The sequence below is a fragment of the Hyaena hyaena genome, unplaced genomic scaffold, assembly GCF_003009895.1.
Source record: "Hyaena hyaena isolate Hyena2069 unplaced genomic scaffold, ASM300989v1 scaffold_271, whole genome shotgun sequence".
NCBI lineage: Eukaryota > Metazoa > Chordata > Mammalia > Carnivora > Hyaenidae > Hyaena > Hyaena hyaena.
Window position 1 is genome coordinate 961,259 of NW_024080902.1, and position 550,535 is coordinate 1,511,793.

The window sequence follows — 550,535 nt, forward strand, 5'->3', positions numbered from 1 at the left end:
AGATGTCCCACATTCACCTTCTGAAAGTCGTCTTCATTGCTCCCATGTTTTGACAATTATGAGTAAAGCAGGTTTTTGTGTGAACAAGAGTTTTCAACTCCTTTGGGTTGAAATACCAAGGTTCATAATTACTGAATTGTATGGTAAGAGTACACTTAATTTTATAAGAAATTGACAAACTGTCTTCCAAAGTGCCTGTACTATTTTGCATTCTCATTAGCAACAAATGAGCATTCCTGTTGCCCATATCATGCCAGCATTGGTATTGTCAATGTTCTGGATTTAAGCCATTCTAATAGGCTTAGGTTTAGCGATACCTCATGTTTGTTTTAATTTGCATTTTCCTGATGACATACGGTGTGATTCATATTTTAATGTGCTTATTTGCCATCTGTTTATCTTCCTTAGTGAGGTGTCTGCTAAGGACTTTGATCTATTTTTTAATCAGGTCTTTTATTTTCTTACTGTTGAATTTTAAGAGTTCTTTATATATTTTTAAAGAAAGTCCTTTATTAGATGTGTCTTTTACAAATATTTTCTCCCTATCTTCGGCCTGTCTTTTCATTCTCTAGAGATCTGCGATTTTTTAATCTACTTTTTAAATTTTTAAATGATTTATCTATTTTTCCTTTTTGAAAATTGAGGCTCTTTCCACTCATCTCTATTCTGCAGCACACACATTTCCTGCGATCCCTGAAATAGGATAATAAAACTTTCAAGATTTATTTATGAAGTAGTTTTTCGATCCTTGTCTTGTTTTCTTCAGTCATCTTGATGCCACATAATTTTTAAAATCAGTATCAATCTATGTCCTAAAAAGTCAGTTTTTATAGTTAAGGCAGGAAATTTTCTTATTTAGGGCTTTGGACATAGCCTGTTTCCTATCTCAAGAATTTGATCGTGCTGCCATAACTTCTGTGCTTCTCTGAGACCACTGTGCTATCAGTTACCTGTGGAAATATGAAATCCTTATATTCCCTACTCAGATCTGGATTATCAGGCTGGTTTTCCACCTTCATATCTATACAGTAATCCTTAGCTACCTTAGTTCTCTTGTTATCTTGACTATTACAACCTCTTGAGACATCACCTTGATCCCAAAGCCGGTGATTGTGTCTCATCGACTCTGCTGGTTACTGTTAAGTCCTCACTCCCTAGAAAATGTCAAGGGGCAGGAATTCTGCTAACTTCTGAATTGGGCAACTAACTAGATTACTTTGCTACTTAGCCCTGCATTTGAAATTATGTTGTCTGGTGTAGATGCTTGCTTGAGTCTTCCTTAATCCCACTTTGAACACTTGCTCCTCTCATTGGGGCTAATCTTTGCAGTCAGATTGACTTCCACTAGTCTTCAAATCATATATACATATATTCAGTTTTCTATGCACCCCTTGTTCTTAATTTCTTTACCCCACCCTGCATTTTCAAGAACTGAAATATGTTTTATACCTTTTTTTAAAAAATGTATTTATTTTGAAAGAGGGAGGGAGAGAGAGAGAGAGAGTGAAAGAATCCCAAGCAAGCTCCACGCTGTCGGCACAGAGTCCAGCTTGGGGCTCAATCTCACAAACTGCAAGATCATGACCTGGGCTGAATCAAGAGTCAGACACTTAACTGGCCGAGGCATACAGGTGCCACCCCTGTTTTATACCTAAACCTGCCTTATTATTGACATAATTCACTTATCTGGACCTTTTATTTGACACATGTAAGGGTTAGATGTTTACTTTCTTCCTCATCTATGTTTGATTAAATTGCCATTTGAAAGTATCTGTCTGACTTTTTCAAAAGGGAAAATAATGTAAAATTCACATTGAACATTTTGTGAAAGGAGTCATCTTTAGTCAAATTTAGTGCTCTATCAAACACCCATCCCATTGTGAATTTCCTTGAGGGAAATATATGTCCAGGGATCAAAGTCAAGCAAATCCATAAACGTGGAACAACGCTATCCTTGGCCATCTACTTTGACCTTGTCATTCTCTTTATGTATAAACTTTATGGTGCTATTAGAAATAACCATCTCTCTCCATAGTCTTTTAATACTTCAAGCCCTTCATTTTACTCCAAGGGATTGGCCACTTAATTCCCCAAAGCCTTTTCTTCAATGGGTATTTCATCTCAAGTAACCTAGTAAATAATTTGATACTTTGAGTTTCTGAAGTTCCATCAATTAATATAAGCTGGATTTTCATTGCTCTCAATTCCAAGGCCCTTCTTTCTCATGATAAATTGTGGTCTGCAACAAAGCCTCTTAATTTGCTCTATCTTTCAGCAAGTGAAACTAACTTTGCCCTATTTAGGCAGAAAATGGTTTTGTTAAACAGATACTGGGTAACTCACTAAACTTTGTAAAGTTATACAAGGAATAATGACTAAATCATACTACAGAAATAGTCTGGTGAAAACACTACTGCCACTGCCATTATGCACTTGGCTGGGAAAAAAAAGAATCTCATATTTTCAGCTTTTACAGTGGAGAAAGAGTTTAGTCTTACATGGTAGGAATTTCTCAAACATGGAAAAGGAATTCATGTGTTGGAAACCAAAAAGTATAATAATGTCCACTATGCTATTTTCAGCTCATACTGTGGCAGACAAAAGAAAGTATAGTTAGGTTACATTCTTTAATAGTGTATATTAGTACATATACTAATTTTGAATGAGTTCTATGTTATCTAATAATTGACAGAAAATTCCATTTGATGTATATACATTTATAACAGAACAAAATGAGAAATGTGGTCTCTAACACAGCTTTAAAATGATATCATAGAGAGGTACCTGGGTGGCTTAGTTGGTTGAGTGTCAGACTCTTGATTTCAGCTCAGGTCAAGGTCCCAGGGTTGTAGGATTAAGCCCCTCATCAGGTTTTGTGTTGAACATGAAGTATGCTTAAGATTCTCTCTCTCCCTCTTACTTCCACTCATACTCTCTAAAATATAATTTTTATATAGATAAAAATCATTAAAAATATAGAGATAATATGGGAATTCAATTGTTTTTGTCACTCTTAGGTTGGCCTAAATTCTGGAACCAGAGAACATTTCAATAGATACAAGGGATCATAAATGAAAGAAGAATTAAATTTCACTCAATAGATTTGAGTTTTTCCACTAATATCAGTGTTTGGGTTTAATTTTCATGTTCCATTGATTTTTTTTCATGTCAAATATAAATATAATAGGGATCAAATACTATATCTTTGTCCTCCACCACCTATTCTAGAAACCAATGAGAAACTGATAGTACAGCTAAGGACTGTTGGATTTCTCAAGTGATGTGAGATGATGTATCTCATCCTGCTATGCCAGTATTCCACCCATTCTCTCAGCAATGACTTGCTGCTTAGGTTGGCCACCATATCCCTTAGAACTCTGTGCTCTGGTCAGTTATTCCCTTCCCTTTTTATCTCTTTCTAGTCTCACTGTCTGGTCACATTCTGATAGCAAATCTATACCAAGTGATAAGATTCCACATAATTCAAGACTTGAATGATTATATTATTATAAAATTCACATTTATCATGGAACATCTTTAGTTTCAATATATCATTGGCAATTAATTGACATTTTTACTAATAGAAAGTTGCTGCCCTAGGAGATATTTAGGATCAGATCAAACTCCTTTCAGCAAAAATCACAAACATAATCCAACTTATACAATACAAGACAAAAGAAAGAAGTTCTCAAAACATAATACTTGTTTTAGGTTCTTTTGAGTCAGGTGTTATAAGCTTATTCATCATGATCTTAACAATTTTAGATATTTGATCAAAGTTCCCTGTTAGTGCACTTGGTTCTCTATTAATGCATCCTTGTTGCCTGATTGCCAACTGCTGCAGACATTTCAACAAGATCAGAGTTTTTTTCCTCCAAATCCCTTGTAGAAGACTTTTTTCTGTAATGTTTTGAATTTCTACTAATTCTGAGAGATACACTCTTTTGGATCACTCATTACACATGTGAACTATGGCATTGTTTATGTACTATTTTTGAATTTTCTATCTGTATGAATTAAAATTTAAAATAATAGCTTTTAGGTACTTATCTTTTTAAAAACAGTTCCTGAACTGCAGTAAAACATAAGATGAGAGTGATTCTGTTGCAGAGAAAAGAATATTTATAAATTAAATTATATTTTCAAAAACAATGTATAATTCTTTTCAAAGTAAGACATATTTATAAGTTGGTTAATATATAGGCTGAGTCTTTAGTATTTCAAATATTTGCTCTAAGTACCAAAAAAACCCCCCCAAATTTGAAATAAAAATGCCCATTTCATTCAGATATCCAAAACAACCTAACTTAATTTTGACAGATTTGGTATTCCTCATTTTGTCCCAGCTTTGCCTAGATAAGACAAAACTTGCTCAGTTTTATCACTCAGAAACCCAGTGATCTGATCACTTTCCTCTTACCTGGCCCCTTGAATTTGCTTCCTGATTATCTGATATCAGTATTTCTTTTTTTACTCAAAACTGACTCAATAATACTTGATTTGGATTAGAACCCTAAGCAACATTTGAAAGAGGATTGGAAATATGGTTTCTATGGAAACTAACAATGCGATATGAACTTGAAGGGTTAACACCTGAATAAAGGTGATTTTTTTTAAAAAGAAAAACTGACCAACATGTTGAATCCTCTTCAGAGCTGTGAGTGTTTGGGTCAGGAGGCTTGGAACCAATTCATCAGAGTGTTGTAGAAGTAACTCCACCAAGAGGGGTTTATTTCTGCCTCTGATCAGGTTCAGTTTTACCTGACTGTGTTTTAGCTTCTAAGAAACTTCAGAGTTGTATAGCTTGAATATGAGGACTTCACTTCTCCCAATATCCACCCTGGAATCAGGTAGTTAAATATTTTCGTGGAGTAAAGAACACATTTTTCACTACAATAACAACAAATGATGTTCCAGAAGTTTAATTAATCATAGATAGCGTAACTGAAGAATAGAAAAGAAAAAGGTTAAAGCAGTCTCTCACATAAAGTGTATTGTCCTGTCAGAGAAATTATCCTCCTCTGTAAATGAGTCATTTATTTTTTTTATGTGACTTTATTTTATTTATTTTTTAATAGTTTATAGTCAAGTTGGTTTCCATATAATACCCAGCGCTCATCCCAACAAGTGCCCTCCTCCATACCCATCACCCCCTTCCCCTCTCCCCCACCCCCAGCAGCCCTCAGTTTGTTCTCAGCATTCAAGAATCTCTCATGGTTTGCCTCCCTCCCTCTCTCCCACTATTTTCTCCCTTCTTCTCCCCCATGGTCCTCTGTTAAGTTCCTCCTAATCCTCTTATATGTGCAAACATATGGTATCTGTCCTTCTCTGCCTGACTTATTTCGTTCAGCATAACACCCTCAAGGTCCATCCATGTTGCTACACATGGCCAGATTTCATTCTTTCTCATTGCCATGTAGTATTCCATTGTATAGATGAACCACATCTTCTTGATCCATTTGTCAGTTGATGGACACTTAGGCTTTTTCCATGATTTGGCTACTGTTGAGAGTGCTGCTATGAACATTGGGGTACATGTGCTCCTATGCATCAGCACTCCTATATCCCTTGGGTAAATTCCTAGTAGTGCTATTGCTGGGTCATAGAGGAGTTCTATTGTTAATTTTTTGAGGAATCTCCACACTGTTTTCCAGAGGGGCTGCACCAGTTTACATTCCTACCAACAGTGTAGGAGGGTGCCCGTTTCTCCACATCCTCGCCAGCATCTATACTCTCCTGATTTGTTCATGTTAGCCATGAGTGATTTATTAAATGGTGTTTTGAAATACCACAATGCTGTATAAATTTAAGGTGTGATTTGGAAGCACTCATGACTTGTCATAATTTTTTTTTCTATGTGAATCTTTCGGAAGAGTTTTGTCAGACTATAGGTGTTTATCTTCATTGTAGCTAATGAGTATTTTAAAAGCTTATGTAGGGATGTAACACAACTATCATGGTGAGTTGCCAAGCACAAACGGTATCTTTTATAAATGGAGTTCATATTAACTAAATCAATTTTTATTCTCACTCTTAAAAATCTCTCTTGTAAAAATTTTGTTCTATTTCTTTCAGTTATTTCTAACTAGTTATATCTCCACAATAAACCCAACTGGAGGAGTATTTCAGCTTATTTAAATGGGTAGCATATATTGTTGGCTGACATGTGTAATGTCATCTCTAAGCCAATGAAGAATGAAGACATCAACAGCATTCTCTGTTTTAAAATGTTTTCAGAGAACCATAACTTAATTTTTCACTCAAGGTTAAAATATATGTTTGAAATCAAAACAGTTGGGTTAAGTGAAGTCTTGTTCTTTTTCCAAAATATTGCTTTTTACTAAAACTTTGATTGTTTCTAAAATACACAAGCTCATTATTCACCATAGTAAGTTTACACTTACTATAAATTTATGCACTGTTCCATGAGCTCTGGAAAAAAATTTCATAATGGAAACACTGATATTGTCTTAAATGTACATCAATCTTTGATATTATGATCTGTTTATATCGCATATTTACCTATGGATCATTTATTTTTCATAAGAAGTTCTAATATATCAAGTGAACAGCAGCTGTTGCAAACAAAGCATGCTTATCTTCCCAAGGGAATAAGGAATCAATGGCTTCCAGTTAGAATTTTAATAATTAAAAAATTCAAAACACTGAAGAATAAGTTTCTCTGTCTCCACCCCCAGAGAATTAGCTTCATAAGCCTTAGGGAATCACAAGACTCAGTTGCAATTCTAGTGGCCAAAACTAGATGGTGCTCTACAGTCATCAGTGCTTCAAGTCTATTTCCAGCATTTTAGTGTAGTTGGAATTAAGGGCTTAATTAAGGATGTATTTTATGATTTAATTAACGATAAGTTTCAGATTTGACCTCTCTTCTTTTCTTCTTTATTAGATCTTTTTAGGTAGTAGGAGACATGCTTTTTCCCTGTTTATTCCCTAAGTTATTCCTTGCCCCTCTTTCTTGCTTATTCAACACCTGTAAAATAATCAGACATATTAGTGTTAGATAAAGAAATTAAGCCCTAGAGTAATATTTTAGGGAAATACTTAGTGTTTTTATATAGCTAGACAAACCCTTGGCAAGAATCAACAGTCTGGTCTTTGTTCTATCAAAATGAGTCACCTTACCTAACAAGATGAGAAAGTACAGGCAGGAAGACTAAATTTGCTTATGGGAAGGAGTTGGAAGAGCCAGGAATGGGACCTGGTCATTGTTGTTCCTTCTATCATAGTCATTTTGGCCCCCTCCCCTAAATCCCCTAAATAACCTCATCGTCCCATCCTCCACTCTGGGAATCTGCTAATGGAAGCGTACAAGGAGCAATAGGAAGGAAGAAGAATAGGAAAATCTCACAGAAACACATATTCTATGTGCCAGGCACTGCTTTATACATGTGACATGTAATTCTTTGTTTATTTTTTGAAACAATCAAAGGAGGTTGTGAATAAATGATCTCTGTTTTACATATGAGAAATCTAATGCTCAAGTGCATAACTCAAGTGAATAACTGCCAGTAAGTGGCAGATTAAGGATTTGGCCTGAACTCTGTCTAATTCCATTACCAATGGGATTTTCTATGACTGTGATTAATGCAAGAAAACTGGTTGTTTTCCTCTTCCTAGTGTCTGCCGCAGTGAGCATGCTATAATTCCAGATTAATACTGTAAAATGTGCAATCCTCTCTATTATTTCATTTAATATAATAGACAGCTCTATTGTACTATGAATAAGAAATGAAATTTCCACCTCGAATATTCAGTCGGTGCCAATGACAGATAAGAATATAAGTCTCTTGACAATAAATTTCAGTTTTAAGATAAAACTTAAGCACATGAAAATGGTCAAGTCACACATCTTTGCTATTTGTTTTATTTCTTATAATTGCACAATTTTGCTAGTTAATGAGCAAACTACAGTTTGTATTGTGACTATAAAGTAGTTTCTCAAGAATACAAATAAAAGTCTTCCAATTAAATTTAATGATAATCTGTAAGAATATTTATTATGCCATATATACAATAAAGAATACAAAGAAACAGAAGACATATTTTTCCTTTATGTTCTTAATAAATTACTAGGTAAGACATTGGAATACCATTCACTTTCTTTTTTTTAAGTTTATTTATTTATTTTGAGAGAGAGACAGAGTGTGCATGTTGCACACATGCTTGAGTAAACAAGAAGAGGCAGAGAAAGAGAGAGAGAGAGAGAGAGAGAGAATCCTAAGCAGAATCCACACTGTCAAAGCAGACTCTGATATGGGACTCAACCCCCCTAATGGAAAGATCATAACTTAAGCCAAAATCAAGAGTTAAAGGCTTAAAGGACTGAGCCACCCAGGCACCCCAGTATTCACTTTCTGATTCACTATAATTCAGAACCTTAGCAGGACCTTTATGTGACCTTGGTTACACTCAGTGAGACCTTTCCAGATGGCTAATTATTCGGATGGCCTTACTCTGAACAAAACTCTTTTTTCTACTTCTCGAATTTGTCTCACTAAAATTAATTTTACAGTTGACATTTTGTAGTATTTCACTAGCTTTCCCCAGCATTTAATTACAGTATTATCACATAACTGAGAATGGTGCATCTACTGAAATGAAAGGTTTTGTCAGTGTGCAACTTTTGTCAGAGATGTAATTTTTAATATTTTCATGCTCCATGCTAGAGGCAGTTTTGTTATCCTGATGGATTAGGACCAATTTTACATGCACTTAGTATGAAACCAATCTGGAATGTACTCCAGGGGCAAAGAGGTAGAGTGCATGGCATCTAGGTAGGTTAGCATCATATATTTGCATTTGATTTCTGATACCAAAACTTCTCAACCATCCTGGTACATCATTAGTCCTTTTAGATTACAAAGAGCCAAAACACACTTTATCTCATGATGTCTTCATGATACTGCTGTGAGATTTGTTTTTGTTTTTGTTATTAATCTCTAAATTACCCCTAAAGAAATCAACGATCATTAAGTAAAGGTATTTTTTCAGAACACACAGCAAGTCCCATGGAACTAGAACAAAAAATTAGGTCTAATTCTACATTAAGTAAAATTTATTTCGCACCTATTATGATCCAAGTATGGCTCTAAGCACATTACACATAGTAACTAACTTAAACGTCCAATAATCCTTTAAGGGAGGTACTAGTTTTGTCCCTATTTAACAGATAGGTAAACTGAGGTAAAAAGAGGGTAAGTGAATTCTCAAACTCCCACAGCTATTAAGTGGCAGAATCTGGCTACAAACTTGGGCTGAAATTCTGATGTGTTGACTCTTTGTAAGACATGATAAATTTGATAACAACTTTGGTATCACACAGAGGTATAGTTAGGATTTAATAGGATAAAATGTTCATGGCTCTTTGGAATTTGTAAGGAATCAAAGTCAATCAAAGTCAAAGGAATAGCTGAGGTAAAGATTGAGGTCAGAAACAAAGTGCACATATAAGTGCATATAATTCTATCTGTTGATTACACAGTCTTATATTCATGTCTTTACCTGCTGGAATGCGCCTCGCCACACATGTGCACGTTATATGCACTTATATGTGTTAACAGCAGCTTTTCCTTCATTTACCATCTTCCTCTTTGGAATTTCCTTTCAGTGGCTAAGGAATGAGGATCAGAAAAGTAAGGGCATGAAATGTAAATAATTTTAGGTCATGGGTTTATTCCCTATTATTATTAACCTACTCTAATTCTGCTCCTGTTTCTAAATAATCACCTTCTCATCAAGATCACCTTTATAATTTTCCTACCAAGTGAAATTTTTTCAAAAATATTTTTCTATTCAGATTCCACAAATCTTAACATTTCACCAAAGATATTAATTTTCCTCTTTATGTTAGATGTTTTTGGCATCAGTGCAACTTTAACAGTATTCCTATATCAAGTTTGTTTTGATATTTAGTTCTGGTCAACTCCCATCCTAAATTCCTAGGTTTCAGTCCCATGGTAGAAAACATTTATTTTTGTAAATAATTTATGCCCATTTATCTGCTGAGACTCTTCTGATACAAATGGTACTATGTTTTAAGAAGTCACGGAGTTGCTAAAGTCTACTTTTGTGATCCAATATCTTTCTTTCCCTCTTCAGTTTCATTATTTTCCATAATTTTATCAGCTATACCACTGATTCATTCTTCTGTTTCACCCATCCTTGCTGTCATAACTTATGCCAATTTATAATTCCAACCTGCCTATGGAATTAGGTGATAATCCAGTGAATCTGATCAATATAAACAACCAAAGAAGATACTAAAGGCTAAAATAACTTTTAAAAATTACACTTTTATTGCTCAGTCTATCCAGATCACTGTCTGTCTTCAGCACTTATTTTCTCTATGGATGAGGTTTAAGGGCTCTTAATAAATGACCTCAGAGAAATCTTCTCCTTTTCTTATTGTATCTTGGAATACTGCTAGGCAATGCTTTGTCTGTATATAACCTTTCTACACAGATGTTAGTCATCTGCTGTGTTTTATAAACAGGGCATCTCTCAGCAGAGCCCACCAAATCTCACCAGGCTGATGAAACACCTCAATCCACATTCACAGCTTAGTGCATTTTCTTCCACTTCCTGCTGCGAGTTGCTCTGAAATATTTAGAATTTGGACTCAACTGTTTTTCACAAGAAACTATATTTTGATAATATTTATTAATAAGGAATATTTGCTATTGACATAGTGAACATGCATCATGCTCATTCCATCTATTTCCAATATAGAATGTATTCTCCAAGTGCTGATAGTAAGGTTGGGCAAAGCCGATATAAGAAATAAAAAGAAAAGACCCTTAGAAATCTCAGAACTATTAAAGGGATAAATCATAAGTAGATTCTCTTTCTAACCCCAGCAGTATACCCTAAAGGATAAAGATTTATGGTTCCTGTAATTTTATCTTAAGTTCATAACTGCTAGTTCTATTCTTAGCTAAATCAATGTGTTATCATTTTTTCATTCTTGTAAAACTAGCCAGTGCATTCAACTTATGATTTAAGATTTAAGTGGCAAGAGTTCAAAGTTGCTTTTCCTGACTCTTAGGTGTTTTTAAAATCATGGTCATTTAATATTTTGTTTTTGTTTATTTACTTTTTTATAGATTTATTTTGCATTAAAATTTTTTTATCCCAGCACAAATCTCAATTTTCCTTGGTACTACAATAAATTTAGCTGAGAATACATGGCCAAATGTATATTCACATTGGAAAATTGCCCGGTCTCCTGGGGAAGGTGATGTTATAAATATATATGACATAACTATCAGACTAGCATGGTATCCCCTCACTGGAATAAAAGATGAGTGCTCAAAGGGCTCTCAAATAAAAAAATTCTGCTTACTCTAATTAAACTGAGTTGCATAATATACTTTTACAAGGAATGGGAAAAGATTCCTCTTCCTGAGTAGTTATAGAGAGACTCCTTACAGGTTGGAGCAAAATTTTAACTCTAAAGCAATGGTTTTCAAATGTTAGTGAGTATCAGAATCACCCATAGAGCTTCTTTTTTTTTTTTTTTGCCTTCCTTATATATATATATATTTTTTTTTTTTTACAAATAGTTTATTGTCAAATTAGTTTCCACATAACACTCAGTGCTCATCCCCACAAGTGTCCTCCTCCATGCCCATCCCACCTCCCCCCCACATCCATCAGTCCTCAGTTTTTGTCAGCATTCAAGAGTCTCTTATGGTTTGCCTCTCTCCCTTTCCCCCACCATTTCCCCCCTTCTTCTCCCAATTGGTCCTCTGTTAAGTTCCTCCTAGTCAGGCAGAGAAGGACAAATATCATATGTGTGCACGTATAGGAGGACTAGGAGGAACCATAGAGCTTCTTAAACCACCTACTGCTGGACTCATCCTCAGAGTTTCTGATTCAGTAAGTCTGGGGTGGGGCAAGATAATTTTCATTTCTAACAAGGCTCAGATATTGTTGTTGCTGTTGTTTTGGGGACCACACTTAAAAGAATCACCGCTCTCATGCATGCAAAGAGAGATATTTATTTACCTGCTTGCTCTTGATCAAAATTTATATAGACATCTGAATATATTGAAGTTCCTGATTTTTTTGCTTTTCTTTTCTTGGTAGGAAAGTGGGTTTGAAAAAATCAAGATGTTAAAAATTTTTTTTCCTTAAATAGTTTATTGTCAAGTTGGTTTACATATAACACCCAGTGCTCATCACAACAAGTGCCCTCCTCCATGCCAATCACCACCCTTCCCATCTCCCCAACCCCACCTCAGACCTCAGTTTGTTCTAAGCATTCAAGAGTCTCTCATGGTTTGCCTCCTTCCCTCTTCCCATCTATTTTCCCCTTCTTCTCCCACTTCATCCACACGTACCCCAATATTGATAGCAGCACTCTCAACGATAGCCAAAACATGGAAAGAACCTAAATGTCCATCAACTGATGAATGCATCAAGAAGATGTGATATATTTATACAATTTAATACTACATGGGAATGAGAAAGAATGAAATCTGGCCATGTGTAGCTACATGGACGGAACTTGAGGGTGTTATACTGAGTGAAATGTCAGGCAGAGAAGGACAAATACCATATGTTTGCACATATAGGTGGAATAGGAGGAAGATGTTAAAAGTTTTTAAAAAATTAGTGGAGATATGTGATTTTGATTTGCATTACCCTGATGATTAGTGATATTAACCATCTTTTCATGTGTTTGTTGGCCATTTGGAGGTTTTCTTTGGAAAAATATTCTGTTCTTCTGCCCATTTTTTTCTTTGTTTTGCTTATTTATTTGTTTTGTTTTGTTTTTAAGTAGGCTTCATGCCCAGTGTAGAGCCCAACGCTGGACTTGAACTCAGGACCCTGAGATCAAGACCTGAGCTGAGATCAAGAATCAGACATTTAACTGACTGAGCCAACTAGGCATTCCCTTCTACCTCTTCTTTTAGTAGAATTTTGTTGTTGTTATTGAGTTGAGTTATTGAGTTCTCTCTATATTTTGGATTTTAACCTCTTATATATATGATTTGCAAATATTTTCTTATATTCTGTAGGTTACCTTTTCATTTTTTTTCATTATTTCTTTTGTAGTGCAAATGTTTTCAATCCGACATAGTCCCACATGCTCATTTTTGCTTTTGTTGCTTGTTTTTGGTGTCATATCCAAAAAGTCATTGTCAAACTCAAAGTCAAGGAACTTCTTCACTATATTTTATTGTGGGAGTTTCACAGCATCAGGTCTTATGTCTTATGTTTAAGTCTTAATTCATTTAGAGTTAACTTTTGTGAGAGGTATAAACTAGGAGTACAATTCCATTTTTCTGCATGTGATTATCCTGTCTTCCCAACACCATTTGTTGGAGAGACTATTATTTCTCCATTGAATGTCCTTGTCCTTGGCTACCTTGTCAACTATTAGTTGACTGTATATGTGAGGGTTTATTTTGGAGCTCTTTATTCTGTGCCATTGTTTTATGCACCTATTTTTATACCAGTACTATACTGTTTTAATTACTATAGCTTTGTAATATAGTTTGAAATCAGGAAGTGTGATTCCTTCAGTTTTGTTCTTCTTTCTCAGGACTACTTTCACTATTCAGGGTCTTTTGTGGTTCCATATAAATTTTAGGGTTGTTTTTTCTATTTCTGTGAAAAAAAAAGCCATTGGAATTTTAATAGCATTGCATTGAACCTATAAATGAATTTGGGTAGATGTTTTAACAACATTAATTCTTCCAATCTGTAAGAATAGATTCAATTTCCATTTGTTTGTGTCTTCTTCAATTTCTTTCATCAAAGTCTTATAGTTTTTCGTAGTACCAGTCTTTTCCTTCCTTGGTTAAATTTATTCCTAAGTATTTTTTAATCAGTATTGATGCTATTGTGAATGGGATAGTATCTTTAATTTCTTTTCAGATATTTTATCATTAGTGTATAGAGACACAACTGATTTCTATATGTTGATTTTATATCCTACAGTTTTACCAAATTCATTAATTAGGTCTAGCAGATTTTTTACTTGCACATGAGCTTCATTATTTTCTCTTTCATAATCATTCTGATAGTCATTGTCTTTCTTCTTATATAGTGAAATGATTGTTACATACTGTGCATATGTATTTTACAGGAGAAAATTGAGGCACAGAAGGATTAAGTAAATTGCCCAAGTCCTATGGCTGGAAAGTAGCAGTTATGGCATGTGAACTCAAGTCAGTCTGACTTTAGAGTGGTCCTCAATGTGTTTTATTAACCTTTGGTTTTTGAATGGCATAACAATTATTTACATAGCCTTTTGAATAGCTAGAAATACATGCTTAGCTGTTCAAATAGTCAATTTCAGAAAATGTTTCTGAGATGAATGGTTAGATCAGAATACATGTTGCAAAAAATTTCTGTAGTTGTCAGTTGCCTAAAGAACAAACATGATATTTCTTGTAAGCCCTGATTTCTAACAATTTTCCAGACTCATCTGCACCACTCTCTATACTTCATTTCACATCAGTCTGTCACTAGCCCCTGAAACTACTGTGTACTTTGCTACTTCTCAGACCTTTCTTATGTGGCATTTTAAAATCAGTTTAAAACATTTTTTTCTGGTCCCCAGTGGGAAAATTAACTGTTTCTCTATTCAATATTCACAGTGTACTAGCTAACATTTATATTTCTCTATTCTGAACCAGAAAGCTCTTGTCATATTTGTCTTTTCCTTTTGAATCTAGGCTCCCTGAGGACAAGGTTGGATCTTACTCATCCAATGTCCCTTTTCTCATTCCTCCCACTCCTGATTGTGCCTGGCTGAGAACTGAGGAAATACAGCCTGACATATATATTACTGTATGACCCTGCACATTAAATAACTTGCCTGTGGTCACTCAGCTATTTTGGTTTAGGACTGAAACTTTCAAAACCAAGTTTTCTAAGTTCCCATCATATCTGAGATCTTTCTATAAAATACTTTTGGTGACATCTGTGCTCTAAAACTGTTCATTGTGTTGCCACCAGTTTTCACTAGGATGAATTCTTTACCATGTCTTTCCTGTGTTTGTAGCTTTTTCCAGAATATGAGCAGGCTTCCGCATCCAATCTGGTGCTAATACATGGTATTTCTTCCACTCTCTTGACTTTTCCAGCACCAGCCAGGCTCTGGAGTAGTTAAAATTTAACCTGCTATTTACAGAACTACCTCTTTTCTAATATCAGCTTTTTAAATATATCCAAAGCATTACTATCCTTCTACACACTGGACTTTGAATTCAGGTGCTTTAAACTTTTCCATATACCCTGAAAGTTCATATTGGGGTCTTCTAGCTCACTCTTTTCTCAGTCAGTAGTTTCATTAAAAGGGACATCCTAGTATGTTTTTTCCATTCTAACTAAGGACCAATGTTTAAAGATATTACAAAATCACTTTCTACTGATTCATCTAAAACATTTCATTTCCATTTATTGTTTTGATACATGGAAAGAAATATGGAAAAGAATTGGGCCAAGGCAGTCATCTCTAATAGAAATATTTGCTTAGATTTCTAAGGTCAAACAGAAGAAATTTTGTTTTCATATTCTTTCTCAGTGTTTTTTTTTCTGTAGTACCTTTTTCTCTTCCCTATATGTGTCATTTATGCCTTTCAATCTTAAAAGAAAATTGCTACTGTCTTCTTAATTCTCTTGCTTGAATTTCTTCTTAGATTTGTTGTTTTTATTTCTTTACTCTTATTTTCAATCATTTTCTATATTTTTGTCTGTGAGTAGCAGATGCGTGTAGGCTCAGTTATGCTAAAACAAGAATTAGGTATCAAAGTATAATTATTCACCCTATGTTGCTATGCTTGATTTAGGGAAATAGACGATGCTATTTGCAAGGCTCATGAGTCAACAATAATATGAATTTTAATTTAAAAATGTTATATTACAAATGGAAATATAGATTCAGCATGCAGTATCCTTGTATAGTGGGAATTGACAATGTCAATTGAAAAAAGGAAAATGGAAAGAAGTTAAAACATTCTGAAATAGATGAGAAAAAAGGGTAAAGATCAGCATTTTTAAACCATTTAGTAAGTAGTTATTGAATCCATCTTATCTATAATCACTAAAGGAGATATTAGATATAGAAACCTAAATGGAAACTGCCCTCCCAGAGCTCAGCATCATATTGAATTTATGTATTACTGCCATCACATAAATGTGGAAAAAATATTGTAGATATTAACATTTTAAGATTAATTTTAATTAAAATTAAACTTAATTTTAATTAATTTAAGATATTAATGGATTTTAAACAGGATAGAAAAGAGATATTAAGTTCAGGTAGTGTATTTACATATGGCTACAAAGCATTAGCATAGGACATGTGCTTTAGAATTGTTTACCCCAGAGGTGTCTGTTTGGCTGTAGCCCTCTGAAGATCCAGAGAATGTTAGATCTGAAAAAGCCCAGATGTTATCTACCATTTTAAAGTTTAGGAAACCGAGGCCCAGAGAGCTTATATTGTTTATCCAATGCTGGTGACAGGCCCAAGGGACTCTTCATTCTTGGTTCACCTTTCATAAATATTCAAGTAGATCTGATAATACAAAATATTGGGGATGCAAAATAAATAAAGCATTTCTTCTCAAAGTGGTTCTTATACAACAAGAACCCTAAAAGGGATGGGATAATATTACAAAAGAAATTAAACACAGTGTGAAAAGGGGACAAAGGCAAAGGGGTAGTCATGTTGGTGAATGGGAACTCACCAGATCCATGCTCCTTATGAATTGCCAGGTAGCTTCTCGTAAATCACATGAAAAAACTTTCAGTAGACAAACAGACACACACACACACACACACACACACACACACACATACACACACGAATTGCTGTCAACAACATTTTAGACTAGCAGATGAAAAATTTCACTTTACACTTATGATACTTTACACTTATAAAAGTGTGGGTAAAGAAACAAATTTCACTTGAAATATTTTGTTTCTTTGGGTGCCTGAGTGGCTCAGTCAGTTAAGTGTCCAAGACTTCAGCTCAGGTCATAATCTCACGGTTTGGTTGGTGAATTCAACACCCCCCTCCCACCCCCACCCAGTGGCACTTTCTGCTGACAGTTCAGAGCCTGGAGCCTGCTTTGGATTCTGTGTCTCATTCTCTCTCTGCCCCTCCCCAGCTTGCACTCTGTCTGTCTCTCTCAAAAATAAATAAAAACATTAAAAATAAAAAAAAAATAAAAATAAATTGAAAAAAGTTTTGTTTCTTTTAACATTTTGGCTTGAATAAAAAACAATAGGGTGGATTTATTTTTATTAAAAGCTTCAGGATGGTGTTTAACACATGCGCGCGCACACACACACACACACAGAATTCATAAAAACAAAATGCTATTTTTTTATTATACTTTCAAATGTTTTTTTCTTTTAAAGAAAGCTTACCATTGGAGGTAGAACTAATCTTGCTGCTTCAAAATAGGATAACTTGTAAGTCACAAAGAGTTGTTTATATCGATTACTCACATAAAGAAAATTCAAACTCTGATAGTCCATTTTTATTAAAGAAAGATATGAAGCTTTTGTTTATCTTTTATTGCCAACTAAATTGCATGGAGTAAAAGAAAAGCAGTGTGTTGCTTTTTTAATGAATTCATACAGTGTTTAGTCCATATGTATATATTTACAGTCTAAATATATATACATATATATTTATTGAAATAATAAAAAGTTTGGTTTCAAACTTGGTTTATTTTTATAGGACTAGCTAGTTTCCTCATATTAAAATTTGAATGATAGCATACTCAGTTTCTATTTTATTAAGACTTTGATTCCTTTTGTTATCCTTCAAAAGTATAAATAGCAATAAGGAGCTGTGAAAATTTTCTATTTTTGTTCCTAATGACACTATACAGAATTGTTATGCATATAGCAGACTTTGAAACAGGTTTAGCATTCTAATTTTCAAAACCATGTAGATAGTTTAATACATAATGTACATGTTACAATTACACGGTGAATGCATTGAGCCTGTCAAAAAAAAAATTTAATAATGATACAATTATGCTAACTCTCACCCCCTAAAAATCCCAAAGATAGAAAGCATAATTTTTTTTTGCCTCTCTTCCCCAAAGTATAGTATATTTTTAAGCTAAAAATAAGCATTTTTAAGACACTCTAGAACCCCCAAATTTTGCTAATAGTTTTCTCTGTGATCTGGATGCCCCACATGTCTTTATGGTTTTATTACTGAAAATGAGAATCTTTACTTTTGCAGAGCTTACAAAAACCCCAAACTAGACAATTTTCATAATGGCTAAAGTTTGATGTGGCTGTTCAAAGTTAATGTTGGCCTGTAATCTTCTAGGAATTTATAAAATATAAATTAAATATATATAATATGTTATATTAGCATCATATATATAATATAAATATATATGCTAGGAATATATAAAAATACTCTATAATGAAATTTTAAAATAACTTGTAAGCAAATACTATTAAAGGATTTTCAAGTCATCAATCAGCCTTTTATCATAAACTCTAAATGTAATTTATATTTTTTCATCATATTCAAAATATTATAATTGATTATTCCTGCTAATGTTGGAATTTCTATCTCTAACATGCATTTATATTTGAAGTGGCAAAAAATTATGACCTTTTGGCACCTGAAATGAGACAGCTGGGAGAGGTTTACATGTAATTTCTGATCAAATTGTTACTGCTTGCTTTTTTTGTTTGGTTTGCTTGCTTTTGTTTGTTATATATGCACAATCTGCAAGGCACTATTCTTTATCCAATTACAATAATATCTGTTGAGAGATAATAAGAAGAAACTTTATTTCTTTTACATGCATCAATAGCATATAAAATATTTCTGAATAAGTCTAACTTTAGTCCTCTGGAAAGAATTTAAATAAAGTGTAAGAGAAACAGATGAATTCTTGCTAATGGGGCGATATAAAGTAGAAATGTTGCAGTCTATATTATTCAGCAGTCTTTTTGTTTATAAGTAACAAAATGTAAATTCACATGATAAAACAAAAAGAGAATTCATTGACTAACATCATGGGAAACTCAAAGGTTAGGTCTTTCTCTAGTAATTGCTAAATTCAGATGCTCAAGAGATTTCTCTTTCATTTCCCAGCTATAATTTGTTTTGTGTTGATCATACTTGTTAAGTAAGTTATCTAGTTAGGGTGACCTCAGGTACTGGTAGCTATTCAAGTGGAAAGGGGGTTCTCTTCTCAATCATTCCAATAAAATCCCAGCACTAATAAATATCATTAGATGACTTGGATCATGTACATTTCCTTAAAGCAAAGGAGGTGGAATGTGCTTATTTTGCAAGGTTAGGTCACATGCCCACTCCTGGATCAGAGAACTACTGTCCTCTCTAGCCACCCTACATAAATTGAAAGTGGGGAAGAGCTGGTTCCTGAAAAGAAAATCATATGATATTACCGAAAGAAAGAAGGTGAATAGGAAAAAGCAATAATTATCTACCTTATCCTCAACTGCAGGTCATTTTTATTCTACTCACTGCTAGATGATTTCTAATGACTCATTATCTTTTCCAGATATGATACCTGATTTGAGTTATAAATGACTAACATTAAGCATGTAAGTTCATCTTGATTTTTATGGTATCAGAATGAAGGACAGATAAAGCCTTTGGAAGCAAATTTACAAGGAATTATCTCTTGCCTCAGACTGACATGAAGAAAACAAGGGTCTTAAGAATCTTAATTCATTATTTTAAAGCATACTTTAGTTCTATTATTCTAGTATTTCTGTAGCATTCCTTTTCTTATTTAGTTTTTGCATACTTTACAGGTATACTATATTTTAAAATGAATTCTTGATTTTCCCCCTGATTGGTAAGCTGGATTTTTTTTCTCCCAATATGAAGTTTACCATTGTAGTTTCAGGCAGAGACAGGGGAGGGGAGATGCCTCTTCTAGAAGGAAGAGGTTATGATGTAGTGAAAACCTGCCTCCTTTGTCCAGGCATTTGTGTACATAACTGGGGAGTCAAAAGCAGAATAGGGATCTTCGGTACAAGATTAGAGAGACCTGGTCAGCTGGAAGAAGCCAATGGATCCCAACTAAGCTGAGATGCGATAGACAAGGGATTTATTAGCATCAGACATTAGCTGGCAGCAGGTGCAGAGCTGTGATTTATCCATCACACATAGTCTGAATGTACTGGTTGTTTATAGCAAGTGTCTGTATTCTCAGGTTGTATTGGTTTTTAAAAAGTTTTTACTATCACAATCAATAAATGACAACCAAACTTTAGGGCAATCAGTGCATATCTGGATAAGGATCAGCATGAGGCTAGTGTTCCCCCTTTTCCTCAATGCCATGAGGTGATTTACACTTCTCTCTCTTACATCCAAATGCCATCCTTGAAGAGAAATAGAGGAAAGAGAATGAGAAATGTTGCAGTGTTACTAATAGTTCAGATTATTGGATGGATTAATATTTAAGTCACATTGGGTTAAATTTAGTATTTCAACCCTACTTCCTGGTAAGTGGGGTCATAAAGATTAGATCTGTTATAGAGAATTGAAGAAATCACATTATATGCACAACCAAACTATGGCATATGTAAACCTGCAACCCTGATACACTTATAAATGAATTAGTTTGAATGTAAATTTATAGCACTCATACTAACAAAGGCCTAATTAATACACTTGTAGATATTTGCCCGGGATCTCTGTGTGAGGTTAAACTATATAAAGGTGAATTTGAACCTCATAAATGCTACTGTGACAAAACTGAAGAATGATATCTTCCTAATGAAAAGGAACACTCAAAAACACTTTCGGGTTATTGTTTAAAATAAGGGGAAAAAAAGAAAAATATACTAGTCATCAGAGTGATTACTTGCCTTTTCTCCTAGGTAGATTTAGTAGATTGTAATTTTTATAATTAGATTATTTTGTGATGGACACAGTAGTAGAGACTAAAGAAGAAAGTAGAAAAAAGCTTAGCAAATATAGCAGATACAGAAATTATATCCTACTTATAGAAAATAGATCAGTTGATTGTAATTTTTATAATTAGATTATTTTGTGATGGACACAGTAGTAGAGACTAAAGAAGAAAGTAGAAAAAAGTTTAGCAAATATAGCAGATACAGAAATTATATCCTACTTATAGAAAATAGATTGGTTGATCAATTGATCAATAGATAAAAAAGAATACATAGGGTAACAAAACACTAAATGTTGAAAATTTCGATTTTATTTTTGTAATTAAAGATAAATTACATAAATCATTTATATAAAGAAAAATACCATATGATTTCATTCTTATATGGAATTTAAGAAAAAACAAAGGAGAAAAAAAGAGAGAGAGAGAGAGAGAGACAAACCAAAAAGCAGGCCCTTACCTACAGAGAACAGATGGTTACTAGAGGGGAGGTGGTGGGGGGATGGGCAAAATAGGTGAGGGGATTACAGTGCACTTATCATGATGAGCAGTGAGTGATGTATGGAATTGTTGAACCACTATGTTGTACACCTGAAACTAATATATCACTGTATGTTAACTATGCTAGAATTAATATTTTAAAAAAGGACCCTTTCTCCTTATTGAAATAGCATGTTTTATATTGCTGATGATATTGTAAACTTTTTAGTAATTTAGCAGTATAAAACAAAAGTCATAAGAAGGCAGAAATTTGGGGGACCACAGATTAAGGAAGTAATGTCAAGTGTAGAAAACTCTAGATTTACAAATATGCTCATCATGTTTTTGTAGATAAAAAGAGGAAACCACCTAAATATCCTAAAGTAGGAGGATGATTAACTATACCTAATTTTTGGAATATTATGCAGGCCTTATACATATAGAATTATTAGAACCAGAATAAAATGTCTGTTTGTCAGCTTAAAGGAAAAAAATGTCATTATGTATATTATTGTTATATTTAATAAAATATATATATTAAAAACAAGATTATGTCAGAATGAGGGGAGTATCCAGTAGTATTTTTTGGTTTTATGAATACCTATAATATAGACATGAATTTTCATTAATGGCTGAAACTTATAAAGAAAGAAAGCACCATTCTGTGTATAAAAAAACCCTGGCTTCTGGGGCGCCTGGGTGGCTTAGTCGGTTAAGCGTCCAACTTTCGCTTAGGTCATGATCTCGCGGTTCGTGGGTTTGAGCCCCGCGTCGGGCTCTGTGCTGGCTCTGTGCTGACTGCCAGCTCGGAGCCTGGAGCCAGTTTCAGAGTCTGTCACTCCCTCTCTCTCTGACCCTCCTAGGTCTGCTCACGCTGTCTCTCTCTCTCTCTCTCCTAGAAATAAATAAAACATTTAAAAAAAATATATAGGAAGAGAAGCTTATAAAAAAAAAAGGAAAAAAAAAAACCCCAAAAACCCTGGCTTCTCTCTTAGCCATGACATTAACTGTGTTTTTGATTGTGGGGATAGAGTTGAACATCTCTGACCTCTATTTTTCTTCACTGCAGACATCATCTGGTGCAATCCGTTCAAATATTTCAAATTCTAAAATTCTATGACCTATGGTTTATAAATAATGAGCATAAAGAGAGATTTAGTTTTAGATTTCTTTCAAAATATTGTTGCAAAATTATATGAAAATAACACATTATTATCTGGCAGGCGAACTTATAAACAAGGCTATAAATAATGCATTTTAAAAGTTTGTTACATGCTTAAAATATTTTATGAATTATGAAAAAGTTATAGAAAAAAGAAAGGGTCAAAGAAAAAGAGCAAAAGATAAAATAACCAACATTCAACAAATTTTTTTCTTCTTTTTTTAAAAATGTTTTTTCTTTTAATGTATATATATTTATTTATTTTTGAGAGAGAGAGAGAGAGCACAAGCAGGGGAGGGACAGAAAGAGAGAGACACAGAAATCCTAAACAGACTCTAGGCTCTGAGCTGTAAGAGTAGCCTGATGCAGGGCTGGAACCCAGAAACTTTGAGATCATGACCTGAGCCAGAATCCAACACTTAACTGATTGAGCCACCCAGGCACCCAAAAACAAACTTAACAGTGTACATTTTGTGCAAAGCACTTTATAGTAAAAAATATAGAGAATCTATAATTAGAGAGATAAAAATTTAAAATAGGGGCGCCTTGGTGGCTTAGTCGGTTGGGCGTCCGACTTTGGCTCAGGTCATGATCTCACAGTTCGTGGGGTCGAAACTCACCTCGGGCTCTGTGCTGACAGCTAGCTCAGAGCCTAGAGCCTGCTTCAGATTCTGTGTCTCCCTCTCTCTGATCCTCCCCTGCTCACGCTCTCTCCCTGTCTCAGAAATAAATAAAAAAATTAAATTTTTAAAAAAAATTTAAATAAAAAGGTACATTATAAATATAAAGCAAAGTTCATCCATTTTTTTAGTTAGTATATTTTTTGTGTGCTCTATTTAAAATGTTTGCTTTTATCATCAGGGGATTTGAGATTTTGCTATATTATCTTCTAAAATTTTTATGTTTATGTTTATGTTTAGATCTATAATCAAGTTGGAATTGAATTTTAAAAATATATAGTGTTGGAGCCTCTGGGTGGCTCAAATTTCTGATTCTTGATTTTGGCTCAGGTTATGATCCTGCAGTTCTTGAGATCTAGCCCCGTGTGGGGCTCTCACTGAGAGTGTGGAGCCTGCTTGGGATTCTGTCTCTCTTTCTCTCTCTGTCCCTCTTTCACTTGCTGTCTCTCTCTCAAAACAAACAAACAAAAACACTCTTCAGGGACTCTAATTACATGTGTGTTAGATATTCCATTTTGTCCAGATGACTTTCTGGCTATTTTCTATTCATTGATCTTCATTCTTCCATCTGTTTATTCCTACTCACTTTTCTTCCTTCCAGTTTCACCAATCTTCTTTCCCCTTGTGTTTAATTTACTATTAAACTCATTTATTGAGCTAACTCCAATTATTGTGGGATTTTTATTCTAGAATTTCCACTTGATTAATTGTCATATAATTAAGTTTCTATTAAAAATTTTCTGTCTTAGGGCACCAGGGTGGCTCAGTCAGTTGTGCATCTGACTCTTGATTTGGGCTCAGGTTATGATCCCAGGGCTGTGCGACTGAGTTCCACATCGGGCTCTGCACTGAGCTTGGGAGTCTCTCTCTTTCCCTCTGCCCCTTCCCCATGCTTGTGCTCTCTGTCTGTAAAATAATTTTTTTAATTCTTCATCTTTTCATCTAATTTCTTGGACATGTTATTTGTAATTATTTTAATGTTCATGTCTGTTAACTTGAATAGTCTTACATCACTATTTCTCATCTATCAGAAAAAGAGATCTGGAGATGTGTTATTGTGATTAAATAAAACTACTTTGTTCATGCTACTTGAAGCATCACTTTACAATATTGAGCTCTGCTTAGCCACAAACTTTTATTTAAAAGAGAAGAGGTTTATACAGGATTATTTCTAGGTTCTTTCCTAATTCTACAAGACTAAGTCTGCGGCTATTCTGGAAAATCCTCAATGTGTGGTCCTGTGCTAGATACTGAGGGGATATCTTTTCTAAATTTAGTATTCAAAGCAATACTTCACCTTAATGGCAATTCTCCATCTTTTTCACTGCTCTCTTTGTCTCCTAGCATAATCCCTGGTGCAAAGCATGTGCTCGTAAGTATTGGATGAATGAATAAAAAAAAGTGCTTTAGTTCATTGTATTAGAAACACAGATAAAGCGACAGAACTTAGGGTCTTGCTATTGAAGGGTTAATAGAAAATGGTGAATGGTTGAACATAGGAACTGAGAGAATAGAGAGGAGTGAAGAAATGATATTAACTGTGTTCCACTGATCATTTATTATATATTATATACTGTTCTTAATGTTTCAATACATTATATCAGATAATAGTTTTTCTGTAAGGTAGGCATTTAGAGTGAGATTAGTCTCCCTATCCCAAAGTGGCAACGGTGGAATTCAAATTCAAGTCTGTCTGACCTCAAACTTTTAACCATTTACTCTATGATGGCTAAGGTTTTAAGCATAAGAGCTGAAAAAAATGTCTTTTCATGGACAATTGAAAATCTGTAAACCCAATTATACAACTATATATAGATAGATTTGGATATACATACATACATACATACATACATACATACATCATATACAAAGGAGAAATATTCCTTGCTTCTAGAGGTTTTATTTTTTACTCTTCTTTGGCACTTTTCTTAATCCTATAAGAAAATATCCAGTATCATCCCCATCAACCCATAACCTACCTGCCAATAAGTTGAGAATTATTAAAGACCTAATACAATTTGAGACAGAGTTAGGTTCTTCATGTGCTAAGAATAGGTTTTTTAAAAAAATACTGATATACATATTACATATACACAGTTGCACACACATACAGGAGAGAATGTTACTGCCTCACATAACAGATTGGCCAGAAAATCTTTCACTTGTCTAGCAACTAAACATATCATGATTTCCAGAAATGGAATAAATGTCCTTGGGTTTTTTTTTTTCATAAATTCTCCCTTGAAAGACACTTCAGCAAGTAGATGCTATATCATTTGCCAAAAAGTAAATTAAAAAAAATCTCAGCAAAGCGAAGTTATTTCAGAAATCTTATTTTTTACACACATAGCCTGAGGATGACACATTTTTATCACTAGGATGAGAAATAAAAAGTCTAGAAAGAATTTAATAGGATAAATAGACAAAAATAGAGCAGAGCGGTTTCTTCTAAAATGTCCAATATTCTTCAAATGAACACCCCTTTGTGCTGCCGGTGCTTCCACAGCAGACTACCATGCTGCAGTTACCAGAGGCAGCCCCATCTCTCTTAGGTGCCACCGCCTACTTCTTTCCCTGTTGTTGCTCCATTTCAGCATCGCTGGCATCTGTGGTGTTCCCTGATTTCGTAAAGCATATTCCCAACTAAGGACTTTTGCACTAACTTTTCCTTTTGTCTGAAAACTTCTTCCCCTTCCCCAGGTGTCTCCGTAATTCAATTCCTTACTTCTTTCAGGTTTCTGCTCAAATGTTACCTTTCCAGAGAGGCCTCTGGCACAGTTTCTAACACAGTAATCTATGCCCTGCCTTCACCTCACCATTCACCTGGCACTATCTCCTTCCTCGCTTTATTTTCCTCCATTGAGTGTCACAGTCTGACATAATATATGTTTCTCACTTATTTCTCTAGTTACTCTTCATCTCTTTCCTTGGGATACAAGTGGTAAGAGAGAAGACAATTCATTTTGTTCACTTTTGTATCTAAATGACTGCAACAGTTATTGGCACATGGTAGCGCTCTAAATATTTATTGAATGAATGGATACTGAATGCATAACAAGAAAGCATTTTGAGGAGGTTTTCAACTTTTAGAAGCCTTTAGGAGATAATTATTCATAGAAAATTATTCACAAATACTATCTCACCTAGAATTCTTATACTGCAACTGGTTAGACTAGAAGTATTGATAGAAAAATCCGTAGCTATCTTCATCTCAATTAACTTTTCCATCACAGTTCATGTAAAGAACATGAAATCTTGTCTGTCTTGTTCATGATTGTTTCCCAAGAAGTAAAAACAGTGCAAGGAAATCTCATATTTGTTGTATAGAAATATATTTGAACGTTTATATACCTATACATTTTGTATATATCCTATTGTGTATAAAGCTCTATGTATTTGAATCTCTTGATTGTTTGATGAATAAAGATTCTATTTTTTTCTTGCATCTCCAAATAAAACAGAAAACCAAATGCTCCAAACTTGTAAATTACCAAGGTATTAACAACAGCCAGCTGCAACTTATAAATGCACCCCCCCACCTTTTTTTTTTTTTTACAAGAAGACAATTTGGGCATGTGTTCTCCTTTGTATTACATAGCATTTGATCTCTCTTGTTCATCTCATTCAATTTTTTACACTATCTTTATGAGGATTCCCTAGGGCCAACCATGCATTCAACATTCTCTGAAGAACATACGTGGGCAATGCACGTGTGTGTGCTCACACACACACACACACACACACATTCATGTCAACATAATATACAAGACTGAGGTTTTTATTTTATTTGTTTCATTTATTTTTAAAATGTTTTTATTTATTTTTGAGAGACAGAGAGTGAGCAGGGGAGGGGCAGAGAGAGAGAGAGAGAGAGAGAGAGGGAAAATCCAAAGCAGGCTCCAGGCTCTGAGCTGTCAGCACAGAATCCAATGCGGGGCTGGAACACAAGCTGTGAGATCATGACCTGAGCTGAAGTCAGACTCCTAACCAACTGAGCCACCTAGGCGTCCCTAGGTTTTTATTTTATTGGTAAAAATATACCTGTTATACTAACTTAGTTATATATAAAACCATGAATAAATTGGACAACAGTATTAGGGAACTATAACCTTACTTTATTTAAATATACAACAAGCGAGTGTTAAAACAGGAGGTTCCCTTCTTCTCCAAGCACAAGTCGTGCTCTGGTAAAAGGTGCTTGGAGAAGCATATTAGCTCTTGTGAGCATCCAGAGAGTTACTTTAGAACTATTGGATACACAGCACCATAGCACAAACACTGAGGGAGACTTAGGCCAAACAGACAAGGTGACAAAGTAAAAATACTGTGCAGAAGCTTACAATAGTGGAAAAGGGAGGGCTTTCATCTATCCCAATGTGATTCATGAAAGTAAATTCTAAATATAAAGGTAATACACTAGGCCCTTCCCCTCTGTGGACATTTTATTGATTTATTGTATGCTCCAAATTTAGGGCTATCACGCGGGCATTTATGCTTGTTTTCCTGTTATACTAGTCATAGGGCCTCCTTTCACCCTGAAAGTGCACCCAGTTTGAATGATATCGTCATCGCACTTAAACCCACGTGTATACAATCAAGAGGCAGGAGCTATTTCAACCCTCTCTGGGACCACAGACCACACCCTTAAAGACATTCTTTGAGAGGCACCAAAAGGCTTCGGAATTGATTTTCTTTTGACCATTTAAAGAAAACATCGTGTTGCTTGTAAATAATTTCAAAATTATGTTTTCATGTGATTATATAAATCATTTTAAAACATGAGTAATTTTTACTTTAAATTCACTTTTGCTTATATGAACCTGGACTCCTAGAACTTAGATTCCACTCCAAAAAAAAATTACTTGAACACCAGTTTTTCTTAACAAGGTTATTATTTCCTTCTCTTTTCCCTAAGTTAACTCACAGCCTCCAAAATATTGAAGGGTCCACATCTTCTTCACAGAGCTGGAACTCCCTGTGATGACTGAAGGTGCTGCCTTGAGTAGGGGCACAGTTCCTGCCGCTCGGCTAATTAACTGCCTTGTTCTCTTGGGGAACTATGTGAGTGTACGTGGTCATTTATATAACTTAAAGACAAAAACCCAGATTCAAGATTTGAATCACTAGATTATTAAAATAGTTATTTTGCCAAGGAGTTTAAGTCTAAGAGAAACCTAAACACTAGATCACAGATTTTTAACCTTCGATTTATTTCACCAAGCCTATAAAACACAGTATAGTGTTTAATTTTCCCTTTCACTTCTGTACATATGCACAGATCTCTATGTTATAATGAGGATTCATGAAAAGCAAAGAAGTCTGTTATTCCAGAAGTTCTCTCTCTGGAATCCCATTTTTCTTTCCCTACTGTCTCCTTTTCTCAATGTATCCATGGTGGTCGGACAGCAGTCACCAGGGCCATCAGGTCAAGTTCAAGGACCAAAAAGAGCTGTTAATTATTATACCTTCTTTGGTAAAAAAAATCTGGTTTCATTAGTAGCTCTTGCTATCTTAGTCTATTTAATCTTGGAGAAGCTCATGTGATTCTACGCCACCCCTACTTTCCCTTATCCCTCTTCTTCCCACGATGTGACAGGCAATCACTCGGGGGTGCTTGTAGCCTCCTTAAGCACTCAAATACAAATTGCAACACAGGAGCTTGTCTATCATTTATGCAGGAATTTCTTCCTTTTCCCCAAAGGACAATCATTTGAAAACCAAGCAACTTTTTATTTAATTTTTGTTGATGAAAATGAGCATAAAAACATGATCGGTCCAAATGATTTTTAAGGTCTCTTGTGTTCCTAAAATACAGGCTTGCTCTGTGTTTCTCTGCTTTTCTGGGCCCCTGCATCCAGACCTTTAGCGAGTCTTGTCAAGTTCACCTCTAACATATGTCTTGAGGGACACCTGGGTGGCTCAGTCGGTGAAGCATCAACTCTTGATTTCAGCTCAGGTCATGATCTTATGGTTTGTGACATCGAGCCCTGCGACAGGCTATGCCGACTGGGCAGAGCTTGCTTGGGATTCCTTCTCTCCCCTGCTTTCTGTCCCTCCCCCACTTTCTCTCTCTTTCTCTGACAATAAATAAACATTTAAAAATAAAATAGGATACAATAAAAAGGGGTCTTGAATTTTTTACTTCTTTCCTTCTACAACTACCACCCTCAATCCAGCCACCATCATCTCTTGCCTGCAATACAACAGCCTCAGAACTGGTCTCATTTTTCTACTCTTGCCTTGCTACAGTCCTATCTTCCACAGGCAAACCAGAGTGATCCTTTAGAAACAAAAAATTAATTCATCTCATTCCCTGCTCAAACCCTCCAATACTTTCTTACTTGTACAGTATAAAATGAAGTTTTTTTTTTCTTTTTCTAGGAGAGAGAGACAGCGTGAGCAGGGGAGGGTCAGAGAGAGAGGGAGCCACAGACTCTGAAACAGGCTCCAGGCTCTGAGCTGGCAGTCAGCACAGAGCCCGACGCGGGGCTCGAACCCACGAACCGCGAGATCATGACCTAAGCCAAAGTCGGACGCTTAACCGACTAAGCCACCCAGGCGCCCCTAAAATGAAGTTTTTACGAGGGTTTAAAAGGCCCTCCAGTATCTGGTCTTGTACGGCATCATCTTTTACCTCACTCTCTTTGGTTCACCATCTTCCTGACACGAAGGCCTTTCCATGTTCATTGAGCAGCCCCAGCTCTGCCTACCCAGAGCCTCTCACCAGCTCTTCTCTCCCTCTCATCTTTGCAGAGCTGGCTCCTCATGGGCATTAAAGCCTCAGCTCTAATACTACCACCTTAGAGAGGCTTTGTATGGCTATCCCATCTAAAATTGTCCCCTGCTCCCTCCCTGAGTAGTTTAAAAACATTTTTTAAGTTTATTTATCTTGAGAAAGAGAGAGAAATAAAGAGAGAGAGAGAGAGAGAGTAAGTTGGGGAGGGTCAGAGAAAGAGGGAAGCAGAGAGAATCCATGAAACATAAAAAACATGTGAAACATACAAAAACTATAGTGAGGGTGGAAAAATACATAGTATGAGATGTATTTATTATAAAAGAGGAAATATAAAAGTAAAAGAGATGTTTCATCTTAAATAATAATGAAAAGAACAATAAATGCACCAAAATAAAATGGTAGAAGGGAAATAATATAATCACTACAATTGATGAAACAAATTTTTTTTTAGTTTTATTCATTTATTTTGGGAGAGACAGACAGCATGAATGGGGGAGAGGAAGAGTAGGAGGGAGACAGAGAATCCCAAGCAGACTCTGCATCCTCAGCACACCCCTGATACAGGGCTCAAACTCACGAAACTGTGAGATCATAACCTGAGCTGAAATCAAGAATCAGACACCTAACCAACTGAGCCACTCAAGCACCCCTCCCCAACTAGCTTTTTAATCTTATCACCTATCCATTATTATAGAGACAGCAAACAGGAAAAAGAGAAAGAGAGAGAAAAGAGAGAGAGAGAGAGAGAGAGAGAGAGAGGAGAGAGAAATGTTAAATTTCCAAAGGCCAGGAGCAAAAGAAGAAAGATTCTGTTAAGTTAGCTTCCTAGGCCCCTCATGATCCAAAAAACATTCAACTAACTTGGTAGTCTTTGTCACCAGCAAAGTAGTGGGAGCTACAAAAGAAAGAGTTCGTCTAAAAGAGAGAGAATGTCAATTCTCTGCCAATGAGTCCCTTATTAGTCAACTCCAATCTATTTCCCCTGAAGTGTGGTGACTTTCTAAAAATTGATGAGAAGATTCATTTCTTCCCTTAAGATTTCTGAAGCCAGGGAGCTTGCTGGATTCCCTTGCATCAGCAGGACATGTGGAAATTACTGTCTAGGCTTTCTAAGAAGGAGAAGGTAGGCATCTACATATCCCAGTTCTCCATACCCCTGGGGGAAAGAGAAGTGAAGAATTTCTTCACTTGATCCCAAGTGAGAGAGGCTGGAATTAGCCGAGGTGTAAGACCTGTCAAGCTGCACTGACAGTTGCTTACTGGCAGTGCTAGGGCAACAGGTATCCAGAGGAGGATATGAGACTTAACCACTGATGGGGTTGAATAAAGATGCTCTTTGTATATTCTCCTAACCATAGAAAATTACCAGTGGTTCAATTTCTTCACTCTCTTATGTCTGTGCTCATGACAATATGATTTTGAAGCTTCTCCCTTCAAGGGATGGAGATTTTGACTCTGACCTGGCCTTGCAACTTGCTCTGGCCAATAGAATGTGGCAGAAGTGACCATGTGCCAGTTCTGGGCCCAAGTTCAAGAGACCTTGTGGGCTTCCACTTTGCCTTGAATTGTGTGGTCTCCTAGGCTAGCCTTTTAGAGGATGAGAGATTACGTAGAAGCTACATGACTTGTCCCAAATGAGCCACCTTACTACCAGCCAATCTCTGGCCTGCTAGCAGACCCATAAGAGAATACAATTGAGATCAGCCAAACCCAGACTAAACCAGAACTTCATTCAGCAGACCCATGAGCAATAATAAATGGTTATTTTTTTCAGCCACTGAGTTTTGGGATAGGATGTTATGCAGCAATAAGCTGATGATACATGGAGTAAAGAAGCCAAACACTGTCTGAGAATACCACTAGCGTCACTTACTACGAGAATATCATTCTAACAGAAACCATTGACATAAGACTGACCTTGACAGTGAAAACAGACCCTTCCTCTGCTTCGGATGGCACCTGGCTCCTAATGAAGCCAGCATCCTTAGGGCTGGGATCAAAACTGAGTGATGGCATCACAGCAGAGCCAGCTGAGCAGTGACCATGGTTAGGGACAGGATTAAGAAAAGAGTATGTGTCTGGCAGCTAGTGCAACCAAGTCTTTAAATAAGAGATAGTGGATTTCAATATGGCTATCAAAACACTAAAGGTTACTATGAGGTTTTTATTAACAATGAAGAGCTGCTCTACATAAGAAAAATATATTCTGTAATTTTTAGTTAACACCCAAAGTGCTTAAAAATAAGAATAGATTTATGAACTATCACTATTGCCCTCACTAGCTATGTTTTATGACTTCTCATAATTACTTGAAAGGGGTTTTATAAACTTAGAAGTTTACATTTAAAATGGATAAAAATGGGTTTATGGTAAAAGAATTTGACAGCAAGAATGTCCTTGAGTATTAGAAAAACAGGGAAATCTGTCATCCTTGATAGAGAACAGAGTCTGGTCAAATTTATCTTACCTTGCTTTAGCTGAACAGTCAACTAAGCAAAGTGCTTTGCCTAGTTTTCTATCTCAGAATTTTTTTTAATGTTTATTTATTTTTGAGCAGGGAAGGGGCAGAGAGAGAGAGAGGGAGACACAGAATCTGAAGCAGGCTACAGGCTCTGAGCTGTTAGCACAGAGCCTGAAAGATGCAGGCTTTGAACCCATGAACCACGAGATTATGACCTGAGCAGAAGCTTAACCAACTGAGTCACCAGGAGCCCTGGAATTTTTTTTCTTTTAATTTAACACAGAATAAAGCATGTTGCTGCACATTGTCTGAATAAATAAAATACTTTTAAGTTCAACTAATTTAGTTCATGGTTTTCTGTTAATTAAAATTCCTTTCTTTTTCATTTTGTCTTTTCCATATTATCTTTTTATTTTTATTTTTTATTATTTTAGAAAGAGAGAGAGAGCACATGAGCTAGGGAGATGGGCAGGGTGGGGAGAGAGAGAGACTCTTAAGCAGGCTTCATACTCAGTACAGATCCCAATGTAGGATCCATCCCACAACTCTGGAATCATGACCTGAGCTGAAATCAAGAGATGGTTGCTCAGCAGACTGAGCCGTCCTGGGTGCCCTCCACATTATCTTGAAAGGAAATTGTTGCCACATAACTTTGAGGCCTCTGTTTTGCCCTGAGCACCCATTTAGCCAGTCTGTTGGATGGCGTAGGGTAGCAAAATGCTTGTTGAAAATAATTAAAGACAATGTGCCAGAGCATTGTGGATAAGAGCCTGGATAAGGACATTGGAATGAGACAGAATGGGGTGCAAGTCAAGCTCAGCTTGATCCTAAGCTATGAAAATAGGACAATATGGTTGTTGAAGGATTTCAAAACGATGCAATATGTAAAGCATTTAGCACCATGCCTACCAAATGATTTTTTAAAAAATGATTTCATGAGAATCATTGAATAAGCTAAATAATTTTTAAGTTGAAAATAAATGTTCCAAAAGAGGTTACAATGAAAAGAATTATAATTGTATAGACATAAGCCTGACATAATGTACTGATTAACCAATCATTTATACCATGATCATGTTGAATTTTTTTTGAAATGTTGTATTGAGGGTTCGTTATTTAAAAACATTCAGGAGTTAGAACAAAGTTTAATTGGGGCTCCTTTTTCATGTATTAAGAATGATAAGAGAATAAATAGAATTCTGTTCTTTTTCAATATTGAAAACTTACCTTTTGTTTGGGAAAGGAGTGAAGGGGTCATAGGATGAGGACATTTCAACTAACAATAGTCTTGCTCTCTTGATACACTGCTGCCCTCAAAACAAGAAAAAAAGTCCCTGTTCTGAGAATCTTTTATATGTGGGAACAAATTATCCTGTGATCAAGTTAGCAGCCTAGTAATTTAATTCTCTTAGATAGTATACCAAAATGAACCTACCATTTTTCCATATTCACTCTGAGATTCAGTTCATACTTTGTAATTAGAAAATTGTACGTTCTTAGTTACTTAACCCTTACAGGCCTCATTTCAACAAATATTTAAAGATAATATTAAGAAAAAAATAATTTATTGTACTAGGTACTCTGGTTATTATTAAAAAAAAAAAAGCCACCTGGTTTGTTAAGCATCCAATCCTTGATTTCGTCTCAGGTCATGATCTCATGGTTTGTGGGTTTGGGCCTCGTGTCAGGGTCTGTGCTGACAGTGCAGAGTCGGCTTTGGATTCTCTCTCCTCTCCACCCTACCTCCTTCTTTCTGCTTTGCCTCTGTTTACTCTGGCTCTCTCAAAACACAAAAGTAAATAAACTGGAAAAAAGGGGTGGGGAGGGAGGAGAATCCATTCTAGTCCTCAAGGAGTTAACAATCAGGCCAGAGGGCCCAATACAGAAATGTGTGTGAAACAAGGTGGTGGGAAGTAGATTGTCATTTAAAAACTGCAAATCACTCTACTGTCTAGAGGTGGGGGGAGAGTTTGTTTGGTGAGAGAAGGCCAGGGAAGAAACCATATAATGGATAACACCTGAAATAAGCCTCAAACAACTGGCAGAATTTCAGTCACCACTTTGAGGTTCACATGGAAGAAGCATGAGTAACAGCATGGAGAAAGCACCAGGTCTGTTCATTCTGCAGCTAAGAGCATTTAATCTGCTTATGATGTCTGAGGTGAGGGGACTGAGGTGACACTGTTTAAGGCCTTGAATTCCCGGGAAAGGATTTAGCTCAGTAGGAAAGTAACTTCATAGTCCTCATCTGAATCAGGAGAGAAGTGGGCTTATTCTTTGCTGATTCTTAATTTCTTCCTCTGTTGATTCTTTCAACAAATATAGAAACAGTAAACTTAGTATTTCACAAATAATTATTTAGGTATGGTGCCCTTTCTATTACGATGATTCTTAGGTATATTTATTTAGACTGACAAAACAACGGATATATTTCTGTTCACTGAAATTTTTTGACCTTCATGCTTATACATATTAATATTGTTTTCCTCTCCTTTGAACTTTCCTAGTAGTTTATATCTACTTTATCGCACTTTGTATTTTCATTTCATGTTATTGCTGTGTATGTATACATGTCTTCTCTTACTAAATGTTAAACTCCAGGAGATGGGGCCCACATGCAACGGATCCTTATATACTCTACAGTGCTCAGCTTAAGAGGCATTCAAAAATGTGTGTGGAATGAACGGTTTAATTAATATCTGTTTCCTAGTGAAGTCACTATAGTTAGTTCAAATGTTTCAAGTTACATACTAATTTTTACTGGGAAGATTCCTGCTGGAAATGATTGAAAAGAGTAGTTGAGAGGCAAATTTCTTGTCTATCTCAACACTGTTGCTTTATTAATTTGTTGGAGGTAATAGAAAATACCACACTAGTTTGTTTGCTATATTTTTATTATAACAGTAATACACATTCACTGTAGAAACTTTTTATTACTGTTGATAAGCAAAAGGAAGAAATCAAAATCCCCCATAATCATAAGTCAGAAATAAGTAGTACTGTTTTAGAGGAGTTTTCAAGGGTCTTAATATGCATGACTAATTTGCCCATCAGAAAGACAACTATTCTGTGCTCCTTCTAGAAGTGTGAGAATGCTCCTCATTTATGCCAACACTGAATATAATCACTAATATTAATCCTGGAAGAATGGGTAGGAGAAAAAAATCATTCCCTTAGAAATGTATATTTCTTTGAACACTAATTTAATTGAATATTTTTGCATCCATTTATTGACCATTTGTATTTCCTTGGTGAACTGCATTTTCACATTTTTGCCTATTTTTCTATTGGGATATTTATCTGTCTCCATTTAAAAAAATATTTTTGAGAGCTGGATGTGTATTAATAAACATTTCCCCAGTCAGGCGTTTGCCTTTTACCATATTTCCTTTCACAGTCACCTATCCGTAGGAAGTAAGTCTAATAAACTAAGTGAATGTCAGATCTATGACCACCTCTTCCTCTCATTTCTAAGCTGAGTCAATGTGAGGAGCTAGAATATCTTCCAGGAATGGAAGTAAACATAACAACCACCAGTGGAATATTATTTTCTGTGAGAATTATTTTCAGAAACAATGATAAAAATAGCATTTAAAAATTTTAAAGCCCTTACTTTTGATGATTACTACAAATTTAGAACTAATATGACTACTTTCTGTTTACCCTTAAGAATATCACATGTAGTACTGGTCTAAAAAGGAAGAACGGGAAGTGCACGCAGGCAATGACAAGTAAGATTTGGTAATTACAGTTAACAGTAACGTCTGTTCATCCACTATTGATGCATTGAAGTATTTCCATGGGATATGTATGGGAGTCATGTATGGCTGTGCCCCATAAATTCAATAAAGAATGAAGACTCTTATGGTTTGATAACTAAGAAGTTAGCTGGGGGCAATGCTGAAATTCTTTCTTCTTGAAAAATGGAAACTCTGAAGGAGGAGAAAAGTGAAAGGAATTACAAACGGGAAAAGGCACAGAAACATGGCTGGGAGTACAGAAGTACAGAAAAAGGGAGAAAGGAAAAACAAATAGCCGTGTTAACGCAGGAGATTGAGAAGTGTGGCTTAGACAAAAAATACATTCTTTAAATTTATTATGGGGCAATTATCAAAATATGGTACAATGTTCCTTTTATATCATTTAGATTATGTAAGTGGGGCTTTACACTGTGCCTAAAACTGCATGGAACAGTTTTTTAATGTATTAAATGGAATTTATTCCTCATATGGCATAAAAATAGTTAAATGTGACTTCCACGGCACATAAATGTTGAAAGTTTGTGTTTGAAATCTTTTTAATTTTTTAAAGCGCACGTGTATACAGCCAAGCTGGGCATTAGAAGCCCCACAAGCTGTTTGCCAGGATTCAAAGTCCTGTCAGATCTCCTATTATTTTCAGATGTTCGCTTACCAGCAGTAGCTTCAGAAGCGAGTGGAAAAACTGATCATTTGTAATTGTATTTGGGTTGGATAAATAAAAGGTGCTTGGTTAGGGGCTCTTTCCATTTGAAGTCACTTTAAAATTCAATGAAAAGAACTTGCTAATGGGCCAAAACCTAGGGCTATAATAGTTTGTAATTATGAAACTAGCCCCAATTTTGAAGCCTTTCCTGGAAGAAAAACCAGGGATATTTTTTGACCTGGGATTGTTGGTGTATCTAGGAGCAAACTAAGCAACAGGGTTGTTAGTGTATCTAGGAGCAAACTAAGCAACAGATAATAATACTTTTAATTTTTAATCATATCTCCAAACTCTTGTTCAGTTCAATGCTGTGAGTAGGAAAAGGAGCAATCTGAGATAGAAAGAAAAGTATGACAGTGTTAGGTCAAAAACATCTTAAAGATTATGATATTATTAAAATGTTTGTGAAAGTAATGCTAAAATAAGGATGATTTACTTGTATTAAAACACAAATTAGAGGCAAAATTTCAGGCTTTCTGTCAAGCAGTTTTAAAGCCTTGCTTTAAATAGTACCAATTAAATGTAAATAAAGTGAATACAATTGTCAGAGAAATAAAGCACAGACACTCTTATTTCAAGTCACTAACAATTGAAGGGTAATGCACAATTGCTTAAGGAGAAAAAAAAGATTCAAATAAAGATTCTAATTTTTAAAAAAATTAGAGAAGACAGCAAACGTCTGATGAAGGTCTGTGAATCATGGTTTTCAAATGACCATTTGAGCAGTGTGACTCATGTGATATCCTCCCTCCTTGGCCTCTTTCCACAGTCAACCAAAAATTAGTGATGAAAATCACACAAGAAGGAAACACACCAAGAGGTTTTAAATTTAGTCATATAAACATGGTTTGCATCCCTACAGATGCAAGACTAAATCTGCAGGTATCTGGACTACAATGAAAGGCAGGTTTAAAAACCACTATTTGACTCTTTAATAGTTTGACTATCAAAGAAGTGGAAATGGGCTATTTCCTAAAATTTTTCTTAACATTTTTATTTTTTTTGCCGGCCGGATTTTATTTGTTACCCGATCTAGGAGCCCTGACACATGAAGCATATTTCTGTGGTTTAAGGCAACTTTTAAGCTTACTGATTTTCACCATTATGGATCAATAACATATTTTACACTATTTCCCCGACTATGGCAATACTGAACTAAAGACCATTAAATCAATTTATCTGTTTTCTAATGCCTGATTATTTTTCTGAATTCTATAATGGTTTTATTTTTCTTCCAACAATATACATATATATTATGTATATTTACATATATTACATATTTATATATATATTCACACACACAATATGTACATAAAGATATGTATATATGCCTTCAAACATATCTATATATATGGGGTATATATATATATGGAATATATATGTATGTATATATATAACTCTCTCCACATACACACAAATACATACACAGAGATCTGCATAAAAATGTTATCTTCCCATGTTCAAAGAGATCCCAAAAGAGTTCAAAACCCAGGATTTATAGCACCATTCCATGGAAAGACATAATATTTAAAATCACAAAATACTTTCATGGACTCTGAGACAACCATGCCATACAAGCCTGTACACATGAACATGATTAGAAGGTGGACAGGCTCTCTAGATTAACTTTATATAAACTGACATAAAAGTGAATATTGACACATAAATGATATCCTTTTTTAGCTCAACTATTAAAAAGCCAATTATCTACCTGTGAATGAATGCCACACACAATACTTTGAAGACACTTCATAATCAAAGTGAGAAACTCTAAGCATCTGCCTCCAACAGTCATTCTATCTGTGAAACTGCTAATGAAAACCTGGAAGGCATTATTCCTAGCTCTAAGGCGACATTGTTGTAATTAAGGAAAACCTGTGCATGAGTTGGCGGAGTCCTGTCTTGTGGAGTCCTCGTCCTCGACGAGTGGGAGGGTCACACTGGGAGAGACTAATAAGGGCAGAGATGCGTCCCCCTTCCCCACTCGCAGGGAGCTCACTGGGGCCACTCCTCGGCGGTGCGGCAGCCCTAGCCGGACTCCACTGCGCCTCTGAGGGGCTCAAACACACGTTCAAGGTAAGCTGCGCAGCTTTGCCACCGGCCGTTTCCCTTGATCTCTCGCACACATGCCGGGTCTATGTCATCTGCTCATGGTTCTGGCCATTTGCGTGCATCTGCTTTTCAAGAAAATGTAAAAACTGGGCTACACATGTAAATATGTTTTGGTGGATAAATAATGCACACCTGCAATTACGCATTCCCATAGGTGGCTTAATGATGGGACCAAAAACGGTTGGCACGCTATGGCCACTTTAATATGCTATATATAATAACGTAGTTTGTGCTCAGATGATCACATAATGCAGGCGTTATGCCTTATAGTTTAGTTCTAGGTGATTTTTCTGGCTACGTGTGTTTGTAAAGGAGAGCTACCAGCACCGCTGATACGGGTGAGAACAGACATCAAAGACAGAAGAAAAATATCCATGGGGTTAAATGCACAAAACAAATAAACTCAATATAAATGCATGCCGTTAGATCGTATTTTTTGGTCTACGTCTAGAGACGTTACCCACTGAAGCGAGGAGACGGTTAAGGGGTGTAAACTAGCAGACGCGAGGTTCCGGCGCCTCGTTCTCCGGCCGGGGGTTACTTATTCTGACATGCGGGTATTTCTCCCAAGTGCTGCTTCGAGGGGCTGCGCGGGCGGGGACCCCCGGACTAGGGCCTCCCCCAGCCCCGGCCAGCCTCCAGGCGTCCGGTACTGCTCCTTAATTACCCTGCAGCATGCGCAGCGCGGCCCGACCGAGCGCCGCCGCCGTCCCCGCCGTCGCCGCCGCGGGAACGTCCAGGTCCCGGCGCGCGGAGAACGCGGCCCCCGCCGCCGCCGCCTTAGCTGCGAGATCCAGCGGCCGCCGCCGTCAGCGCGCCGGCGCCGACGCCAGCGCGGCCGTGAGGAGGGAGGCGGCGCCGCGCAGCCCGCGAGGCACTGCAGGGTCCCGACGAAGTTTGTTGGCCCGGAACCAAGCGCGCCGCGGCCGCCGGACACGCTCGTTCATTCTGAGCAGGCGGGCGTGTAAGCGAAACCTGCCCCTTGAAGGGTGAGGGAGGGGAGGAGGGAGCAGGCGGGTCGGCGGGGGGCTGGCCAGGTTGCGGGAGCCCCAGAGGCTAGGAGAGGTGGGGAAAGGGAGAGGGACAGGGTACCAGAACTCATTGCCAGAGGGACAGTGGGCTGGGGATCAAAAAGAGAACCCAGAACCTCGAGAATGCGCAGAGTTTTAATGGAACCATCAGGAATGGCAGCAGTGAGCGATGATGAGCCCCAGCTTGAGGTTGAGGAGCGCAAGGGTGAAGGAAAGAGCGGTGCTGCCTCCTTCCATCCACAATTCCAAGACCGCTTGGAGGGGAAGTCTGAGGAGAAACAAGGTGGCAGGATGGTTGGGACGCTCAGGACGGCTTTATATCTGCTTCATAATGAAGGGGATGAAATAAAACCACTCCAACATCTCTCCTTACCCCCACCCAACAAAAAATGAGAGAGCAAGGGCACTTATTATTCTCAATCCTAACCAAGCAGCACTGCCATTTTTAAAGAGATTAAAAACAAACAAACAACAAAACAACCCCCCCCCCCCTTTTATCAAATATGTAGTCTTCGCATCTCCTTGCTGGTGTGTGAGGAGAGAGCTGTAGTAGGACGGTAAGTAGAGATTTTTGGTATGTGCCTGCCAAGGAGAAACTGAGATGTTTAGTTGTTCAAATGGTGCAAAACGTACCTAAAAAATCTCTTCCTGAGGGGGGTTGACAGGGTTCTTTGGGAATATATCTTCAGGACAGAAAAGAAGGTGATCCCCCGGGATGGAAAATTTAATTCTGTCTCTAGGGGATAGAAAATGGAGAAAGTGACTGGCAGGTGCTTCCACGAGGTTTTGTCCGGCCTGATCTCTCAAACTGGTAAGGAATCTGAGTGGGGTTTCCTGGGAAAGGAGGGAGGAGGTGTGGTGATAGAGCAGCGGAGTGAGCCTGAACCTGATGTGAAAAGGCCAGAGAAAAAGCAAAAATGTGAAAGAAAAGCATATGTGATTATTATCACAGTTGGGACGTTATCTCTGTATCAGAATCATTGTCGTCCAAGGAAATCATCTAAAACAGATGGAAGCCCATGGTATTCTCCAAAAATGGGAAATTTCCATCTACTTTATGGTCCTTCTGTTTAATCTCTCTTGCTGAAATCATAGTTCATTTTTTGCAGCGGGCAGAAACACCCAATGGGTACAGACAATGGATGGTTTTAGAAGCAAGAGAAGATATAGAGAGAGAAACCATAGTTGTAGGGCTAATTGGCATCATAAATACAAATTCAAGTGGAAAATGAAAAATTAGTAAGAATACAAACTAGCAGAGCTAGAGAGAGATGCTAATATATAACCTGGAAAGGATATTGGAAAAAAAAAAAAGAATGAATGGGATTGGGGTGGATTATTCAGGGCAGGCTGCCTTTAAGGTCATATATCTTAAAGAGACAGAGAATAAAGAGGCATAACAGAGGAGAGCAAGAGAGAGGGCATTCCAGCCACAAGGAATGGCATGTGTGAAGGCTTAGAGGTGGGAGCGAGCAGTCATGTGCCCAGTAAGACAGAATCCAAGCTGGGATGAAACCGGAGATGGGGAGAGCAAATAGCCTTTGCCAGGGAGAGACTGGAAAGAAGAAGCTGAAAGGCAAGGGGCTCTTTGGGGCATTATTTTGTAGGCCAGTAGCGAGATAATCAGGTGAGGAAGTTACATATTGACTTTGGAAATTGATAGAAAGATGGCGAATGCGAGAGTGGAATACTAGGATATATGTGAAGCCCAAAGGGTCTCTGATGCATCTTTGAGAGAAATCAAAAGGAATCATGAGATTGTAAGATTATTAGATCATAAAGCACTTCAAATGGAAAAATTAGGAAAGCTTGATAGATAAGGAAATATATATGCTAATTTGAAATTTTAAGTGGCGTTGGATCGTTGATATAGCTATATCTGTGGAAACAGAGCTAAAGAATTGATATCCAAAAAAATGTAGGTCAATCATAATGGTAGAAGTTGAGAATGGTATCAGAAAAGTTGATAGAGACAATGACATTCTGAATGACATTCTTCTCTGAAGAAGTGTATCAATTAACCAAACAAGTTGTTGAGGAAGAAGAGAATCAGTTAAGCATGTTTAAAGGGAACCTGAGTTTGGTGGCCCTCTGGGAAGTAGGTGCTAGTTTTGAAGTGTCAGGAAAAATAACATAGAACTTTGAGAAAATGTGATAGAGTTGATCAGCTTTAGAAGATTATAAACATTAAGAACCAGGAAATATATTTTCTGTGAAGGAAGAGAAATTCAGTAGTACGTTTTGTGAGTCTCATTAAAAAACTGCGTTATGTTCACTGAGCTTTCTTATCAATTTTTTTACCTGTCTCTGTAATTCTCCACCTCTTATCTTTCAGTAAATGTTGAGTTCATATCTGTAAATATTACTTAACAGATTGAACCTTTAATATGTCTGATTTTGGAACATACTGCCTTAGACTGTATTCTTCCTACAAATTGATCGAGTACCTACTAAATGCCAGTGTTAAATCATTTAATGTTTGAACAAAACACAAATGATAAGATACTTTTTTCCTATAAGATATTCAGTACAGGGAGGGACAAATGTACACAAGCTATTAAAGTGCAGTATAGACCATGCTGAAGCAGAGGTGGGGACTGAGTTCTATTAGATTGCAAGGCAGTGAATAAATGAACTCTGTGATGATTCCTGCAGACTTCATAGAGGAGATGGTATTTGAATTGCATGTGGAAGATATAGTAAATGATCACCAGTTGCAAAGAATTGGAAAGGCATACCAACAGCCATGTGTAGGAGCCTGGCACATTTGGGGGAATTGTGAAGGATTTGACGGAGTGGAGTTTGTTTAGAAGGAGGTAACAGGCCATGAGACTGGTCAGGTCAGTTGAGGACACCACTAGTGGTGAGAGAGCCTTGAGTGGTTCCCTTAGGAATGGCCAATGAAAAAGCACCAGGAGACTTGAAAAAAGCAGAGCACTAAAGTGATTAGATCTGTTATAGAAATAGAATTCCTGAGCAGTAAACAGATAGAATCAAGGGGAATGAGACTGAAGGAGAGGAATCTAGTTAGTAGTCTCCTACTTTTTACAGATGAGAAATGGTAAGGATATGAAGTAAATCAGTTTTTGTGAGAATGAAGAAGTTGGTATGGATTCAAAGGAACTTCTTAAAAGTAGATTTGATAGACTTGATAGAGATTTGATATGAGAGGGGTAAAGAAAGTATTAAACAGGATTTTGAAATGTTTAACTTCGGTTATTAAGTTAAATATAAATCTAGTCCTAAAATGTTGAGATTTTTTTTGGGTCCTGTTATTGGCTTGGAATTTAATTCTATAGGCATGTCTTGAAAAGACATTTTTCTCTAATAGTTGATAGATTCTGCTGTAGCTTCACTAAAGATAGATTCTAAAGACTGGTAAAAGAACAGATGTGTTTACACCTGTTGTTTTTGCTTATTTACAAGATCTGTGACTTCATAACACTATGGCCAGATTTTCTTGGAGTTATGTACAGGCATATTGGAGGGTAGTCAAGAGGTTTGATTTAAGAATGCCTACTCACCCAGCATTACTTTTTGTAATGCTCTAAAAAAGTGGATTTAGTCATTTAACAAATCAAACTTACTTTTTTGAAAGTTGAAATGTGGTGTTGCTCATTTAACAGCCTACGTAAAGTGAATCAGTACTCTTTTCTATTTTCTCCATTTTCTTCTTTCACTTGTCTTTTCCATGTTATTTTCTATTTCTGTCTTAACTCTAACACTCTGACTCTTTACCTAATACCAAATTTCAGAGATGCAGAATGAGCATTATAAAATGATTCATGTTCTGTAGGCTGATTTGGTTTGGTTTACTCAAAGGCTTGTGCTGAGAAGCCCCTGACCGTCTTATCCAGCAAGCCTACTTTTTCATTGTCCTATGTACTCTGCTTTCCTTTATTTCCTAGTGTCTGTCTCTCAAAGATAATGTGTATGTTTGTTTATTATTGGTCTCCCTTACCAGAGTGACACCAAGGACTTCCCCTATTTAGCTCACTGCTATATCCCCAGTGACTCCTGTATCTCCCATGGCACATAGTAGGAACCTCATTGTATGGATGAAATGAAAGATTAAGGTTTTCCACTGTACTCTATCTGTGCTCTATCTGTGCTCTCTGTACATGAGTCTAGATTGATAAGGAATTTTTTAAAATCCATGTCTGGGGGCACCTGGGTGACTTAGTCAATTGAGTGTCCAACTTCAGCTCAGGTCATGATCTCACAGTTCAGGAGTTCGAGCTCCCCACATCGGGCTCACTGCTGTCAGCACAGAACTCATTTTGGATCCTCTGTCCCCTTCTCTGTGCCACTGCCTCGGTTGCATTCTCTCAAAAATATGTAAACATTAAAAAAAATCCATGTCCTAACTAAAATATTTTCAGTTTGGTAGTTGCCTTATAGGTTTTCAAGAGCTGGATAATGGAAATTTAAGGGACAGTGACTTTCCTTTTTAAATTGTCTTATCCCAAACCATATCCAAAACTATTCCAGTTGGGCAAGGATGGTGAGAATAATGGGTTAGAAGTTGAGGTCATAACCAGACCTTCAGTCAGTCTTTATCTCTTTGTTGTCATGGTATTGAGAAATAGGTTATAGATAGGGCCATCTGGATGATCTTAGAGGGTTCATCAGCTCCAGCACTGTTGTCTGCTCAAGACTGGCAGTACTGGGAATACTCAGTTATACCTTTGGTACTTTGTAGTGCTGGGAAAGAACTACAGTCTGGATCTAGCTAGCATCTTTTTTTTTTTTTAAGTTTATTTATTTATTTTGAAAGAGAGACAGAGAAAACAAGCAGGGCAGGGGTAAAAGGAGAAGGAAAGAGAGAATCCCAAGCAGGCTCCATACCACCAGTGTGGAGCCCGATGAGGGGCTTGAACTCACGTACTATGAGATCATGACCTGAGCTGAAACCAAGAGTTGGTCATTCGGCCAACTGAGCCACTCAGACACCCCCAGAATCAGGCTAGCATCTGGAAAAAGAATAGCTGAATATTTAAAGGAAGTATATAGGGATGTTGTAGGTCTGTCCCACATCCTGATAGTAAACATCATGGTGCAACAGCACTGGCTACTTAGTCAAGAAGAGCTGGACTTGAGTCTCAGGTCTTCCTTATGAGCTTTAATGTTTCATACCTGTAGAATGAGGACCTGATACTTGTCTTCTGTACCACCCTTAGGCCCAGGAAACAAGGTTCCTGCTCTGGGCCTTACATTTTGGAAGGCTCTTATGTGGCCTTGCTCTGGATGTGCTTCTGCTCTCAGGGTTAGCAGTCCACAGGTGTAAGGGGACCTATCCACACAAAGCTCAAGCTGCTGGATGAGGCTTTGGGCACCCAGGATCCTGAAATTCCCTGATCAAAGGACCCTTAGTCCTCTTATAAGACCTGGTAGACCTCTTCCTTGGGTTCATCTTTCCAGGGGAAGACCAAGTCACTGGTGGGAACACTCCCTAGGCCCAAGCAGGTATCAAGGATTGACTGCTTGTAGGTGTTATTGACAGAGCTTAGACTTATTGATATATTCCCATACGTGTGGGTGATGCTCCTCATGGTGTAGACCAAGCTAGGAATGGAAAAAAAACGAGAGAAGAGCATTGGTCCAGCCCAGAGTCTAGTTTATCCCTTGTAGCCTACTGTATTCAATTCTAAAGTTGACTTGGGCTTTCAAGTCTTTGTGAAATACTTTGTGTATACTTGCCAAGATAAAAGGATAAAAGATATTTCTTCTTAGTCTTATTAGCTTTATTTTTAACTTTCATACATTCACACATATGATATATGGATCTCTTATCCTATAATGTGCTGGTGTTAAGGCAAGACATGCCTGCCTCTCAAAAAAAAAACAACAAAAAACACATAAAAGAAATTCTGCTTCAGAAAATAAGAGCATGTGTAACCAATATTCCCCACGTTCTTCTTAAAATGTATCATGAGATATCTTTGTACAAGTTTTGAAAAAAGTGATTTGAAGGCCTTTAGTAAACTCAACAGCCACATATATTATTCCGAGGCTCTTCATTGGTCAGTCCATTGGGAAAGCATTGAAGGTCTGTGTTAACATTTAAATCTTGCCTAGGAAAAGCAACGCATTAAATTGTGACAACACTGGCCTAAGCCAGTTTGATATGTTTATCAAACAATCTAGATGGTCATCTAGCTGAGGAGACAAAATAGAAAATGGGGAAATTTTGATGATGGAGGATGTTGTGGACTTCAAAGCTCAGAATTGAGAATTCTTGGAAGGTGCTGGAGGTGGGTCCAGAATAGCAATTAGCAGCCTGAGAACAGCGGGCTTTGGGGCCAGTGAGAAGGATCTGGTGGAGAGGTCCAGAAAGACCCCGAGGGAGGTTTTTCCCACCCTGCCACTGCCTGAAGCAGAGGTTAAGGATCTGGAAAAAGGTGTTTTGTTTTGTTTTTTTTAACATATACAGGATTTATTTTGAGACCTTTATCAGGTTTTTTTTTTTTTTTTTTCCAAATGTTCCTAGTGGAGTGGGGTACATCTGTATTTAATCAGGATCAAAACAATAGAAATCTCCACTAGTAAACATGTTTTAAAATGTGCAAAGAGATGTACACCTGAAACTACTAGAACACAGTATGTTAACTATACTGGAATTAAAATAAAAAGCTTAAACAGAGAAAAATTAAGGATAAATGTGCAAATAGATATTATGTTCATCGTAATCCTTGAAATATTATAAGATCTTGAAGTGTCTGATGAATTATAAAAGATTGAATTATCATCACTGCAGATTCAAAGATAAGTATGTTTTACTATATCTCAAGATATGGAAATTGGCAGTCTCTTACTTATTTTAATTCAAAGAATATTTATTGAGCCCCTGCTTTTACAGATACTTGTTAGCTGCTGAGGATAAGGTGATGGACAAAATGAACCTAGTCTCTGCCTTCAAGGGAGAGTGGAGTTGTGTGGGGGCAATAAACATATGTCCACAGACAAAATAGTCCGAGCTAGAGAATAATGGGGTGAGGACACTTACCTGTCAGGTAAGAGCTCTATCACACAGTAACATTTACTTTGAGAGTAACATTTACTTTGAGAGGTGTAGGATGAACCGGACCCAGTGTGATCCAGGTTGAGGAAACAGCATGCACAAAAGTCCTGAGGTTGGAAAGAGCATGGGAATTTGAGGAATAGGACACCAGTGAAGAGGACAGTACCAAATAAAGCTGGAGAGGAGAGTAGGAGCTAAATTACTTAGGACTTCTAGGCCATAGAAAGGCTTTTGGATTACAGGTGAAGTACAATGGGAAGCCATTAAAGGGTTAAAGCAGAGGCGTGACGTGATTCAATTTTTATTTTAAGAAAATCTCTCCTGTGTTATGTAGTGAATGAATTTGGTCAGAGGCTGATAGCAGATTTGAAGGAAAATGAGTTAGGAAGTTGTTGAGGAATCTAGACCAGGGTAACCTGAACTAGGATTATGACAGAGGAATGGAGAGCAGTGAATAGGTTTGAGATAGGAATAGGGTAATACTGATATGACTTGCTGATTAGATGTGGGAGATAGAGAAGACAGAAGCATCAGTGTGATGCTTGAGTTCCTGGTTTGAGCATTTATTGATTGGCACTTAATTGAGACTGGGAAGAGCACGAGAGGAATAAGTTGTGGTTAAGAATCAAGCATTTGGGGCACCAGGGTGGCTCAGTCCGTTGAAATCCGACTTTGGCTCAGGTCATAATCTCACGATTCGTGGGTTCAGGGCCCATGTCAGGCTCTGTGCTGACAGCCAGCTCAGAGCCTGGAGCCTGCTCAGAGCCTGTTTTGTATCTCCCTCTCTCTCTGACCCTCCCCTGCTCACGCTGTCTCTCTCTCTCTTTCTCTCTCTCTCTCTCTCAGAAATAAATAAAACATTAAAAGAATTTAAAAAAATAATCAAGCATTTAACTTGGACACATTAAATTATAGGTTTCTTGTGCACCATCTAAGAGGAAATATAGACTAGGCAGCTGGCTATACTATCTAATGTTCAGAGAAGATTGGATTGGGGATATAAATTCTAAATTCATCTGACAGGTACTGTTTAAAGCCAAGAAATGGTGAGATTACCTAAAGAGACATTATAAAGAGAGGGTAAGGAGGGCCCACAGATCCCAGGATTAAGAAATCAGGTAAAGATCTGAGAAGGGATTTAGAGAGAAATCCCAGAGTGTGATGTCTGGGATAAACAATGAGAATGAAGATTTCAAGAAGGGAGTGGTCATCTATAGGAAGTACCACCAAGATTTGAATTAAATGGGAGCCCAAAGGATTCTTCTCTCAAATTCTTGCTGAACTTGGTGAAAGGCATTTCAATAGAAGATGGAATGACAATGGGTATATAGCTCTCTGGTTCTTTGTTGCTTTAGGAGGGAATAAAGCTTCAATGAACATAGATTTCGAGGATGCTTTGACACTTTCCCATTGTTGGAATATCATTATCAACCTCAGGCTGAGGAGATAACTAAATTTTTACCAATTAATTAATTTTATGAGAAAGAGTGCACATTTGCGTAAGCGGAGGAGGGGCCCAGAGAGAGGGAGAGAGAGAAGCTGAAGCAGGCTCCCCGCTCAGGCCTTGATCATGACCTGAGCTGAAATCAAGAGTCAGACGCTTAACTAACTGAGCCATACAGGCACCCCAAATTTTTACTTATTGTAATTTATAATACGTAGAGCAAACAATTATAATAGCAGATAATTTATATGAAGACTTAATATGTTCAAGGACCTCTACTATACTTTTCCCAGTTGTTAGATAACTTATTTTTAGTGTTATTATCAGTTTTCAGGTAAATAAATGAAGGCTTAGTGAAATTACATAACTTGTTCATAAGTGGCAAAGCCCAAACATGAAGCCATGTTTTAATCTCTATACTACACTGCTAATTTATCAACTAATAGAAGTCACTTAGGAAAAATGTCTATTCTGATCCTTATCCCATTTTTTAAATCATATTTTTTTTTTTTTGGTGTTGACTTGTGTAACTTCTTTATATATTTTGGATATTAACTCCTTATCAGATATATCATTTCAAATATCTTCTCCCTTTCAGTAGGTTGCCTTTTTGTTTTGTTGATGTTCTCCTCTACTGTACTAAAATTTTCTGGACCATTACGCATCTGTGTTCAAGAGAGATTTGCCAGTAATTTTCTCTTTCTTATAATATCATTGTCGAGTGTAGTGTAATGATTTTGCTGACTTAATGATTTACCTGTGTTCTTGTTTTCTACTCTCTGAAAATATTTTTAAATGAAAGGTCAGTGGTAATTCCTGCTTAAATATTTGGTAAAATTTTCTGATTTAATCCATCTGTACCTTAAGATTATTTTCATGGTAATTTTTTATTGAATATTTAATGACTATAATAGTGTAAAATTTCCTTTTTTTCTTGTCTGTGTTTTAGTAATTGAAATCCCTTTAAGTAATAGAAAATGTCTAGAAGATTAAAAAAAATCATGGTTAAAAATGAAACAATCAAGGATCTCTGATAATTTAATATTTTTGAGTTCATTTACTTGAAATAGATTTAATTGCTTTAACAGTTACTAACTGAAATAATAGTTACGATAAGTTTGCAAAGTCATATGAGGATTAAGACTATATCTAGATGAAAGAGCTCAAAAGAAATAAGGCATAAAACCAGCTGTTTGATATTTAGAACCATACATACAATTTTAGTATTGCAATTACTACTTCTAGCTATTCATCCAGAAATATCTAAAATCTTGAATTAATTTTGAAGTGCTGATCTTAGAGTATTTGGCACATGCAGAATACTAAAAATGATGGCTTTAGTTTTTTTCTAGAAAGTGTACTGACAACATTTAGACATTGGTGTGATGAATTCTTTTATTTTTGACTCTTGAGTACAATTTGAATGATGGCAAATAAATGATTCAAGATTATTTGCATTTTTAGAAGTCTTAGAATAGCTATTCTAATAATACTGCAATTGTTAAAAATATGGAGTCATTATATTTTTACTTACAGTTTTTTATGTTACTTATTTTACTGTAAAATTAGTTTACATAATATTTAAATTTTCCATTATAGAGATTCTGTTTACTAAATAATTTACTGTAATACCTATAAAGTAGTAGTTTATATTTGGAAAAACAAATGATGTTAATGTTAATGTTAAATGTGATACCAGTAGTGGCTCAGGTGAGGCAGGCATTATATACATCCATTTTTCTCTTTAAACATAAGGAAAGATTGCTTTTACATGGTATGAATAGTAATCACTCCAGTAGCAGTGATTATTCCTCCCAGTAACAACATAGTTATGTTTATAGAAAATATAGTATCAGTTAAGACAAAATATGTAACAATAATATTCAGAAGAGAAAATAGAATTGTGAATAATAAGATTATATTCTAAAAATAGAAATCCATTGTAGATGACACCAAAAGAACAGGTGACAAGAACAATAGGTAAATTGGACGACATAAAAGTAAACTTCTTTGTAGCAAAGGAAACAATCAAGAGAGTGAAGAAGTAACCCACAAAAAGGAGGAAAATATTTGCAAATCATATGTCTTAAAAGGGACTAATATCTAGAATATATAAAGAACTCCTACAACTCAACAACAGAAAAACAGATTATAAAATGGGGAAAGATTTAAATAGGCATTTCTTCAAAGAATATATGCAAATGGATAATAAGCATATGAAAAGATCTTCAACATCACTAATCCTTAGGGAAATGAAAATAAAAAACACAATGAGATACCATCTCACACACATTAGGATGGTTGCTATTAAAAAAAATAATGTTGATGAGGGTATAGAGAATTTGGAACTGCTGTGTATTGTTTGTGGGAATACAAATGGTGCAGCTGCTATGGCAAATAGTATGTTGGTTCCTCAGAAGATTAAAAACAGAATTATCCTATGATCCAGGAATTCCATTTCTGGGTATGTACCAAAAAGAATTAAAACAGGGACTTGGACAGGTATTTGTACATTCATGTTCATAGTAGCATTATTCACATTAGTTGAAAGGCAGGAGCAGCCCACGTTCCATCAGGGGATGAATGGATAAACAAAACATGGTATATACATACAGTGCAATATTATTCAGCTTTAAAAAAGGTAGAAAATCCTGGGGTCTCCTGGGTGGCTGTCTGTTAACCATTGGACTCTTGATATCAGCTCAGGTAATGATCCTGCTATTGTGGGATCTAGTCTTTGTTGGCTCCAAGCTGAGCAGAGCCTGCTTAGGATTCTCTCTCTCCCCCCTAATCCCTCTCAAAATAAATAAATAAACTTAAAAAAAATAAAAAGGAAGGAAATTCTGACACCTGGTTCAACATGAATGAACTTTAAGGACATTATGCTAAGTGAAATGAAGTCACCAAGGGATAAATACTGTATGAATCCACTTATATGAGGTACCCAGAGTAGTCAAATTCATAGGGTCAAAAAGTAGAGTGGTGGTTTCCAGGGGTTGGGGGAGGGAGAAATGGGGAATTAATGTTCAGTAGTTATAGAGTCTCAGTTTTGCAAGAAGAAAAGTTATGGATGATAGAAATGATTATGCAATAATATGAAGGTACTTAATACCACTTGAAAGTGATGAAGATTTTGGATTTTATGTTAGGTGTATTTTACCAGGATTTAGAAATATACACATACACACACACACACACACACACACACACACACACACAAAGATACATATATGTGTGTGTCTGTGTGTGTATGTGTGTGTATATATATTAGTGTGTGTATATATTTAGAAGTATATATATATGTTTCTAAATATGTATATGAGAAAATCATTTTAAGTGGTATAGCTTTAAAAAGAATAGAAAATTTGGGGTGCCTCAAATTCTGAGTGGCTCAGTTGGTTAACTGTCTGACTTCAGCTCAGGTCATGATCTCACGGTTCGTGGGTTCAAGCCCTGCGGTGGACCCTGTGCTGACAGCTAGCTCAGAGCCTGGAGCCTGTCTTCAGATTCTATGTCTCCCTCTCTCTGACCCTCCCCAGCTCATGCTGTCTCTCTCTCTCTCTCAAAAATAAATAAAACATGAAATAATTTTAAAAAGAAAAAAGAAGAGAAAATTTAAGTTATAAGAAGCTGTGTGAACATTGATAATTAGGAACAATTCTGAAAATATTTTTAGAGCTTTTTCATACACATTAAGGTATGTATTGATAAATTATGTATAACTACATATAATCATACCTAATTATATTATTCTATGTAATGTAAAAATCTAGTGCGTTCTCTTTGGTGATGAGGATTTTCTAGAGATGATGATGAAAGGGACTGTAAGCTCAATTCCAGTATTTTATTTTGTTGCAGACCTGCGGCCACTTGTTCACATGGTTTCGAGGCACAATGAGGCACGCTGGCTCTTGGAAACTTTGGCTCTGGGTGGCAATGCTTCTGCTTCCTGCTTCCACTTCCGTGACCGTCAGGGACAAGTCAGGTATCCAGGCCATCTCTTTTGTCCAGTCACCAAATGTTATTTATAATCTTCAAGTTATTTTTAAAAATCATCAAAATAAATTGTTGGGGTTAAGGAGGCCATAGATTAAATCTACTAGTACAAAATAAATAATTCATTCTTTTTCCCACTGACTTATAATGTTGCACATTGAGAATGTCTAAAATCACCTAGGTTTCCCATATGCATATCATATTATATTATGTCTAAATAGCCTTTCCTTTCTCTCATTGATTTTTACAAATATAAATATATGTATGGGCTTCTCTGTTTGTATTTGTCTCCTTTTTCCCTTTGTCATAAGTTAGGAGTACTTAAGTCTGTCACTAATTAGTATTAACCAGGGAGATGTCTAATCTTAATTAGAGAAAAGTGAAAAATAGAATAGGAGATATAAAAGGCAATTTAGTTTAAGTAAGTTTTATAGTATCTCAGATGAAACGTACAAAGATGAACAGTTGTTAGAGCACTTTTTGCACTAAATAGATAATGTTTATTTACAGTTATTTAATTACCAACTTTATAAATATTTCCAAAGGGCTTGAGGGCAGTTTGAAACATTTACTCTCATCTCTGATTTTTAAAAATGATTATGTACCTAATTTGGAAAAATTTTCTTGAACTTTGAGTATGTGTAAATTACTGATTTAAATATATTCCTAGGTCAAATTAGACACACTCTTTGCTAGGCAAAGAGAAATGTCCCACTCTCCTGTGCAAAGGATCACATATGATGTATTCTGATCATGGTCACATATGATGATGTAATCTGAAACTGTGAGTCTTATTGTGCCTCTTCTTTTGAATATATCTTTAATAAGACTTGCTAAACAGGTAAAAAGACACTCTAGTAGAGATATTTGAGTTTGAAACACACATAAAATAAAAACTACCTAAGGTATAACAAGTCTTAGTCTCTCAGTGTTATGGAAGTCTTTGTGATTTTTATATTAATTTGGCAGGAAGTACATTTCCTAATAATCCACATGAAGGTTTGAATATTCTACCACTGTATCAATGAAATCCTGAGGCTGTCATACTTTTTGGGGGGAAAACACTTTCTTTCCTCGGTAAGAAATGAATCAGAAGTGACTTATGGCAAAAGAAAGTCCATAGGACCAGGGGAGTTCATTCTAATAATGTTGCTACTCCTAATTTATTTATGTTCCCTCCTTTTTAAAAAAATTTACATCCAACTTAGTTAGCATATAGTGCAATAATGATTTCAGGAGTAGATTCCAGTGATTCATCCCCTACATACAACACCTAGTGCTCATCTCAACAAGTGCCTTCCTTAATACCCCTTGCCTATTTAGCCCATCCCTTAACCCACAACCCCTCCAGCAACCCTCACTTTGTTCTTTGTATTTGAGTCTCTTTCTTAAAAAATTTTTTTTATGTTTTATTTATTTCTGAGAGAGAGTGAGACTGTGAGCAAGGGAGGGTCAGAGAGAGAGGGAGACACAGAATCCAAAGCAGGCTCAAGGCTCTGAGCTGTCAGCACAGAGCCCGACGCGGGGCTCGAACCCATGAACCGTGAGATCATGACCTGAGCTGAAGTCAGACACTTAACCGACTGGGCCACCCAGGCGCCCCTGTATTTGAGTCTCTTATGTTTTGTTCCCCTCACTGTTTTTATATTATTTTTGCTTACCTTTTCTTATGTTCATTTGTTTTGTATCTTAAATTTCACATGTGAGTGAGGTCATATGATCTTTGTCTTTCTCTGATTAATTTTGCTTAACACAATACACTCTAGGTCTATCCATATTATTGCTAATGGCAAGATTCCATTCTTTTTGATTGCTGAGTAATATTCCATTGTATACACACACACACACACACACACACACACACACGTGTGTGTACACATCTTCTTTATTCACTCATTTGGGCTCCTTCCATACTTTGGCTATTGTTGATAGTGCTGCAATCAATATTAGTGTTTACACTGGAGTGCATGTGACCCTTTGAATAGCACTCCTGTAACCTTTGGATAAATACCTGGTAGTGAAATTGCTGAGTCGCAGAGTAGTTCTATTTTTCATTTTTTGAGGAACCTCCATACTGTTTTCCAGAGTGGCTGTACCAGTTTGCATTCCTACTGGCAGTGCAAAAGGGTTCCTCTTTCTCTGCATCCTCACCAACATCTGTCATTGCCTGAGTTGTTAATTTTAGTCATTTTGTATGTCCCCTCCTTTTAAGAAGCATTAGTAGGTAATGTGATTTGCAACTTAAAAGGAGAGGATAGGACTTTTTTGGTTAGAAAGGAAAATGAGGGGCGCCTGGGTAAGTAGTCGGTTAGGCGTCCGACTTCAGCTCAGGCCATGATCTCATGGTTTGTGAGTTTGAGCCTTGCATCAGGCTCTGTGCTGACAGCTCAGAGCCTGGAGACTGCTTTGGATTCTGTATCTCCCTCTCTTTCTGCCCCTCCCATGCTCGTGTGCGCACGCGCTCTCTCTTTCTCCTCTCTCTTCAAAAATAAATAAACATAAAAAAAATTTAAAAAAAAAGAAAGGAAAATGAATTTTTGGTTGAGATGGACACAGTTTTTAGGGACATGCTAGTGCATAATAAATAACTCTTTACACTAGTAACGATTTGAAGAATCTACAATAAATGGATTTCCTATTTAGGTTTGAGCAAGAATCATCTGGGGTATTGACTCCTAAATCCCATTCTGAGATTGCCATTATGCAGAACCGGCTGGGGTGGGATTCAGCAATTAATAACTTTAACAAACTCCCCAGGTGAATCTAGTATGGTATATCTAAGGAAAACACTTGTAGAAACCCTTACCTTTGGGACAGTTAACTGACGTTTTTGTCTTTTTTCTTTTTCTTTCTTAGCTGGTTATCTTGGATCTTACCTACTAGATTCTTTTCATTTTATTTTATTTTTTGTTATTTTTGCCTTTAGTAACTTTTTTAACTTAAAAAATTGTAGAAGAAAGACAACATATCCACCCTCTTAAGAAATATCTAAGTGTATAATTCGGTGTTATTAATTATAGGCACAATGTTGTGCAGCAGATCTCTAGAACTTAATCATTTTGCACTACTGAAACTTCCCCAGTTTGGGATTCCCCTGAATGTTTTGCTTTTACAGCTTTGGTATTGCATTTCTTTTTATTTTTTTTAATGTTTATTTATTTTTGAGAGAGACAGAGAGAGAGAGAGTGCACACAAGCAGGGATTAGAGCAGAGAGAGAGGGAGACACGGAATCTGAAGCAGGCTCAGGTTCTGAGCTGTCAGCACAGAGTCCATTTCAGGGCTTGAACTCACAAACCGAGAGATCATGACCTGATCTGAAGTTGGATGCTTAACTGACTGAACCACCCAAATGCCTCATGGTATTGCAATTCTTTAATCAGGTTCTATTGGATGTAGGACTACTGAAATGCATATATTCTGGACCAATTAACTTTACCAAATTGATCTTTCTGAAAGATTTTCTTAAGGAGTGTGAATTCAAAATTAATCTGAACTCTAAACAAGATCCAGATAACATGAAGCACTGAAAGAAATTAATACATACAAAAATTAAGAGTTGATTTTTATCAGGTTGTTTAATAGAAGGTGCTCCTGAAGCAACACATGCTGAACATGCCATGGCAATTGCTTAACTTCAGGTATCACTTGCAGTAACTGAAAATGTCTGCACAGCACTGTCATAAGGATTATTGAAGAATATGACACGCTGGGCATGGCCTGACAGGGGCCTCTTTTTGTGTCTTGTGTCTCTGATTCACAGTGCAAGGTTCCCTTTTTAGTTTCCTCATGTGCAGACCTGTGCGTGTGGTCACTAACCATTTACCGGAGGGAAGTGATTACATCTAAAAATAAAATATAACAAATCTGAGGGAGAGGCTAGGGTTTCAACTCTGGAGTCTGTGAAGTTGTCAACAGTCTACTGTTAAACCTAAATATACGAAGGATAAATTGAATCTTTTAATTGCTTTATTTTAACTCTCTAGTATGTTTAATGATACTTGGAATATTGTTCTATTGAGATAGAATTCAAGAGTAATATGGAAAGGTTCAATACAACTTGAATTTTAAAATCATGAAGCCATTAAGAATTCAGTTACTTCTTGTTCTTTTATCAGTTTTAATATTACATTGAGATTATGAGTTGAGGCATATTTATATATTTTCATATTGCAGATAAGTAATTTGAATGTGACAGTTTCAGTTCAGTTGTCAAAAGAGGATCATATTAAAGAAAAGAGAATCATATAAAAAATATACGTTGTATAGATCTTAAAACTTACATTAATCAGTTCCTTAAATTTTATGCTGTCATAGAAGTTTATGTATCAAATAATTAAAGCTTCTTCTTTTTCTTCTACTTTCCTAAATCTGGTCTAAGGCCAGGTACTGAGTTATCATAAAAAGTAAACAGAAAATCAGAATAAGGAAAAGCAGCAAAAAAGCATCCCCCAAAACAAAAGAAAACAAAAAACAAACCAGGCTTGATAAAAGGAGAGATGATAGAATGTCATTTCTTTTACTTACTGGAAAACTTCATGTTGAGTATCTAGATGGAATTGATTATAAACTTGGGCCCTAGACCATACACATGTATCTTTTAAAACTATTTAGGAAAAACTGCTATTCTGAAATTTGGCTTTTATTAATTGAAACACACTGCACTCTTAAACTCAAGAGTAGAAAGTATGCTATCATATGGAGAGTTTTATTTTGAGTTTTTAAGAATTCCTCGTGTTCAATATGGTTCCAATAACTCACAGATATACTTTGTAACTCCTAAGTTTTTAAAGTGGAGGAAAGTTTCACAATTATAAATAAGGATTATAGCTCCTACCCAGGTATTCTTTTGAGGAACAGCTTTGTTTTAAAAGCAACAACAACAACAACAAACCCACAAGAAGCTATAAAGATTTTGTGCTCTTTTGTGACTTTTCTGTTAAAATAGCTGTGTTCTCCTTTCTTTTTCTTGTTTGGTCACTTTTCCGTATTATTTTTGTTATATTCTGGTCCAACAATCTTTACCTATATTTGTTGACCAGCGTTTTTTCCCTAACCTGGGACACTCTCTAATCCTTTATCAGAGGTGTTGTCAAGGTAGGAAATGTACAGGGAGCCTGAGGACCATCCATAACAATAAAATAAAAAGGACTGCAACCCTCTCTCCCCCCGCAGTACAATAGGAAGTCTGTTTTAGCCTCTTGTTAGAAAAAGTGTGAAACACCTAAAGGTTCTTCTTTGCTCTTTTTATGAAAAGAAAACAAACCAATTCTCTCTCTGTGGTAAATTGCTACTTTTCACCTTCCTAAAAAGTAGCTCTAATCTTGAGCCAAATGCTGTGTTATAGGTTTTGTTACTAACAGTAAAGAAAACAATTTTCCTTAATGCATGTTAGAAGAATGATAAATAGAACACCTATGCAACTAGATAGATTTTAATTGTGATTTTACAGATAACAATAGCTCCATAATGTATTGAACGTGTACTTCTGAAGATATGAATAAATAGGAAAAATAAAGCAGGAAAAGTGGATGGGAGAGAGAAATGTTGCCATTTCTCAGGAGGCAGCCCTTTCCCATCTTCTCAACTCATTCCATGTATAATCTCATTCTGTCCTCATGGCTTTAAATGTGATTTATGTTCAATCATTCCTAAATTTACTTGACACACTGGACCTCTGTTTTTAGTTACCTGCCTGTGTTTCTTACTATCTACCAATAACTTAACAATTTGAATTTCTTATTAGCACCTCCAACTTAACATTTCTTTTTTAAGTTCATTTATTTATGTGAGAGAGAGAGAGAAAGAATGTGGACAGGCAGGGGAGGAGGGAGGAGAGAGAGACAGAGGGGGAGAGAGAGAGAGAGACAGAGAGAGAGAGAGAGAGAGAGAGAGAGACAGAGACTGACTCCCAACCAGGCTCCATGCTGATAGTACAGAGTTTGAACTCATGAACTTCAAGATCATGAGCTGAGCCAAAATCAAGTGTCAGATGCCCCCAGTTTAACATTTCTAACTCCTCTCTTCCTCCACAGATTAATTTATTTCTTGACAAATCTTTTCTTCCTCTAGTGGAATTCATTTATAGAAACCTAAACTTTTACCCAGACATCTAAGTAAACCAACTCTCCTTCCTCCCTGTATTCACTCCTTTATCATGTCATGTTGAGTCTTGCATCTCAATTCCTTCCCTTTTTTTCCATCTTCACTGTCACCTCTTTGATCCAAGCTACCATCATACCTGGCCTCACTGAGTATTAGCATGTGAGTAGGTTTGCCAGATAAAATATAGGGCACCCTGTTAAGTCTGAAGTTCAGATAAATAATGAATTTTTTTTAGTATATGTTCCAAATATTGCATGGAGCATACTTATACTAAAAATACCTTTGTTATTTATCTGACATTCAAATTTAATGGTCATTCTGTTTTGTTTTCCTTCTATATTTTGCAATCTTACATGATCTGAAGAGAGGAGAGGTTGTTCAATATGTATAGGGTAGGCAGGAAAGGCTGCCATCATGAAGGGACACTTAAGCAGAGACATAAGGTTTGTGAGAGACTGAGGTATGTGAACACCTGGAAAGCAGCATATACCAAGGTCCCAAGGCAGGAGCGTGTTTGAGATGTGGCAGAAATAAGAACAGGAGACTATAATCAGGTGAGTGAGGAGGAGAAGGTGAAGGCACATTTACTACTGAGAAATGGATCTGTGCTCCTTGTGTTACCAAAATCTGATTTCTAACTATGCGAGATCAAAGGCTAGACCTTGGGCTCCAGTAAATTCACCAAATACTGCCCCGTGAGAACTCTTGGGAGCTGGCCGACCCTTGCCCTAGAGGACTTGTATCAGAAATGTGAACAAGGAGGCTTCTGAACGTATATCTTTGAGTAACATGCTTCCCTAATGACTTCTATAATTGACAGTTAAGTGAATATTGTGATGTGATATTATACCCTCAATACATTGTTATTTAAATACAAATGTGTGGAAATGTGTGCTTTAGCAAAGTTAAAATATAAATTATATTTCCACTAGACAAATTATATATTTTCTTTCTTTGCCATCAGTAAGGCAGTATATAAAGAGTGTGATATTAAGAATCCTCAACACAATGTAAAGAGTGTAGTGGAACGTATTTATATTTATCTTTCATGATGCCTCCAATGTTGACTGTTCTTTTAGTCTTTGTAGTGCATAAGTAATAACCTCACCTCCTGGCTTTTCCCAAAGGCCAGAGGCCTCTGTGGCACAGAGAGTGACTGTTCTGTTTTCAGTATAAGCATCAGCAACACAAATATTTTAGGTATTAAATCAGCTGAAAAAAAAGAAAAATTAAAAGAAAGGTTTTCACCGGTCTAGGCTTCTTAGTTGTTTGAGAGGATAAAGAAGTAATTCAACATGCCTTCAGTGAATAGTAAGAAAACAAAAAGTGAAAAAGCAGGAACTAAACATGTCTTCAGTGCATTCTATGTTAAACTGAAGATTTTTGTATGAATGAGTATAGAAAATAAATACGAGAACAATGATAGGAAATATATGTGTCAAAAAACATGTGAATTAATCTCAACTAGAATACTTAGCAATATAATAAAAGGCTCAGCCAGCAGGTAGGAACACAGTATAAGGATTAGGAGGTTAAGGGAACAAAGGATTTTTTAAAAGCACCCTTGAAACTGAAAGCTTGAACAAAATGCGTTTCTACTAAAGAATGGAGCATTATAGATACTCTTACTTTGTTTAGAATGTGGTTTTAAGAAGCAGTGTTCAATATAGAGAAAAAGAAGTTGTCCAACTTCTTAGAAAAGAACCTATTTCTTATAGCAAATGGTTTTATTTAAACTTTGCCATTGACTCACTAGATTATCTGGGACAAAATTGTCTAACTTCTCATGAATTTGTTCTTAGGTCCCCAGGATTCAAATTTTTAGAGAGAGAGAGAAGAGTAAAATCTTTTTTAAAAATTATGTATTTTTTGGTACATAATCAAGATAAAATCTAGATAATCTACCCATAACAGACCTAGATATGGGTATCCTTCCAACCCTGTGAGCTACCCAGGTCCTTTAAGCCAGGTCAGGAGGAAAGTGGGTCTGATAATCACTAACAATATCTTAGCATAAATTTGTCAAAAACTTTTGCAGTTGCTTTTCAAAAGATCTGTCGATTAAGGGTCCCCACGTAGTGCATGTTTTGTGGTGAAATTTTAGTAGTAATTACTTTTGGAACACTCCAGAGAGCCTTTACAGTGTCACTGCTGCAATAATTTTCTCCTCTGTCTGCCTGTTGGGATGATATTTGGATCTTATAAGTTGTTCTTTAAGTTACATGCAAATTCACTCAAAAAGTGTGCTTTACTTTATTTTAAAATATATGTGTCAATATTTATAGAAAATAATACAGCCAACTTGTGATAGCCACATCCACTGCTTTGCCATTTGTATGCAATGGATCCCTAAGACTCATGCATTCAGATGATGGTACCTTGAATCTGACCCCCAAATAATTAACATTTAGTTTTCCTTTGTTTTGTTCATGTTTTCACAATAAAGCACGTATTCCAAATACATGAAGCTATATTTGATTTTCATAAACTTAAGATTATAGTGGAGAATTACTTTCATGAATATTGCTGGAAATGTTGAATTCCATTCATTTCAAAGTGACAGGTTTATTACTTTGACATCATCATATGTTCGTTAGGTCTTTGGAAGAATTTAAGACAGACATGTACTGTTTCCAAGTTGGTGGTAGGCCAGCAGACTCCTTAAGATGAAAGTGTCATAGTAGAAACTCCCTTTCTGCTATCTAGAGATTTGTTTTGTCAATCATCTGTTGGGCTTTCCCTATATACATTGTGGAGAACTTAAAGTTAATCTTATTTATTACAGTCATATAGTCACTCAAAGTCATTATGAAAATTTGATTAGAATTCCAGTTTTGTTTTATTTTGCAAGAATCATTTTTAGCTTATTTTCTTAGAGACACACTGTTTTCCTCATGTTGATGAGGTACCACACACAGAGAAAAATCTTAGATGCACAGTGCGGTGAATATTTATATATACATTTATACATCTGTGTAACTGCCACTCAGACCAAATTATAGAACATTTCCAAGATTCCAGAAGGCTCTCCTCCATCTCCTTTCAGGTGATATTCCACCAAGGTAACCAGTTCTCTGATGTAGATTAGTTGTACAATCTTTCGAACTTCATATAAATGAGATTATACAGCCTGTATTCTTTTAGGAATGGTATTCTTTTTAGTTAATAATGTATCTGTGAGATGCATTCAAGTTGTTGCATGTGTCAGAAGTTTATTCTTTTTTTATTACTGTACAATTTTTCATGGTGTATACCACAATTTATTCATTTGTTCCCTTGTCAGTGAACATTTAGATTGTTTTCATTTTTATCTTATTATGAGTAATGCTACAAATGAATATTCTCTTTTTAGAGAGATATTTACACTCATCTTTTGTGCTCATTTTTCTTGGGCCACTGAATTTCCAAGTCATAGTGTTCATGTGTATTTAGCTTTAGTGAACACTTCCAGTTTTCTAAACTGGTTGCATTGATTTCCACTCTCACAAACAATGTGGGGGAGCCCTTTTACTCCACATTCTCATCAAAACTTGGTGCTGTCAGTTATTTAACTTTTAGCCATTTAGTTGTATGTCATTGTGGTCCTACTTTGCATTACTAGATTACAGATGTTATTGAGCACCTTCTCACATGTAGATTGGGGACTTGGATCTTCACTTTTGTGAAGTGCTTAGATTTTTTTGTGCATTTTCAAAATAGGGTTTTTAGCCTTTTTCTTCTTGATTTGTGACAGTTCTTGTTTATTATGGTTATGATATGTTACTGGATATACACATTGCAGTAGTCTGTGGCTCCTTTTGACTCTTTTAATGTTGTCCTTTGATTAATAAGTATTTTAATTTTAATGAATTCCAGTTTGTCAATCTTTTCTTTTTTTTTTTTTTTAACAGTGAAGATTTTTTTTCCTTTTTTTTTCAATGTTTTATTTATTTCTAGGAGAGAGAGAGAGAGAGAGAGAGACAGCGTGAGCAGGGGAGGGTCAGAGAGAGAGGGAGTCACAGACTGAAGCAGGCTCCAGGCTCTGAGCTGGCAGTCAGCACAGAGCCCGACGCGGGGCTCGAACCCACGAACCGCGAGATCATGACCTAAGCGAAAGTCGGACGCCCAACCGACTAAGCCACCCAGGCGCCCCTAGTTTGTCAATCTTTTCTAATTGGTGCTTTTGGTGTCCCTTTAAGAAATCTTTACTACTCCAAGTTCATGAAGATCTTATGTCTTTCTGTAGCCCTTTATTATTTTACATTTCACATTTAGGTCTAATATCATCTCTAATTTCTCTGCATGGTATGAGGTAAGGATCAAGGTCTAGTTTTTCTATATGGAAATCCAGTTGACCCAGAAACATTTATTGGAAAAACAATCCTTTTCCCACTGAATTACACTGGCACCCTTGTGGTAAATAAGAAGACCACATGTGCATGGGTCTATTTTGGACTCTGTTGTTTCCTTGATCTCTTTATATGTGTCCCAATGCCACATTATAAAAATTTCTGGTGTGTGATAGTGCAAGTTCTCCAGATTGTTTTTCATTTCATTGTCTTAACTATTCTAGTTTTCTTTCAGTTCCATACAAATTTGAGAATCAGCTTATTAGTTTCATACACACACACATACATTCATACCCATACACACTCACACAACCCTTTGGTATTATGCTGAGTCTAGAGTTAAAACTGAGAATTCAGATCTTAGCAATATTGAATCTACCAGTGTAAATACTTGATTTAATCCTTGAGTTATTTATGAGGCACCTGGTTGGCTCAGTCGGTTAAGTGTCTGACTTCAGCTCAGGTCATGATCTCATGGTTCATGGGTTCCAGCCCAGCGTCAGGCTCTGTGCTGACAGCTAGCTCAGAGCCTGAAGCCTGTTTCAGATTATGTGTCTCCCTCTCTCTCTGACCCTCCCCTGCTCACGCTGTCTCTCTCTCAGAAATAAATAAAACATTAAAAACAATTTTTTAAAAAAATCCTTCAGTTATTTAGGACTTAAATCTCCCTCAGCAATGTTCTCTAGCTTTCGGTGCAGATCTTGAGGAGGTGCTTTGTTTTTGTAAAAATGACGATGAATTCAGATAAAAAAAATTGGTAATGTTTACAAAATATCCAATTTTAATGTCATTTCAGAACTGCAACCATGTTAAGATCTTTGAGATAGGAATTTCCAAAGTAGCGAAGTAATCTCTAAGATTATTCAGTACTACAATTTCACATGTCTGTAATGCAACTTTTAAATCTGATTAAGTGACAGCACTATTTAGAATCTGATTCATTTTTTTAGTTAAATATATTTAGATGATGTTCTGTCACCACCCCTGAAATCCATGATACATTTGTTAAATGATGGGCTGAGGAGCTGAGCAGTTGAACTTGAGATTCGGTACTTTCCACTTTCCAGAGATCAAGCGATCAATTTAGTTTTGAACAGTTTATCTCCCTCTCTGTATTAAAAACTTTGAGATCATTAAAATCAACCATAATTTTAGACCTGAAGAATTAAGAATGTTGTGTGATACCATAAGAGTTAACTGATTATTTTTAGAATATCTGTCCATTTAGATAGTTACCTTGACATATTCTAAAATTTGTTCCAGTTTTGCCAGAATTGACTATAACCTTCATAGACTGTAGCCTGAATTAGATTTAAGCATATCCCAGACAACAAAAAGTTAATGCATGCAAATACATTACTGTATGAAGGTGTTGTGGTAGTATTGAATATATGCATTCACTGTAAGTAGAGACTAATTTTTATCTTTTTTTAACTTTCATTAGATATGTTAGCACATAATTAATACTTTCTCAATGATTTTATGCAATTTTTAAAAGTATAGACCACTTTTGTATGGCAGACATCTTTGCTTCATAATTTTATTGTGATAACTTCCATCTGTGTTGCTGCTTTAGTCAGTTCAAGCTGCTCTAAGAATGACCCAGGCTGCGTGGCTTAAAGAATAGACATTAATTTCCTACAGTTCTGGAGGCTGAGAAACTTGAGGTCAGGGTTCCAACATGGCCAGATGCTGGTGAAGGCCCTCTTCCTGGTTTCCTTATATGGTGGAGAGAGAGGAGAATCTTCTGTATCTCCATACTCTTCTAAGGATGCCAGCCTCATCCTGAGAGCTCCACTTGTATCACCTCATCCAAACCTAATTACCTCCTAAAGGCTCCACCTCCAAATACTATCACATTGGGGATCAAAGCTTCAACATATGCATTTTGGGGGGATGCATTCAGTCCATAGCAGCCCCCTTGTCTAGAGTTTAGTAACACCTGACAAGAAAACTTGATTCAAATTTGTGTTAAAATACAGTAGCAGTTTATTTGTTTTAATATTAGAATATATTTTGAATATGAACTTTTAATGATGTTAAAGCTAGATAATTTCCTAATGTCCAAAATGTATAGCAACAATTAGAAAGTTAGAGTAATAGTAGCGTTAGTAGTGGTAATGATAGCTAACACAAGCATTCACTCTGTACCAGGCACATGTAACTCTCACAAACTCCTCACAAATACTCTGATGTGGGTAATATTCTTATCCTCAATCTATAGAAATTTAACAAAATTGGTTATTATTTTCATTTTAAGTTTCAAGTTGTATTGTCTGATTCAAACATATTTTTTAAAAAATTGATAAAAAATGCAGTGCAAATCTTCATTTTTTTAAACATAGAAAAACAGTGTCCTGTACTGAGAACAGAGGGACAGCAGTTTCCACAGGAGAACAGAGATAAACTTGAAGTTTCAGGTAAGCATTATAATCCTTTGCAAAAAAGCACTTTGTGTAATTTTTGTGTAAAATTATCAGCACATGATTCTTTGATACTATAATTTAGGTTGATAACATCAGTATAAGAAATTAAAAAGGAAGATAAATGATGTAGAAAAAAAAGAGCAGAGTACTGTATTAACTAATAACAGCTCAGCTTCTTGGAGAAAAATAGTTATAGAAACTGTATCCATTGTAGAAATCTTAAAAAAAGAAAAGAAGATTTATTAAAAAAAGATCTCACTACCCAAATATAATGGTGATTCCTATTTTTGTATAACATTCCTATCTTCCTTTCTCTGTCTTCCTTTCCTCTCTCTCCTTAACTCGTTCCCTCCCTCTCTCTAACACACATACATAATCATAATACATATTTTGAATTTGAAATCAAAGTGTTATATATATTCTAAGGCATTTTTTAAAAAAAAAAACAAGGCTGCTTAAACTTCAATTAAATCGCTGTAATTTTTTTAGTTAACTAATTTTCTGTCATTAGACATCAGAATTGCTACAATGAACTGCTCTGATTACTTTCTTAAGATAATTCCTAAGTCGGGGCGCCTGGGTGGCTTAGTCGGTTAAGCGTCCGACTTTCGCTTGGGTCATGATCTCACGGTTCGTGGGTTCGAGCCCCGCGTCGGGCTCTGTGCTGACTGCCAGCTCAGAGCCTGGAGCCTGTTTCAGACTGTGACTCCCTCTCTCTCTCTGACCCTCCCCTGCTCATGCTGTCTCTCTCTCTCTCTCCTAGAAATAAATAAAACATTTAAAAAAAAAAAAAGATAATTCCTAAGTCAAAGAAAATTAGTGTTTGATTCTTTTGCAACATATTTTATCCTCCTGTATCCTAAAAGGAGAAAAATGAAATCAAATTTTTTGAGACCAAACAACAGGGTTTTATTTGAAATAAATCAGTCTATAGATAAGGGTGACAAAAAAATCCTGTTTAAAAATCAGTATCTCTGTGAGTTGCCTAAATTTAATAAAACTGCTTGATTAAATCATATGTTACATTTTATAGGTTTTGACCTAGGAGAGAGCTTTTCTCTGAGACGTACGTTTTGTGAAGGTGATAAAACCTGTTTCAAATTGGGAAGTGCATTTCTTATTAGAGATACCATGTAAGTAAAATAATTTTTCTTTACATTTTGATAATACTACATAAACTATTTTCTAAGAAAATTTCAAATAATTTGTTTAAAAGATAAAAATAAATCTTCTCAGTGGTGTCATACTCTCTTGAATGCTGTAATAAGTGGACTGTTTGTATATTCGTTGTTTTCAATAATCTTTGGAATCTGATCTTATTCTATGTTATAAATGCCATTCACCCGTACAACTAGAGGCATAGTCTTTGCAGAATGGTAATTAAATCCATTTTGAAGAAGTATTATTTATGTTTAAAGTAGATATAACCAAAGTTAAATCTTAAAATGTGAACTTTAAAACAGAAGATTCAATGTAGATTTCGAGACAAAAGACTCATATTTATTGCAATCATTTCTACGTTTACTATGCTTCACGATAAATTAAAACAAAAGAACCTAGCCTTTAGGTATTCCTCTTATATAAGGTGTAGAGTACATAATAACATAAGGCGATAACATCATTATAAGATGGTCTTGATACACATTTGATTTCAAAATTGATTTACCAAACTTTTCCTTTCTTATCTTTATTATTCTTTTTCTACTGTTAAACCTGAGATTTAAAAAAAAAGGTATTATGTGCCATTTAAATATTGACAGTTGGTCAGCAACTATACAGGGCAATAAAACTTCCCCATATGGCTTACATGTAGTTGGAGGATGAATACATAGTAATTCAGAAAGCTTGAGTCATTAGGAAGGCAGATATAGCATCTATGGTCATGATATTTAGTCTTTGAGTCCAAGATGAGCATTCCAGTTTATGAATGCACTGCAGTGAAAATAACATTAAAACTCTGGTTTAATATACAACACAGATGTTTTTGTGTGAAAACATATATGGATGTTTTCATTTCTTGATGAGTAGCCTAAAATTTACGTTACCAGACAAGGTTGTTGAGAACCCTAGCATTTGAATTCTCAAAGGGAGATAGCATTAATTATCTTGTTGCCTGTCTTCAGATGCTCTGTGTAAACTAGGTCCCTGGCTCACCTTTTCCCTGAGAAAAATTAAAACATTCTGCTTTGTGGTTCTTTAGATGATTTTAGTTTAATGACATGGTTCCTTAAAAGTAAACTGCTCATTAATTGGTAAGAAATAAGAGTGTTAAGAAAGAGAGTAGTCTGATATTGGGGGATATAATGGGTGACCGTCAGGAGGGGCACTTCAGCAGTTTTGACTGTACTGTTACAGGTGACTTTTAGGTGGCTTCACATGCAGACATTTAACCCTCAGAGAACAGCAGTTCCATGTTTGGGTATTCATATCCACTAAAGAGAAGTCAATATGTAACATATATTCTTATGTTTATATTTACTTATTTATTTTTTATGTATCATATACATGATTTTAAACTAGTAGTATATAACCTAATTAAAGAATTTAAGAAAGGCAATAAATTCTGCTTTAAAAATTAAGGTGCATTTCCTCTCCTGCTTTCTTCCTGACAATTTAAATTCCTCTAATTCTGTCCAGGTGGCTAAAGGATTGGAGTGAAAACTTTTTAAAATTCATTGGCACTGTATATAAGAAGATGTAGCTAATTTTGAGTAGTTATGTTGGAAAATTTACTGCCTTATTTAGGCAATGCTATTCCCCTTTCATATGTGTGATAATAGATACTAGCCACAACTTGACATTTATTTTCCAACCTTTAGCTCTAAATCATTGTGTGATCCCTGGGCTATCAATGTAAGTAAATTCCCTGGCTCTTCAGAGCAGAACCCTGGTACCTCCACTACAGGAAACTGGAGGGTATCTGGTTAAGCTGACTAGCGAGTGTCAACTAACTTGGCTTATCTCCATTTACATTTCACTCATTGAGCCAAGTATGCTAGGATGCTTCTCTTGCATGATGCCATTTTGATTTTTCAATGAGACTGGAGTAAAGTTGCAGCTATTTATGTATTTGTAAATAAGCTGCCTTGCAGAATCAGCATGGGAAAAGGCAGATGTTATTTTATGTGGAAAATGAAGATTTTCTCTGTGCCTGAGATTATTTTTATAGTTCTGTCATCTTCCAGATGAGATTCATGAGGGGAGAGATTTAATGAATGTGTTGGTCAGATCCTTATTGGGCACACTCAGTGTCTTGAGCCTGGCTTAATGCGGGAATCTCAGGGGCCAGTTTTGCAGGGGCCTTCGAATAAACATTGTACACTTAACGGTGACACATGCTCAAGCAACATCTGAGGAGCTTTATGTATTTGGTTTTATTTTAAATTTATGTCCATTTCCTCAGTGTTCCTTGGGATAGCAAATGAAAGTATTTGTGGGTATTAAAAGATTCTTTTCATTGGTTTCTTTTATCTGTAACAAGTACCCTTGGTTGTGCAAAAGAAATAATTCATTATTTCTGTACATATTGAGAGTTCTATCCCAGGTGATCATGCTCTGATTATCTTTAAATTGTGTTTTGGCCATTATCAGGGCAAAATGGTAACGTTTTGGGAGAAAATATTCACAAAACATGCATATACTACAGAGTACCTTATTTTCTTGGTATAATACAGTTCTTTCATTAGTTGTTTCTATAGAAACATGTTTTAAATGAAAATGCCACAAATAACTAAATAAAAATGTCTTAGCGGTTGAATATTTTAGAAGAGTTGATAAATGTTGAATTCCCACATCCTGTTGATTCTGAAGGGGGAACACTCTCTTATTTTCACTGGCCAATGAGGAAATCATTTGATTTCAAATGCACCAGGGAAATGAATTACACTGATTTATTGATTTCAAGGATGCTAAAAAGCCTTATATCTGAGGTCCTATGATTGATATCTAGTGGCTATCTGGAATACTGTGTTGAGAAGGATTCTGAGGCCATATTAGATTCAGCCAACTAGAATGTTATGATCCATTACCAAAAAGGGGAGAGAGGAGTACTTATGTGTGTTTCCAGTCTGTTGTCTCTCTGATTTGGGATGATTCCTCTGAGCTGGTATTATTTGCAACTCAACCAGCTCCTTAAGAATGATGGTAAATGAGGCTGTGTGTGAAAAAAAAATCAACACAGATCAATAATATTTTATGAGTTTGAATAGTATAGCTAGACACAGTGGCATAATTGACAGATATGGTCCCCTTAGCTATCATTACAAATAAGTAAATCTCCAGTGAAGAGGAATCTTCTCTCTCTCTCTTTCATTAAATTGGTGGTTACTCTCCGGAAGCAAGGGCTATTTCTTTTCAAAGCTTTACATGGAAAAAAAAAAGAGCTTGTAGGAGCTATTCTCATTTACATTTATGTTTTTATAAACATAATAATCCTCCACAAGGAAGAAATGCCAAATTATATATTTGGAAGATGGGTAGTGTTATTTAGGAGTTATTCAAGTTCTCTGAACCTTAACAGTTCCCTTGGAAATAATCCTAAATATAGGGAAAGCTGTTTTGTATATTGTAGCATGATTTATACCTTGTCTGTGCTAGTGTTGAATGATTCACCCTGTGCACATGTCTTTTCTACATGGACCTTTACATTACTTCCAGATTTTATCATTATAAATAACATCACCACATCCGGGAAGGTTAGTTTTTCCTTGTGTTTAGAATTATTTCCATAAGATTGATTTTTCTCAGTGGAATTACTAGTTCATTTTTAGAGATCTTGATATATACTTCTAATTAAGTTTCATCATTGTTTTAGCCTTCTACTCTGTATAATATCCAGTGTCTTCCATAGCATTAGACATTATCATTTAAAAATTTTGTCATTAAGTTTTTTTTTTTAACTAAAAGCTTGTCACAATTACAAATAAAAGTAGCTTACTACATAAGTATTAAGGGTTCCTGAAATGTTTCTGTTCTGCCAACCGGTGAATAAAAGGTAGCATTCAATAAGTCACTGTAATGAATACGTGGTAGTGTAGAGCTCATTCTTTTATTCAACAAGCATTTATTGAGCTCACTGTGGACTCTAGTAGGCTCTCAGATTACAATGGTGAAAGAATGTGGGTCCAGTCTTGCCTTCTGGAACCTGCTGGAGAGACACATGGTACAGGGAAAAGCTTCACTTCTCTCTTGCTTTGACCAAGAAACTGAGACGTGTTGCCTTCTATCATCAAGCATGGCCATGGGTCTCAGGGCTACCCCTTCCCTCATAAAGGATAAACTTCCTTTAGCATCCCACACAAGGCTGATTTTCAGTCTTTCCCTCATAAGGGCAGGTTTTCTAACCCATCTTTCATTTTTATTGCTCTTCTTTGGGACCTCTCCAAGTTCTCAAAACCAGTTAAAATCTGTGGCTCTAGAAACTATGTTTAGAACTCTCGTACTGAAGCTTCTAATCTCTGAGTGTTTCAGGAGGATTACTTCACAATTCCATTAAACTATAGGGAATGACTATTCATGCATCCCTTGGGTTTTCATTTGGGCCATCCTATCATTCTGTAGATAAGAACTTTCCCGTGTAAGGAAAAGTGACTTAATTAAAAAGTTGTCCAGCAGTTAATATAAGACTGAATGACTGCTACACATAAGTCTTATGTCGTCACTGTATTTCCTCAATTGTAGTTTGCCATACCAAAAAAGTGAATGAGCCATTAAGTCCAACATTCTTAAGATAAAAAGAAAAGCCTGATAGGTTCACAATTACTGATTTTTTTAAATCATACAATATAGCCAAATTACATATATTAGAATAGAATATTTTTAAATGTTATTTTATTTTGAGAGAAAGAGAGTGAAAGCAGGGGGTAGGGGTAGAGGTAGAGTGAGAGAGGATCTTAAGCAGGCTCCATGCTGTCGGCACGGAGCCCTAAGTGGGGCGTGATCCCACAAACTATGAGATCATGACCTGAGCCAAAATCAAGAGCCAGACATTTAACTGACTGAGCCATCCAGGCATCCCTAGAACAGAATTTTAAGAGTATGATTATACAGGTTTTAAGAATGCCTGGAAATATTTATATCTTAATCACAATAACCTATCTCAAGAGTCTATGTTATTTTTTTCTAGCAAATTTAAGGCTGTTGATATATTCTAGTAACAAATTGCTTTGTATAAAAATGGCTACTAAAATGTAATATAATATGAAAGATTATGAGTTTAGTATTATTATCATCAAATTTTAAAAAGTTGTAATTTTTTCCTTCAGATTTCATATAATTCAGTGTTGTTTGGGGAAAGGGAAGGAATGTCAGTCATTGATCATATGTGTATAGATTCTACAGTATTCATATCTATTTTATTTTTGCTTTGTTTTATTTTCTTTGATTTGTTTGAGAAAGAACATTTAACATGAGATCTATCTTCTTAACACATATATTATTAATGACTATAGGTACAGTGTTCAAGAGGATATCTTTATAGTTTATTTCCTATTTTATTATGGCTAATTGCATGAAGTATCTTATCTTAAAATGTCCTATGGCAGTTACTTTGAGAGTAGTGAGGTGCCAGTTAAATATACTACTTAGAAGTCATAATAATGCAAATGCCATCATAAAGTAATAAAATCAGGTGTTTTATTTTGGTAATTACTTGGGCCAATTTGACAGGCATTGATTAATCTACTACTGTTAGATTGTATATTTAATTTTTCTTTCTTTACTTATTTTTCTATCCAATAAATCTAATCTCCTAAGCTGTCACGCTGCTTGGGTGGGACCTGTGAGTATGTATCTGTGGAGTGTACACTGCAGGTTCTTAGAGTATAGAAGAGAAAGAAGGCATGTAGCACATCCCTCAAGTCATCATTAATCTTATGACCCATAAAAATGCTGTGAAGACTAATTAATTATTAACCTTAGGTAGTTGCAAATGTATTGCTTTTACAATGGCTGTAAACCTAAATTTAAACATGATCTTAAATTTATAAATTAGGCAGAGAATTGACTGTAGTAATGCATGATGTTTTGTTATACTAGTGCTTAAGAATAACTTTATAAGAACTTGACAGATTTTTCTGTGTATTGATCATACCATCTGTGATTGAAAAAATAGCATCGGATAGTCTAATCTTCATTCTGAGACAGAGAATCAGATAGTGAAATACAATTTTGATTTCAGTGATTAAACTTTGAAATGTATGTCAATCAAGGAAGAAAAATTGTGTTGGCTAATAAACTATTAATTTATTAACATTTCAATTCCTTCAGCTTAACCATGAAAGGTAATCAGAAAATAAGCATGGTAGCCAGAAGCTGCTTATGTTATTTTGTGTGACTCACGTAAGCTTGGTATACCTTATCTATTGCCTCATTTAAAAAAATTTTTTTTCATGTTTATTTTTGAGGGAGGGGGAATGGGCAGAAAGAGAGGGAGACACAGAATCCGAAGCAGGCTCCAGTCACTGAGCTGTTGGCCACAACATGGGGCTCAAAGTCATGAACTGTGAGATCATGACCTGAGCCAAAGTCAGTTGTGTAACTGATTGAGCCACCCAGGTGCCCTTATTGCCTCATTTTAGTTAACACTTACATTTCCTAAAATACATTTTTTCCAGATTAGGTGAAATTTTTTTAAATTTTAAGCTAAAAAGTAATATATTCAAATAATTGACTTTAATCATTCCTCTCACCATGGCTATATCCCTGTAATTTAGAAGCAATCACAAGTTCAGTGAAAATTTCAATTAATATGGACACGTGTGGTAGTGCCTTGTAGAATTCACATCAGGTTGGTTAAATATGAGATTGAATTGACCAGATGTTTTGCACCTAAGGTATTCCTCTTTCTTAAACCATCTCAACTTCTGCTTCTACTTCAGAATTTTCCTGCTTCAGCTGTCCTCTCTAGAGGTGACCCTCCTGGTTTCAAAGGTTAACCCCTTCACTTGTGCTCTTAATTTTCTCCTTGTCAGCGTCCTTTAATACTTTGATCCACCCATGATACCCTTTGCTCTTGTGTTTTCAGTGTCCCTCTCCACAGTATCCTGGCTCTTAGTCTACAAATACTTAATCCTTCTCTGTTCTAGAAACATTTTTCCTTGACAAATCCCTTTACTCCCAAACTTCCCAAAGGAATAATGTTACTAACCACTTTTACTTCCTCACACATCCCTTAGCCCCTTCATATTTGACCAGGAATTCTTTTTTTTTTTTTTTAACATTTATTTTATTTTTTAGGATAGTGCAAGTGGGGGAGGGGCAGCGAGAGGGGGACAGAGGTTCTGAAGCATGCTCTGTGCTGACAGCTGCAAGCTCAATGTGGGGCTCAAACTCAGAAACTGCAAGATCATGACCTGAGCTGAAGTTGGATGCTTAACTGACTGAACCACCCAGGTGCCCCATTGACCAGGTCTTCCTGAACACTGTGGAGATTTCTTTCAAAGTTACTGGTGTCCGTGCCCTGTCTCAAATGTCCCTAAGTATCTTTCTACAGTGCCTTTCTGTACCTGTGTCTCTCTACCTGTTCTATTCCACCCATCATTTTTGCCAATTTGAATCTTACATATCCTAGAAAGTTCAGTACACACCCTACCTTCAAATATAGCCCTCATTGATGTCCTCAGGAAAAATTGTTTTTTTTTTTTTAGTTCAGTATACTTTTCATGTAGTGTTAACCTTATTCTAGTTCAGATAATCCAAATGTTCCCAGGTCCCATTAGTATTCCATTCAGGACGTCATCGGTTAATATGACAATGTCGTATTAACATTAGTGTCTAAATTGTGATGATTCCTACTCTACCTGCACAACTGTGGAACCTCAATCCCCTCTTTTTTTGCATTTTATTTTATTTTTTTGATAGTTTATTGTCAAGTTGGTTTCCATATAACACCCAGTGCTCATCCCCACAAGTGCCCTTCCTAAAATCACATCTTGTTATTTTGGGGAGCCCCAAGAGTGTTGCACAGGTGCTCATGTTCAAAAGAAAGTGCACTCTTATCCATGTGTTCTAATCTCCTTGTTTTTGCATATCACCCCTGTCTTTGTTGGGAATCCTCTCCATAAAAATGCCACTCCGTTGGGCCTTAGCAAACCCCTACTCATGGCTGCTCAACCTCAGTCCTCAGGTGCCCGAGTTGCTCTGTGGCTTATAGCTAAGTGGGGTGTGTATGTATGCATGGCATGGGGGAAGGCATGAGAGTGAAGGCATGGGTTCGGTGATCCTTTCTCTTACTGTCCTCTGGACCCCAAGGCCATGCCCAAGGCGTAAAGCATCACAATGTATTTAACAAATTAATCCAATCAACTCGGCATTCTTTCCTTATGGCACTCAAAAGCTCTTAGATATATGGGCTAGAAATTCCTCCCTATTATCTTTATATTTCTATCTTTCTTCTAATTTACCCATGATAATAATATAAAATTCCCTTTGTTTACAAGGTATATGGAAAAGATATTTTATTATATACGACCCCCTATTATTTCTCAGTTCAGCTTTGATGGCAGTGAAAGAAAAATTCTAACAAAGTATTTCATTTGATTCCCAGACAACACTGAAGACTCACTATGTGCCAGGCACTGAGAATTTAAAGATAAATAAAGACATGGTCCCTGGTGTTGAGTTATTTCTGTCTGGGAAGATAGATATGTCAACAATTGGCTATTATGGAATATAGTTGCAATCTTTAGATGTATGTATGTAGATGAAGATGAAGAACAGATGAAGAGATCGACAGATGAAGTCATTTTGAGGGAACCAGGGAAAGCTTCACAAAAGATGTGAGAAGTAGAAGCTTAAAGCATAAGAACAAATTTGCCAGGTGAGCCAGGGGCTAGCATACAGTAGTTAGAGGGAATATCATTTAAAGGTCAAGGCAGTTTGAATAATGGTAAGAAATCCCATGTGGTGGTAGTGAGCACAGGTGGGGACAGTGTCTGAGGAGTGGAGGAGGCCAAAAGGGCAAGCTGAGGTGCTGTTCTGAGAGAACTTCTGTGCAGCCTAAGGGGCTTGAACTTTATTGATAAAAATAAAGTGAAAGGTAAAAAGTTTTGACGGTCTGAGGAGAAACCAGAGTACCATAGTTATACTTCAGTAATACTGTCTGAAATAAAGTGAAGGTGTGAGAGCAATAGCATTACATTCTAGGGGGGAAATTCCAAACAGCTGAATATATGCCACTGGGAAAAAATCACAGCTTTCAACTAGGTCTAAATGATCCTGAGGCAGAAGCCAAACCCCCAGACTCAGGAAGGACACTTCAGTTTTCAGAGGACCTCTTGGAGGTGAGGTTTGATCCAGGATTCCTTCCTTCTTTCCTTCTTTCTCCCCTTCCTTCCTTCCTTCTTTCCTTCCTCTTTTTGGATGGAAACACCTGAAAAAGTTACTTTCAAAGCCTTTCTGAAGCACGGCTTCTCTAGTCCATCCTTCATTTCTGTTATCTGAACGTCACTCTTGTTTTCAAAGGGAAGTCATTTACAATGTCACAATGAACAAGTGCTAATCATAACAGACATGATTATTAGAGAGTCATCGAAGCTTTGTTTTCCCATTAACAATCTGTCTGTCTGAATCCCCTTAGCAAGCACAAAAAGGGTAAGATTTCAGTCTCTGTGGCTATGGAACTCAAACATCACCACCCAGCTTGGTAGGAAGCCATTTCAGATAAACCCTCCAGGCCCTGCTGGCCAAATTGCTTGTAACGTGACAGGTGATGGTGGGTGTCAGCTGGGAAAGAAATGACTTACTATAAACTCCAAGCATCTCTCACTTCACTCTCAGGAAATGTAACTTGTATCATATTTCTCTTCCTGGAAGATATTCAGCAAGTCAAAGGCCCCATTGATACTTGTAAATACGGAAGTTCTTCATAAACTCTGCCTCACGCTTATTTAGAATGGAAGAATTAATTTGGAAGCCAGTTCTTGACATTTAAAAATAGATTTTTTCCATTTAGCCATTTCATTTTAAAAGCAAAAAAGTAAATAAAGGTTGGTCTTGCTAAATATGACCTGGAAAACTCACTTCATCCCTACCAAAATAGCACTTTTGAAAAAAAAGGGCTTTGCTTCAAGCCTTGTGCTATGAGCTAGTTGAAGAATTACCTCTGGAACCATTGTAATTAGTAACTGAACTTTTTAAACACTTTGCTCTTCAAATGTGTATCATGCTTGATTTTTGGAACACCATATACAAAATTAAATTTCTCTAGCATAATTATGTCCTCTTGCTTTTCATTATGAATACTGAAATCATGAAAGTTTATTTCTCTTTGTTTTTCCTTATTTACATTTTACTTCTTGCCTCATAGTGCTTATTATTTAGTTAGGTAAAAGAACAAAAAAGAAACTGACAGTCTTGTTTTTTTCTTCTTAATCCCCTTTTATTCTGCAGTTTGGTTTTGTCTTTTATTGTTTTGTATCTATGAGACAGAGATGTCACTTGCCATATTACAAACTATGGTCTTTCTAGGAATACTGAACAAATACATCAACCTGAACTTGCTGTACAATGAAATTACCAATTACTTAATATACAAAGAAGTAAAAAATAATTATGAGCTTCATTATGGTCTTTATTTTTCTTGACAACAAACCACCAGGGCCCAGTTGTGGAAAATAAATGAGACCCACTCCCTGATTCCATCTCCGCATACAACAACTTTATCAATAAATATTTACATATACTTTAAAAGGGTAAATTATATTTTTAAGTTTTATGATTTTTCCTGGCTTGGCCATGCTTGCAATGCTCCCCTTCTGGAAGGGAGTATGAAAAAGCGGAGTTTATCCTTTTAAGGTAGTTCTTATCGGTTTCTCACTAACTGGACAGCTAGGAATGTCCATTATTTGTTCATCTGGCACCCTTCTGCACCTGAGAGACCAGACACTTCAACTTTATTAAGTTAACTTTGTGTATAGCTATGTTTGGCATTGATTTCATGCCTCAGGGGATGAATGGGATAGAAGCTTCCACTGATCCCCATGCCAGGAAAGCATTAATGTATCAGTGCTAAGGGTTCTCCTTCCATAATCATTTGAAATAGTCACAATTTATGGTCATTATTTTCACATTTTAAGAAATTAATTATGTTTTTAGTCAGGTTACATTCTGTTGGTGTTCTCCCTATGGTATTAAAATCCCGATATATTTTCTCACCAGGAGGATAAACACAGAGGCACTTTTTATCAGAACACTTCATGCTTTTCTTCATTTTGCATAATTATTAGTATATGTATTGTTCTCATAATTTTTAATATTTCCTGAAAATTGCTCTTATTTCTAAAGAAATGCTTGGTGGAAAATCCTAATTTTTCTAAGAATGATCTCTAAGGAATATAGAAAAAGCATTCCTGATTGGGTGTCACCCTCTGTCATATGCATATCTTTCTTAAAACCCAACAGATTGTAGCCTCATTTTAAAGATATTATTGTGTGGTTTGCGATACTTCCTGATCTGTGCTCAAAATATGATTAGGGGAAAAACTGTAATAATCATCCCCTCATGGCTACTGGTCATAATGTGCAAGTGTCATAATGAATGCTTTGCTCTGAGCCCCAAATATGATTTATTATTGTTAATATTATCGTGATTGTTAACATTTTAACTAATCATTTCTTGATACTAAAGTTTGTTATTTGTTTATATTCCCCCCATTTCACCTAGTACTCAAAAAATTAGGGTTTTTTCCCTCATTTATAGTCCCAAAACATTTACTTTTAAGTCAGGTCACTAATGATGAGGGAAATTTTATTCTTAACCCAGAGGATGCAAGCAACTTGATATACTGGAAAAAACTGACCTTGGAATTAGAAGTTCCGAGTTCAAGTTCCATCCTGACCTCTGTCTGGCAGAGTAATGGTGGGGCAGTTATTTAACTTCTGTGGCTTTAATTTCTCATTTATGAAATGAGATGGCTGATCTAAATCACTCTGAAGGTTCTTTTCAGCTTTAGGACTATAGAACTACAGGAAACTATTATGTGTGGCTTCTTAAAATTGAAACATTTCCAAGCACCAGAAGTCTTCTGCTGAAGGACACTTTTGGTGTAGTTTCTTGGGGCAGCTGTTCTGTGTTGCTGTAGCCTGTAGAGATTTAAAGTTTCTTTTTGAAAGTAGGAACACTGTGTTTTTTCCTGGATTCATTTTGTGTCAGACTTTTTGATTAACCTGCTTTAAATCACATAGAGCTTGAATTTTTTTCCTCTTCTATTTTTTTGGTGAATGTGATGTGGCATAGTCTTAAAAGGCCTTAACGTTAAGGCATTATGCAAATAATGCCAGGTGTTTGACATCTGCCGGGACTGGTCATAGGGCTCATTATGGATTGTCCATGAAAGGCATACATTTTTATTTGTGCTTCCTATATGCCAGATTAGTATCTGTCTAAAGCTTGATTTAGAGCACCAAGTCTGGCAAAGCCCCTATTTGCATGGAAATCACATTCTAGTGGTTGGATACAGGCAATACGTGTGTAAACCAATACATTTTTTTAAAAAAATTGGGTAGTTATAAGCCTATGAAGAAACTAAAAGAAGGTAATATGTTAGGTAGTAACTTAGATGAGAACAGCTGAAGACCTTCTAGAAGTGACATTAGAGCTAAGAGCTGAATAGTGAGGAAAAAGTCATCTAGGTGATGACTTCTGGGAATGACCATCCCAGGAGAGAAAACAGGAAGTACAAAGGCCTAAGACCTCAATGAGCCTGGTGTGCTTAAGGAACAAAATTCAAGTCACTGTGACTCGAATATGAGTGCCACATAGAGACTGGAATAGGAGATGACATGTTAGAAGAAGCAGGGGTCAGAACAGATGAAGCCTTGTGAGCCATGTGCAAGGACTCAAAGACACTGTAGGAAGGCTGTAAGTAAGGGAGGGACATGGTATGATTTACATTTTAATAGCTCAACCTAGCTGCTGTGTGAGGACTAGACTATAATGTAAGGGAAAGAGAACAATTAGGACACCCTCACAGGAATCCTGGAGAGAGAAAGTGGCAGCTTGGAGTAGTGAGTGATAGTGGAGCTGAAGGGAAGTGGACAGAGTCAGAATCTATTCTGATGGTAGAAAGAGTAAGACTTAACTGATGGTTGGATGGGGTGTAGGAAAATAAAGGGAATGCAAGAGTCAAGAATGACTTTTAGGCTGGAAATCTGGGTGAATGGCCATGCTTTTTATTGAGATGTGAAATTCTTGTACCTTAAGGGATGTGTTGGTAGGAATCAAAAGTTCAATTCCAGTTATTTAATTAGAGATGCCTTTAATATCTAAGTGGAGATATCCAGTAGTAATTTAGACATGTGAGTTGACAGCACAGCAAGGAAAATTGTCAAGTTTTATCTTAGTTGTATCTCCCCTTTGGCATCGCCTTTCTTTTTGGAAATTTCCTCTCAAACTCCCAGTGCCTTAAGGTGATGCTTGTGTTGCCCAGGGCTCAGAATTATGACATTTCATCTTCTAACTTAAGGGCATTGCCTGTTCTTGATTTATTCCTTCCTTCCTCTATCTTCTCCGTTAACTTCTTTGTTTTATTATAATCCCGATAGATCTCTGTTCTATACTTTCTGAGGTGAGAACTAATTATTGGACAATTTGTTAATATTGTGTGACCAGTTTCTAGGAACTATTTTAGTTGTAACAGAGCTTATGTTTTATAAACACATGTACTTTCCAAAGAGGAAGAAAGCTCTAATAGTAGAGTATTAGGTGTTTTGGCTTGTCAGTGAAAGTACTTCATAGTTAGGAAGAATCTCTGTGCTTATACCATGTATACAAAAGGCAGTTGATGTAGAATAATATTTAGTAACAATTACACATACACAGAATGATTAAATGTTTCCTCCATTTCATGCCAAGATCTTTTCTGTAACATACCTACCTTGTAGACATCATAATTTTATTTATATTTCTTAAAGATTTTAAATAGATTCTGATCAGGAAAGGAGTTTTCATTAATCAAGTGAGAAAGAAGATCCAGAGAATATTGGCAGTAGGCTATTTAGACAAATACAACCCATTCTTAAAGTCCTGTACAGTGAATTCCTTTATATGAAATAAGATGTTAATGTTTATCCAACTTCATGAGTATAGGTACTAGTACTTTGTAATTAGATTTCTGTTTGAAGTATATGGAGAAAATACTGGGAAAGTATATTTTCATTTGGAGTTTCTTTCATTTTAATGCCTTACTGACTAAACCATTCTGAAAGCTTTACGTTGGGAATTATAGACTTCTATGACTTTTTGCCTCCCATAATAGAAAAAATCATATTTGTTATTGTTAATTCTCCCTCACCTCTGACCTTGAAGAATACCAGATTAATTTATGGTAACTTTATAGAATAGTGTTATTTTTTCCTAATCTGAAATTAGTAATGTTGTTTTACAAGTGATAATTAATAAAATTTATGCTTATTGTAAAAATTGAGGAAGTAAAGAAAATATAAAGAAGAAAATATTTACAAAATCTCTTAACTTTAAGAGTAAGAGGGAAATTTTATAAAGTTAAGAACTTTATGAAATCAAATTTTTAGTGGGGTCAAATCTCACTGGTACTCAGATCTGGACATTGCCTTCTGCCATAGTTGGTCATTATAAGGAGCCCCATTTTTTGATTCTCTGCCACTTCTAGAATATAGTAGCATTTCTTTCCATTTTATGATTGAACAGAGGGCTGCTATACATAGAGAACATCAGAGAGAAGGTAAAAACTACATTGTAGATTTTTTCCAACATTGAAATAAATTACAGGTTCAAAGGAGTCTAAAATATGTGAATACAAGGCTTCAGAGACACTCCAGTTTATATCTAGAACTAGCTCTCTGAGGAGCTAGTGTAAAGAGGACTCCACAGGCAGCAGATTTCCTTTGGCACATTTGGATAACTTGGAATGACTTTAGTGCAGTTCTCAGTGACTTTTACTTAGTTACATTTAAAAAAATAGACTTTAGATCAAACGTTTTGTTAATTTGGTATACCTCTGCTCTGACCTGTCAGTGAATATTCAGGTGACTTTCATTAATGTGAACAAAGTAGACAATGGGAAATAAAGGATTAATTATACATAAATTTCACTAAACTTTGAGCTCTTCAAATATAGTTAATATTATGTGGATGAATTTTCCATTTACAGCATTGAATTGCGTACAATGTGTATGAGGGAAGATAGAAGTTATCCCAGTGAGAATTTCTAGCCATATATATATATGTGTATATATACATATATATATATACGAATATGAATATGAATGAGTTCAGCAAGTAAGGATCAACATTTTTCTTAATGGGAATATCACTGAATAAGCAGTGGATAGGATTTCTTATAGGAAATTACACTCCATTCAAAAATATTCAAGCATGGATATCTTACACATAACAAGCTGTCATTATATCTCTCTGGTAACAGACTAGTAATCCAATATGGCCTCTTTTATAATAGAAACTTTGGCAACACCCAGAGAAATTATTCTGTGTCATATTAAGTGTGCTTGGGTGGTATAAACAAGGAACATAGTCTGTAAGAGCTGATATATTTTGTAATGTATTATTTTTAAAATAGACTACTTTTTCTTCAAAATTTACAATTTGGCAAGCAAAATCATTTTTGGCCTTGAAAGTACCACATGAATTTCTGAAAAGAAAATGCAGTAATTATAAGGATTTTTATCCATTATAAACTTAAGCTATGAAAAAAAATCAGTTTTTCTCCAAACAAAACTAATTTATTCCAATGTGTTATTTTAAGACTATATTTATTGTATATTAAGTTTAATATTAATAATATTTTGTTTTTATTATTGTTTGTCAAGAAGGAACCTTTCCTGGGATATATTTTCGGTTTTTGATTTAGATTGTTAATTACAAAAATAATTATAATTAATTTTGTGAAATATTAAAGAATTATATCAAAATTAAGTCTGTCTTTATCTGTTTCATTTGCTAGATCATGCATTTATTTAATAAACAGTTACAGAGGGCTTCATTGGCACTGCACTTGGGCTTGTGGATGATACATATCTGTGAAGATAGATTAAATGTCCTTGCCTTCAAAAAGCTTGAAATCTCATGAAAAAATATGATAAGTGTCTTTATGTATAAAATCCTAAATAGTGAGGAGGAAGGTGTTTTCATTAGTTTTTGCTTTGTCACACTTAAGCATGCCAACATAAGTATAGTTGTTGCTTTTGCTTTTGTTTGCACAGTGTTGGTCTGGACAGTGTTTATGAAAAATCTGAGTTGATTGCCAAAAGAAAACTCTATAGACTTTTCAGATAAAATGTCTAGGTATTTGGCTTCTCTTGAACAATCGGATGATCTGGAAACACTGGGCCCACACTCCTGAATGGGAGCAATTGGCTAGAGCTTTAGCAGCTGCCCCCTATAGATGGGTTGGGCTCTTAGTTTCCCTCAGTCCACAAGTGTGTCCTCAGCATAAAGATGAGTGTCTGTTGCTGTTATTAACTCATTTCCCTCTCTTTTTTTAATAAAAAAATTTTTTTGAGTTTTATTTATTTTGAGAAACAGCATTAGTGGGGGAGGGGCAGAGGGAGAGAGAATCCTAAACAAAGCCCAACAGGGCCTCAAACTCACGAAACTGAGAACATGACCTGAGTCAAAACCAAGAGTCGGGTGCTTAACTGACTGAGCCACCTAGGCACCCCTTTTAAATAAAAGTCTTAAGGGAAAAGTGAAATTTTCTTATATGCATATTTATATCCGAGATGGAAAAACCAAAGCTAGACTGAGAGGGCTAGGTGGTTTTGTTTTGTATTGAGTTTTTAGATCACTTATATCTGAGTTCGTTTCATTAATTGATTCATTTAAATTCATTGAGTGCCTACCTTGTGGAGACACAAGGATACTGGGATGAAAAGGGTGAATAGGATAGATGAAAAACCTCAGGAGGCTTATATTCCAGTTTCCTGGTTGGACCCTATAGTTATGTGGTTGTGACCCTTGGTTTATATCAGTGAAGAAAGGATGTCGTTAGTTTTAAAAGTTTCAGAGGAATTGAGGGGAGTGGAGGATTGAGAAGAGGCCAGTGGATTAACTGACTGGGAATGCTTTTATTTATTTTTATTTTATTTTTGTAAATATCTTATTTTTTAACTAATCTCTACATCCAACATGAGGCTTGAATTCCCAACCCCAAAGTCAAGAATCACATGCTGTACTGACTGAGCCAGCCAGGTGTCCCTGATTAGGAATGCTTTTAAATGTTTGTTTAACTTTGAGAGGTGGGGGAGAGGCAGAGAGAGAGGAAGACGCAGAATCAGAAGCAGGCTTTAGGCTCTGAGCTGTCAGCACAGAGCCGGACGCAGAGCCAGAATTGTAAGATGACCTGAGCCAAAGTTAGATGCTTAACCGACTGAGGCATCCAGGTGCCCCAGGAATGTTTTTAGAATGCAGAAGGGTTAACAACTAAATGGATAGTAATAATGCAGATATGAAGAGTATTCATGTAAGAAGGTTGGTGGATAGGTAAGAGGGTAATATAATGGGGTAGCAAGGTTGGAGGAAGTTTGTTTTGTAGCAGGGAAAAGATATGTGTATGTTTGTAAACTAAAATAAAGGAGGCATTGGAGAGGGAGAGGTTTAAGATGAAAGACATGAACTATGAAAACTATAAAACATTGATGAGATTGAAGATGACACAAACTAATGAAAAGATATTCCATGTTTGGGGATTGGGAGAATGCGAAAATGTAGAAAGGTAGATGGAGCAAAAGAGAAAGAAAGACTACAATATATTCTTAAAGACAAAAAGCAGTTGGAAGATGTTAGAACCTATGTATTGCTGGGCTGTAGATACTAGTGCGATGTGGGCCATTTTACCTCAGTGGACACCTGAGAGACTTATCACTAGGGGATACCAGCCTCTGCAGAAGCTGATGAAGTGTGTGTGTGTGTGTGTGTGTGTGTGTGTGTGTGTGTAGTGTACCTCCTCTCTCCTCATCCAACCAGACAAAAGGTGAGATGTTCATTAGGTTTATTATGGAGAGTAATTGAGCCAGAGAGTCTCCAGAGATGAAAGGTAAGCAGGATAGTGAAGGCAGGGAGGAGGCATAGCACCAAAGACAGAGCAAGAGAGCACAGTTCTGTAGTGAACTGTAGACTCCCACATACCCTCCTGCTTCTAGAATGCCTGCATCCAGATGAATATTTTTTACCAAGTGGGAAGTAGATTCTTCTTTGGAGAAACTGAATGTCCCTAGAGAACTAATCTTTCTACATTCACATTTGAGGGACTCTCAGTGAAATCGGCCAGCTGATCATTCTCTGCAGTGAAGTTGTTCATCGACACACTGTGCTAGCATACATGAAGGTTGTCATCAAAGTTAAATGCTTCATCTTTAAATATATATGGATTATAAAAAAAAGATCAAAACTAGAGTGTAGCTCCCAACATTGGAAGAGAGAGGCCAAACTATCAAACAGGAAAGGCTAACCAGGATGAAATGAAAATATTCAAGAATGCAGAGAAAAACATTTAAAAGCCCACCTAATTGATTACATCAGGGGTTTAAAATATTGCATTCAGGATATTTTCTTTTCTTACGTTTTATTTATTTCTGAGAGAGAGAGAGGGAGAGAGACAGTGTGAGCAGGAGAGGGTCAGAGAGAGAGGGAGATACAGAATCTGAAACAGGCTCCAGGCTCTGAGCTAGCTGTCAGCACAGAGCCCGATGTGGGGCTCGAACCCACGAACCGTGAGATCATGACCTGAGCCAAAGTTGGACGCTTAACTGACTGAGCCACCCAGGTGCCCCGCATTCAGGATATTTTAAAAAGGGGAACAAAAGAGCATCTTGGAAATAAAACAATAAAAATTGGTGTTGAATAGATGGATTAGAAAATAAATAAGGGAAATATCCCAGGAAGTAGAATAAATAAGGAGGTGAAAAAATATGAGAAAGGGTAAGAAAACTACATCGTCGGTATAAGTGTTAAACAGTTGTCCAAAAAGAGTTCCTAAAAGAGGGAATAAGAGAATATTATATGGAGAGAAGAATAGAAACTTACAGTTTGTTTTTCAGTGATGTGTAGCTCATATTGGAAGATGTGTTCATTACAAAGAATGGAAAGAAAAATCCCAGGAAGTAGTATTGTCAAATTACAGAACACTTGAAATAAAGATATGATCCTAAAACCGTGAAGGTAGAGGATGGGATAAAGGAGGCAGGAAATTAGAAGACAGGTAGAGACACAAGTTACTGCATGTAGGGATTCAGTGGGGATCTGCTGTGTGGATTGAGGTTCCCCCACTTTTTTAAAATGTTTATTTTTTTTATTTTGAGAGAGAGAAAAGAATAGAGAGCGAGCAGGGGAGGGGCAGAGAGAGAGGGACACAGAGAATCCCAAGAAGGCTCCATGCTGCCCGACATAGAGCTCGAACTAATGAACCATGAGATTATGACCTGGGCCTAAATCAAGAGTCAGATGCCTAACAGATTGAGCCACCCAGGTGTACCTAGGTTTTCTTTTTAAAAGTTTTGATGCAACTAACTAGTTCAAAATTTTTCTTTGGAAACTTATGATTTAGTATCACCTCTCACTTCTGTCTGTGCTCTCCTTCAGGCTTATAGATGGTCCCAAAGAGAAATGGCAGATGTTGAAGCCCCATTGTTTTGTTATTTATTTATTTATTTATTTATGCACAGGAGTTTTTATTGAACAATTTTTATGTGGTTTTGAAATTACATAAGAAAATTTTTTTGAAGTTTTACAGGTAATAAAAGAGAATATACAGATAAATTGTAGCACATACAGGGGCTTTGAGGCTATTTTGTAAAAAGACTCTAGTATAAAGAAGGTGGTCAGTTTAATAACATAAAACAAAACAGGAAAAACAATCACCCTGAAGCCCTTCTTAATGGCCAAAGCAATATTCCACCCAGGCTTCTTACCTGATCATCTGGCTCTTTTACACACACACACAGTCTTCACTTTTCCAACAAGTATTTATTACTAGTTAAGCCATGATTCAGAATCCAAGGTGGGGATCAACATGTACCTAGGTCCCCATTCACCAGCCTTGGAGAAGGATGGAGGAAAAAGGAGAGGTGGGTGAAGCCAGTTCAGATCCTCCCAGGAAACATGCTTTTTGCCAGGCCATCATTCCAGGGTGACAACCAGGGTATGAGGCAGAGGGATTTTGTACTCACACTCTATACTATTCGCACATGGAGACATCACCCTCACAAGCAGTCGTTGTCTTCTCACAACGGTGGAAGGGCAGGAAGTTCTGCCAGCAGATCCTGGTCTGGTTCTGGTTGGGGAGGTGGCTGTTAAAAGGGGCAGTCATAATTCTTGCTTTGGGTCTTGATATCTTCTGCCGTGGTGCTGACTCCTGCAAACACCCCTGAAGCAGCTTACGGCTCAGTGTGACTCAGAAAAGAGGCCACAGTCGGACAGGAAGCAGAATAAGCATTTTGTTTGTGTTTAAATGAACAATGTTACTTAAACTGGTACAGTAATGATCATTATGCAATTAATTTTAATAATGGTGACTTTACAGGGGTGCCTGGGTGGTTCAGTCAGTTAAGTGACCATCTCTTGATTTTGGTTCAGGTCATGATCTCACAATATTTAAAACGTATAATTGTTTTAAATAAACGTTAAAAAATAATGGTGACTTTATAGAGAAGACTACATTTTAGAAACTTTGTTTTATTGTGATGGAATAAAAACATCATTCATTAATCACTTGCTCGCTAAAAAGAGGAAATAATGTAGATGCAATAAAGTCCGTTGTCTCCTTTTTAAATAGATTGACAAAAAGATAAAGTTATATATATATACACATATATGCATAAATGTGTGTAACTAATAAGTAAATAAGAACTTTAGGCCTGTACAGCTGTTTTCTTATTTTTCCCTGATTTCCCTACCACATATGACTTTGTTTCCAACACAAAGGGTAAAATCAGAATTTCAGAATGCTCCATGACAGTTTGCTTGTCAGTTTCCATAGGTCGTCATCAGTTTCAGTAATCCTTAGTGTAATGTTTAAAGTTAGTAGTTACCATTTCAATGTACAGTGTTATATTTGTGTAAAACAACTGTTGGCTATGTTAGTCCTTAAGAGAATTCTTATCTACTATTCCTCATGATTTTTTAAAAGAAAAGCATGATTCCTGTCTTGCAGAGTTTTTACATACAATATAGACCAATTTAAAAGTCAGGTGGGAGAAATGTATTTCTCCTTGTTTTCCTATGAAAGTCTAAATACGAGATATGTTCATTTTGAATTTTTCCCCCAAGTCTCCTCATGGGCCAGCGAGACCAGTATTTTGAAACAAGATTGAGAAAGAAAGATATTTGGATTGTCTTTTGGTTTCTCTCTGCTACCTAGAAAGAATTTGCTAGTTATATTTTTTGTAGGAGTGAAAAATAAGCTAAAACCTCTTTATTTTTTAGTATGTGTCTTAGATACTAGAAAATCAGTATTAGGAACTCATTTGCAATAATTTAGTTTGATAAAACTTCTTTGGAAAATATACATTTAATTGTTAGCAGTGTGCTCTGTAGTTCTTCCTATGGGCAAAACCTAGGGGTACTATTTATTTCCATGATAAATCTCTAGAGTTTGCCAGACAGCAGGGAAATCTGAGATTCTCCTCTGTTGAAGCATCTTGTTGACTCAAGGAATATCGCTGCATAGTGGTTTACCCCTACTCTCTTGCTCTTACACACCCCAAACTTTAATAATCCCTTACCACAAACTTTCTAAAAAGGGAGAGAACAAGGACAAAAACTCCAGAGTTACGTAGGTATGGCTGCTTCCATATATCCAGTAGGTAGATTACTATAAAAACATAAGTTATAAGTTCATTGAGAAAAGTATGGCTAAGATAATTGTGTTACAAAGAATTTCATATCTAGGTTTTCTTTCTTAGCCATCTTCAGTTTCCTCACAATGGTTCTTTGTGTTCCTACCCCCAGTAAGATATTTCCCAAAGGCCTTCCTGACGAGTACGCCGTAGCTGCTATGTTTCGCGTGCGCAGAAGCACCAAAAAGGAACGGTGGTTCCTGTGGCAGGTGTTAAACCTGCAGAATCTGCCACAGGTAAGGAGCCACGGAGTTGTGCTGATTAGTTTTCTCTTATGTGCTTATGCCAGGTGAATCTTGGAACAGCAGTGTGCACAAATTTTGAAGCAGATGTAGTGTCCAAAGATTCTTTTGGAGGAATCATCAGCAGGGAACTGAAGATATTCTAATAGGATGATTTTGCTGAGATCTGTAATATGAGAGCGTGGTGGGCGAGACAAGATTTTTTGTGTGTGTGTTTGTTTTTACTTCTAGATTCATATTTTGTCTAAAGATACTCAAGTGGCCCTTCTTTCACAACTGCTTCATTGACACTAAGTCCATCTCACTAGTAACTTCTTTATTACCTATCATTAATAATATGTATTATTTTTAAAGCTGTTCATTGTTTCCTCTGAAAATCCTTAGTGAATGAAGAACCTGGATATAAGTATTGATTCCATCAATATAAAGTTATTGAACACATGCTGTATGCTAGTTAGTGACAAAGATAAAAGATTTTAAAAAGTGTAAATCCTTTCTCAGGGAGTATAAGGTCTGAGGAGATGTCATCTAGGAGAACAATATATTAGAGTATTATCACGGTGTGACAGGTGCAGTGTAGAGGTAAGCTCGGAGCTGGGTGTGGACTATGAGAACATAGAAAGGACAGCATCCCCAAATGGAGCACAGGGAGAACAGGAACCTAGAAATACTTATGGAAGAGATGGCATTTGGGCAGAATGATGAGGGTGCAGGGACTCCAGGGTGGGGAAATGAACCTCATTTATTGGCACCTTACATGTTTATTTATTTCTATACCTATCCACTGAAATGCTTTTTATTTTACTGGTCTTTTAATCTGTTAATACAGTCAATTTTTATGATGGAAAGATGAAATGAACTGAAAAAGTATGTCTTTATGAAAATGCATTTTTTTCTGCACCATGCAAATCATCAAAGTTTCAAGAAGTTGATCTCAGTTTCCATGCTAAGAGAAGTGATCCTATTCTTATTCTTTTTAAATTAAGTAACATTTAATTCTTGAATTACTCATACAGAATTATATATATACTTAGATACATACATACACACATATAAATATATACTCTCAGATGTTCTCTCAAGAAAGGAACATATGACATTCACCAGAATACCCCATATTTGAAACATTTTTGAAGCTGGATATTTGCTCTTCTTTTATATTAACAAATCTGGTGGACCCCCGTGTCATCTAAAACATTTTACTAAGTGCTTCAGTTATACTAACATGCATCTCTGATTTCTTTTTATTTGTGTGCTTCAGTAATTTTGAACACTGGTTTTAAACATTTAAAGCTAATTTGTATTTTTGCAGATTTCTATAGTTGTTGATGGTGGAAAGAAAGTGGTGGAATTTATGTTCCGAGCTGCTGAGGGAGATGTGTTGAACTACATTTTTCAAAATCGAGAACTCCGTCCCTTGTTTGATCGTCAGTGGCATAAACTTGGCGTTGGTGTACAGTCCCGGGGCATTTCACTCTATATGGATTGTAATTTAATTGCAAGCCAGCATATAGATGAAAAGGACGCTGTGGACCTTCGTGGAAGGACTGTTATTGCTGCACGAGCTTCCGATGGCAAGCCTGTGGACGTGAGTTGTGATGTTGGTTCTGAAAGAGAACTAGTAAAACTTCTAAATTAGATACCTTATTAAAACCTCTTTCTTTAATTACTTTGTAATACATTCCCTTCTCAACACTTTTTAAATTAGCCATCAGATGTGTGAAGCATTGCCATGTATTTCCAACTGTATTTCCACATATATTATCTTCTCTCTGTTTTCACCCGTTTTCTCCAGCCTGTGAATTCGAAAGAACTAGGTCATGCCTTAAAAAATGAGGTTGTTACAATTAAATTTTAGTAAAAATTGACAGTATGGTACAAAAACTAAGCTTGAACAAGATTTTATGTTTTGAATAGAAGAGACTGGAAAAAGATGAACTTTAAATTAAATGGTTCCAGATTTTCAGAGTTTTCCAGTCAACAACAATAGGCTATTTATTCATCTTCAGAATAGCAATTGTTTCATATTGCAGACTATTTTTCATAAACCTATAATGGTTTTTAAGGTTCTGCTGTGACTGAAACATAGCCACTAATTGTATCAGTAGGTCATTTGGATGAGAACAGTTGTCTTATAAAACCCTTTCATTTGAAAAGGTCCTGTAAAAATTATTTTTGATGCTCAAGTGATAATAGATTTATTATTAATTTCCCTAAAAAAGAAGGCCTATAATCCTAAAAAAAGTGAGATATATCTAAATTTCATGACTTCATATTTTCTTATGGGTTGAATGATGGGAAAACCCATAAAAATAATCTGAATGCAGGTCACCAATGGGAATTGCAAATACTATTAACATGAAACACTTAATAGTTCAGTTTTGTTTCAAAAGTACAATTCTGTACAAATAAATATTTGGGCAGTGCGTTTTTTCTAAATGCCCCTGTGGAAGGAATCAATATAGATAGATGATTGATAGTTGGATAAAGTTAATAAAATATATATAGTGTATATAGTTGGTAAAGTATTCTTAAAGTGTTTTCTCATAGAGACAGTGTATGAATCAGTGAGAATTATAGCTGGAACTCAATGATGATCAGTAAAATAGGGCAGAGTAGGAAAAATGAATCCTGGAGACAAGACATGATAGCATTGTCGAGAGTGAGCTGGCTTGAGGATCAGACAGATGTGGTTGTAAATCCTGGCCCATCTACTTAACTCTAATGATCTGCTAATTTATTTTGTTAGCTGTTAATTTATCTGGGTCTCAGTATTCTCAATTAAAAAATATTGTTGGTAGAGTTACTTAGTTATAATTGTATAGAGTGTGTGTAATAGTGCCCAATATGTAGTTAGTTCCCTGTATATTCATTTATTTGTTCAGGACCAGACACTCCACTCAGTCTTTCCCTAGGTGAATGGGGGAGGGGGGAGAAAAAAACCTTTTCTTGCTCTCAGAGATCTTCAAGGCTAATGGAAGAATCAAAGTGTATATCAGTAAATGGTAGCTGCCAGTAATAACAATACTAATTATAATACAACAGTATAGACGTACCTTTCAGAAAGATCTCTCCGAAGGCAAAGGAGGAAGTGGAGACTTCTAACTGAGACTAGCAGTTAGAACATCAGTGGTGTAACTTTCAGCAGTAGGTGGAGTGTAGGTAGATAGGAGTAATTTGAGGGAATTCTAGTAATAGTAGTAGAGAGTGGTACCTGCTGCAAGTACCAAAGTTTGGGACTGGAGTTTGGGATTGGAACCTCTTATAGGAATAGTGAATGCAAAGTGGGCTCTGTTTCCAGAAGAAGTGGAAGAAATAAGAGCACAATGAGATAAATTCATAATCTTAGTGGGGAGATAGAAATGAAAGAGAAACAAGTTGTTTCAAGACCAGAGTCCAGGCTCAGAGCTCACCCTGTGAAGTTTGAGTGCTGTGTCCTGTGTCTTATTAACTTCTCATCCAAGAGAATAAATAAGCCTAGAACCTGAAGCTGAAAAATATCAGGTGTGTCCTCTAGAAAGATGTAATGTAAAAATTATGGTATGACAGTGGTTTCATAGTTAGTGTGACATCTTACTTCATTTGAAGCTAAAATTAAAGCCATACCCAAAATGAGGGGACAGAGGAAGGAATATGTCCCAAATGAAAGAACAGGACAAAATGGCAGCAAGAGACCTAAATGAAATGGAGATAAGTAATATGCCTGATAAAAAATTTAAAATAATGTTGATAAAGGTACTCACTGGGTTTTAGAAGAGTGGAAGACCTCAATGAGATCCTTAACAAAGAGACAGAAAATAATAAAAACAAAACAAACCAAAACCAGAGATGCAGAGTTCAATAACCTAAATGAAAAATTCACTAGATGAAATACAGTGTAGACTAAAGGAAACAAAAGAACAGATCAGTGAGCTGGAGGCCAGATTAATGGAAAGCAATCAAGTTGAACAGGAGAGCGAAAAAATAATAATAAAAAAATAAAAATACACTTAGAGAACTCAGTGACATCATCAAGTGTAATAACATTCACATTATAGGAGTCCCAGAATGAAAAGAGAGAGAAAAGGGATCAGAAAATTTATTTGAAGAAATAATAGCTGAAAACTTCCCAAGTCTGGGGAAAGAAACAGAAATCCAGATCAAGGAGACACAGAGACCTCCAGCAAAATCAACCCAAGGAGGTCTACATCAAGACACATCATAATAAAAATAGCAAAAAGTAGTGATAAAGAGAGAATTCTAAAAGCAGCAAGAGAAAACAGTTACATACAAGGGAAACTTCATAAGGCTATCAGCTGATTTTCAGTAGAAACTTTGTAGGTAAGAAGGGAGTGCCATGTTATATTCAAAGTGATGAAAAAAAAACCTGCTGCCAAGTCTTCTATCCAGCAAGGCTATCATTCAGAATAGAAAGAGAGATAAAGAGTTTTCCAATTAAACAAAAGTTAAAGGAATTCATGACCAGAAGGGCAGTCCTGCAAGAAGGTTAAAGGGAACTCTTTAAGTGGAAAAGAAAGACCATAAGTAGGAGTAAGAAAAGTAGGAAACACAAGAGCAATGAAATCAATTACATCTATGAAAATCAGTCAAAGAATTCACAAATAAAAGGATGTAACAGAATGGGTTCAAATTTGAGTGACCACCAACTTAATATAGACTGCTATAACAGTAATATATACAAACCTGATAGTAATCACAAATCGAAAACCAATAATATATCTGCAAAAAATAAAGAGAATGGAATCCATTCTTTCTAAAGAAAGCCAGCAAACTGAGAAAGAATAAAGCAAGAGAAGAAAGGAACAGAGAAAAACTATATAAACAACCACAAAGTAAGTAACAAAATGGCAATAAGTACATACGTATCCACAATTACTTTGAATGGACTAAATTCTCCAATCAAAAGACACAGGATGATGGAATGCATAAAAAAACAAGACCCATCTATATGCTGCCTACAAGACACTCATTTCTTTCTTTCTTTTTTTTTTTTTTTGGTACTAAATTCTCTTTAAAAAAATTTTTTTTAATTTTTTAATGTTTTATTTATTTCTAGGAGAGAGAGAGGGAGAGACAGCGTGAGCAGGGGAGGGTCAGAGAGAGAGAGGGAGTCACAGACTGAAACAGGCTCCAGGCTCTGAGCGGGCAGTCAGCACAGAGCCCGAAGCGGGGCTCGAACCCACGAACTGCGAGATCATGACCTAAGTGAAAGTCGGACGCTTAACCGACTAAGCCACCCAGGCGCCCCTAAAATTTTTCCCCCCTCAGGCAGAAGTTTTCTTTTTTCTTTTCTTTTCTTTTTTCTTTTTTCTTTTTTTTTTACAGATAGTTTATTGTCAAGTTAGTTTCCATATAACACCCAGTGCTCATCCCCACAAGTGCCCTCCTCCAAGCCCATCTCCCCCCTCCCTCCCCACACCCATCAGTCCTCAGTTTGTTCTCAGCATTCAAGAGTCTGTCATGGTTTGCCTCTCTCCCCTTCCCCCACTATTTCCCCCCTTCTTCTAACCAAAGGTCCTCAGTTAAGTTCCTCCTAAACCTCCAATAAGTGCAAAAATATGGTATATGTCCTTCTCTGCCTGACTTATTTCACTCAGCATGACACCCTCAAGGTCCATCCATGTTGCTACACATGGCCAGATTTCATTCTTTCTCATTGCCATATAGTATTCCATCGTATAGATAAACCACATCTTCTTGATCCATTCATCCGTTGATGGACACTTAGGCTCTTTCCATTTTTTGGCTATTATTGAGAGTGCTGCTGTGAACATTGGGGTACATGTGCTCCTATGCATCAGCATTCCTGTATCCCTTGGGTAAATTCCTAGCAGAAGACACTCATTTCAAGCCTAAAGACACAGGAACATTGAAAGTGGGGAGGGGCAGAAAAGTATTTATTATGAAAACTGAAGTGAAAAGAAAGATAGCAATATTTCTATCAGACAAAATAGACTTTAAAACAAAGACTGTAACAAAAGACAAAGAAGGACACTATAATCATAAAAGGAGCAATCCAACAAGAAGATATAACTGTAAATATTTATGCAACCAGTATGGAAAATTCCAAATACATAAAGGAGCTAATCACAAACATAAAGGAAGTAGTCAATAGTAATACAATAACAATGAGAGACTTTAACATCTCACTAACATTAATAGATAGGTCATCCAAACAGAAAATTAACAAGGAAACAGGGGCTTTGGGTGACACATTGGACCTGATCAGTCTAACAGATATATTCAGAATGTTTAATCCTAAAACCATATAATACACATTCTTTTCAAGTGTATATAGAACATTCTCCAGAAGAGATCACATATTAGGCCACAAGACAAATTTCAAAAAATTCAAAAAGATCAAAGTTGTACCATACATCTTTTCCAATCACAATGCTATGAAACTAGAAATACTTTACAAGAAAAGAATGTGGAAAAAAACACAAATTCGTGGAGGTTAATAACATGCTACTAAAAACCAAATGGGTCAACCAAGAAGTCAAGGGGAAATAAAAAATACATGGAGACAAATGAAAGTGAAAAACAGTGGTTCAAAATCTTTGGGATGCAATAAAGTGGTTCTAAGAGGGAAATTAACAGCAATGCAAAGTCTACCTCAAGACACAAGAAAAATATCAAATAAGCAACATAACTTTACATATAAAGCAGCTAGCGAAAGAACAAATGAAACCTCAAGCCAGATGGAAGAAAATAATAAATATTAAAGCAGAAATAAACAAAATAGAAAATAAAAAACAATAGATCAATGAAACCAGAAGCTGGTTCTTTGAAAAGATCAACAAAATTGATACACCTCTAGCTAGACTCATAAAAAAAAGAGAGAGCAAGAAAGAGAACACTCAAAATCAGAAATTAAAAAGAAATAAAAACTGACACCACAGAAATACAAATTATTGTGAGAAAATGTGTCAACAAATTGGACAACCTAGAAGAAATGGATAAATTCCTAGAAACATATAATCTCCCTAAACTGAAGTATGAATAAAAAGTTTTAGGAGACCAGTTACCAGCAATCAAATTGAATCAGTAATCCAAAAACTCCTAACAGACAAAAGTCCAGGACCAGACTGCTTCACAAGTGAATTTTATTGAGCATTTAAAGAATAGTTAATACCAATTCTTCTCAAACTATTGCAAGAAGAAGAAGGAAAACTTCCAAATTCATTCCATGAGGCCAGTATTACCCTAAAACCAAAAACAGATAACGACACTACAATAAAAGAGAACTACAGGCCAGTATTTCTGATGAACATAGGATGGAAAAATCCTCAACAAAATATTAGCAAACTGAATCCAACAATACATTTTAAAGGATCATACACCGCAGTCAAGTGGAATTTATTCTTGGGATGCAAGAGTGGTTCAATATTTGCAAATCAATGTGACACATCATATCAACAAGAGAAAGGATAAAAAGTCTATGATTATTTTAGTAGATGCAGAAAAAGCATTTGACAAAGTACAACATCCATTCATGATAAAAACCCTCCACAAAGTAGGTTTAGAGGGCACATACCTCAATATAATAAGGGTCATGTAGGACAAACCCACAGCAAACATCATACTTAATGGTAAAAAACGGAGAGCTTTTCTTCTAATCTCAGGAACAAGACAAAGTTATTGACTCCCACCACTTTTATCAACATGGTACTGGAAGTCCTAGCCGCAGAAGTCAGATTTTAAGAAAAGGAATAAAAGGCCTGCAAATTGGTAAGAAAGAAGTATAACTTTCACTATTTGCAGATGACATGATAATATATATAGAAAACTGTAAAGACTCCACCAAAAATCTATTAGAACTGATAAATGAATTCAGTATGGCTACAGGATACAAAATCAATACATAGAAATCCATTGCATTTCAGTACACTAATAATGAAATAGCAGACAAAGAAATTAAGAGTACAATCTCATTTACAACTGCACCAAAAATAATAAAATTCCTAGGAATAAACTTAACCAAGGATAAGAAAGACATGAACTCAAAACTATAAAAAATTGATGAAAGAGACTGAAGATGACATAACCTAATGGAAAGATATTCCATGTTTGTGGATTGGGAGAATAAATACTGTTAAAATTTCCATACTACCCAAAGCAATATACAGATTTAATGCAATCCCTATCAATACCAACAGCATTTTTCACAGAACTAGAACAAATAATCCTAAAATTTATACAGAAGCACAAAAGTTCCGGAATAGTCAACTAATCTTGAAAAAGAAGAACAAAACTGGAGGTATCACAATTCCAGATTTCAAGATACACCACAAACTGTAGTAATCAAAACACTATGGTACTGGCACAAAAATAGACACATAAATCAATAGAACAGAATAGAGAGCCCAGAAATAAACTCATAATTATATGGTCAATTAATCTTCAGCAAAGGAGGCAAGAATATGCAATGGGAGAAAGACAATCTCTTCAACAAATGGTTTTGGGAAAACTGGACAGCCACATGCAAAATAGTGAATCTGCACCACTTTCTTGCATGATACATAAAAGTAAACTCAAAATTGGTTAAGGACCTAAATGTGAGACCTGAAACAATAAAAATCCTAGAAGACCTGAAACAATAAAAAATTACAGGCAGTAATTTCTCTGACATTGTCTGTAGCAACATTTTTGTAGATATGTTTCCAGAGGGAAAGGAAACAAAAGCAAAAATAAACTATTGGACTTTTTCAAAATAGAAAGCTTCTGCACAGCAAAGGAAACCATCAGCAAAACTAGAAGACAACCTAGTGAATGGGAGAAGATTTTTGCAAATGACATATCTGGTAAAGAGTGAATTTCCAAAATATGTAAAGAATTTATATAATTGAACACACACACAAAAACAAATAATCCAATTTAAAAATGGGCAGAAGACATGAATAGACGCTTTTCCAAAGAAAACATACAGATGGCCAACAGATACGTGAAAAGATACTCAACATCACTCATTATCAGGGACATGCAAATCAAAACCACTAGGAGATTCACCTCATACTTTGTCAGAATGGCTAAAATCAAAAACACAAAAAACAACATGTGTTGGTGAGGATGTCAAGAAAAAGGAACCCTTGTACACTGTTGGTGGAAATGCAAACTCATGCAGCCACTGTGGAAAACAGTATGGAGGTTCTTGAAAAAGTTAAGAATAGAAATATTATATATATACATATATATAATATAAATTTACATATATATTAATCAGCCATAAAAAAGAATGAAATCTTGGCATTTGCTACACATGGATGGACCTAGAGAGTATAACGCTGAGTGAAATAAGTCAGAGGAAGACAAATACCATATGATTTCACTCATATGTAGAACTTAAGAAACAAAACAAATAAAGAAAATAAGAGACAAACCAAAAAACAGATTCTTAACTACAAAGAAGAAACTGATGGTTACCAGAGGGGGAGATGGGTAAGGGATGGGTGAGTAGGGAAATAGGGGAAGGGAATTGAGTACATTTATCATGATGAGCACTGAATAATGTACAGCATTACTGAATCACTATACTGTACACCTGAAACTAATATAACACTTTATGTTAAATACACTGAAATTAAAAAATTTTAAATAAATAAATGAAAAAAAGACAAAAATAAAAAATGTTAAAGACATATTATGATGTGGCTTTTTTATGAGATAGTGTTTGAGTTACAAACAAATAAAATACATATTTTATCCTATAAAGATTATTGGTCCTGGGGGACCTCGGTGGCTCAGTAGGTTAAGTGTTCAACTCTTCATTTAGGCTCAGGTTATGATTTCACAGTTCATGGAATGGAGCCCTACATCCACTTCTGTGCTAACATCGCAGAGCCTACTTGGGATTCTCTCTCTGTCCCGCCCCCCCACTCATATTCTCTCTCTCTCTCTCTCTCAACAAATAAATAAACACTTAAAAACAGATTCTTGGTCCTACAAAAAGTTTAAGTGGGCTGATTTTTCATCATCTCCATACAGGCTCTATGATTCTTAAGATCTGTTGTAATGTGAAAATATTTTATTTATTCAGATTTCTCTTATTAAAGAAAATTATAATAATTGGGTTTTATTTTATGTATACTGTTCATTTGCTTCTGTGAGAAAGAGGTAGGTGACAAAACTGATATAAAATAATTTTTATAACAAATTCTGTGTGACAGGGGCCAGTATAGACTTAGCCCTGAACACTGTCCTTGTAAAGTACTGTGTCAATGAAGGATTCTAAAGTAACTAATGAATAAAAAAGCATCATTAAACTAGAATTGTAGTTTCAATGTCATGGTACTTGATTAGTTTCTAATCTATCAAAAATTGATCATCTATCTTCAGTTAAGTGAAATAATTCATATAAAGGGCCTAGTATAGTGGATGGTATATAATTGAGTTTTAATATTTATTGGCTATTTTGGTAACAATGATGACAATAGATTAATTTTAGTTAGGAAGAAAATTAATTGGAGTCCCCATACTTTATTCTACATAATGAGTATGTTACTATGTGGTATTTCATTAGACTATGTAAGATAGTGTATTTAAACTTTATAAACAAAAGTTAACTTCAATACTTTGCAAAAAGTTACAGAAAAGAAATCATTAAGTTTCATTTTCTCTCAGAGTTTTGCTCTGGCTGCAAATCTTAGGCTCCTCATGAATTCATAAATTATCTGTAGTTTTTAACACATTCCGTGAGCTGAATTGATTTTGTTCATCTCAGTGTAGAGTAACAGTTACAGCCTTTTTTCTCCCTCTTTGCTTTTTTGGTGTTGGGTAAAGTTTCAAAGTAACTGAAGATCTCTACTTTTCAATTATGGTAGGTAGGATTAATTATTGTTATTTAACAGTTGGATATCTCTATAGCAAGTACTTATTGATATCAAAGTAATGCATAATCTAGCTCTGGAATATTGGGAGACAGAGGAAGAGGCAAAGAGGGAGAAGGGGAGTCAGGAGGAGGAGAGGGGTGAAGGGAGAGGTTGTTTCTGACCTGTGTCAAATATGTCAAATCATTGTAGGATTTATTTTAATTGAACTCTAAATTTGCAACCACAAATTTATTTAAAATGGCCAATTTACATATCTATCATGTTGCAATTCTGTCAATAGCCTTCATTATTTACTTCTTATGTGGTTGCTTGATCTTGCATTTAAAGGCACGATTGTACTTTTTTTGAACTGTAAAACCTTGGATTGCAAGTAACTTGTTCCACAAGATGAGCAAACATTTCTAATAAATTTTAACTTGATAAATGAGCAATGTCTTGCAGTATGAATAATATATGTCGGCGGATGTCATATGATCACAACTGAACCAATGGTTTGAAAATCACTTTGATAAATAAGTGCTTTGGATTACAAGCATGTTTCTGGAATGACTTATGCTTATAAACCAAGGTTTTAATATTTTATATTTCATGTCCAATGCCAAAAAACATGAATCTGCTAAGCCAATAGAAGGAATCAATTATTTTTGTAGAAAGATTGTATTTTTTAGGATTATCCCATAGATAGTAGAGTGCATGAAAAATAGATGAAAACCAAATCCCCCCCTCTTTTTCTTTTCTTATTGGGGAGTGAGCATCTGTTTCAGTGCCTCAAATAAGAGATTGGAGCTACTGAGAAAGCCTCTTCCATCATGTGTTCATGCCTTTGACTTTACTTTTCCTTCAGAATTTTTTGCTTTGAAATAGTTCTTATTTTGTGGGCATACTTTATTGTAATGAGTAACAATACCTCTCTTTTAATTAAATACTTCTTTTTTTTTATGAAACAACTAGCGAAGATTTGCAATTGCCTTCATTATCTGATTTCTTTTATATAGAGATCTATCTCAATAATTGAATCCATGCCTCTTTCTCTAATGGTCCATAAAATCATGAATCCTAAATTAAATAAAAACATTAAAAATATCTACTAATAATTTATTCATATTAGCTTCTTTTATCTTTTCAGTTAAATTACCATAGTTCTTAAGATCCTAAATGTGATTTTCAAGAAAACTAATGATGTGTCTTATTACTACTCTTTTAATAGATTGAACTTCACCAACTTAAAATCTACTGTAACTCAAACTTCATAGCCCAAGACACATGCTGCGAAATATCAGACACTAAGGTAAGTTAGTTTTTGTGGCATGTGAAGAGTGTAGAATGCCAGTTACCTAATCTACCTAGTCTATGTAGAGTGTAGACGTAGAGCAGCACTGAATATCTTCTGTTGAAGCCAGCTGAGTAATTTGTTCCAAGTAAGATACCCCTGATAGTGCTCTCACATAGTTTCTGTTTACAGCGTGAATCCCCATGTTTTGTCTTGAATCTTGGGAATGGTACGTTCTCACTTTGGACTCAACATAAATAAAAGAGAATTTATGACTTTCTCCTTAAACTGTGTTCTGACGATAACATTATCATTTTCAAGTTGCAGGAATTTTAAATCTGTCACCATAAGTTATTATTACTCATTTTCCTCTTCTAGTTTGTCATCCATCCTGGATAGTTTTCCTTTGTAATAGATTTTTTGTCTACCTTTTCCCTGTTACTGATATGGTCCACTTTTATCTCATGCCTGGATTGTTGCATTATCATGTCAACTGCCTTTCCAGTCTCTAGACCTTTCTATGAAGAGTAACCAGAATAAGTCTCTAAATAATTGCTTTGTATATGCATTTATTTTCTCTCAGTAAACATTTGTTATTCAAAACAATTGATCTTCTTCTAGACATTCTATAGCATTGTTCTTCTAGAAGAACAAGGCTATAATAGACATGAATAAGGCACATTTGCTGTCTGCTACTCATCTCTTTCTCCAAGCCTTGGGTCACTCCCTGTTGGCAACAGAATATAAACTCAGTTACTCAGCCTCTCATTCTTAATATTCCCAAGCTAACTGTACTAATGTTAGTTTCTTGTACCAATATTCCATTCCAAACAAACAAAAAAAAAACCTCTGAATTCAGCATTTTCTGTATTTCTCATTATAATGATCAGGTGTGCTATCTTACATTATTAGATATAGTTGCATTTGTTTTTATTTATTCAGCTACATTTTAAGCTCATTGAAGGGAGTTATACTTTCATGCTCCTCTTTTATTTTTTTTTCAATTTTTTAAGTGTTTATTTTTGACAGAGAGAGAGAGAGAGAAAGAGATGGAGCGCAAATGGAGGAGGGTCAGACACACACACACACACACACACACACACACACACACAGAATCCAAAACAGGCTCCAGGCTCTGAGCTGTTAACACAGAGCCTGACTGAGGGGCTTGAACTCACGAACCATAAGATCATGACCTGATTCAAAGTTGGACCCTTAACCGACTGAACCACCCAAGCACCCCTCATGCTCTGCTTTTCTATTCCTAGAGCTTTGTTTCTAGAAGATAGTAAAAATACTGTTTCTTGAGTTGTTGACTTATCAACTATTAAAGCAGGTAGATGGGACAAAAAGCATTTAAAAGAGATTAATGTTAAAAAGTCTTACAGAAAAAAACATATGAAAAGTAAAAGTTTTTCTTTGTATCTTAGACTTTCCAGAACTTCTATACTTACATCCAAAATTATATGAAAATTTTATCAATAACTTAGTAATTCAAAAATATTTTAACTTCTGTCTCTCAGTGTAAATAGTAGAATAATAATGTGACCAATTTAAAGCATAACTGTCTTTCAAAATTACTTTTTTTGCTTATGTAACTTGGTTTCATAAAGCATATCTCAAAACCCAGTTTATGGCTCTCATTCCAAATAAAATGAAAGCTAGCTAAATATCTTTCTATAAATAGCTAAAAAGATAATTTAAGCGGTTGGGTGGCTCAGTCGGTTGGGCGTCTGACTTCGGCTCAGGTCATGATCTCATGGTTTGTGGGTTTGAGCCCTGCGTCAGGCTCTGTGCTGACAGCTCAGAGCCTGGAGCCTGTTTCAGATTCTGTGTCTCCTTCTCTCTCTTATCCTCTCCTGCTCATTCTCTCTCTCTCTCTCTCTCTCTCTCTCTCTCTCTCTCTCTCAGAAATAAATAAAACATTAAAAAAATAAAATAAAAAAGAGAATTTGTAATGCCAATCTACAGACTTGAAGTACCTACCTTCCTGGAGCCACATATGTAATTTTGAAGGTGTTAATTCTCCAGAAGTTTATTTTTTAAATTAATTATTTCTTTAGGATATAAGAGCTTTTAAAATAATAATTTTTCCTGATTGAAAAGTAGCATAGCAATGTTTTGATGCATCTAAATACTGAATTCTTGGGGTACCTGAGTGGTTCGGTCAGTTAAGTATCTGAGTCTTGATTTCAGCTTAGGTCATGATCTTATGGTAGTTTGTGAGATCAAGCCCCATGCTGGGCTCTGCACTGACAGCATGGAGCCTGCTTGGGATTCTCTTTCGGCCCCTGCCTGGTCTCTTTCTTTACCTCACTCTCTCTCAAAATAAATAAACATAATGAATAAATAAATAAATAAATAAATAAAGATTGTATTCTTGACCAGTAGTTTTTACTCTGTGTCATCACAAATAGATGTTTTCAATATAAATTATGAGAAAACTGTTTAAGGAAGTATAGGTGATAGATTTAGTAGAGTGGTTTAATTATTAAAACAATAGCATAACCTCACAAATCATGGGAAAAAATTAATCACATCTTAAAAATATTATTTAGGAGTTAAATTGTGGGAAATAAGGTAGGAATTCATCTTCAACCATAGGAATAAAAATAACAAAACCCTGCTTATTTTCTTGATAATTATTTGAAGGAACATTACCATTCTGTTAATGAGTAACAGAAAATAGAAACATTCTACATTTTATAAATTGGAATGTATAGTTTGGAAGGTAAATAATTATATAAAAGCCATTTAAGTGCATCTGTTATAATTCTGACACCAATTATTTTTGAAAAATATATTGAATTCAGAAAGATTTAATGTGTTTACTTAAAAATTTAATTTTATACTGGAAGTTCAAATCAGATATATTTTTTGTTATTAATAGTTTATAGTATATTTCAAGGGTAAAATTTATTCAAGATAATTTGTAAATATACTTCTTTGCTTCTATTAATTAGATTTTCTGTTTCTGTCAAGTTTCCTGACTAAAGACATAGGCAGAAGGAGGAAACTAGCAACATTTGTTGAAAATAAATGAAAAACATGATTAAAATTTGTAGGGCCAATTAACTAAGTATGTGTCAAATCAAAACCAGAAGTTTTACAAATGGAAGAGTTCTTACTTGTACATTTTTATGTTCTCTTTAGGAACTCTTTGGAGAGTGTGGACAGTTTTATAGTGAAGCCTGAGTCATACTTTTCAAGTCATTTAAATCCCCAATTTAATGTAGTAAATCAGTTATCCAGAGCAAAAATACAAATTTGAATTGGGTCATGGTTGTCTGAGAGAGAACCAGTAGAGCAGGACCTGACTGGAAAATCATATCAAATCATATGAGATAAATGGACTCTTCTGGTGATAATCATATTTCATTCTAATGTGACTTTAACTTGTGGACTTGGAAACTGATCAAGTTAACAAAAGAGCTAATTATTAAATCTGGAGAGAGTAAATGTGATGGAACTAGGCGGGACACAGGAATCTAATCCCAGTGTTGCTGGGTGCTATTTTTCTTACAGCTTTTGTTGTTTTCACAGACACTGGAGTGCTACCCATCTTTTTCAAAATAATTTTGTTTTAAAATTATGTATGTTTATAATAGGAAACTTAGAAAATACAGCCAAATTCAAAGAAGGGAGTAATATCAGCCATGGTTTTGCCACAGTAAATAACCACTGACAATCTTTTACTTTTGTATCCTGACACTTTTTCAAAGCATATATAATTTGTAGTATGCAAAGTAATGTGTGAACCCTTTCCCCTAAATTGGAAATTCAGAATTATGAAATTACAAGTGCATAAAATTACAAATTCACAGTTACAAACCCTGGTGAGGAGCCTGGTAAATGATGTGACAGGAAAGGATACATTTATCCTCCCATCTGGATTTATTTTTCGAGAGGAAAAAAAAGTTCATTGCTTGTAACTAAGTTTCACTTCACGTTATCCCACATGTTCTGAACCCACTGAGTAAGTATAAAATTTGCCACTTGTCTGTTATGGTGGAGACTTTTTAATAGCTTTAAAGGACAGTGGACTAGAAGAAGATACACTTTAATTAAATATATACGGTCTTGGAGTGTAAAAAGAATTTCTTTCCTTTTTTTATGTGCTCCTTTTGGTCTGTTTTATTATTTTTTTCATCATGTGTAATCTGAATCCAGCATTAGTTTCTCACATCTTCCAACATGTCTCCAACAGAATTCTTATGTTCGAGTTTGTGTTAAATAGAAGTGAAATATTAAGGAAAATAGATTTAAGGGAAACTTGTGCAACTTTTTTTAAAGCATTTAAAGCATTGTTCTCAACCATAATTTATTGGAACTACTGCCATGGTTCTTGACCTAGCAGTAGGCATTCTTATGTTTCATTAGAGTTTTATTTGTTGTATTGCTCTGTCCTGGAACCATAAATACAGTTCTTCACATTATATTCAGTCAAGGGTTTTGGTATAGTTTCTTTGTGTTTGTAGTGATACATACTTGTCTTTCTGGGATTTGCCTCCTCACCATGGGGAACAGAGAGCTTTGGGTTCTTTCCAGCATGAATGATGATATTAGGAGTTAGTATGCAGAGGAGGAGCCACTGGGCATAGAAAGGTTGCACATGAGATCCCAGTACGTAGGCACCAGGTACTTCTTTGTCAGGTTCATGGAAGCAGTTCTCCACCACTGAACCCCATCCTCTCAGGGGGCTCAGTGAAGGCTAACCAATATGATGCATGTGTGGGCAATAGTCTCATTGACTGGCAATTATAAACAGCCCATGCCAAACCCATGAGGTTTCCATGAATCCACCAAATCCTACAGAAACTTCTGGCTTGAACTTTCTAGCATCTTGAAAATGGCTGAAATGGCCATTAAGTGTCTGATTAGACCCCCAAACCGTCATCATGCCACTGTAGTAGGGAAGATGGAGATAGTTCTGTCTGCCGTATACAAAATGAAGAGGATTATGGAAATATGTTTGAAAGAACCCAAGGCAATGTCCCAGTAGTGCTTTTCCACTAGAATCCTATGTGTCTCTTGCCCGCTGGTATCAGGCAGGCACTTGCTTGTCCAAGCAACTGACAGGGTACAGTGAGTCTCCCCGGCCACCATCTCGGTCACTTTGGCTCCTGCTGCCTCCTCCAGGTCCACTCAGCTCAATGGCCCACTTGAAACACTGGCCTCAGTTAGCCACCAGGCTCTGAGGGCCATCATAGTACCAATGGCTGCCTACCAAAGCTACCAAGCTCTTTATGCCTTTACAGTTATCTTATTAGAGTAAATGATGTTCTAAAAGTTCAAGTCACTTGCTTTTATTTTAAATTTTGTTCCACAAAAACGTATACAGATGTAATGTGTATAATTATTTTATGGTAACAATGCGGTTATTGTATTTGATATTTTTGTACTTATCATAAAGTCATTTATAATAGCTTTAGAATTCCTCACCAGAACAACATTTTAGTGCATTGCTAACATGTTGTCAGTGTAATAAAACACATTGGGGGCCGAGTGAAAGAGCAAAGCCATTATCAACTTTCATATACCAGCATCAACTATTGGCTAATTAGAAGGTGGTTCTTGCAGGCAACTCCAGTCATACCTAGTTTGGTGGGAGTGAGTATTTGGGATGTTAGAAGGTTGGGAATTAACCCTAATCATTTTGCTGGATTTTAGTGTCCAGATCAAGATGGCTTTGGAAGTACTGCATCATCACTGTTACCTGCTCACGCCAGTAAATTGTCTGCCTATCTGCCAGTAGAGCAGGAACTTCAAGACCGCTGCCAGTGCATTCCAAACAAGGTTTGCTAGTTTTAATCTATGCCCACTGAGAAGCCATTGCACAAAGTAAGCCAAGGCCCTTGGATGTGGCCCCAGTGCACAGAATGTGTCTTGACCTTTAGTGCTAGTTGAATCAAAAGCATAAGCCATTTAGTCACTTGTGTAAGTTATGAGAAGGGAATTGGAGAAAGGATTTCCTGGATTTTTTTCTGGCTAGTTCTCAAGCCATCAGACTTTCCAGGCTGTGAATTAGAATGGATAGAAAGGTAAGAGGAGGACCCACCTGTACAACAGACAGATATTGAGTACTTGGCATGTGCCAGGAATAGGCTTCAGTTCTGAGAATTCACAGTTGAAGGAAGGAGAGTGCCTGCTCGTCCACAGATACCGAAAAATACCCTCCATAGTATTTCTTTATTGTGTGGAGGCTGTTTGTCCAGTATCCAGCCATCCATCTGCTTTTGCCATAAATTGTGTAGAGACTATGCAGAGAGTATCACTCAAAGAATTTGCTTCTCTGGTATGACTACAGTCCCCTGGTCAGGAAGAGTGGGCCCGTGGACCTAAATAAACTTCTTTTGTGAATGTTAATGGCAGTCAAGAGGCTGTGCTAAAAGTAGGCTGAGTGATTTCTTGATGGTTTTCTTCTCTGCCCTTATCTGAGGAAAGGAAAGAGGTTCCTAGAGCAGAATGTCCCTTAATGTTGTGACTTCCTACTTACCCTTAGAGGCTTACCACATCCTGTTACCCCTTCACTCTTGGCTGGAGGAGTGTATAGAGGAGAGTTAAAATTTAGGAAACTTACATTTCTTGTAGCGACCAATACTGCACAGGTTCCATAAGAACAGCAGATGCAGGAGCCATAAAGGAACATCATGTCCTCCACTTACTGGGAAGTCTCATGGAGGAGATGATGCCAAACGGTATTTGGAAGACGGAGGGTACTGAGCCTCCTGAATAAGGGAAGGGCATTCCAGCAGAAGGACCAACATCAGCTCAGGGGAGAGTAACACTTTATCCTACTATTGTCACCTTCATATTTATAAATGATTAATCTTTGGCTCGATGTGACAATGTCTGATAACACAAATTCATTTTTGCTCAGGGAGAAGCCGGTTTTCCGGGAACTCCAGGCTCACCTGGTCAGAAAGGGGATAAAGGAGAACCGGTAAGATACCACAAAACACTGTCAGGATGAAGGTGGATTGTTTCAAAAGTGACTTAAAAATATGTCCATCTCATATCTCTGTGTCCCATACAAATGCATGTTTCTGTTAAAGGCTATTAACAACTATATTTAAATTGTGATCACTGAAATAAGGAAGACTATGTCAGCCTCCAAATCTGCTTTTGAGTTCCTACTGAAACTAAAATTTGAAAAGATATAGAGACCCAAATCTTTGTATCTATAAACTATAAGCAAAACTGTGAAGCAAGAACATTTATATTTTAGTTGTGCCCTACTTTCTTCAGCATTCCACTCACTGAATCCTTGATGAACTCTTATTTTACTTGTGTGTTGATGGGCCACCACTGAAGATTCTTTTTTAGTTTCCTATCATTCATTTCTTTTTTTCTTTTCTTTCTTTTTTTCTTTCTTTCTTTCTTTCTTTCTTTCTTTCTTTCTTTCTTTCTTTCTTTCTTTCTTTCTCTCTCTCTCTCTCTCTCTCTCTCTTTCTTTCTCTTCCTTCCTTCCTTCCTTCCTTCCTTCCTTCCTTCCTTCCTTCTTTCCTTCCTTCTTTCTTTCTTTCTTTCTTTCTTTCTTTCTTTCTTTCTTTCTTTCATTTTTAAATAAAATTATACCCTCTTCACCCATTTCTCCACCTCCTCCCCCCACCTCTGGCAATCACTGATCTGTTCTCTGTATCTGTGAGCTTATTTCTTTTCCCTTCCCTTCTCTTCCCTTCCCTTCCTTTCTCTTCTCTTCTCTTCCCTTCTCTATTCTTCTCTTCCCTCCATATATAAGAGAGATCATACAATATTAGTCTTTAACTGTTTGGCTTATTTCACTCACTATTAATGCCTTTGAGGTCCACCCATGTTGTCACAAATGAGAAGATTTTATTCTTTTTTATGGCTGAATAATATTCCTGTGGAGTGTGTGTGTGTGTGTGTGTGTGTGTGTGTGTGTGTGTTTCGGTGTGTGTATCACATCTTCTTTATCCATCCATTCATTGATGGACATTTAGATTGTTTCCACATTTTGGCTACTGTAGATGATGCTTTAGTGAATGTGGAGGTGTAACTATCTTTTTGAGTAAGTGTTTTCATTTTCTTCAGATAAAGTCATATATTTTTAATTTTTTGAAGAATGTCCATACTGTTTTACATAATAGCTATATAGTGTGCATTCCCACCAACAGTGCATGAATCTTTTTCTCTCTGTCCACATCCTTATGAACACTTGTTATTGTTTGTGCTTTTAGTAATAGCCATTCTCACAGATGTGAGGTGATACCTCATTGTGGTTTTGATTTGTATTTCCTTGATAATTAATGATGTTGAGCATCTTTTCATGTACCACATAGCCATCTTTATATCTTCTTTGGAAAAATGTCTATTCAGATCTTCTGCTCATTTTTAATTGGATTATTATTATTATTATTTTGCTATTGAGTTGTATGAGTTCTTTGTATATTTTGGATATCAGCCCCTTGTCGAATATATGATTTACATATATTTTTCCATTCAGTAGGATGTCTTTTCATATTTTCATGTATTCCTATGCTGTGCAGAAGCTTTTTAGTATGAGATAGTACCAATTAATTATTTTTGCTTTGGCTGTCATATTTAAAAATGATCACCAAGACCTATGTCCAGGAGCTTAGTGCCTGTTTTCTTCTAGGAGTTTTATGGCTTCAGATCTTATATTCAGGTCTTTAACGTATTTTGAGTTAATTGTATAACAGTGTAAGATAGTGGTCAAATTTTATCTTTTGCATGTGGGTGTCCAGTTTCCCCAACAGTATTTACTGGAGAGACTGTCATTTCTTCATTGTAATTTCTTCATTCTTGGCTCCTTCATCATAAATTAATTGATCATTTATATATGGATTTATTTCTTATTTTTCTATTCTGTTCCATTGATCTATGTGTCTGTTTTGTTGCCAATATTATACTGTTTTAATTAATAAAGCTTTGTGATATAGTTTGAAATAAGGGAGCATGACTCCTCCAGCTTTGTTCTTCTTTTTCAAGACTGTTTTGGCTATTGTTTTTTTTTTAATGGCATTTTTATTTTTGTTTTTGTTTTTGTTTGATAGAGAGAAAGAGCATGAGAAGGGGAGGGGCAGAGAAAAGAGACACACACACACACACAAAGAATCTGAAGCAGGCTCCAGCCTCTGAACTGTCAGCACAGAGCCCGACATGGGGCTCAAACTCACAGACTGCAAAATCATGACCTGAGTCAGTCAGATGCTTAACTGACTGAGCTGAATAAGTGCCCTGAAAAATACCATTTTTGATAGGTATTGCATAGTACTGTAGATTGCTTTCAGTTTAGATATTTTAGCAATATTGATTCTTCTAATCCTTGAGCATAGAATATCTTTCCATTTGTGTCTTCCTCATTTCTTTTATTACTGTCTTATAGTTTTCAATATACATATCTGTCACTTCCTTGGTTAAATTTATTCCTGGGTATTTTCTTCTTTTTGATGCAATTATAATTAAGATTTTTAAAAATTTCTCTTTCTGATAGTTCACTATTAGTATATAGAAACACCACAGATTTTTGTATATTGATTTTGTACTCTATAACTTTATTGAATTTGTTAATTAGTTCTAACAGTCTTTTGATGGAATTTTTAGGGTTTTCTATATATACAATCATGTCATTTGTTAATTGTGACAATTTCACTTATTCCTTTCCAATTTGAAAGCCTTTTCTTTCTTTTTCTTGTTTAACTGTTTTTTTTTTTTTTTAAATGTTTTATTTATTTCTAGGAGAGAGAGAGAGACAGCGTGAGCAGGGGAGGGTCCAAGAGAGAGGGAGTCACAGACTGAAACCGGCTCCAGGCTCTGAGCTGGCAGTCAGCACAGAGCTTGACACGGGGCTCAAACACACGAACCGCGAGATCATGACCTAAGCGAAAGTCGGACGCTTAACCGACTAAGCCACCCAGGCGCCCCATCTTGTTTAACTGTTTTAGCTAGGGCTTCCAATACTACGTTGAAAAGTAGTAGTGGGATTGGGTATCCTTGTCTTGTGTCTGACCTTAAAGGAAAAACTTTCAGCTTTTCATCATTGAGTAGGATGTTAATTGTGGGCTTATTATATATGGCCATTATTATGTTGAGTTACTTTTCCTCTATACTCATTTTCTTAAGAATTTTTATAATAGGTAGATGTTGAATTTTGTCAAATACTTTTTCTGCATCTATTGAGATGGTCATATGATTTTTATCCTTAAATTTGTTAATACAATGTATCATATTGAATAATTTATGGATGTTCAACCATCCTTGCATGCCTGGAATAAATCCCACTTAATTGTGGTGTATGATATTTTTAATACATACATATTTTAGTTTGCTAGTATTTTGTGAGAATTTTACATCTATGTTCATTAGGGATATTAGCCTGTAATTTTATTTATTTGTGACATATTTGTCTAATTTGGATATCATAGTAATGCTGGCCTCATACAACGGGTTTGAAAGAGTTCTCTCTTATTCTATGTTTTGGAAGAGTTTGAGAAGGATTGTTACTAATTCTTCTTTGAATGTTTGGTAGAATTCACCAGTGAAGCTGTCTGGTCCTACAGGTTTGTTTATTGGGAGATTTTTTATTAATGATTCAGTCTCCCTATTAGTAATCAGTCTGCTCATTTTTTGTTTATCATGGTTCAGTCTTGGTAGGATGTATGTTTCTAGAAATTTATACATTTCTTCTAGGTTGTCCAATTTGTTGACATGTTATTGTTCATAGTAGTCTCATGAACCTTTGTATTTCTGTGGTATCAGTTGTAACTTCTTTTTCACTTCTGATTTTATTTGTGTCCTCTTTTTTTTTTGATGAATATACTTAAGGATGGTCAATTTTGTTTCTCTTTCAAAGAACCAGCTCTTAGTTTCATTGGTCTCTATTATCTTTTAAGTCTCTGTTTCATTTATTTCTGCTGTATTCTTTGTTATTTTCTTCCTAGTAACTTTGGGCTTTGCTTTTTGTTTTTTTTCCTACTTCCTTGAGGTGTAAAGTTAGGTTGCTTATTTGAGACTTTTTGTGTTACTTGTGGTAGGCATTTATCACAATGAACTTCCCTCTTGGTATTGCTTTTGCTGTATCTCACAAATTTTGGCATGGTATATTTACATTTTCATTTGTCTTAAGATATTTTTTATTTCTCTTTTGATTTTTTCTTTGATCCATTGATTACTCAATAGCATGTTTTTTAATATCTACATATTTATGAATTTTTTAGTTTTTTTTATTTAATTAATTTCTAGTTTCACACCATTTTGATCACAAGAGATGCTTGAAATAATTTCAGTTTCTTAAATTTATTAAGATTTGTTTTTGTGGCCTAACATTTGATCTGTCTTGTAAAGTGTTCTGTGTGCACTTGAAAAGAATGCATATTTTGTTGCTTTGCATGGAATGTTCTGTTCTTGTTGCATAATGCTTTCACTTTATTGTTGAGTTCATTTTGCTACTATTTTATTAAGGATACTTGCATCTATATTTATCAGGGATATTGATTTATAGTTTACTTTTCTTGTGACTTGTTTCTCATGTCTGCTGAGGGGTCTCCTCTGAAGATTCTTCCTTAGCTTCCTACCCATTTCTTAAACAGCTCATCTTTGTTGAACTAATTCTAGGCAGTATCCCATGTTTAGAGACTTGCCTTTCCCTTCTCCCTGCTATATCAAAACTTAGGTGTTGTATTTTCCACTTTTTAATATCATGTCTTTTGTTAGTTAACTAAATAAATATGTACTAAGCTTAGGAGTTGATTATGTTTTTGTTATCTTTCCAAGGTGAAACAGATTTACATTCCATTCATGCCTTAACTTGGAAGTCCATGGTTCTTAATGAACAACATAATCTAAGTGGGCTCCTTATTTTAAAAGGTAGGAGACTGATGTCTGAGCAATGACTGATCCTTCAGTCTTGCACGGAAAGCTTCAACAAAGATAATCATAGGCATTTGACAACCAAAGGAAGTTCTGCCCATTGTAGCTTACATGAAACTTTAGGGACCTTAGCAGTTTTTCAAGAGAGAATTTTGAAGTAGGATAGAGCATCTATTTTTGCCCTTTAAATCAAATTACTTGAGATAACTTTGCCTAATGCCATTAAACAATATCTAGTTCTAAGGACTACTTCAATCAAACTGAACATATAAATATTACAGCAATAGCTAGTATTTATTGAGTACTTGCCATGTACCAGACACTGGGAAGAGTGATTTAGAGATCTTATCTTTTTGATCCTTAAAACTCTTCATGTTAAATGTTGGTATTACTGTTTGATAGAAGGCAAAACTGAAGTTTAAGGAGTTTAAATTAGTGCCCAAGGCCACATGGTCAAGCTGGGATCTGAACCCCTAGACCTGTCAAATCCAGTGTCCTTCTCTTAATCAGTTTGCAGTTTGAAGGTTGCTCTATATTTTAAAAGCTCTTCAATATTATTTGTGTTCTTTGATCATGGTACTTCTACTTGTAATACTTATTTTAATCCTTATAACTTCATAAAGAATGACAACCCAGTACTTTTCTCCTCATTTTGCAACTGAGAAACCCATACATTGGTAGAATCATGTGCCCAGGGCAACATAATTAAGAGGACTTGTAGAGTAGAGATATCTGGATTAATCCCAACTCTTCTCAGGTTAGCAGTGTGAGGTTGGCCAAGCCACCCAGTCTCTTCATGCTTAATTTCCCTCATCTGTAAAGGAGGGTGTATCATCTATCATTTCTACCTACATTGTAAGATTCACACAAAGTACTTTGAAAATGCATATATGGCTTACTTGCTGGTGATTGTGATGTGATGCACATTACCATTTTTTAACTTGACTTTCCTATTCTTTGACTTACCAATTCTATCAATTTAAGATTACTAGCACAGGAAAAAATTCCACATGTCAGTTGTAGAAGGGATAAAATACTTTAACAATATCTCTGTCCCTTTTAAAAAACATTTAGTAAATATTAAGAAAATCATTAAATCACTTTTAAATGATACTATTTAAAAAGATTAAGTGCTGAGTCTCTCTCTTGTTACAGCGTATATCTTTTAAAGACTCATTCTTTCCTCCAGAGTCTTTAATCATAAGTAGATGTCTCCTTTAACATGTAAATATTCATTTTTCTTTTATTCATTAATTTATCACCAACTATTTATTGAGTTCCTATTATTATAACAAAAAGTATAGTATAGCAGTAGTGAGAAAGCATAGGCTTACTTTCACTGAGTTTACAATCTAGTGTTGATTTGTTCAAGGAGCCTTTCCTCCCTCTGTAGGAAAGAAAAGCAGTAGAAAAGAACTAGGAAAGAATTAGTAAAAATAATAATTAGCCAATTGATTTTATTCCAAATATATATAATATGAAAAAATGTATCTTAGGGTTACAATGTGTTATGTAACTTCCCACTTAAGATATTTTTAAGATTTTTAAGGTTTTTAAAATACTAACATTGGTTTTAGTGTCCAGATTACACAGAACTCATAACTGCAGGTGATTTTAGTAGCCAGGTAAAAACAGCTGAGGCAAAATAAATTGATGAGCTACAAAACAAGACAAATAATTGATTGGTACGCTTCCTTTATTTTTTTCAATACAAGCATCAGCATTTCATTAAGCCAGCATAGTAGTTGCTGTGTAATTATGACTGAGGCCATGAATGTGTTTCACTTTCCTGGCACTCGTAATAAACATAGATGTATTGTTTCATTTTAAGCAGTTGATGATGAGTCTGTTCCTGTTCTTATTTTACTGTGTGATCCTGCAACTTTAATGTGCAGTAAATAAAGATGACTTTCTTCTGTGTTTAAGTCTGGCACATAATTTTCATTATTAGAGTAGGTACACAAAATAATGCTTGCATAGCTTGAAGATTGAAAGTCATTTTTCTCTAAGGCATATTGAATAGTTAATTTTGTGAAATGATCAGAAGTGCAGTGTTACTAAGGGAACTAGATGTTCTCAAGGATTTCCTTTTGGTTTTAAGACTGACAAAGGATATTTAGGACAGTATTAGAAGGCGTACCTCTGTGGAACCTGAACCACTTGAGATTCAATCCTCTCTACCTCTTACTTTGAAAATGATCCTTAATAATACCTAGTTAGTGCTTTATTGTGAAGAAGGAATACAATAAAATGTATATAAAATACTGAGTGCCAGAAACTGACACGTAATAGGTACTGAAAAAATTTATGTTTCTTCTGCTTTCCTATCCACAGTATAATCTTTACATATTGAAGGAGAGATGGAGATAATCCATTGAGTTCAGTTTCTTATGTGACTTGGTCAAAAACAAAATAATCTTCATTTGTAAAATAATTCCTTGGAACTTGCAATTGATGAAATATTTTAGTATATAAAAATCTCTACTAGCTTGTGTATGCTACATATAAATATTAATAATTTATTGATAATTCATTTCTTAAAAAGATCACTTAATTATTTAAGTATTTCATTCAAATCTGTGTCTTCTGTTCCCAACATTATTTGACAATGAATAATCATGTCAGTAAATCCTTTCCTACCTGGGTCAAAATCCACCCATGGCTTCCTTTCTCCTTCAAGGTGAATCAACATTGAAGCTCTTGCTTTGGCTACAAGTCTTTGCATAATGTGTAGAGCTCTCCCTATCCCACTCTTCACTCCCTGTATTGTCTTCTACCCTCTCCCCTGTTCACTCCTGCTCCAGGATCTTTACATCAGGTTATATATACCTGGGATTTCTTTAGATATCCACCTGGCTCTCTCCTTCACACCATTTAGGTTCTTGCTCAGAAATCATGTTAAAATTAAAAAGGCTATTTTGATATCTTAATATAAAAAGCATTCCTTCATCCCACCTCTATTTTCTTTCTTAGCAATTTTAGTGTCACCTAACTTGTTAACATTATGTATCTATTTATTTCCTCCACTAGAATAGAAGTTTTGTGAGCAACATACATAGAACAGCACATAATAAGAGTTGATTGAATGAATGAATATCATACCTGAAAGTGTAAATTGTCAATTCAGCTGTAAATTCAGTGCCTCAATTGCCTAGGGTATTTTGCCAAGCACACAGAGTCAATTTGCAGAGAAAGAACTAGGTATGCTAAATCATAAAGGACAGTTACATTATTCACTATTGTTCTACTACACTCTTTCTTTTAAAAAACAAAAGTTAGTGACCTGATTAGTTTTAGCTTCATATTGCCAATTAGTAATGAAGAATCAGAAATATTTGGAAAAAAAACCAAACATGTTTGAGCTTAATTTAGTGTTCATCTTTACTTGCCTATGTTCTGATCCATGCTTCATTAATATGATTTACTACCTTGTTTTTTCTTTTCATAAAAATAATGACTCTCTCTCATGGAGTAAGATGGTTTAAAATTCAACTGCTGCTTGTATTTGAACACTTAGATGTGATCAGTGTTCTATATTAGGGCACTTAATCAAATCATGTCATCTGTCCAAGAGTAAACTCTAGATGTGACTCATTATTTGAAATAACAATTAATACTTTTCTTTCATTCAAATTCGATTGTTATAATGTTCTGAATTTTTTAATTCCCTTTCTCTTACCAAATGTAGTTAGCAACCTAATTACTTAGCAACCACATTACTTTGTCAGTTCTTTAAGACCCTGGTTAATATCCTCACCCACTTCAAAGTTGAAATTCCCTCAGAATTGTATAAAATAGCAGCTCAATTTCAATGTCTCAGAACCTAAGGGGGAGTATGACCTGAGTTCTATTTGAGGAATTATTTTCCAGTTTATTTTTGTATTACTGTCTTCCACATATTCAGTTAATTTCCCAAAAAGTATAGACTGTATTAAATGATTACTTTGCTATACTCTGGTTCCTCTTCAGATAGCATAAATCTTTCACCTTTTACTAAATGATTACTTTGCTGACATACTTCTAGAGAAAATCAAAACAATTTAAAATGATATGAATTAACTTACTTGATTCCAGAGTCAGAAACTTTGGTATTGATTCCTTCCTAATCTGAAAAAAAATGTGTATTTTTTTCAATTTGACATTATCCATATGCTCATACTATAGCCACACCACACCAATAAAAAATAATTGTCTCAAAATATGTTCATAATTATTTTGAAAGAAAAAAGTTGCTTAGTAGCAGCCTCTCCTAGATAGGATTTAACATTGATTTTTGACTTTCAACCTGTCAATATAAGAAATAAGGAATATTTCTTTATCCTTTCTAATCTAGTATTGAACATATTTGATGTATTTTGTATCAATTTTTGTATCCATTTTTATATAAGTTTTACACAGCCTGATATAATCTCCTCTAATCTCTAGAAACTTGAAGTTAAAATTTGCATGTGTACTAAAATCTGAAATTAACATACTATATCAGTATAATAGTGCCATTACATGTTCATAAAATTCTGATATATTAATTTCTGCCACACATTAGTGATAGAGAAACTCATTCAAAAAGTTTATATTATTTTCACCATTTCAAGGATATATTTATTAGACTGTATTTGTGGTAGAGCCATTAAGGCAGATATAGGTAACGTATCAGCTTCATTGAGACTATTTTTTCCACTTTAAATGGAAGAGCAGGGAAGCTAACAATTGGATTGACCCAGCTGTGAGATTTTTCCCAGAGGATATAATAGAAGATCAGACACATTAATGAAACATATATGGGTACGTTAGAATCTAAAGTTTCATGACTTGGGTGGCTGGGTCTCAGTTAAGCAGCAGACTCCTGATTTTGGCTCGGGTCATGATCTCATGGTTCATGAGTTTGAGCCCCATGTCAGGCTCTGTGCCTGCTTGGGATTCTGTCTCCCTCTCTCTCTGCCCCTCTTATGCCTATGCTCTCTCACACTCAAAAATAAATAAGTAAAACATTTAAAATTTCATGACTTATTTGAATTGAAAGCATCAAGTATTAGTTAATATAAAAGCAATTGAATCATTCCTAACCTTCAATAAATATAAAAGAAATGACAAAATTGAATTATATGTATCTGTGTAGAGAATGTCTAGTTTTAGTTTTTATTAGCCCTTTGATATTTATTACTTACCAACATGTTGATAATTTATTGTCAAAACTATAGTTTATTGACTTGCAGACGATACAAAGAAGGAATTCAGGGAACAAACTTTGGTGCAAGGAGAAGCAACTTATCTGTGAAATGGTAGATTCTCTTTTACATTAGCCATTAATATACCTTTAAAAAAACCTAATGAGCATTTCTTTATTTTAGGGTTCAGGTGGTATTAAAGGTGAACTTGGTGCTCCTGGAATTCCTGGTGAAAAGGTATGTGGATTTGCGATTTATTTGATCTATGTGGCTATTTTATTTTTTAAAATTATTATTATTATCTTTAATTTAAGTCCAAGTTAATTAACATATAGTATAATGATGATCTCAGGAATAGAATTTGGTGATTCATCACTTGCATATAACACTCAGTGCTCCTAACGAGTGTCCTTCTTAATGCTCATTGCCCATTTAGCCCATTCCCCTACCCTACACCCCACCAGCAACCCTCAGTTAGTTCTCTGTATTTAAGAGTCTCTTATGGTTTATCTCGCTCTCTGTTTTATCTTATTTTTGCTTCTCTTACCCTATGTTCATCTGTTTTGTTTTTTAAATTCCACATATGAGTGAAAGCATGTGATATTTGTCTTTCTCTGACTGACTTATTTCACTTAGCATAATGCACTGTAGTTCCATCCACATTGTTGCAAATGGCAAGATTTCATTCTTTTTCATTACCGAGTAATATTCCATTGTATCTATGTACCACATCTTCTTTTCTGTTCCTCAGTTGATGGACATTTGGGCTCTTTCCATACTTTGGCTGCTGTTGATAGTATGGTTGTTTTAAAAGGTTATACCAGATAGGAAGAGAAAATATACAGAACAAGTCTGCTTGTTGAGAGGTCAGCAAACAGTGACCCTGTAGCAGGCTGCCCAAAACTCCCACTGTATGATTTTGTAAATAATGTTGCAGTGGAACACAAGCATACCCGTTTGTTTTCATATTGTCTTAGACTGCTTTTGTGCCACGTGGCAGTGTTAGGTAAGTGTGGTAGAGATCAGATGGCCTGCAAAGTCATATTTACTGTCTGGTCCTTTGGAGAAAAAACTTGCTGACCCCTGCTCTGGAACATTGCCTATTATTCCAAGAGCCCCAAAGCTTCTTAGTTTCACTATTTTATGTACGCTATAGTATCTTTTCATCCATATTTCACTGTAGATGTAAACATTTAAAATATAGTACCACACGAGATATTATAAATAAAAATACAAGAGATATAATCGATCCATCAGTAAAATGCTGTAAATGTAGTATTTATCTCAGAAAATGGTTGATTTTTCACATCATCTTTTTTAATACTGTAAAGATAATTCTGTGTGATGAATTTACTCACAAGAAGTTAGTGTGGCAGTTCAGCATCTTATTTAAGCTCAATATTGTTTTATACATTTTTTATTTGAGTATAATTGACATGTAGTGTTACATTAGTTTCAAGTGTACAACATAGTGATTGAACAATTCTATAAGTTATGCTGTGCTCACTGCAAGTGTAGCTACTATCTGTCATCATAATGACTATTCCCCCATGCTGTGCTTTTTATTTCTGTGACTTATTCATTCCGTATATTTGCCCAGTTTTTATAGAAACTTTGAAAATTATTATATTGGTAAATTAAACTGCAATTAGTTTGTCTTATTTTTCATAATTTCTAAATGTGTGTGTAGGCATATACACACACACACAACTTAAATTACTTAATTATTAAAATGTCTCATGTTGATGCTAAGAAAATGTTCTTCTTCACCACGATAAGTTTAGGATGGGTTTCTGTAGCTGTTTTAGCTGCACTAACTATCCAGTGAGTCCATTGTGCCTCATTATCCAGAAGGCCTTGACCCTGTGGTTATTAGCCTATGGTTGTAGCAGGAGTAACCGAAGCTGAAGTGGTAGGAGGTTCAGAAATTATCAGATTGTTTTTGAGTCCTTCTTAAATGTGTCTGATTGCTGACTGCTTCATTGCTCCTTCCTTTTTTCTCTTAGAAATTATTCAGCCCTGTATGCAACTTCCTTACTCTTCCTATAGTAATATAAATGTTAGACTCGGTAAAATCTTTGTTGAATGATACCTTGCTGCAACCTAATATTTATTTGGGATGCTATCCTCTTATTAAAATTTTTTTATTAAAAAATTTTTAATGCTTATTAATTTTTTGAGAGAGAGAGAGAGTGACAGAGAGCAAGCTGGGGAAGGGCAGAGAGAAAGGGATACAAGGAATCTGAAGCTGGCTCTAGGCTCCAGCCTGTCAGCACAGAGCCTGACATGGGGCTTGAACTCATGTACCGAAAGATCATGACCTGAGATGAAGTCAGATGCTTAACCGACTGAGCCACCCAGGCACCCCCACTGCTATCCTCTTTTTAATTAATCTTACTTATGACATTAATTGCAGACTCTTCTTCATAAGTAAACACTTGTTCAAAAGCCTAATTCCTTCAAAATGCTTTTTCCCCTATACAATACTACTCAGTCTTCTATCTCCTAAGGAGATATCCCACAATCAAAATTTGCTTTATACATTTATTCCAGCAACCTCTTCCCAAAATATGTCGTAATAATCTGATTGTTTGGATTTCAGATCATTGAGATTTTTCAAATTACTTTGAATATAGGAACTTTTTTAAAGCAAAATGTAGACAGAATTAAAATAGATTATACAGTTTAAACAATAAATTATGGGGAAGCAGAATAACATTCTCCTGAAATACTTTAGAATAGAATTTACTAATATTTGTTAAAATACCATTAATTTCAGTACTCCAAAGTAACCTCTTGGATCCTATCAGTGAAAACCAGGTGTAAATTGCTGCTGATTGGCGGTGGAGGAGGCTGTCAGCTCCTAAAAGGTGCTGTCAGCAGAGAATTCAGTACGAGAACTAGATGAAGTAATCAATAGACTCAACTCAGTCAAAAGTGGATCAAATTAATATCAATCAAGGGCTATGACAGTAGGAAAGTAACAGGCCAGAATGTTAAATATACAAGTCAAGCAATTCTCTACAAGAAGTAGTTTCTTAGAAAAGAGAGGACATTTTGGGCAGAGTGAAAGAACTGGAGCAAGATGTAATGTTGCAGAGACAATCACTACTCAAAATTAAAGACTTTGCTTATTTTCCTAGAAGCTCAAATTTATAGAAAGAATTTAATGTGATGATCTATACTACAGTTGAAGTAAAACTTCAGTGAGTACAAAGAAATATGCCAGCTACTGATAACCTAGTTGGACCTAGTAATTCTGGGAAATGGAAGCCTCAGTCCTTGGAATCCATTTGGTCAAAATGGTGATGGAGTGAGTCTCACAAAATCAATGAGCTTCAGTGTCTGTGAAGGCACTGTCTCCAGAGAACTTAAGAGCTAATGTGATGAATGGATAAAGAAGTGTCAGATGTAAACATATACATATTAATATATATATTTGTATATATATTAGTAATATATACGTTATTAGTCAGTCATAATAAAGAATGGAATTGTGCCATTTGCAACAACACGGATAGATCTAGAGTATAAAGCTAAGCAAACTAAGTCAGAGAAAGATGAATACCATATGATTTCACTCATATGCAGAATTTAAGAAACAAAATAAATGAACAAAGAAAAAAAAAGAGAGGCAACACAAAAAATGGATTCTTAATTATAGAGAACAGATGGTTATAAGAGGGGAGGTAGTAGAGGGATGGGAGAAATAGATAAAGGGAGAGTACATTTATCATAATGAGCAGTGAGTAATATATAGAATTTTTGAATCACTATATTGTATATATGAAACTAATATAACACTGTTAACTATATTGAAATTAAAATTAAAAACTTAATAAAAAAACTAATGTGATAAAAGGGAAGCTGTATCTATGGTGTTCTAAAACCAATGCATATTGTCCTAGCAAATATTCTATGTTTCTACAAACAGTGTGCTTTGCGTCTAATTTATTTGAGTTGCTCTTAGAGCCTCACAGACAGAGAATTCATTCTGTTGCCAATGGTGCTAAACATGGTATCTAGACACACTTAGCTATTGGATCCTGGTTTCATACGGCCTCAGAGACCCTCCTCAGTGACTAATACCAGTATCTATAGAATCATGACTCTTTGAGCATAGCCTATCCTCAAGGTCAGAGTCATTGGTGGTACCAGGTCTGCTTCTATCTTGTCACTTAATTTAGCTGTTAAAGGGATGCAACACTCATGATGGAAGAAATGTCATCTGAAGACTGTTTTTCTCAATTCCATAATCCACAGGTTACCCTTTATTTAAAATAACTCTAATGAATACATACAGAATAGACATGACAAGAAAGCTACTATGTTATCTAATGGCATGGTTAATAAGTTTTAAATATTTGACTCCAATAAGGATATCTCAATTTTTCCTAATTTTTAAAATTAAAAAAATTTTAAATTATGGTTGTGAAGATGAGCACTTATATTTGAAGTAAAAATATTTCCATTGTTTTAAGATGAAAATAACTTGATTGATTTTTCTGAGTAAATTTCCAAAGAAAATTATTAATTCTTAAAGTATTATGTATTCTCAGAACTCTGTCTCCAACAAGTGGCTTAATGTGACTCATACACATCTCCCAGGCTACTCATATAGCATCCCCAGGCTTACCTTTGATTCTTCTTCTCAGCATTTGTAGTTCTTTCAGGCTCTTATTCTTAGAAGTAGAAATGCTAAAGGGTTCTGTTAAAAGATAAAATTTTTTTAAAAAAGGATGAATTATCTCACTTGGAACAAGAATATATGCAAAGTGCCAGAGAACATATATCTCTGGCATAATATTCTCAAAGTAAAACTTTCTTAATTTTTTTAAGGTTTAATATTTAAACTAGACAGCTGATTTATGTTAATGGAATGAAGCATAGTCTGGGCAGTGTAGAATAGAATTTGTATATTAGCTACACTTTACACTTACATCCAGTGTGATACAATAATAAATTAACTGATTTGCATATAAATCCTATCATTCTAAAACAGAACTACACTTTGAAGTTTGACTAGGTGATAGCAGTAAATTTTTTAAGTCAAAGCCTTGAACAAACTATTGGTTTCTTCTGAGGCCCAGGAAAAAAATAGTACACTAAACAACACTATATTATGAAATCAATTTATGGGATATGTCAAGTCATGGAAGATGAAGAACTATAGCATTTAATTAGGTTCTTTTGTGATTCTAATACTCATCATCTTATACAAAATTGCACTAGACATTCTAACCTAATATGTACATCCATACAGCCAGCACACTGCAAACAAATAACTGTCCCCTATACATTTATGTCAGCATAACAAGTAGTATTAGTTGTTTGTCACTGGTGACTTCTGGTGAGCTTGGTTGGACAGAAGCCACTGTTAGTCAAAATTGGATTGTCTAATTTCCATGGTCTAATTTCCATTGATAAGTAAAACACTTAATGCAAAAGATCACACATATGCAGGCACATATACATGCCTGCATGCACACACACATGAACACATGTATTCACAACTCATCATGGTATGCAGTGGAAAATGAGATGAAGATATAGATCCTGGGAGCAGATCCTTCCCACAGTATTACCTCCAAATGTACCACTGAAAGCATTCTTGTATTCATTATTTGAATATTTCAAAAACATTATCTTATTCTCTATTTCATGTGTACATGTTATATATCCTATATGTTTTCTGAGAAGTGGGGATACTTTTTAAAACTAGGAATAATTATTTTTTAGCCATCTTAATCCTAATAATGTGATAGTAAAAGTTGAATAAATACAGAGCCTAACTGTGCTAAAAACAATTTTCTGACTGCTTAATTACTTACAATTTGTCCCTACAATGTTTATTTTACTAAGAAAACTTTCATGAAAATAATTTTTTCCCAAAGAGTAGGGATGCAGTAAATGATAGCCATCACTGTTGTGCCATGCAGATACTAACTACCCAGAGTTAGAAGGCCTATGTTTGAATTATAGCTCAAATCCTCACTCTGTAATCTTAGGGCATGTCTCTTGGTTTCTTCTAAGTTTTCTCTTTTTTAAAATAAGCATTATATTGTATCTACTTCTGGTTTTGCCTTAAGGATTAAATGAGATTATTCATAAAAGTGGCAGCTCAGTGCCTGATCTATAAATATAGTAGTCTCTGCTTCTCAGTGGTCAACTGTGATCTGGAACAGATGGTCCTGGTCAGAAGGTCAGTAGTAGCCTAACAGTATGTCATTCACCTACTTCATCTCATCACGTAGGTGTTTTATCATCTCATATCATGACAATAAGAAGGGTGAGTACAGTGCAGTAGGATACTTTGAGAGAGAGAGAGACTATATTCACATATTGTTATAATTGTTCTATTTTATTATTAGTTATTTTGTTAATTTCTTACTGTGCCTATTTTATAAATTAAACTTTATCATAGATATGAATGTATAGGGTAAACCAGTATATATAGAGTTTGATACTATTTGTGGTTTTAGGTCTTGGAAGGTATTCCCTGCAGATAATGGGGGCAGAGGAAAAGTTTATCTATTTGGCAAATAGATATAATTTTAAAAGAAAATAGTTTGATGATTCTATTATTCTAAACTTAGGCTTACTGTGAAACTAAGTGAGAACTCATTTGAGAAATTTATATTATTTATTCAAAATACATTTAGTGAAAAATGTTAAAAGTCACACATATTTTAGATAATTTTGACCTCTAAAAACAAATTAAATTTGCATGTTAGCAAACCAATTAATTTCCTATTTAACTGAAATATGTATGAGTATATACTTTTACAATAATAATAACACCCATTTACTCAATGATTATTATGTGTAAAAACACTTTTGAGGGACTTCTTTGCATTGTTTTATTCATTTCTCACAGTATCTCTGAGGTAAGATTCATTATCGTTAGTATTTCACATATTAAGAAACTATGAAAGTGTAAAAATTTCCTCCAAAGTTCCTCCTAGCTAACAGGTAGTAGGGCCAGAATTTAAATCGTACTCATATGAATTCATAGCTCTTACACCTTTACCGTATTGTTTCATCTTGATATCTCCTCAAGTTTCCAGATTTCCTTTGCACAGTTTTGAATTAGATCTTAACTTCATTTGTCTACAGCCTCGAGAAGGAACCGTGCAGAGAGTTCCCTAAATTCTGCTGCAAGGAGGGCTATATTCCTTCTCTTTACATCCATGGACCGCTTTTCAAATCTACCCAACCAGAGAGAGTCTGACTCTCCCACCCTAAGAAAGTTGTGTCCACCAAATAATCTTCATCATATGTTTTTTTTCACCAAATGAAAGTATTTTGTTTAGCTTTGCCTTCCAAAATAAGTATTATGAAGACAACATGATTTTATTTTGTTTGGTTTTCAACTTTAAAATTATGTTTGAAATAAGCTTTTAAAATTCCCATACTTGGACTGTCTGGAGATCCTTATCTGCCCTGCACACCCACCCCTGCAGACCAAATCATGGCTACACTCTCCAGATTACCTTACCTCAACACCTAACCTAGAAAATTCTCTTTATGTTCTCTATGATATATGCTTTTGATATGTAATTAATTAAATAGGTATATAGAATATAAATATACTTTTGGTCATATATATATTTATTATATATTCATTTGGTCCAAAACAAAAGTGTTTAACTTAGCCTGATGAGTTTATTAAAAAAAAATTTGAACTTCTAGAGGTAAAAAGCCATATGCATTAAAGCACTTAAGAAGTATATCTGATAATGTGATGAGAGAGTTGCCATGTGGCATGACTTAAAAACAGCCAGGCTGTCATTCATGCTGGAGCACTTTGTGTGAGGCATCTTTTTGTCATGAACTCTGGAGCCCCCAGTCTGCTGCTGTGGGATGAGATTGAGCTGGGCACACCCACTCTTCCCTGTCCACCTTTGGATTCCTTTTGGGTTGCAAAATGAAATGACTGAGATCTCCGAATCTTGATCTTTCCCTTAAAAAGACATTTTATAAGACCTCAGCTTCAGGAAATAAAGGCAGATGCTGTTACCATTTATGAAAGTGCAGACAAGGCCAGTAGCTATTGTGAATTATAATGAACCCTGAGACAGCCCTGGTCCAGATGTAGCATTCATGCCCTAGAGACTCAGAAACTTATAGGTGTTTATTGGAAAAGCTATAGAATTTTTTAAAGCCATTTGGCTTTCTATCTGTATTACCTAGTTTCATGTTATTTCCCATTGAAATTTAGAATTACTATTAATTTCAGAGGTCTTCCCAAGTTTAAAAAATAGTTAAAACACCTATTTGTGTGAGACAATTTACTGTAGGAATCGGAACACTAAATGAGAAAAAAAAAGAAAAGGGCAACTCACCTTTATTCTAACAATGGGATATTTCCTTCCTATGAACTTATCAAGATTTACAAAACAAGCAGGAACCATGCTAGAGAAAATATCTCTTAAACTGAGAATCATCTATATACTTCTGTATTTCAGAAAATTTTGTAGTGCATGAAACCTAGTCAAATCTGGACATAGGATTGGACTTTGTATCACAACCAGTATTCATAGGAAAAATGGCCACAATGAAAACAGTTTTGTCAACCTACTCTTGGCTTCACTTATTAAAGTTACAAGGATGATACTTTATCAGTGAAAAATTATTGCCTTTACATGGAATAATTCTCATTTAATTGTCTCATTTGTAGGCACTATTTTGGTTCAATATAGTAGTAAAATAAGCAGAAACCTCAGAAGGACAGAGGGAATAGAAGGATAGGAAAAGAAAAAGAAACTTGCTCACTCTGCAGTTGATTTTATTTCTTAATGGTTTCTTATTCCCTTGTAATGCCTTCCACTCACACCCCAAGTAGAGCAGTTGGCAGAGAACACAACAGATGGATGACAAGCTCAACACATGCAGTGGATCTGGTACTCAGGCACTTGACTTTTATTTGTTAAACAGCCAGATTTCGAGAACTTAGTCTGCTGATGTTCTTACTTGGTTTAATGCACTATGAGAATCTAGCACTTAAATATTAAAATACTGCCATAGAAAAGATTGCAGTCTCTGTTTCTCTGCATTGTTTAGTGGCTAATTATTTTATTCTTGGTGTAGATTGCTGAGATACTCAATAATGAATTTAAAGGTGTAGTTGGTATTTGATAAAAAAAATCTATAATTTCAGATATTAGAGTTTTCTAAAAGTGTCTCTGTCTAAAGAAAATTTTAGCTATCCAAGTGAGGGACAGACATAGCCAGTGTAAGGTACCGAATGAACTTGTTAGATACTAAGTAGAGGATTCAAGAACATGATCACCGATGATTGGTACCTTTCATCCCTCCCACCATCACTGTGTTTTTACAGATTACCATATTCAAAACTCAAGAAAACTTACATCTTTTTTGTTAAGTCTTATTGGCACAAGACTAATTAACAACTCCTTCTCTCTGCGTACATAGTACTTTATTTACATTATCAGTATAGCTTGTGTCTTTGTCTCTACTGTGAGATCCAGGAGAACGGGTCTTATTCCTGTAACCCCAGCACCTGAGCCAGTGTCTGGCACCTGATTGATTCTAGAAAATCGTTTGTTGATTTATTCAGAATTCAAGTGAACTTAGCCCCAGGCCAATAGAGAAAAGAAATTGAAGATGATTGATAGAAAACTGTGCTGAGGGGGAATTGGAAAAGGCAGTGGTGCTTCAGTGCAAGTCTTCTGTACTTTCTGAAAAGGATGCTTCAGGGAAATAGGAAGGTAGGAGAATCTCTTATCTACCTAACAAAGCTTGCAGTGTTGCTTCCTAGAATGAAATCTAATAGAGAGAAGTGTGTGCAGCTCCAGAATTCGCTTCCCATTTTCTCTTGGAGAAACTACGTTCTTTTTTCTCTTCCAAGCATAAACCTGAAGAGGTTATCATGCTCTTTTTTTTTTTTCCAAATAAGGTTTGAAAATAATCTCCTGACTTTCTTACTACATAGCTAAGGCATGTTCTTTCTCCATATCTTCCCAGCCATGTACCTCAAGGCTAAAGATAAATAACCAATGACTTGAGTGCGTTTAAGCTCCAGTAGAAGTAATTGATATGGAGTAGAACTATAAATTACTCATCACGAGGAATACTTTGGACAGGAAATGGTTTACACTTATTAGTATTTCACTGACCTCAATTAGGGGCTTACTGAAGACACTTTCCTTCTTTTTATATCTTACATCATCTTTCACTTGTTAGAATACTTGATTCAGATGTCAGTTATTAGACTTCGGATATTTCAGGACATGATTCACATTAAATGTCTTCTATTTCCCTAGTACTTTTACGATGCTTTGAGTTTACTTAAAGACTGTTTTAAAACCCATCTCACAATACAGTGAGAAGCCAAAACACTTGTTCTTGACAAATCCACTTAAAGAAATTGTCACAGATACATAGCCCAGATTTTTAGTGGGCCCTACAATATTGGCCTAGTTCTCTAACTTTGTTAGATATGGATAGAGTTGTGTACCTGTCCAAATAATTTCATTGTTTGTTTTCTTGTTTTTTTAAATTTGAATAACTCAGTATAATTTTCATTCTATTAATTTATAAAATGATTGTAAGATATAGTCCCTCGAAAGGAAACTTAATGGTTGTAATTGACTACAAACTCAGTGTATACATAAGCAATTTAACTTAAAAAAAAAAAACAAGTTGTGTTAATATAAGTACTGTATAATATCCAGAACAAGGAGTGTGTGTGTGTGTGTGTGTGTGTGAGAGAGAGAGAGAGAGAGAGAGAGAGAGAGACCTTCCTATTTCTGTTCTGTGTGGTGAGATCATTTCTGGGGTGATGTGCGGAATTCTGAGTTCCACATTTTAAAAGATATATTGACTGACCAGTGTGCACCCAGAAAACAGTAGCTAACATATTAAGGGATTCCAGACTATCATTTCAAAAAATAATTTATTTATTGAATAGGCTTGATAACGACACAAAGGGATGTCATACATAAGACCAATTAGATATTTTTCCTTTGTAATATAAGACTAATGGTCAGAAGGGCGCCTGGGTGGCTCAGTTGGTTAAGTGTCTGACTTCGGCTCAGGTCATGATAATGTGGTTCATAGGTTCAAGTCCTGCATCAGTCTCTGTGCTGACAACTTGGAGTCTGGAGCCTACTTTGGATTGTGTGTCTCCCTCTCTCTCTACCCCTCTCCTGCTCATGCTTTATCTTTCTCTCTCTCTCTTTCAGAAATAAATAAACTTAAAAAAAAGACAAATGGGCAGAAATTTGGGGAAGGTTAATTTGAGTTCAGAAAGCACTATTGCATTATTTACGTATAGTAATTTTTTGTTCTGCTTTCCAAAATACAAATTAAACAGCAAAAGTGTCTGACTACTGAAGTTTTCAGTAGATTCAGCACTTTGACAAATGTTTTAACAGAGGTGGTGGATAAAAATGTATGAATTTATTCTTGCCCCTATATGTAAGACTGCCCATCCTGCTCATTTTCTAGGTATGTGCACCTGCATATACTTGTGTCCCCAATACGTTTATATTCAAGTTAATAGTTTTTGAGACAGTAGATGTTGGATTCAGCTACTACTAACTCCCCATATTTACATTACTATGATTTAGACATGTATCAACTGTATATTACCTTCAGTGGGTTGGTTTTCCTTTCTTTGAAATGACCCATAACAATAAGTAATAATAGGACCTCACTCATTTTATGGTTAAGAATGATATAAATTTGCCTTATCCTGAACAGTAATATGATAATATATCCTCATGTGTTTGCTGCATTAAGGATCCAATAAATATGAGTGACTCAAAAAGTTTGAAGTTTTAAACTCTATAAGGTATACAGTTTTTAACTTGATGATTTACTTCTTGGATTGAAGTCCAAGAAAATAGAAGTAAAATATAATCCTCCCTGAAATAAAATACTTAGATTGTATGAGATGTCTGAAAAAAAAATAGGACATATATATTTTATTTCCTGAAATACTTAGCTGAGTGGCAACAGTTTAAGAACCATAAAATTCAATTTCTGAATATTATATCCTGAGTAAAGCATATAGTCAGAAACATAGAGGTCAAGTTAGTGATACACAAAATCAAAATTAGATTTACCTTTATCTGCCTCTTTTATTGGTTTTCATGCTAGAATTCTGGCGTTCCATTTCAGATGTTTCTTCCAGCTATTGCACTCAACATTCAATTTAAGTAAATTTTCTGTTAATGAATATGAGTTAATTAGTAGGAAAATACTGATATATTTCCAAGTGTATATTATATTTGTAAAGGAGATTAAGTTCCTGGAAAATGTACTGTAAAATGAAATAATAGGACACATTAAAATTTTAAATATAGAAACAGTATTATAGTAGGATCTCAGTCTCTTTTTTTAATGTTTTTTTTTCTTAAATCTTTTGTGTGAGAGAAAGAGAGTACGTGTGTGCATGCAAGTAGGGAGGGGGCAGAGAGGGGAGAGAGACTCCCAAGAAGGCTCCAAGGCCAGCACAGAGTCCATGAGAGGCTCTACACAGGACTCAACACGGGGCTTCACAGAGTGCTCATTGTGGGGCTTGCTCCCACGACTGTGAGATCATGACCTGAACCAAACCCGAGTAAGGTGTTCAATTGACTGAGCCACCCAAGCGCTCCACATCTCAGACTTTTAAATCAGAGGGTGAATGCCTAACTCTTCAAACCAAAACAGAAAAAAATCACCACAACATAATATATAACTTTCTATTTTCTGGGATTAGGTGTAGTAATTTAAAAGTAAATTTTCATTTACTTGTTTAATCTGCCTTTCTTTGTTTGTTCTCTTTGGGACTAGCTTTATAAACCATAACCCTGGGGAATGTGATTTCTTATCCAGTGTCCTTCAGACAAGAAAAGACATAGATTCCAATGTCAAAGGAATCAGGAAAACTAATAATTTATCTTTTATGCCTAGCTGTGTTTACTTCAGGGAAATGTGCAGTGATAAAAAGAAGGTAAAATGAAATCCTTTGATCAGTTTTTCAGAAAGCTACCAGCTGGCCCTAAATCACACCTAAGTTTTTTTCCAAAAGCTTCCCTAAGAGGTTACTTTGAATTCTGGAAAGGGTGCTTTAGATTGCTCTGTGAAGTTGGAAGATAGGCTATGCATTACAGTAATAACACGGCAACCGTGCTATCAGCAGCAATGTTAGGTTTGGCCCTCCTCTGTATCACACATATTCTTTCACTTGTCCTTCTGTAGCTTGAATTTGTAAAAGGAAAAGGACACAAGCCCTTTGATGGAAAAACCTATAATAGAAAGTATATGCCTCAGAAAGAAGTTTGGAACATTCTGATAGCTATGAGAAACATTGATTGTAATTTTCTGTCAATAATGCACTAAAATATTGATCAGAAGCCAAAGGAGAAGCTTCTTATTTCTCTTTTTCTGCTGATATGGGGAGGAAAGAGGAACAGCAAGAGTCCAGAAAAAGCAGCTAATGTCCACCCATCCAGGTAGAATTCTGTTGACCTTAAGCTGTGTTAGGTTTTGAATATAATCTTTAATTTTTATGCTACTTAACAAACCTTTTTTGGGGAAAGGGGAGTGGTGGATATGAACAAAAACAAATATACTAATTTGTCCCTTAGAAACTAGAAAAAATGACAAATGGTTTAAAATTATTAAAAGTTTTGAAATGGCACATCTCTGATAACTTCAAGAAAATCAGCAACAAGGAAATAAAAAGGGTGTTGCAAACTTTAAGCTTCAGTAGTCTCCATTCAATTTGAAAATCTTGTACCTGCTGGTGTGTGAAGCTGACTTTTTCCTGGGAGAGTAATCAGTTGGTGTCCATGAGGTTATCTGGGAATTTAGGATTACGTTTACAAAACAAATTCCTAGTCAGGAAAGAGTGGGGAGCAGTGAACACTGGCCATAGGAAAATACAACATTTTAATTGCAGTAATCATGAAATCAGTGTCCATCAGTCTTAATATCACAGCTTTAGTGATTTTTGGTATCCAGTTATCAGTGTTTCTGAGTGGAACCCTAAACTGACATGTGCCAGAAGTGGGAATTTAGGTGCTAGTACTTGGAGCACATAGTACATAGCAGTGGGCTGTGAGCAAAGAAAAAGGAGATACTGTCACTACTTTTTTTTCCTCCAAAAAATTATTTTTGGCAGTGTATACTGTATCAGTGTACTTTATTGGATTACATGCCATATCTTGTTATCAAGTGTAACTTGTAATATGATATAAAACATTATATTAGACCAACCATTGAAAATAATTCTGCTCCTTATGGACAAGTGGACATACTTCTGCGATGAGTAACTGAAGCTCGATTTCCACTGTATGTTCCCTGGCGTCAAATACTGAATGTGCTTTTACTATCACTTTATCAAATAAATGAGAAGTTTCTAATATATTTGTATAATCATCCCTGAGGTCTAGAACTATAAAGATGTTTTAAATAATATAAATACGTTTATTACATAGATAAGTACATTGTATTTTATTGATGCTTCAACACTTAATTATACTTAGGAACAAAATTTTGCCTTTACTGTTTAGTATGTTTTATGATGATAGCAGTTCTACTGTGGAAAACTTAGATAACTTAATCTAAGAACAGCCCTTGGCTTTAAAATAATATGTGTGTCTGTATATAGTGGTACAACTCTGTTAAAAATGACTAAGCCTTTTCAAAATGTATTAATTAAATAATAATGATCTCTTTATATTTAGAATATATTAATGCTATTTTAACTTTTGAAGGTGTGATTTTTTTCTTTTAAATCTTTTCTAAGAAATCATATGTAACCTCATTCTAGGTAATGCTGAAAAATTGTTGTCTTATAAATTACTTATAAATGTTTTCTAGAAATAAAGTAGATCAATGGAATCGTTAAAATTATTTTGAGCTGCCTAAACCCGCAAACTCAGGAGTCAAGTCAATTCCTATAAACAGGAAAATTCCTAAGCCTCCATGAAGAATGTGTACATCCTTCCATGAATATCTTATTCTAGCTGGTGTGCCGTTTACAAACCAAGCTTGTCAAAGAAATGACCCACGAATTCCAGTAATGGGAACTGATAAGCATCAGCTGAAAACCTTTTTACTCAAGACAGGAACCAGATGAATGAAAAGAACTAAAAATTCTTATAAGCAATTGTTTCAAGTAAAATAGCATTGGGTTTGTCTTCAAAATTGATTTAAAGGCAATCAACAGATATGAGTGTGTATATAGAAATATACACACAGATACACATGTTTACATATCTGTATGTCTATAGCTATAATAGATATTATACATATCTATAATGGATGTATAGATATATTCAGTTTTTAGATGAGGTCATGTACAAGCCAGAATTAAGTCTTCCCTGAGCCAGTTTAAGGAGGTGGTTATGTGCACAGAGCTGAAGTGTATGTGTTTGAATTCCATTTCTATCTCTTATAATGTGTAAGATTGTGTGTTCATCTGTTCTAAGATGATCATAACAGTATCTACCCAATAGATTTGTTGTGAGAACAATTCATAGCCCATATAAAGCCTATGCCAGACTTTAATAATATGTCCAGATGTTTGAAAAGAGAACATGAAATAAGGGATACTAAATAGCTGTGGAACTAGAGAGACCTGATTGGAATTTCAGGTAGTGCCACAAGTTGGGTGACCCTGAACATGACTCAGATACTCTGTTTTCTTTCTTTTCTTTTTTTAGGTTTATTTATTTATTTTGAGAGAGAGAGAGAGAGAGGAGAGAGAAGTGGAGAGAGAGAGAATCCCAAGCAGGCTCCATGCTGCCAGCATAGAGTCCAATGCAGGGCTCAATTTCACGAACCATGAGATCATGACCTTTGCCAAAATCAAGAATTGGACACTTAACTTCCTGAGCCCACCCAGGCCCCCGAAGACTATTTTCTTATTTTGTAAAATTGAAGTACTAACTCTATAGTTGTTAAGATAAGGAGGGATAGATGGAAAGTCCCTGAATGTGATAGATGTTCAGTATTAAGCTACCTTTCCGCACAATGCTAGAACTAATTCTTCAAGACTGCAGAATTGTCTTTATTCATTTGTTTTTTGTAGCTAATAAGATTTTTTTCTATACATCTTTTAGGGTGAAAATGGTTTACATGGAGCTCCAGGCTTACCTGGTCAAAAGGTAAAGAGTTTTCGAATGTTTATATAAGTTAAGAATATAACATCTTAAGAATTGAATCTGCACATGGTAGAGTGAAGACTCAAAAAGTTTATTTGATGAAACTTAATTCTCTGAAAGACTCTTAGAAAGCCACTAATCAGTCTTTCAAAGAGAACCCATGGAAATAATCCCTTCTCAAAGGAATCCTTCTAGGAGAGAGCTTTATCAGAGAGCTTTAGCAACATGCTTCCCCAGAGACGTCAATGATCATGCTTTCTGGGGGCCAGTGGAGTGTACAGAGCTGCGCTAGATGTGTTTTCACTGTTATCAGAGTCTAAAATGAAGAGTGGAACAATTTTTACCACCTTTGACTGTACTTGATTCTTTCTTATCTTCTTGTTGTATATCCCAGGTTGGCTAAACATAATAGTTACACTGTCATAGAATATTAAATGTTACAAAGATGCTAAAACTAATCTCTTCAAAAAATATCTTTCAGAATAACAAACTCATAATAAATAAAGATTTTTGCCTTGACTAGCCTGCTTGTTTCTGTGCCTACTATCTCTCTCTTTACCAAGGTGAACTTCACTCATACCCTTTCATTATCGCAGGTCTCTTTCTTCTCCTGGAAAGGAGTGTGACCAGCATTGCTGGAAGCACAGAGACTGGTCTATTCCAGTTTCCTAGAGGGATGGGGAGCCACTTCAGGTGGGGCCAGCTGTCATGATACCACTCAGATAATCCCACCACAGGGGAGAGCATTACTAAAGTAATATTAGATGTCCACCCAGGCCAACCATATCATTTCTATGCTCTGGAAGTTTTACAGGTCTTAACAACAAGATGTCAGAAGTTACTATAGCATCTAGGTTTTTCTCTGTAGCTAAAAACTACCATTAAAAAAAAAAAGATGTGCACTTATTTATAGGTATGGTGTTTGAAAAACCTTCTCTTACTTGGCTTGATAAAGATAATAAGATTGAACTGGCAGCGATAAAATGGCAAGCTTCTGAATTTCTTCACAGCAACTCTAGACAAAACCCATTAGCATGTGGGTAGCATGTGCTGCATCTGTGAGTTGAGTTGTAAGCCAAAGGATGTGCAGATTTATCTGCTGGGAAATAGTTTTGGACTTTCCAGCAGCTGTTTGTGGTGGCTGCATCATGCTGACATTGTGACTGATGTACTGGGGGGTGTAGCAGCTTCGATGTCAGCTTGAATTAACAGATCAAGTTAAAGTCTATATTGTAGGAAAAATGGTCGAATAAAGATAGACCATACATTCAGTGGCACATATACCCAAATACTAACCTTTTGTCTTCCTGGTACCCTTTTTAAGGACAAATGAAGCAGAAATAATAGTTTAATCATACATGTATGTGTGCATATACATGTACACATATACATATATTTGATTACACATGTTATTTATAATCTTTACACAGAGACTATACTTATAGTAAAATCCTGGCAGTGTGCTTCTAACATGAATTTTAATTGTGTCAAGTGTCACCTTGTTGCAGCACTATAGAAAAAAACTGGAGATAAGAAACCCTTCATCCTTGTCTGTGTGCACTCAGGAAATATTTCGTTTACTGAGTGCATCTTGTGGGTGGAAGGGTGAGGATGACCTGTCTCTAGCATTCACTTGCTGGCTATGTTGCCTGGAGTGCCTGACATGTACTTGACATTCAGTGAATATTTGTTTGAATATATGAATCAAACATCAGTACTATAAATATCTTTGGAATTAAGTGGGAAAATAAACTTGTCAGTTCAGAGAGGGATTTAGTTGAGGAATAGGAGACTTACACCTTTGGAATAATTATGGTGGTTGAAAGCCAGCAGTCCTACAATTGCCAGCCTCCTTTCTGTGACTGAGAGGCAGGAGATCTGGGGGGTAAAGAACGTGTACAGCTCAGGTGTCAGAGCTGGAGCCAGGACTCAGGGTTCAGACCTGAACTCTCATTCATCACACAGCTCCCACTGGAATGGTATTCCATAGAAGTCAACATTAGAAGGCTTTTCTACTAGATCTAGTGAAATAAATAGTAATAGTAATAATAACAGTAATGGCTAACTTAGTCAGTGCCAGGCACTATGTTGATGAATTCAAATCTCAAAACACCTCTGAGAAAGGTACAGTATATGGAGAAATTCAGGTTTATGGAGATGACATTGCATTGAATGTAATAGTGAAGCTCTGGCTTATACTCTTTAGTATTTAGGAATATTTAAATTTTGTCTGTGTTAATAAATTTGTCTGGCTTAAAAATTTATGTATTAGAAATGGTTTTTATTTATAGTTATTAGAAACATTATTATTATTGTAATAATTATGTATATTAAAAGTAGTGTTCCTATTATTATATATACCATATTCCTCTTCTACAGGGAGAGCAAGGTTTTGAAGGCAGCAAAGGAGAAATTGGTGAAAAGGTAAATATCTCTCATTACATAAGCATCAATAAAAATAGTGTTCATTAAAATATTTTGAAATGGAATATCTTACTTCTCTTATACTTTCTATATCCAGAATTCAGTAATTTTGTAGAAAAAAAACTTAAAATATTTATTTCACTTAAATTAGACTTGATATATTAGTGATTTTCAGAAATCTTTCTAAGCTTGTTTGGACAGTAGTTTTATCTAGATATTTCTCACGAAATGCATTTCATTGATATATAAATGATTAAAACATTTATTAAGCATTATATTTGTGTGCTGTCACATCCCTGATGCACTAAATGTCTAAGTCTTTAAATAAATGTTTTGCTTACATGTATGCCTAGTTTATCAGTGGAATTTTTCCTCAGGAAATGAATAAGAAGAACTGTAATAGGGCCAAACAGAAAAAAAGATGTGAAAATATAAATACCATATGTTTGCACGTATAGGAGGATTAGGAGGAACTTGACGGAGGACCAAGGGGGAGAAGAAGGGCGGAAATGGTGGGGGAAAGGGAGAGAGGCAAACCATGAGAGACTCTTGAATGCTGACAAAAACTGAGGACTGATGGATGTGGGGGGGAGGGGGGAATGGGCATGAAGGAGGGCACTTTGGGGATGAGCACTGAGTGTTATGTAGAAACTAATTTGACAATAAACTATTTGTAAAAAAAAAATAAAAAAAAAAGAAAATAGAATAGTTTGAAAGAGTTAAAATAAAGGGCTAGTTTATTTTTATTTATTTTTTTAAGTTTATTTTTATTATTTATTTTGAGAGAGCACAAGAGAGGGAGGGGCAGAGAGAAGGAACTACAGAATCCCAAGCAGGCTCCACACCATTAGTGCAGAGCCCAATGAAGGGCTCAAACTCACAAACTGTGATTATGACCTAAGAAGCAAGAATTGGACGCTTAACCTGAATCAGTTGCTTAACCAACTGTGGTACTCAGGCGCCCATGAAGGGATGGCTTAAAAGGGAGGGGAAGTTGTAGAAAAACCAGAGAGATTGTGCAATATCCCAGATTGGGTTGTAGTAAACTTCTTAAACTCTGCAAGTTTACCAGACTCAGAGGCAAATAAAACTGTGGATAGAGCTCCAGATTGATGCTGAGGGAAGCAGTTAACCCGATATTCAGTCTTTGTTTTACAAATTTACAGCCTTCTCCTGAAAGTACAGAGAATAGAAGTGCCTTAGTTAGTCATCCAAAATTTCCCTCCAGACAATCATTTGAGTCCTTTTGCATTTCATAAGTCCAGTTTTATTTTTAAATAGAACAAAAACAGTACCATCCCTTTGTTTCATAAAATGTCATGTAATTGGACAACCAGAATAAGGGAAGGGGGAGAGATAATCTCAAATTAGACAGTGTTGCCTGTATTTAGTTTTCTGGGCCGTGATCAGTTGCTTCTTCCATAAGTATTTTAAATAGAATGAGCATCCATAATAATTGTAAGACAAATTATACATGATGTAAGCTACTTGCTAATTACTTTTCCTCATAGAACTGTGAGTAAAAGGACAGCCATATAATAATCATATAATTCAGGAGAATTCCATTAAATGACTATTTTTTAAAAAGTGGATCTCTCTTCTTAGGGATCTTTTGAATATTTTTGTTTTAGAATGGCAGTCATTGTCTTTGAATAAATACTTTACTTATACATGTTCCTGTTTTATTAATGAAACTTTACATGTAGGAATAAGAATAAGCAAGGAGAGATAAATTCTATGTCATTTAAAGTCACCATCTCACTAAAATCTTAGTGGTTATTTTGATATTTTAAAAACATAGTTGGTATTACTCAGTAATAGATTCTCACTGGCTATGAAGTATAGAAAACCATCCAATATGGTTATATGTATTAGAGTTCCCTTCTAGTTCCTCATACCTATTAACAATTGCCTGCAAAAAATATTTATGGAGAATGATGGAGACAACAGGAAGAAATAAAGCATCAAATAGAAAAGACTATACCTTGAATGAGAACTATAATTCAAATAGCTAATAACCAAATATAAAATTAATATAATAACCTGTATAATAAAAATATATTCTGCCTCATAGCATATGTTTGAGTTTTTTCAGTGTTGCATGTTACATATTCTGACCTGTGACCACATGTATTTTTCCATAAGATAAATAATTAATGTCAACTTTTCACTTCCAGATTAGAAACTGTTTCTAGATTATTAAATAAGTATGTGAAGCACTCATTTCCATGTGACACAAGCATGAAATTCTTGTACTACTTACAACATAATTTGTTTTCTGAACAAAGACTGCTTTATATATCTGTTTTTAATTTCTTTATTGAAGTGTATGTGGGCATCCCAGTTGGGTGGGGGCAGGTGGTGGGTGTGGTGAAAGAACTCATCCAAGGCAGAACAAAAGAGATAAAAGTTTATTGAATACACTGCAAAGGAGCAATGGGCAGAACAGCAAAGAACAGACTGTCTGCAATGTGGAGGTAGTGAAAGGCTATAGTTATAGAGTGGGGTAGGGGAGTATGGAGACATAGGGAATTTTACCTATTTTGGTAATCTTAGGAACTGTGTCTGGTTGTAAGTAGCCCATTGATTGGTTAGGACCTATGCCTTAATGAGCTTGTTTGCATTCAGCTGGGTAGTCACTGTGGGCCCTTTGCCTTGCTCAAGTTTCCATTACTCAAGCCTGTGGCCTAAAAGCGGCCTCTACAGTATAGTTGACATGCAGTATTATATTAGTTTCAGGTGTATGACATAGTGATTCAACAAGTCTATACCTCAAGATATGCTCACCTCAAGTGTAGCTACCATCTGTCACCATACAACACTGTTACAATACCATTGACTTTATTCTCCATGCTGTACCTTTCATCCTGTGACTTATTTGTTCCACAGAAGCGTATACCTCCCTCTCCCCTACACCATTTTGCCCATTCCCCCACTCCCTAAAAGACAATTTAAATTGAATTTCAATTCTTTGTGGAAGACTATATTACAATAAGACTTACCTTTCCTCTTTAACTGCCTTATTGTAGCCTTTACTGTGTTTACAATTTGTTTTGAATGATACAATTCACTAGTTGTAAAACAAAAGAATTCAGGAAGTTGTTGGTGTTCAGAGATGTCTTACCTACCAAAGCCACATGTCTACCAGTTGAATAAGAAAACATTGGTCAACTGTCAAAGAGAAAATGCTATGTAATGATCTTCAGGTATCTTCATAGTTGTGATACCACTATATGGTATTTCTTTTTTTTTATGTTTATTTTTTGAGAGACAGAGAGAGACGTGTGTGCTCCCCACACGGAGCATGAGTGGGGGGAGGAACAGAGAGAGAGAGAGAGTGAGACACAGAATCTGAAGCAGGCTCCAGGCTCTGAGCTGTCAGCACAGAACCCAGTGTGGGGCTTGAACTTACGGACCACAAGAACCTTCAACTGAGCCAAAGTTGGATGCTTAACTGACTAAGCCACCCAGGCACCCTTCACTATGGGGTATTTCTATAATCCAGTATAAACAAAGTAGATAAATCATCTATTTTCCTTTATGGCTACAAAACCACCCTCCAAGCCAGTTTAATTCTTAAGCCAGACTGATCAAATGTTTCCTCAAGATGTCTGATGTGGTATCTTTGGTCCAGAGAAGAATTCATGAAATGTGAACAAGTAGAGAGGACCTCATTTGAAAGTATATGCATGAGTCTATAGCAACTTATGATAGGAAAGAAACTCCTGTATTAGCTCAGCAAGCACAATTCAGTCCAGAAGTGAAAATCATTTGAAGGACTGGTTCTTTCTCACATTACTTACGCTGGCAGGACTCTCCCTGAAGACAGCTATTTTCAGGTTCACTATTCTCTGGTTTAACATTTAAATGTATAGGAATGAACCCATCCACTACCCCATTGCCTGTCGCTAAAGGCAGGTGAGCATCACTCAAGTATCCTTTGATGCTAACAGCATGCCTCATGAGGCAGGAGGGAAGAGGTCTATATTCTGACTGAGGAATATACCCACAGCTAGGGTCTGTGTTCTGGTTTCTCTGTTTCTTTAGGAGTGCTCCTAAGCATCCCTTCTTTTAGGGCTTGCAGGTTTTGTATGGGCTACTCTAGTGAACAAATGGAGAATGCACTCTTGAGTTGACAGTTATCCCTGTACTGTGTCAATCTTCCTGGCAGTGATACAAACCAAACTGTAAATACATGACCAAATGTAAATACGTGAACTAAGTTCTAACTATCATATTAGAAAAAAGGCAACTTAGCAGAAGATTAAAGTGATCTTCATTTTATTGAAGATTATTAGGTTTTATATAAACCTAAACCCTGAGCCTAGGTTTTTACTTTAGGCCTTTGTCAAAGTAGAGATATTATTAGGTTACATTTATGAAAAGAAGAAGCAAAAAGAAAAGCAAATGTAAACATCTGCTTCATTATAGTATTCAATATTTTTAAGTAATTGCTTCAAATCATGTGATGTATCTTGCTTTTAACCATTCTTTTATATTGTCATTCAAACCCTAACATAATTTTTTGTTTAGTTTAATTTAATTTAAATTTTTTTTTGGTCTTTGAGAGAGAGCATAAGCAGGGTAGGAGGCGCAAAGGGAGAGGGAGAGAGAGAATCTTAAGCAGGCTCCATGCCAGGCATGCTAGGCATGGAGCCTGACATGGAGCCCAATCTCACAACCGTTATCATGACCTGAGTCGAAATCAAGAGTCAGATACTTGGGTCACATGGGTGGCTTAGTCAGTTAAGCATCCGACTTCAGTTCAGGTCATGATCTCATGGTTCATGAGTTTGAGCCCCGCATTGGGCTCTGTGCTGACAGCTTAGGCCTACAGCCTGGTTTAGATTCTGTGTCTCCCTCTCTCTCTGCCCCTCCCCCACTCACACTCTGTCTCTCAAAATAAAGAAACATTAAAAAGAATTTAAAAAGAAAAGAGATCCTTAACTGACTGAGCCACCCAGGAGCCCCAGACTTAGTTTAAAAATTGATTTTTTCATTGTTAAGTTCGATTCTGCCAATCTTTATTGCTAAGTATCATTTGATTATGAGAGAGAAACATCCAGTCGGGTAACTGCTGCTCATGGCACAATTTTCCTGACATTTTCTCTGTATTTTCTAGCTAAAATGTAGTCAATTTTGTTCATTCAGAATGACATTTAAGTTAACGTAGGTACATATGTAGCAAATCCTTACAAGAACTAAGATGTTTCAGCTAATGTGGAACTTTTCCATTTGATGAATTGAAATGGTCTTATCCTTAAAGATTTCTTAAGTTTAGTGAAAAGAAAAAGGACAATCAAATGCTCTTTTCCTGATAAACCATCTGGCTCAGGGAGATGTGGACAGTATCCAACGTTTGACATTCTGTAGCCAAGAGTGTTCACGGGTAAGCAGGTTCTGACTTGCTGTTATTTAAATGCATGACCATCACCTACTTTGATCATCTTGATTACTGAGCTTTTCATCCACTCTGAGTTAAACTGATAATAATAAATGCAACCACAAAATTAACAAATGCATATGGTTCCTGCTTTAATTCAGCTCTTAAAACTTTGGGAAACTGGTTGCTATAAATTTTGAGTGACTTGTGATTTTTATTGTCTTGTTGTTACCAGAATGTTATCTCAGTCCTGAAATACTATGTGACATAAAATGTTATTTAAATTGGAAAATTATGTTTATATATTTATTACTCTGGTTTTATAGCTGTTGCAAATATTTTCTGACAGAATCCACTGGAAAAACATCCAACTGATCCCTATTTTTAGTTGGTTTATTTAACAACATATTGTTGTAGAATACTGTCTAAAATGTGATATTCAAATGAATAAAGCTCTTAAAATGTCTGTTATAATGTAAGGTAGAGTATGACTATACTTAACTACCCCAAAACTACCTGGGGTTATTTATAATTAAACCATGCATCTAATCATTTATATTTCTTCTATCAGCAATTAACATCAGGTAATTTTCAGATGACATAACTCAAATTTTCATAGTGCAGCCTAAAATAAAATATATATTTAGACTTAGTGTTGATTTTATGTATGATATAAAGTCTTTTGCCTTTGATGGATGCTTTTAAAGATGTGATAGGAGACATGCAAAATGCTTACTAGAGAATGTCTTTACTTACCTATTTCATAGCTTAATCTGCATGTTTTGGTTTATAGTCAAGTAAATGTTAAAGAGCAGAGGCACTGAATTCATTTCCTGTTATTCTGTTGGTTTTTGTTTTCAGTGTTAAAAATGTTTTAGCACCTGTGATATATAGTATGTAGGCCTGATACATAAATGCTAGGCTAGTGAGAATGATGGACAGTTTATTCAGTAGCATGTTACTGCTTTATTTTTCATAGATTGATTTAAACTTCATACTCAACTCATAACAACCAAGGTTAGAAGTTAGAAGTATTTTTATACTAGTACCATAAATAAATTATTTTTCCTACCAGTAAACAACCAAAATACTGACTTCTAGCATTAAGTATCATGAGATTATGGTCAATCAGGCAATCACTAGTAATCACTTGCTACTACAAACAACAATTATGGCTTCAAATAAATCTAGACCTTTTATACTGCAAGATATTTTTCTTTATATTGGTAAATTTTCATTCAATTGTTGGTATGGTAATTGCACATTGAACTTGAGTTGATAACTCAGAAAGTTGGCTGTGATATTTTAACCATTTAAAACTTGTTAGAGAATGAGAAAAATCCCAAGTAAATAAGCCTATGTAATATGCATAAACTATTTTTCAGAACATTCTGGGCATAGTAGCATGTCAGTCATTCAGCAGAAAACACACATTCCTAGGTTTTGGAGTACCACTCCAAAGAGAGGATAGACTCAACACTTTGTTATGGAAATGATTGTGACCCATTATAGAAAAAAATGGATTCCCATTTCTTATGTTCCATCTTTGAGTCCAACTCTGCCTTGCCAGCTGTATGAATCTGGCCATGTCTCTTGCTTTCTTTCTAATCTTCTTCTCTTCTATAAAATAAAGATAATTCCTGCTTTATAAAATTATTGTAGGAGTGAAATGAGTGCTTACTAAATAAAAGGTGCTTGATAAAAGTTAATATGCTCAACAGCCAAAATATGAAAAAATTAAAATATTGATATTTTGAGAAAAATAGATTTGATATAATTATTAAGTCTATTTTTTATTTGCCTCATACTACTTCCTAATCTTCCTTCTAAATAATTAAACAAAGACAAGAAGATATATTAGTTAGCTGCTGGTGTGTAACAAATCACCCAAAACTTAGTGGCTCAAAACAACATTCATTTATTTAGTTCATGACTCTGTGGTTTAGCAGTTTAGGCTGGGCTTAGCTTAGTGATTCTTTGGTGTCAGCTGATCTTGTCTAAGTTTCTTCATATATCTCTTTTCAGCTGGCAGGTTGGCTGAGGGTGGCCGGTCTAGGTTGGGCTCTAGTAGACTACTCCACATACTCTCTCACCTTCCAACAATTATCCCAATCTTGCTCTCAAAGTTAAGGCAGGGTTCCAAAGAGAGCAAGCAGAAGCATATAAGTCCTTTTAAGGCCTCTAGCTCAGAACTAGCAGGCCATCACTTCTGCCACATTATATTGGCCAAAGCAAGTCCCAAACCCAGCACAGATTCAAGGGCTGGGAAAATAGATGCCACTTCTTAATAATACAAGATGCAAAGTTATATTGCAAGAGGTATGAATATATGGAGGGGTAAAATGGGACCATTTTTGTAATAAATTGAACACAAATAAGATAAAATTTTGTATTTTAATATAACAGTAAAACTCTACTTCAGAGTAAAAAGGTTGAATAGATTTAGCAACTTTATTCTCCTTCTCCAATGACCTACAGTATAATTGTTAAAATTGTGTTTATACAGTGGGATTTAGAGTCTGTGTCAAAAGATATTCTTACATTTGAAATGATAGAGATGCTTTATGTGTAAGAGGAAAATATTATAAAACTCTTAATTAGAATGGGAATAGAGAAATACAATATATCAAATCATTAAACCAAGGAATTACTAGGTACTTTTACATGGTCTCAAGTGTTTATTAATTTTAGCTAAAATAAAATTGAGACCAGAACAACTGGAAAAAACAGGTCAGAGTTGAAATGTATATTTAGAATTTCATTATTAAAACTTTCTTGGCAATTATACCTAGTATTTAAAAGTAAGACAAGAATGTTAAATACTGTTATTATAAATATAGCACTTTCCCATCATCACAAAAACAACTGTTGACATGTCACCTTACTTCCTGTTTATTCTCTCTTGGTTCGCCTTGTAAAATTCTACTGAATATCAGTGTGTTATGCAATTATTGTATTTACTCTGGTAACATGTAAAACTTCTAAAACTTTTAGGAAGGATTTATGTGTCTGATTTGACAGCTGACTCAAAAAATGAAGAGAACAGATGGAGTAGAATAATAACTATAATTTAAAAAATCACAGCAATTTATCTGTGGCCAATGCCAATTGGTATGGGAGTAACCATGCCAACTTACAATTAGCTATGGTAGCAGGCAATTGGGAAGTGTAAGGGTAATCCCACAGCCAAGCTAGAGGCTTAATGTTAGTCGTTGCTGATTGTGTGTCATTTTCTTGATTTTTCACAGTGCTAGTGAATAACTAGATTACGTGGAATATGTTTAACCCTCTATTGCCACATCCTTTAATAGTGGTTATAGAGAAAGTGAAATGTCAAAAAAAAAAAGAGACATAAAAAGAGAAAAACCATCAAAGGGTTCAATATTTCACGAATATTAGTCTTTTAAAGTATTACTCTTAATGATTGCATAATATTTCTTTATATGGAGATACAATAGTTTATTTGACTATTCCCTTGTTGTTGGAAATTTAAGCCTTTTAAATTTTTTTTTGTTCCAGCTTTCTTTTAAATGTGTTTTAGCTGGTACATGTAATGCAGAATTAGCATGCTTTGGCAAGCATCTTTGAACATATCTCTTATTCTTCATTTAGATGAGATTTCTGGAAATAGAATTAATGGGTTGATGAGTATGGAAGTTTTTATGGTTCTTAATATATATATCACATTACTTTTCTGAAAGTTTGTTTTTTTAAATCAGTTTAAACATTCCAAAATAGTGGTTGCATCTTTATTTTTTTTTTTTTTTTTTTTTTTTTTACAAATAGTTTATTGTCAAATTAGTTTCTACATAACACTCAGTGCTCATCCCCAAAGTGCCCTCCTCCATGCCCATCCCCCCTCCTCCCCACATCCATCAGTCCTCAGTTTTTGTCAGCATTCAAGAGTCTCTCATGGTTTGCCTCTCTCCCTTTCCCCCACCATTTCCGCCCTTCTTCTCCCCCTTGTTCCTCCGTCAAGTTCCTCCTAATCCTCCTATACGTGCAAACATATGATATTTGTCCTTCTCTGCCTGACTTATTCTACCCTCACTAGCGTTAAGTATTACATTTTTCCAAATGTTAAAAATTTTTAATCAATAAATACTTTTTCACTTTAAATTTCTATTTCTTTATTCCTTGTACTTTAACTACATCACATTAAACATTCACACACATGATAGCAAATCTATGTCATATGTTATAAAATATTATTCTCATTTTAAGGTTTGCCTTTAATGTTTATTGTATATTGATATATAGAAAATGTAAATTTTTTGATTGACAATTGGCCTTTCTTTCCTGATTTCTCTAATTACTTCTATGTTTTGAAATTTTGTACTTTCAAGAAATCAGTTAAATGTACACTCATATTTTCTTCTAGTTTTGCCTTTACATATTGTAAGCCTTTCTTCTACATAATATTTATATTAGTGACTATTATAATATGAAGATTAAACTCAACTTTTCCCTCAGTACCATGCCTGCTAATAATTTCCTTACATATTTGCTCATGATATTTTCTTTATCATGTACTAATTCATATAAGATCATTTTATAATAAGACGTATTATTCTGTCTGTTAATTACTATATTACTACCACATTTTAATTATTTTAGTTATATATTTTAATATCTAGCACTGGAAATATAGCTTCATTGCCCTTCTTTTTAAATATTTCCTTGTATGTCCTACCCCTTTATGGTGCTACTTACTAGATATTTAAATTTGGATAGTAACCTCTTTAACTTTGATTTCTTCATCCTTGAACTGGGAATAATATAATTCCTTATTTATTGTGTTTGTGTGAAACTTAAATGATATCATCATTCAAAGGATTCTGACTAGTGCCTTGTACATAATAAGATGCTGACAGAGTGTTTGCTTTTTTGTCTTCCTTATGAATTTAGTATCAATTCTCTTAGTTCCAAAACAAACTGAGGGCTGATGGGGGTGGGGGAGAGGGGAAGGAAGGTGATGGGCATGGAGGAGGGCACTTGTTGGGGTGAGCACTGGTTGTTATATGGCAGCCAACTTGACAATAAACTATGAAATGAATGAATGAATGAATGAATGAATAAATAAATAAATAAATAAATAAATAAAAGCTTAAAAAAATTTAAAAAAAAACAAAATACAAACATCTTTGGTATTTTGATTGGTTTTTTGTTAAATATACATGTTGATTTGGGATATAGCAGAAGGTTTAGAATCAAGAACTAAAAAGCCATCAAGAATCAAGATACTTCTTTCTGCATTTTCTTTTTGTCTCTGGCTACATGATGTCTCTTTCTGTGAAACTGCTCTGTTCTCTTGACTGTCTTATAGCCTGACTCTGCTTGTGCACTGGTAACTTAATATTAAATAGCAAAACACTACTAAAATATTAAATAGCAAGAATAGCTTTATATTAAATAGCAAAAAAATACTTAGTGTCCCCTGGGTTGCATTCTTTCATAAGCCCAGTGCTAATAACAAACTGCAATGAATAGGTCTCATACCCACACTTTGAGTATAGAGAATCTGGTTTACTCACCTCTGGTTCTATCATCTGTGTCTGGAAAGCTCTGAAGCCAATTCAGCTGACTTAAAGAGGATATATGGGATTTTTAAGAAGGAGTATGGGGTGAGAAGGAAATAATAGGACTGTGAGTATGTGGGAAAGCTCTTGGTTTTTATATTTTTATTTAGAGCTTGTTCACTTTGCCCAATTCTGTATTGATTCCAATTGCTAATTTTATTAATTGTATTCGTTTTCCCATTGAAAGCAATGGAGCTATATGATAGTGTTATAGGAAATGCACATAGTGATTTCATTTCTCCCTTCTAATTGTTTTAATTCTCTTCATGTTTCACAACTTGCTGTTTGTTTCACATTGGTGAAAGATGCAGGATAGAAAGGGTAAATGGACGGTCCCTACTTAGGAGATCTCTGCAGTAGGCAAGCAAGAGATGATTGTAATTTGCTAGTTCGGTGGAAATGGAAAGGAGTGGATAGATCTGAGCTATAACTTGCACGTAGCATCAACTGATGAGAAGGTGCTGATACAGTTTATTGTCTTATTTCTGGACATCATACATCATAAGGAAAAAATTTGGATTGGAGTTTATACCACACATTTGAGATGCCTGTACAGCATCTAATTAAATCTGAGCCTGGAGTTCAGAAAAAAAGTCTGTATTATGTGACAAATGGGTGGAGGGGGTAGTCAGTACACAGCAATGCGAGTGGGTGAGATTACATAGGTGGGAGATCAGAAGTAGAAGAAGTCCTGGGACCAGAAGCTGAGAAACATAAACACTGAGTTAAGTAGAGGAAGAAGAATATGGAAAATATGCATCCAGAGAAATGCATGGAAAATCAGTAGAATGTGTTGCCAAGTAGAGGAAAGTGTTTAAGAAAGTGGGTGTTTAAATCTTCAAAATGTTGTTTAGAAGCCAAATAAGGTACAATATCAGCAGCTAATGTTTACCTAACATTGACTACATGCAGGCATTTTTATTCCCTTAGCTTATATAAATTACCTCATTTAATTTTCCCAACAACCTCCTGCTATTATTATCTCCATTCTGTAGATGAAGAAACAAATGCAAAAGGTGAAAAGTTGAAAAGAAATACCAGAGCTCTAACTTGCTGCCTCCCTAGATGAGCATGTAAAATTGACCCCATAGGTCAATTGTCTCCAAAGGTAATTATGGTGGAATAATAGGGGTAAATACCATGTTAGAGTTTGCTGAATTGTAAATTGCAGGTGACAAAGTAAAGAGCATGCAGAAAACCCTGTCAAGACTTGGCTGTGCAGGGGACAACAGCAATAAGGCAGTAGCTAGAAAGGGTGTGGATTATTGAAGAAGAAAACCTTAATGCACCGATATCCAAAGAAAGCATGAGTTCTTGATAGGAAACTATTATTGATCAAGAGAAGATCGGAAAGAAATGTACAAATACAGCTCACTTAACGCAGAGAGTTGCAAATGTCTTATACTTCCTAAGGAATATCAGACTTATGCCAATAATAATATAATAATTAGAGAATTATCACTAAAAGTAAGAATAAGACAGAGGTATCACCATTACTGTTTAACAATATTCTGAAATTTCTGGCCAATACCAATTTTAATTTCCAAATTATAGTTTAAATCTATCCATTTCTCTTTGTATCCCCCAATACCACCAAGTCATAATCTTTTATGAGTTAACTCTTAACTAATCTTCTTTTCTTCAACCTTGTTCTTCTTTCACCCCTTCTCTAAATTATAGAGAATCATGTGAGTCTTGTGTTTAAAATATTTAGTTGTTGGGGACCTGGGTGGCTCAGTCATTTGAGTGTCAGACTGTTGATTTTGGCTCAGGTCATGATCCCAGGGGCGTGGGATTGAGCCCCATGTTCGGCTTGGCTCTGAGTGTAGAGCCTACTTAAGATTCTCTTTGTCTCTCTCTGTCTCTCTCTCTCTGTCTTGAAACACCTTGGTGGCTCAGTAGGTTAAGCGTCCAACTTTGGCTGGTCATGATCTCACAGTTCACGAGTATGAGCCCCACATCAGGCTCCATGCTGGACTCTGTGCTGATAGTACAGAGACTACTTGGGATTCTCTCTCTCCCTCTCTCTCTCACTCTCTCTGCCCCTTCAAAATAAGTAAATAAACTTAAAAAAAATCTCTCTCCCTCTGCCCTCTCCCCCACTCACATGCTCTCTCTCTCACTCTCTCTCTCTCCCAACAAAAATAAAAAATAAAATATTTAGTTGTTTTTTATTAAGTTAAAATCCAAAGTCCCTAGCATCCTACAAAGTCCTTCATTGTGGCCTCTATTTGCCTCTCTGAATTCAGCCCCCCCCCCCCCCCCCCCGCCACTTCGTTCCCTCCTGCTCTAGCCATAGCAGTCTTATTCAGTTCTTTGAACTTGCAACCCCTCCTCTGCCTCAGAGCTGTCCATAGGCATGCTCACTGCTTAGACTACTTTTCTCTTCATTTGGCTAATCTCTAGTACATCTGGAAAGTCATTTTCTCAAAGGAGGCTTCCTTGATGCTCCACTCAAAATCAGCTCCGTTTGCTATAATTTCTCATTATACTTTGAACACTACACTTCACCTTTATAGCACTTATCACAATTGAGAATTATAAATTTACTGACATAAGGGTTTTATTTTTTCATTTCCCCCAGTAGAGTAGAAGTTTATGAAAGTGGGAACCATATCCATCTATGTCTTTATCTCCAACACCAACAATGCTTAGCACATGAAAGAATTCAATTAGTTAATTTAATACTAGAGGAGATGAGTGAAAACAGGTTTAAGTTGTGTTTCTTTTCAGCCTCCTGAAGTATTTGATTATTATGGTTTTGATTCATTTAATTCAGCCTCCATTCAGAGTATCCACCCTAATTTTTCAGATTCCTGCTATTGAGTTCATGAGGTAGAGTTAAATATCAAAATTCATTTTACACAAGAGCACCTGGGTGACTCAGTCGGTTGAGCATCCGACTTCAGCTCAGGTCATGATCTCTTTGTAAGTTTGAATGTTGGACTCTGTACTGACAGACTGGAGCCTAGAGCCCACGTGGATTATGCTTTCCTCTCTCTGCCCCTCCCCTGCTCACACGCTTTCTCTCTCTCTCTCTCTCTCTCTCTCTCTTTCAAAAATAAATAAAGATTTAACAAGTTTTTTTCAAAATTCATTTTACATGTATGACCCTTGGAATTGTATTTCAAGAAAGACAATATATAAAACATTAATATATTTAATATTATACTAAAATGTGCAGGGAAGAAATTGGCCATGTATTTCTATTTTTCAATATTTGTGAAGCACATTGCCTTTGGCAAGTACTATTTAGTTGCATATTCTGTAAAATAAAATAATACTGTTCTTTTAATACCACATATTACACTATCTTTAGTAGTAGTGTTAATGGTTGTCTATTGATTCTTGTGTCATAATTTTTACTTGCTATTTCAGTGGAACTTCGGAACTATTGACCATAGTGACCTTAGGCTGGTTTTGTTAAAGAAATTTATTCAATAACTATTTCATGTAATTTAAGGACAAAGAAATATGGAAATTCAGGGGAACATAATGAAAGATAAGTAGAAAAGGCATGATCCTCATTTATATAATGATTAAGATGTGACTTAAAAAAATTTTTTTTAATGTTTTGTTGATTTCTGAGAGAGAGAGAGACAGCATGAGAAGAGGAGGGTCAGAGAGAGAGGGAGACATAGAATCTGAAACAGGCTCCAGGCTCTGAGCTAGCGCCAGCAGAGAGCCCTACGCGGGGCTCAAACCCATGAACAGTGAGATCATGACCTAAGCCGAAGTCGGCCACCCAACCGACTGAACCACCCAGGCGCCCCAAGACAATGTGACTTTTGATAGTTTCTAAAAGGGTGCTTGAGTATTCCAAAAGGGTGGTTTACAATTTGTCTCGATTTTGCTTTTATTTTGACCTTTATTCCAATTATCCTATTTCTTCACTCCAGGCTCTGGTGTTGTCTTAGCTTTCTACTCCTAGGTTTTAACTCCCTTCCCCAGGGTCTGCCTATGCCTTAGACTCTTTTACTGTTCCCCATGCTCCCCTTTCCTTAGCTTCTTGTGAACCTTGGTGCCTTTTTTTCCCCACCTGTTTCCTTTCATCCCATCCAAGGCTGAGTCCCCTTTTAAGTTATTCTCTTTCCATTTTTATTTCAGAGACTCTGAGAAGGGAAGAGGATTTTTTTTTTTAATATTTTTTATTTCTAGGAGAGAGAGAGAGACAGCGTGAGCAGGGGAGGGTCAGAGAGAGAGGGAGATACAGACTCTGAAATAGGCTCCAGGCTCTGAGCTGGCAGTCAGCACAGAGCCCGACGCGGGGCTTGAACCCACGAACCGTGAGATCATGACCTAAGCGAAAGTCAGACGCTTAGCCGACTAAGCCACCCAGGCGCCCCAGGGAAGAGGATTTTTAATATAAACATATGAATTCATGAACAGGTGACTCTAGGATATTTTTTGTACTCAAAAACAAGGAAAACATCTATTACACAGTTCTCCCTCACACCTGAGCATTCCCTAATGAGATTGCATTTTAAATTAAGACTAAAGGGTACCTTAAGTTTGGTGACATAGTTTTTAGCAAATAAAAAATATGTGGTTTAAGAAATACTTTTCCCTGGGATGGATTTAAAAATTAATCTAGCTATTGCTTCTGCTTAACATAATCGTCAAATATTCATCATTTCTGTTTTCACTAAATCTCAGTTAATAAATATACATTATTAATCAAATCTCTTTGATGGAAATGATTCCAGATGGTGGGAGAATAATTAATTCAGTGTCACCAAATATTAGATGACAGGTGCGTTATTTTTATTTAGAAGCCACTGGCATGTGAACTTTCACATTCAATGTAAAAGCAATTCACTGTATGGTAGTTGCTGAACAAGTGTGTCCCATCAGACTTAAATAACAGAATTCCACTGCTCAGAAAACAGAGGTGTTAGTGCAGCTGCTGTTCTAAGTGGATGTTGTACATTAACTGTATGACAGGTTATTGTCTGGGCTTATGATCATCTATTACTTCTTAGTTTAATAACTTACAGAAATTATTTTTGGTTCTTATTTTTCCTTGCTAATCTTCACAATCCCCTTTAAGCCGTATAAGTAACTCCCTATCAATGATCTGTTCTAATTGCAGTTGAGGATAAATGAGACAAGATACAGGAAACAATTAACATTTGCTTTGTTTTTTTCTACATTTTTCCTTGTTCTTCATGTATTGCGGATAATCATACCATGAGATCAAAAATAAAGACAAAATGCTAACACATTAATGCTTTGGTCAAGCATTTTGGGGAATGTTATTTTAAGTACCTGCACTTGTCCAGCCCTGGGAAGGAGTGTGACAACGCAGATGGTTTCACCCGCTGGCTGTATTCCAGGGGCTCACTGGTAGTGATCCTGCCTGTCACTTAAGGTTTACTCGTATATACAGATGGTTTACAGAGTTGACGTCTTGGTAAAAATCACAGGGCTGAGTCACACAATAGCACCCCATAGATAGAGGTCAAATCGAGGGTTCCTCCTTTTGGAACTTAGGAGTCATCTACATTGACTCTTATCTGTTATTTGGATTTTCACAGGTGGTTATCCAGGCTCTTCTCATTAATGCTAATAAGATAATTACAAGTTCTTTAGTTTAAGCTCAGATCTATTCCCTATTATTCTGACCAATTTATTCTAGTTCTAGCCTTCTGGGGGAAAAATGCATTCTCAGATTATTCCTTCTTCCAAGTGACTGACAACTTTTTGGAGAATTGAAGATAGCCAGTATGTTCTCTTGAACTATGTTGTTATTTCAGGTTTTTCTGTTGTGCTTTGTGGATTCTGGTTTCTAGGTCACTTCTGGTTTCTGTTCCTCACGACTTCATCTTGTGATGTCGTGGCTTGTCAGTGAGTGTGATGTTCACAAGTAGACAAGTTCTAGCATGTTTTGAGCACTGAATAAGGCAGGCAGTGTAGTAGACTGAAGGAATTTGTATTTAGTAGAGCTGATCCCTAATCCTAGCTCTTGGCTCCCTGAATTCTTTAGCTGACTGCATGGCTGCTTCAGAGTCTTTATCTATAAAAGGAGGGGACTAAACTAGATTACTTCTGGAATCACAAATGTTTAGAGCTAGAATGGATCTCAAACTATAAAAGGTCAGTACTAATGTCAGGCAGTTTTTTCTTGAATCAGAATGTAAGCACTTCCATTTATATGTGCCGACTTTTATTTTGTGGTTTTTAGCTTGGTGTTCCTACTTGTCAATTTCTAACTCTTGATTCTGACATCTATTACAATAGTCACTTTTTTTCAGTTTTATAGCAGTCATGAATTTTGTATACATAGATTGTGGGTCTTTGAGTAACTCATAAATATTGAATAAGACAAGGCCTGAAGCACATCTCTGTCCTACAACATTGGAGTATTCTTTCTAGGTAACAACTAAATATAAATGTAGATAAAATTAGTATATTTAACTACTTATTCACTTATCTCATTACAATTTAACTCACATTTATCCAAGACATCCTGAGAACTTTTGTTAAATTTCTTACTGAATTAAAGTAAGCCAAACCCATAATATTTGAGTGATTTTTGGTTTTTGACATGATATACCTTCTTGATAATCATCTTATTCTTTACTAATAACTCAAAACCAATTTGTTTAATAATTAACTCTAGAATCTTGCTAGGAATCAATATCCAACTTACTCATTACTCATGTATATTAAAAAAAATTTTAATGTTTATTTATATTTGAGAGAGAGAGAAAGTGTGAGAAGGGGAGGGGCGGAGAGAGATGGAGACAGAATCTGAAGCAGCTGTCAGCACAGAACCTGATGCAGAACTTGAACTCACAAGCTGTGAGATCATGACATGAGCTGAAGTTGGACACTTAACTGACTGAGTCACCCAGGTGCCCCACTCATGTATATTTTTTAAATGAGGAAACATTATTGGATCTGGACCTTTCCCTCTCCAAGATTCTGAGAAATCCAGTCAGTAACTAATTTTCATGAACTCTTAATTATTATCTGTCCTTTATCTGTCCTCTCCTATCTTAATGTCTGTCTTGGTCTCAAGAATAGTTAGCCAGAATCAGTGAATTAAAAGATCTTCAATTTATTTACAAAGTAGTATGATGCCAACTATAATGTAACATGAAATTGAAATTTCCTTCAAAGCACATACTGGGTTTGGGGACACATTTGTTTGTTCAGGAACTCATGTATTTGATCATTTACAACCTACTCTGTACCAGATACTATGTTCAGCACTAGGATAACAGAGATGAAAGTGACAAACACTCTTTCAAAGAATATATTTGAAGTATTTGATGGATTATAAGGATGCTATAGGAAGGAAATTGAGAGAAAGCATAACTCTACCTGGCAGGGGGAAGTGAGTTAGGTAAGGATTCATTAGTGAAGCTTGAAGCAGTTAGGATTTCTCCAGAATAAGCAAGAGGCAAAGATAATCGTTCATTTAAAGGCACAGAGGGGATAAAGTACAAGATGTATAGAGAAGTGATGGAGTGTATTATGTAACAAAATGAAAAAACAGGGACCACCAGAAGGATAAAAAAAGGAAAATAACTTTTTAAATACTAACTGAAGTGCAGCTTGGGGCCGAGCACTCAACCAGAAGAATTGCCAGGAAACAACATAAAGAGGTTCCCTTTAAGCATTCAGTTGACATGTTTAACTTACTCTTCCCTAGTACGGGAACCATCTGACACTCAAGTAAGCAATCAGTATAGTAGGGAACCTTGATATTTCTGGAACAATCATCCCACTAAAAGACCTATCGGAAGTCTCCAGACAAAAGATTAGAGAGGCTAACATCCCTTTGAAGGACTCAGGCTGGCGTAAATAAGACTGGTTACTTTTTGCTTAGCATTTCCCAGGAAACTCTCTATTCTCTTTGTTCTTGCAGTTTATAGAAACTGAAAATTTTAGTCTAATAGGGAAAATGGATTTGGCCTTTAGTTTTGGTTTTTTCTTCTAGGTAAAGTCCTAAAGCAACTTCATCTAAATATTCTTTTCTTTCTTTGATTGCAGAAATTTACTGATCTAAATTCCAATAATTTACTAGCTAGATGTCCAGTCTTTTCTTGTGATCTCCCTCCTCAAATTGTCACAAGAATCTACATGTTACCTCTGATCAGCATGGGTGAGAAGTAGACCTTGCTACCCATCATTCCCTCTTTTGGTTCTTGAGAAGAGGAATAAGAAATTTTAGGCAAAATTTGAGCTGGCACCTACAGCATTTTCTATATCTCCATTCATTCAGGTTGATTACTAGTTTTATATATGTGTATGTGTGTATATATATAAAAAGAGAGAGAAAAACAGAAAGACATAGACAGAAGGACAGAGAGAGAGGAGAAGAACAGAGAGAGAGAGAGAATCATTTATCCAATAGATAATTATTTTGTTTGTTCATGGAATATTTAGAAAATATGGTGATTCCTTGGCAGAAAAAAATCAAGTTCAAAAAGCAGACATTTTGCAAGACATATTCCTGAATGTAGGCAATAATAAAGAAATCACGGGTATAGAAAAACACTCCTAAATATAACATTTGAACAAAAGAGTAAATGAAAACAGAAATTCTTAGAAATCAATCAATATAAAAACTATACTAAAACATATGAAACATAAAAAAACATGTGAACCATAAGAAAGCTATAATGAAGATGAAAACATATAGTAAAAAATGTATTTATTATAAAAGAGGAAATATAAAAGTAAAAAAAAATGTTTCATCTTACATAATAATAAAAGGAGCAATAAGTAAAACAAAATAAAATAGAAAAAAAATAATATAATCACTAAAATTGATGAAACAGAAAATTTTTAAACAAAAGATAAACTCAAAAGCTGGTTTAATAAAATGACCGTAAAATAAATAAATAAAATTCAGTTAGGAAAGCATACAATGGAAAATAGAAATAAGACAAAATAGAAATAAGAAAGAAATTTAGAAACAAATTTGACCACAGACAGTGTAAGATTAGTATTAGTCTGGAAGATTACTATGTATAATTCTAAAGAAGAAGCAAATTTAATAACACAGAAATGTGGATAATTTCCTCCAAAAGAATGTAAAAAATTGACCAAGTATAACTGCAAAATATGACTACATTAATTATTGTAGAAGAAATTACTGTGAGGAGGTGATTCAAGATCAACCACTGAATAAAGATCAAGACTAACTGGGTTTTTCAGCAGGATTTCATCTAACCAGTGTTTAAAAATGGGCAGTTTTCATGAGTTCAGCAATAATTTAATACCAGCTAAAAAATAAATTATAAATATTGTTTATATATATAGCTATATTCATGTATATTTATGCATATAGCTATATTCATTAACATATAAAATATTAGCTAATAGAATTCAATAATTCACCAAAAGGTAGATCAAGTAGTATAAATCTAGAAAGTCTAGGGTTGATTCAACTTAAGGAATTATATCAACAGAATACAACCAATTGAAATGTAAAAGCTTATGATTATATCAATAGATGAAACTTTTGATAATATGCAATAATTATTCTTTTTTATGTTTTTTATTATTATTTTATTAAAAAATTTATTTATAAAAATTCAAGTTAGTTAACAAATAGTGTTTCAGGAGTAGAACCTAGTGATTCATCACTTACATATAACACACAGGGCTCATCCCAACAAGTGCCCTCCTTAATGCCCATCACCCATTTAGCCCATAGCCCATCTCCCACCCACCTCCTTTCCATCAACCCTCAGTTTGTTTTCTGTTTTTAAGAGTCTCTTATGGTTTGTCTTCCTATATGATTTTGCAATAATCATTCTTAATAAAAAATCTTCAAGTAAATAGGAATTAATGAAACATTTTTACTAAAATCCAGCAGTGAATATTATGTTTTCAAAAGGGAAAAACTAGATTAGAAACTAAGGAATATTAGGATCTACGGAGGTAAAATTGCCATTACTTTGCATCACAAGAAAAATAAGTTACATGCATTGGAAGACAGGAGATAAATCTATCCCTTTTCACTAAAGTATGGATTGTATAGACAGAAAATGTTAGAGACTTTGATAGGAAAAGATGTTTAGCTGATAAAAGAACTCAGGTAATTGGTTAGATATCAGATATATATTAATAATACAATAGTTTCCTTTATTTTTGTCTTAAACATCCAGAAATTTAAATAGGGAATATATTCATATAAGTGTAAAAGCAATAAGAATTTTGGGAGAATTTGGATAAGAAAGGAATATGATATATACAAAGAAAAAACATAGAAAGCAAGATCTAAATGAAAATAAATACCATTTTCTTAAAAGTTATAATTTTATAAGTTCAGTAATTCAAAATTAGTATGTAAATTTAATGCATTACAAATGAGAATGCTGATATGTTTTAAACTTTGCTTTCAAGTTGGATAAAATTGATTAAGGTTTATATAGATAAATAAATAGCTTGAAGTATTAAAAAAATGTTTTTGAGAAAGAACAATAGTAAGGGTGGATATACTTTACCAGAAATCATAACATTCTATAAAGTCACCATAATAACCATAAATATTTTGGCATGTAGTTTAAAGATAGGTGGGGCAAAATTGAGGATCTAGAAATAGGTCCCTGAATTTACAAGAATTTAGTTTAATAAATTTTATATTTCACTTCAGTGGGAAAGGGTGGATTATTCCATAAATTTGCTGGCAAAACTAACTCTATTCATATGAAATATATTTAACATCCTATACAAAAATAAATTCCTGAAAGACAAAGGATTTGTGTAAAAATAAAAACAAAGCAGCAGATATTTTGTATTTGCACAGTCTAGGGACAAGGATATATCGAACCAAAATTGTAAACTGTTGGGGTTTCTAAAGCAAAAGACAGCTGTATGAAAGTTAAATGTTTCAATTGAAAAGGATCATAATCAAGATCAGAATGATGGTTCTGGTAATATTATAATGTAATTAACTAATTGATACTTTGCAGAGAGCTTTTGACAATTGATCAGAAAAGATGAACAATTCAATTTTTTAAAGTGAACAAAATGTGTGGCTATGTAGTTTCACTAAAGAGCAAGCCCAAAATACTAACAGGCATATAAAAGTCTTAGATGCACTCATAGTCAGTGATATGAAATGTAAAGCAATTATGAGCTATGACTTTACATCCATCACCCTGGCACCTGTTGCTGGATGTGATTCAAGGACAAAGGCATTCCCATACATTGCTGGTGGCTGGTGGAATGTTTAGAACAACAGCCCGTTTTGGAAAGCAATTTGACATCTATTTAAAAATTTTTTATTTTTATTATTTTTTAAATTTATTTAAAAAATGTTTTTGAGAAATGAATTTTATTTTATTATTTTTTTTTACAAATAGTTTATTGACAAGTTGGTTTCCATATAACACCCAGTGCTCATCCCCACAAGCGCCCCCCTCTGTCCCCTCCCCCCTCCCCCGCAATCTACACATTCAATGCAATTCCAATCAAAATTGCACCAGCATACTTCTCAAAACTAGAACAAACTATCCTAAAATTTGTATTGAACCACAAAAGACCCTGAATAGCCAAAGTAATACTGAAAAATAAAACCAAAACGGGAGGTATCATAATCCCAGACTTTAGCCTCTACTACAAAGCTGTCATCGTCATTAAAAAATTTTTAAATGCATAATCCCTTTACCTAGCAGTCCCCTTCTTGATATTATGATCTGTATAAAGTATATCACATGCATATAATGGTGTTTATTGCAGACTTATTTATAGTGGCAGAAAACTGGAGAGAGAATGAACAGTCATTAACAGGATGACACTTGAATAAATTATGGTACATCTATCATAGAGTATTAAGGAATGATTGAACAAAATAAATTAGGACCATACTGGATAATCTAAATGGATTTATAGAAGGTGATGTTGAAGTAGAAAATAAAAATGCATAAAGTGTATATAATATAACCTGTTTTTAAAGCAAAAAGTAAGAATCCATACTGTGTGTATGTGTGTGTCTATCTCCAGTTATGATTATATGTGTTTGGAGAAAAAATTTAGAAGGATACCTTCAAGTTGATAATAAAGGTCTGGTATCTGGAGAAGGTGTATAAACAAAAAAGTAAGGGAAGAATAGTATGTTTTATTGTTATACCTCAATTTACATTTATATGTTCTTTATATTAAAAATTTATATCTATAATATATTTAATATTTATAAATGCTATATTTATTTTTATTTATAAATTTTATATTCATAAAACATGTATATATATTCATATATATTATATTACATAAATTCACAGATATATATTCATATATTCTTGAATGTATATCAAATATTTCATAAGCAAACATTTTAACATCTGTACAAAGTATATATTTTATGTGATCACTTTTAGGATATTACATAAAATTATGTTTTAGGTAACTTTACTTTTAAAAAACAAGCTCAAGAGAGATGGATTAGAGATAGGAAAAACATCTAGATGACTTCTTTAATTATACATAAATAAAATTGAACTGGGGGGAGGGGGCACTTGGGTGGCTCAGTTGGTTAAGCATCTGACTTTTGGTTTCAGCTCAGGTCGTGATCTCACAGTTCGTGGGATGGAGCCCTAAGTCAGGCTCTGTGCTGACAGCAAAGAGCCTACTTGGGATTCCCTCTCTACTTCTCTTATTTTATTTTATACTAGGTATTATTCTGAGAGCATTGTAGGAAAAGTCCTTCAGTATTGCACATTAAGACTCTTTTATACCCTAGACCTTGGTATCTCCATATTAATTTTTAAATCATGTCAGTTTCCACACTGATACACATGTAACCTGCTAAGATTTTGAATGAGTTTTCTTTCAATCTATAGATAGTTGGGAGGGAATTTACTTGTGGTATTATAGTTATCCAATCCATAGTATATATATTTAGGTCTGTTTTATTATCTCTTAGAAATATAATTTTCAGTGTAGAATTATTACATAGTTTTTATTAGATTTATTAATAGATATCTGATGTTTTTACTAATATTTTAGATAATTTTAGACTTTAACTTACAATTGTTTGCTTATAGAATATGAGCAATTCAATGAAATACATTGAATTTTTTGATTGACCTTGTATCCAGCAACCTTGCTTAATTAATTAATTTTAATAGTTTGTAGATTACCATATCATATGTGAATAAATAGTTATAATTCTTCCTTTTTAATTCTTCTTCCAAGGTTTTCTTTTTCTTGTCATAATGCACTGGCTAGGTACAATATTGAATAAAAATGGTTATAATAGACATCTTTATCTTTTTTACAAATTCAAGGAGAAAGAATTCAATATTTTATCATTAACTAGCTTTAAAATTTTGTAGAAAAACTTTATCAAAATAATAATGTTAAGAATGTAGAGTTTTCTGAGTTTTCCTTAAATACCCATTTAGATGTTTAATTTTAAAAATGCTTTTTCTAGAAGTGGTGAGATGATATGACTTTCATTGTTTTCTGTTAATGTGATAATTAAATTGATTGATTTTTAAATGTTAAATTAGGCTCAGATTCTTAGAATAAAACTAATTTCTTTGTGAGATATGATTTCTTTCTGTACATCACCGGATTCAATTAGCTAATTTCTTTTATTTAGGATTTTTCTATCCATGCTTATGAAAACCTTGAGGTATTCCTTTCTTGTAATTTCCTTATCAAATTTTGACCTCATAAAATCAGTTGAAAACTATGACCTTTTTTTCTGTTCTGTGAAGGTATATGTATAATATTTGTATTAATTCTTCTGAAGTGTTCCTAAGAATTCACAGAAAAGCCAACAGGGGCTGGAGGTTTCTTTGTGAAAGAAGTTAAATTATGGGTTAAATTACTTTGTCTTTTTTAATTGCTTTGTTTTGTGTTTTATCTCAAAATTTAGAAAACTTTAATCCCGTGCTTGTATTTATAAAACAAACTAATTCTTTATTTTTCCACTCAGTATCTATTGACTTTCTTTTCTGGAATGACAAAGTTAATACATTTCCGTTTTCATCCCTGCCACTGACTTTAATATATAAATATATTTTAACATAAATATAAAAATAATAAATTATATATAAATATAAATATTTTTTAGTTTTTACCTTGGTATTCCTGATATCCTTCTCTGTTACTTAACAGACAGAAAAGGAGTTCTTATACCCAGATTGCCACTCCTTTTTTTCTCTCCCTTCTAATTTTTTTGATATACAATTTCAAATTTTTTCAGTATTTATATTTGTTTTGTTGTTTAAACATAACCTCTAATTTTTTTTTATTTTAGTCATAGGGCTAAATGGAATTTGTGTTCATTTCATCTCTTTACCTACAGTTTCTGTATTCTGTTGGTTGGCTGATGTTTCTTCTCAAAAAGTTCATGAAAAACATACATGCAGAGTATGTGGAGATCCCCCAAATTTTATTTTACTTGATACTTTAATGACAGTTTGGTTGGGTTTATAGTTCTTGGGACATTACTGTTTTCTCAGGCACATTTTAGCCATTGGTATACTGTAATTGAATATTGAATGTTGCTGTGGAATTATCTGAGATCAGCCTAAAACCTTTTCCATAGGAGACTGATAATTCTCTTCACTTTAAAAAAGAAATTAATGTGAATATAATAATCAAATGTGTAATACTAGTTTCATATAAGAACTGGTAGCATTTAGGGGCGTCTGAGTGGTGCAGTCGGTTAAGTGTCTGACATTTGGTCTCGGCTCAGGTCATGATCTCACAGTTTGTGAGTTCGAGCCCTGAATTGGGCTCTGTGTTTATGGTCCAGAGCTTGCTTGGGATTCTGTCTCTCCTTCTCTCTGCTCCTCCCTCGCCTGTGCATGCTCTCTCTCTCTATTTCTCTCTCAACATAAATAAATAAACTTAAAAAAATTTAAAAAGGAACTGTTAGCATTTGAAGGCAGTATTTGTTTGAATTCAATTTGAGTATGTATAAAAAGTCTCCATACCTAAGGATTTGGGGTCAAAACAGAAAACATACCTCAAAAGATGTCTTTTAGATAGATAATTATTTCTTGGGCAATATAATACTTAAATTCCTCACTTTTAGAATTGTGATAGTACACAGTTGAAGGTTGTTTAGCCTCATTCTTGTGTGTGGGATGGTTTTGGCATCTTTAGCTTAGTGAGTCCACTTGTAGCCAGGTTCTATCAGTGGAAGAGATTCTCAGTAAATCAATGGAGATTGACTGATGCCAGCATGGAGGTATTATAATAATTTCTTTACTCCTTCCTCTGAATAGAAACAGCCTTTTTGACATTCATGTTTCCATGGTCCAGTGTGAATTCAGCACTGTTAAAAAAGGAGACAGAAGATAAGAGAAGATTCAGATTTTGCATTTAGATCTATTAGAGAGATAGCTTATTTGGAAAATTAGGACCCTTGAAAATGATGGGGATTGGAAAGTAGAGACATGGAATCTTCCCTTCCCTTCATCATTACTGAACATCTCTGAAAGTTCCTTAAACATTTATTTCTTTTTCTGCAAAATTGTAAAAATTTCCCTTATTTCAAAAACTTCACCTAAAAAAGTCTCTTCTGGAAGCCTTTGAAAGTTTAGGCCATTTAAAAATGTATATTATTAATTTTCTTGAGTTAATAGCCATTATGGTCTAACAGTGTGTATAATATACATCAAGGGACGTCTTAAAAATCATATTATCATAAAATGCATATTCAAGGACTTTCTAACTTCATAAATTGAATTTAATAGATTATAACAACTCCAGTGGGCCCATTTGGGTCTTTGGAAAACACAGTTCAGGGTCTTTTTAAAACATATATTCTCTTCATGTGATATTCTACTTATAGGGAATTTGCTCTAGTAGCCTAGAGCTCGGTTATGTTTGTCTTGTTTAGTTAAGAAAAATAAAAATTGAAAACTAGATTTTTTTCCAGCAACATAGTCAGGCAGAAAGCAAATTTTACAATTAATTACATTGTTTTTCATTCCAAATATCACATATAAAAAAAGTGTCAATTAAAAGTAATAGCTGCCAGTAGAAGTTTTTATTGACACAGAATTCTATGTATAAAAAAAACCCTCCTTTTATATGTCAGAAAGGGTGTGTGAGGGTATATGTGTTTCAGTTTAAGATGCAGTTATTGTTACTTACCAATGCATATACTTTAATGAAAAACATCTAGTATAAAACATATCCAGTGTTTTTCATAGTGTTGTCTCAGGCTGCCTACATCAGAATCTCATGGGTGTTTAATATGCCTGCTCCTGAGTCCCATCATAGATTTACTGGATCAGAAGTCTAGACATGTGCCTTTGGAGTTTGTATTTTAATCAACTCCTCAGAGATTCTTGCACAATAAGTAAAACTTGAGAGCAGTGGTTATCTCAATCTATAAATCTATCCACTTAAGGTAATAACACCTAGAGTCCCATCTGGACTGAAATCTGGCTATTCAGTCTGAACTCCTTAAACATTCTTCTGGGAATATTTCTTTGGAAACCAGTTCTTGTGTGCACTACCCACTTTGGACTTCTGTAAGAAGCCACCAACACCAAGTCACTGAACTCTCAGTAAGAGAAGCCAGAAAATTAATATAGAGATTTGCATGCAGTTGTCCATTAGACATTCTCTCCACAGCTAGGACTTTGGGCATTGAGAAAAAAACATTTTGACAGTTCAGAATCGAAAGTCGCCAGCCCAGAGGTGTCCATTCAACATTCAAGGCCTATGGATGTTCAACAATTATAACCAATTGTTATCTCCAGCACACCCCTGGCTACATCAACACAAAACACAACAAAACAAAAACCCTCTATCATGTTCTTTTATTCTATAGTCTTCATCTAAAATGGAAGTATAAAAAAATGGAATTATATTATTAAGTAATAAACATATTTCTAAATTAGTTTTCACCACTTACCCTCATTTTCGAAATGCAAATAATAATCTCATGAGCCAGGGAAAATTACACTTCTCTGTAGCCCAGACTCAAGGCTTATGCTGAAGGGAAACTCATTTGCTACTGAGAAGCATTAACTTTGATGGCCGAGATAAATTTAAAACAAATGCCATACTGATGACTTAAAGTCCTTGAAAGGATTGCCCAGTTACTAGTTTCAAGAACAGAAAAGTGGTTGTACCACAGTCACCTGGGGGAGCCTGGGTGGCTCAACTGGTTAAGCATCCTGCTCTTGATTTCGGCTTAGGTCGTGATCTCAGTTCATGGGACTGAGTGCCAGGTGGGACTATACCTTGTTAGAGTGATAGTGCAAAGCCTGCTTGGGATTCTCTCTCCTTCTCTCTCTGACTCACCCCCTTTCATTCTCTCACTCCTTCTCTCTCTCTCTCTCAAAAATAAATAAATAAAAACATTTAAAAGCTTTTTAAAAAAACCACACAGTCATCTAGAAGTGCTTTTATGTGCTTGTAAGGTTTTCTAAAAGTTAGAGACATAAGCTGTGCCATTCGCACCACAGGTCCTGTATTCACTGGCTTCTAAGACTTGGAGCTAACAAAATGCCTCCCAGCTGTGCTTAACTGCCTTGTGTGGTTAGTTTTTGATTGTTGATAAGGATCCCCAGCTGTGCTTGCTCAGGAGCCCTTCTGACTAATAGTCCTCCTTCCTCTGTAGAGAACCCCTACTGGAATAGAGTTGTTAATACCATAAAAGTGCCCTATAAAATCTAGGCAAGTAGTGGGCTTCCTCAGCCCAAGGTTGCAGTAAATGGAAAATGTGAAAAGTTTAAAATGAAGTACGAACATCAGGTTCTGACATGGGAGGAATAAACCGAATCAGTAAAAAAAGATAATTGTTTGGATCCTTAAAGCTTAAAGCTTAAACTAAATAATCTGACATGGGAGGAATAAACCGAATCAGTAAAAAAAGATAATTGCTTGGATCCTTAAAGCTTAAAGCTTAAACTAAATAATCTGATTCATACAGGTTCTGGGAAAGACACTCGGAAATGGTTTGCTATTAGCCTTGAAAAGTAAATTAAGAATAAAGAAACAGATCTTTATTTTAGTTTTTGGAGAAGTTTTTAAACTTAAAAATGATTTAAATATGGGGTGCCTGGGTGGTTCAGTGGGTTGGACATTCACTTTGACTCACATGATCTTGAGGTTCACAAGTTTGAGCCCCATGTCAGGCTTTGTCTTGGCATCTCAGAGCCTGGAGCCTGCTTTGGATGCTGTGTCTCCCTCTCTGCCCTTACTCCACTTGTGCTCTCTCTCTCTCTCTGAAAAAAAAAAATGAATAAACATTTTTTTAAAAAAAGAAATTATTTAAATGTGCAGAAGTGCAGCATTCTTGCACTTTTCTTTCCCCATTCCTGTAGTTTCATTCCCAATTAGCTGTAGCCTTACTTATCGGTGATTTATTACATTAGAGGCAGGTAAAAACTTACCTGTTACCTCCTCTGTTTCTCATACTGGCTAGACCTGACTAACCATTCAATAGTGAATCATGACTCTATCACTATCTGAGTACTATAGGCCAGAAGATAAGGATAGCATAGTCTAAAGTGGGATTCTATGTCTGATTTATCTGAGAATGGTCTTCTGTCCTCCACTCCAAGTTTGTTTTAGAGATTTGGCTTTTCCCTATTAGTTGCTTCCTGGATAAGAGAGTAAGAAAACAGGGGCACCTGAGTGGTTAGTCGGTTAAGCATCCAACTCTTTTTTTTTTTTTTTTTAAGGTTTTTTTATTTCTAGGAGAGAGAGAGAGAGAGAGACAGCGTGAGCAGGGGAGGGTCAGAGAGAGAGGGAGTCACAGACTGAAACAGGCTCCAGGCTCTGAGCTGGCAGTCAGCACAGAGCCCGACGCGGGGCCCGAACCCACGAACCGCGAGATCATGACCTAAGCGAAAGTCGGACGCTTAACCGACTAAGCCACCCAGGCGCCCCAAGCATCCAGCTCTTGATTTCAGTTCAGGTGATGATCTCACGGTTGTGAATTCGAGCCTCACATCGGGTTCTTCACTGATAGTGAAGAGCCTGCTTGGTGTTCTCTCTCTCGATCCCCGACCCCCACCCCCGTCTTTCTGCCCCCCTCCTGTTCTGTCTCTCAAAAAATAAATAAACTATTAAAAAAATTAAAAACAAACCATTCTCACTACTGGTAGATAAATGTTGTACTGGCAATGTTTTGGGACACCCAAACACTGCTTATGAAAAGACTTCTAGCATTTCTTGTATCTCTTCATAAATCAGACAAGAGTGTTTCCTGAGTTCTGTGCTAGATGCTCTGGAGGAATTTTAAAAAATAGAAAACAACATCATGTCTTAAGAGAGTCCTAATACTGTTGGAGATTCAAACCAAATTACTTCCCCTGTTTCCCTTGGCAGTCTTGATTTGTCGTAGTTTGACTCTCCTCTCTCAGGGGGACAATTCTCAACTCTGTATCCTGCACCTGACTTCTTTTCTGGAGTTTGGCTACTTTACCCAGCGACCTCCTGGACCAATCATCCCAGATGTCTTCTTTTTTCCTTTGATTCAGTATGTCCAAAGCAAAACCCTGCTTTCCTCTCATGTCTGCTTCTCTTCCTGCATTTGCTCTTTGCTACTTGTGAAGACATCACTGTCCTCTCAAGCTTTGCCCAAACCCCAAATTTGTAATTTTTGTTCTCTTGTTTCTCTCTTATCTCTTGCATCTGTCCCATGCCATTTCTCATAGCTGCCCTTCTTTTGTGTTGCCGCGCTATTAACCTAAGCTCCAGACTTCTATCCTTTGTCCCCATGTACCGGAGTCCCTGCCTCTGATCTCTCCTGTCCCAGTAACCTGCACTGCATGTCCAGCTCCATTAATCTCCAAAGTCACAGTGTCTGTTTCTGCTCAGAAAGAATCCGGGGCTTACTAGTGGCTACAGGAGGATGTCTTGACATCCCTAACTTGCCCTTCATGGTATTTCACAACCTAATCTTGTGTGACTTTCCGGTGTCATTTCATAGCACTTCTCTTGTTCAGAATCCTGTGTTTTACCCAAACCAACTAACTTACTGGTCCTTAAAATTGTGCCTTTTTACTTTTACCTTTGTCTTATTCTGAAATTGCCTCTCCCATTTCTTTTGACCTAGATCTTGCCTAAGACATCCCAATAATTATCTTGCTAATAATTAAGTCCAGATTAAATACACACGAAAGTTTAAGAACCTGAGCTTTAGAACGTGACTGCCTGGATCAAACCCTAGCTTTGCCACTTATTAGCTGTGTCAGTAGTAAATTTTTTGCTCTTTATATTTTGTTAACTCTAATTAAGAACTAGTAAAGTTTATAGAAGATTTCATACCAAAACAAACAAAGAAGAAACCTCTCTTGTCCATGAATCCTAGTCAGAAAAAGAACAAGTTGGAGACTGCCATTGGACCAGTGAGTCACTGGACCTAGAGTTGAGATTTGCCTGCGATGATTGTGGAGTTTCCTCCTAGATCTGTAATTCTTCCTGGATTCTAGGCAGCAGCTGCAACAGACTGAATTGTCTCTCCCAGATGAGACTAAAGTTTCATCTCCTTGCCTCATCAGCAAAATGAAATGAAATGGCGCATTTTGAAAAGGGCCTGAAATATTATTGCAAACATTGCTATAATTTGGAAAATTTTACACTAGGACACAGATGATTTGGCAGTTTTGATAATTCATTCTAGATGGGGCACCAGTTCCAAATCAGCAAGAGAAACTGTCATTAAAATGCCATTATTTTACTCAGAATTCCTCCTGATGATATTTCATTCACAAGACATTTGTGGGAGAACCACTGTTTGTTTCTGCCTGTGTACATCTGAGAATCAGCAGACCAGTGAAATGATTTGGAGGAATGGGCCTATATTAGCATATCTTACATCCTGCCCGTTCTCATGCCCTGCCCATGCTTTTTCCACCTCCTCAGATATCACCTTCGGCCTGGCTTCCGCGAGGAGGCATCCTCTTGATATATCATATTACCCAGGATTTATTCCTGCTATGTTGCCTCTTTCCTTTTTAAAATCAAATGTTCTCTTTCTCTGACTGACTTCCTTCCCTTAACCTTATACCCTCTAGGTCCATTGAATACTATAATGATTTCACACATATGTGGAGTTTAAGAAACAAACAAATGGAAAAGAGAGTGAGAGAGAAAGGAAGAAACAGACTTTTAATTGTAGAGAACAAACTGATGGTTGGGGAAGAGGGGTGATGGGCTGAATAGGTGATGGGGATTAGGGAAGGTACTTTTGATGAGTACCAGGTGATGCATGGAATTATTAAATCACTATACTGTACACCTGAAACTAATATAACACTGTATGTTAACTATCTGGAATTAAAATAAAAATTTATAGGGGCACCTGGGTGGCTCAGTTGGTTAAGCGTCTGACTTCAGCGCAGGTCATGATCTCATGATTTGCGAGTTTGAGCCCCGCATTGGGCTCTGTACAGACAGCTCAGACCTGGAGACTGCTTCCAATTCTGTGACTCCCTCTTTCTCTGCCCCTTCCCTGCTCGCACTTGGTCTCTCTCTCTCTCTCTCTCCCCCCCTCCCTCAAAATAAATAAACATTTAAAACATTATAAAATAAAATAAAAGTGAGGGAAAAATCAAATCAAATGTTCTCCCTCTACCTCTTTCCCTTCTCAGATAATCTGAAAAGAACCTATGTCTTATTGTTTGTCATTCATAATGTAGTGACCACAACTTTAAGTGAAGTGGGAAGGGTGGGCTGTGGCATACCATCTTGCCAGCATAGTACATCAGGACCATTGCAGTGGATGCATTAGTGTACTGTTATTTGTTAGTATAGATAGAACTCGTAATAGTATGCTGAATGTTTCCTTTGTCCCTCTATCAGAAAATCAATTTCTGTGAAACCTGAAGTTCTGACACTACGTTAACAAACATGAAAGACCACTGCTTAATAGTATATTTTCCAAAGGTCTCACTTTCTACTAGAGAGTCTTGAATTCTAGACTATATAAATGTCAAATGGGTGACTTTCCTGGCAGCAATTAGCCAAGTTAACTGAGGAGGCAAGACTAGGGAAACTTAATAATGGATGACTTGAATTTATGCAAAACTATCTGTTAGTTTAATCAGAATTATGCTATTGACTAGTAATAAAATCAAAGATAAGATCACTTCTTGCTATTTTGAGCTCTAAGGATCTTCTAAATTCTTTAAGTATACTAACATTTTGTGCCTACGACTATTCTAAGTAATGGACAATAAGAAGATCTTAGAAATGGTTTGTGATACATCAGTAACAGTGTTTCTTGAGAGAGAATTTGCTCTTCATATATGAAATACAAACCAAATCAAACTCATAATCTATCATTATTAATCTATCTGTATTTTTAGTTACTAAAGGAAATTGATACAAGCTGATTTTGTAGGAGTTACTTTGCTAGATTAAGTTTTTTCTCCCCCTTGGAGAGATAACTTAATAAGATTTATGTCACAAATACAATTAGGTGAGTAATCTTGAATTTAATCCATTTAGATAAAAGAATTGTGAACAACTTGAGACATAAATACGTTTATCAAGACAGTCTCTTTGAGACTTTTAAAGCAGGAGCACTGGGTCTCAACACAAAGTTGTCAGCCTTCATCTGTTCATCCTACTGGCCTTATGAAGTTTGATTTTAAAAGAACCTGGATGAATGAACCTTACATATAAATTCTTTTATCTCGGTGGTGCAACAATACTAATTAGGGTAGGTTAGAAGTTATTTACTCTATTTTTTTATGTTTAATTTATTTCTGAGAAAAAGAGAGAGAGAGACAATGTGAGCAGGGGAGGGTCAGAGAGAGAGGGAGATACAGAATCTGAAACAGGCTCCAGGCTCTGAGCTAGCTGTCAGCACAGAGCCGGATGCGGGGCTCGAACCCACGAACCGTAAGATCATGACCTGAGCCGAAGTCGGACATTTAACCAACTGAGCCACTCAGGTGCCCCAGAAGTTATTTACTATCATCAGTTAAAAACTCAAAAGGCAAATAATGGCAAAGACCTATGTAGATCCACACAGTTGTAAAGACAAATGTATGATTAGACTCAAGCCTCCTGTTTCCAAGCACCAGACTCTGTTCCCTAGATCACAATTAGAACCTTAAGCTCTGGCTTGGCAGTTTTTGAAAATCTATCATGTTTCTCAGTCTATATTTAGCTTCCAGAAACATAATCAGGCATTTCTGTGTCATTATCATCATCAATAATAACAAAGCATTAAGTTAATATCTATTGTAAGATATATGAAAATGGTAAATCTTAATCACAACTATCCTTTAAGTTAGAAAAGGATTTTTTATTCAGAAAAGTTCTGTTTTATAACTTCCTTTCATAAGTTAATATACATATATGGATTAGGAATATATATATGTGTGTGTGTGTATGTATATATGTGATCTTCAAGTTTACAACATTTAGGCAAAGGGGCTTTGCTTAAAATGATATTTCTTAACTTACTGGTTCTTAACAGTGAGTAGAAAACAAGACATTTTAATGGTTTAAATCACTGAAAAACTATGTTGTAAATTTATGTGAAATCTTTAAATTTTTATAATTTACAAAAGAAATGTGTTTAAATTGTTTCTGATCTATATCAAGTAGATTTACTTTCATACCAATAAACCAGAGAATAACACAAATCGGATAGTTTCCACACTAAATTTAATTTGTTAAAAGTTTACATTGACATGTATATTATATATGTAGTCAGTATTATATATATGACATATATATATAACATAAAATACACATATAGGGTAGAAGGATAGTTGGTAAGCTACATGCATATATAGGCAAATTCTAAATAATCCCAGCAGAAGAAAATGAGAAAGGCTGCAACAATAAATGCATACTCTGTCCTTCCCACAGGTTGATCAGAAAAGGGTAGAAGCCCTATGCATTTGAGGTATAGAACACAACTTCTACCCAAAGCCCAGGATGATGACTAAGTTATTCATTCAGGCACATGAGTGATCCTAAGGAAGCCAGTTTATATACAATGTATGAGGGTCACAGGAGGACAGAAGAGAGATAAACAAGACAGAAATAAGAGCCAAAAACTTCCCAAGTTTGATGAAAATCATTAGTATATCAATCCAAGGAGCTCAGTAGATCCCAGATAGGATAGTCATAAAGAGAACCAATTATAGACACATTTTAGTCAAACTGCTTGAAAAACAAAAACAAACAGTAAATTATGAAAGCACCAGGAGAAAAAACAATTCATTATATATATGGAACCACAATGAGAACAATGGCTAATGTCTCTTTAGAAACCATGAAGACCAGAAGGCAATAGAATGACATACTGAAAAAGAAATTGTCAATTAAGAACTCTATATCCAGTGAAACTATCTTTCATGTATGAAGGCAATAATAAAGACATTTCCAAATAAAAAAATAAAATGACTTATTTTTTTAGTAGACATAATCCACATGAGTTACTAAAAGAAGTCTTTCACACTGAAAACCCAGAGGAAGGAATGAAAAACACTGGAAAGTATAAATATGTATGTCAATGTAAATGACCCTGATAGATATTAACATGTGTTTGTATAATATATAGATTATATTCTCTATTAATTTCTTTAAAAGCCTGTTTTTATTTTTTAATTTTTTAAAATATTTTTTAATATTTATTTATTTTTGAGAGAGAGATGCAGAGTGTGAGTAGGATAAGGGCAGAAAGAAAAGGAGACACAGAATCTGTAGCAGGCTCCAGACTCTGCACTGTCAACATAGAGCCCAATGCAGGGCTTAAACTCCTGACTGCAAGATCATGACCTGAGCTAAAGTTGGATGCTTAACCAACTGAGCCACCCAGGCTCCCTAAAAGCCTATTTTTAAAGCAAAACTTCAACACTGTGTCATTAGGTTTATAACATACGAATACAACATATATCATATACAATGTATATGACAGCAATAATACACAGAAAGGGAAAGAAAATGGAGCTGAATTGGGGCAAAGTTGCCATAGTTTATTGAAATGAAACCATTGTTCACTAGAATAGATTGTGATAAGTTAAAGATGCAAATTGTAAGTGCTAGAGCAATTACTTTTTAAAAATCCTCTTAAAAGGCTTAAATACTAAGAGAAAACTAAAATAGTATGCTAAAATATTTTGTGAACAAAATGAAGGCAGTAAAGAAAGAACAAAGGAATGAAAAAGATGAGACATACAGAAATTAGTTAACAAAGTAGAAAATCTGTCTAATCAATGTCACAAAGAATTTCTTCTATGCTCTACAGTTTTTTAGTTTTGCATTTTACATTTGAGTCTAAAATCCATCCAAGTTAATTTCACATGGGGGTGATTTATGGACCAAAGTTCCTTTTTACATGGATATCCACTATTCCAAAAATTATGTTAAAATGTTATCTTAACGTCATATGGAAATACAAATCACCTGGTGTAGCCAAAGTAACTCTGAACACAAACAACCAAACAAAACCTGAGGGACTAATGTTATCTGTTTTCAACATTTATCATAATCAAGAACAAGTTAGTGTTCATGTAAGTATAGACACATAGACCAATGGAAAAGAATAGAATCCAGAAATAATTCCACATATATACTACAGTTTATTTTCAACAGACATACAAAACAATTCATCAGATAATCCATAGTTCTTTTCAACAAACTCCTGGAACAATTAGATATTCATGTAAATAATTTTAATCCATATCTCCCACATTATCCATATATTTACATTTATCCATTTACATTTATCTATTGATAAATAACTAAATTTATTTATAAACTCAGAAATGACACTAAAAAGAGAATTCACAAAAGAAAAAGTTGATATATTAGAGTTTATCAAATCCCTATGAGATCAAAGTAATGGAGCAAATAACCTAAGATAATAGGAAGAGTCCTTTGACCCCGTGGAAGTCACATATGTCCTCTGATTTGGTGATTTATGATGATAAATATATGAGGATGACAATACCCACCTCCTGAGGCTATTGCTAGAATTCAAGTGAGCCCTTACTATGTACAGCACTTGGCACAGAGTCTGACATATATAAGTTGAATAGAAGCTAATTATTATATATTATTGAGACTATTGAAATATTAGTAATGTTATTACCTACCTGCATTGTGGACAATGATGGATTAATTAATTTAAACTCTATAAAAGGGTTTCACTACTTACCTAATGTAGTATTTTGAATACAAGAGCTCTACAATTTTCTTTGGAAGAACATTAACTTTTGGTATAGTTTTTGAAGTTTCACCAAAGAATGGGTATTTAAAAAATCTTAAATGTGATCTAATTTCTAATTTGGTTGAGAATTCATTTAAGTTTGCATCAGACTAGAATGATTTATTGTATTTTCAAAGAAACTTTAGAGATGTTCTGTTGGCTTTGTTTTTCAATCTTTTTTGCTTTTGAATTTATCCAAACACTGAGAAACAATCTGAATGCATTTACTTTCTAACAACCTCCAATGTCAAATGAGTTTTCTTTAATTCTGATTTAAATCTTTAATGCTACAGTTTTGTTTTTACTCAATTTCTTCTCAATGGAGAAAAAGAGAACAGCTGGTTACTATTGTCAGATTTCTTTTGTTTGGGATTTATTAAGTATGCAACCCTTGAATATCTTTCTTTTTCCTGTTTGCATGTACAACTCCCACTACTTTTTTTCTGAAGGATGGTAGAATTTACAATGAAGAAGCTTTTATTTCTTTTTTAAGTTTTTATTTATAGTTCACATATAATATTAGTTTCAGTAGTAGCATTTTGTGATTCATCACTTACTTGCAGCATCCAGTGCTCATCACAAATGTCCTCCTTAATAACAATCACCCATTTAACCTATCTCCTCACCCACCTCTCCTTTCGCAAACCTCAGTTCTTTATAGTTAAGAGTCTGTTTTATGGTTTTTCTATCTCTTTCCCTCCACCATGTTCATCTGTTTTGTTTCTTAAAACCACATATGAATGAAATCGTATGGTATTTGTCTTTCTCTGAGTTGTTTTGCTTAGCATAATACACTCTAGCTCTATGCCTGTTGTTGCAAATGGCAAGGTTTCTTCTTTTTTATAGCTGAGTTATGTTCCATGGTATATCTATACCATATTTCTTTATCCATTCATCAGTCAAAGGACATTTAGCCTCTTTCTATAATTTTGCTATTGTTAATAATGCTCCTATAAATATCAGGGTGCATGTGTCCCTTCAGTTCAGTATTTTTATATCCTTTGGGTAAATATCTACTAGTGCATTTGCTGGATCATAGGGTAGTTCTATTTTTAACTTTTTGAGGAAACTTCATACTGTTTTCTATAGTGTCATCACCAGTTTGCATTCCCACCAACAGTGTAAAAGAGTTCCAGTTTCTCCACATCCTCACCAACACTTGTTGTTTCCTGTGCTGTTAATTTTAGCCATTCTGACAGGTGTGAGGTGATATTTCATTGTAGTTTTGATTTGTATTTCCCTGATGATGAGTGATGTTGAGCATCTATTCCTGTATCTGTTGGCGATCTGTATATCTTTTTTGGAAAAAATATCTATTCATGTCTTCTGCCCATTTCTTCATTGAATTATTTGTTTTTTGGGTGCTGAGTTTGATCAGTTCTTTATTGATTTTGATTACTAACCAAATATTTATCAGATATTTCATTTGCAAGTATCTGTTCCCATTCTGAAAGTTGCCCTTTAGTTTTGTTGATTATTTCCTTTGCTGTGCATAAGCTTTTTATCTTGAAAGAAGTCTCAACAGTTCATTTTTGCTTGTGTTTCCCTTGCCTCTGGAGATGTATCTAGTAAGAAGTTGCTATAGCTGATGTCAAAGAGGTTGCTACCTATGTTCCTCCCTAGAATTTTGATGATTTCCTGTCTCACATTTAGGTCTTCCATCCATTTTAAATTTATTTTTGTGTGTGGTGTAAGAAAGTTGTCCAGTTTCATTCTTTTGCATAGAACTGTCCAGTTTTCCCAAGACCATTCGTTGAAGAGACTGTCTTTTTTCCATTCGATATTCTTTTCTGCTTTGTTGAAGATTAGTTGACCATACAGTTGTGGATCCATTTCTGGGTTCTTTATTCTATTACACTGATCTATGTGTCTGGTTTTGTACCAGTGCCATGCATTGATCACACAGCTTTGTAATATAACTTGAAGTCCAGAATTGTGATGCCTTCACCTTTGCTTCTCTTTTTAAAGATTTTTTTTTTTTTTGGCTATTTGGGCTCTTTTGTGGTTCCATACAAATTTTAGAATTGTTTGTTCTAGCTCTGTGAAAAACACTAATGGAATTTTGATAGAGATTTCATTACATATGTAGAGTGTTTTGGTAGTATAGACATTTTAACAATATTGTTCTTCTGATCTATAATGGAGAAGCTTTAGAACTCATCTAGTGCCAACATATAACCTGATAGGATTAATCCTGGTTAAAATATGAATTGTTGACTAACATTTCTTTTGGATTCCTCATGATAAATTGCCTGATTTGTTCTATGCTCAATTACCAGTTGGATATTATTCTTTTTCTTATAATGATAAAAACTCTCTGCATATTAATAAAGTTAACTATTAATCCACCATATGATACTTTTTCTCATCTTGTCATTTGCCTTTTAATTTAGTTTATATTTTTTTCTTACAAGTTTATAATTATTATTTTGTCAAATATATTTTTCTATTATGACTTTCTTCTTTTGGTTCTATACTTAGAAGCACCTTACTCACTGTAAGCTCTGAGCTATGTTCACTTTATTAATTTAAAATTATTTATTAATTATTTATTTAAATTAATTAAATCATTAATTAAATGCATGCTTGGACATTTATTCTCAATGAAGTTTGTATTGTTTATTATAGCATGTTGTTTCAGTCTCTTGTAACATTTCATGTCTTGAATCTGTTGCATACATATTCATAATGTATAATGTATCAGTGGTTCTCAACTAGAGGCAATTTCACCTTCTGTGGTATAAGTTTGGCAATATTTAGAGACATTTTTATTTGTCAAGATTGAGGATAGACAGGCCTGGGGGAGAGACTGACTACTGGCCTTTAGTAAGTAGAGACTGGGGATGAGGTTAAATATCCTACAATGCACAGGATAGCCTTTGCAGCAAAGAATTGTCGACAATGCCAAGATGAAGAGACCTTAATACAGATGAAGGAGGAGAGATCCATTGGGTAACATTTTTCTCCCAGTTACATACTCCAATAGTAGTATTACCTGGGCTGTATTTCTGTTTCCTATTCTGAGGAGCTCTTGAAGAGATTTTGCCTCCTGCTTTGTAGAAATCCAGATGTACACTGCATTTTTAATCATCCCTGGACAGTTTCAAAAACAAATGAGCTGGACAGTTTTAGAGCACAGACCCTGGAGCCATGCTGGCTAAGCTGAGGCAAGTTCTACCTCTTATTAGTTGTGTGACCTTGAGCAAGTTACTTAACCTCTCTGTCTTCAGTTTCCTCATCTGTAAAGTGACAGTAATAGTCACATCCTCATGCTGTATTGCCACAAAATTATAAGATACTTAAAGCAATGCTTGATGTGTAGTAAACATTATAGAAGGATTTGGTAACAATGATAATAAAGTAAATGACTTGTTTCTTGTGAACCACCTTATTTGATCACAGTGACCTGTACTTGCTTTTTTAAAATTATTATTTTATTTAAGAGAGAGAGAGAGTTCATGAGATGGGGGTTGGGGTGGGGGAGGGGCAGAGAGAGAAAGAATCTTAAGGAGGCTTAGTCCTCAGTGTGGAGCCTTGATCCTACCACCCTGGGATCATGACCAGAGCCAAAATCAAGAGTTGGATGCTCAACTGACAAAGCCATGCAGGCGCCCTTGTTCTTGCTTTTGATGTAATTATACATTTTAAAATCCATTGTAGACTTTTGCCAGTGATCAAATTGCAGCAGCATGTATCTTCTTTACCCTTCTGCCACAGTTCTTATCCTCTTGCCGTGCAGCATAAATCCCATCAGATTATCAACTCAGTTCCCTTTCTGATTATTATTTAACTATTATTACTTGCATCAAGCTTGCAGATTTCCTTATAGGCACATATCTCTTTCATATGTAGAGTTGTTTATTTTTTCCTCCTGTGAAAACCATTAATTTTGAATAAAGACTATATTCATTCTGAGTTACATTCTGAAAGTTAATGGTGAATCTTTGGAATTATACTTATCTCCCTGTGTCAGAAATTTCAATTCATTTTATTAACATGTGCTGAACACATTTTATGTTGCCATATAGACACCGTGTTGTCTCTTATACCCTTACTAGATAGATACTCTCTTCTGTGTATTTCTGAGTTTCTTAATTCCTATTTTGCTTTCTGTCATATATGACATCTTCTAGAACAGCACTGTTCAGTGGAATTTTCTGTAATGAAGGGGGAAAGGGGATGATGGGCATGGAGGAGGGCACTTGTTGGGATGAGCACTGGGTGTTATATGTAAACCAACCTGACAATAAACTATTTAAGAAAAAAAAAAATTCTAATGTCCATAGTCCAATCATGTAGATACCACTGAGCACTTGAAAGTGGCCAGGGCAACTGAAGAACAGAGTTTTAAATTTCATTTAATCTTAATTAATTTAAATATAAATCACCACCTGGGCTAATGGCTACCACATTGAACAGCACAGTTCTGAGCATTTCCTTACCCTTCCATTTTCAGTTTAGAATTTTCAGCTTTATTCTAACTTGAATTTATTTCACCCAGTGTGTTTGTGTATACTTTTGTTTATCCTATATATTATATATATTTCTTATAATCCAGTAATCAATGTACTTTTACTTCATGTCCTGTGTTTTAAATATAGTAGTAACAGATAGTTTTAGATAATTGGGACTATACATGTGTATTTCTGTTTGTGGAGTGTATAATGTATTATCTTGTAAAGTCAGGTGCTTTCTTTTAGTTTTTTTTCAGATAAAAATAATAGTCTTCATTGTAAGAAAACAATGAAGGAAGAAGAACAAAAGAATAAATAGAGAATAAAAATCATCCTAGTGGCACAAAGTTACTACTACTACTACTACTACTACTACTACTACTACACACACACGCACACATACACACACACAGTGTGATAGACCTGGTGACTTGAATGAGTTCTTTATATGCATAACGTATTCTTTTGTTTTTAGACATTTTTACTGATTATACAGATAATACATGTTTATTGTTTTAAAATATTTGAAAACCAAGAGTATGGTGAAGGAAAAAAAATCACCCATAATCACAAAATCCATAGATTAACTACGTATAGTGTTCTGATTTGTCTTTTTCCGATATTGTTTCTAAATTCCATGGTAGGTGGATACACATTTTGGTAAGCAAGTAAGCAGATAGAAAGGTAGATATTTAGGCATTTAATTTTTTAGAAAAGATATGCTACAAATGTGCAGCATTTGCGAGTTAAGTGTATCTATTCTTCAGATGATAATAAAACAAAAATATGTGTCACTATGGTTATGCATCAAAAACAATGGTATTAGTGGCCATTTTGAACATTTGTAATTTTAAAGTAACAAGAATAGGTATTTGTTAACATGTATTCACTGAATTTGTCAATCCCTTAATTGTGTCTTAATTTTTATATCATAAGAATTTCCTAATAGTATAAAGTAAAATTCACAAATATGATTTTAATGACTGCATTGTATCCCATTGTATCTATATACCATAATGTAACAGTTTCCAATTATTACACATTTAGGATGTTTTTCTTTCTTTTTTTTTTTTTACTACTATAAATAGCATTGCACTCTACAGTTTAGTGCTTAAAACTTTTCATTTCTGAATTTTTCCCTAGGATATATTCTTAGAAGCAAAATTACTGGGCCAAATTAAATGAACAGATTTATAATTCTTGATATATATTGCCAAGTTGCGCTCCAGAAAGTTCTTTGTTGCTTATAGATGAAAATAAATAATCCTTGTTCTATTTCTACCCTTTATTCATTTTTATGCAGCCTTTCTTTGAACCTTTAAACTTCTCTTTGGTTGTAGGACTCAGAATTGTTTTTTAATAAATGTTTCTTTCAAGGGATTAACAAAGTAATCACATTGTTATAAATACCCAAACAATGCAACTCTCTTGCTTTTTCTTAGTAAAGGATCTCAGGATATAACATTTTTCATTGTATAAATGATTTCTTTCTAGGGTGAACCAGGAGAAAAAGGAGATCCAGGTCTGGCTGGCATTAATGGACAAAATGTAAGCCAAACTTTTTTTTCTTCTAATACTCTTGTTTACATTTTGCCAGTGAAATGGCAAGGATTTTATAGAAGGATTTGGTAACAATGATAATAAAGTAAATGACTTGTTTTCTGGTGAACCACCTTATTTGATCACAGTGACCTGTACTAACCACAATCAAGGCAAAATCAAGAATCAAGACAGTTTTTTACATGGCTCAGTAAAAGCTCTGTGTTTTTAGTGTTGTTATGGGTGGCTCCTTGCCTCTTTGTTTCATACTGTGACATCCTTAACAGTGCTTTCTCTTTTGCTGTTTCTAGGTTGCCTTTTTTCTAGTCTTCCTTTCTCTATCTTTTCTTTTCCTATATACATTTTCATATGGCCCATGTCATTACCCACAGTCACTCTTCATCTTACACTAAAGCTCTATCCAAGCATCTGCATGGGTAGGATTGAAATAATGAAAAGAAGGGGAGAAAGAGAGGGAGACTTGTGTATACGTGTTCCTCCCCCTCCACTGCACCAGCCTCAGACTACTATTGCCTGTAACACCTAGAAGTCCTTGCACCCCCTCCTCCTTTCCTTAACATGACAATCCACCCCCATCCCACCCACATCCCCTGAGCTTTACTTTGATTCTTACGATGAAATCTGAAGATTTTCCCAAATATGGGTTTTCTCTAAAATATAGAATAATCTTCTGGTCATCAAAATCAGCATTTACTATAGATATTCTAACTTTACTGGGGGAAATGACTACAGTGAGAATTAGTTTTTCCTACAGTTTCCTTTTTCACTTGCATAAAAATATTTTAGAAAAGTTCTAGAAGGCTACACTACTTGCTTTGTGGACAAAGAAAAATGAGCTATATTTGGCCCCCTAATGTCCTAGAAGTATTATGAAACTATCTTATGTGTAGTAGATTGCTACAGTGGGAAGGGAAGCTGGTCATTAAAAGTCCCTGGGACTTGTGGACGAATAAGAGGGATGCCTGAGTGTGGGAAGAAGGTTTCTCCAAAAGATGAATACCTCAGGAATTAACCCTATAGTCAACACTGGGTTGAGGTTCTGACTCCCACAGCTTTACTCTCTTATTTACATCTTGAGAAACCCCATTCACATATTTCATATTACCCTCATTCTTTTGTTTTTTTTAATTTTTTAAAATGTTTTATTTATTTCTAGGAGAGAGAGAGAGAGAGAGAGCGTGAGCAGGGGAGGGTCAGAGAGAGAAGGAGTCACAGACTCTGAAACAGGCTCGAGGCTCTGAGCTGGCAGTCAGCACAGAGCCTGAAGTGGGGCTCGAACCCACGAACCGCGAGATCATGACCTAAGCGAAAGTCGGACGCTTAACCGACTAAGCCACCCAGGCGCCCCATATTACCCTTATTCTTCTCCCCTTTGAAGTGATTTTTCCATATGAGAGAAGGGCAACTGGTACCTAGGACTTGTAGCTGGAGTCATCTCTCCATCCTCTCTGGTTCCTTACAGTACATCAAGACATTGGACGTTACAGCTGTTGGCCCGTACATTTAAAAGAACATCTTATTCACCTCCCTCCCCTACTAGTGGGGGTACCTGGTATTAGGGTGAGAGTTCAGGAGTGGAAAGCCAGAACCTACTGTGTCCCAGTTGGAGCCACTGGCTGAGAAAATCACTTCTCCATCTGTAAAGGATGGGTTTAGAATAGATCCTAAAGTCCCCATCAATATGATGTCCTGTAATTTTATACAAAGAGATTATTAAGATTATAAACTTGAAAAGCATGATGAATGTTGAAGCATTCATTCAGGTTTTTGGAGTTCATGCTGCATGTGAGGAGATGTAGGGATAACAAAACAGAATATAGTTGGAAGAGTATGGAAAGTGCTGTATATAAGGATGTTTGCCCTTCCTCCTCTGAACAGAAGGGAGATGTCATCTGAGCTGTGTTTAAATGAAGATTAGTTGGGGTCTTTGTCTGTTTTTTTTCTTAATGAGATCAAAGACCATTTCTTGGAATCCCCAGTACTTAGTCAATATTTGCAGTTATGTACTCAAGAATTACTTTCCAAGTTTTAATTTTAAAAACTGAGAATGTATTATAATAGTCTAAAACATAAGTAATTAGAGCCTAAAGTAAGATAACAGAGGTTGATATTGCAGTGGTAAAATATATTCAGTTTGGCACTTGACATCACTGAAAACTCAAAAACAGTTAAAAATTTTGACCATTCATTATGGGAAGGGTATTACCTTGTGAAAATTGGAGGAGTGTTGAAATAAATTAATGGTAGTGTTATGAAAGATAACCACGCTGCAAGCCTCTGGACTCTCTGAGATAGAGGAACAAAACAAAGATTTTTAGAAGTTCATTAAGATAACAATGGAATTGAAATAGAGAGGGATCTATCCAAACACTGGAATAAAACTGGAGATTTGAGGGGTTGGAATCTGAAATCTATTTACATTAACTTAGAAATTTGAAAATTTTTCTTACAGTGTCTGCAAGTAAGGTGATTTGGCTTTGCAGATGTAATCAATTGAAAAACATATATATTTTGAGTGCCTGCTACGTGCCTGTGCAGCCGTTATAGGATTTCCAAAGCTGAATAAGACAAACCTGTTAAGAGAGCACATAACATAGTGGGCAGTATGACCTTTCCTCTTTGAGAAGGATCTTGGAAGAGTTCTTTGCATGCCCCCAATCACAGGGGTGCCATTTCTTTAGCACCATAATTGTTTAATGTAGCTCATTAGGTGCATCATAAAGCAGGACAAAGCACATTAACTTTTCTCACTTGGTTACTTAATTAATATGTAGATGATACTATTTTTTCTTTCCTCAATTTTGCCAAAGATATTCAGGAGTCATGATTAAGGAGAAATAAGAAAAAGTAATGAAAATTATCCTTTTCTCCCCTCTACTCTCCCTAGGAATAAAGAATTCAGTGCTCTGCTATTACATCATTAGTGGTGGTATTGTTAATAATGTGTTATCATTCATAAACTATTTTCACAAGGAATCTGAAATTTTATCCTTACTCTAGGTTTATGGGCTAGCTAGAGCAACGGTGATAGCATCCTTTCCCCATTTTCAGAGGCAAGAAATAAAGGTCTGGGAAATTAAGCAACTTTTTTTTTAAAGAAAATGGTAAAATCAGCTTTTAACCCTACATGTTTGACTGAAAATTCTCTTATTTTCCCACTAAATCATGCCACACTTGTCGTTACTTATTTTTCAATGCTAAAATAAACTGTGCAAATTAAAATTATTCAGCATTTATGACAGTTCACTTCTACTTTCAATACGTACAGGTACACGTTCTTAGGGAATGAAGGGCATTATATTAGCGATTTCAATTTGAATTAAAGTCAAGCCATGATGGGGATTCTAACTTGAGAAACATTCTGTTAGAATGCAGAGTGAATAAACCCAGTGGGCCAAGCTCACTTCAGCTACTTTCCAAGTCAAAGAAAATTGAAAGAATTTAATATTGCTACTAAATGAACTCAAAAGGCCAAAGTAATGGTCTTTATTCTTGCATATAACAAATATCCTGATGTAAATGTAGCTTTTAATAATTTCTTCTGTGCTAGCTATCCCCAAAAGTGGGCAAGCTCACTTTGGAAAATATGAACCTGATACAGAGGGAATTATTCAGCAGTTCAGTCCTTCTTAGTGGGACACTATTGGCATTTTGGATAGGACAATTCTTTGTCTTGTGGGAGTGTCTTGCAAGAGGAGAATCCAACTAAGGCTCACCAACTAAGATAGCAGCTCTTAATCATTAGGACAAAACAAATTTCTCTGATGTCTTTCTAAATGCATCCTTGGTAGTATAAGTGTATGTAAACTTTGGATTGATCTCCAAGGTACTGGAGTATTGGATTAAAGTTATTGAATTAAATACCTGCTTATATAGCCCTTATAGTTTAAATAATGCATACCAAACATAATAAAATTCTCAAAAATTTGAGTTGCTTGAATTTAGCCTTTAAAAAACAAGACCTCAGCTTTACACACATTCTTAAATGATTTTGATTGTGACCTACTATGATACATATTCAACAATTGCATCTTAGAACAGACTTGAGAGGGAGTCTCATAAAGTTGTTAATGTAACCTTTAAAGCCAGACTTCCTGGGCTCCGGTCCCAGCTCTGCCACTGGCTAACTGGCATACTACTTGGAACATTACTTATTCCCTCTGTGCCTCACTTTTTTCATTTGCACAATAGGATAATAATATTAATAGCACTTGCTTCAAGGCTTCTTTTGTTTGTTTGTTTTTGAGGGTGAATGGGGTTATCATGCATCTATGCATTATCATACATGTGTCTTGTGTACAGTAAGAGCTATATAAACACATAAATATTTGCTATTATTTGAAACTGGGTTAAATAAAACACATTTATCTTTAATAGAAATATAACTTCATTTATTTGTTTTTGTGGGGTTACATAATCTTAGAAACGTCTATTTCAGTCATTGAGTTTAGACTCTTCTGCACCTTTCTTACTGTCTTTCAAACATGCTTTGTCAGAATTACAGTACATGATGTTTCTAAAATAATCATGTTAATCTCCTTATCCCAATGCAATCTGTACTATTAAATGCAAAAATATTGAAATCACAAAGCTGAGATATCAGCTGGCAACAGCTGGTTCCATTGCTTTGGAACAAGATACAGTCAGTGGGAAGATAAGGCAAGAACTAACTGATGGGGTAAATTTTTTAAGAAATATTATGTATCATCTGATTTTTAAAGATGCTATATACCATGAGTAGTAGATCTTTCAATAAAGTTAATTTTATTGTCTGCTTGCTTTTGTAATTCTAGATATAATACTGTTCTTACACTTAACTTCTTGCCATTAGATAAGAGTTCTTGTCTCCACATAACATCCAGAGTCACTACTGTGCTTTTGAGAATCTTTATATAGGTGGATTTTATTGAGAACCTTGATAATAGACTCCCATATTACTCAGTGTTGAATTCATAGACTGTTCCATTTGATTCTTTATGCTTTATGGTAAGTGCTGCATCTTTTTCTCTCCAGTACTCCATAACCATTGACAGTAGCACCAGTGTGACATGAGAAGAAAAATTGCACTTGAGAAAGCATTACTGATCTGTTTCTCAGAGCCTATTATGATGCCATGCCTTAAAAACATTGCACTTTGTCACAAGAGGACATGAGTTACATGGGCCCAATTTCAATGGCTGTAAAAGTAGAAGCTTGATGAAGCAGTAGTTCTCAATTGCACTTTATCCGATGTGAGTTAGAGCATACTTGTTTCATATCCATCAAACTGAGTACAAAACTGAACAGAATGAACTATTAATTATCCTTTAAACTTGGACTTAAAAGGTAAAAGCAACATTTATTAAGTACCTGCCATGTATTAAATATTTTTTATAACCTATGATTCTCAGAACAACCCTTCAAGATAACTATTATTTATACCTATTTTATAGGGAAGCTTAAATAATTTAGGATTATACATACAATGCCACTCTTTTCCTCACTCTCCTGAACTCCATATCTTTGAATCTTGAGTACCTCCAGTAGAATTAGGCCTCTCTGTGAGCTGTTCCCTTCATGCTTGCTGTATACTTCCATAATAGTATTCAATATTCACATGAGCTTGTAGTTAGTTGTATTTCTCCAACCACTCCTGACCATAGTTGATTGAAATAGGGATGGTTAGCTGATTCATTTACCAATAAATCCCTTCCAGAGGTTGCAGTTAGGGTTAGTTTTTCAGGCAGTAATAGTGAAAATGTTTTAATGTATTAGTTTATGCCTAAAATAATTTTTAACAGGTAATGTGTGATGATTATGAATCATAGTAATAACTGGAATAGTACTATGCCCAGAATTCACTGTAACCCTGTGCCTCACTTCAGTTAACCATTTTTCTGAGTGTTTTATTTAATGTTTCCTTTTTTCAACAGCATTTTCATATTCATATGGTCATAGAATACAGAGCTTACTCTTCTATGTTTGTAGATGGTCAATAACATTTGTTGGATAAATGGATACCTGGTGGCTCTCACAGCCATTTCTTCTTCATACTTGTCTTTTCTCTGGATAGTGTTATACCAGGAAGCCGAAAGAAAACTTTTCGGTAATTTTCTTAGCTGAGTAAATGGTATAACCTCCTATCACCTACTTAAGCCTTGACACTTCCTTTTCTCTTCCCCCTCTTCCAACATATCTGCATGTTGTACTTCCCAGTATGTGCAGTCTCTGACCTCTCCTCTCCATCTCCAGTGTCACCACCCTATACCAGCCACCCTGCTCTGCCTCAGAAGCTGTGGCAGCCCCTTTTCTGCTTCCACTCTTGCTGCCTACAATCTATTTTTACATTGTAGTCAAAGTGATTTTTTGAAGCAGAGTCACATCATGTCATTTCTCTGCTTAAAACACGTACAAAAATCCATCCTCCTTACCATGACCTGCAGTTCACTATATGCTTTGACCCCTAAACTTGATCTTTTGCTCCCTGTCTGCATGCTCATGACACTCTTTTCACCTTGGGGGCTTTGGTGCTTGCTGTGCCTTCTAACCTCAATACTTTCCCCCTGGATCACTGCATGGCGGGATCCCCTGAAACAACAAATGTCACCTCCGCACAGAAACTGTTTTTGATGACCAGAGCTGAAACACCAGCTCTCTCCCTTTCACGCAGATCACATTTAGCCTATTGAACTGTTTACCATCAGTTACTCTCCTCTTATAACCTGAGTTCCATGAAGGCAGGAATCTTGACCCTATTAGGGAAAAAATTATTCTCACACTTATTAAGATGGTAAGGAGGACTTTTTGTTCAAGCCTATTGGAATAGGGGCATTAAAAATTGAGCTCATCTCCAAATACAATGAGGATGGGTGGGGATTTATAGCCAACAGAGTGATAGGATCAATGAATGGAAAATTACTAAGAGCAGACATTGAGGGTAGGAGGATTCTTGATAAACTGACTTATAGGATTCTTGCTAAAGGCGGGCCAAAGCCTTACACAGAGCTGGGGGATGAGGAACTTGCTCTGCTATCACGGGTGGGGGATTCTATGTAAACTGATTGAGCAAGATTTTTTGCTGAAACTGGGCTCAGCAGGCTGAAGACCGAACAGGACAGAGGTCAAGGTTGAGGTCTAGTCAAGAAGAGGACTCAGAGGAGTCTGATTGAAGTTTGGTCAAGGAGTCTTTGTCAATTTCTATGTAGAAATCCAATAGAAATATAATATGTTTAATATATTATATAATTATATAGTATATTTCTAAATATGATATTCTAATCAAGACAAAGATAAATATATTTTCCAGCAGCCACATTAAGAAAAATAAAAAGAAACAGATGGAACTAATTTAAAAATATATTAAATTTAAAGTATACAAAATATTATTTTGGTATATAATAAATATAAAATTATTAATGAGCTATTTTGCATTTTTTGGTAATTAATATTAAAAACCCAACGTTTTACACTCACAGAAATTTTCAATTCAGACTAGCCCCATTTTGCTTATTTGGGAAAGAATAGATATTTCACATAAGAGAATATCACACATCTCAAATATGATTTACTTTTTCACTCATCCATTTTCTATAAATAAACTACTCCAAGGTAACAATGGAAGATTGTAGCTATGAATTTTATCCTGAAATGTATTTCTACAGTTGTGGAGTGGTTTAGGTTTTTTGGGGTTTTTTTGTTTTGTTTTGTTCTGTTTTGTTTTTTGGCCTATTGGTTGCTATTTTCATCCATTAGATTTTTTTTTCTTAAAGTGTTAAGATTACAGTTTTCACATAATCTCTGCAACAAGATTATTTTAAGCATCCAGTTTTCTTTCATTTGTTTAAATTCATCATTGGCTTCTGTATTGAGTCATCGCAGGTGATGGCATTTGGCATTGTTTATTGACTACAAAATGTCAGAGCAGTGATGGATGGATCACTTAGCCAGGAAAAGTAAGATGTGTAGATATACTATGCATTCTGTGACTTCAGAATTATTTCTTGTTTCCATTATTGTTCTTCCCTCATCCAATGTATTAAATCAATAATGAAGGAATATATTTTTTTCTATTTACCGCACAGTCAAGATGTCGATCTAACTTTCTTTCTGTTTACACTGTGGGTATCTTGGGCTATAGAACTGATTCCCTCCAGTGAAATCTATTGTGGTATTCCTGGGATCTGTCATTTCTGGGACTGATCAACTAAATACCCACTCAGGCACCCAAGAGGCCAGAAGATTCATGAATAAATTTATCTGATACTCTATATCTTATATGGTTTCATTTAATATCTTTATAAATTCAAGTTAAAAAAATTAGGAATTAGAGAACTAAAATATACTTTAAAACAGGAAAGAGACCACATTGTAGCTTCAGCTTGTGAGAGATAGGCAAAGAATATGTCTTTCATTTATTTTCTCCCACAATTAGATTACTTGATAGAGACATAAAAATGGTTTTTTATTTAATTCTTGATTTTTTTGGCAAGCTTTATAAAGGCCAAATCAATGCTAAATCAAAGGTATTTACAACATCCACAAATTTAATCCAAAGTGGATACTTAAAAGCTCATATAGATCTAAATGATGTTCTCCCAGATGGTGAATTAATGTAAATTTAGCAGGAAGCAAAGTTGCACAAATACGCAGTATTCAGGACTCACGCTGATTTAATGTATCTGTACTCACCACAACGCAGATGTTGCTTATCATTTTAGTGCCAGTTGTCTCTCTTTCTCTCTATACTACAAACTAAAGAATGAGATTTGGGAGTTCAGTAAATTATGATTTATTTTGTGACTAATGACTTGTTAGAAATTCCAGCTTTCTGTGAATTACATACAGAAATCACATTGGTTGTATTCTTCCTGCAGGGTTTGAAAGGTGACTTGGGTCCTCGGGGTCCACCTGGCCCAAAAGGAGAAAAGGTATCGTATTCACCCAGAAGAATGTCTGTTTTGCTTAAGAAAACTCTGAGAACACATGCAGTGACTTTTCACTGATACCATTTAACTGCCAGAAGTTAATTTTGTTAAAATTAACCAAAGGCTGTATGTTAAAAGCATCTGAAGAAAAGCCTTTTGGTTCATTTAATTAGTTTGAAGAAACTAAATGCACAACTACTAGTTGACATTAATTTGTGTTTATAAGATTTCACTTTCTCTCCCTCACTTAATGGCATTAGCTATTCCATTGCCAAATTAGCAACTGTGTCTTGTGTCAGGGAACTTTGCCAATAGCACTGAACTGCTACCATAATGCTGAAGCAGGTGGCCTTTAGGGGAAGGAGGTTAACTTACTAACTCAGTCTTAGTCTGAATGCTTCATTTCCTGCCACTTTCTCTCACATGCCATTTTAAAATGATATATTGGCAGTGACCTTGTAAAGGGATTTAGAAATACTAAAAACAAGAGTCATAGAATAACGTCATTGGATGACCCCAATTTGTAGAGAATTGTATTGTGGGGGTTTTATACTATAATTTTTTCTCCATTCTTAGCACATTTGGAAATCCTTGTCTCTCTTCAATATTTACCTCTGCGTTAAAGTTGATCTTGCAAATCAGTCTTCAGTGGGTGATTTAAGCTATGTGGATGTTCCTTAACAAGTATTGACTACTTTTATTCAATTGTTCCAAAAAAGTAATGATTACTCATTGCTAGGTCTTAACTTTTGAGATGACTTTGTCAGATGAGAAAAGAAAAAATTATAGAGATACTCTCAATATGAGAACACATCTCGGCACTTCATACCACACAGTATAAATTCTCTATAATGACCTCCTAAAGAGCATTATAGCAATGATGCTTGATCTTAATGATTAAGAGTTCTTATGAAATAAATCAGGGTCCTGATAAATAAAGTATACAGGTGGCATATAAATCAGAAAATAGTAAACTTTTAGATGCGCCATTTCTTAAAGATTTTGAAAAGGTTCTCAATATATCCACTTGTTAATTTGTATTCACTTAAGTCAGCAAAGCATTTTTAGTATTTAAGAATACATAAATATAGGCAAAGCCTCTTAAAATTTATGGCAAGTGCAATGTCAATTTAGCAGAGCTTTGTAAGAGGCAATAGGACTGCTTCTTGCAGCTGGGAGGCATGAAGTGGGGAGATCCATTTATTATTTCTGCTGATCCTCATACTAACTTTGTCAGAAAAATTATCTGTCGTTGTGACACTCCCCAGCTGCTCCACTGGCAAACAACCATATTTGAAGAGATATTCTTTCTAATTTTGGATTTGTAGACAAAAGAATAGAAAATTAGATTATTTTAGCTTTTCAAAACAAGTTCTGTTGCTGCAGAAAGTATGGGGGTGCATAAGGTGGTATTTATATCATGAGAGCTAAAAGCACATGATGCATTTGTCACTGTGTGGAGAATTTATCAAGATGAAATTCTATTTTTTCCTTCAAAGTGTATATATATATATACTTTATATATATATATATATATATATATATCGCTTCTATCCATTCAGAAAACCTTAAAACAAAATGTGCAGTAAAGGATTATTGGTAACTGCAAGTATTCTTTCACCTATTTTAGGGAGATACAGGACCTCCAGGACCACCAGCCTTAACTGTAAGTATTCTTGAAATCAGAATTCAAAATTGAAATGCCCTGTTTATTTTTCACACTACATCATGACTAAACTAGAATTTTGGGAACTGAGAGTGACCTTAGAGTAGATCTAGTTAAACCTCCAGATTTTGAAGATGGAACATCTGCCCATATCAGTGAAGTACTTAACCTGAGGTCGTACAGAAAGTTACTAGAAAAGTCTGCAGCCAGTACCAGTGCTGAGCAATTTTCTCTACTCTCCATATGGTTCATAATCATGCCCCTTGAATGTTTGATTATACGTTGTTAACATGACATTTAATGTTAATGGAAGCAAAGACAGTTCTACTTACTCTAAAAACTATAAAAGAACAAAATAAACTATAATTGCCCAGTGGGTAAAAACAGCTACCTATTTAAAATGATTGTTACATTCCTCAAAACCTGTCCAAGACCATTGTTTTTTCCTATATGATTTGCTTCTAAGATTCACAAATGATAAAATGGCAATATTTCAGGAACAGATTTATGAGAAAAGCTCCTAAAGTGCTCATAATGAGATTGTTCTCAATTAAATGGTTCATCATTTATTAAGCATTTAATCATAAATGTATAATGATTTTATGTTTAGATATAATTTACTATTATAGATTTTCTTCATAGGCCATTAAGGACTCTCATTTAACTTAAAGATTTGGTCTAACACTGACTCTAATCCTAATAGAAAAGAGGAAACTTTCTTAAATATGATCATTTGTAGCCAGAGGTCTCTTGTATTTTATGTTGATACTACCTAATGACATAAATTAAGAATTTAAATTACCAGTTTTCGGACCTGTTCTGACTGTAGAAGGTCAGGCTTAAAAGAAATCTTCTAGCATCTGTGTTGAGCTCTTCCCAACAAGGCAGAACGGTAATCTCCACGACTGTGTGGCTTTGATAACATTTATGTTTATCTTTGTACTTGAAAATGTCATATTCTAAACAATATGTGAATAATATCTTACACAAATAATTTTTGAAATTCTTACTTAAAGAACCGATATTTCTTCATAAATGAGAAATCTAAGGAATCAAATGGATGACTTAGGGATAACCAAATTCAATTTGCCATGGAATTCTGTACTTGAAGATTTCATTTTCAAGATGGAAATAAAGCTATATATTTGAGAGGTGACTTTAACTGCATATTATTCAGCTTTTTTACACTTTGTGGAGTTTATTTTTAAAATTATTTGGCAGTGAGTAATTTAGGCTTAAGACTGCTCATTTTACTTAAGTCAGATGCTTGCTTTTGTTCAACTAAGTTATATGCTCACCCACTCTATTTAGCTATCTGATTTCCTAGTCATTTCCAACTTGTGTTTGAAGAGTGAAGTGTTTATCATTTCACCTGAAAATGCAGTTTTGGCCCCTGGCCCAGAAAATTGTATTGGAATAGATCTATTCTGTGGATTTTTAATGATAGCTAATGCATTCCCACCAAGTAGCACCCTATAGATGTTCCGGCACTATTTAGCTGGCAGGCATTGAGGGAGTACAAGCTAATTTTTATAGTTACATAAAGATATGACAAGGCAAAACTGCTGTGAAGTGAAATGTTTATTTCATAAAGTTAAATATTAGTATTATATGGGTATTTTTAGTTATATCCTTGTCATTACTTTATTAACATAATCTACTGTTAAAAAACAGGCAATAGACATGAATAGACATTTTTCCAAAGAAGACACACAGTTGGTCAATAGACATATCATTCATCTTCAGGGAAATACGAATCAAAACCATGATGAGATATCATCTCACACTAGTCAGAATGCCTAAAATCAACAACACAAGAAACAAGTGTTGACAAGGATGCAGAGAAATAAGAACCTGCTTACAGTGTTGGTGGGAAAGCAGACTGATGCTGCCATTCTGGAAAACAGCATAGAAATTACTCGAAAAGTTAAAAATAGAACTACCCTATAATCCATCAATTTCACTACTAGTATTTACCCAAAGGATACAAAATATTGTTTTGAAAGGATACGTGCACCCTCATGTTTATAGCAGCATTATCAACAATAGCCAAATTATGAAAAGAAACTAAATATCCATCAGCTGATGAATGAAAAAAGAAATTGTAGTACACACACACACACACACACACACACACACACACACACGATGGAAGATTAGTCAGCCACAAAAAAAGTATGGAATGTTGCCATTTGAGCTACATGGATGGAGCTAAAGAGTATTATGCTAAGTGAAATAAGTCAGTGAAAGAAAGATAAATCCCATATGATTTAGCTCATATGTGAAATGTAAGAAACTAAACAGAGGAACGTAGGAGAAAAAGGTTGTGGGAAATCAAGAAATAGACTTAACTATGGAGAGCAAACTGAGGGTTGTCAGAGGGGAGATGGCTGGGGAGATTTGGCTAAATGGGTGATGGGGATTAAGGAGGGCACTTGTATGAGCACCAAATATTGTAGATAAGTGATGAATCACTAAATTCTACACCTTAAACTAATATTACACTGTTAACTGGAATTTAAATAAAAACTGGAAAGAAAATGAATAAATAAATACATACATATGTACATATATACCTTAAAATTTTTTCAAACACATAATCAAATGTTAACTATGAAATAGGAATGAACTGAAATGTATACTGCATTACCATGTACTAAACAATTAATTGATCTTATAGTGCAGATTAATACATTTTAATGAAATGATTGGTAACAGTTTTCAAGAAAGCTAAACTTGGAAGCTATACTGACTCCATTATATTTACATTAAGGGAAGTTCTACTATATAAGTTAATAAACTGAGAATTCATCCATAGTGGTTCTCAAAGCTAGTTGCACACTAAATCCACTAGAGAGCTTTAAAACATAACAATCTGTGGCTCCACCCCAGAAATTATAATTCAGTAGACGTGGTGTGGACCAGTATATTTTCAAGCTCCCTGAGTAATTCTAAATATACAGCTGGAATCCAAAGCCATTGTATATGAGCACTATAATGAGACAAGCTTTCTTCCTATTCAGAAACTTCTTTCAGACTTTTGAAGAAGTCTGGCTTTCACTTGAAATCCAACTTAATGCATGGTAATAAAGAAATGTCTCTTTCTATTAGGGAGGTGTACTAGTAAACCTTAATTTAGTTTTACTTCTTGGTTAAGTGGAGGAGGTTAAGGCTAGGAGGGTACCTTTAATTAAAGCCTTAACCCAGCCATTCAAGGACCCCAGTGAGCCCAAGTGCCTTAATGCTTCTCAGAATTTAATGCGCACAGAAACATTCAGGGGTCTTGTTCAAAGGCATATTTTATTTCATAATCTGAGGTGGGGTGTGAGCATCTACATTTCTTGTTTTGTTTTGTTTTTAAATGTGTATTTATTTATTGTCAGAGAGTGAGTGAATGAGAGAACAAGCAGGGGAGGGCCAGAGAGAGAGAGAGACAGAGAGACAGGCTGTCAGCACAGAGCCTGACCCTGGGATGGATCTCACAAACTGTGAGATCATGATCTGAGCCAAAATCAAGAGTCGGATGCTTAACTGATTGAACCAGCCATACACCCTGAGATTCTACATCTCTAACTGGAGGACGCAGATGCTACTTGTCCTCAGACTGCACGTTGAATCACAGGACTTAGCACTCAAGTCCCAGCTCTGCTGCAGACTTGCTGCCTCATTGCATAGATTAGTGATTCCCTCTCCATACTGTACACTAGATGTACACAGATCACTTGATCTAGAGGTGTTTTTCTTTAAATTTTTCCTGAGCTTCTTTGATCTGTAAATTTATGTATTTCACCTAATTTGGGAAATTTTTGTCTATTATTTCATCAAATTTATTTTCTGTTCATTATCTTTTTCTTCTCCTTCTGAGACTCCTATTATATACAATTACATAAAATATTTTCCCACATGTTCCTTTGTTTTCCATCTAATTCTCTCCTCTTTAGAATGGATCATTTCTAGTGAACTCTTTTCAAGCTTACTCATTTTTGGTCATCTCCATTCTGTTGAGACCATCCTTTGAATTTTTCATTTTAGATACTATATTTTTAAGTCAGTGAAGTTCCATTTGTTTTCTTAAAAATTTAATATCTATTTAATATCTTGTCATTCCGTGGGAGCCATATTTTCATTCATGTCCTTGAGAATAGTTTTAATAGATGCTTTAACATCTTTGTCTTAAATTCCATCATCTGAGTAATGTTAAGTTGGTCATTGTTGACTGCCTTTTGTCTTTAGAATGGGTAATGTGTTTTTTTTTTTTTAATTTTTAAAAGTTTATTCATTTTTTTGAAAGATAGAGAGCAAGCAGGGGATGGGCGCACACACACACACACACACACACACACACCCCACAATCTGAAGCAGGCTCCAGGGTCTAAGCTGTCAGCACAGAGCTGGATGTGGGGCTTGAATTTACAAATGGTGAGATCATGACCTGAGCCAACGTTGGCCACTTAACCGACTGAGCCACCCAGGCACCCTTAGAATGGGTAATGTTTTAATGCTAATATCTATGTCAAATAATTTTGGACTAAATTTTAGGCACCATGAATGATACTGGAACTCTGAACTCATATTTCTCTGAATAACATTAATATGGCTTTTTTTTAAAAATTTATTTTGTGAGAGAAAAGAGTGCAAGCAAGGGTGGGGTAGAGATAGGGGAGGAGAGAGAGAATCCCAAGCAGGGTCTGCACTGTCAATGTGGAGCTTGATGTGGGGCTCAAACCCACAATCTAAGAGATCATACCTGAGTTGAAATCAGGAGTTTGATGCTTAACTGACTGAGCTACCGTGGTGCCCTGAATATTAATATGTTTTTAAAGCAAGGAGTTAAATTAGTTGGACACACATTGTAAAGTGTCTTCCCTGTATTTGACAACAGTAGAAATCATGGTTTTATTCTTTTAGCCTAACCTGAGCTTCTTGGAGTGTGTACAGCACATGTATGGTTAGAGGTCAGCCAAAGGTCTGAGCAGAGTTTATAAACAAAATTTGGAACTGCCTTTCTCTCTACAGAATTTTGCAAACCACACCTTTCTTTACTTTCTAGTATGTACATTTGCTCAATATTCTGTCCTCTAATCCTCAAGCCAGCAAGACCGCAGACTCTCCATTTAGCTATCCTATGACCCAGGATGTGGCCTGCCTCCTATGAAAACATTTTAGAAACAGGAAACTGACCACATGCTGTTTTTTTTTTTTTTTTCCACATGTTGACTCCTCTCCAGTACCTGCCTGCTTTGGGGTTGTTGTTGTTTTGTTTTGTTTTGTTTTGTTTTAAGTTTATTTTCAGGGAGAGAGTGTGCACATCTACATACATGAGAGGGTAGAGAGAGAGGGAAAGAGAGAATCCCAAACAAGGATTCAGCATCTGTGTCACCAGCATGTAGCCCAATGCTGGGCTCAGTTTTTGACCTGAGCCAGAACCAAGAGTCAGATGCTTAACTGACTGAGCCACTCAGGTGTCCCTCTACCGGCTTTTGTTGATTTTCCAGTGTCTTCAGGTAGTTGTGGGTATTTTTAAAATGTTTTTTTGTAAAGTTTATTTTTGAGAAAGACAGACTGTGAGTGGGGGAGGGGCAGAGAGAGAGGGAGATACCGAATCAGAAGCAAGCTCCAGGCTCTGAGCTGACAGCACAGAGCCCGACGCAAGGCTGAAACCCACGAACCGCAAGATCATGACCTGAGCCAAAGCTTAACCAACTGAACAACTCAGGCGCCCCTTCACATAGTTGCTTTTATATTGAAGTTTATAGTTGTTATCTGTGAGTATGTTAATTCAATAGGAACTACTAGGCCTTCCTGGAAGTCAATGATATATTTTTTTTTTATCAAAGTTGAATTACTTCTAATTTATTTAGAAATTTTATAACTGTAAATATAAGTGAGTTAGCCTTACAAATTATTTATTCTATTGGCCTCAGCTTAAATATCTATTTGAATCTGACTGATCCTCACATTTCTACTATTACTACCTGGTTCGAGATACCATCATCTCTGGATTATTTCAGGACCCATTAACTGGGTCCTTTCCCCATTTGTTCCCTTGACCTCCTTGAGTTTTACAAAAAAGAAAGAGGCCAAGAAGGTTCCTTGTCATGCTTCTGTTCAAAATCTCCAATGTGTCTCCGTTTGATTCAGAGTAAAAGCCAAATTCTATACAGTGGCCTACAGAGTCTTACAGAACTCAACTCTCCTTGCATTTCTTACTTCATTTCTTATTCTTCTCTCTTCTGCTAACTTTATTCCACGACAATGGCCTTGCAGTTCTTCAAGCATGTCTGGTACATGAGAAGGTTTGCATTTGCTGTTTCCTCTGCCTGCTCCAACTATATGCATAGTTACTTCAAGTTTTAACAATTGTTTTAAAAAACAATATTTAAAATTATACTTACACACATGGTATTTCTAATCCCCATTAGCACTCCATTTTTATCATTTTCTCCATGGCACTTATCACTTTCTAACATATCATTTAAAATGCCTACATACTATATTGTTTGTTGTCAATATTCCTGTACCTTTGACTATTAATCCCATGAGGGGCAAAGGTTGTGTGTGAGTTTTGTTCATTGTTGAAGACTAAGCATACAGAAAAGAGTTTGGCACATACTATGCCCTGAAGAAAAAATTATATTTAATGAATATTATCTTTGTAAATATTTTACTCTTTGCTTTTTAGCCTCATTAATTCCATTTATTAATCTTCTTTCTCTTAGATAGTTTTTATAAAATAAGGATCAGCTCTTATATAATGATGTTGATAAAAATCATTTGGACTCATGTTTTCTTCCTTACAAAATTTTTGTAGTGCTTATTCTGTTTTTATTGTTTTAAGGTCATTTGTTTATTGAAGTTTTCTTAAGTCAGTTTTCCATAAAATTGTTTAACATTTATTTTTTTAAAGCAGAGTGCTAGCCAAATAGAATAAATCTGTGGTTCCTATTACTTGATTTTGACACGAAAATACAAATTGAAATAAAAGTCTTTGATTCACAGTTTTAGGTTTTACCTTATCCTGCCTGATTTATTATTTATTTGTCAGCACTTTAACTCCTAGAATATAAAATTCAGCATCTAAACCATAAAAATATTAAATATATCACTATAATTTGGGACTTTTTGCTTTCAGTAGCACAAATGAAGCCAAATAAAATCAAATTGTACCATGATTCCTGAAATTCTCTAAGCAAGTACTTATTAAAAACAAAAGAATAATTCCCCCTTATACATACATTTTGCATATTCCAGTTTTTAAAATGTCATCAAATCACAGTTTCAAAACTTACTTGATTGCAACCATACCTGGAATGAATGTCACAATGACACTTAACAAGTGATTTACTGCACATCATCATCATAGTATAATAGGAGTTTTCTACTATATTCCTCCTAAAGAACATCAGTTTAGACAGCCACCCATAGATAAGATATCCTTGTAGAAGTCCAGGAAGGACGGGTGCCTGGGCGGCTCAGTCAGTTAAGTGTCTGACTTTGGCTCAGGTCATGATCTCACACTCATGAGTTTGAGCCCTGCATCTGGCTCTGTGCTGACAGCTCAGAGCCTGGAGCCTGCTTTAGATTCTGTGTCTCCCTCTCTCTCTGCCCGCCCCTCTCACTTGCACTCTGTCTCTCTGTCTCTCTCTCTCAAAAAAGTAAACATAATTTTTAAAAATTAAAAAAAAAAAAAAAGTCCAGGAAAGAGTCTAGTGGAGAAGTTCCAGCACACCATTAAAGCAAAGAAATTAAAAAGATAAGAGTAACAGTTTGAATTTACAGTCATCACACCCCTCCCAAGGCATTTTTAGCTCAGTGCTCAGACTTTCTCAGCCCATGATTTCTCCTGCTGGGGAAAATGAGACCATATGAGTGAGAATTCACCTGCCCCAGCTGTGCAGGATGCTGCCAAAAAAACCCACTTCCTTCTTACCTCAGCCAGAATACTGAGGTGTCTTGTGTGATGCGGTGGGTAGTGTTGAGAGAATAGCAGATAGAGCTCAGAGGCACCAAATGGATGTGAATCCTACAGAGTGTGTACACACAGACCCACTAGGAAACCCACCCACAAGCTGCAGGGCATTCCTCATTTTTTATTTTCTCCCCAGTGGCCCAGGGGCACCTCAATCAAGGCTTTTCATGCCTCTCCTCCACACACATCTGCCTCAGGGCCAGCTCTTACTCCCTATGGCAGCAAGAATGAGCCTTTGCAGAGGACCGCCCAGCACCTGTGGAAGCTGGCTCCACTCTGTGGGACTGGGAGAAACAACACAAAATTCAGCGTTCATCACTGCCCTAAGAAATGCACCATAGTCAGCATAATCCTGACTATGTAGTATTGAGAGAAGGCATTAAACCTTAAGAATTCCCCCCAAAGAAGAAACAAGAAGCTTGGAGTGGGCATATCTGAGTAAATGGTCCAACAAAACCTTAGAATCCCTAACAAGGTTGATGTAAGGTATTTTTCTCCCAAAGTTAGTCATTAAAGACCGAAAGAAGTAACTGCTTTTTCAGATATAAAGACAGCAACACAAGACTTTGAGAAACATTAAAAATCAAGGAAACATGACATCAACAAAGAACACAATAATTTTGCAATAACAGACCCTAAAGGAATGGAGATCTGCGATTTGCCTGATGAAGAATTCAAAATAGTTGTTTTTTAGGAAGCTCAGTGAGCTACAAGAAAGTTCATATAAATCAGGAGAATAATACGTGAATAAAATGAGAAGTTTCACAGAGAAATCATAAAAATGAGAGTGCCAAATCCTAACCACAAGAAATCATAAAAATGAATCAGATAAATTCTGGAGCTGAAGAATGCAATAAATGAAATAAGAAGAGAATGCAGTAGAGTGTGTAAACAGACTGGATCAACCAGAAGAAAGAATCTGTCAGGTAGAAGGCAGAATGAAAAATGGTAAAGAAAGCCTACATGAACTATGGGATATCATTAACAGAAACAATCTATGCATTATTGGGTTACTAAAAAGAGAAGAGAGGAGAAATGGTTAGAAAACTTATTTAAAGAAATAGTGGTTGAGAAATTCCCAAAGCTGGGGAGATATTTGGATACCTGAATTCATGAAGCTCATGGGTGAGGCTCATAGATTCACAGTTGCCAGGACAGGGAAACAAACCTAAGTATCCTTCAACAGGTGAATGGATAAAGAATATGCAGTGTGTGTGTGTGTATGTGTGTGTGTGTGTGTGTGTGTATGTGTGTGTATAACTATTCAGCCATAAAAAGAAGGAAATCCTGCCCTTAGCAACAACATGGATAGACTTTCAAATTTCTTTGATCAAAATATAATTTATCTAAGGACATAAATGCAAATTTATTTTAAGGTAGGCTCTAATAAATTATGCTGAAATCATGAATCTGGTAACCATCAGAGTCTGTTTTATGGCTTGCCTCTGTCTTTTTGTCCCCCTGTGTTCACTGTTTTGTTTCTTAAATTCCACATTTGAGCGAAATTATATGATTATTTGTCTTTTTTTGGACTGATATATTTAATTTAGCATAATACACTCTAGCTTCATCCTAGTCATTGCAAATGGAAAGATTTTATTCTTTTTGATGGTTGGGTAATATTACAGGGTGTGTGTGTGTGTGTGTGTGTGTGTGTGTGTGTGTATGTATGTATATGTATATGTATATGTATATACATCTTCTTTATCCATTCATCAGTTGGTGGACATTTGGGCTTTCCCCAGAATTTGGCTATTGTTGATAATGCTGCCATAAACATCAGGGTGCATGTATCCCTTCAAATCAGTATTTTTGTATCCTTTGGGTAAATACCTAGTAGCATAATTGCTGAATCATATGGTAGTTCTATTTTTAACTTTTTGCAGACCGTCCATACTGTTTTCCGGAGTGGCTGCACCAGTTTGCATTCCCACGAACAGTGTAGGAGGGTTTTTTCTCTGGATCCTTGCCAATACTACTTTACATTTCAATATTAAATATAGATCCTTACATTTAAATGTGCAAGTAAAACTGCAGATTTTAAGTTCTTTGTCATTTGTTGTCAATAACATTATATGTAACTCTTCATATATAACTTTGTGTCTTTATATATAACTTCGTAAAATTGTTATATATGTTCTGAAGTCTTACTGTTACTCACTATTAACAGATACTCCTAAACTAAAAAATATGCTGCTGTTTTTACACTGAAGTTTTGCCAGAATCTCTAAGTGAAGCTTCAGAAGCGAGGCAGAGACTAATAAGGAAATAAGGCAGTTGGCTAAAAACTCTGCCTACTTCCCTCTTTTCCTTTTTTGGCCTTTGCTTGTCATTTCAGAAGAAACAGGTGAAGGAGGGTAGAACAGTGCTATTTCATGGAATACATCCACTAATTTTAGTTCCCAGGAAAATGACTGTTACTCTGGCCCTGGCCCTTTGGGGAGTTATTAAATACTTATCCAGATGGCACCAAATGTTTACACAGAAGCCAAAGGTTAAGTCAGTCAACAGCAGAAGTGTCTTAGACATGCTTACTAAATGCTACTTTAAATGCCAATCCCTAGGGACCTGGATAAATCTACCATAAGTGAAAAATAGGCACAGAGAAGGAGCACAGATTTCACCCTATGAAACTACCTTAAATATCATAAGCAACCAAGAGAAAATCTCAGCTGGTCATTTATAAATCAAATGGCACATAAATTAACAGATGGCCCCAATAAACAAAAGACCATATATTATTCGCATAAGGGAAGCCTTGAAATAGTGTTTTTTCCCCAAAATTAATGTGTTGAAGATCTAAAAATGATCACTTCAGCAGATGATGTGGCCCATTTCCACTCTTTCTCCTTCCTTTGATCTACCCACTTAGCTGAATGCCAGCCATGTGTCAGATACTATGCTAGGTACTGGGAACACAGAAACAACACCTGTTGTTGCCTTCTCAGAACCTGTGTGGTTTATGAAAAAGCAAGCGGTTGTTTAAAATTGATCATCTGCAAACTGATCGTTTGCAGTTAGCATATAAACAGTCTACAAGTTTTGTACAACTGTAGTAATGTTGATATTACACAAAACATTTAATTATTTAAGAGAAAATAATTTTTACTAAAATTTTTATGCTGTAATTTAAGCAGTATTTAATTTAAATATATTTAAATCAGACTCAACTACTAAATAATGTTTTCTTACTAAAATTCCTAAGGAACTATATAACCATCTCTTTTTTGGTTTTATGAATGAATATAGAATGAAATAGAATGAATGAAATCGAAAAGTACTTGTTAAATATCCCTAGAACACAATTTCTTTCAGTTCTGACTTGAATAAATATATGCTGTATAGCGTATATGTACTATACACTTTTATATGTACATATAAATATATTGTACTTATTAATATTAATATTTAATTATTAATAAGTACAATATATTGATATTTATTAATATCAATTAATAAGTACTTTATTAATAAGTAAGCAATTCAGTTTAAGATTATTTAAAATTCATTACATATCAAAACCTGAATTGTTTATATGATCTTTCTATGAATTGCCTGAATTTGAATTTTGTCTTAAAAAGTTGCATAGCTCATATTTAATTCACTCTTAACTTTCTGAAACTGATGATCTAGCTCAATATTGAGACTTTTAGGGAAACAGTGAGCCAGAAGAAAGAAGGCAATTCAAATATTTTTTAAAATACCAATTTTTTTAATTTGTGGACCAAAGACTTATATAAATGAATTATTGGTTTAAAATAGAAGGTGTTTCTATGCTACAAAACTATGATTATTGACTCTGGACAGAAATATAGGGGAGTTGATGCTTAAGGCCTTAGAAAGATTTATGTTCAGCCTCAGATAAGATTTATGTTTTGGAAAAATGTACCATCAGCTCATTTGACAGGAGGTGATTTATATATCTTTCATTAGATAAATGATTTGAGAATAGCTCCTTCTACCTTTCTGTTTATACTTTGCTTCTGTTTCAAAAGACATTTCAAATTGTTTTCATCACAATTCTAAGTTATGTATTTTAAAGCTCAATAATAAAACTTTCTTTCCTAAAAGTGCTATACATTGGCAGCTTAGGAATTTTATGAAGGAATGTTTTTTCAAGTGGAGATAGTTAACAATCTAGAAAAGTAAATTGAAATATATCTCAGATGCTATTAGAAAACATAAAATGGATAAGCCCTTTGAAAAATTATATGCAGAACGTGTATTTAAGTCAAATAAATGGAGAAATTGGTTAAATTCAGTTCCACTCTAAGTATATAAAATTTTTTGGTAAGAATTTTAGTAATCTATAAAATGGAATTTAAAGCTGATTTCTCTCTAAAGGAATTAGAATTATATTTATTGCACTTTAACTTTTCCACTGGTTTTAACAAACCAAGAACTCGTGCATTACAGCTTAGGAGTTAGCCAGTCCCTTCATCCAGGGTTTGAACCTGACCATGTTACTTGAATTTTCTGTGCCCTAGTTTCAGCATCTATAAAATGGAATAATAATATTTCTTACTGCATAGTGTTGAAGTGATTATTAAATTAACTGGCATATGTAAAATTTTTTAAATAATGACTGACTCCTGGTAAGTACTATTTAACTTTTAGCTAGTGTTCTCATTATTATCACGCTAATATTCAGTGGCCAAATATCGGTAAGAATGTCAATAGGAATGAGGCCTTTATAAAGTAATTTCTTGGAAGTATTAAAAGAGAATTTTTGTATAACTACAGTGTCTTTATAGGTAGAATTCTTTATTCTTAAGAAAGTTATTAACAATAAGCTGAATTGAAATATTTTCTTTTTTACCTCTGGCATAATCTCTATGAACATAGCAATATTTTCTCTTATGCATCCCAAGAGACTGAAAGTACTTAGAGCAGAGTAGGTACTCAATAAAAATTTCTTCTTCATAGGCAGAAGAAATAGATATTTTTCACTGACAAACATATTGTCAAAGTAAAATATCACCAAATCCTACCATTAAAATCCTCCAGTTAAAATACCTATAGGAAAATATAAAATCACTGGCTTGAACATTATAGTGAAGAACAAATGCCCTCCTTCCAACTTAAAGTAATTAATTTAGGGCAGATAGTCCCCTTATCTCATTTTATTATTTTCAACAGTGGCAATTCTGATGTCACTTACTGTCCCTGATTTATTTTTGTCAGTTTAAGAGACATGTTGTTTATGGGCAACTTGAATTATCTCCTTAGTTGAAGAATCCTGCCTTCTGTTTAATATACTGCAGACATGAATAGATGCTTTATATGTTTTAATTCATTATTAAAGTTTCTTTTGATAAATAAATACTAGGTGAAAGGCCAAGTAACTGAAGTCTATCCTGAAATGTGCAACTTTTTATTTATTTTGGGCATGCCACTGACTAATATAGTAGTCAGTATACACTGACTAATAGTAGTCACAACACAAGGTTTTAATGGCTGTTTTGAATTCTGAAATTCTATTATTTCACCTTTTAAATCCTAAGGAATTCTACTTCATTTAGCTACATATGATCTAATACCTATCCCTTTAATAATAGCTTTAAAAAACCTATCTTTTGTAATATTATTTTAAAAGGATAGAGATTAAATATAAAAAGTAGTTAAGGTAGACATATTTGCAATTTTATAAAGGAAGAATTTGACTTACAGTGTCAAGAACTGTGAAAGGTATGAAATTTTACCCTACTTGCAAGGTAATAGTTCAACCTGTACCATTCAATGAGGGCTGTTATTAATAGGACTCTAATCCACAGTTTAATGGATCCTAGCAGAAGACTTGAAATACTGAGTTAGAGACAAAGTTATTGTTACTCATGGCAGCAGGCAGCATGAGCTTCATGCTGTTGCCCTGACGACCAAACCTCAGGAATAACCCAGGTACATGCTGCACATAAAATGGATTTGTGTCACAACTGAGAAACTCCAAGTTTAGGGAACCCAAATCTTTTTTAATAGACTACAAAACAAACAAACAAACAAAAAACAGTGCTTTGTCCATGAGGGAGACATTATCCTTAAAATTATGAACAGTAAGCAAATATTCCCTTTACTTTTCTGTATAAGCATCCTTAAAAAGAAAATAAAGAAGTACAAAAGAGCAATTAGTACCTCCCTCACAAGACATGCAGAGGCATGAATGACCCATGGAAAGATCCATTGTCTCCCAACACTATCCACCCCTCCTTTTTATATGTCTTGGCTCCTGGGCAAATTTTCCTTTGAATATGCCACTTCATCAGCCACTCTTAATAACCTTACCAAAAGAGGCTGAAACCAGAACTGTTTAATTTGTCTCATGTACCATTCAATGAGGGCTGTTATTAATAGGACTCTAAGCATGTAGATGAGACCACCCTAGAGTGTTGATTTCAACCATGTTCCCCTAGATCCCAGACCCAACCAGCTGAACGAATCCCATAAATCATCCAAATCTACCTTAGAAAACCAGATGATTTGCTCCTTAAGTTTCTGAACTGATCTTTCCCCTTTACCTGAAGTATTAATCCAGTATATCGATAAGGAAATATACATTTTAAACAAAACTTACAGAAACCTGTTCTGTCCCCCGCTTTAGGTTAGTGGGCTACCATAGGGTGCTGAGTGAGCAGTGTGTTCAGTCAATTAACTAAGTATCTAGGAACACATCAAGCTAACAAGAGCATGTAGGTGGCTGAGTCATCATTAGGTTTGAATTTTCTAGATTCCCTTTTAGCTAGGTTGGTGGGTGAAAAGACAGCTTAGAACATAGAACAGTTAATGCCTCACTCATAAGACAAGCAGAAATGCCAACTAGTCATGGAGAATTGCCTCCAGCAATGTGCATTGCATCCCTTTTTTTAACAAATCCTAGCAAATCATTGCTCTTTTATTTACCACACCACTGCTGACAGTACTGCTACTTCATTCAGCCTCTGACCAATTCTGATCCTTGGATGCCTTCTGAGGCATTGCCATTCTTACTTCCCTTCAGTCTATGCTGTTGATTTTTCATTCCATTTCTTATAAAATGCTATTCTGTTTTACAACCACTTCTTAGTTTCCTAATAAAATATATTCTAGAAAGTTTAACATCTTCATATATCAAAATGTCAAGTGTGATCCTATCAGATCCAATAATCTGATAAGATGACCTGAAACCCCATTCATAGACTAACATGATGCATACTTAAATAAATCTTATCCTCCAAATATTTCTTTGGAAGTAGAATTAAAAGTAGAATTGAATTTTGAGGTCAGATATATTTGAGTTTAAATCTCAGGTTTCCTACTTAGTTGCAATGTTACCTTTAGGAAGTTTGTTTTCTCATCTATAAGAAGGAAAAATTCTTTTTGTAGAATTGTTAGAATTAAATTGAGTTACTTATGTAAAGACTCTAGTGGAATTCCTGACACAAGAGCAGGTACTCAGTAAATGTCAATTCTCCATTCTTTTCCTAATTTTTTGTTGTGAGTGTGTGGAGGTCATCAAAAGATTTGTTGAAATGTTGGTAAAGTGTTGCCTTAGGGCTTCTACCACTTGGCTCTGTGCAAATAGAGATTTTTCTGTTGTTTGCATTGTCCTTTTATTCACTATTATTTGCTTGTTTGTTATAGCTTTATATTAGTACATTGACTCTCAAATTATATTGATTTCTTCACATGATACACTACTCTTTCTTTAGTAACTCAGAAATAACTTTCTGATTGCACCATTTCATTGAAATATTAAGAAAACATTAATTGTAATTTACCTTCATGACAACTTTTTGTTGTTTGATTAGTAGTTTGAAAATTAAGGCATTTTTTCCTGGCTTTGAGAACATCACAGTTTTGTTAACTTGAAAAACACATAGTATTACAAACTCAGCAGATTGAAAAGTGACATGGGAATAATATCCTGGGGGGAGGAGGTCTATGTAATACATCATGACTAATCTTATTAATGCTTCTTGCACTGAATTGAACTTACACTGACACAGCCTTAACTTATTCAGTATATAAAATAGATATGATTATGTAGAGTAAATGTTTGACCCCATATCTAAAAGGTTGCATTTAAACAAATATTTGTTTATAGCTTGACTTCATTGACCTGCTATATAACTTCCACAAAATTGAGTTAGCTTTTAGATACACTTAAGTGGTGGAATTTTAATATTTTCAAGGATGCCTTTTTTGTCAATATAAAAACTGCCAACACACTTCATCTCATTTAACATCTATAAAACGCCAGTGAGTAGACAGTGCAGATACTTTACCCATTGGTTAGTGTACAAATTACCAAAGTGCACCCATATAGTTAATTCTTTTTTTGAATTTTAAATAGTATATTGTCAAGTTGGTTTCATATAACACCCAGTGCTCATCCCCACAAGTTCTCTCCTCCATGCCACCACCCCCTCCCCCTGCCCCCACCCTGATCAGCCCTCAGTTTGTTCTCAGCATTCAAGTTTCTCATGGTTTGCCTCCCTCCCTCTCCCCTACTATTTTTCCCCTTCTTCTCCCCATGGTCCTTCGTTAAGTTTCTCCTAATCCTCCTGTATGTGCGAACATATGATGTCTGTCCTTCTCTGCCTGACTTATTTAGCTCAGCATAACACCCTCAAGCTCCCTCCATGTTGCTACACATGGCCAGATTTCATTCTTTCTCCTTGCCATGTAGTATTCCGTTGTATAGATGAACCACAACTTCTTGATCCATTCGTCCGTTGATGGACACTTAGGCTCTTTCCATGTTTTAGCTATTGTTGAGAGTGTTGCTATGAACATTGGGGTCCATGTGCTCCTATGCATCAGCATTTCTGTATCCCTTGGGTAAATTCCTAGCAGCACTATTGCTGGGTCATAGGGGAGTTCTATTGTTAATTTGTTGAGGAACCTCCACACCGTTTTCCAGAGGGGCTGCACCAGTTTACATTCCTACCAACAGTGTAGGAGGGTGCCCGTTTCTCCACATCCTCACCAGCATGTAAAGTCCTCTGATTTGCTCATTTTAGCCACTCTGACTGGTGTGAGGTGGTATCTCAGTGTGGTTTTGATTTGTATTTCCCTGATGAGGAGGGACGCTGAGCATCGTTTCATGTGTCTGTTGGCCATCTGGATGTCCTCTTTGGAGAAGTGTCTGTTCATGTCATCTGCCCATTTTTTCACTGGATTGTTTGTTTTTTGGGTGTGGAGTTTGGTGAGTTCCTTATAGATTTTGGATATTAACCCTTTATCTGATATGTCATTTGCTACTATCTTTTCCCATTCCGTCAGTTGTCTATTAGTTTTATGGATTGTTTCCTTTGCCGTGCAGAAGCTTTTAATCTTGATGAGGTCCCAATCGTTTATTTTTGCTCTTGATTCCCTTGCTTTTGGGGATGTGTCAAGTAAGAAATTGCTGCGGTGGAGGTTAAGGAGGTTGTTTCCGGCTTTCTCCTCTAGGGTTTTGATGGTTTCCTGTCTCACATTCAGGTCCTTTATCCATTTTGAGTTTATTTTTGTGCATGGTGTGAGAAAATGATCTAGTTTCATTCTTCTGCATGTTGCTGTTCAGTTCTCCCAGCACCATCTGTTAAAGAGGCTGTCTCTTTTCCATGGATACTCTTTCTGCGTTGTCAAAGATCAGTTGGCTGTACACTTTTGGGTCCAAATCTGAGTTCTCAATTCTATTCCATTGGTCTATGTGTCTGTTTTGTGCCAATACCATACTGCCTTGATGATGACAGCTTTGTAGTAGAGGCTAAAGTCTGGGATGGTGATGCCTCCCGTTTTGGTTTTCTTCTTCAATATGACTTTAGCTATCCGGGGTCTTTTGTGGTTCCATACAAATTTTAGGATAGTTTGTTCTAGTTTTGAGAAGAATGCTGGTGCGTTCTTTTAATTGGGATTGCATTGAATGTGTAGATTGCTTTTGGTAGTAATGACATCTTAACTATATTTATTCTTCCAATCCATGAGCATGGAATGTTTTTCCTTTTTTGTGTGTGTCTTCTTCAATTTCCTTCATAAGTTTTCTATAGTTTTCATAATACAGATCTCTTGTATCCTTTGTTAGATTTATTCCTAGGTATTTTATTTGTTTGTGCAATTGTGAATGGGATCAGTTTCTTGATTTCTCTTTCTGTTGCTTCATTGTTGGTGTATAAAAATGCAACCAATTTCTGTACATTGATTTTGTACCCTGCAACTTTGCTAAATTCATAGATCAGCTCTAGTAGGCTTTTGGTGGAGTCTGTCTGGGTTTTCTACGTAGAGTATTATGTCATCTGCGAAAAGTGAAAGTTTGACTTCTTCTTTGCTAATTCTACTGCCTTTTATTTCCTTTTGTTGTCTGATTGCTGATATGAGGGCTTCCAGCACTATGTGAAACAACAGTGGTGAGAGTGGATATCCCTGTCGTGTTCCTGATCTCAGGGGGAAAGCTCTCAGTTTTTCCCCATTGAGGATGATATTAGCTGAGGGCTTCTCATAGATGGCTTTTATGATCTTTAAGTAAGTTCCTTCTACCCTGACTTTCTCGAGGCTCCTTATTAAGAAGGATGCTGTTTTTTGTCAGATGCTTTTTCTGCATCTATCAACAGGATCGTATGGTTTTTATCTTTTCTTTTGTTGATGTAATATATCACATTGATTGATTTGCGAATATTGAATCAGCCCTGTAACCCAGGAATGAATTCCACTTGATCATGGTGGATAATTCTTCTTATGTGCTATTGAACTCGATTTGCAAGTATCTTGTTGAGGATTTTTGCATCCAAATTCATCAAGGATATTGGCCTGTCGTTCTCTTTTTTTACTGGATCTCTGTCTGGCTTGGGAATCAGTGATGCAGGCTTCATAAAATGAGTCTGGAAGTTTTCCCTCGATTTCTATTTTTTGGAATAGCTTGAGAAGAATGGGCATTAATTCTGTTTTAAATGTCTGGTAGAATTCCCCAGGGAAGCCATCAGGTCCAGGGCTCTTCTTTGTTGGGAGTTTTTTGAAAACTGATTTGATTTCTTCACTAGTTATGGATCTCTTCAGATTTTCTATCTCTTCACGTGTGAATTTTGGTAGTGAGTGTGTGTTTAGGAATTTATCCATTTCTTCTAAGTTGTCTAGTTTGTTGGCATATAATTTTTCATAGAATTCCGTGATAATTGCTTGTATTTCTGAGGGGTTGGTTGTAATAACTCCATTTTCATTCATGATTTTGTCTATTTGAGTGCTGTCTCTTTTCTTTTTGAGAAGCCTGGCTAGAGGTTTGTCAATTTTGTTTATTTTTTCAAAAAACCAACTCTTTGTTTCATTGATCTGTTCAACTGTTTCTTTGGTTTCTATGCTGTTTATTTCTGCTCTGATTTTCACTATTTCTCTTCTTCTAATGGGCTTGGGGTGCTCTTGTTTTAATCCCTCTAGTTCCTTTAGGTGAGCTGTTAGATTTTGCACTTGTGCTTTTTCTAATTTCTTGAAATAGGCCTGGAGTGCAATGTACTTTCTTCTTAGGACTTCTATCGCTGCGTCCCATGGAGTTTGGATTGTTGTATTTTCATTTTCATTTGTTCCCATATATTTTTTAAATTTCTTCTCTAATTGCTTGATTGGCCCATTCATTCTTTAGTAGGGTATTCTTTAACCTCCCTGTTTTTGGAGGTTTTCCAGACTTCTTCCTGTGATTGATTTCAAGTTTCATAGCATTGTGATCTGAAAGTGTGCATGGTATGATCTCAATTCTTTTATATTTATTGAGGGCTGCTTTAAGTCCCAGTATGTGATCTATCTTGGAGAACGTGCCATGCGCACTTGAGAAGAAAGTGAAATCCATGACCTCAGGATGTAGACTTCAGAATATATCTGTCAGATCCATCTGGTCCAATGTGTCAGTCAAGTCCATTGTTTCTTTAGTGATTTTCTGTCTGGTTGATCTATCCATTGCTGTAAGTGGAGTATTAAAGTCCCTTGCTATTAGCATATTCTTATCTATAAGATTGTTTCTGTTTTTGATTGTTTTAAATATTTAGGTGCTCCCATATTTGGTGCGTAGACATTTATAATTGTTAGTTCTTCCTGATGGATAGATCCTGTAATTATTATATAATGCCGTTCTTCATCCCTTGTTACTGTGTTTAATTTAAAGTCCTGTTTGTCTGATAAAAGTATAGCTACTCCAGCTTTCTTTTGACTTCCAGTAGCATGATATATATTTCTCCATCCCCTTACTTTTAATCTGAAGGTATCTTCCAGTCTAAAATGGGTTTCTTGTAGACAACAAATAGATGGATTTTGTTTTTTTAATCCATTCTGCTACCATATGTCTTTTTTTTTTTCAAAAAGTTTTTTATTTATTTCTGAGAGAGAGAGAGAGAGAGAGCCAGCACAAACGGGGGAGGGTCAGAGAGAGAGGGAGACACAGAATCTGAAACAGGCTCTAGGCTTTGAGCTAGCTATCAGCACAGAGCCCAACATGGGGCTCAAACCCACGAATGAACAGTAAGATCATGACCTGAGCCGAAGTCAGACGCCTAACTGACTGAGCCACCCAGGCACCCCCTACCTTATGTCTTTTGATTGAAGCATTCAGCCCATTTACATTTAGTGTTATTATTGAAATATATGGGTTTAGAGTTATTGTGTCATTTGTGGGATTCATGCTTGTAGTAGTGTCTCTAGTATCTTGTGTTCCTTGCTACATTTCCCTCAGAGAGTCCCCCTCAGGATTTCTTGTACGGCTGGTTTAGTGGTGACAGATTCTTTCAATTTTTGTTTATTTGGAAAGACTTTTATCTCTCCTTCTATTCTGAATGACAAGCTTGCTGGATAGAGGATTCTTGGCTACATATTTTTTCCATTCATCATATTGAAGATCTCCTGCCATTCCTTTCTGGCCTGCCAAGTTTCAGTAGATAAGTCTGTCACCATTCTGATAGGTTTCTCTTTGTATGTTAGGGCCCTTTTCTCCCAAGCGGCTTTCAAAATTCTCTCTTTGTCCTTATATTTTTCCAGTTTCACTATGATATGTCATGCAGAAGATCAATTCTAGTTACGTCTGAGGGGAGTTCTCTGTGCCTCTTGAATTTTCACATCTACTTCCCTCCCCAGGTTAGGGAAGTTCTCTGCTATACTTTGTTCCAGGACTCCTTCAGCACCTTTCCCTCTCTCTTCCTCTTCTGGAATTCCTATGATATGGATATTGTTCAGTTTGATTGTATCGCTGAGCTCTCGAACTCTTCTTTCATGTTAATGGATCAGTTTATATCTCTTTTTCTCAGTTTCTTCTTTTTCTATAATAATGTCTTCTAAATCACTTATTCTCCTTTATGCCTCTTCAATCCGTGCATTGGACGCCTCCAGTTTATTATGTATCTCAATTATCGCATTTTTTAATTCATCATAACTATTTTTAAGCTCCATATTGTTTGTAGCCATAGTTTCTCTGATGTCCTCCATGCTTTTTTCAAGCCCAGCGATTAATTTTATGATTATTGATTTAAATTCTTGTTCAGTTATGTTGCTTATATTTGTTTTGAGAAGTTCTTTAGCTGTCATTTCTTCCTGGAATTTCTTTGGAGGAGAGTTCTTCCATTTCATTATTTTGGTTAGCTTTCTATTTCTTGTTAATTTTAAAAGCTTGTTGTACACTCTGCCCCTCCGAGTTCTGCTGTATTAGAGAGGGCTCTTTTGACTGTTCAGGAAGTGTTCTTTGAATGGTGTCTCTTGTGAGCGTTTGGTTATTTTGTTTCCCTACTCATAATGGTATTTGTGACTCTCTACCATGTGTAGTGTGGCTTGTTTCTTGAGGCAGCCCTAGAAAAAGAAAACAGACAATCACAGAGGGAACAAAGGTACACAAACGCACAGACAAAACCAATAAACATGCAAACCCAGGCTCAGGTAAAAACAGCAACAACAAAACAGCTCTCTGGCAGGGATGGGCATGGTTTGGTGTAGGCAGGTCTTGCCTCCACTGTGTCCGCTGGCCACTCCCTGAGGCCCCGCCTTGGTGGTTGTGGGAGAAGATTGGTATCACCCCAGTCCCTTCTCAACCAAGCACTGCAAATCACTTCTTCAAGTCCCATCTCCCTGTGCTGAGGATGTAGTCAAGGTGGGCTGAATTCTATGTCCCACACCCCGCCTCATTTCCAGTTTCCAGTCCCAGGCTTTGTTTATACAGCCCTGAACAGTCCTGCAGATCTCTGCTTCCCTGCTGCCCGGGGTTGAGTGGGGGATGGGGGAAGTGTCGCAGCCTCAGATCCGTTGGGGTCAAGCAGCAGTACAACCCGAGTGTGTTAGGGAAGGTAGCAACTTCAGGTCCGAAGAGTTTGCGCGCCACTGCCCACTGGCGCTACTGCCCCCAGTGCAGTGGCGCCACCGCTTCACTGGGCCACCACCACCAGGGATGGAGCAGGGCGTGCAGCAGGGTAGTTTTTCCTGGCACCTTTTGGGACCAGGGCACCTAGTTTAAAGTTAGCACCCCAGCCAGAGCTAAAAAACACTCTCTTTCCAAGCCGCGTTTTTTTCTCTTCTCCAGGGTCGGTTCTATGAGCAATCTCAGTTTCCCTTTCCTTTCCCCTGGATTCGTGGCAGCTCACCACCGCTCGCTGGTTTATCACTCACCACAGCTGCATACAAGCCAGGCTCCCTCCCTTCCCTTAGGTCCCGTCCCACTTTTATCTTCCCCAGTTCCCACTCACACACTTATGAGATTTCCTTCCCAGTGTATTCTGTCTCTTTCTCTTCCCAAATTCCTGTGGCTCAGTGTCCTATGACTCAGGCCTTCTCTGTTTGAGAGATGGGTGCAAGCGAAATGCACGGAGCTCCCTTCTCGGCCATCTTGCCCGCTCCACCCATATAGTTAATTCTTAATTCATAGGGAGTTATCACTGATTTTGTGAATTAGGAATTAATCATTTAATATTTAAGCAGCCACTCTGGCATTTCCCACATGTTCTACAGAATTAACAAGGCTTGTTTAGTCTATAAAGGCCATCTCCTTATTTCTGCCACCAATAATTACAAGTTGAATCTAGAGACAAGGCGATTATTAAAAAAATATTTTACATGATAATAATTACCATTGTGTTAACTAAATTGGTGGCAAATTATTGCAGTTTGAGACCACTTATGTAATGATCTGCTGTGTACTTTAGGATAAGTTGCTGGATATAAAAATTAGAGCAATTCCTTGCTGTTTTGAATGTTAAATTTGCAACTGTATGCAAATGAACTTTGAGAATTTAATACTCTTCAAAATAGTATATTTACATAGTTAAAAATGAAGGGTCAAATAATAAATATATTTCAGTAAATAGATTAGGGACTATTATATATCATTGGGAAAAACATAAAGTTGGTTACCTTCATTACTCCCATACCAATAAAAATATCAGGTGGATCAAAATTTTGAAAGTAAAAACTAGGGGCACCTGGGTGGCTCAGACGGTTAAGTGTCCAACTTCAGCTCAGGTCATGATCTCATGGTTCATGGGTTCGAGCGCTGTGTCGTGCTCTGTGCTGACAGCCAGCTCAAAGCCTGGACCCTGCTTCAGATTCTGTGTCTCCTCCTCTCTCTCACCCTCCCCTGCTCACGCTGTCTCTCTCTCTCAGAAATAAATAAAATATTTAAAAAATTTATAAATTAAAAAATTTAAAAAATAAAAGTAAAAACTAGACCAGAGAGGTCCTATGGAAAATATAGAAATTTAAAAGTTACTAAAGAATGACTTTTTAAACATAAAAATTCCAGAAAAACGTGAAAAAAATAGTAAATGTGGCCACACAAACTATTCCGATATTGAAATTCATATATATATGTGAATCTAGTTTTTAAAAATTAGGTAAGAATGTGAACAGAGTTTGTATAAATGACTCTTAAACATAAAAATTCATCTAAATTCACTCATAATAAGAGAAATATAAATCAAAATGCCTCTGAGATATTAGTTATCTCTTACAATATTGGCAGTGGTCTCAATTTCTTTGGATATACCCAGAATGGGATATCTGGATCATATGGTAGTTACAGGTTTTTATTTTTCTAGTAACCTCCATACTGTTTTTTATAGCCACTGCCCCATTTTATAATCCCACTCACAGTGTACAAGGGTTGCAATTTTTCCACATCCTTGCCAACATTTATCTTTTTTTTTTAAGTAGCCATCCTAACAGGTGTGAAATGGTATTTCATTGTGGTTTTAATTTGCATTTCCCTGATGATTACTGATGTTGAACATCTCTAACGTTCATATGCCTATAACAAATAGCCAATATATGGAAACAACCTAATGTTGATTGATGGACAAATGGACAAAAATGTGGTGTATATATACAGTGAAATATTATTGATCCTTTAAAAGAAGGATATCTTGCCCTTTGCAACAACATGAAAGAAACTGAAGGGTATTAGCTAAGTGAAATAAGCCAGTTACAGAAGGGCAAATACTGTATGATATCACTTATATGCTTATATGTGGTATCTAACATAGTCAAACTCAAAAGCAAAGAGTGGAGTGATAATTGCCAGGTACTGGGGGGAGAGATTGCATAGCTGTTGTTCAATTAGTGTAAAGTTTCACATATACAAAATTAATAAGTTCTATGGATCCACTGTACAATATTGTGCCTATAGTCAACAATACTGTATTATGCACTTAAAATTTTGTTAACAGAATAGACCTCATGTTAAATATTCTTACCAGCTCAGAGTCTGGAGCCTGCTTCAGATTCTGTGTCTCCTTCTCTCTCTCTGCCCCTCCCTTGCATGTGCTCTGTCTCTCAAAAATAAGTAAATAAACGTTTATAAATAAATAAGTATTCTTACCACAATAAAAAGATTGGCAAATGTCAAAAGTTTGGTAGTACAGTATGTGGGCAATAAGGTGGAAAAACACATACATTCTGAGGGAAGTATATGTGGATACAGTCTCTTAGAGGAAAATTTGATGCTGTTTATCAAAACTTCAAATTTTGACTACAGTTAGTCTCATTCATTTATGAAATTAATGTGTGTATAAGGCTATTTGTTTCAGCATTGTTTGAAATAGTAAAATAATGGAACAATCTAGATGCCTAACTCAAGTGATTGGTTAATAGAGTTATAGTATTGCTTTTATTTGCACAATATAAAGTGTTCACAATTTTATGAGTATGTACATATTAGTATTTGTGGAGCCATGTGGTGTACTTTTATTGAATAGTTTTGTTGTTGTTGTTGTTGTTGTTGTTTTATTTTGTTTTCTGTTGTTTCTAATGATCTGTTATCCGTGTAACAACCCTCCATATTTGTTCTTTTCTTTAATGTTTACTTTTTATATTATATATAAATATAAATATATTTATATTTAATGTTTACTTTTTATATTTTATTTTTATATATAGGAGAGAAAGAGAGATAGTCATGAGCAGGGAAGGGGAAGAAAGAGATTGAGACAGATTCTGAAACAGGCTCTAGGCTCTGCAGCACACAGCCCAGCGCAGGGCTTGAACTCACAATCCCTGAAGTCATGACCTGAACCCAAGTCGGTTGCTTAACCAACTGAGCCACCCTAGCGCCCTTAACCTCCATTTTTTTCAAATTCTCTCACTGAGTCTTTTATTCTGGGGGTGTCCCATTCAGACCTTTTACTCCATTCTTGGCTACTAGCTTTCCATGAAAACACAAATTCTCATTCTGTGACTCCTTTTATTTAATTTTCTCTGGGTTGATTCCAAATCTTCTTTTCCTCATCATCTCCTTTCTTGGTTTACTCTTTCATTATGTGAACACATCTTCAAGCAAATAATTAGGAAACAGAAGGGAAGGACGTTTTCAATTCTCTTTCTGGTTGGGTAGAAACAGCCTCTGTCTTCTCCTTCCTCTGTGCCATGTGATTCATGGTTAAAATTTATTTAAAATGATCTATGAGAATATCCCTTGATGTATGGTGATGAGGTACTTGACAGTACTTGACAGTCTTCCATTATTAATACAGCATAGCTTCCAGACTATTGTCTTATATAAACTCTTAGTTATCAAAAGTTGAACATTGACTCTTCCATTGTCTTTACACTTAAGCTATTATGATCTTAATCATCCTGAGGGAAATGGATGCTCTTGGCAGAAAGGAGGAAGGACAGTGGAATGAAATTAAAAAGAGAAAAGTCTTCAGTATATGTTTTTAATATGTTTCTAAAACTTCTTTCTACACTATAGAGCATTTTCCCCTTGTAAAAGCTTGGTGTTTACCACCTTAATCAGTATCACTTACTTAGTCTGATATTGTATTAGCCATCTTCACAGTTATCTGCATTAAATTCCTAGGTCTTTTATGTGGTGTATAAATATCTCTATGCTGATTTATGTTTTAATCCCAAAATTACTAGATTCAGTTTCCTTCAGTCTTGTCCTTTATGTTGTATTGCCCAGATGCAAAAGTTATTCATGATAATAAATTTCAAATTATGTTTGTATGATGTTATCCATTCTCAGAAGTTACCAAAGATATTTAAAAACAACTAATGTGTAGATTTTTCCCTCTTTCCACAGTGGAACTGTGTCTCTATGCGGCCAGTGAACTCTGACAAAGCCAATCCAAAAATACAGATTGTTATTATGATCCAATTCATCATTAACATTGAATCAATCATATTCTCCCTTACATAAATCATTAAGACATATGATACAAATGGGTTTGACAGACCATCGGCTTACTTGTCAACATAACCTTGAGTTAACTGAAATCAAATCATTTCATTACAGGGTTAGGGCTAAAATAAAGCAAATTTACATAAAGATTTTCATAGTCAATAAATCTAAAAAAAATGAAATTAACAAAATATGAAAATATTTGTGACAAGTCAATTAAAGTGAATCAAGAGTAATTACCAAATATGAAACATTATTTTATTTTTAAAGTTTATTTATTTTGAGAGAGAGAGAGCAAGTGACTGAGCAAGGGAGGAGCAGAGAAAGGAGAGAGAAAATTCCAAGCAGGCTCCTTGCTATCAGCATGAAACCTGAGGTGCGGTTCAATCCCACAAACCGTGAGGTCATATCCTGAGCAGAAATCAAGAGTCAGATGCTTCATCAACTGAGCCACCCAGGTGCCCTGAAACTACATTATTTTGAATGACATAAGCGTTTTAAATAATTTGATTTGTTCTATTTCTTACTAATTAGTGGTTGTGTAGATACTTTAATCTGTTCAATTCATGTTGTTTTTTCAAAAAGTAAGTACTTAATCCTCATCAATGTGAGATAAATTAATACAACTTATATTTCTTTCTCTAATGAAGGGCAGCTCCTCCAAATAGAAGAAGAGCATCTATTTAGCAAGTTTACTACATAAGAATTAAAAATAACTTGGATTGGGGCGTCTGGGTGTTTCGATTAAGTGTCCAACTTCGGCTCAGGTCATGATCTAATGGTTTGTGAGTTTGAACCCCACGTCAGGCTTTGTGCTGATGGCTCAGAACCTGGAACCTGCTTCAGATACTGTGTCTCCCTCTTTTTCTGCCCCTTCCCCACTTGTGTTCTCTCTCTCTCAAAAATAAATTAACATAAAAAAATAACTTGGATTATTTTGCTATCAAGTGGGATTTGTGGATGAAGAATATAAATATTTTAATTTGAATTTTGGTAGCTATGGTAATTAATATTCTCACCTCAGCAGAAGTGTCAAGAAAAGTGTCAAGAATCAGAATCTTTGCAGTCATTCAGCCATTCAGTGCCTACTAAAGGCAATTCATTGTGCTATATAATATTCAAAGGAACTGAGAATGTATACAATTTACAAAGTAGAATCTCATAATAGGAGCAAAAATCATTGTTAAAGGAAAGTTTGTGGGTAGTACAAATGTCCCACAACGTTCCAAATTCACACACTATGCTTTCCGTTATTTGATTTCTATTTCTAGTGTTAATGGCTGAATCAAGTTACTAAAAACCTGCTATTTTAAAATCTACATATAAATAGAGATGTGAAGGGTGCCTGGGTGGGTCAGTCAGCTGAGCATTCATTCAGCTTTGGCTCAGGTCATGATACTGTGGTCCTAGAGTTTGAGCCCTGCATCTGTTGACATTTCAGAGCCTGGAGCCTGCTTTGGATTCTGTGTCTCCCTCTTTCTCTGCCCTCCCCTGTTTGCTTTCTGTCTCTAGATGATTCAGTTGGTTGAGTGTTGAACTCTTGATTTTGGCTCAGGTCTTGATTTGGTTCACACTTCGTGAGATTGATCCCTCCAACAGGCTCTGCACTGACAGCCTGGAGCCTGCTTGGGATTCTCTCTCTCTCTGTGCCTCTTCCCTGCTCTCATTCTCTCTCTCTCCTCTCTCTCTCTCTCTCTTTCTCTCTCTCTCTCTCAAAATAAATATTTTAAAAAAATAAAAGGAGATGTGATTTCAGAGTTCAGAAAACATAGAAAAAGATTACTATTAAAAGATTTATCTCGGGGCGCCTGGGTGGCTTAGTCGGTTGGGCGTCCGGGTGGCTTAGTCGGTTGGGCGTCCAGCTTTCGCTTAGGTCATGATCTCGCGGTTCGTGGGTTCAAGCCCCGCGTCGGGCTCTGTGCTGACTGCCAGCTCAGAGCCTGGAGCCTATTTCAGAGTCTGTGTCTCCCTCTCTCTCTGACCGTCCCCTGCTCACGCTGTCTCTCTCTCTCTCTCTCTCCTAGAAATAAATAAAAATTTAAAAAATAAAATAAAATAAATAGATAAACTTAAAAATATAAACAAAAATCAAATCAAGAATATTTAAAAAAATAAAAAATAAAAGATTTATCTCTGTGACTACATGGAACAATCATAATTCATTATGTATCATGTCCAAAATTCTGGCAAGACTTTCAGATGAAATTGTTAAATTTTGAAAGCACTACAAATGATCTCTATTTTTTAAATTGTTGAAGGTGGGATAAAATTGTCCATCCAGTTATGGAATCTGTTTACTGTAACTGATAATAATGGAAACATTCTTTTTTTTTCATGTAGTTTATTGTCAAATTAGTTTCCACATAACACCCAGTGCTCATCCCCACAAGTGTCCTCCTCCATGCCCATCCCTCCTTCCCCCCCACATCCATCAGTCCTCAGTTTTTGTCAGCATTCAAGAGTCTCTCATGGTTTGCCTCTCTCCCTTTCCCCCACCATTTCTGCCCTTCTTCTCCCCCTTGTTCCTCCGTCAAGGTCCTCCTAATCCTCCTATACGTGCAAACATATGATATTTGTCCTTCTCTGCCTGACTTATTTCGCTCAGCATAACACCCTCAAGGTCCATCCATGTTGCTACACATGGCCAGATTTCATTGTTTCTCATTGCCATGTAGTATTCCATGGTATAGATAAACCACATCTTCTTGATCCATTCGATGATGGAAACATTCTTGTCCATACAAATATTTTATAGTTTTTTTTTCTAGTGACAGCTCTTCTTATTCTTCTCTTGTCAGTATTATTGGAAAGGTTTGTCAGGGATTTTTGTTTTGTTTTGTTTTGTTTTAGTGTATGAAAGGGATTCTATGGTTTTTTGTTTTTTGTGTGGTTCTTTTGTATTTCAAAGAAATACAAAGAATCTGTTTCCTAGTGTGCACTGACAACTGTTTATTATAAAATGTTAGGCTTTTTATATATAACATAGAATTCCTTTTCTGAATACCTACACACCCTTAGGGAAATTCTTCCTTGTTCATGACAGTTCTATTAAATGATGTAAAACTGGTCACTCCTTTAATTTATTAACATAAACTTCTTGAATTCTGCTTCTCAGAACTAATATGAGGAAACCACTTCCCATGACTGGACTGTATATCTGTTATATTTATACTAATTTGCTTTTTGATTTTTTGTTCAGATGTTTCCAACTTCTAAAATTTGTTCCCATTGTTTTCATATTAAAGGCATGAAATTTTCTGTTAAGGCAGATAAACTCTGTTTTCCATTTTAATTTTATACACTCTATTTAAAAGACAGAATATGCTCTCATGGTATTTTAAGAATCTAGGAAGATTCTGCTTAATCTTATGTTTTAAGTCTATGAAGCATATCCTAAAGCAATAATCATAACAGTTAGAATACACTTACTTACATAACATTTTTGTTGAAGAAGATTTTAGGTATCATGTATTCTGCAACATCCTTGGCAAGGGAGTGCAAATAATATTTCAAAATGAAACTTCCCTCTTTTACTTCAGCTTCTTTCTTTGATTAAGAAGTTATGAATATATCTTGCCTCTTTTCACAAATGAAAATGTGTTTAAATGCAATTAATCTACCCTATTAACTCTTCTAAACATCTGCTGTATTTGTTAAACACTTCAAAATTCTGTTCTGAACCAGTTAATTCTAAGTAATTTCTCAGTTAAATATTTACATGGGCTTCTATAATGATAAGCTCTAGGCTGTCTTAAATAGCAGATTGTCCAGAGAGAGCTATGTGAAATGTAACACACTATAATAGCTGTCCACTGCAACTTAAAATGATTTAGCTGGCTTGGACTATTTTTTACATAGTTTTAGTCTAGCCAAAAGAGGTAACAGCCTTTCCCTGTCTACATTTTTAATGTCCAGAATTTCGCTTAAAAAAAAAATTGAGGTCCCTGGGTGTCTCAGTCGGTTAAATGTCCAACTTTGGCTCAGGTCATGATCTTACAGTTTGTGAGTTCAAGCCCCACAATGGGTTCTGTGCTGTCAGCTCAAAGCCTTGAGCCTGCTTCGGATCCTGTGTCTCATTCTCTCTCTGCCCCTTCCCCACTTGTGCTCTGTCTCTCTCTGTCTCTCAAAAATAAATAAATGTAAAATGAAAATTTTTAAAAAAGGGAATGAATGCCTATGTAAACATATTCAGAAATTTACATCATGAATATCCTAAATACATTCTTATACTTCTCTTTCAGAAAAGAAAGAAATCTTTATGTTGGTGAAATTTTAGGAATAATCTGGTTTACAGTTATTTTCAGAGCAGACTAAGATGAAAAAAGTAGAAAAAAGTAAATAGGCATTACTCTTCAGCAAATTAAATCAATTAAGAAAACAATGCACAGATTATACAAATATGCCATGTGCACAAAGATACATAAAATATCAATTCTCTAATTTAAAAGTCATTTAAGTTATAAAATATCAAATAGTGGTTGAAGATTTAAATAAGTTCCATAATGGAGATGAGTAATCAGAAGAGTAATTCTTAAATGAATTGTAAGACAGTTTTACTCTTAGACATCAGATAATTGAATTACTTTAGATGAGAAATACAGACAAGACAGAAAGTTCTCCAATGTGTTTAAGTCCGAGCTTTGAAAATAATTATGATTAGCTATCAACCAGAAATCTGTTTCCTATCACCACCTCCCAGTACCCCCAGTATTCCATCCTGGTGTTTTCTTCCTTATGCTCCAATTTACTAAGTATATCTTGAGTCTCATCTATAAGTGTGATAGAGGATAGAAAACAAATGATGCTCTGTCCTCTAGGACTTGTCGTCAAATAAAAGGGTAAGTAAAATACACACAATAATGGCATTTATAAGGCCAGAGAAATAAAGAATTGGGCGAAGGGTCTGAGACAAATGGTGAGCTCCACCCAAGTTTAAGTAGGCTGTAGCTTACTTAATCTATAATTTTCAGTAGTAACTGATCAGCAAATTCACTGATTTTACTAAATGAAAGGAGCAGTAAGCTGGATAATTGTAAATAATGAGTCATCCCCAAATTTTAATTTCTTATTTTGGAAAGAAATATGATTTTTTTATAGTTGATGGACATGTTTTGCTACTGACAGTATTGATATCATTTTTCTTCATAAATGTCAACTAATATTCAATAACAACAGCCCAAAAATATTCTGAATATTAATGCAGTGTTGTTAGGATTAAAAATTGGTCATGGATAATTCAAATAGTTAGTAATCCTTTGGAGATTAAAAATAATTCCCTAACATTTCATCAAAAATCTATCTGGGTTCTAGACTTGGCAAAATGAGGTGGGGGTGGGGTATAGGATTCAGAATCATGAACATTCAGGAGGCTTATTAGTGAGTTTATGTGTGTGAGTGTACATTTGGACTTTGCACACCAAAAGTTCTTATAAATATTTAGAATCTATTGAATCCATTCCACATCAAGTTTAATATTTTTGCAGTTTTGTAGGCTTTTGTTATAGAATTTCTTGAACTAGTAAAGGGAATGCAATTTTGGTTATATATGGCTCAGACTTAATTGTACTTCCTTGATGAATATTTGGTGTGTGTATGTTTTAGTGTCTCATGTTTAAAAACAATGAAAGAGCTGTCAGCATTTGGATAGATATCAAAAATTTTGTTTATAAGTTTGACTATTCATGAAATTATAATAGTTTACTAAGGATGAAAGGAAGGAGTTTAATCTATCCTAAGGGTAAAAGCAAGGAGTTTAATCTAAAGCCAAAATTGTGTCAGTCTTATAAAAAAAATGACACAACTCCCTGTAATTATATTGTAATTAATAGTTGGTATGTTTGGATTTCAAAAGTTGTTTTTCTTATGCACATTATAAATTTACCATCCTTAAGTTGGCCTAATTAGCCAACTTTCCTCTGTTATATATCATTTGGCAGGTGTTTTTTTTGTAAGAAATCAAATAGAACTGATGACTTTTTTCATTCCTTGTTTTTTATTCCTGCCTATATCAATAAAACATAGGCTTTATATGCCCCTATGACATTAAATTGTTCTAAGGATAAATAAAAGAAATGAAAGTAATAAATATATATATTTTACTAGTGTTTTATTTGGAAGGAATCAGAAAGATTTGAGGAAACACTGAGGACTTGTGATACATGCAGAGTTCTTTGTATTAATGTTTTTTGAAAATGAGTTACACTAATTTATATTAAATACTGACAACTTTAATCAAACGAAAGCTATCTGAATGAAAAATTACAACATGTTAATACCTTTTTTATTCAAAATAAAATTAGATGGTGAAATTATGCATGTTATGATATTCATTAAAACTTAAGTTTCTTCTATAAAAAACAAAAAATGAATATATACATAATAAATAATTATAGGTCATCACAAGCATGATGTTTTATTTATTTTTTATTTAAATTTTTTTTATTTTTTTAACGTTTTATTTATTTCTGAGAGAGGGAGAGAGACAGCATGAGCAGGGGAGGGTCAGAGAGAGAGGGAGACACAGAATCTGAAGCAGGATCCAGGCTCTGAGCTGGCTGTCAGCACAGAGCCCGACGCGGGGCTCGAACTCAGGAACGGTGAGATCATGACCTGAGCCGAAGTCAGACGCTTAACCGACTGAACCACCCAGGCACCCATAAGAATTTTTTTTAATGTTTTATTTGTTTCCGAGAGAGAGAGACACACACACAGCGTGAGCAGGGGAGGGTCAGAGAGAGGGAGATACAGAATCCGAAGCAGGCTCCAGGCTCTGAGCTGGCTGTCAGCACAGAGCCTGACACAGGGCTCGAACCTATGAACCGTGAGATCAGGACCTGAGCTGAAGTCGGGCACTTAACCGGATGCTTAACTGACTGAGCCACCCAGGTGCCCTTCCTGTTTTAGTTTAAAAGTAACCACAACTTTTAAAGAAAGAAGGTCATAATGTAAAAATGTATTATAAGTTTTTTAAAATTGGGTAACAAATTAGGTTTCTTCCTGAATGGTGGTAAATTCAGATTTGTTTGAATATGAATTACTAGATTTCTCATTTATTCCAAACCATTTATGCATTTAATATATGATAAGTTAATCATTAATAATTGTAAAACCCTTTGAAAATTATTGAATTTACCCAAAAACTTAGTAAAGTGTATTGATTTCCCACTATAAATTTTTTCACTCAGACATTAATAGGCACATAGTGTTAACTAAGACACAGATTCTACTTGTTATCCTTAGAGCTTGGTGAATCATTACCTGAGCAATCATTTAAATGAACGTATGATAAGTAGTTTAAAGGACAAGTACAAGGCATTTTAGGACTGATGAACCAAGACATTCATCCCTTCCTGTGGAAAGTCAGGGAAGGTCAGGTGTTTTGTTAAGATGAGTTTGGCTGTGATGTGGAGAATGGGGTGGTTGGTGTGTGGTTCAACTGGGAAGTTCTTACAGATGGGCAAGCAAGAAGAGATGATTGGAGCTGCTGTAATGTAAAGAAATAAATGGTTCCAAATATACTTTGGGGATGCACCAACAAGACTTGGTAATTAGATGCGAAACAGAGGTTTGAGTGGAAAGTGTGGATGGAGGGTGAGCTCTAGATTTCTGGCATGAACACTAGCAGAATGTTGTGTGGATTTACTGAGTTGAGGAATGCTGTAAGAGAATCCAGTTTGGGAGAGAGGGTCCTAACTTCAGTGTCTGATTTGCTAAGTTTCAGATGCCTGTGAGATATTAGAGTATCGAAAGCAGGTAATTGGATATGTGGATATGCAGCTCACAAATAACCTGGGTTATAAATCTTGGAGTCACTGAACTAGAATATTCAAAGGCCTCAGTACATGAAATCATGGTGAGGGAATGAGCACTGAGAAGAAAATAAGTCTAAACTTTAAAGGATTGAATAGGGAAGGAAGAAGCATCAGAAGAGCTAAGAAGAAACTTTCAAAGAGGCAATAATTACTGACAGTTTAAAAAATTGCTATATGATCATTTTGAGTTTCGTGTTGAGTAAGAATTCCAGTATAAAAGTAACTGATGATCAGGAGTCTTGACTTACAGATCAATAGCACCTGGTTTTTCCTGGGCCTTTTTTACTATCTGAAAAAAAACGATTATATTTCTGCCTATTGATAAAGTGAGAAAGTGTTAAATAACGTCTGTGATACTAAAAATTAAATGTTATGAAGAGACATATGTTGAAGCCAAAGTCATAACCATGTGTTTTCTCAGAGGCTACTTACAGAGCTACTCACAACCAAAAGTGTGGCTGTGTTTATAGAATTCAAATATAGAAAGAGCCTTTTTCTTCCCCCTGCTTGCAAATATTGTTACTACTTATTTATGGTAGTTTGGTGAAACATAAGGGAGTCTGACCATATGAGAGTCTTCACTGAAGTGAACACTGGCTTCACCCCTGATTTGGAATTGCCTTTTTTTTTCTTTTCTGAAGTTAACTCTAAAGATAAGCCAGTCATAGAAGAACAGTTTACCATTTTTAATGTATTATGGAGTCTAACTTTGGAAGAGCGCAAATAACTTTAGAAAGTTTTGCTTAATCAGTAAAGTAGGCATTAATTTTCACAACATTCATTGTGAGGCAGGTATGCTTGAAACAGTCTACTAACATGTGTCCTTCACTCCCACCCACACCAGGGCTCCCTGCGGATACAGGGCCCACAAGGCCCACCTGGAAAAGAAGGTCAGAGGGTAAGTAAACTTGGAACAACTGGCAGCCATTACTGTCTCAGGCTCACTTATTTTCGAACATTAATAATAATAAACCTAAAATACAGCAAGCAGATGGGCATAAGGACAGTATTAACTATCCAAAGGCTGAAATTTGAGATTTTGACGGAGCTTTCACAATCCAGAAAGTTCTATCTTTAAGATTGGCAGCACAAATGTAAAGACATATTTTAGGTGAAATGAATTAACTGTAATTTGATCTAGGACAAATTGGTCATACTTTGGAGTTTTGAGTTAAGCTGATCTTTGCAGAGTTAAGTGGATGAGTATCTTTGTGGAGTTCTAGCCTGTTCATGAACTCTGAAAAGATTGTGGATATTAACTACAGTCTTTAGCCGAATTAAATTATTGACATTAGTGATGTATTGTAATTCTTCTTTCATTACTGTTTACTGCCTTAGAGATAAAATATGTAGTAAGTGAAAAAATTGTTAGTCTTATCTTCTTCCAGTAAAGGGACCCCCTGCGGTGATAATGGGTCAGCCTCACTTGAATATTTTTAGCAATGGGGTACCCCTTTCTTATGGCTTGTTGTTACTATTTTCAAATCATTTTAAAGTCTCAAAACATTTTATGTGTGGCTATTCACATGATTATTATTACTAACTTTTGTTACCTTAGTTATGAGGATTGTATGACTCAGAGTTTAGGTGACTTGCCAAAAGTCAAAGAGCTAATAAAAAGTAGGCCAGGACTGGATTTGGGGGCTTTTGATTCTAAATCCCATGTTCTGTTTTACTGTTCCAGTATATTAACCCCAGACCTCTTTTTTAGTTATTTTTTATTTGTTATTCCCATTCTGCCCTCTGACAAATAAGTTTGCCTCAAGTATATCAGAGTCCTTCAAATATTTGGGAACTGGTAATGTATTTTACCATGGTTTAGCTTTTATCAGGTTAATAAAATCCCATTTGTCTTAACTCTTTCACTTATGTGGATTCCTGACTTCTAACACACTGATAGTATTTCCCAGAAAATACTCATGGACTTTCTGGAGGTATCAGGAATGGGACTGAATATGTGTGGTCTTATTTAGGGCAGAGCAAAATGTTGCAAGTATGCCCAACACTATGGACCATATACTTCAACTGGAGCTTAAGATTGAGACGATGCTTCTGCATATTTTTTTAAACTAACTTGTTCTACTAAAGTGGCTTTGTTTCTTTGTTTTTGTTTCTTATGGTTTCTGGTGGGACAATTAAGATTTGATTTGGGAAATATCAAAATTAAAAATTAAAAAATTATGTGTCTACTTTTTATGCCCAATGGCTAGTTTAGTAAGCAGAAAAAGGCTTATTAATAAATTTTGATGGCTAAGAAAATAAAAGGAAAACTTTTGTAAATAATGACTAAGATTTATGGGTTACCTATAATGTGCTAAATGCTTCATTTTATTATTTCATTATTTATTTCTCATAATAGCTCTAAGAAATATAAAATACTACCATCCTTATAGAGAAACTAAGGTTTTTAAACAAATCAGATAAGACACATGGCTAATAAGTGGAATTATGTTGATATTTTAAAATTATTTATAAAGTAGTACTCACAAGTATACTTGAGTTCTACTAACACCTGTATGTACAATTACAGCTTCCCCTTTGGCTCTGAAGCCCCTCTCTATTCAGGCGTTCATTAATCCACCTGATCAAAGTTTTAAGTAGTCCTAGGGAGAAAAATAAAAAACTACTCTAGTTCTGGGCTTTTGAGTCTGCCTTAAGCGTTTAAACCACTGGGGACTGAGGGCTAGATGAAATGATCTCCTTGGGAAGTTAATTTCCAAGCTTCTTTTTTTGTTTTCTCACAATGATGACCAAGATGTCTAACTGCATCTAGGATCATGTTTCTGAGTTATTTTCTATGTTCAGCATCCAGGGGACATTTTCCTTTTAATAACGCTCCTTTCCTGGAAACTGAGTGATAAATTATACCCCCCTAATTAATATCCAGAATATGCAGGAACTCATGCACCTCAATAGCAAACCGTCAATCACTCAATTTAAAAATGAGCAAAGAACCTGAAGAGACATTTCTCAAAAGAAGATATACAAATGGTCAACAGGGACATTAAAAGGTGCTAAATATCACTAATCATCAAGGAATGCAAATCAAAACCATAATGAGCTATCATTTCACACTTGTTAAAATGGCTATTATCAGAAAGACAAGAGATTAACAAGTGTTGATAAGGACACAGAGAAAAGAGAGCCCTGGTGTACTGTTGGTAGGAATGTAAATTGGGACAGCCACTGTGGAAAAGAGCATGGAAGTTTCTTTAAAAATTAAAAATAGAGTGCTCGCTTCGGCAGCACATATACTAAAAATTAAAAATAGAACTACCTACGACCCAGCAATTAACACTTTTGGGTACCAAAGGAAATGAAATCAGCATTTCAAGGAAATACCTGCATTCCCATGATATGCAAACAACTTAAACATATGTTGAGAGATGAATAGATAAATAAAATGTGATTACACACACACACACACACAAATCCACACAATAGAATATTATTCAGTCTTTAAAAAGGAGGAAATCCTGTCATTTGTGACAACATGGGTAAATATGGAGGACATTATGCTAAGTGAGATAAGTCAGATACACAGAAAGACAAATACTGCATGGTCTCACTTAAATGTCTAAATCCAAAATGCCAAATTCATAGAAACAGAGGTAGAATGGTGATTACCAGGGGCTGAGGAGACTAGGGGAGTTGTTGGGCAAGGTGTATAGTTTTAGTTATACAAGATAAGTTCTAGAGATCTAATATACAATGACAAGGCTATAAATAATATTGTATACTTGAAATTTGGTAAAAAGGCAGATCTTATGTGTTTTCACAAGAACAAAAAAGGGTAATTGTGAAGTGATGGATATGTCAATTAGCTTAATTGCAGTAAATAGTTTACAATGTATATTCAAATTCTCAAGTTGTATACCTTATATATATATAATTTTTGCCAACTGTAACTCAATAAAGTAGAAAAAGTAATAAACAGATTTAGTTCAATGACCAAAAACATATACTCTGTAGGTGGTTTGAGATGGAAATTATGGAGCTAGGTGGGTGAGGTGAGGTCAAAGTCATTTTGTCTGAATTATTCTTCCCATGGGAGAGTTGTTTGTGTGCATGGCAAGAACATTTGACATGAGATCCATCCTCTTAAAGTTTTAAATGAACAGTAATATCTCACTTTTCATATGTACCAACATGTGATCAATTTGATGTTCCCTCTCTTTTATTTTAACGAAAACTTCTGCCAAGTCAGATCTTCATCCATCCTGTTGTTGTCCAGTTGCCTTTTTGAATCACGGAGTAGGAATTGATCCTTGTCCTTGTTAAATTTTGTCTTCTGAATTTTGGTCCCTAATATCATTCTATTAGTTTTCTTTTCCAATGAAATAGCTCCCAGCTTTATGTCACCTTAAAATTTGATAAGCCCCTCCTCTAAGTCTTCATGCAAATCTTTAATAAATCCTGAACAGAACAGAAGCTGACAAGTTCATATAACACCAGCAAAGACTGCCATCTTGATTGGAATTGATGTTCTTGTGGCATGATAATTAAATTGTGTACAAATACATTGAACTCTACCTCTTTCCCACCCACAATTCTTAATTTGGTTTGTAAGATAATTATGAGAGCCTTTGTCAGATACTCACTGAAATGAAAAAAAATATTCAAATGAGGCTGTAAAAATAATAACGCTTCAAATTAAAATTGTACCATATCAAAGCTTGCATTTCAGAGGAAGGTGGGTTAAAGAATAAATTAAACTTTTGTATTCTTTGTGATAATTATGAAGGAACATATTCAAATGATAAAGTTCAGGCACTACCTTATGCAAATTTATTCCATTTATAAATATGTATAGTGTCAATAATTTGATATTACTTTTATCTTCTATCAAGAGTAACACAAGTGTCAGAAACTAAAGAATGTAATAGAATTTTATAGATACCGTTAGGCATGGCTTGTTATTATTACTGCTGCCTTTTACACGTGCTGTATTTATTGAGGAAAGTAGCTGGAACAGATATTATTGGCATTATCCACATTTATAAATTATTATTTTCAAATACACTCCATGACTTACTCTACTTTTAAGCTACTTAAAAGGGAAGCAAATTAAAGAAATGATCATTTTACATATTTGCAGTTAGGTCCATCTTAGTGCTACCATTTCTTCTCTGCTCAAGAGTTAGGTAGCACTCAGCTCTTTTAAACATATTAATGTACTTGTATGTGTATATGTGTGTGTATACATACACACGTACTTACATACACTTGTACTATAAACGAATACTAGTTTCCCATTTCACTGAATCTTGCAACAGAAAACAACAGAAAAATATATGAATTTAAAATTATTTTTTGATGATGCATTGTCAATAAAACTTATATTTTGATTACAGGTGTTTGATCAGAAAGGAATTAACTATCTTTAAGTTAATTGCAATGACATATAAAATATGTGGCAAATCTTAAATACTTTACTTTTGGGCACAAATGTTTTTAATGAAAGCAGAACATTTAATTTTAAACACATCATTAACTTGTTGGTTTTCCTCAATGGTTCAATACCTAATAGCTTCTACTCTACCAGTATCTCATAGTTATGGTTAGTTTCAAATATAGGTGTCACATACTTTGAAAAATATCAAACATCATTGAAACATGGTAATATTACTATTATTATTTTTATTAAGCCATACAGATTCTGATTGATAAATTCCTTTTTTTCCTCTTTAACCCTTTGTGTACAGTTTAATGTAAGCACAATACGAACCCTAATTTCTCTCCAAGTACCACACCAAAATTCTGTTTCGAATTAATAAATTCATTTTATTCTTTTCACCGTCTTTTAAGATGCTAAATCTTAGATTATAAAGTTTTCATTTAATAAAATATAGTAACAGGATGCTTCTTGTACCTAAAAGCTTCTCTTAACCCCAACAATGTTTGCTGGCAATATATATATATCTGGGATTTGTGGGTTTTTTATTAGCCTCCTGAGTTCCTTCTTTGAATCTGTCATATGCCATTATATATCTATTTTTTACTTTGTAATCTTTATGAAGTCCTAGTAGTAAAACATTCAGCTGTCACATTTTTAAGTCTCACGTCCTTTATAGATTAACACAATTTTAAAAATTCAGATAATGTTTAGCATGGACCCTAAGCCTAAAATGAGAGTATATCGGGGAGGGAGTACAGCATGCGGGCCAAGAGGATGTTCAGCCCATGATGAGATCAGAGAAGGGCCAGGATAGGGAACCAGGACACTGCAGGGCCAAAAAGTCAACAGAAGAGCATTTCAGGATGCATGGAGGGTTGAACAGGATTAAATTTTGGAACAAAGTCAGAGGAAAGATGTTGGATAAAAGAAGAGGCGGATGGAATTGGTGCCAAATGAGAGAGAAGTTTCAGTTGAATAATTGAGAGAGCATTAGAAATGAAAATTGAGGGCACCTGGGTGGCTCAGTTGGTTAAGAGTCCGACTTCGGCTCAGGTCATGATCTCACAGTTTGTGAGTTCAAGCCCCGTGTCAGGCTCTGTGCTGTCACCTCTGAGCCTAGAGTCTGCTTCAGATTCTCTGTCTCCCTCTCTCTCTGCCCCTCCCCTGTGCTCTCACTTGCTCTCTTTCTCTCTCAAAAATAAACAAACATTTAAAAAAGTAAAAAAAAAGAATTATATAAAAAAGAAATGAAAATTACAAGAAAGATGTAAATTAGGGGGTGAATTTTGAGGAAGGAGAGGCACCAGTGGGGAATCTGGTAGAGTGATAAGGACAGGAACTGAATGGAAGCCTAGAAAAGTACCTCAGTGAGGAGTTATTCAGACAGCTAAGCATGTTTATAGAAGCTTACATGAAATATCTCAAAAGAACTGGCATTTATAAAAATTCCAAGACGTAGATTCCTATAAGGTTTCCTAATATTCTTAATAGCACCTCCCAAAATGTAAAAAAATTACTGTTTTAATGTAACCTTGGATTTTTCCATTTTTGTCACTTTAAGTGCATGTCTGAGTAGTCTCAAGGTTGGCATGAAACCACTATGGACTTTTTTAAAGAAATCACTCCAGTCTCTGGAAAAAAAAAACATTTTGTTGGTGAGCCACCTAGTTACTGCCCCAAATAAAGGTTGTCTGATTGGACCAAGATGATAATCTCACTCTTGCATTTTGTATTGCTGGGTTCTAATTTTGATCCTGAACAGAAATTTTATGGTGAAAAATTTTTTTTTTAGGGTAGCTTACTCCACAGTGCTAATTTCAGAGTCATAGAATTACCTCATAGTTCCAATGAAGTGAGTTCAGGGCCTGGTAGAAACCACTAACAATTGTCTGTAGTTGAGATTAAATTATTGCACATGGGCTTGAATTTTAGGGAGGAGCCTTATAAAGAAAAGAATGAGTAATGTTGAATATTTGGCTTCAGAAAGTAGTGGCACATGAAGATGAGAGAGAAATAGAAGATTCTCTTCTTATCTCTGTGCATTGAAAGTGACTCTGACCTTTAAAATGCATAGTGAATGTATCCATAATTCTGCTCACTTACTAATGCTATAGCTGGTATCCTTGTACCAAGAATTTGAATTGCTAAAAGGAAAAAGTCAACTTTTTTTTTTTTTAACAATGGTTTTAATTCTGGTCCTAGGTAGAATATAAATATAGGGAGGACATTACCTTTTTTGGTTTGGATCCATATATAAATATGTAAATATACGTATTATAAATAACATCTTAGAGGTTCTGTATTCTACAACTAATGTTTCATGTTTATTGCACATGTTTCAAACTTCCTGGCATACAGATGACCTCTTTTTCCATTTACTTCCTATGAAATTTCTTAAGGATATCTCCTTAAGAATTACCTTGAGAGTTTCCAAGAAATATCCTTTTAGATCCTATATAACATTTTTAGATGGGTAACTGGGAAGTTGTGTTCTGAAGGGTTCCAAGGGCTATGCAGATTTCCGCAACATCTTACTCAAATGTACAAAACCAAACATGAAACTCAGAGGATAAAAATGATCAAATTTATTTATCCTTGAATTTCTTATATTTAAGTTTATTTATTTATTTTGAAATTCTAGAGAAAATGGTAGCAGGGGCAGTGGGGGTGGGTGGATGGAGAGACAGTGTAAATCCCAACAGGTCTCCACACTGTCAGCACAGAGCCCAATGCAGGGTTTGAACTCATGACATGCTCTAAAACCATGCTTATTGACCATGAGATCACAACCTGAGCCAAAAGCAGGAGTCAGATGCTTAATCAACTGAGCCACCCAGGCAACCTTATCCCTGTGTTTTTCTTTGCAGAGCTCCATAGCAGACTTTGGGGAACCTTTACTGTTTCAGTACATGATATTACTCTTTGTCTTTATTTCCTGTCTTTCTAGAAACTCACTTACCATTTAAAATTATCTAGTTGGGGGCGCCTGGGTGGCTTAGTCGGTTAAGCGTCCGACTTTCGCTTAGGTCATGATCTCGTGGTTCGTGGGTTCGAGCCCCGCATCGGGCTCTGTGCTGACTGCCAGCTCAGAGCCTGGAGCCTATTTCAGAGTCTGTATCTCCCTCTCTCTCTGACCCTCCCCTGCTCACGCTGTCTCTCTCTCTCTCCTAGAAATAAATAAAAAAAAATATTAAAAAAAATAAATAAATAAAATAAAATTATCTAGTTGTCCTGTTTACCAATAAGTCTATTAAAATTAATATTTATAGAAGGTCAATATTATATAACTAAGAAAACTCTTGCTGAGTAAAGTAGTCACTGTATGAGAAAAAAATATACTGTAATACAAATTCTACCATATAAAAAGCATATGATGGTTTAGTTTGCATTTATATTCTTTTGGTATGAAGTACCATTTCTACCAGGAATATAAAGCATTCAAACATTATAAGTATCTGTATCTTTATATATCTCATGTACAGATTTTGTACATTTGTAATCTGACTTTATTCAATTCTTTCTTATGTGCTTTGGGTGTTATATGTTACATGTGTGTATAAAAAAGTAAATATAAAAGTCATCTGAATGCTTTCATCATCTTATACCCTATTTCAGAGATTAAGCGGGAAATCAGTATAGAATATAAGAATAATATAGTAGTCTTCTTACCTTTATTATATGATACATTTCTAGTAGCAAAAGTGTATCATTCATTACTTTGCATATTAGTTTCCTCTGCTTGTTCTAACTGATGAAGTCCCAGTAGCATGTGATTCATTATTAAGCATGTGACTTCATCAACTGGTCATATAATAAGGTATGATTTAGTGCTTCTAATATTGTCCGTTAGATGCTCCTCAAGATACAGAATCAGAATTTCAGAGAAATTTGATAAAGAAGTTCAAGGAATGACATTGGTCTGTTTTATCTTAAAATTTGTACTTCACAATTTTCTCCTAGTGTCCTGCCACCCAGATACTCTTGCTTACTCCAGCTTGGTTTGGTGTCCACCAAAGAAAGCTGCATCAAATATAATTGCTGAAGCAATGGAGTAAGGCAGGAAGAAGGGAAAGAGGCTAATATATGTTCATGTCAAACAAATGTTCACAAAGGAGTAGTTGTGTAGCAAGGACTCCTCTACTTTGACTCACACTCTGACTAGTGCAAAAGATAAAGGAACAAGACTTTGGGAGACTTCTAGCTCAGTCTAATTAGGAACAGGTGAAAAAAGACATAGTATGAGATGTGGCCCAGGCATTATGAAAACAGGCCACCCCTTAGATCATTATCACAGCTACTTAATGACAGTGTGCCTGTGGTCCATTGTGGTAAACTTCACTCTAATTAGTGAGTCTCTGTAGAGCACTTAAAGCAGAAGATTTCACAAAGTGCCCTGGGAAGGCTGTAACAAGAAACAGAGATTGTAACCAATGGTTTAATTCCAGTAATACTCATATTGTCGTTAAACCACAACAAGCTGAGGTTCTTATGTATTTAAATAAAGGGTCAAATGACACCATTTGTATTGTAACAGAATAGCTTTAACAGCTATCTGTTATTTGGATTAATAAAGAGAAAGATTTCATATTTTGTAAACAGAATGCTGATTCCGAATGGCTTATTTATTTATGTGAATGGACCCAAAACTGGTCTCTGCTGTGTAAGAAGCACAACATCTTATGTGGCCTCCTTTAAACTGGAGACACATCATCCAGGGGGCCCAGAGGGACAGGGAACTGCTTCAGAGAACGGTCTTGGGGGCCATTTCAGGGACATCCAGTTGTCAGATTTTAGAACTGAAAGGCAGCAGTGGTGTCATTCCTGTCCACCAAATAATGAAACTGATGTCCAGAAACATTCAACAGTTCTTCTAGTCTTCAGGCCATGAATCTCTTTATTCTGTATAAGAAGAAGCCCTTACTGTGGTTTAGTGGTTCCATTCCAAAACCCAGATTTCCATGTCTTTAAAATGGAGACTATGAGAATTTGACCAAAGCCAATATTTTTAATCATTTATCAATATAAATATCACAATATTTATATCAAAGGCCACACATTATAAGGGGCAACTGTAGAGAGGGAAATTGGTCCTTTTGTGGTCTCCAAACACTCTAAAGAGTTCCTGTTCTGTATCCATGTCCTGTTTATCCTAAACCAACAACTGAGAACAAGCATTGGCTGGTCAGTGGGGATCTGAGGAACAGAGCTCTTCTGTTTCCAGCTGTGAGACTGGATTCACTGACTTCCGGCAAATCATTCAAGATTCTAATCTAAATTTATCTGTTTCATCACAACTTAGCCCTCAGGTATGTTCTGAGATTAAGTCAGGAGCACTTTGAATGCAGTCTGGTAACAGGTGTTCTATGAAAGAATCTTATAAATATTAACTACTTAGTCATAGAAACACTTAAAGAGAATGGAAAAGTAGAAAGCACTTTCCTCCAAAGTGACAGTATGCTAATATTCCTGCATCAGTATTGTTCAGAACATCACACTGAATACATTAGTAGCTATTTGGTACATTTACCATTGGGAATGTCAAGTACAGAGTTATTTATCCATTTGGAATGCAGTGAATATATATGAAGGCAGCTGCCAAAACCAAGAATTAATCACAAGTCATTAATCAGTTTGGGAAATATAAACATATAAGTCTCAAAAAGGAAAAACACTTGGAACATGAAACATTTTTATGGCCTAATGACTTTGCAAGCCAACATTATGTTTATAATAAACAATACAAGACCTCAAGTTTGTAAAACTCAAAATACTATTTTTTGTAGTATACTATACTATACTTATACTATACTATACTATACTATACTATACTATACTATACTATACTATACTATACTAATACCTTAGGTGATAGCACAGATTCTGAAAGCAAGCTTAATTTTATACTGCTTTAGTTTTCTCAGTATGTTGTATTTCACTTTTCAGGGGGTCAGTAGAACCATCGCAAAATAAATGCGATGCAGCAATTCTTAGCAAGTTGGAAATTTCTCCTTTATGGAATATAAGTAAAGGGTACAGTACTCTTATATCTAAATATTTGGCATAATAGTATTCAGAGTAGTTCTTGAATTTTCCAGAAATAGCTTAGAACTGGCTTTTCCTAATTTTCCTTAAAAACCAGGTAAACTTGCACTTGGATATTTTTTTCATGAATAGTTATAGATGCATTTGACATTTTTAACATGTTTAGCAGATCACGTACATACATATACATGTATATATCTGTGTTTTTATTGTACTTTTAAAATTCATAACAGTACACAACATATGCTGTGACCACTATGTTATTTGTAATTTGTAATTCTTTTTTTTTAATTTTTTAAATGTTTTTTATTTATTTTTGAGAGTCAAAGAGAGACAACGTGAGCAGGGGAGGGTCAGAGAAAGAGGGAGACACGGAATCCGAAACAGACTCCAGACTCTGAGCGAGCTTTCAGCACAGAGCCCAAAGCGGGGCTCGAACCCACAAACCGTGAGATCATGACCTGAGCTGAAGTCGGACACTTAACCGACTGAGCCACCCAGGTGCCCCTGTCATTTGTCATTTGTAATTCTAAAATAACTAAACTATGCACACCTGAACACTAGCAAGGATTGTTATTTGTATTTGCAATGTCAGGAATCTTAAGGGACCATGAAAAAGAATATCTAAAAGTAGATTTATTGCCTCATATGCACATAAAATTCAATAATATAAACACATACCATTTACATGAATTCAATAATAATAATATTTTATTCATTAATAATGCTACTTAAGAACATTAACTCTGGGGTGCCTGGGTGGCTCAGTCAGTTATGTGTCTGACTCTGGATTTCAGCTCAGGTCATGATCTCACGATTTGTGGAACTGAACCCTACATCAGGCTCTGCATAGACAGCGTGGAGCCTGCTTGGGATTCTCTCTGTCTGTCTCTCTGCCCCTTCCCTGCACACACTCACTCTCTCTTTCTCTCTCTTAAAATAAATAAATTTTTTAAAAAAACTTTTAAAAATCCTAAAGAGCATTAACCCCAGAAAATATCATGAAAAGAGCAAAATACTACTGAAGGAAATAGTGCCATACTTTCTGCTGTACTAAAGCCTGTCACTACACACTCTCCATTGGCCATGTGTTTTCTACAATGTTCCACATCTCTTGCAAAAAAGATGCTTTAATAGCATGCATTTAAATCGTGTCTAAATTTAAATTGAGCATTTCAATTGTGTACTTATTCAATAATGTTTATAGTTTATCTTTAAAAGAATTTGAAGATCTCATAAATACAGCCTAACCAAAATCCATACACTGAGAGAAAAAGACAAGAGCTAATGAATAAAAAGTTGGAAAAGGAAGAAAATAAGTGAGAATGCCTATTTTGAGAGAAGCAACTGCATTTTGAATGAAAACCTCTCTGAGAAATCTGAAAGCCTATTTTATTTGCTCAAGAAACATTTGAGTGCCTGTTTTATGTGAAGTACCATGGCAGTTGACTTTAGTCAGGTTTCCCTAAACGGAGAATCTAAGATGGAGTTCTTGTGTACCTGATTTTCAGAAGAGACCTGTATGAGTGAGGGAAGCAGAAAAAGGAAGAGGAAGGCCACAGGCAAAAATGTGGTTTCAGAAGTCTACTCTTACCCAGACCCCACCAGGTCCCCTGGAGCCCAGAGAATTTATCCCTACGTTGGAGTATGGGGTGAGACTTGAATACCCACCGACCACACTGGGTGGGTTGAAGGGTAGGAACTTCTGAGGTATCTCCAGGCAATGCAGTTCCTGTCGACTAAGGCAAACCTCTGGAGAAGAGCACAGACTGCACTGGCAGCCAACACTCATGGTAGCAGGGCACCAAGTATGCCACCACCAACGTCTGTACCCAGAGAAGGAATAAACATCATCCTTAACATTACCAGTGCAGGGCCCTTCATGGTTTTTGAGGAGAAGGGAAGACATGATGAAAATGCTGATGAATAATTACCTCATCATGAGAGAAAGACAAATAGGGTGTGAATGTGTGTGTTTTATATTGAAGCAAGTGGGAGAACTATTTTTTAGTCTCATCAATAAGTAATAAAAGGCTAAACTCTGGTGATACTTATAAAAATAATGTGAAATGACCATATGGAACAGATATCAAAGATACAGATTGAGCAGAGACAAGGCAATAGACTTAAGTGTCAAAAGTGGTGACTAAAGTATCAAATCTGAAATGGTGATAGTGCCTTTAACCAAAGTAGAAAATTCAAAGGAGGATATTCTTTGGGAGATGAGTCAGTGTCCAGCCTATAGCATTAGAGTAGCCAAAAGGATCTGCAAATGGAAATGTACCAGCTCCTTAAAACCTGGATTGAGATAATAAGGAAGACAGTGTTTTCTGTTAAGAAATCATAAGTTCATAGGTGATAATTAAGTCACCAGACTAGACAGTATGGCCAAGGGAGAGATTGTAGGAAGAAAAGAACTGAGGACAGAACCTTGAAATTAAGGTAAACTTATATATAGGGGTGAGTAGGAGGCAAATAAGTTAAAAGTACACTTGACCCTTGAACAACATGGGTTTGAACTGTGCGGGTTCACTTAATTATGTAGATTTTTGATAAACACGGTCCTGTGGATATATTTTCTCTTCCTTATGATTTTCTTAATAATATTTTCTTTTCTCTGGTTTTATTATAAGAATATAGTATATAAGACATATAAAATATGTTAATTGACTACTAATGTTATCAATAAGCCTTTTAGTCAGTAGGAGGCTACTAGTAGTTACGTTTTGGGGGAATCAAAAGATACACAGATTTCAACTGTGCAGGGGTCAGCAGCCCTAACCACTGAGTTGTTCAAGGGTCAACTGTATAGAGAAATGGAATAAGAGAAAAGTTTTGAAAAGAAGGGGATAGTCAACTGATTAGAAATGCTTCAGAGACATCAGGGAGGAAGGGGTCTGAGCAAAAGCCTTTGGTGATCTGGAACAAGGCTGGCTTTAAGAGTAACTATGCTGTGCAGAGGCAGATAAGACATTTTACAGGTCTTGAAAGTATAGTAGTTATTGAGAAAGTTAGGGAATTATTGACTATTCTTTTTCAGAAGCTAAGGTATAAAGAGAGATGGCTTAAGATCACATCTGGAGAGGTCAAGGAAAAGCTTTTTTTTGTCATTTTGTTGAGTTTTATTTACTAATTCAGTACAGTTACAAACCGAGGCAAAGAAGTCAACAAATAGGGAGAAACTGAAGTTGCAAGCAACATGAAACAATAATAAATAATGAATAAAAACAGGAGGGGCATGGATGCTTCTTTCAGGTACAGAGTAGGAGTCAAGGAACTATGTATGTTTATCTCATACAGAAAGAATTTTTCAGCATACATATGACTTAATAACACATAAGTGGCGTTGGTCTCAAGATGGTTTATGTTTTCAGGCGAGTAAAATTTATAACTACTAGGACAGCAGGCCCAAGTCACTCAAGTAAAAGCAATGAGAAAGATAGAAATAGAGGAAGCCAAACTAAAAAGGTGGAAGGGAGGCAGGGCATTGGGAAAAAAAAAAAGATCTATTATTGTAATTTCAGAATTTTGCTAGATTCTTAAGCATCTGGTGAAGTGTAGTCATTTCGTTTACCCTTTCTATCCGTGCCTCTTTTCCTTTGTAAATTACCCATGGTATCTTACAAGAGCTTCTGTTGTCAGCCATTTGTTTGAATTAACTTTGTTTTAGAAATCCATTTTGTGAGAATACAATTCTAACTTCTTAGAAAATTTTGCTTTATTGGTATAAAGGAAATGATGTCAGAGTAAAATACTGCCAAAATTAAATTGTTCTTATTTTTATTTCTTTTGACAAGTTTTCACTTTTTATATCTTTGTACACATTCTGTAAAGTGTCACTTATTTTTTTCTCGAATGATATAAAATTTCTGAAACATGCTAACTAAGTATAATTCCCAAGCTAGGAAATGTCAAGGGACTGATTTACTATATAAGTAGTCCTGCCTCTGGCTTTTTATCAATACATCCTTGGGGTTATGGTTATAAATATTTGTGTACTATACTGCTAACTTACTATGGGCTTAAAATAATTTTCAGTGGGAACTGATGGAAATGAATATAATGTATTTCTTTGCAGTTGTTGCCATAGAGATAAAAACCCTTTCAAAGTAAAACGGGGATGGCAGAAAAATTACTAATTCAAAAGAAGTTATGCTTCTAACTTAATATTGAGAATGGTGCACTAGTCCCTTTCTTGTTTTGTCAAAATTGCATGGCTTGAGTGTGTCTAATACACTTTCATTAGATAATTTCTCATATGAGAAAAACTGAAGCAAAGAATGAAATAGGTAAATTCCTCACACCCCACATGGGATGACATTTTCATTTTTAATCTTTTATTCTCAAGACTTAACAACAATCCTAATGATCTCTCTCATGCTCCACCTCCATACTCCTACATATCTTGCTTTTTAACTTCAAGTCTACCTGTAATGGGTTTTCTTAAAAACAAACAATTTGCTTTCTTTTTCTGCCACATTATTTTTAACAGTTAGACACATTTTCTAACAATAACAGGATTACAAAGATAAACAAATCTGTGGACCTTTCTCAAATCCTACTACTCTTCCTGTTCAGATTTTGAAAGTCTTGTAGACTTCCCTTGAAAAATCGAATTAGAACGTTCTTGGAAAATGTTCTATGACTTATAATTGATTAAGTTTTATTTATTCTCATTTTGATTCTCTTACAAAAATGTCAGCATCATCACTCTCTGGAGACATTGGAATGAGCTAAACCAACACTAAGATGAATGATTAATTGGGTGGGGAAGTCTCAGCCAATGAAACAAGACTGCCATTGATAATGTGCTTACAACATCCTCACATGGGAGAACGATGTGATGGAGAAAGAGGAAAAAGGGACAAGTTCAGAGAAAATAGACCCTGCTCTATCTGGATTTTCCTCATAACTAACCCCATATTTGCTTTTTTTTAAAATATTTATTTATTTATTTATTTATTCATTTAAGAGAGAGATAGAACAAGCAGGGGATGGGCAGAGAGAGAGAGAGAGAGAATCCCAAGCAGGCTCCATGGTGTCAGCATGGAGCCTGATGCAGGACTCAAACTCACAAACCGTGAGATCATGACCTGAGCTGAAAGCAAGAGTCGGATGCTTAACCAACTGAGCCACCCAGGCACCCCTCTATTTGCTTTCTTTTTCTTTTTCTTTTAACTTTATTTTTTGAGAGAAATAGAATGGGCAGGGGAGGGGCAGAAAGAGAGGGAGGGAGAGAATTCCAAGCATACTCCACACTGTCCTCATGGAGCCCAATGGGGGACTCAAACTCACAAACTTTGAGATCATGACCTGAGCCAAAACCCAGAGTCGGATGCTTAACTGACTGAGCCACCCAGGCACCCGTGTATTTGCTTTCTTTTAAAGCCTAGACCATTGTTCACCTAGTCAAAAGAATTTAAAAGGAAGTCAAGATTGAGAGGATTGTCCCCATAAAAGAGATAGGAGTTAATAAACTGTAGGTGCTGTGTAATGCTATTCAAGTCTGGTATTCAGATAATTGATACTGGACCATGATAAGTACAGAAATTGAAAATACATATTCAGAAACTTTTGTAACAATTCAATATGGCTGTATATTCCAGTGATTATCATACTCATCCAGGAGGCTAGATGTGAGTTGTGTGTTGTTGAACCACATGGATTCACAAGGGTGCTAACTGCCTACCAGTCATAAAAGCAGGGCAACAGCAAAACATGTGACATTTTGAGGTTAGTTTCTCAACGGTAATTCACAAAATATCTAAGAAAACATAATCATTTATTTTCATAGATTATTATTTTTAATTATTTTAAGTTTTAGTCAAGTTAGGGAAGTAAAATTTATATTATTTGTTTTTAACCTCAACTAACTAATGGCAAAACAAGCTTCATAGGAGTTTTTGACACATCTTTTAATCAGAGATAAACTAACTGATGACCATGAAAGTGACTGCAAAGAAATAGAGATCAAAAGAATTGATATTAGTTTTACTAGGAAATATGATAGATCATTCATATATTCAGTTCAGCTCATTGATGGTGAAGTTTTAAGCATATCATGTTATTTGCAGGGATGAACTGTCTAATGAAGCAATGAAATCATCAAAATGTAGCAACATTTACACATAAAACATAAATAAGTTCAAAAGCAAAAGAATTGGGGAAGAATGAACTTTGATATAAAAAGCCAAGTGAAGCAAATGTTCAATACTTGATATTTAAACATTAGTGCTTTGAAGATGTCTTATAAAGGAGTACTTTAGATTGCTGAGACAAAAATAAACATAGACTTGCTAAGGCATCAGTGAAAAATGACATCAAAGACATTTGCTTGGAAATAGATTACATGGCTTGACATGTTTTTTTTTTTAAACTAGCTAATATCAATTCAAAGAACAAATAAAGCTAGCAAAATATTTTTACTACGTCTTGACAAATGCATAAGTAATGCTCACATGGCAGTTCTTTTGGAATATGTATAATTGTAGATGATGGTGATAGAAGGAAGAACCTTTTTCTTCAGCTTCTTTGCTTCTGAGCTGTAGAAAAATATGAAGGATGACACTGTCAACAAATATGGTCTAGAGTTCAATTTTTGTTCAGGAGTATATTTTGACAACACAGCTGCAGTGATAGGGAGTATTCCGGAGCGGTTACCCTGATTAGGGAGCTTATGCTAGAATGTAAACCAGCACATTGCTTCCTTCATCAGGAAAATCTTGTTAACAAACAAATATCAGTTAAACGAAACAATAGGCCTAACAACATGGTAAAGACTGTTAATTTGTAAAGATTAATATGTTAAATTTGAGACTTTTGAAAATTTTGATATAGCATGGAAAATGGTCAAAACCACTATTCTTGCATGCTTAGTTATGGTTATTGAGGAGAAAAAGATTGTCAAGTAGGTTAGACTTGTAGAATCAGTTGACTGTTACTGCAAGTTAAGAAACCAATTGCTCAATATCACTTATCAGGGAAATGCAAATCAAAATCACAATGAGACAGCACCTCACACCTATTAAAAATGACTTTCATCAAAAGAGAGAGAGAGGGGGGCATCTGGGTGGTTCAGTCAGTTAAGCGTCCAACTTCAGCTCAGGTCATGATTTTGCAGTTTGTGAGTTCAAGCCCCACATCGGGCACTGTGCTGACAGCTTGGAGCCTGAAGCTGCTTCAGATTCTGTGTCTCCATCTCTCTCTGCCCCTCCCCTACTCATGTTCTGTCTCTCTCTGTCACTCAAAAATAAATAAATGTTTAAAAATTTTTAAAAAGACAGAGAGATAACAAGTGTTGATGAGGATACTGAGAAAAGTGAACGCTTACACATTATTTGTGGGAATGTATATTGGTACAACCATCGTAGGTGCCTCAAAAAATTAAAAATAGAACTACCATATGAGCCAGCAATCCCACTTCCGGGCATATCCACAGGAAATGAAAACAGTATATTGAAAAGGTACCTACTACACTGCCATGTTCATTGTTGCATTATTCACAACAGCCAAGATACAGAAACAACCTAAGGGTCCATCAACAAATGAACGGATAAGAAGATGTAGTGTATATATACAAGGAAATATTTGTCAGCCACGAGAAAGGAGGATTCTCTATTTAGGACAACATGGATGGACCTTCAGGGCATTATGCTAGGTGAAATAAGTTGCCACAGAGAAAAGATAAATACTATATGATATGACTTATATGTGGAATCTGAAAAAGCTAACCACACAGAAACAAACTATAATGGTGGTTACCAGGGACTGTGGGAGTAGGTAGGGTATTTACAAGGAAAAAGAAGAAACCAGTTATTTCTCACCTTTAAAAAATGTAATTTGGGCAATTTTAGAAACTTGCTTATTTGCCTATCTTCAGTATTTTTTTAAGTTTATGAATGTATTTTGAGAGGGGAGAACAGAGGGAGAGAGAGAGAGAGAGAGAGGGAGAGAGAGAGAAAGAGAGAGAGACAGAGAGAGACAGAGAATCCCAAGTGGGCTCCACAGTTAGCTCAGAGCCTGAATGGGGCTCTAACCCACAAATAATGAGATCATGACCTGAATCAAAATCAGGAGTCTGATGGTCAACTAACTGAGCTACCCAGGCGCCCCTTCAGTATTTTTAGTAATATCAGTACTTCCATGCAGAGGAAGAATGCAGTGTATTTTCCAATGGCAGAAGAAAACTGAAGAGGAGAAACTGAAGTTTCTACAGAATGTTCCAATATGTTCTCATAGTTTTACAACCATTACTAAAGAAATGAGAAATGCTATTCTACATCAGTGAAACTTGCCATCAAATATTTTTAACATTTGATAGAAGGTTTTGAATTTTATTTTCCATCAGAAGATTCATATAAGAAATTAATATTCGTATATACCAAAATTGATGCCAAATTCATTTCTTTCATTGAAAAATAATTTGAATTAAACAAAAATTTATAGGACAGATCGCTGGACCTGGTTATTGATGGAAGATTAAAGATGAATTTTGAAAAAGCAGCATCACTTCATGTTTTTAATCAAAGTCGTAAAGAATATTTTTCTGAGTTTGCTGAAGCCAGTTTGGAATCTCTTATTTCATTACCTCTGTTAAACTTATTTCTATACTGAGTATCAGTAAAATAAAACAATGAAGCTCTTTAGATAAGTTATGCCCTATGAGTAGCATTGCCAGTTCAAGTTAGATTAAATATGATAACAAACAAGAAGCAAGCTTTAGTATAAAGTTTTTACACTAAAACTTTAAATACTGATATAATAGTTTGCTTTAAAAGAGAGTTCATAGGCACTTAGCATAGGGAATTACTGTTTCACTCATAACTTTTGTTTCATCATAATTGCAAAGGACTAAAAGTGCCAAGCATAAGCATGAATCATTATTATCAGCATATATACACACTTTCAACAATGTGTACAGTTTTATAAATGTTTTCTTTTTTTCTCTGTTAAGTTTGTTTGATTATATTTATCAAAGTATTTTATGTCTTTTGAATCCAATAGTAAACATGTCCTTATTTCACTTTTTTCTAGTAATTTGGTTTTATTACATTTTATAAAAGTACCAGTCTATAACAAATTGGAAGTTTCCACCGTAGACTTAGAGAGGCACTGATTTAGTGAGTTACATTGACTTTAGGCTAAAACTGTAACAAAAACCTTATCACCAGCAGAAAAATTCCTTTTTATTCAAGTATTGCTAAGCAAGTATTTAAAATAGTTTAGCCTTGTAATAATTAAGAGAAATGTGCACTTAGCTGGGTTAATGTGTTTTACACCTTGCTCTGCTTTATTCCTGGCTACCTATGTTAATTCTTCTGGAATCTATATGAAGATCAAGACAAGCAGGGGAGCTAAATGGAAGTTAATTTTTGTGAATGGAATATCTGAAAAAGTTTTCTAAGAGGAAGGAGGACACTCCTTACTCATTTTTGGTTTTCTCCTTGGGAAGAAGAAAATAAAATGGAATGAATGGGTGAGGTGTGAACAATAGTCTGACTTACTTTTGTAAGATATGAGGATCCATTTTACACAAAGGATTTAAACACCCTAGAGCTCAGCTAAAAGGCAATTATGTATTGGATTTAGGTGCATGGAAAGGCAAGCACGATACCATTAAAGGTATCCAGGTAAGGATTTAGAAAGATAACTAGCTTTGTAGCTGAGCTTAGGTTCGTGCTAGCCAGTTTTCTTTAGATAAGATGAACATGCCTAATTTGGGCATGGCTACACCTGACTTGTTCACAGAAGTACAGAATTTTGGGCCATTTCATCAGTTATTGGTGCTATGTTACACCAATAATATATGTATGCAATATTACAGGAATAAAAATAATATGCATACTAATTCTATTTTATCCTGGTTACAACATCCTTTTCTGTTCATGTTTATTTTCTCCAGTTTTCAGAAAAGGACACTGAGGCTTAAAAGAAGTTAAAGAGCAAGTTAAAGAGTCACTGAGCAAGAACTTGGTAGAGCTGGGTTCTAACCGAAGTCCATTGCCAAATTCTGTTCCATAATCTCCATGTTTTTCATACTGTGTGTTATGATCCATTAGCAGGTCAGAAATCAGCTTAATAGAACATAATTTTTTTTACAAAGAAATAAAATTCAACAGAATATACAAAATGGTTTATCCAGTGTAATGGAAAATGAATGACTTCAGATGATACTGATTTTGTACCTGATACTAGTACAAAAGCTTCTCTGCCTCTTTGTCTCTGCCCAGGCCTCTGTCTGGGGCTGTCTTCATTTATTTCCCTACTAATACCTTCAACTTTCCTTCTCTTCCCTGACCTACAACTTGTGCACCTGAATGCTAGCTGGTGGGGAAAAGTGCTCCTTCAGCCGTGGAATGGCCTTGGTGATGTAGCCAAAGCAGCTTACAGACTGTCAGCGGAAGGAGGGCCATTCATCATCTGATGGGTTCATACCTTATATGGAGATATGGCTGCTTGAACTTTTTATTAATAAAATGTTAACTTCTGCATCACTTCAGCAACACAAACCCTCAAGATCATGGGTCCTGGAGTCATGCAGACTTTTGGGTGAGTCCCGATTCTGTGACCCAAGGATTGTTATCCATCCTCTCCAAGACTCAGTTTCTTTAGCTACACAGTGGAAATGACACTGCCTAACCTGAAGCGATGATTAGAAAAATGTGTAAGGAACATGGCCAGTACAGAGCCTGTCATGGCAGGTTCTCCATAACTGCCAATTGTGATATCATACTTATAAATTTAATTTCCAAGTATTTGAGCACAAAGACATCTGTTCGTATTAAAACATGGAAATGATTTAGTAGTTTTTTTAGCATCCCAGAGGCTTTTGTGGATTTGTCACCTACCACAGTTGCCCTGAAGAAGTACAACCAGTCAACAGGTGTTTGGGGGCTGAAATCCAGCCTGTGCCCCAGTAACCAACTGTGTGCCCCCGTCTTTGTGTTTTTATGTGAGCCACCAGGAGGAACGGTGTCTTGCTCTCATGAGCACAAGAGTACCATACCGGCTAACTGGTGGCCCTGTCTCCTGGGTCATCAAAGTCAGTCAGCACTCTCCTCTGGGAGCTTGGAAGTGCCATCTCTGGTGGATTTTTCCATTTAATAAAGCTCTCGATGAATAAACTTTTACTGTAATTGGCTCCCCCCAAAACATTTGTACTTCTAATAGTATTATAGAACTGTTTTGGGACGTTCTTCTCTTTGTCATCATACAGACACATGTAAAATTAAGGAAATCAGGACGAAACTATTTATAGCATAGATTGACAAAGTATTTTCTGAAATGTTTTATGGACAGCAGATGTTTCGTAAGGATTCTTCATTATTTCTCTTTCCATTCCTGGCTGTTATAAAATATGACTGGAGGGTTTTTTAAGGTCACCATATATCTAGGTTATTGAACACGGATACCCTGTTTCAAAGCTCTAAGAAACTGATACTTTGGATCAGTAGACTCAGATTGAATTTCTTCTTGCTCAGTTTACATTTTAAACTCCATTTCAAAATATTTGCCATTATTTTGTTATTAGAGGGACTACTAATGTTTCGTGTAACTGCAAGTTCCTTATGATCCCCAATTAGGTGTTTTAAAATTTGGCTGCATGAATTGAAATATTGATAGTGGGTTCTACTATTACAACACTTCCCATATGTTAATAACTGAATTGACATTTTACAGGATAAAGTTTTTCTAGTAGATAAAAGTAAAATGGTGCTAAATTCCTGAATTCCTTGGGCCATTAGTTCTCTTCTTGGATGAAAGACTTAGAGCAACATTAGACTCCAATATACGAAACCTGAAGAAAACTGAAGATTTTGCCTTATAATATAATAAACAGCTTTGTACTTTTTGTACTTCTATATTTAACTACTTTGGAAATATTTTCCTTTAGAAATATTATCTATATACATGCCTATAACAGACACACACTCCTATAAAGATAGATCTTAAAAACATTACAAAAATATTGTTAAAAGATACATACAAAAAATAATTTTTACAAATTTCAAAATATGATACTATATATAATATATATATACACACACATGTATGCATATTTTAAATAATACATGGACAAGAAGTATACATCAAACTCACCTTGGGAGTAATGAGGGAAACAGGACTAGAGGTGATCTAAAAGTACATACATTTAATGTTAATCTGTAACATTTTGTTTATTTTTTAAAACATTTAAAGAAATTATTACAGAATATTACCAGATGTTAATTCTATATTATGGGATAAAAAGTAATCATTTGTTACACTACTCTTGTTATATATCTACTTTTTTAAAATTCTCAGCAAAATAATTTCAGAATACTTATGAAGGGTTTTCTTTTGTTCTTTCCTTTGAATGGACTTAACTCCCATTTCTTCATTATGATTTTATCTAACCAGATAAAAATATTTTATTATATATAAGAAAAAGATAATGACATAACCACTTAAATTTATACTTTGTTTCCTGAGCTTTGTTTCCCCAATCAATTTTTGTCTTTCATATAGCCTCTCAGGATTCATTTGTAAAGTCATTAGAACCTTTGGTCATCTGTTACTTCAGGGCATCTTTGAAGCTTTGATTCTATATTTTAAAAGCTGTGCAAACTATGACATTATTTCCCAGTAGGGACTCTAAATTATTGGTTGATCATAATATAAAAGAGATTATAAATTACATTTGCATATTTCTGGGTATTAGTTTAAATATCCTCTATTTTTTCCCCATAAGGTCTTTCACTTGAGTTAGGCCACCTAACTGACATATTGCTCATTAATCATACATATTAACTGGAGTAGTTAAAGCTTTAAAATCCAACATACCATTCTGTCCACAGGGACTAGTTCTTGTTTTCTAAATGTGATGACATATGCTTCAGACACTGCTAATTAGGTCTTTCCCTTGAAAATTCATCCTGACATGTTTCGAGAACATTTTTTCCCCTTGAGTACGAGTTCATTAAATTATTAATATCCTTGTATAAGTCTTCCAGGATTACTTACACAATGCAGCTTTCTCTATTGTAAAACTGTAGTTCACAGTGAAAGGTAAAATAGATCTCACTTCCTCATATGTCTTCTTTTCCAGTCAAAAACAATGGATTGGGTAAATATCAGAGAATAATAGATATTATATTCAGTAACATAAAATGTTAATGGAAGATAATAAATAGTTTGTACATGTAAATGGAAATGTGTATTAGTCAGGCTCTCCAGAGAAACAAAACCAACAGGATGTGTATAAATAGAGTTATTTTAAGGAATTGGCTCACACAGTTATGAAGGCTTACTAAATCCAAAGTCTGTGGAGTAGGCAGACAGGCTGGACACCCAGTGAAGAGTTGCAGTTCAGGTCCAAAGGCAGTCTGGTGGCAGAACTCCTTCTGGCTTGGAAGAGATCAGTCTTTGTTCTATTCAGACCTTCAACTGATTGGATAAGTCTCATTCACATTATGGGAGACAATCTGCTTTATTCAAAGTCCACTGATTTAAATGTTAATCTCACCAAAAAAATACCTTTACAAAAAACACCCAGAATAAAGTTTCACCAAATACACCGACACCATGGCCCAGTCAAGCTGACACATAGAATTAACCATCACAAGATACTGTATAGATAATTGACTCCCGGTTATCTGCACAAATGGAAGGAAATGTTGCCACAAGCAATCTAAGTCAGATAACCTAAAATCAGTTCTGTTCAGCCTCCATATTAAATGATAACTTTATATTAGTTTTACCTTCAAGCATATTATCTGGATAGGCAGGTACTTAGATCAACTCTATTTTGTGATTTTTTAAGACAAAATCCCAGTAGCTTCCCTTCATAATCAAAGTAATAAAACTTGGAGCCCCTCATCATAATATATAATGAGGTCCATCATAATCTGGCCTGTCTACCACCCATCCAGTAGCTTGCTCCTCTCTAGCCGCCAGTGTTTCTTGATGTTCCTTGAACAAGCCATACTCTGGGTTTACTTCTTGCTGTTCCCTCTACTGGATTTTCTTTCTCAGACCTTGCATGGACCAGGGATTCACTTGGTTCAGCTGTCTGACTTTTCTGTCTGAAACTGCACACCTTCCTATATAGCTTTATGCAGTTTACCTGCTTTATTTTTTTATAATTCTTATTGTTATCCAAAATTCATATCTTTCTTTGTTTAGTTACCAGATATGCAGTAAGTATAACATAGTGGTAATGATCAGAGATGAGACAGCCAAGTTGCCTGGATTTCCAACTTTGCTGCTTACTAGCCATGTGATCATAGGCAAGTTGCTTGTCACTCAGTTGCCTCATCTGTAGAGCAGAGATACCACAAAGGTATTTTGAAGATGTAATGAATAAATAGATGTAAATTGTGTAAGATGGTGCATGGCAGAGAATAAAGACCATATGATATCCACTACTATTATTGTTCCCTGTGAAAGGACAAGATTGAAGATATTTCCAAAGCATAGAAAGGGATCTGGAGATATTAGGGCTCAGTAAATGTTTATTGAGTGAATGAATGAATGAATGAATCTGGGCATGTGCTGACTGAAAGTGGGAAAAAAATGTCCTATGTAGACACAACGAAGAGGTGGCAGATGAACAAATGAAGTTTAAAAGTTGTAGTGGAAGTTTTATGTAGTTGAGAAAGCTGAATTAGGTAGGTTTTATGAGTGAATCCATATGTATATAGGTATGTATATATGTATGTACTACATGTAGGAAGGAGGCTGGGAACAAGATGTTGCTGGGACTTCTATCTCTAGGATAGCTCCCTAAAGAGGATGGAAAAATCAAAGGAGGACATGAAAAGCATCCAGCAAATGACCCACAACGAGAACTGCAAGGACCAAATGGAACACTGGCTTTCCCAGGAAATCCTTACCTTTTTCTGGGAACAGGTTGGAGCTAAAGGAGAAAGAGACTCTCTAGAGAGACAGATTGATGAAGCTAAACTCCAGATTACTTTTACTCATAGTTTCAAGTGACCCTGGATGTGAAGTTTAAGGAAATGTTAAGTAGTATTCAAATCAAGAACAAATATACCCAGTATTTGTATAATGGTGTGTTTTCAAGTGTTCAGTAATTGAAGGTCATCAATACATTTCCCAATACTTGGATCAATCAAGGATCAAAAAAAGGAATGATGGGCTGGGAAATACCTTCTGAACACACTTGATCAAAAGGTTGGTGTTAAGTATCAGAGCAGAAAAGGACCAAAGAAGATACACACATCTGTGTCAGTGCAGAAGCACCCAGGAAAAGCTGTCCCTATTTGAGAAGACATTTTAGGGTTTGGTACCCCATCTTGTTGCTGAGGGCGTACTGATGACTTTCTCCCCACATCTCACTCCCATGCCGATAACCCTACTTCCCTTGCTTCCCACTCAAAGAGAAGGCTGAAGAGAGTTATTGAAGAGTAACCCATAATCAGTATGGGAAAGAACTTAATTCTTCCTTTCCCTCCCCAGAATTCCTAAGCTTACCCATAACCAAATGAGCAAGTCTATCCAAATAGTTGTTATGAATAACTGTCCTTTGTCTTCTACTTTGAAGGCAAGATCCAGGTCTTAGTCATCTTAATGTGTTTCCCCCTCATACAGTGTATAAAACACAGACAGTACACTTTTCTTAAATAAATTTACCCATCTTTTGGTTAGGGTTTGATTCTGAAGTCAGCATTTAAATATCCAAATGCAATTTTACCTATTAAATTCAAATTTATGCATTGAGAATTATGCACTAAAAGTTCTCTTTCAAAAATCAGGTGACCTTTATAGATCACCTTATGGATCCTCTGCAATTCTCTTCATTTACCAGGAAGTTATTGGATAACTGAAAAATGTATTCCCATGAATTTATTTGGTGCTGGTTAATCAATCCTTCACATTCAAAATACAGTTCTAAAATTCCACCCTTGAGGATACATTTCATCTTTTAAAGTAGGCAACTCAAAAATGCTGAAATTATACCCTTTATAACTTCATGTTAATTGAAATCAAGATATAAAATGTCATTGATGATTTCTTTGTCCTAGTGCTGGCTCTTGAGGCTAGTTGTGTTCTTGTTTTACTGGCTCAGACTCTGACCTCTCTGAAGCTTATTGGGGAAGCTCAGCACATTGCTTTCATTTTAATATTTCTATGAAAGTAGACATGACAGTTTATGTGCATTGTTTTTCTTCTACATGTTCTTTCTACTCTAAATTAAAAACATAACAGTTTCTCTTAACAAAAGTGAAAGAGAAAATTCTGCCTTTGTGAGGCATTATGAAAGTGCTTAGAGATGTGGAAGACCAGAGACATCATCTTCAAACAAGGAAGGCTGTGTACAAGGTCTGATTCCCCTTTTCCCTTCTGTGAACATGCCTGCCTTGAATTTACAATTTTGGAGGAAAGGAACATTTTACAGTGTGCTTCCAGCACAGAGATGTTAAAATATATTCACCACATGTTCAGGAAGTTGTTTTAGCCACACCCTACTGTTGCCCCATCCATGATACTAAGATGAATCAAGTGCCTTGAAAGAGACTGGCAATGGCAGGCATTAAGGCAATCAGGAGTCCAGGTTGTGGTTAGCATATTGGAAGGTCTGCAGAAGTCAGGGTAGATTCTAAGGCAAGAGCAAGAGCCCAGGACACCCAAATTTCAAAGGACAGAGGTGATAAGCAATTGGGACATTAAAAAAATCTGACTGGTTGTGAGAAAATAAGAGAACCTCAACAATTACAACAGCAAAGTAACCTAAATTGTGAATGATTGGGATACCAACCAAGGAAGCCTTAATCCTGAGGATTATGGGTTTTAAGATCAGATACACTTGCCTTTAAATTTTTGCTTCACTAATTAAGAGGAGAGTGATTTGGAGCGAGATGTTTAACCTTTCTGTCTCTGTAAAATGGGAATAGTACCACCCACCCACAGTAGTTTTGAAGAGGTTAAGCAAACTAATATTAAGTCATTGCTTAAGTCTCTGACCGTGGCAAGTACTTGATAAATGGTAACCATTTTAATAATTATTAGTCATAGACTTAAGATTTTTTTTTTTATGACGTGGATAGCTCAGGGCACAGAAGGGAAAGCTGATTGTTAGTACATTCAAACAGAAGGAGGTTAAGCGGTCAGATCTTGACTATATTTATCCTTCATGACCAAATTAGTAACAACACTATAACTTAATAGGAATACTAAACAGTGACTATAGACATTACTGACAGACTAGACCCTTTGGCTCAGCCCAGTGCTTTGATGAAGTGTTATCATTCATTTAGATTATCACTTATTCACTTATAGCTAAGGGAGGTTAGATAATATTGTCATATTTCTAACTTGTTTTGAAAAGCCACTGGAGTTACTCAGAGAATGTACAGGGAACAGAAAGATGGGGAAATTGTGGAATGATTTAGAAATTTGAGATCCCACCTTAAAGGAGAAAGGCAATATTGAGAATGGCAACATAGTATGTACTCATCTTTCCTGAGCTCTGAACCTATTTCAAATAGTTTGTCCATGCTGAACTACGTCCTCTTCCCATGTCCTTATAAGAGCCACTTGTCTAATCCCTGAAATAATGAGACCTTTATGAGTAGGGTTATTGCTGTCATAGATATATTTTTAAATATCTGTTAAGAAATAAAATGCATTTAGGGTATTATGCATTGCTCACATAAGTATCCCAATCCCCCTTTTTTCACATATCATTGATTTCAAAATGTGGTAACTTTTTACATCAGTCATAAATCTTATTTCCGCTCACAATGTAAAAAAAGAAAACTAAACTTCCCAAATAGTCTGTAATGTTTTCCTGTGTAATTAACACCTCATTCACAGTTGCGGATGCCAGTCAAGGCCCTGTCTCCTCTTCCTTGACATTTCCTTGATACCTTGTTCAGGCTGAGCTGATGCCTAAGAGTGTGCTAAATACACACATGGGACAGGGAAATATTTGAGAGGAGCCAGCTGTATTAGCAAGATCTGGCAATTTAGAGAGACTGCTTTCACATATGTCTCCTCTGTGGGCTTGAGGCCTGCATACCATCCTTTATTTAAGTCCGATTACTGCTCTAACCTTGTCTTCATCATCATCCTCCTCATCCACAGCAAAAACCATCTGTCAGATAAGTACCAGTAGTCCATTATTTGCATTCTTTCTCTTAGTAATGCTTCTGCAGGGCCAAGTGTTTATAAATCAAGTGACTAATTTAAGATACACGTGCTCTCATACTGCAAGTCATCCTGGAAGCATCAGGTTATTTTTAACTGTTGAAATTTGTACATGTCATTTGTTTAAGTAGCCTTGTTTTCTTCCTGAAAATAATGACCCTCTGTGGCCTTGCACATGGCAAATGCAGATGGTTGAAGTCATTATATAATTCAAATGAAATCATTCTGTTGTTGAAATCTCCTGGTTTCATTTTTGTAAATTATTGTAACATACATTCAGAAAAATATATGTATCACACAGGTACACAACTTGATGATTTTGCAAAAATTGAGCACACCCATGGCTCCGGGGTATCTTGGTCTGCTAAGCATCCAACTTCGGCTCAGGTCATGATCTCATGGCTGGTGGGTTTGAGCTTCACGTTGGGCTCTCTGCTGTCAGTGCCGATTCCACTTCAGATCCTCTGTTTCCCTCTCTGTCTCTGCCACTCCCCTGCTCATGCTGTCTCTCTCTCAAAAATAAATTAAAACATTAAAAAAAAATTTTTTAAATGAGCACACCCATGTAACCAGCACACAGCGTCAAGAAATAGAACATAAGCATCACTAACACTGTAAAAATCCTTCTAATGCTCTCTTTCAGTCACTCCCGGCTCCCACAGCAGCAACCCATTATAACTTCTAACAGCATGGTTTCATTTTGATTGCATTTATTCCTTTCGTGTTTGCAAGTCACTTGTAGTTGCATGTACTTGTATTCCATATGTGCTATATAGTATTCCATTGTATGAATACCTCACAATTTAATGCTTATATTTCTATGCTTATTGGGCACAACTTGATTGTTATTTTAGATGAAAAAATACCATACACATAGTTAAGAATTGGTTACAATTTTTAATTCATGCTCAATACATGTTTTAGAATGTTTGCTTGATACTCTATATTATCAAACATTTTTAAATGAGGAAGAAGTAGAGAATTGCACAGAAGATGGCAGAAGGGCAGGAAGTAAAGGAACTAATGTTATTACAACCATGTATTGGATGTCGAGTATTGTTGTTTTTAATTGTGGGAAAATACATATCACATAAAATTTGCCATCTTAACCATTTTCAAGTGTACAGTTCTGTAATGTTAAATATATTCACACTGTTGTGAAATAGATTTCCAGAACTTTTTTATCTTGCAAACTAAAACTCTGTATTCATTAAACAACAACTCCCCTCTATTCTCTTCCCCCAGCCCCTGGTAACCACCACTCTGCTTTCTGTTTCTATAAATTTGACTACCTACGTACCTCATAGAAGTGGTATATACAGTAATCATATAGTATTTTTGTTTCATGACTTATTTGACTATGATTCTTTCAATTAACATAATGTCATCAAGGTTCATTCATGTTGTAGCCTGTGTCAGAATTTCCTTCCTTTTTAAGACTAAATAATATTCCATTGTATGTATATAAAGCACATTTTGTTTATCCATTCATCTGTTAGTGGACATTTGAATTGGTTCCACCTCATGGTTATGCTGAATAGTGCTGCTATGAACATGGGTGTGCAAATATCTCTTCAAGACCTTGCTTTCAATTCTTTTGGATATATTCCCAGAAGTGGGATTTCTAGATCATATGGTAGTCCTGCTTATAATTTTTTAAAGAATCTGCATAGTGTTTTCCATAGCAGTTAACAAAATTTTCCATCTCACCAAGAGTAAATAAGTGTTCCAATTTTTCCACATCCCTGCTAATATGTATTTTCTGTGTTTTGAAAGAAAGCCATCCTAATGGGTGTATATATGGTAGGAATTTACATGAGATTTTTTTTAATGCTTATCAAACCTGTTGCAAAGTATAGGCAATGAAATCTGGATGCACACCAAAAAAAATTCCGTAAAGAAAAAGCCATGATTCCAGTCCAAGTGCTCTTGAATTTGACAATGGTCTTTTTATCCTCAAAGTTTCACATAATCACAAAACCAATTAAGCTCTTTTGTTCTAAGCTACAAGATTTATAAGACATTAGGGGCTCTACATAATTGCCTAACTTTATTTTATTTTTTAATGTTTATTTATTTTTGAAAGAAACAGAGAGAGAGAGACAGAGAGTGAGAAGGGGAGGGGCAGAAATAGGGGGGGACACAGAATCTGAAGCAGGCTCCAGGCTCTGAGCTGTCAGCACAGAGCCTGAGGTAGGGCTTGAACTCACAAACTGCTAGATCATGGCCTGAGCCCAAGTCAGATGCTTAACTGACTGAGTCCCTAGGCACTCCAATGATTTCCTAACTTTAAATATGAATAAGAACTTGAGGCTTAGAGTAGGAGTTCTCAAAGCATGGTCTTGAGGCCAGCAGCATCAACATCACTGGGAACTTGTTAGAAATGTGAATTCTCAGGCCCTGCCCCAGACCTAGTGAATCAAAAACTCTGGAAGTGGGGACACAAATCTGCTGTTGTTTTTTTTAAGTATAGTTGACATACAATATTACAGTCATTTCAGGTATGCAACATAGTGGTTCAACATTTATACACATTACAAAATAATCACCACAATAAGTCTAGCCACCATCTGTTACCATACAATATTACTACAATTCTATCAACTTTCTCTCTTTGCTGTACTTTACATCCCCATGACTTCTTTACTTTATACCTCTCAATCTCCTTCATCTATTTCACCCATTCTCCCACGCCCCTCCCCTCTGGCAACCACCAGTTTATTCTCTGTATTTCGGAGTATGTTTTCTGTTTTGTTTTGTTTGTTTATTTGTTTTGATTTTTAGATTCCACATATCAGGGAGATCACATGGTATTTGTCTTTCTGTAACTTCTTTCACTTAGCATAATACCCTCTAGTTCTATCCATGTTGTTGCAAATGGCAAGATTTCATTCTTTTTATTCCTAATATTTCAGTGTGTGTGTGTGTGTGTGTGTGTGTGTGTGTGTGTGTAATATCTTCTTTTTTTAACTTTTTTTACATTTATTTATTTTTGAAAGACAGAGCACAAGTGAGGGAGGGGCAGAGAGAGAATGAGACACAGACTCCGAGAGCCCAATGCAGAGCTCGAACTCACAAACTGCAAGATTGTGACCTGAGCCGAAGTCAGATGCTTAACCGACTGAGCCACCCATATGCCCCTGTAGTTGCTTCTTTATCCTTCATCTGTTGATGGACACTTAGGTTTCTTCCATACCTTGGCTATTGTGAATAATGCTGCAATAAATATACGGGTGCATATATCTCTTCAGATTAGTGTTTTTTCCGTAAATAAATAAGGAATGTGGAATCAGTATGGTATTTCTATTTTTACTTTTTTGAAGGACTCCATACTGTTTTCCATAGTGGCTGCACCGGTGTACATGTCCACCAACAGTGCACAAGGGTTCCCTTTCCTCAGAATTGATCTGTTGTAACTAGTCCTCCTGATGATGCTGAGGCACAATCAGGTTGGAACACCACTGGGCTTAAATCATTAGACAAATATCTAAACTGCTGTCTAATAACCTTTCCACTATTACCAAACAGGAAACTTACATGTTGAGCACTTTGAGGTTTCCAGGGCAACCTGATATGGTGAATCTGTGTTTTGTGCTTTATGCTCCACTTTTCAGAAAAGTGTTGGATTAGCCTGATTGTGATTATGCTAGAACAGTAGGTCCCCATCCAACTGGAGATTCAGCCAGACTGCAATTTATCAAAATTGCTTCTGAACAAATGGCCACCTGGGAGTAGGCATCCTAACCAGGAAGGTTACCCCAGGTCAGCATTTGTCTGTTATCTGCTAGGATTTGCATCCCCACCCTCATCCAAGTCCCCACTTTTTGTCTTAACTTTGCAGTGGGTTCTAAAGTAAGCCCTGCAGTGAAGGCACTGACATAGAAGGAGGCAGAAGTGGGAACAAACATGAGGCCACCATTCCTTCCATCACGTCACCCCCACCACCAGCAGCCCTCAGCCCTGGCCCCAGGCATCCACTGGCCCCAGGTGTCCCCACACAGTCCCCTGGAGTCCTGTAAAGAAAAACCAGAGATTCATAGATTACACTTTCCTCAGAAAAACTGGATGAATCTGATTTTAGTTCTAGGATGAGAATTGTGGCTTATGCCTGCTGTCTTGGCATACATTATAAATAATAAAATATTCCCCGAATTATTCAGGTTACACAATAAAATGCACCCTACCAAAAATCTACTGTTATGTCTTAGGTAGGCTTTTGCCTTTCCCTAATGTTTTTAAGGGAAAAGACAAAAGATGTTTTGGAGGAATGGGAGAATGGGAGACTGTTCCATGCTGTTGGAGGCCTTGAATGGGGATAAAGAAGACAAAGGAGTTAATTCATGGAGCTCCTTGGAGAGAAGAAACATGATGTCTGGGAGTAGGGCCACAATCTGTCAATCCAATAGTTCAAGACCGCTTCGAGACATCATCTTCTGGAGCTTCTACCAGGTTTTCATCTACTCACCTCCCCCTCGCCCGCTCTGTCCTGTCAGACCCCTCCTACAGGTCACTGAAACTCAAGACTTAAGCTAAAGTCCTAGGTCCAAATATATTTAAGGCTTATTTAGCTGTATGGCTAACAAATGGGGCCTGTGCTTCTTTGTAAAGAAAATCTTTAAAAAGTATTCAAATCTGTATTATGGTGTTCTAGAAACTCAAGACTACAAATCACATTTAAGCTGAAAATACATGTCATCTGAAGTTATCTTCTGCACACGGTGTGTTCCAGTAATTTAACAGCCCTGAAAAATATTTTACCTGCATCTCCACTCTCAGCAAGCATGCGGGAACAAAAGCAGGATTCCCCTGCACTCTTCCAGAATGCACATCAGTGCACTCTGACAATTGCAAGGCTGACTTGAATGATCACATAAACCAGCAGTGATATGCAAGAATTTGGACGCTTGCCCATACCATACTGAATCGTGAATGTTTTCACTCTTCAACCTGAGACATGCCAATGTTATGTTACAATATCTGACATTTGGTTTACCTTAACCATTAACTCTGTGATAAAAGTTGATGAATAGTCAGCCTCATTTTCCCTACTTCCTGCCCCGATCAATATACATGCCTCCTTTAACGAAAGGAGAATGCACACAGAAGTTGATCCTATGGTTTTAACTTATCTCAACCTAAAAGAAAGAACCAATCACCCACTTCGATGCCATTGATTTTTGTTTCTTTGTGCTCTTGTGAATAAATAAATTACAGTGCTTCCATTTTCTAAGTAAACTTTTTATCATTGATTAGTCCTCAGGGTCTAATTGACTTACATTTACTAAAAGACCCAATATATTGATTTTCAGAATGCGTAAACTACAAGACCAGAATGGTGTACATGTGTATAACTTTTATTAAGTATACAGACTATTAAATTATATGTTCGTTCCAATGTTACAGTTCCCCAAAGGAACTCCCAATTCACAACTCTGAAACAGAAACGTGAAACATAAATGTGAAAACACCACTGATTATATTTCTGTTCCGTAGACTTTAACTAGGATTGTTTATAAAAACAGCTGTTTTTATATAAACTCCTGATGCTGTGCATTTAATCCACTTTCAACAGCAGCACAGGCATTTCCTGCCCAGTCACAGTGTGGTTTGTGCTTACTTACCTCCCAAAACTTACTCTGCTGGTTTAACTGGCATTGACTTCCTACCCCACTCCAAGCCTGAATGAAAACCAGAGAGAGAAAACTACTTTGCCTGACACTTTCAAGCCAAGAAAATTAGTGAATGAAATAGGCCTTCTGTGTTTATGTTTACAGTTCTCCCTCCAACCACCTCCAAACTTGAAAGATTAATACAATACTTTTACTTTTTCAGTAGCAACAAGTCTTAAGCGTATTAATATGTTACCAATATGACAATAAAATAATCAGGACAATGAAGTAGTGGCCATATTTATAAAATATGCTCAGAAATGCTTCTCATTCAAAATATATGCTTTAATACCTAAGCTTACTTCCTTCTATTAGAAAGGGAAAAAAATTTAAAAATTTATAAAAATCATTTTTTCAGTGATATTAGATACACAGTTACCTAGAGATATTAGCCCAATCTTATTTTTCTAACTCTTGCAGTTGGAATTTAGCTAGTTGTGAACGTGGCAAAGTTAACATTACATTATGATAATGATTAATAAACAAGGGGTCTTTTTTTAGTTTACTTAAAAATAGCTTAACCATCCAAAAGGAATAGAAGAGCTAGTTAATGTGCTTTATACACTACATAGGATTATGGTATGGCTTCTGGTAGTGCTTTTCATACTTCATTGAGCATAAGAATGACCTGATGTGTTTTAAAATGCAGATTCATGGCTTCCTTCCCCAGAGATTCTAAGCCATGAACCTCTAAATCTAGGGTGGAGCTCCGTAATATACATTTGTAACACCCAATCTCACCCTCAGGTTACTCCTATAGGATTACACTTGAGAAGGGCACAAGGATGGCTCAGTCCATAGTTGGCTCAGGTCCTGATCTTGCGGTTTGTGGGTTCGAGCCCCGTGTCTCTGCTGACAGCTCAGAGCCTGGAGCCTGCTTTAGACTCTGTCTTCCTCTCTCTGTCCCTCCCCCTCCCCTTTCTCTCTCTCTCTCTCGAAAATAAACATTAAAAAACATTTTTTTTCTCAAAAAAAAAAAAAAGAGAGAAAGTCACTTTCTCTCTCTCTCTCTCAAAAATAAACATTAAAAAAAATTTTTTAATTACAATTCAGACCATTCTTTGAGGAACACCAATTTACCATGACAAATGCAGGTTTTGTTGCATCTGAAACCACAGAAGCATCAGATAAAATGCCAATCTTAGGCCATCTTTCAGATACTTTATATTACTTGACAAGAGTAACAAGGTAGACAGCATTTAAAGGACTGCTAATAAGTTAAAGTTTATTCATTCCAAGCACTACTTTTCTCATCTTGGTCATTAAGATTTCGCCCATAGCTTTTAGATTTTGTTGATGTTTAAAGGTGACGTGGACTTGAAATTATTTTTTTAACTCTAAGTTGATTTTTACTGTCTTTAAAGTTGCCATTTAATGTTGCCTCATCTTAAAATACAAAGGAATCACAGGTATTTATTATCTGTTTCTCTTTGGTTTCCAGGGAAGACGAGGAAAAACAGGTCCTCCAGGAAAACCAGGTCCCCCCGGACCACCCGTGAGTAAACAGTAGCATGACTGTTCCTAAGGCATGCCCCTCTTTATTTCTGTGTGTTTATCTGTGGGTTATTTTACTCCCCTGTAGCTCATTTCTATCTTTCTCCTGCTTAAAATGGTTATCCTCCATACACCTCCTACCACCACACAAACCATGAGGTAAGGGAGGCGGCTGTCGCTACACCCCACTTACTTCTTTATTACACAGTCAGGAACAGTTGTACTGCGTGCGTGAGCACCCTAAGCCAAGTCTCCAAGATAAATCCTGATTGGAATCTACCTGGCTCCATCTCCTCAGCTTCTTAACATCCAGGTTAGGAGTAACTTAGATATCTGGGGAAGCATGTCCTCTTCCCTTGATACAACTGCTTTCTTAGTAGAATTTTGTAGAAGAAAACTATCAAGATCTTCCAGCCAATTAGCAAATATTTTTCTTTATCCCAAACCTCTAGAAATTGTATTCTGTTTCTTGTGGTTCTGCCAACTCTTCGACCCATTAGAATCTGATTTGTGTCCAACTCCACCGACACCCTCTGTAGTCACCAATAATTTCTGGGGCATGAGAGTCCCTGGGCACTTAGCAGGCTTCATCTTATTTCACTGCTATATAGGAATTTATGCCTGTGACGGCTCTCTTCAGGAAACTCCCGGTCCTCTTGGTTTAGTGACACTGATTTTTTTTCTCCTTCCTCTCAGACCATCCTGTTTTGTCTCCTTCATTAACCACGTTCCCTCCTCTCCTATCTGTATGTTGCTTGTGTTAAAAAACCCTCGTTTTTTATTTCAACCCAGACATTCCTCCTGAGTTCCAGGCTCATACATTCCAACTTGCTCCACTTGGAGGTCTCCCACGTATTACAGAAGTGGCATGTCCCAAACTAAACTCTAGAAATAATTCAGGGTTATGTTGTTTTTTTTTTTCTCTCCCTCATCCTCCATATCCAAACGGTTCTTAAATCATGTCAATTCTATATCCCAGTAGCTCATGAACCCATTTCCTCTTTTCTTTCCTCATTTCCACTGTCTTAGTTTAGGCCTTTGTTGGTTTGTATCTATATTTTTGTAACCATCTCAGAGCGGAGCTCTTTGCCTCTACCTTCGACAATAATATCGAATAGATATTATTCGAAGGAATAATATCGCTAGATGCAAATTCAGACTCTGTAACTCTTTGGCTTGAAATTCTAATAGCTTCCTTCTCCTTCGAGATGTTTTCTGCATCTTCTCATATCATTTTGGGTCCTTCTTAGTTTTCCCTTTTCCTCTCTTTGCTTGTCCTCCTCTGTGCCCTTCATCCATCTGTAACCATTGTGTAATCTTCCCTTACTATCTCACAAATGCCATGCTTTGTGCAGGTTCTCCTGGAGCCTTAAGTACGCTTCCCTGTGTCTTCATGACTCATGTCAACGTCAGCTTTCCTGCATGGCCTCTGTCAGTGCTCTCAGTATGTGCAGTATCCTTTCCACGATCCTTGTAATTATATACTTCCTGCACTCAGGGAGCACATGGCACATTGCTTCCTACTGTTATTTTATTTGTCTGTCTGCCTGCTGCACTGCAGGTTTTTCAACCTCTATTTTATCACCACTGCCTAGCACAGTTTCATTCATGTAGCATGTGATTATTAATTATTATTAATTGTTTAATGAATGAGTAAATAAATGGATATATTTTGTATGTAGGAAAAAAAAAACCAGAACAGAAGTGGCTTTTTAAAGACGAGAACCACCCTCACCACCACTAGAGGGCTCCATACCTAGCACCTTAGGAATTTCCTAGGATGTGGTCATGGGTGGCTGTGCCCAAAAATGAACATGATTGCTGTCCTGTCATTGATTTCATTTCTTCACTTAAGCCATTCAAGTGCATTGTTCTAGTAGAAGTGTACTGGTGTCCCTGATTATAAAAGCAAGTGGGGAGAAGAAAAGAGACATAAATTGGAAGCTGGGAATCCAGTCTTTAAAGGAATTAGCTTTGTTGATTTTTATTCCAAATTTTCTGGCAAAACAGAGAACGCATCATGAGATTCGCAATAATTGTCTTGTGCTCTGAAGAAGAAAAGCTGGTGAATGCTAACAGGCAAGATTAGACCTTCATGTAGCTTTGTAAACATATGATACTGCTTTTAAAATTGGGCAATTGTTGTCTCAGAGGAGGAATTTGAATGATGAAGGCTTTTGTGACAAGCCTGCCAACTGTCTAGGAAAGAAGATTACCCCAAGTCCTGGAATGAGTTCTCAACTATAGATCAACTGAGTTTACTAAAGAATTTAGAAGATTAAGAAATATGTGACTATATAAAAGAATTTTTAATATTCAATTTCACCAGTTTTAGTTTATTGCCAGAGTGTTTGGGGAAGAGAGGTACTTCTTTCATTTCAAGTATTGGATTTAGAATTTAAACTCAGCTATGAGTCTGATACTGTGTTTGTTAACTCCTGAGTACACAGCTATTTAAAAGTGGCTTATTATCTTTTGTAATATGACAAAATACTGATTATTATAAAATACTGCAGAGTACCAACTATGAGAAAAGGGTTTTATTTATATCAGCCTTTGTTTTAAAAGAAAAAGTGTGACACAGCTCATTTTCTGTTTAAGAATGGTGGTTTATGGAAATTCTTTGTCTTTTTGATTCTGGGAAAACTCTTCCAGTTGACTAAAATATCTTTTCTTTAATACAAGTATTATCAAAACTTTACATGGAGGTACAGTTTGTTTCACCTTTTGGATTTTTTTGAAGTTGTTCAGATGATAGTTTGAATGGATGACCTGCATACAAGCTGCAGAAAACCTCACGAGGCATCTACTCATACTTAAAGAACTTAGCCAAAGGCAGCATTGAAAAGGAAGGTAAAGTAATAGGCTCCCTACATATTTCTATGCTACCTTCATATTTAATTTTTCTGAACAAGAGTGGAGTTTAGGAAGAGGGCTAATTGTTTCCCAAATAGTTAGAAATGACCAGAGTTCTTCAAAAGCAGTCCTTTCAAGATTATATTAATTCATATCTTAAGAAAACAAGCTTACAAAAAAAGCAACTTGCCCCTAATTTTCATTGTTTCACAAATTCACAAACATTATTTAACACCTTCCATGGACCTAATACTCTGTTCAGAGCTGGGCTTGCAGACTGGAATACTGTATTGTCCTTGCCCTCTGGAGATTCAAGTTTCGCTTACAGAAATGTGAACAAAGGGAGAGAATTAGAAAAGATAATGGTAGAGACGGTTTCCTTTAGGAATTGACAACTGGAGCATAAAAATCAAGCCTTAATCGAAAGAAGGAATTCCTGCCAGTTACGACATGAATGAACCCGGAGGACGTTATGCTAAGTGAAATAAGCCAGTCACCAAAGGGCAAAGACTGCACCATTCCACTTATATAAGATACTTAAAATAGTCAAGCTTGGAGCAGCAGAGAACACAACAGTGGTTGCGGGGGTTTGGGGGGAAAGGGAGTTGTTATTCAATGGGTATAAAACTTCCGTATAGAAGATGAATAAGTTCTAGAGATCTGCTGTACAGCATCCACGCACAGTACTGTACATTGAGAAGTTTGTAAAGGGTGTAGATCTCATGGTCGATGTTCCTACCACAAAAACAACAACAACAAACAAACAAACAAACAAAAGGACCTAAGGGACACAAGGAAACTCTGGGAAGTTTCCTTGATTGCCTTGATTGTTGTATCACACAATTGATAGTATCACAGGTGTTTTCATTTGTCCAACCTTATTAAATTGTACACTTTCACTATGTTCAGTTCTTTATATATCCATTATATGTCAATAAAATTTTTGGAAAAAAGAGTTGACAAGGATTGTCCAGGAAAACAAATAGAGGGAGAGAAGAGAGCAAACTGAGTATTGTTGGCAGAGGAAATCAGCCGGGCGGGCAGGCCACACACTCTGAGACCCGGTGCACTAGGCCAGCACTGTCAGGTCAGGCCCTGGCAGGGTCCTGGTGAACCTTACAGGAAGCTACGAAAATTCATGAGGAGTTCTAAGTGGGGAATCCTGTGACCAGATTTCATTGATAGGTCCCTTTGAGGGATCAGGCGTGGCAGGTTTGGGTTGGTGAGCTTCCACAAGATTCACTGTGGCTATCATAATATTTACTATTTTTAAATTATCAGCAGAATTTTTTTTTATCTCTGTTAGGATGTCCCATGGAGCTATTTGTATTTTATTACAATTTATATATAGCTTGAGAGATATCCCCATTTATTTATGGACATATTTAGATCAAGATGTTGTTTTTCATTTATTTGTCATTAACAACATTGTGCCCTATGTGAAATGAGCTCTCCTTCACAGCAGGAAGGAAGGTAATAGAGAAAGAAGGAAAGGTTGGTCAAGACTAAAATGTTTCTAATTGGGGTTAGGAGATGGTGTATGACTCACCCTAGTGGCTTGTACGTGAGGCTTCTAAAGCACGTGTTAGAATTTCTCATGACAATGTGAAAAATTTTTTAAATATTAATTTTATCTCTCTTATCAACAATAAGCAAATACTATGTAATATTCCTCACGTGCACACCTAGTAGGCAATTTTAGCATATATATGTGAGCAATTAGGCTTTAGAAAAGTTAGGCAGGAAAAACTACTCTGATCAGTTTGATTGTCTAAAAAGAACCACAGAGGCATGGATCCTTTGATAACAAGCATACTTTGCTCAGTTTCTTCAAGAAAATGTTTTTCCCTTCGGGGTTTGAGAGATGTTCCCAAAATCAAAGGTAGTGTTGGTATTTAAAGGAATGTCAATGAAGATTTAAAAAAATAGAACTGAGAAAAATCTCTAATGGCCTGAAGCAACTCAAATAATTAAAACATTTTACCAGTCCTTCTACTTGCAATTTTTTGTTTTGAAGCCAAATTTGTATTTTCTCACTTTCTTAAGAAGCATTTGTACCAGAAAGATAAGTTGTTTACAAAGAATAATTTCCCACAACTTTCCATTCAGCATATAAAGGGCAACCATTTTTGCCCTCAAAGAGTATATTTCCTAGGGGAAAAAAACTGTAATAATGGAATATTTACTATAAGTAGATCTGTTGAACTACTGTTATTAAATTGTGTTTATGAATTAGTGTTTCATCAAAGTCATATATATTGCTCCAATTTAGTTCCCCAATTTTAAAGTAATTGTTACTCTCTTTGGGGAAGATTTAGTTGAAATTTACACACATGTAATCTGCCTATAATAAAATTATTCTTAATCAAAATGCTTGTCATTGAGGAGCAGCTAAACTGGTTAACAGAGCTAGCCACAAGAGGAATATTTTTTTAGTAAAATTAGTCCAATTTTCTGTGGATAGGCAGAGCCGATCTTACCTATACAAAGGAAAAGTTCTCAAATTCCCACAAGTAACTTCCACCATCTTGTTTTCAATGACTACTACTCATTGGAAGCAAACCATTAAGTAGACATGTCTTAGATTGATAATATCTGCAAATATACTATGCTTGAGAGCAGTTTTTCAGAGAAGCATGAGAGCATTAAGTATCTCCTGAAGGACATAACACTCTCTCCTGAGGAAACAGGTTCAAAAAAGAGGGATGGATCAGGAGAGTTTATTATATCACACTTGCTCTGCATTAGGTACTCCACTGCCAATGCCATATATAATCCTCACAACTATGGTGAGATGTAGAAACTGTCCCATTTTATAATAGGATAAAGGATGCTTAGAAATATCCAGTAATGTAGCCAACATCACACAAGACTAAGTGGGGGAGCCAGAAGTGAAACCCAGGAGCTGGTATCTAAACCCTCCTTTATTTCACTGGATCACAGACGTGAAAGACAACCTTCTAGTTTACACTTTGACTAGGATCAGCTTTACTTAAACTTTATACCCAGAACATGGTTTGATTTTCTTCTGGTAATTCACAGTACTACAGTGCCTCAGGACAGCAGGATAGTATAAGAAGATAGTGACGAACCTAGCCCTTCTCACTAGTGTGTCCTCAGGCAATTCACTTACCATTTCCATGTCTCAGTTTCCTTTTCTGTAAATTTGAATGATGGCACCTGCCTCATCAACTTCTCACAGTTGCTCGAAGAAAAGCAGTGCTATATATGTGAAGATCTTTCTTGTAAATGAAAAGCTCTAGCTATGTGTAACTGAGATCCATTCCTATTATACTGAATATCCATTCACACCTATAGTATTGTAGATTGAAGAGATTATCTTTTTTTAAAATTGTTTTTTTTTTTAACATTTATTCATTTTTGAGAGACAGAGACAGAGTGTAAGCAGGGGAGGGGCAGAGAGAGAGGGAGACACAGAATCAGAAGCAGGCTCCAGGCTCTGAGCTGTCAGCACAGAGCAGGGCTCAAACTCACAAACCACGAGATCATGACCTGAGCCAAAGTCAGACACTTAACAGACGGAGCCACCCAGGCACCCCTGAAGAGATTATATTGAATCTGCAATTGAACCAACACATTTTTCCTTTTTACAAATTTCCCAAAATCCAGTTTACAAAAATGTGAATTTCTTTCACTGACTTGCTAAGATAAAAGATTGTGTGCTCTGCATACATATGGAATGCTTATTCTGCATATGTAAAAATACTCATAAATAGATAGATATGAAAGTTACTCACAGTCAGGCAATAGTAACAACAGGGTCTAAGTATTCAGTGGTGTTTTTTCCTTTCTGATTTACAGCCTCTTCTTTGCTGGTGGGACTTGTTCATCCATGATCTGAGTTGTTGCATTTTATTAGTCATGATGTTCTCTAAGTCTCAATTACTATCCCTCACACTCTAATAAAAATTTCTCATATTCTTTAAAGTCTGTTATCTGCATAGCATAAGCAGTGGAAAATAGTGGCCTTGTGTTATGATAATGAGACTTGGAAAGTCACAAGACTTGAAATGCCTTCATTTTTTCAAAGTATTCTGGTTTTTAGTTCCTTTAGAAAAGAGAGGAAAGCAGCTGGAAATGAGGCGGAGCAGGAGGGAAAGCAGGAGAATTTAACTAATGAGCCATTAAAGGAAGTATGTATTAGCCCACCCATTTGACATTAACTTTGCTTCTCATTCATCATAACTGTAAAAGTGTTTATTAAAAACCACATTAATTTTAAAATGTGTTATTATTTCTTTCTGTTACAGGCAGGGCTCTTCATTCCCTTTCATTTTTTTTCCTGCCATTGTTTTTGTGCATTGTTTCATTATTGCAGTATGAGAATTGAGCAGTGGGCTCAAATATGTCACATTTCAGTGCATAGCAATTTATGTTGAAAACAGAAATTCAGGGAATTTGTAACGTGGGGCAGCAGCTCCCTCTACTGTTTCTGCTAGAAAAGCTCTAAGCAAAGAAAGGCACTTCATAGCCCTTAAAGGATGTCCAAGCTATGGAATTTTTTGTGTTTGAGGCTTTAATATAAATCTACATCATTTTCAAAATTACTTTAAAGTATTTATTTTGCAATTTATGCTTATCCTAGACTTTAAATACAAATGCTATTTTATCCATATTTTCAATATGAACTTGACACTCTTGAAGTGAAAACCCTTAGCTCGTGGATATTTAAAATGTCCATCTATTGTAAAATGCTGATTAAATCACTCTACAGTGATCATTTTGTGGAAGCTGACTTCAATGAAATTCATGCTTCTTTTGTAAAACAATATGATTTAAAACAAATACAACCATGTTATTTCTGTTTTACTTTTAAACTTCAGCATAGAAGAAATTCTTTTACCTTGAAAGCATGGGTCATTGCATAGTTTGAAGGTTATGATTATACCAACTTATACAGAGTTAGAAGTGCAAATTAGGGTGTAATATTTAATTCATTTACTTAACAAATACTTACTGATCATCTATCATGTTTGAGTCACTATTATAAATATTGAGCATACAGTAGTTTAAAAAAAATACATAGTAGGGCTCCTGGGTGGCTCAGTAGATTAAACATCCAACTTTGGCTCAGTGCATGATCTCATAGTTCGTGAGTTCGAGTCCCACATCAGGCTCTGTGCTGACAGCTCAGAGCCTAGAGCCTGTTTTGGATTCTGTCTCCTTCTCTCTGCCCCTCCCCCACTTGCACTCTGTCTCTCTCTATCTCAAAAATAAATAAACATTTAAAAATTAATAAAAAAAATACATAGCAGCAAACCAACAAGCTGCAGAAAAGCTCTCCCTTCAGTAAGTTACACTCTGTTGTGTGTTGGGGGTAGCTATGGTTAACAAGCAAGTCAACAGATAGACAAAACCATTGCAGTTTAGTATGAGGTGATACAGGGGAACAAACTGGGCAATATGAGAGCGATTTGGGAGAAAATTGTTATTCTAGTTAAAATGGTCAAGGTGTCATCTCTGAGCATTTAGATGATGTTACTTGAGAAGAAGTATCCCATTTGAGGGTCAGAGCAAGAGCTATCCAACTAGAAAGATCAGGAGTTCAAAGGTGGGAGAGAGCTTGATGTATTTAATAAAAATAAAGGAGTTAAAAGAAGAATAGTGCCAGAAAAGGTTTTGGAGCTGAATGACTTTTAGCATATAGGGCCTTGTGAGGGTAGAAGCAGGTAGGTGGGATAGAAGTAGTCATGAGAGTCAAGGAAAATAGTCAACCAGTAACATCTCCCTTTTGTAAGTCTTGGAATGTGCAGATTTATTTGAGGTGATGATATTATTATTTGAATCTGATAAAATTACCTTTCCTACTGATAATTCTAGAGGTAGCATCATTTTTAGCACATCATTTTTAGTCGTTGCATAGCCTGGGAACAGAGTTGTTTGCTGAGAAAACACAAGAAAACTGACCAACTTCACAGTAGCCCATTTAATTTCAGTCTTGCCTGAATCCAGTAGATATCATATTTTTCATTAAAGATAGAGACTTTCTTTGCATTCAAGTCAGTCTTTCTTTTTCTCCACAGCTAGACCTGATGCTTTTTTTTATGGTAGTTTTTGGTTTGAGGCAGATGAGTAATCACAGCAATGAAAATATATGCCCTCAAAACATCATGTTCCTAATGGCTTTCTGCACCTGTATCCCATTATCCATCACTACCCCCAATATTTATATCTTCCATCTCCAACTTTATTATGTACCAAGAACTCAAGGTGCAAGGTTATTGTTTTCATCATATAGCAAGACCCACCTCTAAAATGTATCAGTACCCCAAATTCTGGACTACTGAATAAAGTGGGTGATAAGAAATATCTGATTTAAAACATTTGATTTCTGGTTAAAACATTCTATACATAACTATATACATTTTGAGGCTCATCATGTCTAAATGGGAATCCAGTTCATATTCTTAACATCCCTTTAAGAAACCTTGAACTGATCAGGGTTTTATCATGTGTCTCAGTTTTCCTTTCAGCAAAGAACCTCAGTCTCTTTAGTCTATTAAATGGCTAAAGGCCATGTACTATAATGATAATCTCTTCAGAGAAAATGAACCTAACCACTTATTTTAGTCAATGGGAATAGTAATTTCACTTCTTAATAAAAATAAAATGACTTCCTCAGATTTAAAAATAAAGACACATAACACCTATAAAATGGAGACAGACATGGCCAGTTAATCATTTTTATTACCACTTGTCCCCCATGGGGTCATGGTCCCAGACAAAACAGCTGTTGCCACATTGCTGGAATTCCAATGTCACCTTGTATGGCCACAGATTACATAGACTTGCATGTGAGGCAGCTGGGGGTTTCAGGTTGAGAATTTGAAAACTAGCACTTGGGTTCAATCCCCCAATTACTTCTTTTTTTCTGTCCATATCAACAGCAGCAGTAGGATATTATTAGACACTTCCTGACTTCCTAAGTTTTTTACCAATGACACCTACACTCTGGAAGAAAAGGATTTTATCTACTTATAGCCACTGCCTTTTCTCATCTTGGATCATGTTATTGAAACCAATTATTAAGACTTCTGAATTGACAGGCTTTATGTATTGCAATGGTGGGACAAAATACATGATATCCTTGATATATGGTCACTACACTGGCTATTAGTTGGGCCAGTACATGGATTAGGCACCATTTCTTTGTGGTGGATAAAAAGTAAGGTTTTAATAAATCTGATTGTCTATTGAGAAATAATTCAAAATGGGAGGCTTGTTTCCTGAATAATCTTATAGTTTGTATTTGATGATATCCTTTCCAAAAATCATCTCCATAAAGTTCTTTAATTTTACCTCTGTATAACTCTGTGAGGTAGGCAAAAAAGATTATCTCCATTATAACAATAAAACTCTAGGCCTTGGGAAATAGGGGCTTACCTAACTCCATGCAGTCAGTTTTCTCTGCACAGCTACTACCAGTAGAAAACTGTTTGGATCAACTGTGATTAGAGAAGCAACAAATTTTCATTATTTATCTGGGGGACCTGAAACCTGAAAGGAAATAGAAAATCAGACTTGAAGGACCCTCAGCTATATCTGTAATTTCATTAAAAAGTAAAAAGATCTAAAGCAAATTCAGCAAATGGTTAGGATTTGATGACATTGGATTGTGAATTAAAGGGAATTTATCAGATTATTTTCTATATTTTTCAGCACACTTCAAATATCTCAGGTTTATTGTAAGAAATAGGAAAACCATCCTATGGGCTAGGTTAATGTCAGGGTAATATCACCAGTAACTTCCCTGGCCTCAAGTGTCAGCATCTCCTCTTTTGCCTGAAATCCTTTGGAGGCGCTGTTTTAAAAATAAAATCAAGGTTTTTTTTCCCTAGAACTTCACTGAATGTACCCTTTGTAACCATGGGGTTCAGTTAAGCCAAAAATCATCATTTGCAGATTTATCATTACTACAACCCATATATCAGAGAGAAATCCGTGATGTCACACATTTGAGTTGAAATTAGAGACTACAGTCATGCCAAAATGGAACCTACAGATAGTTCATTGTGCTTCAGACTATCCAGAATGTCCCCAACTATTCGAATTTTGCACAACCTCTTGGCCTCTGTGTAACTTGGCAGTGTAGAAGCCAGTGCCATCAGCCTGGTTATCTTAAGTCCCAGCAGTTAGCCTTGGAAATCACATTTTCTCTGCACAGGAAGTGTTGTCATTTTACCAGCATTTTTAAAGAGAGTAAATGTTATCACTTAATTACAGTAAACGAAAACTCAAAGCATTGATAGGTGCAGGCTGTGTACGCCAGCTTCCTTTCTGGTTTGGGGGCATACAGGGAGACTCCTGAGGTCACACAAAGGGGTGGAGGCACACTTGTTCTCCAGATGTGGTTTTCGTTGGTGGTGAGCTTTGGGGGACGCTACTGGATATAAATAATTTGTTTCACACACCTCCATTCTTACTAGTTTTCATACCCCTGTGGTTTTTATCACCTTGCACTGGGTCAGTGATGTTGTTCCTGTGGGGTGGCAAGCCACTTTCAAGATTCCTGCTGCTCCTGATATTGCAGGGAGCTGACAAATGATATTTTTCCTTTTGCAGGACATACTGTGGAGAGATGAGTATGAAGCATTTTATGGATGGATAAGCAGAATAGCAGTGTTAGGGGAGGAATCATTATTTTTCTAACCATCATGCCACGCAAATCAGTCAAAAATGTTCCATACTGTCAACAATGCAGCGGGCTTTATATCAATTAGATTGATTTGTTTCACGGTATCAAGAAAAATAAGCTCTTTTGAAAATGATTTTTGTCTCCCTTGGAAAATAAAGTGTTAAAAACTTATGAGCTTCATAGCATAATTTAGAAAATCTGCTTTTATGAAATGGGTTAATTATACCCATTGAGCGCATTCACTGTCACAGTCTCACCCTCCCACTCTTGTTCCAAAATGACAAGTAAAACCAGGACTGTGCAATTTTGGAAAACAATCAGGTCACATATTGAGTATTTTGCTTATTCATACAACCATAAACTGCCTATGCTTGAGTTCCCTCAATTACACAGCTCAGTATGCAGGCCAGAAGAGACAAGCCCAGCTCAAGTGAGCACTTCCTGGAATACACAGAGGAATGAGTTTGAAAAATGTCCAAAGTGGCAGATGTGAAAAATTCCCATTCAAGATCCAGAAGCTGCTTTTGCTGCAATTCCTCACCTGTTAATCACACTGCCTCTGAACTTCTGAACCAGGGATGCCACAATAGCTTAGATTGAGACACTTAAGAGCTATTGATCTTTCAAAGTATGGTGTAGGTATCTGCCACTGTGGTGAGGGAAACGGCTGAGGCAAGAGATCATGGATCACAGTGTTGTTCAGAATTTCCAGAGATTCACCAAGAATGAACGTGTGGCTGCTGGCTTCTAACAGAAGTATTACTTTTATTAGAGGAGGTCCCCAAAAGATATCCTTGATGAAGTGTATTGTTTTCACTTAAATCCTTTAGATTTCGAGAATGCTAATAATGCTCTTCCACGATAAATACAATAGTGCTATTGTAGTTCTTATTTGAAGGGTATTTCAGTTTTCTCTACTAAGTGTGACAACTTTCCCATGACTGTTCTCCAGTGCAATTTCACGCTCATAAGAATTTCAGCCTATCAAAATCATTCCCAAGCAGTATTACTGTCCTGGTTGGTCTTTTTTCCACTAACTACAACCATTTTTTATTTTTCCTTTTCTTCTATCATCTCATGAATACTAGGACTCTTTACCCCTCATTTGGTATTGTTTGAATTTCAAAAGTTATTTAAGGAGTGCCTAGATGGCTCGGTGCTTAAGCTTCTGACTGGATTTCAGTTCAGGTCGTGATCTCCATTTCAGCTCAGGACATGATCTCATCGTTCTTGAGATTGAGCCTCCAGTCGCTGTCAGGCTCTGACTCTCTTGGGACTCTCTCTCTCCCTCTTTATCTGCCCCTCCCCTGCTCACACTTATGCTCTTCTAAAATAAATAAATAAGCCTTAAAAAAAAGTTACTTAAGATGCTGATTACCATTACCAACTCGCACCCCCGCCCAGAAATCACCCTCTCTTTCTCTCTCTCTAATCTAAGCCCTCCGTGATTTTAATTTTTCTTAATGTTTTATTTATTTCTGAGAGAGAGAGACAGAGAGGCAGTGTGAGCAGGGGAGGGTCAGAGAGAGAGGGAGACACAGAATCTGAAGACAAGCTCCAGGCTCTGAGCTAGCTGCCAGCACAGAGCCCAACTGGGGCTCAAACTCACAAACCATGAGATCATGACCTGAGCCAAAGTCAGACGCTTAACCGACTGAGCCACCCAGGCGCCCCAGCCCTCCATGATTTTAACAGTTCTTGTGTCTGCATGTGGTTCCTCTCCTCCTTACCCTTCTTCCAGTCTGGTCACTTTCCTCTTGATGTCTTCTTGTCATCCAGATCTTTGAAAATGTGTGTCTACAGCATCTCAGAGTTCTGTTTGCTTGGTGCTTACTGATTCTGTATCTCATTAAGGGATTTTGTGATGTTTTATCATTGAAATCCCTACTTGATTCTTTTAACCAGCTTTAAGATAATTGATACTTATTTTCCTATTTGGCGTCCCTCTCACTGTGAAACAGATAAACAGTTAAAATATCAAAGCTATGAGGTCAGGGTGACCTGGAGCCTGCTCTTATCTCCTAGGTGTGTGATCTTGGGTTAGATAATTAACTTTTCGCATATGTAAAATAAGGATAATGCCTGTCTCACTGGATTGTTGTAAGAACAAAATGCAATAATATGTGTACCAGCCACACAGTTACTACTTTCAAAGCATAACTATTTTTATTGATTAGCATTATTATTATTAGTTCATTTTCTCTTTCTCTGCCATCTGATTATTATTTCATCTTTCTTTCCCTGGATATCGCCCAGCTCCTACCATTTCTGAAGTGAAAGTGTTGATACTTTCCCCAATTCATGCATTATCATTCTCATGTAATGTTTTCTTCTATCTGCTTTGCTCCTCTCCTATTTTTCTCTGTTCAGGTCTTTACAGAGTAAACTTCATTTAAGAATGTTAACCTAAGTATAGTCACTGACATATTCATCATCCAGAAAAAAAACTCAGTATATTCAATATTCAATGGGGATGAAAACATCTATTTAAGGATGAGGACACTTTCAATTTCATGATTGTGTCTTTTTGTGTATTGGCCAAACAAATGATATATATCCTGCTTAGCATGAAACAAGAGTTTTACCTAGGCTTATTCTCACTGAGTCATCACCTCTTATAATCAAAGTTAACCCTAACTCTTAATCCAAGAGAAGTAACTCCATTTCTCAGAGCCATGTGTCAGAAACCATGTGCCCTGGACTGATAGTGGTATAACCAAAGAATTGGCCTTCAGGACCTTCATCCTCCCTTTTCTGCCCTCCTTTTCATGGTGCTGTCTTCTCCTGTGCCTACTCTCCAGGTACTGTCCCCTCACTCCTCCCCTACTCTGCCCCATTCAACATGCTCTCAAGAAATATTTAACAAATGATTCATAAGAATATGTTAGAATGGAACAACTCTTAGACTTGGTTCTACCATTTGCTAATTGTGTGATATAGAGGGAAATCTCTCAGTTTTTTCATCTTATGAAAAAATAATAATACCCACTTCAGTTATAAAAATCAAATAAGATAGTGTGTTTTGCAACCACATTACCCTGCCATCCAAGAAAATACATGAAAACAAATTTAGAATTATACAGAGTTGGGGGTGCCTGGGTGGCTCAATCTGTTAAGCATCTGGCTCTGGGTTTCAGGGCATGTCACGATCTCACAGTTTGTGAGTTTGAGCCCTGTGTCAGGCTGTACTGATAGTGCAGAGCCTGTTTGGTATTCCCTCTCTCCTCTCTGCCCCTGCCCTGCTCATGATCTCTTAATCTCTCTCTCTCTCTCAAAACAAATAAATACACTTTAAAAGTAGAATTATAAACAGTTGGATATATATGAAACATTAGGATTATGTCTCCCAGAAACATTTGCATTTGAGCTGGTGATAAAATCCAAGAAAAGTAAATCAAACTTTCAGGGGAACCTGGGTGGCCCAGTTGGTTAAGTGTCCAACTCTGGATTAGGTCATGATCTCACAGCTTGTGAGTTTGAGCCCTGCTGTGCGGATAGTTCAGAGCCTGGAGCCTGCTTCAGATTCTGTGTCTCCTCTCTCTGCCCCTCCCCCACTCACCCTTTGTCTCTCTCTCTCAAAAATAAATACTAAAACATTTTTTAATAAAATAAATCGAACTTTCTCTATGAAGTTTTAGGCATAAACCAGAAGAAGGTGACATATTTTCACAATAAGAGCTCCTCTCCAGGACCTTGAATTTTACCTACTACATACTGTCTGGCTACATTCCCATTATAATCCCAAAGAAGAGAACTTGAGGTATCTATGTTGAAATGTAAGCATATTATTAACACTCAATGAATCTTCTCCTGGCTTCAGAAACCATTATTTTGTAATTTGAGAGTTTTCGATAATTTTGAGGGGTGGGGGCTGGGAGTATTGCTATTTCCTTAGTCACTAAATTTGTAGCAGAAACATAGCATTCTCAGAAAACTAATCCATTATAAAATTACAACTGTGTAACTTACATAATTAAATCCTGAGAGACAGTGAAAAAAATTTCATTTAGAGCAAATATTTAAGGTAAATAAAAGGTTCTGTGTTTAAAAGAAAGAGGAATTGATTTCCCAAATATTTTCTATCTAAAGAGTATTATTGATTTTTCTCTCAGAGTTAGAATACAACTTTCTATGTTGTAATTTGGGTCAAAAATCCATCCATAACTTTTTTTCTACTTAACTAGAGCTCACTGCAGCTTTGTTTTCAATTATTTAGCCAGATTCTTAGATTAATCTAAATCTGTTGGCCCTGTCTTCTAGGAGTTTGGAAGCAGCAGACTTCTGCTAGTTTCACTACCATTTCTGAAACCAAAACCGACAAGCAAGAAGTTGGCTTTCCCCTCAAATTTTTTCTTGTAGAAATAACGATTCTTTTTTTGTATCTTCTTAAAATTTTACTTGAGAGAGAAAGTGCATGCACGCACAGAGAAGGGGCAGAGGGAGGGGGAGAGAGGGAATCTTAAACAGGCTCCACACTCAGAATGGTTCCCAACGTGAGGCTTGATTCCAGGACCCTGGGATCATTCCTGAACCAAAATCAAGTCAGGCACTCACCCGACTGAGACACCCAGGCACCTCTCTTGTAGAAATAATAATTCTACTGAATTAGGTAAACCTCGGTGGAGAGGGGAAAGGTATTATATATCACACCCTGAGCTATAATCAGATTTAAAAAAAGATTAAAATTCTCTGTTTCACTCCAACTGGAAAGACAGAGATACCCAAGCCCACATAATCAGTATAAATATGCTTTACATATACTAAGCTATGTGTGATATTATAGATGGAACTATATAAGAGAAACCATTAGCTTTTTAGCAACTACTATATATTAAAATATGCTTCATCTTACCATTCCTATGAATGATTTTAGGCTTCTTAATGATATATTTTTTTAAACCAAGGAGAAAATAATTACTGTTTTCTGATTTTTCTACCAGCCATTAGAAACTGAAAATTTTTCTTGAAAATTAGCCCCAATGACTTTCAATAACAAACCTTCTATCTGTTCTTACTGCAAAGCTATATTTTAGCATGTTTTGAAGCGAGTTGATTAGTACAACTTTCTTCACAGAGGTTTTGGTATTTCAAAGATTGTAACTGAAATTAATTGGAAACCCACAGGGCCAGAAGGCAGTTGTATATAATCTGAATATATATATTTGTGAATCGTGAAAGGAGTCCCTAATAAAAGATTGAACAGCGATGATGCATGAAGATAAGTGGCACCCAGATGGCTCAAGAAGGCTTAGTCAGCAGTCAGGAAAAACTAAGGGATGCCTTTAGAGAAAAGGAAAAAAGGGAAATGGTTCAGGAGGGAGGAGTGGAGAGGAGGCAGAGTAACTATGGAATCATGGAGATTTTGATTCAGAATACTAGGATGTGATAAAGCTGAATCAAAAGGTCCTAGCCCTGACTTGCATAGAGAGTTCACACCAGAGACCAGAGAAGAGGAGGCCGTGGGGGGTGGAGGGGGGGCACAAAAGTAGAGTTCTTTGAGCTCTGTGTACTATATGAACTGAAAAGTAAAAGTACAGCCAAGACCAAGACTGAAGAGTGTGGTCTTTAACACAGTACTCTTCCTGTCTTTTAAACTTTGGGCTTCTGTAGCCAAAACTGAAATCAACAAAAGTGATGATAATGCAAATAGCTCATCATTTTCACACTATGCATTTGATGACACTGGTGTCAGACATCATGATGCTTCATAATACATCTCTGTTTTCCACCTCTAGCAAGATTTTAGTAAACAAAACAAAATAAAACTCTAAATGGTATAAACTATTGCTGAGAGTATATACTCCCAAACTGAATGCAGCATCAATTCACTTCACACCAGGTATGGTTCTTTGCAATAGGAAACATCAGGATCTCTACCCATACCAGGTTTATAGACCTCTCAGATAATTACACAAGAGCCCAGTTGGGTTCTGAACAAGTGTATCTCCTTGGAGCTCATGAGCACTTTAAAGATGCTTTGTAATTGTATACTCATCACATTAACCAAGATGTCCTATGTCTCCCAACCCAATACAGGTAGAGTGAAGCAGAGCTGCCTAAAAGATAGACAGACATCGTATAGGTGTGATTTCTGTGTGTCTACATGTACGCCACTATCATGAGCAAGATATTGGGACATTTTTCTTTCCATAATCCTTCAACTGTTTTTCCTAGTGGAGTTGCTGAGAGTGTTAGCTAAGGCTAATGTGCCCTCCATAGCTAGCCTCCATTCTCCACTGGGCCTGGGTCATCTAAGCAACTCCTTGATGAGTCCTCATAAATACAGACCTCAGAGAAATTGACCTCTCAAGTGCCCTGAAGCATCTACTAACACCATGTGGTGCCAGGAGAACTGTCACTTACCATAAGTCTTTAACTTCTTCCTCAGAGTTGATTGATAGTCTGTAAGACTGAGAGCTCTTACTAAACTTGGAAACCAACGGCTTGTTGGATCTTCACCAGCCATGCATTGTACCAGAATAGAAAATAGGAAAATAGCATATCTCTTGGGGATGTGGCTCCAGAACAGCCAATTCCAAGACATCAGGGTTTCTATTGGTCTTCCAAAGTAAACAGAGAGTTGCTCTCCACATTTATATGCATAGTGTTTTTCTGTGGTCACTATCCCCACATTGAGGTGGGTTTTTTTTTTTTTTTTTGCCAGTTTCAGAACAACCCAGTTAGATGTTGCCATTTGACTGCAGTCAGGGCAGAGGTAGACTGCCTGAGGACTCTATGCTGGAGTCTTCTTTCAGTCACCTCAAGGTTTCTTTAGCCCTCAGGGAGAATTTGTGTAAAGTATTGCCTTCAGCGTAGACTGTTAGCTGTAAATCTCTGTTACATTAAACCTGGAATCTGTGATACCCAGTGTATCCTACTGACTAAAAGAACAAGAAAGAAAATGTCACCATAAATGCTCATCAGCAGATAAGGTAGTAGAGCCTAAAACTTTAGGTTGACCACATTTGGAGCACTACTTTGTGGATATGACATTTTATGGCAAGAATACAACATATATAAATGTGGAAGCAACTTTTATAGGCTAATTAATCCTGTGTATATCTGAATTATATTGTTCAAACTTTTCTATGGGCCAGAGTCTCTGTTCAATGAGTTGTGCTCTTGATTTTGTTTTAAGAGGGAGGAGCAGTGTGGAGCCCTCCTGCCTTGCCCCTAGTGGTGTGCTCAACAGCAAGATCAGGATCCTGGATAAGGAATATGTTCTGGGTTTATGTAATACAGCTATACACTGTGAGGAGATAGCCAGGCTGTAAAAGATCATACCTAATTCTCATCCATTTTTTTCTTTTCTTTTTTAAAAATTTTTAATGTCTATTTATTTTTGAGACACACACACACACACACACACACACACACACACGGAGCATGAGTGGGAGAGGGTCAGAGAGAGAGGGAAACACAGAATCCAAGCAGGCTCCAGGCTCTGAGCTTTTAGTGCAGAGCCCAGTGCAAGGCTCAAACGAACTGCAAGATCATGACCTGAGCCAAAGTCGGACGCTTATCCCACCGGGCCACCCAGGTGTCCCCTCACCCAATTTTTTTCATCCTATTATTTTTACTATTCTCATCCATGCTGCTACCTGTTCTGTGCCATGTAACCCCTACCATGCAATCCGCTCTCCTATTTTTCCTTCCTTATTTTTGTCTTCTAGAGCCCCCCTTTTTTAATTAATGTTTTTTATTTTTTTCTGATAGAGACAGCATGAGCAGGAAAGGGTCAGAGAAAGAGGGAGACACAGAATCCGAAACAGGCTCCAGGCTCTGAGCTAGCGGTCCGCACAGAGCCCGATGGGGGGCTCGAACCCACTGACTGTGAGATAATGACCTGAGCCGAAGTCGGATGCTTAACCAACTGAGCCATCCAGGCGCCCCTAGAGCCTCCTTTTTGAAGGCCCCTACTTCTTATATCCTTTGACTACCCCCTCTCCCAACCTCTACAAACAAAGATCAGATGCATTTTGATAATACCTGTGGGTTGAGAGGAATTTGGGGGAATATTTAAGCATAATATCCCTACCATCGGTTGCAAGAATGTATCAAGATAGATGGGAGATGCAAAGAATAGTTAGAGGGGCCTCCTTCATCTAAATAGTGGGACTATATCTAAAAACAAAGTGCTTCTGTCTTCCCCTCCTGCACTAATCACAGTGCGGGCTCATGAGAAGTGCTAAGTACAAGTTCTGTTGATTTTTTTTTTTCCTATTTCAATTTATTAAGTAGAACGTAGAAGAGTGATCACCCATGTACTCTGGGGCCCAATCAACATAATAAAAAAATTACTACCAAAATTATTTTAGACTGAGAGTCCGCTTTCAAGTTAAGATAGGTGAGTAGATGAGAGCTGAGTTTGGGTCCAGCTGCCTATGTTAAATATAAAGCCCTGTCACTTAGCAGTGATGTGACCTTGGGCTAGTTAACAATTTCTAACCCTCATTTCCTATATCCGGAAATAATGATGGTATGTACCTTTCAGTGTCACTGTAGGGATTAAATGAGTTAATGCACATAAAATATCTGGTATAATGCCTGGCCCAGAGTAAGTCCTATATCAATGTTTACTATTCTTATTTGATGGATTCTTCTGCTCCATTTGAGAGACTGTATTATTCTCCTATATTTGGGATCCCTAATTATTAATACATTCAACTAGGATGAATGTGTATGAAGCTAAATTTACCCATCACACCACTGATCTTTGATTTAATTGTCCATATTATCAACATACATTCACCATTCACCAAATGCCTACTATGCATTTGCCTATACGTTACCAGTTGATGCTACTACATATGCTAGCTCACATTTCTCCTTGCCTCATTATATTGCTGCAGAAGGATCAATGTGTAAAGAATCTCATGTTTCCTGATTTTCAAGAATGAGTGTTTAGTTTGCATCTTGTAGGCTAGAAACTTCTTTACAACTCTCAACCCAATTTCCCCTTCCCTCATTATTTCATCTAACTGACCTAGAATACACAAAGCTGGCTGATAGAAAAAGAATGTGAAAAAAATATAGTGCCATGAGAATTCTTTTCTGACATTAGCTCTGTTTTTATTTCAGCAAGGTAACAGCATCGTTTGTCTTTCCAATCATACTCAGCTCCGTTACTCGTGAGGCCTATTATTTTCTCAAGAGTTATATCAACCTGCTTCCAGACATCCATCATTACATCTTTGTGTCCTCTGCATTTAGTGACACAATACAAAGGTTCCACATTAGAAGAGACCTTCAGACACAGCTGTTCATAAGGAGTACCAGTCATAAATGTTAACTGATGTTAATTTTTTTAATATACTTAAGGTGTTACCTCTATCAGTGAGTACAGCTAGTAATTGTTCCTTAAGGTTTACTTCACTTTTCTAAGTTTTTATTCCTTTTTAAAGAAAATAATTTTTGTACAGCAGTGGTGTTTGATTTGCTCAGTCTTAATCTTTCTTTCTGTTATCTTCTGAGGTAAAATGTAAAGAACTTTGCTTCTGTAATATTTTCTCTCCTCTGAGGAGTTTTCAAGGTCTAAATGAAATATGCAGTCTCTTTTTTGACATTGCTGACTCTCTCTTGGCTTGAACCACTTGATTTAAAATAATGCTAAGCTTTGTATTTTCTTATGGCCCTCTCTCCCCAAAATGTAATCCCTGAAAACTCAGAGACTCTTCTTTTTTTCTCTATCAGGAATTTTTAGGGACAGACAGATGTCTTCTTCCCCATCTACCCAAACCTCAGCACAGTGCTTAGTGAACATTCCATGTCAGCTGAAAACTACAAGCATTTCAATGTCTTAAGTCTGAGGTTTTTGAACAGACCTCTTTTTTCTGGCCTGAATGTCCACGTGCAGCCATTTTTACTCCGCTAATTCAGAAGAATAAAGTAATAGAAAAAATATTTTCCCCCTGTTTTCTAAGTTAACACACGGGCACCCAATTTTATAATATATTGATCAAAGCCCCTTGAAAAGTGTCAAAAATAAACTGAAGCTACAACCTCTTACCTGGAGAAGTTTTATGGGTGCAATATTTTTTAATAAAGAATGTGCTGATGGCTGACCTTCTGGTAAAATGTTACACGTTCCCACTTAGGACCCCTCTTTGGATTCATGCAGGATTTAACCTAGAGATACCTTTAGGAACCTGAGAAGCTAATGCCCTTGTAATTCTCTATGAATTAGAATATTTGACTAAACATACTCTTCCTTTTTTTAACTGGAAGATTTCAGGAATTCTTAAATACACTGTTTAAATTCACATTCTTCTGGTGTTTATATATTTATCTTTGATTTATTTCTAATACAGGGACCTCCTGGAATACAAGGAGTACAACAAACTCTTGGATATCATAACAAGGTATGTATGGCTTCTTTTTGTCACATCTATATACACCTTATTAGATTTTATGTAATCATGTATTTGAAAAAAAAAAAGTCTTAATTCCTAACTGCTCAGACCTTGAAACATGATCGCATATACTTAATCTCTTTCCATGCTGAAAGGCTGTTTCAAAAAAATGCATTTTGCTTAGCATCTTTTTACAAAACCAGTATATTATTTTTATAAATTAAAAAATTACTTTGAAGTTTACAAAACGTCATGTAAAAAACTAATGCAAAAACCATGTTTCACCTTGATACTGCTATATGTCCGGTTTCTCTCAGGGTAGAAATAGATTGCTTGCTGCCTTGAAGCTCGAGGAGCACAGTATGTGATGGATTTTTTATCAAAACTAATCTCTGCTGTGCTAAAACCTTGAGCAAACTTTTACATACCATAGGCCAAGACTGGGAGTCTCCCAACTTTCAGGGGAGAGCCACTTTTAAGGGGAGCCACTTCCCCAAGGTTTTTTTAATGTTTTATTTATTTCTGAGAGAGACAGCATGGGCAGGGGAGGGTCAGAGAAACAGGGAGACACAGAATCTGAAATAGGCTCCAGGCTCTGAGCTGGCTGTCAGCGCAGAGCCCGACACGGGGCTCGAACCCACGAACCGTGAGATCATGGCCTGAGCCAAAGTCAGACGCTCAACTGACTGAGTCACCCAGGTGCCCCAATTCCCCAAGGTTTTGAAATTACAATCAGGATAGATGGAATACTGACCTGGAGATACCTGAGTACCAGAAGGCAAGACAGTTTTACTCTCTGTCTCCAAGGAAACACAACAGAGGGGGGGGAAATGGGTGCTGGCAATGGTATAAGACCCCGAGACCTAAGTGAAACCATTGATTGACTCCTCATTTAATAACAAGTATTTGAGGTCTGATCACTCAAAGTGAGGCATTCTGTTCACTGACTAAGATCCCTTCTATACTTGATAGCTTATTGTTGGTACTTTGTGGTGAATAATTGTGCCTCTACACAAAAACTAATTCAGGGACACCCCCCTTTCTGTCTCTCCTCTATGTTTTTGCTTTCCATTTTTATAAATTCCTCTGACTACCATCATTCTTTCTGTTTAGAAATCTCAAAGAGATGCTATGTGCCACCAAAGGCCCTGAAGATAGCAAGTGCTCAGAAAAAAATGTTTATTAAAAGATGAGCTAATTAGTTTTTAAAAATCCCAGTTCTTCTTTGATCAGATTGCACTCAACGTAAAGACTATGGAAAGTGTGGAAGGCTTGTTATACTTTCTAAGTGACCCTGTCTTATATTTTCTCATTTACTTAGATTTTCCAGGGAGTATTCTACTAGGAAGGATGTTTGGGGTATATTTTATGATTCTTTACTAAACATTTTTTTAATAGATCTATCCCAGCTTTTTCAAAACATTAGGGCTTGGCACAAGTGGGAAAAAAAGTGAAACGTATCTAAGATTAATCAGTTAAAGTAAAATGCTTTTCTGTAATGACATCTACTGTCACAAAATAGGATTTATCATAAATGCTTCAAAATAATGAGAATGAGTTGGCTCTGATGTCACAATGTCAGCTAGAAAAACTTAAAGAACACACTTTATTACTATCACCTTTGGTATAAAATTTACCAAGTTGCTACTCAGCTACTTAAATATTTGCTATCCCTTGCAAAACTTTTAAAGCTCATATCTTTACAGACACTACTTCTATATATAGTTTATCTTGCCGATGAGTCAGTTTTTCCCTTAAATGAAGATATATGAAGCATTTATATTTTGGTCTAAAGTTGAGAATGTAAATTTTTTAACTTGAAGGTTTTATTTCCAAAAACTGGGGGCTGACCAAAGCAGGCAAGTGGAGAGTCTTGCTAGTAGCAAACTTTGTAGTACTTTGAACTTAGCTATTATCTTGCCCCAAATAGCTCCAGCTATGTATCCTAATTGCCTTTACAGGACTGAAGCTCACAGGTATTTAGTCCCCCTGTGCTTAAAACATGACTGTGAAGCTGGAGCCTTCCTAGTTAGAGAGGAGAGACCATAGCTTTTCTTCCCCCAAATGATGCATTATAACCACTTAGCATCAAAAGACTTTAGACCCTTCTGAAATTTAATGGAAGGTAGCTTCCCAAAGACTTTACTTGGTTTCACCCTGAGGGTAGTTAGGGCTGTTATATGAGCCCCCATCAGAATGGATGGAGGAGGTAGGGCCCACCTTCTCAGTACTTAAACTGACCAGTATTTCTGAATGGTAACCACTCCATCCTTACTACACCTTTGCAAAGGAAAGGGCCAAGTGTGCCGTGAGGAGCTAGATGCATGTTTTCATTTAGCAGTGACTTTACCCACTTACCTCTGTTTTGGATACTGAGGCAGTTTCAGTTTGCAATTCATTGCATGGAGAGAGAAAGGAACATGAGTGAAACTTTCCTGGAGATTAAATAATGGACCATGTATTGAGACATATAAAGTAACGTTTCAAGGTTAAAATAATCCCTTTTAAATTGGCATTGATTTATGTAATTAATGTCTGCATTTGAGCCTTGGACCTCAGCAACTCAGCTCCCAGTCTTGCAGCCAAGATTCTGCTGAAGCAGCAACCCATGGGAGGACGATCAGCAGGTGACTCGGACGCCCCTCCTCCCCGTTCTAACTGGTGGAGCCCACAGTCCCAGGAATCCTCAAAGGCCAGGGAATTGTCCCGTGGCCCCTTTACAGGAATTAGTCTTTTCGCCTATGATTTTCCTCCTGTCTTCTGGAGGGAAGAAGTTCAGGCATCAGAAACCATGTCACCTCATGGCACAAATCAAAAAGGGAATGGAGTGGGGGAAGGAAGTAAGGAATGGAGAGAGAAACCACAAAGTAAGGTTGGGAAGAATATGTAAGTGTGTTTATGTGTATTTTTGCATGCCCACTTGAGGCATCTCTCCATCACAAAAATAATTGACAAACAGCTGCTCCCACTCTGTGAGATTGTTTGCAGGAAGCAACAATGCTGAGAATATTTTTCCCCTTAAGGAAAATCTGCTCACAATCGGGCAAACTGCTCTTCATTGTTTCCAACTCTGGGGATTTTAATACAAATTTGATAGGCTCTGTCAAATGCTAAAGCCATCAGATCCAGAGCTCCTCACAACAGTCTAGATGGGGAAAAAAGTATTATGTGTGGAGGCAAGGAATGGGTGGATTTCACATCTGATATTGTTTTTAAAGATCCACATTGAAAATGCACAGTTGTGTGATCTTCTATCGTCACGCTCGGTGCGATTTGCAGAGAACCAGTCTCAGCTTCTGGAGATTGACGCTGTGCCTCCCAGCAGCCAATTCTGGTGTTCACTTCTCCAAATTGTTGATCCAAAAAACCAATTTGCTAGCAAAATAATCTATTTTTCTTTCAAGTGTCAAATCATAACTTCATTTTAATATATACACACCAGAAAGGACAGAAAACCTTTCTCCAACAATCAAACATGGAAGGTCTTTCCAAACAGGGAGTTAAAGCCAACCATGGCCTAGAAAGTGAAGGCTTCCTCAGAGACACTAGAGGCAACCCTTCTGAGCCCAGGAGATTCAGAAATGAAATTTAAATCCTAACATCCTGTGTCTTCCTCCCTATGAACCATCTCCTGTGGTCCAACCTATACAAGCCCTTCTTTTCAGCGAATACCTTCTCCAAGTCACATGAGATAGCTTGAGTCTTCCCACTTGCCTGCCTATAGGTTTCAAAAATCCCATTCATCATCTCCCGTAAGAGAACAGAGGACAAGTTCTGACATCCCCAAATTCTCTCTTTTTCTTAAGTTTATTTATTTATTTTGAGAGCGAGAGGTAGCATGAGCCAAGGAGGGGGAGAGGAAGGGAGAGAGAGGGGTGGAGAAAGAGAATCCCAAGCAGGTTCCTCGCTGTCAGCACAAAGCCCGATGCAGGACTCAGTCCCATGAACCGCAAGAACATTGACCTAAGCCGAAATCAAGAGTTGGATGCTTAACCAACTGAGCCACACAGGCACCCCTGACTTGAGATGGCCAGGCAGATTAGCACCCTGCACCACAACCCTTATCACAGCACCACAGCAATTTTTAAATGAACACATTTAAAATGATGCAACTATTTCATTTATTCAAAAGGTATGTAAGAAACCATTCAAATAACATGGCTCCAATAAACAAATGACCTAGTAAAATTAGAATAATATGTATGGCAGAATGTTAGATTCAGAAACACAAGGACTTTGTCTCTTATTATTTCTGTAGAGCCAAGGAATTTTCTAGTGCCGTTAGCTTGGAGAAAGTAGAGAGCAAAATCTCACATGTCAATGCTGCCGAAGTTCAAGTTCAAACCTGCCTTGAGTATTGTTATCCCAAGAGTGGAGAACAGCTCCAGAGGCAACTGAAGATCCTTGATTAGATGGATTTCCTTGTCTAGCTATTGAATGAAGCAAACATATGGTGCTCTGGTAGGCAGTAAATAGCTCTGTTTTTCCTCTAGGTGTAAAAGCCAGTGGAAAAAAAAAAATCAAGATTTTAGAACAGTACAGCATCTGGATAGATAATATGAGCTGGTGCTATAAGGTCAGCATTTCATCCCAATCACAGCATCTCTGATAACCTGTAGGCTATTGAGAGGTGTGATGGGAGAGGGATTTAATCCATGAGGCTGTATTGTAATATGATCTCACCTAGATGCACTTTGGGTGCTCTTCTGTGCTGCGATTCAAGAGCATGGGCCCTCCCAATCCAAAACCCATCTCTGGATAACTCATGTCTTATACCAAAGCATATTCCAGCTTCCCCAAAAATGTCCTACGCTAAACACGGCCAGAGAGAGGTGCTGATGGGTTGTATACACTGATTGGCATGTCCAAATGGCTAGTATATCAGGAAATGCCTCAAATTTATGTTTTATGCAGGTTGCATCCAGGCTACCTATCGTTTGGGAACTGCTGACTCTTCATATATGTGTGTACATGTCTTAGGGTTTCATACCTCATTTCCAGATATGTCCTTGTAATAATTTACAGCTCAGGATTTTGAGAATACAATTTTTTATTTTCAATTTAGACATTTCACCTCAAAGTTAACTAGGAAAAAATGAAGAATGTCTGTCACAAGATCAACAATAACAACAGTTATAAACTACTTATTTTTGATTGGGTAGTATGAATAGTATGAATATGGAAGGCATATTTGAAATGTCAAATTATAGTAACAGCAATCTGAATGAGTGCCTCTGTATATTTTTGTTGTTTAAACATTCCCCTACTTTAGGTGTGCTTAAGCATCCAACTCTTGATTTTGGCTAAGGTCATGATCTCACAGCTTGAGTTCAAGCCCTGCATCAGGATCTGCACTGACAGCATGGAGCCTGCTTGGGATTCTCTGTCTCCATCTCTCTCTGCCCCTCCCATACTCGCCTTCTCTCTCAAAAATAAATATTTTTTTAAAAACTTCCTCTACTTTTACTTTTTCTATCAACACATATATTTTATTTTATTTTTAAACCTATTTATTTATTTTGAAAGAGAGAGAGAGTGTGCGTGCACAAGCAGGCTTCATGCTGACAGCATGTGGAGCTCGAGCCCATGAATGGTGAGAACTGAACCAAAACCAAGAGTCAGATGCTTAACTGACCGAGCCACCCAGGAGCCCCAACACACATATTTTAATAAAAAATGTTAATGAGAAAACACATAAATTAGAATTAGAGGCTTATTTATTCAACAAATATTTATTGAATGTTTCCTGTATGTTAGGTACTATGCTAGGAATGGGGCATTAAATTCCAGGTCATTATGGAGCTTATATTCTAGTGCAAAAGGTGCAAAATTTTTTACCCAAACACAATAATAAAAATAGTAGTAAGTGTTATGAAGGAAAACTACGGTATCCAATGAGAAGGTGAGAGGGGAACCTGTCTGGGAATTGCAGGAGGCTTCTGTGCATGGCATCTTCTAATAGTTGAGACCTGAGGGATGAGTGGTTGCTAACTGGACAAAGAGGCGAGGACGGAGCGATGTCTTAAAGGATGAAATGGGAAGTACCTTGGTCCATTTGAGAAGCTAAAAGAAGCTGTTCCAGATGGAAATTCTGAGGGAGAGCAGTGGCCACCATGATACTGGAGAGGAAAATGAGTTCAGGTCATTTGGGACTTAGATGGCTAAGGGGTTCAGACTATCTCTCTGACTTTACATAGAAAATGTAGGTGTGTGGGGAGCAGGAGTGGATTATAGAATGCCAATTAGGAAGCTACTGCAATAGTCCTGGCAAGACGTGATGATAGCTTGCCTGGAGTGAAGACAGGTAGTATGAAAAGAAGAGACTTGGGGAACAGGAAAACCAGTCTGGATGACTAATGGGACTTGAGGAATAAGGAGGAGTGCCGGGAGCCACACTAGCCTCGCTGGATGACAGTCACAGCAAGGATATGGCACTGTTTGCACAGCTCTCGCCATGAGAAACGAAAACTGGTATCTCTTTCTGCTACTACTGGCTCATGTTGGAAATGAGCCTGCTGGTATTGACCAGGCCTCACAATATTCCATATCAGACCCATATTCTGAACACAGATACCTCATAAGGAAAAGCATATTCCTGCTTTTAGATGAAAGCTCTGTGGATGATTGTCAAGGGGCTCTTCCTGTGGACCTTGCAGATCCAAGACTTAGATAATAAAGGGGGTTAAGAACACAAGAGTTACAATTGAGCCTGGGCCTGAGACAAAGAGCCTAATTTAAAGTTAAGGTACAGACAAGGGCAAAACACAGTTACTACATATATCTTTGCTAATTGGTGAAGCATGGCAGTCCCTTCCTCAAGGCCTACATTCCACAAACACCCTCCCTTACACTGGCAGCTGGGATGAGGATAGATAAGAGTAGCTAAAACATAAACCTAGGTACAAAGACTGACACATTTAGGGCCCCCATGGTAGTTTCCACAAACAAACCAATTCAGAAACATTCATCCTCTTGAGAGCCAAACAGAATGACTCCTAGCATATCTATATACAATTTAACCTATATGTTATCCTGTTTTTCACTAAGAACATCCTGTTATTTCCTTGGTCAGGATGATTCTGCAATTGATAGCCTCTCGTTGTAAGAAATTCCTTTCTCTGACTTCATGTTGTTGCTGAACCTTTAAATAAAGATGCCAAAACCGACAGAGCAGAGATGCCTGCCTGGTGATCAAAAAGAATCTCGGAGCACTCTCTCTCTCTGTCTCTCTGTCTCTCTGTCTCTCTCTCTCTCTCTCTCTCGCCGACTCCGTCCATCCTTCGGGGACCCCTGGACCTGCCGGAACCGGCCTCCGACAGAGGATGGCAGTGTTAACGATATCCCGATTGAAGAAGAAAGACCTCTATGAAAGGGAAAATTTTCAGATTTTCTTTTTTCTTTGATTTTCTTTCTTTTCTTGATTTTTTTCAATTATAAAATGAAATTACTATGTATTTTAACAAGTAACTAGAGAGATACATTCAGAAGAAGTCAACTGTTATGACCCCACCTCTTGACTAATGAAAGTTAACAGTGTGATGTAATGTTCTCATCTTTCTCTCCCATATATGTGTATATTGTTGTATTTTTTAAATTTCAGCTTTGAACCTCTTGAATATGATTTTTTTTTCTAGAATTTACAAGTGGACACAACAAGTAGAAAATTTGATACATGAGTCAAAACTGAGAAGGAGATATATGCTGGGTTTATAAAACTGTCCATATTTGTATAGATAATACCAAAGCTATGGGAGCGAAGAAGGATGCTCAGGAGAAAATACTAAGTCAGAAGAGAAAAGAGTCTGGACAGAGGCCTGAGGATCTAACCTTTACCCCTTAGGAGAGGGAGGAAGGGGACAGGTCAGAGAAATAGGAAGATATTAGGAAAGTGAGGTATTATACAAGTCAAGAGAGTGGCAAGTGCAGCCAAGAGGTTAATTAATGGAATGTCCATTACAGTGAGCACTAAAGATACCATTAACAATGTTACAAAGTCATGTCAGTGGAGTTGTTGGTGACCAAGTGAGGTTGCCAAGCATTAATTTGGAGTAGCAACAATTTTCCCTAAGAGGTGTGGTATTTCTCCTGAATCATCTCCTATGGGGGTGGGTGGGAGGGAAGGGAAGGAAGTCACAGAGAAGATGGATGGTATCTCCAAAGTTGGAGTTTTTCAGGAGTATTTCACAGAATGTGAGAGAGGCAAAAATGATTAACATGGTATTCATAAAAAGCTGTTATGACACTGTTATCTGACTATATTTTTAATGCAGGGGCTGAATGTATTAAAAGTAAATGGACTATTTTTGTATTTATATTTGTCCTATGTTTACCTAGGGAAACCTTGGTGAATATGGAGCTGGTGGCCCAAAAGGAGAGAAGGTAATCAGATTTGCCACACTGAACAAAACATCTGGGGTTTTACACTTGTGTATACATTCACAGGTCAGAGACAGTTCCACTATCACACTGGGTTCTATCCCTAGGGAGGTCAGCCTGCAGGGGGCCCAAGCCTCCCCACCTCCTGACCAGACAGTGAGATCAGGCCCTGAGGGTCTGCTCCTCAGTGATTGATGAATAGCAGTTGGCTATGAGGAAGGGAGCACATCGAGGGGAAATAACTGGAACAAGGTAAATGAAATTGGGGCACAGGCTTTGATTCATAAAGCCATGTTTCATGAATCTGTGTAAGTTGAAAAAAAAAAAAAAAAAAACATTTGAAGACCCCTTTAGTAAAATTCCTCAGGCTCCCAATTTTTGTGTCGTCTTAAGTACCCAAGCATAAGCCATCATGGGGGCTTTTATTGGTGGGGTTTTATAATGTACAATCATTATTATTTCAAGAGTTTGAAAATTAAAATACTGATAAATCTCCATTGTATTCTCCTTGCCATCATCACTGGTTTAATTACATGAACCATGAAGATAACAGATTCCCTTGCCCACTCAGAAAGATGTTTCACTCTGGTTTGATTCTGAAATTGTGATGACCTTGGATTCAGTGTGAATGTGCCATTGTCAGGAAAAAACAATGCACATTAAATCTACAGACAGAGATGAGTAGGTCTGAAAATACTCTGAGGGAATGTGGCCTGCTACTTTCATTCATTCACCCAGTAAAAATTCTCTTGATTGAGGGCAAGGTATTTCGAAATGAATTCAAGAAAATATGACTTCTGTGCCTTATAAATCAGTGCAACCAATCTATTCAAAAGATTATACACCTATCACCAGAAAATACTGCTAAAAGATGGTCTCAACACAAACTAGGAACTTCTTTTAGATTAACCATTGAAAATGAAATTTTCTGCAAAAAAAAAAAATAAGTGAAACCTTGACATTCTTAAAAAGACATCCAGAAAGTATTGATTATACAGCAATAATAAGGCATTTATGTATCTAGGATTGTACAACTAGATTATTAGCATTATTTTCTGTAACCAAATAGCTTACAGAGTTCCTACAACACCATGACAAAACATTACATTTTAAGCAATTACTACTGCGCACATGTGTGCTAATGAGGGAAGAAAGAAAGCCACAAAGCTTGTCATATAGGACAGCTGAGCAAAGAAGAGTACTGTGGCACTTTTAAAGTATTTAAATGATGATTCATTTATTGAAACCAAACAGCTGGCTTCTGTTTTGCTATGTTCATTAGGAAACATATGTTACTTAGGAATTCTTAAGACCTCAATGATGAGAAATTTGATTCTGTAAAACAGGTGTATTTCAAACTCTAAGGACCTTTTCTATTGCTCAAAATCTTTTCTAGTTACTTCAGAATCTTAAGTGGAATTAGAAAATGCCAGTGGCATAATTGTTCCCTCCTCCCACCCAGAGAGAAATAACCTAGAAGAGTCTACAGGGAGTTTGATACAGTACATGATATAAATGTACATATAAAATGATTTGTAAGAATTCTAATTAACAGAAAGACTCTGCCAATAAATAATGCATAAAATCAACTGAAAGACAAGATAGCACTTGCTGGGAAGAGTGAGGTCACCTCTACCTCTACCTGTAGGTACTAAGTAGTTAGTATTTGTTCTGAATCAATACATTCATTTTTTTAAATTACAATACTATTCATGGGTCACCATAATGAGAATTTAAACCTCCTTCAAACTGCCCTCACAGATCTTTGCTTGCACCTATGGTGGACCTTGGTGGTTCTGAACCCTGGCTGCACTTTGAGATCACATGGAGAGCTCTTAGAAAATACTACTGCTCAGGCCTCACGCCCAGAGACTCTGATTTGCTGGGCAGCCCATACCTGTGGTTGACCTGGCATTGAGTCTATATATTTGAACCCATGCAAATAAATCTGAGGGAATGTGTTTAGAAGTGCTTTAGATGATTCTAACAAGCAGTCAGGAGTGAGAACCAGAGGGTGTTGGAAAAAACATGAGTTCTGGGGTCAAAATTCATTGTGCCATTAACTAACCACTTGAGAAAATCATTTTATTTCTCTGAGCATCAGTTTTCTCATCTGTAAAATGGGCATAATTGTGTCTACACAAGGAGTTGATGGCAGGATTGAAACCAAATGAGAGATGAGCTTACTCAAAAACACAATACCTGACACATATTAAGCTTCCACTAAAGATTTGTTCCTTTCCATTCATCTGCTCCAGACTTTGTTCTCATGAAGTCTCATTTCTCTCTCTTTGGTATTCATAGTTGTTGTCATCCTTAATACCTGGTCTTATTCATCTTTGTATCCCCACCATAATTTTGACAGAGAAAGGACCTTATTTATATTGTTGAACAAAAGATTTAGCCAGAAGTACAATTTCAACACTTAAGTGATCCATTATTGCTGTAGAATACATCACTTTTTACTGCACAATAGAATCACAAAAGCAACCTACCACTTAGAACCCAAAATCACAATGAAGCACCAGGACACGCAAACAGCAGCAGAATCTACATAGATCACTCTTGGCTTAGCAGCCACATCCTGTATCAAGAACACTAAAATAGAGAAACACCAACGGACACTAGTTGCTACTAGTAACTGGCCATAGAGATCATGGCAGCAGTGTGACCGGAAGACCAGTGTTGAAATGATGAAATCTGCTCTACAGCTTTCCTGAGACTGGCAGAACATGGCGAAGGAATAATGTGTTTACGGATTGGCTGAGGAGAACTACTCCTTTCTATAGACAGTGGAAGAAGGTAGCAGCACATCTAAGGATTACTACTAAATAAGGAGGTATCTTTTGGTGCCAACTGTCAGGGGGAATAAACTGAGCCTCAGTAGCACTAGGCCTTTCAAATAACATTGAAAGTGTCAAATTAGAGGAAAGCCTTTCCTGAAGCTCAGTAGATTCATCTCTTCTCTTTTAACTCCTACCCACAGTGATAAATCACTGAACATTCATTTTAAATATGAAAAGCAACTCCTCAAGTGTCTAAGATTCAGGTATGAAATGTTTTTGTTTGTAGAATTTTATATGAGGGAATAGGTCCCTAAGATTTCCTCTAAGTCCAGCCTGACCAAGTACCACTCAGAGAGATAGACCGATGCCTCTATTGGGTCCTTCCTCTACATTTCAATGGAGACTTATTCATGTGGGTTCAAATGTATAGCAGCTCTGAATATAATTACTCTTCTTCCTTGTACAATCCCCTCTCCTTCCCCTTTGGTATCAGGCAGATATATTTTAATAGCAATTTCTAGACCCCTTCCCAGATTTCTACTTTTATATTTTGCAGATCAGTCTAACAACTAAGCATATTTTCCCTTCACTCCTATGCTGGGGGATTTTAACACCTACCAGATGAGTAACAGGATGGTCACTCTGTACATCCTAATGATCAGACAAAGCCAGTTGTATATTTTCTCTTTACAACCAACAGCAATTGGCTTTTTAAATGTATCTACCAATTTCTCTTTCTTCTTATTTTGGATAGAATTCATTATATCTAGAAAAAATAGCATCTGCTGCAGTGTGGTAAGTAGAAGACTGATGATGGTACATTAAATGTCTAGGTGCTAGAAGGAAAAATACTTACATTAGTAAAATCAAGATTAATTTTACAAAATATATTCCACAAATCTAGAAGAATCTTTTGAAAAATACGATCTTCTCTATCAATTGCACATGACACACTCCATCTTCCTCTAGTGTAAAGTCACAAGACACTGATTTAGATAGAAATGTGGAAATGAGCCAACATTTTTGGAACTGTAGTAAATTTATTTGAAGTACTTTGGGTAGCTTTAAAATAAACAGATAAACACATCCAAAGAATGGGGAAGACATAGAGATGTGCACTACCTCCTTGTTTAAAATAAAGAAAAGCTAGAGACAACCCAAATGCCCAGCAATGGGGCTTGAGATAAACCATGGTATATAATAACATTATAGAAAACTGCCCAGTGGTTACAATGAGTGAACTAGATCTATATGTATAATAGGAATGGATATTAAAAACAACCTTGAGTGGTGAAAAGAAAGTTACAGGATATCGTATACAGAATAAAGCTACTTGTGGAATTTGTTTTAAATATCCAAAATAATATATTGTTTATGATTACATATATGCAGTCTGAAAAAATACAGACTGAAAATATAAACACTACATTCAAGAGGGATTCCTCTGGGACAGAAATAGAGGGGGAAATATAGGAAATTTCTTCTTAGATTGCAAACTTTTGTATTACTTTCATTTGGAGTACCTAGTACACAGAGATTTGACATATTCGACTTTATGTTTTCCTTTTTTTTTTTTCAAAATAAAAAATGTATGAGGCAGGTGAAAACGGTATATGCCCAGAAATGCAATGGTGAAAATCATTTTGCAAAAATGCTTTTGAAGTTGGAAGAAAAACCAGACATACTTCCAGTGGCTATATTTACTTTAACCATCATGTGATATTCAAGGATCTTGATAGATGCTAAAAGGAAGCACAATGCTGATGGGATCCTCCAAAGTCTGATTAGTGATCCATTTCCTTTCCACAGTATTAGTTCTAAATTGTATTTTCTCAAAATACTTTTTTATATGTCACATACAAATCCCTCTTCAAGATCTCTGACCAGAACATCTTACACATTCCTAAGCTGCTGTTACCACATGGACAAGAATGCCTTCTTTGTCCACAGCCAGTCATTTAAGTGATTATATCAATGCTGGAAACAGCTGAGCGACTCCCTTTTCTTCCCATGGCTCCCCACTCCTCCACCTCCCTCCACCTAAAAAAGGAAAGAAGTGTCTGAGACAAAATGAGTCTTGGATTATTGTCAGTTAAACAATCTGATGTCTTTAAGATCACACACACAAAAAAAAACTTTTGGTAAAACAGGACAAAATCATATTTTTTTCTTCTCTGAATCTTTTCTTGAAAAATAATTTGTTTCACATTAATTTTAAATATCATAATGAATATTATGGATTTCTGAGAGAGCTAAAGGCATTGTGAAGTGCTGACAAATACATGATAGTATAACTGCATTCAGAACTCCTCATTGTCTCTTGGACGATAGTAGGTAAATTCCATGGCCAGAAGGAGCACAGTCACTCTTGAATCTGAGAGTCACTACAGTCCTTATCTGACCTCCTGCAAAATCACTCCTCTGCTTTTCTCAATAGGGTGAACCTGGACAACCAGGATTTCCAGGGTCCATTGGCCCTAAAGGTCAAAAAGGAGAATCTGTAAGTATTACCACTTTTAGGACAAAGGAAGAATATTCAAAAAAATAAAATTAAAAGTATTTTTCCACTCAGCCCTAATTCTGTGAACCTTGTTTGGCAAACAACAGTCGATCAGATATTTGAGCAAATGCTCTATGTGAGGCATTAAGTCACTTAATCTTTTTTTTAATGAGATAGGTAGGATATTATCACTCTTATTCTTAATATGAGGAAACTGAGGCCAGAGAGGTTAAGTAACTTGCCTTAGGTCATGCAGCTAGTGTGTTAGAGCTGTAAATTACACTTAGATAGACTGATTCTAGAATACAGGGTTTAAAAATTACTAAGCTGCCCTGCTGTAACTAAACATTATAACTATAATAAATAATAAAGCCAATATATAAAATAATTGGAGCTAATCTATCCAAAAGATTTAAAAACTTGGATCTATCTTCTCTTAGTATACTTTCTGAAGTTATTTTCTTTCCTTGGTTTTTATAAAAATCAAAGTGGCTTTTTAAGCCACTTTTCAATATTACTGAGACCACTTTCTTTCAAAATGTAATTCTTGTGTAAGGGGAGAAAACCTAAATTATCATTTATACTCAAATAGGACTACCTAAAGAGATTACATGAATCCTAGTTCAAAAATCACTTTTAAAAAATCCTACTGAAAAAAACAAAACCCACCGCAGTCCATACGAATCAGCAAGACTCAGACTTAAATTTTTATCTTTATCAAAAAGTGTAATATGTATATATATGTATGTATGTATGTATATATATATATATATATATATGTATAGAGAGAGAGAGAGCACTGGGTGTTATATATAGGGGATGAATCACTGGAATCTACTCCTGAAATCATTGTTGCACTGTATGCTAACTAACTTGGATGTAAATTTTAAAAATTAATTAAACAATAAAAATGGGGGAAAGTGTAATACCTTTTAAAAATCCCTTTTTCCTGTTTCCTTGCCATTGTGACCAAAGGATATAAGTTTACCAGGGATAGTGACTGCAGAGGTCACTAAAATGCCTGTACATTAAACAGAAACAGTATTTAAAGTATTTAACATTACAAAATCAAATTTTCCCTGTGCTTCCACTTGAAAATTTAGGCATCTTTGGCTATGACAGTAATTTTTCAGACAGCTTTAGAGTCAGTGCTATTGCCCAAGTACCTACCACAAGCTGTCCTCCCTGTAGAGGCCATGCTGGCCTTTCATGTCTAGTCCAAGCTTCCATATTCAACTTCAGCAACTGACAGTCTCTACAGGGTTTCCCAACTTTATAGTTCCAAGAAAGTCCGAGAAACTCACGTTCCACAAATCCAGCCTGGTGATTGTTCCCCTCCGTCTGCTCAACTATTCCTGATGTTCCACACTTGTTGGCAACTCTTAGCATTCTTAACTGCATCTCTAGGTCTACCCTGTCTCCCCTTCTAGCTTGGACACTGACACTCACGTCTTAAACTATGAGGTGATGCGTGGCAGACCTGGACTTCAGATTTGCAAAAATTCTACTGAAAAACAGGAAGGGCAGAGAAAAAGGAACTTGGAGTGGGTTAAGAGCAGTGTTTCTCACGTGAAAAGTGCATTTGAATCACCTGGGGATCTTTTGAAATGCAGGGTCTAATTTAATAGGTCTGGGTGGGGCCTGAGAGGCTGCATTTCTCAATAGCTCCCAGGTGGTGCTCATGCTGTTGGGCCTTGGGTCATGCTCTGAGTAGCATGGGTGGGAGGACTTCACAGTTTGTAGGAGATTCCGCTCTGGCTGTCTTTCCCACCACAGACGTTTGCGGCAGCCCACCTACCCTACTTAGATTACCATTAGCTATACCCAGGAGAAACAGACTTCTCCTTTTTTCTCTTTGCTAGTTTCCTTATACAGTAGTCCCACCTGTTCAAGGGGGATAGGTTCGAAGACCTCCAGTGTGGATGCCTAAAACCACCAATAGAACCCAACCCTCTACAGTTAGCCCTGAGCAACACAGGGGTTAGGGGCACTAATCCCCAGCATAGTCAAAAATCCACATATAGCTCTCAACTCCCCAAAATTTAATTACTAATAGCCTACTGTTGACCAGAAGCCTTACCAATAAGATGAACAATTAAAACATATTTTGTATGTTATCTGTATTATGTTGTATTTGTACAATAAGGAAGCTAGAGAAAAGAAAATTTGAAGAGAACCATAAGAGAAAACGCATTTTACAGTACTGTACTATTAAAAAATCTGCATATAATTAAACCCATGCAGTTCAAACCTGTGTTGTTCAGGGTCGACTGTATACACTTTTTTTTTTCGTATACATAGGTACCTATGATGAAGTTTAATTTATAAATTAGGCACAGCAAGAGATTCTCAACAATAACTAATAATAAAATAGGACAGTTATAACAATATACTGTGATAAGCTATGTGAATGTGCTCTCTCTCAGAATATCTTGTACTGCACTTGCCCTTCTTGTGCTGAAGTGAGATGATCAATGCCTACGTGAAGAGATGAAGTGAGGTGAATGACGTAGGTGTTGTGACATAGTGTTAGGCTATTATTGACATGATGATTCCTCAGAAGGAGGATAATCTGCTTCCAGACTGCAGTTGACTATGAATAACAAATCATGGAAAGTGAAATCACAGATGAAGGAAACTACTTTAACATCTTGCCTGCCTTCCTCTCTGCCCCCCACATAAAAGAAACACATGTTTACAATGCTATGCAGAGTAGTTTAGCTCTTTGTGGTCTCACACTTTTTTTTAAATGTTTATTTATTTTTGAGAGAGAGAGACAGAGCACAAATTAGGGAGAGGCAGAGAGAGGGGGAGACACAGAATCTGAAGCAGGCTCCAGACTCAGAGCTGTCAGCATAGAACCTGACATGGGACTCGAACCCACAACCCATGAGATCATGACCTGAGCTGAAGTCAGATACTTAACTGACTGAGCCACCCCGGCACCCCTCTCACACTTTCTATTCCAGTACAGATTCTGCACTTGACTTAGCAAAGTCACCAAAAGGCCAAAGAAGAGGAATGGTTTTCATCCAGATTTGAGTTCTGCATCAGTTATCCTGAATGGCAGTTTTCCCTCCGCTACTGAACATTTAGAATATGACTTTATGTGTAACATATCAGAGCTAAAGTATACTTAAGAGAGCATCTGGTTAAACCTCATGATTTTACAGATAAAGAGAGGTTTTAAAAGGCAAGTAACTTGACCCAGATAGTGGCCACTCGAGCTAGGACTAAATATCAAGTCTTGAGATAACCAGTCTCTGCTTCCTGGTTTTATTTTGTTTGTTTTAACCTGTTATTTTAATCAGTATGGCTTCACAGTGGCTCTAAATACGCATGATATAAGCAATGTGATATAAGCAAAAATAAGCAGTTTATAAGCAATGTGGCCCACTGCTCATATCTAAATAACATCATCTCCTTTCTTAAAAATCAAATAGAATTTTTTGAATTAAGGCTGAAAGACAAGAATATAAACAAAGCTCTGATTTAATGTATAACAATTAACCAATAATAAGAGATTTTTAAAAAAATTTTTAAGCTTTATTTATTTATTCTGAGAGAGAGAGAGAGAGAACGAGCATGAGAAGGGGAGAGGCAGAGCTAGGGAGAGACAGAATCCCAAGCAGGCAGCACAGAACCTAATGTGGGGCTTGAACTTATGAACCATGAAATCATGACCTGCGCTGAAATCAAGAGTTGGATGTTTAACCTACTGAGGCACCCAGGCGCACCAACCAATAATGAGATTTAATCATGTTGGCTAGATATGGGGCATAACAAGGTAGGCTAAGTTATGCTAGGTAACACATTAACCCTGAAATCTCTGAGGCTTAATGCAAGAAATATCATGTCTTGCTCATTCTGCATGCCCAGCATGATTGGGTTGGGAGGAATGGGTGTTGACAGTCACTGCACTGAGGTACCAGGCTGATTACCACAATGCAACTCAGCCATCTAGTAGACACAACCTTCTCAGTCATCACTGCAGGGAAAGTGGGACTGAAACATCTTGAATGGGCTCTCCTTACCTCAGCCTGCAAGTAACACATGTTACATCTACTCACATTGCATTGCCAATACTAGCTGAATGCCTCCAGGTAACTGCAAGGGAGCTAGGAAATATGAGAGAGAAGAAGGTGAGCCCTCTAGTTCCTAGCACATAGTACATGAGGTGCAAACCACAGAGGTTTATTTACTAACTACTTCTCTCCCATTAGTGATTCGTTTAAGAGATCGTCAGTCCCTAAGAGGACCATATAGTTCTCACATTTGCTCTTGACTTTCATATGCAAAAGAAAAATATTTTTAATGTATGGTCTCCATCTTATTGTCAAATCACTCACTTCAAACAAGTGAATCAAATTACAAATCAAATCAGACTGAGCAACCAAAGCCTGGACTTGAAGTCAGGTTGTATAGGTTTAAATCCTGAATGACCTCTCACTGGCTATATGACCTTAGGGAAATTACTTAACTTCTCTGTGCCTCATTTTCCTTATCTGTAAATGGGTATACTAATGGTGACACATAAGAACTAACTAGAACAGTGACTAGATCAGTGTTTGATACATTATGAGGATTTAATGAACATCAGCTATTACTGTTATATCTGCATAACTTAAAATTCTTTAATGAACTTTTACCAGACACCAACAGGGTACACCAGAGATATTGTGACAGTCTAGATCAATTAAATCCCTATATCCGTAGAGTTTATAGGCAAGATAAACAAGGAGACATAAAGTGGGTGAGTGCTATTTTAGGGGAAATAACTCAGTTATGCATAACCCTTCTGAGTCTCTTTCCTCTTGCTTGAAATGGGACCATGTCTTGCCCACAGCACTGTTGTGAAGAGTACACGAAATCATGTACATGTAACTGCAGAAAAGAAGCTAATGAGAGAAAGCCTCAGTGTGTGTGTGTGTGTGTGTGTGTGTGTGTGTGTGTGTGTGTGCGCATGTAGGGCGGGGGGAGAAGGAGAGGGAAGGAAAGGGAGAAAAAAAGAGGGAGAGAGGGAGGGAGAGAATGTGATCAGCTTCTATGTGAACCATGCAAAAGGAAACTTTGGCCTTGGGCAGCATTCCAATTTGTTCCACTCAGGGTTCTCAAAATAGTATTAGAATGATTAACTTACTGTTCACTTGGGAATATGAAAGAGTTTTTTAAATTAATTCTCATATGCTCCCTTTAAACTGTGCAAGCAGACCATGTGACATTCTGAGTCATCTCAGGGGCTTTTTTTGCGACAGAGGTCTGAGTTTGACCTGCAGGATTCATCCATATCCAGTTTCAGAGAGTTTATTTCCGAAAGTGTTTATAGTTGATTCTGTTTTCTACCCATTTTCCTAGGGGGAACCTTTTACAAAAGGTGAAAAGGGAGATAGAGTAAGTAGATGTTTTATCACTATCTTGGGTTTTCTACTTCATTGATTTCTCTCTCTGATTTCTGCTGTGTTTACCGTGGAGTCTAATAGATTTGATAAAATAAAGCTCTCAGAGCATTATACTTTTTCCTCTGTGAATTTTGACTCTTATTTTCATAAATGAGAAATTTTAAACCTTGTTAAGTTTGATCATTTGATGATACTTTGCCATTTGGCTTCGGTAGTGTATATTTTCTTTAACCATTACTACTTGTAATGGGACATGAATGTTTTGAAAGATATACACTTAAGACATCTAAAATACAAAATTAAAATGTAAGATACAGTTTTTGAAAATTCTATTAATGGTACAAATTAAATTTATCAAATAGGGTGATTGTATCAAAAGGATCAATAAGTCATGGAAATAAGAAAAGCAAACTCATTACAGCAATATTGTCCTCTTTTGTGTAACCTTAATTTTTTTCTGTTTTTTTCATTAAGTACATATACCCAATAGTAGAATTGCCATGACATATCAATTTAAATTCCACTCTTTCTTTTCCTGCTTCATCTGAGGTTTTAATTCTCTGAGATATAAGATGAGCTGCTAGCAAATCATAACAAAGTCAGCTAAGTGGACAATGCAGTTATTGCTAATGAGATATGATTGTAGAGTCAAAAAGGATACTGGGGAGAAAGAAAATAGGCGTTATTGTTTACTTAATAGCAATAAGTATTTTAAATCATGTTTTAGAGTGTCCCCTCCTTGATTTCATCATCCTGTCCATAATCTTCCCCTTTATTCTATGTTGATTAGTAAAAATGCAGATGAATTCAAGTATTATAGAGTTGCCCATCCCCATCTGAGTTTAAGTATTACATAAATGTTTTTTTTGTTTGTTTGTTTTTTGTTTTTTGTTTTTACAGGGTGAACCTGGGATAATGGGATCACAGGGAATAAAGGTAATCTCATGACCTTCTTTATGGCATCTCCAACCTAAGGAGATTGTGTTAATTACATTAACCATTTCACTTTCCTTCCATCCATATGTTTAGGGCGAACCTGGAGATCCTGGTGCCCCCGGCTTAATAGGAAGCCCAGGACTAAAGGTATACAAGAAATTACTGAGTTAAAGAGGAAATAATTTTGGAGTTATAGCCATTTCTGTACAAAACAAAGTGCTTTGGTGTGCCACTCATTTTCTTCACAAACGTTCTCAGAGACTTTATCATGTTTCCATGGTGATTTATTCCCCCATTGACTGCATTTATTACACACACAGTAATTGTGCTTTTTGGCTCACAGTAAGATTTTTAAACTCTTTTTCAGAGCATTTTCACAATAGCATCCCCAAACCCTTTATGAGTAAATAATGTGAGTGAAAATTGTGACCCTGGACTATATCCTTGAAGTGAACAGGACTCAAGATTCAATTTCTAAGCCAAAATTATGCAGCCCTAAGATGCTTGAGTTCTCCATGTGGGATTCCACAGGAGTGTCCAAGAAAAACCAGCTGTTGGGAGGTGCAGGAGAGATTTATGTGATGCGCTCACACCAATGGGTGAAAGAGGTTATCCTGGCCTCACTTGTTGATGGGAAAAATGCATTTACATGAGAACATCTTCAAACCAACTTTGTCAGCCCAAAGCACATTTCAGAATTATTCAGAGAAGATAGGATGGTAGAAAGCCAGTCTTTCTATGGACAGAGTTCATACTATGTTTTGTAAATATTCAGGTACAATCTATGTTTTTTAACAAAGTTGAACTATATATCACCTACTCTTTTAGGGTCAGCAAGGACCTGCAGGCTCCATGGGACCCAGAGGACCACCAGGAGATATTGTATGTATAGTAAATACAGGTGTCTCTGATATGTGGAAATTAAATTGGTGTTTTAAAGAATGTCAGCATGTTTTCATATGACTGAGTTATACCACCTTTTCCAAAGACATAGGTCACATCTTCTACCAAAACATACCAAACCTAATGTCAGGAGTTATTAGGAAGGCTGCTAGACCTTCATATATTCATATGAGGTCCTTTGAATATCATTAGCCTAATAAATCAGTCTTTGGAAGTCAAGTTAACTAAGTCATCATTTTGGACATGTTTGTCAGTCACAGAAACATCAAAAGAAATAAGGAAAACCAAGAGAGAAAGCAAGCATTTTCATTATGCATACCTTTGGCTCAATTCCCCTATCCAAAAAAAAGTACTTTCAAAGCTTCTGTTACTGTTTTATTGCAAGAGCCTCCAAAAAGAGCAAGTCTTTTAGTGGAAAATATTTCTATAATGCCATTGGAAAATGGTCCTCAAGTTGCATTAGAACCTAATTCTAGTGGTCTCACTGTCTTCTCTCTCTCCATCTCTTTCTTTGTCTCTCTTTCTTTTGCATCCTTTAAATGCATATTTTCTATCCATTCCCCCACTAACCCTTTGGTTCCTTGGACAACCTCCCTAGCCTGGCCTTCTGACAACTTGGGAGCTAAGACTCACCATCAGTCCTCACTTGAGCAACACAACAGAAATCCTTGGCCAAAACTTCTTGGAAACTGAGCTCTATGTGGCCACAATGCCATCACTTCCTGTGCAACTTTTGGAATCTCTCCTTTTCCTCTCATCTTGGGAACAGCCCCATGACCTCTCGCTCTATTCTCCATGTTCTTGATTGAGCCTCCAGAGGTCTTTCAGTGCATTTGTTCTACTTGTACTTGGAACAATCAGTTTGTGGGCAAAGCTTTTTGTTACGCTCCTCTCCCTAGGCCATATAATGAACCAGTATAGGTGTACCTCATGGAGAGATCTCATGAAAAGAGGAAAATGATGGTGGCACAGGTAGAGCCATAAGTTGACCAAGAGTGAGATTAAGTGATAGTGATTTGAGCTAAGAAAGAATAGAATCAAAAGGGAAAGAGCCACTGTTGCCAAACATACTAAGTGTATATTTTCCTATTTACTCTATTATCGTTAAGTCGTGCCATGATGCTACCAGCCACCATCCCTTCACCCTTTCTTGGCAATAATATGAACGGGACATTTGGTTCAATTCTCCCTTATTTAGTTTCTTTTCCATTACTTCCAGGTTGCTTCACTTGAAACAACAAACCACATATTTTCACCAATGTGTTTTCCTTTTTAACAGGCCAAAACCAACCCATCCCCTTATAGTTTACATGTTACAATTCTGTTCTCCTGACAAACACTCACAGATAGAAATATTCTTATAATAAGAGATATTCTAATGGTTCTTTCCCATTAATTATGGATTTTCTAGGGATTGCCAGGAGAACACGGTATCCCAGGAAAGCAAGGCATTAAAGGAGAAAAGGTATAGTTTCCATTTTGCTCATTTTATACATTAAGTAGGTAGGTGGGAAGGAGAGACAGAGGATCAGAAGGGCACGGGGGGCGGTAAAAGGACAGGACAAGGCTGCCAGGGCTGTGCAGGGGATACAGACACATGTTAATGTTGAACCATTACTGGAAAGGAACTTAAAGCATGAAGATCATCTAAAGAACTTTCTGAATAGATGCTCTTTTTGTGCATATATTTATACACATGCATACAGCATGATACTGCTAAACTTGTAACATAACTCACCACAAAATCCAAGTGCATCTAAGATAACTAGAACAGTGCCTGACATGAATGAGGCCCTCCGTAAATAGGGCTGAATGAGTGAATGCGTGAGAAAATGAAGTTTGGCTACAACAGCTTGAAGCAATGAAAACTGCTGCCTCCACAGCTCCCACCATGAACTTGAGCAATGACATAAGAATCTTGTTTTCCTCAGGGAGATCCAGGTGGGATTATAGGCCCTCCTGGGCTTCCAGGTCCCAAAGGTGAGGCTGGTCCTCCAGGGAAAAGCCTGCCAGGGGAACCAGTAAGTACCAGTCCTTTTACTAATATTTCCCTTTAAGGTTCATTAATTACCCTTCATGTATTCCCAGGTTCAGATCACAAGTATAGAAATAAGTTGAGGTTTGCAGACAATGAAATATTCATCTTGTTCTTTAGGTCAGAGATTTAATTTCTTTGGAAATCTGATGCAGGCAAAGTGCTCTCTTCTGAGAAAAAAGTTCACATACCCACTTTACATACATTTTTGAAGGATTCATAGGCCTCCCTGAATCTTCTACATGAATTCTTTAGGGATCTGTGGAGCCTAGTAAGATACACTGGTTTTAAATCATAAACCTTCCTAGGATGCTATGTTAAAACAGAAGAGTTGCCTGAAATTTTCTTTCCAGAGGCTATGCAGGCACAGCCGTTGATGGTCATTTGCAGAAAATGTCCTTGTGGCCCAGGCTATTTCCAGGACATAGCAAAACTGGAGAGCTGGAAAGTCTAAATAACCAACAGGCCTGTTTCACATGCCTCCTTTTCCTCTTCTTTGATTTTTTATATTAATTATTGATAATAAATAGTTCACAATATTAGATACCTCATTTTAAAGATAAAAACATCTTTTTTGTTATTAAGTTTTAAATAATAATTCCAATATAGTTAACATACAGTGTATTAGTTTCAGGTGTACAATATAGTGATTCAGCAATTCCCTATGTTACTCAGTGCTCATCACAATTAAGTGCACTCCTAATCCCCCTCACCTATTTCACCTATCCCCCACCCAACTCCCCTAAAAATGAAAACATATTTTAAAGTAACTATACAAAATTTATAACCTGGTGAAATCTGTATTCCCTGTTCCTTGTTCTTTTACAGAAGGGGGTTTATTCAAGAAAGATGAAGAACAATGAAATGTTTTTGAGTTATAACTTCTAAGATGCTTTTAACCTTTTTTGAAAAAGAAGTATATTACCTCCTTCTTTTTTTCTTTTAGGGATTAGATGGAAATCCTGGAGCACCTGGCCCACGTGGCCCAAAGGTATAAAAATATCATAGATCATTTCTAAAGAATCAACAACGTTACTGAAACTTTTGGTCCCCTGAGCCTCGCACTCACAGAAGCCTCTCATTGCACAGGGTGCACGAGGACTCCCAGGTGTCCACGGCTCCCCAGGGGACAGGGGCCCCCCAGGGCTGGGAGCTCCTGGCCCAACAGTAAGTGAAATTCTATCAAGCTTTTGAAACCCTGTCCGTTCCAATAGTGAAATAAAATCCAGTGACAAACTTGAATAAGAAGAAAAGAATGAAATGGTCAGTGGAGGAAATACAAATAAACACTAGTCAGAGGGAGAGGATTCATGAACACTGGGGTTGAGCACAGAGAAGGTACTTACTGTTTACTGACTTACAGATGCTAATCTCACCACGTACACTGATTGTGGATTGGGAACAGTTATTTAACCCTTTATTCCCCTCTTCTCTATGTTAAAAAGTACAAATGAATGTGTATAAGATTACACACATGCCTAAGATTAGGTTTTGTATATTGCTGTTTGTTTTTAACGAAAATAAAATTAAAAGTGAATATTTAAAGTGAATGAAGTGTGTATAAATGAGATGATGACAAAAATCTCCTCAGTAGTATCTTCAGAAAGAGAGAATAGAAGCTGTTGACCGTAGTGAAGACAAAGAATGCAGTTTTTTAATGCCCGTTTTTTTTAATGCCCCATTTTCTTAGCTATAAGGACGGTGCCTGATAATAATGACCGCCATATGCATATGTGTTGACTAAACAGTAATAAGACATAAAACATTTTATTTAATATGAAAAAATGTAAATGATTTTGAAACAAGAAAAGTGGAAATAAACACTTATTCTAGTGACATTAATTTGGGAAATTGGCCTTGTAATGAAGTTATCACAAGAGCTAAAAGAAGGCATAAATAGTGAATGGTTATGTTGTGTGTGATCGATTTTGCAGGGAAAGAATATAAAAGACCACTGGAGATAGGAGATTAAACAAAGCAAAAACGCAGATCAGGAAATTAGGAAGGGAGTGAGGAGATTGAAGCAAAAAATAAAAAAACATTAATAACTAAGGTCACAATAGAAAAGGAACAAAAAGTAGCTTTGACAGTAAATAGTCATATGAATATTTATTTTTAAACAATAGGAAAGGAGGAGCACCTGAGTGGCTCAGTGGGTTAGCTGTCAGAGTCTTGATTTCGGCTCAGCTTATGATCTCACTGTTCATTGGATCAAGCCCCGTGTCAGGCTCTGCACTGTCAGCATGGAGCCTGCTTGGGATTTTTCTCTCCTCCTTTCTCTCTGCCCCTGCCTTGCTCACATATGAGCTCTTTCTTACTCTCAAATAAATAAACATTTTATAAATAAATAAGTACGTGAGTAAATAAGAAAGGAAATGTGAGCAGTTACTGAAGTCAGCTATTGAGAACCTAGCCCTTTACTTACTTAGGTCATCAGTTCCTCCTTCCTCAGTCTGTGGTTATGTAACAGGGATAAGGTTATTGTCATTAGGTTCGTTGATCATTTCCCAGCCTCCTCTTTATTACCCCAAATTCCAATTTGCTAATGTAGAAAAGAATAGCTGATTGATGCTTTATTTCCTACTGCTGTCACCGTACACTAATTCTGGCAGTTTCTTCAAACAGGGAAATGACCCAAAGTAGAAAGCAGAAAGGAAAGGAGGTCCTATTCTATTCTGAACAAATAGAATTTGGATGCATTGTGTGTTTGTGAAGGTGCAGGAGCAGATGATGGTACTGAGAAAGATAGCCCAGGCATCTGAGCAAAGTCATGTTCATGTTCCAAGCAGCAGACACCTGATTAAGTGCTTACCTGCCATCCAAAAGTCTTAGCCATCTTCATAGAGAGTTTTTGGGGTATGCAGGTTGGCAAGCCCTGTTGTTCCACTAAGTAAATTACAATACATAGCTCTTGATCCCATGTGCATAATTTATGGACATTCCTGGAAGAATTCTGATAATTGGATCTCATTCTACTCAGGGCTCCCAAGGACCAGCTGGAGAGCCTGGTATTCAGGTAAGCTACTTAACCAAGGCATTTGGCACAGCAAATCCAGCTTGCTTACTTGGGGGAAATTACTGAAAAACTGTCCCCATAAGTAACCATTTTCCCCTATTTCCAGGGTCCTCGAGGTCTCCCAGGATTGCCAGGAACACCAGGGACCCCAGGGAGTGATGTAAGGACCATTGTACCTCCTTCTACCCACCACCCATTTTTAATCTGAACCTGTGCCACTGTGCAAGGATTTGAACACAATGATTCTGTTTCCAGGGCGCTCCAGGGAGGGATGGAAAGCCAGGTCTGCCAGGCCCCCCAGGTGACCCGGTATGTCAACAGACTGTGCCTGATTTATGTATCTTTAATGCACCCAGAAGCCAAATAGCCTACCGAGCAACTTTTGCCGTCCAAACTAATTAGAATGCTCAGTGACTGCTTGGTGATTTTGTTTATCCCCATTATTTTGTAGAGGGGGAAAAATTCAAGCTGCATCAGCATTTTTGTGTGTGTGATGAATACTTATTTCCTAAGGGTATAATTCAGCTGTACAATTTTGCCCCAGGCTGAGCCTTGGCACATAATGTCTCAATCCCATGGAAAATTGAGTTAAAATATATAGCCACAATTTCTATTCTTTCTAATGCCACTGACTAAATGAATTTCATTTTTCTAAATGAAAGTTTGCAGGTAACTTACCTACAACAGGGTACATATTCATTGATTCTGTGGCTTTAAAACACTGAAATTATTAAATTACAAAAACTGGCTTGAGTAGGCTCTTAAAAAATGGATTTAAGCACTAAATGTGTGTTCCAAAGTTTTATTTCAGGATGAACCTTGCTTTGAGCAACAGTGAAATCCCTTTAAATAGCCTCAGAATCGGCAGTTATAATTTGAAAGGCCATATGGTACATGACATTGTATTAAGAGTTTTGTATGATAAAATCCAAATCTGTCCTCTCAGTTCTAAGTCTCCCAAATCCTTCTCTCTCCCACACTGACTGGGCTGTGTGTGCCTTTAAAGGCTATGTGCAGAGGCATATTTTGGCCTTACTTTAACTCCACTGCTGAGTGAATCATGTGTGCATCATCTAGAATTCTTATAAAGTGTTACTTGGATTTACAGTGCCTCCCTGAAAGGACATTTTAAGACACGAAGCTGGAACACTGCCCAAGTTCCCTCAGTGTCTCTCTTGCATATCACATAAGCCACCGGTTGGCTCTTTTGAACTTCAGTGAGAAAGAACTTTAATGCAAACTCATTCTGTACTTTTCATATTTCTCAACAGCCTGATAATATGCTTGGCAGGAAGGTGACTTCCTTTTAATAAATGATTTACCTTTATGTATTATTTAAAACCAAGACTGTATTAGGGTTGGCATGAAAGTTGTCATGTCATGAAAACACGAAATAGAGATGCAGAATCCGAACGACAACATGGGTGTGTTTACATGTTCACAGTAGAGAAGTTGTGAATATTTCTCAGATACAGTTATGAGGTCTCTCAGTGTCATATGGCTATTTCGTGATAGGTGAAATATAACATGAAAGCCAACCATTCTGACAATGAGCCTCTTAGAAGCCCCAAGATAAATCTCAACTGGCAGGACATTGGAGGAAAAATATCTGCATTGTATAATATGTTTCTATTGTATCATGTGCACGTATATGTATAAACATGTGCTGGGTTTTTTTTCTCCTTAACCACAGATCGCACTTCCTCTCTTGGGAGACATCGGTGTCTTACTTAAGGTATTCTGATGCTATTTAAGAAATTATGTGTTAATTTTTAGGAAAATTAGAAAGAAAATCTTCATCAGAGACTAAGTTAATTGCTTAGCCTGAACCAAAATATAATTTTTAAAAGGCAGAACATCTTTTAGATAGAGCACATCTTTTTATGTATCTTGTGCCACTTTTGCTAATCCCTCCATTCTCCTTTACGTCCCTGTCCATTTGAGTGTAAGGGGTTGGGGGTGGTGGTGATGGTGGTAGTTCTGAGATGAGCTACATGTAAGGAACAGTGTCATCAACACCCTTGAGTATACCATTCTCTACTCTGGAGGGACAGCTTTCTCTTCGTGGGTGTTTACCACCCCTGGCTGCCTGCTGTGAAACCTAATCCTCCTCACTGGAGCCACCCTCACCCGTTCCAGGTTGAAAACTAGTGCTGTTCAATAAACAGCCAGCTTGCAAGGCTGTGCTTTGATGTCATGGGACTTTACAAAGTAGCGGCAAAATCCCAAAGCCAACAATTGCCCTACCACCTATTACTCTGTTAAGTAAAAACTATCTCTACATTATTCATCTCATAAGGAATAAATCTTGCTACCATTTTTTTCTCTACTGCTACCCTGTATTTTATTTGTAACACAGATAAGAAAGAATGATAATGGGACATTTGTTAGTTTATATATATATTTGCAAATTTCTTCATGGTATGCTAAGATTGAGTGAACTCAGATGAAATCTGCTCCCCTTCACATTATACTCAAGCCTTATGTGTCCTATCTGTCTATATGTGAATGGACAATGTATATGTATACACACACACTTATACTATGTGTGTATATATGTGATTTATTTTATATTTCTACCATTTAGACCAGTGGTTTGTACCGTGGCTTACATAATAGTTGGCAATCTTTATTGATTAAATTTTATCAAATTATTAAATTTGTTAATTTATTAAATTAAATTAAATATTTACTGATTTAAATTCAAAGACTCAAGAATTCTAGTTTAAGTGTTTGCTAGAGATGAAAGTTTTGAGAATACATATATAAACATAAATGAAATATAAATATAAAAATATATTAGAGGAGATTTTTAAGACCTTCAAAAGTCAACATTTTCTTTTAAGTCAAAAGAGAATGTTTGGGGAGATTTTAGGAAATCTTACATAAGTTGAGCTATAGTTACATGGCAGGCAATACACTGCTTTACTTAAGTCATCTCATTTAATCTTTACAATAATCCTGTAAATTTAGGTTGTGGTAGTATCCCCATTTTATACATTAGAAACTGAAGTTCTTAGTAGCTAAGTAACCTCCTCAGAGTCACACAGCTTCGGAAGTGCAACATGGACCCAGGATCACGGGTCCCCAGACATTATCTTCGGTTCTTCACAAGGGCAGTAATTATAGTTAGGATCAAAATTTATACGGTTTAGCAGAAATGCATATCGTGATAGAACATCGGGTGGCTCACAGAATAGACAAAAAGACCGTGAATAGGCTCTGACAAGGAGGGCCAGGACTCCAAATGCCTTAGAGTGGGCATAATTGATACTTTCACCAGGGTAGCATCCCTTTATTGAGTGTGCTCTACTGCGGCTCCAGCCCTAACATCACCTCCCTGAGGTTCTGAGTCCCAGGAGAGCTGACTGGTGAGAGGTGGGCAGGACATCTCGACTGACAGTCCCAATACACCGCACTCCATAGAAGAGGGAAGTGTGTCGTTCCCCAAAGCAGATTCCAAACACAAGGATTTAGATGAGAGATTGCATCTATTAGGCCAACTTAATGTAATTTTAAATCCTGATCTTATTATCCAATGCATGAAGTCTCCCTTTCTGTCCAAAGTCTTTATGTAGAGAACTTGATTATCTGCTTTCTGTTTTCAAAAATACCCTTTATTAAAGCATAATAAAGAACTGACATAATTCTAGGCTCAAATGACAACTCTTCAAAGACCTTCCTCTGGATTGATCTGTGTGTCAGTCCCTCTTTGAGTGATGTTGTACACTGGTTGATAATTGATGTATCTTTATTCTCTCTATATGCAAACCTAAAGACTTTTTTCAAGACCCTCAGTGAAATCGTTTCCCTTGATTTACCATTCTGGTAATCCAAACCTAAAGAAAATGAGGGCATCTTGAAATGATTCTTAGAAAATTTGATTGACTCAATGATTACCATTTTTTATATTTTATTAAAACAATCAATTGAATAATCCATTCTAAAATGTTGCTGCATATTGGCATGGCAGGGTTCTGCTCCATATTGATATGCCACATTTATTTGTCAACAGATACAGTAATTCCTCTTCTTCATGCTTTTTGAAATGTAGAAACCTTGATTTTCTCTCTCTCTCTTTATAGTTTTTCAGGTATTGTAAGTGGTGGATATACAATTATACATGTATTTTTTTTTTAATGTTTTATTTATAGGAGAGAGAGAGAGACAGCGTGAGCAGGGGAGGGTCAGAGAGAGAGGGAGTCACAGATTGAAACAGGCTCCAGGCTCCGAGCCGGCAGTCAGCACAGAGCCCGACGCGGGGCTCGAACCCACGAACCGCGAGATCATGACCCAAGCGAAAGTCGAACGCTTAACCGACTAAGCCACCCAGGCGCCCCTATACATTTATTTTTTTAAATTCCTCTACCAATACATTAGCTGTGTGAAAAGACCCTAATGTCAAAATTAGTTTTGGGAAATATCACACACTCTAGCTCCTTTTTATATATACCAGCTCTGAGAAGGACCACCATGAAGATAACTCTTTAATCCAGCCTTTTTTAGAGAAATTGCCTCAGTATCTTTTCAATAGCATACAAAATTAGCCTTCCAAGGAGCATATTTTTGGAAATCAGACTTGTTCTGATATTCACTGAGTCAAAAATATTGAACTTGAATATCCATGAGCTTTCTTGCCAATGACAAGCTTCAGTTCCCTTTTCGTATTTCCAGATTCTTCTCTTTGGTGAAAAGGATAGAAGAAAGGAGGCTTATATTGTCCTACCGTCTGTCAACTGTTAAAATTAAACTATGTCCTCCACTCAGTGGTCCCTATTCTGTGCCTTTCCTGTTCATATTCTTATTTTAACATTTTAAAAGTAAGCCTTTATAGGGCTTTTCACAAACACTTTTTCTTTAGCAATGTGATAAGAAGTTTATCTTGTAGGCTCAGACACTTAAATTCAAGCTTTTCCACATCAGCTAAAGGTTACAGAGGAGGCAATGGAAAGGTAATTCCACTTAGATTTCCTATCTGCACTTGGATTTGACATAGAAGTCAAGTCCAAGTCATTCAAGTAATTATTTCTCACATGAGTGCTTCCACTGACAAAATGTTGGTAAACTGTGTACGGTTCTCCAACTAATTTTGCTCTCGGAAAGAGAAATCCTTTCTTCACAGCTTTTTCTTTCTGTCTGTCTTCTTTAATGATTTATGTGATTGGCCATATGAAGTCTGTAATCTTCTTGATTATTCTAAGCTTTATTACTACCTCCCTTTTTAAACCTGCTGTTACACAGTTGAAACAGTCTGTGGTTTTGACTTATGTATCTTTTCCTTATATATTTGGAATCTTCCATTTAAATATCATCATACATATGCTTTAAAAAGGTCACCAATGTCAGTGACAGGTATAATTGACTAGCTTCATAAGTAGTTTTAAACTCACAAAAAAATAGTCTTTTCAAATTAGATCAATTAATTCTCTGAAAGTAGTGATGTATCAGTTGCTGTATCATTCATCTCTGACAAAGGTTCATATCTGATCATATCTCTCTTTTATAGATTACTTTGCTGAATCTCTCAATAACCTTATCTCTGTACTCATTAGAACGTCTGTGGCAACTGCCAAGCCAGTGTCCCTGGGCTGAAAAGCCTCAAAGGAGAAGAAATGGGTGCTGGTGATCCTGGAAAGTATGATTCTATCGCCCAGAAGGTAAGATGGCAGGCTGAACGTTCATGGGCCCTGTGGGTTACACACAGTACCTTCTCTCATTTCTCTACTGCTCTGTCCTCTAGGGTGATACAGGGCCACGGGGTCCTCCAGGAATCCCAGGCAGAGAGGGACCAAAGGTAAGGCAGTTTCTCCTCTCTGTGGTACCTCCAGCTCAGTGTGAAAAATAAAACCCACTTAAAAAATTTTTTTAATGTTTATTTTATTTATTTTGGGAGAGAGAGCACAAGTGGGGAAGAGGCAGAGAGAGGGAGAAAGAATCCCAAGCAGGCTTCTCATAGAGCCCAGTGCAGGGCTCGAAATCACAAACCGTGAGGTCGTGACCTGAGCCAAAATTAAGAGTTGGACGCTTAACTGACTGAGCCCCCCAGGTGCCCCAACAAAACCCATTCTAAAACACCCTGCTTTTATGACAAGTATCTTGGAAAAGTGGTGTCAAAGCCATGTGCAAATGTCATTTATTTGTGTCCTGACTCTGCCCAATTACATGTCCCCAGTGTATTAAGAAGAGATATTTTCATTGTTTTAAAAGATGACAGAATGATTCAGCATACTAGCTGAAGTTCTTGTCTTTTTAGGGAAGCAAAGGAGAGCGCGGCTACCCTGGGATACCTGGAGAGAAAGGCGACGAGGTGAGACTCTTCTATGTTAATATAGTCCTGCTATTGGTCCTCTTTACGTGACTCAGAGGAAGGACAGCAACTCTTCTATAGCTGATGTTTAATGTTAAATCAAATAACAAGGATTAAGGTCAGTTGTTTCAAATGTCAACACATTTTAAATAATAATACACTGAGGTGTTGTCAGTGGTCCAGTTTTTGAGATCAGGAATTAAAGCACAGAATTGACAGGTCGGTTACTATGTTTTTGTTTCCATGTAGCAGGTAGCAATTCCAGCTCTCTCAAGATAGAGGCAAGGAGAAGAAGGAAGGAGATTTACTGCATAGAATCCCAGGGTATCTAGTAGAATTGAAGGAATAGTTAAAAAGCCAGCCTAGGGACAAGGGCAGCTCCAGAACTCAGCAGAACTTCCCTGGGACACTGGTCTAACATGATTCAACTTTAGTGACCTTGGTTTCTCTGTGTCGCTGCTCAACTTTCATACTCTTGGGAGGGGAAAAAAACTATCAAAAGGATCTGATTCAACTAGTTTAGACCAGCCATCTACCCCCAAATGGAGGTTCAAAGTCAAATTAGCTTTGAGACGATGGTATAATTTTCTGACTCTAAGCCATGGTGATGCTCAGGATATCATTCTTTTCCTGCATAATTTATCTTAACGCTTAGAAAAACCAATTAGGATGATGAATTGTTGTTAGTTTAAACAGTTTTGATGCTAATAATTCTTAATGAAAGTAAGTAAGCCATCTGGCATATATTAACCTTGATGTTAGTACTGAAAATCATAACGGTATAAAGTAGATCTATTTTTTGAATCAGAGTTATATTTCACTTTACAAATTATCACCATGTGTTATCGTTTTTAATGTTGATTCTATTCTAGAAAACTGTGAGAATTGACTTGCTTTTCTCCAAGTCAAAAATTGAAAAACAAAGAAATACAGCATTTATTTTCATCCATAAATAAAGCAATAAAGGCATTTATTTTCAAAGTAAGAGTTACTGACTTTTGCTTCTTCAGCTCCCCAGAAAATTTCACTAATGTACAAGCCCTATCTCTGATTTTAATAGTCTAACAGCTTTTAACTGCCTAGATCCAAGGAGTAGGCTTTAGAGGCAATTGAGAAAGTGATAACAAAAAGATCAGGAAATAATTGGAATTCAAGTTTTTTATAAGTGACTCTAAGGTAAATTTATTAGGAGTTAATTTTGATTAATTCTACAGGATACCTTGCTCTTTGGGTAAACTGAAATCCATCATTATTATCACTCCACTATTTTAACATGTTGTTTCTTCTTTTTGTATATAGTTTTATGTATTTTAATAGCAAACTTACAGGAAGAGCACAGAGGTTAGACAACATAAAAAATCATGTACTTGCATATAGGACAGCTCAGAAAAGTGCAGGGAATGGATGGAATCTACTGTATAATAAAAAGCTACAAACACCACTTAGTTGCCCTCAATAAGAAATTTACTTGTTTTTCAAAAATCCAAATGCTGGCATTGTCTAGAAAAATGTAACAGGTTTATTTCTAATTGTTATAAAGTTGAGCTGCTGGAGCATGTTCACCGAAACATTTTGACTTGCATTAATCTTTTATGTCCCTGCATTTATATTAAAAATTCACACACAAATGAAAATGGAAAAACTACCAATACCTGATTTCTGTCCCCTATTTTTCACTTGCAGTCATATACTCAGGTACCCTTTGACCCCATGGAAAAATATATCTAACATTCAGAACTACCAAGAACAGGAAGAAGATAATTTCTTTTTTGTAAGAATGAAATGTTTTCCATCATAGCAGACACTTCCTCCATGTATGTAGCATACTAGCAGATGTCTTCTGGCATAACTGTTACACATTTGGCATGGATAGCACACAGGTTGGTGTCTATCAGATAGGGCTCACTTGCTTCCTGCAAAGCACCAGTAGCTGCACTCTGGAAGTGCAGAAAGGAAGTTTGAGGATCAGAAGTTCAGTGGACTTCTGATAGCATCTGATTCTGGGGAGTGCCACAGTACCAGGCCTGTAATGATGAGGTTTATTCACCCCTCCAGTAGAGGGCGCACTCTTGACAGCAGCTTTTGTAGTAGCTTTTGTAGCAGCAATTGCTTTCTTGGTGCTTTACCACCTGCAGTGGATTTGAGAGCAGTCTGCTTTGTTGGAGTGTCCAGAGACCTCCTTACTTACCCCCCTCCTTTGGCTGGAGCTTAGCAAGCTGGAGGTGCCACTGGCCTTAGTGGGTGACTGCGGCTCAGTGGTAACTGCCTAGCATTTTCTTTCTTAAATATAGTAGACCCCCAATATCTGTGGGGGATATGTTTTAAGGCCCCTCATGGAAGCCCAAAACTTCAGATAGTACCAAACCCTATATATACTGTTTTTTCCTATATATACATACACATGATAAAGTTTAACTTATAAATTAGCACAATAGGAGATTGATATTAATAACAAATAGTAAATTAGAGTATCACATATTCTAATAAAAGTTATGTGAATGTTGTCTTTTCCTCTCTTTAAATATCTTTTTGTACTATAATCCTTCTTGTGATGATGTGAAATGACAAAATGCCTGTGTGATGAGATATAGCAAGGTGAATGATGTAGGCATTCATTGTGACATAGTGTTAGGCTGCTGTTGACCTTCTGACAATAAGTTAGGAGGATCATGTGCGTCCAGACAGTGGTTGACTGAGGGTAACTGAAACCAAGGAAAGGCAAACTACTGTGTACCTAATGGATTCTTCAACAGAGGGCACACAAAATTTTGCACAAGATTCTTATTGTATGGAGAATTCCAGCAAGTTCAGAAGGAGATTCTTTTCAGTTTTGTCTTCACATCCCATGAATAGTAAAAAAAAAAAAAAAAAAAAAAAAAAAAAAAAGCCTGAAATAGCACATTAGCTCAGTTGAGCCTTTGGGAGGGGCTTTTCCTCTCAGATGGATGGGAAATAAAAAATATAATCTTGTCTTCTACTTGGACTCAGATACTACCTGAAATTTTAATTATTGATTTATTTAGGTGAATGAAACTTTGACCAAAAACGTGTGCATCTCCAACTGGCCAGCAAACTATACTATTTTAATATGTACATAATACCTAGGCTTACCAAATCTCAAATGTCTGTTCTACCGTCAGTGGAAAAGATACAGAAGGATACCTCATCTCTTTGAGGACTTCTAATTATGTCTTCAGTGTGATCTGTTTGGGAACTTAGAGAGAGGAGTTGCCTATTTGTTCATTGCTCCGAGGAGTGTGACATTATCCTCTACATTTTTTGCAGATGTTTCACAACTAAAGTGGCAACTTATAGGACACTAATAGAGCACACTCATGTCTCATAGAGTAAATTCTTGCTTGGAATGCAGATTTTCCTACAATATTTCAGGATAATAATTGATAAATAGACCATGAAAAATATTGTCGGCCATAAATTATAGCAATGGAAAAATAAATATTCTTGGTCACAGCTGAGCTAGGACTTGCAAAATCAAAATCTCTGTTCAGAGAAAGAACTTAGCTCTAATGATCCTTGAATATCTATGCAATAAATTTTATTTTGGATTTTAGTTTGGCATTATATGCTAAATTGACTGTCCTACTCTTTAATATGTATTTGTCTTCTTTAATGACTATCTTGTCTTCTAAAATTATCTTATTGCCCTTTATGCATCCATAGTAACTTTTACCCTTACTACAAAATTTCAGCTTGTTCAGAGAAAGACTGCTGAGAATGATTTTTTTTTATTTATGGACTAAGGTTTATTTTAAAGTTTAATGTGGTCATCAAAGGTTAATGAGTCCCAAGCTTATAAATTAAACTACCCAAAGACTCACTCAGCATCTCTAGACTGATTCAGTAATGAGACTAAAAGTAGCAAAAACAGAATACATATGTACATCCATATCTTATACATGTACATATAGAGAGAATTTTATGGAAATGTGGGTATTTTGAGATAAAGCAATTTGTGGTATGGCATTTATAATCTCCAGACATTTAGAGGTGCCATTTCCAAAGGAAATTTGTTTCCTTTCAAATTTTATAAGCCCATAAATAAGTTAAGAGTGGGGGAGTAAAAAGAGTCAATACAACATGCCAGTGTGTTCCATCGATACATGTCTATACATGCATGCATGTATGGGTGTGTGCACGTGCGCGCGCGCGCGCACACACACACACACACACACCCCATTGCCAGTGAGGATGATATTATCCTGAAGAAAGAATCTGTCCACATTCTTTAACATAAGTATACATATGATTTTTCCCCAAACTCTTTATTTCATGAGGAATTTCAGCATGTTCAAGGAGATCCTTTTCAGTGTTTCTTCACATATCATATGAAAAAAGCCTGAAGTAACAAATGATCCCATTTGACATTAGATGGACAAGTCTGGCAGAACTTGGTCATTGATTGCATTGATGCAAAGAACCTTAACTCTATAGAACCTTGGTCCTATAGAATCTTATAAATATGCAGTAGTTTTTCCATGTCAACCTGTCTAATATTTATAATGTGTATAAAAATGCATATTTCATCACAGTTAAAAGTATAAAAAAGAGCTTTGTTGTAACAGTGAATGGTTTTGCAATGTAAAAAGATTACTCAGCAAAAAAATGAAATCTCGAAAGTGTTATTATTCAATCTAGACCTTGATACAACATATGGTTATCTGAAATAACAAAAGGGTATTTAAAAGTATATATTTCTAATTATAGAAGTCATCTGTGTTTATTATAGAAAATTTGGGAAACACATAAAAGCACTAAAATGATCAAAGTTATCCCTATGTGTACTACTCAGGGAGGGCTGTTGGTAATAGAAAAATTATCATCCACACCCCTCATCTATAATCAGAAGCCTCTGAAAACCTTGGAAATGTTTTGCTAATTTTCAGAAAATTCTTTTGGCAGCCAAACCTGACCTGAAATCATATGGAGCTGATCTATTTATCCCACTTGATAAGAATTTTATGTTTTGCTACAGAAATATGTGTGTGTTTATTAGAGGGTGCTACTCCACGTGTACTGGGTGTGTTTTATAATATCTAGTGTGAGCACTGTGTTATTTCTATTAAAAAATCAGAAAATTCAGAATTCTGAAACACATCTGACACCAAAGTTTCCAGGTTAGGCATTTTGAACTTCTAGTATTCTCATCTTTTATGAAGTGCCTGGATAACTTTTAATAATTTAAATGTTACTTTATGTAACATTTTATAACTTTTATTCTTCTATGTTAGCCAATAGCTTGCTGAAGCATGAGTTTAATAGTTGCAAACTATTTTATGTTATTTTGCATGACTTATTTAACTAATATTCTGTTGTTGACACACTTGGTAAAAGAACAAAATTAATTACAGAAGATAACAGTTAACCTTGCCAGCTCTTCTCGAATATATAAATTTATCAGTATCTGAAACCCCATCCCATGTAATTAGCATTATTCTACAACTCCAAAAGGAGAAGGAAGGAATATTCATTCACTTTTATGCGTAAGCCATTAAAGGATTCTAAATTTAAATTCAATGATGAGCCAAATTTCTTCTTATAATGAAATGTTCAGCTAAACTAAATATTATATCATAAAACATATTCCATTTTTCCACTAGCTGAGTGAAGCATTAGTGTAATTGTGTATTTCTTTGAAGGCATTCTGCCAGTCTGAAATGTGTATGGCCATGCTTTAGCAGTGCCAGATTCTCAGTGATGCTATTGTTGATGGAGTGGCTCTGTGAGATCAGAAGTGCTCTATGAATCACCAAACACATTAAATTAGGTTTGCTGCAGATTCCATGTCATGGCATTTTAGCTCGCCATCGTTACCCTTTGAAAACGGATATTTGTATATATCATCTATATCATGTTTTCAGCCAACATGGATGTTTAATTTCAAAAGTCAAAATATTTGATCAACTAAATTGCCTTGTTTCTAACTATATAACGGATTTTATGACTGGAACTATTTCTTCTAGGGTCTTCAAGGAATTCCAGGTCTTGCAGGTGCTCCGGGCCCCACTGGACCCCCTGTAAGTATTCACTAAAGCTGTTCCATTCACAGTTACCATCTGCTGGGATGATGCAAGGTGAACTAGATTCTGCATTGCCTTTTGTTCTCTCTGCATCTATGTAGATTATCCAGCTGTTGCCTAGAAAAGTAGCATCCCACATCTCAGATTTTCATTTAGTATTACTTAAGGTTGCTCAGGGTCATAGAGACTTGTCATCAGAATTCCACGAGAGTAGAAGCAGTCTGTGATTAAGCTAGTCTATGTGAATACAAGTTAGATGCAAAGGAGCATTCTATTTTTTAGTTATAATTTTTTTGTCATTAACCTTTGGAAGAGATATTAAGATGGTTACACCCTTACATTCTTAAGCACCATAAACTAATAATATATATATATTTTAGGGGGGGGGAATGGTCCAAGGATTATCAGATTCAATTTATTTTTTGCCTGTTTTACATTAAAATACCATCTACTTTAGATAGCACCTTTTTTTTTCACTGTCCTTCAAACACAACATTATGGTCTTTGTGGCTTTGGTTATACTGTTTTCCTAGAAACGGTTCAGCTAAACTAAATATTATATCATAAAACATATTCCATTTTTCCACTAGCTGAAGATCTCATTTCCTTTTTTACTTGCTAAACCCAACCTGTCACTGAAGTACTGTGAAGTGTAGAGTGGCCAGTTAAAATACAGGACATGCAGTTAAATTTGAATTTCATATAAATAAATAATGTTTTTAGCATAAGTTGGTACCAAATGTTGTAGTTTTATTTGCTAAATCTAGCAACCCTACTCAAGTCTCAACTTCTCTAGCAATTCCTTTGAGTTCCTATGCACATGGTATTTCCCACACAAGTACGCATGTGAGCATGTTCCTTTGTGTTTTAAAGCATGGATTCACCATAATTAAAATCTTATCATTTATGCCTTCACCACAGTTTTGTAGAACAAACCTGGCTTTAAATTTTACATTAAAATTAAAAGTTAAGAGAAGAGCTATGAAAAAAACCATGGAAATTATTGCTAACTCCATTCTCAAAGAAGAATTAAAATTAAATTTGATTTTCCATTGGTAAGATGCAGATCAAATAACTTAATGTGCACATTGTTAATTCTACCGCCTCTTGAAGTATTTAAAGTGTTGATCGCTACCAAAATTATAGCTCATTTAGGAAGGCATAATGTTATGTAAATTGCCATTTAAACAGCAAGGCTAAATTCTTGAATGTATCAAAAGGTTCCAATTAAGGTCATTAAATGTGGTTGGCCAAGGTGAAAAAGCAACCACAAATACAAATTTTACCCTTGCAAGGACTTATCAGCAGGATACAGCTGCTGTATCAGCCTGAAGACATATAAGCTTATAGGACTGATTTAATTAGGATCAAATGACCTTCAAAATCTATCGGTTTTAGCAACCAACTTCCAATGCCTTTTGGCCATTTAGTTGTTTTTTGTGTAACAAACTTAGTTTTGTGTTCTACAGGGCTTGTTGGGAAGAACTGGACATCCTGGTCCCGCGGGAGTAAAGGGTGACAAGGTACAGAGGAAATGTCTCACATACTGTCTCAATTGGGGCTTGGGGGATGGCAAGGTGAGACCATTTACAGAGAGATCCATAAAATCAAGCAAAGCATAAAAGTAGGAATAGCGTCAGGGAATAGTTACTCTGGTAGGGGGCTTGAGAGGACATACGTACAAAACTTGGTCTGAATACAAGTTCCTAGGGAAAAGGATGAATAGAATCCTGGTGTCATACAGCAAAAGTCCAGGCTCGATTCAGGGCCCTAGGCATCTAACTCTGTGCAAGGATGGAGTGAGGGAAGCTTTCTGAAGAGGTGCCCGTAAGATGGTTTGTATCAGGGAGCTCCAGCCACAGGTTGGATTTTCAGACAGCCCGCTGAGAAAATCTGTAAGTTTTGTCCTTTGAGGGTCATAGGGGGAATTCACTAAGGTATTAGGACACTTGTTTTCTGGGGAGTCCAGTTGGTTGGACAGGGTTGCTATGGTCTGAAGGAAAACCAGTAATAGAGGAGTCTCACGCAGAAACACCACAGGGCTTCATAAGTTCACTCGCTTTAGGTCTAAATTGTCCCCACAGTGTAAGTTCAGACACAGCCAGCCAACAAGTGAAATGAGACTAGGTACTCAGATTAGGGGAGTAAGAATAAAGAATCCGCATAAGCTACTCAAGTGGCTTCTACCCTGAAATGACCAAAATGGGGCATAGTGACATCAAGAAGCAAGGGAATTACAGAAAAAATTTTGAAAGGAGCCATATGTTTATTTTAGATAGTCTCTGCATATTAATTTTCTGATAGTCTTCCCAAGAAGCTTGCCCAACCCCACCAGCTTTTTTTCTCTGTTCTCTATGGAAATTATTCAGTCAGAGATTTGCCTTTTGAAGTTAATGGGAATTCCACACTGAGATGAGCTTTGGGGCACAATCGAGGATGAAAATATGACTTTCACTTGTGCCAGGAAAAAAGAGTCTTTTCAACAGGCACATATTTTTCCTTGTTTGTTGTCCTCTCATAGTTCATGAGAACTATGACATAATGCTCTGAAGGACACTGCTAGCAGTCACCAGCATATGACATGTCTTAGAAAGCTAGCCACCATCAAAGCAGTTTGGGGAAAGATACAATATACTTGTTGTCACTCATTCTCAGGCAGATACATTGCAATAAAAACTTTACAGTTTATTTTCATTGATAAAGATACAAATAGTTTTTATGATACTTTCTTTTGTTCCTGGAAGAAAGTAAGGAGATTGGAATGAAATCCTTCATCAAATTCATGGAATTAGGCTGAAATCCCTCAAAATTTGGGGACATTATAATAGGAATTCTAATGTCTCTGGATTCTTTTTTAATTAACCGTTTCTTGCCATTCCAATGACACTAAAGGACTTAAAAATTTTAAGAGACTATTATTCTATTTTTTAAAAAAAAGGCACAGTTAGAGGAAGAACTGGTTAAAGGCACCAAAGGGACCGTAATACCTTTGCTTAATATGAATCGGTAACATCTTATATGTTTTATAAAAATAAAGGTGAAATCCATTTTTCAGGTTTCAACTTTAAGTTATTTTTCCCAATTCCATTTTTAGTCTGCTTCTCCTGTAAGCAGAATGTCTGAGGCTGTTTAAACTGTAAAGAACATTTCCCTTAAACAGTGTTGTACCACAGTCACTTCTGTTCAACAGGATATGCCTGACTTGGTTGTAAAGTCTAATATTAACCTTAGAAAGTGAAAGAAGTTTCTCCTCCTGCAAGACACAACACAGGGTGTGATTTTTCTACCTTGGTCAGATTATATGGATGGCCCTCTGGTTCCCCAAAGATGAAGGTGGTGGAGATGAGGCTGAGAGTGAGGGGCTGACCCTGGAAGGCATATCCCCAAGCCTGCCCCTGCTCGAAGGAATGCTACTCTGCACCCCTACATGGGCAGAATTTCCTCAGCTACACTAAAAGTACAGGACAGGATCACCCAGATGGTCTGGCTGCATCTAAAAATAAGCTTCATTCCTGGGGTTCACACAGTGGCAATCCGATGGGTGTGGGAAAAGGCATTCACCTTCCCTGTGGTCTAGGAATGTTATTTCTCCAGGTGAAAGAAAAAGCCAAGCTGAATAAGACTTTGCAAAGCTGAAACAAAATCATATTGATTTTAGAATACGGCTCTCTGAGCTAGCACAATCTGGTTCATAAACTTGGTGTAGAAATGTGTAAACCATTGATTTTTGGTTTCTGTACGCCTTGCAGGGTAGTGAAGGGCCCCCTGGGAGACCCGGACCACCTGGACCGCCTGTGAGTTACTTCAGGTTTAAAAAATTCATATATGTGAATAACTCAGAGGTCAGACTACATTTAGATGTTATCAAGGACAAAAGTTGTCTGATATATATATCTCCACATATATATATATCAATATATACACACACACACACACACACATATATAAATAAATGATAGCTAATGCAGCTTTGCGGAGACCTGATTTTTCTCCTTTAGCACAGCCCTAACATGCGGTGCTCAGATTTGCATACTACGGGCATCTCCACTCTGGACTCTGGAGACGTGAGTGTGTGCCCTGACTCTCCACTTCCTGCCTGAGGAACCCTGGGAGAGTCATTTAACTCGAGTGAGCCTGATTCACAGAAAAGAGGGGCTTTAAAAAGAGCTCCCTTCCAGCTGTGTGAGTTGGTACGGAATTTGGTGTTATGCTATATGTGTTCATTACCATTCATGATGTCTGAGATGCAGAGAAATTATGTTTATATAGCACATAGTGAATAAAATGTACAAGAGCCATCAATGTTTTTATGCCTGCGATTGAGACCAATGTGCACTTTGTCGGGGAGGCTGTGGAGAGGAGAGGTACTTCTCTCTGTAGCAAGTCTGCCCTCATGTGGGGCCATGCTCAAATCACAGCAGAGCTTTGGTCCAGGCCAAGTGTTCTTTTCCACCCTATGTCATAGGAATACTTTAAGAAACCAAACTCACTTAAGAAGAGACAAAATTCATCTGACTTTCTGAAAGCAAGAAAGTAAGTTATTAGGCTGCACGCAGTCACACACTTTATGCACATAAATAAGGAGATTTGCACTCTGTTTTCCTAACCCTGTTCTTCATTTTGTTTACTTGCCTTTTCCCTTGATAAAGAAGCAAAGCACAAAGTATTTGGGGCTCAAATCCTAAAATGCACTCCCTTTTCTGTGGACATAACAATCAAAATTAGCATGAGTTCACAAAAGGGACCTATATTTTACATTGGGTTGGGAAATCTTCTTCCCCCTGAATGCTTCAAAACTATTCATTGTTCAAGATAAGTTATATATTGTCTTTTATGGGAAACCTTCTCTGGAAATCTCAGACAAAAATATCCTTCGTGTGACTAGGACTCAGCATACTAAAATACAGTAGACATTCAACAATTGTCAAATGAATGAGTGAAATAATAAAAGAATAAATGAATGGAACATTTTTCCTTCCATCACTAGTCTGTTGAAGATGTATGCAAATCACATTCACTGAGCACCATTGGCCACCATCACCCAAAAACAGTGAAATGATGGCTTCTTCAGTTTTGTAACTGAAATGTGCAAATCACAAAAGGGAAAAATGTAGGTGGTTGTTTCAATGGGAACTTTTTAAAAGAAGGATAAAAGATCCCAGTTAAAATTTTTATATGCAAATTTTGCCTGAATGCCAAAATGCATGACTTTTTAAAATTTATTTATTATTTGAGAGAGCGCGGGAGAGAGAGAATCCCAAGCAGGCTCCGAGCTGTGAATGCGGGGCCTGACTCAAGGCTCCATCTCAGGACTGTTGATATCATGACCTGAACCAAAACTGAGAGTTGGATGCTCAACCAACTGAGCCACCCAAGTGCCCCCAAACTGTATGATTTTCTAGACTCTCAATTTAGTTCTTTCTCTCTTTTTTTAAATGTTTTATTTATTTCTGAGAGAGAAAGAGAGAGAGAAAGAGACAGCGTGAGCAGGAGAGGGTCAGAGAGAGAGGGAGACACAGAATCTGAAGCAGGCTCCAGGCTCTGAGCTAGCTGTCAGCACAGAGCCCGATGTGGGGCTCGAACCCACGAACCGTGAGATCATGACCTGAGCTGAAGTCGGATGCTCAACCGACTGAGCCACTCAGGCGCCCCTCAATTTAGTTCTCTTTAAGTGTTAGTTACTATGGGACTTTCTACTCACAGGTCAGATTTATTAGGAAGTTCTTATTCCCTGTTGTTCTACAGAATATGTTTTTGTAGAAACATCCACAAAGGGTTGTGAGTCACATCATTTCCCACATTTACTTTAATTCTCTATTTAGTATGAAGAGAACTGTAGAAAAAAATTTCTTTTCAGTAGCCAAATTGCTCCCTGTTCACATCTTCATCAGCACTACCATGTTGTAGCCTGCAGGTCACCAGGCTGCAAACAGTGAGCATAAATTGGCAATTCAGAAACTGAATTTTAATAAGCAAATAGTATTTTCCTCTGAATACATTAGCGTCTCATCTGTCAGACCTGAACATTAATCACACCCTCACTGAAAGTCTCTGTTTGCTCCAGGTACAGCTCACATTCCTTTCCATTTTCCCCCTGACATTTGCTTTTGAAAAGCCAACAATAGAAACATAATTTTATTTTACTTTTAGTATTAAACCCCTATCTAAAGTAAAATCAGAGAAATATCATTTGGTAAAAAGATAAAAGGTAGAGAGACTTACTTAAAAAAGAATAATTCTTTATCTCATCACTTTCCTAAGGGTGTACCATTCAATGAAGGAAATGGAATGAGCAGTTTATATAAAATCCAGGTATTTACTTTTGTAATTATATAAAATTATTTCCAGTGATGAATTGCTATAAATTGTTCTCACCTTGTTCTTTTTTTTTTTTTTTTTTTTTTTGAAGGGAGGTGTGAATGTTCCCAGTTTTCCAGGACCACCTGGTCCCCCTGTGAGTACAGTTGTTTATTACCAAGTATACTTTAACTGAACAGTCACAATAAATAAACAGCTCCTAAATTCACTGAAAAAACACGTTACAAATATAACCAAAATGTTATGCCGTAGGAAGTAAATGATAACCAATTATAATAAATTAGAGCAAATATACACAGCTAATCATGAAAAACAGCATTCTGGATGGTGGTGTCACTTTCTGGATTGTACATCTAAGAGCTAAACCAGTGTCCAAGCAGTCACTATTATGGCAGTTTCATCAAGTTATGTTTCTTCATCTTATTCCTCATATCCAAACTGTAGCAAACTAAAACCTGCAAATATTTCCTGTGTATTAAAGCAAAGTGGATTAAAATGCTTCAGATTCTATAATTTTGCTTCCGTCACTATCTTAAAAGTGACTAGCCATGTTTTTCTTGTAGGGCCCAAAAGGAGACCCTGGCCCAGTGGTATGTATATTCCCATGCTTTGTGTCATTTAGAAACTAAGTCTTTAGTAAAGTTTGAACGAAGAGCATCAGACAAAGATGGCTTGTCTTCTCAGATGTTCATCAATTAACATGTTGGAAGCAGGAGGCAGGCAACTAAAGAAGTACCAGCAATGTGTTCATTTTTAAGATGCGTCGGTCTTGATGTCACCGCCATTGGCATTTGTCTCTCTTATTAGGATACTTTCAGAATCGCCCTGTGATGGAGGAAGGCATGATTGCAGTTCCTAATAAATGGAGCACTCTCTTCTGCTAGCATTACTTTGATGGTTAACTCAGTGCTAAGTAGATTGTAGAAGAGAGATACTTACTGGAAAGAAATTCCTTAGTATGTCCTCACTCTCTCCCTAACCCCCAAAAAAGAAAGGGACTGTGTATTTGCTTTGAATGTCTTAGGCGGTTATTTGATAGGAAATGCAGTATGCTGTCATAAACCTGCTTATCAGGTGTATCAGGAAGCTAACCACTCAGCACGGAAAGAAATCATGTCCCCAGCTACCCAGAGGGTAACAGTTGTTCTCAAGCATCCTTCTCAACTATGGAGCATCACTCTGAAGGTTCTGCCAAATTTATTAGATTCCCTCTATTCCTTGGTAGTTTTACCTGTCATGTGCTTTCCAAGCATATGTTCGTATTGTACTTGTATTAATCTTTTAACCTTGATTTCTACAGTGTGCTTGAAAGTCAGCTATGCCTGAAACTGAAATAAAGTTTTCAAATTATTTTCCATTGTCATGTGAAAAAAATTAAGGCCCTCTCATTACAATTCAGTTTGGTAAAACTAGATGAATAAATTGTAAAGACCACAAGAAGAAGCCATACAAGGTAATCTTTGCATATCTAAATATATTTTCAAATGACATGCATTCAAGCACATATTTTTTGTTATTGGCCACTATATATTAAGAGCCAATTTTACCCCTGAAAGCATGATTTCAGCTAGACAGTACCATTTTCTGAACCCCAATTATGTAATTTAGAAGTTTCCTTTGTTTTCTTATTCATGTAGCCCTCCTTTTATCTGTAACATATTTTTATGCTTTCACCAATCATATCCTTCTTCTAATTTCAATTTTCTGTCACCTTGTTGATAAAAATTTCCTCCTAGTCTTTCCCTCTTATACTAACTCACAGCCCCTCTAAATCATGTAGAGGGACTTAGACTTCTCACTGACTTTTCTGGAACATTCTTTCAAGTTTTTCATTAATAATTGCATATCAAGGTAATAACATATTTTTAAAGTATTATAATAATGGATAAATTATAATTCACTTGGATTGGAAAACAGGTAGCAACAAAAATATATACAGATTTGAGTAGACTTTGAAGGAATTAGGCTTCAAATTTCTTAGCTACAACAAAGGATAAAGGATAAAAACTAATTGAAGGATGTTCCTTGCTTTTAGAGATGTGATTTAAGTGGGTGAAGCACAAAAACAGAAATCTGGAATATAATGAAATTAAATACCTTGTAAACCCTCAGGTTTATATTTCATACACCCTTGAAATGATTCATTGGGCTCTGTGTCAGCACCACCATGCACCTCCCTTCATTTCACACCAGTTGCCCAGTACAGAGAAATACTTTCTTATCATAGAAATAAGCCAGAAATGGTAGAATTATGGGTCAGAGTGGAAAATGAAAAAGTCAGTTGGCAGTGGAGGGCAGGGGGAGAGATTTACTCTTCAGCCTCCTTCATTTGCCATAACGGTAGATGTACACCACTGTTTCTAATCTTCTCAATAAACCTTTATAGACAAAAATTACCCTTAATTGAATTTATTTTCCAAAGTGCTCCATTTAATTCCTTTGATATTTAATTTATAAGTAGCTTCAATTAAATATTTAATTATTAACTACTTTCAAATAAATATTGATTGATTGGGTGTCCTCTGTACTCAGGTCTGTTGAGAATGTACACAAAGAGAATCAAAGAGCTCATTTCCTTTGTCAATAACCCAGGACTTCTTTTAAAGAGCTTTATGCAGAATAGAATCTGAACATCTTTTTTTTTGGTCTGATTGACAGGTTACATATTAGTGGACATTTAAAAAGATTTCTAAGGCATAAGAAGTATCAAGTCATCTGCTTGCTCATTAAGTATTCTGTAATAAGGACAATATCATAAATAATAATGGAAGTTGGAGCCTTGGTCATATTTTGAAGCAGAATAGAATTATGCATGCAAAAATATATTGACAGAGAACAAAAGCTCCCTTTTCTATGTGATTATGTTGAAAGCATCCAGTGTCCTAAGAAAATATTTGCAGTTAACATTAATTCATTAACAAGGATGTATCAAACAACTACCTACTTTATCTCTCTAATTTAAAAGCCCTAATGTTTATTTGCTAAAAGTTAGCAGTGTCCTTCACCTAACTTTTCTAAATATATTCCTTGAGAACCTGCAGACTCCAGCTGGCCTGGGACCATACACTAGAATATGTAAAAGATTTGTTTTAATGGAAATGCTTACATGTCTTCTCCCTGTGACCCATGAGCTTGAGCAATAACTTTTAAAATCACCAGAGATGCTGCTTCTGGGCCATCCTCTGAAGCATTCACAATCCACATTCTGCTGCGGAGAATAATGAAGGATGGTCAACTCTACTATCAGATCTTCATCTTCCTCTGCTTTTAAGGAGTTTAGCCCTATTCTCTGGTCATTTAGAAGCCCTGGGTACCTCACAAATTGGCAAACTTCATTAAATCCCAGCCTTTCCTTCTAATTCTTATTGAAAATGGCATTATTACTGACTAGAGGGATTCATTCTAATTAGATTCTTAATCAGAATAAAAACAATTAATCAGAAAATATATTCATACTTCACCAGGGACTAGCTTTATCCTCAAACCATTTTCAAACAGCAAATACAAGAATGCAGATGTTTGAAAATAGACCATACAGATTACTTGCTAAATTGCCAATCAGTGTTTGAGGGAGTACTTTTTGGCGAACAAAAAAATCTTTGTTTTTTGAAACCAATGCTTAAAACATTTTTTTGGTCATTGCCTCTTCATTTCCTATGTTCATATTTAACAGGGAGAACCTGGTGCAATGGGGTTGCCAGGATTAGAAGGATTTCCAGGTATAAAGGTAAGTACAGGGGTTAAAAATATGGTCACGGATTCAACATTCAAAAATGTTTACTGAGCACCTCCTGTTGGACTAGGAACTGTTTTAGGTTTAAAGATACCTAAGAATACAAAACAGACAAAAATCTCTGCCTTCACGGAACTTACTTTCTAGGAAGGGAATACAGAAACTAAAAAAAAAAAAAAAAAATTAATAATAATGTTGGTAAGAACTGTGGAAAGAAGAGGAAAGTAGAGCAGGTTAAGGGGGCTCAGGAGTGCTAAAGGAAAGGATTGTAATTGTAAATAGGGGTCTGAGAAAGCAAGATCTGAGCAAAGACTTGAAACATGAGGGAGAGTTAGCCAAGTCCCCTCAACTCTGAAAGAAGAATATTCTGGGCAATATAAATAAGTTCTGGAGATCTAGTGTAGAGCATGGTAATGATAGGAAATAATACTTTACTGTATACTTGAAATTTGCTAAGTATTCTCACCACTGCATAAGGTAATAGAGATGTTAAGTAGCTTAATTTTGGTGATCATTTTATAATGTATGAATATGCCAAATCATCAAGCTGCATACCATAAATGTATACAATTTTGTGAAAGAGTAAATAGCTGGTCTAAATGCCCTGAGACATGAGCATTGCAAAGGAGATCAAGGGAATGAGGTGAAGAGAGAGGGGTAGATGAGGTCAGAGAGGTAGCGGTAGAATTAAGATGTAGCCCTACCATGTGGTCATGCAAAGCAATACTACTCAAAATGTAGCCAGAGAGGACCAGTGCCAGTCTGAAAATTCTGTTATGGGTTCAATGGCAAGGTAGGTGTAGATTGAGAGTATTTAAAAACCTGCCTAGCAATTTATCTTTGCCATGATTTTCAAACATGTGATCAGTAGACTTACCTTGGTTCAAGATGTGTTAGAACATAGGGGTGCCCTGGTGGCTCAGTCAGTTCAGCATCCAGCTTTGGCTCAGGTCATGATCTCACAGTTTGTGAGTTCGAGCCCCACATCAGGCTCTGCACTGATGCCACAGAGCCTGCTTGGCATTCTCTCTCACCCCTCAGCCCCTCCCCCACTCTCTCTCTCAAAATAAATAAACTTAAAAATTTTTATTAAAAAATAAAAAAGATGCATTAGAACATAAATAATAAACCCCTCCTGAAAGAGCACCAGTAGCTTGAGAAACACTAACAATAAAGAACCTTATTAGCCACCGTGAGGACTTTGTCTTTACTCTGAGTAAAATATGGAGCCCATGGTTTATTTCTGAGTAGAAGGGTGATGGGCCTGCAGGTGGAAGGCAAGGGTGGAAGCAGGCAAGCCTGTTAGAAGACTATTCCCGTAATATGGGTTGGCTCAGATCAAAGTAGAAATGGTGGAGCTAGTGAGGAGTGGCTAGAATCTGAATATACTGGGAAGGTAGAACCAAATAAGAAGAGTCTTTTGATTCCAAAAATCTTCCAAGTCTTTTGACCTGAGCAACTGGCATAATGGGGAAGTCATCACCTGAAATGAGGAACACTATAGGCAGAGCCTCTGTGGACAGGGTGAGGATGATCAGTATAATTCTGGACATGAGGTCAAATTTGGCAGTATCTATTAGAGAGCAAAATGGAAATATTGAATAGGCAACACAATATGAAGATATGGAGTTTGAAAAAGGAATCAGTGGAGATTTAAACTTGGTTGTCCCAAGCATATAGATGTCCCAGCATCTATCACCAGGGCGATGACAGTAGATTTTATAAAAGAGAAAAGGACCAAGGATGAGCTTGAGGCCTCCAACATAAAGGAATCAGGACGAAAAGGAAGAATGTCCAAGGGAGACTGAGATGAAATGACTAGGGAGGTAGGAGGAAAACTTGGTGTCCTGAAAGTCAAGTAAAGATAATGTATCAAGGTAAAGAGAGTGATCACCTCTCTCAAATACTGCAAATAGGTCAAGTATGATGGGGATGGGGTCAAGTAGGATGATCAAGTATTAACCATTGGATCTAACAATATAGAGGTTTAGCAATAATAGATTATTATTATTTCATTATTCTGGTAGGAGCAACTGTTGGATTTGAATAGATTTGAGAGAGATTAAGAAAAAAAGAATTAGAGAAAGCACATACAGTATAAACAATGATCAAGGAGTTTTGCTATAAAGGAAAGCAAAGAAATTGGCTGGTGGTTGCTGGGGGAAGTGGGGTAAGGTCTTATAAAATGGATTTTAGAAATGGACCATAGAAATATCAGAATAGTCATATGCTAAAGAAATAATCCAGTAGAAAGGGGCAGGGGAGTGATGATATAGGAGGAGAGGGGAGAATTCTGGAATGACATCCTCAAATAGCTAAAATAAAATGGGAACTAGTACATAAATAGAAGGTTTGACATCAGAGAGGAACTGAATAGTCTATCTATGCTAACAGGTGGAAAACAGAGTATAGGGATACAGATGCTGATACTTGGGAAGAATTGGTTGGGGTCTATAGTAGTTTTTTTCTGATTGATTAAATTTTCTAAGAGATGGAGGGGAAAGGTCATCATCTGAGAGTGAGGTAGGGAAAAGAGGCTGGAGATTTAAGGAGAGGGTCTTCTAAGAGAGAAGAGTCCAGGGACCACAGAGTATGATGAGTAGGCAGCCCTGGGTCCCCTGCCCTTCCCCACTGAGGTTCAAGGTCATGAACTGAAGTGAGACTGGTAAGGGAGATCTCCTCCAGCACGTACACTAAGATAAAGACACAGATTTAAGCAAACTTCCGGTTTTGACAGATGAATACTAAAAGCAAGAATGGGGCAAGAGAGTCCGTGGTGTACAGAGGGAGTAATTATAGCAAGCGGCCATAGAATTTAAACTAAATAAATAAAAGAGAGGGGCCATCTAGTGAGCTGAAGGATAATGAAAAATCTGTTCAATGGATTCAAGGTCTTAGTGGCATCAGAAGTTTGGGAGTCCAAGGTACTCAAGAGAGTAGTAAAAACTATGCTGGTTCAATATCAGAATGCGTGAACTTGACATTATGGAGGGGATGCAGTTATTGTTACTGACAAAGTCTCAGGTATAACAATGGAAATAGGAGGCCAGATTGTTAGAGGAGTGGTTCAAAGAACTGCTAGACCTGAGTGTTTATTCATTTCATAGGTAAAAACCCCATTGCTTAATACCTGTTCACACTGTTTGCCCACTCTTCTATTAGTTCTTTTTCTATCTGACTATAGCTATTTGATAGAAGCTATCGATATTGCTTCTATCTTATATGTTAACATTTATATCATTGTCAATCTGGACTTTCATTTTCATGTTTAATCTCATTGTATATATAACTTTTATGTAGTCAAATAGCAAACTATTTTCCTTTATGGTTTCTTGTTTTGCTTTTAGGCATTGAGTTCCTTTTATTTTTATTCTCAACCAAAATCAGGTAGTCACTTAGTATTTTCTTCTAGTTTTTTTATACTTCATATTATCATATTATTTACTTAAGCTAGATGGGATTTATATGGAGTATAGCATAAAGAGAGGAATTAAACTTTTTTCAAGGAAATTATTCAATTATTAGCACTATTTGTTGAATAATACATCTCTTTCTTTTACTAAAATCCTATTCTGGATGTTGGTCTATTTCTGAGGTTGTATAACATTTTTATATTACATTGATATACTGCTTAATCTTATGCCAATATTCCATTATTTTAATTGTTAAAGCTTTATTATATGTTTAAATATTGGTATTGCTAATCTCCTTACTGTTCTTCTTTTAATATTTTTCTCTTAGTCTTCTCATTTATTCATTATCCCGAGTGAACTTTAATATCATCTGATCTAGCTGCAATTTCATAAGAATTGCATTAAATTTATAAATTAGTTTGGGTAGCAATGACACCTTTACAACATTGTCTTGCCCTCCAAGAACAAAACATATCTCTCCATTTAATCAAGCCTTCTTTTATGTCCCTGAGTGAAGTTATGAAGTTTTTTAATGTAGGTTCTGCTCAACAAAAATTGCCATTTTATTATCCCATATATAATCATTAGTACTTTTAGCATTGTCAGCTTTATCTGAAATACTACATTGCCTTTGGAAAAAGAGTTGAGTCATTCCACTGTTCAGAGCAATTCAGGGGATCTTCTAATGGCCTAATGAGAGAATTACAAAATTTCTTGTTCTAAATATCTTTATTCTAACCCTACATCCAATAAGATAGGTATGGAAAAAGCTTTCAAGAAGACATTCAATGTGCATTCTGTTTTAAGTATTAGTAATGGATTACTTTTGAATATGTGGAATAAAAATACTGTATTGACTAATTATTGCTGTAAGTGTGGAGTCCTCTTAAAAATAGGTAATAGAAATACCATAAATGCTTAATTTCATTAAGATTCTTCTTTGCTTTAGTTTTATGGGGGGGGGAAGCTTTAACAAATTCAGTTAGGGGCTCATTTTATTTTCTCATCTAATAATATTGATAATGCTTATCAATATCAAAGAGAAGTTTTACCAAATCCAAATGATTATTTGAGCATTAATTTTATAGGTAAAGATTTTATCAATCTTTTATCAAAGATTTTTTTAAGTAGCAACTTTTTTTTAAAATCCCAACAGGGAGATCGAGGCCCAGCAGGTCCCCCAGGAATAGCAGGAATATCGGTGAGTCCAGAGTATCTCATGTTATTTTCACTGGGAAGCAGTTCTATCTCCACAGCAAATCTATGACTAGGGGGCAAAATGGCTGAGAATACCATGGTATCTCCTACCTAATCATGATATCTCCATTAGGGTGTGGAAACTTCCAGTTAAAAAACTAAACCCAGGGGCGCCTGGGTGTCTCAGTCAGTTAAGCATTCTACTTCGGCTCAGGTCACAATCTCACGGTTTGTGGGTTTGAGCCCCTCAATGGGCTCTGTGCTGACAGCCAGCTCAGAGACTGAAGCCTGTTTCAGATTCTGTGTCTCCCTCTCTCTCTGACCCTCCCCTGCTCACGCTGTCTCTCTCTCTCAGAAATAAATAAAACATTAAAAAAATTTAAAAAAAAAAACTAAAACCACTTTGTCCCTGTCCATCCTCAAGAACGTTCCTTACTTTTTTTCCTTTTTCTTATTTTTCGTCTTTTTCTTTTTCCTTCCCAAATCATGTAAGTAGGGTGGAGAGGGTGGAGGCAGTGCCCAGCTACCAGTGCCAATATGTTAGTACACAAGCCCCCCTTTGGGGAGCCTGTTTTGTTTCTCTGTTCTTGTCATATTTAAGGTTTCTTGGCCCTCAAAAGGCAAAGTTCTTATCCTCAGGCATGTACTTCAAGTTCTTGGTATTAAGCTCCAATCTGCTTGAGTTTTCCCTGGGCCTGGTGTTATTAACAGATCTTTACTGCTGTTAATGTTACCTCGTAAACTAGCCCTTCCAGCCTCTCAATCATTTTTGTTGCTCTCTGGTGTCAAATGTTTTAATCTTATCAAGGTCTTTTCAAATGAATAGGAAGTGCTCCAGGAAAGGTTGAAATCATTTCTCTGAGCCCTAGGGATTGTTCTGATCTTCATTCATGATGCTCTAATTAAAATTTTGTGGCCATGCTTTATGAATAAGAGCCCACTTACCATTTGTTCAGTGCACCTTCAGGGTAGGCCCAGGGAAGGAAAGTCAATGGAAACTACGTACTTGAATCATAAGAACACAGATAAGAAAGGACTTTACCATCACCACTTACCACCACTCATTGACACCTACTAACAACCAACACCACGCATAATATCCACCACCACCCACTGCATCCACCACCACCCACAACCTCTATTCTTTAAAAGGCCAGTAGCCACTCTGCTTTACTCTATTTAGTGGGTAAGTCTAATAACAAAAATTTTAAACCCATTCATACTCTGCAGAAAACCATCCTTTATAGAGGATGAATCCCCTTGGTTAGCTATTCTAGATCAAAGTAAATATTAATATGATTGAAAAGTAATATGAAAAAATTTTCTTTAGCAAGCATTTCAGGATTTTTTATATAAGAAAGTATTGTTCCTGAAAGCAGGTTCACACTTAATCCCATTCCTTCCCCTGTCCCCCTATCATGACTGTTCCTAGCAACATATTTGGAACTCTGTTTCCAGAAATACCCTGAGCCCCCTACAACCTACCTGTCTTATATTCATACCCTGTTTTTATTTCCATGTGTTATTATGAAGCTTAATTCCCCACTGTTTTCACCCAGGTGTGACTAAAAATTACTTCTGGCTACAACCCTAAATTATATCTGTAGATCAGGGAAAAAATATTGGCAACCAATGAAAGTATTAAAAAAATGAGTGACAGGTTCAAAAGGCAATCCAAATGAAGACCTCCAAAGGTAATTTTGAAGAATACAGCATGATTGAAATAAGGGGCTTGGATGTCTAAAGATCTGATACATTTACTTAAAATGCAGTTTTATTATCTCATAATTAAGAGGATTAACTGACAATTATAGAAATAAAGAAGGCATAGAGATTTCCTCACTGCATATATATAACTGTGCAATTAAAATGCAACTTAATTTTTTTATACTGGATCTTACTATGGTTCAAGAAATAAAATAGTTAAAAGATTCTGGAAATAGTTATGGTGGTTACAACAGTATGGATGTACTGAATTGAACACTTAAAGGTGATTAAGCTGGTAAATTTTATGTTATGTACATTTTACTACAACAAAACAAATTTAAGAGGATTATTCATGTTGCAGCAGGGATGAAATTTGTCCTACGCAAACACATTATGATCACTCTGCTGAGTACCAAAGAGACCCAATCTTGCGCTTGCTAACAAGAGATCAGTCTATCCCTTTCTAGTATATTCAGGCCCATCCAGAGGTTGCTCCTGAGCTTCTTTCTCCTGCTTCTTCCCAGGATAACATGATGTCTGTCAGTGCTGGCAGTGGGGTAAGGCCTCCACTCAGCATGCTCTCCCCCAGGTCCTCTGAGCCCCATCTGACCTTTGGGGTTGCTGCTGCCTGCTATCAATGTCCCTGATCCCTTTGTCTCAGATCCCAAGGCCCAAGGACTCTACCCCTTGTGTCCTATGCAAAAACCATGCTGGACTTTAGCCTTCTCAGCTGTAGCACATCCCCCAACTCAGGCCCCAGGCAGCTTCAGGAGTTCCCCAGAGCCTGTGGAGCCGGGGACGCTCCATCAGGACTCATGTATGCCTAGCTTCTGCCCACTCCGCCACATCGGCACTGTGAGGGGGGCTCCTCGCAGAGTTCTAAACAGCAAGAGGGAAAAAGGGCCCTCCATCTTTCAGAGTCTCTTCTGGGGAACCTACTAGTGTTTCTGCAGCCTCAGACACATACCTGCATCCCTTCGTCGTTTGTCTTTTTATCCATGTTAGGTCTAGGGGCGAGGAGGTAGTTCCATCTCAAAGCCAACGTCTTTAAGCTTGGTCTGGGCACTTAGCACTCTCACTTCTAGTCTCTGCTGGACCACCTTCCTCCCTTGTTCCTCTCAGTGGTCTCCCTACCCGACATGTCTCAGGCATCAGTCCTCCAAGCCATTGTTGGAACAAATCAGTCTTGTCCTCTCCCTTTCAACCAAATATAACTTTTCAAGTTGAACATGTTTTGTTTTGTTTTTTCCCAAGCTATCCTAGTAATAGGATAACTTAATAATTCTCTTATGAAACACAAATTCTAGTAAAGATTTCTTTGACTCTCTGTGCCCTCCCAACCAGCAAAGTAAAGAAGAGCTGCTAATCAGATAGGCACAAGACTGATTTCCACTAATGACGATACACTGGTTTAATAATTTCAAAAATCTTATCCTCCCCTCCTATCCCTCTGCTATCCACACATATGTACATTCAGGGAACTACATTCTAGACTGTATCTTGGGGACTCCAGAGTCAAGTATATGTCCCACAGACTCTGTCCCTTTAGGAATGCCATTGTAGTATAAAGAGCCACAGCCCTGGCTGCACATTAAATTCACAGGTGGAGTGGGGGGAGTACATGGCGTCATGTAGTAATTTGGCGCCTAATATTTCTCCCTGATTTGATTTCCCAGGGAAAACCTGGAGCCCCAGGGCCTCCTGGCATTCCAGGGGAACCGGTGAGTTGCAAGCCGCTTACTTAACAGTCGTACTTCATATTGGTTTTACGGTTTTTCTGAGCAATTAACATTTGTCTCTGACATGTCTATAGGGTGACAGAGGACCTATTGGAGATACAGGTTTCCCTGGACCAGAAGGACCCTCAGGAAGGCCAGTAAGTACTTTTTACTCTTTAAAATTTGCCATTTTGGAGGTTGGGAGGGACGGGCTAAATGGGTAAGGAGCATTAAGGAATCTACTCCAGAAATCATTGTTGTGCTATATACTAACTAACTTGGATGTAAATTTAAAAAATAAATAAAAATTTTTTTAAAAAATTAAAAAATAAAATCTGCCATTTTGAGAACTATTGTAAGCACTACCTCTTCACCTGTCTCCTCAGAAAATCTGGCATTTGTAGTGTCTAAGGGAGTATGGCTCTCTCTTTCGGGGGTGTCCTAGCTCTGTCTGAGGTATCTTTATGTATTAAACAATGATGGGAAAAGTGAGATTTTGTTTTGTTTTAAGTGTCAGGAAATCAGATTCATTATTTCTTAAGTCTGGTGTTCTCAGAGGTAAAATGCAAAATGGCCTGTCGCATCGTAAAATATAAAGAAACTGAAGGCTCACAGATATAACTCCTGGGTGCTAAGCTAAAAACTAACATAGAAGCTGTTTTCTCAGATACCTTTATCTGTGGACCTTGTTCTTATACTTTCATAAATCATGCTTCTAAATATAGCATCCTTTTGTGTCCTAAAAGAGTACTCAGTTACTGATACATAGTGATGTAATGTTGTAATGATCATTCTTACTAATTCAGTTCAATTCGAATACATTCATCCAGTCTCTGCTGTTTGCTAAGGATGTGTTAGGCCATGAGGGAGGGGACATAAAGATGAATGACATCCATCCCACTGTCAAGTTACTTTTTAGAGAAAGTCACTGCTTCTTTTGCTTGCTTGTTTGTTTGTTTGTTTGTTTGCCATGGTGTGTGGGGGCAGGGGTGCTATTAGGAGAAGGGGGGTCCTGAAGGTGAACAAGCAGCACAAAGTTCGTGAGGCTGGTTCAGACCTTCTGAGTCTGAGAGTTCCCTGGCCACCATCTCCTCCAAGAAGGCAACATGAAAATACAGGAAGCATATGCAATGTGAATTGTGATTCAAAGGGTTTTGAGAATCACTTAAGTAACATAGCATGTGGTAAGCATTTCCAGTGTCTGGCCCAGGAAGCACTCAATGAATAGTTTCAAACCCTGCCTTTCCCTTCACCTCCTGTTACCAACTCCCTATCCCCATCACCTGACCATTTTCTAAACGCTTGCCCAAGGGATTATGCAACAGCAATTTAAACAAATTCAACAACTATATCTCGAGCACTATAAATGCGAGGCACTGTTCTAGGTGCTAGCAATTCAATGGGTTACATTCTAGTATAGGGAGACAGACAGCACAAAAATAAATACACATACACACACAATTTCAGGTAGAAAAGCTCTAAGCAGGGTGAAGCACTAGTTGAAAAGGCATGCCATTTAAGCAAAGACCTGCATGAAGTGAGAGATCAAATCCTGGAGTGGTTGTGGGAGGCACTCTTTCAAGGAAGAGAAATGGCCATAGAGGAGTGAGGCTGGTGGTTGAAGGTACAGCAAAAAGCATGAAGTCAATAATGCACCAAGCTAAACAAGAGTGAGAAAGATACCAGGAGAAGAAGTAGGTGGTGTCCAGGCCATGAGGAACTTCTAAGCCATGAATGGAGTTAGGATTTCATTTGAAGTATGATGGAAACCCAGTGAAGCATTTGTAGTGGGAAAGGAAAAGGACTTTAAAATAACATTTTAAAGTTATCACTCTGACTACTGTGTGAAGAGCAGAGTGTAGAGAGCAGGATGGAAGGAAACAGTACAGTGAGGAAGCATTGCCATAATCCCCAAGGGAAATAATGATGGTGAGAACAGGGAGATGATGAGGAGTAAGGAAGTGTAGGGGGTACACTGAAGAGAGAGTCAGCAAACTCACTGATGGACCAGATGTAGAATGTGAGGGAAAGACAAGTCAAAGCTGTGGTGTGGGGTCTAAGTAACCATGGTGGTGCTTTTGATTAAATGGGAAAGACTGGAAATGGTTGGGTTTGGGAGAGAAAATCAAGAATTCTCTATTGTGGACACATTCAATTTAGAGCACTAGTAGACACCCAAGTGAAAATGTCAAATAAAGGAAGATATATACATCTTAAATTAATGGAGAGATCAGACTGGAGAGACTCATCTGGGTATTTAAACCTGACACTGGATGAAAAGGAGTCACTGCAGAGCAGAAGGGAGGAGAGCACTTCAAGTGTTGGGAAAAGGACCCAGCAAAAAGACTGAGAAGGTACAGCCAGTGAGATATGAAGAAAACCAGGTGAATGAGGTTTCCTAGATGTGAAGGGAACTAAGTGTTTTAAGACAGAGAAATGATAAACATATAGATCAGTAATGTGAGAGCTGGCAATTCTCCACTGGATTTAGAAGCATGGAGGTCCTCAATGGGAGAGGTTACAGCATGCTAGTGTCTTGATAAGAATGATCCATTTGAGAGGGGAAGTTTTGATGATACCATGTGGGTGCAGATAACTTTGAGTAGGGGGAGAAGACTGGTATTCCCCTTAGAAGTGAAAACTTATCTCCCCAAGGAACAGGGGCAGTTCATCTTTCTTAACAGGAGGAGGTTGGCAGGCAGAGGTTGGTGTACAAATACACAGAGACTGGTGGATCTTGAGGAGGGAAGGAAGGTGAGGTGGTTCTCTCCTGTTTATTTTCTCAGTGAAAGAAGAGTCGAGGTCATCAGTTGAGTGTGAGGAGTCAGGTGGTGATGCTGGAGATGTGATGACACAGGACAATCTGTGAGGGAGTACTTTGGGAGAGAAGGAAAAAGAGTCACATCAGGAAATACAGGATAGCCTGGTAATACAGAGGGCTACCTGCAATCTGCCATCATACATTTTGATTGGAGCAAGTGAGCAAGGGTATGTGTTTTTCTTCAGCCACAGTCAGCTGCTCAGATGTGGGCATGTGGTAGACAGAAAGTTGGTTATACCCAGGAATGGAGTTCTTCCAGAAAAGTGAGATAAGGGAGGGAAAAGCAAATACATACGGGTTATTCAAAAAAATCTCTGAAAGCAGTACTCGCCTAAGGAAAGCAAGTTAATAACACCTTTATATACCAAGGAGAACATACATGATAGTCTTTGATGAATTGCAAGAGACAAAATAAAACCAAAAACAGACTGTAGGGTTGTTTCTTTTCTTACATTGTTACCAAAAGCGTGAATTATATTTTTACACTAGATTTATCTTCTTTTATTCAAGTGACAAAGTTGTTGTTGTCTTTTTCACATCCTTTCCTTAATCCACTTTATTTTTGTTGCTTGTGTTTCTGGATGCAATAAATTCTGTGAACCATACACTTCAGGTAACATGTTCTTGGTTAAAGTACTCTAGATAATTCCCAGGATGCCTCAGAGGGATTGGAGGACTTTGGTTGGGTTATCAGCTGTGACAGACTTTAGTATAATTTACAGCAATGAAAACACATGCTTGTCTGCAGTTCCATCCTCATAGAATCCATTCTGGCACAATAAAACTCTCCCAGGCTTTTCAGAGAAGCATGTCCATGCAATTGCCCGCTGGCTAAGAAATCATTTTTCTCACCTTGATCTCTATCTTCAAACCAAATCTCAAAACACATCTACTGTTGGACCCTAGGCATTTGATTTGACCCCAAGTGCTTTTCCTTTTTAACATCTCCCGGCCGGTAGTTCTCTCAATCTTAAACATCTCTGAGCAGGGGGCTTTATGTCCACCTCCAGAACTGCCTTGTAAAGTTCGGGAAACTTCCAGTTTACTCTATTTAACACTCTCAAAAACCATGGTTACAGATTTCTTTTCTTTCATATTCTCCAACTGAAAAATAACACATAGTTCTCTGGCTGACAGTTTATTTCAGAGTAGGATCGTGCTCTGGCCATGTTATGAAATTTCCCCAGCAGCAACTGAGACCATTTACTGAGAATGACTCTGTGCTGGAAAATTGTTAGAAAGTAACAATAAATGTCACACACCAGCCACCCAGCGCCATGGGGTGCCTTAGTTTTCAGAATGTACCTAACAGAATAAGTAAGGAAAATAACCCTGTGGACTATTTACAGTGAACTAGGCATTTTCTGTTATTTCACCAAGTCCTTAGTTTTAAGGCCATTATTTTATCCTCACTTTATAAGTAAAAAAGCTGATGCTTTTAAGGTTAAGTAAATTGCCTGAAGCAAATAGAACTTAGCAGTAACAGAGTCAGAATTTGAACCCAGGGCTATCTATCATTATTGTCTTCTATTTCACCACACCACCTCACCAAAATATCAGAAATACGGTGATTAAGTCCTTGAAACTTTACCCTTTAATTGTGTTGAGCTACGTCTACTAATGTAGAATTAGAAATATTAATCATCTTTTGTCTTTATAGGGAATAAATGGAAAAGATGGATTACCAGGTGCTCAGGTATGGAAAAAACCACTTAAAATAAATGTTCTAATGTAAAACCTCATCCAAAGTCCCAGCCAGAATACTTGGCTGAGCAGGCTGAGGAAAAATCGTGGCAAGCAGTGATTTTTTAGTGTTGACATTTGTTTTTCAGGGTATCATGGGCAAACCTGGAGATAGAGGCCCCAAAGGAGAACGTGTATGTATATTACTATTCTCGTCATTATTTAAGACTGTCTGCTGCAACTGTCTCGTCATCACAATATGTGTACAGATCCCTACAAGCGCCCGAATATGAAAAGGCTAGGGTGTATGTGATCCAAGATCTCTTCGAGGCCTAATATAGGCCAATTAAAGGACCCAGAAGCAGGCCTCATGGCAGGTACACCCACAAGGATGACCTTTATTCAGAACTAAGTCTAATTTGCTAATCCAGTCTGGAGAGCTTTTATCCTCCTCTGTCAGACACATATTCCTACTATAACCATCACTCATTTTCTATTACCTAGATGAGTTTTTATGAGCCTCAGCTTTGTTGATGTTTGGAGGCAGATAATTCTTTCTGTAAGTGTCCATCCTGTGCATTGTAGGATGGTAATCAGCCTCCCTGGCTTCTATCCACTAGACATTGTACCACCACCTTCCCGCCAATTGGGACAACCAGAAATGTCTCCAGACATCACCAAATGCCATCTGGGGACCAGAGTTGCCCTAGTTGAGAGCACTGGACCCCGTGGAACACGAAGTCAAATAAGGAGAGTTGAATAAAGTAGAGAGATGGGAAGTGGAACTACTACAGATGGAGTCATCCTACTGCCAAGATTACTCAAGCACTTATTCAGTGGAATTCCAGTGAGGGCTGCTCGTGTGTGCACATGTGTGTTTGTGTACGGGTGTCTAAACTACCCATTTTTACTTATTATTACACACATGATCCATGATAACTGAAGGACGTATGAAAACAAGAGATCATATAAAGAAAAAAGTCTACCATATCCCACCACATAGAGACAAGCATTCTTGATCTTGGACAAGCAGTATTTTGGACTTCTATGTCTTGTACATAATATACATATACTTAATGTATCAATACAAATAATATGTGTTTTTCCAAAAGTTTGTTCATACTGTTTTGTAAATGACTTTTTTTTTACCTAAACACCTAACAATACATAATGGCCATCTTTCCATGTCAGTAGATATATAGACCTATATGTAACTTTTAATGAATGTGTGTTATTCCATTGTTTGTATATACCTCATTTCACTTTCCCAGTCTCCTTTTCCTGAATATATAGGTTCTTGCCAGTTTCCATAATAATAAACATCACTGCAATGAATATCTTTGTGCCTAAATTATAAAACAATTTTAATATGTTGAAGACTGATTATTTTGCACATGATCAGAGTATTGATCAAGGTGTGCTAGTATTTCTTTTATTTATATTTTTTAATTTTACTTATCTCAGGTATTTCCCCAAATGTGAGTGAGCTGATAAACTTGTATGCAGATAAGTTTTTATAACTAAGACAGTAGCATTGAAATTAGGTCTGTCCACTTTTTCTTCTTTCTACATGGCTTCTTTCTACATCTCTTCATTCCATGATCAAATAGATCACTGTAATTGTTCATTTGCTTACATTATGTTTTAAATGAATAGGAATGGAGTGTGGCCTTTTGCACAGTAGTCACAAATAAAAAAATAACACACTGAAATACAGGGCAGCCTCAAGGCACCACTCCATCATATTTGGCATTGTGGAACTGAATATTTGAAATATCTGTAACTGAAACATGTGCTATGGTACATATATACACCTCTCTCCCTCTTCTCCCCCATTATCTCCTCATGCACAAACACATACAGTAGTAGACACCTTGCTGGATACAAGTCAACATTAAGTAAACTTCTTATCCCAGGCAGGCACACCTAGTATTATCTTATACCTAATTTACTATGTCACTTTACTCAATGAATTCTCTTATAGTCCATTTATGTTATTAAGTATATTATCTTAATCATCACCCCAAGCACCTGCTTTGAACCTTTTCAAAGGCTCTCCTTTTTCATCTTGCCGAGTTTTAGGACACAGTATGCATGCATGTATGCCTGCGTGCGCCTGCACGAGCGTGCGCACGCACACACACACACACACACACACACACACACACACAGTAAAACACTAATAAACCAACCTACAGAATCTAATAAAGATTCTAAAAAAGGTAAAGAAGAAACATAAGAGAAAGCAAAACGGAAGAAAGGCACGTGCTTTGAGAGATTCTGAGTGTCCTGAAGTTTTACTTGTAAAATCTCCATGATGAAATCCTCTTGGCCATCTTTCTTTATTATTGCCAAGGAGACCCTGGCCTGAAGTGACAGCTGCTGTTGACTTTCTTCTTCTTTTTTTAATATATATTTATTTTTGAGAGAGAGACAGAGTGCAAGTGGGTCATGAACAGAGAGGGAAACAAACAATCCAAACCAGGCTCCAGGCTCTGAGCTGTCAACACAGGGGCCAGCATGGGGCTCAAACTCATGAACCATGAGTTTATGACCTGAGCTGAAGTCGGATGCTCAACTGACTGAACCACCCAGGCAACCCACAGCTGTTGACTGTCAGAAGTGTCATCATTATAGACTTGCAACCAAATACAACTAACATTGCCACTAACTTTTGGTTGAATGCTTTCAACGTGCGAGCCTTGTTCTAAGTACTTGACTTGACTCCATTGTCAGCATCACCCTGAACTTTATGGGAGAGAAAACTAGGGCACAGAAGGCTTACTTCACTTATCCAATGTCCCACAGCTAGTAAGTGCCAGGATGAATCCAGAGCCCTTGCTCTTAACCACAGATAATGTGTTAACTTTTTCCTTAACAGGGTGATCAGGGAATTCCAGGAGACAGAGGCCCACAAGGTGAACAGGGAAAACCAGGCCTTCCAGGCATGAAGGGAGCCATCGGTCCTGTAGGGCCACCAGGAAACAAGGGCTCCACGGGCTCTCCGGGGCACCAAGGCCCTCCCGGCAATCCAGGCATCCCAGGTACTCCGGTGAGTAGTGCCAAGGGCTCCAGGAGCTTCCGGCTAATATTGACCACATATGCTTTTACAATGAAAGCAATCATAACCCATTTATTTATTTCACTATTTTTTAAATTTCTCTTTTTTAATTCAAGTTAGTTATAGTGTAGAATCTGTTTCAGGAGTAGAACCCAGTGATTCATCTCTTACATATACCAGCCAGTGCTCATCCCAACAAGTGCCCTCTTTAATGCCCATCACCCATTTAGCGCATCCACCCACCCTCCTCCCCTTCAGCAACCCTCAGTTTATTCTTTGTATTTAAGAGTCTCTTAAGGTTTGCCTCCCTCTCTGTTTCTCTTATTTTTCTTGTAAAAGAAATAAAATGAATCTAAACTGGTCTTCACAAAGGTAGCAATAGCTGTCATTTATTTCAAGTTATGTACCAGATCCTCCACTGAGTACTTAGTATATATTAACTCAGTAGATCCTCACAACTAGGAAGATTGGGGTCCTGTCTGTCCCACTTTTACAAATGCAAATCCTGAGAGTTGACTTGTTCAGGGCCCCAGTTATTACATGGGTTAGACCCAGGTCTGACTGACTCCAAAGCCATGCTCTTAAATACTATCTATAATATCTCCTTACACTACACAGATAATACAAGTCTGTTTTATATCAAAACTCAATTTGTTGACTATGAGAACAACAAACTTACCCTGAATGGTACTTTAAAGTGGGAAACAGGCCAAGAAGGAGTGTTTGGTTAAGGAAGCCCATGTTATTATTGCTATCCTCAGGAGGTATGGTTGATGGCCATTCACAGAGGAACTTAATCAGAAAACATCCTTGTCAGGGAGAAAGGAGGGTCCTGGGGTAAGGATGTGGAGTTAAGGACATTGCCATCCTCAAATAATTAGCCAATACCAGATGGAGGGCCAAATTGGGCATTCCCACAATATTCAGACTCTTTATTTTTATCCATTCTCCCTAAGTCCTACTTGAATAAAGCCTGTATAATGAGCTCTTAGTGTTGTGTCAGTAATTGGTATCACATGCATTAATTCAGGTTCATATGTCCCATATACAATGAAAATAAAATCTTGAAATAGAGCATTTTTGGAACTATTCTGTCCTACAGAAGTCATCACTTTATGAGCCCATCACATTGTCTTTAATGTCACACATATACCTCTGGATAATAACCACTAAAAAAAAAAAGAAGAGTAATAAAATACTTTGAAATCCTAACCATCATGAAAAATAATAGCTCCCTTTTAAAAATATCAAGATACCACTATAAAATATTACTATTATAAATGTTAGATTTTTTGCCAAATTCATGGAGCTTCATTTGTTGAGGGGATAAAACTCAACTGATCATTTACCTACTTCCCTTTCTCATTCCCATAGCATTTTCTATTAAAAAAAGAAAATTGCTTAATACAAGTATGCTTACAAAGTGTAAATGACAGAAGAAACTATACCATAAAATGAGTAGAACTTAGTAAGTCTTATTCCATGAATAAAGCATTCTAAAGAATAATCCAGCATACTTGGGAGTTCTCTTCCTTTGAATATACATAGTTATCAGTTAGGTGTTGACTTTACCAGTTTCCAGGGATTGGTTGGAAGTTAAATTGTGCATGAGATGTTAATGTCATGATAACACTGTTCAAATTCTGTAACTTCAGAAAATGAAGTAATAGGAAATGTCTTTCCTAATCATATGAATGCATGTTTCTTCATTTAATAAGAAATATGTTTGAATCACTAGTTATGATTCCAGCCCACAGCTTTTAAAGCAATTACGCACTTCAATTCTTTCCAGCATTTAATCAAAACAAAGATATTTACTGCCTAATAGTCAGTTGCCAAAAGCATTTTGCTTGATGAATGTTATCTCCACAGAAGTTTCAAGTATGTGCAACAACCCAGTATTTCTATTCTTTACTCACTTGTGCTATGCTCTAACAGACCTTTTTTCCCCCTTCTTTAGGCTGATGCAGTTTCATTTGAAGAAATAAAGAAATATATTAATCAAGAGGTTCTAAGGATTTTTGAAGGTTAGATTTGCTTAATAAACATTTCTGAATTGTTTGCCAATTGCTACCTCCCATGCACTGTGGGGGGAATCCCTTCAGCGCACTCTCAAAGATGGCTGTGCAGCACACTGTGAAGAGGCAACCTATTTAATGATGGGTCATGTCTTGTGATAGAAAATTCTTCCTTACGCTAAATTAAATTTGCCTCTCTGTAGCTTTCTCTCATCATTCCTGGTCCGTTAAACAGCAAAGGTAAAGTATCTTCCTCTGTTCACATGACAACCCTTATGATATTTTTCCATATCCATGAAACTCCTCTTCATTCTTCTTTTCTCTGGTGTAAGTGTATTTAGCAACTCCACCATCATCACCCTGGAAAAACACTTCATTTTTAAATGACCATCATTCACCCAGGAGTATTTTGACCATGGCAAGGTACAGTGTGTTTTGATCTAGACCCTTGATCAGCAAATTAATCACCAGCCAAATTCACCTGTCACCTGTCTTTGTGTGGCCCACAAGGTGACAATGGTGTTTACTTTTTGGGTGGGGGGTGGGTAGGGAGTACATTTTTAAGTAGTTTTTTTAAATCCAAAGAATATTTCATGACATGTGATAATGATCTGAAATTCAAATTTGTTTCCATAAATAAAGTTTTATTAAAACACAGTCAGGCTCATTCTTTTATGAAGTTTATCTGGCTGTTTTTGTGCTAAGGCAGCAGAATTGACTAGTTGTGATAGGGATTGGAGAGCCTGAAAAGCCTTAGATATTGGACCCTTTGCAGAGAAAGTTTTCTAACCCTTGATATGGACACTTCAATAATACTGCCTATGATAGCATTCCTTTAAAATAAAAAGAAAAAAAGGCTTCATCGATTTTGAATTTTCAATTAATTAACAACCCTGGATGTTTTTTATACAACCTTTTAAAAGTTAAATGGTTCTCATTGTTCACTGTGTCCATTTTTAAAACCTAAGTTTGTGATTTTGTGTTTCTTTATATTACATTTCATATTGTTTATGTTTACATATTGTCGCAAACTGAAGATACCTCTTGGAATGTTGTCTAAGTATAGGGCAGGTTGGCTGAGACTCATAACTTTGTGTCATCTCCAAATTTTATAAGCATGTCATCATTCTAACTGTAGATAGAAATGTTGAATGAAAGAGTCAAGAGTCAAGGATTAGGCCTTTCTTACTGCTGTTGCATTCTTCCTGTTCACTTGTAAATTCTATTTATTGTTTCACTGAGCTCTGAATCCATATGGTTTTCTAAAATCCACTCTACATTTTCTTTATCTGTTCACAAAATATCACATGATTTTGTCAGATGACTTGCTAGACTCAAGATAACTCCCCTCAACTGTGAGCTTAGTAAACTGAGAAATTCTTGTCTTGAAAAAATGACTCCACATTGGCTCTCATGGTTCCTGCTTCTTGCATCCATTTTTGCTAAGCTAAATATATATTATTGAATTTTGCAAAGAATAAGATACAAAATGTCCCGAGTTCACTGCAAGCTGTCTATTGCAACCATGGAATTAGCTTTTCTACCAGAAGCTCTGATTATATTAAGCAGTAATTAGTATTAGAGGCCAAAATTTTGATACTTGAGTGCACATTATCTTATTTCATGTGAACACTAGAGATAGAGCAGAGTAACACAGGGACTTCAGCTGCTTCAATGACAAAATAGGGAAAAAATGAATTTTCAAACACAATTCATAGTGTTGACTTCCATTTACATTGATCTCTACTAAGTATCTTTACCATGCTCTGACGTGATAGGTCATTGTACAATTGTGCACTGTATTTTTTTTTTTGAGCTACCAGTTTTCTCTTTATGAATTTTGATGTTGCCCTTAAATTTAGAAATCCTTTTTTTATTACTTTTCTTTTTTGATCCTTGAATCAAGCATCATGAAGAAGTCTCCAATATTTGCAGTACAAACATTCTCTCTCAACAAGGATTCCTCAAGCATCAACTGTCTGAAAAAGAAAAAGACATCTTAAGCTTTCTGGGGAAACATTGAAAAATATAGAGGCATAGACAGGACCAGATAATTTGTAGGACTCAATGCAGAATAAAAATGTAGGTGCCCTTATTTAAAAATGGTTCAGAATTATAAGGCGGCCACAGTTGAACACTATACCATAGGGCCCTTTTGAGCAAAGGGACCCTGTGTGACTGCACAGGTGGGATGTCCTTGTAGCCAGTCCTGGACACGGGACCTCTAGGATATCAGATAACACCCACGCATTTAGTAGACATGATCATGGAAAGGAAAATACTAGCAAATATGTTTTTGAATTGTCATCTAAAATTCTTTAACTCATAATTTCTATGGGCTCTATCTTTTATCTCAGACAGCTTTAATGTGGAACTTCAGGGGCGCCTGGGTGGCTTAGTCGGTTAAGCGTCTGACTTTCGCTTAGGTCATGATCTCACGGTTTGTGGGTTCGAGCCCCGCGTCGGGCTCTGTGCTGACTGCCAGCTCAGAGCCTGGAGCCTGTTTATCAGAGTCTGTGACTCCCTCTCTCTCTGACCCTCCCCTGCTCATGCTGTCTCTCTCTCTCTCTCCTAGAAATAAATAAAACATTTAAAAAAATTTTTTTAATTGCTTTGTTAAAAAAAATGTGGAACTTCAGTTTCTTAAAAGACTTTAGATTTAGTTTGAGATGTGGAAGGTGTTCATTTCACAAGCCCAGTGGACACTGGATAAAGGAATGGCCCCTGGTGGCCTGCCTTGTGCATTCAGCAGAGCAGACACACTACTTCCACCCACAGAAAGTTTCATGCTGCCCACTTGTAGGCCATTATGGGGTTACTCCTGTGAAGGACACAGATAGGGGAGCTAGGCCACTCTATTGGTCTTGGCACAGGCTCCTGTGACTTGCACTTTCTTCTAAGTCTGTGAGCTCCCCCTCTGCTCTCCTGCCCCAACTTCCTCTCCTCGACACCCCCTGCCTTCCAGGAAGCTAAGAGTCTCCTCTAGGTCGTCTCTAGCTTCTGCCTCATCTCTCCTACCATCTCCCTCAGTTTCTTCCCGCTGCACTCAGTCCCTCTGAAGCCACACTTCTTGGCCTCTAAACCATATTCTAAGGTGGCCCACGAGGAGACTTTCTCCCGAGACTCGTAGACTCTCAGACTCCAAGTATGATACCTCTTCTCCCTTTATCTCTGTTGGTACCAGTCCAGCAAGACTTTCTCTCAAGCAAAATTGTATCTAAAACCCAGGATTTGGTTATTTAGCACTTTAGCTAATTTGTCCCAAGATTATTTCAATTCAGTCCATTTAACTTTCCACTTAGAAGTCACTTTTCCATGGCTTCTGAATACCATTTACGAAAAGGAGAAAAAAACCCTCTATTTTCACAAATCATAGAGCTCCAAGGTCACATTTCTCTCCCTTTCAGAAAGCTTTCTCTATAAAAGCAAAGACTAATTTTCGCATGTTACAACAGTTACCATTAGGCAGCATGCATCTGCCTCCCTCCTAAGTCCTTTCACAAGACAGTGGGCTCAGTGGCCGCTAGTGTTTGTCTCTTCCCCATTCACCCCTGCATATCTACAGCCTCGGGTAATTCCTTCTCTGCCCAGCAAGTCATGGACTGTCTCTGGGAGCTCAAGGGAGTCCTCCAGAGATCCTGCTCTCCCACTTTATCATCCTGTCAGCAGAGGACCACACTGGAGCCTGTAGGGAAACCTAGACCAAAATCCAAAACTTGGGGTCTCTTCATGGAGCTTCTAGCTCCCTTAAGAGATTCCCAGGTGGTCCCCCTCCCACAGACCTCACACTTTGTGCTATCCCCCAGGCCACCAAGCCGTCCTTCAGCATCCTGATGCCCCATCTTAAACCTAAACCTACCCGTGGTGTTTTCCTGCAAACCCCAAGCCCAGGTTTCTGGTGGATCATAACACACAAATATATGCCCAATCTTAAATCAGATTAAATTCCCTACAACAAATCCTTTTGCAAATAAGGTGACTGCAGAGTGGAAGAAGATGCTATGTGTCTCAACTTAGCTTGTTTCGCTTTATGAGGGCTTTGCAGCTACCCACACAAATTAGGATCTTATCAGATATGAGAAACTTGATCCTTGCTATGACACCACCCTGTTATAGTTGGACATTTACATCAACACACAGGAAGAATTTGCCTGCCTGTGCAGGAATGTGAATGCACATCTGGCTCTCTTGGTTTGTATTTCTGCCTCCAGATCCAATATCCAGGAAAGCCCCTTGACCTATGTTTTCTCCACTTTCCAAATATATATTTCTTATATATGTGTGTACATATGTATGAATATGTAGTATCCTGTTCTCTTGTTTCAAGTGTAACATTTTCTCTCACATCTCAACAACTAAGATACTAATTTATATATGTGTATGTATATACATCATATAGATATACACATCATCTGACAGATACACATCTTGAAAATATAAATATGTCTTTTTAAATATTTTCCACAGCATATTCTCTATTTCTTTCAATTTGCTTCTTTCCACTTCCTTGTTTGGGTTTGTTGTTCAGTTTGTAAGATTGACTTAGTGCCAGCAATCCGTGGTTGTCTGCCCATACAAAAGAGTACATTCTAAAAACCTGATTGAAAGTTATAAGTGAAGGCTGGGGCTTGCCATCCACAAACTTCACTGTAAGGTAGCCTAACTGAGCTTTTTAATTGGGAGAACTTCTATTTCAGTGTATTTAAGTCTTTCCTCTAAGTCTAGCTGCATTCCCCAGAGGAAACATTTCCATTTCCTGCCTGGCTGCCAGTATCTGGGGAGCAAAGTAGAAGAATAGAGCTGGGGCCTCAGCACTGAGCATATAAGTGCTCATTTATTCTTCTTGTTTTCAGTTGGGAAAGCCCACAACTCAGTGGGATCTGGGTGTCTCCCAGTGCACACATGATTTGTTTACCTTTTTCCAATCATAACCCTTCAATTTTTCCCTAGATTTGGGAAGGAACAACTACCTAAGCTGTATAGAGAAAGGAATTTCTAAGACTACTTCTTAAACAGGCTTTCAACTAATTCTTATTTTAGTTCTCCCTTACCACATCTTCAGATGTAACTTGTGTTGCCAATTCTTGACCCTCTTAAGGATTTCATAATTTAAAACAGGTTGTTTCTCAGCTTCTAGCATAAAAATTTGGTTTTCTTCAGTTGGCTAAGTCATCTATCACTCAGCCGTCTGGTTCTCAGCTTCCAAAATTTTGTTGTGTTGCCTTCTTTTGTATTCTCCCCATTCTTGTGCTTTTATGTCATTAAAAATATCTCACTATTGATTTGCAGGGATTCATGTGCATATGTTTCATCCACCGTCTTTACCCACAACAACACTTCAAAGCAACATGCTTCCAAAGGTGGCAAAGGATTAGGCCAGAAATAAATGTAGCAGTAACAACCTTTGGGGTATGATAAACCACAAAATGAATATGAATCCACCAAATGATACTATGGAACCAACAGTTAAAATGAAACTAGAAAGTAATTATTTAAGATATGAAAGGAAATTACTCTCCTGATATTTTTTGCCCCTTAGGAGAAAACTGTATCTAATTTTGGTTTCCACATTTAAGAGATATATGGGACAGCCCTGGAATAGTAAAGCCAAAAAGTGATTTACAAAACAGATTACCAAGTTTATGAGTAAAAGTTATTTAACCTGAAGGCTAAGAGGTAACAATATTATCAAGTAGATGACTGATTTCCCAAGGGAAATACTCATTAACTACTTTCTGTTTCCATAATGGAATTACAAAAGAAAGTAAGTTGAAGCTGTACAAGAAAATGAACAATTAAACATTTGAATGGGCATTAGGAGAAAACGATGAATTTCTCTGTTTCAAAATATTTACAAATCCTATCTGTGAAATAGATGGTAGACACGGGCCAAATGATGTCTGAAGGTCCCTCCATTCTCCCTGTAATATAGTTTATCAACACATTAATATTAATGTCTGCATTATGTTCATCAGCCCATTCTCTAAGGAAGGCAAATCATTGGTCTTCTTTGTTAGAATGACTGCTCTGGGTTTGCATTGGCAGATGGAATGTGTGTGTTTGGTTTATGTAAGCTCCTATCTGAAGTCTTCAATTTCCTGCTTCATTAGAAAGCATACCCAAAAACAGTTTTAATTGACCAAAGATCCCTGAAAACAGAGGAAAGGCAATTAAGAATACAGGTCTTTACAATTTATTTAGAGGCTCAAAAACATATTATTTTAAATTATAGAGCATTAGGATAACGTTCAGAAGAAGTAATTATCCTTTTGCTAAATGACTATTTCTGAGTGTAGCTTAAAGCTAGATAATTTACACCTAGAAGTAATTATTTAAAAGAATTGTTTTATTAAAAATATTAAAAACCGGGGCGCCTGGGTGGCTTAGTCATTTGAGCATCCGGCTTTCGCTTGGGTCATGATCTCGCCGTTTGTGGGTTCGGGCCGCGTCGGGCTCTGTGCTGACTGCCGGCTCGGAGCCTGGAGCCTGTTTCAGAGTCTGTCATTCCCTCTCTCTCTGACCCTCCCCTGCTCACGCTGTCTCTCTCTCTCTCCTAGAAATAAATAAATAAATAAAAACATTAAAAAAAATATTAAAAACCACCTAAAGCAAATTACTTGTAAATTCAATTCATACATTAAAGAGGAGAAAACTAGTACTGTGAATATTTGTGTTTAGACATTGAAGGTATTCAAGGAGACATGTCTCAAACTAGAAAAATTGTACTGATGGGGTGCCAGGGTGGCTCAGTTGGTCAAGTGTCTGACTTCGGCTCAGGTCATGATCTCACGGCTCATGGGTTTGAGGCCCGCGTCGGGCTGTGTGCTGACAGCTCAGAGCCTGGAGTCTGCTTTGCATTCTTTGTCTCCCTCCTTCTCTGCTCCTCCCCAACTCATGCTCTGTCTTTATGTCTCTCAAAAATAAAGGTTAAAAAATTTTAAACAAGAAGAAAAATTGTATTGAAATGTACATCTTTTAAGTGCAAAACAACAAATAATATGCAGAGTTTTGAATTGTGATCATTGAATTTCATATTTGTTTGTAAAATATCCGGTTTGCAATTTCATATATTAAAGATGTATCTACATTCAATACAGTGATTTGCAAAACTATATATATGAATCACAAATTTGTGAGGGGGAGGGGCAAGATGGCGGAGAAGTAAGGAGCTCAGTACTTGCACTCCCGCCCATACCTCACACGGAAAAGATCTGAAGCCATTGGAAACCTTAAGAAACCTGAGAGATTGGGAGAAAAAGGACACAGAATCCACTGAGAAAGCCTTCTAATGTGAGTGCGAACTGGGGAAGATAAAATCAGGCTGGGATCGGAGACTCCAGGGTCGGAGGTGATCCCCCTCTGTGGGGAGTGAGAGGGCTAAAAGAGTCCGAAACAGAAAAATCTCCGCTCCGGGAAAAACCTTCGCTCGGGGCATAGAAAGACTGTGCCAAATACCTGCACGCCAGGTCCCCTTGTGCCAACTGGTCCTGGGGGTGGCTGAGCGCACAGACTGCTTCTTTGTGCTGGCTCCTGGTGGGCTGGACTTCTAGAGTAGCGGTGCGTCTGCCGCCACTGTCCTCCCGGCGGGCTTGGGCCCCTGGAAGAGCCGCACGCGGACACCGGGCGTCCGCGCTCCTGGCTGGCTGGGGGTCGAGAGGGAAGGCAAAGAGCTAAAAACTGGGAAATTTGCCTGTGAGTTCGTGTTTCGGGTGACGAGCCATAGAGGGACCTGGTTTTCCTCACTCCAGCGGGCTCGGGCTCAGAGCACCCGGCAGGCAAGCCCCCGCCCATGCGCGCCAGCCCGACCCAGAGAAGGAAGCAGCGATTCTGACTCCGCCCCCAGAGCTCGGCAGGGGGCCTGGAAATGCCTGAGGGGGCTGCCTGGGAAGCTGTGTCTAAGGCACTTTTCAGCGGGGCGCGGGGACTGGGATTTGGGGACTGGGACTGGCCTGGGTTGAAAGAGTGCAACCAACTTTGGCTGCACCCCTGGTACGGGGAGTTGACACGCCCAAAAGCGAGGTGCAGCGCTTGGTTCAAGAAGGGACTGAAGCACCATCACTCCCCTCCCCACAACCGCCAAGGCAGAACTCCCGCCTGAGGCCTTGGATCACGCCACGTCCATCCCTGCCTGAGAGCTGCCCTCCTCCCTTTTTTTTTTTTCTTTCTTTTTTCCCCAGAACACTGACCTGATTTAACTCCAGTCACTGGCTTGCTTAAACAATCACGAGTCCATTCTGTAGATGTAAATTCTACACCTACCGACATTTTCATCTTTCTCTCAGCACTAATTAGACTATATAGTTTCTCTGGATAATACCAGCATTCTTCTCTCACCTATCCAACCGTATTCTACCCTTTAGCTCTTTGAAAAAAGCTTTTTATCCCTTCTGCCTGTTCATTCTATTTCCAATTTTGCCTCATCCCCGCCCTGTCTTCTCTCTCTCAATGCTCTTCAACAAGCACTGCATACACATGGCTATTTAACTGTAGCTGGGAAATCCGGTTATATGCTTTAAACCGTTCTTTGTCCATCGGTTTTCTTCTTTTTTCCTTTTCTTTTCTCCTTTTTGACCCTTTTATGTATTTTATACTCTCTATTATTTGCTCTCCCTCCTCCGTCTTTTCTCTTTTTCGTTTTCCCTCTTGGTTTGCATGTTAGTTGAATTAGTCTGTGCGTTTGTGTGCTCCTGCTCCCTGTGTGTTTGTCTGTCTGTTTTCTTTTCCAGGGCTACCTCAAGAAACAAGCTAGAGTACACAAGGTTGAGAGTCCCAAATATCACTATGAATAGGAAAATAAAATAACCAAGGTCCCAACAAGAGAGACCAAAAGATACCATTCAAAAAACACTCTCTGAAAGGATAGGCCCTGGACAGTCAAAGAGTCTTCTTGGATACAGCAGTGCTCATAGGTGCAGAGAGATAACAGGTCTTTAAAACTAACAAGAGCCAGAAAGGTAACTAAAATGATGAAACGAAGGAGCTCTCCTCCAAAGAAACTCCAAGAAGAAATGACAGCTAATGAACTGCTCAAAACAGATATAAGCAGCATAACTGAACAAGATTTTAGAATAATGTAAAATTAATAGCTGGGCTTGAAAAAAGCATAGGAGACATCAAAGAAACTATGGCTACAGACAGAATGGAAAATAAAAATAGGCATGAAGAATTAAAAAATGCGATAAATGAGATCCATAATAAATTAGAGGCCTCCAATGCACGGATTGAAGAGGCAGAAAGGAGAAGAAGTGATTTAGAAGACACCATTATAGAAAAACAAGAAGCTGACAAAAAGAGAGACAAACTGATCCAGGAACATGAAAGAAGAATTAGAGAACTCAGCGATACGGTCAAACACAACAATATCTGTATCATAGGAATCCCAGAAGAGGAAGAGAGAGGGAAAGGTGCTGAAGGAGTCCTGGAACAAATTATAGCAGAGAACTTCCCCGACCTGGGGAAGGAAGTAAATGTTGAAATACAAGAGGCTCAGCGGACTCCCCTCAGACGTAACATAAATTACAAATTTATTTCATCTATTAAGTTATTGGAAACAAATGTATTAACATCAACCAAATATATCCCAGGTGGATTGTCGGGTAATAAGTTTTGCATGAAAGCCTGTGATCTAATATCACTCACAGATGATTCATTATTTCCTTACTCATCTTCCACCATCACTGTCCGTCAGTCTGCATCCAGAAATTCTGGTCCTCTGGATGTTGTGATGTTTCCATTCTATTGCTTTTTAATTTAAAAAAAAAGAAAGAGTATAGAGTGATTACCCCTCTGATAATTATACCTAATACTCCATGTTTGTTGGGGCTTTTCCTTTAAGATTTCTATTTGAAAAAAAAATTGTTTTACTTTCTCAAGCAACATAAGGGCCTACATTTTTTTTTAAATAAAACAGGCTTTTATGTAAAGCCTATTGAAAAACAGGCTTTTCTCAGGAGTAATTTACTTTTTATCAAATGTGTGTAAACCATAGATATGTGCTTAAGTGAAATGTGCCTTTACAGTTCAACTGAATGAACTAAACAGTGATGAAGCTAGAGAAAATTGGAGTAATTCTTTACATGGTCTTTTTGATTTGGTCTTTGTTTTTTCTACCTGGAAGCTATAGTTTCCAGAATGTTCCTATCATTTGTCCTTACTTACAATGTAAACCCTAACTTAATCAGTAAGAAAATTTTCCAGAAGATCTGTCTGCACCAAACCAATGCTGAATTTTTTACATTAAAGATTGAGTTTCTTCTTACACACAGGATGTATCCTTGAAAATTTTGGTGTAAATTAGTTTTACAAATGAAATCATTTGAATTTGCTTTTGGAAGAAAATATGCAAAAAGAAAAAAACAGAATATGGTGAATACCTTTTGTCATGCCAAGGATACATCCTGCTCCAGTTTATGTTTTAATTCTAGTTATTTAATATTCTGTGTGTTAAATGTAAGATAAATAAAACATAAACAAACCAAGCAAGTTTAAATAGAGGATCCGATGATAGATTGTATTTATAATGGATTTTGGATTAATTTGCATTAATGATTTCACTAAAATTAATACCTCAGATAGTAAAATATTGACCATGGTTTTGAGGAATAACTGAATTGGACAGTGGCTTATGGGGGAATTATAATTAAGAAGTTAGTAATAATAAGTGCAGTCTTGGAATGATTATTCAAAGAAGCAATTCTGAGAAGGAATGTCTTATTATAGAACAAGTTCTAGTCATAAAATAAAGTTTATCAGCAGATAATCTTTATAGCATATGGGGCTTATAAAACACGGATAGCAGTTGGTATGGGATGATACTGTCTTTCAGACTTTCTCTGGGATTCCTGAACAAGAGCACTCAATGCAGAAAATATAAAATTCCCAACACAGAGCTCTGCTTACAGAGAATGTTTAATTAATGTAATTAATGATTTGTCCTATTTAGAAATTTATTTTAGAATGAAAATTCTTATTTATATTTTTGCATTTCCAATTTCTTTGAACTTCTTAAGTTTCCAGATCCTTTCAATTTGATGAATTATTGTTACACTGATGTTCTATAATAACTCACTTTTATCCAAAGCATTATTGGCTTATAAATCAGTCTCTTAGTATTAATAGTTGCATGACGCCTGTGCCACCTAGAGTGATACTTCCATTATAGGAAGTACTCACCTACTTTCTAAGGTGACTGAACTCACCTTATAGAAGCTCCCTTAATCAGTCTTCTGTTCCCTCTCTGGATTCTTCCTTTAGGACCCAGATCAACAGTGTTCGGTCACTAAACAGCTCCAGGCAGTTTGGTGAACGAACAAAAGGGCAAATGACAATCCATTCCTTGGGGAAGCCTGCATTGGTTTTGGGGAAGTATTCAATTCATAAAGGTCATATCACTCAACACCTACAAAACATTTTATTATTTTTATTGACATTTCTAAATGTTCTGGATAATTTGTCAACTTCTCATACCTTGTGTGTTCTTAGTTTCAATGTCTTCTTCAGGTTCACAGAAATGTATAGAAACTTTTTATTGTTTTTACTCTGTCTCCAAATGGAATTTAGTGAGAGCATGCTCATCTGCACCTTTTTGTTGTTGTTGTTTGGCCAAATTTCCATACTCCCTACTAAAATCATGACTAAGTAATGGGACTAACTGGAAATCAAACCAGAAAAAATGAATGATACTAAGGGTATATAATAGACATTTTTTTAAAGAGGCAAAATTTAGTCGTTGACAAAGTACAATATTTTCCCAATAGAAATGAAACAGTGAAACCATAGTGAATATGGAGCCAATGACTATTTTTTCTATAGAAAATCTATTAATAATGCAATTTTATTCAGGGATATAAAGTATCACGTATCCTATGATTATCTATTGCTACATAAGGAAATACTTCAAAACTTCAGTAGCTTAAGACAACAAACATTTATTATTTCACATTTTCTGTGGATCAGAGACTTGAAGGTTGCTTAATTTTATGGCCCTGGCTCAGGTCTGTAATGAAGCTCCAGTTAGGATGTCAGCCAGGGCTGCTGTCATCTGAAGGCTTGACTGGGGCCAGAAGATCCACTTCCACGTTCACTCACATGGGTGTTGGCAGGTGGCCTCAGTTCATCCCCACATGGGACTCTTTTTAGGACTTCTTAAATGTCCTCATGGCATAGCAGCTGGCTTTCCCTAGAGCGAGTAGTCTCACACTGAACAATCAGAGAGAGCACCCAGGAAGCCATGGTACCTTGTATGACTTAGGTCCCTACTTGCACACTGTCAATTCTGCTTTTTTTCTATTTATTTCAAATGATAAGTAACTCCAGCCCATGCTCAAGAATAGGCAGAGCCTAATTTTATTGGAAGAGAATGTCAAATAATTCATAAACATATTTTAAATGACTACATACATTTACAACATTGCTGGAAAGTGAGGTAAATTTATTATTAAAACCATCTTTTAATATAAAGCTAAAATTCTCACCACAAGTCATTGCTATAGGTTAATTAGATTCCAAGCTAGTGTTTTGTCCAATAGACTTGCTACATCTCTGAAGCAACTGAAAATTCTTAGACCATCTGATCGGCACCAGTGGTCTTCATTTACATTCAATCAACTTTGTACAATCCATCTTGTTTCACCAGTGAACAAAACAACTCCAGCAGTCAGGCCAGTTAGTAAATTAGGTGCACTTAAATCGAAAACCAAGTAGGATTTTTTTTTTTAATTTCATGTAAAATATTGAAAAATTTTGATGTAAAACTATTTCTATTACATACTATTTTTTTTCTTTCATAAATAAAGAGAGGATGGCAGTGTTCCTGTCTCAGCTCAAGCTGCCAGCAGCCATGTTGGCTGCTCAAGCTCATGGGAGGCCAGGTCCACCAGGAAAGGATGGATTACCTGGACCACCAGGAGACCCTGGACCGCAAGGTAAGTTTTCAGGTATAATATTTATTTACCAGCTTTTTAACTCTCAGTATTTAGAACTTGTTAATCACAGTTAAAGCAAAAATATATGTATCCATATATATATGTACACACAGGTAATAATTTAATATAGACTATTTTGTTAATATTTGACATTCTAGAAATCGATTTTTAACTATTACTATGTCAAGCTTAAAACTGGCTAATAATTACCTGCTCATCTGAATGTATTTTGATAATAATATTTGTTATAAGAATAACACCAACAATATGGACTTCTATATCATTATTTTGTGGGAATCAGCATTGTTTATGCCTCCCTATGGATGTAAGTTGGACAACAACAAGAATCTTAGTAGCATCTTGAAGAAACTGAGGAAGGAGTCTTAAGAGATGCTACTGTGAGTAGTGATTTAGGTCTAAGTAAAATTTTAAGAAACCTTAGAATCTTTCTTCATATGGTTTCTAAAATTTTTAAAGCCATACTTCATTAAATTGGCAGAAAATTATTATTCCACTGATGACAACTTGACAGAAGACGTGATTTTGAGCATAGCTTGACTAAAGCTAGCAAGGCCATTTTCTAGAAATATGGTTAGCATCAGCAGAGAGTCAAACCATCCCTGGTTTAGGGGATTCACAATTCTGAAAAGAAATATTCAATCCAGCGAGTGTATATCATGAAAGATAAGACCAGGGGAACTCCTTTTCATGTGTTACCATGGAGGAACTCAATGGTCTTCCTTGAAATAATCAGAAGTTTGTGTAAAGGAGAAAATAGAGAGTGAACGTCAAAACTACATAGGAATACAGTCCAAAATACTATAAATGTGCAAAATGCTTTTTCTTTCACTAATTCACTGTCCTTCCTACTGCTTCTGTGTAACATGAGCCTGGCTTTCTATAGGAAGTGCCTAAGTGATTGACAGGCCCGCCCACCTCTGAAAGAACAATAACTATGTCTCTAATCACAGGGTCTGTTAGAGTCTCACCCTCACAGCTGACTTTCAGTTTAGTTAGCACACTGTAAAACAACAGTTACATAATTCTAGTTCTCCTAAACTCAACAGTATATTCTACCTTTCCCTCAGATCATAGAGAGTTTTGGCCAATAGTTGGAAGAGGATGTATCGAATCAGGTGTAGCCTTCTGTGTGTACACGGTTGTGTGGTGGGCAGTTTCTTATCTTTCACTAGCTGGATCTGTTCTGAGGTTATAGTCTATGAACGTGGAGCAAAGAGCTTGAAAGCCCATCTAAAGATGGTGCTTTTTTAGGCCACATGATCGTTAAGAACTGTTAACATCAATAGCAGAAAAAATATGGACTGATGTTTCAAACAGTAGTCCAAGAGGACAAGAACAGTGGAAAAGTCAGGACTATCGAGGAAAATAGTTCTGGAACTGGAGTCACTTGTCCACACAAATACCTGTGTCCAGGCTCTCTCCCCACACGAAGGCCCATCTGGAAGACTCAGTCAGAGGGAATGTGAAGTCAGCCATGTCAGTGAAGCTTTTGGAAAAAAGACTTCTATTCACCAATCTGCTTACCTTCCCTTTGGCAGATTTCTGTGGGATCTATTTTGCTTAAGAAATCTTCTAGACTACTTCTACTCCTGATAAGGCTTTTGGATACAATGCTTGAATTGAAAGGACTTCCCCACATTATTTACAACTTTTTTAAAACCAACATTTAGTCAAATTGACAAAACTTGTGCTTGTCTCTGAGCACATATACTAACATTGACAATACTTGTGTCCCACTGCAGAGTTTCTGGAAACAGCCATATCTTTGTAACTCAGATGTCTTCCTCAATTTTCGTATGATAGCTCCTTATTAGTATTTGTTAAATTTGCCAGAAAGGCAGCAGGAAAATAAAACTTACATAAATGGATTTATGCTATACTGATAAAGCCACCAAGAAATCTTGCTGTAAAAAAAGAAAACAAGAGGCCGCTATTTGATTTGTGGTGTCTCTCCAAGAGTCATAAGTAATTGAAGGGTTTTTCTCTGGGAGAGAAGTAGATATGCAGTGTTCGGAAGATGAGTTCAAAGTTTTGCTCTGCCTGATTTAAAAGTTTCTCCAAAAGAAAAGAAACAAAATGCATATAAAACTGTTACCCTAGTATCCATTGCAGGCATCAGATCCTGTTGGCTGAAATAGTCCTCTTCATGACACAGCATGATTGAGTTTGAGAAAAGATGGAAGTGAGACATGCAACACAGAATGGGAAAGAAAGTGTGGGCACCAAGCACAGCGCAGGGTGTTTTGCCCACCCATGGATTCCAATTGATGGTGGCTCTTCTGAAATTTCCAAGAGACTTTTTTTCAGTATTGTTTTTAGGACAGAAATCCATTTTCATTTAAAATGAAGTGGTTTGGGGATATCTGGGTGGCTCAGTTGGTTAAACAGCTGACTCTTGATTTCAGCCCAGGTCATGATCTTAAGGTTCATGAGATCAAGCTCTGCATCAGGCTCTGTGCTGACAGTAAGGAGCTCACTTGGGAGGCTCTCTCTCTCTTTCTTTGCCCCTCCCCAGCTCATGTTCTCTCTCTCTCTCTCTCTCTCTCTCTCTCTCTCAAAAATAAATATATAAACTTTTTAAAAAAGATAAATAAAGTGGTTTGTACTGAAACGTGTACTCTAGAATAGTCCTTTACTATCTTACTATCTTCAGAGCAGGACAGAAATTTAAAGGGTCTGCTGAGTTTTCCGTGCCTTTCCCCGAGAAGCAGGAGACATGCAGAGAGCAATGAGAACGTTGATGCAAGACTAGTGTTAAGTACCCCATCCTAGTTAAAAAAGGGAGGTACTGCTCCTGCCGTGATTCTGATAATGAAAACTTGTGGATCCTCTTTCAGTGCCCTGGTCTTCTTGCAGTGAAAGTAGAAACCACCATGATTCTGTTTGAGACACTTCATTTGCATTTTCCCTGAATTCCCAAAGAGCGTGATTGTTGATGTCTTTTTAATTCAAAAGCATTTCCAGACAGATTTATGTTTTAACCATCCCATGGGGTTTGGATAATTGCCTCCCCTCTGCACACTGTGAGAACTTTCCTTAGGGTTCATCCCCACCTCAGATCTGCAGTGTAGGGCCTGATGGCTTGTGCACCAGGGGTGAGTGAGAATGTGCCACATTAGGCTCAGAGAAGTCTGAGTGTCATGGTCCAGCTGGGCTTCCATATATCAACAAGAGATGTGGATATTCCTAACAGACTTATCCTATTGGGCAAGTTTTATGAGAAAGAAACTTATTTAAACTTTTTCCAAACACAACTGCTTCTCCACCTCTGTGAAAATTCTGAAGGACAGATGCTACACTTGAAAACCCTATTCATTTCATAAAGAACCCCACCCGCTGAGTAGATGTGGAGTTAGTAGGAGGAGACAGATCCAGCCATTCCATGTGTCCCCCATCCATTTTGAAAGGACACTGTTGCGAATGGTTGTTCTTACTTTTGAACTTTTAAAGTTTTGCTCTTAGTGGTTTAAAATGAAGAAAGCCTTCTGTTATTTGTAGGCCAGTGACCCATAGGATAGCTCATGTAACTGATACAGATTTGACCTTTCAGATTTTGTAGTTCTAAGGTCCTTAGGAAATGGGAGGTGTGTGTGGCAAAATGACTGATGTAGTAATGTACTAATGTAGTCAGTGAGTAGGCTGGGACCGAGGAGGCTGAACAGCTTGTAAGGTGTGCCGCAGGCCCCCACATAAAGAGTTGTCCCCCCCACAAAATGTTGGAAACACTTCTTTCATGGCTTCATTTGTCCAGTATGCATATAAGATGCACAGCTTTGCAAGCTTAGTAGAAGTAAATCCCTGGCGTTGACACAGAAATCTCTACTGAAAATACATGAAGTCTATTATCCAAACTACAACAAGCATCAGGTTTCTTGACTGACTATTAAATCTAGATGCTATAGATTAGGACACTTTGTTTTCTTTTCCTACATAAGCTATGGTGATATCAAACTATCATCTGCAGTCTTACAGGCCATGAAAATACATGTCCATTGACAGACCTGCCCTTTTATTTTTTTCCAAATTTCAAGAGAGGCCTAAAGGGGTAAAAAGCTTAATTCTAGAAAATAGGAAAGCTCTTATGGACTTTATTAGCATTCTTATCTGAAGTTTTGTTGTGAAATAATTATAAAGTAAGACTCTATGGCTTTATGGCAGCCTTCAGAAGGAATTAGCTTGAGATCTTATTAGGAAATTTGAGAATAAAAGCTCTCATGTGGTTGTACAATTCAACAGCAGTAGTAGGTAGTTATTAACCTAATAAACTGAGAGCTTTGTACAAATAAATCATTACATTGACAGGAGAAATGTAAATGTTACCCTATTATAAATATGCAAATTACTGTTTCTTGTTTTGTGATACCTTATGCACTGAAATCCACATGAAATAATAAATTTTTGCATTATATTAAAATCTGATAGCTGAATTTGAATATGTAGGTTTTAGCAGATATGGTCTCCATTTGGAATTATGTTACCATCTTGTTAATACCCTTCATAATCAAAAATTCATAATGTTTTTTTCTTTCTTCCTCATCTCTTTAGCCTATGGTCTTAAGCACTTACTGAGATAGCTTGAGGGTCAGCTTTTGAATATTTCATAATAGACCAGGGTTGAATTATCAAATATACCTCATGTAATAAATGTTATTTTACTGTAGAAATGTCTAAATAATGGACTTGTAAGGTTGCTATCAAATGACCCTAACTATAAGCTTTTATCCTTGTTGTTCACACAAATTAAATCAAAGTCACTTATATAAAAGAAATTCTAGTAATACTTTAAATTTGAATATATATCAGCTTAGAATATCATACCACATGTTCAAACTACTATTATTTCTGAAATCGAGGATTGTATTGAATATCTATAACAGTTATCAGGTATAAATGTGTGAACATTTCCCACTGGATGTATTTCCAATATGCATCTCAAAATATTTCCTGGATGTACGTGTTTCTTTTCCACTCTTTTCACATTTATGATCTTGTCACACCTTCAAAGTCAAAAAGTAATGGTGTGATGGGTATATTGCTAATAATTTCATTTATAATGTATACACTGTATGGTCAATGAAAAATGAAGATGGTAACCCCAAAACTGGTGTCTAATTCTCAACAATTATAGGAAATAATTTCTCTTACATACTGCTCATAGAAAACAGTAAAATTTCTCCTCTTACTATATTTTGCTGTAATAATACACTTTTCCAGAAAGTACAACTGAGTCAGGGCATACTTTTCCTACTGAGATACTCTCCTTATTATCTTTGTTGTATATTTACATGTTTATGCATGACAGCTTTGTTCATTTGGGATGAGGAGTCATCTTTCAGCTGTTTAACAGTATGGAAAGTTGGAAATTAAACTCTTATTTACCATCATCATGAAACTCTTATAGCCACAAAACCTTTTCATCAAACGAAGTCTTACATGGATGCCAATATACAAAACACAGATAAAAAGTGTTTTATGCCTTTTATTTATTTATTTTACAATTTGATCTCTCTTGTTTTAAGTATAGTTGACACACAATGTTATATTCGCTTCAGGTGCACAGCATAGTGATTCAACAAGTCTGTGCATTATGCTGTGCTCAGAACAAGTGTAGCTACCATCTGTCACCATACCACATGGTTACGATACCGTTGACTATATTCACTATGCTGTACCTTTCATTCTGGAACTTAACTCGTTCTATAGCTGGAAGCCTGTATCTCCCACTCCCCTGCACCCATTGTGCTGAATCTCCCACCCCTCCTACCTCTAGCAACCATCAGTTTGTTCTCTGTATTTATAGGTCCGATTCCGCTTTCGTTTGTTTATTTGTTTTGTTTTTAAGATTCTACATATAAGTGAAATCATGTGGTATTTGTCTTTCTTCTTTTTTAAAGCAGAGATAAGGGCTCCCAGAGGCATAAATTCCTCTGCACTAGTCTAGCTCAGGTGACAACAAGTACAAGAATAAGAATGATTTTATCTTAATATGTATACAGATCTTAGATCTAATTCATTTTGGTTAAAGAATCTTTTTTTTTTTAAATAATTTCTCCTTTCTTTCTTTTTTTTAAATTTTTTAATGTTTTATTTATTTCTAGGAGAGAGAGAGAGACAGCACGAGCAGGGGAGGGTCAGAGAGAGAGGGAGTCACAGACTGAAACAGGCTACAGGCTCTGAGCTGGCAGTCAGCACAGAGCCCGACACGGGGCTCGAACCCACGAACCGTGAGATCATGACCTAAGCGAAAGTCGGACGCTTAACCGACTAAGCCACCCAGGCGCCCCACATTTTGGTTAAAGAATCTTATTGATGAAGTGAGCTTAGATGAATCCCTTAATGTCCTTGCTTTCTAAAGGACCATTGGGGCACCTAGTCCTTTGGAGTTATAAACTGCCATGTTACAACATGGGGTTGCTGTTTTAACTTTCCTTAGAAAAAATGTAATTTGTTACAGTAAGTAATTTGAACAAAGGCCTGATTTGTCCTCTCTGGGCTTCTGAGATTGATGGATTTACATATACTCACACTCTTACTGTCATTTATTAAAATCATGAATTTTTGTTCCTTTCTTTCCCTTTAATTCTTGGACTAAAGTCCACATTCTTGTTGTCATATCATCTTGTCCTCATTTTAAGTGAACCTTTTCAGTATACTTCTTATATTTAGCCTGTATCTACCCTCCAGTCAGAATTCCTATTGAAGAGGGTTCACGTACCTTGTCATAACTATTTGAAAGATGATATGAATGATTGATTTGAGTTATTTAGGTATCGTTTTCAGTGCAAAAATCTCACTATCCATAGTTTGATGAGTTGGAACTTGTACAGTAGCTGCATATTTCTAATATCCTCATTGCATATTGCACCTAATCTGTTTTATTTATAAGCCTAAAATGATTATAATGCAAAATAGATAGCTAATATACTATTTAAGTGAAGGAATAACATAAATATTATAGACTAAGCATATGATTCTTACACATGCTCTGTTGTCATAGAACACTCTTACTTCTTGTGTCTCTCTTTTTATGTATCCCTCATTTAGGCTACAGAGGACAGAAGGGAGAAAGAGGGGAGCCTGGAATTGGGCTTCCGGGGAGTCCGGGTCTTCCTGGGACTTCAGGTAATAGTGATATTATCCTCACAACACAAGCAAGCCTTTAAAAACAGGACCCACACCTTGCCTATGGCCCATGTGTTGCTACAGGTGAAGCTGAATGACCCATGTTGGTTGGAGTGAGGGAGGAAGAGCCATATGTGATCCGCATTCTGATGGGGGTCTTTTATTTCATTAGCTCCGGGTTTGCCAGGCTCACCAGGTGCCCCAGGGCCCCAGGGCCCCCCAGGACCTAGTGGAAGATGTAATCCAGAAGATTGCCTCTACCCTGTGTCTCATGCCCGTCAGCGGACAGGTGGGAAGTAAACATACCAGAGGAAGACTTGGCATTGGAGCTATCTTAATACTATCAAACCCTCATGATATGTGGGTGGCTTTTTTGTTTGTTTGTTTTCGGTAGGCCAGCCATTAAAAACAACAATTGGAATCCTATTCCTATAGTAATTGGGATATCAGCATTTTTAGCTTTTCCCAAATTCATTCCATGTGTTTTGCTTCACCACTGCTATGATTTTTATTCAGCATCTTCTATGAAAAACACAAGCAAATCTTGTCATTAGTTCTTCTTTGAGATGAAATTACATCTTATAGCTTAGTAGGCTGATGGTGATGTACGCTTTCTAGTTTCATCAATCCTTGTATTTGGCCTTTGATTTCTGAATTTTAAAGTTCCAGACTTAAAGTTTTCTTGGGGTTTAAATTTACCATCATTGCTAAAGATTTCACCTTTTTTGACATTGCTTCTGCTCAATGTTTTTTGACTACTCTTTGTAGCCGAAGAATTCTTGTACCATCTTATATCTATCCTGCTCATGCAGAGAAATAGATAGGCAATAAGAGCTTCACTTCGTAACTCATTTTGGAAGAAACCCAGGAGGCTATTTTATCAGGGAGCCCAAAACCTACCATAGCCAGCTACTGAAATGATTTTGTTAATTCTGTATAATGAGCTAAGTTCAAAGCAGTCACCACTGGCATGAATATGTACCGCATGAAAAGAGGGGAAAAGAGTCCAATTGTACGAGAGCTCCACCAGAAAAGCCCAAAACTGCAATGTCTTCACTGAGTTTCTCATTTGGGAAACAGAAGGCTGTTTTCACTCGGAGGTGTTTGATGGTGAAGACATCAAGCTGTCTTCGATACCTTTGAAGCTAAATGGCCTAGCAAGGTCTTTGGGCCCTTGTATCCATTATCCTTCCAACCGGATCACTCTCAGATTTTACAGACAAGAACCGGCCATCAGAACATAGGAAGGGATTTGTGGCACCTGGGAAAGAAACCCCTTGCACTAGAAGATGATTGTGTGGTGCCTGCAGGTGCATATTGAGGAGGTGACGCCCAAAAGCTCTTATGGTGAAACTGTTCCCCAGAAGCAGCAGAAAGAGGTAGAGGGCAGCAAAGGAAAGCTATGGGACCGGATATGCAAGCAGCACTCAGACCAAAGAGTTAGCAGTAACTTCAGGGGAAACAGCAGGCACTGTAAAGACTGTGTGCTCTGACAGGGAACGACAGTTCAGTGATCACCAACCCACTTACTTACTAAATGCCGTTTTTATTGCCTAGCCATACATTATTTTTAGAGGTTGAAAATAACGGACATCGGACATGAGGATGTTGCTGAAATCTAAGTAATGGGTCCCACAGATGCTGTGAGAGTGATGCCCAGAGCCCTCCTGCCACAGAAATGAGGCCTCACCTCTTCAAAGAGCAGTGCAGATTCCAATTTGGCTAACGAGGCGAGAATGGTTGCGTCTACGTGTTAATTGAAAAATGAATTTAGAAAGGCGAACCCACTGAAATTGGAAACAGCTGTGAACCGGGTTGGGTAGGAAGGCTTTTGTTCAAATGCACCCATGATTTGAACTGGTTTTCATTACAGATGAACGAACTGCTGGTCAGATCCTGTCTACATGGCTGTGTGTGCATACAGCCTTCTAGTTATTTCGTATCGAATTATGTTGTATATTTAAATCCCAGCTTTGTTTCTTTTATTCTCTGAGGTTATTTTATTTATTTCAAATGTTTTTAACTTTTAATTGATTTTCTTCTTCATTTTCTTTCCTGTGCAATACCTACAATGGTGCTGTGTTTTAGACTTATACAATTGGAATATACATTTGCATTTTTTAGTAAAATGATACTTTATCCCTCCAAAAAATGTATACAGATCCAAAATCTGGTGCTATGTGTATATCTTGAGCTTTTAATTTGTTGAACTTTAATTTTTTGAATTTTCTAAAAGCTTACAACTCCTCTGCCACTCCTTAATTTACTTGAATTTGTCATGAAGCTACACATTTTATATGTTTTCAAGGATGATTTTTTCACATTGATTAATAGGTTGTTTATCCTTTTGCCTCTTTGCTAATCCAGAAGTACTTATTGTAGCAATTTCATGTCTTCATGAACTTTTTTTGCTGATGGTGATCGATGTATTTTTCTTTGTTTTCTTTGAGTCTAACATATCCATAAAAAGACTCAGTTCATTTTCTTGTTTTATAAATTCTGTTCATTTTAATTCCACAGAATATGTCATGCATCCTTTCTTACAAATTGCATATTTAGGAACCTTTCTTTCTTCTAAGTTCCATTAATGCTAGGCTGGTTTATTCCTGTTCCAAGAATTTGAATTTATGCAGGTGATTTAAGAGGGATGGGGAATGTCATGTCATATGATGCATATTACAAAGTAGAGCTCATTGATTCCAGCTCATTTTTTATAACTGCTGCATGACTTAATCTACCTTTGGCATAAGTAGAGAAATGGGACTGTGTCCACATGGAATGAGCCCCTCTCACCCTACTGTATCATTTACCCGCCAACACTTGTTCTTGGCTCCCACAACCTGCAGCCAAGAGCGAGAAGAGTGGCTGGGCCCAGCTAATACAACACCAAATGAACATTTGGCAATTGCCTAATTCCCTTAATATTAAGGCCTCAAAGTAGGGTGGGAAAATTTCCCCTAAATAACTTGGTGGTTGCAAACTCTCTTACATCATGATATTCCATTCCAAAGCATTTGTTATTTGTTTACTTTCAGAAGAATTATCAGATGTCCTGAATTAGCTCTTGTTTAGACTCCAGAGTAATTATAGGTCATGATGACAGTAATTAAAACTGGATTTGCCCTATATAAGTATGTTTGGATTTCAGTGTAACATTTTATACCAAGATCAGTTAATACTTTCGGATAGACATCTTTCTATGCAAAGAACAAGATATGACTTCAATTAATATTCATGGCCTTTGGAATCTAGAGAAAAAGGAAGAATAATTCATGAGTTTGTTCATTGTTCTTTCCTATTGAGGACATTAACCATTTTTTCCTAACCATAAGAGAAACACAGCCAGTCTTAACCTTTTAAGTTTTTCACCATGTGATCACAGTAATTTAATTAATGACTTTAATCCCATATGCTTATTTCTCTTTTTCATGGCATTGTTGAAATACAATTTTTGTCACATATTTTAGAGCTTAAGTAATTATCTTAAGATATGTTGTAAAAAATGTCACTTCATGTTTGGATTATAAAATATTTTTTTATGAATATGTTTTAGGAGTTAAATAAGATTTAGCTTTTCTGCAGTCTTTCTCATCTGTTGAGAATCTGTGATATACCTCCTTTTGTCCACAAGATGGTGTTTAAAGCAATTTGAATCAGAAGAACTGAACAGACTTGCAGAAATACAAGGCTAGAAACAGTTTAGTGGACAATTAAATCAGAACTTTGCCTTTGCACTTGATTTTTTTTTTTACTTTTGTAAATAATTTCTTATTAATTTGTGTTTTGTTCATTTGTTTTGTTAATTTATGTTCTTCCTCATTTTAAATATCTTTATGAAGAAGGCACAATAATCTTTGATTCCTTGGCTGTTTAAATTTTGTTTCTTAGGTGGATTTATATACCTGGTTAACTTGCAACTTTACTATTTGTAACTTTAGTTTGTATTCTACCCTCATATTTTAGTGATTAACATGAAAACACCCCTAAATGCCCATCCTACTTTTTAGATAGGATACTCTCTTTTGACAGAAGTAAAAAGCATTTAGCTTAACCTGAGAAAGAGACCATTTATAAAATTATACAATGTCTAAATCTCTGTATCATTCAAGGTACTTAAAATTTTTTAATTTAACAATTAGAATTGTATAATGTTTATATTTTTCTAGAACTGTATCCCTATTTACAAAAGATAAGGAACACTGTATTTCAAATTACCATTTTAATTTTCCTAAACACTAATAATAATACCCTGACATTGAGAACTTCTAGGTTAAATTATATGCTCAAGGTTTTTCAGTGAATTCTCAGAATAGTTTTGCAGATTAGTTTGTTGCTTTTGTTCTTTTTTTTCTTTCATCCACATGGCCTGTGCTCACCTTCTTAAGGCACAGAAGTGTTTATTGTCCATGCTTCCCAGTGTTCTTTTTGAGGATTTTAGTGTTAAGGGATGCACCACTCACTTCCCTGCCCTTACCCCTTTTATACCCTTTCCTCTCACTGAGACAACACAGGCTTCTAAGAGGAGGAAATGAGAAGAATTGAATTTGTATGTTTTATGCCTCAGTACTTTTAAGTGACTTAGCCCATTGAATTCATTTATTAGTTGGCTGGCAGTGGTAGCATTAATTCTATTAATTTTTTAAGTTACTAAGAGACTCAGGAAACAAGACAAATGGATGTCTTCAGTTTTACTGTGTGGTGTAGCCAGAGCTATAATCCAAACATTTTTCTCAACAAAATCATGCCAGACTAACTGGTCAGCCTAAACTGAATGAAGAACCATTTGAGCACCAAAAAAAACCTCACTCACAAAAGCAGACCCAGAACAGCAAAAATTTACCTCAAAGATAGGTCAGGTTTATAAAACCAAAACTCAGCCTAAGAAAATTAAATGGAAAAAATTTCATGTTCAGATAATAGGTTGAGTGATATATGGTACAACTCAAGGAGTTAGCTACTTACTTCATGAATTTGTCAAAAGTGAATACTAATAAAGTAGGAGATTTCATTAAACTTACGGGGTAGTTCAATAAGAAATAAGTTTATCAGATGGGTGTGTGTCATTTGACCATAATAAACTTATAGGTGTAAAGATGCTAATTAACTTACAAGTTTTTTATTTTTTATTTTGCTGTATTATTTAAAGTATATTTTAGGGATAAACATTTTTCAATGTATTAATGTATTTAAATTGAGATTGTCTTATGGCATATTTTATAACTATTTATTTTTAAAATACCATTTTGGATATATTTGTTCCCCATTTTGTTTGTTTTCTAGTGTACCTCATCCAACTATTTAAGATTTCATTTGACATATTCAAGTTAAGTGGAATGGCTCTAGTTTCATTCTAAATCCCACTTGGATATAATGCTTTGAGGCCTTGATTCCTATATGTTCATGATACCTAATGAGCTTTTCGCTTATCTTAGCAATAAACGATTTTACCCTAAATCAGGGAATTCTAAGGTGCAGTTATTAACATCATTTCTACTCTTCCCCACTTCTTGCGGCTGAAGCTCCACACCTCCACTCCATTCTGCTAGGTCTCAACCACAGGGATACCCCAAAAGCACCACATACCAACCGTGAGCCACACAGATGTGCAGGGAACCTGTAAATTGAACTATTGCAGGGATCATGTTTATACCATGCTAGAAATTATGCTTTTGTTTGTCACAGGAATCAGTGCTTAGCTCACAATAATTAAGTTTATTACCCATCTCCCTGGCAGCGCATAAAAAGCCCAGTCTAATGCGAATAAGAATAATAAGCAGAAACAAAAGTCAGAGAGCAATCTGTCCTTTACAGCTTTTGTCCCACAAAGTGATCTTCTCACTAGAATCACTTAAGACTCATTGATATAGAGGCGGCTGAGCAAGATAAGAAATATCACAGTTAACTTTTATGATAAATATAAGCTCTACATCATTAGTGATAAGGCAATAGGCAATAAGAAGTTAAATACATAGCATGTTTCCTGAACAGACATTAATCACATCAAAATATGCCAGTGGATCTATATGTTTGCTTAGACTGGAAAATGATTTACTTAGTTCTTAACTATTCTCGTTTTCAGGTCCCCTTATTACATAATAAATTACCAGGTGCTCTCTAAGGAATATTCTTAAGTCTTTTTACATACAGATTTTCAACTTGGAGGCCAAAGAAAAATTCAAATAAATCTTAAAAAGAAAGATAGTTTCTTGAAGCCAATTGCCCTCATTTGTTCTCTCTCTCTAGTTATTTTTCGAAAACTTAAGTGTAAGATGTAAAAGCATGTTAAGGAGAAAGTTAGCATGGATTGCCACTTATTAAGACTAAAAATATGGTCAGTGTCCTCTTTCTGATGTCTGGATCTAACAAATATATTACACTTCCTCTAGTTAATCATTCAAAGAGCATTTGAGCTTGTGTATTCATAGTCATACGTTATAATGGGTAACCAATTTTGATTTAATATTTACTGAGTCATATGCATTTAATACTGTCATGTCGCAGATTATACGCTCACTAAAAAAGATTAAGTACACAATTGAAAAGCATTTGTTTTCCTCAGTAAAAAACAAAAAAAGGACTTGATCTATATTACTGAGCACAAATATTCTTTATTAAAGTTATTGAAAACCATTTATGTCCATTGCAAAATTTGTAAATGGCAAAATCACTAATTTGCTCATTTTTTCTTATTAGTACAATTTCACTCTTTTTGCCACAGAAAAAAAGCAAAGTTTGCTACTTTTTTCTTATTAGTACATTTTCACTCCTTTTTCCAGGACTAAGAGAAAAAAAGCAATTCTCTTGGTATTTGGTGTGATTTTATGCATTTTTAGTGATCTTCTCCCTATACTGGTTTATTTTAAAATTCAGGGATATTATATGTCAGAAACTGTCAGAGCCAAAAAATCAGTTAGAGGTGATCTTCTAAAGCAGGAATCTATATTAGCTTACTTCAGGTGGCAAATAAATCAGATTTTACTAATGATGTTTAAGAAGGTAATATCCATTTAGACAGACTGACATATAAAATGTCTATAATCGAATCAATCATGTAACTCATATGACTACTCATTTATATTCTTCTGCTACTCAGAAGTCACTTATCCCAAACTATGCCAGTGAATTTATGTGTTCAGTCAACCTGGAAAGTGATTTCCATAGTTCTTAACCAATCTGTCAGGTACTGAGGATGAAAATCATATCGTCATGCCATAGAAGCACTGACTAGAAATAAATCAGAAATCATTTGCCCTTGAGTAACATGCCAGTTTCCAACCAACCTTAATTATTCACAGACTCTTCCCTCAGTGAGTGCTCTAGGTGACACTTCACCCAACTTTTAACGATATCTCAAAGAGGCTTGGAAATGTCTATTTTGCTAGAGAGAGCTATTTGGCTTAATTAAATATTTATCAACTCTCTTTCATGGAGAGAATTTGCTGGATGCTTTTCTTTGCAATTTCTCAGACAAGTATTTGCTGCTTCTGTAAACTATTTCACTTAACTGAATTTACCATGGATTGTTCCCACAATTTGGAATGTGCTAGTTTTGCATCATCTATTTGTTAAGTGGTTGTTTCCAATATCGCTTGTGGTATCTGTGGAGCTTGTTGTACAGCCTTTTATATATCAAGTTTGTAAAACAGTTGAATGACTGCTCTTTTGAAATTTTATTTTTTAAAAATTTTCTTATGAATACAGTGTTCTAGAACCGGGAAACATATTTATTTGGTTATCTAATTTTTCTTTTGTTGCATTTAATTATATCACTGGTTAAAATAAAACAATCTTTGCGGAAAGACAAGGCAACTTCTTTGCATTTATTTGATTAGATGTGGCAGTATCTCAAAGGTTTGCTATTTATATAGGAATGACTTTTAAGTAATTATAACAGATCTATTTCCAAAAATTATTTATTTCACAGGAAGGAAGAACATCCTTCTCAGTGTGTGTAAATGGCACTGATTTATGTAGCCAAGTTGGAATCATTCTCCTTAAGTGGAATGCATGCTCAAGGCACATAATAACTAGGTGCTAGAAACAGATTTAAAGAAATCCAAATACAAGGGGGACGCCTGGCTGGCTCAGGTGGTGAAGCATGCAACTCTTAATCCCAGGGTTGTAAGTTCAAGCCTGACAATGGGTGTAGAGATTACTTAAATAAATAAATAAACCTTAAGTAAAACATAAATCCAAATACAGATACATAGCGATTTGTTTGGCCAAACAAATAGGGCTAATATTTTTAAATGTATAACAAGTACACGTGAGAAAAATTAGTATCAAGGATCCTATTAGGGCTCACTCCCCCTTGGGAGATTCTATCTCTTGAGAGATAGAGGAGATTCTCTCTACTTGAGAGAATTGAATTCCACAAACTAACTGAGGATATTGACTGTTTTGAGCACTGTGCTATGCCCCGGGGAGAAGTTACTCATATGCACCGTGACATAAAATTAATATAGTAAGTCTGGTCAATAGTTTGTAGAAATGTTGATAAAACAGCCAGTCAATGTGACCATGTAAATATAGGAATAAAGTGCTTGAGAGGTCAGGCAATACCTATCTTATTGATAAGAACTCGGTGCTTTAGCTGAGCTGTGATTATAAAATGTCTAAGAAAAATGGTGGAACAGAAGTCATTTTTTTTTAATGTTTTATTTATTTCTAGGAGAGAGAGAGAGTGAGCAGGGGAGGGTCAGAGAGAGAGGGAGTCACAGACTGAAACAGGCTCCAGGCTCTGAGCTGACAGTCAGCACAGAGCCCGACGCAGGGCCCGAACCCACGAACCGCGAGATCATGACCTAAGCGAAAGTCGGACGCTTAACCGACTAAGCCACCCAGGCGCCCCAAGAAGTCATTTTTGCAGCAATGAAGTTGTGAATAGAAGGGAGCTAACAAACCATTGAAACAAAAGCAGTGGTTCCTAACTTAGAAACCAAGCACTTTAAGGGGTCTATGAAATCTCTGAAATAGTCTTGCACTCGTGTGTTTTTCTGGGATGATGTCCCCCTAGCTTTCATTAGAATTTCAAAAAGGTCCTTGAAGCTCTCCCCACGCTACACACATACATACAAAGAACTTTTGTGGCAGAGTAACTCTCCCTAGGGAACAGGAAGGGCTTAATTTCTCTATAGAAACAAAGCACTAATAGTATAAACATGCCTATAGAAATACCAATAATTTAACATTTTTCAATGTACCTAAATAAGTTCAGTGACTTCTCATTGAACATGATTATTTATAAGAAAACATGCAAGAGATTAAGAAACCATATTTATTTCTTCTTTGGTACAACCAGAGATGTTACCTCAAACCTTGAAAATAAATAATCTTATCAATAAAGCTTACGAATGGCAGGATATTAAAGTTCCTTCTTTGCTTTTACATAGAAGAGCTCCAAAAATTAATGGGTTTGGGATACAGTACAGTTCAACAAAATCCAGGCTGCCTACGAAAACCAGCATATGATGTATGGAAATCAGTGCGTGGGGCAGAGCACATTCTTGCTACTCCCAAGAGGACACATTGATGGGAATTTTAAGCACCAATTCTATTGACTGCAGTGAGGCTTCTTCGTAACTAGTCTGCTAATCCTCTATAAACTGAAACAATAATCTGAGAACATCTAAATAAAAAATCAAAATAACTACTGCAACTGAGGTAAACCAAACAGTTGTTTTTGTTTATTGGCACAGTGGCCCACCATAGATCACATACGTATAGCACACTAAAGTTCAAGGTCCTGGGAATGGGATTATCAATTTATTAAAGGGAGGGTTTTAGGTTTTCTGATTTCTTTTTGTATCCAATGGCTCTGCCGTCTCCTCTCCAAGAAAAAAGAAAGGATTTACTGAATAGCACCGTTGTTTTAAATCTCACTGTCAAATAAGACTTATGTAATAACATTGAAGGTAATGCATTGTTGTCTTTTGCCTCAGCTTCGGTGGTGTTTCCCCTCCAAGCTCCTTTGCCAGGCATGGTTTATGCAGACAGCCACGCAGCACTAAGCTTTTCACTGATCAGGCCCTTTGCTAAATGCTCGTTGACCAGCCTGCATGGTGCAGGAGGCTGGCTCACAAAAACCAGGAGGCCCAGGAGGTCCCGGGGGGCCGGGTACACCAGGAATTCCTGCCACCCCTGGGGGGCCTCGCTCACCATCCCGGCCATTCCTCCCATAGCTGGCAGGACCTGGTTCACCTGAAACACACAAACGATGGCACATGTGAATAGGAGAACCCGGATGGCTGAAAACTGGCAGATGGCACTGGACCCCCTCCCCTAGCCCAGCAGTGTGCACGCAGGGGCTTACTACGTGCTTTTGGAAATGATGGATGAAGACATGATGCCATGTTAAAATTCTTTCATTGGACTTGGGTTTCTTAGAAATTAAAAGTGGAAGGAGACCTTCAGCATCTCTAACCCACATTTCCATAGTTCAGTGGAATTGAACTATCCAGTATGGTAGCATCTAGCCACATATGTCTATTGAGCGCTGAAATGTGGCTAAGTCAAATTGGGATGATTGTAAGTGTAAAACACACCTGGAAGCTTTGAAAACACAGTGTAAAATTTTTTAAATTTATTTCATTAATAATTTTGGTTGTTATTACATGATGAAATGATAATATTCTGGACACAATAGGCTAAATAAACTGTATTATTAAAATTAATCTCACCTGATTCTTATGACTTTGTTAATGTGGTTACTAGCAGATTTCAAATTATGTACACAACTCTCATTGTGGCCCACTTTATATTTCTCTACTGCATCATCCCTAATAGATGGTCAATCTCCAGACAAGGAGTAGAAGCATAGCTCACGGGTTAGAACAGGATTTAGAGAGAAAGATAGCTTTAAGTTCTTGCTCTGCCATTTGTGAGTGAGGTGACATTAGCAAGTCACTAACCTCTTAGTTTTTTCATCTATAAGACAGGATGATGCCTTCCTTAAAACTAAATTCCATGTCTGAAAGCATCTGATACCTAGGGGCTATTATTTTGATTATGAGGATATCATTGACTGATGTCTTTTAGAAGTCTGTGCAGTGCACCTATGAAGTTCCCAGATGTTTTCCCATCAGGGGCTCACCCCTACAGTGGCCTAAGTTCCTATGAGTATTTTTCCCTTTGTCACCTTCAAAGGTTGTCTGATTCCCCCGTGTGGCACATTCTCTGAGGAATGACACCCCATAACAGAAAGGAGTTTCCGCATCATACCAGCAGCGCCCTCATACTCTTAGCGCAAAGGTGGTGGTAAGAAGTCTGTGTAAGACAAATTGTATATACCACGATGATAGAGTTCTATAGAGCTCCTCTCACCTGGGCCTTTCAGGCAAGATGGTAAGTGTATACAATTACATATTTGCTTAGATTAAGTCACTTTCCTTTTTTCTCAGTGGTTTTAGTTTTCTTTTTCTATTTTAGTGGTCTTATTAACATATGCTTTGTATAGGTCTTGTTATAGTGGTCTGGTCTTATTAAGTGGTCTTACTACATATATCTCACATACTTTTAGAAGGAAGGTAGATTAGAGATATTATTTTACATAAGATCTCATTCTTCCTGTGATACTTACAATTAGACCTACACAAAGCAATATTATAGAACAAAACTTTTTCTTAAATTTTTTTAAAGAAATCTCTACAAACAATGTGGGGCCCGAATTTACAACCCTGAGATCAAGAGTCACATACTCTACCAACTAAGCCAGACAGGTGCCCCAGGACAAAACATAATATTAAGTTTTAAGAGAATAATTATCTTTGATTCTTTCCATCTCAAGGCTGTAGATATGCAGAGATGTAAGTAATTTCCCTTAATTTATCCTGTAAGCTTCCATTTGACTATATTCAGTTGTAATGAAGCAGATGATTATGTTTCCCTCTAAAGACAAGGCCCCTGAGAATCAACAGCACCTATAAATATGGCTTTAGCAGGGCCTAGTCAGGTCTCTTGACACAGGTTCAACATAGTTCTTCTAAGCTTTAAAAGGTCAGACATAAGTATATAAACAGGGTAATTTTCATATACCTTATCATGGAGACATACCAGATCAGCCTTAACAAAATCAAATCAAGATTAAGAGGAGAAAATGCCCAAAGGAGAGTTCAGAAACCAAAAGACCACTGGAAGAGCAAAACAGGTAATACAGATCAGGGCGGGCGAACATGGGGTAGCCCAAAATGAGCCAACTCCTGTGTTTGTAAATAGTTTTCTATATTAGAACAGAGCCATGGTCATCTTTTTCTGCATCACCTCTGGCTGCTCTTACACCACCAAGGGCAGAGCTAGTATAGATGCCACACATGGCCCACAAATCCAAAAAATATGGCTCTTTACAAAAAAAAGTTTGCTGGCTTTAAAGGTAGTAAAGAAATGGTCCAAGGTTAAGAAATGCCTTGCTGGGGGCACCTGGGTGGCTCAGTCGGTCAAGCATCCGACTTCAGCCCAGGACATGATCTCACAGTTCCTGGGTTCGAGCCCCGTGTCGGGCTCTGTGTTGACAGCTAGCTCAGAGCCTGGAGCCTGTTTCAGATTCTGTATCTCCCCTCTCTCTGACCCTCCCCTGCTCACACTGTCTCTCTCTCAGAAATAAATAGAAACATTAAACAAAAAAAAAAATTTTTTTAAAGAAAAGACAAGAAAAGAAATGCCTTGCTGGGGCACCCGGGTGGCTCAGTCCTTGGTTTTGGCTCAGATCATGATCTTACGGTTTGTGTGGGTTCAAGTCCAGCAACGGCTATGAGCTGTCAGTGTGGAGCCTGCTTGAGATTCTCTCTCCCTCCATCTCTCTCTTCCCCTCCCACACTGTCTTTCTCTCAAAATAAATAAAAACAAAAAACAAAAAACAATGCCCTGCTGTCCTTATAAGAAAACGTAACACAAGTGTAATGAATCCTGATGAAGTCTTAGGGAGGTAACAGGGAGGACAGAGGCCTGCTGCGAATGGCAGCATAGATGCCGACCCCGGCTCGTGCCAGCCAACAGCGGCCATGTGGAAGATGCACCAGCGCGAGCAGAACCTCTGACCATTGTCAAGGGAAGCTAGAAGCTGAATTTTTGAATAAATATCTCTCAATTTCTAAACATTAGCAACTAATCCAAATTTTTATTTAACATTTGTAGAGCCAGACTCCTGCCTAAAACCTTAAATTTATGGGGATTTATTTTCTACTCTTCAACTATATTAGAAAGCAGAGGCAAAGCTTTTTTTAGGTTTTCATATTTACTTCCCCACTTCTACACATCACAGGAGAGGCTTTTTCACTTGCTGCATTTATTCCAGATTCCTGCTAATCCTTTGAGGAAAGAGTTGATGAAGCCATCCTGTGTACCCTTGATTTATTTATGTAAAGCATATCTAGTCCAATTCTCCCTTGGGAAAATACAGCAATTTACCCATCGAGGCTTTGTATGTCAACTTCCTCACCCTTATTATCATCGCCATCAACATTTATACAATGCTTTCGCTGTACCATGGCCCTGAACCGTGCTCACTATTGATCCCACTTTCCTCTGTGTGAAGTGAGAGTTAAGAAGGCAGGGTTGTCTGGGTGGCTCAGCTGGTTAAACCTCCAACTTGGCTCAGGACATGATCTCTGGTTCATGAGTTCAAGCCGCCTGGGGCTCTGTGCTGACAACCCAGAGCCTGGAGCCTGCTTCAGATTCTGTCTCCCTCTCTCTCTGCCCCTCCCTCACTCACACTCTCTGTCTCTCTCTCTCAAAAATAAATATTTTTAAAAAATTTTTAAAGGCTAAATAACTGTCCATATTCACACAGCGAGAGGGTGTCAGAACTAGAAATTAGGGCCCTTCACCACTACTCAACCTAAGAGTATTTCCGTACCTACTGAGTCGCTAATGCTGCCTAGTGCGTAAGGGTGCACGTGCGCGTGTGCCTGCGGGGAGGTTAATTTAATGAGCCTGAAAATAACTAGGAAGTAAAAAGCGGCACCATAACCAAGACTTACTATTGATTCTTCTGGAGCTCTAACTATAAAGGGAAACTAAAGATATTTTTTCTGAGGTTTTGTCCTGTAAAAATGGCCAGAGGAAAAAAAATCAGCCTTCGCATAACAAATCATCGGATTTTGGTGAGTCCAAACCCTAGGCATTTACTCTTCAAGGTTCTTGTTATTGTTTAGGAGCATAATTTGGGGGTGATACAATGTCACAGTCCAAATCATTCAAGAAGTCTAACAGCTACATTAGCGAATATCTATAAACTCCAGCTCCTCAGAAAACAGATCTAAAGTGTTCTCATTCTGCTTTGTCTGCCTCATGGGCGTGTTAGCTGCACTAACTGGCTAATGATTACACAGTTTTCTGAAATATCAAGGACCTATAAAAATGTTATTGCCAAACACTGTTATTGTTTAAAATGAATGTGTCATTCTCCATGAGAACACTAGAGGGTAGTCATGTTACACTGATGGAGGCCAGTGTCTGCTGGAACATTCTGAAGGATCTACTACATGCTGCAAAGTGAAAGGGACTGTGTAAAAGGGCCTTTGGGGGGGGGGAAAACCTGCAAGTAATTTTCAGCATTAATTTGGTGATTTGTCCATGGGTTATGTAAAATGTGTGTTCCAGGGACTTCCTTACATTTCTCACCTTATGCTGAGCTTACATTTGTGGTGTTTGACAAAGCATATATGTTTAAGGAATTGGCATAAAGTGTTTATAGAAGATCCTCATAGCCAAATAAAATAGCTGCAGTAATGGAAATAGGATAAATGGCTACTGCTAAACAAGCCTAAACCAAGTGTGCTCTTGGTTTGGGGTTTGTTGGGATTTTTTTCACTCAATGTTTGCAAGCAAAGCTCACCTGTATGCAACTTTACATAAGAAACCTGAATAGCCCAGTTGCCTAGGGTGACCCAGCATGAAGCCAGCTCTGCCCTTCTCTCCTCCTCCAAGAAGGGAAAGCATCTCAGCTCACAATCCACATTCCTGGTGGTCACATACATATGATTCCTTATTTAACTTGCTCCTTTCCTTCTTGAATTTGAATGCACAGAAGGGATCAGGAAGTATTATTAACTATTTTCCCTTAAAATCCCCAGATGTCGAGGAATTGGTCCCAAGTGGGCAAGTTTGCTGGCAGCAGGCAGAGAGAGTTAGTCTTAATGAGACAACCCAATCAAGCAATACCACAAAGGCCTCTGGTAAGAAACTGAAGGTGGGGGTGAGGATGGGAGTGGGGGGCATCGAAAGTCCCAGGGATCTCTAATCACTGCTCCGTGAGAGAGGCATCAAGACACTACGTGGTTGTAAAACATGGCAAAGTTATATGGCTAGCATGGCAAAGCCAAGCTAATCACATTACAAGACAGCCAGTTCATCATTCTGTCCACTACATGAACCTGGACATAGAAGGCATGAATATTCGCCTCTGTCACTTATTAGCTGACAGACCTTTGTCAGAGCAGGTGGCCTCTGTAAGTCTGCATTTCCTCAAATACAGAGGAATACCAAAATAACGACAGGTAATTTTGCAAAATGCTTGCCATGTGCCAGGCACTGTTCTAAGTGTTTCACGTGTAGTAACACGTACATAGATCCTCCTAAGTAACTCTGTAGGGTAGATGTGGTTCTTATCCTTGGGATGCAGCAGAGAACTAAAGCACTAAGAGGTAGAGTCACTGAAAATAAATCAAAGAGCAGTGCATACACCTGGGCAGCTTGGCTCTAGAGCCCACATATTTTGCCTACCTCTGGCTGGGAGAAACAAACTGGGTGATTTATGGGTACTTTTTAAACAACGGGGTACTACAGCCAACATGATAGTTAGTGTGATGATTATAATAATGACCTATGGTCCATATTAGGGAATGTACCATTACAACCCCAGTGGGCCGTGTAATACTCAATGCTAAACAGATACAGAGAGGAGAACAAAACTAAAACTGTCCATAAAGCATAAAGGAATTCTAATTACTGATAATTAATGTGTTAGTTATATATATTTTAAATATATCAGGTATGTTTGCACCAGGAAGAATGATCAAGTGAACGTTTTTCATTCAGGAGGATTTATATCCTTAATCCAACAGGGATAACAAAGAAGGTTGCAGGATATCCTGTTCTTTTTTTAAATTTTTTTTTTAATTTTTAATGTTTTTCATTTATTTCTGAGAGAGAAAGAGAAACAGTGTGAGCAGGGGAGAATCAGAGAGAGGGGGAGACACAGAATCTGAAACAGGCTCTGAGCCAGCTCAGCACAGAGCCCGATGTGGGGCTCGAACCCACGAACTGTGAGATCATGATCTGAGCAGAAGTCAAACCGACTGAGCACCCAGGTGCCCCCAGGACATCCTGTTCTACAGGCTTTTTCTTTTAGGCTCCAGACAAGTCCCTGCACAGAGTCCTATTGGAAGTTACTCCAGGCCCTCACGTCCTATTACTATTATGTTTGTGAGATACCAGAAACCACATTCCTAATCACATTCCAGGCTCTGCCAGGGAAATTAAAGGGCCCAGCCTCTCAGTGGACAGTGAACAAGTGCAATAATTTACTGTGAACCAGTTCTTTGCATTTATGACTTGGAGTCGAAGTCACCCAAGGTCAGAAAGCTAGTAAGTGACAGAGTCAAGACTTGAACACAGGATGTCTGAATTGTACAGCTCCAAACAGCCTGCTTTCCAAGTACTAGCTTTAGGGGAGAAATGACCCAAAAGCTCTTGTTCAGGGACCGATGGATTGGAGACATTATTAGCTAAGCATATTCATAGTGTAGACAAGAGAATGTGAGCTGACCTAAAAACCAGAGTACCCAGCTGGTGCCTCAGTGAGTGGGGCAAACATAAACCCTTTGTGCCTGTGTGCTAAAGCACTTGGAAAACTGCATGCTTTTGAAAGGTAGCCTCAACTTTTAAAAAATAATCTGAAACCCGGATTTCTCACTAAATAATGTCAAATATGCTCTTAACAGAAATATAACAAAGGCATAGACAAAGAAAGAGCAGATTTCAGAATGGAACCAGGAAGGAAGGGGTAAGGACTGGCAAAAGGCAGGGGAAAAGGAAACGGACAGGTTTAGGAGTCTTAAAATAGTGAGCCCATAAAATGTTTTAACAAATCATATTTAGATTTTAAACCCAAGACCAGCTATAACAAATTAATTTTTTCACAAGGGGGACAAGATGAGGACCAGTCAGCGGTCAGTGCCGCCAGTGATACCTGCCCTGCTCACACACACATCTGATGGACTAAAAAGCAAATCACGGAAGCCCCTTTCTGGTAGAGCAGTGGTGGGGAGCACACATAAACCCTCCCGGTGGGATTCAGCAGCTCTGGGTGGGGTCCTGCATGGGGGCAAATACGTGTCCCCTCATGACAGCCTGGGACGCTGCACGTACAGAGCTGGTTTTGCCTCAGTCTTCACATTTTAAACTTAAAACATGGCTTATCAACAGATTTTTTTAAAGTAAGAGTCACCAGAAATGATAACATATTTCTGATAGGGAAAATCTTGCCAAGAGTACAAGTTTCTGGTCCAAGAACTGTTACAAATCATGATTGTCAACAAAATGGGAGAAGGAGAAACTGTGAGGCAATCCTGTAATATACAGATAATTAAATACAGTGTAATGATATTTTTATCAGCTTTAAACTACCTATTGCTGCCACTGATAAAGGAGCAAAGCACTCAGAAAATTCCATTTCCTTTTCCTCTTCTAAACATCCATCAATGAATATAGACTTTATCATACACTAAAATCTTCTTCTCTTGGTCCCATGTAGCTTCAACCAGACTTTCTTTCCTTTTCCAATCACAGAAATTTATCAATTTGTGAAAGCATCTTGACAGACTCATGAATCGCAGTGTTAGCAAAGCAGTGAGCTATCTCCAAATGTATTCATATTAAAAAAAATTTTTAATGAGAAAGCAATTCTCAGGAGCAATGAAATGGATAATGAGAAAGCAGTGATGTTTTTGGCTACAATTAGAGCCACGATTGAATATGTAAGCCTCTGTCAGAATTAGAAAATGAGCATTTCTCTTTCTAAATTTCCCTAAACCAAGTTTTCCAAATCCTCCAAGGGAGCGTGGGCCACCCTTTTTCTGCACAACCTCTTATCCTGACTCTCCTCAGCTTCAGGGGTTCCGGGTGGGGGGCCTTCCTTAGCCACTGCCTCAGCAGCTATGAGTTCGCTGGGAGGCTGCAGGTCATTCATGCTGTCAAACCCAACTGACTTTCCCCCCTGCTGTGCTGCTGCTGTGGTTGGGCTTGTAAGTCATTTCCCAGTGGATGAATGTGTGGCAGCCTGGCCTGTGGGGACAGAGTAGCCAGTGTGTAAAGACACAAGAGACGCCCAGTGAGAGAATCCAGGCTCTTCACACAGAGGTGACTTTGTTACCTCAGCCAACGCAGCTGTGATATGTGGCTTGTGCATGGCTCTTTGTGACTATATGAGTAGGAATGTTAAGGTTTATTTTTTTTTGGGATATTGGTTTCTGGAGGGTCTGGATGTTTGAAACAGGAGCTTTTAAAAGAAAATTTCAGTTACTCCCTGTGCAACATGAAAAGTTTGAAAACTTAAAACACTTTCTTCTTGCTCTTTTTGGTTAAAAAAAAAAATCAAACTATCAACTAGGCTAAAAATGGATAGGACCTCATTCATTCAGAATTTTCTAGGAAGTACATTGTGGCTGGACCTTGACACGTTTCTTAAAAAACATGTATTCAGGAAATTAATTTTTTAAGCCCTGACATTTGTTTTCTCACAAGGAACATAGACAGGCATGATTTACAGATCATTTAACTCTTCATTAAAGTTGGTCTTGGAAAATCTGTGCTGGCCATTATTGAGAATTACATGATACACTTAAGTAATCAAACAGCAATTCTTTAAGATATGATGCAATTCGGGCTGCCCACTCACTACCAGTTCCTCAACCCCGTGCTGCCATATTACACACTTACCTGGGAGACCTGTAGCTCCGGGCAAGCCCTTAGGACCTCTTCCTGGAGGGCCACGTTCCCCCCTTTCTCCCAAGTCACCTGCATTTCATTAGAGAAATGTTATGTTTCTGTGTGTTTATAAAAAGAAAGTTCCATATTTTTAAATTTTAAGCAAACCCAAAATTGAGAAAGCAAAATGTCATGAAGTTGCCACAAAACTAGATTGTAGTAAGTATGTAGCAAGGCAAAATTTGAGTCAATTAATTATAGTAAGAGATCTAAGGGAGAAAAAAATCAAATGACCATATTCATAGATGCTGAAAAGACATATGACAAAATAAAACATGCATTCCTGATACAACATTCAGTAAAATAAGAATCAGTGGTTACTTCCCTGACCTGATAAAATATATCTGCCTCAACTGAAAAGCTAGCATCATTCTTAATGGGAACCAAAAGAAGCAATCCCACTATAGACAGAACATTACAGAGATGCCTACTTTATCACTATTATTTGTCATTTGCTTTGAGAGTCAAAAACATCCCTGTTTTCAGGTGATATAGATCTATATCTTAAATCCTTGAAAATCAACTACAAATCTACAATGAGAAAATTCAGTAAAATAGCAAAGTAAAAAATGAAAATTAGTAGTTTTTACATTTACAAACAACAATCAGAAATAAGATGTTATAAAAAAAGATCCCATTTTTTTTAAATGTTTTACTTATTTCTGAGAGAGAGACAGCATGAGCAAGGGAGGGACAGAGAGAGAGGGAGACACAGAATCCGAAACAGTCTCCAGGCTCTGAGCTAGCTGTCAGCACAGAGTCCGACGTGGGGCTTGAACCCTCGAACCGTGAGATCACGACCTGAGCCAAAGTCAGACGCTTAACCGACTGAGCCACCCAGGCACCCCTTAATCGCTTTTTAAAATGGGATCTTTTTTGGGGGCACCTGGGTGGCTCAGTCGGTTGAGCATCTGACCGGCTCAGGTCATGATCTCACAGTTTGTGGGTTCGAGCCCTGCATCAGTTCTGTACTGGTAGCTCAGAGCCTGAAACCTGTTTCAGATTCTGTGTCTCCCTCTCTCTCTGCCTCTCCCCTGCTCATGCTCTGTCTCTCTCTGTCTCAGAAATAAATAAACTTAAAAAAATTTTTTTAAATAAATATAAAAAAATAAATAAATAAAAATAAATATAAAAAAACTAAAAAGCAATTAAATTAATCAATAACTAGGAATAAATTTAACCAGAAATATGCAAATCCAACAAAAAAATTAACATCTCTAAAAGATACAAAAGGAATGACAGCTGTTCTCAGGTGGAATGACATCATCACAAAAAGGTATGAGTTCTCCCTAAGCTGAAGTTTCATCATGACCTCAATAAAAAGACAGATTTTTTTTAACCAGAAAAGGATTCTGAAGTTTGTACAGAAAAACACATAAGCCAGAGTAACCACAAAAACTCCAAAAAGAAAAGCGACATGAAGAGAATTAATCCTACCACATATTAAACCAATTAAAATGGTGTGGCGATGGTACTTGGATAGACAAGTGAGCCGAAAAACAGGCTCCAATATATATAGGAATTAGTTTTGTAATAAATGTGTCATCTTAAGGTGGAAAACAGTCAAACAAGTCAATAAACGGTGTTGGAAAAAGTGGGTAGCCAACTAGAAAAAAAAATAAAGTTGAATCTGTTCCTCACAGCATGATCTAGGATAAATTACAAATGGATCAAATATTTAACTGTAACTTAAGAACAAGAAGAGAATATGGAGAATTATTTTATAACCTCAGATTTGAGTTGGCTTTTATGTTACGATTCAGAATATGAAGGGTTCATAAAATCAATACAAAAAGGTCAACAACAATTTAAAAAATGAGAATATATAAGCAAGAAAGTCATTAAAAGGAAACAAAAGTAGCTCTGGAATATATGAAAAAATCCCTGACATCAATCTTACAACAAAATAAATGGAAATTAAAAATAACAAGACAGCTACTTTGAGCTATAAGATCAGCAAAAATTCCAAAGCTTAATTAAACATATACTAGCAAGTCTGTGGAAAAATACATTATTTCTTGTTGCTAATAAGACTGTAAATTGAGGTAGTTTTTTGGAATATCTGTCAAGATTACAAATGGTAGTACCATTTCACCTAGCAATTTCACTTCTAGGAATTTATTCTAGAAGTACAGAGGTTACGTTGTATTTGCATAAAAATGAAATGCACAATGATATTCACTACAGCCTTGCTATAATGGTAGAATATTAGAAACTAAATGTCCATGAAATGGTTAAATGCACTATGGTACTTCCATAGTATGGCGTACTTTGCAGCTATGAAGAGGAACTAGGAAGCTCTTTGAAGTGATCTCAAGACATATTGTCCAGTGAAAAATATCAAGGTCCAGATCACTACCAAAGGACAATAGGACTTGACTCTAGAAGGATATAGGGAATGTGTATAATCATGTATTGTATATTATCACTGGTAAGGATATGTAGGAAACTAATAAAAGGGATTACCCACTGGGAAGGATAAAGGAAACTAAGCAGATGGGAGTCACGGGTGGGAGAAAAACTCTTCACTAAATATCTTTTAATATATTTTTAAATTCTTGAACAATGTAAATTTAATGTCACCAAAAATAAATTAATGAATTTTCAAAATTTAAAGTGTGCTGTCACAAGTGCCTACATTTCACTTGTGAGTCATTATTCATAGGGAAAATGCTTTGGACTGCAACCAAAACTTGTTGTATTTGCAAGACAGTTGATTGAATTTGGGGATTCAGCAGCCAGAAAACCAAGTTTCATTAATTATCCTGGCCCCTGCAGAGAAACCTAGAAACTTGGTCTCATTAACAAAGTGCCCTAATACCTTAGTCAACTGGTCTTAACTGACTTTTCCTGTTCCCTGTAGAAGTCCCTATTCTACTGTATGACTGGTACAGTATTATATTATTATTCTACTACTCGTTCAGAAGATGCAGGGGCATTTTGCAACAAATTCTATATATAATCATTTTCCCAAACATTTGTATCAGCTCAACTTCATTCAATATTGTGTCATGTTTATAATAATTTGAAAGACAAAAGCATGCATGCCGAAATAGTAAAAAAAAAAATCAGACTATGAAGTGAATGTTTAAATAGTCACCATACTTTCATTTTAGCTGTGAATGTCCTCATATGAATATTTTTATCACAAATAACTGTATTTTAAAAACAATTTAAATTTATATAAATACCATATAGGGATATAGAGCTCAAATTTAACTCACATTCACATAAGCTATTTTTTTCACACTCATCATCAATATGGCTTTACTATATTAGGAAGATATGATAATTAGCATTTTAAAAACTAAGAACTTAAAGCGCTCTTGTTAACTTAGCAATTTAAATGTCATATCACTGTAATTCTGGAGGCTTGCAACGAGAAGAGAACCAATAAATGTGCCACATTTTCTGAAGATATGAGATGAAGATTATAAATTAAAATATAACTTCCACACAGATAGTGAAAGTTAAACACATTCTAGAGAGAAGCCACATCAACTTTAAAATGTCACTTGCAAGGATAAGACTGCTCTCTTCATCGTGGTGCTGCCTTGGGGTGATCAGTCCTAGACAAACAATTTTTAGAGATGGCCTCTGAGAGAGAGACAGCCACACTGAGAGCTGCTGCTATTCCATAGCAAACCATGTTGGAGCTGGGCTCCGTTGTCCCCGGGGTTAATCTACTTCTTCAAACCCCAATCATGTCTCCTTTTGAGATGTATGAACACCAGCTCAAGTAACTAAAGGTCCACCTTTAATAGCTAAGCCTACTCTGTGGAAAAATATATATAAAGAGCTTGTAAAATAAGCTTTAGATAAGGTAAGAAGGGAAATAGGCAGTGTAACAAGAAAAACAGCTCACTGTGAACAGAGCGGCTAACATGGAAAAAATTCTTATTGCTCCAGAGCTGCTACTTATTTCATGTATTTGAAAGCTATAACTGATGCTCCAACTCCATTAATCTGCGAGCAGATTAATACTAAAAATGTGCTAGTCACAGTTAATGACGTGTTTTTTCTCAGGCCCTCGTTTATATATTGACACATCTGTTTGACTCACACTAAAATATCTAAAAATATATATATGGCCTTCCTCCAAGGACTTAGTCCAAACCCATGAACATTTAAAAGTAGTATTGATGACATGGAAGATTAATTTAATACTAGGCAAAGTGAACATAATGCCAATTAGAGGTCTCTCATGTTTCTGCTTGAGTATTTACAAAATGTACATGTAGCAGGGGCCTTGGTCTTAACATGTTTGTATAGTACTGCATAAACGTGTCAATGAAAAACAAAAAAATATGAATATGATTTAAGATTTGAGTATGGTTCCAGGCACATTTCTACTATCTCCCACTGAAAATGTTTCAGTGTTTTGCAGAGTAGTTTTTTAGGGGGAAAAAATGCTTTTATTAAAGGCTTAGCCTGAACTGCTAAAAATTTTAGTAAAATTTATTTGTTCATTATTTATGTAGTAATATCCTTGGAAAAAGACTCTCAAGGTAATACGGCAGAGCAAGATTCAGATTGTCTCTTCTTTATTAGTCATGAGAAGAAGTCAGAAGGTGACAATGAAATGTATCTCTTCTTGGGGCGCCTGGGTGGCTTAGTCGGTTAAGCGTCCGACTTTCGCTTAGGTCATGATCTTGCGGTTCATGGGTTCAAGCCCCGCGTCGGGCTCTGTGCTGACTGCCAGCTCAGAGCCTGGAGCCTGTTTCAGTCTGTGACTCCCTCTCTCTCTGACCCTCCCCTGCTCATGCTGTCTCTCTCTCTCTCTCTCTCTCTCTCTCTCCTAGAAATGAATTTAAAAAAAAAAAGAAATATATCTCTTCTCTAATTAGCCACACATTTAATTTTCAAATGGTGAAATATTTGTTCTCAGGAAAAAACTGATCTGTAACCTTTGGCTAGTGGAACACTGTATGTTTTTAATTAAATATTACTGTTATAATGGATGTGGTAGGACAAGAAAAGTCAAGTCCAGTTACCTGGAATCATATATTTCCAAATTCATGGTAGTACCTGTGGATAAAACTGAGGATAGTATTCTTTTCATCCCATACCCCAAATTTCAAGAAGTAAAACTGACAGCAGATGCTGATTTAAAGGAAACCAGTGATAACAGAGGGATGGAAGGAGGGTGGGGAGACAAAGTCCTTTGAAAAACAAAAAGGACTATATCACTTCTAGAGTATAAACTATGTCATAAATACTGAAGAAAAATTAGGGGGAAGTGCTTTATATGATCAGACTATGCTTGATGAATAAACTGAGTGCTAGGGGCATTTTCCAGGTTCCAAATATAGAAATATATTTTTCTTCCCTTCAAAGTAAAGTTTATCTGCTAGAGCCAAGTCGGCCCAACCCTGCCACAATTCAGTGCTGCTAAGAGCTTTCCAGAGAGCTTCCTGAACATTTCACCTTTGTTTCCTGTGGCTCCCAGCCCTTGGTTGTACATTAAAATCACATGGGGAATATTTTTAAATCCTTCTGCTCAGACCTATTAAATCAGAATCTCTGAGAATGGGGCCCAGCTGTGGACAGCTTTTAATGATCCCCAGGTAATTCCACTGTGCACCCAGGCTGAGAAACAGTTTTAGGCAGACTATACTAGCAGAGTAAGTAAACAGACATTCTTATTTCTTAGAAAATAAGATGGAATTTCAGGGGAGTTCTCTTACTAACTCAAAATTAAGTTCTAACTGACATACAGAGACTTCCTTTTAGCCAACGAAAATAGAACTGCAATTTCAATAGCCCCTACATGGTGCTTCTTTTCAGTAGGAAAATGGGTGACTGCTCTAAACTAGTGCCTTTAGCAGCATCGGAATCATCTGGAGTCTTGTTAGAATGCAAACTGCTGGGCCCTACCTCCAGAGTCTCTGATTAGATCAGTGGGGTTGGGGTGGAGGAAGAATTTGTATTCCACAGGGGGTCCCTGGTGGTGCTGATGCTCCAGGGAGCACTCTCGCAGAATCACTGCATAAAGGGAACTTACAAGAAAGGCTGAGGAGTCATTTGTGGGCTCTGGTGCAGCTGAACCAAGTAAGTCAGCAATCCACTGGAGGCAGCAGAGTTCCTTGGAAATTGTTAACGGAGTGAATGGGGACTACCCACAGAGTACCTGCTCATGAGCTGCTGAACCAGTAGCTAAAAGCAGGACAAAGATGAATGACTATGTGATTCTTTCAAAGAAAATATTCAGTTCCCTTTAAGAAGAGCTCCGAGCTCTTGCCATAATTCAGTTTGTCCAGCCCCTGAAAGCTTGGAAATTGTGCCAGTCTTACAAGAGGTTCCAATTAGGGCTCATTTTTTCACATACAGCAATGCACATGCCAAAAAAAAAAAAAAATCAAATATAATTAACAAAATTGTTCCAGCTGAAAGTGTAGTTAGCCAAATGCATCAGCAATTCATTTATAGATCCAAAAAGGCAGGTTGCTTGCCCTCTGACCATTCGCACCATAATATTTATCCCTAATTGGAACACCACCGTTAAAAAAAAGACAAATCCCTCTCTGGTTTCTGATGCCATGTCTTTCTGAAGTTCCTGAGAGAAGTGTGGTTCAGTCCCCATAATATAGGAATTCCTGGTTTTATTCAGCCCTGTCTGTAAATTATCCAGGACACACACCCACGCAAGCTAACATACTTACTCACCTCAACCAGCAAACACCATCAGAGGCAACCAGTCCTTCTGCAGGTCCTGATGAATACCTAACACACTCTCACAATCCTATTTTTCTGCAAAATACTGATTTTAAGGACTTAACTTGCTATTAAATAAAAGGGGAAGAAACAAACTTTTTCACATTCCCTTACATGCTAAAGAAGGAAAAAAGTTAGACTGTACCTCAGAGCTGAAAAAAATCCATCACAACTAAATATCCATTGTCACTTTTTAAAAGAGAGAGGCAGCTTCAGTTCATGATATCATTGGTCTTATGTCCTGCTAACAAATTCTGTTAGTTTAAGTAATGGATACAAACATTCTAAGGCTGGTTGCCATCTTAGAAGAACTCTATAAGGATTTTAGAATCTCAAAAAAAAAAAAAAAAAAAAAGCTGAATAACCCTTTACAAGATCCTGTAAAATTTATTTTGAACTATGACTGAGGCAGAGCGTAACTGAAAAAGATCAGTACTAAAAGTCAAGGGATCTTAATTCTAGTTTTTGGTCTACTGTTGTCATACAGCAAGGTCAAGAGGATGTCATATAATAGTTTTTTGATCTTGGAAAGATGTGTGAATATATCTGAAAAAGGACAGTGTATGTTCTTTTGTTCTACCTGGGCAAAATGGCTTACCTTTAGGCCCCCTCAAACCAAGAGCACCAGGGGGTCCTTTAATGCCTGGGAGGCCACGAAGTCCCATCTGGCCTGGGAAACCGTTCTCTCCAGGAGGTCCTGGGGGACCAGGGGGTCCAGGCCTCCCAGGGAGGCCAGAGGCTCCAGAGTCCGGTCGCTTGAGACTAGCAGCCATCTCAGCAAGATGCTCTAAAAGGTAATAAACAAAACAGCCCAGAGAAGTCAGACACATGAAAGTGACTCAAATGATAAAAGGGGTATTTCAAGTGTCTTTTTTTTCTAAATGTGTCCCCAGAGTTTCAAAATTGATGGTGAGAAGTGAAAAACGGTTGGATCAGTTTTGCATGGGCTTTCTGCCAAGAACCTTCACTGGTGCTGTCTTATTCAGCTCCCCCTGGATAGATTTGGTCCTGCTGCTTTGAAAAGTGGGGGTCGGGGGAGGAAGTACAGTGCAAGGTTTTCGGGTGGGTACTGTGCTAAAAGGAGGAGTATGTCACCTCAGTTTGGGCTTGGTATCTGAAAACCCAGGATGGGAAGAAAATGAGTCTCTTAACATAGGTAGAAGTGGATGTCCAGAAGCCTTTCAAAAGCAAGAACATTGTCCAGAATTAGCATTGAGAGAGTAGTTGAGACCTAGCCCCACAGTTTTAGTTTGAAGATATGAAGTAACCTAAAATATCCTAAGCATTCACAACTTCTTATAAATTCCCTTCTCAAAAGTTTTTTTCATGCTTGGAATAGACAACAGACATTAAAAATAGCTTGCTTCCTGGGAATGTTCATAGTGTGTCTTAAAAATTAATAACTGTGTGGGCTTTTTCAGGAACCATTAAATAGATTAAAAATCATCCACTAAAACTATGAAGAATAAGAAATCCTCTCTATGAAAACACTCTAAGGGAAATAACTTAAAGGTGTGAAGGAGACTATTGATTTGGAAACAAATTTCTATCCAACATTCTAAAATTGTTTAAATGTGAACATTCTAATTTGCCTTATGTAAGGCTTAGCATAAAATTATAATTTTCTAGAGATACAACATTTAAAATTGAAATATTCTTTCAAGATTAAGGGTCTGCAATGAAGAGACTTACATTAGTTTTCAAATACAGAAGTGACAATTTCATTCTAGGAAAACTCTACAAGTCTACCTGACAAATTAGACTATCTCATGAGCATACACAAGAAGAGTATCATGACAAAATTGGTTCCAACCAGAATAAGTTAATTATTTGTTAGAAGGCCCTAACGTTATAGGATCTCCCCAGTTAATTTGTTCCCAGTTTCCTTTGCAGTGTGATTTTAGAACTAGACCATTTCTGAAACAGCTATGACAAGCAGCAACTGCTGTAGCCATAGTTGAATTTAGACAAAAGTTAGCAAATGTAAAAATATATCACCATTTTGGTAAAATATTAGTTATTAATTTTCTACATGTTATACATTAGTAGAGATAATGTCCTTATGCTTCTTATGGGCATTAAGATTGTCAATTATTTTGCGTATAAGTTACAGAAAGAGTCAAGGTCAGTGCCAGATATACACTAAGTGGTAGGATGTTAAGGAGGGGAAAGATAGGGGCGCCTGGGTGGCTTAGTCGGTTAAGCGTCCGACTTTCGCTTGGGTCATGATCTCGCGGTTCGTGGGTTCGAGCCCCGCGTCGGGCTCTGTGCTGACTGCCAGCTCAGAGCCTGGAGCCTGTTTCAGTCTGTGACTCCCTCTCTCTCTGACCCTCCCCTGCTCATGCTGTCTCTCTCTCTCCTAGAAATAAATAAAAAAAAAACATAAAAAAAAAATTAAAAAAAAAAAAAAAAAAAAGGAAGGGAAAGATAACCTGAAATTCGTGTTCCAAAGAAGGGGGGAATGCATGCGTGTGTGTGTGTGTGTGTGTGTGTAACATTTTTTTGAGGCTATAAGGTTTTGTGTGGCAACAAATTGGATAAAACAATATTAACATTATTCAAGATCTCCCACTTTTAAAGCACACCAAAAGTCAAGACATTATGATTTATTTACCTTGCATGACTCTCATGCAAACCTGCTTAATGTGCTGATCTGTTGGTGCTCTACCCTGGGACAGGAAATAAAAAGACAGTTTATACACAGAACCATAAAGAAGACATTGTTAAATGGTAACCTGACAGACTCGGCAAGCGACCAGGTGGCTGGATTTACAAGAGAACTCACCCACACTGCTGAGCAGCTCATGTCTGGGCCAGCCTGGCTCCCCACCTCCCTCCCCTTCTGAGTCTCAAACGGGAAATCCTGGGGACTGTCCGCCACTCACTGGAGGGCCCTGGATGCCAGGCAGGCCGGTGGCACCCTGCTCTCCCTGCACGCCTCGTGGTCCAGGAGGTCCTCGTGGTCCTTCCACTCCGGGAAGCCCCCGACTGCCTTCAGGCCCCCTCAAGCCAGGATCCCCAGGGTTACCCACCTAGAACACAATGGCACATTACAAAACCAGGGCTATCCACAAGTAACGTGCCTGCTTAGTATTATTATGAGACCTGAAATTTTGGGTTTGCTTACATTCTATCTCCCAGGAGGTATTTGCTCAGAGGTTACAAATCCTCAAGATAAAGACACATTATGCCACCGTCTCTGAAAATTCCAGTTCAAGTAAAGTTTTTCAAAATCTTTATTTTTGGTATAGTTATTATTTCAAAATATTCAGTGAAATAATATATTTCAAACCACAATTTTTATACTTTAAGCCACTTTCTAAGAACAAGTTAGTTTTTAAGAAGACTTGTTCATTTTTCTGGTCACAAAAAGGCCACTGAGTTCCTACAAGACATGTTATTTGTCTATCGCCAATACGGAAGGCATGAAATAAAGATGTTCCAAGAACATAAGTTACTTAGCTTTATAACACTGGAAAATTTGAAGAAGCCAGATGTATCCAGGAATTCTAAAATACTGACATTAACTAAATGCATTCAAAATGCTGCACCTAACATGAATATATTTAAAATACTGAAACAAAAAGAGTCCATAATTTATCTAAGTATTGAGGAAGTTAAAAATCTAAATACCAAAGAAGTTAAATAAAACTTGTACTTAACACAAAAGCATATAACAGATTTTTTCCCTCAAAGCACACCACTAAAAGCATTTTTAAAAGTTCCCATCTATAATAACTGCTTTAAAAGAGACTAAATTAATTCACTTTCTGTTAAACTCCCTGTGGTAGAATTTATGGCATAGTAGTTACAATGTGCCATTGTTTATAGAATAAGAATGAAAAGATAAAAGGACAGGAGGCATTAAGGAATGTTAGTGCTCAAGATAAAGGTAAAATTCATAAAGCAACTTAATCTTGCTTTTTCATATGCAACATTCATCTAGAAAGAGCCAACTCTTTCAAACATTCAAATGTTGTAAACTGAAGGGAAGAAGGTGGTGGTGAGGCAGGGCTTTCGCTAGACATATCTGAATACAGCTCAGCAAGTGTGCCTTTTTCAATCTTTCTTTATGGAAAAAAAAAAAAGACACTCATCTAAGTCAACCTGTCAGAATTGCTTCTATGAAGAAATTATGGCTTAAAGACTTCATGAAAGACCGTGTCAGAGAGAGAACTAAGGATGTGCTGTGGAGGGCTGGGAATTGTCAGACGACTACAGTGCAAAACTATCACAGCTTCTAAAGCACCCCAGAGAAGCCAAAGTGAGTTTGGAAGTGCACTAAAGAACTGGCAGGGAACAAAGGAGACCAAATCAGAGTCTATCACCTTGTTGACAATGTCCAAAGTACTGCTAGGACAAGCAACAGGACATTTTTGATGAAGAGATCAAAGGCCAACATGGCCAAGACATCACAAGGGCCCTGGGTCTTTGGAAAGAATCCTTTAGTTGAAGAGTGGTATGCCAAAGTAGAAACTGGGGTACAGACTTCACCTACTTATCAGGTTTGTCTATGCTGACATCACTGAGGAGGTAAAGTGTGTCTGCTCGTAACTGTTTCCCCTGATTCTGGGTCAATACATTTCAGCTGCATCAGTATTATGTAGGTGATAGCAGAGAAGAGAGAGGGAGGGACGGAGGTGACAAAGCAAGAGTTAACCCCTAGTAGTACACCCAAATTTAAATGAAACTACATTTTGATCACTTCATTGTTCATTCACTTTTTCCTTCTATAACTCGAATTCTTACCATTTAAAATGACTGATTATTCTAGAGTGAAGTAGTATTTCTATTACGAATTCTACCAAAGTTTATCCTATGTTTTTGTCAAGCCTAAGCCATTTCTGTCAAAGATTCTTAGGCATAAAGGCCATATGTAGCAACATGGATGGACCTTGAGGGTGTTATGCTTAGTGAAATAAGTCAGGCAGAGAAGGACAAATATCATATGTTTGCACGTATAGGAAGATTACGAGGAACTTAACAGAGGACCATGGGGGAGAAAAAGGGGGGAAATGGTGGGGGAAAGGGAGAGAGGCAAACCATGAGAGACTCTTGAATGCTGAGAAACAAACTGAGGACTGATGGATATGGGGGAGAGGAGTGAGATGGGCATGGAGGAGGGCACTTGTGGGGATGAGCACTGGGTGTTATATGGTAACCAATTTGACAATAAACTATTTGTAAAAAAAAATAAATAAAAAATAAAAAAAAGAGTTCTCAAGATAATCACAGTCACAGATTTTCATTCACTGCCAAATAATAGCCATTAATTGGTCATCAAATAAACCTCCTGTATGGCTGCCGCAAAAAAAAAAAAAAAAAAAAAAAAAAAAAAAGAATGCCTTGAAGCTTGAGACTGTCAATGGTGTTTAGAGGCAGTATGTAAACAGGTGAGCTAATACAATGTAATAATTTTTAACTCAGGGTATATAAAGAGCTCTCGGCTGGCATTGTAACCAAGTCTGGGAGTTGGGGGGGGGGTTCTCTGGAGGAAAGTGGGGCTGAGGATGGGGCCAAATGCTTACGTAGGAGGTAGCTGTTCTAAGGAAAGAGGAAGAGTGTTCCAAGCTAGGAGACCAGCACATGGCATTACACAGCATGCAAAATAAAAAGCACTCCAAACACATGACTTCCAGAGAGGTAGAGATGAGGCTGGCAAGGTGGAGTCCACTTCATCAAAGACCTGTATACTTTGCTAAGTGTCTGATTTTATTCTATCAAATGTTATTCCTGAAGAGTTTATGCAGAGGAGGGATTAATGTGGGCTTTATATTTTTATCTAGAGGACACTGGCTGCTATGAGGATAATGTGTTGTACGGGGATGGAGAACAGTGGAGGAGATTCCAGAAATAGGAGGAACAAAAGATAAACCAGAAGCTGGTGGTGGTGGTTTCATTTAAGGTTAGAGTCTGAGCTTCATCTTTTCTCCTTATACTCTCTTAAATTTCTTTGTATCAGATGTGCTTCCTTTCAAACTAGCAAATCACCCCACATTTGCTGGTTCTATAATTGGTTCTGTTAATTTTGTTCTAATAAGTGGTTCTATTATTGGGTCTATAATTCTGAATACATCTAATCTCTAAGGACATCAGTTTAGTTTCTGTAAAATGATGAATGAGATGATCATTTTCGAGCTTTAATAATTGTCTATTATATTTCTTATGCATTATGACTTTGTTACTTCCCCAACTAGAACACACAGGAGATTGATAAAATTACTGAAATATTTGCAATGGTATGACTGCCAATGAAATTTATTTATACTCTTGTTACCACAAAGGACAAGTCAGTTCTTTTAAAATGACCCATCTGTGGGGAACCTGGGTGGCTCAGTCAGTTGAGCATCCAACCTCAACTCAGGTCATGATCTCATGGTTCATGAGTTCAAGCCCCATGTCGGGCTTGTGCTGACAGCTCAGAGCCTGGACCTTGCTTCTGATTCTGTGTCTCCCTCTCTTTCTGCCCCTCCCCTGCTCGTGCTCTGTCTCTCTCAAAAGTATATAAACATTTTAAAAATGACCCACTTGTGAAAGAAATTACCATGTATTCTCATTGAGTCACTTACGACTAAAACTTCCTTTAGAGTAGTTAGTTCAAAAGGTAGTCCATTTACACTGTTGTGAGGTACTTTTTTTTTCTTTTGGATGAATCCATTACCCAAAGAATAAATTTATACATTAATTTCCTTGAAGGTAAATCCTTTAAGAATTGAATTTTATAGAGTGATTTCATAAAGCAGAGTATTGCATTTTCTTTAGTTCTATTGATATTTTTATTTTTATACCTTTATTGTTCATTGTACTTACAGTTCCCTTTGGCCCAGGTAATCCTATATCTCCCTAAATCAATAAAACAAAATTATATTAGAACAATGCATTCACATTTAATAGCTTACTAAAAATATTTCAAAGGTTATTGTGCTGCTGAAATCTATAGAAAACCATGAACAGATGGACCCTGGCACTGCAGAAAAACATTAGATTCAAATTTTGGATTCTAGTCCCAGTTCTGCTGCTTAATTTTGTGACCTTCTGTGAGCTTTGTAACCTCCTAGCCTTTGGCTAATCTGTTATATAACAGGGTTGAATCAGAGATCTACAAGGCTCCAACTAGATCTAAAATGCTAAGTGTGAGAATTAAAATGTGTAAGTCAAAAGATATTAAACTAGAATGCTATTTTAAAACACAGTAGACATTTAAACCTGATGACTTCATTATTGAAACTCTAACAGTATTTTAAAACTCATCCCCAAAAGTCTATCAAACTAAATATGAATGGTTTTATGCTTAAAAAATAAAACTGGGAAATCTCCCACCCCTAATTCTAGATGTGAATTCAGCTCAAGTTTTATCATATCAGTTCATCTCCACTATAAAACAGAATGACTTAAAACATCCTCCCAGCCCCTAAAATGAAAATTTTTAACAGAAAATAAAATAATCCTTTTTCAAATTTACTTAATAGAGGGCTTTGCCTAATTCAGATACTACATTTATATTAGCTCTAATCATGAAAATCTGAATAAAACAACATTACTAGAATTTTTTCCTGCACTAAGTGCTCTCTGGAACTATTTTATGAGAAATCTGTCCCCACTCCAAAGGACCAAACATAAGTTTTCATATTAGGTCATGTTAGATTGTGTCAAAACCATAAAGATGAACCAGCAAATCTAGCAGTTCTCGCAGTCAACATAATTTTTTCTCATTCTTACTGCCTTCCTGGAGATTTAGCAACAGCATCCTCTGGAGATGGAGGTTACTTCTTTGGAAGGTTTTAGACTGCAGAGAATACTTACAGTCAAATGTGTGAATCACAGCTTTCTGACTCTAATAAAATTAATTTTATTTCCATGATAGGCACTATTCATAGACTTTCTATAGTCATATAAGAATCACTTGGGGGGCGCCTGGGTCATTCGGTTGAGCGTCTCACTTTGGCTCAGATCATGGTCTCAGTTTGTGAATTCAAGTCCTGTGTTGGGCTCTGTGCTGACAGCTCAGAGCCTGGAGCCTGCTTTGGATTCTGTGTGTGTGTGTGTGTGTGTGTGTGTGTGTGTCCCTCCCCCATATGCATGCTCTCTCTCTCGCTCTCTCTCAATCTCTCTCTAAGATAAATAAATGTTAAAAAAAATAATCACTTGGAATGTCTAGGTGTAAAGCCACAGGAAAATTCACCACCTATAACAGTACACTCTATTCTCCAAAGGTGTAAGGCCAGGTCTATCAATTTTGGAGTGTTTCCCCTCTGCTTTACTTATCTTGGCTGCAGTCTTGGGAAGTCATTCATTAGTTTATATAAGACACATTGTAGCCACTATAGAAGTTAGCAAGCTAGAGAGGCAAAGAAAATATGTTTCTAATACAGTTAGAAATCAGTACAGCTCATCATTAACCAGAACAAAATGTCTTACAAGTTCACCCCTTTCTCCTGCTTCACCTTCTTCACCAGAGGAACCCTAAAAATTAAGATTAAAAATCACATTATTAAATTCTTAGTCCCTTGCCTCAGTTTTAACCAGTGAACATTGATAAGCATTCCTAAGTGCCCACAGTGCCTCAACCCCGGATCATGCAGAAATACAGAATGCTCCTAATGGCTTTTCAATCTGTCAGGTACTAGTCCAAATCAGAAGAGAGCCTAGAGAAAAGATAGAAGGTGAGTTTGAGTTTCTTCTAAACTTAAGGATTAATGATTGTATCCAGCAATTTTGAAATTAGGTATTCCTTGGGGCACCTGGGTGGCTCAGTCAGTTAAATGTCTAACTCTTGGTTTCAGCTCAGGTCCTGATCTCATCATTTCCTGAGTTCAAGGACTCTGTGCCAACAGCATGGAGCCTGCTTGGGATTCTCTCTCTCTCCCTCTCTCTCTGCCCCTCCTCCACTCACACTGTCTCTGTCTCTCTCAACATAAAAAAAAACTTTAAAAAATAAATAAGTAAATACAATTAGGTATTCCTTGAAAAAAGGCTTTCAGTATAGAAAAAGGAACCCAGAAAAAGGATTAGTTATAATTCATGTTCATAGTTTATTTGTTAAGGTCTTGATACAGAAGGACTCAAAATATGATGATGTGGCTTAGAAGACTCTACCGGTCACAAGTAAACCCATCCAGTGAATGAAAGCCAGGGACACTCGTTTTAAAGGAAGGACAAAGTGTAGTCTTGGAAGCAGAGCCATCATCAGCACCAGCTTATTAAAAATAGTAGATAAAGTTACAGACCAAACTAAACTCTAGGTTTCACTCACTATGAAGCACATTGAGAAAAATTGCTAGCCTCGTTCTTCTCACTCACGCTGTAAACCAGCCAGTGCCCCCTGCTGGTGAGGCACATTAATGCCCATTACTCACTGCATTTCATACTCCTCTGATTGGACCTACCTGTTCACCCTTTGGACCAGGTTCACCGACTGCTCCCTGTATTGAACAAAATATAGTACTTTTTCAGTATTTTGAGGTATTCAACTACATAATTTCAAATGAACCAACTTCCCATATCAGACTGGTAGACAAAGACATGTATGAATGATGTGACAGATGAGGACTTGCTCCTTTCCTCACAGCCTCAACAGGCAGGTAAGACCTAGAGAAACTCACAGTTGTCCAAAAGCTGGCAACTTGGGGTCTTCTCTGACCACACCCACATAAAATCTCACTGGTAGAATGTAAATTTAAAACTAAACAGGAAGTATCATTGCAACTGAAATTTTTACTTTTCTCAACTTTTATTTTTTCCTTCTGAGAAATTATCATTCTAGACTTTTTTTCTTTGCTTCTTGAGCCCAACTGTCAGTAGTTTAAGATACCATTCTTGATCACTGTCTATGACCACCGCTATAAAAATCTCCAATGGACAAAGAAAGCTTGGTTTCTCATAGTAAAAATCATCCTTCCAAATAAGGAACTTTTTGGAGGGCTAGCTTACCCTGTCACCTTTCATTCCAGGAAGTCCAGGGGGGCCCGGCAAGCCAGGGAGGCCAGGACTGCCCAGAGAACCCTGAAAAACAAACAGAGGCTCCCGAATCACTATCACTGCAACACTGCAAGCACACAAGGCAGACAACCTCGGGTGTGTCGACTCCGGTCTAAAATAAATGTGCTGTGGTTGGTATAGCTCTGCTCCTCAAATCTGCCTCTCTCCCACACTCTCAGGAAGAACGAGGTCTGTCCCTCCACCCGCTCTGCCCACCTCTGAGGTCCTCAGCTCCGGGTCTGCACCCCTTCCCAACAGCGGGCTCTTTCAGCGGGCCCCGGGCAGCGGTAGTGCTTCTCTGGCCATGTAAACAAGCCCTACTCCGAGAAGTCAAAGGCAGCATTCACGCGTGCTTCTCTTCAATTTCAAGAACAACCAGAGGCCAAATGTAGCACTTCATGTCTCTCCTCATTTCAAAATGTGTGCTACAAACCACACCAATTCAAATACCCTCTGAGGGTATCCTAGATGTATTGTGAAATTCCACATTTACATTTTCGCACATTCACAGCGCAATAGAAATCAAGCAAGGATGATGAAATCACTCTTTGTATATTGTTTTTCTCTCCTTTTTATTTTTACAAGCTTATTGTGTTTTGTTTGAAGTGTATAAGCTGCTGGAGGCTGGAAATATTACTCACCAGTTTACCTGGTGGTCCTGGGGGTCCCACGGGTCCTATTTCACCTCTACTGCCCTGGAAGAACACAAACATGACTGTCAACTGGACAGTTTCCCAAAACTCAAATTTACTATGTCAATAAGATAACATTCTGCTTAGGTTTTTGTATAAATATAAAACTTATCAAAGTGTTCTCCCCGTGTTCAACGTTTTTACATAAAATGCCCACAACCTCCCAAGTGTTCGTCCTTCAGTGAATGTGTTAACTGTTCACTGTGATTATAGACCATTAGATAAAAATGATGTCTGATACATCCATGTGAAATGATAAGTAGTAATTTTCAGCATCTAAATCACAATATAACGTATTATGGCTGTATATATGTTTTATCCTCTTGATTATGTGCCCTTGAGGTATAGGTATATTAATTTTGAATTCTGCAGAATCCTTAAAACATAGAGTGAATTTCAGGTCTACAGTACATTTTAATGCAGCATCTGGTAAATGATCTTGAACCGCAAAATAGTGAAAAAAGAGAAACAGGATAGGGATGTTTGCCTTTAAATTACTAATGCAACTTCAAAATGACAGGGATAATAGAAATTTACAAAGTTTCCAACATACAAAATTCTTTGTTCTATACATTATTGTTCTAAATATATCTTAAAAGATTAATAAACATTGAAAAGTACAATTTATAATGAAAATACATGAAAAGCAACATTTCATTTTCTGAGCCAATTTCAATTTCTTTATTTGAAAGTCTAAGCCCTTGAAGTAATGGAGACATGAATTCTTCAATTTCTTTCTCCAAGAACCTTATACAGTTTTATGCAGTCTGATAAAAGTTTATTTTATTTCAAACATATTCAACTCAACTGAACATGAGGCTATTGGATAAATAATCACATTTCCTGGATGGTATATACAAATGGTATGTATATATTATGTATATATAATGAAAGTAGTCTTTTGAGTTCATTTTAGTTTAAAATGACACAGAAACCTAAGTGTCCATCAACGGACGAATGTATCAAGAAGATGTGGTTTATCTATACCATGGAATACTACATGGCAATGAGAAACAATGAAATCTGGCCATGTGTAGCAACATGGATGGACCTTGAGGGGGTTATGCTGAGCGAAGTAAGTCAGGCAGAGAAGGACAGCTACCATATGTTTGCACGTATAGGGGGATTAGGAGGAACTTAACAGAGGTCCGTGGGGGAGAAGATGGGGGGAAATAGAGGNGGGAAATGGTGGGGGAAAGGGAGAGAGGCAAACCATGAGAGACTCTTGAATGCTGACAAAAACGGAGGACTGATGGATGTGGGGGGAGGGGGGATGGGCATGGAGGAGGGCACTTGTGAGGATGAGCACTGGGTGTTATGTGGAAACTAATTTGACAATAAACTATTTGTAAAAAAATAAAATAAAATAAAATGACACAGAAACTTCATATTAATTTTTGATAGTTATATATATATATATATAACTAGTTATAACTACTTAGCTATATATATATAATGTTTATTTATTTATTTTTGAGAGAGAGAGAGTGCAAGCAGGGGAGGGGCAGAGGGGTGAGGAGACAGAGGATGACAGAAAGCCCCATTCAGAGCTCAGACTCACCAACCGCGAGATAATGACCTGAGCTGAAGCTGGATGCTTAACCGACCGAGCCACTCAAGTGCCCCTTTGATATACATAAATACTTCTGCTAAGATTATCCTGATCTGGCCCCCATATACTATTCATTTATCTATAAATTGAACTAAGTGTCAAGATCCATAATCATCTTGAATTTTCGGTTTCTTTGAAGATTAACAAATGTTTGCCAAATTACAAGTCTCTAGCTTGGAGTTATAATTAAGTGGTAGTTGTTTCAAATGAATTATAGGTGACTTAAATGAAAAATTCTTAAATACTTTACAAAAAATTTTATGTAAGTAGCTTGTCTAGTATATAAGTTTGGGTGGTACATTGGCCCTTAACCCTTGTTAGCAGCTTTAGAAGCCTGAGGCAGTGTTCTTTGAGGATGGGCACTGGAAAGAAACCAGCCACTGTGACAGGTTCTATCCATCTATACATATAATGATTGGATTCTCCCCTGTTAATTTAGCCCATCACTGGAAAATTCAAGACAGATTTTCTTCAGTATGCATGCTCTGTTGGCATTTTCAGTAATTTCTGAACTGCATCATGATTAAGATCCTAAATGTCATTGGCCTAACATGACTTTAATTCACAGAATAATTAATAGTCATCAGTGGGAAAACTAACTAATGATATTAGAAGGAGAAAGCAGTTCTTGACACAACCTCAAGTATTCACTTCTAAATAAATGAACCATTATGCCAAAATAAAGATGACTGAAGTACTTTTTTTCTCTTTCACAAACCAAAGGGCTAAGGAGGGATTATTTTTCCAGTCAAACTGAAAGATTTTCTCTGCTGGTATCTTATTTTCTCTTTCATGAGCTCTTAGTAGTCAATTCGTAAGTGTTTTCTAGCTGCTGGCAGGCCCTTGCTAACACATATGAATGGCTCAGAACTCCGGTATAGACAGTCGGTTCTGTTGAACTTCTACACCCATGAGAGCCCAGGACACACAGGAATAGAGGATCAGTAAAATTACAAGCATTTGTTCAGTATGTGTTATTCATTTTTATTTCTCTTCCACCCTTTAAGTTCTTGGCTATATTATTTTGTTTTACTTCTTTTTAATGTTTATTTTTGAGAGAGAGATACACACACAGAGAACGAGTGGGGGGAGGGTCAGAGAGAGAGAGGGAGACAAAGAGTCTGAAGCGGGCTTCAGGCTCTGAACTGTCAGCATAGAGCCTGACACGGGGCTTGAACTCACAAACAGTGAGATCAGTCTTGAGCCGAAGTTGGATGCTTAACTGACTGAGCCACCCAGGAACCCCAATATTATTTTATGTTTTTAAAGAGATTAATTTTACTTATTTTATTTTGAGAGAAAGAGAGTGTGGATACTTAACCGATTGAGCCATCCAGGCACCCCCAGTTCTTGGCCATTTTAAACATAGGTATTTCTATAGAAATCATCTCAAGTTTGAAAAAAGTTTATTTTCCCAACAGTGACCAAGCAGTTACAAATAAAGTATGAGGACAAGATTTTCTGATGGCCATTCTTAGGATTTCTATGTATTCTAAAAACATTCTCTAAGTTCTAGAATTTCACCTGTGAGTCAGATGAACATGAATATTCAAGATATAAATAGTAATCTTAAAAAACAGATTTAAACACATGTTGCAGGGAGCAATTCGCCATGGTCTTGTTACCACAGTGTGCTAAATAAATGGTAACTCTCCTGTGTTTCAAAAGCTGTGGTGATAAACATATTCTCAGATATGGTCAAGGGAGACTGGTAGGAATATGGCTTTTCTGCTCAGTGGCTAATATTTACAAACCCCGTGACAAGAGTTCTGATTTGTAGCAAAAAAAAAAAAAAAAAATTGTAAAGGACCAGAAAAAAAAAGGCAGAACCCTACCATTAAAAAAATGAGGAACGTAATAAAAGGCTTTATTTATTTATTTAGTTTTGGATCCTCTGTGCCACCATATATATCTTCAATATGTTCAGACACATCTGCCAACTCTTCCCTATTTAAGAAGCCAATCAAGGCTTTAAAAAAGATGCAGGCCCTCTACCAGTGATTCCCAACTATGGCTGTGCATCAGAACCCTCCAAAGAGTGTTTTAGATATATAGTTCACTTGGGGCACCTGGGTGGCTCAGTCAGTTGAGTGTATGATTCTTGATTTTGACTCAGGTCATGCTCTCACGATTCATGGGATTGAGCCTGCTTTGGGCTCTGCACTGATAGCATGGAGCCTGCTTGGGATTCTCTCTCTCTCTCTCTCTCCCCCCCTCTCTCTCTCCCCCCTGTGCTCCCCTTCCCTGTGCTCACACACACACACACACGCTCTCTCTCTTTCTCTCTTAAACTAAATAAACATTAAAAGAACTATATTTCACTAGACATCTTCCACCACTCCGTCTTCTTTCCACCCCCCACTTGCTCCCCTATATTCTTATTCTGTAGTTCTGAGGTAAGATCCAGGAATCTGTGTGGGTTTATGTCCTATTTGTTTGTCTTCACCAGGTTTACTTAGACTTTTGAAAATTCCATAAACACCAAAATTTAAAATTTGCTAAATATGTCTTGTACCATTAGAATCTGGCAAGCTAACTTCAGATAAAAACTATCCTGCAGAGCCTTGACTAGAGCTGGCAGGGTACTGAAGACAAGGCCACAGGCATGGAGCCCCACTGCCAGGTCCTGGCCCCGCCATGCATCAGCCAACTCCAGGCCCGTAACTTCACCTCTCTGTGCCTCGGTTTCCTTGCCTATAAAGTGGAGATAAAAGCAGTACCTATCTCATAGGGTTTTTGAGAGGATTGAAGAGATATATAAAGCACTTAGAACAGTGTCTGGCTCACAGTAAGCACTATAAAAGCATTAGTTATTATTTTTATCCAGGGTTTTACCCAAGGCTTAGAGAAATCAGTCAGAATTATGTTTTTTAATCAAATGTTTAATTAAATTGTTCTTTGCCTTTCATATCTCCTATCTCTTTAAAAGTAAAAGTTGCTCTTGGGGAAAAAAAACAGGTCTATAATCCTCATTTCTCTAGTTTCTGTCAAGCCCACTGATCAGCAAGAAGGCACCTTCTTTATAAATAAATACTGGGAGCTGTTTTGTAAAACTAATTTCAGTAAATACAAATAATTCCACTTGGAAATCTCCCTTTCAAAATAGAGCTACTAGACTTTTAAAATGTCACAGAAAAAAATCTATTTCATTATACTTGTGTTGTAATAATTATTTTGCAAAAAATATTGGATTTTATTCCATTGTGCTCTAGATTGTGGTGGTGGCTGCATTTGCCTGATTACCCAAAATGCTAACTAGCTGAAGAATGAACATTATTCTTAGTACCATGCTAATTTTGGAAGTGAGAAATTGTAAATCATTATACTTAGTCTGGAGTATATATTTAAGTGCTTCTCTCTGGGAAAAAGGATGCTGATTAACCCAGAAGATCAATTATGATTTCTACAGATTGTTGCTTTTACAAAACCATTTTCATATTAACATTGGAAGATGGTATTAGTCCTACAACAATGATAAGTTTTTAGGTTTGCCACAAAGATATTTTAAAAATCTATTCAATTTTACAGCATTGTATAGTTTGTATTTCTCTCTAGTGTAGGTTTAAATATTCTTGCACACAGGGAAGAAGATCAAAATCTATAACCATCACAGCTGCTTCACAATTATTGACAGGGATAATATTCCATGGCTTGGGGGGCACAGGAAGGCAGTTTCAACCATTCAGCAACACACCATATGGGGACCTCTGTGCCAGAGCTGTTGATGATAGGTGGGGGTGGGACTTCAAGAGAAAATGAGAGAGACTCTGTACTCCAGGAGTGTATAATCTTCAGAAAGCTGGAAGCAGATCAGCATGGCACTCATCCCAGTCAGGATCATGAGAGCAGAGCAAACACAACTCACTCAACAAAAGCCCTGGCAAGTTCTGGAAAGCCTGAAAGACGAAAATGGACTGGGAGCCACTGCATCCGAAGCCCCAGCCATAAGTCTGCTATAAACCAGGAGTCACCCAGAGCCAAGTGAAAAGCAGTTGAGTGTGACTGAGAAAGTCAGAAGTATGATCCAAGTGGTGAAGATATGAGTTCATATGTCATCACTGGAGGTGCCAAAAAAAAAAAACGTCCCATATGTCTTACTGTGGCATTGGCTAAAGTTGTTAGAACAATGGTTTGGAAAGGGGAACACCACTTACTTTCACAGACGTGCTCCAATTAGCCCGGTCCATTAGTAGGACACATTAGAAATAGGTTTCCATTCCTTCTACTCAGCTTTTCAATTTGACATTTGTAGGAAAAACTGTTAAAACTTGTGAGGAATAACTGAAAATGTGTGAACCTTTATCTATGAAACTAAATTTAATGATGTAAGATGAAAGAATAAACGTATCTTTCAGTAAGGAGATTTGATGTTAAAACTCTGCTCCAGAACTATAATACTTAGACTCTCTCATGACACTTTTCCATAGAATTTATAGTAGGTGAGAAGTCAGTTATTACCAACATAAGCAGCATAGCAAGATTTATTATACCTCCAATTCAATTCATTTTAAGAAATATTTATTAAGCACCACCTTGTGATAAGCCCTGAGTAAAAAGATGTAGGGACCACAAAGGTGGATCACAGGTGTCCCTACATTCCCGCTGTTTCCACAGCAAGGGGCAAAAAGGGAGACAAGCCATAAGAGACTCTTAAATACATAGAACAAATTGAGGGTTGCTGGAGGGGAGGTGGGTGGGGCAGGGCAAACTGGGTGATGGGTATTAAGGAAGGCACTTGTTGGGATGAGCACTGGGTATTCTAATTGATAAATCACTAAGTTCTACTCCTGAAACCATTATTACACTATATGTTAACTAACCTAGATTTAAATAAAATTAAAAAATAAACAAAATTAATTTAAAAAAATTTTAAGGGGCCCAGGGCCGCAGGGTTCAGAATAAAGAGAGAACATTTCTATGTGGGAGATGGGGCATAATCAGAGATGGTTTCATTGTAGAATTAACATCTTAATCACATCTAAGAAGGCACATGGGATATTGAGGAAAAAAGCCATCTAAGTGCAAAGCATAACAAAAGAAAGCAGGCAGGCTAAGAAGTACAGAGACTATTTAGAAATTAGCATGGAGTCCAGCTTGACTTGAACACAGGCTGGCTCTGGGTGAGGCAGAAGTGGGACGTAAAACTAGAGGGTAAACCAACAGTTTAAAATTTGGTACTTTCTTTAATTGCCAGTGGAGATCTATGGAGGATTTGTAAATAAAGAAGAAAAATGATGACAGAAGGCATACTTCAAAAAGACCAGTATGGCAGTCTCCACAGCCGGGGTCACAGCCAGTCCCCAGGCCTCTGAAATGCTGTCTGATACTTTTTGTGTGGCACCATGACTGTGGAAACACTACTGGAGCTCGAGGGTGAAGTCCTGGGAAACACAGAACTATCCCAACCAAGATGCCAGGAGTACCTTTTTGGAAAATGCTGGTAGAGGAAGGATAGACAAGCTGGGGAGGCAACGGATAATCCAAGCAGCAGCTAATGTTCTGAGCCAAGATAATGGAAGTGGGCTTACAAAAGAAGAGTAAAATGTAAGAGACTTTCAAAAGGAGGTGGTAGAATCAGCACGTCCTATTAGATATAGGAAACATGACAGAAGAAAAACACCAAAGCTTTGAGCCACAATGAGAACCTAGACATTTACAGAAATGCAAAAATCAAAACCTAGATCAGGCTCAAACATAGGCAGAACAAATATAGGCATAACAGATGTGCCTCCCCTCACATGAAAGAATGAAACACCCCCACCCCATCTCCTTATGCTATTCCGCCTCTGGTTCTCTATATATCCCATGACACTTAACTGATGATGGGCCAAGTCCTCTCTGTTCTGTCACATTTTGTGCTCAGTGCGTAGTCCTCACACACAGCAGGTGCTCCTTCAACTTTACTGTTTTCTGCTCTACAAAGTGAACGCTAGACTTAATAGCCAACATTCTCAAAGTTCCAGTGCCCCTTTCCCACACTGTTATATCCTCTGGACCAGTCATGGAGAATCTTCATTGTTTTAGGAATGTGATCTAGCTACAAACTCATTGCTTTGGCAGTCAACTTAAGGAAAGTATTTTAATTAGAAATTTGCAGGCTTCAAGCAAGAAAGAAGAAAAGTATAAGTGAGCAGTGAGTGAGCAAGAAGCATAATGAGGGGCAAAAACTAGTTTCTTTGGCTGCAGAGAAACTTCCGGAAACCACCTGGTAGAGGTTGGTTGACAAACATCCGTGAGCAGTGGAAAAATCCCCCTCTCATGTTGCAAGACACCTGGAATATTTTACTTCCCTGAAACATGAAAATCCTCATTCAACATGCTCATTAAATGCTTTAAAAGAAGTAACAACAATAGTTGGAAATAATTCTGTATCCTCTATATTCTCTCTCTATGTATATTTAGCATATATATTCTATAAATATGCTAAAAATCAATAAATTGTATACTTTAAATGGGTGGATTTTATAGTACATGAATTATATCTCAGTGAAGTTGTTCTTTAACCACACTAAAATATTTCCCTCAACTTGGAATTCTTTTTGTTACCCAGCAGATTTTGAAAACAAGAACTGACACTGAAGGCCAGAGAGAATTTTTTAAAGTTCACATTAAATGCATGTTTAATTTCCTAATCAGTTTCTCTCTAAGGGTCAAAGTGTATCTAATGAGAAAATCTACATTGCTGTATTTGCTGCAAAATAGACACATTTACAAACTCACAAGAAAATAAGACTGGCAGGTTCTCAAAAGATTAAAACATAGTTATCACATGACCCAGAAACTCTACTTCTAGGTATTGTACTCAAGAGAAATAAAAGCATGTGTCCACACAAAAATTCATAGAAAAATGTTCATAGTAGCATTATTCATAATGGCCAAAAAGCAGAAACAACCCAAATGTCCATCAGTGGATGAAAGGATGAAATGTGGTATATCCATATAATTGAACATTATTCAGCAATAAAAGGGAATGAAGTACAGATACACGCTACAGCATAGCTAAGCCTTGAAACATGTTGAAAGAAACCAACCACTGAAAAACCCACATAATTGTAGGATTCCATTTAAATGATATTTTCAGAACAGGTAAATCTACAGAGACAGAAGGTGGATTAGTGGTTGCGTAGGGCAGAGAAGATTCAGAGGAAATGCTGAATGATTGAAGGTAGACACAGTTTCTTTCTGGATGACAAAAAATGTTGAAAATGGACTGTGGTAATAGTTGTATAATTCTATAAATAAGCTAAAAATCAGTAAATCGTATAATTTAAGTGAGTGAATTTTATAGTACATGAATTATATCTCAGTAAAGTTGTTCTTTAACCACACTAAAGTGTTTCCATCAACATGAGAGGAGAGCACAAAGGGTCATCATGCTTTTTATACATATTTCAAACATGTTTTAAGTTTTATTTCCACTTTCTGAACAAAAAAAAGCATAAGTACACATGAATAGCATTTCTGTTCCCATGGTCTCCCTCGGCTAGCACATGCTCAAACACCAGAAGGCATTCACGGATAAATGAACCAATGTTTGGAAGAACACCCAGCAAAACCCTGAGAAGGCCCCTTGGAAGGTTCTACAGAAAAGGAGTACTCACGGGAAGCCCCCGGGGTCCTCGGGGTCCCACCTCTCCTGGAGGCCCCTGTTGGCCCTATTATGAGGAAGGCAAGGAAAGAAAAGGTTAACTCTCCCTAATTTTTGCTTATTGATTGCAACAGGTTAACACATAAAGGAAAGGTAACTCATGGCATCTTACCGGTTTGCCTGAATTCCCCAACTGACCAGGCTTCCCTGGAGCACCCGTGTTACCCTAAAGGTAAAATGCAACATTGAAAGCAATTTAGACAGCAAGTAAGCATAATCATCAACCTGCCTAGCCCACCCCAGGCATTTCCAACGCCTAAATAGCATTAATTTCCCAATTTCAGATTGAGAATTTGGGAAGATGTAGAATCTGTTTTTTAGTGGATACATTAAAAAATTTTTTAGATTCAAGGTAATGTTCTTTTATTCCCGTAAGTATAGTAAAGTGTCAAAAGTGTCCAAAAATGAAGGTCAAATGTCAAAAAAATGAAGGTCATTAGCCAGACAAGAATATGAGAACATTTTTCTTTTTCCTCAATATTAATTATATGTGTCTTTCCTTTACCATTTCTGTCTCCAATACCCTTCTTTCGCCCTTTGACCTGACACTGACACTATTAAAATTAAAAAGAATCCTGTGAACATGAGGAATAAGAGGATGTGCTGTTGAGAAAAACCCTGCCCGCAAGCTCCAGGGAGAGCGCATGTCTGGGGATGCCACCTCCACCATCAGTCTCTCACGGTCCACTTATTAGGGAACATCTCTGCTCTTTAAAGATGCTGTGCACCCCTATAATTAGAGAGCTGTAGCCGTATAACCTGGTAGTGACAAAATTCTACATTATTCACTTTTTATCTATTTAAAGTAAAGCTTTATCTTATCCCTTTAATTTTTCTCTCACCTGTTGTTTTTAATTGCTGGACTATAAGCCCTGGTTGATCAGTCTATGAATGAAATGTCTTAATCCCTTTTTAGTTTAAGTGAAATCACATTAATAATATTCACTGACATAATTTCTATGGCTTAATAACAACTTCCTTATTTTAAGTGGTAAAGAACAGTAACACTTTCTCTGTTTTCTGAGCACAAAGGATGACACTTTCAGGAAGGAAGTCTAATCAGCAACACTTTGTCAAAGTATTCTCTCTGCAGCTACGAAAGAGAATAGAATTTGAAGCCATAACGTCTTTTTCATTTCTCCTTAGGGTCAAAAATAAAATAAAAGTCAGATTCGAAATACTAAAAATAATAAATAAAACGCACTAATGAAAAAATAAACAGAGAAAAAATATTAATTAAAAAGTTCTAATCTTTTACCTTTTCACCAGCAATACCCTTTGCACCAGGGATTCCAGGTACACCCTGAAAGAGCGCACACACAATACGGGTTGAGTCACTTCATCTGAGAAGATGCAAGATACCATGCACACTGCATGCCAAGGGGCTGAGGTCATCGTGACAGCAGCAAAGCTTTAGTGTGAGGGAGAGTCTCCCAAATTCTGAACAGTTCAGAAGGAATTACTTCACTGTCTCTGGCTTGTTAAGTTTGAATACGCTTAGGCAAATCCTACCTCTAAACTAAAGTTATTTTTCAAGCATGAGTTTCCAAATTATAATCCAGTACTATTTCTGCTCTTTAAAGCTGCTCCCACAGCTCAGTGGGAGCTTCCACTACCAGCAGGATTTCAGGTACAGAATACTGAATCACTAATGCTTAAGTAGAAAAAAAAATGGCAGTAGAAGGCTGGCTCTAACTAAAATCTGGTACTATTAGGAGTCCTAATGTTCTCTCACTGATTATTTTGAAATGTCAGATATCATAAATTGTGGCCAGTCCTCAAATCACCAAGTATCTCTTTATTACCTTGAAACTTGTGTCTCCAGGAACACATGTGTATAATCCACATTAACCTCCAGCCACATTAATGCAGGGAAACACTAATTTGAATAATTCAAAGAACCACACATCAAAAACAAATGGTATCTTATACCTCGCATTGTTCATGAGCATACCCTCAACCCTCTTATGGCTCAGCTCTGCTGACAAGAACTTCAGAGCTGGTTAAAAGTAGGAAGAAGTATATGACCCTGACCCATAGCTCAGAGTTAGTAAAAAGGTAAGAAAGATTGAGTGAACTGAAGACAGAAGATAAAATTAAAGGTTAGTAAAGTTATTAGAGAAATAGCTAGTTATTTAGAGAAACAGAAAATGTAAAACTGTAAAAATACAAAATTAAAGCACCATATATCTTCCCCAGAACTTTTCAAATTATTTCTCCCTGAAATTCATATTTTCAAAATATGTATCCACACCAATACACATTTAAAGACTCAAATACTTACAGGTAACCCTTGCAATCCTGCATCACCAGGAGGCCCAGGTTTCCCTGGTTCACCCTGAAAAAAAGTTTTTATTGCATCATTGAACCTGTATGAACTGCTTTCTTTCAAGAAAAAAAAGGACACAGACCTTGTAAGTAGAAGGATTATCCCTACAGCTGACCTTACATGCACTTTTATAATATGATCCAGTTCAGGGAGAGGGGAGGAGGACGATGGACTTAGGATGTAAATTTAATCAAAATAGACAGTTTCTTTCAGTGACTTTCATTAACAGGGCAATTTTACTGAGTTCCTAAAACCAAGTAAAGAAACATACTATTCTAATAGTATTTTGAGTTGACACTTGATTTAAAAATTAAAAGGAGGAGTAAAGCCAAAACCAGCTAAGTACGACTCGCAGGAATGTAGTAGTGGAAATGCTGTGCTCGGTTGGCCGGGGCCACACAGCTACCTTTGTTCCGGGCATTCCAGGTATCCCATCACGGCCATCCACACCTGGCAGGCCCTGAAGACACACAGAGAAACAACTGTGTCTCACAAACAGTCACAGTCTTCTTCCCTTCATTATTTTCTAAAGTTTTATCGTAAGTTGATAATCACTTTGAAATATGTGTTTGATGACTATGGCTCAGGACATACCGTGTCTCCTTTGGACCCAGGAACGCCAGGAATTCCTCTTGAACCCTGAGGTCCCTGCAGGCCAAAAAGGAAAGGATAGACAAGACAGGCTCATTTATCACCACACTTAGAACACATCAAGGAGATAAGCATAATCAGAAGAGGACACCAAAAAGCACCATGTTTATAATGATTAACACTAGTTTGAACTCACCCTATCTCCCTTGGGACCTGTTTCTCCTGGAGGTCCTCGCTGTCCTTGATCACCCTGTATGAAAATAAAACATTGTTAATATGAGCAGAAGTCACTTATTAATAGGCTTTTGAAATTATGAAATCCCATCCATATTACCTTACTACTGCTCTTTCAACCCAATGCTTTGCTCTGTCATGGATGCCTAGCCCAAAAAATCTTTTTATTTTTTAAAAATTTTTTAAATGTTGCTTATTTTTGAGAGAGACAGTGTGAGCCAGGGAGGAGCAGAGAAAGAGAGAGAGAGAGAGAGAAAGAGAGAGAGAATCTAAAACAGACTCCAGGCTCTGAGCTGTCAGCACAGAACCCGATGGAGGGCTCGAACTCACATACCACGAGATCATGACCTGAGCCAAAGTTGGACACTTAACCAACTGAGCCACCCAGGCCCCCTCAAGAAATCTTTTTATAAAAATTTCATTGTCTTAAAAATTTATATTGCCATAGGGATAACTGAGACTTACATGTGTTTTGATTTCATTTTAAATGCATAAAGCTTCTGTCCTCTTTGGATGTATAGATATAATAAAATTAAGATCCATGCTGCAGATAACCTTGACATCAGTAATTATGTCTACATATCAGCTAAATTCGTTGACTATCTTGGTGGGTTGAGGTTTGGAACAGTTGCCAATCCTTTCTCCATATTATTTCATTCTCCAGGCAATAACAGTGGTTCCTGTCAGAATTATCTGGCTAATGTTGACTTATGGTACAGGCAGTAATAGATGAGAGGATGTGTCTTCCTACAATACAGCTTTTGTTGAATTGCATAACTACTTTACAACTTTAAATGGCTTCTTATTGCTACTATATCCATTCAAATTGCTCAGATTGGCATTAAAAGCACTCCATAAAATGATTCTACCTTATCTATTCAGTTTCATCTTCTCAATAGAAACTTCCGAATGCCTGACAATAACAGCCCCTATGACAACACATACCCCCATCACCACCAACAGTGTTCCTTCTCACCTTACTCTGCTGCCCTTCCCCACCCCAGGATGGCTTTCTAGGTCAACATGCCTCTAAGATCTTCTTGTGTGGATTACCTCTACCACATACTCTAGTGCTTGATCTTGTAATGTACAACATAGTTACATTCTGTCTATCCCACTGGGCTGTAGGAGCTTGATAGTTGGAGATTCTATTTTAGTTATACCTTTTCTACTTTTTCTGTGATAAAAGTGGGTATTAATAGATGGCTTTTTATTTGTTTCTAGAAAAGGTGTGAGGCAGCCTATAATAATGACACATGTGCATGCAGCAGTCAAAATATTGAATAGTGAGGTCAAAAATCATAGAAAAGGAAAAAGATAGAATTACCCAAGCACCTAAAATATAATGGGGTGCCTGGGTGGCTTCGCCGGCTAAACTCCCAACTTCGGCTCAGGTCATGATCTCATGGTTCGTGGGTTCAAGCTCCACATCAGGCTCTGTGCTGACAGTTGGCTCAGAGCCTGGAGCCTGCTTCAGATTCTGTGTCTCCCTCTCTCTCTGACCCTCCCCTGCTCACTCTGTTTCTTTCTCTGTCAGAAATAAATAAAGCATAAAAAAATGGGATGAGCACTGGGTGTTATATGGAAACCAACTTGACAGTAAACTATTTAAATAAATAAATAAATATATAAAACAGACAGTTACTGTGACTCTAAGCATCCTGGCAACCAGAAGAAAAGGAAAACACAGCAAATGCAAAAACTTAACAATCTGACTTCACCTACGAGAAAAACAAAAACCTATATCAAGTCAAAAGAATATTCTCTTTATCCACAAAAGTGATGCTTGTCTTAATCAAAATTTGTTTAAATAAATATAAAAACTATTGCCCATTTTACTACTTTAATTATTCACATGTGAAAGACTCTTGCGTGCACATGCCCGCACACACATACACACACACACACAGAGCAAAAAATCTTTACTGATCATTGCTAAAGGACGTGTCATTGTGTCTTGTAAAAGGAATACTACTTACAAGTGCACCAGGAAGACCCTGAGGCCCAGGTTCTCCGTCGAAGCCCCTGGCACCCTACAAAAAATAAGACAAAGAAATGAAATTAAGATCAGCCATTTAAATGTTTATTTATTTCGAGAGAAAGAGAGAGAGAGACAGAGAGTGAGAGAGGGGCACAGGAAGAGAGAGAATCTCAAGCAGGTTCCACACCATCATTGCAGGGCTCAATCCCATGAACCATGAGATCATGAGCTGAGCCAAAATCAAGAGTCAGATGCTTAGTGGACTGAGCCACCCAAGCACCCCAAGATTAATCATTTATGTTAAAGGGCACATCAGTCTTTCTACAGAACTTTAATAGCCAGATAAAAAGGAAGTTTTGTGTTTGCAACATATACTGTATTCATCAGTGAACTCCAGGGAGTGTTAGGTATTTTTTTTTTATTTTTTAATGTTAATTTATTTTTGAGAAAAAGAGACAGAGCCTGAGTGGGGGAGGAGTGGAGAGAGAGGGAGAAAAGAATCCAAAGCAGGCTCTAGGCTCTGAGCTGTCAGCATAGAGCCAGATACAGGCCTTGAACCCCCCAGCTGCGAGATCATGACCTGAGCCATAGTCGGACACTTAATCAACTGTGCCACCAGGCACCTGTGATGAGTGTTTAATCAGACACCTCAGATATGAAAACACTAGTTTGCATCTTCTCATCCCACCCAAAGTACTTATGGTCAGTCTTTGGTACCACGCTGGATATTTTAAGTTAACACTGTATCCATTCTTGATTGATGACATAAACTAAAAACACTAGCACCTGTTTAGAGAACTTGGCAAACCTATTGGAAGAGGTTGGGTACTCACCCTGCAGGCTTCTCAGGATTCCTATGGGAATTTGTTAATGGTGAAGACCAAGGAGCCACCCAGAGAATAGTTGGCAGTGACTCTGCTGCTGCCGCAGCTGTGGGTGAGATTCTGTGACACTGGATTTCCACCAAAACCCAGAATCAGAAGTCCATGTGATTTAGAAGATTGAATTATAATAAGGATTTGTGTATGCCCTCTTCCATCCTAGATAGACATTAGGTTCAGTTTATATGAAATAATCCATCTATTTCCTTAACAACAAACACTCTCCCAAGTGATGATGGCATAAAAACTACAGAGCTTTATTAATTTGTCTTGAAGTCAATTCTGACTTGGTTATATCATATCACCTTTTTATTATAAGAATCAAAATGTGATTTTAAAACAAAAATATGGGGAGTTAGTGCTTTCTGCATATGCTACATGATAAAATAAAAGCCTCTTTACATATTTTTCTCATCTGCTAAGTGAACGAGAAGACAGAAGAGCCACTGGAGTCCACAGGCCATCTCCTAATGAATAGGGTTGAGATAAGGAGATGATAAAATACATGGAATACAGTCAAAAGAGTATTGGATGGGTGTCACCCCAAGAAAACTAGGTAAGAAACCAGGTAAGAAAACCAGCATCTGTAGTAAGAATTAAGAATTAGAAAATCTTTGATAGAAGGTTCAGAAAAGGGAGAATCAAAGAAAGGACACATCTGAAGCAGAGGCACGGCCGAGCCTTGAAATTCTTTGATGCCTAAAAACTAGAACAGAGCAGAAAGCATTTTACATTCACCAGGGAAGGAGAGGTTTGGGAAGACCCAAAAAAGACCTTGAATTCATCATTCATCCTGAGTTGTGAGAGCGGAGCCGGCCTTTGCATTATAGAAATGGCTGTGATGCACTCACTCTCTCTCATATTGCTGTTCAGCACGAGCTGAGACCCAAAATGCCGTTACTAGGCAACCACTCCAGGGGTCTGAGTTCATGAGAAGAGCTTGCTTTTTTTTAAATTTTTTATTGAAAGCAATTTGACAGAACTCAGAGGAAATGAGAAATTTTGAAAAATGCCAAGTAAAAAAATGCCTCAAATAAAGAACATATCAAGAACAGTAACTGGTTTCAAACTGTGGGATCACATATTTAAATGATTTAAACCCAAAAAAGCAACTTCAAAACAAATGAGATGTATTATTTAATATCAGAAGAGGTGTACACAGAATGTTACTTAAGGTAACATGAATATAGAAATATGAAATATGTTTTTTAAAATACAATGTTTTTAGAAAAGAAATATTCTAGAAGAAATGGAAGAGTAAAACAGGCAGAATAAGAATACCCAGAAAGGAGAAGGAGGCTGGAAAAAAATGAAGAGATTAGTCACAAAATAATTCCTTCAATTTCCAAAAATGTGCATTTCTTTTAAAAAATTTAATTTTATTTCTTGAGCACATACAATATGCAAGTTATTCCCACTTGGCTGCTACTAAAAGTCTCTGTGTTTCTGTGTGAAATGACACAAATTAGCTCTAGAGATTCTAAAGGGAAAGAGGAGAGGGTCAGAAGTGATGGTAGGCAAGTGCTTTTCTTTTTTGAAGCCTACAAAGTAGCTTTTCTAACATATTCTGTAAGTAGTAACCATTTTCTTAAATCTGATAGAAAAGGTAGACACATCCGTACACACACACACATATCCCCCCCCACCCCCACATACACACACAGAGGGAGAAAAACATTTTTGAGCCCATGAACATGAATGTCCAGGTTTGCAATGTTTTCGTTCATGGTATTCACTCAGCCAAGCATTCCCTAGCCTCCATCCTCCACCACTGGGAGCACGTCATCCCTGTGGGTCTGGTGTCCCTCTGATGCCACCTCCTCCGTGAGCCCTTCAGGTTCCCTGATCAAGCTTAACCACTACTTCGTCTTCACTCCCTGAAACCACTTGCCCTCAAATTTATGGGTCTCTTGTTTACAATGTAGTTAGCTATCTACTCACTCATTTTTCCCAATAAATAACAAATTTGAAGTCCTTGTTCCTCTTTGAATCTTCCAAGCGTCTCGCAGTGTCTTGTTATGGAAATGGTAGGACAATCTGGTCTTTGAGACTGGGCTAAGGACAGGTTCATAAGCTCCAATGTAAACTCCATCAAGTGTAGATCCCTGTTGAGGGCAGAGCTCAGCACTCCACCCTGCAGGGGAGCCGCAGATGGCCCTGGTGCCCTTGTAGATGTTCTGCCTTCTCTTACCTCTTCCTTCCATCCCGTCCTTGTCTTTGCTTTGATTTCCAGGTATTGTGTCAGTGCTGTCAGTATTAATTATGGATAATGACAAAATGTAACAGCCCTGCTTACTCCTATTTACTCGAGATAATTTTAAAATATATAATATGTATCATACATACTACTTATTTCTATCATCTATGTTTATAACAGAAATGTGAAAACCTAACCAAACATCTACAAAGCAAATAAAATAAAAAATGATGTTGCTGGGGTGCCTGTGTAGCCCAGTCTGTCAAGCATCTGACTTCAGCTCAGGTCATGACCTCGTGGTTTGTGGGTTTGAGCCCTGCATCAGGCTCTGTGTTGACAGCTCAGAGCCTGGAGCCTCCTTCAGATTCTGTGTCTCTCTTTCTCTGCTCTTACCCCACTGTGTGTGCTCCCTCTCTGTCTCTGTCTCTGTCTCTGTCTCTCTCTCTAAAGTAAACATTAAACAGTTTTTTAAATTTTGCTGAAAATTAGTTATTTTTAAATGACCAAAAATTTAAATATTTACAAAATATTAAACATTCTGATATCATATATCATCATCATCATCATCATCATCATCATCATCATCATCATCTTACTTTTTCTCCTTTGGCCCCAACTATGCCAGTGATGCCTCTTAATCCTTGAGCTCCCTGAAAATATAAAAAAAAACAGTAAATTGTTTTAGTTGAAGAACACACTTGTTTATCTCATCACAAAAGCTGATCCAGAAGGATGTTAACATAGCCAAAGGTAAAACTAAGAAATAGTGACATCATATAAACAAATGTTTCTAGTTTGGAAAGAAAAAACAAGAATCCTTCTGATGGTAAAAATGTTTTAGAACTCTGAAGACATATGCAAACCTGAGTTGGAGCAATTACTGATGACAAAAAAGAAACATCATTAGCATAAGAGAACTACAATCCTGTATTGGACTTACCTTTTAACTTAGGTAGAGAATACACTGCCACTTCTACTTCCTTCATGGTTTGTAACTTGGTTACACATAAGTTGGTTGTGATTTTAAACTTTGGAATAATTTTTCCCCACCAATGTATGCCATCAAAGGCAATTAGGTTTCCAGGCTAGCCCACAAAAGCTTAGGACCTGTAAATGGACTAAAGTCTTTACTAGCCACTAGAAGTCGCTATTCGTTACACTATCTCTATGATAGAGACCCTCTAATTCCCATCTGGGGCAGTGAGAATCCATCTCACCCCATCCCAGGCATAGGAGTGGGTAATTCTAAAAATAAGGATATGAGTGTGATTTCCAGAATCTTTTTCAATACTGAAATGTCACCATTCTCAATTCTCTGGTCACAGCAGCAGGGCTCCAGGAGTGGATCCTGTACAGAGTGGGTGTTCTCTTGGGAGCAGCGGGAGGTGGATGCTCCTTCAGGAAAGTGGAAAAGCCACTCTGAGCAATTTGTTAACTGTCCACTCTAACTGGATTACCGTAAGGTAGCTGTAGGCCAGTCATTCTCTTGTGTTCTCACTTAGAGAAAACGGGGCAATTCCATGGCCAACCCTGCATGCAGACAAGTGACAAATTCTATGCAGGCTAGTTAGGAATGACCAGAATATGTAAGATGATCCAGCTTAGAATAACCACTTGGGATGTAAAATGAGATGCGGCCATTTTGGATTAAAACTGTTCTTTCTGAAGGTAATTCTACAAAAAGAATTTCAAAAATACTTGAGCTAATGGCAGTGACATCAGAATGCCATGTATTGTCTCCCAAGGTGATTATTTTGAAGGGCAGAGCACATGTATAAATGTTCTAAACAGCATATTTTTAAAAAATCTGTGCATTCCTTTAAAGACATACATTTAAAAAGTGAAAATTTGTGAGTTTTACAGAAACATTTTGGCAAACCCACTCCCAAATACCAGAAGGTCAGCAAGCGCTAAAGATATCTCCCATGCTTGAGCCATGTAGCACCCAACAGATATCCTTAATCCATGAAAACACTTTTAAATGCTGCTTGCAAAATCCTGTTCTGAGGATTTGGAGGAATGGCTTTAAAAATAACTCCAAGTCCCTACCAATTTTCATCAGATCAAAAAAAAAAAAAAAAAAAAAAAAGCATATGTCTCTTACACTACTTATTTCTATCTTTCTCCTGTGAAATAGAGTCCATGTCCTCTATCAGTCTCAGGGAATACAAGCTTCTGGAATAAACCCCTTGTATTCCTCCAGATTTCCTTAAAGTTCTTATGTGGCTTAAAAGCTGAGGCCATTTCTTACAAATGTGCAGACTTATTTCCTTTAGCTGGAATTCCCTTAAGCTCTGGGTAAACACTAATCTGCACAGCCCCCTGAACTCTTTCATAAAAGGACAGTTGTTTGGGGAATAGCAGAGCAGGGCAAGAAAGGGTGGCCCCATGTTTGTCCTCCCTAACTCTTTGGTTTCTGAGAATAGGACCTGAGTCTGTGCTTTACATAGTAAAGACCGTGGCTAGCTGCAATGTTCAATGAATATTCAGAAATTATTATTTCCATAATTGTTACTAGTCATCCTGACAAGAAACAAGTGTAACAATTCTACTTTCATATACAAAAGTAATGTAAATTTTGATGTAGCAAACACTTTAAACTGAAGTATGCCAATGCCCCAAATTACTTTGCTGTGTATATAACTGCAGCAATCTGCCGAAGCACAAGGGACCAACTTTTTATTTTAAAAAACATGATTATAAGCAATTAAGAATGTTCTGATTATAATGATTACATTGCTGGCATAAGGTACATCAAAGCCAGTCAATGATCTACCTTCAGGATACCTGAAATTTTCCGTATCATGTGATAGTACCATAGAATATGAAAGACATATATCATCTTCTTGTGTTCAATATTTGCTTTCAGATAGCCTAGCCCTGAAATCTAGTAAATGAATGTATGTTACTATAGATAAATTTTTTTGTTAAAATGGTGGTTGAATGTACAATGGGATCCTTTCCTATTTTGGAAAAAAAAAAAAAAACAGTAATCTCCCAGTGCTGGCTTGGTGGTAAAATACAGAATATCACGTTCATATAATACTATTAGTCCAAATGCTAAACATGAAATATTCCAAAAGTCATGAAAAAAGAATATTTGCATATCCTAGTTAAATATTTTTAAACAATACTTTACTGGAGGTCCTTGAGCTCCAACTTCTCCCTGTTCCCCCTGGTCACCTTCTTCACCCTAATAAACAACAGAAAAGCACACCAAATGTTATTGCAGCAAATGAGCATAGATAGATAGAGGCTCAGTCTACTTCAGCACATTTTAAATTCATTTGGCATCCCCTGAGTTATGCTACTGTATTTTCTTAAATTAGTTTATATGAATAATCCATATTAATTGTGGAACATTCAGAAAATACCGACAAGTATACAAATAAAGTCACCCAAGTCCCACTTTTCAACTATAAATACCTGTAACATCTTAAATGCTTCTCTAAAAAAGGGTGGGGGTGGGAGAGGAAATGACAGAGAGAGATTATGTGTACATTCATGTTCCAAGTGTGTGTGTGTGTATGTGTGTGTGTGTGTGTGTGTGTGTGTGTTTGTGTGTAGTGGGGGAGCGGTGTATTTTTAGGAAAATATGCCATGCAAAGTGTTCCATAAACTACAATATTATTCAATAGTGATTTTCATTCATTCATTCATTCATTCATTCATTCATTTTGAGAGAGAGAACAGTAGAGGGGCAGAGAGACAGGGAGAGAGAAAATCTGGAGCAGGCTCCATGCTATCAACACAAAGCCTGACACGGGGCTCAAACCGAAGAACTGTGAGATCATGACCTGAGCCAAAATCAAGAGTCAGACACTTAACTGACTGAGCTATCCAGGCACCCCAACTCATGATTTTCATTTTTTACATTTCTTAGTATAATTTTTCTGCCATGTACAATTTTTAAGGTATTTAAATCACTCTTTTTCATGGCTTATACCTTTGATGTCCCCCATAGAAAAGCTTTCTTCACCCCAAAAATGTATAAATGTTCATCTGGATTTTTCTCCTAATAATTTTATAGTTTAATTTCTTACATAGAAATCTTTAAGTAATTTAATGTAAAATGTAAGGTGAAACTTATCATTTTCTTTTTTCCTGGTAATTGGCCACATTCTCTAATATCATTTATTGAATGATATGTCCACACAGATATCTCTCCACACAGCCTGGAAAATTCTTCTTTAACATACTAAGTTGCTAAATATACTTGTTTTTAGATTTTCTATTCTGCTTTTCTGATCTATTGTGTAATGTTGCCAATACCACATTTTAATTATTGAAATTTTATAACACATTTTAATCTCAGATAGACATAATTCCTTTAGCTTTATTTTTCATTTATGGTAACTCTTATTTTTCAGTTTTTCCTAAATGCTTACTCTTTCAGATGACCTTTATAATTATTCAGAAGATCTTCACAAAAATACTACTTGCTTTGTGTTAAGACTTAATTAAATTAAGAAATTAATATAGAGAGAATTAGAATATTTACAATATTGAGTCTTTCTATCCTGGAACTCAGTATATCTCCCTATTTAATCAAATCTTCTTCTTTCTATTAGTAAAGTTTTGTTCTTTTCTTCATTTTAGTCTTGAATATTTAAGTTGTTCTAAGGTATCTTGGCTATTTGGTAGCAATTGCCAATGGAATCTTCTTCCATTTTGTTTTCTAAATAATTATTATTTTGACTTTTTGATATTAATCTTATAACCTCTGGTATACTTTAAGATGTTAGTATATTCTGAAAAGAAATCCAACTGCTGTTTCCTACTGAAAGATTACCTTATTGACTCTGAAAAAAAGTCAGACAAAGGTTTTATTTTTTCTCCCTCTGACAAAGGTTTTAATTTTTACAATAAATATACTGCCCTACATTTCTTGTGGTAATGGATATCTTAAATTGTAAAATTAATCATGGGAAAAATTCTCCATTTTTTATATTATGTATATTAGATAAAAATCCATTTTTTTGTTTCTTTATTACATGTTTCAATTCACCCATATTCTTGCTCTACAGACTATAACTTATAGAGATTTTCAAACACACATATATACACACACAGAAATATAAAAAATTATAGAAACTTTGGGCATACAAAGAACTAAGTTATGCCTAAATCATTTATACTTGATTTTTGAAAGAATTAAGAGGGTATTACACAGTGGTTTTAATCTCATGGTTATATTCATATTAAATTCCATAAGAACATATGATTGATGGCAAGGAGAGTCAGTCCCAATGGGAAACCCAGTGAATTAGCTCTTGAAGTGGATAATCAACACATGCGTATAATTAAATGCTACTTATAGTTCCCTGCCTATCAAAACAACAGTGATTGATATGTACACAGTAAGTTTCCATTAGCAAGGTTTGGGATAATTTCCCACAGATTCCTGATAAGCCTTGGAGTAATATAGTTGCTTTAAAATTTTCACCAGCAGATGAATAGCACATAACTAATCAATAAGCATAACATTAAATGACAAATTTAGGAATAGCAATTTATTATCACTTTCCAGAAAGATTTTTAACTATTCATTTCTATATTTATCAACAAATTTTAAAATCTTCATTAACTAATTTGTAAATTCAAGGCAGAGTTGTGAATCCACTTTAAGTTTACAGTTGAGTGCATCTAATACCCTTTCAAGGCTCATTCTTTAATGAGCTATTGTCATCCTATCTTCATATGTAAATTTTCAAAGATACCACTGAACAGTGTAAGTGACAAAACATGTGAAATAAATGAAAGGAGTTTTCAACACCTATCAATAAAATTTTGGCCAGTTATCTCATACACCAAAACAATTTTCAGGTTCCTCATTGAAAACTAAACCAAATTTGAGAGTTTGGATAACTGACTTGTTTAGGTATCAAAAATATTGGTTTCTTGGGAAGAAGGGAAAAATACTCTGATTGACAGCTCCATCCCCAAATCCCATGGAGTGGGGTTGTAAAAATTCCACGAACAAAAGGGGTCACCAAAAGAAGGAAAAAGGTATGCATGGCATCAAGAATAACAGAAGTCTACTTTATCTGTTTTACTACTATTACCTCATAAAAACCTTTTGGTGCAATGTAATATTCTTACACACTTTTTTTTTTGGTGGTTAGATAATATTCTATTATATCGACTTGCCATACTTAATTTAGCAGTCTCCTGTGGTTAGACATTTTTTTTTTCACTTCTGTGCCCCTTGCACTTAGAATAAACCCTGGCACACATCAGGAACTTAATAAATAATTGTTGAATTTTTAAATTGTGAATTTTAAGATTTAATGGAGGAATGAGCATGAAGAAAAATTTCCAAAGTACTCATTTTTTTCTACTTTCTCCAATTTGACATTAACCCAGCTGTTACATTCCAGATAAATAAAATGCCTTAATTACTCAGTGCCTACGCAATAAAAGACTTTAAAAATAAATGTCCAAACTGTAATAAGGAACATAAAATGGGCTTACTTATCCTGATTATCTGAGTTTGCTCAAAAGACTGATTTTAGCTAAAGAGTTCAAGGATATTAATTCCTGATGATATTAATAAGTTGCCTCTCCAGCTCTTTCAAAGAAAAAGACTAATTTTCTGCCTCCACCCCATTAAGTTGTAGAAGGATATAGTCTACAAAGTCTAGAAAACCCACATGAATAAGAACAGTTTGACTTTGTAAAATATTACACAATTAACACAATTAACAAAACTTTTATTATGCAGAAAGTCAAATTCTCAAAGGCAATTGACATTAGTGGATTAGAAAAAGCAAATAAGGGGTGCCTGGATGGCTCAGTCTGTTGAGCATCCGACTTTGGCTCAGGTCATGATCTCACGATTTGTGGGTTGGAGCTCCGCGTCAGGCTCTGTGCTGACAGCTAGCTCAGAGCCTGGAGCCTGTTTCAGTTTCTGCATCTCCCTCCCTCTCTGACTCTCCCCTGCTCATGCTGTCTCTCTCTCTGTCTCTCTCTGAGAAATAAAAAAAAAATTTTTTTAAAGAAAATACACACCAAAAAAAAAAAAAAAGCAAATAAGTCATCTTCCTTTAAATTTCTGTGTCGGTTTTTCTGCAGGGCATGCCAGCCCCAATGTAGGTTATGCTGTGGATGCCATGTTTCTATCCACATAGTAACAAAAGTCCTATAACTAACTTCCAGATTACTCAACATCTAAATTCTATTGAAATGAAGTCAGAAACAAATTATTTCAGAACTTAAGATGAGAAGCTATCAGCTATCAACTTCCTGTTTACTCGTGTCAGCAACACTCATCATAAAATTTTACACGTCATAAAATTTTGTTTAGTGGAGTGGAAAAACCAGCTGAATAATGTTCAACTATCAAAAGCATCAAGGAAAAAAGCTGAGTGTGATTGATTTCAAAAGAAAAGCAAGGGGTAGCAACACAGGAAATAATGAAATGTATGGTGAGTTACTGTTTTTTGTAATTGAACAACATTAGAATATTATGCTTAGTCAGAATATTAATGCATCTACTGAAAACTTGCCAACCATCATTTGAAAAGGAAGGATACAATATGCTTTATTATTCCCTATAATTCCTTGTAGTAAAAGTAATCACTTCCTCCTAATCACAATTTACCCACTATAAACTCATTTTCCTTACCTTGTGACCTTGTCTTCCAGGTTCACCAATTTCTCCTTTAGCCCCTTTATGACCCTAAAAATGTATAATAAATAAATTAATCAATTAGTTTAAAAATAACTGTATTGGGTTTGTTATAGAAACTGGTCAGAAGGCTCATAAAGTGATCGTGCTTCCCTAAATCTGTGTCAATGTGCTACACAGAAAAAGGTTATGTCACAAGGAAAATGACTGTCTTAAATGACCTTAATACTACCATGTGTATTACATGACTGTTTTAGATGATAAGTACAAGTTGTAGTTAATAGAAAAAAACTATTCTAGAATAGCAAAAGCTTCATTCCCTGGTTCAGCAACATGTTGGGGTAAGAGCATTAACTCTTCTCCAGCATTAGTAACTTTTTCCCCAAAGATGACCGTCCTGACCCAGCTCAGCTGGCTACCTTCTGCTATCTCGATGCAGCTCTGAAAACCCTTCTGCCTCCTCTGTACCCACCTCCTTCATGGAAGTGGAGGGGACCTCCCCAGATGCACAACTTCCACCTTTTCTTGTACACAATTGTAGATGCAAAGGGAAAGCTATAAAGTGAAAGCTGCAGAGCATGAGAAGAAAATCTCCTCTCTCTTCCTCTCTGGCCACCTGTTCTAAGCATATGTGTGCTTTTGGTAGTAACATGAGGCAAATGGGAAATGAACATCCCAAAATTAAGTCTATCAGCGCTTTCACTCTCAGAGCCACTCTTGTTCCAAGAGTGTAGGTCTTTGTGAAAAATAAAGACACCAGTCCAAGACCAAATCTTTTGCAGTTGTGGGAACCCATTAAAACTAACCTTAGAGAAGAGTATGACTAGAGAAGCGGTGCCCTGGGGCCTTTCAGATCATAGCACAACTCCATTGGTCTGGAATTTTCAAATTAACTTCAGACTCATAGACTAGAGAAAATTCCATCTAACCCCAACATTTGGTATTTTTTTATATTTATGGGAAATTTTGAAGTAATTGTGATAAAGAATGAGAGAAAATGCTTTTGGGAAGTCTCTTTTCTTGCCTACTTTGCACTGTATTCCCTAATTTTTTTAACTAAAATATTTCAAATACATTATGTGTGTAATTACCCCCAATCTTCCTCCATAGGAAGCAAACTTCTCTACATGAATTTGGTGTTACAGAGTTTCTCAAGCCCATACATTGTGTTGGTATTTCCTCCCTGAACAACAAAAGCACTGTGTATGTAATCGAACATCCATGTCTCCGTAGGAGGACCTGCCAGGGGCACCAGCTGGAGCTCCTAGGACTGAAGAAGGACCATAGACTAAGCCGCAGAATAAGCGAACACAGACTTCCCAACTCCATCAGAATGCAGTCTTTCACCAGGAAGGCCAGTGCTTACAGGAAAGGCTCTATTTTTCTATGGATAATACTCTTGAATATAAAATACTGAAATTATTCTCTTACCCTCATGCCTGGTAAGCCTGGATATCCTGAGCGACCTGGTGGACAGGAATTGGGACACTGCCAAAGGGAGAGAGTGAGAGGTAGGGACAGCATAAATTAGAGCCTCCTTTTATGACAAAATGGTATTTTTTTAGGGATTCCAGCTACAGAATCCCAAAATAATTACATTCATTAAGTAACTCTATTCCTTTTTTCAATATTTCATTTTTAAACTCAGAGATATTCCTAGCTCACAGAAAAGTACAGAAAATATAATGAACTTTCCCTATGTAGTCACCATCCAGATTTAATAAATGTTAATAGTTTACCATATTTATTTCAGATTTAATTTATTAAAGAAATAAAATGTTCCCAATCTAGTGTACCACAAAATGATCCTTTCCCCCTCTACTAGAATAGATGTATCTTGAGGTCCACATACCCTTATCAAATCGGCCAAAATTGCATTTAGTACAGTTTACCAACATCATTTGAATACCAATCTATAAATAAAACAAGTCTCAAAGGAACTGTTTGAATGCTACTAAAATTGAGGGGTGCTCTGGTGAAAGCCATAATGTAAAGAGATTATGGAAAAACAAAAACATTTCTATAATGAAAACCAGTGACAGCGTGAGGGCATACAAACTACTAGTTCTATGTATTCCTTTGCCACCCAAGTAAAGTAAAACACAGAAATACGACATATTCCAGCAAAGTAATTTTAAGGAGAGTTCATCTGAAGATTAAATGGTCTTTGACTTAAACTGTATTTCATTCAAAAGTAAACAACATCTTACCAGTGGGTCTCCATCATGAAAGCCAATTGTTCCCTAAAGTAAAGAAAATACTAAAGTTAAGAATATGGTTAAATATGTAATTCAAACCTACTAATAATAGAAAGTTCACTGAACAAAAATATATTTGTTCAATAAAATATAAGGAACAAAGGGCTGCATATAATATGCTAATATTCTAAAATTTTGACTTGTGGACATGTTCCTTTTGGAGACCCCTAAATTTCAGTATATTATTTCTTTCAGGAGACTGAAGGGAAATAAAATGAAAGACAGAAGAGAAAATATGGGGTACTCCAAATATAAATTTAAAATATGAATTATCTCCTACTTAAACTCCTATTTTTTAAATTGCTTTCTGTAAATCCATTGTAAAAACTAGTTCATTTGAAAATGTCCCTTTTATTCATCCAAGTATTGAGCATTTGAGAAATTACAAAAGTCAAAGGACTTAACATATATGAGTAAGTCATTCCCTGAGAAAACAACCTTTTAAATTATTGTATTCCTCTACTTTTCTGTCCTAAGAGGACTCATGTTCTGAATGGGTGAAAAAATTGGTAGCCATTTTGGAATTTTAGGACGATGACTCGATTAACAAGTACTTCCATTTTTGGTTCTTAGACTTATTTAATCCCAACTCTCAGACACAGGTAAATTCAAGCTGCAAATAACTTACACTGGGTCCTGGGGGGCCAGGGGGACCAGGTGGTCCTCTTTTCCCGGGGTCACCCTAAATTATTGAAAATTGTAACACAGTGGTTATACACATGTCAAAACGCAGTGCATAAAACTGGCGAGGCATGAGAGAATATTACTAGTAACCCCTACAGAGCTCAGTCTTGCATAGATCTGCCACTAAAATCAACGGGTGGCCCATAATCCAATTAGCTCCACAAAACTAGAAGAATAAAGGAGTTACAGTCTCACCAAAGTAATAAAACAAGGCAGAAGGAGGTTTCGGGGAAAAAGCAAAGCTAATTCTTTTCTATAGAATGATCACTTTATTCTGGAAACACTACCTATTTTTCTAGTTGATTTACAGAGGAACTGTAACAGCCAGGACTGCTAGTACCATCCAGATAATGGTTGCAAAAGACGGCTTGCTCCCAGCCTGAAACTTTGGAATGGAAGGTTAATCTCTGCAATGCCAGACTCTCCCTGGTATTGTTTACCCACAAGCTATTACTTGGCCTGTCACCATACTGTCTCGCAAATGGCACAGAAGGTCAAAGATGGCTAAATACAAATAAGCCATTCAAATGAAAATGGTTTCAATTCACCTTAACATCCAGAGTTTACTCCTTGCATATGTTTTCCTTCTGAATATTCTACCATAAGAAGTCAAAATCCATCTTACAATTAATTTAATTTTATAACCATTTCATATTTATTCATTTGTTCTATAAATAATTTTATCAAATAGTAAGACATATGGAGAAACAAGAAAAATTATATACTACATGGCTTCTAGTCTCCATGCATTTACAATTATCTATCCTCCACACAGTGTCACTACTTCAACATTTCTGAAATATTGGAGGGAGCATCAAGAATTTATTACCAACAATTTCTCCTATGAAGTTCAGCTCTTTATTGCCTAATGTTAAGTTCTGTTGGTTCAATTATAATGTAATGATCCTAACATAAATATACTTGGTAATAATTTTCAGCTATTCATTTTATGCAGAGAGTCTAATACAAAAGATACTGGACCTTAATTCTAGCTGAGAGTCAATAAACTGGAGGTGACATCTCCTGACTTGACCACTAATTCTGGAAGTTGTGAAGATAACTTTAGCTGAAAACCTTGGAAAAAGATTAAAAATACTCTACAAAAATGAGGTAGCATTATTATCCCTGGTTCTCATCAATATTGTGAACTGGAATGAAATTCATCTGCCATTTTTTTTGGATTTGCAGGGGAAAGCTAGAGTTAGGGCAATTTGCCTTCCTGAGTAACCTCTTCTATTAAATCAGTAAATGTCTGTCAAAAAGTCACTGTGATACTCACAACTGGTCCAACACGACCAAGCTCTCCAGGGAGTCCTGCTGCCCCAGGAGGACCCTGTATGTATATATGCAATGGAATATTATTTGGCCATAAAAAAGAATGAGATCTTGCCATTTATAACAATAGAGTACAGATGGACCTAGTAAGTAGTATTATGGTACGTAAAATAACTCAGACAGAGAAAAACAAATACCATATGATTTCACTTATATATAGAATCTAAAAAACAAAACAAACTCTTAAATACAGAGAACAAACTAGTGGTTGCCCAAGGGAAGGTGGATATGGGGCAGGGGGGAGGTGGTGGACTAGATCAAGGGGATTAAGAGGTACAAACTTCCAGTTATAAAATAAATAAGTCACAGAGATGGAAAGTACAGCATACGGAACATAGTCAATAAGGTGGTAATAACATTATTTGGTGACAGATTATAAGCACACTTATTGTGGTGAGCACTGAGTAATGTACAGAATGGTTGAATCATTGTACAACTGAAACTAATATAACACGGACTGTTAATTATACTTCAATTTTAAAAAAGGCCAGCTTTGGTTTCCAATAATACAATAACTCATTTGACTACATTTTAATTATTTAAAATAGAACAGAAATTTCTTAAATCAGTAAAATTTTTTGTTTAGCAGGATAGAAGTGCTGTCATAGTAGCCACCTAAGATCATGTATGTAGGACACTATAAATACCACTGGGTACTGTTAGCTGGAGAGTAAGCTTGAGAGCTGAGAAATTAGCCATTGTTATAGACTGTAGAAATACACTGGGAGATGATACTTACAGGGGGCCCAGGAATACCACGGCCCTAAAAGATTAAAATAAAAATTGTTATGGTATGTGATTTAAACTTAGTATAAATACAGACAGACATAATTCAGTTCAAAAACAAAGTATAAACTTTGTCACTAAATAAATATATGATGCTCATTCTAAACAAAGGAGTGGATAAAGAAAAGCAAACATAGCTCTGCTTCTAAGGAAGAAGCTTGTTTTAGCATCTCAAATATTCCTTTGATGTCTAAGCTAACCAATATTTTTCCCAAACATTCTTATAAGAAATCAAAGTAAAGAAATCATCCATTCTTGCCCTCAGGAGAATTTAGCCTCGCTCACAAAGCACATCACAACCTAACAGTTTAGAGATTTTTAAATCATGTTTTATAAGAAATGGACATTGAAAGCAAAGAGTATAGTGCTTTATAATTTATAATGTGATGTTTAGAAATTCCCATAACATTCAGCACAGAAAGATGGGACCAGGAAAAAGAAGGACCAGAAACCACCCCCTTTTGACAGGTAGACTATATTTCTAGACACCAAATCCAGTAGATAGTGAAAATAAAACGGTGACACTCTTGAAATGATTTATGACAGGATCCTAACTTGACATCCTGAATCTGACCTTAGAGCTAGTTATTTCATCTCTCTCTCCTTTATACTTTATATCTCTTTAGCAACACTGAACTGCATATAATCAAGAATTGACACCACATCTTATCCATCCTCCTAGCCTCAATGCCTACTACAGGACCGAGTATATGCTAAACCCTAACTATTTGCTTGTTGAACTTCATAAAACTGAACAAAAGCTGCCTAGAATCCCTTTTTCTCTATCTTTGCTTTCCAGGTTCAATACTCCCCCACTGGAAATTCTTATTACTCTTTTCTCTCCTACACTGGCTTGAATAACTTTTATTCACAGCTATCTCTAATACCATATTCATGTTAGCTTTTCATTCTAGACCTCCTTTTCTAAAACATCCATATATGAAGCACTTAGTAGAATCAGTGTACACACTACGATAATGATATTATTATTTTTAATTATTTAGGATCCAAAACAAGCAAGAATTTCACAGAAGCAGAATGTTTTAATAATAAGTGAGGCTTTTCCAAGGCATTAATTTCTTTAATGTTTTATTTATTTCTGAGAGAGAGAGACAGAGACAGCGTGAGCAGGGGAGGGTCACAGAGAGGGAGATACAGAATCTGAAACAGGCTCCAGGCTCTGAGCTAGCTGTCAGCACAGAGCCCGACGCGGGGCCCGAACCCACGAACCGCGAGATTGAAGCCTGAGCCAAAGTCAGACGTTTAACCAACAGAGCCACCCAGGCCCCCTTCCAAGGCATTTGAAGAATTACTCCTATTTGAACATTTTAATATGGAAATCAATTTGGGAATAAGTGTCGTGCTTGAAAATACCAAAGTAATCAATAAGTTATTTAATTATAGATCTAGATGTTTGACAAATTTCAAATTTCACTAATTTTTTTAAAGGCATCTCTATAAGATGTTGAGCTCTGAGGAGAAAAATATGGGAGAAAGGCCAGCAAAGCTATTCACTTCTGAAGGTAGGTTTATAATGGAAAAGTTGAGAGACAGTGAAATATGGCCACAAAAACAGTGCAAACAGAAAACAAAGATGAGAGATACAGATTAATGATAAGAACAAAAGAGGAATAAAGAGTAAAATGGAAAGGAAAGCATCCTAAGAACCAAACCCTCTAATAGATAAAGAAATAACACAAATTGTAAGATTGGGCAATGCAGGCAAAGACTAGCCAGAGAATCAGGCTGGTAATTATATCTGATAGCTGATACTTCATTAGAAATAAACCCAGTTGTAAAAAAAGCAGTGTGATATTACAGTATAAATACTGAATATTTAGATTTGCTGTTATTATGCAAGAAACGTTTTCTAGCAAGGGGAGTAAAGGGGGAGTTGTCTATTAGGAAAAACCACCTGCAAGCAGACATATGTATTTATAGTGTGCATTCAAATTTCTCTAAAATTTTTCTACTCATAGAATGCTTACCATAGCAGAAAAATCATGAACTCCTTTGTGACGCATATTATGTCAAAAATTGCATTTAAAATTTCAAAATGACAGAGAAAGATAGGAGATTTTCAATTCAGTCACTTTATAATTACTTACAGGAAATCCACGAGATCCCGGAACACCAGGTTCTCCCTAAAAATAAAAATAACTTTATTGTACTTAGCTTCTTGTAGCATTAATATGTAAATATGTAAAATGCATGAATCTTGAAATCATTAAAATACTCCATCTTGGTGTTTTTTATTTAATTTAATGCAACTAAAACATGACTTTAATTGAACAAATGTATTTCCACTGTTTCATAACTAATCTTTCAGTTGATTGGCAAACACTATAATAAAATTATGCTTCAGCATCTAATACCAGCAATTAACACCAGGTGGCTAACTCACTTTTTGTCCTCTTGGTCCAACAGAGCCAGGGGATCCATCAGGTCCTGTTAACCCCTAACAAAGCAAGATGATGTTAGAACTATCATAGTATCCTTAGGTAAATCCCTAAGTGCATAATTGCATTTTGTTTATTCATTATGTACAGAATGGTAACTTTTGTATGATGCAAATATTTACAAAGAAATACTTCCTATATTCTTACTCAAATGTAATGTTTAACATAAATTCTGCCTGTTACTTTCTGTTGATAAATTTTATCATGCTCCTAGCTTCTTTCTAATTGCATTGTTTATCACTGGGTCCAAAAATTTAGTACTTTTTTTTGTCTCCCCTTTGGAAATAGGCAATATAACAATTATAGTGTTCTAATAGCTAAGTCTAATGGGACAACAGATCTTGGCTCTGTCAGTTACCCATATTTACGGACCTCATTCACCTCATTTATAAAATAAAAATATTATATGTCTCTACAAGTCTCTAACAGTATCTTGAGAGTTAACAAAATATTTCTTCAAAAGGCATTAAAAATAATCTCATTTTTGCCTTATAGCCATCTAAAGAAGCCCTCTAGCCATCTTCCAGTGATGACCATTGCTTTTTGAAGAACATTAACTTTTAAAATAAAATGTTTGACTGTGTGTTATATGGAAACCAACTTGACAATAAACTATTTAAGAAAAATAAATAAATAAATAAATAAAATAAACTGTGTGAGAGCATGCATGTTTCTACATTATCTTCCTTAGTACAAATAGATATAATTAAGTATATATATTTTCATGTGTGTCACCCAGTACATAGAATTTAAGCCAATTACACAAAAACAGACCCATAGACCAATGGAACAGAATTGAGAACTCAGAAGTGGACCCAAAAGTATACAGCCAACTGATCTTTGACAAAGCAGGAAAGAATATCCAATGGAAAAAAGACAGCCTTTTTAACAGATGGTGTTGGGAGAACTGGACAGCAACATGCAGAAGAATGAAACTAGATCATTTTCTCACACCATGCACAAAAATCAACTCAAAATGGATAAAGGACCTGAACGTGAGACAGGAAACTATCAACACCCTAGAGGAGAAAGCAGGAAACAACCTCCTTGACCTCCACCGCAGCAACTTCTTACTTGACACATCCCCAAAAGCAAGGGAATCGAGAGCAAAAATAAACTGTTGGGACCTCATCAAGATTAAAAGCTTCTGCACAGCCAAGGAAACAACCCAGAAAATTAATAGGCAACCAACGGAATGGGAAAAGATAGTTGCAAATGACATATCAGATAAAGGGTTAATATCCAGAATCTATAAGGAACTCACCAAACTCCACGCCCGAAAAACAAACAACCCAGTGAAGAAATGGGCAGAAGACATGAACAGACACTTCTCCAAAGAGGACATCCAGATGGCCAACAGACACATGAAACGATGCTCAGCATCCCTCCTCATCAGGGAAATACAAATCAAAACCACACTGAGATACCACCTCACGCCAGTCAGAGTGGCTAAAATGAGCAAATCAGAGAACTCTAGATGCTGGCGAGGATGTGGAGAAACGGGCACCCTCCTGCACTGTTGGTGGGAATGTAAACTGGTACAGCCCCTCTGGAAAACAGTGTGGAGGTTCCTCAGGAAACTAACAATAGAACTCCCTTATGACCCAGCAATAGCACTGCTAGGAATTTACCCAAGGGATACAGAAATGCTGAGGCATAGGAGCACATGTACCCCAATGTTCATAGCAGCACTCTCCACAATAGCTAAAACATGGAAAGAGCCTAAGTGTCCATCAACAGATGAATGGATCAAGAAGATGTGGTTTATCTATACCATGGAATACTACATGGCAATGAGAAACAATGAAATCTGGCCATGTGTAGCAACATGGATGGACCTTGAGGGTGTTATGCTGAGCGAAATAAGTCAGGCAGAGAAGGACAAATACCATATGTTTGCACGTATAGGAGGATTAGGAGGAACTTGACGGAGGAACAAGGGGGAGAAGAAGGGGGGAAATGGTGGGGGAAAGGGAGAGAGGCAAACCATGAGAGACTCTTGAATGCTGACAAAAACTGAGGACTGATGGATGTGGGGGGGAGGGGGGGATGGGCATGAAGGAGGGCACTTTGGGGATGAGCACTGAGTGTTATGTAGAAACTAATTTGACAATAAACTATTTGTAAAAAAAAAAAAAAAAGAATTTAAGCCAATTATAGTAAAACACATTTTATATCTGTCATATTTAATACTAAAGCAGCTATTAAAGCATATCCTCTAAATATTCTCATTTTCCCTACCAATACTTTCTTTTACCATCACCCTAAATATAAAATACATTATAAAACATAATACTACTACATGTACACTTGAATTTCCATATTTAGTGAAATTGTATCTTTTAAATTTTTTCCTTACTCTTTGACACTTTTAGATGTAATTTATAATGTAATCTTGAAATATACCTTGCCAAAGATAAATATGTGTATGTATATGTGTGTGTGTAGATAGATATAGATATACGTATATACACATATGTGCATGCATACATAAACATCTTTCAAAACTATTACCAAGATTTTGAAAAAGGTTCAAATGGCATTAATTGAGGGAGAGTTTCCTTGTAAATATGAAAGCCCAACTTAAAACTGGATCAACAAAATCCATATTTAATCTCTCATAGTTTACATAAATATTACTAAAATATTTTCATTTCATAAACATCATTAAAATGCTTGAAAACTAGTTCACTGGCCACCATTTTTACACTTCTCTACATCAATCCATTTTCTTCATAACTCCAAAGAGTTAAAAAAATGAGTCAAAAATGCTAATTACAGGAAGTTTACCAAAGAACATTATTAAACACACATAAAACAATTTTTCACAGACTTTGACTTTCAATCACCTTGGTCTAAATACAACACTGTAATTTGGGAACAAGCGCCAGCATCTTAGTTGCTGAGCACCTGTAGTAATGAAATGTTGGTTATTGTACTTCAGCAAACAAACCATACATCCAGGAGTGGTCCCTGGAGGCACATATGGCACATATATTTATATACCTCAGAGCACATCTGACTAACAGAACCTCCAACTCCCACGTCACATGAATACCCTCCAAAATCAATCCTGGTCAATTCCCACCCATACAACCAACTAACAGTCTTCAATCTGTGACTGGAATAACTGACAAGATTGGAGGACAATAGCTATTATATATGGTAGAATTCAGCTGCATAATAATAAAACAGAACTAAGTAAACTGTTGAACAAATGGAGGCTGCTTCCAGGTTACTTCTTATTTGAAGTATCTTCTATACAACATGGTAAAATATGTCTATCCCTAAGAAGGCTCTGAATTAAATTGAAAATACATTTTGATGTCAGATGCTACAGTGAACTCTGTTATGAAATAGCTGTGTAGAAAAGCATAAGCTCCATAAGGATAAGGACTGCATGTTCATTATAATAATTCTGGCAGATTTCCCCTGGCATCTCACACATACTTGATACATGAGTACTTAATGCTTAATTTAGGTTAGCCTGTTAGGTGGGAGGAAATTACACTTATACCTCTGCATCATCTTTACTTTGGGTTCAAATCCTAACTTTGCCTCTTATTAACTGTACAACCATGACAAGTTGCTTAACATATAGTGCCTCAGTTTTCTGATCTGCAAAATAGGCATAATATTAATATCTACCTGATATGATAATTTTGAAAATTAAATGATATATGCAAAGTGCTTATAAAAGTACCTGGCAAGGTGGGCCCTGAATAAATGTTAGCTATTCTTATTATCATCATTATTATATGCTCAGCACTGTTATAGATGTTGTGAAGAGTTCACATGAAGTATAAGACATGTTTCCTGCCCTCTGGGAGCTTAAACCTGATTCAGAAAGGTTTCTGCAGACAAATAAACACACAAAATTCTAGACATTAACCACGGACTCTATATTTCATGGCTTTCTCACATCTCTTTAATGTCTGACTATTTCCACTTATGCTGACCTTTCAGAATAATTTCTTAATAACTCACGATTTAATCATATAACATCTGCCAAGGACAATAGCTGTATACCATCCAGAGGATGCTCTAACCTCTTTCCTATAAAAATGACATCGTTCAACTATAATTCCTATATTTAATTCTAATAATTCTTATGCCTATCTTAAATGGATGTTATAAGAATGGATAAAATACTATTTTACAAAGCTTACTGACCATGTCACAGAAAATAGTGCTTATAAGAATACCTCTGTTGAAGTGTGGAGGTTCCTCAGGAAACTAACAATAGAACTCCCTTATGACCCAGCAATAGCACTGCTAGGAATTTACCCAAGGGATACAGAAATGCTGAGGCATAGGAGCACATGTACCCCAATGTTCATAGCAGCACTCTCCACAATAGCTAAAACATGGAAAGAGCCTAAGTGTCCATCAACAGATGAATGGATCAAGAAGATGTGGTTTATCTATACCATGGAATACTACATGGCAATGAGAAACAATGAAATCTGGCCATGTGTAGCAACATGGATGGACCTTGAGGGTGTTATGCTGAGCGAAATAAGTCAGGCAGAGAAGGACAAATATCATATGTTTGCACGTATAGGAGGATTAGGAGGAACTTGACAGAGGAACAAGGGGGAGGAGAAGGGGGGAAATGGTAGGGGAAAGGGAGAGAGGCAAACCATGGGAGACTCTTGAATGCTGACAAAAACTGAGGACTGATGGATGTGGGGGGGAGGAGGGATGGGCATGGAGGAGGACACCTTTGGGGATGAGCACTGAGTGTTATGTGGAAACTAATTTGACAATAAACTATTTGTAAAAAAAAAAAAAAAAAAAAAAAAAAAAAAAAAAAAAAAAAAGAATACCTCTGTTGATTACTGATAATAAGACAGTTGGGTGCAAGGTTATAACCAAGCTCTGACTTCTCTAATTTTACATGTGTTTGTGTGTGTGTGTGTGTGTGTGTGTGTGTGTGTGTGCTTGTGGTGTGTGTAATTTTATATACAAATATATAATCTCCCACATTTACATTCATATACAAATTCCAATTTGCAGTAAATCTTATTTGTCAAAGAATTGACAGAAAAATATTACCCGTGGCAGAAAGAATTGCTTTCATATGAATGTTTACGAAGATAAAGTTCTACATTGGATGATATTGAAGCTGACTGTATTCTGAACTTTCATGCTGCTGCTTGGCAGAGAACACCAGCCCTCAATAGTCATTTCCATCCAGCATTCCAACTACTCAGTTTGTGAGACTTGAGGCATAATTCTATAAGCATAGTTGCCATGAATCTTTTACATTTTCTGTCAAAAATTCCACTTCACTTAGGATAATTTCCCTTTAAAATCACGATCCTTCTATATTCTTCTATATTCTGATTAACCATTTATTAACATTACCAAAAAGAACAGCTTTGCAATGAACCAAAGAGCAGAAGACAAAGAGGTTGGCGATTTAAGGTCCCACCACTACACTCAGGCTCACCTGGCAAGAAAAGATCACTGAAGCTCTCCTAACTACTTAGCTCCCCTATGTCCAGAGACCGACAAACATCAAACTCTGATCTAGTTACTGATATTTCATTATTCTCAATGTGTAGTCTCAATTTAAGGTAAAAGACCTCTTTAAAATGTCAAATAAGCCAAAGAATAGCATAAGCCAGACTTATAAGTCCCCTGTGGCTCCATTTCAAAATCTGGTGGAACCATACCAATATTTACTAATTATAAAATATTAATTGTAAATTATTCTATTATCCATTGAATTATCCATATCATTTTTCTTGGCTGGTAACTCGGATACTAAAAATTCACTATCACTCTTTTTCTCTCGGTTTTCTCTGATCATTCATCTATTTAAGATCTTCATTTGTATCTGCATGAGGCAAAACTATCTGGAAAGAAAGTGAGGTTAAAAATGAAGAAATCTAGTTTCTTTCACTATCTTAACCACTATATAAATCTTGCTCCCTGAGGACCCAGTTGTCCTCAAAATTATTCAGTTTTCTTAACTGTGAAGAATAATATTAGCCAAAATTGCCTTGCAGGTTACTATAAGGTTAAAGGGAATAATGTTTGTGACTGTGCTTGAGGAAAAAGTTCTACACAGATACATATTAGTATAGTTAACTTTTTGCTTAGTATAGTTAACTTTTGTTCTAGGAAATGCCTAAAATACTGGCACGTGCACACGGATGTCTTACTATGGGACTGCAGCTATAGATGAAGACAAAAACTCTTCGTAATTGTCAACTACATTGTACTTATAGAGATTTTGAAGCACTTTGATTTCTTTACCCAAAATTTCTGTGGAAGACAAGGAATTACTTTACAAAGTAATTGTCTTTATGACCTCATGGTAAAAGGTGAGGAAGAATTTGTAGCAGGCTGAGCATGCTACAAAAGCACAATTAAACTGAAGCACAGAAAACTGTGGCCCTCTATCTGAAATTATTTCCTCTCAATGCTAAGAAAAGACTATAGGGGATTATGCTTCAACCACCACAAAAATTAACAATAATAGTAATAATGTAAGCATAAATTTTCTTCTTACACAAAAGGCAGGTCCAAGTTTCATAAGGATACAGAAATAAATCCAACCCATATTGGGCTACTGGTTTATTGAGTGGCTTTGTATGCTTCAGACTTTTTTATTATGATGTGACAGTTCCAAGTAATTCAGCGTGTCAGAAAGACTTTGAAAGCCAACAAGTTATATAATTTCATTTGTTTTATACCAACATTAGTTTGATATTCAGCTCATACTATCCAGATATTAGTTCTTGGAGGATTCGTGCACTGCCATGATGCCGCACACGGGAAAGTTCAACCTAAGGAAAGTTCAACCTCGGGGCTTTGAAATGTAAAACAAAGTCTGTCTTAAAGTACTAAATAACATAAACAAATACCCTCAAAATGGTAACCTTTATAAAGCATATCTTAATAATCACTAAAACCTAGCTTTCTTTTTCCTTCAAAATGTCTTACTCTCTAGTCAAAAATTCTTGGGAGTTATATATAGGTTTTCAGGTGCTCTCTTTGGTTTAGAAAAGTCTTCGGGTTTTGGAAACAACATAAGATGGTAACTTGAAGGATAACTTGAGGAATGCACCACTGTATATTTGCTGAGAACAAATAACCTTATTTTACCTCAGTTTGTATCCCAGTTTTAAAGTCAGGGGCTGGCCTGTAGTAGGACCTCAATAAGTATTAAGCGCATTGAGATAGGGGAAGCCAAGAGTCCTGAAATCATGACAGTCTGAGAAAATATTTACTGTTAGGTGTATCCTGCAACTCGGAATGAGCGTTCCTCAGTTGGGGGGGGGGGGGGAGGAGGTGTGGAGGTGGATAAACTGGAGAAAGGTTCCCAGTTTTCAAGCAACCCTACCCAATTTGTTTCTGTCAGTGATGCCAGTCAAGAAAACACAGAAAGAGGGAAAACTAATTTTGAATTTTCTGTTCTGTATGTGCTGGCCATTTCCCTGCCCCTGCCCCTCTCCCCACATTTCCACTCACTCCAGGACTTCCCCTCAAAGATACCTTTCTTTTTTCTCTTCCTTAGGACTTAGGAGGACTCTGCCCCTTCCCAGCCTGCAGGTTCTTTTCTAAATTCATCTGGGAAGTGCCCAAGAAAGGGCAGGAGCAAAGCCTTCGGGCGGAAAGCCCCCGCCGAGCCGGGCGAGACTCCTCCCACCCCAGCACCCCCTGTGCCGGAAGTCGGGCTGAGCCGGCGGGCGGGGGAGCCGGGAAGGCGCAGTTCGGGGCCGCACCTCGGGCGTTTCCTGAGAGCAGGTACTGCCGGCGCTGCAGGCTCTCCCCTGGGAGCCGTGAGGTAGCTTCACCCTCACAGGACCCTTTGCAGGAGCTGCGCGGAGTACAAGGCCCAGTGCGGGGCCACAGCCCTGCTTCTGCCCCCTCCTGCGCGTCTCCACGTTGCTCCCTCCCACCCCGCACCCCGCAGGGCCGCTGCGCGCGCTCCCGCGCCTACTCACGTCCGCGCCCGGGGTGCCTGGCTTGCCGGGAGCTCCTGGCTTGCCGGGTTCTCCAACAGGACCCTAAGCGGCGAGAGGGAGAGGCGGGGAGGGAGAAAGATGCAAAGTTGGGACTCTTGGGATTCACGTGGCTGCAAACCACGTCTCAAGGAAGGAAAGGAAGAGCGAATATGATTAACTTACCGGGGGTCCCGGGGGACCTTTCGGACCTCGGTCACCCTAGAGGGGTAGGAGAAAAGGGAAAGTAGTGCATGAGTGGGAGGCGCTGGGGAGCCGGCTGGGAGACTTCCGCGCGCGTTCACCGCACGGATCGTGGACAGGGACAGGGTAGAGCTAAATGGTGGGGGTTCTTGACCAACGGGGACAACTGAGCGTGTCTACCTCATCCCTCTGAAAATCTCCAAGCTTCTGAGACCCAACCCCAGCTCTCACTCTAGTCCTACCCCGCCTTTAGGTGGCGGCCCCTGTCAAACAAAACAAACAAAAACACCCATCCCGCTGGAGAAGGAGTAGGAAAAGGCAGGACTGAAGGAACAGAGGACTGTAGATAAGACTTACGTCGATGCCGTCGATGCCCGGAACTCCAGGGGGGCCCGGAGGCCCAGGGGGACCCTGCTCGCCCGGGGGACCTCTCTGACAAAAACAGCACACACAGGTTAATGGAGCACGTTGGGCACCAAGGAGAAACTGAATGAGATGTCCTGAGGCCCCCACCTCCACCCGGTAAGGACACTACCCAGTGGAGGAGGGAGTTTTGAAACCTGGTAAACATGTATCAAATTCCCAAGCGACCGCAAGTTTCTTTGGTTCCACCAGGTTCTGAATGAGGCTTACTGGTATGGTTAGAGCAGGATGTAGGCCCCAAGGTGGGCACCGGGGTCACCGGGCCTCACCCCTACAGAGCTCATTAAATGAACCCAAACAAAAGGGGGTCTTGACGAAGGGAGGGCCTGACGCCTTTTTTTTTTTTTTTTTATTTAAGGGATGCAGTAATGAGGGGCGCCCGGGTGGCTTGGTCGGTTAAGCGTCCGACTTTCACTCAGGTCATGATCTCGCGGTTCGTGGGTTCGAGCCCCGCGTCGGGCTCTGTGCTGACTGCCAGCTCAGAGCCTGGAGCCTGTTTCGGAGTCTGTGACTCCCTCTCTCTCTCTGACCCTCCCCTGCTCACGCTGTCTCTCTCTCTCTCCTTAAACATTAAAAAATAATTAAAATAAATAAAACATTAAAAAATTTTAAAAAAAAGGGATGCAGTAATGAAAATGGTGGTCATTCAATACCTCGATTTGATTAGTAAATGAGAGTCAGTGTTTGGGCCAAAATGGAACTGCCCAGAATGGAAGAGCTCCACCTCAGATCGATTTTTTTTTTATCTTTGTTTACAAAACAGTGTTTTGTAAATCTTTCTACTTGCAGTGCAAATCAGGGGGAAATACTGGAGGAAAACTGGGGCGCAATGGGGCGAAAGAGCATTGAAACCCAGGGAGGGCCTGGCCTCATTTCGGATTTACCTGCAGAGACACTCTTCTTGCATAAGGTCTTTGCACCTTGCTTTAAAACTACACCAACTTTGAGACTGACGCTGGGGTGTTACCTTTTTTACCGCTTGCAAACAGCTAAGCTTTGATAGCGCTAGAGGGAATATTGGCGTCTGAAAATACGATGAGTGTGTAGCTTAGGGAATGTGGGAATTTTTTTTTTCTCTTCTAATTTAAAAGAAAAAGAAAGTAGGGGAGCAAAAAGCTTCTTTCATCAAGGAAAACTTTGTTTTTCTAAACTCCAGTGACCAGACAGGTTACAATGGGGTCTTTGTAAGTGAAACCTCAAACCTCAGCTGGGCTCACCCGCCCCCGCCTGGTCCTCTCCCGGCGGGAGGGAGGAGATGCCAGAGCCTTCGGGAAATTGCTGAAATTTTGACTGATGCCAGCCAAGGCAGCCCGGTTCCAATCCCGGAGCGGCAGGCACCGCTAGCAGGACTCGAGGAGAGGGAGCTTTAGCGCAGCAAGCCTGAATCCCCGCCTTCTCCAGCAAGGCCTGCCCTTGACTGCATCCTAGAAGGGCGGGGTGGGCGAGTTAAGAAGCAGCCAGTCTAACAATTAACCCCTGATCTCAAGTCATGGCCTTCAGAGCATCTGCTTGCAGTGTTGGGGCCCAGTCGGGGAAGAGAGCCTTTCCTAGACGACCGGAGGGTCATCTAAGGTCCCTGCCTCCGAGGGTACTCGCTGCAGGTGCTCAAGGCTGCAGGAAGAACGTGGCTGCAGAGCCCAGGGAAAGCTCTCGCCTTCCCCACAGCTCCCGCGACGGCTGCTTCTCCACTTTTCCCTGCGTGCACTTGCAAATTGCAGTCACTTCTCGCCCTCCGCTTACCTGGTCGGTGGTCTCGATGACCTGGAGAGGAAAAGACCGGGAGAAAGTGAGAAGTCTCTCCCCACCCCCCAAACTCTAGCACAACTTACTTGAGCCAAGCACAAGCAGAGCCCAGACAGCAGCAGTGGCAGTCCTAGGGCCCCTCGATCCAGCGCTGTCCAGGCCATGCCCGCCACCCTCTGCTAATCCCCTGCACGGACTCTGCCTCCTGCCGCCCCGCTAGGCTTCCGGACCGGTCACACGCATCAAGTGGCACTTCTCCCCCGCAAAAAGCGCCCCCAGGAGCAGTCTTTTGCTAAGGTGCCCGGCCCCGGAGGCGTACGTTCCTCCTGTTTATGAATGGCCCTGGAGAGGGTCCTGGGGATTGGAGGAGAGCTTGCAGGCTGGAGGACGGATAGAATGACAACAGTCCCCCTTAACCCTTTCCCCGCCGCCACACGGGCAAGGCCTGAACGCGTGCCTCTCTCTGCCTTTGCCTCTGCGGGTCTGCCCAAGTGCAGTCTCTCGCGGTCCTCTGTGGGCGGCGAACGGACCGCCAGTGTTCTTGGAAAGGTGTTTGGGGGAGGAGGAGTGAGGGTCGTAAGCCACCAAAGGTAGAACCAGGCACCCCTAAGGTGGTTTCTACTTGCCAGGCTTTGGGTGGGACCTGTGCTTCCTTGAAATTTATCTGGTCAGTACAGTAAAGCTTGAACTCTAAGAAAAGAGTGAGGAGGTGGGGAGTTTGAAGAGGTGGGGAGAGGTAGGCTGGGCCGCAGTGAACTTTGCAGGTGGTCAAAGGACTCACAGTTATCCTGGCTGGCAGTTCATGGCAGGTTTCTCTCCTCGGGCGTAGTGGGTCACAGTGGATCAGCATCCACTGAAGTTCAAACTGTAGAAAGACAGCAGATGGTTCAGATTCTCTTGGAGGACAGAAGCAGGTCATTTATGAAAGACACAAGTTTCTAAGTGTGGTCCAATTGTCAAATGGGTGGAGACCAATTTAAACTGGTTCACCTCAGTGGACCAGTAGTCTTGTTCCTTGAATACAGATTTTTCTGATGGAAATGGGTTGGAAGCCCTTCCCAAATGTCTCAGATTATTGAATGTAGATGTCAGTAGCTCTGCATTACTCCAGCGTAGCCCTAGGCAGGAAACAGCCCTCTAGCACTGAGTTTCCATTTCCGTCCTTACCACATACACAAGATGTAGACTCTCGATTCAAATGAGGCTCTGAGAGAACAAAGAACTGTCTAAGTCACAAGCCTATCGGAGGGTCTGTGGTGGAACCCAGGCCTACTGAGTGACACAGAACACATGCGCTAAGCGTTTACAGGAGGGAAAGTTAGAGACAGAGGCAGCCAAAGAGGTGAACCCCCAGGATGAAAGAAGAGGAAAGAAAATCCAGTATCAGAAGAAATGTGCATGCTACACATGAATTCTCCATGGAGTACTCACAGCTTAAAATGGAAATTGGAAGGACTGGAAATGGAGAGGTTGAGAGGGAAATCTAGAACTCAGGGGAAAAACAAGATAATAGAAGACATTTGGTGTTATCTTATTCATTGATTGAAGAGATATAAAATTTTCAGACACTTGAAAGTCAAATGTGCCCTGATAAGTTCTTACATTTTAACAGGTGTTAAGGGAGAAAGAAGGGAACAGGAGAGAAGCAGAACAATGGAAGAGTGACCAGGTCTGAAGCTGAAGGCCTCAAGTGACAGGTAAAAGAAAAAATGTACACCACGATGCATCATGGCATCATGCTGGCCCCGTCCTCTTAGGTTGAGGAAGTTCTTTGCTAGTCATCTCAGATCCATATTTCTTGGTCAGTTGATTCTCCTGGCATTATGCAAATGTCGAGTTAAGTATCAGGGTCCCAAATCTAAAACATTATCTCTTTTCTTTCATCCAGTAGTGATTTACACTCCATCCCACCTACCAAATGGACTCTAGATCTAGATCTCTAGCATTAAGTTAGATACACTTTTTTTTCCATTGTTACAGAAACATCCAGAGTTGAGGGTCCTGAATGGGAAGATCAGAATTAGAGAGGACGAAGGATGAAGTCCTTCCTTTCTACTCATAAGGAAGGGAAACTTAAACAAAAGGAAGTTTTCCATTTTACAAAGGGGTAAAAGTAAGACATTCAGCTTTCAGATTCCTGCACCTTTTCTTAGATGATTCTGACTGTTCTCGTTGCTCTCAGCCCTACCATAGCTTTTCTCCAGAAAATATGCATATCTGGAAAAAGAGGTAAGAGGGATGAAAAGAAAAAGAGAGCTAAACCAAGGTATATTTTAAGATGGAAAGTTCTCTATAAGAGGTATCAAAATTATCTGTTTTCATGGTATGAATTACTTAACAATAGTACACTGACATCCTACAAAAGAACTGGTTTCTAAGCTACACGATTATCTTACAGTTAAGAAAATCACTTTAATCAAATACTTAATTTTTATTAGAATAGTCTCATTTGCTTGGGAGGATTTTATTTTGGTTTTGTTCTAAACTGCAGTAGAAATGTTAATAGGAAGATAAAAGAAAGAAAGGAACAACATTTTCCTTAATGCCTACTAAAATACCTAGCTGTGCCTCAAACAGCTTTTGAAGCCGTTCACACATGAGTAAAGTGAGGCAGAGAAGTTAAATCATTTGCCATAAGTCACACAGCTAGTAAAAGACAGAGCTAAAATTCCAAATATGTCTGACTGTAAAATAAGGGCCTTCTCCACGCCCCTACTCAGCCTCCCCCAAGAATACATCCCAACTCCAGAAAAAGCCATAATTTTCTAAGCCAGTAACCAAGGAATTTGGTGATTGAACATTTGTATTAAAGATGAATAGAAAAGAAGAGTGATCTACAAATTAAAACTTTGTGAGCTTATTTCCAACATCTGATAGAAAACTTCAGAACAGGACTAAGAAACTTCCATAAGAAATCAGACCTCTCCCTACTTGCTTGTTATGGAAATATATCCAGAAGCAAATTTCTTTTTTTTAAATTTTTTTCATGTTTATTTATTTTTGAGAGAGAGAGAGAGCGTGCAGGAGAGGGGCAGAGAGAGAGGGAGACACAGAATCCAAAGCAGGCTCCAGGCTCTGAGCTCTCAGCACAGAGCCCGACATGGGACTCAAACTCACAAACTGTGAGATCGTGACCTGAGCTGATGAGCCACCCAGGTGCCCCTCCAGAAGCAAATTTTAAATGCTTCTTCAAAAACTGACAATTATTTCTACATGCAGTTACATATTCATGTATATAATAAAATATGAAATAGGAAAGATTATAATTCTTTGTCTTCAGTGATTAGATAAAAATATTACCAGAATAAGAAAAGGTGTCTCTCCCCTCCCCAAGTCTCAAAATAAGAAAGACCATTCAAATACTTTTATTCAAGTAGTCCTTTGTGAATTGGTAACTCACACAAGGCATACATTGTATATGTGTGATATTTTGATTCTCAAAATAATTCATAACTTAATCACCTTGAGAAACTTTAATTATATGGCTAACCAGGAAACCTGTATCCTTTGTTTAGATAGTTCATTAAAGTTAATTATTGTAAATGCAAAGTAATTCATTAAGCTGTTTTCTCAAAAATGTAATTCTCTGGATAAATTGGTACACCTATTTAAATATGCAAGATGCAATTGTGGCACAGGATAATAGGGGAATGAACTATAATTCATCTGTGAATACAGGCTGCGTTGTTCAGAGTGCCACATAGATCAGAGGTTTCTGAACACATCTGTGCAGCCACATAAACACCACCACACACTAATAACCATCTATACAACAACCATTTTTTGGCATGCAATATGAATTCCAATTTGCATGTTAATTATTTTGAAGGAAGATTGGCAGAGTTCCTTACTAAAAGTCACTTTCATTACACATCTAAAATGCTGATTTCCACACATTTCTCATTTCCATACCTGGAATCACTCTTGTCTTTGAATATCCACTGACAAAGTATATGTGACGAATATTTTAATTTAGTTTTTCAGTCAACATTTTTGAAGTCCTAATATAAGCCATGCACTAGGGAAACATTCTAGGGAAAACTAAAGATATTCTTCTCTCTCTAATGAGTTTACAGTTTTTAAGACTTGAGAAAAATATAAGTTGAGAAATAAGAGGGGCGTTTTTTTTTTTTAATCCGTTGAGCAGAATATAAGTGCCCTACTGTAATTCATCCTTCTCAGCATAAAATGTTTATGAGTAGTGTCCAGCAGACAACATGTTAAAACAAGGAATTTGGGGGGCACCTGGCTGGCTCATTCTGTTAAGTATCCAAATATGGCTTAGGCCATCATCTCATGGTTCATGGGTTCGAGCCCCACATCAGGCTCTGTGCCGACAGCTTGGAGCCTGGAGCCTGCCTCTGATTCTGTGTCTGCCTTTCTCTCTGCTCCTCATCAACTTGTGTCCTCCTCTCTCCTTCTGTCTCTCACTCTCTCCTTCTCTCTCTGAAAAATAAATAAACGTTGAAAAACTTAGAAACAAAACACAAAACAAAAAAAAACACAAGGAATTTTGGCCCCAACTCTCTATTCTTTTAATAGTGCTAGTGATTTCTACTTATTTTCCTAGATTGTTGAGAAAGATTACTAAGATATATAAGGTCTTCATAAAAATTAAGCAAAAACTAATAGCAGACAACTATCTTTTCCTCTTGAGAGAATTCTAATGACAAACTATAGAACTTGATTCAAAATTAATGAAAATGGCACAAGGTTTGATTTTTTACATACTGAATTGTGATTAAATTTTACAAGTATAAAATACCTAGAAACTAGCTCTTCAAAGATAAAGTTTTTTTAACAGGAGGAATATTTCATTGAGTTTTTGTCTACTCAGTAGCAACAAAGAATTAAAGAAATACTTGACTTATGAGTTCTCATTTTTCTTTTCAGTTTATGACAAAATGTTCGTTCCTACCATCATAAGGGACCTCCTCCAAGTGAAGCTTCCTACTTGCTAAGCAGGAGGTTCTGAGTTGCCTCGAAATCAGAAATTTCCCCAACTGTCTGTAGACTAGGCCATGCAGTTCCAGACACAGTGCTATGGAATTGTCACTAAATATGAGTAGGTGACAGTCATTTGAATCACACCAACGGCAAAGGCAGAACAGTGAAAGGAAAGAGCAGTAAACATAGAGTTAGCACACCTGGCATGCAGTAATCTATTCATCTTTTAATCCAACATATCTTTATATAACACATTCATGTGCTTTGAGATAGTTACTGCCTTCTCTCAGTCTCATCCCAGCCACATTGGTCTCCATGCTCTCCTCAAACAACACACAACACCAACATCTGTCCCTTTCCACTCCCTATTCTCTTTCCAGAACCCTCCTCCTTCAGAGAGCCACATGCTCTCTGTTAAGATATTCTTTTCTCAATGAGACCTTTTCCCTAGGCATCCAATTTCCTGCTTCCTTTGTGTCCACAGTATTTATGAACGCTGGGCGTGCTATACATTTACTCATTTATCCCCTTGTGTCTATCTCCCCTCCCCTAAATTAATGTAAAGTCCATTGGATCTTTAATTTCTGTCTATAACTTAAGAGATGTTTAATAAATAGTTACCAAATGTTAATTAATGAATATAAAGATGAATAAGAAGTATAGTGAATTAAGAATTGATAGTATTTGTCTTCTCATTTGTTTATGGCTTGGGGGCAAACCCTTCCCCCTGTCTGGGTTTCAATTTCTTCATGTGTAAATTCAGAGGTTTGGAGTAGATACAATCAAAGTTTCCTCCAGCTTGGAAAGTCCATGATTCTATTGACACTACATTGTAACCAAAGAAACCAAACACAGATATTAACACAAAGAGAAGGGAAAATGTCATTGAATTAATCTCTTGCCTTACAACCACCCAGTCTACATAACAATGATTTCTTCATGATCTTAGCCCACACACATTTTAATAGAAACAGACAAACTAACAGCACTGACTTTTTAAAAACTGCAACAGTATGGGCATAGCTGAGGCCAATAAAAAATTTTAGTGTTTTCAATTTTCCATTAAAAACAAGTTTGATCATCATTTCGTTTCTATTCTAGTGCTAGTTATCCATAGTCCCCTCCTCCAATTATGGCTCCTCCTATGTTAGCAGATTTTTTTTTCTGTGTGCTTCTCATTTCATCGCCACCTAGTGGAAAATCCAGCTGATATTGTTAATACAGTTTGTAATGTGGCAGTTTTTATCTCCAAAACATTGTCTTCAGAGTCAGTACTCAAAAGTATTCAAATCAAACCACACCAAAGTGTTATAAAAAGTATCTCCTATGGATCTGTATACTTAACATAACCATTTCTTTTGTGTTTATTTCATACTTAACAAGTGAAAGAGTATTTGTAAAAGATATACTTGTCGAAAATAACTTAAACAAACTTAATAGTTTAGATGTATATAGTCAAACTATGCATCTCTTAAATCACTGAAAACATAACTTTCCTACAATATTTCTTAAACACCAAAAATAATATTAACCCCAACCTCATAGTTGATTTTCCCATATTATCATTTATGAACCTTTCATTGTTTCTGCACATGGAGGTTATTCGGATCTAATTGTATAGAGTAGAATAAAGGACAAATAGTTCCTCTGTCACTGGGTCTGCCAGTTCTTTCTCTTTGCTCTGATCTTTTCTCTGATTTTAACAAAAACAACATAGAGCAGCACTTTCGAAATGTATTTTGAAAAGCATCATACCTTCTCATGAATTTTCTCTTCGGTTTATTTTGAATATGCATAGATAAAAAGAAGAAGGTTTTGAATCATGTATTTGTAAAACCGCACAAACTTGTATCCTTCCTTAAGCCCAAACCCCTAGTGTACATCCCTGAAAAGGGAAAAAGGCTAACTTTGTTTTCTAATAGAGCTGTACCAAATAACTCTCCTAGGCAATCATACTGACAACAAACAATAAAGAACCTGTCATAAAATAACGTGTTTTTATGGTAAGCTGCCAGGAAACTGAGCTTTGCAGTGGGATAAATGGCACCATCCTAAAATATGGGCACAAAGGAGAATAGGAAATATGGGATTTATTGCTTTAAAATCAAACTAACAATGTATTACAGCAGTGCACTGGGAAAAAATATAAAATGCTCTGAGTCCACTAAATAACCATGAATGATGAGAAGGTGTTTGAGCTGTAGATCACGTGAGCAGCTATATTGCAAGTTTTATGAAAACCTCTTGAAATTGGTTTCCTTTTCCAATTTAGAAAAGGGAAAGAGGCACAAGATCAGACAGATAGGGGAAAATCACAAGCAAGTACAATATAAATGAGTCTTTTAGCATTAATGCTCCATCAAATGTTGTTTCCAATTGCATTTTTTTATTATGCAGTTCCTAAGGCTACCTTTTGACATCTGTTAATACGTTTACAAGGGATGTTTGCTTTTGATTTATTTACTAAATAAAAGCCAGTGTTGATCCTGAAAAAGGTATTCAATTAATCTAGAGTTTCAAACATTAGAGTGCATCTAATTTCATGAAGAAAAATTGAAAAATACACTGTTCCTAATTGTTTTTATGTTATTGGTACATTTCATTTTAATATAAAATTTCTCATTCATCAATAATGAATATTTCCTGTCTCCAGATGGATACAAAGTTCCCCTATCAGTATACTTCAACCACCCAGAATATATGGGTACTATTATTCATCACTCTCTAAGTCTTCTGAGAGACCTATGGTCCCTGTTGATCTGCAGTAATGGCCAGCAACTTCATTTTTCAGTCAAACTGGTGAGAAGTCAAAACATAAAACAAAACAAAACCCAAGGGCTTAAGGACAAGTTGTGGACACTTGGGCTTTGTCTAGGGCATTATATGAGTATTTGACTATTCTTAGCCTTAAAATGTAAGCAGCAGTATGGGAAGACTAATAAAATTTTAAAAGGGAAGAATTGATCAACGTGGAAATTCCCAGATGAGAGCCTAGAACACTGGACTCTATCTTCCTCTGGATAATACTTAATTCATCCCCAGGGCTGCTCTAGACATCACTGCATACAGTAAACATGCTTGACCTCTACTCTCATGCCTCTAATCTAAGTATGGAGCTTTTTCCCTGTGCCTCCATTCACTGCCATGGTCCTTATCATATCCTGAATTGTCATTGTTTACTCATCTCAACCCATCATCCTCAAGACTCTGAACTGAAGAAGACAAGGTCGGTGATTTATTTAACTTTGTATAGCCAGTCTATAGGCACATGATGAAAGATTACTAAATTAATAAACAAATACATGTCTGAGGACATGTTTTATACTGTATAATCCCCCTTCTTTAAGAAATAAAACACTTACTCTGTTTGTACTGCAAAGTAAATTCTGAAAAATCTATGCAAATCACAAATGCTTTCTAAGAGGAAAGTGAGGAAATGCTTTAGAAGGAAAGATATACGATTATACATATTTTTTTCTTTTCTCAAAAGAAAGTTAGTTGGCACAGCAGAAAATAGGTAGATTATATTTTGTGCCTAACATGGTTTCTTACAAGTCAGGAAGCCCACTTGAGGTCACATCTTCAACTGAGAAATGGAGATAATTCTATCTGTGCTTGCTATCTTATAAAATTGTTGCAAGGATAAAATAGGTTAGTGGGAATGAAAGTATTTTGGAAACTTTAAATTGGCATATTAAGGTATAAGAGTGCTTAAAAAGTATAAATGTGCTTTTCTTACATAGAATTTTCTATTTCTTTGTCTAATATAGAGTAAAAATTGAGGAATACATTTTGGTGACAAGTTTGAGTTTGAACATTGTCACTGTCAGTCCTTGGATGTAAGTAGGATTTTTTTTTTTTTTGGCCTATAACTCTGACTTTTTTTAGTTATTATTACTACCACCACTACTCAATCACCAAATATGAAACTTTAATGAAGCTTTAGGTTCAAGTCCTTTTTGTCTTTCCTTGTGGGAGAGTCAGAATTCAGTATAAAGGAAAAAAATTATCCATGCCTGTTTCAATTACTTTTAACATTGGTTACAGTGTACTGACTTTGAAAAGCTCCTTGGTGGACCAGAAGCAAAATATAATACCAGATGCCAGGTTCTTTGTTGCGTGCCTGGACATGGCAGAATAAAATAGAGGATGACTGGTCCTAACTGGTCTCCACTGTGATATGAGACTAGACCTGGCTGAAAAGCTACAATCAGCTATAACATTATTGGCTGAAGTATAATGTATTGGAGTAAGATTGAGACTTTATCACTCTGGCAATCAAAGAGTTTAATAATATACCGGCATCCAGAATTATAATGATTTGAAATGTTTTTCAAGTGATGGGTCAAATGGGTGATAGGCATTGAGGAGGGCACTGGTTGTGATGAACATTGGGTGTTATATGTAAGTGATGAATCACTAAATTCTACACCTGAAACTAATATTACACAGTTTTTTAACTAACTAGAATTTAAATCAGAACTTGAGACTACAAAAACAAATGAAATGTAACTCAAGGCCAGTGAATAATCAATTTTGCAAGCACTTGATTGATGTTCATTAGAGTAAAGAAGCACCTTAAGCTCTCCCCACCCTTACCCATGGCCCAAAAATGACATAGGTGTTGCAGAAGTTTGGTTTTGCCTGCAAAGTTATCCCAGTCTCCTACCACTGCAATAATCTTGCTTCACAAAATTTCAAGATGGCACAATAGTGGTCCCGTTGGCTTTTTAACCCAGCCACTTGAGGTGTGATAACTCATTAGTTGAAGAAATACTTTCTCAAGTGTCTACAAGTCAGAGCAATAATGTGGCAGTTACAAATTGCTTCCTGTCCATCACAGAATATAGAAATTTCACACTACCCTTCACACTAATCACAATTCTTCTCTTGAAAATAAGCTATTTGAACAATTCCATTACTGAGTGCCTGATAACCTTTTTTTCTTTGGAGAAGTACACAGAAACAATTCAGAATCACTGCTTCACCCCTGCTACATGCCATAATATGAGTTTTGTGACTAGAATTTAACAACTCTGAGAGAGAGAGAGAGAGAGAGGAGAAAGAGAGAGAGAGAATGTTGGCATCAACAGTTTATTTATTGAGCTCTAAATTTTTAGTTCCCCTCTGCAGAGAACACTTATCATCTAAGATATATTTTTTAAATTCCTCTAATAATATCATAAAATATCCTTTTAAAGGATAGTTTGATAAAAGTTTAATAATTCAAAATGATAGAACTGTATTGTATTAGTTGGCATAATTATTCTGTCATTATATAATTCTTTGCCTTTATATCCATGAAACTCTACAGTAAAACCATGAATAGAGCTCTAAAATCCTTTACTTTTATAACATGTGATGCAAAACTTACTGAGTAAATATTGTACCATCTATTTGCTTTTCTTGTTGATCAGACACCATATGGCTTCCTAAACTTATCTCTCATACCCCGCAATTAGTATCTCCCAACCCACTTCCCCTCATCTCTCTCTCTCTCTCTCTCTCTCTTTTTCTCTCTCTCTCTCACACACACACACATTTACACGTACACATTTCATCCAAACCAGACCTTTGAATGAGCCCACTCACTCTCCACTTCCCTTTCATGTGATGCTCTTTCCCTCAGCGAAATACATTCTTGCCAGTTCATATCCTTCCATTTCAAGGTTCATTGTGTTCAAGAAGCACAAAATTCTTGGGGCTCCTTGGTGGCTCAGTCAGTTAAGTGTCTGACTCTTAGTTTCAGCTCAGGTCATGATCTCACGGTTTTGTGAATTCAAGCCCAATGCTAGTCTCCATGCTGATGGTCTCGAGCCTGCTTGGGATTCTCTGTCTCCCTTTCTCTCTGCCTCTCCCCCCACTTGTGCTGTCTCTGTCTCTCAAAATAAATATATAAACCTGAAAAAAAAAAAAGCGCAGAATTCTTGACTGAATCCACCATTCATCTTAACCTGACTTTGAATATTCTCATTAGTTGTTTATATATATAGTGTACCACACCAGTATTGGCTCCTCTTACTTTGCTTCTGAAGGATTCTGGGAGCTCCAGGGGAGCATGTCACATCTTCCAAGTAGACTTGAAGCTCCTCAAGACCAGGAATCTTTACTTTCTCTGATTCCCCATTCCATTTGGTACATGCTGTGGTCAAAACAGGCACTAAAGGCTTTTAGAGTAAGTGCTTGAATGAATTTTAAAAATGAATAGCGGGTCGCCTGGGTGGCTCAGCCAGTAAGTATCAGACTCTTGATTTCGGCTCAAGTCAAGATCTCACAGCTCATGATATCAAGTCCCGAGTCAGACACCACATTGACAGCCCGAAGCCTACTTGGGATTCTCTCTCTACCACTCTCTCTCTGACCCTTCCCTGCTCACACTTTCTCTCTCTCCCTATCTCAAAACTAAATAAACTATTAAAAAAAAAAGTAATTGTTTTTTGCTTAAGACATTCAAATGATTAGCAAAGATACCTGAAGTATTAATTTTTAGCAACCTAGTTTTGTTTTAATCTACCATAGTGTATAATTTTATACTTACCGGAACAGAAACTTGAGGATTATCCACAAGTTTTCCCAGCACAGCAAAACCATTGACATCAATTTGGCCTCTTGGCTTTATAGGTAAGGATTCAATCCTGTTGCAATCAACAAAAAGAGTAGCACTACTCCTTTCCACACCAATCATGATCTTATGCCAGTGAGAATCAAACAAGGAAGGCAAATTTGAAAAGGTTGCAGTTTGGAGACTTCCATCTAGTCCCTTGTATGAAAATGCAACAGATTTGGTTTGGCCATTAATCTTCACACCAACTTGCTCCTTTCCTGAGGAATCCTGAATCTGCCAAATGCTCCAGTTCTTTTCAAGTGTGCTTCCAGTCATCCGGAAAGTAGTTAAAAAGGAGTATTCTTCAGGCAGACCACTGGGATATAAATGCCTGAGTAAAATTTTAAAACAGTAAATAAAACTCTTGTTTTCTGTACCCATGCATAATACCATATTCTCTTATTATGCTATTTTAGATTCTAGACCTACAGAAAGGCTACAGTGTGAAAAACTATGTACCATTTGTTCTTTCATGACTGTCCATAACGACCTTCAAAGAAGTTCAGCTACTCATGTACATTAATGCTCCATCCTAAAATACACATTAGAAAAAACAAACCCTTCCTCATAGCTAAGGAAGGTTCCAATGCCACATACCCCCAACAATATCACTATTTATGCTACCTAAAGAGTTCCTGTTCAGCAATTCCATCTCAGCCAAAAAACATATTCTTAAAAGATTCCTGGCAGCTGTCTTCCACAAATTAAAGAAGAGATCGTTTGAAATCTAAACAGCTCTACTAGTTAATAGAACCATTTCATTAAAGCAGCTTTTAAATTTTTTATTTTAATGTAGCATGTTGTGAGGATTATTTATTTCCATAATTACTTCCATACGTCCCCTCCACAATCATATCCTAGACCTACATATGCATTTTGAGAATCAGTAACTCTGCAGACTTGAGAAGTTCCTTCACACTGAGCACATTCGTCTTTTTCCAGGGAGTTCAAAGCGTAGCATTAAAGTAGCAGCTGGTTGCTTGTCACTGTATGTATGACAAGGGAAAAGTGGCCAGTTGTTAATTCTCTACTCCAGCCCAGTTGTACTACAGTCTGACAACTAAGTCTGTATTATTTCTCCTTTTATTGCTTTTTTAAATGTTTATTTATTTTTGATAGAATGCGTGAGGGAGGAGGGGCAGAGAGAGAGGGAGACACAGAACCTGAAGCAGCCTCCAGGCTCTGAGCTGTCAGCACAGCTCCCCACACAGGGCTCTAACTCATGGACCATGAGATCATGACCTGAGCTGAAATCAGATGCTTAACTGACTGAGCCACCCAGGTGCCCCTGCTCCTTATTTTATTGCTTTAAATGGCAACTTAAGACTGTCAGTATCCCTAAGGCATCTCCAGTCTATGTGGAAACTGTGATCTGGAGCAGCAGTAACTACCTGGATCATCTTTTGTTGAAGCCAAGCTGCTAAAAATGGAAGACTGAGATTTTTAAAAATCAAAACATATTAAATGTAAGCATCATATCTCACAAGACTGAAGGTTATATTTTTCTTTTTGTTTGTTTGTTTATTTATTTATCTTGAGAGAGATAGAGACAATGTGAGCAGGGATGGGGTAGTTAGAGAGAGAGAGAGAGAGAGAGAGATTCCCTAGCAGGTTCCATACTGTCAGCATAGAGTCTAATATGGGGCTTGAACTCACAAAACTGTGAGATCATGACCTGAGCTAAAACCAAGAGTCAGACACTTAACCAACTGAGCCACCCAGGCCGTCCCTAAGGTTATATTTTTCTACCTTTCTCCTCAGTATAGAAAAATTCCTAAGTAAGGAAGGAATGCTAGGAAAACTAGATGCCGTTAATTTTATTTGGTAAATAATAAGATTTAACATTTCTGAGAAGAGTTATGGACAGGACTCAATGTCCCAAATCACCTTCCTTCAGATCAGACTCCTGTTAAATAGCCCTCTCTTGTGAAAAGTAAAAAAGAGAAAGGCAAGAAGAAACATCTAAGTAGATGTTGATTTAATATTGCCAGTTGCATTAAAATATGTTGTTGGGGTCAAGAATTTCTAAACCAAAAATTTCTTCAGTTGCAAAAATGTTTAGAAATAGGTAAAATACTCAACTTGCTAAGATTTTCTGTCTTTAACTATAAAACTTTATCATCCCTTACAATAGCATAAACAAACTTATAACTCTTTACTACATATATTTTTGCACACCTTCAATAAAATGGGTCAACTATATAAAATTTCATTGCTTTTAAAAAATCTAGTTTTATAAAAATAACAAAAATATGAAGCTTTTCATCTGAATATCCTTTAGCATCCAAATACTTCTTTTAATCATTATGTTCTAAAATTACTTCAATTTTTATTTATAATACTGGGTGAATTCTTTGTTAATACACATTCTTAAATGATCACTAGTGATATGTATTATACTTATTGCAAAGTTTTCAATTTATTAAACGTTTGCCAAGTATACAGGTTTTAACACATACATTTAAAATGATTCAGTTTGGAGCTAAAGAAGAAAATGTGTGCAAGAACAATATGCCTAGAATGAACATGTCTACCATATCTATTTTGATATTTACTTTTCATATAGATTTTGTTTGATATATTTCCTTTCACTATAAATTTTTCAGAATATACATATTGCAGACTAACTTCTAGAGAAGAGGCTGAAGTTCACTGATGACAGTATAATATGTTGCCTACTGTATAATTAGAAAACCCCACAGAAGTTCATACATTTCATTTAACTGACCTCAGTTAATTTGGAGTTAGGAGATAAGTTTTAGAGTTTTATTCAGTGGTGAAATTTGACAAGTGTCCATTTAAATTATGAATATGTTATTTTCATATTCTTTCCACTTAATGATCTGAATTTAACCAGATGCTTAAAGAATTTATTTTTCTTTTTTGTCCAATATAGTTATTGTTGAGGTATGAGGCTTTCACAGAAGGAAGATAAATCTTAATATTTTGTCCTCTTCTCAAGGTAAGGCATTCTTTTTCTAGATTTTTGTAAACTTATTTTACCAATGTATTTGTTTACAGAGGTACCAAACAAGGCTATAGAATTTCATCAGTCTCTAGATAAAACAAGTCTATTTTGCTTTGGCTCCACAAGTTGCAGTAATTTGTTTAAGTGATTTTTTTGCAAAGATACCATGAGGTTGACTGAGGGATCTCTCCCAACTTATGCTTTGTCTCATCTTTCCTGCTTAATGAGGAAAGAGATTATGTTGAAGATAGACTAGAGCATGATGTCCCCATTTACCCCCGACTTGGTTATGTAATGCCAAAAACATTTTTAAAAAATGACTTTGTGACTAAGGTTGCGAGAAGAACAATTCATTTATAGACATATTGTTAAATCAAAGGTATCCATCGGCTCTCTTTCTTCATATACATGAAGATAATATATATGTGTGTGTTCATGTAAGTATACAAGTATAATCAAGATTGTCATGTTAATCTTTGAAACTTAGGCTAATACAGAATGTCAATATGGTAAGAAGAGAAAATTCCTTTCATTGTTAAAGTAATAAAAATATATACATATTTGTGTATACTTAAGACCCTTTAAAATCCTCACATGTCTGATTTATATAGCAGTCAGTACCATTGTCTTTTTGAACACCTGAGATTCTGTTCTTGCAAATATGCTATGCACATCGATAAATAAACTTGACAGCATACACAATGTGGAAGAAGCTGGATCTATAAATGATTTATTTCATTATGTTATGATCTGCACAGAGTACCTTAAAAAGAAGAACTGTAAGGGTTTAAATAAAATATAAGAAGGCTTTAGACCTTGAAACGGTTATTTATGACTTTAACCCAAATAAGAATTGTATTTGTTAGGGTAAACAAACACAAAATGTTTGTAAGTTTGAGTTGAGAATATGATACTATTATGTCTAAAAGAATAAAAAGTAGCAAAAAAATTATGTCTCATAATCTTCAAAAAAATTGAAAAGATAAAGGTAAATTGTGACTCCATCACATCAGCTTTATATGTCATACTCTTATTCCCCTCCTATAAAAATTCTGTTAAGGTTTTCTTTTCATTCCCTCAGAACCTATATTCTTCAGCATAGAAATTTCTTTTAAACCAAGACCGTCTACTCCCTGCCTGGTCTGAGAGCAATTCCAGTTCCTTCCTTTCTTGCTGTCTGGTTTTTGAATGAGTAGGACTAGGAGGGCAGCTTGAAAAGAAAGAATCCACTAAAGAGAAAAGGTTCCCATATGCACACATTCTCTCCCGGTGCTCTCCACTAGTTAGAATAAATACTCAACTAATACCACTGTGTGCCAGCCTCTATCCAGACCCTCTCCGTTTATTAACATTTGGCAAACCTATGACACTGTTGTTATTATTACTAATTTATGCTGAAGGGACTGAAACAGAGACAGTGCAAGCAACTTGCCCCAAAATACGCTTTATTACCTACCTATTTGAGACTCAGCCTTCTGGCTCTCCCCTCCTTCTCTTTTTATTTCTTTCTACTTCCTGCCTAATTCTTTTTTCATCTTTTTTTAAAAATGTTTTATTTATTTCTAAGAGAGAGAGAGAGAGAGACAGTGTGAGCAAGGGAGGGTCAGAGAGAGAGGGAGATACAGACTCCGAAACAGGCTCCAGGCTCTGAGCTGGCAGTCAGCACAGAGCCCGATGCGGGGCTCGAACCCACGAACCGCGAGATCATGACCTAAGCGAAAGTCGGATGCTTAACCGACTAAGCCACCCAGGCGCCCCTCTTTTTTCATCTTTTAATAGGCTTTTCCAGTAAAACAGTTTTAGTCTTTGTGGAGGCAAGTGGTCAAGGAGATAGAGAATATGGGACATTGCTTATATCCTGTAAAAAAATATTTAGTGACAGCTCTAGACAGAGAAGAGCAACAGCAAAGATAAGCAGGAGGTGGGAGCTTATGTGGCTTCAAGTTGGTCAGTCTCTGAACTTAGAGTTAGTTAATGACAATCCAGATTGCACTTCAAATGACAGAAGAGAGAATTAGGTCAGCATCGGTTGGGCGTGGGGGATGTCTTCCATCATGTTTATTTTAATAAAGAAAGAAAAATGAATGTTTTTAAAGATGATTTAAGGACAGAACTAGCACTTCTGTACATGAAAAGAAAATATAAGCAAAAATAAAAGAATCAGTATCTGTTATCATGCCCTGTGAATAATTTTCCAACATCAATATTGAGTAGTGGTTGAAGAACCATTCTGCCTGAATGTCAAGGGTTCTAGCACCTCCCGCCCCTGGAACCTCATGTAAGTACATTAAATTTTCTGGGCTCACTTTTCTCCTTTGTAAAATGTGGATAGTAATGTCTTTACCACAGGGTTGTGATGAGGGAGAGATTTAATGTTAATCAGTAAGTTTGTAAAAAAAAGCTTATACAATGCACTATTGTCATTTTATAAAATATAGTTCATATTTAGAAAAAATAAAATATAGTTCATATGTTCAAAACATGAATTTCTATCTACAATCTGGCACTATATCAGAATATTCTAATTTGAACACAATTTTCATTATTATAAACACTTAGAGCTTTTATAATATTCTTTTACCATTCTAATTAATCATTATTTACTTTTATATCTTAATTTTTATCAAAGTCTTAGTTTTCTTGTTCAGCTATCACAGGAATCTTAATTCAATTTTTTGCAGTGCACTGAAACATACCATAATTATGATAATTACATATAAGGTATTTAGGTGATATAAAACTAAAAATCCTGCAGCTCATTCATAACAACAGCATGATTCAGCACATACGTAAACTGAAGCACCACAGTTATAAATAATTTAAAGGATAAAAAACATAGTTCTAGAGAGGGAGGTAAATGAAGTAGAGGATTTTAAAATTATTATCACTGCCATTGTGTCAGTTATCATTATTCTAGTTTTGCTTTTGTTTGATTCCTGCAAGGAACTGCAGGAGCTAATGCCTAGTAGTTGTGTGCTCAGTTTCAGCACCAGGATGCTTGAACAGCACCATTGTGAGTCTTCTAACCACTCTGTGGTTCCTCGTTAAATTTATGCTTAACCTCTGGCACTTTTCACAGAGGGTCCTTTCAACCAAAACCAGACAAATTATACAAAAAACAGAGAGCAAAATAGTAAGAACATGTCTTGAATCAATGTATAATGGTCTCAGTGATTTTTTTTTTCTCCCTGGAATGAAAAGTAAATTACATACTGAAAAGATGAAGAGCATTCATATATTTAGACACTAAAGATAGATAGGTAAATAAATTTTCATCCTTAAATAAAATCGTGATCTAAGAAGCATTGAGCATGAGAAGATTCTCTAACAGCGGGCAGCTTTTCACTTTTAAAAATGCATTTTAGGCAGATAACTAGATAAAATATTTTTATATACCTTGTTGGAATCCTGAAGTCTACATTATTTCCCAATTTGTAAGCAACTTGTAATGCTGTTGATCCCACTACCCTCTGAATAGCTCTCCGAGATGCTGCTTTATCTATCTGGAACTGAGAAATCAAGTCAAACCCTACAGAAAGGGAACACAAAATAAAAAGTCTAAAATGAGATTGGTTATATTCCTTTTCACAACCTTCCCAAATAAAAGAATGTATCAGGTAGGTTTATAGAAAGCATGCATTTTCAATATGATATATGGCTTCTTACCTGGTAAATCATCTTGGCCAATCCTAACCTTTGGACAGAGTTCGTCTCCACCATTAGAGTCTGAATTAACAGGGAACCCTACAAAAGAGAGAGCATGTCATCTTACCCTATCCCCTATAGATTGATAACAATAAGAACTGATTTAAGAAAAAATAGTATACCAAACAGCTTGCTTATAGAGTATTTGGCTTTAACTCTTTGTCTCTATGATTATAATTCTTTCATCTTCAACTCATCCTGGAAGGGAAGCAAGGTACAAAGTTGTTTTAATAATCTGTGCTGGGAAAATATTCGTTTGGGGGAAGTTAGGAATTTGTTCCTTTTGGAACCAGAGCAGCACAGTGTTCTGAATGGCACAGTGTCAGATGCCTGTTTGGAAAACTTCTGATGGTTTGGGCTAGAAAATATTCATTAAACACCACAAATTTTAGAATTTCTAAGAGAATCCAGAGGCAGCCTTGAGCCAGTTCATTGGGACCTATGGAGAGTGGAGTTAAGATTCTTTGTTAAATAGGAGTTTGGGTTGGAGACTTGGGATTCACTAATCCAAAATAAAATATATAGAATGCTTTTAATTTTACAGATTCATTCCAAAGATCAAAAAAGGGTCCAAACTAGGCTATTGTTAGCATCTGAAAATGGGGAAGAGTAATGAGAAGAAGAAAAGAATCATGAAAATGATTAAACCCTTAATTCAATGAGAAATCCTAGAATTAAATTGGATGCTCCATACGCAGGTAGAAGGTTGCAGGGAGAAAGTTTAAGAAGGCTTCTTGTGACTGTCTAACCCCAGCACCCTAATGAGACTCACCTAACAATGGAGACTTCCTAAACTTCAGAAAAAGCATTTTCCAGCCGCAAGTTTCGGCCCAGCCATCCCAGTACATCAAACACACTCTTTATTACCCCCTCTAACCTCAGGTCATCCATCCATCCATTCATCCATCCATCCGTCCACCCATCCAACATTACCAATCACCATGTGAACCAAGTAGGCACCGTGGAAGGCACTGGAGTACACAGATTGGCTTTCCTGCTCACTATGATTGCAGCCAGGACTTCTCCTCCATACCAAGCACTGACCACCACATAAAACCAGCCATGGAGTAAACCCATGGCTAAAGCAGGATTGAAGAGTGAGGCTGTGAAGGACCGTGGATACTTCATTCAGTCCTCCCTCAGTCAGCCCTGCCTGCTCAATTTTGTGAACAAGTGATTTTTCAAAACCCAGAAACTGCAGCCCTTACTTGGGCGACGCTTGACAGCTGCAGATGCCCACGATCCCAGGAAACTGCATACAAAGAAGAAAACTGGAATTTTCCTGAAGAGGAGAAAAGAAAGTGACTCAAACAGGAGTCCCTCTAGATGGGGACTCCTTAAATATTTTGAAATATGGTAAACATAAGTAATGTAAGTGATCAAATCTCAGTATAGTTTATTTTTTTCCATTTGACTTGAAATCTTCAGAAATTTAATAAATTCTCATGTTTCCAGCTCCTACACTAAAACAATCATGAGACTGTTGTTTTTTTCTATCTCAGTTTCTCCATAGCTATCCATCTCACTGTTTCTGCACCTATCTATATCTAGTTTTCCTCCCTCTTCACTTTAGTAGTTCTTTCTCCTTTGTCTGTCTCTCTCTCCTGTCTCTTATGCTTGTTCTTTTCTGCTTCACTCTCATCTGTCCTTCCCTGGCTCTCTCTGTCTGTATCTCTGAGTCTCTCTCACTTGCCCCTCTCCCCTCTCCCACCTCCTCTCACTTCCTCTCATTCTACCACCACAGCAGAAACACAGACCCTTGATGTCAAGGGCCCCCAACCCAGTCTCCCCACCATTCTTTCCAGTGTCAAGGTCTTACCAGAAGTTCTTCATTTTCCCAACTGTTTTTCTTTTGTGCCAACAGTCCCAGTGATGAAGGGGTTGCAGGGGGGTCAATGCTCCCCGCAAGACCCCTTCACTGTCACCCCAGGACTAATGGGTTCTGGGCCCAGCCTTGGTTTCTCCTGCCCTTGTAAGGGATTAAAGCAAAGGGAGTGAACCAGAGGCATCTGGTGACACTTTAAACCACAGCAGAGGGAAGGGGTGGGGAGAGGCAGCCCTGTAAGCCCAGGCCTAGCCAGGGGTGTGTCCCCAAAACTAACAAGGTTACACTGAAGGAGGGATTAGCAAGGGAAAGTTTGCTAAGAAGAAAAAAAAGTCAGGATGTGGAGAAACCACCAGAAGAACTCAGGCAAGCTGCTATAGAAATACAGTGGAAGCTTTTAAAACTGCTATAGGAATACAGTGAATGCTTTTAGAGGACCGAGGTAAAGAGAGAGTCATTGGAAAGCAGAGATGTGGGAACTCATGGGGGCCTTGGTTTACAGCCAATCTAGATTTGAATCCCTGTTTGTTCTGAAGTTTACTAGTTGTATGTTTGGAGGCAAGTTAATTAATGTCTGTAACTTTGTGGCCTTAGGTGAAAAATGGATTGGAAAGAGTTACCTAAAACAATTTTTTTTTTTAGAATTAAACAAGGTAACAAAGCAGAGAGTCTAATGCCTAGCTAAGGGGAACAATCATTATTCCCCATCATCATTATCATTATAGCTAACACTTCACTCACTATTTGCCCCCCCATGTTTAAAATGCTTGAAGCCTGATAACATTTAATTCCCCCAACACTAGAAACTAAAACTAAAAGTATTCCTGTTCTATAGGTAAGACAACTGAGGCACAGAAAATCAAGTAACTTGTAACCTGATCAAAATTGCATGGCTAATTAGTTACTTGGTGCATGCTAGCTCTCGGTACATCATGGCTGGAAATCTTGGTAAAATGTAACATCAAGCCCCCTAGTTTTTATTGCTTCTTAAACCCTATAATTACCAGAGGTAAGCAGAATATGCTCAGAAATAAACAACATATTATCCTATATAAACAAGCTGAGAGCATGTTTCAATATGCCTAGACCTGAAGAGAAAGGTTTTTATCAGCACCATGTCACACATACCCTTCTCTCCAGAACCTGAGTACTTGAAGAGAGAACCTCCTACCCCACCCACTTAGGATAGTCTGCTGACATCATGTCCAATCCAAAAACAGACTTTCAGGCTCAGATGATCTAATGATCTTAATAAGTTACAGTCTAGCATAAAGTAGTTTTATTTTCTTGAAGTTTCTTTAATTTTTAAATCAATTTAATTTTTAAATTGCAAAATAAATGGTGTTATTTTTTTATTTTTTGTTGCTACTTTTTAAAAAAATCCTTTCCGCTTCTTCCTTCCTCAGCTTGATGGAGAGTTTTGCCATGGTGAGCTGAGAACCAGGTGTAGTTCAACATCCACACCATTTGTTCTCCATTCCTTTTCTACTCATGGCCTATCCATTTCCCCCGCTGTCATTGGGACATCCATTTCCTCATATTGTTTGGGGCTCGCCACAGTCCCCTGTCATTTTTCCATCTATCAAAATAGTGATTCCCAAGGGCAGCTACTTTGGCTGAGTCATAGAATTATATATGGCCCTAGCCTAGCTTTTTCTTGAAAGTTGACCAGGGCTTTTTTAAATGAAGCAGTTTATTAACCCCCCAAAACCCCTGAACTTCTAATGGTAGGACTTCAGAAGAGAAAATGTACAGCTGGGTACCTCCCTCATATCACACAAAGTAGCCAGCCCTAGATCCACAGGGAAAGGGGCATTTCCCAAAGGGACGCTCTCCACTTAAGCTCTTTATTTGTACTACAGATCCTCTAATATTATTTACTGTGGGAAACAAAAGAGGTAGATTTTCCTATGTAATTAAATATTTGAGAAATTCTTTTAAGTGCTCTAAAGATCACTCCTCTGCTTTTGTCCCCTCCTCCTCCCACTTTGAAGAACCCTCTGCAGCTAGAATAAGAAGGCAAATGAAGGGGAACTTTTAATAAAAGATTTTTTAAATGAGAAGAAAATAGGTTTTGTTATAAGTGGTTTGGCTTTATTCCAGCTTGGCAGGCTTATTTAAGATGATGAAGAGCAAGCAACTGCTCTATTAAGAAAGAATATAAATCCAGAAAAAAAGATATTTCTCTCTCCCTCTCTCTCCCCCTCTACACACATGCACACACACACACACACACACACACACACACACATATTTAAGAAAGCTTTTTTCTCCTTTTTCCAACCCGTGTTTTCTATTTTAATCACATTTCATAATTCGACGTGAGAGCCTCACAGAGAAAAGTGCAAAGCCCACACTCTTCTGGTCTGGGTCAGGTTGCATCCTAAAATCACAGACACATAATCTCTTTCATCATTAACACTGTTCCCTCACTTTACTGAAGAGTTCTGTTCCTGAGAAACTATGTGGAGATGAAATCTGATCAATTATGTAAAGTTGTAAATGTGCTAAGACAGCTTGATATTTTTAAATGATCTATTTTGTAAATAGAAGTATTTTGTACAGAATAATTATGCTTTCATCCCTTTTTACTCTCTCCCTCCCTGCCCCTTACTGCTCTATACAACAAACACACCCACTAATCTTTCCCTTTCTAGAAATTCAGAATTTTATTTACTTACAGTTTAAATCAGGGAACATCATCACAAATAATCATCTTCCTTGATCATCTATTCTCTTTCATTTGTGTACCCAACCATTCAGCAAACACTTAATAGAATGACTATATGCTCTCAATATATAACCACTCTTACCAAGTGCTAGGAGTTGGGGAGACAAAAAGCCTTGCCCTGAAGAAGCTCCCACAGTCCAATTGGGAAGTCCAATATGAAAACGGCTGCGAAATAGTGAGGGAACAAGGCTGTAGTGTCACTGAGAACAAGTATGAACTCAGCCCAGGAGCACAAGGGAATTTTTCATAAAGGAAGTGAAATTTTAAAGGATGACTAGAAGCCTACCAAGAAAACAAATGGGTACAGTACATTCTGGGCAGAAGAAATAGCAGGTACCATGACAAAAAAGGAGAAGAACATATTTTGGGAACCCCAAGTTTAGTTTAGGAACTCTTTCACTTGGTGAATATTTCTTGGTGACTCTTCTACCATGAGCTCTGAACTGATCTCAGCACAGAGATACAGCAAAGAAAGACCAAGTCCCTGCCCCCATGGACCTTACAGCTGGTAAGGAGATAGATACTAATACATTTACAAGAATAGACAAGATAATTTGAGTTGGAACTGTTATGAAAAATATACAAAAGTGGGCAATATGTATTAGAGAAAGGTAGGAGTAGGTGTAGAGGTTGATCAAGATTGAGGGGTAAGGAAAGGCTCCTCTGAGATGGTAAATTTTGACTCAGACTGGATGAGAATCAAGAGGTAAGACTGATAGGGTAGACTGGAGAAGAGGAGGGGAGTAGGTAGAACTACTTGGGTTTCAAGCTTGAGCAACTGAGTAGATGGTGATGTCATTTTCTGAAATAAGTAGAAGGACCATGGGGGATGTGTTGAGTAGGGGGATTTTGAAAACCTTTGAAAGAGTTTGGACTTTATTCTGGCTTTTAAAGGATCTGGATGAAGAGTATGAAGCCAAGAATGACTTTTTAGGTATGTCTTCAGAAAATGGTTCTGGCATTGCTGAAGGATGGATTGAATTGATTTGACAAATATGCATGCCTATACACAACTGAAACAAGTTTCAGAAGACAATGTTTATCCATAGTGGTGTACTCGATATTCTGTTTTATTCTATTTCACTTTTTAGTGATGGTGACCGAGTCAATAAATTGATTTCAGGACCAGCTAATGGGTTGCAGCCCATGGTTTTAAAAACATTCCATTAGACTACAGTGGGCACTAGGTATGTCAAGAGATATCTTTCCTCTCACTTCCTGGTATGGGGCGTAATATTTGGGACACCCCATAAAATTCATAGAATAGTAGGAAGCATTCCATAGTTTTAACAGAACAATATTTTTTGAAAGTATACTTTTGAACAGAAGTTACCATAAACTTACATTTTTTTAAAGATGCCATGTGTTCCACACTCACTTTATAGATTAAAACAAAGAAGAATCCCTTTTAAAACTAGCTTCCTAATAATATCCAGTTGTAAGCTTTCTTCTATATATCTTGTTTTTAAAAATAAAAGACTCAGGGGGTGCCTGGGTGGCTCAGTTGGCAAAGTGTCCGACTCTTGGTTTCGTCTCAGGTCATGATCTCACGGTTTGTGAGTTTGAGCCCCACGTCAGGCTCCATACTGACAGTGCAAAGCCTGCTTGAGATTCTCTCTCTCCCTCTCTTTCTCTGCCCCTACCCCTCTCATTCTCTCTGCCTCTCTCTCAAAAATAAATAAAAAAATTTTTAATAAAAATAAAAGACTCAAATGCCTAGTGACACATAGCAGTTGTGCGAGGAGGCTGCAAATTAGCCACAGCTTGAGCCTTGAAATTTATCAAAGAAATCTGGCTGAGAGGCTGATTAATAATCAGAGTTGCTAAAACGAGGCCTCCCACAGTTTTGCATGGGGTTTAGTTTTACTGTAAAGAAATCTCACCACAATCAAGGCTCTATTTTAATCTGCTTATTTTGGTTCTATATTTGTAATTGTAGCCTAATCATATATAGCAAGCAAATAGAGCCTCAGGATGATAGCCATTTCTCTCTGAAATCACTCACAAGTAAATGTGGTCTTGCCATGGACCATTAATACAAGAATGTGTTATTTAACATAAACTCCACCCTTTTTGGCATATTACTTTTGCTTTCTCTAAAACATGAGCATTTCCACTTCCCTAAGGAAGAGAGAAATTGAGTCCCCTCCACCACACATGTGCCTCCAGCACAAGTTGCTACATTTGCTGCCTTGTGGATCTTCAATTTGTAGCAGCTGATTCATGTCCAAAGCCTCTTTTGCTTCTTCTAATAAACCTCACATATTGATCATTCAGCATGTTTTTCTACATACCATAAAACCTCCTTTTCTAACAGGAGTTCCCAAAGTGACATCAGAATCACTTGAAGGGCCCCTTAATAACATATCTCTGGGCTTCACCCCTAGAATTTCTGAATCAAGAGATTCAAGGTATGTGAGAATTTATATTTCTTTTTTTTTTTCTTAAAGTTTCTTTATTTACTTTGAGAGTGAGCACCAAGTAGGGGAGGAGCAGAGAGAGAGGGAGAGAGAATTCCAAGCAGGCTCCACACTGTCAGCACAGAACCCAATGTGGGGCTCAAACTCACAAACCCTACGATCATGACCTGAGCTGAAGTCAGACCTTAATTGACTGAGTCACCCAGATGCTCCTGAAAATTTCTATTTCTAACAAGCTCCCGAGTTGATGCTGATGCTACTGGTCCAGTGAGAAAACCTGCTCCTACAGGTAATGTTTTCAACTCCATTGAGCTACCCCTCCTTTTTATAACTGATAATGACTTGCAAACTGTAAAATTTTAGTAGTTACTTCCAGAATAAATTTTTTAAAATAAATATCAGTTGTACCCATAAGACAGACCTACTGGGAACTTTCATACTTATGGAAACAAATTATACTCATTTCTTTTTAGCATATATATTAAAGAAATTTACTTGGCAAAATGTAGTACCAAAACCCAAGCCTTCCCTTCTGCACTATTATCATTTATCAACCAAAAAATATAAAGTGTGTTCCTGAATCCATGTTACCCTTTATCAGTGAAATATAGATTCTTCATTCTTAAAACCCTCTTTCTCTTTTACCAAAGAACCCTTATATAAACATTGTTTCCGTATTGCATCCTATGAAACTTTATATGTATTCACTAGCTTTCACATGCTGGTAAAATATTTGTTTACACTAGGTGGCAGTGTAATCCTGCAACTTGGAACCTGAGGTAAGGAGTCTAGAATTTGATTTCCAGTCTTTAAGTAGATAACTCTGGTTTTATGTAAATATTCCATTCTTGGTTACTTTCCCTATGTATATATTGGAGTATTATAATTGATCCCACCTTAGGGCTGCTCTCAGAATAAATGTGCAAATACAATGCAATCTAATTGCTCAGGGAGTCTACCGAAGGAAGAAGACACTAAATGAACAATTTTTTTAAAAAATTTTAATTCTAGCATAGTTAGTATACAGTGTTATATTAGTTTCAGGTATACAATATAGTGATTCATCAGTTCCATATATTACTCAATGCTCATCAAGATAACTATACTCTTAATCCCCTTCACCCATTTCATCCATCCCCCTACCCACTTCTCTGTAACCATCTGTTTGTTCTCTAAGAACAACCATCTGTAACCATCTGTTTGTTAAAGAGTCTGTTTTTTTGGTTTGTCTCTTTTTTTCCCCCTTGTTCATTTGTATTGTTTCTTAAATTCTACACACAAGAAAAATCATGGTTTTGTTTTTTTTTTCTTTCTCTGGCTTATTTCACTTAGCATTATACTCTCTAGATCCATCCTTTTTGTTGCAAATAGCAAGATTTCATTCTTTTTATGGCAGAATAATATTCCATTGTGTGTGTGTGTGTGCGTGTGTGTGTATACACCACTTCCTCTTTATCTGTTCATCAATCAATGGGCACTTGGGCTGCTTCTATAGTTCGACTATTGTAAATAATGCTGCAGTTAACATAGAAGTCATATGTCCCTTTACATTAGTGTTTTTGTATTCTTTTGTATCTTTGTAACTACCCAGTAGTGTGAATGCTGAATTGTAGGGTTGTTCTATTTTTAATTTTTTAAGGAACCTCCATACTGTCTTCCACAGTGGCTGCACCAGTTTCTATTCCCACCAACAGCACAAGAGGACTCCTTTTTCCCCACATCCTCACCATCACTTCTTTTTTCTTGAGTTTTTTATTTTAGCCATCTGACAGATATGAAGTGATATCTCATTGTGGTTTTGATTTGCATTTCTCTGATGATGAATGATGTTGAGCATCTTTTCATGTGTCTATTAGCCATCTACATGTCTTCTTTGGAGAAATATCTCTTCATGTCTTCTGTCCATTTTTTCATTGGATTACTTGGTTTTGGGGTGTTGAGTTTTATTAAGTTCTTTATACATCTTGGATACTAACCCTTTATCAGATATGTCATTTGTTGGAGCACCTGACTGGCTCAGTCAGTGGAGCGTGTGACTCTTGATTTCGGGGTCATGAGTTTGAGCTCTACATTGCATGTAGAGATTACTAAAAAATAAATAAACTGAAAAATAAGCTATGTCATTTGTAAATATCATTTCCCATTCAGTAAGTTGTCTTTTAGTTTTTGGTTTTTTTTTCCTTGCTGTGCAGCAGCTTTTCATTTTGACATCATCTCAATAGTTTATTTTTCCTTTTATTTCCCTTGCCTCAGGAGACCTGACTAGAAAAATGTTGCTATAACCAGTGCCAGAGAAATTACTGTCTGTGCTCTCTTCTAGGATTTTTATGGTTTAAAGTCTCACATTTAGGTCCTTAATCCATTTTGAGTTTATTTTTGTATATAGTATAAGAAAATGGTCCAATTTCATTCTTTTACATATAGCTGTCCAGGTTTCCCAACATAATTTGTTGAAAAGACTGTCTCTTTCCCATTGCATATTCTTTCCTCACTATTCTCTTCAATTGATCTGTCTAGTTTTGTGTTGGTACCATACTGTTTTGATTACTACAGCTTGGCAGTATATCTTGAAATCTGGGATTTTGATAACCTCAAGTTTTGTTCTTTTTCAAGATTGCTTTGGCTATTCAGAGTCTTTTGTGCTTCTGTGCAAATTTTAGAATGTTTCTTCCAGCTCTGTGAAAAAATGCTATTCATATTTTGATAGGGATTGCATTAAATCTGTAAATTGCTTTGGGTAGTAGAGACATTTGAAAAATATCCATTCTTCCAATCCATAAGCATGGATTGTCTTTGTGTCATCTTCAGTTTCTTTCAACATCTTTAATCATTTTTATAGTTTTCAGTGTACAGGTCTCTCACCATATGGATTAGGTTTATTCCTAGGTATCTTATTGGTTTTGGTACAATTTAATGAAAGTGATTCCTTAATTTCTCTTTCTGCTAATTCATTATTGGTGTATAGAAACACAACAGATTTATGTACATTGTTTTTGAATCCTGCAACTTTACTGAATTTGTGTATCAGTTCTAGAAGTTTTTGGTGGAATCTTTCAGGTTTTCTATATGTAGTTTCATGTTATCTGCAAATAGTGAAATTTTGACTTCTTCCTTGCTGATCTGGATGCCTTTTATTTCTTTGTGTTCTCTGATTGCTGTGGTTAGGACTTCCAGTACCATGTGGAATAAAAATGGTGAGAGTGGACATCCTTGTCTTGTTCCTGACCTTAGAGATTAGCCCTCAGTTGTTTCCCATTGAGTATGATGTTAGCTGTGGGTTTTTCATATATGGCCTTTATTATGTTGAAGTTTGTTCCCTCTAAACCTAATTTGTTGAGGGTTTTTATCATGAATGGATGTTGTGGTTTGTCAAATGCTTTTTCTGCATCTATTGAAATGATTGTATGGTTCTTATCCTTTCTTTTATTGATGTGATATATCATGCTGATTGATTTGCAAATATTGAACCACTCTTGCAACCTGTGAATAAATCCTGCTTGGTCATGGTGAATGATGCTTTAAATGTATTGTTGGATTCAGTTTGCTAGTATTTTATTGAGAATTTTTGCATCCACGTTCATCAGGGATATTGGCCTATAGTTCTCTTTTTTTGTGGTGTCTATTTGGTTTTTGTATAAGGTTAATGCTGGCCTCCATGAATTAATTTGGAAGTTTTCCTTCCTCTTCTAGTTTTTGGAAAAGTTTGAAAAGATTAGGTATTAATTCTTTAAATGTTGGTAGAATTCACCTGTGAAGCTACCTGGTCCTGGACTTTTGTTTGGGAGTTTTTTCTTATTATTGATTCAATTTCATTGTTGGTAATTGGTCTTTTTAAATTTTCTATTTCTTCCTGATTCAGTTTTGGGAGGTTAGATGTTTCTAAGAGTTTATCTGTTTCTTCCAGGTTGTCTAATTGGTTGGCATATAACTCTTTATAATAGTCTCTTACAATCATTTGTATTTCTGTGGTGTCGGTTGTTATTTCTCCTCTTTCATTTGTGATTTTGTTTGAGTCCTCTCTTTTTTTAAGTGAGTCTGACTATAGCTTTATAAATTTTGTTTATCTTTTCAAAGAACCAGCTCCTGGATTCATTGTTCTGTTCTTTTTTTTTTTTTTTTTTGTTTTATTTATTTCTAGGAGAGAGAGAGAGAGACAGCGTGAGCAGGGGAGGGTCAGAGAGAGAGGGAGTGACAGACTCTGAAACAGGCTCCAGGCTCTGAGCTGGCAGTCAGCACAGAGCCCGACGCGGGGCCCGAACCCACGAACCGCGAGATCATGACCTAAGCGAAAGTCGGACGCTCAACCGACTAAGCCACCCAGGCACCCCTCATTGTTCTGTTCTATTCTTCTGGTTTCTATATCATTGATTTCTGTTCTTCTTCTTCTTCTTTTTTTTTTTTTTTTTTTTTTTACAAATAGTTTATTGTCAACTTGGTTTCCATATAACATCCAGTGCTCATCCCCACAAGTGCCCTCCTCCATGCCCCATTGATTTCAGTTCTAATCTTTATTATGTCCTTCCTTCTTCTGGTTTGAGGTTTTATTTGTTCTTCTTTTTCCCTCCTTTAGGTGCATGGTTAGGTTGTTTATCTGAGATTTTTCTTGCTTCATGAGGTAGACCTGTATTACTATAAACTTTCCTCTTTGGACTGCTTTTGCTGCATCAAAAGATTTTGGACCATTGGTTTTCATTTTCATTTCTCTCCCTGTAATTTTTTATTTCTTCTTTGGCTTCTGGTTGAACCATTCATTGTTAGTAGCATGTTATTTAATATCCACATATTTGTGCTCTTTCCGGGTTTTTTCTTGTATTTGATTTCTAGTTTCAAAATGCTGTAGCCAGAAAAGATGCAGGGTATGACTTTGATCTTTTTGAATTTGTTGAGACTGGTTTTGTAACCTAATATGTGATCTATTCTGGAGAATGTTCCATGTGCACTTGAAAAGAATGTATATTATGCTGTTTTAGGATGGAATGTTCTGAATTATCTGTTAAATCTATTTGGTCCAGTGTGTCATTTAAAGCCACTGTTTGCTTCTTGATTTTCTGTTTGGATGATTTTTCCATTGATATAAGTGAGGTGTTAAAGTCTCCTACTATTATTGTACTGTATTATTGATAAGTTCCTTTATATTTGTTATTAATTGTTTTATATATTTGGGTGGTTTGTGTTGGGTGCATAAATTGTTGTATCTTCTTATTGGACTCCTTTATTATTATATAGTATGCTTTTTGTCTCTTGTTATAGTCTTTGTTTTAAAGTGTATTTTGTCACAGGATGACTGGGTGGCTCAGTCAGTTGAACGACTGACTTCAGCTCAAGTAATGATCTCATGATTGACAAGTTCGAGCCCCACATCGAATTCTGTGCTGACAGCTCAGAGCCTGGAGCCTGCTTCAGATTCTGTGTCTCCCTCTCTCTGTGGGAGAGAGATTTTCCAAACAGAAAATCAAGAAGCAAACAGTGGCTTTAAATGACACACTGGACCAAATAGATTTAACAGATAATTCAGAACATTCCATCCTAAAACAGCATAATATACATTCTTTTAAAGTGCACATGGAACATTCTCCAGAATAACTGGGAAGGGCAGATCTGCCAAAGCACAGGAGGTGGGGCTTGGTGTAAGCAAGTTCGGTAGTGAATCTTGGCACCTAATTGGTCCCCTCCGGTGGCCATGTGTTTATGCTGGAGAACTGGGAGGAAGATGGTGCCTGCCAGCTACTTTGTTCCTGGAGAAGTCTCTCAGTGAACTCTGCTCCTCTAGGACACACTCTGATATTAGTCAATAACTCTTCCTCCTGTATATCCCAGGCATTTTTCACACTGCTGCTTCTATACTGTATCTCTACAGGCTGTTTGTTGTTATAAAGAAACAGGGCCATCTCTAAGGTTAGGAGTATTACTACTTAGGTTCAAAGTAGCAGCACCGCTTTCAAGTGGGAGACCCTGGAGAGGTAATTAGTCTCCCTGTCACTTGGTTTGCTCATCTCTGAATATGAATAATAATACCAACCTTTTGGTATATTTTATACGGATTAAACTACAGTTTAGAATGATCCCTGTAACTCAATAAATTGTAGCTACAAACTTTATTTGTTATTGTAACTTGCCCTCATCTCCTTAATTTTCCCACTCCACATTGCTGCAGTAAATAGTGGCTTATTTATATCTCCTTAGGAAGAAGGATGTGGCTTATGCAAGAGGTTAAAAACTCCTAGACAATATTCAACTACTGGAAAAAAACACCTATATATATCAAAGTAAATCAGTCAAAAGCCCTCTCCTCCCTTCCACACTCACACCTTTTGTTCTTTACTACACTTTTATGACTCTTCCTCCAACAAAACTACACTTAATGAGCTGGTTAAGCTCACCTCAGCATCAATAATGCCTTGTCTCTCATTAAATATAATACAGCATTATATATATGACTTCTAAAATGGAAAAAACCAATTATATATAATATAATATAATAAATATAATATAATATAATATAGATTGGTCTTTTGTTTTAGAAGTCAGATGCAAACACTATAGAGAAGCAGAAAGTATAGATACAGAAAAAAGAAGATAAAACTCTCGGTGAGATGACCCACTATTAACATTTCAGGATGTTTCTTTTTCTGTACACAGTTGTGGTCATACTCTATACAGGCTTACAACTTTCATAAATGCACATCACTTGAGGTACTTACACATTTTCTTTCACAAAATTTAAATGCGATCATATAGCATACACAAAATAAATAGCAAAGCCCAGGTGTAAGAACTTTGCCTTGAAGTCAGTATTACAGCTTTTAATTCTAACTGCTGTAACCTTGAAAGAGAAAACAACTGTAGAGAAAGAAACATTTGAGTAACTGGAGGAGAGTCTTGCAGCAGCTTATGGTTTTTGAAAGGTGTTCTTTTTCTCACCCAAAGCCACTTGAGGCTGTAAACTCACAACCAACTGACTAACCACAAAGCACCACAGGCATGCACAGACATTCCAGAGGCACCAAAGGGCAGCCACAGAGGAGCCCTGCCTCCTGCCATTCCTGCATTTCAAATATCCCTGAAACCATTATTAATGCCAGGAATAGCAATAGCAATTGACACGTGGGCAGGTGATAAAGAGCCTTTGTTCCTGAAGACTGAACTTAGAGCCCTTACAAGCTGAAAGGGCTCTAGCATTAGCATAGTCAGTGAATCCAGGTGGTGGTCAGTCTAGGGTGGACCCAGAGGGATGAAGACACGGACAGGGAGTACCAGCTAATGACAGAAGCTCAGGATTAGGACTGCTGGTATTATCCCAGTCTGTCCTGGCCGAGGGATTCCCCAGGACTTTTTCTAGAAGTGGAAGATAGGAGAGAGTGGAAGAAAGAATGCCTTTATGCCAGAAACTGTGCCTCATACCTAAAAGTTATCCCATTTAATCTACCCAGCTCATTATAATTGCTCTTTTACAGGTGAGGTAAATGAGGCTCCAAAATGAATGGTCTGCCTTCATTCCTGCTCTTTCTAGAAGCAACCTCTGTGACCAGTTTATTGTATGTACCCATGGAAAGATAATTGTGCATACTTGAACATGTGGTGTAGTAAATGAGTACATTTACACATAATACAAATGGTAACTCTGTACATACCATTCTGTAACAAGCTTTAGGCAGTCTTTTCATATCTACACATATAGAACTCACATGACTTTTAATAAAACATTCATATTTACCTTGGAAAAAAAAAGTTAGGTAACTTGTTAAGGGAAACTCCAGATGGCAGGCCAAAACTAACATTGGGTTTATCTGCCACCAAAGCCAATGTTCTTCCTATAATTTCTTATTTCTGAGTACATACATACACATACACAGAGCACAGTGTGCTTAAGTACATTTTCCATTTCACAGTGCATCTAATCCTTCACAAGTATTTTCTTTTCTTCGTAAACTTCCAAGCTGAAGAACTTCTTCAAAAGTTGATAAAATGTGCCTCTTGTGTTGGTTGCCAACTTGGTGCCTTAATTGACGGTGCTGTATCCAAATGTCTACCTTACTGTCGCTTTGCTAAAAGCTACAAAAAAGCAGTAGTAAAGGTCTTTTCTATATTTTCCTGTGGTTTTACCCATATCAATTTGTCTCATATCTTGAACTCTCCTAGGTTAGGAACCTTGATTATTTATAATCTCACCCATACATCCTTTATTACCACTAGTCATCATTTTGTATTCCTCAGCATCAAAGCTTCAACCAACACCATATGAAAATCACAATGCTGGATGCTAAGGAAACTTACAAAACCATTTAATGTCCATCTTCCTTCAAGGAAGGATACACACACACACACACACACACACTGTGAAGCACACTTTGGCCAAAATGTACCCCCACAAGAAAATAAGTCTTAAAGTGTTTTGGAAACAGAAAGGCAAAAGTAACTGATGCTATTCAGAAGGATTCAATAGCGTCTCACAGGGGAAGTGACATTTTACCTTGACCTTAAGGAATGAATCATATTTTACAGGCAGAGAAAGGCAGAACGGGTTACAAGGCAATTGAAATAATTACAGCAAAACCTCAGAGGCATGGTAATGTGTGGAATATACTTAATTATGTTAAATGCTTGACTTAACTCTTTGAAAATACTATTTGTGTGTCATTGTTAACCCAGAGGTTGAAAAAATTAGTATCATTTAACTGCCTTTGGTAAAGAAGTAAATAATGAGTTTAATGATGTTTATGACTATCTTATATTAAGCTGCCTGTCACAATAGTATTTTGTCACTGAAATACAAATCAGCAATCCATTTCTGTATGAAACATAGAAATAAGAGTTTCAATTGCAAAGTGGAGCCATTGTAGGAGAACCTTTTGTTGTTTGCAAAGGATTCTCAGTTTGGTGGTACTGCAGGACATATAAGGAACACCAGGTACTCTGATGCCATCAGCAAGAGTAAAAGAGGCAAAATGTCTGTACTAGGACACAAGTTATTTTCTACCACATAAATTACTATTCTCTTTTTATCATTAATACTACCAATAGGCTACTAAAATTGCTTAAAGTCAGGAGCAGGTAAGGGTCAATGGCATAAGCAGCAATGCTTTCCTTTCCTTAGAAGAAATCTAATCAGGAAATAAAATGTATATTACTTTTAAAAAACAAAGGTCCAAGAGAATCCTGGGTACATACTCAGTGATGGCTTTAGGCGGTAAGAATGAAGGCACAGAGCCAAGAATGGGAGATGTGTTGTGTGCAGGGAAAAGATTTGAAATTGAAGTTGCTCTGAACGGTGAAATGAGCTCTCAAGTGGAGCTCAGAAAGGAGAAAGGAGAAAATGTGGAGTGTAGCGGGAACAACTCGAATGGAAATCAGCATGCCCATGGTGTATTTCCTAAAACCTATTCAGTCAAGCAGAACAAAATAGTAAAGAAGCAATAAAAGAATAAATGACCTAGAATTATTGGCCTCACCAAGCATAACTTGCTACATAGGATTGGTTTCGGAAGCAGATGTAGAGAAATTGTAGCCCCACAAGGCTTTCATCACTGTAGATGTTCTTTTAAGCTTTGTTATCTGACAGGACACTGTTGAAAACCAAAAGAACGTGTAAAATGTTATTACTAGAATCACAGAAGTAACCAGTAGAAATCTGTCTCTTGGTGCAATATTGGGAAATGTCATTTGGCTACAGATTTGTACCATAATAAAGTTGTCCATAAATATACACTATAAACACAGAAGGCAAGAAACAAATAACTTCAATGTTATATCCAAAGGCTAAATGATAGACCCTTGGTGTGCTATTGTAAGCAGTTATTTAAGAGGGGGGAAAATGCCAAGTTAGTTGACCTGTGCTGGACTATAAATAATCATAAAAAGACTTTTTAAAGAAATTGAAAGATTATGAAAAGCCTCAGGGTTTTGCTGTGTTGCCTACAGAGCCTACCACATTCATTCCTATTGCTGTGTCCAGAGTTACAAATTCAACTATAATTTTAGCCACAATTCATGCTTTTCCTTCAAAAATAAAAACTTTCTGCAACCTATGTGTTTTCAAGTATGAAATAGTGAAACCAGCTTTAATACAAAACTTTTCTTTTCATGTTTCCAAGACATCAATCCTCTTCTCTCTGCCTATCATCCTTCATATTCTGCCAAGGCATACTTCCAGGCCCTTCTCAAGGAAGCCCTACCTCTTCCACAAAGCTACCCTATTCCTGCAGCCAGACAGCCTCCATTCTGATCACTCATAGGAAAAGCTATCTGCATGAAATGATGTTGTGTTCAGTTTCATAGGCAGGAGAATAGAGTATAGAAAGCAGAGACATCTAAAATCAGACAACTTTAACTTGATCCCTTGCTTGTTTCAACAATGTGTGTCATTTTATTCATCTTCTGCCACGTGGGGACTTCCTTAGAAGCTCACTGGGAGACTCAATGATCTAATCCATGTGGAAGAACCTTGTAAAGTAGAAAGTATTCTGCAAAGGTAATTATTGTTTCAGAAATATTTAGGGAGCACCTATTATACACAGGACACCATTTTGAATACTCCATAGTAATCACCACTGAAGAAGCCAGATTCCCACCTCTCAAGGACCTTAAAATAATGGTAGAGAAATGAAGAGATATGCCTTAGGAATTAAAACAAAGGATAGTAAATAGTAAATACCTTCAGCAGTACCCCCAGGACTTCAACTCAATTTGACAAATATCCATGAAACAGGCTCTTGAGATACAAAGGTAAGCACAATGGTCACTGTCACTTGCCCAGCCAGGACAGACACACAACAGCATTGGTACAAGGCAGATGATAATAAACACTGTAGGGAAAGCTTACTGGGAATAAATTAGGTCTGGGTAACTAGATAGACTGAAAGGCTTAGGGCTAGATGCTCAGGGATAAAGTTTGATAGATGTCAGAGCTTAAAATCTGCTTTCAAAGACTGGGTTTTCATTTCCAGAGAAGGTGAAAAGAATCAGATCTGGCATCAGATTGACCAGTGCTATAAGACAGATGGTCACTGGGAAGAAGTGGAGATGACCATGGAGATTCAGCTGAACTGGAAAAACACTGGTAAGAGATTGACAGCAAGTTAGCATTTCTGCAAGTCCACAGCAGAATCCTAATCACAATGGGGAGAGAAGAGAATAATATTAACAGAGGGCAGAGAGCCAAGGGATGGGAAAAACAAAGACAGTGGTTAGAAGAGGACCTAGCAAAAAGTTTTCTTGTTTATTTGTTTTAAATAATTAAGGGGTGCCTGAATGGATCAGTTGGTGAGGATCTGACTCTTGATATCAGCTCAGGTCTTGATCTCAGGGTCATGGGTTTGAGCCCCATGTTAGGCTCACTAGGCATGGAGTCTACTTAAAACACAAAACAAAACAAACAAACAACAAAAATAAAGTAGCTTAAAAATAACAGTTGTATGGTGTTTACTACATGCTGGGTATTATTCCAAGCATTTACCTAGATTACCTCATTTAATCACACAGCAACCATCAGTGGTAGGTGTAATTATCCCCATAGTAGTGATGAGGACACTGAGATGGAGGAAAGCTGACCACATCTGTGGGCTGAGAAAAAGGAGCCAATGCAGAGAGAGAGAGAGAGAGAGAGAGAGAGAAACTGAAGAGGAAAGAAAAGACGCTATCAGAACTCAGAATAGGAAAAGCTCAGGAATTATGGGTGATCATTATTTTCCTTTCTACATTTTTCTTTAACTCCTAACTTCTCTACAATAGGCATTATCACCTTTATACCAGAAAAAAAGTAAACAATATAAAAATACATTGCGCTAGTGATTTATATTGTCTAAATTATTCTTTATTCCTTCTATGTAAAAATAAGCTTTCTAGTAAGAGACTTAGCTCCCCAAGAGTAGAAATGGTGCCTTATTTTTCTTTTCTTCCATCATCTAGCATCTGTTGGGGGCGGTGGGGGGGCGGGCGGCATGGTTCTTTTAAAGGAAACAAAATTAAATTCAACCAAACCCAGACACGTTGATATGGCTCCCAAGTTCAGCTTTCCTTAATACTAACCACCCTATATTACTGTCCTTAAGTACTTTGAGGATCTGCTTTTAATTATTTTTCCTTCCCTTCTGCCCCTCTTCCGCTATCACATTTCCTACCACTGCTGCCTACAGACCTTCGAAAATAGGGAAACCTCTGGGGCCATCCAGGTAGCAGATTTGTTTTGTTGGTGGCTTTCCACTCTCATGTGCTGGGGATTCACGGCCTTTGTCCTGTAACAAGACCTGGATATCCAAGTAGTAATTTGAGCATACTCTCATTTTTGTTTCCTTGTCATTTTCATAAGATGAATTATAAGTTAAACTGCAGTCTTTTACACTTAATCTTAAAGTAATGTAGCTTTCCTTCAAATTATTGATTATTTAAAATGTTTTAAAATTTATTTACCTATTTAGAGAGAGAGTGAAAGCGAGAAAGTGCACATGTGCACATAGGGGAAGGAGAGAAGAGAAAGAGAAAAAGAGCAGGCTCCACGCTGTCAACACAGAGCCCAACACGGGGCTTAAACCCACAAACTGTGAGACCATGACCTGAGCAGAAATCAAGATTGAACATTTAACTGAGCCACCCAGCCACCTCCAAATTACTGATTTTTAAAATTGTTGTCGCTGTTGTTTATTTAGGGGAGTAGAAAGGAAAAATGGCTGTTTTCTCCATATTTTGACATACATTTCTCCCTTCTCCCTCTTTTTAAATTTTTTTTATTTATTTCTAGGAGAGAGACAGAGAGAGAGACACCGTAAGCAGGGGAGGGTCAGAGAGAGGGGGAGTCACAAACTGAAACAGGCTCCAGGTTCTGAGCTGGCAGTCAGCACAGAGCCCGACGGGGGGCTCGAACCCACAAACCGTGAGATCATGACCTAAGCGAAAGTCAGACGCTTAACCAATTAAGCCACCCAGGCGCCCCAGTCTCCCCCCTCCCTCTTAGCAAATCCATCTCTGAAGTTCACGTTTCTCTTTATTCCTCTGAGAACTGTCCCCTTAGTTTCCTCACTACCTTACATTAAAAATTTAAGGGAAGAAGGCTGGATTCCCAGTTTCCATTCACGAGAAGCACTTCCTCCCAAGTTTCAGTGCAAGTCCAGCAGGGCCTTGTCCAGGGGAAAGAAGACAGTTGTTTGAGAGGACAAAAGATAAGCATCTTGTTTGTCTCCGTGCACAGGCCCTTGCGTGGACCTATGTTTAGCACACTCACAACAGGTAGATGTTATAAGCCCACACCTACTTTACACATATGCAAGTGAGACAGGTCCCAAGAGAGGAATGAAAAGAGAACCCCTTAAAATAGAATGTAGGTTTTACTCTCGATAGAATTACATTAAAGCTGTCACACAATGCCTGATATTCTGAAATGATTTGTCCTCTGAATTTTTCAATCATGCGAGACATTATACTTGTTAAAGCATTTAGAATTGCTTGGATCTACACACAGAGATTTAGATTTAATTGGTCTGGGATGGATGCCCAGGGCATCAGTATATCTTTTATATTTATTTATTTATTTATTTATTTATTTATTTATTTTGAGAGAAAGAGAGAGAGAGCATGCACGTGAGCAGGAGAGAGGCAGAGACAGAGGGAGGGAGAGAGAATCCCAAACCTAATGCAGGGCTTGAACCCATGAACTGTGAAAGTATGATTTGAAGCAATATCAAGAGTTAGACACTTAACCAACTGAGCCACCCAGGCACCACCAAGCATCAGTATTTCTTAAATACCTTCCTACACTTTCACCCACCTGTACCCCCACCCCTAGTGATCCTAAAGTATAGCCAGGTTGAGAATCACTGGTATAGAGTCCAAAAACCTAAAACTTTAAAGGTGGTTGAACATATATGTATCCTTAGTGGATCTTGGAATACATTTTAGATCTTGTTTCTTTTTAATTAAGATTATAGCTGAGAGTCAAAGAGTTAAAAGAGAGTCAAAGCTTTTCAAATTATCTCTTCTTTTCCTACAAATATGCACACAAATATCAAGCTAAAATAGCACTCAAGGGGTGCTCAGGGGACTAACCAAGAAACCTGACCTAGTTATCTTTATACCAGCTGCATGTGGCAGCACTAAACTTGTTAATGAGACAGCAAAGTTGTTTAGGAAGAAAAATTTTCTTTGCATGTTAATAAGACTCTGAGCCAAGAAAGCAAAAGAAGCATATTTTGTCAAAAGTCTCTAGGATAAGATACTATAGTTAAAAATCATAGTCAAAGAAATTATAAAACTCAGGCCTTGAACACCAAGATATGGGGAGCTTTGGGATACAGAAAGCCATTATTTGCTTCAATTCCTAGTTTCTAATTATGTAACAGATAAATCCTTAGGTGGTCCAAGTACAGTATTTCATATTTAAAATAACAAAATTGGAGGGGGGGCTTGAGGGGTTTTTTCTTTGTTTTTGTTTTGTTTTTTGCTACAAAAAGCTTTATTGTTTCTCTTTGGTCGGGCTTGGGAAAGGACTCCAAGGTGATTAAAAAGCTGCCTATTGGTTGTGGGGAGAGATTTAGGCAGAAGCTAAACCCTCAATTGCTGCTGGGCTCCAGAGGTTCCTAATCATGTTTGAGGGTGAGCTTTTTTTTTTTTTTTTTTTAAATTTCTAAAAGAGAGAGACAGAGACAGTGTGAGCAGGGGAGGGTCAGAGAGAGAGGGAGATACAGACTCCGAAACAGGCTCCAGGCTCTGAGCTGACAGTCAGCACAGAGCCCGACGCGGGGCTCAAATCCATGAACCGGGAGATCATGACCTAAGCGAAAGTCGGACGCTTAACCCACTAAGCCACCCAGGCGCCCTGAGGGTGAGCCTTTTAGAGAGATATTCAACCTGCTGAGCCTGGGAGCCAGGCAGCCTGTGGAGATGAGTCAGGTGGTCGTCATTTTCTTGATGAGTTTCACTGCCCCAGTCAGCAAGTTGTTCTCCAGGAATTCACAAAGATGGACGTCTGTGAGGGCAGAACTGAGAGCATGCAGATCCGAAAGGTCCTGGTTCAGGTTCTTCTCCAGAGCCATGGCAGCTCCAAGGCATCCAAGAATTTACCTCAGCCAGAAGAGGAGTGGCCATTGGGCTGGTTTTGCATCCTCAAGAAACACTCAGCACCCTCCTGCTTCTCTGTGCACTCCACGAAGAAGTGGCCCATGCCCTCCAGAGCCACAGGGTGGGTGTGGAAATGGAAGACCAGAGAGAGGTAGGTGGAGGAGACATGTTGGCATGCTGACAAGGTGGTTACTGGCAGCCTCCACCTTGGTGGAATAATTCTGACAAATACAGCCAATAATACTGTAATAATGTATGGTGATTACACTTATCATTGTTGAGCACTGAATAGTGTATAGAATTGTTATAGCAATATGTTATACAACTTAAACCAATATAACATTGTATATTAATTAAACTTCAATAAAAAATATCTCAAAATGTATGTCAAAAAATAAAATAACAAAACGTTTCACTCTTCAATTATGAGAGAAAACTAAAAAACTGCACCCCATCTTAGAGGGAATTAACTAAGAAAATTAATGCTTCAAATTTTCAGTTATGAACTAACTGCACCAGTGGTTGCCACTCAATTGCTTGGCCTTGTTAGCAGCTACATTTCATTCCTGGTTGGTTGCATCCTAAGGTTAGGTAACTAGATCGAGAGCCTTTCCTGAAGGTGCAAGGACCTGTTTCCTGTAAGACAGAGGGCAGTGAAATATAGTTCTCATGACACTCAGTTTGAGTGGCTCTTTGCTTATAAATCCTCTAGGGTTAGGTTCATGTCATATACACACACACACATTGTCTTTACAAAGAATTCACATTGCATCCTCACTAATACATAAACAAATATCTAGGGTGGCCAACTGGTCCCAATTTGCCCAGGACTTTCCCAGTTTTAGCACTAAAAGTCTGGTGTCATGGAAATCACCCACCGCCTTATTCCCAAGCAAATTGGGATGGATGGTTACCCTAAAAACAACCAGAATCGGGGCACCTGGGTGGCTTACTCGGTTAAGCATCTGACTTCGGCTCAGGTCATGATCTCATGGTTTGTAGGTTCAAGCCCCGCATCAGGCACTGTGCTGACAGCTCAGAGTCTGGAGGCTGCTTCGGATTCTGTGTCTCCCTCTCTATCTTCCCCTCCCCCACTTGTACCGTGTGTCTCCCTCTCTCTCTCTGTCAAAAATAAATAAACATTTTTAAAAAATTAAAAACAAACAAACAACCAGAATCAGAATCCAGTCTGAGGCAGACTGAACTATCGGACCTATTATTCAAACCAGGTGTACTTTGCTGATATTGCTAACCAGTACATGCCAAAGAGGACCAGATTGATACCATGAGCCACCATGTACAAGATACCACTGTGCTTTATATGTGTTATCTGGAATTCTCCTAATGATTGTGGAAGGTGATTGTCATGTCCTAATATTATAATAGAAAGCAATTGAGGCTCTGATGAATTAAGTGCTCTGCCTAAAACCACACTGGCAGTAAGTGGTAGAGCTGAGATTCAGGCCTAGTTTTGTCCAACTTCAAAGCTTCTACTCAGTCTATATCATTCTCTACCTCTCGCATTCTGAACTCTAACACCCATAGGACATTTTAGGAAGACCTACATAGAGGAGATTTCATAAGAGATAAAGCAAAACCAAGTAATAAAATATCACAAAAGAATGGAATAATAAACAAAATATCAGAATCTATATGAATTCAATAAAATAGAGGACATAAATAAGGCAAACTGAAGCTAATTGATGGATTACAAATTGCCCAAAGTCAAATTCATAAGATCCTTTACAACAACCTCCCAAGTATTCAAATAAAGTACTTATTGCCGTAGACATAAAGAATTTTCTGTTCATATGTATGAAATATTTTGTTCCTAATTATTTGTCCTCAGAGTGAGTAATAATAATACTTAGTGTAAATATGATTTGTTACCTAAATTTTTATATTTTGATTTATCCTATATGCTTACAAAGAAAAATAAGATATGAAGCTGCTATTCAAGAACTGTTTAAAAGAGGCAAGAAATTGTTGATTTATAATTTAAATCTTAACTATGCAGATTTGTTCTCAGCATATATTTAAATTTGAGTTAAACCAGCACATATTCCTGAATGAACATAATTGCAAGGGTTTTCTTCAAGAAATTAATATCTGCTACTTTTTATTTGACACTTCTTTAAAAAATATAATTTATTGTCAAATTGGCTTTCATACAACACCCAGTGCTCGTCCCAACAAGTGCCCTCCTCAATGGCCATCACCCACTTTCCCTTCTCCCCCAAATCCCCATCCACCCTCAGTTTGTTCTCTGTAAGAGTCTTTGACACTCTGTATCTCCTAATTTCTCCCTACGTGTCAGTCCTATTATCTGCCCTCTCACACTGGATCTTAGGAAAAGTACATACCAAAGGAGATTTTCTTCTAGCAGCCACACATAGAAAAAAAGGAGTAGATGTCCATCACTGTTAATGAGAGTGAGTCTTGACAATGTGTGACAGGTAATGGCAGGACCTCTGTGTGAATTTCTCAACAGAGTATCAGAGAGACAGCTTTTTGAAAGTTGACTTTTTAAAATGTGTGCTCTTACTTCACATCATCTTAAAGTTGTTCAGTAACTTTAAAAAATGTTTAATACTTTTAGATGTAGTCATACCACCAGATTGACAAGCAACAGAATCAACAACCAACCCTAAAATTCTCAGGGTCTCAATTATATACAAAGTCTCTAATATTGTGGCTTACCAAACACTACTGAAATCTGAAAGTTTACTAAATGGTCTTTAGAATATCATTTCCTTCCATCTTTAGAATATCTTTTTCTCAGAGAAGATCTGGTCATGGCACATTTCAGAACTTTTTATAACAGTCTTTTTCTTTTTAAAACAATTTTTTAAATGTTTATTTACTTTGAGATAGATAGCAAGCAGGGGAGGGGCAAGAGAGAGAGGGAGAAAGAGAATCCCAAGCAGGCTCTGCTGTCAGCACAGAGCCCAACCCAGGGCTCAATCTCATAAACCATGAGATCATGACCTGAGCCAAGGTCAAGAATCAGGCACCCTACAAAGGTCTTTTTCTGAGGAAAACCTGTATAATCTTTATATTGGCATGGTAATGGGAGACCACCAAAGTGTTATATATTATCAAAAATGGACTCATTTTTGGCAGCTTTTTCCAACTGGCCATAATAAAGCAAAATGGATATAATTTAGTCTCTATGGATTAGATATTCTCTAAGAAAAGTGCATTACTCCCTGGTAGCAAAAATGACTTCCTTTGAACTTTATGTGTAAATTAAAGGAACTCTGCCATGAACTGAATGCTAATCACCCCCAAAATTCATATATTGAAATCTTAATCAGCAATGTGAGAATATTAAGAGGTTGGGCCTTAAGGGTGATTAAGTCCTGAGGCTACATGGGGCGCCATGCCTAGTATTAGCGTCCTCATAAAAAAAGACCCTGGGACCTCTCTTGTCTCTTCCACCATGTGAGGACACAGTGAAAAAACATTCTGTGAGCCAGGAATCCAGCCCTCACCAAACACTGAATCTGCTAACTGCTTGATTTGGACTTCGCAGAGAAATAGATTTCTGTTATTCATAAGCCACACAGTCTATGGTAATTTGTTATAGCAGCCCAAACTGACTAAGGCAGACTCTTGCAACATCTTAAACTCATATTTGAGGGCATGAGAATCAGAGCTGAGAATTCTTCAACAAGCTGCTCAAAAATACAGAAGAATCAAGAGTGAGAACAAAAGTTCTTTTTATTTTAAGTTATATGCTATATGGACTTAGTATAATCTAATGCTATTGCCAGATTTTTAAAAATTATTGTAACAGCTTCATCTGTACTATCAGAAGAAAAAAATGGAAAAGAATAACCTGAAATAAAAGCAAACCAAATTTTATGATTGTAATATCTGTAAGCTGAAAATCTTATATTGTACTTTTTATTTGGCTATTAAATATATAGATGTCTTTCTTCCTTCTTTGGCTAGATTTTGCCTGATTACCAATGGGGAAAAAATAACATGCAAGCTTCACTATATTCCCAGAACCCATGAAGAACAGATGGACACTCTGAATAGTGATAATACAAACTGATCCATAAAAACAGGAAAACCTTAAAATAATTAAATACCGGGGCACCTGGGTGGCTTAGTCGGTTAAGCGTCCGACTTTCACTTAGGTCATGATCTCGTGGTTCGTGGGTTTGAGCCCCGCGTCGGGCTCTGTGCTGACTGCCAGCTCAGAGCCTGGAGCCTATTTCGGAGTCTGTGTCTCCCTCTATATCTAACCCTCCCCTGTTCACACTGTCTCTCTCTCTCTCCTAGAAATAAATTAAAAAAAATAATTAAATACTTTTGCACAAAAACTCAACTCAAAGGGTTAAAATCTAGGCACTATTTCTAAATACAAATTCAAAGCAAGCCAATACATATGTGTAATTATAAATTATAGGTCATGTTTCCTATCTACCTATGCTCTTTTCTACACCAGTCACTATATACATTAGCAAGACAAAATTGGCACAAATGGACAAGTTAATTGACAATGCCATAAGAATTCCCATATTTCTGTAATGTGAATGAAACTGCAAATTAAAACTATTGGTATATTTTTTTGAAAGGTCACATTGTTACACAGAAGCATGAATGTGAAGAGAACAGAAATAAATTTCAAGGTAGCTATTGAGTGAAAAAGTTGGCTTTTACAGTTCCCATTTTGTTGAAACTTTTACATCTATCTTTTTTTTTTCTCCAGAAACTTAGACATTGTGTGAAGCTATAATGGTGTGAGATGCAGAAGGTAATGGTCTGGAAAAATCCTGGATCAAGTGTTTTGGATTTCTTACCAATGGCAAATCTAGTCAAAACCAGGTTGAAAGATTCTCAAAAGCATCTTGTATCTGCTAGCAGCAAACTGTGAGTCATGTTATTTTTTTCATCCTCTCCAAGAGTACAAAACAGGAAATAATTTTAGAATCTAATAATGTTTCTTTCCTGTTACTTAGAGAGTTTTGACTTTATAATTAAAATTCTAATCTTTCTCAGTTGTCACATAAATATTTCCTCCATATCCTGAATATTAGTTGTGTCATGGCAATCTCCTGGGAGGGGCTCATCGAACACAGGATCACAGCAAGGCAAGCCATATAATATGAATTGAATAACAGTTCATGGAAACAAATCTAATGAAGAGGGAAAAACCCCAAAACCAATTCAAAGTAGGTGTTGGTATCCCGGTGAGAATAGAGGCCACTGATGATCGAAATTAATCTAACCTTAAAAAATGAGAAAATGATTATACAGTGCTCCTGAATAAATATATAAACATGATAAAAAGTTTAACATAAGCACTATTACTAAATTCAAAATCCAGTGCAAGCCAACACATAAGTAGATTATCTTTCTCCACTCTTTACAACAAAGACATTGGAAAACAGGCAACAAGAGATACCAGAGTCTAGTAAAAAGGTTCAATGGTTCTACTCATTCCAGTACTTCCCCTAAGTAAGGACATCATGGGAAAGCTGAAGCCCATGTTTGTTGGTACAATATTGTTGACCTTGGTACAATATTGTTGTTCTTTTATACTACTACAGGGTTCAATAAGGGAGATGAAAATCATTTCCAAACCATACTAACTGTTGAGAATCCTGAAGGTCTAAAACTTTACCCTAATTGCAAACTAGGCTACCATAGATTCATAGACGCTGACAAAAGACATAAGATTCCTGGGTCAGAGACAAAGGACAGTTTACTATTCATAGCTATACCCAAAGTATCAGCATTTGTGTTGGTTCCCTGAGCCCCAATTACCGCAGGGTGATGTGAAGAAGGCCAGGTGATACTGCACATGTAGTGTGTCATGATGCCAGAGAGCTTAGGAAACCCAAATCATTTATGATGGGAAGTAAGCCTATCATACTTACCCTGGAGGGTAACCTATTTATTATACTGAAGAATAAACAAACTTGACCTTGCTCCAGATAGAGACATTATCTCAGTCATTCAAGACTGTTCTCTGTACCAACATCCTTGAAAAGGTAATTTGGAATAAAGACAGAGCCCTCTGCTCATAAGATGCACAGAAACTTAAGAGACCCATAGAGAATTAACTCTTAATACTAAGTGCCAGTGAAAATCTATCCTAAGATATAGCTTGTGGTTCTTTCTTTAAAATCTCCAGTTGCATGGGGCGCCTGAGTGGCTCAGTCAGTTGAGCTTCCGACTTCAGCTCAGGTCATAATCCCATGAGGGGTCATGTGATCATGTGGAGTTTGAGCTCCACATCCGTTGGGCTCTGTGCTGACGGCTTGGAGACTGGAGCCCACTTCTAAATTTTGTGTCTTCCCCTATCTCCCTCCTTCCCCACTCACGCTCGGTCTCTCTCTCCTTCAAATATAAATAAACATTAAAAACTAGTAAAGTAAAATAAAATAAAATCTCCAGTTGCAGCTTAGGACACACAGCACCTTCTTCCTCAAAAACTCTATATGCACCACCCTAGTCCCAAATTTTCCCATGTTTTTAATTTTGCTCCCAGGGGTTTTTCCATATTGAGTCTACTCTTCAGTCTATTTTTACTCAGGTACCTAGCTACTCACTCCCAGTCCCGATCTCAGGCTTGCCTCTGACACATGTGTTTAGTTCATGCCCTCTGCCAAGATGTACTCATTGATAAACTACCAGTAGGCCTCCTTACCTAGCTTGTACTGGGACTCTGGTACTGGCCTGATAAGGAACCCTCACCCCTCAGAGAACACATTTGAGCTATGAAATTGATTATTTCTAGGGCTGGTGACTGGTGGTGACTACATCATCATTACAGACAACTGGGATTAGGTTTGGCCTGCTCTAGTCTTTTTTTCCCCCTTTGATGAGTTTTCTAGGGAAGGAGGGGATTCATCCTGTGCATATGCAATTTTAGTTAATGCTGTTTACAATAGTCTTTCGGTCTGTAAACCCAATATGTTACCATAGAAACAAATCTCCATCTGAAATGCATCCAATCAATTCTGAAATTACCATTCAGAACACCTTCATAAACTGGAATGAATCCAACAGGTACCCAGAATGTCAGTGTGTAGGCAGTAAGTTGCATTTCTCCTTTTATTTAATTATTTTAAAAATAAGAAATGCAGAGAAGAACCCATCTTAGAAATACATAAAAATATTAAGACATTCATTCTAAGTAAGAACATCTCTTCTTGATTATTTTATTCTTGAAGCAGCACTAAACTAGAGCAACATATGCCATTCAGAAAGGGCAAAATACGTTTCAAGTGACTAAACAGAATGTGATGATTCATTTGAAGAGCATTATTCTTAGGAAAAAACAAACTAAAAACAAAACGTTGTACATTTATTTATTGTAAGAATTCAATTTTTAGAGTGGATCTTTAAATACTCTCCTGTCTCCTTGAAAATATTTTTGCCAACTTAATATTCCCAAATGGAATATTATTATGATTTATATAACCCAAGAAAAGGGAGTCACAATTTCCAAGTTTTAGGGAGATGATCAGAAACTTTTCTCCCAGGGCACCTGGGTGGCTCAGTCAGTTAAGTGTCCAACTTCTACTCAAGTCATGATCCCATGGCTCTCGTGAGTTCGAACCCCATGTTGGATTCTGTGCTGACAGTTCAGAGCCTGGAGCCTGCTTCAGATTCTGTGTCTCCCTCTCTCTCTGCCCCTCCCTTGCTCTCAAAAATAAATTAAAACATTTTAAAAAATTAAAAAAGAAACTTTTCTCCCATGGAATTTATGACAAGAAAAATAAAAATAAAATTAATTAGATGATCCATCAACGAAATCAGTCCATCCCAAATGATGATTCGTTTATGCATTGGCAATAAAGTTTAAATGTTTCCCAAATCTCTTCCTGGAGTCCACATTATTTTACTGAAAATTTACCAGGAAAACATTAGTACAGTCTATCAGCACTGTTCAATAGAACTTTCTGCAATGATGGAAGTGTACTGTAATCTTACTGTCCAATATGGTAGCTAGTGAGCACTGAATATAGCTAATGTAATGAAAAAGCTAAACTTTTATTTTTTAAAAATTTTTAGGTTTGTTTATTTATTTATTTTGAGAAGGCAGGGAAGTCAGAGGGAGAGGGAGAGAAAGAATCAGCACAGAGCCTAACATAGGGCTCAATCTCATGAACCATGAGATCATGACCTAAGCTGAAATCAAGAGTCTGATGCTTAACTGACTGAGCCACCCAGGAGCCCCTAGAAAGCTGGGCTTTTAAGAAATTGTTAACCAATTTACATTTGACTCAGGACATGTGGCTACTGGCCAGCATATTGGACAACTTTGTAACTTAATACTCATAGATAATACCTAGAGTTGGAGTCAAACTGACAAGGTTCAAACTCTGGCTTCCTTACTTTTCCCTTTTTCTCTTTTCTCTCCAATCATTGGGTTGATATGAAGATTCAATATGTTACATACTTGTTATATAAATTGTAGCTATTATTATTATACCTCAGTTTCATAATTTACTAGCCATATGGTCAAGTTATCTAATCTCACAGAACCTGAATAATTTCATATGCAAAATAGGGTTAATACTATTGCTGCATGGGATCGTTTTGAGGATTAAATGAAATGATGCATTAAAGGGTTTAGCACATGCCTAGCACATGAGAGCACTCGATACATATTAAATGCTCATTAAATTATTGCTAAAGTAATATTTTAACATGAGATATTTTTATAATTCATGGGAAGTACTGGAGAAAACAGGGAGAGGTTATAATGAGCCAATTAATTAATAACTGGGTAAGCCAGTAATATTGAGCCTATTCAAATTTGTTTACCAGCAAAATTTAAACTATAAACCCAGTGATTCCACAAGGATTCAAAAAAACACGAGATTCATCGTAACACAGTCTGCCAACTTTTCTTTTTTTTTTTTTTAAAAAAAGCTTCATTATTAAACATATATATTTTTTTCTTTTTAATATGTACTCATCTTGTCTTTCTTAGTATGTGTTACTCTTTCCTTATTTGCAGTACCTGGTAGCACAGGAAAGTTAGGTAGAATAATTACATCACTGCAGGATATCCTGTCTTAAATTATTCCAAGATGTGCAGTGTGCCCATCAATGACATACCCAGCTCTAAAAACAACATATTTATAGCCACAACTTGACACATCCCAAAAGATTTTTTAATATGATATTCAAATAAACCAATGACTCCCACATTACACATTAACTCCCTCTCTGTTTATATCTTAAATCATAAAACATCTAAAACTTAAGAATTGAGAGGAATTTTTAATGCATTATTAAAATGGTACAGAAAGACATGAAGTCTGGAAAAATCTGAATTGGAATGCTGCTAGCCAAGGCTTAAAACAGTTTTATTTTATAAATGGACCTGGTGTGCTCGTCTCATCATTTTTCTGGCATCTCAACAGCAGCCAAGGAAAGTTCTTGTCTGTCCAGCAGTGTCTCTTTGGTGGAGTTTAAGTAGGTCAGGGCAAGATGCAAAAAGCTTTCCTTTCAGTGAGAAATTAGACTCAGAACTCCCTTTAAATTTAAAACTACTTGCACTGAAAAACAAACAGATAGCAGACCCCTTGCTCCCAGATGTGGGCTTAAAGATCCTGAAGAGACAACACACCTTCAGTTTTGGAATTGCCAGTTTCCTGGAATATTTTGGACTATGTTGACTACAGTTGGGGAAATTGCCCACGTGATATCAAAGACATGGCAATGTGTCCTTGTATGTTGCTAGTACTCCACCATGGCTGTCCAACCGGCACCCTCCACCTAATGAGCAGTTAGGTGTCATGACTAGTCCACCTCTGTCAGAGAAGGTAATTTGGCTTTGTGTAATTTTGAAATACATATTGGAGCAAGAGTAGGAAAGAAAGAAGTGGTATGAGGGTCAGAATTAGATTTAAAGACAGCAGGAAGAATGACCCAAAGATAATTTTTCTGAGTCTCCCAGATTAGATTATAGCATCTAGTAGTGTCTGTCAGGAGGCTAAAGATCACCATTTGGAAAAATGCTTGTATTGATCTGAACTTTCAATTAACGCCAACATCCATGATAAAAGTTTTGATAGTCATATTTAAACACTTTATAGTGTTAACATACATACTGAAGATGGTAACTGGGATCACCCCACTCCTTGAGTTATAGATAAAATTGCCCAGGTCTGTGTAAGTCTGAAGCTCTTCATAGGTTTTTGCTGATTTGGGGGTGCTTATAATCTTGAAGCCTCCTCTACTCGTGGATTCTTGCATCCATGAATGTGCCTCTCCTTCATTAGGCATCAATTTAGATAGAAAATAGATACCTTTCATCAATTTCTACCATTCATGTGATTAGTAGAACTAACTAGAGGGGCACCTGGGTAGCTCAGTCAGTTGAGCATATCTGACTCTTGATTTTAGCTCAGGTCACCCCAAGGTTGTAGGATTGAGCCCCACATCAGGCTCCACTCTGAGCATGGTATGGGATCCTGCTTAGTATTCTCTCTCTTCCTCTGCCCCTCTTCCCCATTTGCACTCTCTCTCTCTAAAATAAAATTTAGGGGCACCTGGGTGGCTCATTCAGGCTCATTCAAAGTGTCAGACTTTGGCTCAGGTCATGATCTCATGGCTTATGGGTTCAAGCCCTGCATCAGGCTCTGTGCTGACAGCTCAGAGCCTGGAACCTGCTTCAGATTCTGTGTCTCTCTCTCTCTCTGCCCCTCCCCAATTCTCTCTCTCTCTCAAAAATAAATAAACATTTAAAAATTAAAAAATAAAATGAACTGAAAGTGTGCATGGTGTGATCTCAATTCTTTTATCTTTATTGAGGGCTGCAGAGAAGGACAAATACCATATGTTTGCACGTATAGGAGGATTAGGAGGAACTTAACAGAGGACCTTGGGGGAGAAGAAGGGGGGAAATAATGGGGGAGAGGGAGAGAGGCAAACCATGAGAGACTCTTGAATGCTGAGAACAAACTGAGGACTGATGGGTGTGGGGGGGAGGGGGGGGGGGAGATGGGCATGGAGGAGGGCACTTGTGGGGATGAGCACTGGGTGTTATATGGAAGCCAACTTGACAATAAACTATTTGTAAAAAAGAAAAAAAAAGGAAAGGGGGAAAAGAGAGAGAGGGAAACAAACTATAAAAGACTCCTAATGACAGAGAACAACTGATGTTTGATAGAGGGAGGTGGGTGGGGGATGGGTTAGATGTATGATGAGTATTAAAGAGGGCACTTGTTATGATGAGCACTGGATGTTGTAAGTTAGTGATAAATCACTGAATTCTGTTTCTGAAACCAATATTGCACTGTATGTTAACTAAAATTTAAATACAAATTTGAAAAAAAATAAACTAACACTACTTAAAATAACAACTGAGAAAGTCTATTCCAGACAAATAGAAAACTTAAAATAAATAAACAAACAAACAAACAAATAAATAAATAAAATAAAAATGTAAAACTCCAGAGGTGCCTGGGTGGCTCAGTCTGTTAAGCATCCAACTTCGGCTCAGCTCATGATCTCATTGTTTGTGGGTTTGAGCCCCACATTGGGCTCCTGTGCTGACAGCCAGCTCAGGGTCTGGAGCCTATTTCAGATTCTGTATCTCCCTCTCTCTCTCTAACCCTCCCCTACTCATGCTGCCTCTCTCTCTCTCTCTCTCTCTCTCTCTCTCTCTCTGAGAAATAAACATTTTTTAAAAATGTAAAACTCCAAAAGAATGTCAGGGCGCCTGGGTGGCTTAGTCGGTTAAGCGTCCAACTTTCCCTTAGGTCATGATCTCGTGGTTTGTGGGTTCGAGCCCCGCATCGGGCTCTGTGCTGACTGCCAGCTCAGAGCCTGGAGCCTGTTTCAGAGTCTGTCACTCCCTCTCTCTCTGACCCTCCCCTGCTCACGCTGTCTCTCTCTCTCTCTCTCTCTCTCTCTCCTAGAAATAAATAAAACATTAAAAAAAAAACTCCAAAAGAATGTGATATCAGGATGTGATAACATAAAAATTCAATTATATGTAAACAAATGAAGAGTTCCATAAATAAAAAATATATGGACAAGCATAAAAAAAATAAAATGAAATTTAAAAAAATTTTTAAAAACTGGAGATTTTGGTGTCAGGGTGGAGAAGTAGGGGCACATATAAGAAAAGTTCATTTCTCACATCATTTCACAAATAGCTTTAAAAATGTACCATCACCTCTCTTGTTTTCTCAAATTGTCTCTGGCTCCTGCCATCAGGCAAAGTGAGCTGTGAGCCTGAGGTAACTCAGGGACAGCTGGTGAGATGCCTACTCCAGCCCAGTGGCACCAGATGAGACTGTTTGACACCGACAAAATTCTAAACAGTGGTCATGAGTCTTAAATCTCTGTAAAACATGAACCTTAATTTCCTTCACCTTGGAGTAAAACTGGATGTGGGGCCCAGACTATTTGTGACATAGAATAGAAAATGTAAGTATACCACTGTATGGGAATAATAAGAAGGAATAAAATTAAATAGCTACAAATTTAGGTAAGCCAAAAGACAAATTCTTCATCCCACACTGCCCCAGCTAATCATGGCATAATTAAGAAAAGTCATTTCCACATAGGTTTAATATAGTGTTCTAGGGTGGAGTTCAAATGAAATACTTCAAGAAGTACCAGCATATCCAAGTATTAAGTATTACATGTTTAAGAAAGACATAAATGAGAACAATGGCCAATACACAGAGTGGAGATGGGTACTTCACTACCAGACCACAGTCTTCATTTCACCACCAAAAAGAAAAGAAAAGAAAAAAATGGAAGTCTTTCAGTTATTTCCCCACACTTAAATCCAAATCCTTGATAATCAGAATAAAATTTTACTTTAACATTTAGCTTCCCAATTCATTGTTGTTGTGTAAACTACTCGATACTGGCTTGTTTCAAATTCTAAATTACTTTTGTTTCCCCCTATTGAAGAGATTTGGAAAGAATGGCATTTAGAAAAGAAGCCATCAGGGCAGGAAAGTAGTGTTAACACACTAAAGTCACTACATATACTTTAGAGAGTCTTGTAACCTTGATTTAAGTGTTAAGCTAAATATGGTTTCTCATCATATTTCTGTACTTGTGAGCTAACACCACAGAAAAGCAAACTGAAATGAATGAGGTTCTTTGATTAATTTTCTAGTACTAGACAGTTTAAACATTCACATTGGTGATGTAATTTAAATTACAGCAGATGGAAATGGCAGAGTCCTTAAATAGATTCCTGCACACTCTTTCAGGACTCAGAAGTCTCTTATTTAAGTACCATAGCCTATCTTAATATGATTTACTTGTTGATATCTGCTACTTCTAATGAGCTGCCAGGTTAGAGGCAGTGTGACTCATGTGATTCAGATGAATATTTCCACAGGAAAAAAACAAATATACAATCCTCATTCTGTTATTCTGAAAAGTGACAGTAGCTATGATGGCTCTGTGTTGTAACCAGGTGAAGGTCTATCTGACACCCTAGCAGGTGTTTGCCAAGTAAAGAGTTTTAGGGATTTGATATTATTGGTTTATTACCCACCCTGACTCTGACACTCATAATAACATCCGCCTTTCGAGGGAAGCATGCTAGGACTCTTACCACTTCAGAGCTAAATTAAAAAACACTTAACATAAACTATAGTTAGGCATTGCTCTATAAATCCCTCATATCTCTCTACTCTCACTCTGTCAAACTAAAGATTGAGCCAATTCTTCTCCTACTTGAGCTTCCTTGCTGCCTGAGTTTACCTTCCTGGTTCAAGCCAGAGAGGCCCTTCAGGATCTGTCAGGCTGCTATGCAGTTGCTCATATTACCAGCCACCAGCCTATGTAGTTACTCTGAAACCTGAAGGCCATAAACCATGGAATGCTTTCCAATTTCCTTTCCCAGGAACTATTTTCTCTTTAGTTTACACTCCCTCTCTCTTGTTCTTAGCCATGCATTGTAGATTTATATTCTATGATAGACAGAATAATGGTTCCCCAAGGATTTCCACATACTAATCCCCAGAACCTGCGAATGTGTTATGTTACATGGCAAAAGAGACTGAAAATGTGATTCAGGCTATGGATCCTAAAATGGGGAGATTATCCTGGATTATGAAGGTACACCCAGTCCAGTCAGTATAGCAACTAAAAGTAGAGAAATTTCTCCAGCTGGAGTCAGAGAGAGACATAGCAGAAGACAAAAGAGGTAGAGGAGAGATGAGGCAGAAAGGAAGATCAGAGAGATTCAACATCTGAGAAGGGTTTGACCCATGGGATTGTTGCTTTTGAAGAGATCTGCGTGGCCCAGAAGACATGTTATAGAGAAAAGGCCAGGTGTGTCTGTAAAACCTTTTGCTAATACCTTAGGAAGTTCAAAAGGTCAGAAAATTCCAGTTGCAGAAAGTGCTATTTGAAGAGACTAAAGGTGTGATTCATAGATCTCTTCAGCCATATCAGCAGAAGACCTAGAGATGATATTATCTATGAAAAACCTGTGTAGTGAATTCCCATGACATAAATAGAAGACTCCTGAAGTCCCTGAGAATATTATAACAGCAGAAACACTGCCACCTAGGGCTGAATGTAGCAGAAGTACAAAATGTTAGACTGTCAGGACCATCCAGTTCCACCAACAGAAAACAGGCTGATAAAACTGCTCTGTTGTAAACATGTACTACCTTTCATGGAAGGGAAAGCATAACTCAGAGAAAGGAACCAAGACCTCAGAGGATTTAGCTGAGAACCACAGAGGATTATTTTCCCTAGACTTTGATATTTAATGGAATTCATATGTTTGGATTTCAAAATTACTTGGGACCAGTTGCTCCTTTTATCTTTCCATTTTCTCTTTTTTCAAACTAGCATGTCTATAACTGTAATCTAATGTCTGTCACATCATCATATGTTTGGAAAAGATAACTTGTTTCTTTAGTTTCATAAGGCCAAAGATGGAGAGGAATTGGCACCAAGAAGAATTATACCCACAGTTTTACTCATCCTTGATTTAAGTGAATTGGGTCATTAGATCTGGGATTTTAGAGCTGATAAAGTTTTGAACTTAAATTGATGCTGTAATGGATGAGATCTTTGGGGATCTTGGAATGAGGTAAGTATATTTTGTTATATGAAAAGGACATGAATCTTTGAGAGGCAAAAGGTGGACTGTGGTAAGCAGAATAAGAGCTCCCAAAAATTTTGATGCCCTAATTCACAGAACGCTGTGACTTTATAGGGCAGAAAGGAAGGCACAATCACTGTGTTAATATGATTATGGTTATGGACATTAGAATTGTAATCGTATCCTGGCTTATTCAGCTGGGCCCAATGTAATCACTCAAGTGCTAAAAGTAGAAGAGGAAAGCAAAAAACTTAATCAGAGAGACATAGCAGGAAAGAAGCAGGAAAGATGAGGCAATTAGAGAGGTCATAGAGACAAGTATGAGAAGGACTGGACCCACTGTTACTAGCTTTAAAGATGGAGAAAGAGGCCACAGGCCAGGGAACACAGCCAACTTCCAGAAACAGAGAACAACCAGGGCACCTGGGTGGTTCAGTTGGTTAAACATCCAGCTTCAGCTCAGGTCATGATCTCATGGTTCCTGAATTCAAGTACAGAGCCCACTTCAGATCCTCTGGCCGCACCACCCCATCCCACCCCCTCATCTCTTTGCCCCTCCCCTTCTCCTCATGTGTACATGCTACGTCTCTCAAAATTAAAACAAACATTTTTTAAAAAAGTAGAAACAGGGAACAGTCCCTAGTCAACAACCAACAAGGAAATAAGGACCTCAGTGCTATAAACACACAGAATTGAATTTTGCCAACAACCTGAATGAGCCTGAAAGTGGATTCTCCCACAGAGCCTCCAAGTAAAATCGTAGGTTGCCCAACACTTGATTTCAGCCATGTGGCACCCATAGCAGAGAAACCAACTGAGCCTATCAGACTTCTGAATCATTTAAATGAGAAATAATATATGTATGCTCTTTTAAGCTGCCAAGTTAGTGCTGAGTTGCTAGTAACAATAGGCAACTAATATATATTCCCTTACATGGTTAGATTAGATTATTATAAGAATTTGAGTCTCTCTGCATTTCTAGTAGTATAGTAATAATGCCTCCATACCCTCATACTATTTACAATCAAAAGATTATTTTAAATAACCTTGTCTCTTACAGAAGGAATTTGAAAAATTTATTTTGTGCCTTGTGCTTAAAGTTAGAATGCTGACTTTTATTTTGCTGCTGCTTGTTAGAAGAATCAGTTTACAGATTTAAGATCTAAAATGTACCTCTCCAAAATTAGCTACATCACAAGATTGTAGTATTCTTATGAGTTTCTCTGTTGAGTTGTAAATGGCGAGTTTGAGTTCCAGAAAATCAAAGTGGTGTGCTGAAAGAGAGCAATCACCAAAATCAGAAAGTAGGAATTCTAGCCCTAGCTCTGATACCAAATAGCTCATGGCTTCTCACTAATCAATTTACCTCTCTGGATCTCATTTTTTTCCTCATAAGAATAAAAGGTGTGAGAAATCAGGGAGGCTTCCAAGATGAGGTACCACTTCAGTAAAATCTGAAAGACTGGTAGCCATTAAGTAGCCAAGTGGTGTAGGGTTAAGTGCAGGAAGAACGGTCCAGAAGATTTAGCATATCCTATTCTGTATACTACATGCTACAACATCATTCTCCTGATGAATTCAGTGACCAAAAACCCAGATCCTAAAATGGCCTCTAAACTGGTTTAGAAGAATTCACACCATTTACTGGCAGCATTACCTCTGAGGAGGGTTCTATGGAAAACAGTAAGGGCTCAGAGAAGCTTTTATACTGTAGTATCAATGATCATGAACTATGTGCTCAAAACCCATGATTCAGATCCTGGTTCTGCCATTTATTAGCTGTGTGTTTTTTCTAGATGCCTCAGTTTCCATATCTGTAAAATGTAAATATGTGTGTAAGCACTGCTTAGGAGAGAGCTTGGCACACAATATGCATTATCTAAATTAGCAAGCACTACACAGGTATTCATCAGTATCATTGCTGTGGTCTGTATTGTGTCCTCCCAAAATTTAGATGTCAAAGCCCTCACTCCCAGTGTGGTAGTATTTGGATATGGGTCCTTTGGGGGTAATTGGGTTTAGATGAGTTCATGATGATGGTACCATCATGCTGGGATTAGTGATTTTATAAGAAAAGACACTAGGGAGCTTGCTCTCTCTGTCTACCATATGAGCACACAGTGAGAAGGATGCTATCTGCAAGCCAGGAAGAAAGCTGTCATCAGAAACTGGCCATGCTGGCACCCTAATCTCGGACTTCCAGCTTCTACAACTGTGAGAAAATAAATTTATCTTGTTAAAGCCACCCAGCTCAGGCTGTACTGGCAGCCTGTGCACACTAACACAATTCTTATTTTAGAATTTTAGGTTAGAAATTTAGGTTAGGTTAGAATTTTAGGTCTTAGGAAGAATTTTAGGTTTTGTTCTGAAGCTGCTATTTTATTGAACTTTTAAATGATAATCCATTAATGTATCATTTATAATTTAAAATGAATAAAACCGAATCAAGGAAAAAAGCCTAAAATTTCTTTGTAGTGATACCTTCAGTTATCTCAAATTCCAGAATTAAACAAACTGTAGGTTGAATGAGCCATAAGTGAAAAACATCAATGGACAGTTTAATCAATATTCACTCTCAATTTGTAAGGTGTCTCATTGATCCACATGTCAACTTTAAAGTGATGAAATTAACAAGTACTGCAGTAAAAAGATCCTTTAAGACAATATCGAAAACTCAAGAGAGTACTAAAATGTGACTCTTCTGATGACACTTAGAAATATATATAAAGTTCTGTAATTGGGGCACCTGGGTGGCTCAGATGGTTAAGCGCCCGACTCCGGCTCAGGTCATGATCTCACGGTTTGCGGGTTCAAGCCCCACATCAGGCTCTGTGCTGACAGCTAGCTCAGAGCCTGGAGCCTGCTTCCGATTCTGTGTCTCCCTCTCTCTCTGACCCTCCCCTGCCCACGCTGTCTCTCTCTCTCTCTCTCTCAGAAATAAATAAAAACATTTTTTTAAAAAAGTTCTGCAATTACTTCAAAGGATTACTTTATGAAAAAGAAGTGTTCAAAAAGTTAACAAAGTTTGGAGCTCAGGAATCATCTGTGGAACTGCTAATATACTATTAGATAAAATACTTAAAGAGAAATTATAAGTGCTAAATTAAATATTGCCTGTAATCAGAATATAACTTAAAATATAATTACTACTGCCTTGGAGCTTATACTTTAGTAGGTCTGGCAGATATTAAATAATCAAATAAATTGGTGTATATTTGGATTTGTTTTCATTTTAATTCCAGTTAGTTAACAATCAGTGATATATTAGTTTCGTTGTCAACATAGTGACTCAACACTTCCATACAACACCCAGTGCTCATCACAAGTGTGCTCCTTAATCCCCATCACCTATTTAACTCATACCCACCCACCTTCCCACTAATAACCATCTGTTTGTTTTTTGTAGTTAAGAATGTGTTTCTTGGTTTGCCTCTCTTTTTTTTCACTCTGCTCATTTGTTTTATTTCTTTTTTTTTTTTAATGTTTTTTATTTATTTCTAGGAGAGAGAGAGAGAGACAGCGTGAGCAGGGGAGAGTCAGAGAAAGAGAGGGAGTCACAGACTGAAACAGGCTCCAGGCTGTGAGCTGGCAGTCAGCACAGAGCCCAACGCAGGGCTCGAACCCACGAACCGCGAGATCATGACCTAAGCGAAAGTTGGACGCTTAACCAACTAAGCCACCCAGGCGCCCCTGTTTTATTTCTTAAATACCATATATGAGTGAAATCATATAGTATTTGTCTTTCTCTGACTGACTTATTTTGCATAGCATAGTACTCTCTATTTCCATCCACATCGTTGCAAATGGCAAGATTTAATTCTTTTTTATGGCTGAGTAATATTCCTTAGTATACATATACTATCTCTTCTTTATCCATTCATCAGTCTATGGACACTTGGGCTGTTTCCATATTTGGCTATTGTAGATAATGCTGCTGTAAACATTGGGGTGCATGTATCCCTTTTAATTAGTATTTTTGTATTCTTTGGATAAATGCCTATGTGCAATTGCTGGATTGTAGGGTAGCTCTATTTTAACCTTTCTGAGGAAACTACATACTGCTTTCTAGAGTGGCTGCACCAGTTTGCATCCCCACCAACAGTGTAAGAGGGTTCCCCTTTCTCCACATCCTCACCAACACATGTTGTCTCTTGTGTTGTTAATTTTAGCCATTCTGACAAGTATAAAGCAATATCTCATTGTAATTCTGATTTATATTTCCTTGATGATGAGTAATGTTGAACATCTTTTCATGTGTCTAGTGGCCATTTGTATGTCTTCTTCGGAAAAAAGTCTATTCCTGTCTTCTGCCCATTTTTTAGTTAGATTATTCATTTTTGGAGTGTTGAGTTTTATAAGTTCTTTATGTATTTTGGATGCTAACCCTTTATCAGATATGTCATTTGCAAATACCTTCTCCTATATTTTAGTTGTTTCCTTTGCTGTACAGAAGATTTTTATTTTGATAAAGTCCTAATAGTTTATTTTTCCTTTTGTTTCCCTTGCCGCAGAAGACATGTCTAGAAAGAAGTTATTATGGCCAATGTCAAAGAAGATACTGCCTATGTCCTCTTATAGGATTTTGATGGTTTCCTGTCTCATGTTTCCATCTTTAATTTATTTTTAATTTATTTTTGTGGTTGGTGTAAGAAAGTGGTCCACTTTCATTCTCCCATATGTCACCATCCAGTTTTCCCAACACCATTTGTTGAAGAAACCATCATTATCCCACTGGATATTCTTTCCTGCTCTGTCAAAGATCAATTGATCATATAGTTATGGATTCATTTCTGTTTTTTTTTTATTCTGTTCCATTGATCTATGTGTCTGTTTTTGTGCCAGAACCATACTGTTTTGATCACTACAGCTTTGTAATGCAATATGAAGTCTAGAATTGTGATGCCTCCAACTTTGGTTTTCTTTTTCAAGGTTGCTTTGGCTTGTGTTTTGGTTCCTAAAAAATTTTATAATTGTTTGTTCTAGTTTTGTGAAAAATGCTGGTGGTATTTTAATAGAGATTACATTAAATCTATAGACTTCTTTGAGTAGTATAAGCATTTTACTAATACTGAGTATTCTAATCCATGTGCATGAAATGTCTTACCATTTCCTTGTGTCATCTTCAATTTCTTTCATCCTGTTTTATAGTTTTCAGAATACAGGTCTTTAAACTCTTGAGTTAGATTTATTCCTAGGTATTTTATTGTTTTTGGTACAAATGTAACAAGATTGATTCCTTATGTCTCTTTTTCCCCATGAAGGGTGATATTAGCTGTGGGGTTTTTGTATATGGCCTTTATTATGATGAGGTATGTCCTTCTAAACCCACTTTGTTGAGGGTTTTTATCATGAATGGATATTATACTTTGTCAAATGCCTTTTCTGCATCTACTTAAATTATTATATGGTTCTTATCTTTTCTTTTGGTAATGCATTGTATCACATTGATTGATTTGTGAATATTGAACCACCCTTACAACAAAGGTACAAATCTCACTTGATCATGGTGAACAATTCTTCAAAAGTATTGTTGGATTTTGTTGCCTAGTATTTTATTGAGAATTTTTGCATCCATGTTCATCAGGGACATAGGCCGGCGTTTCTCTTTTTTAATGGCGTCTTTATCTAGTTTTGTTATCAGGGTAATGCTGGCTTCATAAAATGAATTTTCCTTCCTTTTCTATTTTTTTGAATAGTTTAAGAATAATAGGTATTAACTTTTTTCTAAATGTTGGGTAGAATTTTCCTGTGAGACCATCTGGACTAGACTATTTTGATTACTAATTCAATTCTTTTGCTGATTATCAGTCTGTTCATGTTTTCTATTTGTTTTTCCTGTTTCAATGTTGGTAGTTTATGTGTTTCTGGGAATTTATCTATCTCATACAGGTTGTCCAATTTGTTGACATATAGTTTTATTAATTTTTTCAAAGAACCAGCTCCTGGTTTCACTGCTCTATTTTTTTTTTTTTAGTTTCTATATCATTTATTTCTAATCTTTATTATTCCCTTCCTTATGCTAGCTGTAGGCTTCATTTGTTGTTCCTTTTCTAGCTCATTGCATGTAAGGTTAGGTTGCTTATTTGAGATTTTCCTTGCCTTTTTAAAAAAATTTATTCATTATTTTGGAGGGGGGGGACAGAGAGAGAGGGAGAGAGAGAATTCCAAGCAGGCTCCACACTGTCAGCACAGAGCCCAACACAGGGCTCAGTCTTATAAACTGTGAGATCATGACTTGAACTGAAATCAAGAATTGGACACTTAACTGACTGCGCCAACCAGGCGCCTCAAGATTTTTCTTGCTTCTTGAGGTAGGCTTGTTTTGCTATATACTTCCATCTTCAAACTGCTTTAACTGCATCCCAGCAATTTTGGACCATCATGTTTTAATTTTCATTTGTTTCCATGTATTTTTAAATTTCTTCTATATTCTGATTGATCCATTTATTTTTAGTAGCATGTTATTTAGCATCCATGTATTTGTGATCTTTCCAAATTTTTTCTTATGGTTGACTTCTAGTTCCATAGCATTGTGGTCAGAAAAGGTTCATGGTATGATCTCAGTCTTTTTGTATTTTTTAAGACCTGTTTTGTGACCTAATATGTGGTCCATTCTGGAAAATGTTCTGTGTGTATTTGAAAGAACATGTATTCTGCTGTTTTAGGATGAAATGTTCTGAATATATGTTAAGTCCATCTGGTCTAGTGGGTCATTCAAAGCCACTCTTTCCTAGTTTATTTTCTCTTTAGATGATCTGTCCATTGATGTAAATGAGTTGTTAAAGTCTCTTACTATTACTGTATTATTTTCTTTTTAAAATTTTTTTTAATGTTTATTTATTTTTGAGAGAGAGAAAGAGTCAGTGTAAGTAGCAGAGGGACAGAGAGAGAGGGAAACACAGAAGCTGAAGCAGGCTCCAGGCTCTGAGCTGTCAGCACAGAGCCTGATGCAGAGCTCGAACTCACTGAACACAAGATTATGACCTGAGCCGAAGTTGGACGCTTAACCAACTGAGCCAACCAGGCACCCCTACTGTATTATTTTCAGTGAGTTCCTTTATGTTTGTTATTAATTGTTTGATATATTTGGGTGCTCTAATTTGGATTTTATTTTGCCTATCCCCTCTAAATTTGTCCATAGTACTTTTTACATATTGCTATCAATCTTGCTTGCTGAGACCCTAAATCAGCCTTTCCATCCAGTCTACATAAAGAGATACACACAATGAAGAAATTGTTACATAAAGCACAGCACACTGGATTGAAAGTCAGTTGAGTTCTAGCTCTGCCCCTAGTCAAGTGAAGTTGCAGAGTTCTTTGGACTCTGTAAAATTAAGTGGTACATAGATGTCCTAGTAGGTCCTTGCAATTATAAATCTTGTGATAAATATCTTTTCAATCCCAACATTAATTTGGATGCCAGCAATTTGCTATTTCATAACAAATAAAGGCTGTGTCTCCCAGCAGGGAAAATGGATTTAAAATTATTGATGTATAAACAATTCATCCAAAAAGTAATAAGTAAGAAAAATTGTAAGACACAATAGGCTCGGCTTAAAGAATGGTCAGTGTAATCAATAATGCACAGCTTTGGTTGTGACTGGACAGGATGGTTAAATGGTGCAATGTTGAAATCTTTTTCCCTGCAGATCTTTAAAAGCAAAGAAGATTTCAAATTGCAGTGGGATGGTTTCAGAAATAGGAAAGCTGAGATGACATATTAAGCACGTTTGAACCCTCTGAACATTCTGAGACATTTTCTTCATACCTAAAGTATTTTTTTCCATAAAAGAAGAGTTCTTTTTAATTATCCATGGACATACATTATTAATTAAACTCTATCTTTGAATCATAATTTACACTAAAGTCTCCAGAAGTTAAAAACATGTATGAAAATTTGAAAACTCCATTCAAGAGGTCACTGCAAGCACATCACATTGTTTAGGTATGATGTGCTTTATGACTGGGGGTGAGTCACACTCACTGCAATACTCTAGGGGAATTAGACACATTAATCTAATTATGAGAGTTTCACAGCACTCTAAGCAGAAAGACATTCACCAAATTTCAATTATTTTTAGAAGATCTATCTTAAATTTAATTTAAAATGTGATTAAGTTCTCTTTTCTGTTATCTAAGCTGAAGTAAAGGCAGTCTTTAAATTTATTCAAAGACAAAAGAGTAGCATTATTACTGTTTGGTTTCTTCACATAGCTTACATTTAACAATAAAATGTCTCATAGTTTTCTTTACATCTAATATTATTTTCTCAACTAAATTTAACCTTTTTTCAACTAGGTTTAATATTAGACAGTCTTGAACCCAATAAAGTGCAAATATTACACATTTTATTGTTCCCAATCACTGCTTTCAAATATACTTTGTCAAATCTCTTCTCCTGACCTTAACAGCATCTCAGGAAGATCCTTGAGCTTTTAAGTCACTGTGAATATTTTAAAAATCTAGTCCACTCTAGGCTAGTTTAAATTTGCAAATCTTATATTCAATTTAGTGTCTATAGCCTTACCTTCCAAAGTACTAGCCAGTGCAGCCTAAAGGACATGGATTATGTCAAGGTCATGATCTGCTCTTTCATTCCTTCAGAGAGGTGAGAACAGAAACATGCTATAAGGAGATACGGATGGGGCCAAGACTATTGGTGCTTATTGAATATCTCTGTGCTCCTAGACATTTCCTCATGCATCAAATTGGGGTAATATGATAAGTTCTTAAAGTGGAACATAAAGGGAAATGAGGTATCTTTTCTGGTCTAGGCAGTTAAAATCAAGGGTATCTTTGATATGTCTACTCTTTCCCTTGGCTCTGTGGCTGAAAACAAAAGGCTCAAGTCTAACATGGCAGTGTTGAACTAGATGTTGCCTGGGTCTCTGAGTTGCAACTGGGAGAAAAGTGGCCTGCCCAGCTTGCATCAGATTGTGATGTAAAGGGATATACATTTCTGTTTCACCAAGCCATTGAAAATCTCACATTTATCTTTTACCACAACATAATCTGTCATGCATTCTATTTAGTGCAAAGATAGACTGAGAAGTGAGGCAAAATGAGTAAGCTACACTGGATCTGACCAAAGAAACAAAGGAGAAAGAGAGGATGGGTGCATGAAATGACAGCAAACCCACTTGAGGTTGTTTGTACACTGGTGAGGAGCCAATAAAGTAAGAAACTGGCAATGTTACGAAGAGAGATTGTAAGCGGACCAGTTTTCATGAAGGGAATTGAAAGACTAAGATTAAGGACACAAGTGAAGAGACAAGTCTGGGAAGGAATGTTTGCTCAAAGACAAGAGAAAAGGAGAAAACAAAGAAATCAGCTGGAAAAATGATTAAAAGCTGTAGAAAATCCTGTAAGAGCAAATAGGACCACTTTTGCCTATCTCCTGATAGAGGTGTAATCAACAGAATTTCCAAATGACTTGAGCTTATATTAAGTTCCTCTCACATACTTAAATTTATTCAGCTTTATCCCCACAGACTGCACTTAATATCTCTCCTTAAGGTATACTAAGCCTGATATCTTCTAAATCTTATGTGCTTTTAATGCATTTCTGGGCAGAGTTACTCATGCTTCCTGTACACTAGCAATATCATATATTAGAATTGGGAATTATTGAGGTATGTGTTAACTAACATGAACATGATGAAAGTCCAACAGAATTAAGCACAGGTTTTACAGGAAGGTATTTTGTTTAAATTGAGCACCAAACTGAAGAAAAAGATTATTTCATTTTTTAAAAATTTGGAAAAATGTAATTTATAGAAAAGTATAATATGTTTTGTATTAAAGAGACCAGAAGGGAGAAATAGAGGGAGAAAGGGAAAGGTGCCAGTTCTAAACTTTTGGTAAGTTGTAAGATGCTGCTTCCTCCTATTTCTATTTCTCTCACTAAATTCCTAAACAAACAATCACCAGGTCAGTAGATAATTGAGCATGCAAATTTACTGTTCCAATAAATGAGTCAATAGATTTGGAAATATTAACTTATTTTACATGTGCCAGTATCACTCTTTAAAATCAAGTGATGATTATCATGTTTTGTCTCTTTAAGAAATCAGTCTTTAACTTCTTCAAGGATCCTGTTTCAAGAGCAAAGAATAATTATTAGTTGGTTCTTCCATACAACTGATAATCAAGCTTTTTATTACTGTTCCTTTCCAATATCTCTTATATCTGCCCACACTGTATCATACTCTATTTCAGCCCTTCATCACCTTATACCACAATCCTTTAGATCTTCAGAGTTCCCAACCTTCCATACTATCCCGAATTACTCCTAAAAGTGCTATTTTTATCATGTCATTCTTGGACTTGAAACTTCCAGTGCTTCCCCACTGTGTATAATAGAGAGGTTATTATTACCTCACATTCAGGGATGGCCTTCAAAGGGATTTTCTGAATCCCTTTGTGCTGAATTTTTGTGCAAACTTCTTTATACTGTATGTTATTTTGTTGGTAAAAATATCCAGTTTTCTCGTATCCTGTGGAAAGCCCTAAAAAAGGTTGAAAATCACCAATCCATAGCGAGAAACCCAAACTCAAAGACCAGAATACAAGAAGTAAGATCAAGTGTGCATTTCACTAGTGGTCCCTAAATAGATTTTCTGCTGAATTAGTTCTCCTCATCCTATTCATTCATTTGTTCATTTACTCAACAAGTGTTCCTTGAGTACTTTAATGGTCCAGACATGAACTATGGACACAGAGAGCACACAAGTGAAAGAACAGTTTCATCCTTAAAATACTTCTGGGCTCTTATGAGAGCATACCTCTCAGGCATTTGGGGAATTCAGTCAGTGAATAGGCCTGGTATTTCAGGAATTGAAACAAGGTATGAGAGTAGAGTAAGGGAAATGGCCCTTAGGTGTCAAGAACAAAAAGAGAATGAAAGTAATATCCAAAGGCCTTCTCTAACACATCAAGTCCAAAGAGTAGTGGTGGGCAAAGATGTGAAAATCAAACAATAGCAGATTCCAAAGCTCAACCAAGCTATATGGAACAAATGAATTCAAGAAGATAAACAGAAGCTTGAGTCAGTAGAGAGAGACTGGAGTGCCAGTACAAAAAAGGTTGTATGTAGCCTGATTCCTTACCATGTAGCCTCCACATGTGCCAGTAGGAGAGGAAGACCCTAAAGGGTGCCGAGAGAGTCCTAGAAGCTTTACAGTGGTGGTCACACATAGGTTGATCCTTCAAAGATGAGCAGAATTTTGTCAGATGGACAGAGGGGAAGGTAGAACAATCCATAAAAGGGAATATTAAATACAAAGGCCCAGAGACTTGACACATCATGTTTTGAGGAATGAAAAGTGGTTTAAAATAGAAGTGTGGGGTAAATTATTTAGAGATGATGCCCAATAACCCTCTCTAAGTATATAGATACTTACAATCCAAAAGAAAATTATATTTGTAATCCAGAATATTAGAATAACCAGAGTTCACTAGACCAAGCCCCTTTATTTTACAAACCAAGAAACTCAGGTTTGGGAGGACATTTGTCTCACCCAAGTTAACTGACGGCAAAGTCAACACTGCATTTCTCATATGCTAGTGTAAGTTTTATTTGATGTATGCACATAACCTTATCCAAACTATTTGGCCTCCTACCAGAACGAGGCATCAGAAGAAAAACCATTCATGACGATAAAATCAGAAGGTAGGTGGGAAAATGGTAATTTTTCACTTTCATAGTTTATAATACTGAGTACCATTGGAGAGTCCAATAATTAAAAAAAAAAAAAAAGTAGTGAAGACATGAAAAGAGTGAGGTAATCCTATCATCTCTGTACCAGAATTAGAGCCTAGCATGGTTTCTGGTACCTAGTCAGTGGTGTGCTGGTAAATGGTTAACCAATAGCGTTCAGGACAGGAAGGGTGGAGATTTATTTGTACGGTTTTCCAATTTCTGTGGTTTAAATATGTCCTTCATGGCCAATTTTAAGCCACCAATGTGATATAAATGAGATGCTACCAATCGGCTCTTAGGAGTCAGTACAAGCTGGTTCAAATGTGTCACTACTAGTAGATGACAATAAACACCTAATGAATCCATCAACAACCAACCACCACCTATAGGACCTCCAACCTCCTTCTGGCTTCAGTTAAAGTTGAGCTAAGCCTGCCCATTTGTGGCAGACAAAATGAAATAGTTAATCTATCTAGTGGGGCATTTACTAAAAGAATATAGAGACACTAAACCCTACCTTTGCAGTACAATAGCACTAGCCTGCTCCTCCCTAACTTGGCTCACTACTTTGAACTTGACCTTGCTCTCTGGTGTTACCCATCACAGTTCCAGGAACAAGTGTGACAAAAACAATGGCCAGAACCATTGGAGAGATTCTTTTTAGAGTCCTTAAATCATCTATATTTGATTCTGAAATTATGTTGAAATCAGGAGGATGAAAGTCATGCATAAATCAATGTCAAGTGTGACACCCAGAGATAATACCAAGTGATAAGAGAAGGCTATATGGAAACTTGGTGCATTCACAAGCAACTGATATAGAGGCAGAAGGTCACTCATCACTATTAATAACTCTACTGGTTTTGCTTAATGTGGCTAAATGTGAATAATGGGCTCTGGATGAAGTACTACAATTTTGGTGTCTCTCTTAGGAGTTGAGACATTCATTGCCCAGTCATGCTAACGTGGGTATTTGAATGGTCCTTTAAGGAAAGGCATTCTAGGGCTAGAAAATCATGCTTGGGCTTCCTCTGCAGGATTTCACCATTTAATCAGCCTAGCTGGCACTTCTGTAACTTTCATTGAAAAGCTTTCTTGTTTTCTTTCCAGCTTTTCCCTTGTTCTCTCATCTCCCAAATTGACTCTGTGTGAACCAGGCCACACTGGCAGCTCTCTGCTGCCCTCTTCTGTCAACAAGTGGTAATGACTCTAGGGGCCCCATCCTTCGGACAAAATCCAAGGTCATCAGGAATCTTCTTCAGAACCACTTATTCTCTGTTCTTTACCTTCCAGCGTCTATATATTTCTGTGAACTGTTGACACCTATTCCTGCTTTGTACTCTGGTATCAGAGACAACTACCTCTCCCGGATTCTTTCATAATTTCTCTGTTGACACATGTGGGTCTTTTCCTGAATTTCCACTTCTTTCTTATTAATAATAATGGATATCTTCAAAGAGACAATTCAAGGACATCTGCTTCTTTTCCCCCACATTCAATCCTAAAAGAATATCATCCCCTTAAAAATCTTCAAACAGCTCAAACTGAAGGTATAAAGACCTAGCATTTCTACATTTCTGTTACAAATGTTACACTGTTACATTGTTCATTTTTTCTTTGCACAATCCTTATGTATACAAATTTCTAAGATAGAGTTAATAGTTTAGCTAGATGTCTGGTCCTGGCCTTCAAATGACTAGAGTATAAGATCTGGTCCTCTCAGGAGGAAAATTAAAAATTAAAATAAAAAATTAAAATATGACTTACCATGTGAATTTCCAGCAAACTTATGAAAATTCATCAACACTAGAAATATAATGGGTAATCACACCCTAAAATTAGGCAAATATGTAAATCAACCAAGATGGTAGAGGAAGAAAGATTATTGTCTTAGTGTGGGCATTTGCAAAGGGTTTGCTATGACAGCTCCTGTCCTTGTTTGTGTAGCCACGAATTGAGGATTGCCAACAAGAAAAGATGGTTCTTACTTCCCAGAGGCAATTTATTTTCACTAGCCTCTGCATCCCCTTCCCTGTGCAACACTATTAAGAGTGTACAACTCTATAATTTACACAGACACATGCTAATTATTCTGTTTTCTAAAGAGATAGAAAGATTTAGTCTGCCAGTATCAGTTCCAAAATGGATGATCTATTGAGGATTAAGTTCTAAGCTTATCTTCACTACATTCATCCATAATAATAAGATTTTGGTTCATTTGAATATAAATGCTGCAGCTGCAGTATCTGAAAGCAGGATTTATTAAAAATCCCCACCCAAGCTATTACTGAATATGTTGTCCACATGTCTGACATGAGTTTTCTAAAAGTAAATTAACATTTACTCAGAAGGGAGCTAAAATGAGTCCACAATGTAAATACATCACCTTATTTCTATTTTATATAATTGTATTATATATTACCTTTTAAACTAACATCAGGCATTGTCTATTTTTAATAAAGAAATATCTTCCTGTCATTGGGTAAAATCAGCTGATCCAAATCAAATTCTATACATCAAATTTTATAAAAGTAGATCACTCTGAAGTAAGCATAGCTTATTATGGATAATGTAGTGTACCTACTATAAAACAGCTTTAAATTGCTTTATGATAATGTTGTCAGCAGGTAAAGGCAACAACAACAATGGATTTTACATATTCTGAGGAATGAGACATCCCTATTCTTGATTTTTAACATGACAAACCTAATTTCATCCATCATATAAATAGCCCACAATACAGAGATTCATCACTCTGCACATGTGAGAAAATATATTCAATCAATTAAATCTTAATTTAAAAGAATGAACATAACCAACATTTAACACATCTATGTGTCAGAACTTAAGATTAAATCTAGGTAATATTACTGACAAAAATTAAATTCTTCATTTACCTTTTGTGTATACTGCAAACAAATATGTTTTTGTAAAATCTAGTCTGCGTCAATTATAAGTGGTTAGAATCTACTAATAAAGTTGTATGTCTTGAATTTCCAGCCTTTATGTTTCAGGCAGTCAACACCAAGAATATAAAAGAATGACATAGTCATAAAAATTGTATGTAAACACTTAGTTCGGTGCTTTGAATTAGAGTAAACATAAAGATTAGTCATTAATTTGCTGATAGTTCTTAACATTTCTTGGCTATCTACCAACTTTTGTACATCCAAAGCTGTGTAGAAAACCAGTATTTCTCCAGTATGGCCACTAGATGGCAGAGACTTGGAGACTGGGTCTTGGCCTAAAAGTAGTTTAAACAAAACAAAACACAAAACAAAATCTTTATGAATGGTAGGCAGAGAGAAATAGAATTTATAATACTTTGGGTCAAAGAAGAAAAGAAGAAGTAATAATGATTCTTTCCTTAAACCAGATTTAGATACCTCATATAAAGATTTAGGACACAAGGATTTTGCAACTTGGCATACATGGCAGTAGGGAAGAAAATTGGTAGTGAAATTCAAAAATATTTTCTCTGAAACTTGTCTATTTTTAACTATAATAAATATTACAACAGAATAGCAATAAAGGGAATCTATAGTGGTTAAAACCCATGGTTCTCTCTACTCACTTTGGAACGAATACAGATACACATATGTATGCAACTACTAGGAACATACTTTTACAGTTTAATAAATAAGTTGAAGTTTAAACTGAAGCTGTCTCATGGCATATTGAGCAATTTGCTTATTTATTTTTAATGTTTATTTATTTTTTGAGAGAGAGAGCACAAGCAGTGGAGAGGCAGAGAGAGAGGGAGACACAGGATCCAAAGTGGGTTCCACACTGTCAGGACTGAGTACCATTCAGGGGCTCAAATTCAGGAACCATGAGATCATGACCCAAACCGAAGTGGGAGGCTTAACTGATTGAGTCACCCAGGCGCCCCCACACTGAGCAATTTAGATGCCTTTACATGCAACTTCTTATTTATAAATCCCAAAAGTAATTTTTATTCCAAATAACATTTTTAACAGCTTTATTGAAATAAAATTCACATACCATACAATTCAGCCACATAAAGTGTACAATTCAGTATTTTTCAGTATATTCACAAAGTTATACAACCACCACCACAATCTAATTTTATAACGTTCTGTCCTCTTTCAAAGAAATCCTGTGCCAGTTGGCTGTCAATACTCATCGCCTTTACTGTCCACCCCACTAATAACTAATCTACTCTGTGTCTCTATGGATATGCTTATTCTGGGTATTTCATATAGATGGAGTCATACAATATATCATCCATTGTGACTGGCTTCATGCTCTTAGTGTAATGTTTTCAAGATTTATTCGTATTGTGGGATGTATCAGAATTTCATTCCTTTTTAAGACTGAAAATACTCCATCATATGGATATAACACATTTTCTCTATCCATTTTCTTCATTAGTTGATGGACAGTGAGGTTGTTTCCATCTTTTAGGTATTATGAATAATGTTACTATGAACACTGGCATACAAGTATCTATTGGAATCTCTGTTTTCAAATTCTGGGTTATATACCTAGGAGTGGAATTACTTGGTCATATAATTCTATGTTTAACTTTCTGAGTGACTGTCCAACTATTTTCCACAGTGGCTGCACGATTTTGCACTTCCACTAGCGATGCACAGTGTTCCAAGTGCCATTTTCTGTAGGTTATTTCTTTGTTTTTTATAGTCATCCTAGACTGTATGAATTGGTATTTTGTTTTTCAGTCTACTTATTTGAGAGAGAAAGAGAGAGAGAGAGAGATCATATGAGAGCAGGAGAGGGGCAGAGAGAGGGAGAGAGGGACAGAATCCCAACTGTGAGATCACGACCTAAACCAAAATCAAGAGTCAGACACTTAACTGACTGAGCCACCCAGGTGCCCCATTGAAATGATATTTCATTGTGGCTTTCATTCATTTTATTTTTTGTTTTCAAAAACAAATTTATCTGTCTCCAACTTCATTTTGACTTTCTACATTTTAATTATAATTTATAAAATTCTCAAATTTTATAAGACATGACACTGTTAAATTCATAAACTTCTCAGTTATATCTATTCATCTGGTTCTTGATAAAAGCTACTATAAAAAAACTTGTTTAGAAGACAACCCATATTGACATAGCATCTGACTAACTGGTCAAATTTTCTGGAAAAAATATTTTTTTTCTCACAACTGCTGTTTTTCAATCTTGACCCCAATCTGCTAGTAGTGAAGGCAGATGACACACAAAAATGTGTCATGAATTTATTTAATAAAAGTCATATACAGTATGGTGAGGACAACAACTACCACCATTGTTGGTGGTACCAGGCGTTTACATCTGGTAAGCCTCAGGCCGAAGGTGGCAAAGGTAGTAAACTACTGAATTTGGATTCAAACCAAGATGTCTGGCTTCAAGGGCAATTTTGCTGGCCTCTTTATTGTGTCCTCTGGAGACGGGAGGATTATATTAAATTTCCAAATAAAGATTTAATATATGTGTCTATAGATATACAGACAGGACTTAGATTTGTGATGATAATACTGAGGAGGCCCAGGGACAAGAAGACCTTGTGTTTCACAATGTGTCCCACCCAGTATCTTAATGCAACTATGCATAAAAGTGTAAGAAACATAACAGAATGTAAAGCATGACAGTATTCATTCATTTGTACTTTCCTTTATTCATTCATTCATTCAAAAATATTCAGAGAGTGATGATCATATGTTAGATAATAACCTAAGCACTGACAATACATCAAGGAACAATAAAAATTCCTGCACTTGGGATCCTTCCTTGTAGTAGACAGATACAGATAAGTAATACAGGAATCTAAAAATAAAATAAACTCATTTTTGATGGTGAAAAAAAAGCTAGAAGTGAATTCAAAAGAGTGATGAAATAAAGAATTGTGGTGGCGAGGGCCTACTTTGACTCAGAGAGTCAGATAAGATCTCTTTGCAAGGATGACATTTGCACTTATACCAAAAAAGATGAGAAGGAGCCAACTATGTCACGATCTGAGGAAAGAGTGCCAGGCGAAGGGAACAAACAAAGCAAGTGAGAACACATGGAGATGAGAACAAGCATAGTTGTTGCAGGAAGAGGCAGATGGCTACAGAGGTTGGGACATAGTAGATGGCAGTGAGGGGGGGGGGGTGATAAAATCTGAGGAACAGGTAAGGTCAGACCGTGAAGGCCTGTTGGCCACGATAAGGAATTTGGGCATTGGTCTAACTGGGGGCGTAGACATTAGAGGATTTTAAGAAAAACAAAAACAAAAACAAACAGAAACAACAAAACCGTGGTCAGCAGATATGGTAGAAGTGATTAGATTCAGGATATATTTTAGAAGTAGAACCAGGATATCTTGCTGCAGTATCAGATATTACAGGCAACAGAAAGCAAAGAGTTACATTTATGAAATGGTCTTACATTGTAAAATATAATTTGTACTTGTATTTTTGTAAACCAGAAGAGAAAATGTAAATTTCCTAACAGGATTGAAATTAAAATAAGAGAAAAACTCTGTTTCTCATTTTTCTCTTCTGGAGAAAAATTAAAAATTTCCATCACTACATCAGACTGCAGTCCAATAATTTTAATCACACCATTCCTCTGCTGGTAATGACATGTAGTTTATTGTATTTGTTGTGGTATGTGCAGAACGTTTTTCTAAGAAAAAAGAATAAACTCCTTGGCCATAATCACCAAAGGGCTTTTCATTTAAATAGCTGCATGTGCTCCTAGTGGCAAACACATCTATGGGTAGCTGCCCCACAATCACAGCCTCTGTTCCAAACTACCATCACCTATAATCCCACCCAAGGAACCAGCCAGGCATCCATGTTTGTACCATTCCCTAACCCCAAGACAGATGTGACCAGACCAAGACTTCCCAGGACTGGATAATTTATTGGCAGACAACTGATAGAACCAAGACAAGTAGAACCCACTTGTGGTGTAAGTTTTGGAACTAAAAGGCCATAGAGAAAGAGCTGGAAGCCACGCCACAACAAAGCCAAGTACATGCTGTAGTTACAGGGGAACAAAAATTGTGAATAGTGGGCCGGAGTAGAAGAGAGAGGAGGTAAAGCCAGTAAGAAGAGAGTAGAAAGTGGCAGACTAAAAAAGCAGAAACAAGTAAACATACAGACTCAGAATTCAAGAATCCTATGGTTTGCGTGGATATCTTCCAAATAGAATTCCTGGCTGAGACACTCCCTTACTCCACTTAAAATATGATGTTATTGACACATAGCTGGCTTTCATTTAACTATTTTTTTTTTTTAAGAACAAATCTACTGCAAGGCCTGGCTATAGGGTGTTCCCTGGTGAGATATTACTCACCGACTGATCTATCTTCTCCGTTTCAAAGAAAGGATGAGTCTGTTTCAGAGTATGAGTCTTTCAAGATAGCTTCATACTACCTCAGTAACCCTCCATGATTCTAAGAAAGTGAAGAAGGTTAAAATTACAGCTCCTTTTTCCAAAAACCCTTAAGTGGTATTATTCCATGCCACTTAAAACTTTCATGATGGCCACCAAACCAGAAGTGAAAACTAAGAAACGGCATTTTTTTTCTGGCCAATTTTATTTGATCCAGCCCTGGTTTGCTAGCTAAGATTAGAATATGTTTGGTGATAAGATGCAGTATATGAGAGTTACAAGTGTGTTATCACATTCTGCTATACCATGGAACCAAAATAAAAAGAAAATATGTAGGGCTATCACTAGAAATATGCAGGAACCTGATAAGGAAAAGGAAATCTGGAATGTGACAAAGTCCACAGATAAATTTAATCAAGGGTAGCAAAATTCAAATAATAAATACTCTGGGCACCAAAAGATCTGAAATAGAAACAAGGACAATGCGATACATTTTTAACTGTATATTACCACCCAAGTTATATTTATGTGTATACTGCATACATATATGTATATAAATTCATAAAGAAAGGACTGCAAGAAGGCACACCAGCTGGTAATACCAGTGATTGCCTTTGGAGAAGCCATCAGAGACCAGGAGTAGTCAGAGAGAACTCGGGCTTGATCTAGAATGTCTGCATTTTTTCTTTTTACGACAAGAGCATAAGCATAAATTATTCTATAATTAAACATGTTTTCTAATTATATAAGGAAAATATGAAGAAATGCTTTAAAATGAAAAAAGAAAAAAATGACATCATAAGAATTATGATGATGTGAAAATCGTTGCCAAGGACAAGGGTGTAATGTTGGCCAGTTTGCCAATGTGTGACCCAATGGAAATCGTGGCTAAAGGCTTACAAATTCCTACTACCAAATTCTACAGAAAACTTTTTTATAAGTCCCTCTAATCAGTTTTTTCATTGAAGTGGGAAGGGATAAGATCTACTACTGCTAAATGGGCAAGCTGCATCAGTTCTCAACAAAAGATGAACTGTTCTGAGTTCTTTCTCACCCAACTTTGATAAAATCTGAAAAGATGTCCCTGTGAAAAAGCTGGCAAGAGATCTGCTAACGGGACAGGACTGATTAAGGACCCTCATTTCAAACCCTTAATGCTTTATGCTTCTATTGCAATGAGTTAATAGTGGACAAACAGGAATCAATGGATGACAGGACAGCTGTTCTAAGAATTGTTAAGAGCACAAACTTAACGTTGAAATATCAAATAATTATCCATCTTGTCATTTTTTAATCACCCTGTCCAAACCACCTTGTTATTCAACACATAACTGAGATTTCTTACCATCAAACCAAAAATTTCCCCAACCCCTTGTCAGAATACTAATCACAATTTCAAAGCATGATTTAAAAAAAGAAAAAAAGAGAGAAGATAAGGAAAGAGAATAGTGAGAAATTTACTTGCTTGGGTGCCACATATCTCAAAGCGTTCCAAAAGCATGACCTAATCTAAAGTGTTCTAGAAGCAAAAGATAAAGTCACATTTATTTTCATTAGCTTTAAAGACATCTTACCTACCTCATTGAAGGTATTTAAAAAGAAAATCTGAGAGATGAGATCATGATTTTCAGGCTAAAATAAAACACCATCTGAAAAAGTACATGAAATGTTAGGGAAATTTTCAGTATGTCTAGGAGAAGGAACATAACAAAACATTTTCTTGGTATTCTTTCCTTCTGTTTTTGAGGATGGAAAATGCGAATATATAAAGATAACTTTTAAAAGTACTGTCTTTTAGTTTTTTAAGTGTGCTTTTGTGTATACCAGTGAATCACAGTTAAGAGGGTGATGGACTTTCAATGGACTTCCCATTAATAACTACAGCTTTGCACACATCTGTCCATTCTCTTAGATGGTGCCCATAGGCCCAAGCCACACATCTGCATGGCAGACAAGGATGGCCTAGAAGTCATGCTGCAGGCCCTAAAGCAAGTGACATCACTAGATTCTGGGAGAATTGAACTTGTGATCCTTGCATCCATGAGGTTGTAATCAAAGGAGTTTATAACCAATAGCTGCTTGGGTAAAAGCAGTTTTCAAGAATAATGATGGCATGAACAGCACTTCAGAAAATAAAAATATATTATTGAAGACTAGCAAATAGTATGGAATAAATTTCTGCTTTCAAATCATGTCCAAAGTACTTTTTGTTGTTGTTTTTAAACCTCAGATAGCTTTTGGTGAAATAACTTTGAATATATTTTTTAAACCTAAAATTTTGTTTTTGTGTATTTTAAGTCTGTCTTTTCAAAAAGTAATCTGTATCAAAATCAGTTTTTAAGACTCTATGAGTTACAAATTCATTACTAGAGGAACCATAATAAGCTATTAATCAGAAATGACTGGATAAGCTAAGGTAGGAGCAAATTAGTAACTGATAAACTAGTAAGCTAGTAAACTAACAAATTTTATGCTGATGTAGAAAAATAAAACCAATCATGAGATTCAACACAAATTACCAGCAACATTTAGCTGCATAAACAATGGCTCTCAGTGGATCCCAAATGAATTCAGTAGCCAGAAAAACCAGAAGTGAGGAACCGTGATGGTTCACTTTATGTGCCTTTGTATGCTATGGCATCCAGATATTTGGTCAAGTCCCAGTCTGGATATTGCTGTAGAGGTATTTTTTAGATATTAACATTTACAGCAATAACCTTAGAGTAAAACAGATTATCCTCTATAATGTGTGTGGGCCTCATCCAATCATTTGAAGCCTTTAAGAGAAAACAGACTGAGGTTCCTCAGAGGAAGAGGTAATTCTGTCTGCAGTCTACCTTTGAACTCAGGCCACAGCATGAATGCTTACCTGGATTTCCAGCTTGCTGGTCTACCCTGCAGATTTGGACTCCCTAGCCCCTACAATCATGTGAGCCAATTCCTTCATATGTCTCTCTGTCTCTTTCTCCATTTCTGTCTCTCTGTCTTTCTCCGTGTGTGTGTGTGTGTGTGTGTGTGTATACACATCGTATTTGTTCTGTTTCCCTGGAGAACTCTGATTAATACAGAAACTAAAAACAAACACTTTATTGCCTTAGCAAGTTTTTCCTCCTGGAAAAAATAAGGGGGAAGGGACATAAAGACAAATACCTATGATTACTCTTAAATATCTGCATCTCCATGAAAAAAGTGAAGGGAAAGGTTTTGGATTAATTTATTCCACAAATGCTTGTGAGGCACTCACTCCATGGCAGGCCCTGCAGTGCCCAGTTCTCCTGGGAAACACAGCAGAGAAAGAAAGGGACAAAGCCTCAACCCTTGTGGAGTTTACCATCCAGTAGCAAGATGCTGATGATAGACAAATGAACACACAGTGGATTAAATGGTGTAAGTGCTAGGAATAAGAGCAAAAAAGGGAAGGGAAATAGAGAAGAGGGTTTCTATTTTAAATGTAGTGAGCAGGGATAGCCAAGAAGCTATCAGCAGAAGAGAGAGCCAGACGGAGGAAGGAGCAAATACAAAGGTGCAAGGAGGGCAGGTCCTTCACAGAAGTCTGGGAAGGCCAGTGGGGCTGGAGCTGAGTCATACAGGAAGAGAATAATGGAAGACAAAATCTTTCTCTGAGTGATGTGAGAAGCTATTAGAAGGTTTTGGACAAAGGAGTGACGTGATCTGACATGATTTTGAAAAGTACTCTGGCTGCTATAAGGAGGATAGATTATTGGAGGGCAAGAGTGGACTAAGGGAGACCTTTAAGATGCTATACCTCAGGCAAGAAAGGATGATGACTGTGGTTATTAGGTGGTAGATATGTAACCCCATCAATACATGGAAAGTGGAACTCCAAATTGGAGATAGCCCTTTGGGAAATACCAAGATTTAAAGGCTACAGTTGAATATGGCATAGAAGGATGATCAAGGCTTATGCTTAAACCCAAGTAAGCATTCTTGGAAGTTCCTTGGTGGGACACAGGCAGGAGAATCCATCAGAGACATTGCAGTTACAAGGACTACATTTTTAACCACAGCTAAAAATGCCTGAGATGTTCACGTTTCACAGCTATAGAGAAAGGGTGTGGGACCAAAAGGAACATAGTGTGCTCTGCAGTCTAAAAAAAGGGAGCAATAGCTTTCCTAGTCTGTCTCTAGAATTATCCCAGATAGGCAAAACGTTGGCCATGTTTTCATATTCAGTCTGGCTTCTTGGCACATATATCCTTATAACACAGACAGATGCATCAAACTCTCTTGGCAAGAGCCATTATGATCACCCACCTTAGTTTTCTTGCACCAATTCAATGCTCAATAACAACCTGATTATAATGTAGCTTTCCATGGAGATTTTTCTATGAGAAGTGAGTTTCCATTCTGGTGATTACGAACCTTAAGTTCTGCTTAATATTTATGCTTTCAGTATAAGTTAATAAACAGGCTCAGTGTTATATTTACATGAATGTCATGAGTCTAACTGATATGAATCAATCTTCATGGATCTGAATGCTCAGAAAATTTCAGGTTTCTGTCTTGCTAAACTGAGGAGCAGACTCCAAATCTATGGTAATGCTGCCCTGAAATCTAGCATTAACAGGCCAGTCTCTGAGGTGCTTTGAGTTGTCCTTTAACAAGAGAATAAGTTTACTAGCTGAAAAATTCAGGAGGAATGTTAAAGGAATGAAATGTGCAAAACCACAAAGATAGGAAATGGAGGACTGTGTTCCCATCATCATTTAATCTAAATGAAGCAGAGACTGAGTGTTTGAGCAATGTTGAGAGAGAAGCTTAGAAAAACTGTTTAGGAACAAAATATCCCTTGAATACCATAATGAGAATTTTGAGTTCTTTCCTAAGGCCAAGGAGAGTGGGAGCAATTTTGAATCAGAAGAGAACCCTGTAGAGGCATATAGATATGTTTTAGAAAAATATGACTGGTGATGGTGTGGAGGATTAGACTAAAGTAGAGAAGGGATGAACTGGGATAAGTTAGAAAGAGACTCATGGAAAACTACATGGACCTGAATAAAGGCCAGGGCAATGGGGTACAGAGAGGATGAAGACCAGCAAGGTAAGACAAGAAAAAATAAGCCATACGTGAATATTAATGGAAAAGCATGGATAGATTTAGCTTAGCCAAATAATTGGAAAGTAAACTCATTAACTGAGATAGGCAATGGAGATGGAAAAACAGGCTTTGGAAGGGGTATATTGTGCTTAGTTTTAAACATGTTGATTTTGAATGTTTATGAGTCATTCAATTGGAGATATCCAGAAGGCAATGGAACATAAGTCTACAGTTCAGGAAAACCATATGGACATAAGCTGTGACTTTGGAATTTGCCACAGACAATAAGCAAAGTTATAGAAGCCCATGAGTTAAAATTTGGTGGTGTGGGTGGTTCAGAGAGTAAGGCGTAAGAAGATTAAGAATGAAATTCCAGATACTCACAATATATAAGGTGTTGACAGAGTAAAAGGAGTCATTAAAAGATTCTAAAATGTAATCAAAACTATGAGGAGAGAGAAAAATGAACAATGTTATAAAAATCCAACAGAAACAAATATTTTAGGGTGAAGAGAGAAGTCAGCATTCCCACATGCTCCAGAGTAGGTGAAAGAAAATGAAGACAGAAAAGAAACCTTTCCATTTAGCAGTCAAGTCATTGGTAATCTTTGCCAGAGCCATTTCAGTGGAGTGATGAGGGTATAAATAATATTGCAGAGACTACTAGTAAGTGAACATGGTTCTTTCAAGAAGCTTTGAAGTTAAGAAAAACAAATAAAATGGCAACTTGTGAAGGAAGTTCACAAGTATCAAAGGAAGCTTCGCAGACTGAAGACCTTAAGTCTTTCTTCTTCCTTATTCTCTCAACCCAATCAGCAAATATATCCTGTTGATATTTCAGGCAAATTCTCTTCAAGACTGGCCCTTCCTCTCTTTTGGTCACTTGTCACTCTTCTTTTTGCATCTCTGATCTGCTTTCAATCCTTCTAATTACTCTCCCTGCTTCTGCTTGCTTTTCCCTTCAAGCCATATACCATCCTGCTGCCAGATGAATCTTCTGGAATGGCAGTTACTGAATGATTCTCTGCTTTAAAAACTTCAATGGTTCCTCACTTTTTCTTATTCACACTTCATCCTGACATTTGATATCTCACCAGGATTGGTCCTCCCTATATGGCCTGTACCCACCCTCCTACTGTGCTTCAGCCAGAGGGACTTCTCAGCTGCTCTTAGGTACTAATCATTGAGCATACCCTTCCTTCTAATTGACATATTATCCGCCTTCTTTCAGGTAATCAATCTACCTGTTCTTCAGGGATCAAGTTAATTTCCAAGTCTTCCATGAAAAAGAAGGAAGAAAAGGAAAAATAGTTACTAAGACATTTTATCTATTTTACCTTAGGTTAGAAAGAAGGCAAGGGTGAAAAGAGAAAGGGAAATAGCTTGAGAAAACAACAATGTCTATATCTATGTAAAGATCAATAACCATACAATTTTGAAAATAGTATCATTCTTGGCCATGCATTTATATACTTTTGGTAGTTAAGTTCCCTGTTTACTCCAAATTGTAACGTCTTGTTTTTACATGATGATACTGTATTTAAAGCTTCTTAGCTTCCTATGACTACATATGTGAATAATTGCTATTTGGCAGGTTTGGGGCCCAACTTTGGAACTCAAGCACTAGAGAAAAATACCCTGGGAACTTTTCAAAATTACACACATTCCTGGAGATTCTGGTCTCACCTCACTCGGTCTATACCCGCTAACTACTGGTTTTTGAGTCTTCTCACTGATGAGTGAAATGCTTGCCTCAGGTATGGGTTTGAGAACCACTGCAGAGTATGTTGAGTGAGAAAAGTCAAAACTTTTATAGAATTTCAGGTTGTTTATTCCTAGTGAAAAAGAAAACACAAAAAAATGGAAGCAGTTAGTTTGGTGATTTCAATTCCTCAAAATATAAAGAATATCCCCCAGACAAGGATTAAATGGTATCAGGAGATTTATCCTCCTGAATAGTCACATAAGAGTTTGAAAAATATGTAAGGAATGCAATATCAAAGTAAAAATAAATCAGCCAACAGACTGTCTCCAATCTGTTGGATGATATATTTGGCATATTTTATAATTAAATAAGCTGACTTAACGTTGTTTTGAGAGTCTAAACAACTACTTTGTTTTCTTAATAAGACTGCATGGAACCCTGTATTCCTTGTCAATCATATTGACCCCGCTGTGTCCTGTAGACAGGCAATGCTGCTTTTTCCTGCAACACTGTATGATTGCAGTATATGACTGCACCCCTTAATGATATGGATACAGTTCCACTGAGACATTAATCTTTTTAGTCAGTGTATGAACACCACATAGTACCAAGCTGTTTTGATGACTATTACCTTAGACTGTGTTATTGTTGTTTACTCCAATGATAGTAGGTATTTATCTAGCATCTTAAATTTTAATGGCTTTATGTTTATTTTTATTAACAAAAGAAAAAAGAACTCTTTGAATTAAGTATCTGATGAAAGACACTACGGTACCAAAAGTTCAAATTCTACCCCAGTATTTTAAAATCAGACACTTGTCAAGACTATACTTTCAGAGATGATTTTTATCATTTGTTACTAGAGAAGTTTCTCTGAACATGTAGAGTGCCTGAAACTATGAGGAGGGGGTGCAGTGTTTCTTCCTGAATGTAAAGCTCACTCTTGGTGTTGTCTCTGCAGCTGCCCTTGGTCATTGATAATCATTCTTCTCCTCCTTTGGGGAAGTAAGAAGGAAAGGACACCATCGGAGTGGTTTCTGCAAAAATATAAAATAAAATAAAAAACACTTGTCCCATTACTTGGCTCTCACTCATAGTTGAGCATTAGAATCACTCTGGGAGCTTATTATACATATGGATTCCCACACTGGGAAATTTTCATGATGCCTAAAAATCTACATTTAGAATGAGAACTAAGGATGGTTCTTGAATTCCAGTTTGAAAATTACTGACCCACTCCCTCACTTACACATGATGAAACTGGGCCTGAAAGGCTAAATAACTTACCCAAGGTCACATAGCTAGATAATGACAATCAAATGTAGAACCGAGATGGCTAACTTCCAGCTCTGTGTTCTTCCCGCCCTGACACCCTGCCTATGTAGACAGCCCTCTCCCTGGATTCCTCTAACAAGAGCAGTCACCTCTCTAGTCCACCTATGAAGAGAAGTTCACAAACAGCAATACCTACAGGTGCCATAGACCAGAAGGAAGTTATCAATGTATAGTAATGAGTACATGTAATGAATATTAGAAGAATGGCTGTTACCATAAGGGGAGTACAAACTATGCCAGCACCAATGGAACATGAAGGCAAAATGTAAAGAGCTTGGTAAGATAGACAAAGACTACTATGAAATGTCAACTTATTTTACTCACTTAATGTGACTAAAATCATCAATAAATTTTCTTTATTCGGTATTATATTTTTAGATTTATCATCTCAATAAATGTAGAATAAAAAGTTTTGATAACTGATAATTAAATGTAACTAAGTCTGATAACTGAATCTCAGAAAGGCTACACCTTGAGTTTAGCGTATCTCTCTAAATTTCAGTTTATTCTCTGCGAAAATACAACCTATTTTAAACCTACCTACTATGCAGAATTATCTGAGTACAGCAATATTATATGAACGGTGTTTCATGCTGTCCTAGTACATGGTAGATACTCAGTAAATGTTACAGATTTTTAAAAATATTGTATGGTGGGAGGACCAGAGAGATTACCATTACATACATACCAAAGTATAATTATTGATACTTCCCATCACTAGAGTGCTGTATAAATTACAAAACATGACAGATCAAAGATATAAGAAAGATTTAGGAGATTTAAGAGAACACTTCTGTATAATAACAGGGATGGAACCAATGGAATACAATGTCGAACAAAAGAAGCCAGACACAGTATCACAAACACTATGATTGTAAACATTAAAAAAAAAAAAAACCGGCATGATTAAACTATATTTTGGGGAATGCATAGTTAGGAGGCAAAACTACAAAGTAAAGCAAGGAATTAATGAAAACACCAGGATAGTGGTTGCCTGTAAAGGGTGCAGAGGAAGTTGCTGTGAGGAAAGATACATGAGGGATTTCTAGGGTGATGGCCATGTTCTATTTTTTGACCTATGTGATGGTTACATTAGTATTTTCTTAAAATTATCTACTTTTTGTGTTTTTATGCATTTCTATTATGTATATTCCACAATAAAATTTTTTGAGGTTTTTAAAGAGACAAATTTAGCAGATAAAGCTAAAAGGAGGCACGAGTTATTCTTATTAAAGACATTCGAGTTGCTCTCTACGTGAACTACTAAAGTAATAAAGTAAAGCTGTGCAGCAGGTTTTTGTAAATATTTATCTGTGCCCTGGCCCAGAGGACTCACCCTGGAGGTGTTACGATGTTTAATTGGAAGGCATTTGATCACAGGTTGCCAGGATCCATTCAACACTAAACATATAGCCAATATAATTCCGTCTGACTTACTCATGAGTGCTGATTATATTCAAAATCCTCATAATCTTAAAAATAGTCACATTTGGGGGCACCTGGGTGGCTCAGTCGCTGAAGCATCCGACTTCAGCTCCGGTCATGATCTCACGGTTTGTGGGTTGGAGCCCCGTGTCGGGCTCTGTACTGACAGCTAGCTCAGAGCCCGGAGGCTGCTTCAGATTCTGTATCTCCCTCTCTCTGACCCTCCCCTGCTCATGTGCTCGCTCGCACACTTTCTCTCTTTCTCTCTCTCAGAAATAAATAAAACATTAAAAAAAATTTTTTTAAGTCACAATTGCTTGTTCCAACAATGCTTTCAGCCATAGTTTCTATGGTTCCCAACTCCACATGGAGAAATAATATATGTCCTAAACAGTAAGATGACTAGTTTTCTGAGCTTCACAAGGGCAAAATTTGTCATTTTGCTGCTTTGGTTAAACACATCTACAGCAAAATAGATGCAGGATCTTTTCAGGAACTAAACTAAAACTTTAACCAAAACATTAAAAGATGAAAATATAGTCAACGGCTATAGTTTATCATTTCATTATTTAAATTGACTAATACAATCTGGCATCTAAACAGACTGTTTTAGATGAAGTGCCCATGTGTGTTTTATCATTTGTTTTAAGTTACGTAATAGCTAGAAACTTGAAATAAAACCAATTTGGTCTTAGAGTTAGTGACAACTGCTTCCACACAACCAAATTTAAAAGTTTCTAATTTCCTGTGGTTTATTATTTGGAGCCAGAAAATGGACCTAACTTAATAATATGCTACTTCAAAATCAATTAATTGGATTTGCTTTAATGAAATCTATCATGCAAACAAAACAGTACAATTTATATGCACAACTTAAAGAATAATAATAAACACCACGTACCCACCACAAAACGTAAGAAATAGAATATAACAAAATCTTTGTTTCCCTTTCTCCCCCATAAGAGACAAAAACTAATTTTTTGTCTCCTGTGGGGGAGATTGATGAATATCACTCCATGCTTTTCTCTGCAGTTTTTTTGCCACATGTATGTTGTGTAATAATGAAGAATATTATTTAGCCATACATATTTTAAGCATTAGATAAATGAAATCATGTCGTAACATGAAAATTCAAAAAATTTTCTTTATTCAGCATTATATTTTTTAGATTTACCATGTCAATAAATATATACAACATTTTCAATGTTGTATATTTAATTGTATGAATACATACCATAAAGTACCCATTCATATATTCATAGAGAAGGCATTTGGTTTGTTTCCAGTTTGAGTTTTTCTTTTTTATCCTATTACAAAAAAAAAAAAGCAATACTATAAACATTCTTAGATATGTTCTTGGTGCCCAGGTGCAAAAGTTTCTTATGAGTGACTATCTAGGAGTGGAATTCCTAAATCATAGGTATGCATATCTTTAACTTCAGCAGATATACCAAATTGTTTTTCCAAAGTGGTTGTACAAGTTTACATTCTGGAGTGTTTGAGTTTACTTTTCGTAAATATTTATTCACTTACAAAGCAACAATATTAACTTTCCCTTGCAGACTCTTGTGGTTACAAGTATTAGAAGCAAACACTAAAAGGAAAAATTAATTGGCTCACATAACCAAACTGTAAGAAGGGTAAAGGTAGAATTGGCCTTGGGTGTGATTGGAAACAGATTTATGGATTTTAACAGGACTTCTCCTCTAGCTCTCATTTCTGCTTCTCAATGAATATGTTAGTCTCATTCTCTCAGGACATTTCTCCACCAATGAAGGTACATTGTTTCTGTAGATCTGATTCACTTCCTTCCAATTTCTTCTCAGTTCCAGGTTGAAAATCCTGACAAGATCTCTGACTGGGTCAGCCTGGGTTCCAAGCCCATACCTTAAATTAATAATTACTATGACCAGTAGGTGATGCATGCTGATTAGGTCACATGACCATTTCTGTGGCCAGAGGATTAGTGGCTTTGTTACCAGACGAGAGGGAAGAGAAAAATGATCAGATAACAAATATATATACTAGTGTGAGCAAAACCAGCAAAGAATTATTATAACTGTGATTGTGGCTAAATGCAATAAAACTTCTACCTAGATTTTACAGGAATAAAAATTATCCTTTTTTACACCCTAGAAACCAGAGGACACAGAGGATATCACACTTGAGGACCTCCACTCTTCCACCATTAGGAGGTCAGCTATGTGTCCTTTCTCAGTTAGAAAGGGTCCAGTCTTAACATTTAATATTGAAGTATCTTTTGGCATTTAGATTGAAGTGTTCTGTGAATATCTAGAGCTGAACTAAGGAGAGCAGTCATGGCTGAAGGCAGATGTTGATATCTTTAATGTGAGCTTGAAGCCATGGATGTGGGTAAGATCTCCTTTCTGATGCATGCAATGAGAGACGGAAAGGAGGCTGGCTGAACCTGTAGAATAGCCTCATTATGGTGGGACAGAGAACTGAGGTCCCTGACAAGCGACCAGTGGAAAATAAAGAGGAGGGAAGGATAAACAATTGAGCAAAGGCATGAGGACTTTGGAGAGCCTGTGGGCAGGAGCACAGATGAGCAGCTTAGCCTTTGTCAATAGGAGGATACTCTCTACTGCGAGAGAAAGAAAACTGTAAGGATGTATGTGAAAGCAGGTAAGTTTCTAGGTGGCAGATAGAAAGCTGAAGAGTTTCTCACCAGTGCTTTGGTTTTGTCTGTAAAGTAAGAGCAAGTCCATCGTACCCAAATAAGGGGAGTTGGTACAGAAGGAGGGCTAGGAATAGGTGATGATAGGAGAGTTGTGCTTTCTCCCTCCCCAAAGAGAAGACCACAGCAGATACTGAATGAAAAGCATGAACTAGAGTATTGCAAATTTTTTAAAAATTCGCAGGATTTCCCCCCAGCAGCATTTCCAACATTCTGAACATAGAAACAAGATGGTTAGATAGATCCAGAATAGAGAATTTGAGATAAGATGTGGCCTGAAAGATTTATAACATGGCTGCTTTTCCCATAAAACAAAGTAGGAAATAATTAAATTTGTTCCATTTCAAGATTCACCTGGCAGAGTAGTGTTGGCTTATGGTACAGAATACCTGTGCCCTGCTTCATGCCTCTATTGTCTACAGAAAGGACTTTAATCCTATAATAAAATCTCACATAGGATACAATGAACAGTATTTCCTAGAATTTTTTAAAAACTAATAAGAAGGAAGTTTGAGTATGATGATTAACATGCAAGCCAGTTATTGGAAAAGGAAAGCAGAGTTGAAAGATTATTGTTTTAACACCCTTTCAGCTATCTAAAAGATTTCATACTTGATTATATAACAAGCTCTATAAAGCACAAGGCTTAGCCAGAGAAACATCAGTCTCATACCTGACTTTTCATACTTAGTATAAAAGTCTGGGTAATTTTTTTATCCTCCATCTGATTATGGTTTGAAATTGTACCTCCAGCAAAACAGGCATTTTAGAATCAATTACTTCAAGTAGTTCATGTAGATAAATGCACTTTAGTTCAATGTTAGCATTCAGTAGTTTGTAGCAAATTGTTTTGAGTGTAAATAGGCAATCCCCTCTTTGATAATTTCAAGATATAATTTGTTAAATACCTCAAACTTTATTCACAAAACAGCATCATAGTGCAAGATTGATAGTGAAACTTGGCAACAATTGGAATCAGTTCTTGCCTTTTTTCTAAAGGGTCAGTTGTCAATATAAAAAATATGTCTAAGAAAAGGTCCATTAATGAGAGACAAGGCAATGTATTAAAGGGTAATCAACCAAACTGAGGCAAACCAACAACAACAAAAAAAGGAAATGCAGAATAGTGACAGGGAAAATATTAATATAAAAACAGAAAGGTGCATGTAATAAACCAAACTTACAAGGCAAATTCTTCAGAATAAACTCTAAACAATGAATCTATGAGGAGCTGACACAGGCTTTATTTTCTCATGCACTTGCACTAACTCTGGAAGGGTAATGGGAATTAGTAACCCACTTCCTCCTTTCTTTGACTTTCTATCTCAAGTCAATGAAAAAAAAATGAAAGGCTGTGTGAGAAAGAGTTCATGATAAGACAACAGAGGTGCTCTGTGTCTAAAGGAAGAAAAGGGAAATACAGTTCTTAAAATCAGATAGACTCTGAAGATAATAAAACAATCAGAACTGATAAAGAACCTTATTCCTTAACACTTTTCATTATGGTGTTATTTGTGTGGTATATGTATATATACTTATTATTATTACTTCCAGTGTCCTCTTTCCATAATCATTTAGATCAGATGTGGGTATAAATGATTTTCAGATGTGTATTTTTGGACCATATCACAAACAAAACAAAACAAAACAAAACAAAACAAAACAGAACAATGGCTCTCTAATAACTAGCCACACACATGGCATTTCTACCCATAATAGTAAATGGTAATAACTTTCTTTTTTTTTTTAAGTTTATTTATTTATTTATTTTGAGAGAGACAGAGTGAGTGCGAGTGGAGGAGAAGCAGAGAAGGAGGGAGAGAGAGAATCCCAAGCAAGCTCCCTCCTGATGTCAGCACAGAGCCTGATACGGGGTTTGAACCCACCAAACCACGAGATCATGCCCTGAGCCAAAACCAAAAGTTGGACCCTTTCACCGACTGAGCCACCCAGGCACTCCAATAGTAACAACTATTTTTTTTTAATATTTTTATTTATTTCTAGGAGAGAGAGAGGGAGACAGCGTGAGCAGGAGAGGGTCAGAGAGAGAAGGGGTCACAGACTCTGCAACAGGCTCCAGGCTCTGAGCTGGCAGTCAGCACAGAGCCCGACGCAGGGCTCGAACCCACGAACTGCGAGATCATGACCTAAGCAAAAGTCGGACGCTTAACCTACTAAGCAACCCAGGCGCCCCTAATAGTAACAACTTTCTAACTGGACTAATGTAAAATATGGCATAGATGCCTTTTATATTCTACAATAACCCATTCATCTTTATTACTTGGATTTTTTTTCTAATTACCAATACTTCTGTTTTTCTGAAACCTATGCAGTCAGTTCTTTGTCAATTCTTTACTACTATTATTTGAATTTAAGAAAGTTGTAATGCAAAAAAGGATATAGTTTACAATTATATTTGAGGATGAGAGTACTAAAAATCTAGTGATGCTTATGAAAACCTGGCAGATAGTTGAGTCATAGTTGCTTTCATGACCTTATTAGATGCCTAGTAAACTAAACTGATTCCTAAAACTCCCTTCCTACTTATTCTCAACTTCCGTTATACATGCTATTTTAATAAATTATTTAGTTTCTATTGTTCTGAGTTCTTAGAGTTTTCCACATCACAATTCTCTGGTTTCCAGTGTGTTATTTCCTGTTATAAGATTACTTAAAGTAGTTTGTTTTTATTGTTGTTTTTCAAAGAGATGCAGACTGACCAGGGGTGCTTAAGAATATTTCACAATGCTAGTTCTTTCCTGTATACACACAGATACACACACATACACGTACACACACACACACATACCCCACAAGTAAGTACGCACCCTCACATACATACACATGCCCACACACGTACATACATGTACACACACCTGCACACGTACACACATGCACACATACAGACCCCACATGTACACACAGACACACTTCTATATATGTACACTCTTCTTACAAAGAGCCGGGCCTCAGTCAGAACTTCTCACACTGCTGAGTTACAGTGACTACTTCTGTATATACTGGGTAGAGAAGCAAAGAGAAGAGGTACAGTTGCCCACAGATTGATAGCCTTACTCCTCCTGGCACACTGGTCATCCTTCCCACAGGTTACATCCTGTCTCTAGACAGACTGGCGCAACAACAAAGTTGTGTCTGTTAAAGTGAAACTTGCCCAAAAGGATGTGCGTTGGAGCAGAGGGGCATGAGGAGGGGAGGGACTTGAAATAGGAAAGCGGATTCTCAAGAGATAAAATCCAACCCATCAAAATTCTATATATACTAAGGCAAATCCTTGTGATACCTTTTTACTGATATTTTGCTCTAGAAGGTAGCAATATTAGCATATTCTAGAAAAGATCAACTTCAGTAAAACATCATTAAGTAGAAGGTGTATAATTAAATGTTATTAAGGAAAAAAATTTTGAGGCTAATTCATACATTTAAGTTTAATGAAGTTCCAAATGTATAGAACCGCTACCAGCACACATTAAGTAAACACAATGTGTTTAGTGACTGGGTGGAGTTGAAAAAGAGGCACTCAAATATTTCAGATTGTTCATTCCTTATATACATTTGGTTTTATGTGTGAGAATGTTTGTCACCCTGACTCAGAATGCAATGACTTTTAATGGTACTTGTGAGATCATTTTTTCTAAGCCTGCCAAATAATTTATTGTGGAAGAGTTAAAAAGCTGCTCTAATTTGCTAATATTTCAAAGCATTTATTTTCTCAGGGAAAGAATTGGAAAGATTGGTTTCAAATTTAAAATGTCAAATCTGGTAGTTTAGCACTCAAAAATGAGTAATTACATGGAGTTACCAGTGATATTTTAAAATTCATATTCTGGCTATATGCACAGGTTTTTTCTGGGCAAAATCATAGTAAGTATACCAAAGTGAGCTAACAGTCTTCATTCCAAAATGTTCCCCCAAATAATTTCTGAACCATATGGTAGAAATTTGAAACAGATGACTAAATTTGCTGTCATCTTTGATTATTGTTAATAATAGAACCAACAGAGAGAGCTAGACTTTAAACACTAATACCTTAGAAATATGAACTTACACGAAACTATATAGAAATACTCTCTCAAAACACTCTTTCTCTTAAAATAAAAAGCAAAGATCAGAGATGAAGGGAAGAAACAAATATTGAGTGACACCAATTGCCAGCCAGATACTGGGCTAGATCTTTTACATACTTTAGATCATTTAACAGTATATAGTTAGATAGGAAATGTTCTACAGCAAAGGTGTTTAGTTTTTCTTTTTCTAAGCCAGCATAACTCTTGACTCACGTGTTCATAATGCAAAGATTATTCATCCTGCCTTATGTTTCTCTTGCACAAGATTTTCTTTCTTTTATAGGTTCTATTTCTCGACTCATCATCTGCCCCAGGCTTGTTGTGGTACAGTCTCCAAAAGACTGGTTTAATACCTAGTGAGTCATGTTCTTCTTCCCAGTCAACTGAGCAGGATATCAAAGCTTCTTTATCTTTCTGGGTGGATACAGAGTCATTAAGCATAAATATGTCCTTTGCCAATAGACTTGTGGGCTGGGTTCAGTTATTAACTTCGTGAGCCTCCACCCAGCAAACTAGTCTAGGAAATAATTTGATGAGTCAGGTGTTTTATATTCATATTTTACCAAGCCAGTAATCTCCCTAAGTACTGCTGCTGACGGCTGAATGCCCCTGGAAAGTTTGCCATCCCATCTCCATTAGTGCACAACCACCGAAGCTGACAGATGAAAAGATGCATTGTCAACAGAATCATTTTTTGTTTTCTTTTAAACAGCACTGCCTTGCTTGTTATAAAGGTCAGTAAATCTTTGTTTGTTTCAAGTTTGCTGAGGCTGTGAGCTGTTATGAAGCACAGAGTTGCATCCTTACTTAGGGAGTATGGACATGGGAAATTGGAAGTGAGAGTCTATAAAGATCAAATATGGCCCCACACTGAGAAGTTCCTCCTCCACCTGGAAGGAATATGACTTTCTTTCCCCTAAGAGAAGAGACTAGATTCACGGGTATGTTTTCCATACAGCAGCCTGTGATGTGACAATGACAAGTGATACAACTTCTGTGCCACTCCTCCCTCCAACCAGACATGAAGGGGTGGAGGATGGGTGAGGCTTTGAGGGCACACAGCAAGTTGAGCACCTCCATTTTCATAGGATCAAATATAATCAGGTCTCATCCACTTTAGAGCTGAGTACACTCTTAATTCATAAAACACCATAAGCAATATTTCATTTCCTAAATGCAAGGATATAAAGGAAATTTAATTATTTTGGGCAAAAACTCTCCTGAAATCAAATGAGTTAATTTGGTATTAAATTCTTTCCATGCATTTGGTGCTGAGCCAACCAAGCACCTTACATGCTTTTGTTCACAACAAAGCTTACTATAAGCCCATAAAATAGCCATTATTTCATCATTTTAAAGATGAAGAAACTTAAGAAAGTAACTTGCCCAGAGGTCCACAGCTGAGCAAAAAATTAAGCCAAAGTTTTGTTTGTCTCTTTTTAAGAGGCAGAATTATTATTTTTTATTTTTTTAATGTTTTTATTTATTTTTGAGAGAAAGAACGAGTGACAGAGAGGCAGAGAGGGGTAGACACAGAATCCAACGCAGGCTCCAGGCTCTGAGGTCTCAGCACAGAACCTGATGTGGGGCTCGAACTCACAAGCCATGAGATCATGACATAAGCCAATGTTGGACACTCAATCAGCTGAGTCATCCAGGTGTCCCAAGAGCCAGAATTATTGACAAGTATATTGCCTATATAGTAACTAATTAAATAAAACTAGTGTAACTAGCATGCAACCTACATAATCTTTAGTTGTATTATGTTTATATTATAGCTTGTTTTGATATAAATATTTTATAATTTTTATTTGTAAAAATTACAACATGATTAAATTTTCAAAGTAAACATTCTACAACAATGAAAAATAACTCTATCAAACTATGGCTAAAATTCCTAATATAAGCAACATCAAGATTCACTTTCAAAAGCAGTGATCCCACTGAAAGACACAAAGGGAAAAAAAAAAATGACAAACAGATTTGACAAAGGTGGGTTGTAAGGGCTCAGGTGTTCTTCTTTATACTTCTCTCTATATTTTTATGTATGTTTAAAATATTTTTCATAGAAATATGTTCATAAAAACCAGATCATTACTTATGCAGAACTTCTACAATATGTATTATGGCCATCATCCTTTCCATGACTACTCCCCAGGTAACCTATGCTCTGACTTTGTGTCTAAGTCATAGGCATAACCAAAAATAATAAAAAAGAATATATACAGGGCAAGAACCTATCTTAAATAATAGGAAAATATAAAAAGACTCTAGGGCCAGATGCTTTTAATAAATTATTTTAAAATCCCATGCAACATAACAACCACCACCACCACAACAACAAAGCTTTGAAATTAATTTTACAAATTTAGTACAAACCTAATACCAATAGATGAAAAATGCAAAGAGAAGGAGGGAAGGGGCATAAGGGAAGAAGGAAGACACTAAGAGAAAGAAAAAAAAAAGGGAAAATAAATTAAACACAATATGTTTATTAATATAGATGGAGACAAATGTTAAAAAAACTTATGGCAAATTAAATTAAAAAGTACATTGAAAAAAAAATCAACGCCCATCAAAGAAATTTTACTCTCATGAAATGGAAGTAAAAGAGTACCTAATATATATAAATACACACATGCACACATATACATACACAATGGAATCTTACTCAACCACAGAAAAGAATGAAATCTTATCATTTGCAATGATGTGGATGGAGCTAGAAAGTATTATGCTAAGTATTTGTTTGTCAGAGAAAAATAAATACCATATGATTTCACTCAGTGTGGAATATTTCTTTTTTAGTGTTTACTTATTTATTTGGTGGGGGGGGAGGTTGGGGCAGAAAGAGAGAGAAAGAAAGAGAATCCCAAGCAGGCCCCATGCTTAGCATGAAGCCTGACCTGGGGCTTGATCCCATAACCATGAGATCTTGACCTGAGCTGAAATTAAGTTGGATATTTATCTGACTGAACCACCCAGATGCCCCTCATATGTGGAATTTAAGAAACAAAACAGATGAACATAGGGGAAAAAAAGACAAACCAGTAAACAAATTCTTAACTATGGAGAACTAACTGAGGAGTACTGGAGGGGAGGTGGGCAGTGGAATAGGTTAAATGGTTGATGAGTATTAAGCAGGGTACTTATTGTGATGAGCACTTGGTGTTATATGTAAGTGGCAAATCACTAAATTCTACACCTAAACTGATATTACACTGTATGTTAACAAACTGGAAAAAGAAAAAAAGAGGGGTACCTCATAAATTTAACACCAATTGTTGATTTTTTAAACACCCACAGAAAAATAGGAGTAGATGGATATTTCCCAAACATGAGTTAAAAAATATTACCTGTTGTATTAGTTAAGGGAACACTAGTTGCTGTAAGAGATAAACCCTAAAATCTCTGATTTAATAAACTATGTTTATTTCTTATTCCTATGATGTCCAACCACTGGCAATGTCAAAGCAGGTGAAGAAAGGTAGTTCTGGAGCATAGTATGTGAGGTACTGTCCACATGATCATTCAGAGATTCAGGCTAATGGAGCCCCTGCCAACCTCATTACATGACCTCAAAGGGCTACCTTGAGAAGTGACATTTAATCAGCAAATAGGGAGCAAGAGAAGATCATACATGAGATATTTGTGACATGCATTAGGTCAAGAAGTGGCACCCATCACTTCCACTAGCATCCTGCTAATTAGGGCTGACTCACATGGTTGCTTCTAATGGCAAAGAAGTCTGGAAATGTGATCTACTTGTGCCAGGAGAAGAGAGAAACAAGTTTGCACAGCTAGCCAGCTTCTGCCAAGTTTATCCTCCTGGTCACCATAGAGCCTTCCACTCTTCTTCCCACACAGAGCTGTGTATCTTCTTCCCACGAGAAACAATTCAAAAGCCCGTATAGTCACTGCCTCTGACCCCAAATCAATGATCTCCAAGAGATGTTCTTTCCCCATCTGGTAACGGTGTGGTCTGATAGTCCAGCAACCCATAAACTAAAACGATAAACTACCTGCCCATTTCCCTCACACGCATATGTCACTCCATAAAAAGGGAGTCCTGCTTTTCATATTCAACTCCTTTCAGTGTTTTATCCTCATCCTATTGTTGGTACTTTGGAAATATTCTTGTCTAAGTAACAACTTTGATCTCTAGTAGTTCTCATCTCTCAAAAGCTGCCTCAAGCCACCTTATTTAAACATTCTTCCTGATTCTATTTACTCCACTTGCCCTTTTGCTCCTTCTGCTGCTATTATTTCCATCCCAGATGCAGAGTTTATAAGCCTTGCTAAGGAATCTTCACTTGACCCTAGATCTCTACCAAAGAATTTTAATCATAAGCATAATAACATAATAAAATTTGCATTTTAGGAAAATCACTCACAATGGGGAGGATGTTTTGAATTGGCATAAACTGAAGCAGAAGACGTTTAGAGTAAGCTAGAAGAAAAAAGAAGGAGGAAGAGGAGGGGGAAAAGGAGAAGGGAGAGGGGAAAAAGAAGAAAAGGAGGAGGGTTAATTTTGGACCTTATTATTAGTGAAATGAAACACAGTTTTAGAAAAATTACTGTATCCAAGGGACCTTGAACATAACAGTTCAGGAATGTTCAAGCTCTTTCATTTGTCTTGTAGAAATAGAGAAGAAAATGAGCTAAATAATATCTTCATTTAAAATTAAAAATCATCTACCATTGGATTTTGTATTCCCCCTGCATGTAAGAAAGATAGACTATTCGTTTGTTTACAAAGGATTCATTAACTAATTTCAAGCAGGACTAATTTTATTACTCTATTATTATACTGTGTCTAGCAAGTCTAAAAATAATAGATTAACTCTTTAAGGATTGAAAAAAGGCAAGTGAGTTCTGTTTGAAATTTTTTTCTTAGAGGCCCAGAATTCTAAATTAAATATTATCTTACCATGCATTGTTAATGAATTGTTTCATTAAATAAGGTATGTGAAAGCATAAACATAAATTACAACATTTATTGAAGTCTGCTTTGTACAAGGCTCTCTGCCCAGACAGAAAGATGAGCAAAATATGTTTTCTATCTTACAGGACCTTTTATTCTAACATATATGCCAAAAAACTCAGTGTAAGATGAGTATCTCCCTATGCTAGAAAAGTGCATAGGAACCATTTGTGACTGCCCTATAATTACAATCACTTTGGCCAGAAAAAATAAATCAGATTCCAAGTTGAGAACTTATAAGTAACTGAACAGATCAAATAGGCCCCAAATCTACCCTACTCGTCCCCTTTCTACTTAAAGAAATATCCTGAGAAAACATCAAAACATAATGAAAGAAATGAAAGCAATAAGTGGAGTAGAATTGACAATGTTATTGACACAGGAGAACCACATATCTTGAAGCTTATGACATTAGCATCCTGCTCACAGTACAGAAGTAGAAACTGAGGGCTAGGGTGGTTACATGGCTAGCCCAGATTCACACAGTTTTTCAAATCTGAAAACGTAATATAACAATAGTCATTTTATGTTACCAAATTGACAGGTAGAAGAATAGTCCTCCCAGGACAAAATTGAAAGGATCAAACTGTTTCCAAACAACTTAGTTGCACTCCAAAACAAGCTCCAGAATACTTACAGGAACACAAAAGTATTTGAAGCACAACAAAGTAAAATTTACAATGTTGGCAATCGAATAAAAAATTGTTGGGCATTCAAACAATCAGAAAAACACAATCCATCATAAGGAGAAAAATCAGTCCATTGAAATTGACCCAGAAATGATACAGATAACAAGACACAGATTATTAGGACATTAAAAGACGTAACTATATTCCTATACTCAAGAAACTAGAGGAAATGCTTAATATATTAAATAAAGATACAAACAATATAAAAATTATATCAAATAATTTTCCCTACCCTGTATTATAAAACAACAATATGTGAAATGAAAAATACACTGGAAATGATTAACAGCAGAGTAGACATATAGAAGGAAATATTGCTGAACTTGAAGAAATAGCAATAGGAACTACCCAAAATGAAATACAGAGGGGGAAAAAAACTGAAGAAAATTTTTAAAAGAACATAAATAAGCTGTAGGACTACTGTAAGGCATCTAAAATATATGTAATGACTCTTTCCTCAGACAGAAAAGAAGGGTAGAGAAGAATATATGAATAATTAATGGTCAAATGTATTAAAAAACTTGATGAAATATGTAAATTCATAGATCCATGAACACAACAAACCTGAAGCACACACACACACAAAAAAAACATGAAGACAATTACACCAGAAGACATCATAATCAAATTGCTTAAAATCAGGAATGGAGAAAGAATAGGGGCAGTGGAAGGCATATTATACAACCAGGAACACCAATAAGGATAACTGCAGATTCCTTGTTGGAAATAATGCAAGTGAGAAAACAGTAGAGCAGCAACTTAAAACACTAAGAGGGTAAAAAAAAAATGTCAATCTAGAATTCCATACCCTGTGAATAAACAAAATGAAGTAAAGTATGTATGTTTTCAGACATACAAAGGCAGAAAATATGCATCACCAGCATACCTGCATTAAAATAAATGTTAGAAGAAGAACTAGGAATGATAACAGATGAAAATTTAGATTAACACAAAAATGCTAGAACACTAGAAATGACAACTACGTGGGTAAATACAAAAGAATCTCTCTAATTATTTAAATTAAAAATAATTGTATAAAACAAAAATAATACATTACAAGGTTTATAACACATGTAGAAATACATGTAAAATGTAAAATATTTGACAATAAGTCAAAGCCTGGGAGGCTTTGCAAAGTTTTATACTACATGCAAAGTGATATAATATCCCTTAAAAGTAAATGGTAATAAGCTAAAAATGTATATGTTAACCTTAAACTCTGAAATACCATAATAAAGAGCAGTGGCTAATAAAGATAAAATGTAGTCTTGTAAAAATATTAAGACAAAATAAGACAAAAAGTATGAAAAAAGGGACAAAGAACAGAAGGCACAAATAAAACACCAACAGCAAGATAGTAGATTTAAACCCAACCATATCAGTAACTAAACTAAATGCAAATAGTCTATAAATATTCCAATTAAAAGATTATCAATTCAAAAAAGCAAGGCATATCTATATGATGCATACCTTCAAGAAACCCACTTTAAATATAAAGACACATATAAGTTAAAAGTAAAATGATGAAAAAGATATACCATGAAAATATGAGTTAAAAGGAAGAATGTTGGAATATTGGTATTAATACTAGACAGTAGATTTCACAGAAAAAAAAAAAGAATCATCAGGATCAATGAGAGACATTTTGTAATGATGAAAGGATAAATTCCTTGAAAAGACCTAAGGATCCTAAACATACATACACTTAATAAAAGGACTCAAAATACATGATAGTTGATAAAGCCACAGGCAGAAATATCATATCCATAATTATAATCAGGAATTTCAACACTCAACTCTCAAAAATGTATAGAACTCCAGTAAGGGTATAGAAGGCTTCAACAATACTACCAAGCAGCTTGACTTAAATGACATTTCTAGAATATTCCACTTAATGACAGCAGAATACCTATTCTTCTCAAATGTGCACAGAATATTTATGAAAATCACCCATACTCTGGGCCATTTAAAAAATGCCAACACATTTTAAAGGATTCAAGGCATACAAAATATATTCTCTGAGTACAATGAAATATAATTATAAATCAATAAGAGAAATATCTCTAAAATATCCTCAAATATTTTAAGAATAAATATCATACTTTTAAATATGTCATGGGGCTCGTGAAATTAGAAATTAGACAGCATTTTTGAACAGAATTAAAAATGAAAACAAACATGGCAAGATTTGTAAGATTTGGTTAAGGCAGTACTTAGAAAAAATTTAAGTATACTGTGAATGCTTATATAGAAACAAAAGTGTCAATCAACAGCCTGAGTTAAGAAATTAAAACAAGAACAATAAAACCTGAAGCAAGCAGAAGAAAGGAAATAATAAAGACTAGAGTGGAAATTGATGTAGAAAACAGAAGAACAGTAGATAATATCAGTGAAAACAAAGCTGATTCTTGGTAAACAATAAAATTTACCAACTTCAAGTCACACTGATCAGCAAAAAGAGAAGACACAATTATAGTAGTATCAAGAAAGAAAGAGGGGTCATCATTGCAGAATCTACGTTTATTTAAAAAGATCATAAGGAAGTATTATAAAAACATTATGCCAAAAAATGTGATAACTTAATGAGGTGGACAGATTTTCACCCAAAGACACAAACTATCAGAGCTCAGTCAAGAAAAATAATAACCACAATGTGTTATATCTATAAAATAGATTAAATTTGTAGTTAAAATTTTTCTCACAAAGAAAACTTCAAGCCCAGATTAAGAGTAAGTAAGGGCATATATTTTCTTCAAGAAGTTTCTATAAGTAGAATAACCCATAAGCTAACCATTTAACTCAGCTCCCAGATCACTTTAGGTTGCATTTGTTTCTAAATTGGGAGTGGGGGGGAGGGGGCGGGAGGAATGGTTTAGGTAGTTTTTAAAGATATAATGGAAATAATGAATGAGATTTGTATTTCCTAATACAAAGCTTTCCTTTATCTGTACCCACGATAAATTTGGCAATTGCTACATATTTAAATAAATCTAAGGATAAATAAATATGGTAGTTGACCATGAAAGAAATAAAGCATAATGATAACTTTAATATATAATATAGATAATATATAATATATATATATAATTTAATATATAATATAGATAATATATAATATAGATAATAATAATTTAATATAGAAAAATGATTTACTATAGTTCCTGCCTCCCCGTGTGCTGCATTTCCATCAATATTTCCAATGTAAAATCTAAGAAGTGGAGAGTTTTTCTGCTGAAGAGATTTTAAAATATATGAGTTAATTTTGTGTTCCCTATGGAGGTCTGCAAACTGACATAGGAGACTAGAGTTGTATGTTTTGTTTATCAAAAGAGCTTAAGCACTGATTATGAATGCTTCTTGTTATAAGTTCAGTTGATCTATCAATCTGTCATTACTTTTCACTACCCCTGCCAGTGACAGAAACAATCAGAAATGTGTATCTTTTTTTTTTTTGGTAAAAGATTTTTGTAATAATCAATTTCACAACATCCTCATGAAGCAGCTTTTATTATGATACTTTACAGATCAGGAAGCTAGAAAACAAAGTTATGCAAATATATAAGGTAATTGATACTAGAAAGATATTTTTAATTTTTGATTATGTGTTTAATCTATGAAGTTACTAATATGGCTGTGAGGTGCTGGGCTCAAGTAAATGCTGTGGGGAGGAGGGTAATTAGAAACTAGAAGGTTGGGAGAGCAAAGGAGCTGTGTGTGATTGGGGAAAGCAGAGCAGGATAAGTCTGGTTTGAGATATGTTGAGTAAGAGGAGTTGGCAATATGTGTGATGATGTCTGATATGTGACAAGGTCTGATAGGAAGCAGAGGTTATTTAACTGGAGTTCGCTTAAAGATCGGTATTCAAAATAAGAATGCCTGAGTCATTAGAAGATTGAGATTCTTGCCCCTAATATGTTTGCTATCACAGATCAAATAGTAATATAAATATTATATAAAAAAACAAGGAAAGCTTCAAGCATATAAAGAAGAGAATAATTCAGAAATCATTTCATTACTGTTACTTGGTAGTAGATAATTATGCTTCACAGGAATGATTCCATGGGATGGCGGTGGGAGGACTGTATTCTGTCTGACAGATTCTCTCTGAATGATCCAAGCAGACACTGTCTGGAAATCCAGATAATCTGAGTTACAACTCAATTTCACTGCTTGACCGCTCCTTTCATAGTGTATAACAGAAATTTGTTTGCGATGTAATCAGTTATATAGATATCAGATTTTTTTCTGTAATATCATTCTTAAAGACTGCTGTATAAGCATTTTAAAAACCATTTTTACATAGACTCAAATATTTTTTTCCTTGAATACATTCACTAGGTTCTAACTCAGAAGAATATACAATAAAACGTCTTCTTTCTTCCCTTCAGTAAGCACTCCAGGCTCCAAGTTTCCCTCTCAGAAACAACCAACATTGCAAATTCAAAACAAGGTGGGGCACCTGGGTGGCTCAGTCAGTTAAGCATCCAGCTCAGGTCATGATCTTGTTTCATAGGTTTGAGACCGTGTCAGGCTCTGGGCCTGCTGCGTGTGGAGCCTGCTTGGGATTCCCTCTCTTTTTCTCTCTCTCTCTTCTGCTCCCCCACTCCCACTGTCTCTGTCTCAAATAAAATTTAAAAATAAAAAAAAAAATTTTTAAATGAAGGAAAAAGCTTTTTTTCCCCTATTACATTATAGGTAGAAAAAATTGGTAATTGAGTTTTATATGATGGTTCCTCCAGAAAGACCATGGCTATTAAGTCATGAAATAATGTTACCACATTAAGTTAGTTATGAAGTAATACATTTACCTTTCTGGTTTATAGCTCTTTATAACCATGAAGGAAATTCTGTAATGAAACTTCGTTTTGCCCCATCTCATATTTGTTGTTAAAATTATATGACTTTTAAAAAACTTACCCTTGTGTACTAAAGCCACTCCCTCAAGTTGCACATGATTAAATTATACACAGAGACAAGAGTGACTGCCCCGAAAGGGGAGTTAGTATCTTATTAATACTATAGTACTCTCTTTATTGGAAAATATGACAATTCTTACCAAACATAAAAAATAAAAAAAATTTAAAGGAAGTCAGAATATCCAAAAGAACTGTATTCCTGGAAAAAGTGGAATGATTTTGGCTATATCTTTTTAATTAAAAAAATTTAAGTTGATAGTGACCTACTGAAAACAACAAGAATTTTTTAAATATCATAAATCCAAGGAAGGAAAAAGTAAGCTTACTTGCTTAATGAGGTAACGTCTAGCAACAGACAAATATGGATACATTTCCATGAGGCTATTTTCAAATTTACAATATTCATTTTGTCTAGTGTCTCAACCTTTAGCTGAGCCAATATTGTGCAATTTTATCGGGGAGAGATAACCTGATCTTCAGTTAAAAAGAATACTCCAATTAGAAAGGTTTACTAAAGATTCAAAAATGTTCTGTGCCAAAGTTAAACTATGTAAATCAACTATAGGATAGAAAGTATTTCAAACCTCCCATTCTTTGAGTATTCATGCCTTGGATAGAAATTGATACATATAACATAAGACTCAGCTTAATATACATTAAATGTGACACAAAAAAATGTTAATTAGCATAAAGTCTGACTCAAAACCTGGGGAGATAAATGGGAAGTAAATTTAGAATCATAAAGTTTCTAAAGGACCTTAGACACTATAATCTATTGATTCTCTTATGAGAAAAACCAGGACCAAGATTACACAGTATACTGAAGAATATAGAACTTGTACCCGGGTAATCTGACAATTAGATCAATGCATTCTCTAACAGCCTGTATGTCAAGAGATAATCATAATTTTTCTAATTTTCTTTAAGAGATTATTTTATATTCTATTGATGAATAATTTCTAGGAAGTCTTGTCTAAATTTCTAGATTAGTTAAATGCTCTTCCTCTTCTGGGCTCCCCAACAACCTGTGCCTACCCCAATTTTAACTCTTTAGTACAACATACTGGCGTCTGAGGAGCATGTTTGCCCATACCAGATTGTAAATTTCCTGAGCACTGGGACTGACTCGATCCTCATTGTACCCTAGTAACTAGTACAGTGCTTGATACACTCTGAATAGCTAA

At 36.6% G+C, this 550,535-nt stretch overlaps 2 protein-coding genes, 1 non-coding gene and 1 pseudogene across 3 annotated transcripts; 2 read left to right on the top strand and 2 right to left on the bottom strand.

The window, feature by feature from the left end:
• The first annotated feature begins 39,914 nt into the window (after positions 1-39,914).
• Positions 39,915-369,118, top strand: COL19A1 (collagen type XIX alpha 1 chain). The gene is made up of 52 exons (XM_039245800.1): positions 39,915-39,968; positions 52,359-52,485; positions 65,273-65,347; positions 66,387-66,486; positions 88,293-88,416; positions 89,735-90,010; positions 100,459-100,539; positions 106,192-106,317; positions 107,402-107,464; positions 117,723-117,776; positions 133,622-133,666; positions 136,043-136,087; positions 179,123-179,176; positions 188,041-188,094; positions 189,722-189,757; positions 224,965-225,018; positions 260,821-260,874; positions 282,696-282,746; positions 291,072-291,116; positions 296,337-296,399; positions 301,755-301,790; positions 302,699-302,734; positions 302,828-302,881; positions 303,563-303,616; positions 305,049-305,102; positions 305,569-305,658; positions 306,619-306,663; positions 306,762-306,839; positions 308,653-308,688; positions 308,795-308,848; positions 308,944-308,997; positions 310,382-310,423; positions 314,241-314,345; positions 314,429-314,482; positions 314,942-314,995; positions 320,977-321,030; positions 322,503-322,556; positions 324,783-324,827; positions 327,295-327,345; positions 327,443-327,487; positions 327,915-327,941; positions 331,025-331,078; positions 335,654-335,698; positions 339,078-339,122; positions 339,215-339,277; positions 343,601-343,636; positions 343,773-343,817; positions 346,505-346,675; positions 348,645-348,711; positions 361,497-361,625; positions 368,691-368,768; positions 368,941-369,118. Exons 2-52 carry the CDS (start codon positions 52,395-52,397, stop codon positions 369,066-369,068), a joined length of 3,474 nt encoding a protein of 1,157 aa, XP_039101731.1. The 5' UTR covers positions 39,915-39,968; positions 52,359-52,394; the 3' UTR covers positions 369,069-369,118.
• LOC120240934 lies at positions 105,157-106,044 on the bottom strand (annotated as a pseudogene).
• Positions 369,119-378,084: 8,966 nt separating the features above from the next.
• Positions 378,085-468,143, bottom strand: COL9A1 (collagen type IX alpha 1 chain). Its single transcript, XM_039245801.1, has 38 exons — positions 468,130-468,143; positions 467,519-467,592; positions 466,272-466,349; positions 466,002-466,134; positions 459,572-459,968; positions 448,868-448,951; positions 448,084-448,104; positions 446,278-446,352; positions 445,903-445,938; positions 445,720-445,782; positions 437,704-437,757; positions 437,408-437,443; positions 435,253-435,276; positions 434,458-434,511; positions 433,123-433,176; positions 432,447-432,479; positions 431,668-431,724; positions 430,234-430,287; positions 425,746-425,799; positions 423,203-423,256; positions 419,527-419,580; positions 417,510-417,563; positions 417,317-417,370; positions 417,129-417,182; positions 416,678-416,731; positions 415,652-415,696; positions 414,506-414,559; positions 414,347-414,400; positions 405,083-405,136; positions 404,394-404,465; positions 403,850-403,885; positions 402,882-402,926; positions 401,274-401,306; positions 397,349-397,495; positions 397,078-397,132; positions 395,062-395,250; positions 387,702-387,779; positions 378,085-378,968 (listed from the first exon to the last, which is right to left on the bottom strand). The coding sequence occupies exons 1-38, from the start codon at positions 468,141-468,143 to the stop codon at positions 378,784-378,786; spliced, it is 2,766 nt and encodes a 921-aa protein (XP_039101732.1). The 3' UTR covers positions 378,085-378,783.
• Positions 468,144-530,040: 61,897 nt separating this feature from the next.
• On the top strand, positions 530,041-530,254 carry LOC120240935. Its single transcript, XR_005530779.1, has one exon. It is a non-coding gene; the product is annotated as a small nucleolar RNA U3 (small nucleolar RNA).
• Positions 530,255-550,535: the final 20,281 nt, after the last annotated feature.

Bases quoted from the DNA above. Each gene is read 5' to 3' on its own strand.
- COL19A1 (XM_039245800.1), top strand. From the start codon at position 52,395: ATGAGGCACGCTGGCTCTTGGAAACTTTGGCTCTGGGTGGCAATGCTT. The intron at 179,177-188,040 runs GTAAGCCAAACT...TTCTTCCTGCAG, and splicing joins CTGGCATTAATGGACAAAAT to GGTTTGAAAGGTGACTTGGG. The intron at 282,747-291,071 runs GTATGTATGGCT...ATGTTTACCTAG, and splicing joins CTCTTGGATATCATAACAAG to GGAAACCTTGGTGAATATGG.
- COL9A1 (XM_039245801.1), bottom strand. The intron at 448,952-459,571 runs GTAAGTATAAAA...GTCTTTCTACAG, and splicing joins ATCCTCAAGTTTCTGTTCCG to TTTGAACTTCAGTGGATGCT. The intron at 417,564-419,526 runs GTAAGTAGTATT...ATTTTCATACAG, and splicing joins AGGGTCTTCCTGGTGCACTT to GGTGATCAAGGACAGCGAGG.